This window comes from Chiloscyllium plagiosum, unplaced genomic scaffold, assembly GCF_037043375.1.
Source record: "Chiloscyllium plagiosum isolate Xiang-an unplaced genomic scaffold, Cpla_swu_hap1 HiC_scaffold_27, whole genome shotgun sequence".
Classification (NCBI taxonomy): domain Eukaryota; kingdom Metazoa; phylum Chordata; class Chondrichthyes; order Orectolobiformes; family Hemiscylliidae; genus Chiloscyllium; species Chiloscyllium plagiosum.
The window spans coordinates 59,889,735-60,454,032 of NW_028270165.1; the positions used below are offsets into that span (position 1 = coordinate 59,889,735).

General features: G+C 46.5%; 6 protein-coding genes, 1 long non-coding RNA gene, 44 other non-coding genes and 2 pseudogenes across 53 annotated transcripts; 48 read left to right on the top strand and 5 right to left on the bottom strand.

The window, feature by feature from the left end:
- Window positions 1–2,827: 2,827 nt before the first annotated feature.
- Window positions 2,828–2,899, top strand: trnae-uuc (transfer RNA glutamic acid (anticodon UUC)). The gene has a single exon. It is a non-coding gene; the product is annotated as a tRNA-Glu (tRNA).
- A 4,985-nt stretch (window positions 2,900–7,884) lies between these two features.
- On the top strand, window positions 7,885–7,956 carry trnae-uuc (transfer RNA glutamic acid (anticodon UUC)). The gene has a single exon. It is a non-coding gene; the product is annotated as a tRNA-Glu (tRNA).
- Window positions 7,957–10,399: 2,443 nt separating this feature from the next.
- On the top strand, window positions 10,400–10,473 carry trnan-guu (transfer RNA asparagine (anticodon GUU)). Its single transcript has one exon. It is a non-coding gene; the product is annotated as a tRNA-Asn (tRNA).
- Window positions 10,474–15,456: 4,983 nt separating this feature from the next.
- On the top strand, window positions 15,457–15,530 carry trnan-guu (transfer RNA asparagine (anticodon GUU)). The gene has a single exon. It is a non-coding gene; the product is annotated as a tRNA-Asn (tRNA).
- A 2,467-nt stretch (window positions 15,531–17,997) lies between these two features.
- Window positions 17,998–18,069, top strand: trnae-uuc (transfer RNA glutamic acid (anticodon UUC)). The gene has a single exon. It is a non-coding gene; the product is annotated as a tRNA-Glu (tRNA).
- A 2,443-nt stretch (window positions 18,070–20,512) lies between these two features.
- trnan-guu (transfer RNA asparagine (anticodon GUU)) lies at window positions 20,513–20,586 on the top strand. The gene has a single exon. It is a non-coding gene; the product is annotated as a tRNA-Asn (tRNA).
- Window positions 20,587–23,055: 2,469 nt separating this feature from the next.
- On the top strand, window positions 23,056–23,127 carry trnae-uuc (transfer RNA glutamic acid (anticodon UUC)). Its single transcript has one exon. It is a non-coding gene; the product is annotated as a tRNA-Glu (tRNA).
- A 2,445-nt stretch (window positions 23,128–25,572) lies between these two features.
- trnan-guu (transfer RNA asparagine (anticodon GUU)) lies at window positions 25,573–25,646 on the top strand. The gene has a single exon. It is a non-coding gene; the product is annotated as a tRNA-Asn (tRNA).
- A 2,468-nt stretch (window positions 25,647–28,114) lies between these two features.
- On the top strand, window positions 28,115–28,186 carry trnae-uuc (transfer RNA glutamic acid (anticodon UUC)). The gene has a single exon. It is a non-coding gene; the product is annotated as a tRNA-Glu (tRNA).
- Window positions 28,187–30,629: 2,443 nt separating this feature from the next.
- trnan-guu (transfer RNA asparagine (anticodon GUU)) lies at window positions 30,630–30,703 on the top strand. Its single transcript has one exon. It is a non-coding gene; the product is annotated as a tRNA-Asn (tRNA).
- Window positions 30,704–33,171: 2,468 nt separating this feature from the next.
- trnae-uuc (transfer RNA glutamic acid (anticodon UUC)) lies at window positions 33,172–33,243 on the top strand. The gene has a single exon. It is a non-coding gene; the product is annotated as a tRNA-Glu (tRNA).
- Window positions 33,244–35,687: 2,444 nt separating this feature from the next.
- Window positions 35,688–35,761, top strand: trnan-guu (transfer RNA asparagine (anticodon GUU)). The gene has a single exon. It is a non-coding gene; the product is annotated as a tRNA-Asn (tRNA).
- Window positions 35,762–38,229: 2,468 nt separating this feature from the next.
- Window positions 38,230–38,301, top strand: trnae-uuc (transfer RNA glutamic acid (anticodon UUC)). Its single transcript has one exon. It is a non-coding gene; the product is annotated as a tRNA-Glu (tRNA).
- Window positions 38,302–40,746: 2,445 nt separating this feature from the next.
- On the top strand, window positions 40,747–40,820 carry trnan-guu (transfer RNA asparagine (anticodon GUU)). Its single transcript has one exon. It is a non-coding gene; the product is annotated as a tRNA-Asn (tRNA).
- Window positions 40,821–44,442: 3,622 nt separating this feature from the next.
- On the top strand, window positions 44,443–44,516 carry trnan-guu (transfer RNA asparagine (anticodon GUU)). Its single transcript has one exon. It is a non-coding gene; the product is annotated as a tRNA-Asn (tRNA).
- A 27,006-nt stretch (window positions 44,517–71,522) lies between these two features.
- On the top strand, window positions 71,523–72,238 carry LOC148144321 (uncharacterized; annotated as a pseudogene).
- A 60,221-nt stretch (window positions 72,239–132,459) lies between these two features.
- LOC148144322 (uncharacterized) lies at window positions 132,460–155,265 on the bottom strand. The gene is made up of 3 exons (XM_087975317.1): window positions 154,983–155,265; window positions 136,819–136,832; window positions 132,460–134,086 (listed from the first exon to the last, which is right to left on the bottom strand). The coding sequence occupies exons 1-3, from the start codon at window positions 155,263–155,265 to the stop codon at window positions 133,013–133,015; spliced, it is 1,371 nt and encodes a 456-aa protein (XP_087831443.1). The 3' UTR covers window positions 132,460–133,012.
- Window positions 155,266–155,267: 2 nt separating this feature from the next.
- LOC148144323 (uncharacterized) lies at window positions 155,268–163,632 on the bottom strand (annotated as a pseudogene).
- A 17,015-nt stretch (window positions 163,633–180,647) lies between these two features.
- Window positions 180,648–403,188, bottom strand: LOC148144324 (uncharacterized). The gene is made up of 2 exons (XM_087974670.1): window positions 403,154–403,188; window positions 180,648–182,795 (listed from the first exon to the last, which is right to left on the bottom strand). The coding sequence occupies exon 2, from the start codon at window positions 182,475–182,477 to the stop codon at window positions 181,185–181,187; it is 1,293 nt and encodes a 430-aa protein (XP_087830796.1). The 5' UTR covers window positions 182,478–182,795; window positions 403,154–403,188; the 3' UTR covers window positions 180,648–181,184.
- LOC122543538 (uncharacterized) lies at window positions 228,704–373,513 on the top strand. The gene is made up of 5 exons (XM_087975318.1): window positions 228,704–228,972; window positions 245,699–246,255; window positions 246,339–246,620; window positions 365,659–365,750; window positions 373,362–373,513. Exons 2-5 carry the CDS (start codon window positions 246,080–246,082, stop codon window positions 373,511–373,513), a joined length of 702 nt encoding a protein of 233 aa, XP_087831444.1. The 5' UTR covers window positions 228,704–228,972; window positions 245,699–246,079.
- On the bottom strand, window positions 274,893–321,063 carry LOC148144325 (uncharacterized). 3 transcript variants are annotated; one of them, XM_087974679.1, is made up of 2 exons: window positions 321,023–321,063; window positions 274,893–280,616 (listed from the first exon to the last, which is right to left on the bottom strand). In XM_087974679.1, the coding sequence occupies exon 2, from the start codon at window positions 280,213–280,215 to the stop codon at window positions 279,259–279,261; it is 957 nt and encodes a 318-aa protein (XP_087830805.1). In that variant the 5' UTR covers window positions 280,216–280,616; window positions 321,023–321,063; the 3' UTR covers window positions 274,893–279,258. The 3 variants fall into 3 exon arrangements, with proteins under 3 accessions (XP_087830805.1, XP_087830806.1, XP_087830807.1); XM_087974680.1 differs by lacking the exon at window positions 321,023–321,063 and adding an exon at window positions 306,211–306,337; XM_087974681.1 differs by lacking the exon at window positions 321,023–321,063 and adding an exon at window positions 299,937–299,951.
- Window positions 395,174–399,154, top strand: LOC148144326 (uncharacterized; the record flags this gene model as incomplete). The annotated part of the gene is made up of 1 exon (XM_087975320.1): window positions 395,174–399,154. A coding segment is annotated over one exon (999 nt), but the record flags the coding sequence as incomplete, so codon positions are not given.
- Window positions 403,189–424,970: 21,782 nt separating the features above from the next.
- trnap-ugg (transfer RNA proline (anticodon UGG)) lies at window positions 424,971–425,060 on the top strand. The gene is given in 2 exon segments: window positions 424,971–425,006; window positions 425,025–425,060. It is a non-coding gene; the product is annotated as a tRNA-Pro (tRNA).
- A 2,755-nt stretch (window positions 425,061–427,815) lies between these two features.
- On the top strand, window positions 427,816–427,905 carry trnap-ugg (transfer RNA proline (anticodon UGG)). The gene is given in 2 exon segments: window positions 427,816–427,851; window positions 427,870–427,905. It is a non-coding gene; the product is annotated as a tRNA-Pro (tRNA).
- Window positions 427,906–433,505: 5,600 nt separating this feature from the next.
- Window positions 433,506–433,595, top strand: trnap-ugg (transfer RNA proline (anticodon UGG)). Its single transcript is given in 2 exon segments — window positions 433,506–433,541; window positions 433,560–433,595. It is a non-coding gene; the product is annotated as a tRNA-Pro (tRNA).
- A 2,755-nt stretch (window positions 433,596–436,350) lies between these two features.
- On the top strand, window positions 436,351–436,440 carry trnap-ugg (transfer RNA proline (anticodon UGG)). Its single transcript is given in 2 exon segments — window positions 436,351–436,386; window positions 436,405–436,440. It is a non-coding gene; the product is annotated as a tRNA-Pro (tRNA).
- A 2,742-nt stretch (window positions 436,441–439,182) lies between these two features.
- On the top strand, window positions 439,183–439,272 carry trnap-ugg (transfer RNA proline (anticodon UGG)). Its single transcript is given in 2 exon segments — window positions 439,183–439,218; window positions 439,237–439,272. It is a non-coding gene; the product is annotated as a tRNA-Pro (tRNA).
- Window positions 439,273–442,014: 2,742 nt separating this feature from the next.
- Window positions 442,015–442,104, top strand: trnap-ugg (transfer RNA proline (anticodon UGG)). Its single transcript is given in 2 exon segments — window positions 442,015–442,050; window positions 442,069–442,104. It is a non-coding gene; the product is annotated as a tRNA-Pro (tRNA).
- Window positions 442,105–444,859: 2,755 nt separating this feature from the next.
- trnap-ugg (transfer RNA proline (anticodon UGG)) lies at window positions 444,860–444,949 on the top strand. The gene is given in 2 exon segments: window positions 444,860–444,895; window positions 444,914–444,949. It is a non-coding gene; the product is annotated as a tRNA-Pro (tRNA).
- A 2,742-nt stretch (window positions 444,950–447,691) lies between these two features.
- On the top strand, window positions 447,692–447,781 carry trnap-ugg (transfer RNA proline (anticodon UGG)). Its single transcript is given in 2 exon segments — window positions 447,692–447,727; window positions 447,746–447,781. It is a non-coding gene; the product is annotated as a tRNA-Pro (tRNA).
- A 2,755-nt stretch (window positions 447,782–450,536) lies between these two features.
- trnap-ugg (transfer RNA proline (anticodon UGG)) lies at window positions 450,537–450,626 on the top strand. The gene is given in 2 exon segments: window positions 450,537–450,572; window positions 450,591–450,626. It is a non-coding gene; the product is annotated as a tRNA-Pro (tRNA).
- A 2,755-nt stretch (window positions 450,627–453,381) lies between these two features.
- Window positions 453,382–453,471, top strand: trnap-ugg (transfer RNA proline (anticodon UGG)). Its single transcript is given in 2 exon segments — window positions 453,382–453,417; window positions 453,436–453,471. It is a non-coding gene; the product is annotated as a tRNA-Pro (tRNA).
- A 2,755-nt stretch (window positions 453,472–456,226) lies between these two features.
- On the top strand, window positions 456,227–456,316 carry trnap-ugg (transfer RNA proline (anticodon UGG)). The gene is given in 2 exon segments: window positions 456,227–456,262; window positions 456,281–456,316. It is a non-coding gene; the product is annotated as a tRNA-Pro (tRNA).
- Window positions 456,317–459,057: 2,741 nt separating this feature from the next.
- On the top strand, window positions 459,058–459,147 carry trnap-ugg (transfer RNA proline (anticodon UGG)). The gene is given in 2 exon segments: window positions 459,058–459,093; window positions 459,112–459,147. It is a non-coding gene; the product is annotated as a tRNA-Pro (tRNA).
- Window positions 459,148–461,888: 2,741 nt separating this feature from the next.
- On the top strand, window positions 461,889–461,978 carry trnap-ugg (transfer RNA proline (anticodon UGG)). Its single transcript is given in 2 exon segments — window positions 461,889–461,924; window positions 461,943–461,978. It is a non-coding gene; the product is annotated as a tRNA-Pro (tRNA).
- Window positions 461,979–464,716: 2,738 nt separating this feature from the next.
- On the top strand, window positions 464,717–464,806 carry trnap-ugg (transfer RNA proline (anticodon UGG)). Its single transcript is given in 2 exon segments — window positions 464,717–464,752; window positions 464,771–464,806. It is a non-coding gene; the product is annotated as a tRNA-Pro (tRNA).
- A 2,755-nt stretch (window positions 464,807–467,561) lies between these two features.
- trnap-ugg (transfer RNA proline (anticodon UGG)) lies at window positions 467,562–467,651 on the top strand. The gene is given in 2 exon segments: window positions 467,562–467,597; window positions 467,616–467,651. It is a non-coding gene; the product is annotated as a tRNA-Pro (tRNA).
- Window positions 467,652–470,406: 2,755 nt separating this feature from the next.
- Window positions 470,407–470,496, top strand: trnap-ugg (transfer RNA proline (anticodon UGG)). Its single transcript is given in 2 exon segments — window positions 470,407–470,442; window positions 470,461–470,496. It is a non-coding gene; the product is annotated as a tRNA-Pro (tRNA).
- A 2,755-nt stretch (window positions 470,497–473,251) lies between these two features.
- On the top strand, window positions 473,252–473,341 carry trnap-ugg (transfer RNA proline (anticodon UGG)). The gene is given in 2 exon segments: window positions 473,252–473,287; window positions 473,306–473,341. It is a non-coding gene; the product is annotated as a tRNA-Pro (tRNA).
- Window positions 473,342–476,096: 2,755 nt separating this feature from the next.
- On the top strand, window positions 476,097–476,186 carry trnap-ugg (transfer RNA proline (anticodon UGG)). The gene is given in 2 exon segments: window positions 476,097–476,132; window positions 476,151–476,186. It is a non-coding gene; the product is annotated as a tRNA-Pro (tRNA).
- A 2,755-nt stretch (window positions 476,187–478,941) lies between these two features.
- On the top strand, window positions 478,942–479,031 carry trnap-ugg (transfer RNA proline (anticodon UGG)). The gene is given in 2 exon segments: window positions 478,942–478,977; window positions 478,996–479,031. It is a non-coding gene; the product is annotated as a tRNA-Pro (tRNA).
- Window positions 479,032–481,786: 2,755 nt separating this feature from the next.
- trnap-ugg (transfer RNA proline (anticodon UGG)) lies at window positions 481,787–481,876 on the top strand. The gene is given in 2 exon segments: window positions 481,787–481,822; window positions 481,841–481,876. It is a non-coding gene; the product is annotated as a tRNA-Pro (tRNA).
- Window positions 481,877–484,631: 2,755 nt separating this feature from the next.
- trnap-ugg (transfer RNA proline (anticodon UGG)) lies at window positions 484,632–484,721 on the top strand. The gene is given in 2 exon segments: window positions 484,632–484,667; window positions 484,686–484,721. It is a non-coding gene; the product is annotated as a tRNA-Pro (tRNA).
- A 2,741-nt stretch (window positions 484,722–487,462) lies between these two features.
- Window positions 487,463–487,552, top strand: trnap-ugg (transfer RNA proline (anticodon UGG)). Its single transcript is given in 2 exon segments — window positions 487,463–487,498; window positions 487,517–487,552. It is a non-coding gene; the product is annotated as a tRNA-Pro (tRNA).
- A 2,742-nt stretch (window positions 487,553–490,294) lies between these two features.
- Window positions 490,295–490,384, top strand: trnap-ugg (transfer RNA proline (anticodon UGG)). The gene is given in 2 exon segments: window positions 490,295–490,330; window positions 490,349–490,384. It is a non-coding gene; the product is annotated as a tRNA-Pro (tRNA).
- A 2,741-nt stretch (window positions 490,385–493,125) lies between these two features.
- trnap-ugg (transfer RNA proline (anticodon UGG)) lies at window positions 493,126–493,215 on the top strand. Its single transcript is given in 2 exon segments — window positions 493,126–493,161; window positions 493,180–493,215. It is a non-coding gene; the product is annotated as a tRNA-Pro (tRNA).
- Window positions 493,216–495,957: 2,742 nt separating this feature from the next.
- Window positions 495,958–496,047, top strand: trnap-ugg (transfer RNA proline (anticodon UGG)). The gene is given in 2 exon segments: window positions 495,958–495,993; window positions 496,012–496,047. It is a non-coding gene; the product is annotated as a tRNA-Pro (tRNA).
- Window positions 496,048–498,789: 2,742 nt separating this feature from the next.
- trnap-ugg (transfer RNA proline (anticodon UGG)) lies at window positions 498,790–498,879 on the top strand. Its single transcript is given in 2 exon segments — window positions 498,790–498,825; window positions 498,844–498,879. It is a non-coding gene; the product is annotated as a tRNA-Pro (tRNA).
- Window positions 498,880–501,634: 2,755 nt separating this feature from the next.
- On the top strand, window positions 501,635–501,724 carry trnap-ugg (transfer RNA proline (anticodon UGG)). The gene is given in 2 exon segments: window positions 501,635–501,670; window positions 501,689–501,724. It is a non-coding gene; the product is annotated as a tRNA-Pro (tRNA).
- Window positions 501,725–504,479: 2,755 nt separating this feature from the next.
- Window positions 504,480–504,569, top strand: trnap-ugg (transfer RNA proline (anticodon UGG)). The gene is given in 2 exon segments: window positions 504,480–504,515; window positions 504,534–504,569. It is a non-coding gene; the product is annotated as a tRNA-Pro (tRNA).
- A 2,755-nt stretch (window positions 504,570–507,324) lies between these two features.
- Window positions 507,325–507,414, top strand: trnap-ugg (transfer RNA proline (anticodon UGG)). Its single transcript is given in 2 exon segments — window positions 507,325–507,360; window positions 507,379–507,414. It is a non-coding gene; the product is annotated as a tRNA-Pro (tRNA).
- A 14,802-nt stretch (window positions 507,415–522,216) lies between these two features.
- Window positions 522,217–550,685, bottom strand: LOC148144356 (uncharacterized). The gene is made up of 2 exons (XR_015751445.1): window positions 550,452–550,685; window positions 522,217–523,218 (listed from the first exon to the last, which is right to left on the bottom strand). It is a non-coding gene; the product is annotated as an uncharacterized LOC148144356 (long non-coding RNA).
- Window positions 523,001–536,989, top strand: LOC148144357 (uncharacterized). Its single transcript, XM_087974682.1, has 3 exons — window positions 523,001–523,087; window positions 528,696–528,877; window positions 535,572–536,989. Exon 3 carries the CDS (start codon window positions 535,961–535,963, stop codon window positions 536,882–536,884), a length of 924 nt encoding a protein of 307 aa, XP_087830808.1. The 5' UTR covers window positions 523,001–523,087; window positions 528,696–528,877; window positions 535,572–535,960; the 3' UTR covers window positions 536,885–536,989.
- Window positions 550,686–564,298: the final 13,613 nt, after the last annotated feature.

The window sequence follows — 564,298 nt, forward strand, 5'->3', positions numbered from 1 at the left end:
ACAAAATAAGGTGTCATTTCCTGGAGGCTCAGAATATTTTATTGCTCCAGAAGGTGTAAAAGGGGGTCAAAGATTCAGCAGAAATCGAGTAGAGCTGAGAACAGACAACATTTTCCTCTGTGGGAACAGGGGGACCAGAGGACAGAGAAATCAGGACCTGAAATCGAGCTGACACCAGACTACCATGTTATCAGTGCTTTGACAATGGAACTTCTCTGCGGGGCAGGTTGAATTATGAATTGAATAGTAACTTCCTCAAGGAGACTGTGCAAAAAGCCCCAGGCTTGTCTCTGTGGCGCAACTGGTCAGCGCGTTCGGCTGTTAACCGGAAGGTTGGTGGTTCGAGACCACCCGGAGACGGGGCGTTTGCTGTTCACGCTCCTACTGCTTTCTTGGCTGCAAAGATGCGCGTTTTTAATGGTGTCAGGAAAATGTTTCCCAAACGGAAATCTTTTCCACTGAGGAAGCACAAAGGGGTTTCTGAATTGATTGAATTTCTAACGTAAAGGAATGCGGATGCTGACAGTCCGAGACAGAAAGCGAAACTGCTGGAGCAACTCAGTAGTTTTGGATGTTCCTGGATGAGGTAAAAAAAGTTCTGAAATGTCTCTGATTCTCTTTCTACAGATGCTGCCTGACCTGCTGAGTTGCTCCTGCAATTTCTGGTTTTGCTTTTAACTGAACGTCCATTTCATCTTTCGGGATGAAGCACCCAGAATCGCCATTTGCAGATATTTAACCCTTTCGAAAACTGTGAAGTGATTGGATTCAAACAAACTCTGCAATGATTTACTCTTTCTCAGCTCCACGGGCAGAGAGACCTGCGAAATGAAGCTGTCAGTGTGGTTCTGTATTGGTGGGCAGAGTGGTGAATGCGATGGACATGAAATCCATTGCGGGTTCCCCACGCAGGTGTGAACCCTGCCGACTACAGTTGAGAACTGTCGTCAGAAAGAAAGGGAGATTGTTTCACGGATTTTTAAAGATGCAAATCAGTGGAGGGGTTTAAATATTTCAATCACATTGGGACTGATCGGGAATCTGCAACCCACTGCCTGTCAGGGTGGAACAAGCAGATATCCCCAGAGCTGCTTTTGAGGATATGAGCCAAGTGTTTGGAAATGAGACTAGAACAGTGAGGGGCGTGAAGTCGTGGTCGAAATGAGGCAGGCACCTGAGGACAAAGGTGTTTTATTTGCCAGTGAAAGATACTGCTTCACAAAGTTGGGTCGATGGAAGGGAAGCAGTGATGGTGATTATCTTTGGCTGTTCACCTTGTGAATGTTCCCATTGCTGTGCATGTCCGTATAACGTCAGAACTCTGCAGCATGGCGGCGTCAGGTCCGCACAGTGCCAGGGGCGCAATGGATGACGCATGTGACTCCACCTACATGTTTGAAATGCAGCTCACAGCTTCTTCACACACCCCAATTAATCTTTCTCATTGTCCTGAAGCCGGCATACGGTTTGAATTCCTGATCTGCAGGAACGAGACTCTTTTCACTGTCTCGCGTCAGTAAGTGTCCCTGAGAACATCAGAGTCACGTCACAGCGCTGTCAGAGGAGGGGAAGCTGAAAGAGCCCCACACGCTGCTCACGGGCACATTTCACTTTCCCCAACTCACCGCCCCAACCACTGCGGCTCCTGGGAGTGGAAAGGGAAGAAACGCCAAAACCCAGTCTCAGCTTTGTAAATCTTCAGGAAATAAGAACACTGCTTATCCCTTCCGGTCTTCCATCCTGGCCTGACAGCGTTGATTTTAAATGGCTGTCCAGTTAGTGCCGATTCGTTTTGGCTGAAAAAATCTTCCTTATCTCATCCCAGCATTTCTTGCCACAGAGAACTGTGCGGCAGAGTTCATGTATTTCCTTGTATGGTATTTTGTAAATAACATTTGTTTGCGGGTTGTTTGTATAGGGTATTTAAGGTTCACTAGCCGTTGTTTAATGCTGAGAGGGTTGAGTTATCTGGAAATCATTTCACAGATATCTTTAATGTAAAGTAATGTGGCTAGGGTTTCTGCAGACGTTGTGTCTGCTAGTGTCAGTTTGTTGATGTGAAATCGTCACACTGGGTTTATTGGGTAGGCAAAAGTGGGGACTGCAGATGCTGGAAACCAGAGTTTAGATCAGAGTGGTACTGGAAAGGCACAGCAGGTCAGACAGCTTCCGAGGAGCAGGAAAATCGACATTTCGGGCTTAAGCCCTTCATCAGGAATAGAGGCAGGACGCTTCCAGGGATGGCGAGATAAATTGGGGGGTGCTGGGCCGAAGGTAGCAAAGAGTACAATAGGTGAATGGGGTGGGGATGGAGGTGACAGGTCAGAGAGGAGGGTGGAGCGAACAGTTGAGAAGGGAGATTGGCAGGTAGGACAGGTCATGAGGACAGCGCTGAGCTGGAAGATTGGAACTGAGGTAAGGTGGGAGGAGGGGAAATGAGGAAACTGGTGAAGTCCACATTGATGTCCTGGGGTTGAATTTATCCGAGGCGAAAGGTGGGCGTGCTTCCTTCAGGCATCGGGTGGGGAGTGAGCGGCGATGGAGGAGGCCCAGGACCTGCATGTTCTCGGCAGAGTGGGAGGGGGGTTGAAATGTTGGGCCGGAGGGTGATGGGGTTGATTGCTGCGGGTGTCGTGGAGATGTTCCCTCAAGCGCTGTGACTTGACACTGCGAGGAGTCTCCAGTCTCCCCAATGTAGAGGAGACCGCATCGGGAGCAATGGATACAAGCAATGACATTGGTGGAAGCCTTCTCACGATCGTGGCCCAGGTTCGATTTCCGGGCAGGGAAGCAATTTACATTAGAGCTGTGAGGTGGCACTGCTGTCTCCCTGGTGGTCTAGTGGTTAGGATTCGGCGCTTTCACCGCTGCGGCCCGGGTTCGATTCCCGGTCAGGGAAGTGTTTCTCTGTGAATCGTTTGCCTACCCATTCTCCTTAAATGCGCTGTATCGTTCCTTATTGGCCTTCGTCGTTACTGGCTACTGCAGTGTGTCGTGCCTCGTTGAAATAGTGTCCTGATTCAGCTTGTTTTTATGTGTAGGGATCATTGCTTCTGTAGCTAAGTACTTGATTCGTGTGTGTTGTTTTCCTGTCGACGCTGTTTTGAATTTACCATTGACTGCTCGCTCTACTATGACATCTAGGAATGGCACTTTGTTGTTGTTCTCCTCTTTTGTGAATTTTATGCCAGTAAGGATATTGTTGATGGTGTTGTAGGTTTCCTCTAATTTACTTCATTTTTTGATGACAAAAGTGTCATCACTGTGGCGGACACAAAGTTTGGTTTGGATCGTTGGAAGGGCTGTTGGTTTGAGACTGCATTATTGCTTCTGCTAGGAATCCTGATACTTGTGGTTTCATGGGTGTTTCGTTGATTTGTTTGAGGCTTGTTACTGAATATGAAGTGGGTGGTTAAGGCACAGTTCCACGAGCTGGATAGTGCTATCTTTGCTGATGAAGTTGGTGCTGTATTTGTGTCTTTGGTTCTTCGAGTAGTGTCTCCAGTTTTCTTTGGCCACGTTGATGTTAATGGATGTGAACAGGGCTGTTATGTCAAAGGACATCATTATTCCATCCTCTTCTAACTTAGTGTCTTTGGTGTTCAGGAATTCTTGGATGGAATAAATGGAGTGGCGTGAATCTTCGACTTGGTGTTCTAGTCTTCAGTGGAGGCCTTTGACTAATCTGTATATTGGTGTTCCAAGTAGTGAGACTATGGCCTGAGGGGGGCTCCTGGTATGAAGAGGAGGAGAACAACAACAAAGTGCCATTCTTAGATGTCACAATAGAGCGAACACTCAACAGTGAACTTCAAACTAGCGTCTACAGAAAAACAACACACGCAAACCAAGTGCTTAACCACAGAAGCAATCATCCCAACACCCACAAACGAAGCTGCATCAGGACATTATTTCAATGAGCCACTACACACTGCATATAGAGGATTATAAAATCATGAGGGATACGGATGAGGTGAACAGCAGGTGTCCTTTCCCTCAGCTGGGGTTTTCAGGATCAGGGAGCAAATATTTTGAGGTGAGTAGAGAAAGATTTTATAAAGACAGGACAAGGATCGTTTTTTAAGAGAGTGGCCTGAGTGCAGAATGAATGTCCAGAAGAAGTCATAGAGTCATAGAGATGTACAGCACAGAAACAGACTGTTTGGTCCAACTTGTCCATGCCGACCAACTATCCCAAAACAATCTAGTCCCACCTGACAGCGCACGGCCCCATATCCCTCCAAACCCTTCCTATTCATACACCTAACCAAATGCCTTTTAAATGTTGCAATCGTACTAGACTTCACCACTTCCTCTGGCAGTTCATTCAATAAACGTACAATCCTCTGCGTGAAAACGTTGCCCCTTAGATCTCTTTTGTATCTTTCCCCTCTAATGCTAAACCCATGCCCTCTCGTACTGGACTCCCCCACCCCAGGGAAAAAGACTTTGTCTATTTATCCTATCCATACCCCTCATGATTTTATACACGCAGAGTTACAACGTTTGGATAAGTACATGAATATGAAAGGTTCGAAGGTTTATGGGCAAACACTGGTAGGTGGGACGAGTTTAGTTTGAGAACATACTCAGCATGGACGAGTTGGATGAAGGGTCTGTTCAGTGCTGTCATACTCTGTGACTGACCTGTACTGGTCTTAAAACCATTTTCTTACCTCCCCCCATAACAATCCACTTCTTTGTTGTTCAAAACTCAGATGAATTTACCCTTGAATATGTTCAATGACCCCACTTCTGAACTGAATTCCTCTTCGTAATATACCACTTGCCTCGCTCATTGCCTGCTGCATCTGCCCGACAACTGGCATTGACTGGAATGGAGGGACTCTGACACCCCTTTATACATCCACACATCATTCCTGATGAAGGGCTTGTGCCCGAAACGTTCACTGTCCTGCTCCTCAGATGCTGCCTGACCTGTTCTGCTTTTCCAGTGCCACATTTTTCGACTTTCACCTCTAGTCCTCACTTTCTCCACATTCCAATATATCACCATTTAAACAATGCACTGCTTTTTTTTAAACAGCCAAGGCTATAACAACACATTGCGGCACTGCACTTGCCATGTGTTTGCCAATTGAGATACAGACCTGGACCAACTTCGGGAAGAGGCAAAACACTGAGTTCTGAACAAAAACGGTAGCACACTCAAAACGTCGGCTCTGTTTACCTTTCCACGGATGCAGCTCGACCCGTTGGCTTTCTGCAGTATTCGCCGTGTTTGAACTGATAGAAGACAATGGTAATTCTGGGCGGGAAGGTTAAATTGTTAATTGAATAGTAGCTTCCTCAACGAGACTGTGCGGGCGCTGGGCGTACCTGTCTCTGTGGCGCAATTGGTCAGCGCGTTCGCCTGTTCACCGGAAGGTTGGTGGTTCGAGACCACCCGGAGACGGGGCGTTTGCTGTTCACGCTCCTACTGCTTTCTTGGCTGCAAAGATGCGCGTTTTTAATGGTGTCAGGAAAATGTTTCCCAAACGGAAATCTTTTCCACTGAGGAAGCACAAAGGGGTTTCTGAATTGATTGAATTTCTAACGTAAAGGAATGCGGATGCTGACAGTCCGAGACAGAAAGCGAAACTGCTGGAGCAACTCAGTAGTTTTGGATGTTCCTGGATGAGGTAAAAAAAGTTCTGAAATGTCTCTGATTCTCTTTCTACAGATGCTGCCTGACCTGCTGAGTTGCTCCTGCAATTTCTGGTTTTGCTTTTAACTGAACGTCCATTTCATCTTTCGGGATGAAGCACCCAGAATCGCCATTTGCAGATATTTAACCCTTTCGAAAACTGTGAAGTGATTGGATTCAAACAAACTCTGCAATGATTTACTCTTTCTCAGCTCCACGGGCAGAGAGACCTGCGAAATGAAGCTGTCAGTGTGGTTCTGTATTGGTGGGCAGAGTGGTGAATGCGATGGACATGAAATCCATTGCGGGTTCCCCACGCAGGTGTGAACCCTGCCGACTACAGTTGAGAACTGTCGTCAGAAAGAAAGGGAGATTGTTTCACGGATTTTTAAAGATGCAAATCAGTGGAGGGGTTTAAATATTTCAATCACATTGGGACTGATCGGGAATCTGCAACCCACTGCCTGTCAGGGTGGAACAAGCAGATATCCCCAGAGCTGCTTTTGAGGATATGAGCCAAGTGTTTGGAAATGAGACTAGAACAGTGAGGGGCGTGAAGTCGTGGTCGAAATGAGGCAGGCACCTGAGGACAAAGGTGTTTTATTTGCCAGTGAAAGATACTGCTTCACAAAGTTGGGTCGATGGAAGGGAAGCAGTGATGGTGATTATCTTTGGCTGTTCACCTTGTGAATGTTCCCATTGCTGTGCATGTCCGTATAACGTCAGAACTCTGCAGCATGGCGGCGTCAGGTCCGCACAGTGCCAGGGGCGCAATGGATGACGCATGTGACTCCACCTACATGTTTGAAATGCAGCTCACAGCTTCTTCACACACCCCAATTAATCTTTCTCATTGTCCTGAAGCCGGCATACGGTTTGAATTCCTGATCTGCAGGAACGAGACTCTTTTCACTGTCTCGCGTCAGTAAGTGTCCCTGAGAACATCAGAGTCACGTCACAGCGCTGTCAGAGGAGGGGAAGCTGAAAGAGCCCCACACGCTGCTCACGGGCACATTTCACTTTCCCCAACTCACCGCCCCAACCACTGCGGCTCCTGGGAGTGGAAAGGGAAGAAACGCCAAAACCCAGTCTCAGCTTTGTAAATCTTCAGGAAATAAGAACACTGCTTATCCCTTCCGGTCTTCCATCCTGGCCTGACAGCGTTGATTTTAAATGGCTGTCCAGTTAGTGCCGATTCGTTTTGGCTGAAAAAATCTTCCTTATCTCATCCCAGCATTTCTTGCCACAGAGAACTGTGCGGCAGAGTTCATGTATTTCCTTGTATGGTATTTTGTAAATAACATTCGTTTGCGGGTTGTTTGTATAGGGTATTTAAGGTTCACTAGCCGTTGTTTAATGCTGAGAGGGTTGAGTTATCTGGAAATCATTTCACAGATGTCTTTAATGTAAAGTAATGTGGCTAGGGTTTCTGCAGACGTTGTGTCTGCTAGTGTCAGTTTGTTGATGTGAAATCGTCACACTGGGTTTATTGGGTAGGCAAAAGTGGGGACTGCAGATGCTGGAAACCAGAGTTTAGATCAGAGTGGTACTGGAAAGGCACAGCAGGTCAGACAGCTTCCGAGGAGCAGGAAAATCGACATTTCGGGCTTAAGCCCTTCATCAGGAATAGAGGCAGGACGCTTCCAGGGATGGCGAGATAAATTGGGGGGTGCTGGGCCGAAGGTAGCAAAGAGTACAATAGGTGAATGGGGGTGGGGATGGAGGTGACAGGTCAGAGAGGAGGGTGGAGCGAACAGTTGAGAAGGGAGATTGGCAGGTAGGACAGGTCATGAGGACAGCGCTGAGCTGGAAGATTGGAACTGAGGTAAGGTGGGGGGAGGGGAAATGAGGAAACTGGTGAAGTCCACATTGATGTCCTGGGGTTGAATTTATCCGAGGCGAAAGGTGGGCGTGCTTCCTTCAGGCATCGGGTGGGGAGTGAGCGGCGATGGAGGAGGCCCAGGACCTGCATGTTCTCGGCAGAGTGGGAGGGGGGTTGAAATGTTGGGCCGGAGGGTGATGGGGTTGATTGCTGCGGGTGTCGTGGAGATGTTCCCTCAAGCGCTGTGACTTGACACTGCGAGGAGTCTCCAGTCTCCCCAATGTAGAGGAGACCGCATCGGGAGCAATGGATACAAGCAATGACATTGGTGGAAGCCTTCTCACGATCGTGGCCCAGGTTCGATTTCCGGGCAGGGAAGCAATTTACATTAGAGCTGTGAGGTGGCATTGCTGTCTCCCTGGTGGTCTAGTGGTTAGGATTCGGCGCTTTCACCGCTGCGGCCCGGGTTCGATTCCCGGTCAGGGAAGTGTTTCTCTGTGAATCGTTTGCCTACCCATTCTCCTTAAATGCGCTGTATCGTTCCTTATTGGCCTTCGTCGTTACTGGCTACTGCAGTGTGTCGTGCCTCGTTGAAATAGTGTCCTGATTCAGCTTGTTTTTATGTGTAGGGATCATTGCTTCTGTAGCTAAGTACTTGATTCGTGTGTGTTGTTTTCCTGTCGACGCTGTTTTGAATTTACCATTGACTGCTCGCTCTACTGTGACATCTAGGAATGGCACTTTGTTGTTGTTCTCCTCTTTTGTGAATTTTATGCCAGTAAGGATATTGTTGATGGTGTTGTAGGTTTCCTCTAATTTACTTCATTTTTTGATGACAAAAGTGTCATCACTGTGGCGGACACAAAGTTTGGTTTGGATCGTTGGAAGGGCTGTTGGTTTGAGACTGCATTATTGCTTCTGCTAGGAATCCTGATACTTGTGGTTTCATGGGTGTTTCGTTGATTTGTTTGAGGCTTGTTACTGAATATGAAGTGGGTGGTTAAGGCACAGTTCCACGAGCTGGATAGTGCTATCTTTGCTGATGAAGTTGGTGCTGTATTTGTGTCTTTGGTTCTTCGAGTAGTGTCTCCAGTTTTCTTTGGCCACGTTGATGTTAATGGATGTGAACAGGGCTGTTATGTCAAAGGACATCATTATTCCATCCTCTTCTAACTGAGTGTCTTTGGTGTTCAGGAATTCTTGGATGGAATAAATGGAGTGGCGTGAATCTTCGACTTGGTGTTCTAGTCTTCAGTGGAGGCCTTTGACTAGTCTGTATATTGGTGTTCCAAGTAGTGAGACTATGGCCTGAGGGGGGCTCCTGGTTTGAAGAGGAGGAGAACAACAACAAAGTGCCATTCTTAGATGTCACAGTAGAGCGAACACTCAACAGTGAACTTCAAACTAGCGTCTACAGAAAAACAACACACGCAAACCAAGTGCTTAACCACAGAAGCAATCATCCCAACACCCACAAACGAAGCTGCATCAGGACATTATTTCAATGAGCCACTACACACTGCATATAGAGGATTATAAAATCATGAGGGATACGGATGAGGTGAACAGCAGGTGTCCTTTCCCTCAGCTGGGGTTTTCAGGATCAGGGAGCAAATATTTTGAGGTGAGTAGAGAAAGATTTTATAAAGACAGGACAAGGATCGTTTTTTAAGAGAGTGGCCTGAGTGCAGAATGAATGTCCAGAAGAAGTCATAGAGTCATAGAGATGTACAGCACAGAAACAGACTGTTTGGTCCAACTTGTCCATGCCGACCAACTATCCCAAAACAATCTAGTCCCACCTGACAGCGCACGACCCCATATCCCTCCAAACCCTTCCTATTCATACACCTAACCAAATGCCTTTTAAATGTTGCAATCGTACTAGACTTCACCACTTCCTCTGGCAGTTCATTCAATAAACGTACAATCCTCTGCGTGAAAACGTTGCCCCTTAGATCTCTTTTGTATCTTTCCCCTCTAATGCTAAACCCATGCCCTCTCGTACTGGACTCCCCCACCCCAGGGAAAAAGACTTTGTCTATTTATCCTATCCATACCCCTCATGATTTTATACACGCAGAGTTACAACGTTTGGATAAGTACATGAATATGAAAGGTTCGAAGGTTTATGGGCAAACACTGGTAGGTGGGACGAGTTTAGTTTGAGAACATACTCAGCATGGACGAGTTGGATGAAGGGTCTGTTCAGTGCTGTCATACTCTGTGACTGACCTGTACTGGTCTTAAAACCATTTTCTTACCTCCCCCCATAACAATCCACTTCTTTGTTGTTCAAAACTCAGATGAATTTACCCTTGAATATGTTCAATGACCCCACTTCTGAACTGAATTCCTCTTCGTAATATACCACTTGCCTCGCTCATTGCCTGCTACATCTGCCCGACAACTGGCATTGACTGGAATGGAGGGACTCTGACACCCCTTTATACATCCACACATCATTCCTGATGAAGGGCTTGTGCCCGAAACGTTCACTGTCCTGCTCCTCAGATGCTGCCTGACCTGTTCTGCTTTTCCAGTGCCACATTTTTCGACTTTCACCTCTAGTCCTCACTTTCTCCACATTCCAATATATCACCATTTAAACAATGCACTGCTTTTTTTTAAACAGCCAAGGCTATAACTTCACATTGCGGCACTGCACTTGCCATGTGTTTGCCAATTGAGATTCAGACCTGGACCAACTTCGGGAAGAGGCAAAACACTGAGTTCTGAACAAAAACGGTAGCACACTCAAAACGTCGGCTCTGTTTACCTTTCCACGGATGCAGCTCGACCCGTTGGCTTTCTGCAGTATTCGCCGTGTTTGAACTGATAGAAGACAATGGTAATTCTGGGCGGGAAGGTTAAATTGTTAATTGAATAGTAGCTTCCTCAACGAGACTGTGCGGGCGCTGGGCGGACCTGTCTCTGTGGCGCAATTGGTCAGCGCGTTCGGCTGTTAACCGGAAGGTTGGTGGTTCGAGACCACCCGGAGACGGGGCGTTTGCTGTTCACGCTCCTACTGCTTTCTTGGCTGCAAAGATGCGCGTTTTTAATGGTGTCAGGAAAATGTTTCCCAAACGGAAATCTTTTCCACTGAGGAAGCACAAAGGGGTTTCTGAATTGATTGAATTTCTAACGTAAAGGAATGCGGATGCTGACAGTCCGAGACAGAAAGCGAAACTGCTGGAGCAACTCAGTAGTTTTGGATGTTCCTGGATGAGGTAAAAAAAGTTCTGAAATGTCTCTGATTCTCTTTCTACAGATGCTGCCTGACCTGCTGAGTTGCTCCTGCAATTTCTGGTTTTGCTTTTAACTGAACGTCCATTTCATCTTTCGGGATGAAGCACCCAGAATCGCCATTTGCAGATATTTAACCCTTTCGAAAACTGTGAAGTGATTGGATTCAAACAAACTCTGCAATGATTTACTCTTTCTCAGCTCCACGGGCAGAGAGACCTGCGAAATGAAGCTGTCAGTGTGGTTCTGTATTGGTGGGCAGAGTGGTGAATGCGATGGACATGAAATCCATTGCGGGTTCCCCACGCAGGTGTGAACCCTGCCGACTACAGTTGAGAACTGTCGTCAGAAAGAAAGGGAGATTGTTTCACGGATTTTTAAAGATGCAAATCAGTGGAGGGGTTTAAATATTTCAATCACATTGGGACTGATCGGGAATCTGCAACCCACTGCCTGTCAGGGTGGAACAAGCAGATATCCCCAGAGCTGCTTTTGAGGATATGAGCCAAGTGTTTGGAAATGAGACTAGAACAGTGAGGGGCGTGAAGTCGTGGTCGAAATGAGGCAGGCACCTGAGGACAAAGGTGTTTTATTTGCCAGTGAAAGATACTGCTTCACAAAGTTGGGTCGATGGAAGGGAAGCAGTGATGGTGATTATCTTTGGCTGTTCACCTTGTGAATGTTCCCATTGCTGTGCATGTCCGTATAACGTCAGAACTCTGCAGCATGGCGGCGTCAGGTCCGCACAGTGCCAGGGGCGCAATGGATGACGCATGTGACTCCACCTACATGTTTGAAATGCAGCTCACAGCTTCTTCACACACCCCAATTAATCTTTCTCATTGTCCTGAAGCCGGCATACGGTTTGAATTCCTGATCTGCAGGAACGAGACTCTTTTCACTGTCTCGCGTCAGTAAGTGTCCCTGAGAACATCAGAGTCACGTCACAGCGCTGTCAGAGGAGGGGAAGCTGAAAGAGCCCCACACGCTGCTCACGGGCACATTTCACTTTCCCCAACTCACCGCCCCAACCACTGCGGCTCCTGGGAGTGGAAAGGGAAGAAACGCCAAAACCCAGTCTCAGCTTTGTAAATCTTCAGGAAATAAGAACACTGCTTATCCCTTCCGGTCTTCCATCCTGGCCTGACAGCGTTGATTTTAAATGGCTGTCCAGTTAGTGCCGATTCGTTTTGGCTGAAAAAATCTTCCTTATCTCATCCCAGCATTTCTTGCCACAGAGAACTGTGCGGCAGAGTTCATGTATTTCCTTGTATGGTATTTTGTAAATAACATTCGTTTGCGGGTTGTTTGTATAGGGTATTTAAGGTTCACTAGCCGTTGTTTAATGCTGAGAGGGTTGAGTTATCTGGAAATCATTTCACAGATGTCTTTAATGTAAAGTAATGTGGCTAGGGTTTCTGCAGACGTTGTGTCTGCTAGTGTCAGTTTGTTGATGTGAAATCGTCACACTGGGTTTATTGGGTAGGCAAAAGTGGGGACTGCAGATGCTGGAAACCAGAGTTTAGATCAGAGTGGTACTGGAAAGGCACAGCAGGTCAGACAGCTTCCGAGGAGCAGGAAAATCGACATTTCGGGCTTAAGCCCTTCATCAGGAATAGAGGCAGGACGCTTCCAGGGATGGCGAGATAAATTGGGGGGTGCTGGGCCGAAGGTAGCAAAGAGTACAATAGGTGAATGGGGGTGGGGATGGAGGTGACAGGTCAGAGAGGAGGGTGGAGCGAACAGTTGAGAAGGGAGATTGGCAGGTAGGACAGGTCATGAGGACAGCGCTGAGCTGGAAGATTGGAACTGAGGTAAGGTGGGGGGAGGGGAAATGAGGAAACTGGTGAAGTCCACATTGATGTCCTGGGGTTGAATTTATCCGAGGCGAAAGGTGGGCGTGCTTCCTTCAGGCATCGGGTGGGGAGTGAGCGGCGATGGAGGAGGCCCAGGACCTGCATGTTCTCGGCAGAGTGGGAGGGGGGTTGAAATGTTGGGCCGGAGGGTGATGGGGTTGATTGCTGCGGGTGTCGTGGAGATGTTCCCTCAAGCGCTGTGACTTGACACTGCGAGGAGTCTCCAGTCTCCCCAATGTAGAGGAGACCGCATCGGGAGCAATGGATACAAGCAATGACATTGGTGGAAGCCTTCTCACGATCGTGGCCCAGGTTCGATTTCCGGGCAGGGAAGCAATTTACATTAGAGCTGTGAGGTGGCATTGCTGTCTCCCTGGTGGTCTAGTGGTTAGGATTCGGCGCTTTCACCACTGCGGCCTGGGTTCGATTCCCGGTCAGGGCAGTGTTTCTCTGTGAATCGTTTGCCTACCCATTCTCCTTAAATGCGCTGTATCGTTCCTTATTGGCCTTCGTCGTTACTGGCTACTGCAGTGTGTCGTGCCTCGTTGAAATAGTGTCCTGATTCAGCTTGTTTTTATGTGTAGGGATCATTGCTTCTGTAGCTAAGTACTTGATTCGTGTGTGTTGTTTTCCTGTCGACGCTGTTTTGAATTTACCATTGACTGCTCGCTCTACTGTGACATCTAGGAATGGCACTTTGTTGTTGTTCTCCTCTTTTGTGAATTTTATGCCAGTAAGGATATTGTTGATGGTGTTGTAGGTTTCCTCTAATTTACTTCATTTTTTGATGACAAAAGTGTCATCACTGTGGCGGACACAAAGTTTGGTTTGGATCGTTGGAAGGGCTGTTGGTTTGAGACTGCATTATTGCTTCTGCTAGGAATCCTGATACTTGTGGTTTCATGGGTGTTTCGTTGATTTGTTTGAGGCTTGTTACTGAATATGAAGTGGGTGGTTAAGGCACAGTTCCACGAGCTGGATAGTGCTATCTTTGCTGATGAAGTTGGTGCTGTATTTGTGTCTTTGGTTCTTCGAGTAGTGTCTCCAGTTTTCTTTGGCCACGTTGATGTTAATGGATGTGAACAGGGCTGTTATGTCAAAGGACATCATTATTCCATCCTCTTCTAACTGAGTGTCTTTGGTGTTCAGGAATTCTTGGATGGAATAAATGGAGTGGCGTGAATCTTCGACTTGGTGTTCTAGTCTTCAGTGGAGGCCTTTGACTAGTCTGTATATTGGTGATCCAAGTAGTGAGACTATGGCCTGAGGGGCGCTCCTGGTTTGAAGAGGAGGAGAACAACAACAAAGTGCCATTCTTAGATGTCACAGTAGAGCGAACACTCAACAGTGAACTTCAAACTAGCGTCTACAGAAAAACAACACACGCAAACCAAGTGCTTAACCACAGAAGCAATCATCCCAACACCCACAAACGAAGCTGCATCAGGACATTATTTCAATGAGCCACTACACACTGCATATAGAGGATTATAAAATCATGAGGGATACGGATGAGGTGAACAGCAGGTGTCCTTTCCCTCAGCTGGGGTTTTCAGGATCAGGGAGCAAATATTTTGAGGTGAGTAGAGAAAGATTTTATAAAGACAGGACAAGGATCGTTTTTTAAGAGAGTGGCCTGAGTGCAGAATGAATGTCCAGAAGAAGTCATAGAGTCATAGAGATGTACAGCACAGAAACAGACTGTTTGGTCCAACTTGTCCATGCCGACCAACTATCCCAAAACAATCTAGTCCCACCTGACAGCGCACGACCCCATATCCCTCCAAACCCTTCCTATTCATACACCTAACCAAATGCCTTTTAAATGTTGCAATCGTACTAGACTTCACCACTTCCTCTGGCAGTTCATTCAATAAACGTACAATCCTCTGCGTGAAAACGTTGCCCCTTAGATCTCTTTTGTATCTTTCCCCTCTAATGCTAAACCCATGCCCTCTCGTACTGGACTCCCCCACCCCAGGGAAAAAGACTTTGTCTATTTATCCTATCCATACCCCTCATGATTTTATACACGCAGAGTTACAACGTTTGGATAAGTACATGAATATGAAAGGTTCGAAGGTTTATGGGCAAACACTGGTAGGTGGGACGAGTTTAGTTTGAGAACATACTCAGCATGGACGAGTTGGATGAAGGGTCTGTTCAGTGCTGTCATACTCTGTGACTGACCTGTACTGGTCTTAAAACCATTTTCTTACCTCCCCCCATAACAATCCACTTCTTTGTTGTTCAAAACTCAGATGAATTTACCCTTGAATATGTTCAATGACCCCACTTCTGAACTGAATTCCTCTTCGTAATATACCACTTGCCTCGCTCATTGCCTGCTACATCTGCCCGACAACTGGCATTGACTGGAATGGAGGGACTCTGACACCCCTTTATACATCCACACATCATTCCTGATGAAGGGCTTGTGCCCGAAACGTTCACTGTCCTGCTCCTCAGATGCTGCCTGACCTGTTCTGCTTTTCCAGTGCCACATTTTTCGACTTTCACCTCTAGTCCTCACTTTCTCCACATTCCAATATATCACCATTTAAACAATGCACTGCTTTTTTTTAAACAGCCAAGGCTATAACTTCACATTGCGGCACTGCACTTGCCATGTGTTTGCCAATTGAGATACAGACCTGGACCAACTTCGGGAAGAGGCAAAACATTGAGTTCTGAACAAAAACGGTAGCACACTCAAAACGTCGGCTCTGTTTACCTTTCCACGGATGCAGCTCGACCCGTTGGCTTTCTGCAGTATTCGCCGTGTTTGAACTGATAGAAGACAATGGTAATTCTGGGCGGGAAGGTTAAATTGTTAATTGAATAGTAGCTTCCTCAACGAGACTGTGCGGGCGCTGGGCGGACCTGTCTCTGTGGCGCAATTGGTCAGCGCGTTCGGCTGTTAACCGGAAGGTTGGTGGTTCGAGACCACCCGGAGACGGGGCGTTTGCTGTTCACGCTCCTACTGCTTTCTTGGCTGCAAAGATGCGCGTTTTTAATGGTGTCAGGAAAATGTTTCCCAAACGGAAATCTTTTCCACTGAGGAAGCACAAAGGGGTTTCTGAATTGATTGAATTTCTAACGTAAAGGAATGCGGATGCTGACAGTCCGAGACAGAAAGCGAAACTGCTGGAGCAACTCAGTAGTTTTGGATATCCTGGATGAGGTAAAAAAAGTTCTGAAATGTCTCTGATTCTCTTTCTACAGATGCTGCCTGACCTGCTGAGTTGCTCCTGCAATTTCTGGTTTTGCTTTTAACTGAACGTCCATTTCATCTTTCGGGATGAAGCACCCAGAATCGCCATTTGCAGATATTTAACCCTTTCGAAAACTGTGAAGTGATTGGATTCAAACAAACTCTGCAATGATTTACTCTTTCTCAGCTCCACGGGCAGAGAGACCTGCGAAATGAAGCTGTCAGTGTGGTTCTGTATTGGTGGGCAGAGTGGTGAATGCGATGGACATGAAATCCATTGCGGGTTCCCCACGCAGGTGTGAACCCTGCCGACTACAGTTGAGAACTGTCGTCAGAAAGAAAGGGAGATTGTTTCACGGATTTTTAAAGATGCAAATCAGTGGAGGGGTTTAAATATTTCAATCACATTGGGACTGATCGGGAATCTGCAACCCACTGCCTGTCAGGGTGGAACAAGCAGATATCCCCAGAGCTGCTTTTGAGGATATGAGCCAAGTGTTTGGAAATGAGACTAGAACAGTGAGGGGCGTGAAGTCGTGGTCGAAACGAGGCAGGCACCTGAGGACAAAGGTGTTTTATTTGCCAGTGAAAGATACTGCTTCACAAAGTTGGGTCGATGGAAGGGAAGCAGTGATGGTGATTATCTTTGGCTGTTCACCTTGTGAATGTTCCCATTGCTGTGCATGTCCGTATAACGTCAGAACTCTGCAGCATGGCGGCGTCAGGTCCGCACAGTGCCAGGGGCGCAATGGATGACGCATGTGACTCCACCTACATGTTTGAAATGCAGCTCACAGCTTCTTCACACACCCCAATTAATCTTTCTCATTGTCCTGAAGCCGGCATACGGTTTGAATTCCTGATCTGCAGGAACGAGACTCTTTTCACTGTCTCGCGTCAGTAAGTGTCCCTGAGAACATCAGAGTCACGTCACAGCGCTGTCAGAGGAGGGGAAGCTGAAAGAGCCCCACACGCTGCTCACGGGCACATTTCACTTTCCCCAACTCACCGCCCCAACCACTGCGGCTCCTGGGAGTGGAAAGGGAAGAAACGCCAAAACCCAGTCTCAGCTTTGTAAATCTTCAGGAAATAAGAAAACTGATTATCCCTTCCGGTCTTCCATCCTGGCCTGACAGCGTTGATTTTAAATGGCTGTCCAGTTAGTGCCGATTCGTTTTGGCTGAAAAAATCTTCCTTATCTCATCCCAGCATTTCTTGCCACAGAGAACTGTGCGGCAGAGTTCATGTATTTCCTTGTATGGTATTTTGTAAATAACATTCGTTTGCGGGTTGTTTGTATAGGGTATTTAAGGTTCACTAGCCGTTGTTTAATGCTGAGAGGGTTGAGTTATCTGGAAATCATTTCACAGATGTCTTTAATGTAAAGTAATGTGGCTAGGGTTTCTGCAGACGTTGTGTCTGCTAGTGTCAGTTTGTTGATGTGAAATCGTCACACTGGGTTTATTGGGTAGGCAAAAGTGGGGACTGCAGATGCTGGAAACCAGAGTTTAGATCAGAGTGGTACTGGAAAGGCACAGCAGGTCAGACAGCTTCCGAGGAGCAGGAAAATCGACATTTCGGGCTTAAGCCCTTCATCAGGAATAGAGGCAGGACGCTTCCAGGGATGGCGAGATAAATTGGGGGGTGCTGGGCCGAAGGTAGCAAAGAGTACAATAGGTGAATGGGGGTGGGGATGGAGGTGACAGGTCAGAGAGGAGGGTGGAGCGAACAGTTGAGAAGGGAGATTGGCAGGTAGGACAGGTCATGAGGACAGCGCTGAGCTGGAAGATTGGAACTGAGGTAAGGTGGGGGGAGGGGAAATGAGGAAACTGGTGAAGTCCACATTGATGTCCTGGGGTTGAATTTATCCGAGGCGAAAGGTGGGCGTGCTTCCTTCAGGCATCGGGTGGGGAGTGAGCGGCGATGGAGGAGGCCCAGGACCTGCATGTTCTCGGCAGAGTGGGAGGGGGGTTGAAATGTTGGGCCGGAGGGTGATGGGGTTGATTGCTGCGGGTGTCGTGGAGATGTTCCCTCAAGCGCTGTGACTTGACACTGCGAGGAGTCTCCAGTCTCCCCAATGTAGAGGAGACCGCATCGGTAGCAATGGATACAAGCAATGACATTGGTGGAAGCCTTCTCACGATCGTGGCCCAGGTTCGATTTCCGGGCAGGGAAGCAATTTACATTAGAGCTGTGAGGTGGCATTGCTGTCTCCCTGGTGGTCTAGTGGTTAGGATTCGGCGCTTTCACCGCTGCGGCCCGGGTTCGATTCCCGGTCAGGGAAGTGTTTCTCTGTGAATCGTTTGCCTACCCATTCTCCTTAAATGCGCTGTATCGTTCCTTATTGGCCTTCGTCGTTACTGGCTACTGCAGTGTGTCGTGCCTCGTTGAAATAGTGTCCTGATTCAGCTTGTTTTTATGTGTAGGGATCATTGCTTCTGTAGCTAAGTACTTGATTCGTGTGTGTTGTTTTCCTGTCGACGCTGTTTTGAATTTACCATTGACTGCTCGCTCTACTGTGACATCTAGGAATGGCACTTTGTTGTTGTTCTCCTCTTTTGTGAATTTTATGCCAGTAAGGATATTGTTGATGGTGTTGTAGGTTTCCTCTAATTTACTTCATTTTTTGATGACAAAAGTGTCATCACTGTGGCGGACACAAAGTTTGGTTTGGATCGTTGGAAGGGCTGTTGGTTTGAGACTGCATTATTGCTTCTGCTAGGAATCCTGATACTTGTGGTTTCATGGGTGTTTCGTTGATTTGTTTGAGGCTTGTTACTGAATATGAAGTGGGTGGTTAAGGCACAGTTCCACGAGCTGGATAGTGCTATCTTTGCTGATGAAGTTGGTGCTGTATTTGTGTCTTTGGTTCTTCGAGTAGTGTCTCCAGTTTTCTTTGGCCACGTTGATGTTAATGGATGTGAACAGGGCTGTTATGTCAAAGGACATCATTATTCCATCCTCTTCTAACTGAGTGTCTTTGGTGTTCAGGAATTCTTGGATGGAATAAATGGAGTGGCGTGAATCTTCGACTTGGTGTTCTAGTCTTCAGTGGAGGCCTTTGACTAGTCTGTATATTGGTGTTCCAAGTAGTGAGACTATGGCCTGAGGGGGGCTCCTGGTTTGAAGAGGAGGAGAACAACAACAAAGTGCCATTCTTAGATGTCACAGTAGAGCGAACACTCAACAGTGAACTTCAAACTAGCGTCTACAGAAAAACAACACACGCAAACCAAGTGCTTAACCACAGAAGCAATCATCCCAACACCCACAAACGAAGCTGCATCAGGACATTATTTCAATGAGCCACTACACACTGCATATAGAGGATTATAAAATCATGAGGGATACGGATGAGGTGAACAGCAGGTGTCCTTTCCCTCAGCTGGGGTTTTCAGGATCAGGGAGCAAATATTTTGAGGTGAGTAGAGAAAGATTTTATAAAGACAGGACAAGGATCGTTTTTTAAGAGAGTGGCCTGAGTGCAGAATGAATGTCCAGAAGAAGTCATAGAGTCATAGAGATGTACAGCACAGAAACAGACTGTTTGGTCCAACTTGTCCATGCCGACCAACTATCCCAAAACAATCTAGTCCCACCTGACAGCGCACGACCCCATATCCCTCCAAACCCTTCCTATTCATACACCTAACCAAATGCCTTTTAAATGTTGCAATCGTACTAGACTTCACCACTTCCTCTGGCAGTTCATTCAATAAACGTACAATCCTCTGCGTGAAAACGTTGCCCCTTAGATCTCTTTTGTATCTTTCCCCTCTAATGCTAAACCCATGCCCTCTCGTACTGGACTCCCCCACCCCAGGGAAAAAGACTTTGTCTATTTATCCTATCCATACCCCTCATGATTTTATACACGCAGAGTTACAACGTTTGGATAAGTACATGAATATGAAAGGTTCGAAGGTTTATGGGCAAACACTGGTAGGTGGGACGAGTTTAGTTTGAGAACATACTCAGCATGGACGAGTTGGATGAAGGGTCTGTTCAGTGCTGTCTGACTCTGTGACTGACCTGTACTGGTCTTAAAACCATTTTCTTACCTCCCCCCATAACAATCCACTTCTTTGTTGTTCAAAACTCAGATGAATTTACCCTTGAATATGTTCAATGACCCCACTTCTGAACTGAATTCCTCTTCGTAATATACCACTTGCCTCGCTCATTGCCTGCTGCATCTGCCCGACAACTGGCATTGACTGGAATGGAGGGACTCTGACACCCCTTTATACATCCACACATCATTCCTGATGAAGGGCTTGTGCCCGAAACGTTCACTGTCCTGCTCCTCAGATGCTGCCTGACCTGTTCTGCTTTTCCAGTGCCACATTTTTCGACTTTCACCTCTAGTCCTCACTTTCTCCACATTCCAATATATCACCATTTAAACAATGCACTGCTTTTTTTTAAACAGCCAAGGCTATAACTTCACATTGCGGCACTGCACTTGCCATGTGTTTGCCAATTGAGATACAGACCTGGACCAACTTCGGGAAGAGGCAAAACACTGAGTTCTGAACAAAAACGGTAGCACACTCAAAACGTCGGCTCTGTTTACCTTTCCACGGATGCAGCTCGACCCGTTGGCTTTCTGCAGTATTCGCCGTGTTTGAACTGATAGAAGACAATGGTAATTCTGGGCGGGAAGGTTAAATTGTTAATTGAATAGTAGCTTCCTCAACGAGACTGTGCGGGCGCTGGGCGGACCTGTCTCTGTGGCGCAATTGGTCAGCGCGTTCGGCTGTTAACCGGAAGGTTGGTGGTTCGAGACCACCCGGAGACGGGGCGTTTGCTGTTCACGCTCCTACTGCTTTCTTGGCTGCAAAGATGCGCGTTTTTAATGGTGTCAGGAAAATGTTTCCCAAACGGAAATCTTTTCCACTGAGGAAGCACAAAGGGGTTTCTGAATTGATTGAATTTCTAACGTAAAGGAATGCGGATGCTGACAGTCCGAGACAGAAAGCGAAACTGCTGGAGCAACTCAGTAGTTTTGGATGTTCCTGGATGAGGTAAAAAAAGTTCTGAAATGTCTCTGATTCTCTTTCTACAGATGCTGCCTGACCTGCTGAGTTGCTCCTGCAATTTCTGGTTTTGCTTTTAACTGAACGTCCATTTCATCTTTCGGGATGAAGCACCCAGAATCGCCATTTGCAGATATTTAACCCTTTCGAAAACTGTGAAGTGATTGGATTCAAACAAACTCTGCAATGATTTACTCTTTCTCAGCTCCACGGGCAGAGAGACCTGCGAAATGAAGCTGTCAGTGTGGTTCTGTATTGGTGGGCAGAGTGGTGAATGCGATGGACATGAAATCCATTGCGGGTTCCCCACGCAGGTGTGAACCCTGCCGACTACAGTTGAGAACTGTCGTCAGAAAGAAAGGGAGATTGTTTCACGGATTTTTAAAGATGCAAATCAGTGGAGGGGTTTAAATATTTCAATCACATTGGGACTGATCGGGAATCTGCAACCCACTGCCTGTCAGGGTGGAACAAGCAGATATCCCCAGAGCTGCTTTTGAGGATATGAGCCAAGTGTTTGGAAATGAGACTAGAACAGTGAGGGGCGTGAAGTCGTGGTCGAAATGAGGCAGGCACCTGAGGACAAAGGTGTTTTATTTGCCAGTGAAAGATACTGCTTCACAAAGTTGGGTCGATGGAAGGGAAGCAGTGATGGTGATTATCTTTGGCTGTTCACCTTGTGAATGTTCCCATTGCTGTGCATGTCCGTATAACGTCAGAACTCTGCAGCATGGCGGCGTCAGGTCCGCACAGTGCCAGGGGCGCAATGGATGACGCATGTGACTCCACCTACATGTTTGAAATGCAGCTCACAGCTTCTTCACACACCCCAATTAATCTTTCTCATTGTCCTGAAGCCGGCATACGGTTTGAATTCCTGATCTGCAGGAACGAGACTCTTTTCACTGTCTCGCGTCAGTAAGTGTCCCTGAGAACATCAGAGTCACGTCACAGCGCTGTCAGAGGAGGGGAAGCTGAAAGAGCCCCACACGCTGCTCACGGGCACATTTCACTTTCCCCAACTCACCGCCCCAACCACTGCGGCTCCTGGGAGTGGAAAGGGAAGAAACGCCAAAACCCAGTCTCAGCTTTGTAAATCTTCAGGAAATAAGAAAACTGATTATCCCTTCCGGTCTTCCATCCTGGCCTGACAGCGTTGATTTTAAATGGCTGTCCAGTTAGTGCCGATTCGTTTTGGCTGAAAAAAATCTTCCTTATCTCATCCCAGCATTTCTTGCCACAGAGAACTGTGCGGCAGAGTTCATGTATTTCCTTGTATGGTATTTTGTAAATAACATTCGTTTGCGGGTTGTTTGTATAGGGTATTTAAGGTTCACTAGCCGTTGTTTAATGCTGAGAGGGTTGAGTTATCTGGAAATCATTTCACAGATGTCTTTAATGTAAAGTAATGTGGCTAGGGTTTCTGCAGACGTTGTGTCTGCTAGTGTCAGTTTGTTGATGTGAAATCGTCACACTGGGTTTATTGGGTAGGCAAAAGTGGGGACTGCAGATGCTGGAAACCAGAGTTTAGATCAGAGTGGTACTGGAAAGGCACAGCAGGTCAGACAGCTTCCGAGGAGCAGGAAAATCGACATTTCGGGCTTAAGCCCTTCATCAGGAATAGAGGCAGGACGCTTCCAGGGATGGCGAGATAAATTGGGGGGTGCTGGGCCGAAGGTAGCAAAGAGTACAATAGGTGAATGGGGGTGGGGATGGAGGTGACAGGTCAGAGAGGAGGGTGGAGCGAACAGTTGAGAAGGGAGATTGGCAGGTAGGACAGGTCATGAGGACAGCGCTGAGCTGGAAGATTGGAACTGAGGTAAGGTGGGGGGAGGGGAAATGAGGAAACTGGTGAAGTCCACATTGATGTCCTGGGGTTGAATTTATCCGAGGCGAAAGGTGGGCGTGCTTCCTTCAGGCATCGGGTGGGGAGTGAGCGGCGATGGAGGAGGCCCAGGACCTGCATGTTCTCGGCAGAGTGGGAGGGGGGTTGAAATGTTGGGCCGGAGGGTGATGGGGTTGATTGCTGCGGGTGTCGTGGAGATGTTCCCTCAAGCGCTGTGACTTGACACTGTGAGGAGTCTCCAGTCTCCCCAATGTAGAGGAGACCGCATCGGGAGCAATGGATACAAGCAATGACATTGGTGGAAGCCTTCTCACGATCGTGGCCCAGGTTCGATTTCCGGGCAGGGAAGCAATTTACATTAGAGCTGTGAGGTGGCACTGCTGTCTCCCTGGTGGTCTAGTGGTTAGGATTCGGCGCTTTCACCGCTGCGGCCCGGGTTCGATTCCCGGTCAGGGCAGTGTTTCTCTGTGAATCGTTTGCCTACCCATTCTCCTTAAATGCGCTGTATCGTTCCTTATTGGCCTTCGTCGTTACTGGCTACTGCAGTGTGTCGTGCCTCGTTGAAATAGTGTCCTGATTCAGCTTGTTTTTATGTGTAGGGATCATTGCTTCTGTAGCTAAGTACTTGATTCGTGTGTGTTGTTTTCCTGTCGACGCTGTTTTGAATTTACCATTGACTGCTCGCTCTACTGTGACATCTAGGAATGGCACTTTGTTGTTGTTCTCCTCTTTTGTGAATTTTATGCCAGTAAGGATATTGTTGATGGTGTTGTAGGTTTCCTCTAATTTACTTCATTTTTTGATGACAAAAGTGTCATCACTGTGGCGGACACAAAGTTTGGTTTGGATCGTTGGAAGGGCTGTTGGTTTGAGACTGCATTATTGCTTCTGCTAGGAATCCTGATACTTGTGGTTTCATGGGTGTTTCGTTGATTTGTTTGAGGCTTGTTACTGAATATGAAGTGGGTGGTTAAGGCACAGTTCCACGAGCTGGATAGTGCTATCTTTGCTGATGAAGTTGGTGCTGTATTTGTGTCTTTGGTTCTTCGAGTAGTGTCTCCAGTTTTCTTTGGCCACGTTGATGTTCATGGATGTGAACAGGGCTGTTATGTCAAAGGACATCATTATTCCATCCTCTTCTAACTTAGTGTCTTTGGTGTTCAGGAATTCTTGGATGGAATAAATGGAGTGGCGTGAATCTTCGACTTGGTGTTCTAGTCTTCAGTGGAGGCCTTTGACTAGTCTGTATATTGGTATTCCAAGTAGTGAGACTATGGCCTGAGGGGGGCTCCTGGTTTGAAGAGGAGGAGAACAACAACAAAGTGCCATTCTTAGATGTCACAGTAGAGCGAACACTCAACAGTGAACTTCAAACTAGCGTCTACAGAAAAACAACACACGCAAACCAAGTGCTTAACCACAGAAGCAATCATCCCAACACCCACAAACGAAGCTGCATCAGGACATTATTTCAATGAGCCACTACACACTGCATATAGAGGATTATAAAATCATGAGGGATACGGATGAGGTGAACAGCAGGTGTCCTTTCCCTCAGCTGGGGTTTTCAGGATCAGGGAGCAAATATTTTGAGGTGAGTAGAGAAAGATTTTATAAAGACAGGACAAGGATCGTTTTTTAAGAGAGTGGCCTGAGTGCAGAATGAATGTCCAGAAGAAGTCATAGAGTCATAGAGATGTACAGCACAGAAACAGACTGTTTGGTCCAACTTGTCCATGCCGACCAACTATCCCAAAACAATCTAGTCCCACCTGACAGCGCACGGCCCCATATCCCTCCAAACCCTTCCTATTCATACACCTAACCAAATGCCTTTTAAATGTTGCAATCGTACTAGACTTCACCACTTCCTCTGGCAGTTCATTCAATAAACGTACAATCCTCTGCGTGAAAACGTTGCCCCTTAGATCTCTTTTGTATCTTTCCCCTCTAATGCTAAACCCATGCCCTCTCGTACTGGACTCCCCCACCCCAGGGAAAAAGACTTTGTCTATTTATCCTATCCATACCCCTCATGATTTTATACACGCAGAGTTACAACGTTTGGATAAGTACATGAATATGAAAGGTTCGAAGGTTTATGGGCAAACACTGGTAGGTGGGACGAGTTTAGTTTGAGAACATACTCAGCATGGACGAGTTGGATGAAGGGTCTGTTCAGTGCTGTCTGACTCTGTGACTGACCTGTACTGGTCTTAAAACCATTTTCTTACCTCCCCCCATAACAATCCACTTCTTTGTTGTTCAAAACTCAGATGAATTTACCCTTGAATATGTTCAATGACCCCACTTCTGAACTGAATTCCTCTTCGTAATATACCACTTGCCTCGCTCATTGCCTGCTGCATCTGCCCGACAACTGGCATTGACTGGAATGGAGGGACTCTGACACCCCTTTATACATCCACACATCATTCCTGATGAAGGGCTTGTGCCCGAAACGTTCACTGTCCTGCTCCTCAGATGCTGCCTGACCTGTTCTGCTTTTCCAGTGCCACATTTTTCGACTTTCACCTCTAGTCCTCACTTTCTCCACATTCCAATATATCACCATTTAAACAATGCACTGCTTTTTTTTTTAAACAGCCAAGGCGATAACTTCACATTGCGGCACTGCACTTGCCATGTGTTTGCCAATTGAGATACAGACCTGGACCAACTTCGGGAAGAGGCAAAACACTGAGTTCTGAACAAAAACGGTAGCACACTCAAAACGTCGGCTCTGTTTACCTTTCCACGGATGCAGCTCGACCCGTTGGCTTTCTGCAGTATTCGCCGTGTTTGAACTGATAGAAGACAATGGTAATTCTGGGCGGGAAGGTTAAATTGTTAATTGAATAGTAGCTTCCTCAACGAGACTGTGCGGGCGCTGGGCGGACCTGTCTCTGTGGCGCAATTGGTCAGCGCGTTCGGCTGTTAACCGGAAGGTTGGTGGTTCGAGACCACCCGGAGACGGGGCGTTTGCTGTTCACGCTCCTACTGCTTTCTTGGCTGCAAAGATGCGCGTTTTTAATGGTGTCAGGAAAATGTTTCCCAAACGGAAATCTTTTCCACTGAGGAAGCACAAAGGGGTTTCTGAATTGATTGAATTTCTAACGTAAAGGAATGCGGATGCTGACAGTCCGAGACAGAAAGCGAAACTGCTGGAGCAACTCAGTAGTTTTGGATGTTCCTGGATGAGGTAAAAAAAGTTCTGAAATGTCTCTGATTCTCTTTCTACAGATGCTGCCTGACCTGCTGAGTTGCTCCTGCAATTTCTGGTTTTGCTTTTAACTGAACGTCCATTTCATCTTTCGGGATGAAGCACCCAGAATCGCCATTTGCAGATATTTAACCCTTTCGAAAACTGTGAAGTGATTGGATTCAAACAAACTCTGCAATGATTTACTCTTTCTCAGCTCCACGGGCAGAGAGACCTGCGAAATGAAGCTGTCAGTGTGGTTCTGTATTGGTGGGCAGAGTGGTGAATGCGATGGACATGAAATCCATTGCGGGTTCCCCACGCAGGTGTGAACCCTGCCGACTACAGTTGAGAACTGTCGTCAGAAAGAAAGGGAGATTGTTTCACGGATTTTTAAAGATGCAAATCAGTGGAGGGGTTTAAATATTTCAATCACATTGGGACTGATCGGGAATCTGCAACCCACTGCCTGTCAGGGTGGAACAAGCAGATATCCCCAGAGCTGCTTTTGAGGATATGAGCCAAGTGTTTGGAAATGAGACTAGAACAGTGAGGGGCGTGAAGTCGTGGTCGAAATGAGGCAGGCACCTGAGGACAAAGGTGTTTTATTTGCCAGTGAAAGATACTGCTTCACAAAGTTGGGTCGATGGAAGGGAAGCAGTGATGGTGATTATCTTTGGCTGTTCACCTTGTGAATGTTCCCATTGCTGTGCATGTCCGTATAACGTCAGAACTCTGCAGCATGGCGGCGTCAGGTCCGCACAGTGCCAGGGGCGCAATGGATGACGCATGTGACTCCACCTACATGTTTGAAATGCAGCTCACAGCTTCTTCACACACCCCAATTAATCTTTCTCATTGTCCTGAAGCCGGCATACGGTTTGAATTCCTGATCTGCAGGAACGAGACTCTTTTCACTGTCTCGCGTCAGTAAGTGTCCCTGAGAACATCAGAGTCACGTCACAGCGCTGTCAGAGGAGGGGAAGCTGAAAGAGCCCCACACGCTGCTCACGGGCACATTTCACTTTCCCCAACTCACCGCCCCAACCACTGCGGCTCCTGGGAGTGGAAAGGGAAGAAACGCCAAAACCCAGTCTCAGCTTTGTAAATCTTCAGGAAATAAGAACACTGCTTATCCCTTCCGGTCTTCCATCCTGGCCTGACAGCGTTGATTTTAAATGGCTGTCCAGTTAGTGCCGATTCGTTTTGGCTGAAAAAATCTTCCTTATCTCATCCCAGCATTTCTTGCCACAGAGAACTGTGCGGCAGAGTTCATGTATTTCCTTGTATGGTATTTTGTAAATAACATTCGTTTGCGGGTTGTTTGTATAGGGTATTTAAGGTTCACTAGCCGTTGTTTAATGCTGAGAGGGTTGAGTTATCTGGAAATCATTTCACAGATGTCTTTAATGTAAAGTAATGTGGCTAGGGTTTCTGCAGACGTTGTGTCTGCTAGTGTCAGTTTGTTGATGTGAAATCGTCACACTGGGTTTATTGGGTAGGCAAAAGTGGGGACTGCAGATGCTGGAAACCAGAGTTTAGATCAGAGTGGTACTGGAAAGGCACAGCAGGTCAGACAGCTTCCGAGGAGCAGGAAAATCGACATTTCGGGCTTAAGCCCTTCATCAGGAATAGAGGCAGGACGCTTCCAGGGATGGCGAGATAAATTGGGGGGTGCTGGGCCGAAGGTAGCAAAGAGTACAATAGGTGAATGGGGGTGGGGATGGAGGTGACAGGTCAGAGAGGAGGGTGGAGCGAACAGTTGAGAAGGGAGATTGGCAGGTAGGACAGGTCATGAGGACAGCGCTGAGCTGGAAGATTGGAACTGAGGTAAGGTGGGGGGAGGGGAAATGAGGAAACTGGTGAAGTCCACATTGATGTCCTGGGGTTGAATTTATCCGAGGCGAAAGGTGGGCGTGCTTCCTTCAGGCATCGGGTGGGGAGTGAGCGGCGATGGAGGAGGCCCAGGACCTGCATGTTCTCGGCAGAGTGGGAGGGGGGTTGAAATGTTGGGCCGGAGGGTGATGGGGTTGATTGCTGCGGGTGTCGTGGAGATGTTCCCTCAAGCGCTGTGACTTGACACTGCGAGGAGTCTCCAGTCTCCCCAATGTAGAGGAGACCGCATCGGGAGCAATGGATACAAGCAATGACATTGGTGGAAGCCTTCTCACGATCGTGGCCCAGGTTCGATTTCCGGGCAGGGAAGCAATTTACATTAGAGCTGTGAGGTGGCACTGCTGTCTCCCTGGTGGTCTAGTGGTTAGGATTCGGCGCTTTCACCGCTGCGGCCCGGGTTCGATTCCCGGTCAGGGAAGTGTTTCTCTGTGAATCGTTTGCCTACCCATTCTCCTTAAATGCGCTGTATCGTTCCTTATTGGCCTTCGTCGTTACTGGCTACTGCAGTGTGTCGTGCCTCGTTGAAATAGTGTCCTGATTCAGCTTGTTTTTATGTGTAGGGATCATTGCTTCTGTAGCTATGTACTTGATTCGTGTGTGTTGTTTTCCTGTCGACGCTGTTTTGAATTTACCATTGACTGCTCGCTCTACTGTGACATCTAGGAATGGCACTTTGTTGTTGTTCTCCTCTTTTGTGAATTTTATGCCAGTAAGGATATTGTTGATGGTGTTGTAGGTTTCCTCTAATTTACTTCATTTTTTGATGACAAAAGTGTCATCACTGTGGCGGACACAAAGTTTGGTTTGGATCGTTGGAAGGGCTGTTGGTTTGAGACTGCATTATTGCTTCTGCTAGGAATCCTGATACTTGTGGTTTCATGGGTGTTTCGTTGATTTGTTTGAGGCTTGTTACTGAATATGAAGTGGGTGGTTAAGGCACAGTTCCACGAGCTGGATAGTGCTATCTTTGCTGATGAAGTTGGTGCTGTATTTGTGTCTTTGGTTCTTCGAGTAGTGTCTCCAGTTTTCTTTGGCCACGTTGATGTTCATGGATGTGAACAGGGCTGTTATGTCAAAGGACATCATTATTCCATCCTCTTCTAACTGAGTGTCTTTGGTGTTCAGGAATTCTTGGATGGAATAAATGGAGTGGCGTGAATCTTCGACTTGGTGTTCTAGTCTTCAGTGGAGGCCTTTGACTAGTCTGTATATTGGTATTCCAAGTAGTGAGACTATGGCCTGAGTGGGGCTCCTGGTTTGAAGAGGAGGAGAACAACAACAAAGTGCCATTCTTAGATGTCACAGTAGAGCGAACACTCAACAGTGAACTTCAAACTAGCGTCTACAGAAAAACAACACACGCAAACCAAGTGCTTAACCACAGAAGCAATCATCCCAACACCCACAAACGAAGCTGCATCAGGACATTATTTCAATGAGCCACTACACACTGCATATAGAGGATTATAAAATCATGAGGGATACGGATGAGGTGAACAGCAGATGTCCTTTCCCTCAGCTGGGGTTTTCAGGATCAGGGAGCAAATATTTTGAGGTGAGTAGAGAAAGATTTTATAAAGACAGGACAAGGATCGTTTTTTAAGAGAGTGGCCTGAGTGCAGAATGAATGTCCAGAAGAAGTCATAGAGTCATAGAGATGTACAGCACAGAAACAGACTGTTTGGTCCAACTTGTCCATGCCGACCAACTATCCCAAAACAATCTAGTCCCACCTGACAGCGCACGGCCCCATATCCCTCCAAACCCTTCCTATTCATACACCTAACCAAATGCCTTTTAAATGTTGCAATCGTACTAGACTTCACCACTTCCTCTGGCAGTTCATTCAATAAACGTACAATCCTCTGCGTGAAAACGTTGCCCCTTAGATCTCTTTTGTATCTTTCCCCTCTAATGCTAAACCCATGCCCTCTCGTACTGGACTCCCCCACCCCAGGGAAAAAGACTTTGTCTATTTATCCTATCCATATCCCTCATGATTTTATACACGCAGAGTTACAACGTTTGGATAAGTACATGAATATGAAAGGTTCGAAGGTTTATGGGCAAACACTGGTAGGTGGGACGAGTTTAGTTTGAGAACATACTCAGCATGGACGAGTTGGATGAAGGGTCTGTTCAGTGCTGTCATACTCTGTGACTGACCTGTACTGGTCTTAAAACCATTTTCTTACCTCCCCCCATAACAATCCACTTCTTTGTTGTTCAAAACTCAGATGAATTTACCCTTGAATATGTTCAATGACCCCACTTCTGAACTGAATTCCTCTTCGTAATATACCACTTGCCTCGCTCATTGCCTGCTGCATCTGCCCGACAACTGGCATTGACTGGAATGGAGGGACTCTGACACCCCTTTATACATCCACACATCATTCCTGATGAAGGGCTTGTGCCCGAAACGTTCACTGTCCTGCTCCTCAGATGCTGCCTGACCTGTTCTGCTTTTCCAGTGCCACATTTTTCGACTTTCACCTCTAGTCCTCACTTTCTCCACATTCCAATATATCACCATTTAAACAATGCACTGCTTTTTTTTAAACAGCCAAGGCGATAACTTCACATTGCGGCACTGCACTTGCCATGTGTTTGCCAATTGAGATACAGACCTGGACCAACTTCGGGAAGAGGCAAAACACTGAGTTCTGAACAAAAACGGTAGCACACTCAAAACGTCGGCTCTGTTTACCTTTCCACGGATGCAGCTCGACCCGTTGGCTTTCTGCAGTATTCGCCGTGTTTGAACTGATAGAAGACAATGGTAATTCTGGGCGGGAAGGTTAAATTGTTAATTGAATAGTAGCTTCCTCAACGAGACTGTGCGGGCGCTGGGCGGACCTGTCTCTGTGGCGCAATTGGTCAGCGCGTTCGGCTGTTAACCGGAAGGTTGGTGGTTCGAGACCACCCGGAGACGGGGCGTTTGCTGTTCACGCTCCTACTGCTTTCTTGGCTGCAAAGATGCGCGTTTTTAATGGTGTCAGGAAAATGTTTCCCAAACGGAAATCTTTTCCACTGAGGAAGCACAAAGGGGTTTCTGAATTGATTGAATTTCTAACGTAAAGGAATGCGGATGCTGACAGTCCGAGACAGAAAGCGAAACTGCTGGAGCAACTCAGTAGTTTTGGATGTTCCTGGATGAGGTAAAAAAAGTTCTGAAATGTCTCTGATTCTCTTTCTACAGATGCTGCCTGACCTGCTGAGTTGCTCCTGCAATTTCTGGTTTTGCTTTTAACTGAACGTCCATTTCATCTTTCGGGATGAAGCACCCAGAATCGCCATTTGCAGATATTTAACCCTTTCGAAAACTGTGAAGTGATTGGATTCAAACAAACTCTGCAATGATTTACTCTTTCTCAGCTCCACGGGCAGAGAGACCTGCGAAATGAAGCTGTCAGTGTGGTTCTGTATTGGTGGGCAGAGTGGTGAATGCGATGGACATGAAATCCATTGCGGGTTCCCCACGCAGGTGTGAACCCTGCCGACTACAGTTGAGAACTGTCGTCAGAAAGAAAGGGAGATTGTTTCACGGATTTTTAAAGATGCAAATCAGTGGAGGGGTTTAAATATTTCAATCACATTGGGACTGATCGGGAATCTGCAACCCACTGCCTGTCAGGGTGGAACAAGCAGATATCCCCAGAGCTGCTTTTGAGGATATGAGCCAAGTGTTTGGAAATGAGACTAGAACAGTGAGGGGCGTGAAGTCGTGGTCGAAATGAGGCAGGCACCTGAGGACAAAGGTGTTTTATTTGCCAGTGAAAGATACTGCTTCACAAAGTTGGGTCGATGGAAGGGAAGCAGTGATGGTGATTATCTTTGGCTGTTCACCTTGTGAATGTTCCCATTGCTGTGCATGTCCGTATAACGTCAGAACTCTGCAGCATGGCGGCGTCAGGTCCGCACAGTGCCAGGGGCGCAATGGATGACGCATGTGACTCCACCTACATGTTTGAAATGCAGCTCACAGCTTCTTCACACACCCCAATTAATCTTTCTCATTGTCCTGAAGCCGGCATACGGTTTGAATTCCTGATCTGCAGGAACGAGACTCTTTTCACTGTCTCGCGTCAGTAAGTGTCCCTGAGAACATCAGAGTCACGTCACAGCGCTGTCAGAGGAGGGGAAGCTGAAAGAGCCCCACACGCTGCTCACGGGCACATTTCACTTTCCCCAACTCACCGCCCCAACCACTGCGGCTCCTGGGAGTGGAAAGGGAAGAAACGCCAAAACCCAGTCTCAGCTTTGTAAATCTTCAGGAAATAAGAACACTGCTTATCCCTTCCGGTCTTCCATCCTGGCCTGACAGCGTTGATTTTAAATGGCTGTCCAGTTAGTGCCGATTCGTTTTGGCTGAAAAAATCTTCCTTATCTCATCCCAGCATTTCTTGCCACAGAGAACTGTGCGGCAGAGTTCATGTATTTCCTTGTATGGTATTTTGTAAATAACATTCGTTTGCGGGTTGTTTGTATAGGGTATTTAAGGTTCACTAGCCGTTGTTTAATGCTGAGAGGGTTGAGTTATCTGGAAATCATTTCACAGATGTCTTTAATGTAAAGTAATGTGGCTAGGGTTTCTGCAGACGTTGTGTCTGCTAGTGTCAGTTTGTTGATGTGAAATCGTCACACTGGGTTTATTGGGTAGGCAAAAGTGGGGACTGCAGATGCTGGAAACCAGAGTTTAGATCAGAGTGGTACTGGAAAGGCACAGCAGGTCAGACAGCTTCCGAGGAGCAGGAAAATCGACATTTCGGGCTTAAGCCCTTCATCAGGAATAGAGGCAGGACGCTTCCAGGGATGGCGAGATAAATTGGGGGGTGCTGGGCCGAAGGTAGCAAAGAGTACAATAGGTGAATGGGGGTGGGGATGGAGGTGACAGGTCAGAGAGGAGGGTGGAGCGAACAGTTGAGAAGGGAGATTGGCAGGTAGGACAGGTCATGAGGACAGCGCTGAGCTGGAAGATTGGAACTGAGGTAAGGTGGGGGGAGGGGAAATGAGGAAACTGGTGAAGTCCACATTGATGTCCTGGGGTTGAATTTATCCGAGGCGAAAGGTGGGCGTGCTTCCTTCAGGCATCGGGTGGGGAGTGAGCGGCGATGGAGGAGGCCCAGGACCTGCATGTTCTCGGCAGAGTGGGAGGGGGTTTGAAATGTTGGGCCGGAGGGTGATGGGGTTGATTGCTGCGGGTGTCGTGGAGATGTTCCCTCAAGCGCTGTGACTTGACACTGCGAGGAGTCTCCAGTCTCCCCAATGTAGAGGAGACCGCATCGGGAGCAATGGATACAAGCAATGACATTGGTGGAAGCCTTCTCACGATCGTGGCCCAGGTTCGATTTCCGGGCAGGGAAGCAATTTACATTAGAGCTGTGAGGTGGCACTGCTGTCTCCCTGGTGGTCTAGTGGTTAGGATTCGGCGCTTTCACCGCTGCGGCCCGGGTTCGATTCCCGGTCAGGGAAGTGTTTCTCTGTGAATCGTTTGCCTACCCATTCTCCTTAAATGCGCTGTATCGTTCCTTATTGGCCTTCGTCGTTACTGGCTACTGCAGTGTGTCGTGCCTCGTTGAAATAGTGTCCTGATTCAGCTTGTTTTTATGTGTAGGGATCATTGCTTCTGTAGCTATGTACTTGATTCGTGTGTGTTGTTTTCCTGTCGACGCTGTTTTGAATTTACCATTGACTGCTCGCTCTACTGTGACATCTAGGAATGGCACTTTGTTGTTGTTCTCCTCTTTTGTGAATTTTATGCCAGTAAGGATATTGTTGATGGTGTTGTAGGTTTCCTCTAATTTACTTCATTTTTTGATGACAAAAGTGTCATCACTGTGGCGGACACAAAGTTTGGTTTGGATCGTTGGAAGGGCTGTTGGTTTGAGACTGCATTATTGCTTCTGCTAGGAATCCTGATACTTGTGGTTTCATGGGTGTTTCGTTGATTTGTTTGAGGCTTGTTACTGAATATGAAGTGGGTGGTTAAGGCACAGTTCCACGAGCTGGATAGTGCTATCTTTGCTGATGAAGTTGGTGCTGTATTTGTGTCTTTGGTTCTTCGAGTAGTGTCTCCAGTTTTCTTTGGCCACGTTGATGTTCATGGATGTGAACAGGGCTGTTATGTCAAAGGACATCATTATTCCATCCTCTTCTAACTGAGTGTCTTTGGTGTTCAGGAATTCTTGGATGGAATAAATGGAGTGGCGTGAATCTTCGACTTGGTGTTCTAGTCTTCAGTGGAGGCCTTTGACTAGTCTGTATATTGGTATTCCAAGTAGTGAGACTATGGCCTGAGGGGGGCTCCTGGTTTGAAGAGGAGGAGAACAACAACAAAGTGCCATTCTTAGATGTCACAGTAGAGCGAACACTCAACAGTGAACTTCAAACTAGCGTCTACAGAAAAACAACACACGCAAACCAAGTGCTTAACCACAGAAGCAATCATCCCAACACCCACAAACGAAGCTGCATCAGGACATTATTTCAATGAGCCACTACACACTGCATATAGAGGATTATAAAATCATGAGGGATACGGATGAGGTGAACAGCAGGTGTCCTTTCCCTCAGCTGGGGTTTTCAGGATCAGGGAGCAAATATTTTGAGGTGAGTAGAGAAAGATTTTATAAAGACAGGACAAGGATCGTTTTTTAAGAGAGTGGCCTGAGTGCAGAATGAATGTCCAGAAGAAGTCATAGAGTCATAGAGATGTACAGCACAGAAACAGACTGTTTGGTCCAACTTGTCCATGCCGACCAACTATCCCAAAACAATCTAGTCCCACCTGACAGCGCACGGCCCCATATCCCTCCAAACCCTTCCTATTCATACACCTAACCAAATGCCTTTTAAATGTTGCAATCGTACTAGACTTCACCACTTCCTCTGGCAGTTCATTCAATAAACGTACAATCCTCTGCGTGAAAACGTTGCCCCTTAGATCTCTTTTGTATCTTTCCCCTCTAATGCTAAACCCATGCCCTCTCGTACTGGACTCCCCCACCCCAGGGAAAAAGACTTTGTCTATTTATCCTATCCATACCCCTCATGATTTTATACACGCAGAGTTACAACGTTTGGATAAGTACATGAATATGAAAGGTTCGAAGGTTTATGGGCAAACACTGGTAGGTGGGACGAGTTTAGTTTGAGAACATACTCAGCATGGACGAGTTGGATGAAGGGTCTGTTCAGTGCTGTCATACTCTGTGACTGACCTGTACTGGTCTTAAAACCATTTTCTTACCTCCCCCCATAACAATCCACTTCTTTGTTGTTCAAAACTCAGATGAATTTACCCTTGAATATGTTCAATGACCCCACTTCTGAACTGAATTCCTCTTCGTAATATACCACTTGCCTCGCTCATTGCCTGCTGCATCTGCCCGACAACTGGCATTGACTGGAATGGAGGGACTCTGACACCCCTTTATACATCCACACATCATTCCTGATGAAGGGCTTGTGCCCGAAACGTTCACTGTCCTGCTCCTCAGATGCTGCCTGACCTGTTCTGCTTTTCCAGTGCCACATTTTTCGACTTTCACCTCTAGTCCTCACTTTCTCCACATTCCAATATATCACCATTTAAACAATGCACTGCTTTTTTTTTAAACAGCCAAGGCTATAACAACACATTGCGGCACTGCACTTGCCATGTGTTTGCCAATTGAGATACAGACCTGGACCAACTTCGGGAAGAGGCAAAACACTGAGTTCTGAACAAAAACGGTAGCACACTCAAAACGTCGGCTCTGTTTACCTTTCCACGGATGCAGCTCGACCCGTTGGCTTTCTGCAGTATTCGCCGTGTTTGAACTGATAGAAGACAATGGTAATTCTGGGCGGGAAGGTTAAATTGTTAATTGAATAGTAGCTTCCTCAACGAGACTGTGCGGGCGCTGGGCGGACCTGTCTCTGTGGCGCAATTGGTCAGCGCGTTCGGCTGTTAACCGGAAGGTTGGTGGTTCGAGACCACCCGGAGACGGGGCGTTTGCTGTTCACGCTCCTACTGCTTTCTTGGCTGCAAAGATGCGCGTTTTGAATGGTGTCAGGAAAATGTTTCCCAAACGGAAATCTTTTCCACTGAGGAAGCACAAAGGGGTTTCTGAATTGATTGAATTTCTAACGTAAAGGAATGCGGATGCTGACAGTCCGAGACAGAAAGCGAAACTGCTGGAGCAACTCAGTAGTTTTGGATGTTCCTGGATGAGGTAAAAAAAGTTCTGAAATGTCTCTGATTCTCTTTCTACAGATGCTGCCTGACCTGCTGAGTTGCTCCTGCAATTTCTGGTTTTGCTTTTAACTGAACGTCCATTTCATCTTTCGGGATGAAGCACCCAGAATCGCCATTTGCAGATATTTAACCCTTTCGAAAACTGTGAAGTGATTGGATTCAAACAAACTCTGCAATGATTTACTCTTTCTCAGCTCCACGGGCAGAGAGACCTGCGAAATGAAGCTGTCAGTGTGGTTCTGTATTGGTGGGCAGAGTGGTGAATGCGATGGACATGAAATCCATTGCGGGTTCCCCACGCAGGTGTGAACCCTGCCGACTACAGTTGAGAACTGTCGTCAGAAAGAAAGGGAGATTGTTTCACGGATTTTTAAAGATGCAAATCAGTGGAGGGGTTTAAATATTTCAATCACATTGGGACTGATCGGGAATCTGCAACCCACTGCCTGTCAGGGTGGAACAAGCAGATATCCCCAGAGCTGCTTTTGAGGATATGAGCCAAGTGTTTGGAAATGAGACTAGAACAGTGAGGGGCGTGAAGTCGTGGTCGAAATGAGGCAGGCACCTGAGGACAAAGGTGTTTTATTTGCCAGTGAAAGATACTGCTTCACAAAGTTGGGTCGATGGAAGGGAAGCAGTGATGGTGATTATCTTTGGCTGTTCACCTTGTGAATGTTCCCATTGCTGTGCATGTCCGTATAACGTCAGAACTCTGCAGCATGGCGGCGTCAGGTCCGCACAGTGCCAGGGGCGCAATGGATGACGCATGTGACTCCACCTACATGTTTGAAATGCAGCTCACAGCTTCTTCACACACCCCAATTAATCTTTCTCATTGTCCTGAAGCCGGCATACGGTTTGAATTCCTGATCTGCAGGAACGAGACTCTTTTCACTGTCTCGCGTCAGTAAGTGTCCCTGAGAACATCAGAGTCACGTCACAGCGCTGTCAGAGGAGGGGAAGCTGAAAGAGCCCCACACGCTGCTCACGGGCACATTTCACTTTCCCCAACTCACCGCCCCAACCACTGCGGCTCCTGGGAGTGGAAAGGGAAGAAACGCCAAAACCCAGTCTCAGCTTTGTAAATCTTCAGGAAATAAGAACACTGCTTATCCCTTCCGGTCTTCCATCCTGGCCTGACAGCGTTGATTTTAAATGGCTGTCCAGTTAGTGCCGATTCGTTTTGGCTGAAAAAATCTTCCTTATCTCATCCCAGCATTTCTTGCCACAGAGAACTGTGCGGCAGAGTTCATGTATTTCCTTGTATGGTATTTTGTAAATAACATTCGTTTGCGGGTTGTTTGTATAGGGTATTTAAGGTTCACTAGCCGTTGTTTAATGCTGAGAGGGTTGAGTTATCTGGAAATCATTTCACAGATGTCTTTAATGTAAAGTAATGTGGCTAGGGTTTCTGCAGACGTTGTGTCTGCTAGTGTCAGTTTGTTGATGTGAAATCGTCACACTGGGTTTATTGGGTAGGCAAAAGTGGGGACTGCAGATGCTGGAAACCAGAGTTTAGATCAGAGTGGTACTGGAAAGGCACAGCAGGTCAGACAGCTTCCGAGGAGCAGGAAAATCGACATTTCGGGCTTAAGCCCTTCATCAGGAATAGAGGCAGGACGCTTCCAGGGATGGCGAGATAAATTGGGGGGTGCTGGGCCGAAGGTAGCAAAGAGTACAATAGGTGAATGGGGGTGGGGATGGAGGTGACAGGTCAGAGAGGAGGGTGGAGCGAACAGTTGAGAAGGGAGATTGGCAGGTAGGACAGGTCATGAGGACAGCGCTGAGCTGGAAGATTGGAACTGAGGTAAGGTGGGGGGAGGGGAAATGAGGAAACTGGTGAAGTCCACATTGATGTCCTGGGGTTGAATTTATCCGAGGCGAAAGGTGGGCGTGCTTCCTTCAGGCATCGGGTGGGGAGTGAGCGGCGATGGAGGAGGCCCAGGACCTGCATGTTCTCGGCAGAGTGGGAGGGGGGTTGAAATGTTGGGCCGGAGGGTGATGGGGTTGATTGCTGCGGGTGTCGTGGAGATGTTCCCTCAAGCGCTGTGACTTGACACTGCGAGGAGTCTCCAGTCTCCCCAATGTAGAGGAGACCGCATCGGGAGCAATGGATACAAGCAATGACATTGGTGGAAGCCTTCTCACGATCGTGGCCCAGGTTCGATTTCCGGGCAGGGAAGCAATTTACATTAGAGCTGTGAGGTGGCACTGCTGTCTCCCTGGTGGTCTAGTGGTTAGGATTCGGCGCTTTCACCGCTGCGGCCCGGGTTCGATTCCCGGTCAGGGAAGTGTTTCTCTGTGAATCGTTTGCCTACCCATTCTCCTTAAATGCGCTGTATCGTTCCTTATTGGCCTTCGTCGTTACTGGCTACTGCAGTGTGTCGTGCCTCGTTGAAATAGTGTCCTGATTCAGCTTGTTTTTATGAGTAGGGATCATTGCTTCTGTAGCTAAGTACTTGATTCGTGTGTGTTGTTTTCCTGTCGACGCTGTTTTGAATTTACCATTGACTGCTCGCTCTACTGTGACATCTAGGAATGGCACTTTGTTGTTGTTCTCCTCTTTTGTGAATTTTATGCCAGTAAGGATATTGTTGATGGTGTTGTAGGTTTCCTCTAATTTACTTCATTTTTTGATGACAAAAGTGTCATCACTGTGGCGGACACAAAGTTTGGTTTGGATCGTTGGAAGGGCTGTTGGTTTGAGACTGCATTATTGCTTCTGCTAGGAATCCTGATACTTGTGGTTTCATGGGTGTTTCGTTGATTTGTTTGAGGCTTGTTACTGAATATGAAGTGGGTGGTTAAGGCACAGTTCCACGAGCTGGATAGTGCTATCTTTGCTGATGAAGTTGGTGCTGTATTTGTGTCTTTGGTTCTTCGAGTAGTGTCTCCAGTTTTCTTTGGCCACGTTGATGTTCATGGATGTGAACAGGGCTGTTATGTCAAAGGACATCATTATTCCATCCTCTTCTAACTTAGTGTCTTTGGTGTTCAGGAATTCTTGGATGGAATAAATGGAGTGGCGTGAATCTTCGACTTGGTGTTCTAGTCTTCAGTGGAGGCCTTTGACTAGTCTGTATATTGGTATTCCAAGTAGTGAGACTATGGCCTGAGGGGGGCTCCTGGTTTGAAGAGGAGGAGAACAACAACAAAGTGCCATTCTTAGATGTCACAGTAGAGCGAACACTCAACAGTGAACTTCAAACTAGCGTCTACAGAAAAACAACACACGCAAACCAAGTGCTTAACCACAGAAGCAATCATCCCAACACCCACAAACGAAGCTGCATCAGGACATTATTTCAATGAGCCACTACACACTGCATATAGAGGATTATAAAATCATGAGGGATACGGATGAGGTGAACAGCAGGTGTCCTTTCCCTCAGCTGGGGTTTTCAGGATCAGGGAGCAAATATTTTGAGGTGAGTAGAGAAAGATTTTATAAAGACAGGACAAGGATCGTTTTTTAAGAGAGTGGCCTGAGTGCAGAATGAATGTCCAGAAGAAGTCATAGAGTCATAGAGATGTACAGCACAGAAACAGACTGTTTGGTCCAACTTGTCCATGCCGACCAACTATCCCAAAACAATCTAGTCCCACCTGACAGCGCACGGCCCCATATCCCTCCAAACCCTTCCTATTCATACACCTAACCAAATGCCTTTTAAATGTTGCAATCGTACTAGACTTCACCACTTCCTCTGGCAGTTCATTCAATAAACGTACAATCCTCTGCGTGAAAACGTTGCCCCTTAGATCTCTTTTGTATCTTTCCCCTCTAATGCTAAACCCATGCCCTCTCGTACTGGACTCCCCCACCCCAGGGAAAAAGACTTTGTCTATTTATCCTATCCATACCCCTCATGATTTTATACACGCAGAGTTACAACGTTTGGATAAGTACATGAATATGAAAGGTTCGAAGGTTTATGGGCAAACACTGGTAGGTGGGACGAGTTTAGTTTGAGAACATACTCAGCATGGACGAGTTGGATGAAGGGTCTGTTCAGTGCTGTCATACTCTGTGACTGACCTGTACTGGTCTTAAAACCATTTTCTTACCTCCCCCCATAACAATCCACTTCTTTGTTGTTCAAAACTCAGATGAATTTAGCCTTGAATATGTTCAATGACCCCACTTCTGAACTGAATTCCTCTTCGTAATATACCACTTGCCTCGCTCATTGCCTGCTGCATCTGCCCGACAACTGGCATTGACTGGAATGGAGGGACTCTGACACCCCTTTATACATCCACACATCATTCCTGATGAAGGGCTTGTGCCCGAAACGTTCACTGTCCTGCTCCTCAGATGCTGCCTGACCTGTTCTGCTTTTCCAGTGCCACATTTTTCGACTTTCACCTCTAGTCCTCACTTTCTCCACATTCCAATATATCACCATTTAAACAATGCACTGCTTTTTTTTTTAAACAGCCAAGGCTATAACTTCACATTGCGGCACTGCACTTGCCATGTGTTTGCCAATTGAGATACAGACCTGGACCAACTTCGGGAAGAGGCAAAACACTGAGTTCTGAACAAAAATGGTAGCACACTCAAAACGTCGGCTCTGTTTACCTTTCCACGGATGCAGCTCGACCCGTTGGCTTTCTGCAGTATTCGCCGTGTTTGAACTGATAGAAGACAATGGTAATTCTGGGCGGGAAGGTTAAATTATTAATTGAATAGTAGCTTCCTCAACGAGACTGTGCGGGCGCTGGGCGGACCTGTCTCTGTGGCGCAATTGGTCAGCGCGTTCGGCTGTTAACCGGAAGGTTGGTGGTTCGAGACCACCCGGAGACGGGGCGTTTGCTGTTCACGCTCCTACTGCTTTCTTGGCTGCAAAGATGCGCGTTTTTAATGGTGTCAGGAAAATGTTTCCCAAACGGAAATCTTTTCCACTGAGGAAGCACAAAGGGGTTTCTGAATTGATTGAATTTCTAACGTAAAGGAATGCGGATGCTGACAGTCCGAGACAGAAAGTTAAACTGCTGGAGCAACTCAGTAGTTTTGGATGTTCCTGGATGAGGTAAAAAAAAGTTCTGAAATGTCTCTGATTCTCTTTCTACAGATGCTGCCTGACCTGCTGAGTTGCTCCTGCAATTTCTGGTTTTGCTTTTAACTGAACGTCCATTTCGGGATGAAGCACCCAGAATCGCCATTTGCAGATATTTAACCCTTTCGAAAACTGAGAAGTGATTGGATTCAAACAAACTCTGCAATGATTTACTCTTTCTCAGCTCCACGGGCAGAGAGACCTGCGAAATGAAGCTGTCAGTGTGGTTCTGTATTGGTGGGCAGAGTGGTGAATGCGATGGACATGAAATCCATTGCGGGTTCCCCACGCAGGTGTGAACCCTGCCGACTACAGTTGAGAACTGTCGTCAGAAAGAAAGGGAGATTGTTTCACGGATTTTTCAAGATGCAAATCAGTGGAGGGGTTTAAATATTTCAATCACATTGGGACTGATCGGGAATCTGCAACCCACTGCCTGTCAGGGTGGAACAAGCAGATATCCCCAGAGCTGCTTTTGAGGATATGAGCCAAGTGTTTGGAAATGAGACTAGAACAGTGAAGGGCGTGAAGTCGTGGTCGAAATGAGGCAGGCACCTGAGGACAAAGGTGTTTTATTTGCCAGTGAAAGATACTGCTTCACAAAGTTGGGTCGATGGAAGGGAAGCAGTGATGGTAATTATCTTTGGCTGTTCACCTTGTGAATGTTCCCATTGCTGTGCATGTCCGTATAACGTCAGAACTCTGCAGCATGGCGGCGTCAGGTCCGCACAGTGCCAGGGGCGCAATGGATGACGCATGTGACTCCACCTACATGTTTGAAATGCAGCTCACAGCTTCTTCACACACCCCAATTAATCTTTCTCATTGTCCTGAAGCCGGCATACGGTTTGAATTCCTGATCTGCAGGAACGAGACTCTTTTCACTGTCTCGCGTCAGTAAGTGTCCCTGAGAACATCAGAGTCACGTCACAGCGCTGTCAGAGGAGGGGAAGCTGAAAGAGCCCCACACGCTGCTCACGGGCACATTTCACTTTCCCCAACTCACCGCCCCAACCACTGCGGCTCCTGGGAGTGGAAAGGGAAGAAACGCCAAAACCCAGTCTCAGCTTTGTAAATCTTCAGGAAATAAGAAAACTGATTATCCCTTCCGGTCTTCCATCCTGGCCTGACAGCGTTGATTTTAAATGGCTGTCCAGTTAGTGCCGATTCGTTTTGGCTGAAAAAATCTTCCTTATCTCATCCCAGCATTTCTTGCCACAGAGAACTGTGCGGCAGAGTTCATGTATTTCCTTGTATGGTATTTTGTAAATAACATTCGTTTGCGGGTTGTTTGTATAGGGTATTTAAGGTTCACTAGCCGTTGTTTAATGCTGAGAGGGTTGAGTTATCTGGAAATCATTTCACAGATGTCTTTAATGTAAAGTAATGTGGCTAGGGTTTCTGCAGACGTTGTGTCTGCTAGTGTCAGTTTGTTGATGTGAAATCGTCACACTGGGTTTATTGGGTAGGCAAAAGTGGGGACTGCAGGTGCTGTATTTGTGTCTTTGGTTCTTCGAGTAGTGTCTCCACTTTTCTTTGGCCACGTTGATGTTAATGGATGTGAACAGGGCTGTTATGTCAAAGGACATCATTATTCCATCCTCTTCTAACTTAGTGTCTTTGGTGTTCAGGAATTCTTGGATGGAATAAATGGAGTGGCGTGAATCTTCGACTTGGTGTTCTAGTCTTCAGTGGAGGCCTTTGACTAGTCTGTATATTGGTGTTCCAAGTAGTGAGACTATGGCCTGAGGGGGGCTCCTGGTTTGAAGAGGAGGAGAACAACAACAAATTGCCATTCTTAGATGTCACAGTAGAGCGAACACTCAACAGTGAACTTCAAACTAGCGTCTTCAGAAAAACAACACACGCAAACCAAGTGCTTATCCACAGAAGCAATCATCCCAACACCCACAAACGAAGCTGCATCAGGACATTATTTCAATGAGCCACTACACACTGCACATAGAGGATTATAAAATCATGAGGGATACGGATGAGGTGAACAGCAGGTGTCCTTTCCCTCAGCTGGGGTTTTCAGGATCAGGGAGCAAATATTTTGAGGTGAGTAGAGAAAGATTTTATAAAGACAGGACAAGGATCGTTTTTTTAAGAGAGTGGCCTGAGTGCAGAATGAATGTCCAGAAGAAGTCATAGAGTCATAGAGATGTACAGCACAGAAACAGACTGTTTGGTCCAACTTGTCCATGCCGACCAACTATCCCAAAACAATCTAGTCCCACCTGACAGCGCACGGCCCCATATCCCTCCAAACCCTTCCTATTCATACACCTAACCAAATGCCTTTTAAATGTTGCAATCGTACTAGACTTCACCACTTCCTCTGGCAGTTCATTCAATAAACGTACAATCCTCTGGGTGAAAACGTTGCCCCTTAGATCTCTTTTGTATCTTTCCCCTCTAATGCTAAACCCATGTCCTCTCGTACTGGACTCCCCCACCCCAGGGAAAAAGACTTTGTCTATTTATCCTATCCATACCCCTCATGATTTTATACACGCAGAGTTACAACGTTTGGATAAGTACATGAATATGAAAGGTTCGAAGGTTTATGGGCAAACACTGGTCGGTGGGACGAGTTTAGTTTGAGAACATACTCAGCATGGACGAGTTGGATGAAGGGTCTGTTCAGTGCTGTCATACTCTGTGACTGACCTGTACTGGTCTTAAAACCATTTTCTTACCTCCCCCCATAACAATCCACTTCTTTGTTGTTCAAAACTCAGATGAATTTAGCCTTGAATATGTTCAATGACCCCACTTCTGAACTGAATTCCTCTTCGTAATATACCACTTGCCTCGCTCATTGCCTGCTGCATCTGCCCGACAACTGGCATTGACTGGAATGGAGGGACTCTGACACCCCTTTATACATCCACACATCATTCCTGATGAAGGGCTTGTGCCCGAAACGTTCACTGTCCTGCTCCTCAGATGCTGCCTGACCTGTTCTGCTTTTCCAGTGCCACATTTTTCGACTTTCACCTCTAGTCCTCACTTTCTCCACATTCCAATATATCACCATTTAAACAATGCACTGCTTTTTTTTTAAACAGCCAAGGCTATAACTACACATTGCGGCACTGCACTTGCCATGTGTTTGCCAATTGAGATACAGACCTGGACCAACTTCGGGAAGAGGCAAAACACTGAGTTCTGAACAAAAACGGTAGCACACTCAAAACGTCGGCTCTGTTTACCTTTCCACGGATGCAGCTCGACCCGTTGGCTTTCTGCAGTATTCGCCGTGTTTGAACTGATAGAAGACAATGGTAATTCTGGGCGGGAAGGTTAAATTATTAATTGAATAGTAGCTTCCTCAACGAGACTGTGCGGGCGCTGGGCGGACCTGTCTCTGTGGCGCAATTGGTCAGCGCGTTCGGCTGTTAACCGGAAGGTTGGTGGTTCGAGACCACCCGGAGACGGGGCGTTTGCTGTTCACGCTCCTACTGCTTTCTTGGCTGCAAAGATGCGCGTTTTTAATGGTGTCAGGAAAATGTTTCCCAAACGGAAATCTTTTCCACTGAGGAAGCACAAAGGGGTTTCTGAATTGATTGAATTTCTAACGTAAAGGAATGCGGATGCTGACAGTCCGAGACAGAAAGTTAAACTGCTGGAGCAACTCAGTAGTTTTGGATGTTCCTGGATGAGGTAAAAAAAAGTTCTGAAATGTCTCTGATTCTCTTTCTACAGATGCTGCCTGACCTGCTGAGTTGCTCCTGCAATTTCTGGTTTTGCTTTTAACTGAACGTCCATTTCGGGATGAAGCACCCAGAATCGCCATTTGCAGATATTTAACCCTTTCGAAAACTGAGAAGTGATTGGATTCAAACAAACTCTGCAATGATTTACTCTTTCTCAGCTCCACGGGCAGAGAGACCTGCGAAATGAAGCTGTCAGTGTGGTTCTGTATTGGTGGGCAGAGTGGTGAATGCGATGGACATGAAATCCATTGCGGGTTCCCCACGCAGGTGTGAACCCTGCCGACTACAGTTGAGAACTGTCGTCAGAAAGAAAGGGAGATTGTTTCACGGATTTTTCAAGATGCAAATCAGTGGAGGGGTTTAAATATTTCAATCACATTGGGACTGATCGGGAATCTGCCACCCACTGCCTGTCAGGGTGGAACAAGAGATACCCGCAGAGCTGCTTTTGAGGCGATGAGCCAAGTGTTTGGAAATGAGACTCGAACAGTGAGGGGCGTGAAGTCGTGGTCAAAATGAAGCAGGCACCTGAGGACAACGGTGTTTTATTTGCCAGTGAAAGATACTGTTTCACAAAGTTGAGTCGATAGAAGGGAAGCAGTGACGGTGATTATCTTTGGCTGTTTACCTCTACCTCAAAAATTCGGCAGAATTTTAAAGTCACGAGGAAAAGAAGTAAAAGTGACATTAGGAAGAACGTTTTCGTACAGGGAGTGGTTAGGGTCAGTAAGTCCCTGTATGTCATTGACAAAGAGTAAGATTCAATGGGCACAAAAGGGAATTCGGTGGTCACGTTCAGATGTGCAGATTTACGCTGAGAAGGCGAGAGAATGAAACGAATCGAGACACACGTTTACTTAAGTGTAGAACCAGCAGAGCGAAGGTGGGCCGCATGGCCTCCGTCTGCGCTGTGACACATGTTGTGATTCAGTGTGAAATCACAGTTCGACCAACAGAATGTGGGAATTTAGAAATAAGTTTATATTTACACAGCCTCCATACGTCCGCGAAACAGCATATTACACGACAGCAGTGGAGGTCTTTGACATCAGGCTCGAACGTGCCTGCCGCGTGCCAGACGGAAACCTGAAGTGTTCTGTGGAAGGGGCGCCGCTTCTGGCAGCAGAGTGGCGCAGCGGGAGCGTGCTGGGCCCATAACCCAGAGGTCGATGGATCGAAACCATCCTCTGCTATTGTTCTACGTCACCTCGAGTAAGATCACCTTAAGATCGGTGCTCTTTTCTGCAAGTTGCATTCACTTACCAAATGTCGCATATCGATGCACTCGTCAAATCAAGTGTCCTGATTTTAGAGGTCTCAGTGGTATTCTGGTATTCGTCTGTTTCCTCTGAACTGAATCGCAAAACCAGTTCTCTGCGATGCCAATCAGCTGGTAAAGTTGAAACACATGCCTTGCGGTTTTGTCCATTCCTTGCAGTAATTCGCCACCCTGGTTCAGACGAGAATGACAAGCATGTCAGAAACCGTATCACGACTCAGACATAGCCCCCTACTATTAGGACGGATACCACCGATTGTGAATAACCTCAGAGAGAGAGAGAAGTGACAGACAGTCGCCGTGAACGCGATGGGCTGAACGGCTTCTGTCTGCGTGAGAATGATGCTACGTGTTTATGCCGTCCCACTGCCTGTCTCTGGGACAGAGAGGCTGAGGGAGCAAAACTGCTTCATTTTTAACCGTCCCTTCCATGTTGGACTGCCTGCAGTCCCTCAGCTCAGGGCCGTGGGGATGACTCTCAGTGAGTGAAGGTTTCACTTGGAATTCTCTTCATCTGGGACACTTGGGGCTCAGATGTTAACTGCTGCGCGGTCGCAGCAAAGAAAGCGATGCCCACTTTGCAATAGACTTTCCGTAAGATTACTGCGTGAAGACGATTTCTGAACACCAAGAAGGCTGCACAACAATGTGAATTTACCTGAGCGAAGAGTCCTCGGTGTCCATTTCTTTCTGTCCTGCCAGCACAGCATCATTCTATCTCTCCGATAACAGACCCTTGGAGAAAGTTCACAATCAAAGTTGTTCATGTTCCCCGCATTAATGTAACTGACACCTCTCACCCCAAGGGTTTCAGAGAGAGAGAGAGAGAGAGCAGAAGAGCGAATGGACTCTACCCGCCCCCCACCCTACACCCCGTCCCACCCCCCAGAACAACGTGCAAGTAGAAAAAAAATGGTTTAATTATCCACCAGTGGAGATAGTCCAGTTCCTGGGGATGAGACAAAGTGGCCATTCTGCCCCGGGGACAGAATGACAAGCAGATGTTCTGGAAACGCTTTGCTGCTTGCAATTCTTGGAGCAATGTGGAATGTACTTCACACTGAGCAAGTTTCAGCTGGCTCAGAGTCTCCGATGTACATTGCTGTGTTTGCCGCCAGCTCAGAGAGAGAACAATAGAAAGGACGTAGGAGTGAATAACGATCCGCGTGAGAGGGCGAATAACTGTTAATGGAGACTGTTGGCGGCTAACAATACGTAGTGTGTCATAGCAGACGAGGTGATAACAAGGAGTCGTTTGTGTGGTAGGGGTCAAGGACATGGGGGAGTTCAGGCCCTAAAGTGATGGAACTCGATATTGAAGACCGGAGGGCTGTATGGTCACCAAGTGGAACATGAGGTGTTGTTCTTTCATCTTGGAGCTAGAGCACAGCTGCAAGCCTGAGACAGAGATGTTGGCCAGGGAACAGGGTGATGTGTTAAAGTGGCAGGCAACCGCAAGGTCAGGGCCTTTTTTCCGCGGGCAGAACCGGGATGTTCTGCGAAGCAGTCACCCAGTTTATGCTTCATGCTACATTGGGGAAACGACACTGTGAGCAGCGAATGCAGTGGACTAGGTTGTGACAAAAGTGCTGCTTCACCTGGCAGGTATGTTTGAGCCCTTGGATATTCAGGAGGGAGCAGGTAAATGGGCAGGTGTTACACATTCGGCGGTTGCAGGGGAAAGTGCCTTGGCACCACGGGAGGTGGGTGTGGGGTGTTGCGAGTGAAGGAAGAGTGGAACCGAGGTGGAACCCCTGGCACAACGGGTGCGTGTTGGGACCATAACCCAGCTGAGAAAGCATTCTCTCCTATTCACTCAATGTCGTCTTTAGCAGCTTTCCGGTATAACAGCGCTCTGTTCTGCACCTCGCCTTCTAATATGCTTCCGAAAAAAGCTTGGACATAAATATTTCCCAGTGATATACTGGCCCAATGTTGAATTATCTGCCAGTGGAGAGAGCCCGGTTCCTGGGGATGGGACAAACAGCAGCAGGGAGACTGAATGAGAAGCAGTTGTTCAGGAAACTCTTTGCCGCTTGCAATTCTCAGAGCAATCTCAAATGTATTTCATACTGAGCAAGTCTCAGGTCGCGCAAGCGGTGTGGGGCGCTAGCAGCGTGCCGGCTCTCTGGCTCGTTGGTCTAGGCGTATGTTTCTCGCTTAGGGTTCTTTACTATGCCGAATTGCGAGAGGTCCCGGGTTCAAATCGCGGGCGAGTCCGCGTTTTTTAACTTGACTTGTGCAAAACTGCCTGATTAATTTTCTCAAAAAACGCCTTCGTGAAACGAGGTTGGGCTGTCTGGATTACGAATGAGGCGGAAAACAGGGAAGTGAAATGGTTCGAGATAGTGTTCAACAGGTTGACGTGAGTGGTGCAGTGTTTGAGGAATGTCAGCAATCAAGGTAGATTGGAAAATTGGGACAGCTCTCCTCGGAGAACCGAACTTTTCCAAGTCATGAGGGACCCAGAAACAGGAAATAATGTTGTGAAAATGCTCCCACACCTGAAAGGATCCTCAACGATTCGGCAAGTGGAAAATGAGGTGTTGTTCTTTCATCTGGAGCTCGAACACTGCTCCAAGCCTGAAACAGAGATGTTGGCCAGGGAACAGGGTGATGTATTAAAGTGTCAGGCAACCGCAAGGTCAGGGCCTTTTTAGTGAAACTGACACCTCTCACCCAAGGGATTCAGAGAGAGGGAGACAGCAGAAGAGCAGGTGATTGGAGACAGCGCTGAACAGGTTGTCGTGAATTGTGCCGTGTATGAGGAATGTCAATAATGAAGGCAGATTGGAAAGTTGGGACAGCTCTCCTTGGAGACAGAAGTTTGAAATCTGGCCCAGTTGACGTTTTACAAGACATGAGGGGTTTAGACAGAGAAAATAATATAGTGAAAATGGCACCACGCCTGAAAGGATCGCTAACAATTAGGCAGTGTCTCGAGGAGAGGAAGTAAAAATAACATTATGAAGAACGTTTTCGTGCAGAGAGTGGTTAGGGTCAGATTTACGCAGTTGCGCTGGCACCATTGTGGAGCTCTGAGTTGTCTTGTCCTGTTCTGTCGGTGTGTTCTGATCTCAAGTGTGAAACCTCTTCCCTCAGATGGTGAAGTTGAAACACATGACTTGCTTTTCTTCGTCCATTTCCTGTGGTAAAGAAACAGACGCCCGTGTAACAAAAGACTTTTTGCAGGATTGCTGTGTCAAGACAAATTCTGAACACCAAACAGGCTGCACAAGCAGGCACTCATATCAATTTACCTGAGGGAAGAGTCTCCGGTGTCCATTTCTGTCTGTCCCGATAGCACATCACCTTGCCATTTCTCCGATAACAGACCTTTGGAACAAGTTCAAAGTTGCCATTTGATGCATTCGTGTCAATGACGTCTCCTACCCCAAGTGATAGTGAGAGAGAGCAGAAGAGCGAATGGGCTCTGCCTTCCACCAGCACAGCTTGCAAATAGAAACAAAATGGTTCAATTATCCGCTACTGGAGAGAACCCGGTCTCTGGGGACGGGACAAACAGCAGGGTCCTGGGAGCAGGAGACAGACTGAGAAGCAGATGTTCTTGAAACTCGTTGCGGCTTGAAGTTCTGGGAGCAATGTACAATGTATTTCGTACTGAGCAAGTCTCAGCTGCTTCTGGAGCTGACTGCGTCCATGGCATGTGGCTCGTTGGGCTCAGGGTATCAACAGATTGACGTGAATGGTGCCGTGCCTGAGGAGTGTCAGTTCTGAAGGTAGATTGGAAAGTTGGGACAGATCTCCTTGGACCTGTAGTTGCTGTGGAGGAGGATCATAAGACACAGAATATAGAATAAAAGATTATAGTGTCATGTAACAAAAATGATATATTGAAGAAACCTAGATTGCTGTTGAGTCTTTCATGTTTTAAAACGGGTTGTAGATTTCGGTTCATTAATCTGTAAATCCCAGAACTTTTTAAAAATCACATTCTCCAGGTAACTTAAGGTTCTATAAAAGGAGGTGACACCTCAGGTCAGACAATGCATGAAAGCTGTGAGGGTAGGGTCTATCTGTATCCTAATCTTGAGTGAGACTGGTTCTATTTCCAAATATATAATTCTGCAAACGCAGATTCACCCCAAAGACTTCTATATGTGAGTGCATGCATGAGAGAGAGCGTGTGTGTGCGTGTGCATGCTGGGTACAGTGTGTGTGTGTGTGTGTGTGTGTGATGGAGTATAAGTATGTGAGATGGTGTATGCGTAAGGTTGAGTGTGGGGATGTATTACTGTGTGTCTGAGAGAGAGCATGTCTATCAGAGAGGGTCTGCACGAGCGTGTGAGTATGTTAGAGAGTGTGCTTGTGTGTGTGAGAGTGTATTGTGTAGCTGGGTCTCCTGTAGTGTGATGTGAACCCAGGGTCTCGGCTGAGGCCATTATCATGTGTTCTAAACTTGGCTATCAGCCTCTGCTCGGCCACTAGATCAAAGAGGGCTGACGCACGAGAAAGGACGGGCGGGGGCACTGGTGGTGGTGAAGAAGGGAGAGAAATGGAGAGGAGACAGAGGTTGGGGAGTAGAGAATGACTGGGGTTCAGAGGGTTGGGGAGAGAATCGGGTTGCAGTGTGAAGAAGGGAGAAAGGGCGGGGCAGTGGGTGGGGAGAAAATGGACAAGGGGCAGAATAGGAAGCGAAAGACAGCACAAATCCCACCTTCCCCAGGACTGGTGTCAGTGTCCCACGAACTGGAACCCACTCGTCCCACAGCAGATTTGGGGCAACCATTTCTCAATATACGCATGGCTCAGGCATATCATCCCTGCAGGTCATTCACACCAACCTTCCCAACAGCATCCCACCCAGACACACTCGATTACGCTACAGCCCTGCAGTTCCCCATGGCTATTTTCTGATGAAGGGTTTTGCCCAAAACGTCGATTCTCCTGCTCCTCAGATGCTGCCTGACCTGCTGTGCTTTTCCAGCACACACTCTCGACCCTACTTTCCAGCATCTGCAGTCCTCACTTTCGCCCTGTAAGGGGTGAATGTTATATTCCGAGTCTTTTAAATCTTTTAAAATCTTTTCCCCTCACCCTAAACCTATACCCTGTAGTTTTGCAATACCTCTACCCTGGGGAAACGACAGAAACGTTGAGCAGACAGTCAAAATGCAAAAGTAATACCATGTCTAGGCACAGGGGAAAAAGATTTCGACAAAATTTGCTTTGGTATTTTTCTCTCGTATTCGCATTTGGACACTTAAAATTTGTCATGATGTGGAGGTGCCCGTGTTGGACTGGGGTGTACGAAGTTAAAAATCACACAACACCAGGTTACAGTCCAATCGGCTTGTTTGGAAGCACTAACTTTCGGAGCGCCGCTCCTTCATCAGGCGGTTGTGGAGTATAAGATCATAAATTCTGTGTCTTACGATCTTATACTCCACAACCACCTGATGGAGGAGCAGCGCTCTGAAAGCTAGTGCTTCCAAACAAGCAGATTGGACTGTAACCTGGTGTTTTGTGATTTTTAACTTTAAAATTTGTAACAAATTCCTGCACACTGAGCATGCTCCGCGGTGTCAGCAAGCACTGCGCATGACCGCCAGTGTCAGCAAAGCACTGCGCATATTCCTTTGCGCCCGCAGAAACTGCGCGTCAGCTCCTTTCCATGGACCAATGGAGAACCTTGGAGGACCGGAAGGAGACTGGTCCTCCTGCCAATCAGAGCCGGCCATTGTCGAAATGTGGAGGTTGGACCGTGAGCTCTGAAGCTGCTGCTGCTCCTTTCTCTGTGAACTTCACCCCAGACTGTAACTTCCTTCCTCTGTCTAACTTTCGTGAGTACAACAGTCTGTTTCTCACCACTTTTTCCATTTTTTGTTTCATTCTGGGGTTCAATTGTTAACTTGAAAGGAAAGAGTGAATCGGGGGGCGGCGGGGGAATAAATTCTGGAAAGGTTGATCCAGGTCTGTGTCTCAGTTTGCAAACACATGGCAAATGCAGTGACACAATCTATAGCCTTTGATGTTTAAAAAAAACGCAGAGAGGAGGCGCATTATTTAAATGGTGATATGTTGAGATGTGATGAAAGTGAGATGATGGAGATCAGAGTTGAATATTGTGGCGCTGAAAAAGCACAGCAGGCTAGGCAGCAACTGAGGAGGAGGAGAGTCAATGTTTTGGGCATGAGCCCTTCATCAGGAATGATGTGTGGACAGACAAAGGGGCCTCAGCGTCCTTCTACACCAGTCACTGCCAGTTGTCAGACAGGAGCAGCAAGCAATCAGCAAGGCAAGTGGTATATTAGCAAGAGAAGCTTCGAAATCCTCATTTCCCCTTCCCCCACCTCATCCTAGTTTCTAACCTCCAGCAACACTGTCCCCTTGACTTGTCTGGACTTGTCCGACCTGCCTAGCTCCTTTTCCACCTATCCACTCCACCCTCTCCTCCCTGACCTATCACCTTCATCTCCTCCCCCACTGACCTATTGTATTCTATGCTACTCTATCTCCACCCCCACCCTCCTCTAGCTTATCTCTCCACGCTTCAGGCTCTCTGTCTTTATTCCTGATGAAGGGCTTTTGCCCGAAATGTCGATTTCGAAGCTCCTCGGATGCTGCCTGAATTGCTGTGCTCTTCCAGCACCACTGATCCAGAATCTGGTTTCCAGCATCTGCAGTCATTGTTTTTATCCTATTAGCAAGAGAAGTTGAGTTCAGAAGTGGGGATGTCTTCCTGCAGTTAGGTCAATCATTGAATGTATTCAAGGCTGAGTTCATTTGACTTTGAAGAACAAAGAAGTTGGGGAAGGTAAGAAAATGGTTTTAAGACCAGTATAGAACAGTTACAGTCATACAGCACAGAAACAGACCCTTCAGTCCAGCTAGACCATGCTGACTGTGTTCTGAAACTAAACTAGTCCCACCTGCCAGTGTTTGGCCCAGACTCTCTGAACCTTTCCTATTACAATTGCAACATTTAAGAGGCATTTGGATGGGTATATGAATAGGAAGGGTTTGGAGGGATATGGGCCGGGTGCTGGCAGGTGGGACTAGATTGGTTTGGGATATCTGGTCAGCATGGACGGGTTGGACCGAAGGGTCTGTTTCCATGCTGTACATCTCTATGTACTTATCCAAATGTCTTTTAAACACTGTAACTGTACCTGCATCCATCACCTCCTCTGGACATTAATACCACATGAGAACTATTCTCTGTCTTAAAATAAAAAGGTGCCCCTCATGTCTTTTTAAAATATTTCTCCTCTCATCTTCAAAGTTTGCTCCCTAACCTTGAAACACCCATCCCAGGGAAAGAATACCTGATTTTCACCTCATCGATACCCCTGAAGATTTTATAATCCTCTCTAAGGTCATCTCTCAACCTCCGATGCTGCAGTGAAAAAGATCCCACCCTGTCCACCTAGATGCCGGTATATTTATATCCAGTTATGAACTGTTCAATGTTGGTGCCGACTGAAAGACCAAATGACCTATTCCTGCTCCAAATTCTCTCACCCTGTGTCCAGGACAGCAAGAGACCATATGACAAAGGTGCAGAAATTAGGCCATTCAGCCCATCAGATCTACTCCACCATTCAATGACAACTGATACGTTTCTCAAACCCATTTTGAAGTTTTGATTTTGGAAAGGCAGATCAGGGAAGGATCTGCGAAGTTAATGGGGAGTGTTGTTGACCAAAGATACCTTGGAGAGCCGGTTCATAGTTTCTTGAAAGTGGAGTCACAGGTAGACAGGATAGTGAAGGAGGTGTTTGGTATGCTTGCCTTTATAGGTCAGTGTCTTTCAAGACAGATTTTGGGAGGTCATGTTGCCCCTGTACTGGACATTGGTTCAGCCACTTTTGGAATACTGCGTTCAGTTCTGGTTACCCTGCTACAGGAAAAGTGCTGTGAACCTTTGACAGGGTTTGGCAAAGATTTACAAGGTTGGAGGTTTGAGCTATTGGGAGAGGCTGAATAAGCCGGGGCTGTTTTCCCTGGAGCATTGAAGGCTGAGGGGTGACTTTATAAAGGTTCATATGGAACATGGATAGGGTGAATAGCCAAAAACATTTCCACATAGTAGGGAAGTCCAAAACTAGAGGGCATAGATTTGAGGTGAGAGGGGAAAGATTTAAATGGAACCATATGGACAACTTTCTCACACAGAGAGTGATGCAAGCATGGAATGAGCTGCCAGAGGACGTGGTGGAGGCTGGGAAAATTACAGTATTTTAAATGGCATCTGGTAACAGGGTGAATTGAGAGGGATATAGGCTAAGTGCTGACAAATGTGACTATGCTAATTTGGGATATCTGGTCAGCACAGACAATTTGGACTGAAGGAAAGCAGAAGTATTATTGTGAAGACTGGACTTTCAGAGCAGCTTCCAAAGATATTTTGTCCTTACGCTGGGAGTAGAGCTAAAATGAAATCTTTCATTTGCGAGATGGCAACTGATTAAGTGAGGATATCCAGGATTTTGATGGAATGTGGGAATTTGTTGCAATGTGGGGTTGAAGTGTTTTAAGTAAAGTGTCCTGAGTGGGAAGCCTAGTGAAGGGTTGCAGTGGGTTTTTGTTTTAAACTGCTCATTTCTTTGAGCCCTCAACAATGTACTTCCAATGCTGTGCATCAGAAGGAGCGGTGAATCAGTAACTGGTATCATCAGAAGCCTTACGGTTTTCAGTACTGCAGGTATTGCATTGTTGCATCAGCATTGTAAAGGTTACTGGCAGCAGTGGGAGGTGTGGGCTGTATTCACTGGAAGCGATGAAGCAGTTAGATAACACACATATGAGAGGGCAGGGTGGGACTTGTCTTCCAATTTGCAGAAGTTGGGAGGTTCTGGGAGTTGTGGTTCTGGGCAAACACAACTGCAGTAAATCATAGAAGCCCTACAGTGTGGAAGGAGGCCATTCAACCCATCAAGTCCACACTGACCCATCGAACAGCTTGCCACCCAGACTCACCCTATCTCGTCGTTTCTGCTGGTGGGTTAGACTAGGTAACAAGATTAGGGGTAGGTTTAAGGCAGAGGAGGAGGGACTACGTTTCCTGGAGAGTGGTGAATCTATGGAAGTCTTTGCCCAAGAATACAATAGAAGCAGGCATATTCAAGACACAGTTCGATGGGAGTTTGGATGGTAGGTGAATTTAGGGTAGTCAGGATAATGCTGGTAAGTGGAGCTGAGATGATGGATAGATCAGCCATGATCTGAAAGAATGGCGGAGTAGGCTCGATGGGCCAAATGGCCTCTTTCTGCACTGCAGGGATTTTATGATTGCTTCATATGGTGTATATCTGATATTCGCTGTTGTACAAGCTGCATGGCTATGATTTTTCACCTTCTAATATAGTAATGGAATTACATCCTGTATTTCTTGTATTCATTTTTATTTTAACAGGTCAGCAGGAAGTCTTTCAGCAACTTTACTGGCTTTCTTTCCTGAAGCAGCCTTGACATTTCATTTTCATATCCTTCATTCAGCTCCATTTCCAGCACCTTTGTAGGAAGGTTGTTCCAGGTCATTGTCACCTAAATGAAGTTTTCCTCTTTATATACTTAATGCTATCTGGCTGAATGAGGGTTTTCAGGTTTCTGTGTCATGAATAATATATGATCAGCAGGTATCTGGCAATCTAAGGAATTGTCACCGATGTTATGTTCATTTGACTGTACTGACCGTGACTTATTTCATGGTTTTATTTGCAGGAAGACATGGGGAAAGAAATCTGAAACCAAAAGATACATCAGCTTCTGACAGAGTTATTTGATTCATTGGGACTTGAATATCAGCAGCCATTCCAGTCGAGAAGAAATATTTGCTTTTGTCTGCTTGGACACTGGTGTGGCAGGAAGAATACTGATGCACCCGAATGAGGGAGGTTCAGTGTGGTGACCGTGAAAAGTACAGGACTTCACACCATTTCCTCAGCTTGGAGGATCAAAGAGGCCGTTCACTTGCTCTCTGTGTGGGAAGGGCTTCATCCGCTCCTCCCACCTGCAGAGACATCAGTGAGTTAACCTCCCATCGCAGGGGGATTGAAGGAGCTTCGGCCGAGTGCCATTATCGACTGCATTAATACCCAGTTCTGGGGACTCCCGGGTTTGAATCTCACCATAGCAGATGGCGGATTTGGAGTTCAGTCAGAAATCTGGAGTTCAGAATCTCATTATGAAACCATTTTCGGGGAACAAACACCCCAATCTGATTCACTCATGCTTTAGGGGAGGAACCTGCCGATGTGGGAAAGGATTCACTCAGTCGTCCCAGCTGCATCCTTTCCCTGGTCTGGCCAATATGTGACTCCAGACCCACAGCAGTGTGGTTGACTCTTGACAGACCATCTGCAAATGCGCGGGGAGAATCTTACTTGCATACAGGCTATGGTTTGCAATTGCTGAGTGAAGCAATACTTCCTCCAGGCTGAGGCTGCACCAAGGATCGAATTACAAAGGGACAACTCAGGTGACCACTAGAGAAGAAAGTGGGATGCAGGGGATTGTGTGTGTGTGTGTGTGTGTGTGTGTTTTAAAAAAAACGCTACTTTTTGTGCACCTTTTTGCTGTGACGATCTGAAGCTGCAACAAAGTTGGGTCCCAACAAAAGTTACCTGAACTTACCGTCAGACTCAGACATTGAAGGCTATGAGATCCAACAGGTTTTTCTTTTAAAGCTGCTAATTTCTTTCAATCTCCGGCGCGAGGTTTCCAATGTCTTATATCAGAAGGAGCAGTCAATGTGTAGCTCGTATTATTAGAATTGTACATTTTTCAGGACTGATGGTTCATTGTTTCCTCAGCATTGTAAAGTTTACTGGCAGCAGTGGGAGGGGTGGGCTGTTTTCAATGGAAACATAGTTAAAAATCCAGTTATAGTCCAACAGGTTTATTTGGAAGTACTAGCTTTCGGAGTGTTGCTCCTTCGTCAGGTAGCTGTACAGCAGGATCATAAGACACAGAATTTCTAGCAATATGATATATTCAACAAATCTCGACTGCTTTTAAGTGTTTCATCTTTAGAATGGGTTGCAGGTTTCAGTTCATGAGTATGTAAATCCCAAAACTTCTTTTAAGTCACAGTCTCGAGATAACTTAAGGTTTTACAAAGAGGTGCCATCTCAGCTCAGACAATGCATGAAAGATGTGAGGTTCGAGTCTGTCTTGAGTCAAAGTAGGAATTTATAAAATATTACATGGATTGACTGTCTGCAGATTGTGCACTTTCTGAGCAAAATAGAATGTATCTACAAACATAATTCTGCAAATGCAAATTCACCCCATAGTCTTATCTATGTGTGCATGCATGAGAGTGAGTGAGTGTGTGCATACACGTGAGTCTGGTGAGAGAGTGTGTGTTTGCGTGTGTGCATGCTTGGTTAAGTGAGAGTGTGCAGGAGTATAAGTCTTTGAGAGGATGTGTGTGTGGGTGTGCATCTGAGAGAGCGCGTATATCTGAGAGAGTGCCTGTGTGAGTATGTGAGAATGTATGGCTGTGTGTGAGAGACAGAGAGACAGAATGTGTACAGTGTAATGGGGTCACCTGTAATGTAACATGAACCCAAGATCCTGGTGAAGGCCATCCTCATGGGTTCCAAACTTGGCTATCAGTCTCTGCTCGGCCACTAGAAATGATTAAGCAGTTACACAATAGACACTGGAGAGGGCAGGGTGAGGCTTGTCTTTCAATTTGCAAAAGGTGGAAGGCTCTGGATGATGTGATCTAGGGCAACCACAACTTGGAGGACCTTCGGCTCAGAGAGGTGGAGCTGGAAGCCGGGCTGCAGACACACTGGGAAGGCAAGGCGGAAAGTTAATCAGATGTTTTTTATTCCGGGAGATGGTCTTTCCCTCCGTACAGAGCCTTCCGATGGGGTCAGTGGACAGGGTCAGGAGGGTGTGAGCCCGGATCAGGCAGGTAAAGGGGATCTGAGAGAGGGCTGGGGGGAGGGGGCACTAACTGTATGGTGGTGGGAGTAAGAACAACGTTCGGGAGGGGGAGATAAGGGACAGAATAGTGACGGGGATTGCCTCCGTTCTCTGCAGTTGGCAGCAGAAGCACAGATGGCATCAGAATCTGGTGCCAGGATTCAGGAACCGCTGTGCTCTGGGCTGGAGAAGTGGGAAAGAGAGGTGCAATGGGTGTGGTCCAACGATGTCAGCAGGACACAGCCTCTGCTGAGGGCGCATGAGAAGTTAAAAGCTGCAAAGACAAAGCAGATCCTCAAAGCACTGGGTGGGGTGGTGGCTCAGTGGTTAGCAATGCTGCTTAATAACGCCAGGAGCCTGGGTCTGATTCCACCCTTGGGTGACTGTGTGAAGTTTGGCATGTTCTCCCCCTTGTGTCTGTGTTGGTTACCTCTGGGTGTTCTGGCTTCCTCCCACAGTCCAAGGATCTGCACTTTAGGGTGGATCAGCTGTGCTAAAGTGTGCAGGTGAGCTTGCATCTTTTAGGATGACCATGTTAGTTTCGGTTCCTTCATTTGTAAATCCCAGAACTTTTTAAAATTTACATTCTCAAGATAGCTTTTAACAATAGGTGTCATCTCAGCTCAGATAATGCATTGAAGGTGAGACATAAAGCCTGTGTCCCAATGCTCGGTCAGACTGATTCTATTTCTAAAGTGGGAGCTACAGAATCTTACATGGATTTATGCAGTTTTTGAGTAATTCGGAATAGAATGGACTTCTGCAAGGAAGTGTACAAACAACTGACCAGGAACACGACAGGCAACTACCAGCTGATCTGACCAAAGAGCACAACCGTGAACTGACAGCATTCATCAAGACTTCTGATCCAATCCTTCCAGAAGTTCAGCATCCACGGACTAGTTGAATCCGTGGACATGTCAGTACTCTACACCAGCATTCCTCACGATGATGGTATCACGGTAACAGCCTCAGTACTCAATACCAACAGCTGCCAATCTCTGAGCACTGTCCTACAACTCATCCACTTCATCCTTGACCTCAACATTTTCAACATTTTCATCAGCAGGTACTCATGTGACTGAGCCAACATTGCCTGCAGCGTATGAGATAAACAATGATGCCCTGAGTCTTGGTATATTGGTGAGACCGAGCAGAGGCTACAGCAACAGATGAATGGACACTGCACAACAATCACCAGCCAGGAGTGTTCCTTCCCAGTCGGGGAACACTACAGCGGTCCGGGACATTCAGCCTTGGACCTTCGGGTGACTATCCTTCAAGGTAGACTTCAGGATAGGCAGCAACGGAAAGTGGCTGGGCAGAGGCTGATAGCCAAGTTCAATACCCATTGAGATGGCCTCAACCAGGACCTTGGGTTCATGTCACACTACACCATACATTCTCTCTCACACACACACACACACACACGTGCGCGTGCATGCATTCACACACACCCTCTCGCAGACTTATACTCCATTATACACTCTCTCTCTCTCTCACACACACACACACACCCTCTCAGACTTATTCCCCATTACACTCTCTCACACACACATGATCACTTGGTTTCTCCTGCACACACACACACACATAAAAGTTCGTGGGTTGAATTTGTACTTGCAGAATCGCATTTTATTTTGCTCACAAACTCATACACGTAAGATTCTGTTATACAACGACAGAAATAGAATCCGTCTGACCTAACATTGGGACACAGACAGACTTTAACTTAACACCTTCAATGCATTGTCTGATTGAGATGACACCTATTGTTAAAAGCTAGCTTGACAACGTAACTTTTGAAAACTTTTAGGATTTACATGTGAAGGAATCGAAACTAACATGGTCATTCTAAAAAATGGTAGAGGTAAGCTAAAGTTGTTTAATATTCCATCCCATGACACTGCAATCCTGTTGCTATAAAGTCTGTGTGTTATGATTCTGCTCCACAACCAACGATGAAGGAGCAGCGCTTCGAAAACTAGTGATTCCAAATAAACCTGTCGGGCTATAACCTAGCATTGTGTGATTTTTAAATTTGAAAATCTGCAGTTATCCCAACATCTCCATACTGCGCATGCTACTCGGTGTCAGCCACGCACTACGCATGTTCCACGGTGTCAGCAAACTATTACGCATGCTCACGCAACAAGCGGAAACACTCCGTGACCTTGTTTTGATGGACCAATGAGAAGCTCTGGAGGACCGGATGTAGACTGGTCCTCCTGCCAATCACAGCAAACCCATCGTCTGGATGTGGAAGTAGGACCATGTACTTCTGAGGTGGTTGTTGCTGCTCCTCTCTCTCTGAATGAAGATTGAGCTTCACCCCAACTGCAACTCCCTTCCTCTCTCCAACATCTGTGAGTACAACACTTTTCTCAACCCCTTTTCCATTCCTGAGTTGAGCTGTTGACTTGCAGGAACTGAAGGGAAACGGAGTGAATCCAGGGAGGGGACAGACTCTGGGAAAGTTAGTCCAGGTCTTTTTTTTAATGGCAAATACAGGAGAATTGACAGTTCAGGCTCGAACCTTTAATCAGAAATGATGTGTGGATGAAAAAGGGGCCTCTGTGTCCATCTAATCCAGTCAATGCAAGTTGTCAGACAGTTGCAGCAAGTAGTGAGCAAGGCAAGTGTTATATTAGCAAGAGGAATTGAGTTCAGAAGTGGGGACGCCTTCCTGCAGTTTGGGCGTAATTGAATATATCCAAGGCTGAGTTCATCTGATTTTTGAACAACAAAGAAGTGATGATTATGGGGGAGGCAAGACCAGTACTATGCTGACTATGTTCTCAAGCTAAACTGGACCCACCTGCCTGTGTTTAACCTATATCCCTCTGAACCTTTTATATTGGAGTCATAGAGATGTACAGCACAGAAACAGACCCTTCGGTCCAATTTGTCCATGCCTATCAGTTATCCTAATCTAGTCTATTTGCCAGCCCTGGGCCATATCCCTCGAACCCCTTCTATTCTCGACCAATCCAAATGCCTTTTAAATTCTGTAATTATACCACTCTCCTCCATTTCCTCTGGCTGGTCATTTCATATATGCACTACTGAGTGAAAAGGCTCCCCTTTGAGCTCTTTTTTGTCTTTCCCCGTTCACCCAAAACCTTTAGTTCTGCACTCCCCCACCCCAGGGAGAAGACTTTGTCTATTTACCCTATCCATGCCTCTCATGACTTTATAAACCTCTAAGGTCATCCCTCAGCCTCTGACGCCCCAGGGAAACAGCCACAGCCTATTCAGCCTCTCCCAAGAGCTAATTTTTTCAAATCTGGCAACATGCTGGTAAATCTTTTCTGAACCCTTTCAAGTTTCACACTGTCCTTCTGATGGGCAGGAGACCAGAGTTGCATGCAATATTCCAAGCACACAATATTCCAAATGTGGTCTCACCAATGTCCTGTAGAGCTGCAACATCATCTACCTCCCAACTCCTTTACTCAGTGCTGTAACCGATAAAGGAAAGCATGCCAAATGCTGCCTTCACTATCCTATCTACCTGGTACTCGACCTTCAAGGAACTATGAACCTGCACTCCAAGGTCATGGCAGGTCAGGCAGCATCCGAGGAGCTACCTGATCTGCTGTGCTTTTCCAGCACCACTCTAATCTAGACTCTGGTTTCCAGCATCTGCAGTCCTTGTTTTAGCCTTTTACGTCGGTATACTCAGATCTACTTATGATCTGTTCAATGCTGGTGCAAGCTCGACAGGCTAAATGGCCTATTCCTGCTCCCAATTTTCACACTCCTAGTCCAGTTCCTGAAGAAGGGCCTGTGCCCGAAACGTCGAATCTCCTGTTTCCTGGATGCTGCCTGACCTGCTGTGCTGTTCCAGCAATAAAGTTTCAACACTCCTAGTCCAGAACAGCAAGAGACCATAAAACACAGGATCAGAAATTAGGCCTCTGAGCCCATCAGGGGTGCTGCACTATTAAGTTCTGGCTGATAAGTTTCTCAATCCCATTCTCCCACTTTCTCCCTGTAACCCTCGATCCCCTTGATACTCAAGAACCTATCTATCTCCATCTTAAATCTACTCAGTGACCTGGCCTCCACAGCCTTCTGTAGCAATGAATTCCACATATTCACCACTCACCGGCTGAAAATGTTTCGCCTTATCTTTGATCTAAAAGATATTCCTTTTACTCTGATGCTGTGCCCTCGGGTCCTAGACTCTCCTACCAATAGGAACATCTTCCCCATGTGCACTTTGTCCAGGCCATTCAGAATTCTGTCTGTTTCAATTAGATCTCCACTTCCTCCGAGTGTGGGTCTGTTAATCAGCATGAACCACACCCTTCAGAATGAGTTACAGCAGGAATTAGGTTCAGCAAAGTCAGAACGGGGGGAGTGTGTGTGGGATGGAGATTTTCAGCTTTTAGGGGATGAGAGAGGAAATAAAGTTCAATATAAATTAGAATTGATCGGATGGGCTGATGGGCCGAGGAATGGCAACATGAATTTAATTTAGATAAATGTGAGGTGTTACATTTTGAAAGGCAAATCAGGGCACGACTTACATAGTTAATGGTGAGTGTTGCTAAACAGTGTCCTTGCAGGTTCATAATTCCTTGAAAGTGGAATTGCAGAGAGACAGGACTGTGAAGAAGGCATTTGGTACGCTTTCCTTATTGGTCAGAGCATTGAGTACAGGGGTTGGGAGGTCATGTTAGGCCACTTTTGGAAAACTGTGTGCAATTCCAGTTGCCCTCCTCTGGAAGAACGTTGTGAAACTTAAAATGGTTCAGAAAAGATTTACAAAGATGTAGACAGAGTTGGAGGGTTTGAGCGATAGGAAGATGCTGAATACGCCAGGGATAATTTCCCTGTAGCATTAGAGGCTGATGGGTGACCTTACAGAAGTTTATAAGGGGTATAGATAGGTTGGATAGACAAAATCCTTTCCCCATGGTAGGCAACTTCAAACCTAGAGGGCATAGGATTCGCGTGAAAAGGGAAAGATTTAAAACGGACCTGAGGGGCAACTTTTTCACACAGAGGGTAGTGCATGTTTGGAATGAGCTGCCAGAGGAAATGGTGGAGGCTGCTACAATTACAACATTTAAAAGGCATCTGGATGGGTATGTGAATAAGAAGGATTTAGAGGGATACAGGCCAAATGCTGGCGAATGGAATTAGATGAGTTTAGGATATCTGGTCGGCATGGATGAGTTGGACCGAAGGCTCTGTTTCTGTGCTGTATGACTTTAATCATCTTGTGTGAAAGCAAAAGTGTTGTTGTGAAGATTGGACTTTCAGAGCAGCTTTCAAAGGTGTTTTGCCTTTACTGGAAGCAGAAGAAGTGACAATGAAATATTTCATTGGTGAGACAGCAACTGAGTACGTCTAGGATTTTGGTGGAAATTGGGAATCATTGCACTGTGGGGGTGAAGTGCTTTTAGGCTTACCAGCAGTAAGGACAGTGTGCTTATTGGGGTGCCCAGTGAAGGGTTAGGTGGAATTTTGAGTTAAACTGCTCATTTCTGCCAGCCTCCAACATTGTATTTCCAATGTTGTCCATCAGGAGGAGCGGTGAATCAGTAACTGGTATTGTTAGAAGCCTTACGATTTTCAGTACTGCAGGAATGGCATTGTTTCATCAGCATTGTAAACGTTACTGGCAGCAGAGGGAGGTGTGGCCGTATTTACTAGAAACAATTAAGCATTTAGATAACGTACATACGAGAGGGCAGGGTGGGATTTGTCTTTCGATTTGCAGAAGGTGGGAGATTCTGGGAGCTGTGATCTGAGGCAAACACAACTGCGGTAAATCATAGAAGCCCTACAGTGTGGAAGCTGGCTATTCAGCCCATCAAGTCCATTCTGACCCCTCCGAAGAGCATCCTGCTCATACACCCCTCGCGCCCCCACCCCTTAGGGAATCAAGAGTTTGAGATAACACAAGTAAGAAGAGCTGAGATGATGGATAGATCAGCCACGATCTTAATAAATGGTGAAGCAGGCTCAACAGGCCAAACGGCCTACTCCTACTTCTATTCCTATGAAACAATAACCCTGCATTTCCCATTGGCTAACCCACCTAACCTGTACATCCCTGGGCACTATGGGCAATTTAACATGGCCAATCCAAATCAAGGTTGGTAAGCAATGTAGTGATGTGGAAAATGGACGTCAGAGAAAAATAGAAAGGAACAAGGAGAATAAACGAACCAGCAATTAATACTGGATTCAAAAGATTACAAACAATAAAACTAAAAGCTCAGTATCTGAATTTGTGCTTGTTATGAAGGGGTAGAGGTACTGTACCTTGAAGGGGTAGAGGTACTGTACCTTGAAGGGGTAGAGGTACTGTACCTTGAAGGGAGTTAAAAAGCTGAGCAAAACAAAGTGTTCTAAACAAGATGAGAATGTAATATTTGGTCAACACAAATAGAGCAACTGGGTTGCCATGAGGCACAAACAAATTCAAATTTGGCCAATCAGTTTAAATTTTGCCCCAAAGTCCAATCAAGTTTGAATTAAGTATTTTGATAATATTGATACCAATAAAATGATCCGATGTTTTGGACTATAAAACCCAGCATTTTTGTGAGTTTTAATACTCTGTGTTGGACATAAAGAGTAAAGTTGTTAATTCTTACTTTAAATATTTACCTCTGGGATAGAACTTTGCCTCTCAAACTTTTACATATTACTGCGTGGGGTGAATCATTTCTGTGTTTCTGGTTTAATTTAGCAGAGGGGGTTACTCTGTGTCGTAATAGCGCTGCAATGTAACAAAAGTGAATGAATTGACTGCACACATTGAAGAGATTAATTATGATCTGGGACTCCTTACAGAGACATAGCTTCAGGATGACAAGGATTGGATCATAAATATTGAGGGGAGATGTGGCATTCAAGTCGAATGGGAAGCGAGGTAAACGTAGAGGGCTGACGCTGCTAATCAAAGCACTGATCACAGGGTAGTCTGGTGTCAGCTCGGATTTCAGGTCCTGGTTTCTTTGTCCTCTATTGATCTCCCTGTTCCCACACAGTTGTTGTCCGTTCTCAGCTCTGCTTCATTTCTGCTGAAGCTTTAACCTCCTTTGACACCGTCCGGAACAATAAAAGTCAATCAAAGTCCAACCCACAATCTCCCAGCCTGTCAACCATCCAGACACAGAGTATCATACCAGAAAATATAACAAAAAAGGTGAAAAGTTAGAACTAAACAGGTGCTTGTGTCTGTTCATTGGCAAGTAAACTAGAAATAAGGGTCTGCCAGGATTCTTATAGTGCCCTGATTGAAGAATTCTCTCTCCCTTACATCTAAGTATTAGTACCCAGCTATGATTTATAACAATATTTACATCAACAGAAATAAAGCATCTGTTATGCAATAGACATAGAGATATACAGTATGGAACTAGACTTTTACTCTCTCTCGTGTGTGTGCGCGCGTGCACACACACACCGAGGTCTATGGGGTGAATTTGTATTTGCAGATACCATCTATTTTGCTCAAAAAATGCACAATCTGCAGGCAGATAATACATGGAATATTTTATAAATTCCACTTTGGAAATAGAACCAGTCTGACTGAAAAAATACAGACAGACTCTGGCCTCACACCTTTAATGCATTGTCTGAGCTAAGTTGTCATCTTTTCTTATAAAACCTTAAGTTATCTCGAGTAGGTGTCTTATAAGAAGTTCTGGGGTTTACATATTAATGACACCAGCAACTCATTCTAAAGATGAAAGACTTTACAATCCAGGTTTCTTCAATGTATCATTTCAGTGGCATGACTCTGTAATGTTTTGCTGTAAACTCAGTGTCTTATGATCTTATACTCCACAACCACCTGATGAAGGAGCAGTGCTCCGAAAGCTAGTGCTTCCAAATAAACCTGTTGGACGGGCGTCATGTGATTTTTAGCTTTGCCCAGGTTAGGGTGGATTGGCCCTGCTAAATTACCCATGGTGCTCAGGGTTTTGCAGGTGTGGGAGAATTGTTAGAAGCGATTTGATTCCACCTTCTCATGACTGTCTGTGTGAACTTTGGTATGTTCTCCCCCTTCTGTCTGCGCGGGTTAACTCTGGGTGCTCCGGTTTCCTTCCACAGTCCAAGGATCTGCAGTTTCGGATGGATCGGCTGTGCTAAAGTGTCCAGGGATGTGCAGGTTAGAGTGGGTTAGCCATGGGGAACTGCAGGGCTGTAGAGTAAGTTGATGAGTCTGGGTGGGATGCTGTGTGGAAGGTCGGTGTGAATTTGATAGGTGAAATGGCCTGCAGGGATTATATAATTCTTCTCCTTTAGCCATATGTGGATTGAGAAATGACCTGCTGTGGGAGGAGTAGGCTCCAGTTCATGGGACACTGCCCCAGTCCTGGGGAAGGTGGGAATTGTGCTGTCTCTCTCCCCACCCACCGCCCCCATCCATTCTCTCTCACCCTGCAACTCTCTGCCCCCCATTTTCTCTCTCTCTCCCCCTCATTCTCTTCCTCCACCCTTTGACCCCTGAGTCTTTCCTTTCAGCCCCCACCACCCTCTGTTCCCCCCAGTCTCACAATGGCCCCCACACTCTGTCACCCTGTCCATTCTGTATCTCTTCCAACTCCCACTGAAATTTCTCATGCCTCAAGCTCTCTTTGATCGCTGTATCAAGCTCTTAGAAGAGAGAGAGAGAGAGAGAATGGTTGGTGATGAAACTGCCTGGGAGATGGGGGTGCACGAGAAATGGCTGATCTTTCAAATTGAGAATAGCTAACATAATATATTCAGAAACAGCATTAAAGTTTGAATGCATGTTCAATTTTATATGAAGACAAAGCTGCAGCCATCTTTCTCAAACTTGCTTTGAACTATGTGCAGTTGAGGACAGGCTGTTCAGGGTGAATGAGGCTTTTGCTCGAAATGTCAATTTTCCCGAAATGTCAATTTTCCTGCTCCTCGGATGTTGCCTGACCTGCTGTGCTTTTCCAGCACCACATTCTTGACTCTAATATCCAGCATCTGCAGTACTCAGTTTCGCCTGTTAGGGGTGAATGGCCGATTCCTAGTCTTGAAAAATTGGTTCTGTGAGAAGGTGTAGAGGTGTATTCTACCTTCAAGAGAGTTGAAAAGCGAGCAGAACCACCTGACGTAGCACCAAACGTTCTGAACAAGGTAACAATTTAACATTTGGTCGAACAGCTCAGTAGCTGGGTTGCCTGGAGACAAAAACATACTCAATTTTGGCCAATCGATTTAAAATCTTGCCCCAAAATACTGAATTCCAATCAAGTTTGAATTTAGTATTTTGAGAATATTGGTTAGCACTGCTGCCTCACACCACCAGGGTCGATTCCAGCCTTGGGTGACTGACTGTGTGGAGTTTGCACATTCTCCCCGTGTCTGCGTGGGTTTGCTCTGGGTGCTCCAGTTTCCTCCCACAGTCCATAGATGTGCAGGTCAAGTGAAGTGACTATGCTATATTGCCCGTAGTGTTAGGTGCATTCGTCAGAGGGAAATGGGTCTGGGTGGGTTGCTCCTTGGAGTGTCAGTGTGGACTGGTTGGGCCGAAGGGCCTGGTTCCGCACTGTAGGGAATTTAATCCAATCTAATATTAACACCAATGAAACGATTTGATGCTTTGGAGTACAAAATCAAAACAAAAAGTTGAACAGTTACAGGAGAACTGCCAAAAGACCAACAAATGTAGGCTGCTAGTGAGAACTCTGAGAGGTACCTGTCCAGAGAAGGAGTCTGCACAGAGAAAAAACATCGACACTGACCTGGAGAGCAAATCTTCAGAGGAAGGTACAAAGAGAAGATTTAACAGCTGGCTGGGTTTAAAGTTTGAATCTTTCGGTAAATCTTAATCAGAGTTTTTATTGGACTGATATCATACAGGGGAAGGTACAAGATAGGTTAGAGACAGGAGTTGTAAATAGTTGTTAATTAATTATTCTCCGTTAGACTTTAATAAATAAAGTTGTTGATTTTTACTTTAAATACTGACCTTTGGGAATAGTTTCTTGGTTCTTGAATTTTCACAGATTGCCACATGGGTTAAACCTTCTCTATGTTGCTGGTTTAAATTAGGTAGGGGAGGTTGCACCCAGTGTTGTAAAATTTGGGGGCTTTCGTCCGAGATTTGAACTGGTTTAGACAGATTTGAATAGATTTGGCGGTACGAAAAATCCCAGCAGATTGAAACACTTGCAAGTTAGTGTCCTAGATCATTAAATAAAACTTTAAATAGTGACTTTTAGAAACAGTACCTTACCTCTTGAATTTTCACATTACCACATGGGGTAAATCTTTTTTGGGTTTAAATTAGTTGGGGGGGGGGGGGGGGTGCAGTCCGTGTCATAACAATTCTGACTATGTAGAAACAGTAGTGGAGCATGGAAACAAACTGTTTGTTCTGTGCCAGTCGGATATCCTAAATTAATCTAGGCCCATTTGCCAGCTCTTGGCCCAGATCCCTCCAAACCTTCCTGTTCATAAACACATCCAGATGCCTTTTGATTATTGTAATTGTACCAGCCTCCACCACTTCCTCTGGGAGCTCATTCAATCCACGCACCACCTGCTGCGTAAAATAGTTGCCCTTTAGGTCCCTTTTAGTCCTTTCCCCTCTCACCCTAATATAAATCAATTGCTGCTTTTTCTGAACAGGCTCAGTGGCTGGCACTGCTGCCTTATAGCGCTGGGGACCCGGGTTTGATCCCAGTCTGCGGGCAACTGTCTGAGTGGAGTTTGCACCTTCTCCCCATGTCTGCGTGGGATTCCTTTGGTGCTCCGGTTTCTTCCCACAATCCAAAGATGTGCAGGTTTGGAGAGGGCACTTGTGGGGAATTAACTTTCAACTTTTTTTCTACTCCTTAGGTCCCTTTTAAATCTTTCCCCTCTCACCTTCAACCTATACCCTCCAGTTTGGGAATCCCCTACCCTGAGGAAAAGATGAGTAGTCAAATAAAATGCAAAAGGAATAAAATGGGGTGGGGGGGGGGGGAGCAGAAAGGAGATGCATTGTTTAAATGGTGATATATTGGGATGTGGAGAAAGTGAGGACCGCAAATGTTGGAGATCAGAGTCAAAAAGTGTGGTGCTCGAAAAGCACAGCAGATGAGGCAGCATCCGAGGAGCAGGAGAGTCAGCGTTACAGGCACGAGCCCTTCATCAGGAATGTGTATAAAGGGGCCTCAGCGTCCTTCCATACCAGTTAATGCCTGTTGTGAGGTAGGTGCAGCAAGCAATGAGCAAAGCAGGTGTTATCGTAGCGAGAGGAATTGAGTTCAGAAGTGGGGATGTCTTCCTGCAGTTATGGGATCATTGAATATATTCAAGGCTGAGTTCATCTGATTTTGGAACAACAACGAAGTGGATGTTTATGGGGGAAGGCAAGGAAATGGTTTTCAGACCATTGCAGAACAATTACCGAGTCAAACAGCACAGAAACAGTCCCTTCAGTCCAACTACTCCATGCTATGTTCTCAAACTAATCTAATCCCATCTGCCAGTGTTTGGCCTATATCCCTCAGTCACAAAGCTGGTCCTTTTTACTAAAAGCTGGTCCTTTTACTAAAAGCTGGTCCTTCTTCTCAAGGATGCTGTGTCCTTGGTTTTTTTTCAGAGGGGTGGTTAAAAAAAAACCCGGGCTCCGAAGTGACTGGTTTAGTACAGAGATGAAAAACAGTATTGGGAGGCATTTTTGGTTATATGTGAACAGATGAGACTTGAGGCCAAAGCTTTTATGTTTTATGTTTTAGAAGTGACCAGGGGTATCTCATGTTTAGGGGATCTATTTAAAGATGGGGTCCTGATGTCTTTTGAACAGCTGCGTCAGAAATTCGGATTACCTAATGGAGACCTCTTTTGATACTTCCAAATTCGAGATTATATACAGAAGAAGACCACGTTATTAGATAGTCTTTATAAATCAGATAGAGAATGTAGTGTCCTACGACCAGTGGGGGTATCTTCCGTCAGTACTATTTATCATTTACTACATGATGAAGTATCGGGAGATATGGATAATCTGCTTAAAACATGGGATCAGGATTTGGGACTAGAAATCTCTATAGAAACGTGGAATGATATTTGGGAAAATGCTAGAAGAATTACTGTCTGTAACAGAACCCAGGCTATCCAGCTGAAGATACTTCATAGGGCCCATATAGCACCGTTTCGATTGGCAAAATTTAAGGCAGGAGCATCTCCAATGTGTCCTCAATGCAAAATAGAGGTGGGCACTCTTATACATTGCCTATGGACCTGTCATAAGATCCGTAGATATTGGACTAAAGTAGCAAGTACCCTGACAGAAATTTTAGGAACGGAAATTAAAGTGGACCCTGTATCTCTCCTCTTGGGCTTTTTGAACCTTCCCTCCCTGGACACCTACGGGAAGAGACTATTTTCTATTCTTTCTTTCGTGCAAGGAAAAATATTTTGGTGAACTGGGCGGCTGAGGGCCACCCTGGACTTTCAAATTGGCACAGATTAATTATGGAATGTATTCCCCTTGACTTCCTTACAAATATGGTGCACCGAAAGACTGAATTATTTTATAAAATATGGCAGCCCTTTTTGAATTACACAAATACAGATATTTTGGCTATCCTAACAAGGGCTTTTATTTAATTGAGATTACAAACCTGGCTGGTCCGGGGCCCCTCGGGGGAGGAATCCCGCACGAATACGGGTTTTATTACATCTGATGTTAACACATTCCGAGCGTGTAAGAGACTTAAATATACACTCTGGTTAGTTGTAGGTTAGATTAGTAGATAGTTGAGTTTTGTTTGTTTTTTCTTCTTCTTTTTCGTTTTTTTTTGTTAAATTTTGACTATTGTATATTTGAGTTAATTGTATATCAATGTTTATATCTGAGAGTTTTGTTTATTTTTGTAAACTTGTTAAAATGTTAAATTTCTAATAAAAATATCTATAAAAAAAACCGGACTGGCAGTGATGACTTTTGTAATCTTTTCTAACAGACTATCTGAAGACAGAAGTTTCAAGTCAACAGATAAAGGGCTTATGTCCAAAATGTTGATTCTCCTGCTTCTCTGATGCTGCTTGCCGTGCTGCCCTTTTCCAGCGATGCAGTTTTTGACTCTGACTCTCCAGCGTCTCCAATCCTCACTTTCACATCAATGTCTGATAGTTACTCAATCCATCAGGACCGCAACAATTTTTAACTATGATTCTGTGAGAAGGAGCAAAGCTTTCTTTTTGGTCCCTGTTTGAGTACGGGGGCACTGGTTGAAAGACCCTACTGTTGCAGCGCACTGAGTGTGGAGCCTGAAACAACTCTACTGCCTGGAAAGAAGAATTCATGGCAGGGTTGTACACGTGTGTGTGCAGCTGAAGCTTCGGCCATGGAGAAACCCGAGGAAACACGCCCTGTTGAGAAACCATGGAGTTGTGGCGACTGCGGGAAGGGCTTCCATGTCCCACCTGTCCTGGCGGCTCATCAGTGCAATCACACTGGGAAGAGGCCGTTCTCCTGCCCCAAGCGGGCAAAGGGCTTTACTTGCTCCTGTGTCCTGCTGGCCCACCAGCATATAAACACTCGTGAGAGGAAGTTTTACTGCTCCATGTGCGGGAAAGGATTCACTTGGGTGGACAACCTCCAGACACACCAGCGATTCCACGCAGGGGAGAGACTCTTTAGTTGCCATGAGTGCGGGAAAGCCTTCAGCAATTCCTCCAATCTGCTGACGCACCGGCGGGTCCACACGGGGGAGAGGCCATTCAGCTGCCCTGAATGCGGGAAGGCCTTCAGCGATTCCTCCAACCTGCTGAGGCACCGGCGGGTCCACACGGGGAAGAGGCCCTTCAGCTGCCCAGAGTGTGGGAAGGCCTTCAGCAATTCCTCCTCCCTGCTGGTCCATCAGCGGGTCCACACGGGGGAGCGGCCCTTTGGCTGCCCAGAGTGCGGGAAGGCCTTCAGCAATTCCTCTGACCTGTTGTCCCACCAGCGGGTCCACACCAGGGAAAGGCCATTCAGCTGCCCCGAGTGCGGGAAGGGGTTCACCCACTCCTCCAAACTGCTGGCCCATCAATGGGTCCACACCGGGGGGAGGCCGTTTGCCTGCCCCGACTGCGGGCGGAGGTTCACATTGTCCTGCAACTTGCGGAGGCACCAGTGCATCCAACAATCAGATTCCACCAGTGACGCTGCAGTGGGTCACCCCCAGGGCTGAACCTCCTGCCCATTCTGACAGTGGGTGCAGCGAGCTTTTGTGTTTTGTGCTGGACTCACCCCCACCAAGCCCACCTACGTGGCTCAGGGGTGGCATGGTGACTCTGTGGTTAGTACCACTGCCTCACGATGCTGACCTGGGTTCAATTCCACCCTTGGGGAGACAGTCTGTGTGTAGCTTTCACATTGCACGCCCCACGTCTGTATGGGTTACCTCTGAATGCTCTGGTTTCCTTCCCGTGGTCTAAAGGTGTGCAGGTTAGGATGAATTGGCCCATCTAAATTGTCCCATAGTGTTCAGGGATGTGTCGGTGTGGTGCATAAGTTGGGGTAAATGTAGAGGTATAGAGATAGGGGAATGTCTGGGTTACTCTGCGGAGGGCCAGTGTGGACTTGTTGGGCGAAAGGACCTGTTTCCATACTGTAGGGAATCTAATCTTTAAAAAAAAGAATTCCTCCAAGCAATCTTGATAAAATATGCCGAGTTGGACAAAGTATCCCATCAAGTTTGAGTTGAAGAAGTCAGAAGTGACACAACACCATGTTACAGTGCAACAAGTTTATTTGAAATCACAAGCTTTAGGAGCATTGCTCTTTCATGAGTGCTGCTCCTTCATCACTTCATCTGGTGTCGTGTGACTTCTGACCTTGTCCACCCCAATTCAACACCAGCACCTCCGCATCAGAGTTGACGAATGAGATTGGATTTTATTCGGCCTGATTGTGAGATGTTCCATTTGGAAACTCAAAACTGTCTGACCAACAAAGAGATGCAAATCATAGAGTCCTACAGCAGGAGACAGGCCCTTCGGCCCACCATGGTCCACACTGACCAAACTGTCCATCAACACTAAGCCCATTTCCCTGCAGTTGGCCCATTTCCTACCATACCTTTCCTATCCACGTATTTGCCCAAATGCCTTTTAAATGTTGTTAATGTACCCACCTCAACCACTTCCGCTGGCATCTCATTCCATATGTGTACCACCGTCTGCGTGAAAAGAAATGTTGCCCCTCACATTCCCTTTTATTCTTTTTCCTCTAACCTTAAACTGATGCCCTCTAGCCCTCACTTCCCCAACCCCGTGCATTCACCCTCTCATGATCTCTTCGCTTCTCTAAGGGCCTCTCTCAGACTCTTAATCCTCTAAATAAAAATATCTTAGCTTGTCCAACCTCTCCCTTTTACACAGACCCTTGAATCCTGGTAACATCCTTGGAAATGTCTTCAGCACTCTTCCAAGTTGAATAACATATTTGTTATAGACACTGCCCTGTCTACCTGTTTTGTTGGAAATATAGGACCTAATCCAAACTGGATAATCTGGCTGATGGGGCAGGAAACCACTTCCTTTCTTGAGAGACAAGTCTCCTGGAGAGAACTGGCTGGCTGACTGATCTACTGACCCTCAGTGTCCCACTGCCCTCAGTTATCTGGAGGGGTGTCCACACATTTGCCTAAGGTGGTGCTTGAAACCTTTATCATCTTTGGGATGGATCCCCATTCATTCCGTGCTATGGAGTCATGCAGCCTGGAAACAGACCCTTCAGACCAACCAGTCCATGATCCCCAACTAAACTAGTGCCACCCATCTGCTCCTGGCCTGTATCCAGTATGTTAATACTTTTGTTCATTTGTTCACTGTGAGAGTTGGATAAATAAATTGCTGATTGTTGATTTTAAAGTGTTGGGGATTTATTCTTATCACTAGAGCAGGTTACACCACTTTTCATGCTAATTTTACAGATTATTGGGTGACACGCTCCTCTGGGTGTTTCTGTTTGAGATAGGTGTGGCTGTCAGCCTTTGCTTTATAAAAGTATTGACGTAATGTCGTGCTGAATGCAATGGAGTCAACATGAATCCCAGCCTCTCACTGTGGTTGTGGGTGAATCGTCTTAATTTGGCTCTTAACTCAGAAACTACACACAATTAACTGCTGAAACAATGACTAACACTTTATTGAATGTAGCAACCAAAAATAAAACTCCTCAAGTTTTCATTGGAGAAAAGAAGGTTTAGGGGTGACTTGATAGAGGTGTACAAGATGATTAGAGGTTTAGATAGGGTTGACCATGAGAACCTTTTTCCACGTATGGAGTCAACTAATATGAGGGGGCATAGCTTTAAATTAAGGGGTGGTCGGTATAGGACAGATGTTAGGGGTAGATTCTTTACTCAGCGAGTAGTGAGTTCATGGAATGCCCTGCCAGTAGCAGTGGTGGACTCTCCCTCTTTATGGGCATTTAAGCAGGCATTGGATAGGCATATGGAGGATAGTGGGTTAGTGTAGGTTAGGGGCTTGGATCGGCATAACATCGAGGGCCAAAGGGCCTGTACTGCGCTGTATTCTTCTATGTAACCAAGTTCAACCTCACTCACAACTTGGCTATCACACAATTGATGGCAGAATTTAACTGAGTTTCCCCCACCAGTATCTGACTCTGGAAGTGTCCAGGGATTCAGTGCAACATTCTTCTTCCAAGTACAGCTGCGACATCATTCTGGTTGAATTCTGGTGGAGATTCCTCGCTTTCAAATCTGTGATGTGATGCTTCTTTAGATTCTAACACCACCTCCCCATACTTCTGGAGATCTCCGGTCTGTAGCTTACCTTCTTATCCTCGAGGTTTAGTAGTTTGTTTGATACAGCGTTTCCTGCAAAAAACCCCTTTACGTCAGGGCCTTCCTTCCACAGACAAACTTAATTGTCCTTTTATCATGAGCTTATTAAACACTTCGTTCATCTGTCCCAGGAAACATCTTGTTGTTTTGCGTCCTTCTTCCCAGGGATGGTTAACTACCAGAAATTAGGCCATTCAGCCCATTGAGTCTGCTCCACTATTCAATCGTGGCTGATACGTTTCTCAACCCAATTCTCTCTGTAACCCTTGATACTTAAGAATGATTGAGTCTGCTCCACCATTCAATGGGCTGAATGGCCTAATTTCTGCCTCCTGATGTAGCAGTTTCTCAGTGGCCCTTTTGTTTCTTGGTCCAGAAAGAGTTCCTGCTGATTCAGGGAGTTGGAAAGTTCTGCAGTTTACAGGACCACACCACATTCCACTCTGCCTCCTCCTGAGATACTGGCAATTCCCAAGATCCCTTGGTATCCCTGAAAACAATCGAGGTGTCTGGAAATCTCTGCTGCTACTCTGGAACAGAAGGATTATGGGGAGAAAATTCAGAAATCTGATGTGAAAAGGGACTATGGAGTTCTACTCCAGGATTCTCTCCAAGGTAAACTTACAGGTTGAGTCAGTAGTTGGGGAGGCAAATGCAATGATGGCATTTATTTTGATCAGACTTGAATATAAATGCAGGGATGTACTTCTGAGGCTCTGTAAGGCTCCGGTCAGCCCACAATTAGAGTACTGTATGTAGATTTGGGCCCCATATCTCAGGAAGGATGTACTGGCCCTAGAACATATTCAGAGGAGGTTCACAAGAATGGTCCAGGAATGAAATATTTAACATATGAAGAACATTAGAGGACTCTAGGTTTATACTTCATGGAGTTCAGAAGGATGAGAGGGGATCTAATTGAAACCTACAAAATAATGAACGGTGTGGATGTTGGGAAGGTGTTTCCATTGGTAGGACAGACTAGAACCTGAGGGCTCAGCCTTCGCGTCAAGGGAAGACCCTTTAGAACAGAGGGAAGAGAGGCTCCTTCAGCCAGAGTGTGGTGAGTCTATGGAATTCACTGCCACAAGGCTGCGGAGGCCAGATTACTGAATATATTTAAGACGGAGATAGATAGGTTCGTGAGGATCAAGGGTTAAGGGAGAGAATGGGGTTGAGAAACTTATCAGCCATAATTGAATGGCGAAGCAGACTCAATGGGCTGAATGGCCTAATTTCTGCTGCTATGGTCTTATGATATGCTGATGTGTGGAGGGATGAGAAGGGGGGAAAAAGAGATGAAGAGAGAAAGACAGTTAAGGTGAAGCTCGATAGAGATGAAGGAAATATAAGAATTGTATTATAAATGGCAGAACACATAGGAGCACTGGCATACAGAGAGATCTGGGCATATAGATCCGTGGAAGTGGTAATGCAGGTGGGCACGGTGGTCAAGAAAGCACACAGCACACTTCCTTGAGTGTAAGAGTTACGTTACAGCTGTTTATTATGGCCACATTCAGAATATAGTGTGTAGTTCTGGTCACGGTGCTACTGGAAGGATGTGGGTGCTCTGGTAGAGGGTACAGGCAAGGTTCACCAGGACATTGCCTAGTATGGAGGGCTCTCGTTATGAGCAGAGGAGGCATAAACCTGGATTATTTTCTTTGGAAAAACAGAGGCTGAGAGGAGACCTCGACAAAATCCTGAGATACACAGATTGGCTGGACAGGGGTGGCAGGGTAGCTCAGTGGTTCGCACTGATGCCTCACAGTGCCAGAGACCTGCGTTCGATTTTAGTCTCAGGCAACTATCTGTGTGGAGTTGGCACATTGTCCCTGCACCCCACCTCCCGTGTCTGTGTGGGCTTCCTCCGGGTGCTCGGGCTTCCTCCTACAATCCAAACTTGTATAGGTTAGGGTGGATTGGCGATGCTAAATTACCCATAGCGTCCAGGGAGAGGCAGGATAAGTTGGATTGTCTGTGTGTAAATTGCCCCAATGTTCAGGGATGTGAAAGTTCGGTGCATTAGTCAGGAGTAAATGTAGATAATGGGGGTCAGAAAACGAGTCTCTATGTGTTAATCTTTAGAGGGCCAGTGTTGTCTTGTTGGGCTAAATGGTCTGTTTCCACGCTGGAGGGATTCTATGATAGTCAGAGGTGTTTTTTTCCCTCCAAAGTAGAAAGTTCAACTAAAAGAGGTTCAAGGACTGTTTGGGGGGAAAGTGGTGGGGGTGGGGAATTAACACAGAGGGATGGTGGGTTTCTGGAACGCACTGCCAGTGGAGGTAATGGAAGCAGGCACCTTAACAACGTTTAAGGTGTATCTTGATAGACGCATGAAGGGGAGGTGAATAGAGGAACAGAAGCCACACATGGGCAATAAATAGCAGGTCTAAGTAAGAATTAAGAAGTAGCACAGGCTTGAGGGGGTCTGTGTGCCTAAAGCAAGTGAGAAGGGCCTGTGACTGTGCTGTATTGTATTGATACAGCTTTCCCCCACTATTTGAAAGTAGAGTGTTCCTTTCATAAGCCGAAATGGCCTAAAGCGAAGAAGCAATTACCATGAATTAATTTATATTATGCCTTTCTTTGTAAAAGCGACAATCCTCTTCGGATTTCTTTCGGTTTGTGAGAACAGGTATTAATGTAGGTCTTTTGTTAAAGTGAAGTAGTGTAAAGTGAACTTTCGAAAAGTGGGGGATATCTTTATGCTGATGGAGGGGAGATGGGGGAGCAATGAAGAGGGGTGGATGTAGGCTCAGGTGCAGAATAAACACTGAGACACCAATTGAGCAGCCCAGACTGGCTCTGTGCTGGAGACTCAATGGGATAGAGACAAATGTATCTATTTCAGGTATACCTGCAGTATGCTCCATCCAGGATAAAAAAAAAATGTCCTTCATCTGCTTCAGCATACAGGGCAGATGAGCAGTTTCTCCCCAATGTGGACCAGGAGGTGATGCGACTGAGTAAAGCCTTTCCTGTGCTGAATACAGGTGAATGGCCCGGTATATAAATGCTGATGAATATCGGGCAGGCGGGGAAGGGAAACCGTTCCTACACTCCCTGCATTTTCATGATTTCTCCATGGTGCAGGTGTCCTCGTATTTCTCCAGGTTCAACAATCAGTTGAAACTCGCTCACACTTACAGCATAGGTGTGGTGTTACTGGTGAACCCTCTGACAATTGGAGAACTCTGTAAAACATGTTCCAGTCACTACTCTTGTGTGTGGGTATGTAAGACTCTGTGAGTTTCCAGTCACACTGACATTTAAAACCTAACAAAGCAGACAGACCTTCTCCCCTTTGTTTTCAAGGCCATCTATATCCAAGTCCTGGTGAATCAAGCGATTGTCAGACTTCGATGTGATGTTTGGTCTGAGATTTCTGCCTCCAAATTCTTCTCTTGTAATATTCCTGTGGAAAGAGATTGCAAAGGTCATCGCTGTCAGTCCACAATAGAAAATCAGAACACACATTTCTAGTTTCTGTGGATCATTCTTTCCTCTCTTAATACCCAAGATCTTTGTGCTGATCTATACGTAAATGTATACAGCAGGGTAATGTGGTGGATTGCATACTCCAGGAAGAGTTCACTCAAGTTGCTGAATGGACATCTATCATGCGGTATTGACGTTCTTACTGAAGATATACAATATGCTGCAGTGCAATATTATGAGCCCAGAAACAACTGCAAATCAGGCTTTTAGAGCCATAAACATTCCATTAAATATGTCACATATACCCCAGACTTATCTGTCTTCTTTAACGCACGGTTGTCTTACATTTCCAGAAGACTCAGATTTAAGTTTTAAGTGTGACTTTTTGTAAAAGAAGCCGTCGTTTTGGACTCCTTCCATGCCATACTGACTCTATTACTGGAAATACATCCATACTACACCGGGATTCATGGATCAATGACGTGAGGTTTATCTTTACCCTCTTATAATTTTCTGTTGCATAAATGTTTTGACGAATGCCAACGCTTTTCACCAGTCATACAGTCAGAGACATAAAGCACAGAAACAGATCCTTCAATCTAACTTGTCCATGCCAATCGGATATCCAAAATTAGTCTAGTTCCATTTGCCATCACTTGGTCCATATCCCTCTAAACCCTTCCTTTGCATATAACCATCCAGATGCCTCCACCACTTCCTCCGCAGCTCATTCCATACACGCTTCACCCTCTGCAAAAAAAAGGTTGACTGCAAGGTCCCTTTTAAATTTTCCCCCTCTCGCCCTAAACCTATGCCCTCTAGTTCCGCACTCCCCCTATCCCAGTGAAAAGACCTTGTCTATTCACCCCATCCACACTCAAGTTTTTATAAACCTCTTTAAAAAACACACACTCAGCCTGCGATGCTCGAGGGAAAACAGCCCCATCTTATTCAGCCTCTCCTTGTGGTTCAAACCCTCCTACCCTGGCAACAGCCTTGTGACTCTTCTCTGAATCCTTTCAAGTTTCACAACATCCTGCCTATAGGAGGGAGACCAGGATTGCACACAATATTTCAGAAGAAGCCGACTGAAACTGACTTTTGCAGAGTCTGCTCCCTGCTTGTATTCATACTGCCTCCCGTTGTTGCAAGTGAACAGTGCTTCCCCCTTTCTCTCTCCCTCCCAGGATAAGGAATGGAAAGGGGGAGACATTGCTTCATTTCCAGATTTTGCCCAGAAGAGCCCCCCTATTGTCTGAATGCGCAAGTTGGACGGTGAGCTTCTGAAGCTACTGCTGCTCCTCTCTTTCTGAATGAAGGTTGAGCTTCACTCCAGACTGCAACTCCCTTTCTCTGTCCAAACATCTGTGAGCACAGCACATTTTTGTTGAAATAAGGCATATTTCCTGAATGTTACAATTAAAGGGGTGTCTTCCCCCCGATATTCCAAGGGATGGTAAGTCAGAGAAGGACCACGCCTTGTGTTGTGTGGCTCGTGTGACAGTTGCAACAGGATGTCCCAACTCCTATGCTCAATTCAAAGTTTGAGAGAAGATTTGTAGCTCGGGTGCTCATTGTTGTGGTTCTGTTCGCCGAGCTGGGAATTTTTGTTGCAGACGTTTCATCTCCTGTCTAGGTGATATCCTCAGTGCTTGGGAGCCTCTTGTGAAGCGCTTCTGTGATGTTTCCTCCAGCATTTATAGTGGTTTGTCTCTGCCGCTTCCGGTTGTCAGTTCCAACTGTCTGCTGCAGTGGCCGGTATATTGGGTCCAGGTCAATGTGTTTGTTGATAGAATCTGTGGATGAGTGCCATGCCAGAGAACAGCCAGGGAATTCCTAGAGGCATGGCCTCGAGGCATTTTTCCAGCACCACATTTTTCAACTCTGGATCTGGGACAAGGTGTGTGGTGTGGGGGGAGGGGAGGGGAAATAAGGAAACTGGTGAAATCTACATTGCTCCTATGTAGTTGGTGGGTCCCAAGGCAGAAGACAAGATGTTCTTCCTCCAAGCGTCAGGTAGCTAGAGCTTGGAGGGGAAGGCACCAGAGTACTTGCGTGTCCTTGACGGATTGGGAGGGGGAGTTAAAGCGTTCAGCCACAAGGCGGTGGGGTCGTTTCGTTTTGGCGTCCCAGAGCTGTTCCCTGAAATGTTCTGCAAGTTGGCGTCCAGTCTCCCTAATGTGGCAGAGACCACATCGAGAGCAAGGGACGTATAAATAAATCTTATAAACAAATTGTACAAATTTTAGCCTGCCAGGGTTATTTTCTTTAATTAAGTTAAAGAAAATTTTAATTAAATTGGGTGACTACATGAAACGGTTTGTTGGTCAGACTCAAATCATCATCCTCAAATGAGACAATGCCATTAATGTCAGTGAACTGCTTTTTTTTTAGAACCACAAGTTCTTGATTTATTTTCACAACTTATTGGTATTCACATCTGCACATTCAATGTCAAACTCTGACATCAGAAATGACATGACACCATTAATTTTTTTCTTACAGTAATTCAACAAACAAATTAATAACACACAGTGAACACCAACTCTCATTAATATGAAATTAAATTTGACCAAAAAAAAAGTAAAATCAAGATGAGAGATAACAAATGGGGGAAGGGCAGAAGGCAAGAAATGCAGCATCATAGAAGGTGCTCCTCCAGGGAGTGTATTTTACCAACTACAACTGCTCAATATAAACAAACACTCTGACATGATCCTCCGGTTTTAATGTAAACCATACAGTAGGTACCATTTAAATAAGTTAATAGATACAAGCCTTGAGCAAATCCAGCCTCCAGCCGGACCCCCCGCTTCTTGGAGCTCGGACCTTCCTCCAGCTCCGGGGGGTTGTTGAGCTCCTGGGCTCCGGCCGCCGCCGAAGAAGCCGGGGGCGCCGACTCTCTCTCTTCCACCGCCGACATTTTTAATTTGTTTTCTCGTTCACCCGATAACTGTCACCTCCCCCTTCCCGGGCCCCGGGAATTATACAAATATAAACAATAAACGCCACCGGGGGCTGTCTCCTTTTCTTCACAACTTTTGTTTGAAAAGTTCTGGCTTTCATTTGAAATGTATTTTAAAGGTATTTTCTGAGGTAAACGAAGCCTGTCTGCCCCCTCCCTCCGTCAGAAACCGCCCGCTGAGTCGATGAGAAAACCGCAGCCTCGCGCCGCCATCTTTGTTTTTCTTCTTCATTCCGTCTCCTCCTTCAGTGACGCGCGTCATTCGCGTCCCCTCCAATCAGAGCGCACCTTACTCCACCTGACCAATGGCGGCTGGCTTTGTGCGTCGTGTTGGTCCCACCCTCTGCAATATCTCTCTCCGATTAGTCGGTACCGACCACAAGCTTTGGGATTGGTGGAGAATTTCACAATCACGTCAGTGTATCCACCCTTTTCATTCCCGTTCATTCATTCAACAGCAGATGACCCAATTTACTGCAACGGGCTCTGGTGCTATAGCGGTAGTGTCACATATTCAGGGGGAAGATGTGATTTTTAACGTTATCAACCAATTCAACTCTGGCACCTCCGCATCCATTCATTCAATCGAAGAGGGCTCAATTTTGTGTAATGGGCTCTGAGGGTATAATATTTGTATCCCATGTTGAGAAGAAACCTCTCCCCATTCATTCACTAGAAGAGGACCTATTTGCTGCAGAGGTTTTTTATGGCGCAGTGGTAGTGTCCCTATCTTCGAGCCCTGAAATCCCACTGCTATGAGGATGCCGAACAACAAATGTTTTCGTCATAAGTCACATGACACCAGGTTATAGTCCAGCAGGTTTGTTTGGAGGGGATCTTACAGAAATATATTAAATTATGAAAGAAGTAGAAATAGGATGTTGCATTGGTAGGTGAGACTGGGATAAGAGCGCATGGCCTCAAGATTAGAGGAAGCAGGTTTAAAACTGAACTGAGCAGAAACTTCTTCACCCAGAGGGTTGTTAATCTATGGAATTCCTTGCCCAGGGAAGTATTTGACATTACTTCAGCAATCACTAGAAGCAGTAGATACGTTTTTGAAAAATAAAAGAATTAAGGGATATGGTGAAAACGCAGGTAAGTGCAGCATAGTCCACAAAAAGATTAGTCATGATCTTATTGAGTGGTGGAGCAGACTCGAAGGGCCGGAAGGCCGACTCTTGCTCTTAGTTCTTATGCTCTTATGTTGAAATCACAAGCTTTTGGAGTGTAGTCACTGCAGCAGATGAAGTCATGAAAAAACAAGTGCAGGAAAGAGAATTTAGATAAATGAAAGACGGTCAATTACTTACTCCCATTCCTATTTCTGATGATCTTACTACACAGCAAGTTGTGTTTACCAAACATTAATTTTATTTCCATTGTTTAAAATCAAATATTTAAGATGAACAGTTTGTTTTTCCTCACTTGGACACACTGTGACCCACAACACTGTGAATATCATAAACCCGCTCATGAGATATCATAGGAACAATTCATAAACTAGATTTGTCACTGAGATACTAGAAAGGAGAAAAATTCCCAACATGTGCAGGATGCTAACGAAAAGTTAGCAACCTGAAATAGTAACAGGAGCAAGTGAACAGTCCCAATCAGGAAACTCATATTCTGACATCCACTACAGTACCTTGCTTTCCTTTTCAGTTTAATGATCCATAATTGAATCTGACTCCAACACACTCTCTGGCAGGCAGTTCCAGAGGTCAAAGTATTTTCAATCATTAACGAAGTAAGTTTTGGATCCATCCCAAAGACATTGAACATAGAAAAATACAGCGCAGTACAGGCCCTTTGGCCCTCGATGTTGCGCCGATTCAAGCCCACCTAACCTACACTAGCCCACTATCCTCCATATGCCTATCCAATGCCCGTTTAAATGCCCATAAAGAGGGAGAGTCCACCACTGCTACTGGCAGGGCATTCCATGAACTCACGACTCGCTGAGTAAAGAGTCTACCCTGTCCTATACCTACCACCCCTTAATTTAAAGCTATGCCCCCTCGTAATAGCTGACTCCATACGTGGAAAAAGATTCTCATGGTTAACCCTATCTAAACCCCAATCATCTTCTACACCTCTATCAAGTCACTCCGAAACCTTCTTTTCTCCAATGAAAACAGCCCCAAGTGCCTCAGCCTTTCCTCATACGAACTTCCTACCATACCAGGCAACATCCTGGTAAACCTCCTTTGCACCCGTTCCAGTGCCTCCACATCCTTCCTGTAGTATGGCGACCAAAACTGCACACAATACTCCAGATGCGGCCGCTCCAGAGTCTTATACATCTGCAACATGACCTCAGGACTCCGGAACTCAATTCCTCTACCAATAAAAGCCAGTACGCCATATGCCTTCTTCACAGCACTATTTACCTGGATGGCAACTTTCAGAGATCTTTGTACATGGACACCTAGATCCCTCTGCTCATCCACACTACCAAGTATCCAACCATTAGCCCAGTACCCCATCTTCTTGTTACTCTTACCAAAGTGAATCACTTCACACTTACCTACATTGAACTCCATTTGCCACTTTTCTTCCCAGCTCTGCAGCTTATCGATATCCCGCTGTAACCTGCCACATCCTTCCTCACTGTCAACAACTCCACCGACTTTCGTATCATCCGCAAACTTGCTCACCCAACCTTCTAGCCCCTCCTCCAGGTCATTTATAAAAATGACAAACAGCAATGGTCCCAAAACAGATCCTTGCGGAACACCGCTAGTAACTGCACTCCAAGATGAACCTTTTCCATCAACTACTACCCTCTGTCTTCTTCCAGCCAGCCAATTCCTAATCCAAACCTCCAACTCACCCTCAATGCCATACCTCCGTATTTTTTGCAGTAGCCTAGCATGGGGAACCTTATCAAACACCTTACTAAAATCCATATACACCACATCTACCGCTTTAGCTTCGTCCACCTCCTTATTCACCTTCTCAAAGAATTCAATAAGGTTTGTGAGGCACGACCTACCCTTCATAAAACCATGCTGACTATCCTTGATCACATTATTCCTATCCAGATGTTCATAAATCCTATCCCTTACAATTCTCTCTAAGACTTTTGCCCACAACAGAAGTGAGACTCGCCGGCCTATAGTTACTAGGGTTATCCCTACTCCCCTTCTTGAACAAGGGAACCACATTTGCTATCCTCCAGTCTTCTGGCACTATTCCTGTAGACACTGAGGACATAAAAATCAAGGCCAATGGCTCTGCAATCTCCTCCCTTGCTTCCCAGAGAATCCTAGGATAAATGCCATCAGGCCCAGGGGACTTATCTATTTTCACCCTTTCCAGGATTTCCAACACCTCTTCCCTACATACCTCAAAGCCATTCATTCTAATTAATTGTGACTCAGTATTCACATCGGCAATAATGTCCTATTCCTGAGTGAATACTGACAAAAAGTATTCATTCAGTGTCTTCCCCAATCTCTTCAGCCTCCACACGCAACTTCCCACTACTATCCTTGACTGGACCTATTCCTACTCTAGTCATTCTTTTATTTAATCCTACCAACTAAGAACTTTTCATGTCCCCTCCTTGCTGCTTTTAGCTCTCTCTTCAGATCCTTCCTGGCTACCTTACAACTATCAATCGCCCCAATTGAACCTTCACACCTCATCTTTACATAGGCCGCCCTCTTCCCTTTAACAAGGGATTCCAATTCCTTATTAAACCACGGTTCCCTCACACGACCCTTTCCTCTCTGCCTGACAGGTACATACTTATCAAGAACACTCAATAGTTGCTCCTTGAACAAGCTCCACATATCAATTGCGCCCTTCCCTTGAAGCCTACTTTTCCAAGCCACGCATTCTAAGTCGTGCCTCACCATATCATAATTTCTCTGCCCTCAGCTATAACTCGTGCCCTGCAGTGCACACTTATCCCTCTCCATCACTAGAGTAAAAGTCACCGAATTGTGGTCACTGTCCCCAAAGTGCTCACCTACCTCCAATTCTAACACCTGGCCTGGTTCGTTACCCAGAACCAAATCCAGTATGGCCTCACCTCTTGTTGGCCTGTCTACATATTGTGTCAGGAAACCCTCCTGCGCACATTGGACAAACACCGACCCATCTAACGAACTCGAGCTATAGCTTTCCCAGTCAATATCTGGAAAGTTAAAGTCCCCCATAACAACCACCCTATTACTTTCACTCTTCTCCTGAATCAATCCTTTCTTCTACGTCTCTAGGACTATTAGGAGGCCTGTAGAAAACTCCTAACAGGGTGACCTCACCTTTCCTATTCCTAACCTCAGCCCAAACTACCTCAGATGGCGAGTCTTCATCCATCGTCCTTTCCACCGCTGTAATACTATCTTTGACAAGCAATGCCACACCTCCCCCTCTTTTACCCCCACCTCTGACCCTACTAAAACATTTAAACCCTGGAACCTGCAACAGCCAATCCTGTCCCTGTTCTACCCATGTCTCCGTAATAGCCACAACATCGAAATCCCAGGTACCAATCCATGCTGCAAGTTCACCTACCTTATTTCATATACTTCTTGCATTGAAGTATACACACTTCAAGCCACTTTCCTGTTTACAGGCACCCTCCTTTGAGATTGATGCCATGTTCCTAACCTCCCTACACTCCAGGTCCTGCACCCTAAAGCTACAGTCTAGGTTCCCATGCCCCTGTAGAATTAGTTTAAACCCCCCTGAAGAGCACTAGCAAACCTTCCCCCAAGGATACTGGTGCCCCTCAGGTTCAGGTGAAGACCATCCTGTTTATAGAGGTCCCACCTTCCCCAGAAAGAACCCCAGTTATCCAGATACCGGAATCCCTCCCTCCTGCACCATCCCTGTAGCCACGCATTTAACTGTTCTCTCTCCTTATTCCTCGACTCTCTATCACGTGGCACGGGTAACAAACCAGAGACAGCAACTCTGTTTGTTCTAACTCTGAGCTTCCAACCTAGCTCCCTGAAAGCCTGCCTAACATCCTCAACCCTCTTCCTACCTATGTCGTTTGTGCCAATGTGGACCACGACTTCGGGCTGCTCCCCCTCCCCCTTAAGGATCCGGAAAACACGATCAGAGACGTCACGTGCCCTTGCACCTGGGAGGCAACATACCAAACGTGAGTCTCTCTCGCCCCCACAGAACCGCCTATCTGTGCCCCGAACTATTGCTCTGCTCTTCTCCACCCTTCCCTTCTGAGCAACGGGGATAGGCTCCATGCCAGAGGCCTGAACCCCATTGCTTACCCCTGGTAAGTCGTCCCCCCCACAAGTATCCAAAATGGTATACTTGTTCTTGAGGGTAACGGCCGCAGGGGTCCCTGCACTGGCTGCTTCTTCCCAGTCCCCCTCACTGTCACCCATCTGTTTGCAATCTTTGGAGTTACTACTTCCCTTAATCTCCGATCTATGACCCCCTCTGCCTCCCGAATGATCCTAAGTTCATCCAACTCCAGCTCCAGTTCCCTAACATGGTCTTCGAGGAGCTGGAGATGGGTGCACTTCCTGCAAGAGTAATCAGCAGGGACGACCATGGCATCCCTCACCTCAAACATGTTGCAAGAGGAACATTGCACTGCCTTCACTGCCATCCCTCTAAAAGTAACCTTTTAAAAACAAACTAGGTCCAAGAATAGAACAAGCAAAATGCAGCACTTACCTACTTACCACAATTTAGTGCCTCGGGTTCCTCTCCTGCGTGCTTTTCTAGGGAAAGAAACCTACCCAGGTAAGCTTACGCTACACCAACTTCCAGATCCGCTTCGCGCTTTTTAAAAAAAAACTTTCAAATTTAAACCGTTAAACAAACGTCACCGAGCCTTCAAGCAGCCCCTGCCAAATAGCCCTTACCTGCTCCGCTGACACTTCTATAAGAGGTGTTGGCTGGACCCAGACACTTCAGCGGGCAGTGTTCATTTCTCATGTGTATTCTCTCCCCCACCCGCCTTAAACTAATCACCTGGGTTGTGAGTCGATTGTGCTGGCATTCTGGTGGCCCCAGGCAGTGTCTGTATCTGCTCTGCTGTTTCTCTCCATATTGTGATCCAGCGGCCATCTTGTGTGTCAAGTTGGCCAACTGATGGCTCAGTAGCCATCTTGTGTTTCTGTGTGCCTAGTAACACCCTGCCCTTCCCCACCTCTCCGCCACGCCCACTCTCTCTTCCCCACTCAATCTCTCTATCAACCCCACTCATTCTCTCTCTCTACCCCCACCCTCTGACTGCCATTTTCTCTCTCTCTCTGTCCCCCATCCTTTTGGTCTCTATTCTTCCCAGCCCCCACCACACCCGTCCTTTCTCAAGCCTCGAACCATCTTTGACCGCTGTATCAAGCCCTTCAAAGAACAGAGAGAGAGAGAGAGAGAGAGAGAGATAAGGGATAGTAATGACTCTACCTGGGAGTTGGGAGGGGTGATAAATGGCTGATCTTCAAAATTGAGAATACCTAAAATGATTTTTGCAAGGTTTGTAGCTCAGGTTGAGGTTTAGGGTGTAGGTTTGCTCGCTGGGCTGTAGGTTTGATATCCAGATGTTTCATCACCTGGCTAGGTAACATCATCAGTGGCGACCTCCAAGTGAAGCGAAGCTGTGTCTCCTGCTTTCTATTTATATCTTTCTCCTGGATGGGGTTCCTGGGGTATGTGGTGATGTCATTTCCCGTTCGTTTTCTGAGGGGTTGATAGATGGCATGTAGATCTATGTGTTTGTTTATGGTGTTGTGCTTGGAGTGCCAGGCCTCGTAGCCCTCCACATGGATGAAAAAAAACATCATTTCGACTGGGACAACACATCTATCCTGGGGCAGGCTAAGCAAAGACTTGCCAGAGAATTCCTAGAGGCCTGGCACTCCAACCTCAACGCCATAACCAAACACATAGACTGAGATACCATCTATCAGCCTCTCAGAAAACGAACAGGAAATGACATCACCACAAACCCCAGGAACCCCATCCAGGAGAAATAAATAAATAGAAAGCAGGAGACAACAGCTTCGCTTCACTTGGCGTCGCCACTGAAGATGTTACCTAGCCAGGTGATGAAACGTCTGGATATCAAACCTACACCCTAAACCTAAAATGATATCTTCAGAAACATCGTTAAAGCCAGAAAGCGTGTTCAAGTTTTTTAAAAGAGCTGCTGAAATCTGTCTGATTCTTTCACTGAAGTAAACGCAGTCAGGCCACCGCTCAGGACAGGCTGGAAGGGGTGAATGGGCGAAAATGAGCACTGCAGATGCAGGAGATTAGAGTCAAGATTAAGTGGTGCTGGAAAAGCACAGCCGGTCAAGCAGCATTCGAGGCTTTTGCCTGAAACATCGATTTTCCTGCTCCTTGGATGCTGCCTGACCTGCTGTGATTTCCAACACCACTCTGATCTTGACTGTAAGGGGTGAATGGCCTAGTCCTAGTCTTGTGAAGTTGGTTCAAACTATCTAGAAATAGCGTCACAGAGCACAGAAACATACCCTTCGGTCTATGCCGACCAGATATCCTAAATTAATCTAGTCACCCATTTGCCAGCATTTGGCCCCTTATCCCTCTGAATCTGTCCTATTCATATCCCCATCCAGATGCATTTTAAATATTATCATTGTACTGGCCTCCACCACTTCCTCTGGCTGACCCCCACCAGCGTTCTGTGCAAAAAGGTTGCCCCTCAGAAATCTTTCCCCTCTCACCCTAAACCCATGCCCTCCAGTTCTGGACTCGCGCAACGTGGGGAAAAGACATACAAAAGTTGAGCAGCCAGACAGAATGCAAAAACAATACAATGTCGAATCACAGGGAAAAACAAATTGTAGCTCGACCCCTTTTTTGTCGTATTGGCATTTGGACTCTTAAAATCTGACAGGAACACCAGCATCCCTAGTGAGCATACTGCGCATGTTTCCCGGTGTCAGTAACGCAGTGCACATGCTAAACACTGGGCATGCTCATCGCTTTCCGCAAAAAATGGCGCGCAACCTTCCTTTGATGGTCCAATAGGGAACCATGGAGGACCAAAACAAAACTGGTCCTCCTGCCAATCAGAGCCACCCCATTGTCTGAATGCGGATGTTGGACCATGAATTTCTGAAGCTGCTACTCCTGCTCCTCTTTCTGAATCAACATTGAGCTTCACCCAGACTGCAAATTCTTTCCTCTGTCTAAGATCTGTGAGTACAGCACTCTCTTTTCTCGCCCCCTTTGCCATTTCTATTTCTTTCCGGAGTTCAATTGTTGACTTACAGCAACTGAAAGGAAAGGGATTGAACCCAGGGAGGGGACGGACTATGGAAAAGTGATCGAGGTCTTTGTCTCAATTGGCAAAATAGACAGACAGGAGGCTGGAAGGGCACAGCAAATCAGGCAGCATCACGAGGTGTAGAAGTCGATATTTCGGGTGTAACCCTTCGTCAGGACTGGGGATGGGTACCAGGACCGGGGGCTAAAGTGGGGATAGGTGAAGAATCGGTCAGATTAATCATTGGGTGGAAGAAATCAGGTTGGTGGCAGGAAGGAGTGGTAGTGAGGGGCATGGGGCTGAGAAGGGAGTCGGGTGATGGAAAGGGAGGTTATTTGAAATTGCAGTACTCGATGTTGGGTCCTGCAGGCTGTAGTCTGCCCGGGCGGAAGATGGGGTGTTGTTCCCTAATTTGCGGTTTGGTTCGTTGTGGCAATAGAGGAAGCCTATGATGTTCTTGTCAGAAAGGGAGTGGGAAGGGGAATTAAAATCGATGGTGACTGGGAGGTCTGGTCAGCCTCTGCGGACCCAGCTGTGATGCTCGCCAATCCGTTCCCCAAGTTTATGCTCAGTCTCCCGGAAGTCGAGAAGACCACAATTTACAAACACGTGGCAAATGCAGTATCTCAATGTGAAGTTATAGTCTTTGCTATTAAACAAAAAAGCAGGAAGGAGATGTATTGTTTAAATGGTGATACTTTGGGATGTGGAGAAAGTGAGAACTGCAGATGTTGGAGATTAGAGTCAAAGTGTGGTGCTGAAAAAGGTGGTAAGTCAGGCAGCATCTGAGGACCAGGAGAGTCGACATTTCGGTCCCGAGCACTTCATCAGGAATGATGTGTGGATGGACAAAGGGTCTGATTCGGTTCTATATAACTCTAATCATCTTCAGTGAGAGCAGAAGTGTGATTGTGAAGGCTGGAGTTTCAGAGCAGCTTTCAAAGATGCTTTGCCCTTAATAGACCTTTGTAAGGGCCATGGATAGAGGGGAAACCCTAAGGTCTTTTCCCCAGGGTATGGCAGTCCAAAACTAGAAGGCATATGTTTGAGGTGAGAGTGGAATGATTTAAGAGATTGGAGTGGCAACCACTTCAGAGGGTGGTGCATGTATGGAACGAACTGCCAGAGGAAGTGGTAGAGGCTGGCACAATTACAACATTTAAAAGGCATGTGGATGTCTGTCTGTTCTCAGCTCTGCTGGATGTCTGTTGAAGCTCTGAACCCCCCCCTTCTACACCTTCTGGGTTAAACAAACATTCAGTCAATCAAGCCTCAATCCACAATCTCCCAGCCAGTCAACAATCCAGGCACAGTGTAGTCACAGCAGGGAATCAGCTGCCCTGAGTGCGGGAAGGCCTTTATCCAGGCCTCTGCCCTGCTGAGACACCGGTGGGTCCACACGGGGGAAGAGGCCCTTCAACTGCCCAGAGTGCAGAAAGACATTCCGTGAATCCTCCAACCTGTTGAGGCACCAACGGGTCCACACAGGGGAAGAGGCCCTTCAGCTGCCCAGAGTGCGGGTAGGCCTTTACCCAGGCTTCCTTCTTGCTGATCCACCAGTGCGTCCACACGGGGGAAGAGGCCGTTCCCCTACACAGTGTGGGGGTAGGCCTTTTTCCAGGCCTCTGCCCTGCTGAGGCACCGTGAGTCCACGCAGGGGAGAGGCCTTCAACTGCTCCTCCCACCTGCGGAGCCACCAGCGGGATCATGTGGCATTGCAGGGGATTGAAAGAATGACGGCCGAGTGCCTTTATTAACTGGACTATCAACCCAGTTCCAGTGGCTCCCGAGTTCGATTCCCACCGCGACAGATGGTGGAATTCGAATTTGGTCAGAAATCTGGAGTTCAGAATCTAACGGTGAAACCATTGTCGGTGGGGTGGGGGTGGAAGAAAACCCCCATCTGATTCACTCAGTTCTTTTTTAGGGAAGACTTGAGCAGTTATTAGAGCAGTCGTCCCAGCTGCATCCTTTACCTGGTCTGGCCTACACGTGACTCCAGCCCCACAACAGTCTGGTGGACTCAACGCTGCTCATCCAACTTGATTGGAATACAGGTTGAAATTGCTGAGTGAGGCAATACTTCCTCCAGGTTAAGGATATACCAAGGATCCAGTTACAAAGGGACGACTCAGTGGTGACCAATAATGAAGAAAGTGAGGGGTTGCACTTTGACCTTGAGCGATTTTTAAAAAATTGCTACTTTTTCTACGCCTTTCTGCTGGGAGATTCTGAAGCTGTAACAAAGTTGGGTCACAATAAAGATTACCTGAACTTCACACTGAGCTCAGACTCTCACTGAGAGCTTTAAACTGCAACAGGTTTTTGTTTTAAAACTGCTCATTTTACATGTGAAAGTGAGAACTGCTGATGCTGGAGATCAGAGTCAAGATGAGAGTGGTGCTGGCAAAGCACTGCAGGTCAGGCAGCATGCGAGGACCAGGGAAATTGACATTTCGGGCAAAAGTCCTTCCTCAGGTTTTTGCCAGAAACGTTGATGTTCCTGCTCCTCAGATGCTGCCTGACCTGCTGTGCTCATTTCTGACAGTCTCCTGTACTATGTTTCCAATGTTGTGTATTGGTTGCAGCAGTGAATGAGTAGCAAGCACTGTTAGAAATTGTAAAATTTTCAGGAGTGCAATGTCATCAGCATTGTAGTTTCCTGGCAGCACTGAGAAGTGTGTGCTTGGTTCACTAGACATGATGTGGAGGTGCCGGTGTTGGACTGGGGTGGATAAAGTTAAAACTCAACACCAGGTTATCGTCCAACTGGCTTATTTGGAAGCACGAGCTTCTTCATTGGGTGTTTGTGGAACAGAATCATAAGACACAACCACCTGATGAAAGAGCAGTGCTCCAAATGCTAGTGCTTACAAATGAGCCTGTTAGAGTATCACCTCGTATTGTGTGAAATTTAACTTCGCACACCCCAGTCCAACAGCGGCATCTCCAAATCAGGTACATAGTTCTTTGAAAGTTGCATCATTGGGACACAGGGTAGTGAAAGAGGCCAGTCAGGAGCCCTGGAGGACCGGAAGGTGACTGGTCCTCCTGCCAATCAGAGCCTTCCTATTGCCTGAATGCAGACGTTGGAACATGAGCTTCGGAAGCTGCTGCTGCTCTCTCTGAATGAAGATTGAGTTTGCTCCAGACTGTAACCTCCTTCCTCTGTCAACCATCTGAGTGTATGGTACTCTCTTCACAACTCCTTTTCCATGTTTTTCATTCTGGGCTTCAATTTACGACTTGCAGCAACCGAAAGGAAAGGGAATGAATTCACGGAGCGGACAGAATCAGGAAAAGTTTGTTTATAAACAGAGTGTTTCACGTGTGGAGTGAATGTAAAGAGGAAGTGGTGGATGCACATTCAGATGCAACATTTAAAAGACATTTGGATAAGTATATGAAGAGGCACGGTGCGGAGGGATATGGGCCAAACACTGGCAAGTGGCACTAGTTTAGTTTGAGAACGTAGACAGCATGGAATAGTTGGACTGAAGGGTCCGTTTCTGTGCTGTCTAATGTAACTGTTCTGTCGTGGTCTTAAAACCATTTTCTTGCCTTCCACCTTCAACGTGGATACTGTACCTGCATCCAACACATAAACCATTCAAAATAAAAAAAAAACCTCCTGCGCACAAAGAAATCCACACTTTATTGGTCAAAAATCAGATGAACTCAGCCTTGAATATATTCAATGACCCCCTAACTGCAGGAAGACATCCCCACTTCTAATCTCAGTTCAGCTTGTTAATATACCACTTGCCTTGCTGCACCTGTCTGACAACAGGCATTAACTGATGTAGAAGGATGCTGCTAATCAAAGCACTGATCACAGGATGGTCTGGTGTCAGCTCAGATTTCAGGCCCTGATTTCTGTCCTGTGTTGATCCTCCTGTTCCCACAGACTGTTCTCAGCTCTGCTGGATTTCTGTTAAAGCTTTGACCCCGCCTTTTATAACTTCTGGAACGATAAAACATTCAATCAAGACCCAACCCACAATCTCCCAGCCTGTCAACCATCCTGATACAAGGTGCAGTCATAGCAGGGAATCAAACAAGAAAAACTGAAACAAAAATCATAAATAGGCGCACGTGCTTAATGTTTGTTCATGAGGAAGTAAACCAGGAATAGGGGTCTCCCAGGAATCTTACAGTGCCCTACTTGAGGAATTCTGTCACCCTTACATCTATTAGTACCCAGCTATGAATTACAACAACATTTACACCAACAGGAATAAAGCATCTGTTATCAAATAGACAGAGATATACAGCACGGACATGGACTTTTTCTCTATCTCATGCACACATGATAGATCATCCATGGGGGGAGTTTGTCTTTGTAGCATGATGTTTGCAAATACATTCTACTTTGCTCAAAGACTGCACAATCTGCAGGCAGTCAATACATGTAATATATTGTAAATTCCACTTTGAAAATAGATAGTGGGCCCACTGCTTTTTGGATGTGAGCATAAGTGGTATCATAAGTAAGTTTGCTGATGACACCAAAATTGGAGGTGTAGTGGACAACGAAGGAGGTTACCTCAGATTACAATGGGATCTTGATCAGATGGGCCAATGGGCTGAGAAGTGGCAAGTGGAATCTAATTTAGGTAAATGTGAGGTGCTGCATCTTGGGAAAGCAAATCTTAGAAGGACTTGTACACTTAATGGTAAGGTCCAAGGGAGTGTTGCTGAACAAAGAGACCTTGGAGTGCAGGTTCACAGTTCTATGAAAGTGGAGTCGCAGGTCAATAGGATAGTGCAGATGGCATTTGGTATGCTTTCCTTTATTGGTCAGAGTATTGAGTACAGGAGTTGGGAGGTCATGTTACAGCTGTACAGTTGGAATATTGCATGCAATTCTGGTTTCCTTCCTATCAGAAAGCCCTATGCAATGTTTGTTTTTGTTTAGTGGGCGGCACGGTGGCACAGTGGTTAGCACTGCTGCCTCACAGCTCCAGAGACCTGGGTTCAATTCCCGCCTCAGGCGACTGACTGTGTGGAGTTTGCACGTTCTCCCCGTGTCTGCGTGGGTTTCCTCCGGGTGCTCTGGTTTCCTCCCACAGTCCAAAGATGTGCAGGTCAGGTGAATTGGCAATGCTAAATTGCCCGTAGTGTTAGGTAAAGGGTAAATGTAGGGGGTATGGGTGGGTTGCGCTTCGGCGGGGCGGTGTGGACTTGTTGGACCGAAGGGTCTGCATCCACATTGTAAGTAATCTAATTAATGATTGCTGCAACCTATTCTAAAATATGAAAGACTTAACAATCCAGGTTTGTTCAATATACCAGTTCAGTGGCAGGGCACTGTAATGTTTTCCGATCAGTTCTGTGCCATATGATCTTATTGTCCACAATCACCTGATGAAGAAGCAGTGCTCCGAAGCTCGTGTTTCCAAATAAACTGTCGGACTTAGCCTGGTGTTGTGAGATTTTTAACTTTGTCCAGGTTCAGATAGTGCCCAGGGATGTGCAGGTTAGGTGCATTAGTCAGGGGTAAATGTTGAGCAATAGGGGAATTGTGTGGGTGGGTTACCTTTCGGAGGATCGGTGTGTAGTCTTTGGGCCAGTTGGCCTGCTCCCACACTGTGGGGAGTCTCTGAAGGGGAAGGGATTTTTGTAAACTGTGCAAGGCAATGCAGGCGTAGTGTGGGGGCCTGCTGTTGGCCTTGCCCCGCCCTTTGCTCCTCTCCCCTGTTGTGGAGTTGTCTAAAAAACAGCTACTCTTTCTCTGCCCTTTTTGCTGGGGGAGGGGTGGGGGATCTGAAGCTGTAACCATGTTGGGACACAAAATAAAAGGTAACCAGAACGTACTGCTGGGCTCAGGCTCTCATCGAAAGCTCCAAGCGGTTTTTGTTTTAAAGCTGCTCATTACTTGCAGCCTTCTGCACTAAGTTTCCAATGTTGTGTATTAGATGGAGCAGCTGGATGAGTAGCTGGTTTCGTTAGATACTATAAAGTTTTCAGGAGTGCATCGTTTCATCGGCAGTTTACTGGCAGCACTGGGAAGTATGGGCTGTGTTCACTAGAAACGAGGTGGAGGTGCTGCTGTTGGACTAGGTTGGACACGGTTTAAAAATCACAACACCAGGTTATAGTCCAACAGGTTTATTTGGAAGCACCAGCTTCCGGAGTGCTGCTCCTTCATCGGGTAACTGTGGAGCAGGATCATAAGACACAGAGTTAAGAGCAAAAGATCAGTATCATGCAACTGATGATATATTGACAAACGTAGATTGCTGTTAAATCTTTCATCTTTTAGAATGGGTTGCAGGTTTTAGTTCATTAATGTGTACATCGCAGTACTACTATTAAGTCATATTCTCAAGATCACTTTAAAAAACAGGTGACATCTCAGTCCAGACAATGCATGAAAGGTGTGAGAGTATCCCAATCTTAAATTGGACTGGTTCTATTTCCAAACTAGGAATTTATAAAATATTACATGGATTGACTACCTGCATATTGTGCGTTTTGTGCAAAATTGAATATATCTGCAAATATAATTCTGCAAATGCATCACATTGTTATATGTATGTGTGCAGCATGAGAGTGCGTGTAAGAGAGTATGTGCGCACATGCTTGGTAAAGTGAGTTTGATGGAGGAGAAGCCTGTGAAAGGGTGTGTGTGTTGGGGGGGGGAGTGTATGTGTGTATGTCTGAGAGAGAACATGTGTATAGATAAAAGGTGAGGGGTTGCATTTTGCCAAAATAAGGAAGGGCAGGGCTTGTACAGAGGGATATGGTGGGGGGCGGGGGGGTTCAGATATATACTTCTTTGAAAGTTGCATCACTGGTTGGAAGGAAGCTTCAGAAGGCATTCAGCACACTTACCTTAATTGTTCACACCATTGAATAAAGGAGCTGGGACATAATGTTGAAGTTGTACAGGATGTTGGTGAAGCCACTTGTAGAGTACTGAGAACGCTTCCGGTGGCCCTGTAATAGGAAGAATTCTATTAGAAAGTGTTCAGTAAAGATTAGGACTGGAGGGTTTGAGTTGTAAGGAGAGGCTGAGACACTCTTCACTGGAGCACAGGAGGTTGAGGGGTGACCTCATTTGAGATTTATAAAATCATGAGGGTGAAAGGGAAGATGAACATCAAACACAGCGAGCAGCGTGTGCGGTTATGTCGAGTGACAGGGGAAGAAATTGTGGCATTTGGACACTTTAAGTCCATCAGGAACAGCATCTCCATACAGCATACTGCGCATGTCAGGTGAGGTGCCAGAAGACTGGAGGTTGGCTAACGTGGTGCCACTGTTTAAGAAGGGTGGTAAGGACAAGCCAGGGAACTATAGACCAGTGAGCCTGACATCGGTGGCGGGCACGTTGTTGGAGGGAGTCCTGAGGGACAGGTGGTACATGTGTTTGGAAAGGCAAGGACTGATTAGGGATAGTCAACATGGCTTTTTGTGTGGGAAATCATGTCTCAAATTTGAAGTTTTTTGAGGAAGTAAAGAGGATTGAGGAGGGCAGAGCGGTAGATGTGATCCATATAGACTTCTGTAAGGCGTTCGACAAGGTTCCCCATGGGAGACTGATTAGCAAGATTAGATCTCATGGAATACAGGGAGAACTAGCCATTTGGATACAGAACTGGCTGAAAGGTAGAAGACAGAGTGTTGTTTTTCAGACTGGAGGCCTGTGACCAGTGGAGTGCCAGAAGGATCGGTGCTGGGCCCTCTACATTTTGTCATTTACATTAATGATTTGGATGCGAGCAAAAGAGGTACAGTTAGTAAGTTTGCAGATGATACCAAAATTGGAGGTGTAGTGGACAGTGAAGAGGGTTACCTCAGATTACAACAGGATCTTGACCAGATTGGCCAATGGGCTGAGAAGTGGCAGATGGAGTTTAATTCAGATAAATGTGAAGTGCTGCATTTTGGGAAAGCAAATCTTAGCAGGACTTATACACTTAATGGTAAGGTCCTAGGGAGTGTTGCTGAACGAAGACACCTCAGAGTGCAGGTTCATATCTCCTTGAAACGCGTCGCAGGTAGATAGAACTGTAAAGGTGGTGTTTGGTATGCTTTCCTTTATTGGTCAGAGTATTGAGTACAGAAGTTGGGAGGTCATGTGGCGGTTGTACAGGACATTGGTTAGGCCACTGTTGCAATATTGTGTGCAATTCTGGTCTCCTTCCTATTGGAAAGATTTTGTGAAACTTGAAAGAGTTCAGAAAAGATTCACAAGGATGTTGCCAGGGTTGGAAGATTTGAGGTATAGGGAGAGGCTAAACAGGTTGGGGCTATTTTCCCTGGAGCGTCGGAAGCTGAGGTCTACAAAGGGGCATGGATAGGATAGATAGACAAAGTCTTTTCCCTGGGGTGGGGGAGTCCAGAAGTCAAGGGTATAGGTTTAGGGTGAGAGGGGAAAGATATAAAAGAGACCTACTGGGAAACTTTTTCACACAGAAAGTGGTACGTGTATGGAATGAGCTGCCAGAGGAAGTGGTGGAGGCTGGTACAATTGTAACATTTAAGAGGCATTTGGATGGGTACATGAATAGGAAGGGTTTGGAGGGATATGGGCCAAATGCTGGCAGATGGGACTAGATTGGGATGGGATATCTGGTCGGCATGGACGGGTTGGACCAAAGGGTCTGTTTCCATGCTGGTTCAACAAAAGCCATTCATGCTCTTCGCTGTCTGCAAAAATGGCGCAAATCCTTCTTCAAATAGACCAATGAGAAGCTAATTGTTGACTTGCAGCAACTGAAGAAAGTGAGTGAATCCAGGGAGGGGACAGAGTCGGGAAACGTTGGTCCAGGTCTGTATCTCAATTGGCAAACACATGGCAAATGCAGTCCCACAGTGTGAAGTTATAGCCTCAGTTACGAACAAATAACCGCTGAAAGGAGGTGCGTTGTTTAAATGGTGACATATTGGGATGTGGAGAAAGTGAGGACTGCAGATGCTGGAGATGACAGTTGAAAAGTGTGGCACTGGAAAAGCACAGCAGATCAGACAGCATCCGAGAAGCAGGAGAATCAACGTTTCAGGCATGAGCCCTTCCTCAGGAATGATGTGTGAATGTAAAAAGTGGCCTCAGCGTCCTTCCACACCAGTCACTGCCAGTTGTCAGACGGGTGCAGCAAGCAATCAGCAAGGCAAGTGGTATATTAGCAAGAGGAAATGAGTTCAGAAGTCTCTGCAGTTAGGGGGTCATTGAATATATTCAAGGCTGAGTTCGTCTGATTTTAGAACAAGAAAGAAGTGGATGTTTCTGGGGGAAGGCAAGTAAAATGATTTTAAGACCAGTACAGAACAGTTAAAGGGTCATACAGCACAGAAACAGACCCTTCAGCCCAACTAGTCCATGCTGACTATATTCACAAACTAAACTAGTCCCACCTACCTGTGTTTGGCCCATATCCCCCGAACCTTTCCTATTCATGTACTTATCCAAATGTCTTTTAAATGTTGTTACACAACCAGCATCCACTATTTCCTCTGGACATTTATTCCACACACAAACCACTCTGTTTCCAAAAAAGGTGCTCCTCATCTCTTATTAAAATCTTTCTCCTCTCACCTTAATTTGCAGCCTAATCTTGAAATGACACATGCCGTTCACCTTATCTATGCCCCTCATGGTTTTGGAAACCTCTATAAAGAGAACAAAGAACCCTACAGCACAGGAACAGGCCCTTCAGCCCTCCAATGCTATGCTGATCGAGATTCTCTACCTAAACCTGCCGCCTATTTTCTAAGGATCTGTATCCCTTTGCTCCCTGCCGATTCATGTATCTGTCTAGATACATCTTAAATGACGCTATCGATCCCAGCCCTCCTGCCTCCACTGCATGAGGCACCCACCACCCTCTGCGTAAAGAACTTTCCATGTAGATCTCCCTCAAACCTTTCCCCTCTCACTTTGAACTCGTGACTCCTAGTAATTAAGTCTTCCCCTATGGGGGAAAAAAAAATTCTTCCTATCCACCCCTGTCTACATGCCTCATGGTTTTATAGGAGAAAGTGAGGTCTGCAGATGCTGGAGATCAAAGTTGAAACTTTATTGCTGGAACAGCACAGCAGGTCAGGCAGCATCCAGGTGATGGGTCTGGAGGTTGGAGGAGCAGGTGAAGCCCTTCCCGCACTGAGGGCAGGTGAACGGCCTCTCCCCAGTGTGGACATGCTGGTGGGTCAGCAGGTTGGAGGAAGTGCTGAAGGCCTTCCCACACTCGATGCAGCTGAAGGGCTTCTCCCCTGTGTGGACACGCTGGTGCCTCAGCAGTGTGGAGAACCGGGTAAAGGCCTTCCCGCACTCTGGGCAGCTGAAGGGCCTCTCCCCTGTGTGGACATGCTGGTGGGACAGCAGGTTGGAGGAAGTGCTGAAGGCTTTCCCACACTCGGTGCAGCTGAAGGGCCTCTTCCCCGTGTGGACCCGCTGATGGGTCAGCAGTGTGGAGACCTGGGTGAAGGCCTTCCTGCACTCTGGGCAGCTGAAGGGCCTCTCCCCTGTTTGGACCCGCTGGTGGCTCTTCAGGGTGGAGGAGCAGGTGAAGCCCTTGCTGCACTGAGAGCAGGTGAATGGCCTCCCCCGTGTGGACATGCTGGTGGGTCAGCAGGTTGGAGGAAGTGCTGAAGGCCTTCCCGCACTCGAGGCAGCTGAAGGGCCTCTCCCCAGTGTGGACCCGCTCGTGGCTCCGCAGGTGGGAGGAGCAGGTGAAGCCCTTCCCGCACTGAGAGCAGGTGAACGGTCTCTCCCCTGTGTGGACACCCTGGTGGCTAAGCAGGGTGGAGGAATACCTGAAGCCCTTCCCACAATCTGGGCAGCTGTAGGGCCTCTCCCCCGTGTGGTCCTGCTGGTGGGCCAACAGGTGGGAGGAATGTCTGAAGGCCTTCCCGCAGTCGGTGCAGGGGAATGGCCTCTCCCCGGTGTGACTGCGCCGATGAGTCTCCAGGGCAGACGGGACACGGAAGCCTTTCCCACAGTCGCCACACTTCCACGGTTTCTCCACGGGGTGGGATTCCTCAGGTTTCTCGATGGCCACAGCTTCAGCTGCACACAAACACGTGTGGAGCTCCTCCCTGCCGTGAAATCCCCTTCCCAGGCCGTATAACTGTTTCAGGCTCCACACACAGTGCGCTGCAACAGTGCGGTCTCTCGTCCAGTCCCACTGATGCTGAAAACGTCCTCAAACAGGAACCAAAAAGCGTTGATCCCTCTCACAGAAATCACAGTCAAAAATCATTGCGGTCCTGATGGATTGTGTGACTGTCAGACATTGACATCAAAGTGAGGACTGCAGACGCTGGACAGTCAGTCGAAAAGCAGAGGAGGTCAGGCAGCATCCGAGGAGCAGGAGAGTCAGTGTTTCGAGCGTAAGCCCTTCATTCGTTGATTTTGAAACATCATTCTTCACATTTTCAAATACTCTGCAAAAAGGGATTACAAAAGGGATCATCAGTGCAGGGTAGAAATTCAGAAAAAGCAATTCTACTTTCTGTGGAATATTCTTTTGTTGTACCACAAAATTGAAAGCACCATCCCACACTCTCTCCCCCTCTGTTCTCACTCCGTTCTAACTAATTCCCCTGAAGGTGCTGATTCAGGATCTTACAGGGGCAGAAAAAGCAAAAACATCAAGACTAACATCTCTCTGAATTTTGGATAACTCCACCCTAAAGTTAATATCTTTCACAACACTGGGATCCTGCGGAGAGTGAGCAGGTCTGATTTTGGGAAGCAAAAAAAGTGTCAATTCAGGGTAAACCTGCAATGCAGCTTCTTGAGGAAGGACCAGACACGAAATGGTTAATGACCCCAGGAAGGTGGGAGCAAAATGAGACATCAAGGCATTAACACCGACACACTTCAGTCAAACTCTTCTCCTGCTTCCAGTCAGGAGAAAGTGAGGACTGCAGATGCTGGAGATCAGAGCTGAAAATGTGTTGCTGGAAATGCGCAGAAGGGCTCATGCCCGAAACGTCGATTCTCCTGCTCCTTGGATGCTGCCTGACCTGCTGCGCTTTTCCAACAACACATTTTCAGCTGCTTTCAGTCAGGGCAAAACATGCTCTGATAGTCCAGCCTTCACAACCACACTTCTGCGTTCACTGAAGAAAATTTGAGTCACACAGCACAGAAACAGACCCATGGCCAAATCTGTCCGAGTTGGCTATCTGGTCAGCAAGGACGAGTTGGACCGAAGGGTCAGTTTCTGTGCTGTACATCTCTATGACTCCAGTCACATTTGCCATCACTTGGCCCTGACCCATCTGAACCCTTCATATTCAGATGCCCGTCCAGGAGCCTTTTAACTTGTCATTGTACCAGCACCCACCACTTCCTCTGGCAGCTCACGCCATCGCTCATGTGACTCCACGTTGAAAGCGTCAGGTCTGGTGCACCAGAAGACATCAGGATAATCTTAGATCATTCCAGATCGCATCGATACTCAAGTCAGTGGCTTTCCCGATCAGGATGTTGTACGTGATCAAACAGGTCAGTGGGTAGGCGATCCCCCACCTCTTAGTTCAAGTATCTCTACGAGAACTCCCTTGCTGGAGGGTCCCTTGGAGACACTTCAACTGGACTTCATTGAGTTGGAGAAATGAGTTGAGTTGCTAGAAATATGTTTTGCTTATTGTTGATGTCTTTTCTAAGCGGATTGAAGCCTACCCTCCTCCTAACACTACTGCTGAGACTGTGGTGAAGATTTTGTTTAAGGAAATAATTCCCCGCTTCAGTATACCTGCGTGCATTAGCTCGGACAATGGACCACACTTTGTAGGTAATATTAACGGAGAACTCTGTTCCCAGCTTTGTATTTGTCGGCAACTGCATGGTGCTTATCCTCAGGCGGCCGGCCTTGTTGAATGTTTTAACCAGACGCAAAACTAAACTTGCCAAATTAATGGCCAAGTCTGGCCTCTCCTGGTTATGCTAATCCCTGTGGCCTTATTCCAGATGCGATCCATGTCTGCGGGCAAGATGCGACTGTCTCCAGTTGAGTGTCTCTCTGGTCACCCCCTCCGTACCCCTTGGAATGATTCAGCTCCCTTCTCAGTCCACAACCAATGATTGCTTCGGTCATGTGGACATGTTCTTGCTCTAACTAGTGTTATGCGTGCCTTTCACTCCCAAGAGCGTGCGGCCTATGGCGGTGTTCCCTCCCTTTCATTCTCGTCACGGGTAGAGTCTGGTGCGTTGGTGCTCATCAAGAACTGGACTGGCAAAGGTCTCCAACCTCGTTGGAATGGCCCCTTCCAGGTTTTATTTTCCACCCGTACGGTGGTCACAGTCGCTGGGCGCTCAGCTTGGGTCCAACTGCACCATTGTAAATTGATTGACCGCACCAATCAAAAGGGGGGGAAAAGGAGGAGAGAATCCTGGAATCCCAACAAAAGGAGTGGACCCTGTCCATTTGGGTTTTTGAATTTGGCTGTTGTTCTAATATTCATCTTATTACAGATACTTGAACTAAGAGGAGGGACATGTGGGGGATCGCTATCTCCTCACCTTTCTGATCACGTACAACATCCTGATGGGGAAAGCCACTAAGCATCGATGTGATTAGGAATGATCAGAGATTATCCACCACCTATGCCAAGGAGATGTCGTCCAGTGCACCGGACCAGACCCCTTTGACGTGTGGAACGTGATGAAGATTGATTATTGCAATAGACTCTTACATCAGAAAGACCAGATGGTCCATCTGGACAGTAGACATCATTGGGAGTTATGTCTTTTTGATTTTATCTGCAGACGAAAGCCTAGTGAGGATAAAAGTGATCAACCCCGTTATTATGGTAAATATTTTAAGAGCGCCCAGGAACACCATCACTTTTTGCAGGACGGGCCAACTCAAGAAAAGGGAAGCCTGATAAGGGAAACTCCTCAATCCACAAACAACTTATTTATACAGGCCCACAGAACGCTCTTCACCCCAGAGGCAGTAGTATGTTACTCCTCTCTATCGGAAGATGACTTACTTGCCCCGTCCCCAGTCCCCAATTCCATTCTATTCATCAGACTCCCGACTGCCGACCCTCCGCAGAGAAATACAGTATCACTTTCCAACACCATATGAGCCTCGTGCTACCTTTTTGCTGACATCTTTTCACTCTACTGCATGGTCGTATGAGAATTGCTTTAATGGAACCGGCTATGGGTGTGCAATTGTTCATATTCCACATAACATCACCTGCCTACTTGAGACCTGTCACGCCCACTCGTGCAAGACAAAAGGAGCCTTATACCTCCTGTCCATATACAAAGATGGCTTGCATTCCACTGGCTGGGTAACAACAGGCCTTATGCATCATAAGTAACTATACCCATCTCCATGTACACACCCGGAACGGAACTATTCCCTTGCGCATTTATAGGTCTTTTCTCATTTCAGAATGTGATACCGTCACCACGACCATGTGCAATAGAGTTAAGGGTGAGCCTAATGGGAACAGAATTCTGAGGACCATTGTCTACCAGATGTACAGCACAGAAATAGTCCCTTCGGTCCAACTCATCCATGCCGATCAGATATCCTCAATCACGAGTCCCATTTGACAGCACTTGGCCCATATCCCTCTAAACCCTTTCTATTCATATACCCAGCGAGATGCCTTTTAAATGCTGGAATTGTACCAGCCTCCACCACTTCCTCTGGCAGCTAATTCGTTACATGCGCCGCCCTCTGAATACAAGAGTAGCCCCTTAGGGCCCTTTTAAATCTCCCCCCAACCCTAAACCTATTACCCTCTAGTTCTGGATTCCCCATTCCAGGGAAACACCTCGTCTATTTATCCTGTCCATGTGTTTTAAAAAATTCTCAAGGTCAGGTTCGTAGGAGAGTAGTCTGACACAGAACAAACGACCAAGAGGCGAGTCTGCTAGAATATGGGCATTTTATTCCCCGCAGCGTCGCCAGAACGGGTCTGGCTTATCCTCACTCTACATGTTACCAAAACTGGGAGCCGTCAGTTCTCGTAGAGCGGTTGCCAACAACCCACGCTCGGCGGTTAAACGTAACCCCGGAGCAGACTCACCGAACTGGAGACTTTTCCGGCTGATATACGCTTTTCCAGATATAAACATTCATGTGAACAGCAGAAAAACACATTCCATTCTGGTTACATACAGATAAGAAGATTCACACGGGACTAAGCAACACCTCCATTCCGGTTAGATTCACACATGTATTGGGACATAATTTTTAACCGTTTCACCACATTCCACTGCTTGGAATTTTACACCACATTCCACTGCTTGGCCCAATACATGTGTTACATTATGATTCACACATGTATTGGGACATAATTTTACACCACATTCCACTGCTTGGCCCAATACATGTGTTACATTATGCTTAATTCAGTTCAATTCGTTTCAGTTAATTTCAGTTCAGTCAATTCAGTGTAATTCAATTCAGCTCAGTTCAGGTCTGTTCAGTTCAATTCAATTGTGTTCAATTCAGTTCCGTCCATTTCAATTCAATTTAGCTCAGTTCCATTTTGTTCCGTTCAATTTGATTCACTTCAGTTCCACTCAGTTCAGTTCAGTTCAATCCCATTCAATTCTGTTAACTCCGCTTACATGCCCACATCCTCCGCTGTACCCCAGGCAAGGGGTTCTTCGGCAGGACTGGGATCCTCTCTCAAACAAACTGCCACGTACATGCCCACATCCATGCCATCCCGGGACGGTCGGGACCTCCACAGTTTGTTCTTCTGGTTTCTTAGTCTTTTTCCAAAACATTGTTCTGTATCAAAATCTCTCCTCAATTGCGATTGACCCTGCTCGACTACGCCAAATGTTTTAAAAAATTCTCAAGGTCAGGTTCGTAGGAGAGTAGTCTGACACAGAACAAACGACCAAGAGGCGAGTCTGCTAGAATATGGGCATTTTATTCCCCGCAGCGTCGCCAGAACGGGTCTGGCTTATACTCACTCTACATGTTACCAAAACTGGGAGCCGTCAGTTCTCGTAGAGCGGTTGCCAACAACCCACGCTCGGCGGTTAAACGTAACCCCGGAGCAGACTCACCGAACTGGAGACTTTTCCGGCTGATATACTCTTTTCCAGATATAAACATTCATGTGAACAGCAGAAAAACACATTCCATTCTGGTTACATACAGATAAGAAGATTCACACGGGACTAAGCAACACCTCCATTCCGGTTAGATTCACACATGTATTGGGACATAATTTTTAACCGTTTCACCACATTCCACTGCTTGGAATTTTACACCACACCATGCCACTCATGATTTTATAGAAATCTGTCGGATCTCCCCTCAGCCTCTGGTACTCAAGGGAAAACAGCCCCATCCTGATCAGCTCAAACCCTGACAACATCCTTGCCAATCTTTTCTTAACCCTTTCAAGTTTCACAACATCCATGACTCTATGACATCCTTCCGACAGCAGAGAGACCAGTACTGCACACAATATTCCAAATGTGGCCGAACCAATGTCCTGTACAGCTGCAACATAATCTCCCAAATCCTGTACTCAGACGATTGGGAAAGTTTTCAAAGCCCACAAAAGACAACCGGAAAAACATTGAGGTATCAACACCCGGCGGGGGAGGGGGGAGTCGAGAAGGGAAGGGAAGCCAAAAGTGCTGGAGCCAAGGCAGAGGAAGAACAGAGGATGCACAGCCGGCTTGAAGCTGCATGTGCTGTACTTATACCTGTTGCATTTACTTGTGGAAATCGGGTGCATTTTGAAAAGGAAAACAGAAAAGATATCTACTCCTCCCAATCTCTGTCCTCCTCACCTGGTAATTAACTCCCATACCTGAGTTGACAGGGTCTGCTCTCTCCCTGGAATCACTCCCGTTGCTACAAGTGAACAGATTTTCCCGCCCCAGGATTAGCCCAGACGGAGGGATTTTCATTCATTCAGTGTCACTTCCGCGTTGTGACGTCACGAAAGGAGGGAATGGGCGGGGCCAAGCCGGGCGCACGCACTGCGCCTGCGCTGTCCTGCACCGTTTGTAAATATCCCTTCGCTTCAGAGAATCCCCACAGTGTGGGAGCAGGCCACTCGGCCCAACGAGTCCACACCGACCCTCTGAAGGGGAACCCACCCAGACCCATTCCCCTACCGCTCTACATTACCCTGACAAATACACCTAACCTGCACATCCCTGGGCACTATGGCCAATCCCAATCAAGGCCAGTGAGCAATGTAGTGATGTGGGAAATGAACCTCACAGAATGATGGAGACAAGGAGAGTAAATGTACCAGCAATTAAAACTGGATTGCAAAGATCATAAAAATGTAAACCGAAAACAGTGTGTCTGCATGTGTGCTGCACTGTTACAAAAGTGAATGAACTGACTGCACACATTGAAGAGAATAATTATGATCTGAGACTCCCTACAGAGACATGGTTCAGGACGACAAGGATTGGATCTTGAATATCGAGGGGGTAGTCAAACGGGGAGCTAGGTGAAGGTAGAGGGTTGGCATTGCTAATGAAAACACTGATCACAGTAATCCGGTGTCAGGTCGGATTTCAGGTCCTGGTTTCTCTGTCCTTTGTTGATCTCCCTGTTCCCACAGAGTAAGATGTTGGTCTGTACTCAGCTCTGCTGAAGTTTTGATTCCCCAACACTACACCCCCCACCCCCTTTACACCTTCCAGAACAATACAACATTCAGTCAATCGAAACCCAATCCACTATGTCCCAGCCTGACAACCGACCAGACACAGAGTGCAAATATTCCAGGGAATCAAACAAGAAAAGGTGAAACAAAAAAATAGAAATAAATAGGTGCTCATGCTTAATGTTTGTCAATAGGAAGTAAACCAGAAATAGGGGTCTCCCAGGATTCTGATAGTGCCCTATTTGAGGAATTCTCTTTGCTTTATATCTAACTATTAGTACCCAACTATGACTTACAACAATATTTATGCCAACAGAAATAAAGCATCTGTTACCAAATAGACAGAGATACACAGCACGGAAATAAACTTTTTAGCTGTAAGCACACACAAGTCCATGGGGGTGAATTTGCATTTGCAGAATTATATTTTCAGATAAATTCTATTTTGCTCAAAAATGCACAATCTGCAAGCTGTCAGAACGTTGTATTTTATAAATTCCTACTTTAGAAACAGAACTAGTCAGATTCAAGTGGGGATAAAGACAGACTCTGACTTTTAACTCATTGTCTGAGCTGAGATTGGATTCAATTCCCTACAGTACGGAAACAGGCCCAACAGGTCCACACCAACCCTCCAAACAGTAACCCACCAGGCCCCATTCTCCATATTTACCCCTGACCAGTGCATGTAACACACTGGGCAATTTAAGCATGGCCAATTCACCCAACCTGCATACTTTTGAATTGTGGGAGGAAACCGGAGCACCGGGAGAAATCTCATGCAGACACGGAGAGAATGTGCAAACTTCACACAGACTGTGGCCAGTGGCTGGAATTGAACCTGGGTCCCAAGTGCTGTGAGGCAGAATTAAGAACCACTGAGCCACCATGCCACCCAGATGTTGTTACCTTTTGTTATAAAACCTTATGTTATCGAGATTTACATATGAATGATAGTTGCAACCCACTGTAAAAGATGAAAGAGGTAACAATCCAGGTTTGTTCAATATATCATTTCAGTGGCAGGACACTTTAATCTTCTTCAATAAATTCTGTTCCGAATGACCTTATACTCCACAACCACCTGATGATGGAGCAGTGCTCCGAAAGCTCATACTTCCAAATAAACCCATTGGGCTATAATCTGGTGTTGTGATGTTTAACTTTGTCCAGGTTAGGGTGGATTGACCATGTTAAATTAGCCAGTGTTCAGTGTTGCGTAATTTCGGTTGGATTGGCTGTGCTAATTTACCCATGGTGTCCAGGTAGGTGCAGGTTAGAGTGGATTCGCTATGCTAAATTACCCACAGTGCTCAGTGATGTGCAGATGAGGTGGGTTAGCTATGGGAAATAGTTTCACAGTAATAAAAGCAGGAGTCAGCCATTTTGCCTATCGAGCCTGCCCCATTCTTCATTGCGATCATGGCCGATCTATCCATCGTCTCAGCTCCTTCTAGCAGCATTGCCCCAACTACCCTTAATTCCCCAACCATGCAAAAACCCATTTTGAATATACTTAATGAAGAGAATTCCATAGATTCACTACACTCCAGGAAAAGCAGTAGTCCTCACTTTCTCCTCCTCACTGCTGTCCTAAATCTACTCCCCTTAGTCTTGAGGTCTGGTCTCACCCACCAGCAGCAATGACTGGATAGGGTACAGCTTCATCCCCACAGTGCAATGAATTCCCACTTTCCACCAAAATCTGGGATGTACTCACTCACTAAGTCGCTGTCTCACAAATGCAAGATTTCATTGTAACAACTTCTGCTCCCAGTAAGGACAAAACATCTTTGAAAGCTGCTCTGAAAGTCCAGTCTTCATAACTACACTTCTGCTTTCTCCAAAGATGATTAGTGTCATACAGCACAGAAACAGACCCTTTGGTCCAATTCATCTGATCAGATCTCCAAAACTAATCTAGTCTCATTTGTCTGCATATGGCCCATATCCCTCTGAACCCTTCCTATTCATATTCCCATCCAGATGCTTTTTAAAATGTTGTAATTGTACCAGCCACAACCACTCCCTCTGGCAGCTCGTTCCATACATGCATCACTCTCTGCGTGAAGTTGCCCCTCAGATCCCTTTGAAATCATTCCCCTCTCACCTCAAACATATGGCCTCGAGCTTTGGACTCCCCTACCCTGGGGAAAAGACCTTGGGTATTCACCATATCCATGCCTCTTACAAACGTCTATAAGGTCACCCCTCAGACTCTGATGCTTCAGGTGAGGATCTAAAATTTGAATTTAGGTTATTGTCAGACGCAACTAACCACAAAATGGCTTTTCAATTTAAAACAATACAGCAAAATGGCTAAGAATAATGATTGAACTCAACTTGTCCTGCTGTTTTGCAGAATTAAGCTAAAATCCAAAGATAAGAGGACAATGGAGTCTGCTTAAAATGAACACTGACACATTAATTGACCAATTGAACTAACCTTGAGCTGCTACCATGGCATGATGATTTATGTAATTAAGACTCCTTTCCCAGGAAATATCATTGGATTAACCTGCTGTAAATCATGTCACCTTATTATATTTGATTGGTATTTTCTTGTAATTAAGGCTGTACTGTGTCTTAAAAAAACTTAAATAAATAATGTGTAATTTTTGAATGTACTTGCACAACTTCACCATGGAACACAGAAGCTTTAACCGCTGTGTTGCTGGACAGAATTGTGTCAAGCTGCCTTATTAAACTGATAACCTTGCTTTGTGCAGACCGCATTCCATTGATTCTTTAGACCAATCTCGAACCAAAAAGCCCCTTAAGAGGGGTCTAGATCTTCACTCTGGATAAGTTAGCCTGGCCAATTAACCCTAACCTGCACATTCCTGGGCACTACAGGTAATTTAGCATAACCAATCCGATCCTGGACACGATGTGTAATTTAGCACAGCCAATTCACACAAACCAGCACCTCCCTGGACACAGTGAGCACTTTAGCATGGTCAATCCACCCGAACCTGTACAAAGTTATTTAAAAAAAAATCACACACCCAGGTTATCGTCCAACAGGTTTATTTGGAAGGACCAGCATTTGGAGTGCTGCTCCTTCATCAGGTGGTTGTGGAGAATAACATCATAAGGCACAGAATTTATAGAAAAACATTAGTGTCCAGCCACTGAAATGATATATTGAACAAACTTGGATCGTTAAGCCTTTCAGTGTGGTCTGCAGGTATCATTAATATGTAAATCCCAGAACTTCCTGAAAGACACTTTATTGAAATAACTGAAGGTTTTATAACAAAAGGTATCATCTCAGCTCAGACCATGCATTAAAGGTGTGAGATCAGAGTCTGTCTGTATTCTTCTGCTCCCAGTAAGGGCAAAACACTGGGCGCCTCCTATTAGAGCGCTTTAGGGAACATCTCCGGGACACCCGCACCAATCAACCACACCGTCCCGTGGCCCAACACTTCAACTTCCCCTCCCATTCTGCTGAGGACATGGAGGTCCTGGGCCTCCTTCACCGCCGCTCCCTCATCACCAGACACCTGGAGGAAGAACGCCTCATCTTCCGCCTCGGATACACTTCAACCCCAGGGCATCAATGTGGACTTCAACAGTTTCCTCATTTCCCCTTCCCCCACCTCACCCTAGTTCCAAACTACCAGCTCAGCACTGTCTCCATGACTTGTCCGGACTTGTCCTACCTGCCTATCTCCTTTTCCACCTATCCACTCCACCCTCTCCTCCCTGACCTATCACCTTCATCCCCTCCCCCACTCACCGATTGTACTCTATGCTACTTTCTCCCGACCCCCACCCACCTCTAGCTTATCTCTCCACGCTTCAGGCTCTCTGCCTTTATTCCTGAAGGGCTTTTGCCCAAAACGTTGATCTCGCTGCTCCTTGGATGCTGCCTGAACTGCTGTGCTCTTCCAGCACCACTAATCCAGAATGTGGTTTCCAGCATGTGCAGTAATTGTTTTTACATCTTTGAAAGATGCTCAGAATTTCCAGTCTTCACAGCCACACTTCTGCTTTCACAGCATGGAAACAGACTTTACGGCCCAACTTGTCTGTGCCGACCACATATCTGAAATTAATCTAGTCCCGTTTGCCAGCACGTGACCCACACGACTCCAAACCATCCCGTTTCATGTACCCAGCCAGATGCATTTTAAACATAATCGTACCAGCCTCCACCAACTCTTCTAGCAGTTCGTTTCATACATGCACAACCGTCTATGTGAAAAAGTTGTCCTTCACGTCCCTTTTAAAGCATTCCCCTCTCAACTCAAACATACGCCCTCCAGCTTTGGACTCCCCGAATCTGGGGAAATTCCTGATGAAGGGCTTTGCCCGAAATGTCGATTTTCATGCTCCTCGGATGCTGCCTGACCTGCTGTGCTTTTCCAGTACCACTCTGATCTAAACTCTGGTTTCCAGCATCTGCAGTCCTCACTTTTGCCTAGGTCGAACCCTCTACCTGTCTACACCTATGCCCACTTCACCACCCAGCACACCCTTTATCTGCATCGCCCCCTACACTCATCCCCAATCCTGAAAAAGGGTTACATTGGAAACATTGACTCCTCCACCCCCTGGCTTGCTGTGTTCTTCCAGCCTCCCGCTTGTCTATTTTGCCAATTAAGACACAGACCTGGAGCACCGTTTCCAGAGTCTGTCCCCACCCCAACACACTCCCTTTCCTTTTAGTTGCTGCAAGTCAACAACTGAACCCAAAATGAAAATTAAATGGAAAAGATGGCAAGAGAAGAGAGCGCCGTACTCACAAATAATGGATAGAGGAATTTGCAGTCTAGGATAAAGCTCAATCTTCATTCAGACACGAGCAGCAGCTTCGGAACCTCATTGTCCAACTTCCGCATTCAGACAACGGGGTGACTCTGATTGGCAGGAGGACCAACGTCCTTCCGGTCCTCCAGGACTCCCTATTGGGCAATCAAAAAAAGGTCGCGCGCCTTTTTTTAACGCAGAGTGACGAGCATGCCCACTAGTTTGCTGACACCGACAAACATGCGCAATGTGTTGCTGACACCGACAAACATGCGCAGTATGCTCTTTGGGATGTTGGTGTTTCTGACAGATTTTAAGTGTCCAAATGCCAACAGGGGGCCACAATTTTTTTCCCCTGTGTTTCGACATTTTATTGCTTCCGCATTTTGTCTGACTCTTCAACATTTGTATGTCTTTTCCCCTTGTTGGGAGAGAGTGTGCCCCAGTGAGCTGTCTGTGGGAAGGAGCTGTAAACAGATACACAGATGGAGAAACATTACACTATTCGCAGTAGGTGGTGACTGTACACGTTTCCTGAGTATGATCACACTTTCACTTGTTCATCAGAAACAGGGAGCTAAAAGGATACCAGAACCGCGGAGAAGCTGTGGAAATGTGGGGAATGGGGGAAGGGCTTTCATTCCCTGTCGGCACTGGAGATTCATCAAGGTGGTAAAAACAATGACTGCAGATGCTGGAAACCAGATTCTGGATCAGTGGTGCTGGAAGAGTACAGCAGTTCAGGCAGCATCCAAGATCATGGCGGATGGAGGTGTAGAGGGATTGGATATCCATGGTGAAGATGAGGCGTTGGGGGCCAGGGAAACGGAAGTCTTGGAGGAGGTGGAGGGCGTGGGTGCTGTCTCGAACGTATGTGGGGAGTTCCTGGACTAGGGGGGATAGGACAGTGTCGAGGTAGGTAGAGATAAGTTCAGTGGGGCAGGAGCATGCTGAGACAATGGGTCGGCCAGGGTGGTCAGGATTGTGGATCTTGGAAAGGAGGTAGAACCGGGCAGTGCGTGGTTCCCGGACTATGAGGTTGGAAGCGGTGGGTGGGAGATCTCCTGAGGTGATGGTTGGAAGCTGTGGATGGGAGACTTCCATTTCCCCGGCCCCCAACGCCTCATCTTCACCATGGATATCCAATCCCTCTACACCTCCATCCACCATGACCAGGGCCTCCAAGCCCTCTGTTTTTTTCCTCTCCAGATGTCCCCAACAGTACCCTTCCACCGACACTCTCATTCGTTTGGCCGAACTGGTCCTCACCCTTAACAATTTCTCCTTTGAATCTTCCCACTTCCTCCAGACCAAAGGGGTAGCCATGGGCACACGTATGGGCCCTCGCTCTGCCTGTCTCTTTGTGGCTACGTAGAAGAGTCGATCTTCCGTAATTTCACCGGCACAACTCCCCACCTCTTCCTCCGCTACATTGATGACTGTATTGGCGCCACCTCGTGCTCCCACGAGGAGGTTGAGCAATTCATCAACTTCACCAACACATTCCACCCTGACCTTAAATTTACCTGGACCATCTCTGACACCTCCCTCCCCTTCCTGGACCTCTCCATCTCCATTAGTGACGACCGACTTGACACTGACATTTTCTACAAACCCACCGACTCCCACAGCTACCTGGATTACACCTCTTCCCACCCTATCTCTTGCAAAAATGTCATCCCGTATTCCCAATTCCTCCGCCTCCGCCGTATCTGCTCCCAGGAGGATTAGTTCCACCACAGAACACACCAGATGGCCTCCTTCTTTAGAGACCGCAATTTCCCTTCCCACGTGGTGAAAGATGCCCTCCAACGCATCTCGTCCACATCCCGCACCTCTGCCCTCAGACCCCACCCCTCCAACCGTAACAAGGACAGAACGCCCCTGGTGCTCACCTTCCACCCTACAAACCTCCGCATAAACCAAATCATCCGCCAACATTTCCGCCACCTCCAAAAAGACCCCACCACCAGGGATATATTTCCCTCCCCACCCCTTTCTGCCTTCCACAAAGACCGTTCCCTCTGTGACTACGTAGTCAGGTCCACGCCCCCCTACGACCCAACCTCCCATCCTGGCACTTGCCCCTACCACCGCAGGAACTGTAAAACCTGTGCCCACACCTCCTCCCTCACCTCTATCCAAGGCCCTAAAGGAGCCTTCCATATCCATCAAAATTTTACCTGCACATCCACTAATAACATTTATTGTATCCGTTGCTCCCGATGCGGTCTCCTCTACATTGGGGAGACTGGGCACCTCCGAGCAGAACGCTTTAGGGAACATCTCCGAGACACCCGCACTAATCAACCAAACCGCCCCGTGGCCCAACATTTCAACTCCCCCTCCCACTCTGCCGAGGACATGGAGGTCCTGGGCCTCCTTCACCGCCACTCCGTCACCGCCGATGCCTGGTGGAAGAACGCCTCATCTTCCGCCTCGGAACACTTCAACCCCAGGGCATCAATGTGGACTTCAACAGTTTCCTCATTTCCCCTTCCTCCACCTCATCCTAGTTTCAAACTTCCAGTCCCCTTGACTTGTCCGGACTTGTCCGACCTGCCTATCTCCTTTTTCACCTATCCACTCCACCCTCTCCTCCCTGACCTATCACCTTCATCTCCTCCCCCACTCATCCATTGTACTCTATGCTACTCTCTCCCCACCCCCACCCTCCTCTAGCTTATCTCTCCACGCTTCAGGCTCTCTGCCTTTATTCCTGATGAAGGGCTTTTGCCCGAAACGTCGATTTTGCTGAAGCTCCTCGGATGCTGCCTGAACTGCTGTGCTCTTCCAGCACCATTGATCCAGGAAAAGGAGATAGGCAGGTCGGACAAGTCATGGGGACAGTGCTGAGCTGGAAGTTTGAAACTAGGATGAGATTTATCAGCTCAGTCGCAGTGCGGAGAGGCAGTTCTTCAAAACATTATTACATTATTTCCCAATGACAAAAACAGATTCACGCTGCCTGAACTTATACAAGTGCCCTGTCATCACATCTTTAATCATAGCTTTGAACATTTTCCCTATGGCATATGTTAAGGTAAATGGTCTGCAGTTTCCTGTTCTCGGTCTGCCTTTTTGAAGGAAGGAGTTTTCCAATCTAAAGAAACCTCCCCTGAAACTAATGACATTTGGAAAATTAAAACCAATGCATTAACTATATCACCAGCTAATTTTTCTTTAAGGGTCTAGAATGAAATACTTTGGCCAACTGGGACTTGTGAACTCGTAGTTCCAACAGTTTACTCAATACTACTTCCCTGGTAATTGTAACTGTCTTCAGTTCCTCCTTCCCTTTCAATTCCTGATTTCCAGCTAGTTCTAGGGTGTTACTTGTATCCTCTCTAGTGGACAGATTCAAGCTCTTTTCAATTCATCTACCATCCCTTTATCCTCCGTTATTGAATCCCCAGACTCATTTTCTACAGAACCAACACTTTCTTTTCTTAACTTTTTTTAAGAAAAGCTGATGAAACTTTTCTTCCTGTTTTTATATTTTTGGCTAACTTTCTGACTCTAATTGCTGTGCTCCTGCCTCCATGATTTCTGATGTTTGCCCCAGCTCTTAACTCTCGGATCAACATGACTGCATATTCTCTGGAACTGACCTTGGTTAAGTGTTGCAAAACACACAAGGGCAAATTTTTCATCTCCAGAAAGTCTTAGTACTGAACACGATAACATTCACTTTGAAATATTGTTCATTCAACCTTCACAAGCACACCCTCCAGATTCAAAATCCCACAATGACACCCAGTTTTGTTATGATCTTTAATTTGAAGAGAAATTTGAATATCCAGTGATTAACTGGAAGAACTGTTCATGAGGTTTTCACATTTTTAAACAAAAACAAATCAACTGGATTAATTTAGCAGAATAGCACGTATGGCTTTAAATTGTAAATCTAGTTTTGTTTTGAGTGACGGAGCAGGTCTATACCAGATGAGGATCGAATACCTGGATTTAGGCTGTTGTCAGGAGCTTTTATTAACCACAAAATAGCATCTCAATATAAAGTAATATAACAACATGGCTTCAGGCTACACATTAACACTGTGTTTAAAATGGCTAAAAGCTGCATTTCTGCATTCCTGAGCTAACTGAATCACAGATTAAGCAAACAATGCCTTCTTCGTAGTATGGATCTAATTCAGCTAGATAGAACATTACTGACCATCCTAGCTAACCTTGAAGCACAGGTATGAGGAGATAATGCGTGTGAAACAACATTATTTCCCAGGAAATATCATTGGGTTAACCTGTTGTCCATTATGTAATTTTATTGGATTTACTCTGTAATTAAGACTGTACTGTCTCTTAAGAAACATATGAAAATTGATATTTTATTCCAAGTTAATCACGCAGTTTCTCCAAGGAACACAGAATCTTTTAATATCTGTGTTGTTGGACAAATCTTTGCCCGGCCGTTACAAATTAAAGTGTGAAACCTTGCTGAAGCAAACCATAATCCTAGTGTTCTTTTGACCGATCTTGGAACTGAGAGACCCCTCCCAGTGTTGAGATCTTCAACTCTCACTGTGCTTTTGGTGTGACCCATGATTACAGAGACTTGTGGGAACATAGAGGATTTGTAACCCCCACGGGGCAGACGAATAGTAATGCTGTTTTGTCCAATCAATCTGGCAGCTATCAAGATGTTCAGCTCATGCTGAGGCAATGGATACAGTCTCCAAAGGAATGAGCAGATGGATGCTGCTGCCAAGCAGGCAGCCTGACACCCCAAACTTCTGGTCCCATTGGGTCCCCAGCAAAACCCAGATAGAGACAATATGGGGACAGGTACGCCAGGCCTGGGTATGGGACTGAAATCACAGGGGAGGCCCCCTGCTGAACAGAACAAACTATGGCCTCAAATAGGATTCTCCCTCAATTCTCAAACCGAAATGTGGGTGACCCCTGATGGACTACTTTGTGTTCCTTCTTTGCTGCTGCCTATTTCAATTGATTATGTGCATTATTGTACACACATAGGCAAGGAGGGAATGGTTAGTACTGTATTACAAACCTGGTGTCACCCAGATTTCCAGTAAGCAGATAGGAAAAGAGCTGGAGCATGTTTAATTTATAAACAAACAAGATGCATGGTTTAAGAGGGATGCCCTGAGGTTGTTAACCACCTCCTTGCCTGGTCAGCCTTTTTACTTGTCTACAACTTGCTTTTAGAGTCATAGAGATGTACAGCATGGAAACAGACCCTTTGGTCCAACCCGTCCATGCTGACCAGATATCCCAATCCAATCTCGTCCCACCTGCCAGCACCTGGCCCATATCCTTCCTATTCATATACCCATCTAAATGCCTCTTAAATGTTGCAATTGTACCAGCCTCCACCACATTCTCTGGCAGCTCATTTCATTCACGTACCACCCTCTGCATGAAAATGTTGCCCCTTCGGTATATTTTATATCTTTCCCCTCTCACCCTAAACCTATGCCCTCTAGTTCTGGACTCCCCGACCCCAGGGAAAAGACTTGGTCTATTTATACTATCCATGCCTCTCATAATTTTGTAAACCTCTATAAGGTCAGCCTTCAGCCTCCGACGCTCCAGGGAAAAGAGCCCCAGCCTGTTCAGCCTCTCACTATAACTCAAATCGTCCAACCCTGGCAACATCCTTGTAAATCTTTTCTGAACCCTTTCAAGTTTCACAACATCTTTCTGATAGGAAGGAGACCAGAATTGCATGCAATATTCCAACAGTGGCCTAACCAATGTCCTGTACAGCCACAACATGACCTCCCAACTTCTGTACTCAATACTCTGACCAATAAAGGAAAGTATACCAAATGCCTTCTTCACTATCCTATCTACCTACAACTCCACTTTCAAGGAGCTATGAACCTGCACTCCAAGGTTTCTTTGTTCAGCAACACTCCCTAGGACCTTACTATTAAGTAAATAAGTCCTGCTAAGATTTGCTTTCCCAAAATGCAGCACCTCGCATTTATCTGAATTAAACTTCATTTGACATTTCTCAGCCCATCGGGTCCAGATCCTGTTGTAATCTGAGGTAACCCTCTTCACTGTCCACTACACCTCCAATTTTGGTGTCATCTGCAAACTTACTAACTGTACCTCTTATGCTCGCATCTAAATCATTTATGTAAATGACAAAAAGTAGAGGGCCCAGTACCGATCCTTGTGGCACTCCACTGGTCACAGGCCTCCAGTCCGAAAAGCAACCCTCCACCACCACCCTCTGTCTTCTACCTTTGAGCCCGTTCTGTATCCAAATGGCTAGTTCTCCCTGTATTCTGTGAGCTCTAACCTTGCTAATCAGTGTCCCATGGGGAACCTTGTTGAATGCCTTACTGAAGTCCATATAAATCACATCTACTGCTCTGCCCTCATCTATCCTCTCTGTTACTTCTTCAGAAAAACTAAATCAAGTTTGTGAGACATGATTTCCCACGCACAATGTCATTTGACGATCCCTAATCAGTCCTTGCCTTTCCAAATACATGTACATCCTGTCCCTCAGGACTCCCTCCAACAACTTGCCCACCAATGACATCAGGCTTACTGGTCTACCACCCTTCTTAAACAGTAGAACCATGTTAGCTAAGCTCCAGTCTTCCGGCACCTCACCTGTGACTATTGATGATAATATCTCAGCAACAGGCCCAGCAATCACTTCTCTAGCTTCCCATGGAGCTCTAGGCTATACCTGATCAGGTCCTAGGGATTTATCCACCTTTCTGTTTCAAGACATCCAATACTTCCTCCTCTGTATTTTAGAGTGTAGGTTAGCGTGGATTAGCCATGAGAAATATGGAAAAAGGGGTTAGGTATGGGCGGGATGCTCTTCAGAGGGCCAGTGTGGAGTAGATGGGCCGAATGGCCTGCTTCCACATTGTTGGGATTCTATGACTCCCACCACAAAGGAGCATTTGATCAGCATCTATCCTGTCAAACCCCTTTCAGAATTCTACTGGTTTCAATAAGATCACTTCTGGTTCAGAGAGGCAGACAACACAGAAATAGACCCTTCGGTCCAACTCGTCCAATTCCCAAAATAACTAGTCCCACTTACTTACATTTGGCCCATATCCCTCTAAACCTTTCTATTCATGTACCCATCCGAATGTCATTTAAATGTTGTATATGTCCCCACATCTACCACTTCCTCAGCAAGATCATTCCATATGCAAACCACCCTGTACCAAAACGTTGTCCCTCAGGCTCCTTTTAAATCTCTCTCCCCTCACTTTTAAAACTATGCCTCCTAGTTTTGAGCACCTCTACACTAAGGAAGAGCCCTTTGCTATTCACCTTACCTCCAGTCCTCATGGTTTTATAAATCTCAATGACATCACCACTCAACCTCTTGCACTTAAGTGAAAAGTGTCCCAGTCTCTCTTTATAACTCAAACCCTCCAGTCCTGGCAATGTCTTGGTAAATCTTTACCAAACCCTCTCTAATAGTATTCTTCCTATTACAGGGCCACCAGAACTGTACTCAGTACTCTAAAAGTGGCCTCACCAACATCCTGTACAAACTCAACATGATGTCCCATCCCCTATACTCAATGGGGTGAACAATGAAGGCAAGTATGCTAAACGCCTTCCTAACCACCCTGTCTCCCAGTGATGCAGCTATGCACCTGAATCTTCCCATGTCTCTGTTCTCCAACAAGGCTCAAGGCCTACCATTACCTTTATAGGTCCGCCCTTCCTTGTTTCAGCAAAATGCAACCCCTTGCTTTTATTCATACTTCTCTCATACATATACACACACATACACCCCCCAACACTCTCACAGGCTTATACTCTTTACAAAGCATGCACACAAACTCACATGCACACACACAAATAACTCCAAGAAGTGAATTTGAATTGGCAGAATTATTTGCAGGTACATTCTACTTTGCTCAAAAAGTGCAGAAACTGCAGGCAGTCAATCCATGTAATATTTTATAAATTCCTACTTTGGAAATAGAACCAGTCTGATCCAAGATTGGGGTGTGACAGACTCGAACGTCACACCTTTCATGCATTGTCTGAACTGTCAGCCTTTTTAAAAATAAAACCTTAAGTCATCTCAAGAACGTAACTTAAAAGATGTTCTGGGATTTACAGATTAATGAACCAAAACCTGCAATCCATTCTCAAAGATGGAAGACTTAACAGCAATCTAGGTTTGTTCAGTATATCCTATCAGTTGCATGACACTATGAGCTTTTGCTATAAATTCTGTGTCTTTTGAACCTGCTCCACAGCGACCCGGTGAAGGAGCAGCGCTCCGAAAGCTAGTGCTTCCAAATAAACCTGTTGGACGATAACCTGGTGTTGTGTGATTTTTCACTTTACCCAGGCCAAGTCCACCACCGGCTCCTCCATATCGTTTCCACTGAACACAGCCCACACCTCCCGATGCTGCCAGTAAACTTTACAATGCCGATGAAATGATGCACTCTACAATCCTGAAAAATTCACAATTTCTAATGATACTGGCTCCTCATTCACTGCTCCATCTGATAGACAACATTGGAAGCTTAGTGCAGGAGGCTGAAAGAACTGATCAGCTTTAAAACAAAAACCTCTTGGAGGTCAAAGCTTTCAATGAGAGTCTGAGCCTGGCGGTAAGTTCAGGGAACCTTTATTGCGACCCAACTTTGTTACAGCTTCAGATCCCCCCCTGCAAAAAGGCAGAGAAAAAGTAGCTGCGTTTTAAACAGCTCAATGTCAAAGCACATACACTTCCCCCACCTCACATTCTTTACTAATGGTTAGCATCCAGTCTTCCCTTTGTAATTGGATCCTTGGTACAGCTGTAACCCGGAAGAAGTATTGCCTCACTCAGCAATTTCAATCCAAGGATGCAACTTGGGATCACTGTTTCAATTCCCCTACAGGTGAACTTGCTGGTGCCTCCGCAGGGCAGAGGAGCAGGTGTAAGCCTTCCTGCACTGACAGCAGGTGAACGGCCTCTTCCTGGTGTGAACCTGCCGGTGGGTCAGCACGGTTGAGACCTGGGTAAAGCACTTCCCACACTCTGGGCAGCTGAAGGGCCCCTCACCTGTGTGAACCCATTGGTGGGTCAGCAGGGTAGAGGAATTGCTGAAGGCCTTCCCACACTCGGGGCAGGGGAATGGCCTCTCCCCAGTGTGGCTGTGCCAATGAGAGTCCAGGGTAACAGAAACTTTTCCCGCAGTCACCACACTTCCATTGTTTTTCCAAAAGGTGCGATTCCTCTGTTTTCTCCATGGCTGAAGCTTCAGTTACACACAAACACGCATACAGCCCCTCCCTGCGGTCAATTCCTCTTTCCCAGCTGTATAACTGTTTCAGGCTCCACACTCAGTGCGCTGCAACAGTAGAGTGTCTCATCCAGTCCCACTGATACTGAAAACGTACTCAAACAGGAACGAAAAAGCTTTGCTCCTTCTCACAGAATCATAGTTGAAAATTATTGCGGTCCCGATGGATTGAGTGACTGTCAGACATTGACGTCAAAGTGAGAACTGCAGACGCTGGACAGTCAGAGTCGAAATGTGTGGCGCTGGAAAAGCACAACAGGTCAGGCAGCATCCAAGGAGCAGGAGAGTCAACGTTTCGGGCATAAGCCCTTCATCTGTTGATTTTGAATCTTTCGACTTCAGATCTTCAAATACTGTGCAAAAAGGGATTATAAAAATTATCACTATCAGACCAGGGTAGAAATTCTGAACAAGCAATTCTACTTTCTGTGGAATATTCTTGTCTTTTGTTATTCCACAAAATTGAAAGCACCATCCCACTCTCTCTCCCCCTCTGTTCTCACTCCGCGCTAACAAGGACGGGTTGGACCGAAGGGTCTGTTTCTGTGCTGTACATCTCTATGACTCCAGTCGCATTTGCCATCACTTGGCCCTGACCCATCTGAACCCTTCATATTCATATGACCATCCAGGAGCCTTTTAACTTGTCATCGTATCAGCACCCACCACTTCCTCTGGCAGCTCACGCCATCGCTCAAGCGACTCCATGTTGAAAGCGTCTGATCTGGTGCACCAAATGACACCAGGATAATCTCAGATCATTCCAGATCGCATCGATACTCAGTCAGTGGCTTTCCCAATCAGGATGTTGTACGTGATCAAACAGGTCCATGGGTAGGCGATCCCCCACCTCTTAGTTCAAGTATCTCTACGAGAACTCCCTTGCTGGAGGGTCCCTTGGAGACACTTCAACTGGACTTCATTGAGTTGGAGAAATGAGTTGAGTTACTATAAATATGTTTTGCTTATTGTTGATGTCTTTTGTAAGTGGATTGAAGCCTAACCTCCTCCTAACGCTACTGCTGAGACTGTGGTGAAGATTTTGTTTAAGGAAATAATTCCCCACTTCAGTATACCTGCGTGCATTAGCTCAGACAATGGACCACACTTAGTAGGTAATATTAACGGAGAACTCTGTTCCCAATTTTGTATTTGTCGGCAACTGCATGGTGCTTATCCTCAGGCGGCCGGCCTTGTTGAATGTTTTAACCAGATGCAAGACTAAACTTGCCAAATTAATGGCAGAGAGTGGCCTCTCCTGGTTATGCTAATCCATGTGGCCTTATTCCAGATGCGATCCATGTCTGTGGGCAAGACACGACTGTCTCCAGCTGAGAGTTTCTCTGGTCACTGCCTCCGTACCCCTTGGAACGATTCGGCTCCCTTCTGAGTCCACTTCCACCACATGACCAAATCAATCATTGGTTATGTTCTTGCTCTAACTAATGTTATGCGTGCCTTTCACTCCCGGGAGCGTGCGGCCTACAGCGATGTTCCCTCCCTATCAGCCTCGTCACGGGTAGAGCCTGGTTCATTGGTGCTCGTCAAGAACTGGACTGGCAAAGGTCTCCAACCTCGTTGGGATGGCACCTTCCAGGTTTTACTTCCCACCCCTACGGCGGTCCCAGTCGCTGGGTGCTCAGCTTGGGTCCAACTGTACCATTGTAAATTGATTGACCGCACCAATCAAAAGTGGGGTAGAGGAGGAAAGAATACTGGGAGCTCAAAAAAAGGAGTGGACCCTGTCCAGTTGGGTTTTGAATTTTGCTGTTGTTCTAATGTTAATCTTATTACAGATACTTGAACTAAGAGGAGGGACATGTGGGGGATCGCTTATCTCCTCACCTTTCTGATCACGTACAACATCCTGATGGGGAAAGGCACTAACTATGGATGCGACCAGGAATGATCAGAGATTATCCACCACCCATACTGAGGAGATGTCGTCCAGTGCACCGGACCAGACGCCTTTGACGTGTGGAATGTGATGAAGATTGATTATTGCAATGGACTCTTACATCAGAAAGACCAGATGGTCCATCTGGACAGTAGAAATCAGTGGGAGTTACCATGTCGTTACCATGTTTTTTTGATTTTACCTGCAGACGCAAGCCTAGTGAAGATAAAAATGATCAACCCTGTTATTATGGTACATATGCCCAGGAACATAGTCCCTTTTTGTAGGACAGGCCGGCTCGAGAAAAGAGAAGCCTGATAGGGGAAACTCCTCAATCCACAAACAACTTATTTATACAGGCCCACAGAACGCTCTTCACCCCAGAGGCAGTAGTATGTTACTCCTCTCTATCGGGAGATGACTTACTTGCCCCGTCCCCAGTCCCCGATTCCAATCTATTCATCAGACTTCCTACTGTCGACCCCATGAAGAGAAATATCACTTTCCAATACCTCCGGTCTGTGTATACAAACAGCTGGTGTAACACTGGCTGGGGTACAGCAGGCCTTATGCGGCACATGGACCTGGAACGGAACCCTTCCCTTGTGCATTTATAGGCCTTTTCTCTTTTCAGAACCTGATACTGTCACCAAAACCATGTACAATAGAGCTAAAGAAGAGCCCAATGGGAACAGCATTCTGAGGACCGTGGGCGGTACGGTGGCACAGTGCTTAGCACTGCTGCCACACAGCTCCAGAGACCCGGGTTCAATTCCTGCCTCAGGCGACTGACTGCGTGGAGTTTGCACATTCGCCACGTGTCTGCGTGGGTTTCCTCCGGGTGCTCCAGTTTCCTCCCACAGTCCAAAGATGTGCAGGTCAGGTGAATTGGCCATGGTAAATTGCCCGTAGTGTTAGCTAAGGGGTAGATGTGTAGGGGTATGGGTGGGTTGCGCTTCGGCGGGGCGGTGTGGACTGATAGGGGAAACTCCTCAATCCACAAATAACATATTTATACAGGCCCACAGAACGCTATTCACCCCAGAGGCAGTAGTATGTTACTCCTCTCTATCGGGAGATGACTTACTTGCCTGTCCCCAGTCTCCGATTCCAATCTATTCATCACTGTTTCCACACTGTAAGTAATCTAATCTAATCTAATCTAAAACGTCGACCCTTTACTCCTGTAGATCTGACCAGACCCCCTGCTGTAACATTTCAGTAACCTATTTTGACAAACTCTCCCTAATATACACCAAACCAGACTATTATTTCTTAAGGTAAAGGTAAAGCTACCAATGTCCTTGTCCTGGATGGCAAAGATGTCCCTCATAAGGTCACCATCGGAGCCCTTGTCCCCACAACAGTACCTTGTCCTGGCCGGTGGACAAGTCGATGGAACCTCCATCTGAGGAGGATGCAGCGGTCGGTCTCAGCCAACCTTGCTCCAACTGGAAGGATCCCAAGGGACTGGGTGACAATACAGGACACCCGATAGGCTGGGGAATCCAGAGTACCCTGAGGTTGGAAGGATCGGCAGGAGTGACAAGTTAAAAGAACCGCAATTCCCTCTTTTGCGGCCTGACCATTCGAGGAAATAAGACTAAAGAGGCTCTGAAACAGAGTAAACTGGGATTATCAGACCTGTGTCTTTACTCTGTGCAGAATCAGTATGGCTTAGACTATATACTCGCCCGGGAGGGTGAGGTCTGCACCATTGTCCAAGATAAATGCACTATGGGCATTCCCGATCTCACTGGCAATATTAACTAAGACACAAGCAGAGATCCAGAATGACTGAAGGGACCAGTTGGGGAAACTGCAGAACGGGCTGATGGTACAATTGGCTTATCAATTTAGCGATGTCTGTTTGTCGGTATTGGTATTGTTAGGTATTTAATTGCTAGGCTTATGAGGTCCCTTAGTGATATAGATTTGCCCCAAAAGATGCTGCTTTTGCGATCCGATGGTTCACCCACACATGTCGATGGCGATGATAAAATGACCAGATGAGCTGCGAAGATGGTGGTGCCGCTCTGCAGGATGTTGATGGCTGGACCACCTTGAAGGGCATTCGTTTGGATTAGCCTTCTCTTTCAGTGATTGCGGTGCAATCAAAGGGAGGAATGAGGGTGTGGGCATCTGGGTGAGAAAGTCTATAGCCTTAAAACTTGTCTTTAAACATTCAGACTAAAATGTAATGCTGAATTATTGAATACATTTACTGCACTAGAAAATAAACAGGCAGGAAGGCTCAGAAAGAGGAGAGAACTTAAAGATAGGAACACCTGGGCTCACCAAGCGACAACAGGATGCTGTGAGGCAATTAAGAACAATTGCCTCAGCATCAGTGAATCTGTGTGAACAGGACACCAAGTGATAACATTCACAGCCGTTCCCTTGTGAGACCATTTTAGTGCCGAGGCTGTTGGAAAATTAACTCTTAGTGCTTATCTGTTATGGGTTGAAATGAATTGCATTTTGGGACTTTATGATGATATTGAGTAGCCATTACTGGTTATTAAATACAAACTCTGTAAAAGGAAATATTGATAAAGCTTTACCATACTTGCTGCAGCCGAGACTCCAATGGAGAAAACAGGCCGCGGGCACACTTCCAGCTTTGGGATGGCCACGCCCCCTTGTCCTTGTCCCGGTCCTCCTCCGCCAAAGCGACGCGTAAGTCCCGCCCCTTCTGAACGCAGATTGTAAACCCCGCCCCTCCTGGTAAACCCCGCCCACCCAGGTGTATTTGGAAGCATTAGCTTCTGCAGCGCTGCTCCTTCTGCGTGTCGCTGTGCTGCAGGATCATAAGACACAGAATTAATAGCAAAACATCACAGTGTCATGCAACCGATGCAATATTTGGAACAAACCTGGACCGCTGCTGAGTCCTTCATCTTTTAGAATGGGTTGCAGGTTTCAGTTCATCAATATATAAATTCCGGAACTTTAGATCAGATTCCCTCCAGTGTGGAAACAGGCCCTTCGGCCCAACAAGTCCACACCGACCCGCCGAAGAGCAAAACACCCAGCCCCATTCCCCGTCACCTAACACTACGGGGCAATTTAGCTTGGCCAATTCACACTAACCCACACGTCTTTGGACTGTGGGAGGAAACCCACACAGACACGGTGGAGGGGGGGGGGGGGAGGGAATTGAACCGGGGGCTCTGGTGCTGTGAGGCAGCAGTGCTAACCACAAAAAAAAGAGAGATAGGGATGTAAGGCAGGATTTCAGGGAGCTAGGGTGGAATCTGAGGGTTAGAACAAACAGAGTGGTTATCTCTGGTTTGTTGCCTCCTTTCCCAGGTATCTGACCCTTGTCTTTCGTGTCCTCCCCTACTCTTCCTGTTATCCCTTGATCCCAGTCTCCTTTTTGTTATTTCTTCTACTGCCTCCACCATATTTTGGCTTTCTGTTTCTGCTTCTTGTCTTCCCTTTTCACATACACTTTCTGTGCCTCACGTAACAGCTCTTCCATCTGTCTTTCACTCCATCCATCTAATTTCTGTAATTTCTTTTGTATGTCCGGCCATGATTTAGTTACAAACTGGACCTTTAAGAGTCCCTGTGCTGTCTAATTATCGGGATCCATTCCAAAAAACACTTCCTTGTGGCCTCCTTGAGCCTTTTAAGAAATGCAGAAGGGGTTCCATCCTTCTCTTGTCGTACTTCAAAGACCTTAACAAAGTTTTATGATCTTGGTGCCGCCTCTATAATTCCTAATATTCCCATTTCTCATAGATCCCGCATTGACTCCCTATCTTCTCTGTCATTATTTTCCCAATGAGGGTCAATATTTGGGAATTTCTGTTCTGCTGGGGCCCCTTCTTCCCCAACTGGGTGCCTCTTTTCCCATTGCTATAAAGCTGCTTTCCAAATCATACCTCGTTCTTCCCCTGAAAATAATGTTCCTAAAATTGCCATCAGTTCTTCCCCGGTTAATAAATTAGGCCCTAGGAATTGCTCTAATTGTTCGGCTAGTCCAACCGGATCCTCTATTAAACTTTTCATTTCCTTTGTAAAGACCCTAACTTCACTGCTCGTTAAGGGAGCGTTTACATATCCGATTGTACCTTCCCCAATCGGAACCTCTCGTAAGGGACATAATTTTACATTTTCCATTATCTCTGCCCCTCCTTTACGTGTGGTGGCTCGAGTGACTCTGCCCCCCCCCCCCCCCCCCCCCACCCCCCAGGTTCTGCATCTTTTAGTTCAGAGTCCGTTCCCATTTCTGTGTCTGGACTCAGTTCTACTTTCGGAGCTGGAGGCTCGTTCCGGGGAGTAGTATATGGGGGCGGCAAACACGTTAAGGGATCCCATTGTGGCTTCCCTTGTTCATTCTTTTTCTGTTCTTTCCCTGATTGCTCCCTATTCATGGGACATAATTTTACTCCCGCGCTCCCTATCCAACAAGCCGCATAATCGGACTCTTTTTGACTGTACACTTCTTTCCGATTGACATATATATTAAGACCTTGACACAGCCAATCCTCATCGGACCCAAATATGGGCCAAAAAATACCAGGCGCCTTAATACTTTATCTAGTCCAGACAAAACAACAATAGTAGTTTACCATTATAGCCTTATCTTTCCCCCGTGTCGGGGAGTTGTGTTCCCAATTTCCCAACATTCTCCCCAAAGGACTGTTGGGTGAAATATATTCCCCTTTAACGTTATTTACAGATCGATCGTTACCCAGCCAACTCCCCGTGCCTCCCATTGTTGCTAATTTAATTAATCTTAACGAGGTCCGGTGTCACCTTCTTCCACACCCCCTTCAGGGTCCTGACTAGACACCTTACTCGTCCAATTAATCTGATTAACTATATGCTTTTTGAGACTTCAACTGTTCTCCATAAATCACTTTTATGGAAGGATAAAAGAGATTAGTTAGAAACTGATAGTAAGGCAGTCATGACCTGTAAAAAGAACAGGAGTTAACATTTTATTTCATTATCTGTAAAATCCTTAACCTTAAAAGAAATCATGTTAAAATTTCCATAGTAGAAATCAGATTCAAAACAGTCCCGGATCTCAAGCTCCAGGGAACAAAGCAGAAACATTCAATCACCAACAAACAAATGTGCATTCAAACCAAATCACAACGGGTTAAACTTTCTAGTTGCTGTACAGCTCTTTCTCTCTCTCTCACACACACACAGACACCGTGTCTCACAGACACTTTGAGCTTTCCGCAACGACTCCTCTAGCTTTTGAATATTCATCTGGACGTCTGGTCATAAGTTAGTTATGAAGGGCATCCTCAGTAGCCCTTCAACTACTAGCCCTTCTGACACGGGCTGTTTTCCATTGACATATGCTTAATTTTATATATCGCCAATTCCCCATACTTTTACATGTCCCGACCACCAAGGCAAGACATAAAAGGTCTCTCTTCTTACCTTGGTCTGTGCACAGAGTTACCTGGTCATTTCAGTGCACCCCGTCCCGCAGCAATTCTTGCAGCAAATACCGCTGCCCCCGGTTGCCCGGATATATCCTTTAAGACCTTTCCCTACCCGGGTCTTGTGCACAAGAGCTGCCCGACAGAACCCGCCGCGTCTGCCCGCCTTGTTTCCAGGGTCTCCCAGTCCGGATCGTACTCGCCCAAACCGCGAACGACAAGCAAGGGAGTCAGAGATCACCGAAATCAGCGAGGTGCACCTCCACGGTCATCCAAAGAGTGTCGAGCGGTCTGAGTCCTGGATCCCGGAACGAGGCGCCCAATTGTGAGAAACAGAACTCACTCACAAATCAATCAGCCTGAGACAAAGCCTTGGAAACAAGAACAATTTATTACAGTCTTCTAAGTACTGGACGCTTCTGCAATCAAGCAGAAATGCGTGCCAAAACAGAGCCTGTTCACTTTCTTATTCAGTTTACAAGTTGCGGAATCACTTCATTGTGGAATCACTTTACATCAGCTTTATTGTGAAATACCCCTGCTGCTTCTTCTTGTGGTCAACTACAACACTTTAAAGTTATTTCCTAGCTTAAAACTATTTTCTTTAAAAGACCCTCTATATTCATTAAAGTCGTAGCCTTATGTTTGCTACATGCTACAAGAATTCCGCTTCCCTTCCCCCTACTACACCCCCTCACCCATCTGCAAAAACAACATTTCTAATCTCCCACAGAAAGAGGGATAGGGATGTAAGGCAGGATTTCAGGGAGTTAGGGTGGAAGCTGAGGGCTAGAACAAACAGAGTGGTTATCTCTGGTTTGTTACCTGTGCCACATGATAGCAAGGCAAGGAATAGGGAGAGATATCAGCTGAACACCTGGCTGCAAGGATGGTGCAGGAGCGAGGGTTTCAGGTTTTTGGATAATTGGGACTCATTCTGGGGAAGGTGGGACTTGTACAAACAGGACAGTCTTCACTTGAACCAGAGGGGTACTAATATCCTGGGTGGGAAATTTGCTGGAGCTATTCGAGTGGGTTTAAACTAGCTCAGCAGGGGGATGGGAACCGGGGGGTGTAGCTGCAATGCACAGGAGGATGAGAATAGGAAGGACAGGGACAGGATTTCAGGGTCACAGGAATGTGCTGGCAGACAGTGAAATGATTTGAAGTGTGTCTACTTCAACGCCAGAGTATCCGCAATAAGATAGGTGAGCTTGCAGCACGTATAGGTACCTGGGACTTGGATGTTGTGGCCATTTCGGAGACATGGAGAGAGCAGGGTGAGGAATGGATGTTGCAGGTTCCAGGGTTTTGATCTTTCATTAAGAACAGGCAAGGCGGTAAAAGAGGGAGAGGCGTGGCCTTGTTAGTCAAGGATAGTATAACGGTGGCTGACAGAACTTTTGATGAGGACTCGTCTACTCAGGTAATGTGGGCTGAGGTTAGAAACAGGAGAGGAGAGGTCACACTGCTTGGAGTTTTTTTATAGGCCTCCGCAGAGTTCCAGGGAGGTGGAAGAGGGGATTAGCAAAATTATTCTGGGTAGGAGTGAAAGGAACAGGGTGATCATTATGGGGGACTTTAACTTCCCCAACATTGACTGGACATGCTTTCATTCCAGGACGTCGTATGGATCAATTTTTGTCCAGTGTGTGCAGGAGGGCTTTCTGACACAGGATGTCGAAGGGCCAACAGGAGGGGAGGTCACACTGGATCTGGTGTTTGGTAATGAACCAGGCCAGTTGTTTGATTTAGTGGAAGGTGAGCACTTTGGAGAGAGTGACCATAATTCAGTTAGGTTTCATTTAGCAATGTAAAGGGATAGGAACATGCCACAGGTCAAGAGTTATTGATGGGGCAAGGGCAATTATAATGCAATTAGGCAAGACTTAGGATGCATAGAATAGGGTAGCAAAATGCAGGGGATGGGGACAATAGAAGTGTGGAGCTGGTTTAAGGAACAGATGTGTCCTTGATAGGTATGTCCTGTCCGGCAGGGAGGAAGTGATAAGGGAAGGGAACCGTGGTTTACAACAGACATTGCATCTCTTGATACAAAGAAGGAGGAGGCTTATGTGATGATGAGGCAAGATGGTTCAGATGAGGCGATGGAGAGTTACAGATCAGCTAGGAAGGATTTAAAGAGAGAGTTAAGAGCAAAGAGAGGACATGAGCAGTCTTTAACACATAAAGGAGAACCCTAAAGCTTTCTATAGGTATGTGAGGAATAAAAGGATGATTAGGGTAGGAATAGGGCTAATCAAAGACAGAAGTGGGAAGTTGAATGTGGGCCCTGTGGAGATTGGAGAGGTGTTAATGAATATCTCTCATCGGTCTTCACTCAGGAAAAGGAGAATATTGTAGAGGAGAAGAATGAGGTACGAGATATTAGACTCAAAAGGATCAAGGTTAGTTGCACACAGGTGTTATCAATTCTAGAAGGAGTGAAAGTAGACAAGTGCCCTGAGCCCGATGGGATTTATCCGAGGTTTCTCTGGGAAGCGAGGGAGGAGATAGCAGAGCCTTTGGCTTTGATATTTGAGTTGTCATTGTCTACAGGTTTAGTACCAGAGTGGAGGATTGCAAATGTTGTGCCCTTGTTCAAGAAGGGCAACAGAGATGACCCAGGTAATTATAGACCAGTGAGCCTTACTTCTGATGAAGGAAAGCTTTTGGAAAGGAACATTAGAGATAGGATTTATAATCATTCAGCAAGCAACAATTTATTTTCAGATAGTCAACATGGTTTCATCAAGAGCAGGTCGTGTCTCACAAACCTCAGAGTTTTTTGAGAAGGTTACCAAGCACGTAGATGAGGGTAGGGCAGTTGACGTGGTGTACGTGGACCTCTGTAAAGCCTTTGATAAAGTTCCACATGGTAGTCTGTTGAAGTAAATGCAGAGGCATGGGAGTGAGGGTGATTTAGCAGTTTGGATTACAAACTGGCTTTCTGAAAGAAGGCAGCGAGTGGTGGTTTATGGAAAATATTCAGCCTGAAGTCCGGTTACTAGTGGTGTGCCACAAGGATCTGTTTTGGGACGACTGCAGTTTGTCGTTTTTTTAATTGGCTTAGACACAGGCATAGGTGGATGGATTAGTAAATTTGCAGGCGACACTGAAGTCGGTGGAGTGCTGGACAATTTGGAAGAATGTTACAGGTTGCAGGGGAACTTGGATAAACTGCAGAATTTGGCTGAGAGGTGGCAAATGGAGTTCAATGCAGCTAAATGTGAGGTGATTCACTTTGGGAAGAATAACAGGAAGGCAGTGATCTTGGAGTCCAGGTGCATAGATCCCTGAAAGTTGCCACTCAGGTGGATAGTGCTGTTAAGAGGGCATACGGTGTGTTAGGTTTCATTGGTAGAGGAATTGAGTTCCGGAACTGCAATATCATGCCGCAACTATACAAAACGCTGGTGCAGCCACACTTGGAATATTGTGTATAGTTCTGGTCCCCATATTTCAGGAAGGATGTGGGAAGCATTGGAAAAGGAGCAGAGGAGATTTACCAGGTTGTTGCCTGGTCTGGAGGGAGGGTCTTATGGGGAAAGGCTGAGAGACTTGGGTCTGTTCTCATTGGAAAGAAGAAGGCTAAGAGGGGATTTGATAGAGATATATAAGATGATCAGGAGGATTAGATAGGGGAGACAGTGAAAGACTTTTTCTTAGGATGGTGAGGTCAGTTTCCCAAAGTGAATCACCTCACATTTAGCTGCATTGAACTCCATTTGCCACCTCTCAGCCCAATTCTGCAGTTTATCCAAGTCCCCCTACAACCTGTACAAATTGAAGGGTGATAGATTTAAGACAGATGTCAGAGGCAAGTTCTTTATGCAGAGAGTGGTAAGGGCGTGGAATGCCCTACCTGCTAAGGTAGTCAACTCAGCCACATTAGGGAGATTTAAACAATCCTTAGATAAGCGCATGGTTGATTTTGGGATAGTGTAGGGGAACGAACATAGAATAGTTCACAGGTCGGCACAACATCGAGGGCCGAAGAGCCTGTTCTGCGCTGTATTGTTCTATGTTCTTTGTTCTATGTTCTAAACTTATTGCAGGAGGCTGAAAGAAATGAGCAGCTTTAAAACAAAAACCTCTTGGAGCTCAAAGCTTTCAATGAGAGTCTGAGCCCGGTGGTAAGTTCAGGTAACCTTTATTGCAACCCAACTTTGTTACAGTTTCAGATTCCCCTGCAAAAAGGCAGAGCAAAAGCAGTTGCTTTTTGAACAGCTCAAGGTGAAAGTGCACACACCACACCTCCCCTGTCCCACCCCCTCACTGTCTTTACTATTGGCCAGCACCAAGTTGTCCCTTTGTAATTGGATCCTTGGTACAGCTGTAACCCGGAGGAAGTATTGCCTCACTCAGCAATTTTAACCCATACCCTGTCTCCAAGTAAGTTTCTCCCCGCTCATTTGTCAGGAAGGGGCAGTGTAGAGTCAACCAGACTGCTGTGGGTGTGGGGTCACGTGTAGGCCAGACCGGGTAAAGGATGCAGCTGGAACGACTGAGTGAATCCTTTCCCACAATGGCGGTTCCCTTCCCTAACAAGTGAGAGAGGGAATCAGATGGGGGCTTTCTCCCCCGCACCACCACCCCCCCCGCCATCTGTCGTGGCAGGATTCGAACCCGGGAGTCCCCGGAACCGGGTTGATATTCCAATCGATAATGGCACTCGGCCGTCACTCCTTCAATCCCCCTGCGATGGCACGTGAACTCGCTGGTGCTTCCGCAGGTTGCAGGAGCGGGTGAAGCCCTTCCCGCACTGAGAGCAGATGAACGGCCTCTCCCCAGTGTGGACCTGCTGGTGGGTCAGCAGGTGGGAGGCCTGGTTAAAGGCCTTCCCGCATTCGGGGCAGCTGAAGGGCCTCTCCCCGGTGTGGACCCGCTGATGGGTCTGGAGGTTGGAGGAGCAGGTGAAGCCCTTCCCGCACTGAGGGCAGGTGAACGGCCTCTCCCCAGTGTGGACATGCTGGTGGGTCAGCAGGTTGGAGGAAGTGCTGAAGGCCTTCCCACACTCGATGCAGCTGAAGGGCTTCTCCCCTGTGTGGACACGCTGGTGCCTCAGCAGTGTGGAGAACCGGGTAAAGGCCTTCCCGCACTCTGGGCAGCTGAAGGGCCTCTCCCCTGTGTGGACATGCTGGTGGGACAGCAGGTTGGAGGAAGTGCTGAAGGCTTTCCAACACTCGGTGCAGCTGAAGGGCCTCTTCCCCGTGTGGACCCGCTGATGGGTCAGCAGTGTGGAGACCTGGGTAAAGGCCTTCCTGCACTCTGGGCAGCTGAAGGGCCTCTCCCCTGTTTGGACCCGCTGGTGGCTCTTCAGGGTGGAGGAGCAGGTGAAGCCCTTGCTGCACTGAGAGCAGGTGAATGGCCTCTCCCCCGTGTGGACATGCTGGTGGGTCAGCAGGTTGGAGGAAGTGCTGAAGGCCTTCCCGCACTCGAGGCAGCTGAAGGGCCTCTCCCCAGTGTGGACCCGCTCGTGGCTCCGCAGGTGGGAGGAGCAGGTGAAGCCCTTCCCGCACTGAGAGCAGGTGAACGGTCTCTCCCCCGTGTGGACATGCTGGTGGGTCAGCAGGGTGGAGGAATTGCTGAAGGCCTTCCCGCACTCAGGGCAGCTGAAGGGCCTCTCCCCCGTGTGGTTCTGCTGGTGGGCCAACAGATGGGAGGAATGTCTGAAGGCCTTCCCACAGTCGGTGCAGGGGAATGGCCTCTCCCCGGTGTGACTGCGCCGATGAGTCTCCCAGGGCAGACGGGACACGGAAGCCTTTCCCACAATCGCCACACTTCCACGGTTCCTCCACAGGGCGGGATTCCTCAGGTTTCTCCATCGCCACAGCTTCAGCTGCACACAAACACGTGTAGAGCCCCTCCCTGCCGTGAAATCCCCTTTCCAGGCCGTATAACTGTTTCAGGCTCCACGCACAGTGCGCTGCAACAGTGGGGTCTCTCGTCCAGTCCCACTGATGCTGAAAACGTCCTCAAACAGGAACCAAAAAGCGTTGATCCCTCTCACAGAAATCACAGTCAAAAATCGTTGTGGTCCCGATGGATTGTGTGACTGTCAGACATTGACATCAAAGTGAGGACTGCAGACACTGGAGAGTCAGTCGAAAAATGTGGCGCTGGAAAAGCACAGCAGGTCAGGCAGCATCCGAGGAGCAGGAGAGTCAATGTTTCGGGCATTAGCCCTTCATCCGTTGATTTTGAAACTTCCCTCTTCAGATTTTCAAATACTCTACAAAAAGAGATTACAAAAGTCATCACTGTCAGTGCAGGGTAGAAATTCAGAACAAGCAATTATACTTTCTGTGGAATATTCTTTTGTTGTTCCACAAAATTGAAAGTACCATCTCACACTCTCTTCCCCCTCTGTTCTCACTCCGCTCTAACTAATTCCCCTTAAGGTGCTGATTCGGAATCTTACAGGGGCAGAAAAGCAAAAACATCAAGACTGACATCTCTCTGAATTTTGGATACCTCCACCTGAAAGTTAATATCTTTCACAACACTGGGATCCTGCTGAGAGTGAGCAGGTCTGATTTTGGGAAGCAAAAAAAAGTGTCAATTCAGGGTAAATCTGCAACGCAGCTTCTTGAGGAAGGACCAGACACAAAATGGTTAATGACCCCGAGAAGGTGGGAGCAAAATGAGACATCAAGGCATTAACACCGACACACTTCAGTTAAACTCTTCTGCTCCCAGTCAGGGCAAAACATACTCTGAAAGTCCAGCCTTCACAACCACACTTCTGCTTTCACTGAAGACAATTAGAGTCACACAGCACGGAAACAGACCCTTTGGCCCAACCTGACCAGACATCCTAAATTAATCTAGTCACGTTTGCCATCACTTGGCCCCTATATGGGCCGGGTGCTGGCAGCTGGGACTAAATTGGGTTGGCTAACTTGTCAACAAGGACGGGTTGGACCGAAGGGTCTGTTTCTGTGCTGTACATCTCTATGACTGCAGTTTACCACCACTTGGCCTCGACCCATCTGAACCCTTCATAATCAGATGCCCGTCCAGGAGCCAATTAACTTGTCATCGTATCAGCACCCAGCACTTCCTCTGGCAGCTCATGCCATCGCTCAAGCGACTCCACATTGAAAGCATCTGATCTGGTGCACCAGATGACATGAGGATAATCTCAGATCGCTGCAGATCGCATCAATACTCAGTCAGTGGCTTTCCCGATCAGGATGTTGTACGTGATCAAACAGGTCAGTGGGTAGGCGATCCCCCACCTCTTAGTTCAAGTATCTCTACGAGAACTCCCTTGCTGGAGGGTCCCTTGGAGACACTTCAACTGGACTTCATTGAGTTGTAGAAATGAGTTGAGTTGCTATGAATGTGTTTTGCTTATTGTTGATGTCTTTTGTAAGTGGATTGAAGCCTAACCTCCTCCTAATGCTACTGCTGAGACTGTGGTGAAGATTTTGTTTAAGGAAATAATTCCCCGCTTCAGTATACCTGCGTGCATTAGCTCGGACAATGGACCACCTTTGTAGGTAATATTAACGGAGAACTCTGTTCCCAGCTTTGTATTTGTCGGCAACTGCATGGTGCTTATCATCCTCAGGCGGCCGACCTTGTTGAATGTTTTAACCAGATGCAAGACTAAACTTGCCAAATTAATGGCAGAGTCTGGTCTCTCCTGGTTATGCTAATCCCTGTGGCTTTATTCCAGATGCGATCCATGTCTGCGGGCAAGACACGACTGTCTCCAGATGAGAGTCTCTCTGGTCACTGCCTCCGTACCCCTTGGAATGATTCAGCTCCCTTCTCAATCCACTTCCACCACATGACCAAAGCAATAATTGGTTATGTTCTTGCTCTAACTAGTGTTATGCGTGCCTTTCACTTGCAGGAGCGTGCGGCCTACAGCGATGTTCCCTCCCTTTCAGCCTCGTCACGGGTAGAGTCTTGTTCGTTGGTGCTCGTCAAGAACTGGACTGGCAAAGGTCTCCAACCTCGTTGGGATGGCCCCTTCCAGGTTTTACTTCCCACCCCTATGGCGGTCACAGTCACTAGGCGCTCAGCTTGGGTCCACCTGCACCACTGTAAATTGATTGACCGCACCAATCAAAAGTGGGGAAGAGGAGGAGAGAATCCTGGAATCCCAACAAAAGGAGTGGACCCTGTCCATTTGGGTTTTTGAATCTTGCTGCTGTTCTAATGTTAATCTTATTACAGATACTTGAACTAAGAGGAGGGACATGTGGGGGATCGCTTATCTCCTCACCTTTCTGATCACGTACAACATTCTGATGGAGAAAGCCACTAAGTATGGATGCGACCAGGAATGATCAGAGATTATCCACCACCCATGCTGAGGAGATGTCATCCAGTGCACCAGACCAGACGCCTTTGACGTGTGGAACGTGATGAAGATTGATTATTGCAATGGACTCTTACATCAGAAAGACCAGATGGTCCATCTGGACAGTAGAAATCAGTGGGAGTTATCATGTCATTACCATGGTTTTTTTATTTTACCTGCAGACGCAAGCCTAGTGTGGATAAAAATGATCAACCCCGTTATTATGGTAAATATTTTAAGGACGCCCAGGAACACCATCCCTTTTTGCAGGACGGGCCAATTCGAGAAAAGGGAAGCCTGATAGGGGAAACTCCTCAATCCACAAACAACTTATTTATACAGGCCCACAGAACGCTCTTCACTCCAGAGGCAGTTGTATGTTACTCCTCTCTGTCAGGAGATGACTTACTTGCCCCGTCCCCAGTCCCCGATTCCATTCTATTCGTCAGACTTCCTACTGTCGACCTTGCGAAGAGAAATATCACTTTCCAATACCTCCGGTCTGTGTATACAAACAGCTGGTGTATCACTGGCTGGGGTACAGCAGGCCTTATGCGGCACATGGACCTGGAACGGAACCCTTCCCTTGTGCATTTATAGGCCTTTTCTCTTTTCAGAATCTGATACTGTCACCAAGACCATGTACAATAGAGCTAAGGGAGAGCCCAATGGGAACAGCATTCTGAGGACCATTGTCTCCCATACAGTGCGAGTGCTCGAGTCATCTGGGCCCATTTTTTACAGCACTCAAGCGACTCCTCTTGCAAAACGTCGACCCTTTACTCCTGTAGACCTGACCAGACTTCCTGCTGTAACATTTCAGTAACCTATTTTGACAAACTCTCCCTAATATACACCAAACCAGACTATTATTTCTTCAGCTAAGGTAAAGGTACCAATTTCCTTGTCCTGGATGGCAAAGATGTCCCTCATAAGGTCACTATCGGAGCCCTTGTCTCCACAACAGTACCTTGTCCTGGCCAGTGGACAAGTCGATGGAACCTCCATCTGAGGAGGATGCAGCGGTCGCTCTCAGCCAACCTTGCTCCAATTGGAAGGATCCCAAGGGACTGGGTGACAATACAGGACACCCGATAGGCTGGGGAATCCAGAATACCCTGAGGTTGGAAGGATAGGCAGGAGTGACAAGTCAACAGAACCGCAATTCCCTCTTTTGCGGCCTGACCATTCGAGGAAATAAGACTAAAGAGGCTCTGAAACAGAGTAAACTGGGATTATCAGACCTGTGTCTTTACTCTATGCAGAATCGGTATGCCTTAGACTATATACTCGCCCGGAGGGTGAGGTCTGCACCATTGTCCAAGATAAATGCACTGTGGGCATTCCCGATCTCACTGGCAATATTACTAAGATACAAGCAGAGATCCAGAATGACTGAAGGGACCAGTTGGGGAAACTGCAGATCGGGCCCATGGTACAATTGGCTTATCAATTTAGCTATGTCTGTTTGTCGGTATTGGTATTGGTAGGTGTTTAATTGCTAGGCTTATGAGGTCCCTTAGTGATATAGATTTGCCCCAGAAGATCCTGCTTTTGCGATGCGATGGTTCACCCACACGTGTTGATGGCGATGATAAATATGACCAGATGAGCTGCGAAGATGGTGGTTCCGCTCTGCAGGATGTTGATGGCTCGACCACCTTGAAGGGAATTCGTTTGGACTAGCCTTCTCTTTCAGTGATTGCGGTGCAATCAAAGGGAGGAATGAGGGTGTGGGCATCTGGGTGAGAAAGTCTATAGCCTTAAAACTTGTCTTTAAACATTCAGACTAAAATGTAATGCTGAATTATTGAATACATTTACTGCACTAGAAAATAAACAGGCAGGAAGGCTCAGAAAGAGGAGAGAACTTAAAGAGAGGGACACCTGGGCTACCAAGCGATAACAAGATGCTGTAAGGCAATTAAGAACGTTTACTTTATCATCGGTGATTCTGTGTGAACAGGACACCAAGTGATAACATTCACAGCCGTTCCCTTGTGAAATGAATGATAGTCTTTGAATCTGACCCTGAAACAAGACTCGGCACTATCCATATTTGTGTAATTAATGGATGGATCTTGTCCATTATAATGGATTCTTACTACCTCTTGCAAGCGGGGCATTCACAAAATAAATCTTTGCTGTCTTGAGAGTTCAAAAGGACACGAGAGAGAGAGACCATTTTAGTGCTGAGGCTGTTGAATCCCATAGAGAATTAACTCTTAGTGCTTATCTACTATGGATTGAATTGAATTGCATTTTGGGACTTTATGATGAGAGATTTTTATTCCAGGCTTCCAAAGAGTATGATTTCCAGGACAAACCAAGAGAGAGGCCTTACAGGTCTGAGTTCTCAAAGGATTCCTGAGGGCCACCTCAAATCTCCACTTTAACATGGGAGGTCGGACAAAATGGCTTCTGCTTGGCTAACTCGGTGGGACTGAGTCAGGCAGATACTCACGACTCAGAACAAACAAGAAACCACAGACTGATGTCAATCCAGTGAAAACAAATTGCAAATTTGAACCTAACCATCAATCGCAGAAGTAACAGTTTAATCCTAACCACCAGACAGGACAAATACGATTCCAAGAACAAGTTGTCTACAAGAAACTATGATAGATAAGATTACCTCCAGTTTGAAACAGGCCCTTTACCCCAACCAGTCCACACTGACCCTCCAAAGAGTAACCCACCCAGAACCATTTTCCCTCTGACTAATGTACCTAACACTATGGGCAATTTAGCATGGCCAATCCACCTGACCTGCACATCTTTGGACTCTGGGAGGAAACCGGAGCACCCAGAGAAAACCCACGCAGACACGGGGAGAATGTGCAAACTCCACACAGACGGTCACCCAAGGCTGGAATCGAACCTGGGACCCTGGTGTTGTGAGGCAGCAGTGCTAACCACTGAACCACCGTGCCGCCCTAGGGCAAGTCAAAAGGGCATGAGGACCTTGCGGGATCTGATTGGTTGTTACTATGTGATCATGCTCAATGTCTGACTCTAAACAATGTACATAAGTTCTATACAAACTCTGTAAAAGTTGGCGGATTCTTTTGGCACTCTAGGAGTACTCATCGGTGGCCCAGTGGTTAGCACTTCTGCCTCACAGCACCAGGTGTCCCAGGTTCGATTCCAGCCTCAGGGGGCTGGCTATGTGGAGTCTGCACATTCTGCCCATGTCTGCGTGGGTTTCCTCCCACAATCCAAAGATGTGCAGGTTTGGTGAATTGGCCATGCTAAACTGCCCATAATGTTAGTGCATTAGTCAGAGGGAGATGGGTCTGGCTGGGCTACTCTTTAGAGGATCGGTGTGGACTGGTTGGGCCGAAGGGCCTGTTTCCACACTGTTGGGAATTAATCGAATCCTTCTGGGCTGATCAGAGTCTCCCGACCCAGCCATATCAAAGAATAAACTATTGCTTGTATGATTGACAAAGTCACTTCCAGGTGTGTTTATTGACCAATCCCAGAAATCTGAAGATCCGGACGGCAGTCCAGATCAGAACAACCAGATAGGAAATGGTTAATGTCCCCAGGATGTGGGGAGCAAAATAAGACAACAAGGCGTTAACACCAACACCAGGGAGAAACTGAACATACATATGTGACAAACATTCGTGGCAAGCCAGAATCACAGATGTACAGCACAGAAACAGTCCCTTCAGTCCATGCTGACCAGATATCCTAAATCAATCCAATCCCATTTGCCAGCACTTGGCCCATGTCCCTCTAAATGCTTCCCAATATATACCCATTCATATACCTTTTAGAGGTTGTAATTGTACCAGCAGCCCACCACTTCCTCTGGCAGCTCATTCTTTACACACACCACCCTCTGTATTTAGGAGTTGCCCCTTCGGTTTCTTTTAAATCTCACCCTAAACCTATGAGCAATCCCAGATCAAAGATCTTGTCTATTTACCCTTGCCATGCCCCACATTATTTTATCCAAGGTTGTAGGGTCACCCCTGTGGGATATCGGTAAAGCAGTGTTACTTCTGCAACCATAATTGCTTCTGCAAGGTAAATGAACTAACGCCAGGGTATAATTGTTTCAGCCAAGAGTGGAGTTAACAAGAATGAAAGCTATGTGAAGGAAATATATAATTGCTTTTGTATTAGCTAAAATGTGCATACATGAAATGTGCCTGCAAACAATGGTAGATATTACAGACAAACAGATAAGGTGCTGTGAGGGGAGGGGGTGTAGGTTAAGCTAGATATGCTCGTACAAAGTTATAACCATCTGTTTCCTGCTTCTGCAAAAACAAAAAAAAACACAATCAAGGAGGTCAGAAGGCTCAGTGTCGGCGAAAACTGGGAGGAAATGTTGCTTTCGCAAACAAGGAAGCAGCTGGCAGTGAAAGAGGATATACGCTAACACTTTGTTCACGCACAAGGCCGGATAAGGCAAGAAATAGACAAGAGTAATGGGCGCCACCGGGAAAGAATGGAGGGACAAACCGATCTTTTGCGGGTCAGCTTGGAATATCAGGGCGGGGGGGGGGAGGAATGTGGATGAGGGAAAGAAGCTGAATGTGCTGGAGCCAAAGTGGAGGAAGAACAGAGGATGCAAAACCGGCTTGAAGCTGCAATGAGGAATATTGCATGTGCTGTACTTGTACCTGTTGCAGTTATTGGTGGGAATCGGGTGCATTTTAAAAATAAAAACAGAAAAGATATCCAGCCCTCCCACTTCCCAATCTCTATCCTTCAGTCCCTCCTCACCTGGCTAACTAAGACACATACCTGAGTTTGCGGAGTCTGCTCCCTCCCTGCATTCACTCTCGTTGCTACAAGTGACCAATTTACCCTCCACCCATCTCTGTCTCCCTCCCAGGATGAAGAGTCGTCAGGAGGGCGGGAGATTCACTTTGAAACTGACAGGGCCACTTCCGCGTTGTGACGTCACAGAGAAACTAGGGGCGGGGCGAGGAAAAGTGACAGCTGAAGGGGCGGGGCATGGCCAACAGCGGGCCGCCGCACCGCGCATGCGCCACGCCCGCAGCAGACGAGGACGAGAAAACACTTTCCAAAATAACCCCTCCCTTCAGAGAATCCCCACAGTGTGGAAGCAGGCCACTCGGCCTCACCGAACCTCCCAAGGGTCACCCACCCACACCGAATCCCCTACATTTAACCCTGAATCATGCACCTTACCTGCACATTATGCCTAATTTAGCATGGCCAATCCACCCTAACCTGCACATCCCTGGGCACGATGGGTAATTTAGCATAGCCAATTCAGCCTAACCTCCACATCCCTAGGCACTATGGATAATATAGCATGGCCAATTCACCCTAACCTGCACATCCCTAGGCACTATGGGTATTTCAGCATGGCCAATCCACTTTAGATTAGAGTGGTACTGGAAAAGCACAGCAGCTCAGGCAGCATACGAGGAGCAGGAAAATTGACGTTTCGCACAAAAGCCCTTCATCAGGAATAGAAGCAGAGTGCCTGCAGGGTGGAGAGATAAATGAGAGGGGCGCGGGGTTGGGGTTGGGGTTGAGAGAGATAAATTTCTGGTTGTCAGGTGTACGTTGATTTTAAAGAATATAAAGGGTCTTTTCAGAAATAGTTTTAAGCAAGGAAATTACTTGTAGCTGACCACAAAAAAAAGGGCAGCAGGGGCATTTCGCAATAAGCTCATAGTTTGTAGGTCTGCTCTTTGGACTATCAAGATATTAAAGGATGATCTCAGAAGTCAGACGGTTCGATAAGATAAGAGGAACTGGACAAAATAACAGGAAGGCTGTAACGAACAAGGAGAGCCAAATAAGGCAGATTTAAAGAAAAACAAGCGAGGTAATTAATAAGTATGATAGGCTTAGGCTTGGGTGCAGGGAATTACCAAATGAAGGAATAACGGGCGCAAGTAATCACCAAATAAAGGGATAGAATGTAATAGACACTCATAACAGGTTTATTGCTCAGTGTAGGGGTGTCGAGAGAGCCCTCAGAAAAGTATAAAACACTCTGTATTTTACTGTCGGGTGTGTCTCTCTTCATACAGCCACCCATCTTGCAAGATGTTTGAATAAATGTGCTGCTTCAGAACTCTTTGACTCGGACTGAAAATTATTGATTAAGTGGGGTTCGTTTCTCACAGCACTATGGGTAATTTAGCATGGCCAATCCACCCTAACATGCACATCCCAGGGCACTATGGGTAATTCAACATGGCCAATCCACTTTTGATTAGAGTGGTACAGGAAAAGCACAGCAGTTCAGGCAGCATCCGAGGAGCAGAAAAATCGATGTTTCAGGAAAACGTCCTTCATCAGGAATAGAGCCTGCAGGGTGGAGAGATAAATGAGAGGAGGGTGGGGGTGGGGAGAAAGTAGTGTAGAGTACAATAAATGAGAGGAGTGAATGGGAGTGGGGATGGTGGGGATAGGTCAGGGAGGAGGGTGGGGGAAGGTAGCAAAGAGTACAATGGATGAATACGGGTGGGGATGAAGGTGATAGGTCAGACAGGAGGATGGAGTGGCCTGTTCGGATCCGAACTCTGCTGGTTTAAAGGTGGTCCGGAATCTGTGTAGGATGAGTTGGTTACGGAGACAGGCACTGAGGAAGCAAATGTGGCTGTGGTAGCGAGTCTGTTTCAGGACATGGTTGAAGAGCTTCAGGGCAGAGGAAATGACCTGGGAGTTGCAGTGGGAGAGGGATTCTTTGAGATTCTTGTAGAGAGAGGAGGAAAACTTCTTCAAGGCAGGCATCTTTGCAAGAGGATTCACTGTAAGGTTAAAATCAACTAGGTAAAAACAAGGACTGCAGATACTAGAAACCAGATTCTAGAATCACACAACTCCAGGTTGTAGTCCAACAGGCTTCTTTGGAAGCAGTAACTTTTGGAGTGCTGCCTCTTCATCAGGTGGTTGTGGAAGATAAGATCCTAAGACACAATTTAGAGCAAAACATTCCAGTGTCCTGCCACTGAAATGGTATATTGAACAAACCTGGATTGTTAAGTCTTCCACCTTTTCAAATAGGTTGCAGATATCATTACAATGTAAACCCCAGAACTTCTTGTTGTCACCTTCTCGAGATAACAAGGTTTTATAGCAAAAGCTCACATCTCAGCTCAGACAATGCATTAAAGGTGTGAGGTCAGAGTCTGCCTGTATCCCAATCTTGAGTCAGACTGGTTCTGTTTCCAAAGTCGAATTTACAAACTATTACATGTATTGACTGCCTGCAGATTTTTCCTTAAAAAAATGCACATAGAATGTATCTGCAAATATACATTCCTCCCCCCCCCCCCCCCCCCCATACACACACACGCACGCACAAATTTGTTGGGTGAATTCGTACTTGCAGAATTATGTCTTACTTTGCTCAAAAACTGCATGACTCCATGTAAGATTCTGTAAATCAGTTTAACCATTGTGCCACAGACAGTCTCACACAGGGGAGCTCACACCTTCAATACATTATCTGGACTGACACGATACCAATTGGTAAAGTTCACTTGAGGATTTAACTATTTTAAAAGGTTTTGTGATTTACATTTGAAAGAACTGAAACTATCATGGTCATTCGAACAGATGAGAGACTTAACAAACAATCCAGGTCTTTTTCAATATATAGTTTCAGTTACATCACACTATAAACTGTTACTATAAATTCTGTGTCTTACAATTTTATATTCCACAATCCCCTGATGAAGGAGCTGCACTCCGAAAGCTACTGCTTCCAATTAAACTTGTTGGACAGAATTCCTCAAGTAGGGCACCATACGAATCCTGGGAGACTGCTATTTCTTGTTTACTTCGTAATGAACAAACATTAAGCACGATCCCCTACCTATTTCTAATTTTGTTTCATTTTTCTTGTTTTATTCCCTGCGATGATGTGGGAGAATTGTTAGATTTGGGCCAGCCATTTGGTCACATATTAAAGCCTGGAAACCATTTTGAATCTCAGCTTAGTGCCTGCTTGTTAAAGCTCGTGTTTCCCAGGCTCAGCGGAGACAGTTGGCCTTGCAGCTGTACTGCTTCCTGATAAACAAATTCTTTCCTGACATGGGGCTTTATTTCCATCCCCCACAGTTGGCGAGTCAGGCAGGAGATACCCGGGTCCTGCCAGGTCACCGGCCGATATCGTTTGAGAGATGAAATATAGAGGGTGGTTGCTGATTTTGTTGTGTCCAAAATAAAGGGGAAAGCTGGCCAGGGACAAAAATGCTGTTAGAAATGATGACACAATTCTCCCTACTCAGCCACAAGATACGAGTGAGAGAACTCAACAGGGTCCTAGTGTCCTGACGTTATGTTGCTGAGAGCACTTGTGCTTTACAAAGTTAGAAAAATGAATTTGCTTACCCCAGGGTTACGAGAGGTGAAACCCTATTTGATAAGCCCTGGACCCACACTGAGGTCCGTGGCATGCTTCAGGATGCCCCCGATCTGTTTGAGTGCCCAATGTTAGTTTTAATTGGCGAGTAGAAATCTGAAGTATAATTGCTCGCTTCAGGATGTCCAGACTTGAATGAATTTGGCATACAGGACACATTGGGCAACTATTAACTGAGACATGTAGAAAGCTGAAGAGTGTTACAGAGAGAGAGACGCGCAGACAGGCAGAGAGAGAGAGGCGCGCAGGCAGAGGGGGGCATAGGCGGGCAGAGAGAGAGGGACGCAGCTAGGCAGAGAGAGAGGGGCGCAGGCAGAGAGAGAGAGGTGCACATAGGCGGGCAGAGAGAGAGAGAGGGGCGCAGGCAGAGAGAGAGAGAGAAAGAGAGAGAGAGAGGCGCGCAGGCAGAGGGGGGCATAGGCGGGCAGAGACAGAGAGGGGCGCAGGCAGGCAGAGAGAGAGAGAGGGGCGCAGGCAGGCAGAGAGAGAGAGAGGGGCGCGGCCAGGCAGAGAGAGAGAGTGGCGCAGGCAGGCAGAGAGAGAGAGAGGCGCAGGCAGGCAGAGAGAGAGAGAGGCGCAGGCAGGCAGAGAGAGAGAGAGGCGCAGGCAGGCAGAGAGAGAGAGAGAGGCGCAGGCAGGCAGAGAGAGAGAGAGGCGCAGGCAGGCAGAGAGAGAGAGGGGCGCAGGCAGGCAGAGAGAGAGAGAGGCGCAGGCAGGCAGAGAGAGAGAGAGGCGCAGGCAGGCAGAGAGAGAGAGAGGCGCAGGCAAGCAGAGAGAGAGAGGCGCAGGCAGGCAGAGAGAGAGAGAGAGAGGCGCAGGCAGGCAGAGAGAGAGAGAGGCGCAGGCAGGCAGAGAGAGAGAGAGGCGCAGGCAGGCAGAGAGAGAGAGAGGCGCAGACAGGCAGAGAGAGACAGAGGCGCAGGCAGGCAGAGAGAGAGAGGCGCAGGCAGGCAGAGAGAGAGAGAAGCGCAGGCAGGTAGAGAGAGAGAGTGGCGCAGGCAGGCAGAGAGAGGGAGAGGCGCAGGCAGGCAGAGAGAGAGAGAGGCGCAGGCAGGCAGAGAGAGAGAGAGAGAGGCGCAGGCAGGCAGAGAGAGAGAGAGGCGCAGGCAGGCAGGCAGAGAGAGAGAGGCGCAGGCATGCAAATAGAGACAGAAAAAAAATAGACAGAGAGCCGCAGGCAGGCAGAGAGAGTGTGTTTGTTAACCACCTCCTTGCCTGGTCAGCCTTTTTCCCTGTCTACAACTTGCTTTCATAGAATCACCTCGCGTATATTGTCGAATAAGAGTAGATGTATTTAGTAGATGAATCAAACCATCCCAATGGCTGAAACAGCTGACACTCTAATGTTGGTCAAGTGGGAAATATTTGCATCAGTTAACCAAAACTCTTTAGAGTTTACATTCATGGGTACGCCAAGCCTCAGCATTAGGACCGGGGCATATTGGAGCTGAGATGGAAAGGCCCGTTCCTAGTCCTGCTGGTTACCCGGTCAGCAGTCAGGGTCAAGGGGAGGCCGCATGGACACACACAACACAATGCAAACGAGCGCCACCTCCTGGAGGAACATCAGAAGACCCCCGTCAGAGACACATCTTCAGCCTTCATCCGTGAATGGCTCAGCCTGATCATTCTGCCTTTCACTGCACTCTTCCTTATCTTTCTTTCACTAACTATGTTTGATTGGGCCTGATAACCTCTAGTAAACAGGAATTACAGTTTAATACTTTTTTATAATGCTTTTGTTTTTAGGTCAACCACTCTAGCTGCTAGGTATGTGCCCATATCCCTATCCATCCTGAACTCGTACCAAGCGAGCCCTTATGGAGTTTGAGCAACTTGCAGCTTTCTTTCCCCCTGCCTTTGGAACTGGATACCAAAGTCACCCCGCAGACAATCCTGTGCTCTGCTCAGTTCACTGTTGTGGCCCTCCTCTCCAGCGATCTCCCAGATGCTGAGATTTCCCATTCCTGATGAAACCCCTGATGATGATTCCCAATCCCTGGAGCCTTCTGCCCCTGTCCTTACTGAACCCGAGGACTATCAGTCCGATCTCCAAACACCAACCCCTGACAATCCCCCTGGCTCTGGGTATAATTCCTCCTTTTGCTGACATCCACAATCTCTTCTTTTTAATAAAAAGGAGGGATTGTGGGAGAATTTGATCAAAATTGACAAAACTGCATGGAAGCCATTTTGTCACAAAGCAATGTTTGCAGTAAAATGTAGCCTGTTAACATAATGCTGTCTGAGCCCTGGCTGAGGAATTCTGTTTTGATAGACTGACCTTGCAACTGCAGGCTGTCTCTGCTCCTCAGGACATTAGACTGTGCTGCTTCATAGAATGATGGATTGGTTCTCTCTGTCCCTTATCGGTAATTCGAGCTGAGCTGAACCTGCAGTATAAGATAACATTCAGTTTTGTAGACATTAAGAAATGTAGGTCTCGACAATGTATGTGAACCTTACGACTGCCCCTCAGTTGCATAATTAATGGAGAGTGGGGCTTGTGTTTTACCATAAAACTTGTAACATTCTGTATTTTATTGGAATACGTCGGACTTTGTTTTAAACTAAGAGGTATTCCCCAATGGCAATGAATAAAGCTAGTTAATTGCTCAAGGTCTCCTCTCCTGACTACTTTGCTTTAAACGATTTGACATACGAGTTACTTTGCCCCAATACTAATAGTTACATTGAAGGGAGAGAGAATTCCTCAAGTCGGACCCTATCAGAATCCTGGGTGAGCCCTATTTCTGGTAGATTGTGGTGTGGCTTTCGATTGACTGAATGTTTTCTTGTTCTGGAAGCTGTAAAAGAGGCGTGAAAGCTTCTGCAGAAGTCCAGCAAAGCTGAGAACAGACCGACATCTTACTCTGTGGGAACAGGGAGATCAGAGGACAGGGAAATCAGGCCCTGAAACCCGAGCTGACACCAGACTACCGTGTGATCAGTGCTTTGATGAGCAGTGCCAACCCTCTGCCTTTACCTCGCTTCCCATCTGACTACACCTCAATATTCAGGATCCAATCCTTGCCATCCTGAAGCCATGTCTCTGTGAGGAGTCTCAGACCATAATTATTCACTTCCAATGTGTGCAGTTAATTCATTCACTTTTGTTACAATGCAGCACACATTCAGACTCACCATGTATCGTTTCAGTTTTTGTGACATTAGTATCCAGTTTTGATTGCTGGTATATTTACTCTCCTTGTCCCTTTCTATTGTTCTCTGATGTTCATTTTCCACATCACTACATTGCTCACTGGCCTCGATTTGGATTGGCCATACTAAATTGGCCACAGTGTCCAGGGATGTGCAGGTTTGGTGGGTTAGCCATGGGAAATGCAGGGTTACAGTTTCATAGTAATAGAAGCAGGAGTAGGCCATTTGACCAATCCAGCCTGCTCTGCCATTCATTAAGATCAGGGCTGATCTATCCATTGTCCCAGCTACCCTTAATTCCCAGACTCAACAGAGACAGCCTGCCTTGCAGCTGTACTGCTACCTGATAAACAAATTATTTCCTTGCATGGGAATATCTTTCTCTTTGCAAGGACCTATTGTACACATCAGCTACTAACCAACACTGTCCAGACACTACGTGACTGGGTAAAGTGTCTCAGTTTGCTCAATTTCCTGCAATTAACAGTTTGCTAATTGTTAAATGATTGTAACCTATAGAATCACACAACTCTGTTTCTCGTCGGAGTGACTTGAGACTATTAGGTCGACTTGGCTCTCCCCGTGAGTTCCAAATAAACAGTCAATAACTCAAGGTTTGTGTGTCATGATTACTTATCCAATACTTATTGGACTACTACCAGCAAGTCACCCACAGCATAATCCACTTCCATCCCCAACATGGATCAAGAGGCCATCCTTTTTTGCCAGACAAGTAAATGTGTCAAGCTCAGGAAACAAAGCCTGTCAAACATTAACAGGCACAGATCTAGACCAACCTTTTCCAGAGTCTGTCCCTTCACCTCAATTGACTTTCTTTTTCCCTCAGCTCCTACAAACAAACAGCTGAACCCAAGGATGAGAAAAGAAATGGGAAAGAGGGCGAGAAAAGAGAGTGCGGTACTCCCAGATGTTAAACAGAGAAAGGAAGTTGCAGTCTGGACTGAAGCTCAATCTTCATTCAGAGAGAGAGGAGCAACAGCAACTTCAGAAGCTCATGGTCGAACTTCCGCATTCAAACAATGGCTGGGGTTCTGATTGGCAGGAGGACCAGGCCCCTTCCGGACAGATTCAACTGGCCAAATGCCAAAAGGAGGAAAAAAGGGGAGAGCCACAATTTTGTTTCACTTCCCCACCCCTGACTCTACATAACCCCGCATGTTCCTCGCTATTCTCCTTACCTTCACCCCTCATGATTTTTTAAATCTCAGGAAGGTCATCCCTCAACCTCCTCCATTCCAGTGAAAAGATCCCAGCCTCTCCCTATAACTCAAACCCTCCATTCCTGGCAACGTCAAAGTAAATCTTTACCGAACCATCTCTAATAATATTCTTCCTATTACAGGGTGACCAGAACTGTACTCAGTACTCTAAACAAAATGGCCTCACCAACATCCTGTACAACCTCAACATAGAACAAAGAAAATTTACAACCCAGGAACAGGCCCTTCAGTCCTTCAAGCCTAAGCCGATCCAAATCCCCTGTCTAAACCTATTGCACAATTTCTGAATCTGTATCCCTCTGCTCTCCCCTTACTCATGCATCTGTACAGATGCACTTTTCAAAAAAAAAGATATTTTTATTGAAAATTTAACATGTTTTTACCAGTTTACAAGTAAGAAAAGCACAAGTACGAACACTAATATACAATTAAATCTTAAATAAATAGCCAAAACTTGTGAAACAAAAAGAGATATAAAAAAGAAAAAGACAAAACTCAACTAACTACGAATCTAACCTATAACTAACCAGAGTGTATGATCAAATATCTTACATTAGTCAAAAGAAAAAAGGATAACATGGTAATGAAGTAGTGAAATACATGCTCGTAATGAGTTAACATAAGTTGTAATAAAACCCGTATTCATGCGGGATTCCTCTCCCAAGGGACCAGCCAGAACTGTTACCTCAACTAAATGAAAGCCCTTGAAAGAATGGCCGAAATATCTGTATCTATGTAATTCAAAAAGGGCTGCCACATTTTATACAATAATTCAGTTTTTTGGTGCACCATATTTGTAAGGAAGTCACGGGGAATACATTCCATGATAAATCTGTGCCAATTTGGAAGTCCTAGAGAGCCCTCAGCCACCCAGTTTACCAAGATATTTTTCCTTTCATAGAAGGAGAGAATGGAAAATAATTTCCTCCCGTGCACATCCACAGAAGGTAAGCTTGAGAAACCCAGAAGAGGAGATACTGGATCTACTGTAATTTCCATTCCCAAGATTTCTGTCAGGGCGTTTACTACTTCGGTCCAGTATTTGAGGATCTTATGGCATGTCCATAAGCGGTGTGTAAGAATGCCCACCTCTGTGTTACATTTGGGACGCATTGCAGATGCTCCTAAATTTTGCCAATCGTTCTGGGGCCATATGGGCCCTATGAAGTATCATTAACTGAATGGCCTGGGTTCTGTTACAAACGGAGATTTTTTTTTGGCATTTTCCCAGATGTCATTCCACATTTCTGTAGAAACTTCCAGCCCCAAATCCTGATCCCATGTTCTAAGCAGATGGTCCATGTCTTCCGACACATCATCACGTAATAAATGATAAAGAGTGCTGACCGAGGGTACACCCATTGGCCACAACAATCTACCTTCTCTATCTGATTTATAGAGAACATCTAATAACGCAGTCGTCTTCTGTATGTAGTCTCGAATGTAGAAGTATCGAAAGAGGTCTCCGTTAGGTAATCCAAATTTCTGATGCAGCTGTTCAAAAGACATCAGGACCCCCTTCTCAAACAGATCCCCTAAACAGGAGATACCGCTGGATCTCCAGGATTTGAATGTGGCATCTGTAAGCCCCGGTTGAAAACCCCATGCCCCCACTATAGGAGTATAGGGGGATGTTTTTTGTGAATTACCCTCATTTTGCCGCATTATATTCCAAGCTTTAATTTTGTTGAGTATTGTAGGGTTTCTACAGTGGCTCGTAATGATTTTCATCTGATCTAAAAATAAGAGGTTAATAAGAGGGCACTGTACTTGAGAAGCCTCGATGTCCATCCAGATTGGGTCATGTCTGACCCGCAATCAATCAGCTATGTAGCTTAACTGAGACTTCCTAAAGTCTGAAAAATCCAGCCCTCCCCCCTTGCCTGTGGAAGTTGTAGCTTCCTTAACTTAATGAGGGGCCATCTAGGATTCCAGATGAAAGAACCCAGCCAACCATACAATTTGCGGAGTGCCGGCCTCGGCAGCATCACCGGAAGCATTCTCATAGGGTATAAGAGACGGGGCAAGACATTCATTTTAATTAGGGCTATTCTACCTAGCCAGGAAATTGGAAGGTCTCCCCAACGTTAAAGGTCCTGTCTTACCCTTTCCAATAGATGCACAAAATTGGCCTTGGATAGCTGGCCAAATACTGGGGTAATAAAAATGCCCAAGAGACCACCGAAAGGGGAAGTGGGATCGGTCCAATAAGTGGGACATACTAGTGAGGCATGCCTCTGATTTTGAAAAATTAATTTTGTACCTGTAAATGCATTAATAACTTGGATGGAGAGGGGCTTGGACATCAGAGGATTACTAAGAAAAAGGAGATCATTTGCATATAGGGTAATTTTATGTTTACCTGTACCAACCCTCGGGGCCGTTATATTAGAGTCAGCCCGTATCGCTTCCGCCAGTGGTTCAATTATTAGCGTGAATAGCAACGGAGAGAGAGGGCATCCCGGACAGCAGCCCCTATCCACACTGAAGCTACCTGAGCCTAATCCATTGGTGATCACAACTGTTTTGGGATCATTATACAGTGTTGAGACCCATTTGGCAAATACGTTTCCAACACCAAATCTTTCCAATGTATAGAACAGGTATGTCCATTCAACCCTGTCGAATGCCTTCTCCGCATCCAATGAGACTACTATTCCTGGTATTTTTTCCTGATGACAGACTTGATTCACATTCAAGACCCTTCTAATATTATTAGATGATCTACGGCCCTTAATAAACCCAGTCTGCTCCTCTTTTCTGGCCCTCTCTAGCCTCAATGCTAATGTTTTAGAGAGAATTTTAAAATCTACAGTTAGCAAGGATATTGGTCTGTATGATGCACAATCTTCTGGATCCTTTCCTTTTTTGAAAAAAAAGGGAGATATTCACCTTTTTTAGTAAAGGCAGGAGGCAGCCCTGACGTATATGAGTAGTTATACATGTCCATAAGTGGGCCAGCTAATACTCCTGTGAACTCTTTGCAAAATTCAACCTGAATGCCCTCTGGGCCAGGTGCCTTACCGCTCTGAAGTTGCCTGATTGTGTCAAGTATTTCCTGGGTTGTTGGGGGAGCATTCAGGACCGATACCTGTTCCGGGATTAAGTCCGGAAAGGCCAGGCTTTTAAAAAAGGACTGCATCCTCCTAGCTCTATCTTCACAATCCTGCGATCAGAATAAAAAAAACTTTCTGAAGATTGTGTTGATCCCTTTATGATGTGAGTCAGAGTACCAGAACTTCCCTGATAGCTGTGATAGATTGAGGGGCCCTTTTTTTTCCTTGCAAGAAATGCTAAGCATCTCCCAGGTTTATCGCTAAATTCATATAATCTTTGTTTTGCAAATAATATTTCCCTCTTTGCCATTTGGGTGAAGTCGGTATTCAGAGCTGTCCTAAGGGTTATAACCCTTTGTAATTTGGCAATAGAAGGTCTGTCAGCGTATGCTGTTTCAGCTGCTTTTAAGCGAGCAGCAAGTAGATGCTATTGTTCTCCCTTTAATTTTTTCTGGGTCACCGAGTATGAAATGATCAGACCTCGCGCATAAGCTTCAATAGTCTCCCACATCATTGACGGGTTACTAGCCGTACCTGAATTAATTTCCAAGAAAGCTATAAATTCTTGAGAAAAATATTTTGCAAATTTACTATAATCCATACGCCAATGTCAGGGGGATGCCTCATTGTTCCTAGCCTTGATTTCCATGTACACAGCAGCGTGATCAGAAATTATCATATCACCTATTTTACAGGATGATATGTAATTTAAAAAACTCGAGGGGGCAAAAAACATGTCAATTCTAGTGTGACATTTATGTGGATTAGAGTTAAAAGAGAAATCTCTGCCTTGCGGGTGGATGCACCTCCACACATCTATTAATCCTAATTCTTGATTCAAATCCGCCAATTGTCCAGATCTGGGGCATCCACCCGCAGTACTCTTGGGTATCCTGTCTATTTCCGGCTCCATAATGCAATTCAAGTCTCCCCCTATAATTGTATGACAAGCACCAAGAACCATCAGTTTGGAGAAGGCTTCCGTTATAAATTTGAAAGGATGTGCCGGGGACAAAACTGGTTTAAAATCCCATATTCCTCTCCATTTATAAGGGCTTTAATTAGTATATATCGCCCAGATTCATCTTTTATCTGACTTAGGATTTCGAAAGGGAGATTCTTCCAAATAAGAATGACTACTCCCCTACATTGTGAGCTGAAGGAAGAAAAGAAGGCCTGATCAAATCCACCCTGTTGTAATTTCAAGTGTTCTTAATCCAATAAATGGGTCTCCTGTAGAAGAGCTATATCAACCCTTTCTTTTTTGAGGTTTGGTAATATTTTCTTCCTTTTGATTGGAGAATTACTCCCCTTGACATTCCAGGTGCACCATTTAAGCGAATGACACACCATAATCGTCCAGGCAAGTCAGAGACCCCCGGGAGGAGAAACCCCATCCAAAACACCCTGAGCATGGACCATAGAAAATTCACAAAAATAGAGATTCTTTATAACACTCACACTAATATAATAAAAAACGATTTCTAAATAAAAAAACATAACATGTTTAAACAGAGATTTTTTCCCCACGTTTCCGGGGGAATCACTTCCTTTCCGAAAACCCATCATATCCTCTACTGACCAGTGCCCCACCCTCGACCCACGCACTCCATAATAAAGTGAAGAAAATTCAAGTGTATGACCAAGCTAAAGTTAACAATGAGTATCCTGCCCTCCTCCCCCTCCCCACCCACCCACATCAACACCTACATATATTTGGTGATGTTAATACCACGTATAAACATATAAAACTATAAAATTACAGTCTCAGCAGATAATAATTAATTATGGTAATACAAAATAGCAGGGGGAAATAACCCCGTTTTAAGAGAAAGAATAAGACAAAGCAAAGACCCCTCCTCACCTAAATCTACTGGACCACCAGGCCTTTCTATATTTACAAAAAAAAGAGGAGAAAATCGCAGAGTGGAGAACAAATAAGCCCCACCCCCTCCCTACTCCCTGGAGATAATATTAAGCAATAAAGTAATAAAAGAGAAAAAATAAGGTGAACCAGAGAAGGGGAGGGCAGAACAACATCATTCACCACACGAGTTAACTCTTACAATTTATCTAAGAGAGTCCAAACATTCCTTGGCCTTCTCCAGCGATCCAAAGTTATACACGGACCCTTCGTGGCTAAAACGTAGTGCTGCTGGGTAGCACTGAATGTTTAAATCCCTTAAACGCCCTCCTCTTTTGGACCAGAGCTGGGGGAAAGTCCTGAAATAGCATAATCTTGGATCCTTTGTAAATCATGGCTTGGGGATCTTTCCTAAGATTTCTGGAAGCTTCCAGGAGCATCGGCTTCTCCAAAAAGCACTGCAGCCAGAACAGGACCGGGTAGGGGCGCTGGTCCAAGCCGGGCCTATGTATTGCAACCCGGTGGGCCCATTCTACCCTGACCTGGCCTGATCCAGCCTCCAGATTCAATAATTGTGGAAGCCACTGCTCCAGAAACGTCGTAAACTGGCCTTCCTCTTCCCGTTTGGGAAGGCCCAGCAAACAAATATTTTCTCGACGACCTCGATTTTTGAGGTTGTTGATGTGATCTTCCAAGGCCCGGATTCGCTGTTCGAGAGTCCAGACCCGACCCACGGCTGATTCTGCAGCAGCCTCAGAGGTGGCGACCTTTAGCTCCGCCCCTCCGACTCGATGTTCGATTCTTTCAATATCTCGGTCGTGCTTCTGCAGCGCGACCGAAAGCGACTCCCACCTGCTCCTGGACTCTATGAAGGTGTCGATTATCTCTTCAAGCTTAGAAATCACTGCAACAAGGCTTGCTACCATAGTTAAGTCCCCGGGGGCAGCTGCAGACGCCTCCTCTGCAGCTGGGGTGGGGTTCCTATGTGCTGCGAGCTGCGGGCATTCTTTCCTTTAGTCATTTTAATGGGGCACTAAATTGCTCAAGTTTGGTGCAAAATAACTAGCTGTATTTAAATAAAAGCTATTTAAATGATTTGGAAGGTGTGGTGGAGGCAGGCAGCCTACTTAGCCTGAGTCTTGGGCAGAGCACTACAGACTCAGACTTGCTGGGTCACCGCCATCTTGGATCTCCCCCGCCCAGATGCACCTTAAATGAATCTACCGTCCCTGCCTCTACTTCTGTTGGCAATGCATTCCAGACATCTATCACCCTCTGAGTAAAGTACTTTCTGTGTGCATCTCCAACATAATGTCCCAACTCCTGTACTCAGCATGTGAACAATGAATTCTGGATTAGTGGTGCTGGAAGAGCACAGCAGTTCAGCCAGCATCCGCGGAGCAGTAAAATCGACGTTTTGGGCAAAAGCTCTTCATCAGGAATAAAGGCAGAGAGCCTGAAGCATGGAGAGATAAGCTAGAGGAGATTGGGTGTGGGGAGAAAGTAGCATAGAGTACAATAGGTGAGTGGGGGAGGGGGTGAAGCTGATAGGTCGGGGGCAGGGGCAGGGTGGAGTGGATAGGTGGAAAAGAAGATAGGCAGGTAGGACAAGTCATGGAGACAGTGCTGAGCTGGAAGTTTGGAACTCGGGTGAAGTGGGGGAAGGGGAAATGAGGAAACTGTTGAAGTCCACATTGATGCCCTGGGGTTGAAGTGTTCCGAGGCAGAAGATGAGGCATTCTTCCTCCAGGCGTCTGGTGGTGAGGGAGCGGCGGTGAAAGAGGCCCAGGACCTCCATGTCCTCGGCAGAGTGGGAGGGGGAGTTGAAATGTTGGGCCACGGAGCGGTGAGGTTGATTGGTACGGGTGTCCCGGAGATGTTCCCTAAAGCACTCTGCTAGGAGGTGTCCAGTCTCCCTAATGTAGAGGAGACTGCATCGGGAGCAATGGATACAATAAATGATATTAGGGGATGTGCAGGTAAAACTTTGATGGATGTGGAAGGCTCCTTTAGGGCCTTGAATGGAGGTGAGGGAGGTGGTGTGGGCACAGGTTTTGCAGTTCCTGTGGTGGCAGGAGAAGGTGCCAGGATAGGAGGGTGGGTTGTAGGGGGCGCGTGGACCTGACCAGGTAGTCACGGAGGGAACGATCTTTGCGGAAGGCCGAAAGGGGTGGGGAGGGAAATATATCGCTGGTGGTGGGGTCTTTTTGGAGGTGGCGGAAATGTCGGCGGATAATTTGGTTTATGCAAAGGTTGGTAGGGTGGAAGGTGAGCACCAGGGGCGTTCTGTCCTTGTTACGGTTGGAGGGGTGGGGGCGGAGGCGCAGGATGTGGATGAGATGCGTTGGAGGGCATCTTTAACCACGTGGGAAGGGAAATTGCGGTCTCTAAAGAAGGAGGCCATCTGGTGTGTTCTGTGGTGGAACTGGTCCTCCTGGGAGCAGATACGGCGGAGGCGGAGGAATTGGGAATAAGGGATGGCATTTTTGCAAGAGGTATGTTTGACCTATGTGAACAATGAAGGCAAGTGTGCGGAACACCTTCTTCACCCCCGTCTACCAATGATGGAACTTTCAAGAACAATGAACCCGAACACCCCCGGGTCTCTGTTCTACAACACGACCCAGGCCCTAACATTACCTGTACAAGTCTTGCCCTCCTTTATTTTAGTAAAATGCAACCCCTCACTTATATCCATACCTCTCTCATACACACGCTCTCTCTCAGACATACACATACACCACCCTCTCAACACACTCACCCTCTCGCAGGCTCATTCTCCATCACAATCACACTTTATCAAGCATGCACACATGTAAATACACACTCACTGATGCACAGTCTTATACACAAACTCACATACAAAGGCAGTTTGCCCAAAACATCGATTTTCCTGCTCCTCGGATGCTGTCTGACTTGCTGTGCTTTTCCAGCACCACTCTAATCTAGACAACCCTCTGGGAAAAGCACTTCCTCCTCATCTGTCTGAAAGCTCCTCCCTCTAAATTTAAGGCCTAGTCTCTCACACCAGCAGAAATTACCGGACAGGGTAGGGCTTCATCCCCACAATGCAATGACATTGGGAAGATGCTTCCATTGGTAGGAGAGACTAGGACCAGAGGACACAGCTTTAAAAATAAAAGGAAGACCTTTAGGAACAGAGATAAGCGATGTCACCTTTTCTGCCAACAGCAAGGAGCATGGACAATGTGTTGGTGACACCAGCGAGCAGGTGCGCGGAACAGACACAATATGCTGTGACGATGCTGGTGTTATTGACAGATTTTAAGTGTTCAAATGCCAAGAGCAGAACTAAAGGATAGAGCCACAGTTCTTTTTCCCCATGTGGCTCTTATAGCTATTGCATTTTCTCTGGCTGCTCAACTTTTTTTTAAAATGTCTTTTCGTCAGTGTAGGGGTGAGGTTCACAACTAGAGGGCATAGGTTTAGGTTTAGGGTGAGAGCAGAAAGATATTAAAGGTACCTGAGGGGCAACTTTTCCATGCAGAGGGTGGTGCATGTATGGAATGAACTGCCGGAGGAAGTAGTGGAAGCCGGTATAATTACAGCATTTAAAACACATCTAGATGGGTATATGAATAGGAAGGGATTAGAGGGATATGAGCAAAGTGCTGGCAAATGGAACTAGATTAATTTAGGATATCTGGTTGGCATGGACAGGTTGGACCAAATGGGTCTGTTTCCATGCTGTACATCTCTGTGACTCTAAATAATAAAGTCTACTTCTCCAAATAACAAACTATATCCATGTTAACAAGGCTTAGTGCACCACATGCTTTACTAACCATTCTCAACAGGTCCTGCCCCTTCAATGACTGAGGAACATATACATGCTGGTGCATAATCTCCTTCACTAGTATTTACACACTACCCTCAGCAATTGCACAAGTAACAGTAAAGGGCAAACAGCACAAGGATTAAACCAAACAAACAGTGAGGGGAAACAGCACAAGGATTAAACAAACAGCGAGGGGCAAACAGCACAAGGATTAAACAAACAGTGAGGGGCAAACAGCACAAGGATTAAACAAACAGTGAGGGGCAAACAGCACAAGGATTAAACAAACAGTGATGGCAAACAGCACAAGGAATAAACAAACAGTGAGGGGGAAACAGCACAAGGATTAAACACACAGTGAGGGGTAAACAGCACAAGGATTAAACAAACAGTGAGGGGCAAACAGCACAAGCGCCAGTAAAAGCAGATGGAAAGTGAGTGTAAAATGTCACTATGACAGGACAGGCCCCACATTCCTTCCCCTCCGTCCCCACCCCCACAACCTGCCTCACCTTTCACCTCCCGGGCCCAGTACCTTCCAGGTGGCCCCATAGTTGACACAGGGGCCGCCCCACGACCAGTAGAAATCCACCACCACTCCGTCACCAAGCAACAGCCACCTCGCGCTACAACTGCTCATTCACAAAAACAAACTCTCCTGTCTCGCTCTGCAGCTGCAGGGGGGACACTGCCACGTTTCCAGGAGCTCTGTCTACATTGGGAAAGCTCACGGCTCAATTTAAACAGATATTCCGACATCTAACGGAACGGCGTCATATCTAAAGGGGGAAATCTGCATTTTAAAGGGACGTGGACATTTTAACGGGCTACTTCTGGAAATAAAGAGGTTTAAATGGACAAGATTACATTTCAAAGCGGTGTGGGCACATTCAAAGGGATATCTTAATATGTAAAGTGACGCAGTTATATCTAAATGAATCTACATTTCAAAGAGACGTTGCCCGATTTATAAGTAGAGACAATAGGTGTGAATTCTGTCTGTGTCCCAATGTTGAGTCAGACTGACATTTTTCTTAGAAAAGCTCTGCATTTGGCCCATTTCCCTCTAAACCTTTCTATTCATCTACCCATCCGAATGCTGTTTCAATGTTGTAACTGTCCCTGTATCTACCATATCCTCAGCAAGGTCATTCCACATGCAAATCACCCTCTTTCAAACTTTTGCCCCTCCGGTTCCTTTTAAATTTGTCTCCTCACATTAAAAAAAAGCCCCCTAGTTTTGAGTTCCCCTACGCTAAGGAAGAGCCATTTGCTATTCACCTTACCTCCACTCCTCATGATTTTATCAATCTCAATCAGGTCACCCCCAACTCCCTGTGCTGCAGTGAATAAAGTCCCAGCCTCTCCTTATAACTCAAACCCTCCAGTCCTTACAACATCCTAGGAAATCTTTATTAAACCCTCTCTAATAGTATTCTTCCTATTACAGGGCCACCAGAACTGTACTCAGTACCCTGAAAGTGGCCTCACCAACATCCTGTACAACCTCAACATGATGTCCCATCCCCTATACTCAATGGTGTGAATAATGAAGGCAATGTTGCGAAATGCCACCTGAACCACCCTGTCGAGCAACTTCCAACTTCCAAGTGATGCAATTTCCAAGAAACTATGTACCTGAACACCACCCACATCCGTCCCCCCCCCCCCCCCCCCATGTCTGTCTGTTCTATAACACGACTCATGGTCCGACCATAATCTGTACAAGTCCTTGTTTTAGCAAAAATGCAACCCCTTACTTTTATTAAGCCTCTCTCTCAAACACATACTCTATCTCTCAGACAGACACGCACACACCCCTCAACACTCTCTCACACTCTCACTTTCCCAAGCATGTACACACACACTTCTGCGCACACTCACTCTCTCATGCACGCACACACACTATTCTTTGGGGTGAAATTGTATTGGCAGAATTATATTTGCAGATACATTCAATTTTGTTCAAAAAGCACACAATCTGCAGGCAGTCAATGCATGTAATATTTTACAAATTCCGACTTTGGAAACAGAACCAGTCTGATTCAAAATTGGAATACTGACAGACTCAAATCTCACACCTTTAATGCATTGTCTGAGCGGAGATGTCTTTTTTTTTATAAAACCTTAAGTCATCTCAAGAAAATTGTTACATATTAATGAACCAAAGCCCGCACCCATTCTAAGAGATGAAGATTATCTAAGTTTGTTCAATATATTCTATCAGTTGCATGACACTGATCTTTTGATATAAGTTGTGTGTCTTATGATGCTGTTCCATGAGGCTTATGTGTCGATGAGGCAAGATGGTACAGATGAGGCGATGGAGAATTACAGATCACTGAGGAAGGATTGAAAGAGAGTTAAGAAGAGCAAAGAGAAGACACGAGCAGTCTTTAGCAAATAGAATAAAGGAGAACCCTAAAGCTTTTGAAAGGTATGTGAGGAATAAAAGGATGATGAGGGTAGGAATAGGGCCAGTCAAACACAGAAGTGGGAAGTTGAGTGTGGAGACTGTAGAGATCAGAGAGGTGCTAAATGAACATTTCTCATCAGTGTTCACTCAAGAAAAGAATGAGGTACGAGATATTAGACTAGAAAGGATCGAGGTTAGTTACACACAGGTGTAATTCGAGAAGGAGTGAAAGTGGACTAGTCCCCTGGGCTGGATGGGATTTATCAGAGGATTCTCTGGGAAGCTAAGGAGGAGATAGCAGAGCCTTTGGCATTGATATTTGAGTCGTCATTGTCTACGGGTTTAATACCTGAGGAGGATTGCAAATGTTGTGCCCTTATTCAAGAAGGTCAGCAGAGATGACCTAGGTAATTATAGACCAGTGAGCCTTACTTCGATTGTAGGAAAGATTTTGGAAAGGATTATAAGAGATAAGATTTATAATCATCTCGCAAGCAACAATTTAATTTCAGATAAGTCAACATGGTTTCATCAAGGGCAGGTCGTGTCTCATAAACCTCATTGAGTTTTTTGAGAAGGTGACCAAGCATGTAGATGAGGGTAGGACAGTTGACGTGGTATACTTGGATTTCAGTAAAGCCTTCGATAAGGTTCCACATGGTAGGCTGATGGAGAAAATGCAGAGGCATGGAATTGAGGGTGATTTAGCAGCTTGGATTAGAAACTGGAAGAAGGCAGCGAGTGGTGGTTGATGGAAAATATTCAGTCTGGAGTCCGGTTACTAGTGGTGTTCCACAAGGATGTTTTGAGACCACTGCTGTTTGTCATTTTTATAACTGAATTAGACGCAGGCATAGGTGGGTGGATTAGTAAATTTGCAGACGACACTAAAGTCGGTGGAGTACTGGACAGTTTGGAAGAATGTTACAGGTTGCAAGGGGACTTGGATAAACTGCAGAATTGGGCTAAGAGGTGGCAAATGGAGTTCAATGAAGCTAAATGTGAGGTGATGCACTTCGGGAAGAATAACAGGATGGCAGAGTAGTTGGTCAATGGAAAGATTCTTGGTAGTGTGGATGTGCAGAGGGATCTTGGAGTCCATGTGCATAAATCCCTGAAAGTTGCAACCCAGGTGGATAGTGCTGGTAAGAAGGCATACGGTGTGTTAGGTTTCATTGGGAGAGGGCCTGAGTTCCGGAACCGCAATATCATGCTGCAACCATGCAAAACGCTGGTGCAGCCACCCTTGGAATATTGTGTAAAGTTCTGGTCGCCCAATTACAGAAAGGATGTGGAAGCATTGGAAAAGGTGCAGAGGAGATTTACCAGGATGTTGCCTGGTCTGGAGGGAAGGTCTTATGAGGAAAGTCTGTTAGACTTGGGTCTTTTCTCATTGGAAAGAAGGCGGCTTAAGGGGGGATTTGATAGGGACATACAAGATGATCAGAGGATTAGATATGGTAGATAGTGAAAGACTTTTTCCAAGGATGGTGACGTCAGCTTGGACGAGAGGGCATAACTACAAATTGAGGGGTGATAGACTAAAGACAGATGTCAGAGGCAAGTTCTTTATGCAGAGAGTGGTAAGGGCGTGGAATGCCCTACCTGCTAAGGTAGTCAACTCAGCCACATTAGGGAGATTTAAACAATCCTTAGATAAGCGCATGGTTGATTTTGGGATAGTGTCAGGGAATGAACTGAGAATAGTTCACAGGTCGGCGCAACATCGAGGGCCGAAGGGCCTGTTCTGCGCTGGATTGTTCTATGTTCTAAACTTAGTGCAGGAGGCGGAAAGAAATGAGCAGCTTTAAAACAAAAACCTCTTGGAGCTCAAAGCTTTCAATGAGAGTCTGAGCCCGGTGTTAAGTTCAGGTAACCTTTATTGCAACCCAACTTTGTTACAGCTTCAGATCCCCCAGCAAAAAGGCAGAGAAAAAGTAGTTGCTTTTTGAACAGCTCAAGGTCAAAGTGCACACACCACACCACACCTCCCCTCCTCTCCTCTCCACCACCCACCACACTGTCTTGACTATTGGCCAGCACCAAGTTGTCCATTTGTAATTGGATCCTTAGTACAGCCGTAACCCGGAGGAATTGCCTCACTCAGCAATTTCAACCCATACCCTGTCTCCAAGTAAGTTTCTCCCCGCTCATTTGTCAGGAAGGGGCAGTGTAGAGTCAACCACACTGCTGTGGGTCTGGAGTCACGTGTAGGCCAGACCGGGTAGAGAATGCAGCTGGAACAACTGAGTGAATCCTTTCCCACAATGGCGGTTCCCTTCCCTAACAAGGGAGATGGTGAATCAGATGGGGGCTTTCTCCCCTGCACCACCCTCTCCCTAAAATGGTCTCATCGTTAGATTCCGAACTCCACATTTCTGACCAAATACCAATTCTGCCATTTGTCGTGGTGGGATTCAAACCCAGGAGTCCCCGGAACCGGGTTGATAGTCCAATCGATGGCACGTGAACTCGCTGGTGCTTCCGCAGGTGGGAGGAGTAGGTGAAGCCTTTCCCGCACTGAGAGCAGGTGAATGGCCTCTCCCCCGTGTGGACCCGCTGGTGGTTCCGCAGGTTGGAGGAGCATTTGAAGCTCTTCCTGCACTGAGAACAGGTGAATAGCCTCTCCCCCGTGTGGACCTGCTGGTGGGTCAGCAGGGTGGTGGCCTGCGTAAAGGCCTTCCCGCGCTCGGGGCAGCTGAAGGGCCTCTCCCCCGTGTGGACCCGCTGGTGGCTCAGCAGGGTGGTGGAATACCTGAAGGCCTTCCCACACTCAGGGCAGCTGAATGGCCTCTCCCCTGTGTGGAACCGCTAGTGGGCCAACAGGGCAGAGAAAAACACGAAGGCCTTCCCGCACTTGGGGCAGCAGAAGGGCCTTTCCCCAGTGTGATCCTGCTGGTGGGCCAGCAGGTGGGAGGAATGTCTGAAGGCCTTCCTGCAGTCGGTGCAGGGGAATGGCCTCTCCCCGGTGTGACTGCACCGATGAGTCTCCAAGGCAGGCGGGAAACGGAAGCCTTTCCCACAGTCGCTACACTTCCACGGTTTCTCCACGGGGCGGGATTCCTCGGGTTTCTCCATGGCCAAAGCTTCAGCTGCACACAACACGTGTAGAGCCCCTCCCTGCTGTGAAATCCCCTTTCCAGGCCGTATAACTGTTTCAGGCTCCACGCACAGTACGCTGCAACAGTGGGGTCTCTCGTCCAGTCCCACTGATGCTGAAAACATACTCAGACAGGAACCAAAAAGCTTTGATCCCTCTCACAGAAATCACGGTCGAAAATGTTTGCTGGCCCCAGTGGATTGAGTGACTGTCAGACATTGATATCAAAATGAGGACCGGAGATGCTGGAGAGTCAGTCGAAAAACGTGTCGCTGGAAAAGCACAGGGGAGTCAGGCAGCATCCGAGGAGCAGGAGGGTCAATGTTTCGGGCATAAGCCCTTCATTTGTTGATTTTGAAACTTCCCTCTTCAAATCTTCAAAAACTCTGTCAGAATAGATTACAAAGCTCATCACCGTCAGTGCAGGGTAGAAATTCTGAACAAGCAATTCTACTTTTTGCAGAACATTCTTTTCTTTTGTTATTCCACAAAATTGAAAGTACCATCCCACTCTCTCTCCCCCTCTGTTCTCACTCCGCTCTAACTAATTCTCCTGAAGGTGCTGATTCAGGATCTTTCAGGGGCGGAAAAGCAAAAACATCAAGACTGACATCTCTCTGAATTTTGAATACCTCCACCTGAAAAGTTAATATCTTTCACGACACTGGTATACTGCTGAGAGTGAACAGGTCTGATTTTGGGAAGCAAAAAGAAAGTGTCAATTCAGGGTGAACCACGCAGCTTCTTGAGGAACAACCAGACACAAAATGGTTAATGTCCCCGGGAAGGTGGGAGCAAAATGAGACGTCAAGGCATTAACACCGGCATTAGAGAGAAAGTGAACCTATTGACGTGGCAAACGTTAGTGGAAAGCCAGAGTCATAGAGATATATAGCACAGAAACAGACCCTTCTGTCCAACACGACTGTACTGACCAGATATCCTAAATCAATCTAGTTCCATTTGCTGGTATGTGGCCCATAGCTGGGTTCATCCCCACCTCCTGTCCTGAGACCTTGATGCCTCCAAGCTGACCCTCAAAGGTTCGGTTTGTCCCTCCATTCTTTCCCAGTTGTCTTTTGCAGGTTTTGAAAACTTTCCCAATCCTCTGAGTATAAGATTTGGGAAGTTATGTTGTAGCCGTACAGGACATTGGCCACATTTGGAATATTGTGTGCAATTCTAGTTTCCTTACTATCGGGAAGATGTTGTGAAACTTCAAAGTGTTCAGAAAAGATTTACAAGGATGTTGCCAGGGTTGGAGGATTTGATCTATAGGGAGGCTAGGGCTGTTTCCCCTGAGCGTTGGAGGCTAAGGAGTAACCTATAAAATCATGAAGGGCATGGATAGGATAAATAGACAAAGCCTTATCCGGGGAAGGGGGTCAGGGTAAAAGAGTCCAGAACTAGAGGGCATATGTTTAGGGTGAGGGGAAAAGATACAAAAGAGATCTGAGGGGCAACTTTTTCACACAGAGGGTATTACGTGTATGGAATGATCTGCCAGAGGAAATGGTGGAGGCTAGTACAATTGCAACATTTAAAAATACATCTGGACAGGTATTATGAATAGGGAGGGTTTGGAGGGATATGGGCCAAATGCTGGCAGGTGGGACTAGATTGGGTTGGGATATCTGCTTGGCATGAACGGGTTGAACCGAAGGGTCTGTTTCTATGCTGTACATCTCTATGACTAGTTGGACTAAAGGGTCTGTTTCTGTACTGTATGACTCTGGAACTGGTCTTAAAACCATTTTATAAGACCATAAGACATAGGAGTGGAAGTAAGGCCATTCGGCCCATCGAGTCCACTCCGCCATTCAATCATGGCTGATGCGCATTTCAGCTCCACTTACCAGCGTTCTCCCCGTAGCCCTTAATTCCTCTAGACAACAAGAATCTATCAATCTCGGCCTTGAAGACATTTAGCGTCCCGGCTTCCACTGCACTCTGTGGCAATGAATTCCACAGGCCCACCATTCTCTGGCTGAAGAAATGTCTCCGCATTTCTGTTCTGAAATGACCCCCTCTAATTCTAAGGCTGTGTCCACGGGTCCTAGTCTCTTGCCTTCCCCCACAAAATTCACTGCTGTGTTGTTCAAAAATCAGATGAACTCAGCCTTGAATATATTCAATGACCCCCTAACTGCAGGAAGACATCCCCATTTCTAAACTCAATTCCTCTTGCCAATATACACTTGCCTTGTTGATTGCTTGCTACACCTGTCTGACAAATGACAGTGACTGGTGTAGAAGGACGCTGAGGCCTCTTTGTCCATCCACACATCATTCCTGATAAAGGGCTCGTGTCCAAAACGTCAACTCTCCTGCTCCTCGGATGCTATCTAACCTACTGTGCTCTTCCAGTACCACACTTTTTGACTCTGATCTCCAGCATCTGCAGTTCTCACTTTCTCCACATTCAAATAAATACATCTCCATTTAAACAATGTACCTCCTTTCTGCGTTTTTTTTCCCACAGCCAAGGCTATAACTTCATATTGTGGTACTGCATTTGCCATGTGTTTACCAATTGTGGTCTTCTCTATATCGGAGAGCGAGTGCAAACTTGGGGAACGATTCGCCGAGCATCGCAGCTGTGTCTGCAGAGGGGACCAGACCTCTCAGTAACCACCCATTCCAATTTCCCTTCCCACCCCCCTTTCTGAAATGACCATCTTTGGCCTCCTCCATTGCCACAACGAATCTAACCGCAAATTGGAGGAACAACACCTCATCTTCCGGGCAGCCTGCAGCCCAAAGGACTCAACGTTGAGTTTTCCAATTTTAAAAAAAACCTCCCTCTCCATTCCCTGACTCCATTCCCATCCCCGTCCTCCTCCCTGCCACCAACCAGATTCATTCCTCCCATTGACCAGCCAAGTCGTACCCTATAACTGTCTCGACCTATCCCCACTTCACCACCACCACCCCTTTTATCTGCAGCTTCTGCACCCAGCCCCAGCCCTGAAAAAGGTTTACACCTGATACGTCGACTTCTCCACCATCTGATACCTCCTGCCTAACTATTTTGCCAATTGAGACACAGACCTGGATCAACGTTTCCGGAGTCTGTCCCTCCCGGATTCAGTCTCTTTCCTTTCAGTTGCTGCAAGTCAACAATTGAAACCCAGAATGAAAAAGATGGAAAAGGGGGCGAGATAAGAGAGTGCCATACTCACATATCTGGGACACAGGAAGGAATTTGCAGTCTGGGTAAAGCTCAATCTTTACTCAAACAGAGAGGATCAGGGGTCGCAGCTTGAGAAGCTTATCGTCCAACTTTCGCATTCAGAAAATGGGCTGGCTCTGATTGGCAGGAGTCCTCCAATGCTGCCTATTGGTCAATCAAAAGACGGTCTCGCGCCTTTTTGTGCGTACAGCGATGAGCATGCTCAGTGTTTTGCTGACACTGACCAGCATGCGCACTGCGTTGCTGACACCGACCAGCATGCGCACTGCGTTGCTGACACCGGCAAACATGCGCAGTATGCTCTACGGGGATGTTGGTGTTACTGACAGATTGTAAGTGTCCAAATGCCAATAGGGGGAAAAAAGATAGAGCCACAATTTTTTTCCCTATGGCTCGATATTTTATTCCTTTTGCATTTTGTCTGGCTGCTCAATTTTTGTATGTCTTTTCCTCTTGTTGTGGGTTGAAACTTTATTGCTGGAACAGCACAGCAGGTCAGGCAGCATCCAGGGAACAGGAGATTCGACGTTTCGGGCACAAGCCCTTCTTCAGGAATTTCGGCCTGTGCCCGAAACGTCGAATCTCCTGTTCCCTGGATGCTGCCTGACCTGCTGTGCTGTTCCAGCAATAAAGTTTCAACTTTGATCTCCAGCATCTGCAGACCTCACTTTCTCCTCTTGTTGTGGGGGCAAGGCGCCAAGATCAGAACTGGAGGGCACAGGTTTAGGGTGAGAGGGGAAAGATTTCTGAGGGTCCTTAGGGGCAATCTTTTCGCACAGAGGGTGGTATGTTTATGGAATGAGCTGCCAGAGGAAGTGGTGGAGGCTGGTACAATTGCATTATTTAAAATGCATCTGAATGTGGATATGGATAGGAAAGATTCAGAGGGGTAAGGGGTGAAATGCTGGCAAATGGGTCACTAGATTAATTTAGGACATCTGGTCAGCGTGGACTGAACGGTTTGTTTCTGTGCTCTACAACTCTGAGTCTATTTTTAGATAGTATGGAAAATAAAGAGCATGAAAGCATGGGAAGGGTTAGAGCATGGAGACCACTGCCAATTTGTTGCAAAGGATAGTGGAAAGCTCTCACACTAATTAGCAGAGTAAGGTTGAGGCTGAAAGGTCACTATGGTAAGATGAGATGACAGTCAGTAAAGTTAGCCTCACCTACTAAATATGATTGACAGGATTGGGACAATAAATATTTGGGACATGACATTAAATATCTAATTAATAATTAGTAGAGTCAGCCTGCTTGAGACTATTGATAATAAATATCTAATCATGACATTTGGAAAATGTTAAGTAGGGTCTGGAATGCAAGACCATTGTTCCAAAAGCTGACACTAAATCTCTAACCGTGACATTAGAATAACATTAAGTAGAATGTAGGAAAAACTATAAGGGCACAACTAAAGAGATAATGGGAACTAACATCACTGGTTTATTGTGTAGCTAGCGTGAGGTATTTTGATTAATATAGTTGGACATGCTGATAAGCTAACAAACACACTGCTCAGCTGGAGAAAGCACTGCCTCCTCTGTCCAGGAGTAAATTCTGGAAAGGTGGTATTGTTCATAGGGAGGGGGATAGTCTCCGGCTACATTCTGATATCTATCAGCTAGTAAATGGGGCAGAACTATGGAGTTTAATCTCCAGGCAGTTTGGGAAATTTAATAAGGGAAGGAAGTAAGCAATAAATAGTAGATCCCTACCAAGTGCTGAGGAACAAGGCTCTGTCCAAGTTCAGAGATCCCCGAAGGTATCAGTACAGGTAAAACGGGGAATGAGGAAGGCATAGATTTGTACTTTTTCACACAGAGGGTGGTGCGTGTGTGCAATGAGCTGCTGGAGGAAGTGGTGGAGGTTGGCACAAATACAATTTTTAAAAGGCAGCTGGATGAGTATGTGAATAGGTAGGATTTCGAGGAATATGGGCCAAGTGCTGGTAAATAGGATAGATTAATTTCAGATATCTCGTGAGCATGGATGAGATGGACTGTTTCTGTGCTGTACAGCTTTATGGCCATCCACTTCATTTTGAAATATTTTCACTACCACTTGGAACACCCTGTTAGGGTTCAGAGTGTGCCAGGTCCTGACACCTCCCTCCTCACAACTCCTGTGTATTTTAAATCAATAATACCGTGTGTATGTTCCTGGGTTGATACTTTAAACACACAGACACATACAATATGATCAGAATTTCTATTCGGTACAGACAGTGATGACTTGTTTCAACTTTGCTAACAGGGTATCAGAAGGGGAGGATCTGCAGACAGAAATCTTGGAAGAAATTCCATAACAAGATCTGACAGGGTCACTCAATATCATTGGGGGGGGGGGGGGGGGGGGGGAGGGGTTGAGTCTGGAAAGAGAAATCCATTCGACCTGCTTCAAAAGGTACTGGACATCAGTGTGAGCAGAGAAGCACTCAGAAGCAGCCAGTGAACTGAGCTTTAACTGGTTACACAGAATGAGTGTGTGTGTCCCAGTGAGCTAACTATGGGAAGGAGCTTTAACCAGTTATACAGACTGAGAGGGGGGTTGGGGCATTTATTTTACCCTGGAGCATCAGAGCCTGAGGGGTGACCTTAGAGAGGTTTATAAAATCATGAGGGGCATAGATAGGGCAAATAGCCTAGGTCTTTTCCCCCCAGGGTGGGGGAGTCAAAAACTAGAAGGCATAGATTTAAGGTGAGAAAGGAAAGATTTAAAAGGGGCCTAAGGGACAACTTTTCATGCAGAGGGGTATGCGAGTATGGAATGAGCTGCCAGAGGAAGTGGTGGAGGTGGGTACAATTGCAACATTTAAGAGGCATTTGGATGGGTATATGAATAGGAAGGGTTTGGAGGGATATGGGCCGGGTGCTGGCAGATGGGATTAGATTGGGTTGGGATATCTGGTCGGCATGAGCGGGTTGGATCGAAGGGTTTGTTTCCATACTGTACATCTCTATGACGAGCACTCGGAGCGTGGCTCCTTCATCAGGTGGTTGTGGAGAATAAAATCATAAGGCACAGAATGGATGGAAAAACATTACAATGCACTGAAATGATATATTGAAAAACCCTGGATTGTTAAGTCTTTCATCTTTTAGTATGGGCTGCTCGTATCATTCATTTGTAAATCCCGAAATTTCCTGAAAGATATCTTCTTTAAATAACTCAAGGTTTTATATGAAAAGGTGACATCTCAGCTCTGACAATGCATTAAAGGTGTGAAGTCAGGGTCTGTCTGTATCCTAATCAGACTGGTTCTATTTCCAAAGTGGAATTTACAAAATATTACATGGATTGACTGCCTGTATATTGTGCATTTTTTGAGAAAAATAGAATGTATCTGTAAATACAAATTCATGTATATGTGTGTGAATGAGATAGAGAAAAGTCTATTTCGTGCTGAATATCCCGATGTCTACTCGATAACAGATGCTTTAATTCTGCTGGTGTAAATATTGTTGTAAATCATAGTTGGGTATGAATAGTTAGATGTTAGGATGAGAGAATACCTCAAGAGGGGCACTATAAGAATCGTGGGAGAGCCCTATTTCTGGTTTACTTCCTCATGAACAAACATTAAGCACGAGCATTTATTTATTTCTAATTTTGTTCTGTTTTTCTTGTTTGATTCCCAGCTAGGACTACACTCTGTGTCTGGATAGTTGACAGGCTGGGGGATTGTGGCTTGGTTTTGATTGATTGAACGTTTTATTGTTCCAGAAGGTGTGGGGTCAAAGCTTGAGCAGAAATCCAGCAGAGCAGAGAACAGACCAATATGTTACTCTGTGGGTACAGGGACATCAGAGGACAGAGAAATCAGGACCTGAATCCAAGCTGACACCAGACCTTCCTGTGATCAGTGCTTTGATGAGCAGCACCAAGCCTCTACCTTCACCAAGCTTCCCATTTGACAATCACCTCGACATTCAGGATCCTGAAGCCATGCCTCTGTAAGGAGTCTCCGGTCATAATTATTCTCTTCAATGTGTGCAATTTTGTTACAATGCACCACACATTCAGAAACATAGTTTTTCGTTTCAAGTTTTGTGATCTTCAGAATTCAGTTTTGATTGCTGGTACATTTACTCACTTTGTCCCTTTCTATCGTTCTCTGATGTTCATTTTTCACATCACTACATTGCTGATTGGCCATGCTAAATTGCCCATAATATCCAGGGATGTGTAGGTTAGGTGGGTTAGCCATGGGAAATACAGGGTTATAGTTTCATAGTAAAAGAAGTAGGAGTTGGCCATTTGGCCCATCTAACTTGCTCCACCATTCATTATGATCATGGCTGATATATCCACCGTCTGAGATCCTCCTCACTGCATTGTCCCAACCACCCTTAATTCCCCTAGCATGCAAGTACCCATCCAACTGTGTTTTGAATATACTTAATGAAGATGCCGCTACTGCTTCCTTGGGCAGAGAATTCCATAGATTGACTGCTCTCTGGGAAAAGCAGTTCCTCCTCATTTCTGTCCTAAATCTACTCCCCTCAACTTGAGGCCTGGTCTCATCCAACAGCAGAAATGACTAGCTAGGGTACGGCTTCATCCCCACAGTGCAATGAATTGCCACTTTCCACCAAATTCTCAGATGTACTCACTCAGTTGCTGTCTCACAAACGAAAGATTTCATTGTAACTTCTTTTGCTCCCAGTAAGGGCACACCATCTTGGAAAGCTGCTCTGAAAGTCCAACCACACTTCTGCATTCATCGAAGACAATTCCAGTATTACAGCACAGAAACAGACCTTCCGCCCCAACTCGTCCGTGCTGGGGGGAATATGTTAAGCTAGATATGCTTACAAGCAGTTACAAGTAGCTGCATCTTGCTTCTGCAAAAATCGCAAGGCAGAATCATGAGGGTATATTCCAAAAAATAACTAACTGAAAAGGGAGGTGGTCGACTGGTAGAAGCAGATGTATTGACATGACAGTAGCAATGGTCACGCACATAGGGAGTTAGTATGAACAAGGTAACCAAATTAGACCCTGTGTTGCATCAGCAAAAGTAATAAGACCCAGCTATCGGAGGGGGGGGGGGGGGGGGGGGGTTGCACACTACAGGCAGATGTGGTAAAACGATTAGATTAGCAGAAGTAAGAAGGGAGTCTGGAACAAACTCAATCTTCATTCAGAGAGAGAGCAGCAACTTCCGAAACTCGTGTTCCAGCTTCTGCATTCAGACAATAGGAAGGCTCTGATTGGCAGGTGGACCAGTCACCTTCCGGTCCTCCAGTACTCCTGATTGGCCCATCAAAAGAAAGTCGCGAAGCGTGCCTTGCGTGCACTGAGGAGCATGCGCAAGTTCATCCTGACGCCGGCGAGCACGTGCAGTATGCTCTCTGGTGATGAGGCTGTTACTGACAGAATTTAAGTGTCCAAATGCCAAGAGAAGTGAAAAAGGGGGGATGCATAATTTTTTCCCCCTGTGATATTTACCTTTCCTATACGCCCCAAGACTTTATAAATCGAAATAAGGTCACCCATCAACTTGTGGTCGTCGATAGGGCGACCAGAAGTGTCCTCAGTCCTCTCCACGTGGTCTCACCAATATCCTGTACAACCACAACGTGATGTCCCAACTCCTGCACTGAACGGTGTGAACAATGAAGGAAAGTGTGCTAAACGCCTCTTTCACAATCCTGTCTACCAATGATGCAACTTTCAAAGAACTATGTCCCCGGTTTGGAGATGCCGGTGTTGGACTGGGGTGTACGAAGTTAAAATTCACACCACACCAGGTGATACTCCAACAGGCTCATTTGCAAGCATTAGCTTTTGGAGCACTGCTCCTTCATCAGGTGGTTGTGTCTTATGCTCCTGCTCCACAAACACCCCATGAAGGAGCAGCGCTCCGAAAGCTTGTGCTTCCTGATAAACCAGTTAGACGATAACGTGTCGTTGAGAGATTTTTAACTTTATGTACCAGAACCACTCCACGTTGCCCCGCCTCCCCCCATGAATATGTTCTAGAACACGATGCAGGGCCCTACCATTAACTGTACAAGTCCTGCCCTTCCTTGTTTTAGCAAAATGCAACCCCTTGCCTTTGTCACTGGCTCAGACACACACACAGCCTAACACTCAAACCATATCACAGGCTTATACTCCATCTCTCACACACACTTCATTAGCATATATGCACAAACTCGCATGCGCGCACACACATTCACACATGAGTCTATGGGGTGAATTTGCATTTGCAGAATTATATTTGCAGATATATTCAATTTTGCTCAAAAAGCACACAAACTGCATGTAATATTTTATAAATTCCTACTTTGGTTAATAGAACCAATCTGATTCAAGATTGGGATACTGTGAGAGGTAATTTCGGTTTAAACTTTAAGATGTGCCTGGACCACAGACTGATCTATAATAAAAGACAAAACCTTTGTTTCTTTTCTAACAACCATTTTATATACTCAAAAGTAGAATAGTTTAAATTGTGCAGAATGCTGACAATTTGTGAGCGATAGTAAAAACAAGCAGGCTCTTGATTGATGAAGCCACTAACACAGACAGGGAAGGATGAGTCCTTGACTGATAAGACTGCTAGCACAGACAGAGAAGAATAAGTCTTTGACTGATAAGACTACAGGGTGAGAAAAACAACAACTTTAGAGACTCTGAAAACATTTGTTGCAGACTTTGTGATAAAAATAATGATGTTTTTAAGAATGTGAACCTCATGGCTTGTTGGAGCCAAAGAGAGGAGGGACTTGTGCTGTATATAATGGGAGACTTTGTAAGCCTCAGCGCGCCTTTTCTTTAAGGGTGCCCGACTCTGCAGACTTGACTTGTTAATAAAACTTTGTTTTCCTGAATTTGTCTAGAGCGATTATTGAGAAGCGATTTTCGTTTCTAACAACTTGGGGGCTCGTCATCCGGGATCAACACTCCGGCCGCGAGGGGATTTGAGGAAGGATATCGGAGAAGGTGCACCCTGCTGAGTTCAGCAGTCCCTGATTCCTTGCTTGTCGCCCCGCGCGGTTTGAGCGAGTGATATCCGGGAGGCTCAGGAAAACAAAGGAGGGGTGTACCCGAGGCAGTGGGGACGGTTAACGATCCAGTAATTTCGGTGCACCGAACCCAGGTAAGAAAAAACTTGCGGGGACCGTGTTTCCGGAGGACTGGGGACCTACGGGGTGCCTGTGGATTTTTTTCTACAGAGATGTGGGACTCAGGAATCTAGAGACCGGGGCTCGCCTGTGAGGGATTTTGCAGAGACCGTGTTTGAGGAGGAACGTGTACCTACGGGGTGCCTGTGATTTGTGTCACAGAGACGTAGGACACAGGAATCCAAAGACCGGGGGTGCCTGCAAAGGAACCTGGGCGATCACGGGACTGAAGGTCCGGGAATTGGCTACATTGTGATAGATTATCACGGGAAAAATACGAAGTCCTCGGAAATGGGAAATAAGGGATCTAAGGTGATTAAGGGAAAGGTAGGCTTAAACAGGGACAATGACACATACCCCGGGGTACCTGACGATAGTCCGTTAGGGAGAATGCTAAATAATTAGGATCAGGGTGGAAGAAAGGGAAAATCTAAAAGGAAGATGGTAAAATACTGTCAAAAGTGGTCCCAGAAACCTATTCAGGGCGACTCAGTGTGGTGGCCTAGATTCGGTACTGACGAAGACTGGGTCCGGCAAGCCCTCATTTTATATGTCAATTCAAAACCTGATGTTAATCTGGAAGAAAGTGATTATGCCCTTTGTTGGCTGCCGGTTACGATATCTTGCCAAATGCAGGTAACTAATAAAGACTCGAAAGGGCAGAAAGAATGGGACCCTTTAGATCACTTACCGCCGCCCTACGTGACCCCGTCTGCCCCACAGAATGTTCCTTCGGGTGACGACGATTCAGGGGAAGGGGAAGAAAATGGGGAGGAATCACAAACTACCTCATGGGTACAGACCAGATCTCAAGCTGAAAAGGGTCACAGACAAAACCCTGTCTCGATTGCAAGAATGAATCCACTCCGGGAAGTGCCCATGGGGGGCGAGGAGGGAAGGACGGGATATGTGAACGTTCCCTTGACGAGTACTGAAGTACGGAATTTCAGGAGGGAGATGAAGGGTCTACTAGAGGACCCCATGGGACTTGCTGAACAATTGGATCAGTTCCTGGGTCCGAATACTTACACGTGAGAAGAGATGTGTTCCATCATGAAAACATTGTTCTCTAGCCAGGAGCGTCAGATGATACGACAAGCTGCGCTCTTGGTCTGGGAGAGAGAGGGGGGAGAAGGAGGGGAGCAGAAGTTTCCCCTCACCGACCCCGAGTGGGATAAGAACACGGAGGGAGGACGGCGCAACATGAGAGACATGCGGGAATATTGGATAAAAGGAATAAGACACGCAGCCCCGAAGGGGCACAATTTTACCAAGGCCTTTGGTAATCATCAAAACCCGGAGGAAACCCCTACGGACTTCCTAGACAGGATTAGGAAGAATTTGCAGCAGTTTGCTGGGGTGGACCCTGAGACGGACGTGGGGCAACAACTCATACGGGTAGAGTTTGTATCAAAAGCCTGGCCGGACATACGAAAGAAGTTAGAGAAAATGGATGATTGGGATAGTAAATCTTTAAGTGAACTACTACGGGAGGCGCAAAAGGTGTTTGTGAGAAGGGACGATGAGAAGCAAAAGAAGGCGACAAAGATAATGATGCAAACGGTGCAACAAATGACAGCTGGAAGAAAGGAAAAGGGAGAGCCGTGGCAGAAACAGGAAAGGGGAGAGTCGTGGCAAGAGCAGAGGAAAAGAGAACCATGGCCGGAACAAAGGAAGAGTGGAGGAACGCGAGACCGCGACAGGGAAACGAAGAGGACACTCAGATGTTACTATTGTAATGAAGAGGGACATTTTAAACGGGAGTGCTCCCGCTACAAGCAGGAGGTGAGGTCGTACGCCCTGATGGAGGAAGATTAGGGAGGTCGGGGGTTCCTACCCTTGGGGCAAAAGGACTATCGACAGGAACCCCTGGTAAACTTGAAAGTAGGGCCCCAAGGATCGGAGATCACATTTATGGTGGACTCGGGAGCCGAAAGATCAAGTATAATCCAAATACCCCCCGGCACCCGAGCAGGAGGAAAAGTTATGGGGATATCTGGAATTGGAGGACAGAAATTACAAGTCCCAGTGGTGGAGGACGTGGAAATTGGGTATGAAAACAGAACTACTAAACGAGACCTCCTTCTACTGCCATCGGCGGGGTTTAATTTGTTAGGAAGAGACTTGCAGGTCAAACTAGGGATCGGAACGGTACCAAATAACGGGGAAATGGTGGTAAGGTTGTTCGCCCTCACCGAAGAAGATGATCAACAAATAGACCCGGAAGTATGGTACCGAGAGGGGAACAGAAGGGGTCTAAACATCAAACCTCTCCAAATCACCATGTTACCAGGAAGAGGCCCGGTAAGAAGGAAACAATACCCGATTGCTATGGAAGGACGGGAGGGGTTACAACCTGTGATAGAAAGATTAATCACAGATGGACTACTGGAGGAATGCATGTCCCCTTTCAATACTCCAATACTCCCTGTGAGGAAGCCGGACGGGACATATAGGCTGGTGCAAGACTTGCGGGGGTTGAATGAAGTAGTCCAGGCTAGATACCCGGTGGTACCTAATCCCTACACGTTAATGAGTAAAATTCCCCCCGAACATGAATGGTTCAGCGTAATAGATCTGAAGGATGCTTTCTGGAGTTGCCCCCTTGACGAAGAAAGTCGGAACCTTTTTGCCTTTGAATGGGAGAATCCCTTCTCAGGACGAAAGCGACAGTTAAGATGGACGGTCTTGCCGCAGGGATTCACGGAGTCACCCAATTTGTTTGGACAAATACTGGAGCAGATCTTAGGAGGATTTCGATGTAACGCGGAGAATCAATTGCTCCAGTATGTCGATGATCTCTTACTCTCAGGACCAAGAGAAGAGGAGGTACGAGCAGACACCGTTGCCCTGCTGAACTTCCTGGGGAAACAGAGTCTACGCGTCTCCAGGACAAAACTCCAGTTTGTGGAGCGAGAAGTAAGATATCTGGGCCATCAAGTCAGTAAGGGGCACCGCCGTATCACGCCAGAACGAATATCAGGGATTACGGGTATGCCAATACCCAGGACGAAGAAGGAAGTCAGACAATTCCTGGGACTAGTAGGGTATTGCCGGATATGGATTGAAAGTTACACCACTTTATTAAAAATTTTGTACGACAAACTGGGACAAGAAGGACAAAAGGTGGACTGGTCAGATGAGGAGGAGCAGCGATTTAATATTATTAAAAATAAACTGATTCGAGCTCCGGTATTGGCTTTACCCACCCTGAAGGAACCGTTCCAGTTATATGTCAATAGCGCCGGTGGAATTGCCCAGGGTGTGCTTACTCAGCTGCGGGCAGGGAAACGTCAGCCGGTTGCATTTTTGTCAAAAATGTTAGACCCTGTGTCATGTGGATGGCCGACCTGTATACAGGCAGTGGCAGCTAAACAACCCGTCTTCACCCAGGGGGAGATTGATAAAATGGATCAATTGGGTGCCCAGCTAGATACTAACGGGAAGTGGACGGTTCCTGATGGGAGACAAGTACTGAACAAACAGATCACCCGGGGTATTCTGCACCGATTACACCATCAGACCCACTGGGGGGTGCAAGCCATGTGTGACACAATCCTGAGAGACTATGTATGCAGGGGGATATACACATTAGCCCGACAAGAGGTAGTCGGATGCCCCACTTGCCGGCGTATTAATCAGAAAGCCATGCGTTCTATGCCAGCTGGTGGTCAGCCCCTAGCGATTAGGCCATTTCAGAGGATCCAAGTCGACTTTACAGAATTACCCCCAGTACAGAGATGGAAATATCTGCTAGTAATAGTAGACCATTTCACTCACTGGGTAGAGGCTTTCCCAACTGCCAAAGACGATGCACCAACCGTGGCCCGACTGTTGTTAGAGAACATAATCCCGAGATATGGCATAATGGAATCTATCGACTCCGACTGCGGGACGCATTTTATTTCTAAGCTACACCATTTGATCTGTAATGCCCTGGGTATCCAATGGAAATTCCACACACCCTGGCATCCTCAGAGTTCGGGTCGAGTTGAGAGAATGAATGGCACGCTCAAGACCCAATTGACTAAGCTGATGTTAGAAACTAAGTTACCCTGGCCAAAGTGCCTGCCCATTGCCCTATTGAGGATACGTACAGCACCTCGCCGAGATGTCGGGGTTTCCCCCTATGAAATGCTGTTCGGATTACCGTATTGGAGTAAGGTTGATGGATGTCCCACTCTACAAGGGGGGATGTATTTATCCGAACCTATTTACTGGCCTTATCCCGTTCTTTTGCAGAACTCCGGAGGAAAGGTCTCCTGGCTCAGACTCCGCCGCTCGACTTCCTCCTGCATAAGGTGGAGCCCGGAGATTGGATACTTGTTAAGACCTGGAAGGCCGAAAAGCTCCAGCCGCGGTGGGAAGGTCCGTTCCTGGTTTTGTTAACAACTGAAGCAGCTGTCCGGACGAAAGAAAAAGGGTGGGTCCACGCATCAAGGATAAAGGGGCCTGTTCCGCCTGAAGAAGAAAGCACCTGGACATGCGAGCAAGGGGACAAGCCGTTGTCGGTAAAACTGAAAAGACAGCAATAATGAACTCTACTTGGACTGTATTGGTGGGGATATTGATCAGTTTACTCCTGTATGTGGGGGAGGGTGAGGGGAGATGTGACAAATGTCGAACTACAGTAAGACTTGGGATTCGAATCTATTCGGGATCATTTGTGTCCCATTCCTATGTGGACGATAGGTGTTACGATGTGAGTGCACGCCATGAATGTTGGGAGGATGGGAGACCCTATTATCAGGTATATAATAAAGGATACGGTGGCAAAATCCATGGATGCCCAAAAATGACCGCTGGGTGTGTATCAGCAAAACTGGGAGGTGGGACCTATCCTCCGTGTTGCTCAGGGAGCAGGTTTACAGAGTCAAGGAGACCAAGATACAGATCACTGATCGGGGGTTGGGGTAAGAGCAAGACCGTCAGGGCACGGTCGTACTCCCTAAAGTGCCATCTGTATACGCAGAGGTAGAAGGAAAGATTGAACTCCCTGATGTTACACAAAACCTGTTTATTGATCTCATCTCTAGAATAGCCACTGTTTTAAATGTTAGCAGTTGCTGGTGGTTGGGGGAGGCATGATTCTTCTTCTCGTATTACCCTGCCTAACTCCCTGTATTCAGTTTTTAATTCAGGAAAATATTTCCCGACTCCAGGCAGTGGTGGTTCCACAACATGGGACGCGGGAACTTAAAGTGATGTTGCTGCGAAAGACCAAGGATTTCCCGGGCCCTTGAGGGAAGGGGGGGCTTATCTTGGTCAGGCACATCTTAAGGAAAGAAAAGGGTGGAATTGTGAGAGGGAATTTCGGTTTAAACTTTAAGATGTGCCTGGACCACAGACTGATCTATAATAAAAGACAAAACTTTTGTTTCTTTTCTAACAACCATTTTATATACTCAAAAGAAGAATAGTTTAAATTGTGCAGAATGCTGACAATTTGTGAGCGATAGTAAAAACAAGCAGGCTCTTGATTGATGAAGCTACTAACACAGACAGGGAAGGATGAGTCCTTGACTGATAAGACTGCTAGCACAGACAGAGAAGAATAAGTCTTTGACTGATAAGACTACAGGGTGAGAAAAACAACAACTTTAGAGACTCTGAAAACATTTGTTGCAGACTTTGTGATAAAAATAATGATGTTTTTAAGAATGTGAACCTCATGGCTTGTTGGAGCCAAGGAGAGGAGGGACTTGTGCTGTATATAATGGGAGACTTTGTAAGCCTCAGCGCGCCTTTTCTTTAAGGGTGCCCAACTCTGCAGACTTGGCTTGTTAATAAAACTTTGTTTTCCTGAATTTGTCTAGAGCGATTATTGAGAAGCGGTTTTCGTTTCTAACAGATACAGACTCGAACCTCACACCTTTTATGCAGTATCTGAGCTGAGACGTCACCTATTTTTATAAAACCTTAAACCATCTCGAGAAGGTGAATTAAAAGTAGTTCTGGGGTTTACATATTAATGAACTGAAACCTGCAACCCATGGTAAAAGATGAAAGACTAATCCGCAATCTAGATTTGTTCAATATCTTATCAGTTGCATGACACCGTCAGCTTTTGCTATAAATTCTGTGTCTTATGATTCTGCTCCACAGCTACCTGATGAAGGAGCAGCGCTTCAAAAGCCAGTGCTTCCAAATAAACCAGAAGGAAGATAACCTGGTGTTGTGTGATTTTTAACTTTATCCACCCCACCGGTCCAACACCGGCACCTCCACATCATTTCCAGTGGACACAGCCCACACCTCCCAGTACTGCCAGGAAACTGTACAATGACAATGGGATGATGTAGTACATGCACTCCTGAAAAATTCACAATTTCTAACAATACTGGCCACTCATTCACTGCTGCAACCGATAAACAACATTGGAAACATAGTACAGGAGACTGTCAGAAATGAGCACAACAGGTCAGGCAGCATCTGAGGAGCAGGAAAATCAACATTGCCCGAAAAATGTCGATTTTCCTGCTCCTTAGATGCTGCCTGACCTGCTGTGCGTTGCCAGCACCACTCTAATCTTGACTCTGATCTCCAGCATCAGCAGTTCTCACTTTCACCTGTACGAAACGCGCAGTTTTAAAACAAAAATCTGTTGCAATTCAAAGCTCTCAATGAGAGTCTGAACTCGGCGTGAAGTTCAAGTAATCTTTATTGCGACCCAACTTTGTTACAGCTTCAGAATCTCCCAACAGAAAGGCATTGAAAAAGTAGCAATGTTTTAAAAACAGCTCACAGTCAAAGTGCACACACTCCCTCCGACCCCTCACTTTCTTCATTATCGGTCACCACCAAGTTGCCCTTTGTAATTGGATCCTTGGTACACCCTTAACCTGGAGAAAGTATTGCCTCACTCAGCATTTTCAACCCGTATCCTGTATCCAAGTAAGTTGGATGGACAGTGCAGAGTCAATCATACAGCTGTGGGTCTGGAGTCACGTGTAGGCCAGATCAGGTAAAGGATGCAGCTGGGACGACTGAGTGAATCCTCTCCCTAAAAAAGAACTGCGTGAATCAGGTGGGAGTTTTCTTCCACCCCCACCCCACCGACAATGGTTTCACCGTTAGATTCTGAACTCCAGATTTCTGACTAAATTCCAATTCCACCATCTGCTGCAGTGGAAATCGAACCCGGGAGTCCCTGGAAACAGGTTGATAGTCCAGTCGATAATGGCACTTGGCCGTCATTCCTTCAATCCCCCTGCGATGGCACATGAACTCGCTGGTGGCTCCGCAGGTAGGAGGAGCGGGTGAAGGCCTTCCCGCACTCGGGGCAGCTAAAGGGCCTCTCCCCCGTGTGGACCTGCTGGTGCCTCAGCAGGTTAGAGGAATTGCTGAAGGCCTTCCCGCACTCCTGGCATGGGAACGGCCTCACCCCTGTGTGCACCCGCCGGTGGGTCAGCAGGTTAGTGGAATGCCTGAAGGCCTTCCCACACTCGGGGCAGCTGAAGGGCCTCTCCCCGGTGTGGACCCGCCAGTGGGTCAGCAAGTGAGAAGAATACCTGAAGGCCTTCCCACACTCTGTGCAAGGGAACAGCCTCTTCCCAGTGTGGACCTGCTGGTGGCTTAGCAGGTTAGAAGAATTGGTGAAGGCCTTCCCGCACTCAGGGCAGCTGAAGGGCCTTTCCCCCGTGTGGACCTGCTGGTGCCTCAGAAGGGTGGAGGAATTACTGAAGGCCTTCCCGCACTCAGGGCAGCTGAAGGGCCTCTCCCCGGTGTGGACCCGCTGGTGCCTCAGCAGGTGGGAGGAATTACTGAAGGCCTTCCCACACTCAGGGCAGCTGAAGGGCCTCTCCCCCGTGTGGACCCACTGGTGGCTCCGCAGGTGGGAGGAATTGCTGAAGGCCTTCCCACATTCAGGGCAGCTGAAGGGCCTCTCCCCCGTGTGGACCCGCTGGTGGGTCAGCAAGTGGGAGGAATTCCTGAAGGCCTTCCCGCATTCGAGGCATCTGAAGGGCCTCTCCCCTGTGTGGACCCGCCGGTGGGTCAGCAGGTGGGAGGAATTGCTGAAGGCCTTCCCGCACTCGAGGCAGCTGAAGGGCCTCTCCCCCGTGTGGACTCGCCAGTGGGTCTGGAGGTTGGAGGCATGGGTAAAGGCCTTCCCACACTCAGGGCAGCTGAAGGGCCTCTCCCCTGTGTGGACTCGCTGGTGGGTCTGGAGGTTGGAGGCCTGGGAAAAGGCCTTCCCACACTTGTGGCAGCTGAAGGGCCTCTCCCCCATGTGGACCCGCTGGTGGGTGTGGAGGTTGGTGGAATCACTGAAGCCCTTCCCACAGACAGGGCAGGGGAATCGCCTCTCCCCAGTGTGGCTGTGCCGATGAGTCTCCAGGGCAGACGGGAAACGGAAGCCTTTTTTGCAGTCGCCACACTTCCACGGTTTCTCCACGGGGCGGGATTCTTCTGGTTTCTCCATGGCCAGAGCTTCAGCCACACACAAACATGTGCAGAGCCTATTCCCCACTGTGAATTCCTCTTTCCAGGCCATATAACTGCTTCAGGCTCCACACTCAGTGCACTGCAATGGTAGGGTCTCTCATCCAGTCCCACTGATGCTGAAAACGTACTCAAACAGGAACCAAAACGCTTTGCTCCTTCTCACAGAATCATAGTTGAAAACGGTTGCAATCCCGATGGATTGAGTGACTGTCAAAGTGAGGACTGCAGACGCTGGAGAGTCAGAAAATGTGGCGCTGGAAAAGCACAGCAGGTCAGGCAGCATCTGAGGAGCAGGAGAGTCAACATTTTGGGCATAAGGTCTTCATCTGTTGATTTTGAAACTTCCATCTTCAGATCTTCAAATGCTCTGTAAAAAGAGATTACAAAAGCCATCACTGTCTGTGCAGGGTAGAAATTCGGAACAAGGAATTCTACTTTCTGTGGAATATTCTTTTCTTTTGTTATTCCACAAAATTGAAAGCACCATCCCACTCTCTTCCCCCCTCTGTTCTCACTCCACTCTAACTAATTCCCTGAAGGTGCTGATTCAGAATCTTAAAGGGGCAGAAAAGCAAAAACGTCAAGACTGACATCTCTCTGCATTTTGGATAACTCCACAACACTGGGATACAGTTGACAGTGAGCAGGTCTGATTCTGGGAAGCAAACATAAGTGTATCAATTCATGGGGTAACCTGCAATGCAGCTATTTGTGGAACGAAATGGTTAACGTCCCCAGGAAGGTGGGAGCAAATTGAGACATCAAGGCATTAACACCGTCACACTTCAGTGAAACTCTTCTGCTCCCAGTCAGGGCAAAACATCTTTGAAAGCTGCTCTGAAAGTCCAGTCTTCACAACTACACTTCTGCTTTCACCAAAGATAATTAGAGTCATACAGCACGGAAACAGACCCTTTGGCTCAACTTGTCCGAGCTGAGCAGATATCCTAAATTAATCTAGCCACATTTGCCATCACTTGGCCCCTATATGGGCCGGGTGCTGGCAGCTGGGATAAATTGGGTTGGCTATCTGTTCGGCAAGAATGAGTTGGACCAAAGGATCTGTTTCCGTGCCGTACATCTCTATGACTCCAGTCGCATTTGCCATCACTTGGCCCCGATCCACTGAACCCTTCGTATTCATACACCCATCCAAGTGCCTTTTAACTGCTGGAATTGTACCAGAACCCACCACCTCGTCTGGCAGCTCATTCCATAACTGCACCACCCTCTCCATCAAAAAAGTTTCCCATAAGATCTCTTTTACATCTCCGGCCTTACCGGAAACCTATTACCCTCTCGTTCTGGACTCCCCCATCCGAAGGAAAAGACCTTGAGTATTGACCCTATCCATGCCCCTCAGGATTCTATAAAACGTCTGTAATGTCACCCTTCAGACTCTGGGGAAAACAGCCCCACCCATCCTTCAATCTCTCCTCGCCCAGGTAATTAAGACACATACCTGAGTTTGCAGAGTCTGCTCCCTCCCTGGATTCACTCCAGCTGCTACAAGTGAACAGATTTCCACCCCTCCCCTCTCTCGCCTTCCCAGGATGAACAATTCCTCCAGAGGGAGGGAGTTTCACTCTGAAACTGACAGGGCCACTTCCGCGCATTGTGACGCCATCAATGGGTCGGGGGTGGGGGAGGGTATGTGAGACGGGGCAAGAGAAAGGGGCGGGACGAGATGCGGGGCTCGGCCGGAAGCGGGACCCCGCACTCCGCCTGCGCTGCCCTGCACAGTTTGCAGAAATTCCTTCCCTTCAGAGAATCCCAGTGTAGAAGCAGGCCACTCGGCGCAATGAGTCCACACCGACCCTCCAAAGGGTAACTCACCCTCAACCATTCCCCTAGCCTTTTTGCTCAAAACTGTTCAAAATGGGGTAAAGTGTTGTTTTTGCAGATGTAGAAAAAGCATACAGAAAAGGGGTACAGCAAGAGAACTATTAACCCTGCAGGTATTGAGGGACTTTTCAGTGTATAATTGTGGTTAATTAAATGCTAACATTGGTGTGTAATTACTATAACAAAAAATTATTTTTGTAAAATTATGCTTTCAGCAAAAAGCTGAGATAACTGAAATGCTTGAGCTACACAAAACGATACAAGTTAATGAAATGTCCGAGGATGGAATGTACCAGCAGAATTGATACAAAATGTGAAACCAGATCTTGACAAAATAAATGTATGTGTCAGCATTTACAGAAAGGAAGGTTGCCAACCTGGGGAAGGGGGAAGTAATAAGGGTGGAGTGCAGCTGGGCAGTGGTCTGGTACAGTAAGAGAGATTGGGTAATTAGGAATCTGGAGAGATGCCCTCACTCAGCTCAAAGGGTATAACTGTACACTAACCTGAGTTCTAATTTGCTCATTTGCTCCTGCATTTGATGATCTTTCGTGCAAGATCGTAGAATAAATTGTCTTGTTTCCAGTTTTGGTGATCTCGTCTAAATTTTATTAAACTTGTTTCTAAAAGATTTGGGGGCGTGTTCCGGGATCCCAAGCTCCGGTCGCTCGGCATTCTTGGAGAAACGGAGAAGGTGCATCTCGCTGATTTCGGCGATCTCTAGTTTCCCCTTGTTGCCGAGGCAGCTCTGGGCGAGTGTGATCCGGACTGGGAGACCTTGGAGACAGGACGGGCAGACGCAATGCAGCGGGGTCGGTCGGGTAACTCTTGTGCACAAGACCCGGGTAAGAAAAAGGTCTTAAATAAGTATTATCTGGGTGACTGGGGTAGGCAGCTGGTTTTGTTTTGTTGTCAGTCTTTGCCACGAGCGAGGCGCACTAAGACACGGCGGTTGGTCGGGTAACTCTTATGGACTTAAGACCCACATTCGCGGGCGGCCAGAATTTGCAGCTTTACTTGCTGTTTCGCCGCGGTGCGAAGGGCACTAAGACGTGGTGGTTCAGTCAGGTTACTCTTGTGTACATAAGACCCGGATAAAGGTAAATTTCGGGCGACCTCGATTGACAACGTATTTTGCTGTCTGGTATTGCCGCGGGATGGGGTGCGCATTCGACCAAGTAACATATGTGCACAGATCAAGGTATGAAAATTGACCTTTAAGTACTACCTTGGTGGTTGGTTCCGTACGAGAAGTACGGGGGAATTGGCAACTTAAAAAAATAGAGAATAAAGGTCTTTAATTGGCTAGGTTAATCTAACAAGTAAGGTGTCTTACTGATTCGATCACCCAGCCTTAGACCGGTTATTAAGAAGGGAAACCCCCACGCGGAGATTAGGACCCTGAAGTGGGTGTGGAAGAAGGTAACACCGAACTTCAGAGAGGTTAATTGAAATTATATAAAGAAAACGGCTGAGTATTAAAATGGGAAATAAGAATAGCAATTTAGATGTAGAAGGGGACATGAGACGGACGTTCGAGGACCACATCCCAATGGACAGTCCTTTAGGAAAAATGTTAAGAGATTGGAAGTACAATCCTCGGACGCGAGGAAAGGATAAAAAACAAAAAGATTAAATGTCAATGAAAAACAGCCTTACAGTCAGGAGGAATCAGATCATGCTTCGTATCAGAAGGGCTAGTAGCTGAAGGGCTACTGAGGGTGCACTTCGTAACTAACTTATGGCAGACGCCCAGAAAAATATTCAAAAGCTAGAGGAGTCGTTGCGGGAAACTCAAAGTGTCTGTGAGACATGGTGTCTGTGTGTGTGTGTGTGAGAGAGAGAGAAAAGAGCTGTACAGCTCGTAGAAAGTTTAACCCTTTGTGATTCAGTGTGAATGCACATTTGTTTGTTGGTGATTGAATGTTCCCTGGAGCTTGAGATCCGGGACTGTTTTGAGTCTGATTTCTATTATGGAAATTTTAACATGATTTCTTTTAAGGTTAAGGATTTTGCAAGATTATGAAATAAAATGTTCTTTTTACAGGTCATGACTGCCTTCCTATCAGTTTCTAACTAATCCCTTTTATCCTTACATAAAAGCGATTTATGGAGGACAGTTGAAGTTTTAACTTGAATAGACAAATCCTTTTAAGGCAGCTCTGGTTATTTCACGACCTATAGCATTGTAATTGAGCAATGACTGGTCAGGACTACTTGGGAGGACTAGTTTTGGATTTGAATCAGGGGACTGGAACCGGGTGATTGTGGTGGATTTCAGAGTTGGGAACTGTGTGCATTTTGCATTTTGACTATTAAACACTGAATAAAAGAATTTATAATATATAAATATATATTTACAAGTAAGATTCCAAAATGTATAGTTAGGAACAGGCTTTAAAGAAAAGCAAGCATCAATTGATAAATTGTATTTGAGATTACAGGGAGCAAGAAAAATTGCAATATTTCTTTAAAAGAATCAAGGTTTAAACAACACATTGGGTGAGGAGATGTTACAAAAGGGAGGAGAAAGGATCGGGGAGGAGATGTTAAGGGGTCTGGTAGACAGGAACAAGGATCAAAGTGGAAATCTCCACAGGCGGGATGTTATTACTGTGGAAAGACAGGTCACTTTAAGAGAGAGTGTCCAGATCCGAAAAAGGAAGTAAAGGCAGTGTCGTTTATGAACTTTGATGAAAAATAGGGGTGTCAGGAGTTCCTGCCCCCGGGGACCCACCAGGAACTCTTGATAAATTTAAAGATGGTACCTTACAAAGAGGACGTAGTTTTCCTAGTCAATATGGGGACAGCAAGGTAATCCTTAAATTTTAAGCCCAAGGGAGTGGGAACAAAAACAAAAGTTAATTGGATTATGGCAACAGTTTTGTGATGAGAGGCACGAAGAATCAGTTTTGCGTTCATGATGAGATATTGCCACCAAATTGGGGATTTAATTAACTGCAAAAGGTGCTATTGAATCTGTTGAGGTTCTTATAAATGAATGCGCTTGAGCAAAAATATATAATTAATAATTAATATTTATAATAATTCAATTGTGTTAGCCTGAATCAATATTAATTGGCAGGATTCCTTCATACATTCTCAGTGACCTGTTATATTGATTCATGGTTAATTTAAAACATGACTGCATTAATTCATTGTTAATTAAAGAATGGAAAACTACATTACTGGCCAGAGTGTGTGCAGGCAGTGGTAGCAATAGCCTTATTGGTAGAGGAGAGTCGGAAACTTACTTTTAGGGGAGCCTTAGTAGTCAGCACCCCACATCAGGTACGGTCAGGAGAAGAAAGGGGCATGATTAGAAGAGCTACTCTGAGGGAATGGAAAAGAGACATCCGGTGGGTGAGGGAGTGATACCAGCCAAAAACAAATTCCCCAATGTGGACCCCCATTGGAAGGGTATGGATGAACATGATAGAGGAAAAATGAGGGACTTATGAGAAATGGTCATTTTGAGTATTAAAGAAGCAGCACCTAAATCTCAGAAGTTTTTTAAAGCTTTTGAAGTAAGACAGGAAAAGGAGGAAGCCCCATCAGCCTTTTTACAGGGATTAAAAAAAGCCACTAGAAAATATTCGGGAATGAATCCCGATGATCCGGTAGCACAGGGACTTTTAAAGGTCCAATTTGTAACTAAATCATGGCCGGACATACAAAAGAAATTACAGAAATTAGAAGGCTGGAGTGAAAAACAGATAGAAGATCTGTTATATGAGGCACAGAAAGTGTATGTGAAAAGGGAAGAGGAGAAACAAAAACAAAAACAAAAAGCTAAAATAATCGTTGCAGCAGTTGAAGAAATTACGATAGACAATGTCCAAGGTTAGGACGACAAAGAGAAGCGGTATCATTGATGATTTTTGATGAAGATTAGGGGAGTCAGGGGTTCCCTCCTCCTGTGACCCATCGGGAACCCTTGATAAATTTAAAGGTGGGACCTGAAGGAGAGGAAACAGTGTTCTTAGTGGATACGGGAGCAGCACGATCATCCCTAAGCTTTAGACCGAGCGGTGTTAAATTAACTAACAAAGGTCTCAAGGTTTCTGGAATAAAAGGCAAAGAATTCTTAAATCAGAATGCAGGACAATGGCTCACAGACTCCAGGATCTTGAAATATGAGACAATCTTAATAGAATAGGATGACCTTGTGTTAGTCACAGACAGTTGCTTGAATCCAGCTGCATTTCTGTGGCGGAGAGAGGGGGGTAGCCCCTGTCAATCCAGAACATGACTGCTTTGATATTACTGAATATCAGACTAAAGTGCAAATGAACTTAAGAGACGTACCGTTGCATGCGAGAGCTCGGTTGTTTATCGATGGGTCCTCCCGGCTGATTGAGGGTAAAAAGCACAATGAATATACTGTAGTAGACGGGATAGAGGGAAGCATTATCGAGGCTGAAAGACTGCCTAACGGCTGGTCAGAGTTCAATGATAAGTTTTTAACGAACTATATTGTGGCGCTCGGCTCTTCTTTGTCTATTCTTAGGAATAAAGGCCTGTTGGTACAGACACTGCCACTCAAGTTTGCAGTACATCGAATACAACCGGGTGATTGGGTCCTGTTCAAGACCTGGAAAGATACCAAACTGCACCCGAGCTGGGAGGGACCATTCCTAACCCTCCTGACTAGTGAAACTGCTATTCGGACTGCTGAGAAAGGGTGGAGTCATCACACTCGCGTTAAAGGTCCTGTGAATGCCCCAAAGGCGGAGTGGCACGCTCATCCTACAGACAACCCTCTGAAAGTTAAGAAAGAAAGAATGAACGGAGACAAAAGACTCTTTTAACATTTGCTGATATATATATATATGTATTGTTATTGATTGTAAGGGCTGTGTGACACCTAAAATGTTAAGACAGGACAGTAGGCAGAGTTCAGAGATGGGTAGATACTGGTTTAGTATTGTAATGTTAGTAGTACTAACTATTCAAGGAAAAGCGAAAAATCACTTCACTACGCTGTGCCAGAATTATGCTAAACAAGAGGGACTTGCCGACTGTTGGGTCTGTGCAGAGGTCCCACACCATGGCGAATCTGGAATCCCCCCCCTCAGTAATATTGCTCACTAAAAATGTGTACGATGTACAATAATTTGATGTGGGTTCAAATAATACAAAGTGGAGATCTGAAAGGAGCAAATATAACTTTGTGGGATGGTTCCCAAGGCCAGCCCTGAAAAATCAGGGCGCTATTGATTGTCTTCGAATTTCCCCACCGAAAGGAGCAGTAAACACCACCTGTTTCTGTAATCAGAATGATGCTGTACCTTTCCAACTGGGAAAATCATCTTGTGTCCACACCAGTCAAGCCATTGCCATGACCACTCCCCGAATATAAAACGGAACATATTGGGTATGCGGTCTGAAGGCCTATCCATCCCGGGGGAAAATATGTTCGTGTGATCAAATGTGTCATGTTATGAAGTTGACGAAACACTTCCCCAAAACCAGAAAGGTTGGAGTGGCTGCTGTTACCTCGCTTATATAGTCCCTCACCTCCGAATAGAAAAGCATGAGCCCAACCTGAGAAAGGAAGGGGGGATAAGACGCAAGACCAGAGAGGTCTCAGAAGGAGACCGTCTACTGTGGACACTACTCCCAAACTACGGCACTACAAGGGCAGGGGTGGAAATACAGAAATAGTGGCTGCCCTTGAAAATTTAATTAATGATACCACCGGCACGATGGGAGAAACTCAATCCCAAATATCGGCCATAACCACTGAAATGATTGCCACAAGACTGACAGCTTTACAGAATCGAATGGCTTTAGACTATCTTTTGGCTGAAAAATGGGGAACCTGTGCTCTGATTGGTAAAGAATGCTGCACCTTCATCCCAGACACCTCTTCCATAGTGGAAGATAAGGCAGAAATAGTAAAGAAAAAGATAAGCAATACAAGAGAAATTGAAGATGAACTCCAAAAAGATGAAGGATGGGGATGGGGATGGGGATGGGGATGGGGATGGGGTAACTGGCGATTGACCGGGTGGGAAAACGGTTCGTGAATTTAGGCATTAATGTGCTACTAATTATTGTAGGTTTACTGATAGGGTTTAATGTGTTAAAATGGATAATGACTAAGCTGGTAATGTCTTTGGGAGGACAACAACCAATAATGGTACAAACTTAGAAGGACAGAAATGACTAGATTGTGAACCTCGACACCATAGGGTGAAAAGAGGGCAAAACATAAGATTGCAAAAACAACAAATGGTTAAGAAAAGAAATGGGGGACTTGTTAGAAATGGGTAAAGTATGTTTTTGCAGATATAGAAAAAGCATGCAGAAAAGGGGTACAGCAAGAGAACTATTAACCCTGCAGGTATTTAGGGACTTTAGTGAATTTAGTGTATAATTGTGGTTAATTTTATGCTAACTTTGGTGTGTAATTACTATAACAAAAAGTTCTTTTTGTAAAGTTATGCTTTCAGCAAAAAGCTGAGATAACCGAAATGTTTGAGCTATACAAAACGATACAAGTTAATGAAATGTCCGAGGATGGAATGTACCAGCAGAATTGATACAAAATGTTAAACCTGATCTTGACAAAATAAATGTATGTGTCAGCTTTTACAGAAAGGAAGGTTGCCAACCTGGGGAAGGGGGAAGTAATAAGGGTGGAGTGCAGCTGGGCAGTGGTCTGGAAGGGCTTATGCCCTAAACGTCGATTCTCCTGTTCCCTGGATGCTGTCTGACCTGCTGCGCTTTTCCAGCAAAACATTTTCAGCTCTGATCTCCAGCATCTGCAGACCTCACTTTCTCCTCAGTGGTCTGGTACAGTAAGAGAGATTGGGTAATTAGAAGTCTGGAGAGATGCCCTCACTCAGCTCAACTGTACACTAACCTAAGTTCTAATTTGCTCATTTGCTTCTGCATTTGATGCCCTTTCTTGCAAGATCGTAGAATAAATTGTCTTGTTTCCAGTTTTGGTGGTCTCGTCTAAATTTTATTAAACTTGTTTCTAATAATACTAACGCTCCTGACTAATGCACCTAACCTGCACATCCCTGGGCACTATGGGTAATTTAGAACTGCCAATCCATCCTAACCTGCACATCCCTATACACTATGGATAATTTTGTATTGCAAATCCCCCCCTAAAATGGATAAAGTTAAAAATCACACAACACCAGGTTGGAGACTAACAGGTTTGTTTGGAAGCACTAGCATTTGGAGCGCTGCTCCTTCATTAGGTGGTTGTGGAGAATAAGGTCATAAGACATAGAATTTATGGCAAAACATGACAGTGTCCATGTCATTGAAATGACATGTTGAACAAACCTGGATTGTTCAGTCTTTCATCTTTTCGATTGGGTTGCAGGCATCATTAACATGCAAATCCCAGAACTACCTGTAAGGCACCTTCTCAAGAGAACTTAAAGTTTTATAACAAAAAGTGACATTTTAGACCAGCTCTGCAAGTGAAGTGTAGTGCGGTGCGGTCATGAGAGAGAAAAATGTCTATTTCCATCCTGTATGTCTCTACCTATTTGAGAACAGATGCCTTACTTCTGTTGGTGTAAGTATTGTTGTAAATCATAGCTGGGTACTAATAGTTAGATATAAGGGGGAAGAGAATTCCTCAAATAGGGCAGTATAAGAATCCTGGGAGAGCTCTATTTCTGGTTTACTTGCTAATGAAAAAAACATTAAACACAAGCACCTATTTATTTCAAATTTGGTTTCATTTTCCTTGTGTGATTCCCTGCTGTGACTACAGTGTGCCTGGATGTTGACAGGCTGGGAGATTGTGGGTTGGGGTTTGATTGACTGAATGTTTTATTGTTCCAGAAGGTGTAGAAGGGAACAGGGAGATCAACAGAGGACAGAGAAATCAGGACCTGAAATCTGAGCTGACACCAGACTACCCTGTGATCAGTGCTTTGATTAGCAGTGCCAACCCTCCACCTTTACCTAGCTTCCCATTTGAGGATACCCTCAATATTCAGGATCCAATCCTTGTCATCCTGAAGCCATGTCTCTGTAGGAGTGTCAGATTGCAATTATTCACTTCAATGTATGTAGTCAATTCATTCACTTTTGTAACAATGCAGCACACATTTAGACACACCATTTTTAGTTTCAATTTTTGTGATCTTTAGAATCTAGTTTTGATTGCTGGTACATTTACTCTCCTTGTCCCTTTTAATTGTTCTCTGATGTTAATTTTCCACATCACTACATTACTCACTGGCCTTGATTTGGATTGGCCATAATGTCCAGGGATGTGCAGGTTAGGTGGGTTAGCCATCGGAAATGCAGGGTTATAGTTTCGGGGTAATAGAAGCAGGAATAGGCCATTTGGCCCATCCAGCCTGCTCCGCCATTCATTAAGATCATGGCTGATCTATCCATTCTCTCAGCTTCTCCTCCCTGCATTATCCCAACTACCCTTAATTCCCCTACCATTGCAAATACCCATTCAACTGTGTCTTGAATATTCTTAATGAAGCTGCCTCTACTGCTTCTTTGGGCAGAGAATTCCATAGATTCACTACTCTCCAGGAAAAGCAGTTCCTCCTCATCTCTGTCCTAAATTTACTCCTCCTAATCTTGAGGCCTGGTTTCATTCACCAGCAGAAATTACTCAATAGGTAGAGCTTCATCCCCACAGTGCAATGAATTCCCACTTTCCACCAAAATCCTGGATGCAACTCATTCAGTTGCTGTCTCACAAATGCAAGATTTCATTGTAACTTCTTCTGTTCCCATTAAGGGCAAAACATCTTTGAAAGCTGCTCTGAAACTCCAGCCTTCACAATCACACTTCTGCTTTCACCAAAGATTAGAGTCATACACACGGAAACAGCCCATTTGGTCCAACTTGTCCAGCCAAACAGATATCCTAAATCAACCTAATCCAATTTTCCTGCATGTGGCTCAAATCCCTCAAACCCCTTCCTTTTCATGTACCCATCCAAATGCCTTTTAAAATTCTCCCTCACCTCAAACATATACTTTCTAGTTTTGGACCTTTCCACTTTGGCAAAAGTAACTTGGGTATTCACCCTATCCATGCCCCTTACGAACGTCTATAAGGTCACCCTTCAGCCTCCAGTGCTCTAGGGAAAATATCCCCAGCCATTTGAGTCTCTCCCTGTAGCTCGAACCCTCCAACTCTGACAGGAGCCTTAAAAATCTTTTCCGACCCCTTTCAAAGTTTCACAACATCTTTTCTATAACAGGGAGACCAGAAATGAATGCAGTCTTCCAAATGTGGACTTACACAGCTGCAACATGACCTCCCAATTCCTGTACTCTCTTCTCTGACCAATAAAGGAAAGCATACCAAATGCCTTCTTCACTATCCTGTCTACCGGTGACTCCACTTTCAAGGAACTATGAACCTGCACTCCAAGGTCTCTTTGTTCTGCAACATCCCCCTTAACGGTGTCAGTCCTGCCTGGATTGCTTGACCAAAATGCAAACTACACACCTCTTAAACTAAACTGCCACTTCTTGGCCCATCAGCTCACCTGATCAATTCTCATTCATAGTGAACTCTGTTTCCTCTCTTCTTCCTTTGAAGTTGAAAATCTCCACCCCACACACCCTCTCTCCAATCTCAGCTTGCTGAACCTAATCCCTGCTGGACCTCATCCTGAAGGGTCTGCTTCATGCTTATTAACAGACCCACACTCAGGGTGGAGAGGGGGTGGGGACCTAATTGAAACAAGGAATACTGAACAGCCTGGACAGAGTGGAATTTGGAAAGCTGTTTCCATTGGTTGGAGGGATTAGAACCAGTGGGCACAGCCTTAGAGTAAAGGGAAGACCTTTCAGCATGGAGATAAGGAGAAACTTCTTCAGCCAGAGAGCGGTGAATCTATGGAATTCACTGCCACAGAAGGCTGTGCAGGCCAGGTCACCGAGGATATTCAAGATTGAGATGGAGACGTTCTTGAGTCTCAAGGTGATGGAGGGTTACGGAGATGAAGTGGGAGAATATGGCTGAGGAACCTATCAGCCATGATTGAATGGCAGAGCAAACCTTGAATGGTCCAATTTCTGCTCCGATGCCTTATGTTCTCTTGCTGTCCTGGACACACACACAGTGCATTGGAAGCAGGAGTAGGCTGTTTGGTCTTTCAAGCCTGCACCAACATTCAACAGATTATCGGCAGATTCACAACCATCGAGATGAACAGGTTGGGACTTGTTCACTGGATCACAGGAGGTTTAGAGGTGACCTGACAGAGGTTTATAAAATCGCGAGGGGCAGAGATGAGGTGACCGCTGGTATCCTTTCCCTAAGGTGGGAGTTTCAAGTTTAGGCAGCAAATTTGAAGGTGCGAGGAGAAAGGATTTTAAAAAGGCGGGGGGGGGGCACTTTTCTTTTTACACAGAGTGGTTTGTACGTGGAATGAATGTGGATGCAGGTTGAGTAACAACATTTAACAGACATTTGGATAAGTATATGAATAGGAAAGGTTCGGAGGAATATGTGCCAATCACAGGTAGGTGGAATTAGTTTAGTTTGTGAATATAGTCGGCCTTAGACTAGTTTGACTAAAGGGTCTGGTTCTGTTGGTGTCTGACTCTGTAACTGTTCTATACTGGTGTTAAATCATTTACTTGCCTTCCCCCAGAAACATCCACTTCTTTGGTGTTCAAAAATCAGATGAACTCAGCCTTGAATAATATTTAATGACCCCCTAACGCAGGAAGACATCCCCACTTCTGAACGCAATTCCTCTTGTTAATATTCCCCTTGCCTTGCTGATTGCTTGCTGCACCTGTCCAGGCAAAAGTGAGGACTGAAGATGCTGGAAATCAGAGTCGAGATTAGAGTGATGCTGGAAAAGCACAGCCAGTCAGGCAGCATCTGAGGAAGAGGAAAAATCGACATTTCAGGCAAAAGCTCTTCATCTGCACCTGTCTGACAACTGGCAGTGACTGGTGTAGAAGGATGCTGAGACCCCTTTGCACATCCACAGATCATTCCTGATGAAGTGCTCGGGAACGAAATGTCGACTTTCCTGGTCCTCGGATGCTGCCTGACCTACTGCCTTTTTCCAGCCCCACACTTTGACTCTAATCTCCAGCATCTGCAGTTCTCACTTTCTCCACATCCCAATATATCGCCATTTAAACAATACATCTCCTTTCTGCTTTTTTTTCTCACAGCAATGGCTGTAACTTCACATTGAGATACTTCTTTTGTCACGTGTTTGTAAATTGTGGTCTTACCTACATTGGGAATACCCAGTGTAAACTTGGGGAACAATTTGGCGAGCATCACAGCTGGGTCTGCAGAGGCTGACCAGACCTCCCAATCACCACTCATTTTAATTCCCCTTCCCACTCCCTTTCTGACAAGAACATCTTAGGCTTCCTCTATTGCCACAACGAACCAAACCGCAAACTGGGGGAACAACACCCCATCTTCCGCCCGGGCAGCCTACAGCGTGTGGGACTCAACATCAAGTTCTCCAATTTCAAATAACCTCCCTTTCCACCCCCCGACTCCCTTCTCAGCCCCGTGCCCCTCATTTCCACTTCTCCCTTTCATTAACCTGATTTTTTTCACCCATTGACTCATCAGGCCGTAACCTCTCCCTGTCTTCACTTATCCCCACTTCAGTCCCCTGCCCCAGCACCCATCCCCAGTCCTGAAGAAGAGTTACACCCAAAACATCAACTTCTCCACTTCCTGATGCTTATTTGTTTGCTGTGTCGTTCCAGCCTCCTGTCTGTCTATTTTGCAAATTGAGACACAGACCTCGACCATATTTCCAGAGTCTGTCCCCTCCCTGGGTTCACTCCCTTTCCTTTCAGTTCCTGCAAATCAACAATTGAATCCCAGAATGAAAACGAAACGGAAAAGGGGGCGAGAAAAGAGAGTGCTGTACTCACAGATCTTAGACAGAGGAAGGAATTTGCAGTCTGGGTGAAGCTAAATGTTGATTCAGAAAGAGAGGAGCAGGAGTAGCAGCTTCAGAAACTCATGGTCCAACTTCCGCATTCAGACAATGCTGTGGCTCTGATTGGCAGGAGGACCATTCTCCTTCCGGTCCTCCAGGGTTCCCTGCTGGGCCATCAAAGGAAGGTTGCGAGCCTTTTTTTTGCGGAACGCGATGAGCATGCCCAGAGTTTTGCTGATACCGGTGGGCATGCGCACTGCGTTGCTGACACCGGATAACATGCGCAGTATGCTCACTGGGGATGCTGGTGTTCCTGTCAGATTTTAAGAGGCCAAATGCCAATGGGTAAATAAGGGGTTGAGGCACAATTTGTTTTTTCGCTGTGGTTCGACACTTCATTGCTTTTGCATTCTGTCTGGATGCTCAACTTTTGTATGTCTTTTCACCACGTTGGGGGGCGAGTCCAGAACTGGAGGGCATGGGTTTAGGGTGAGAGGGGAAAGGTTTCTGAGGGGTAACCTTTTTGCACAGACGGTGGTGCGTGTCAGCCAGAGGAATTGGTGGAGGCTAGTATGTATGATAATATTTAAAATGCATCTGGATGGGGATATGAATAGGACAGATTCGGAGGGATAAGGGGCCAAATACTGGCAAATGGGTCACTAGATTAATTCAGGAGATCTGGTCGGCATAGACCGAAGGGTATGTTTCTGTGCTCTGTGACGCTATTTCTAGATAGTTGGAACAACTTCATTAGGCCATTCACCCCTTACAGTCAAGATCAGAGTGGTGCTGGAAATGTACAGCAGATCAGGCAGCATCCAAGGGAGCAGGAAAATCGACGTTTCAGACAAAAGCCTTAAATGCTGCCTGACCTGCTGTGCTTTTCCAGCAACGCATTTTCAACTCTGATCTCCAGCATCTGCAGTCCTCACTTTCTCCATTTTTCACCCCTCCCGACTCCCAGGTAGAGTCATCACCATCCATTTTCTGTGTGTGTGTGTGTCCTTTGAAGGGCTTGATACAGCGGTCAAAGCTGGTTCGAGGCATTAGAAAAGAAGGGTGTGGTTGGGGCTGGGGAGAAAAGAGACAGAATGGATGGGGGACAGAGAGAAACTGTGGGGGGGAACAGAGAGAGAGAGAATAAGTGGGAGATGGCACAGGGCAGGGTGACACTAGGCACACAGATACACAAGATGATCACTGAGCCATCAGTTGGCCAACTTGACACACAAGATGGCCGCCAGATGACAATACGGAGAGAAACAGCAGAGCTGATACAGATACTGCCTGGGGCCACCAGAATGCCAGCACAATGGACTCACAACCCAGGTGATTAGTTTAAGGCGGGTGGGGGAGAGAATACACATGAGTAATGAACACTGCCCGCCGAATTGTCTGGGTCCAGCCAACACCCATTATAGAAGTGCTAACAGCTTGATACAGACTCAATACCAAATGCTAATAGCCAGGGCTGCAGAAATCCCCCTTCTCAGGAAGAGTAATTAGCGCCCATTACTACAACAATGGATTTCCATGCAGACATTGAAATGGACAATGTCTGCACTGAAACTGACAACGACTGTGCGGAAACTAACAAAGGCTGTGCCTGAACTGACAAAGACTGTACCGAAACTATCAACAATTCTACAAGGATTACCATAAACAAATCATGTTACAAAGACAATAATCTCATCCCTGACCGATTGGATCACAAGATGTATAAAAATTTCTTGACGTGTGCTCCAGGTCGAGAGAAGTCTCGCAGCTGACACTGTTCGGTTGGTGCCTTTCTATCCCCGGTGCCCCGGTATTTCCTCGTGCAATAAACTCTGTCATTGAACCTCAATTCTGAATCCGAGCCTGGTGTTTTTCCCCACAACAGGGGAGAGAGAATGGGCGGGGTTGGCAGATGGTGGGGGGGAGGGAGGGAGAGAGAGAGAATGGATAGAGAGGAGATGGTGGAGGCCTGGAAGAATAGAAATGGGACAGAGGGTGTGGTGAGAGAATAGATGGGGGCAGAAGGTGTGGTGGAGAGAGAATAGGTGGGGCAGAGGGTGTGTAGAAGGACTGGTCAGAAGGCAGAGGGTGAGGAATGAAATGACAGGGTTGCGTGAGAGAGAATGGTCAGCCTGTTTGAAGTATAGAGGGAGAATGGACAAGAAGCTGGGGATGGAAAGAGAATGGACAAGGGGCGCTGTGGATGGCGGGGGAGAATAGACAGTGGGATCTGTGGGTGATGGGGGAATGGACAGGGAGAGCTGTGGCTGGCCAAGATCAAAATATTTGATGACAGTAAACATTTATCAGATTGTTTCTGGAACAGAAAAACTTGCACTGGCGTCTCCCAGAAGAGGGGTGTCTCGTATGTATTCCTTCAATTTGTTTTAAAATAATTGTTATGTATCTTAATTGTTAAGGTGTACCTGGCACCCAGAGAGATGGCTGTTGTTGATGGAGGTCAGTCACCTCAGTTCCAGGACCGTCTCTGCAAGAATTCATAGGGTAGTGTCTTAGGCTCAACCATCTTCATCAATGACCTTCTTCCATCATAAGGTCAGAGGAGGTGATATTCACCAATAATTGCACGATGTTCACAATTCCTCACAAACTGAAGCAGTTCAGTTTGAAATGCAACAAGATCTTAACAATATCCAATGGGCTGATGAGTGACAAGTAACATTTATGCCACGCCAATGCCAAACAATGACTCATCCCAAAAAGATATAATCTGACCACTGCCCCGTGATATTTAACAGTGTTACTCTCACTAAACACCCCACTATCAACATCCTTGGGGTTTACCATTGACCAGAAACTCAACTAGACTAAGAACAGACAGAATGGCAACAAGTGCAGGCAACAAGTCAGGAATATTGTGGCAAGAACCTCCCCAAATCCTGCCCATCTTCTACAAGGCAGAAGTCAACAGTATAACGGACTACTCTCCCACCAGCTTGGATGGGTGCAGCTTCAACAACATTCAAAAAACTTGATACCATCCAGGACAAAGTCGCCTGCTTGATTGGGACCATCTCCACATACATCCACTCCCTCTGCCCCACTGTTCAGAAGCAGGAGTGCATATGATCTACAAGACACAACACAGAAATTCACCAAAGATCCTTAGAAAATACCTTCCAAACCAACAACCACTTCCATCTAGAAGGATCAGGCAACAGATACTTCGGAACACAACTTCTTGCAAGTACCCCTCCAAGCCACTCACCATCTTGACTTGGAAATATATTGCTGTTCCTTCAGTGTTGCTGGGTCTAAATCCTGGAATACCCTCCGTAAGGACATTATGGGTCACCGTCCAGCGTGTGGACCACAGCAGTTGAAGAAGGCAGGTCACCATTACCTTTTCAAGCGGAACTAAATGCTGGCCAGCCAGCAAAGCTCATGTACCATGAATAACTTTTAATAAATGGTTGGAATCTGCAAACTAAAAAAAAATCAGTGTTCAGGTGGATTTGGTTCTGGATTAGTGGTGCTGGAAGAGCACAGCAGTTCAGGCAGCATCAAAGGAGCTTTGAAATCGATGTTTCAGGCAAAAGCCCTTCATCAGGAATAAAGGCAGTGAGCCTGAAGCGTGAAGAGATAAGCGAGGGGAGGGTGGGGGTGGGGAGAGAGTAGCATAAAGTACAATGGGTGAGTGGGGGAGGAGATGAAGGTGATAGGTCAGGGAGGAGAGGGTGGAGTGGATCGGTGGAAAAGGAGCTAGGCAGGTCGGACAAGTCCGGACAAGTCATGGGGACAGTGCTGAGCTGGAAGTTTGAAGAGCTTCAGGGCAGAGGAAATGACCTGGGAGTTGCAGTGGGAGAGGGACTCCCTGAGATTCTTGTAGAGAGAGGAGGAAAACTTCTTCAAGGCAGGCATGATTTGGTCCTTATTTGAGGACGGACAAAGAGCGATATACTGACACTGAATTGGAAATAGAGTTTCGAGTTAAACATCTGTAGTGTTTCACTCAGTGGATCAATTGAAAATCGATTAAAGATTGTCTCCTGGCGTGTATGTCATGAACACATGAAAAAGCACCGTTAAGAAGGCATATGGGACTCTTGATTTCATCTCGTTCATGGCTGATGTCCTACCCACAATCCCATGCGACCCAGATACTGCTCTATCTGCTGTGAGCAATGTTCATGGTGCGCATGTGTGAGATCGGTATGGGGCCCCGTCCCTCGTCGTTCTGATGGACGGTGCGACCAACCTTTGGGAATCCCAGGAGGACCGGAAGGAGTCTGGTCCTCCTGCCAAATAAAACCCCCGCCATTGTCTGAATGCGGAAGTTTGACCATGAGCTTCTGAAGCTCTTCTCTCGCTAAATGAAGATTGAGTTTCAGTACATACTGCATCTTCCTTTCTCTGTTTAACATCTGGAGTACCGCACTCTCTTTTCTCGCCCCCTTTCCCATTTCTTTTCTTATCCTTGGGTTCAGCTGTTGGTTTGTAGGAGCTGAGGGAAAAAGGAAGGGACAGACTTTGGAAAAGGTTGGTTTAGATCTGTGCCTGTTAATGTTTGACAGGCTTTGTTTCCTGAGCTTGATACATTCACTTGTCTGGCAAAAAAGGATGGCCTCTTGATCCATGTTGGGGATGGAAGTGGATTATGCTGTGGGTGACTTGCTCGTAGTAGTCCAATAAGCATTGGATAAGTAATCATGACACACAAACCTTGAGTTATTGACTGTTTATTCGGGAGCTCACGGGGAGAGCCAAGTCGACCTAATAGTCACAAGTCACTCCGATGAGAAACAGAGAGTTATGTGATTATATAGGTTACAGTCATTTAACAATTAGCAAACTCTTAATTGCAGGATATTGAGTAACTAAGTCACATTGCCCAGCGACGTAGTGTCTGGTCGGTGTTGGTCAGTAGCTGATAAGTGTGCAATGGGTCCTTGCAAAGAGAAGGATATTCCCATGCAAGGAAAGAATTTGTTTATCAGGTAGCAGTATAGCTGCAAGGCCGAGTGTCTCTGTTGAGTCTGGGAATTAAGGGTAGTTGGGACAATGCAGGGAGGAGGAGGTCAGACAATGGATAGATCATCCATGATCTTAATGAATGGTGGAGCAGGCTGGAAGGGCCAAATGGCCTATTCCTGCTTCTATTACTATGAAACTATAACCCTGCATTTCCCATGGCTAACCCACCTAACCTGCACATCCCTGGACACTGTGGCCAATTTAGCATGGCCAATCCAAATCATGGCCGGTGAGCAATGTAGTGATGTGGAAAATGAACAATAGAAAGGGACAAGGAGAGGAAATGTATCAGCAATCGAAACTGAATACTAATGTCACAAAAATTGAAATGATACATGGTGAGTCTGAATGTGTGCCGCATTGTAACAAAAGTGAATGAATTAACTGCACACATTGGAAGTGAATAATTATGGTCTGAGACTCCTTACAGAGACATGGCTTCAGGATGGCAAGGATTGGATCCTGGATATTGAGGTGTAGTCAGATGGGAAGCGAGGTAAAGGCAGAGGGTTGGCACTGCTCACCAAAGCACTGAGCACACAGTAGTCTGGTGTCAGCTTGGGTTTCAGGTCCTGATTTCTCTGTCCTCTGATCTCCCTGTTCCCACGGAATAAGATGTCGGTCTGTCCTCAGCTTTGCTGGACTTCTGCTGAAGCTTTCACGCCTCTTTTACAGCTTCCAGAACAAGAAAACATTCAGTCAATCGAAAGCCAACCCACAATCTCAGCCTGTCACCCATCCAGAATTCAGAGTGTAGTCAGAGCAGGGAATCAAACAAGGAAAAATGAAACAATCAGAAATAAATAAATGCTTAATGTTTGTTCATTAGAAAGTAAACCAGAAATAGGGGTCTCACAGGATCCTGAGAGTGCCCTACTTGAGGAATTCTCTCTCCCTAGATGTAACTATTAATATTGTTGGGGCAAAGTAACTCGTGTGTCAAAACGTTTAAAGCAAAGTAGTCAGGAGAGAAGATCTTGAGCAATTGACTAGCTTTATTCATTGCCATGGGGAATACCTCTTAGTTCAAAACAAAGTCCGACGTAGTCCAATAAAATACGGAATGTTACAAGTTTTATGTAAAACACAAGCCCCACTCTCCATTAATTATACAACTGAGGGGCAGTTGTGAGGTTCACATACATTGTCCAGACCTACACTTCCTAATGCCTGCAAAACTGAATATTTTTTTATACTGCATGTTCAGCTAGGCTTGAATTACTAATAAGGGACAGAGAGAACCAATCCATCATTCTATGAAGCAGCACAGTCCAATGGCCTGAGGAGCAGAGACAGCCTGCAGCTACAAGGTCAGGCTATCAAAACAGAATTCGTTAGCCAGGGCTCAGACAGCATTCTGTTAACAGTCTACATTTTCTTCTAAACATTGCTTTGTGATAAACTGGCTTCCATGCAGTTTTGTGTCAATTTTGATCAAATTCTCCCACAATCCCTCCTTTTTTATTAAAAAGAGGAGATTGGGGGTGTCAGCAAAAGGGGGATTATACCCAGAGCCAGGGGGATTGTCAGGAGGTAGTGTTGGGAGATCGGACTGTTAGCCCTCGGGTTCAGTAAGGACAGGGGCAGAAGGCTCCAGGGATTGGGAATCATCATCAGGGATTTCATCAGGAAGGGGAAATCTTGGCCACTGGAGAGGAGGCCACAACAGTGAACTGAGCCGAGCACAGGATTGTCTGCGGGGTGACTTTGATTTCCAATCGAGCAGTTCCAAAGGCAGGGGGAAAGAAAGCTTCAAGTTGCTCAAATTACATAAGGGCTTGCTTGGTACGAATTCGGGATGGATGGGGATATGGGCACATAGCCAGCAGCTAGAGTGGTTGACCTTCTGTGCATAAAGAAAAGTATTAAAAGTTTGTGCGAAGATTTGTAGCTCGGGTGCTCGTTGTTGTGGTTCTGTTCGCCGAGCTGGAAGTTTTTGTTGCAAACGTTTTGTCCCCTGGCTAGGCGACATCATCAGTGCTTGGGAGCCTCCTGCGAAGCGCTTCTTTGATGTTTCCTCCGGTGTTTATAGTGGTCTGTCCCTGCCGCTTCCGGTTGTCAGTTTCAGCTGTCCGCTGTAGTGGTTGGTATATTGGGTCCAGGTCGATGTGTTTGTTGATGGAGTTTGTGGATGAATGCCATGCCTCTAGGAATTCCCTGGCTGTTCTCTGTCTGGCTTGCCCTATGATAGTAGTGTTGTCCCAGTCGAATTCATGTTGCTTGTTGTCTGCGTGTGTGGCAACTAAGGATAGCTGGTCATGCTAAATTACCCATAGTGCCCAGGGATGTGCAGGTTAGGGTGAATTGGTCATGCTAAATTACCCATAGTGCCCAGGTATGTGTAGGTTAGGGTGGATTGGTTGCTAAATTACCCATAGTGCCCATGGATGTGCAGGTTAGGGTGGATTGGTCATGCTAAATTACCCATAGTGCCCAGGGATGTGCAGGTTAGGGTGTATTGGCGATCCTAAATTACCCATAGTGCCCAGGGATGTGCACGTTAGGGTGGATTGGCTATGCCAAATTCCGCATAATATCCAGGGGTGTGCAGGTTAGGTGTAGTACTCAGGGTTAAATGTAAAGCAGTGGGGGTGGGGGAATGGGTATGGGTGGGTTACCCTTGGGAGGGTCAGTGTGGGACTCGTGGGTCAGAGTAGCCTGCTTCCCCACTGTGGGGATTCCCTGAAGGGAAGGGATTCTCCTTCCCTTCTGCTGCAGGGCCGCACAGGTGCAGTGAGGTGGCCCGCTGTCCACCTCGCCCCGCCCCTTTACCGTCACCTTTCCCCGCCCCTTTAATGACGCCACAAGGCAGAAGTGGCCCTGCCAGTTTGAGTGACACTCCCTCCCTCTGGGCAACTCCTCAACCAGGGAGGTCCGGAGAGACGGGAGGCGGGGGAGTCTGTTCCCTTGGTAGAACAGGAGTGAATTCAGGGAGGGAGCAGTCTCCGCAAACTCAGGTAGGTTTCTTAATTATCCCAGCGAAGAGGGATTGAAGGATAGAGATTGGAAAGGGGGAGGGGTGGACATTTTTTCTGTTTTTCTGTTTAAAATGCACCCGATTCCCACCAGTAACTGCAACAGGTACAAGTACAGCACATGCAATATTCCTCATTGCAGCTTCAAGCCGGTTATGCATCCTCTGTTCTTCCTCCACCTTGGCTCCAGCACATTCAGCTTCCTTCACTCATTCCCATCCCCCCGTCCTGATGTCCAAGCTGACCCGCAAAAGTTCCTCCATTCTTTCTCCAGTGTCTTTTGTGGGTTTTGAAAACTTTCTCAATCCTTTAATTGAGTAGATGAGTTGGGAAGTTATGTTGTAGCTGCACGAGGTTAGGCCACTTTTGGAATGTTGTGTGCAGTTCTGGTCTCTCTGCTAGAGGAAGGATGTTGTGAAACCTGAAAGGATTCAGAAAAGATTGACAAGAATGTCGTCAGGGTTTGAGTTGAACAGGGTTGGGCTGTTTTTCCTTCGAGCGCCAAAGGCTGAAGGGTGACCCGACAGATGTCTATAAAATCATGAGGGGCATGGATAGGATAAATAGACAAGGTGTTTTCCCTGGGATGGGGGAGTCCAGAACTACAGGATAATAGGTTTAGGGTGAGGGTGTGGGGACGATTTAAAAGAGACCTTTGCGGCAATGCCTATGTTGAGGGTAGTGCATGTAAGGAATGAGCTGCCAGAGGAAGTGGTGGAGGCTGGTACAATCACAACATTTAAAAGGCATCTGGATGTGTAAATGAATAGGAAGGGTTCCTTTTTTTTTAATTGGCAGCTCTCAGAATGAACAGGATGTCTGTCTTTCCTGTGTATTTTTAAAAAAATCTTTTTTCCTTTTAACCCCCACGATACCGCCTAACTGCGGTAGTGCTTATTTTTTCCCCAGAACCCATGTTGTGTGTGCGCAGGTGTGAGACACAGTGAGAGACACAAGGTGTATGAATCTTTATTCAATTTCCACCACCAGGAAGAAAGGAAACACCCGAGTGGCCAATGACAAGCAGTGCCCTTCACAAATAGGAAGGGTTTACAGGGATATGGGCCAAGTGTTGGTAAATGGGACCAGATTGATTGAGGATATCTGATCAGCATGGATGAGTTGGACCAAAGGGCCTGTTTCTGTGCTGTACATCTGGTAGACAGTGGTCCTCAAAATTCTGTTCCCATTAGGCTCCCCCTTAACTCTCTTGCAAATGGTCTTGGTGACAGTATGAGATTCTGAAAAGAAACAGGACCCATAAATGCGCAAGGGAAGGATTCCGTACATGGAGATGGGTATAGTTACTTATGCCGCATAAGGCCTGCTGTATCCCAGCCAGTGGAACGCAAGCTGTTTGTCTATACGGGCAGGAGGTATATGGCCCCTTTGTCTCACAGGAGTGGGTGAGACAAGTCTCAAATAGGCAGGAGATGTTATGTGGAACATACACACCCATAGCTGGTTCCATTAAAGCAATTCTCATACGACCCTGCAGAAGAGTTAAAAGACATCAGCAAACAGGTGGCAGGAGGGCTCATACAGTATTGGAAAACTTATCCTTAAGCATTTTGACTAAAATGTTTAATTTTGAATTATACAACACATTTGCTGCACAATAGAAAATAGGCAGGGAGAGTAAGACAATTAAGAACGTTTGCCTGAACATCAGTGAATCTGTATAAACAGGACACCGAGTGATAACATTCATGGCTGTTCCTTTGTGAAATTAATAACAATGTTTGATTCTGACCTCAAAATGAAACTCGCTACAAATTGACTTCTCCCTTGAATTATTGTCCTTCACAATTATCTGTCTAGTTCAGAGCATGCAGTGCTTTTGTTAACTTTTTGTGTTTGTGACAGTATAGTCTTTGTAAACTTGTGTATAAAGGTAGTCTTCTAAGAGAAAGTGAGGACTGGAGATCAGAGCTGAAAATGTGTTGCTGGAAAAGTGCAGGAGGTCAGGCAGCATCCAAGGAGCAGAAGCTCATGCCCGAAACGTCGATTCTGCTGCTCCTTGGATGCTGCCTGACCTGCTGCACATTTCCAGCAACACGTTTTCAGCTATAAAGGTAGTCTGTTTGTGATAGTACAACAGAGTAGCCTGCCAGGGCTCTTGAAGGAAGAACAATGTCCTACTCTCCTGGGTTATTAGAATCCAGTTAGCCTGGCTTATAGGTATCAGGGTTATGTTGTAACAGTGATGCTATTAGTAAATGAAAGGGATAATTAAAATTAAACTAAAACTGTCTGCAAGAGTTTTTGTAAAATTCCAGACTACCAAAGGTACAATCTCCGGGATGAACCAAGAGAGGCTTGCAAGTTGAGTTCATAAGGAATTCCTTGGGCCGTCTCAAATCTGTACTTTATCAAGAGTTCTTCATTACTATTACCAACAAAGTGCGATCCATTGTCCAAGCTAATGCACGCAGGTATACCGAAGCAGGGAATAAATTCCTAAAGCAAAATCTTCACAGTCTCAGCAGCAGTGTTAGGGGAAGGAAAGGCTTCAATCCACTTAGAAAAAACATCAACAATAAGCTAAACATATTTATAACACTGACATTTCTGCAACTCAATGAAGTCCAGTTGAAGTGTCTCAAAGGGACCCTCCGGCAAGGGAGTTCTACCCGGAGTGCAAGGCAAGCCTTTTCCGGGGTTATGTTCCTGACAAATAAGACACTGGCTGCTAACCCTTTGAGCTCGTTGTTGGAGACGGGGATGCCACCAAGCCGTCAGGAGAAAGAGTGCGACCGAACGGGCACCATCGTGAGTTGCATAATGTACACAGTCAATAACCCATAGAGCAAGATCATCAGACATACAAGTTTAACCCACGGGAGGAGTCCAGAGTTGGAATTGTCCTCCTGCCTATCAGAGTTCCCCCCCCCCCATTGTCTAAATGCAGAAGTTGGACCATGAGCTTCCGAAGCTGCTATTGCTCCCCTCTCTCTCTCTGAATGAAGATTGAGCTTCACCCCAGACTGCAATGCCCTTCCAGTGTCCAACATCTCTGAGCACGGTACTCTCTTTTCTCACCACCTTTTTCCAGATGGTGAAGGGAGGTGATTTGAAATTGGAGAACTCAATGTTGATCCTCAGGGCTGCAGGCTGCCCAGGCACAAGATGAGGTGTTGTTCCTCCAATTTGCAGTTTGCTTTGTTGTGGCAATGGAAGAGGCCAAAGATGGTCATATTGGGAAGGGGAATTAAAATGAGTGGTGACTGGGAGGTCCAGTCAGCTTCAGTGGACCCAGCTGCGATGCTCGGCGAACCATTCCCCAAGTTTATACTCAGTCTCCACGATGTAGTGAAGACCACAGTTGGCAAACACATGGCAAATGGAGTGCCACAATGTAAAGTTACAGCCTTTGCTGTGGAAAAAAAAGCAGAAAGGAGGTGAATTTCCGATGCTGGAGATCAGAGTCGAAACGTGTGGTGCTGGAAAAGTACAGCAGGTCAGACAGCATCCGAGGAGCAGGAGAGTTGATGTTTCAGGCACCAGCCCTTCATCAGGAATGATGTGTGGATGTGCAAAGGGGCCTCAGCGTCCTCCTACACCAGTCACTGCCAGTTGTCAGACAGGTGCAGCAAGCAATCAGCAAGGCAAGTGGTATATTAGCAAGAGGAATTGAGTTCAGAAGTGGGAATGTCTCCCTGCAGTTAGAGGGTCATTGAATATATTCAAGGCTGAACTCATCTGATTTTGGAACAACAAAGAAGTGGATGTTTGTGGGGGAAGGCAAGGAAATGGTTTCAAGACCAGTCCAGAATAGTCAGTCAGACAGCACAGAAACAGACCCTTCAGTCCAACTCGTCCATGCTGACTATATTCAGAAACTAAGCTAGTCCCACCTAGATTGGGCCATATCCCTCCGAACCTTTCCTATTCATGTACTTATCCAAATGTTAAGTTGTAGAACGAAGAGACCTTGGAGTGCAGGTTCATAGTTCCTTGAGAGCAGAGTCTCAGGAACATAGTGAAGAAAGCGTTTGGGATGCTTTCCTTTATTGGTCAGAGCATTATGTACAGGGGTTGGGAGGTCATGTTGCAGCTGTACAGGACATTGGTGAGACGACATTTGGAATACTGCATTCAGTTCTGGTCTCTCTGCTAGAGGAAAGATGTTGTGAAACTTTGACAGGAGTTGGAAAAGATTTACAAGGCTGTTGCCAGAGTTGGAGGGTTTGAGCTACAGGGGGAGGCTGAATAGGCCAGAGATATTTTCCCTGGAGCATGAGGGGCTGATGTTTAGGGGTAAGAATAAATTATACAAGAGGGATGGGTTGCACCTTAAAGGTGGGGGACCAGCATTCTGGCAGGTAGGTTTGCCACTGCAACACAGCTGCGTTTAAACTAAATAGCGGAGGGGGGGGGGGGGGGGGGGTAGAGGGGACAAACTGGAAGTTTAAGAAGAAAGTTAGAACAAGAGAAGTCAAAAAAGACAATGGAATCAATGGAGCAGAAAACTCAAAAGAAAAGGATCATGCCGTAAGGTCAAGTGAAATAGGGATTGATAGGAAGGGTGAGGGGAGTAACAAATTAAAAATATTAAATATGAATGCACGAAGCATTAGAAATAAGGTGGAAGAGCTTGAAGCTCATTTGGAAATTGGCAGTTACGATGATGTGGGGATAACTGAGATGTGGCTTCAAGTGGACAGAGCCTGGGAAATGAATATTCAAGAGTATACGTGCTATCATAAGGACAGACTAACTGGCAGAGGGGGTGGGGTAGCCCTGTTGGTAAGGAATGATATTCAGTCCCTTGCATGGGGGGACCAGAATCAGGGGATGTAGAGTCAGTATGGCGAGAACTGAGAAATTCTAAGGGTAGAAAGACCCTAATGGGAGTTATCTACAGGCCCCCAAACAGTAGCTTGGATGTAGTGTGTAAGTTGAATAAGGAGCTGAAATTGGCCTGTCGCAAAGATATTAGTACAGTTGTTATGGGGGATTTCAACATGCAGGTAGACTGGGAGAATCAGGATGGTACTTGACCCCAAGACAGGGAGTTTGTGGAGTGCCTCTGAGATGGATTCTTAGACCAGCTTGTGCTGGAGCCTACCAGGTGTTGTGCAACAAATCGGATTTGCTCAGGGACCCCGAAGTAAAGGAGCCATTAGGAGGTGGTGACCACAATACAATAAACTTTAATCTGAAGTTTGAAAGGGAGAGGGTAGAATCGGAAGTGACAATATTTCAGTTGAATAAGGGAAGCTATGGAGGTATGAGGGAGGAGCTGGCCAATGTTCAATGGTGCAATCCCCTAGCAAGGATGGCAGTGGAGGAACAATGGCAGGTATTTCTGGGTATAATGCAGAAGATGCAGGATCAGTTCATTCCAGAAAGGAAGAAAGGTCCTAAGGAGAGGAAGGGCTGGCTGTGGCTGACGAGAGAAGTTAAGGACCATGTAAAGACAAAAGGGAAAAAGTATAACATAGCAAAGATGAATGGGAAATCGGAGGACTGGGATGTTCATAGGGGCGTGGATTGGGTGAATATCCAAGGTCTTTTCCCCTGGGTATGGGAGTCCAGAACTAGAGGGCATATGTTTGATCTGAGAGGGGAATGATTTAATAGGGACATGAGGGGCAGACCTGCTCGCTCTCAGCAGTATCCCAGTGTTGTGAAAGATATTCACTTTCAGGTAGATTTATCTTGACATTAGTCTTGATGTTTTTGCTTTTTCTGCCCCTGTAAGATCCTGAATCAGCACCTTCAGGGGAATTAGTCAGAGCGGCGTGAGAACAGACGGGGAGAGAGAGTGGGATGGTGCTTTCAATTTTGTGGAATAACAAAGAAAAGAATATTCCACAGAAAGTAGAATTCCTTGTTCTGAATTTCTACCCTGCACTGACAATGATCACTTTTGTAATCTCTTTTTAACAGAGTATTGGACAATCTGAAGACAGAAGTTTCAAAATCAACAGATGAAGGGCTCTCCATTGTCTGCAGTCCTCACTTTGACATCAATGTCTGACAGTCACTCAATCCATCGGGACGACAACAATTTTCCAAATATGATTCTGTGAGAAGGAGCAAAGCTTTTTGGTTCCTGTTTGAGTACGTTTTCAGCATCCGTGGGACTGGATGAGACACCCTACTGTTGCAGTGCACTGAGTGTGGAGTCTGAAGCAGTTATACGGCCTGGAAAAAGAAATTCACGGTGGGGAGGGGCTCCACACGCGTTTGTGTGTGGCTGAAGCGTTGGCCATGGAGAAACCCGAGGAATCCTGCCTCGTGGAGAAACCGTGGAAGTGTGGCGACTGCGGGAAAGGATTCCATCCCGTCTGTCCTGGAGACTCATCGGCGCAGCCACACTGGGTAGAAGCCATTCTCCTGCTATGTCTGCGGGAAAGTCTTCAGCGATTCCTCCACCCTTCTGAGACACCAGCGGATTCACACGAGGGAGAGGCCTTTCAGCTGTCCCGAGTGCGGGAAGGCCTTCAGCAATTCCTCCGCCCTGCTGACCCACCGGTGGGTCCACATGGGGGAGAGGCCGTTCAGATGTCCCAAGTGCGGGAACGACTTTACCCAGGCCTCTGCCCTGCTGAGGCACCAGCGGGTCCACACGGGCAGAAGCCGTTCCCCTGTACAGAGTGCGGGAAGGCCTTCTGCAATTCCTCCAACCTGCTGACCCACCGGCGGGTCCACACGGGGGAGAGGCCATTCCCCTGTTCTGTCTGCGCGAAGGCCTTCAGCAATTCCTCTAACCTACTGACCCACCAGCGGGTCCACACAGGGGAGAGGCCATTCAGCTGCCCGAAGTGTGGAAAGGACTTTACCCAGGCCTCCAACCTGCTGAGGCACCGGCGGGTCCACACGGGGGAGAGGCCTTTCAGCTGCCCCGAGTGTGGGGAGGGGTTCAGTCAGGTGAGCCACCTGCGGAGGCATGAGCAGCTCCACTAGGGGGAGAGGCCCTTCAGGGGCCCCGAGTGCAGGAAGGGGTTCACCTGCTCGATTAAGCTGCTGACCCACCAGTGTCTCCACACCAGGGAGAGGCCGTTCACCTACTCTCAGTACGGGAAGGGCTTCACCTGCTCCTCCCTAATGTGGACGCACTGAAGCGGCGATGGCCACGTGCCATTATCGACTAGACTATCAACCCAGTTTCGGGGTGCTGGGTTCGAATCCGGCCACGGCAGATGGCGGAATTGGAATTTGGTTAGAAACTGGAGTTCAGAATCTAACGATGAAACCATTTTTTGCGGGGTGGGGGGGGGGAGTGGAGAAAACCCCCATCTGATTCACTCACATCCTAGGGGAGGAAACTGCTGTTGTGGGAAAGGATTCACTCAGTCGTTCCAGCTGCCATCCTTTACCCAGGCTGGCCTACACATGGCTCCAGACCCACAGCAGTGTGGTTGACTCAACACTGCCTGTCCAACTTACTTGAATACAGGATACAGGTTGAAATTACTGAGTGAGACAATACTTCCTACAGGTTAAGGCTGTACCAAGAATCCAATTACAAAGGGATAACTCGGTGGTGACCAAGACTAAGGAAAGTGTGGTTGTGGGGGGATGTGTGCGCACTTCGGTCTTGAGCTGTTTGAAAAGTAGCTACTTTTTCTCTGCCTTTTTGCTGGGGGGATCTGAAGCTGTAACAAAGCTGGATCACAATAAAGGTTACCTGAACTTACTGCCGGGCTCAGACTCTCATTGAAAGTTTTGAGCTCCAAGAGGTTTTTGTTTTAAAGCTGCTCATTTCTTTCAGCCTCCTGCACTGAGTTTCCAATGTTGTGTTTCAGATGGAGCAGTGAATGAGTAGCTCGTATCGTTAGAAATTGTAAATTTTTCAGGAGTGCAGGTACTGCGTCATTTCATCAGCATTGTAAAGTTTCCTGGCAGCACTGGGACGTTTGGGCTGTGTTCACTAGATGTGGAGGTGCCGGTTTTGGACTGGGGTGGATAAAATTTAAAAACTCATATAACACCAAGTTTATTTGAAAGCACCAGCTTTTGGAGTGCTGCTCCTTCATTGGGTAGCTGTGGAGCAGGATCGAAAGACATTACATTTTATAGCGAAAGATCACTATGTCATGGATATATTGAAGAAACCTAGATTGCTGTTAAGTCTTTCATCTTTTAGAATGGGTTGCAGGTTTCAGTTTGTTCGTATGTAAATCATTGAACATCTTTAAAGTCATGTTCTTGAGATGATCTAAGGTTTGACTTTTTAAAAAAGTCACATCTCAGCTCAGACAATGCCTGAAAGGTGTGAGGTTCGAGTCTGTCAGAACCAGTCTAATTCAAGGTTGGGATCCTATTTCCCAAGTAGGAATTTATAAAATATTACATGGATTGAGTGCCTGCAGACTGTGCGCTTTTTAAGCAAAATTGAATGTATCTGCAAATATTCTGCCAATACAAATTCACCCCATGCGTGTGTGTGCGTGGGCGCGCACGCATGTTTCGTAAAGTGTGAGTGTGATGGAGTATATGTCTGTGAGAGGCTTGGTGTATGTGTGTATGAGATAGGTATGAACACAAGGGTTTACGTTTTACTAAAACAAGGAAGTGCAGTTAATTGTAGGACCCTGGGTCATGTTGTAAAAGAGAGAGACATAGAGTCATAGAGATATACAGCATGGAAACAGACCCTTTGGTCCAATCTATCCACACCGACCAGATATCCCAACCCAATCTAGTCCCACCTGCCAGCACCCGGCCCTTATCTCTCCAAACCCGAGACATGGGGTGGGGGGTTAGGTACATAGTTCTTTGAAAGTTGTATCACTGGTAGGCAGAGTGGTTTAGAGTACTGGGTACAGTTCTGGTGGCCCTGTAATAGGAAGGAGACTGTTAGAGAGGGTTTGGTAAAGATTAATCAGGACTGAATACCAAAGAGTTCTTCCTTCGCGTCGGGGAGCTCAAAACTAGGGGGCATATTCTTTCAAGGTGAGAGGAGAGAGATTTAAAAGGAACTGGAGGGGCACTGTTTTGACAGAGGGTGGTTTGTGTGTGGAATGAACTTGCTGAGGAAGTGGTAGATGCAGGTACAGTTACAACATTTAAACGACATTCGGATGGGTGCATGAATAGAAAGGTTTAGAGGGATATGGGCCAAATGCAGGCAAGTGGGACTAGTTTAGTTTGGGAAACCTGGTCAGCATGGACGAGTTGGACCGAAGGATCTGTTTCTGTGCTGTATACCTCTCTGAACCGGAAGTGATCTTATTGAAACCGTAGAATTCTGAAAGCGGCTTGACAGGATAGATGCCGATAAAATGCTCCTTTTTCGGGGGGAGTGTCATAGAATCCTGACAATGTGGAAGCAGGCCATTCGGCCCATCTATTCCACACTGGCATTCTGAAGAGCATCTCACCCATACCCACCCCCTTACTCTGTATTTCCCATGGCTCATCCACCCTGACCTGCCCATCCCGGGGCACTATGGGTAATTTAGCATAGCCAATCCACCCTAACCTGCCCATCCCAGGGCACTATGGGTAATTTAGCATAGCCAATCCACCCAAACCTGCACATCCCTGGGCACTATGGGTGATTTAGCATAGCCAATCCACCCTAACCTACCCATCCCAGGGCACTATGGGTAATTTAGCAGGGCCAATCCACCTTAATCTATAAATTAGATTAGTCCACAAGGGTGAAAAGTACAAGGAATTAAAAACAAACAGTGAGGGTAAAAAGCACAAGCCCAGTGACTTGTGTCTGCCCTGGGTCGCGCAGCACCATTTTCCTAACGGCCGCCGCTTCCCCGCTCGAGCGAGTTCTCCTCCCAACCGCCTTCGCCCCCGCGTGATGTCTGCACAGCGGGATGGGCGGGGCCGGGGGAACCTCACTGTCACCAAGCAACAGCGTCACCAATGGACCGACAATCGAAACTGGATACTGATGTCACAAAACCTGAAACGATACATGGTGTGTCTGAATGTGTGCCACATTGTAACAAAAGTTCTGAAAGATATTAACTTTCAGGTGGAGACATCCAAAATGCAGAGAGATGTCAGTCTTGATGTTTTTGCTTTTTCTGCCCAAGTAAGATCCTGAATCAGCACCTTCAGGGGAATTAGAGCGGAGTGAGAACAGAGGGGGAGAGAGAGTGGGATGGAGCACTGAGTGTGGAGCCTGAAACAGCTATATGGCCTGGGAAGAGGAATTCAAGGTGGGGACAGGCTTCACGCCCGTTTGTGTGCGGCTGAAGCGTTGGCCATGGAGAAACCGTAGAAGTGTGGCGACTGTGGGAAAGGCTTCCATTTTCCGTCTGCCCTGGAGACTCATCGGCGCAGTCACACCGAGGAGAGGCCGTTCCCCTGCACCGACTGCAGGAAGGCCTTCAGACATTCCTCCCACCTGCTGACCCACCAGCGGATCCACACTGGGGAGAGGCCCTTCAGCTGCACTGTGTGCGGGAAGGCCTTCAGCAAGTCCTCCAGCTTGCTGACCCACCAGCGGGTCCACACGGGTGAGAGAGCATTCCCCTGCCCCGAATGCGGGAAGGTCTTTACCAGGCCTCTGCCCTGCTGAGGCACCGGCGGGTCCACAAGGGGGAGAAGGCCTACAGCTGCACTGTGTGCAGGAAGCCCTTCAGCTTGCCCCAACTTGCTGACCCACCAGCGGGTCCACACGGGGGAGAGGCCATTTCCTTGCCCTGAGTGTGGGAAGGCTTTTACCGAGGCCTCCAACCTGCTGAGGCACTGATGGGTCTACAGATGGGAGCGGCTCTTCAGCTGCCCTGAATGCAGGAAGGCCTTCACCCGCTCCTCCAACCTGCGGAGCCACCAGCAAGTTCACGTACCATCGCAGGGTGATTGAAGGAATGACAGCCGAGTGCCATTATTGACTGGACTATCAAACCATTTCTGGGGATTCCTGGGTTTGAATCCCACCGCGGTAGCTAGTGGAATTGGAATATGGTCAGAAATCTGGAGTGAAACCGTTGTCAGTGGGGTTGGGGTGGAAGAAATCCCCATCTGATTCACTCAGCTCCTTTTTAGGGAAGGAAACTGTTGTTGTGGGAGAGGATTCACTCAGACATCCCAGCTGTCTCCTTTACCTTGTCTGGCCGACAGCAGTGTAGTTGACTCTACACTGCCCATCCAACTTCCTTGGATACAGGATACAGGATGAAGTTCCTGAGTGAGGCAAAACTTCTTCTGGGTGAAGGCTCTAGCAAGGATCCAATTACAAAGGGACAACTTGGTGGTGACCAATAATGAAGAAAGTGAGGGGTTCGAGGGAGTGTGTGCACTTTGACCTTGAGCTGTTTTTAAAACATTGCTACTTTTTCTATGCCTTTCTGTTGAGAGATTCTGAAGCTGTAACAAAGTTGGGTCACAACAAAGATTACCTAAACTTCACACCGAGCTCAGCCTCTCATTGAGAGCTTTGAACTCAACAGGTTTTTGATTTAAAACTGCTCATTTCTTACTGGCAACAGTGAGAACTGCTAATGCTGGAGATCAGATTCAAGATTAGTGTGGTGCTGGCAAAGCACTGCAGGTCAGGCAACGTTGATTTTCGTGCTCCTTGGATGCTGACCGACCTGCTGTGCTCATTTCTTACAACCTCCTGTACTATGTTTCCAATGTTGTGTATCGGTTGCAGCAGTGAATGAGTAACCGGTATTGTTAGAAATTGTAAATTTTTCAGGAGTCCAGGTACTACATCATGCCATCGGCATTGTACAGTTTCCTGGCAGCACTGGGAGGTGTGGGCTGTGTCCACTGGAAACGATGTGGAGGTGCCGCTATTGGACTGGGTGGATAAAGTTAAAAATCACACAACACCAGCTAATAGTCCAACAGGCTTATTTGTAAGCATTAGCTTTCGGAGCGGTGCTCCTTCATCAGGTAGCTATGGAGCATGGTCATTAGACACAGAATTTATAGCAAAAGATCACACTGTCATGCAACAGATAGGACATATTGAACAAATCTAGATTGCAGATTAATCTTTCATCTTTTAGAATGGGTTGCAGGTTTCAGTTCATTAATATGTAATCCCCCGAACTACTTTTAATTCACCTTCTTGAGATGATTTAAGGTTTTAAAAAAATAGGTGACATCTCAGCTCAGACACTGCACCAGAGTGTCTCTGTCCCAATCTTCAATCAGACTGGTTCTATTAATCAAAGTAGGAATTTATAAAATATTACATGGATTGACGGCCTGCAGTTTGTGTGCTTTTTGAGCAAAATTGAATATATCTGCAAATATAATTCTGCAAATGGAAATTCACCCCATTGACTTATGTGTAATTGTATCTGCACGAGTGTGTATGTGCGTGCATGCGAGTTTGTGCATGCATGCTAATGAAGTGTGTGTGAGATGGAGTATAAGCCTGTGAGATGGTGTGAGTGTAAGAGTGTGTGTGTGTGTCTGAGAGAGGGCAGGTAAAGACATGGGGTGTTTGTGGAACAGGATCATAAGACACAACCACCTGATGAAGGAGCAGTGCTCCAAAGGCTCATGCTTGCAAATGAGCCTGTTGCAGTATCACCTGGTGTGGTGTAAATTTTAACTTCGTACACCCCAGTCCAACACCGGCATCTCCAAAACGGGTACATAGTTCTATGGAAGTTGCATCATTGGTAGACAGGGTTGTGAAAGAGGCATTTAGCACACTTTCCTTCATTGTTCACACCGTTCAGTGCAGGAGTTGGGACATCACGTTGAGGTTGTACAGGATATTGGTGAGACCACGTGGAGAGGACTGAGTACACTTCTGTTCGCCCTATCGACGACCACAAGTTGTCGGGTGAACTTATTTCGATTCATAAAGTCATGGGCCGTGTAGGAAAGGTAAATATCACAGGGGAAAAAATTATGCAGCTCCCCTTTTTTACTTCTCTTGGCATTTGGACACAAATTCTGTCAGTAACAGCCTCATCGCCAGAGAGCAGACTGCGCGTGCTCGCCGGCGTCTGGATGAAATTGCGCATGCTCCTCACTGCACGCAAGGCACGCCTCGCCACTTTCTTTTGATGGGCCAATCAGGAGCGGTGGAGGACCGGAAGGTGACTGGTCCTCCTGCCAATCAGAGCCTTCCTATTGTCTGAATGCAGAAGCTGGAACACGAGTTTCGGAAGTTGCTGCTCTCTCTCTGAATGAAGATTGAGTTTGTTCCAGACTCCCTTCTTACTTCTGCTAATCTAATCGTTTTACCACATCTATCTGTAGCGTGCAACCCCCCCCCCCCCCCCAGCTGGGTCTTATTACTTTTGCTGATGCAACACAGGGTCTTATTTGGTTACCTTGTTCATACTAACTCCCTATGTGCGTGACCATTGCTACTGTCATGTCAAAACATCTGCTTCTACCAATCGACTACCTCCCTTTTCAGTTAGTTATTTTTTGGAATATACCCTCATGATTCTGCCTTGCGATTTTTGCAGAAGCAAGATGCAGCTACTTGTAACTGATTGCAAGCATATCTAGCTTAACATATTCCCCCCAGCACGGACGAGTTGAGCCGGAAGGTCTGTTTCTGTGCTATAACACTGCAATTGTCTTCGGTGAATGCAGGAGTGTGGTTGGACTTTCAGAGCAGCTTTCCAAGATGTTGTGCCCTTATTGGGAGCAAAAGAAGTTACAATGAAGTCTTTAATTTGTGAGACAGCAACTGAGTGAGAGTACATCTGAGAGTTTGGTGGAAAGTGGGAATTCATTCCACTGTGGGGATGAAGCCCTACCCTAGCCAGTCATTTCTGCTGATGGATGAGACCAGGCCTCAAGTTGAGGGGAGTAGATTTAGAGCTGAAAATGTGTTGCTGGAAAAGCGCAGCAGGTCAGGCAGCATCCAAGGAACAGGAGAATCGACGTTTCGGGCATAAGCCCTTCTTCAGGAATGAGGAAAGTGTGTCCAGCAGACTAAGATAAAAGGTAGGGAGGAGGGACTTGGGGGAGGGACGTTGGAATTGCGATAGGTGGAGGGAGGTCAAGGTGAGGGTAATAGGCCGGAGTGAGGTGGGGGTGGAGAGGTCAGGAAGAAGATTGTAGGTTAGGAAGGCGGTGCTGAGTTCGAGGGATTTGACTGAGACGAGGTGCGGGGAGGGGAAATGAAACTGGAGAAATCTGAGTTCATCCCTTATGGTTGGAGGGTTCCCAGGCAGAAGATGAGGTGCTCTTCCTCCAACCGTCGTGTTGCCATGGTCTGGCGATGGAGGAGTCCAAGGACCTGCATGTCCTTGGTGGAGTGGGAGGGGGAGTTAAAGTGTTGGGCTACGGGGTGGTTGGGTTGGTTGGTCCGGGTGTCCCAGAGGTGTTCTCTGAAACATTCCGCAAGTAGGCGGCCTGTCTCCCCAATATAGAGGAGGCCACATCGGGTGCAGCAGATGCAATAGATGATGTGTGTGGAGGTGCAGGTGAATTTGTGGCGGATATGGAAGTGTCCCTTGGGGTCTTGTAGGGAAGTAAGGGGGGAGGTGTAGGCGAAAGTTTTACATTTCTTGCGGTTGCAGGGGAAGGTGCCAGGAGTGGAGGTTGGGTTGGTGGGGGGTGTGGACCTGACGAGGGAGTCACGGAGGGAGTGGTCTTTTCGGAACGCTGATATGGGAAGGGAGGGAAATATATCCCTGGTGGTGGGGTCCGTTTGGAGGTGGCGGAAATGACGGAGGATGATATGTTGTACATGGAGGTTTGTGGGGTGGTAGGTGAGGACCAGTGGGGTTCTGTCTGGTGGCGGTTGGAGGGGCAGGGCTCAAGGGCGGAGGAGCGGGAAGTGGAAGAGATGCGATGGAGGGCATCGTCGACTACGTCTGGCGGGAAATTGCAGTCCTTGAAGAAGGAGGCCATCTGGATTGTACGGTTTTGGAACTGGTCCTCCTGGGAGCAGATGCGGCGGAGACGAAGGAATTGGGAATATGGGATGGCATTTTTACAGGGGGCAGGGTGGAAGGAGGTGTAGTCTAGGTATGTGGGAGTCGGTCGGTTTATAGTAAATGTCCGTGTCGATTCGGTCACCCGAAAAGGTCTAGGAAGGGAAGGGAGGAGTCTGAGATGGTCCAGGTGAATTTGAGATCGGGGTGGAAGGTGTTGGTAAAGTGGATGAACTGTTCAACCTCCTCGTGAGAGCACGAGGCAGCGCCGATACAGTCATCGATGTAGCGGAGGAAAAGGTGGGGCATGGTGCCAGTGTAGCTGCGGAAGATGGACTGTTCCACATATCCTACGAAGAGGCAGGCATAGCTGGGGCCCATGCAGGTGCCCATGGCTACTCCTTTGATTTGGAGGAAGTGGGAGGATTGGAAAGAGAAGTTGTTCAGGGTGAGGACCAGTTCAGTCAGTTGAAAGAGGGTGTCGGTGGAAGGGTACTGGTTGGTACGGTGGGAAAGGAAGAAGCTGAGGGCTTTAAGTCCTTCGTGATGGGGGATGGAGGTGTACAGGGACTGGATATCCATGGTGAAGATAAGGCGTTGGGGACCGGGGAAGCGAAAATCATGGAGGAGGTGGAGGGCGTGGGTGGTGCCCCGAACGTAGGTGGGGAGTTCTTGGACTAAGGGGGACAGGACCGTGTCGAGGTATGCAGAGATGAGTTCGGTGGGGCAGGAGCACGCTAAGACAATGGGTCGGCTGGGGCAGTCAGGTTTGTGGATTTTGGGCAGGAGGTAGAAACGGGCGGTGCGGGGTTGTGGGACTAAGAGGTTGGAGGTGGTGGATGGGAGATCCCCTGAGGTGATGAGGTTCTGGATGGTCTGGGAGATGATGGTTTGGTGGTGGGGGGTGGGGTCATGGTCAAGGGGGCAGTAGGAGGAGGTGTCCGCGAGCTGGCGTTTAGCCTCAGCGGTGTAAAGGTCGGTGTGCCAAACTACTACCGCACCTCCCTTGTCTGCTGGTTTGATAGTGAGGTTGGGGTTGGAACGGAGGGAGTGGAGGGCTGCACGTTCCGAGGAAGAGAGGTTGGAGTGGGTGAGAGGGGTGGAGAGGTTGAGGCGGTTAATTTCGCGGCAGCCGTTGGCTATGAAGAGATCGAGGGCGGGTAAGAGGCCAGCACGGGGTGTCCAGGTGGATGGGGTGTGTTGGAGGCAGGTGAAGGGGTCGTCAGAGGGTGGGCGGGAGTCTTGGTTGAAGAAGTAGGCGCGGAGGCGAAGGCGGCGGAAGAATTGTTCGATGTCACGCCGTGTGTTGGACTCGTTAATCCGGGAGCGTAGGGGAATGAAGGTGAGGCCTCTGCTGAGGACTGATCATTCATCCTCAGAGAGGGGTAGTTCTGGAGGGATGGTGACTTGCAGCAACTAAAAGGCAAGAGAGTGAATTCGGCAGGGACAGACTCCAGAAACGTTGATCCAGGTCTGTATCTCAATTGGCAAAATAGTTAGGCAGGAGGCATAAGATGGTAGAGAAGTCGACATATCAGGTGTAACCCTTCTTCAGGGCTGGGGCTGGGTGCAGAAGCTGCAGATAAAAGGGGGTGGTGGTGAAGTGGGGATAGGTCGAGACAGTTAGAGGGTACGACCTGGTTGGTCAATGGGAGGAATAAATCTGGTTGGTGGCATGGAGGAGGACGGGGATGGGAATGGAGAGGGAGGTTTTTCTGAAATTGGAAAACTCAATGTTGAGTCCTTCAGGCTGCAGGCTGCCCGGAAGATGAGGTGTTGTTCCTCCAATTTGCGGTTAGATTCGTTGTGGCAATGGAGGAGGCCAAAGATGGTCATGTCAGAAAAGGGGTGGGAAGGGAAATTGGAATGGATGGTTAGATTAGATTACTTACAGTGTGGAAACAGGCCCTTCGGCCCAACAAGTCCACACCGACCCGCCGAAGCGTATACCACCCAGACCCATACTCCTACACTTACCTCTTCACCTAACACTACGGACAATTTAGCATGGTCAATTCACCTAACCTGCACATTTTTGGATTGTGGGAGGAAACCGGAGCACCCGGAGGAAACCCACGCAGACACGGGGAGAATGTGCAAACTCCACACAGAGAGTCGCCTGAGGCAGCAGTGCTAACCACCGTGCCGCCCACCTACTGAGAGGTCTGGTCGCCCTCTGCAGACACAGCTGCGATGGTCGGCGAATCGTTGCCCAAGTTTGCACTCGCTCTCCGATATAGAGAAGACCACAATTGGTAAACACATGGCAAATGCAGTACCACAATATGAAGTTATACCCTTGGCTGTGGAAAAAAAATACAGAAAGGAGGTGCATTGTTTAAATGGAGATGTATTTGAATGTGGAGAAAGTGAGAACTGCAGATGCTGGAGATCAGAGTCAAAAAGTATGGTACTGGAAGAGCACGGTAGGTTAGGCAGCATCCGAGAGCAGGAGTTTTGGACACGAGCCCTTTATCAGGAATGATGTGTGGATGGACAAAGAGGCCTCAGCGTCCTTCTACACCAGTCACTGTCATTTGTCAGACAGGTGTAGCAAGCGATCAGCAAGGCAAGTGTATATTAGCAAGAGGAATTGAGTTTAGAAATGGGGATGTCTTCCTGCAGTTAGGGGGTCATTGAATATATTCAAAGCTGAGTTCATCTGATTTTTGAACAACACAGCAGTGGATTTTGTGGGGGAAGGCAAGAAAATGGTTTTAAGACCAGTTCCAGAGTCATACAGCACAGAAACAGACCCTTTAGTCCAACTAGTCATAGAGATGTACAGCATAGAAACAGACCCTTCGGTTCAACCCGTTCATGCCAAGCAGATATCCCAACCCAATCTAGTCCCACCTGCCAGCATTTGACCCATATCCCTCCAAACTCTCCCTATTCATAATACCTGTCCAGATGTCTTTTTAAATGTTGCAATTGTACTAGCCTCCACCATTTCCTCTGGCAGCTCATTCCATACACATAATACCCTCTGTGTGAAAAAGTTGTCCCTCAGATCTCTTTTGTATCTTTTCCCCTCACCCTAAACATATGCCCTCTAGTTCTGGACTCTTTTCCCCCTGACCCCCTTCCCCGGATAAGGCTTTGTCTATTTATCCTATCCATGCCCTTCATGATTTTATAGGTTACTCCTTAGCCTCCAACGCTCAGGGGAAACAGCCCTAGTCTCCCAAATCCTCCAACCCTGGCAACATCCTTGTAAATCTTTTCTGAACACTTTGAAGTTTCACAACATCTTCCTGATAGTAAGGAAACTAGAATTGCACACAATATTCCAAATGTGGCCTAACCAATGTCCTGTACAGCTGCAACATAACTTCCCAAATCCTATGCTCAGAAGATTGGGAAAGTTTTCAAAACCTACAAAAGACAACTGGGAAAGAATGGAGGGACAAACCAAACCTTTGAGGGTCAGCTTGGAGGCATCAAGGTCTCAGGACAGGGGGTGGGGACTAGATTGATTTAGGATATCTGGTCAGTACACTCGTGTTGGACAGAAGGGTCTGTTTCTGTGCTATATATCTCTATGACTCTGGCTTTCCACTAACTTTTGCCACGTCAATAGGTTCACTTTCTCTCTAATGCCGGTGTTAATGCCTTGACGTCTCATTTTGCTCCCACCTTCCCGGGGACGTTAACCGTTTTGTGTCTGGTTGTTCCTCAAGAAGCTGCGTGGCAGGTTCACACTGAATTGACACTTTCTTTTTGCTTCCCAAAATCAGACCTGCTCACTCTCAGCAGTATACCAGTGTTGTGAAAGATATTAGCTTTTCAGATGGAGGTATCCAAAATTCAGAGACATATCAAGTCTTGACATTTTTGCTTTTCCGCCCCTAAAAGATCCTGAATCAGCACCTTCAGGAGAATTAGTTAGAGCGGAGTGACAACAAAGGGGGAGAGAAAGTGGGATGGTGCCTTCAATTTTGTGGAATAACAAAAGAAAAGAATGTTCTGCAAAAAGTAGAATTGCTTGTTCAGAATTTCTACCCTGCACTGACAGTGATGAGCTTTGTAATCTATTCTGATAGAGTTTTTGAAGATTTGAAGAGGGAAGTTTCAAAATCAACAGATGCAGGGCTTATGCCCGAAACATTGACCCTCCTGCTCCTCGGATGCTGCCTGACTCCCCTGTGCTTTTCCAGTGCCACATTTTTCAACTGACTCTCCAGCATCTCCGGTCCTCATTTTGATGTCAATGTCTGACAGTCACTCAATCCACTGGGGCCAGCAAACATTTTTGACCGTGATTTCTGTGAGAGGGAGCAAAGCTTTTTGGTTCCTGTCTGAGTACGTTTTCAGCATCAGTGGGACTGGACAAGAAACCCCACTGTTGCAGCGCACTGTGTGTGGAGCCTGAAACCGTTATACGGCCTGGAAAGGGATTTCACGGCAGGGAGGGGCTCTACACGTGTTTGTGTGCAGCTGATGCTTTGGCCATGGAGAAACCAGAGGAATCCCCCGTGGAGAAACCGTGGAAGTGTGGTAACTGTGGGAAAGACTTCCGTTTCCCGTCTGCCCTGGAGACTCATTGGTGCAGTCACACCGGGGAGAGGCCATTCCCCTGCACCGCTGCGGGAAGGCCTTCAGACATTCCTCCCACCTGCTGGCCCACCAGCAGGACCACACGGGGGAAAGGCCCTTCTGCTGCCCCGAGTGCGGGAAGGCCTTCGTGTTTTTCTCCGCCCTGTTGGCCCACCAGTGGGTCCACACAGGAGAGAGGCCGTTCAGCTGCCCAGAGTGCAGGAAGGCCTTCAGGTATTCCTCCACCCTGTTGAGCCACCGGCGTGTCCACACGGGGGAGAGGCCCTTCAGCTGCCCCGAGTGTGGGAAGGCCTTCAGCACATCTTTCACCCTGCAGAGGCACCAGTGGGTCCACACTGGGGAGAGACCGTTCACCTGCTCTCAGTGCGGGAAGGGCTTCACCTACTCCTCCCACCTGCACAAGCACCAGCGAGTTCACGTGCCATCGCAGGGGGATTGAAGGAGTGACAGCCGAGTGCCATTATCGATTAGACTATCAACCCGGTTCCGGGGACTCCCGGGTTTGAATCCCTCCACGACAGATGACAGAATTGGTATTCAGTCGGAAATGTGGATTTCGGAATCTAACAATGAGACCGTTTCAGGGAGGGGGTGGTGGGGGGGAGAAAGCCCCCATCTGATTCACCATCTCCCTTGTTAGGGAAGGGAACCGCCATTGTGGGAAAGGATTCACTCAGTCGTTCCAGCTGCATCCTTTACCTGGTCTGGCCTACACGTGACTCCAGACCCACAGCAGTCTGGTTGACTCTGCACTGCCCTCACCCCACTGGCAAAGGAGCGGGGAGAAACTTAGTTGTAGACAGGGTATGAGTTAAAATTGTTGAGTGAGGCAATACTTCCTCCGGGGTAAGGCTGTACCAAGGATCCAATTACAAATGGACAACTTGGTGCTGGCTAATAGCAAAGACAGTGTGGTGGTGGGTGAGTAGGAGGGGAAGTGTGGTGGCGGGGGGAGGAGGTGAGATGTGGTGTGTGCACTTTGACCTTGAGCTGTTCAAAAAGCAACTAGTTTTTCTCTGCCTTTTTACTGGGGGGATCTGAAGCTGTAACAAAGCTGGGTTGCAATAAAGGTTACCTGAACTTACCACCGGGCTCAGACTCTCATTGAAAGCTTTGAGTTCCAAGAGGTTTTAGTATTAAAGCTCATTTTTTTCAGCCTCCTGCACTAAATTTAGAACATAGAACAATCCAGCGCAGAACAGGCCCTTCGGCCCTCGATGTTGCGTCGACCTGCGAACTATTCTCAGCTCGTTCTCCTACACGATCCCAAAATCATCCATGCGCTTAAATAAGGATTGTTTAAATCTCCCTAATGTGGCTGAGTTGACTACCTTAGCAGGTAGGGCATTCCACGCCCTTACCACTCTCCGTGTAAAGAACTTGCCTCTGACATCTGTCTTAACTACAAATTGAGGGGTGATAGCTCTATGTCCTCTCGTACAAGCTGATGTCATCACCCTAGGAAAGATTCTTTCTCTGTCTACCCTATCTAATCCTCTGATCATCTTTTATGTCTCTATCAAATCCCCCCTTAGCCGCCTTCTTTCCAATGAGAAAAGACCCAAGTCTCTCAGCCTTTCCTCATAAGACCTTCCCTCCAGACCAGGCAACATCCTGGTAAATCTCCTCTGCCCCTTTTCCAATGCTTCTGCATTCTTTCTGTAATGGGGTGACCAGTACTGTACACAATATTCCAAGTGTGGCTGCACCAGCGTTTTGTATAGTTGCAGCATGATATTGCGGTTCCGGAACTCAATCCCTCTATCAATGAAACCTAACACACCATGTGCCTTCTTACCAGCACTATCCACCTGGGTTGCAACTTTCAGGGATTTATGCACATGGACTCCAAGATCCCTCTGCACATCCACCCTACCAAGAATCTTTCCATTGACCAACTATTCTGCCATCCTGTTATTCTTCCCGAAGTGCATCACCTCACATTTACCTGCATTGAACTCCATTTGCCACCTCTCAGCCCAATTCTGCAGTTTATCCAAATCCCCCTGCAACCTGTAACATTCTTCCAAACTGTCCAGTATTCCACCGACTTTAGTGTCGTCTGCAAATTTACTAATCTATCCACGTATGCCTGCGTCTAAATGAGTTATAAAAATGACAAACAGCAGTGGTCCCAAAACATCCTTGTGGAACACCACTCGTAACTGGACTCCAGACTGAATATTTTCCATAAACCACCACTCGCTGACTTCTTCCAGTTTCTAATCCAAACTGTTAAATCACCCTCAATTCCATGCCTCTGCATTTTCTCCATCAGCCTACCATGTGGAACCTTATCGAAGGCTTTACTGAAGTCCAAGTATACCACATCAACTGCCCTACCCTCATCTACATGCTTGGTCACCTTCTCAAAAAACTCAATGAGGTTTGTGAGACACGACCTGTCCTTGATGACACCATGTTGACTATCTGAAATCAAATTGTTGCTTGCTAGATGATTATAAGTTTTATCTCTTATAATCCTTTCCAAAATCTTTCATAGAATAGAAATAAGGCTCACTGATCTATAATTACCTGGGTCATCTCTTGAATAAGGGCACAACATTTGCAATCCTCCAGTCCTCAGGTACTAAACCCGTAGACAATGACGACTCAAATATCAAAGCCAAAGGCTCTGCTATCTCCTTCCTAACTTCCCAGAGAATCCTCGGATAAATCCCATCCAGCCCAGGGGACTTGTCCACTTTCACTCCTCGAATTGATAACACCTGTGTGTAACTAACCTCGATCCTTTCGAGTCTAATATCTCATACCTCATTCTTTCCCTGAGTGAACACCGATGAGAAATGTTCATTTAGCAGCTCTCCGATCTCTACAGGGTCCACACTCAACTTCCCACTTCTGTCTTTGACTGGCTCTATTCCTACCCTAATCGTCCTTTTATTCCTCACATACGTACAGAAAGCTTTAGGGTTCTCCTTTATTCTATTTGCTGAAGACTGCTCGTGTCCTCTCTTTGCTCTTCTTAACTCTCTCTTTAAATCTTTCCGAGGTGATCTGTAATTCTCCATCGCCTCAGCTGTACCATCTTGCCTCATCAACACAAGCCTCATGGAACAGCATCATAAGACACAGAACTTATGTCAAAAGATCAGTGTCATGCAACTGATAGAAAATATTGAACAAACTTAGATAGTCTTCATCTCTTAGAATGGGTGCGGGCTTTGGTTCGTTAATATGTAACAATGTTCTTGAGATGACTTAAGGTTTTATAAAAAAAAGATATCTCCGCTCAGACAGTGCATTAAAGGTGTGAGATTTGAGTCTCAGTATTCCAATCTTGAATCAGACTGCTTCTGTTTCCAAAGTCGGAATTTGTAAAATATTAGATGCATTGACTGCCTGCAGATTGTGTACTTTTTGAACAAAATTGAATGTATCTGCAAATATAATTCTGTCAATACAATTTCACCCCATAGAATAGTGTGTGTGTGCATGTGAGTTTATGCGTGAGCGTGCGCAGAAGTGTGTGTGTATGCTTGGGAAAGTGAGTGTGATGGAGTATGAGGCTGCGAGTGTGAGAGAGTGTTGAGGGGTGTGTGTGTGTCTGTCTGAGAGATAGAGTATGTGTGTGAGAGAGAGGCTTAATAAAAGCAAGGGGTTGCATTTTTGCTAAAACAAGGACTTGTACAGATAATGGTCGGGCCATGAGTCGTGTTATAGAACAGACAGACATGGGGTGGGGAATGTTCAGGTACATAGTTTGTTGGAAGTTGCATCACTGCTAGACAGGGTGGTTCAGGCGGCATTTCGCAACATTGCCTTCATTGTTCACACCATTGAGTATAGGGGTTGGGACATCATGTTGAGGTTGTACAAGATGCTGGTGAGGCCACTTTCAGAGTACTGAGTACAGTTCTGGTGGCCCTGTAATAGGAAGAATACTATTAGAGAGGGTTTAATAAAGATTTACCAGGATGTTGTAAGGATTGAAGGGTTTGAGTTAGAAGGAGAGGCTGGGACTTTATTCACTGGAGCACAGGAAGTTGGGGGGGGGTGACCTCCTTGAGATTGATAAAATCATGAGGAGTGGAGGAAAGGTGAATAACAAAGGGCTCTTGCTTAGCATCGGCGTGCTCAAAACTAGGGGGGCTTTTTTTTTAATGTAAGGAGAGAGATGTAAAAGGAACCGGAGGGGCAACATTTTGAAAGAGGGTGATTTGCATATGGAATTAACTTGCTGAGGATGTGGTAGATGCAGGTACAGTGACAACATTGAAACAGCATTTGGATGGGTACATGAATGAAAGGTTTAGAGGGATATGGGCCAAATGCAGGCAAGTGGGACTGGTTTAGTTTGGAATCCTGGTTGGCATGGACGAATTGGACTGAAGTGTCTGTTTCTGTGCTGTATACCTCTACTGAAACCGGTAGAATTCTGAAAGGGGCTTGACAGGATAGATGCAGATAAAATGCTCCTTTGTGGAAAGGGTCATAGAAGTGTGACAATGTGAAAGCAGGCCATTCAGCCCATCGATTCCTCTCTGGCCCTCTGAACAGTATCCCACCCATACCCAACCCCTTACTCCATATTTCCATGGCCATTCCACCCTAACCTGTACATCCCTGGTCACTATGGGTAATTTAGCACGGCCAATCCTCCCTAACCTCTACACCCTAATCTATAAATTACCTTCTCAAGAATGTAATTTAAATGCAGAGCTTTACTAAGAAAAATGTCAGTCTGACTCAACATTGGGAAACAGACAGAATTCACACTTAAAGGGATATTTCTGCTTACAAATAGGGCAACGTCTCTTCGAAATGTAAATTCACTTAGATATAACTGCGTCACTTTACATATTAAGATATCCCTTTGAATGTGCCACATCCCTTTGAAATGTAATCTTGTCCATTTAAACCTCTTTATTTGCAGAAATAGCCCGTTAAAATGTCCATGTCCCTTTAAAATGCAGATTTCCCCCTTTAGATATGACGCCGTTCCGTTAGATGTGGGAATATCTGTTTAAATTGAGCCGTGAGCTTTCCCAATGTAGACAGGGCTCCTGGAAACGTGGCAGTGTCCCCCCTGCAGCTGCAGAGCGAGACAGAAGAGTTTGTTTTAGTGAATGAGCAGTTGTAGCGCGAGGTGGCTGTTGCTTGGTGACGGTGAGGCTCCCCCGGCCCCGCCCGTGCAGACGTCACGCGGGGGCGAAGGCGGTTGGGAGGAGAAGGCGCTCGAGCGGGGAAGCGGCGGGAGGGCGGCCGTTAGGAAAATGGCGCCGTGCGGCCCGGGGCAGACACCCGTCACTGGGCACCGCCACCTTCCTGGCGTAGCTGCTGTGTCACGGCCACACCGGCCGGCTGTACAGCAGAAAGGAGCCGGTGAGCATTCTGGAGGCAGATGGGGTTAAGGGCCTGCTTGGGAACTCGTCGGCCGCCTGGGTGGTGGAGTTCTACTGGTCGTGGGGCGGCCCCTGTATCAACTATGGGGCCACCTGGAAGGTACTGGGCCCGGGAGGTGAAAGGTGAGGCAGGTTGGGGGGGGGGGGGGGGGGGCGGAGGGGAAGGAATGTGGGGCCTGTCCTGTCATAGTGACATTTTACACTCACTTTCCATCTGCTTTTACTGGGGCTTGTGCTGTTTCCCCCTCACTGTGTGTTTAATCCTTGTGCTGTTTACCATCACTGTTTGTTTAATCCTTGTGCTGTTTGCTCTTTGCTGTTACTTGTGCAATTGCTGAGGTTAGTGTTTAAATACTACTGCAGGAGATTATGCACCAGCATGTATATGTTCCTCAGTCATTGAAGGGGCAGGACCTGTTGAGAATGGTTAGTAAAGAATGTGGTGCACTAAGCCTTGTTAACATGGATATAGTTTGTTATTTGGAATAGTAGACTTTATTATTTAGAGTCACAGACCCATTTGGTCCAACCTGTCCATGCCAACTAGATATCCTAAATTAATCTAGTCCCATTTGCCAGCACTTGGCTCATATCCTACTAATCCCTTCCTGTTCATATATCCATTCAGATGTGTTTTAAATGCTGTAATTATACCGGCCTCCATCTACTTCCTCTGGCAGTTCATTCCATACATGCACCACCCTCTGCATGGAAAAGTTGCCCGTTCGGTACCTTTAATATCTTTCTGCTCTCACCCTAAACCTATGCCCTCTAGTTGTGAACCTCACCCCTACACTGACGAAAAGACATTTAAAAAAAAGTTGAGCAACCAGACAAAATGCAAAAGCTATAAAATGTTGAGCCACATTGGAAAAAAGAACTGTGGCTCTACCCTTTGTTTCTCCTTTTGGCATTTGAACACTTAACACCTGTCAATAACACCAGCATCGCCACACAGCACATTGTGTCTGTTCCGTGGTGTGAACAACAGCACGCTTGCTCACTCGTGTCACCAACACATTGTCCATGCTCCTCGCTGTCAGCAGAAAAGGCGGCATCGCTTATCTCTGTTCCTAAAGGTCTTCCTTTTATTCTTAAAGCTGTGCCCTCTGGTCCTAGTCTCTCCTACCAATGGAAACATCTTCCCAATGTCATTGCACTGTGGGGATGAAGCCCTACCCTGTCCGGTAACTTCTGGTAGGTGAGACTAGGCCTCAAGGTTAGAGGGAGGAGCTTTCAGACAGAGATGAGGAACTGCTTTTCCCAGAAGGTCGTGAATCTATGAAATAGTCTAGATTAGAGTGGTGCTGGAAAAGCACAGCAAGTCAGGCAGCATCCGAGGAGCAGGAAAATAGATGTTTTGGGCAAAAGGCCTTCGTCAAAATTATGGAATACTCTCTGGCCAAGGAAGCAATAGAGACAGCTTCATTAAGTATATTCAAGACACAGTTCGGTGGGTTTTTGCCTGGTAGGGGAATTAAGGGGTTCCTTGTGACAGTGCAGGGAGGAGGAGATGAGACGATGGATAGATCAGCCATGATCTTAATGATTGTGGAGCAGGCTCACTTGTACCAACTGGAGTGAATCCAGGGAGGGAGCAGATTTTACGACCTCAGGTATGTGTCTTGGATACCCGGGTGAGGAGAGACATAAGGACAGGCTGGGACTGTTTTCCGTAGCTTGCCAGAGTCTGAGGAGTGACCTTATACACTTTTATATCGTCATGAGAGACATGGATAGGGTAAATAGACATGGTATTTTCCTTTGGATGGGGGAGCCCAGAACTGAAGGGTAATAAGTTTAGGATCAAGAATGTGGTGTTGCAGCAAGTCAGGCAGCATCCCAGGAACAGGAAAATCAACGTTTCGGGGAAAAGCCTTTCATCAGGAAAGTGTGTGTGTGTATGTGAGTTTGTGTATAAGACTATGCGTCAGTGAATGTGTATTTGCATGTGTGCATGCTTGATAAAGTGTGATTGTGATGGAGAATGAGAGGTTGGTGTATGTGTATTTCTGAGAGTGTGTGTGTATGAGAGAGGTATGGATATAAGTGAGGGTTTGCAGTTTACTAAAATAAAGGAGGGCAGGACTTGTACAGGTAATGTTAGGGCCTGGGTCGTGTTGCAGAACAGAGACCCGGGGGTGTTCGGGTTCGTTGTTCTTGAAAGGTGTATCACTGGTAGACGGGGGTGAAGAAGGTGTTTCGCACACTTGCCTTCATTGTTCACATAGGTAAAACCTACCTCTTGCAAAAATGCCATCCTGTATTTCCAATCGCTCCGCCGTATCTGCTCCCAGGAGGACCAGTTCCACCACAGAACACACCCAGATGTCTTCCTCCTTTAGAGACCGCAATTTCCCTTTCCACCTGGTGAAAGATGCCCTCCAATGCATCTCGTCCACATCCCGCACCTCTGCCCTCAGACCCCACCTCTCCAACCGTAAGAAGGACAGAACTCCCCTGGTGCTCACCTTCCACCATACCACCTTCACATAAACCAAATCATCTGCCGACATTTCCGCCACCTCCAAAAAGACCTCACCACCAGGGATATATTTCCCTCCCCACCCCTTTCCACCTTCCGTTCCCTCCGTGACTACCTACAACCCACCCTCCCATCCTGGCACCTTCCCCTGCCACCGCAGGAACTGCAAAACCTGCGCCCACACCTCCTCCCTCACCTCCATCCAAGGCCCCAAAGGAGCCTTCCACATCGATCAAAGTTTTACCTGCAGATCCACTAATATCATTTATTGTATCCGTTGTATTGTAAAGTTAACTCACTGTTAACTTTAGCTTGGTTGTACACTTGAATTTTCTTCACTTTATTATGGGGTGCCTGGGTCGAGGGTGGGGCACTGGTCGGGAGAGGATATGATGGGTTTTCAGAAAGGAAGTGATTCCCCCGGAAACGAGGGGGAAAATCTCCGTTTAAATATGTTTTTGTTTTTTTATTTAGAAATAGTTTTTTATTATATTGTGAATGTATTAAAGAATCTCTATTTTTGTGAATTTTCTATGGTCTATGCTTGTGGTGTTTTGGATGGTGTTTCTCCTCCGGGGGGGGGGGTCTCGGACTTGCCTGGATGATTATGGTTAGTCATTCGATTAAATGGTGCACCTGGAATGTCAAGGGGAGTAATTCTCCAATCAAAGGGAAGAAAATATTACCAAACCTCAAAAAAGAAAGGGTTGATATAGCTCTCCTACAGGAGATCCATTTATTGGTTAAAGGACGTTTGAAATTACAACAGGGTGGATTTGATCAGGCCTTCTATTCTTCCTTCAGCTCAAAAAGTAGGGGAGTAGTCATTCTTATTTGGAAGAATCTCCCTTTCAAAATCCTAAGTCAGATAAAAGATGAATCTGGACGATATATAGTAATTAAAGCCCTTCTAAATGGAGAGGAATATGGGATTTTAAACCAGTATTGTCCCCCGGCACATCCTTTCAAATTTATAACGGAAGCCTTCTCCAAACTGATGGCTCTCGGTGCTCGTCATACAATTATAGGGAGAGACTCGAATTGCATTATGGAGCTGGAAATAGACAGGATACCCAAGAGTACTGCCGGTGTATCCCCCAGATCTAGACAATTGTCGGATTTGAATCAAGAATTAGGATTAATACATGTGTGGAGGTGCCTCCACCCACAAGGCAGAGATTTCTCTTTTTACTCTAATCCACATAAATGTCACACTAGAATTGACATGTTTTTTGCCCCCTCGACTTTTTTAAATTCTATATCATCCTGTAAAATAGGTGATATGAAAATTTCTGATCACGCTGTTGTGTACATGGAAATCAAGGCTAGAAACAATGAGGCATCCCCCTGACATTGGCGTATGGATTTCTTCTTAATGAAGGATAGTAAATTTGCAAAATATTTTTCTCAAGAATTTGAAGCTTTCTTGGAAATTAATTTAGGTACGGCTAGTAACCCGTCAATGATGTGGGAGACTATTGAAGCTTATGCGCGAGGTCTGATCATTTCATACTCGGTGACTCAGAAAAAATTAAAGGGAGAACAACAGCGTCTACTTGCTGCTTGCTTAAAAGCAGCTGAAACAGCATACGCTGACAGACCTTCTATTGCCAAATTACAAAGGATTACGGTCCTTAGGACAGCTCTGAATACCGCGCTCACCCAAACGGCAAAGAGGGAAATATTATTTGCAAAACAAAGATTATATGAATTTGGCAATAAACCTGGTAGATGCTTAGCATTTCTCGCAAGGAAAAAAAGGGCCCCTCAAGCTATCACGGCTATCAGGGAAAGTGCTGGTACTCTGATTCACGATCCTAAAAGGATCAACACAATCTTCAGAAAGTTTTATTCTGATCGCAGGATTGTGAAGATAGAGCCAGGAGGATGCAGTCCTTTTTTAAAAGCCTTTCTGGACTTAACCCCGGAACAGGTATCGGTCCTGAATGCTCCCCTAACAACCCAGGAAATACTTGACGCGTTCAGGCAACTTCAGAGCAGTAAGGCACCTGGCCCAGAGGGCTTTCAGGTTGAACTTTACAAAGAGTTCACAGGAGTATTAGCTGGCCCACTTATGGACATGTATAACTACTCATATAAGTCAGGGCTGCCTCCTGCCTTCACTGAAAGAGGTGAATATCTCCCTTATTCTCAAAAAAGGAAAGGATCCAGAAGATTGTGTGTCTTGCTAACTGTAGATTTTAAAATTCTCTCTAAAACATTAGCATTGAGGCTAGAGATATGTGTCTCAACACTGTATAATGATCCCAAAGCAGTTGTGATCACCAATGAATTAGGTTTGGATAGCTTCAGTGTGGGAAGGGGCTGCCGTCAGGGATGTCCTCTCTCACCGTTGGTATTCGCGCTAATAATTGAGCAAATGGCGGAAGCTATATGGGGTGACTCTAATATAACGGCCCCGAGGGTTGGTACAGGTTAAACATAAAATTACCCGATATGCAGATTATGATCTACTTTTTCTTAGTAATCCTCTGATGTCCGTGCTTCACTTAATCCAAGTTATTAATACATGTAGTGCATTTTCAGGCTACAAAATAAATTTTTCAAAATCAGAGGCCATGCCTCACTAGTATGTCCCACTTATTGGATGGAGGGTTTCTTATACTTAGGCGTTTTTATCACCCCAGTATTTGGCCAGCTATACAAGGTCAATTTTGTGCATCTATTGAAAAGGGTAAGACAGGGTCTTCAACGTTGGGGAAACCTTCCAATTTCCTGGCTCGGTAGAATAGCCCTAATTAAAATGAGTGTCTTGCCCCGTCTCTTATACTCTGAGAATGCTTCCGGTGATGCTGCCGAGGCCGGCACTGCGCAGATTGTATGGTTGGCTGGGTTCTTTCATATGGAATCCTAGACGGCCCCTCATTAAGTTAAGGAAGCTACAGCTTCCACAGGCAAGGAGGTCGGGCTGGACTTTCCAGACTTTAGGAAGTATTAGTTAAGTTCCTTGTTAAGCTACATAGCCGATTGGGTCACGTCTGACCCGCAATCAATCTAGATGGACATCAAGGCTTCTCAAGTACAGTGCCCTCTTATTAACCTCTTATTTTTAGATCAGATGAAAATCATTACGGACCACTGTAGAAACCCTACAGTACTAAACACAATTAAAGCTTGGAATATAATGCGGCAAAACGAGGGTAATTCACATAAAACATCCCCCTATACTCCTATAGTGGGGGCATGGGGTTTTCAACCGGGGCTTATAGATGCCATATTCAAATCCTGGAGATCCAGGGGTATCTCCTGTTTAGGGGATCTGTCTGAGAAGGGGGTCCAGATGTCTTTTGAACAGCTGCATCAGGAATTTGGATTACCTAATGGAGACCTCTTTCGATACTTCTACATTTGAAATTACATACAGAAGACGACTATGCTATTAGATGTTTTCTATAAATCAGAGAACGTAGAGTGTTGTGGCCAATAGGTGTACCCTTGGTCAGCACTCTTTATCATTTATTACGTGATGAAGTGTCGGAAGATATCGACCATCTGCTTAGAACATGGGATCAGGATTTGGGGCTGGAAATTTCTACAGAAATGTGGAATGACATCTGGGAAAATGCCAAAACAAAATCTCCATTTGTAGCAGAACCCAGGCCATTCAGTTAAAGATACTTCATAGGGCCCATATGGCACCGGAAAGATTGGAGATGCTCCTGTCCTAAATTTTGCCAATGTGTCCCAAATGTAAAGCAGAGGTGGGCATTCCTACACACCGCTTATGGACATGCCATAAATCCTCAAATACTGGACCAAAGTAGTAAACGCCCTGACAGAAATCTTGGGAATGGAAATTACAGTAGATCCAGTATCTCCTCTTCTGGGCTACTCGAGCTTACCTTCTCTGGATGTGCACGGGAGAAAATTATTTCCCATTCTCTCCTTCTATGCAAGAAAAAATATCTTAGTAAACTGAATTGGCACAGATTAATCATGGAATGTATTCCCCTCGACTTCCTTACAAATATGGTACACCAAAAAAACTGAATTATTCTATAAAATATGGCAGCCCTTTTTGAATTTCATAGATACAGATATTTCGGCCATTCTTTCAAGGGCTTTCATTTAGTTGAGGTAACAGTTCTGGCTGGTCCGGGGTCCCTTGGGAGAGGAATCCCGCATGAATACGGGTTTTATTACGACTTGATGTTAACTCATTCCGAGCATGTACTTCACTACTTCACTGCTATGTTATCCTTTTTTCTTTTGAATAATGTAAGATATTTGATCATACACTCTGGTTAGTTATAGGTTAGATTAGTAGTTGAGTTTTGTCTTTTTCTTCTCTGTATCTCTTCTTTTTGTTTGACAGGTTTTGGCTATTTATTTAAGATTTAATTGTATATTAGTGTTTGTACTTGGTTTTTTTATTTGTAAACTTGTAAAAACATGTTAAATTTTCAATAAAAATATCTATAAAAAGAAAAAGGTTCATCTGTACAGATGCATGAGTAGGTGGAGAGCAGAGGGATACAGATTCAGTAATTGCGCGATAGGTTTAGACAGGGGATTTGGATCGGCTTAGGCTTGAAGGGCTGAAGGGCCTGTTCCTGGGTTGTAAATTTTCTTTGTTCTATGTTGAGGTTGTACAGGATGTTGGTGAGGCCATTTTGTTTAGAGTACTGAGTACAGTTCTGGTCACCCTGTAATAGGAAGAATACTATTAGAGGGGGTTCGGTAAAGATTTACTTTGATTTACGTTGCCAGGAATGGAGGGTTTGAGTTATAGGGAGAGGCTGGGACTTTTTCACTGGAGTGGAGGAGGTTGAGGGATGACCTTATTGAGATTTGAAAAATCATGAGGGGTGAGGGTAAGGAGAATAGCGAGGAGCATGCGCGGTTATGTCGAGCTGGGGGTGGGAAAGTGAAACAAAATTGTGGCTCTACCCTTTTTTCCTCCTATTGGCGTTTGGCCAGTTGAATCTGTCAGTTACACCAGCATATCTACAGAGCCTACTGCGCGTGCCCCTCGGTGTCAGCAAAAAACTGCACATGCTTCTATCTGTCTGTAAAAATGGTGCATGAATTTCATTTGCCGGCCCAATGAGGAGCACTGGAACACCGGAAAGAGCCTGGTCCTCCTACCATTCAGAACAGCCCTATTGTCTGAATCCGAGATGTCGATTTTCCTGCTCCTCGGATGCTGCCTGACGTGTGCTTTTCCAGCACCACTCTAATCTTGACCCATGAGCTTCTGAAGCTGCTGTTGCTCCTCTCTCTCTCTCTCTCTCTCTCTCTCTCTCTCTCTCTCTCTCTCTCTCTCTCTGAATGAAGATTGAGATTCATCCAAGACTGTAATTTCCTTCCTCTGTCCAACAGCACTCTCTTCTCTCACTCCCTTTTCTATTTCTTTTATTTTCATGCTGGGATCCAACTGTTGACTTGCAGCAACTGAAAAGAAAGGGAGTGAATCCAGAAAGAGGACAGACTCTGGAAAAGCTGGTCCAGGTCTGTGCCTCAAACACATGGCAAGTGCAGTACCACAGGGTGAAGTTATAGCCTTTGCTGTGGAAAAAAAAGCAGAAATGAGGTGTATTGTTTAAATGGTGATATATTGGGAAGTGGAGAAAGTGAGGACTTCAGATGCTGGAGATCAGAGTCAAAATGTGTGTGGCGCTGGAAAAGCACAGCAGGTCAGACAGCATCCGAGGAGTAGGAAAGTTGACGTTTCAGATACGAGCCCTTCATCAGGAATGATGTATGGATGTGCAAAGGGGCCTCAACGTCCTCCGACACCAGTTGCTGCCAGTTGTCAGACAGGTGCAGAAGCAATCAGCAAGGCAAGTGGTATATTAGCAAGAGGAATTGAGTTTAGAAGTAGGGATGTCTCCCTGCAGTTCGGGGGTCATTGAATATATTCAAGGCTGAGTTCATATTACTTTTGAACAACAGAGAAGTGGATGGTTCTTGGGGAAGGCAAGAAAATAGTTTTAAGGCTAGTACAGAACAGTGACAGTCATACAGCATAGAAACACACCCTTCTATCCATGCTGACTATATTCACAAATTAAACTAATCCCACCTGCCTGTGTTTGGCCATATCCTTCCGAACCTTTCCTGTTCATGTACTTATCAAAATGTATTTTAAACATTGTAACTGTACCTGCATCCACCACTTCCTCTGGACATTCATTCCACACACAAACCACTCTTTTTTTTGAAATAAAGTGCTCCTCATGTCTTTCAACTCGTTCTACTCTCACTTTAAACATTTGCTCCCTAATCTTGAAATGACACCTGCCATTCACCTCACCTATACCCCTCATGATTTTTAAATCATTTTTAAACCTCTCTAAGGTCACCTCTTAACCTCCGATGCTCCAGTGAAAAAAGTCCCAGCCTCTGCATCTCGATGTAGGGAGTTCCATATCCATTTGTGATCTGTTCAATGCTGGTGCAGGCTTAAAAGACCAAATGGCCAACTCCTGCTCCCAATTCTCAGTGTCCTGGACAGCAAGAGACTATAAGACATCGGAGCAGAAAGTAGGCTATTCAGCCCATCAGGTCTGCTCATACCATTCAATCGTGGCTGATCAGTTTCTGAGCGCCATTCTGCTGCTTTCTCCCTGTCACCTTCGATCCCCTCAAAACTCAAGAACCAAGCTATCTAAGTCTAAATATCCTCAGTGACCTGGCCTCTGCAGTCTTCTATGCCAATGAATTCCATAGATTCACCACTCTGACTGAAGAAGTTTCTCCTTATCTCCATTCTAAAATGTCTTCCCTTTACTCTAAAGCTGTGCCCTCGGGTCAATGGAAACATCTTCCCAACATCCACTCTGTCCAGGCTGTTCAGTATTCTGTATGTTTCAGTTAGATCTCCCCTGAGAATGGTCCTGTTAATCAGCATGAACCAGACCCTTCAGGATGATGTACAGCAGGGATTAGGTTCAGCAAATTGGAAATGGAGGGAGTGTGTGTGGGATGGAGATCTTCAGCTTCTAAGGAACAAGAGAGGAAAGAGAGTCCACGATAAATTAGAATTGATTGGATGGGCTGTTAGGCTAAGGAGGGGCAGATGGAGTTGAACTTGCAGAAATGTGATGTGTTGCATTTTGGTCAAGCAATGCAGGCAGGATTTACACAGGGGGAGTGTTGCAGAAGAAAGAGACCTTGGAGTGCATGTTCATAGTTCCTTGTAAGTGGAGTCGCAGGTAGATAGGATAGTGAAGACAGGATAGTGTTTGGTATGCTTTTCTCTATTGGTCAGAGCATTGAGTGAAGGAGTTGGGAGGTCATATTGCGGCTGCACAGGACATTGGTTCGGCCACTTGTGGAATATTGTGTGTAATTCTGATCTCCATCCTATGGAAGGATGTTGTGAAACTTGAAAGGGTTTGGAAAAGGTTTATAAGGCTGGTGTCAGAGTTGGAGGGTTTGAGCGAGAGGGAGAGGCTGAATAGGCTGGGGCTGTTTTCCCTTAGTGTCGGAGGCTGAGGGATGACATCATAGAAGTTTATAAGGGGCATGGATAGGGGTGAATAGCCAAGGTCTTTTCCTCTGAATAGGGGAGTCCAAAACTAGAGGCAGTGGTTTGAGCTGTCTCAATCAGATCCCCTCACAGTCTTCTAAACTTAAGGGTATACAAGCCCAGTCGTTTCAGTGTAAGGTAATCCCGCCATTCCAGGAATTGACCTCGTGAACCTACGCTGCACTCCCTCAATAGCCAGAATGTCTTTCCTCAAATTTGGAGACGAGAACTGCACGCAGTACTCTTTCTGCCTCCTGCACTAAGTTTCGAATGTTGTGTATCAGATGTAAATTTTCCAGGAGTGCAGAGTTTGTCATTTCATCGGCATTGTAAAGTTTACTGGCAGCACCGGGAGCTGTGTGCTGTGTTCAGTAGAAATAATGTGGAGGAGCCGGTGTTGGACTCGGGTGTGTAAAATTAAAAATCACGCAATGCAAGGTTATAGTCCAACAGGTTTATTTGGAAATACTAGCTTTCGGAGTGCTGCTCCTTCGTCAGGTGGTTGTGGAGAATAAGATCATGATCACAATTTATATCCAAAGGAGTCTAGTGTCACAGAGATGTGATACATTAAACAATTCTAGATTTAAATCTTTTAGAATGGATTTCTGCTCTTTGGTTTGTTAATCCCAGAACGTGTTTTAAATAGCATTCTCAAGAATGTAATTTAAATGCAGAGCTTTTCTAACAATGTCAAGTCTGACTCGACATTGGGACCCAGACAGAATTCACAACTATTGTTAGAAAAGTGCTGCGTTGAAATGAAATGTACCACCACCACCCACGGTGCCCCTGTGCATTCTCGCCTGCCACCCACTGTGCCCCCAGTTCACTGCCCTCCATGATCCACAGCATTGTGTCCATTCCATCTCTCGCCCAACACCTCCATTCTCTCTGTCATGCCACCCTCTGCACCCTTGTCCATTTTCTCTCTCTTGTCCCCCACCCTCAGCTCACCCCCATCCATTGTCTTTCCCTGCTGTGTGCCCCTCCTCCAGCCCTCTTTGATTGCTGTGTATCAAGCTGATGAAGAGAGAGAATGGATGCTGGGAGACAGGAGGGGCCAGAAATAGGTTATATTTAAAATTGAGAACAGGTAAAATTATACATTCAGAAACATTATTAAAGTCTGAAAGCATGTTCAATTTTTTAAGAGCTGCTGGAATCTTTCTGAAACTTGCACTGAAATATGTGCAGTTAGACCACAGCTCAGGATAGGCTGGAAGGGGTGAATGGCCTGTTCCTAGTCTTGTGATATTGGTTCTGACGATGCAGAAATAGTCATAGCGTTGTACAGCATGGAAACAAACCCTTCAGTCCACATCGACCAGATATCCTAAATTAACCTAGTGACCCATTCGCCAGAATTTGACCCATGTCCCTCTTAAACCCTTCCCATTCATATCCCCATCGAGATGCCTTTTAAATGGGTTTCCCCATTTAATGGGTTTCCTCCGGGTGCTCCGGTTTCCTCCCACAGTCCAAAGATGTGCAGGGTCAGGTGAATTGGCCATACTAAAATTGCCCATAGTGTTAGGTAAGGGGTAAATGTAGGGGTATGGGTGGGTTTCGCTTCGGCGGGTCGGTGTGGACTTGTTGGGCCGAAGGGCCTGTTTCCACACTGTAATCTAATCTAATCTAATCTAAATGTTGTAATTGTACCAGCCTCCTCCAATTCCTCTGGCAGCTTATTCCATACACGCACCATCCTCTGCTTGATAAGGTTCCCCCAACCCCCACCTTCCCTCTCTCCCTCCTAAGATGTAGAGTTGCCCAGAGGGAGGAGGTTTCACTCTGAAACTCAGAAGATCATTTCCACACAGTGACATCAACAATGGAGCAAGAGGTTGGGGCGAGGTGTCTGGGTAATGTGCTGGGGAAGGGGCAGGGCCAAGCTGTAGGCGGGCCCCCACACTGCACCTGCTGCACATGGCCGGCCGGATGGTCCGCACTGCCTTGCAGAGTTTGCAAAAATCCCTTCCCTTCAGAGAATCCTCACATTGTGGAAGCAGGTCACTCTGCTCAACGGGTCCACATTAACTCACCGAAGGGTAACTCACCGACACCCGTTCACCTATCCCGATTGCTCGACATTTACCCCCAACTGATGCACCGAACCGGGCAGTATGGGTAATTTAGCGCAGCCAATCCACCCTAACCTGCACATCCCGTGGTACTATGGGTAATTTAGCATGGTCAATATACCCTTCACCTGGACTAAGTTAAAAAGCATACAACACCGGGTTAGAGTTAAGCAGGTTTATTTGGAAGGGCTCCTATTTGGAGCGCTGCTCCTTCATCAGATGGTTGTGGAGAATAAGGTCATAAGGCACAGAATTTATGGAAAAACATTATAGAGTCCTGCCACTGAAATGATATCTTGACAAACCTGGATTGTTGAGTCTTTCATCTTTTAGAATGGGTTACAGGTATCATTAATGTAAATCTCAGAACTTCCTGTAAGGCACCTTCGAGAAAACATAAGGCTTTATAACAAAATGTGACATCTTAACTCAGACAATTCATTAAAAGAGTGAGGTCAGAGTCTGTGTGTATCCCAATCTTGAGTCAGACTGGTTCTATTTCCAAAATGCCAGAAGTTTCTCCTTGCCTCCATTCTGAAAGGTCTTCCCTTTACTCTGAGGCTGTGCCCACTAGTTCTAGTCGCTCGAGTCAATGGAAACTTTTTCCCAACTTCCACTCTTTCCAGGCCATTCAGTATTCATTACGTTTCAGTTAGAACCCCGCTGCTTGTGGGCCTATTAACCAGCGTCAACTACATCCTTCAGGATGAGTTACAGCAGGGATTAGGTTCAACAAACTGAGAATGGAGGGAGAGTGTGTGGGATAGAGATTTTCAACTTCTAAGGAATAAGCAAGGAAAGAGAGTTCACGATAAATTAGAACTGATCAGGTGGGCTGATTGGCCAAAGTGTGGTAGATGGAGTTTAAATCAGAGAAATGTGTGGTTTGCATTTTGGTCAAGCAATCCAGGCAGGACTGACACCGTTAAGGGGGATGTTGCAGAACAAAGAGACCTTGGAGTGCAGGTTCATAGTTCCTTGAAAGTGGAGTCACCAGTAGACAGGATAGTGAAAGAGGCATTTGGTATGCTTTCCATTATTGGTCAGTGCATTGAGTATAGGAGTTGGGAGGTCATGTTATGGCTGTGTAGGACATTTGTTAGTCCACGTTTGGAAGACTGCATTCATTTCTGGTCACCCTTTTACGGGAAAGATGTTGTGAAACTTTGAAAGATGTCGGAAAAGATTTACAAGGCTGCTGTCAGAGTTGGAGGGTTCGAGCTACAGGGAGAGGCTCATTCGGCCGGGGATATTTTCCTGAGAGCATTGGAGGCTGAGGGGTGACCTTATAGACGTTCATAAGGGGCACGGATAGGGTGAATATCCAAGGTCTTTTCCCCAAGTTAGGAGAGTCCAAAACTAGAAGGCATATGTTTGAGGTGAGTGGGAATTTTTAAAGGCATCTGGATACGTACATGAATAGGAAGGGTTTAGAGGGATATGGGCCACCTGCAGGCAAATTGGAAGTAGATTAATTTAGGATATTTGTTTGGCCGGACAAGTTGGACCAAAGGGTCTGTTTCCGTGCTGTATTACTCAAATCTTCTTTGGTGAAAGCAGAAGTGTGATTGTGAAGGCTGGAGTTTCAGAGCAGCTTTCAAAGATGTTTTGCCCTTAATGGGAGCAGAAGAAGTTACAAAGAAACCCTGCATTTGTGAGAAAGCAACTGAGTGAGTGAGCGAGTCCATCCAGGATTTTGCTGGAAAGTGGGAATTCATTGCACGGTAGGGATGAAGCTCTACCTATTGAGTCATTTCTGCTGGTGAGTGAAACCAAGTCTCAAGATTAGGAGTAGATTCAGGACAGAGATGAGGAGGAACTGTTTTTGCTGGAGTTTAGTGAATCTATGGAATTCTCTGCCCAAGGAAGCAGTAGAGGCAGCTTTGTTAAGTATGTTCAAGATACAGTTGGATGGGTTTTTGCAATGGTAGGGGAATTAAGGGTAGTTTGGACAATGCAGGGAAGGGAGGATCTGAGACAATGGATAGATCAGCCATGACATTAATGAATGGCAGAGCAGGCTGGATATGAAACTACAACCCTGCATTTCCCATGGCTAACCCACCTAACCTCGACATTATGGACAATTTAGCATGAACAATCCAAAACAAGGCCAGTGAGCAGTGTAGTGATGTGGGAAATGAATTTTAGAGAACAATAGAAAGGGACAAGGAGAGTAAATATGCCAGCAATCAAAACTGGATTCTAAAGATCACAAAAATTGAAACCAGAAACGGTATTTGAATGTGTGCTGCATTGTAACAAAAGTGAATGAATTGACTGCACACATTGAAGAGAATAATTATGATCCGAGACTCCTTACAGAGACATGGCTTCAGGATGACAAGGATTGGATCCTGAATATCGAGGGTTTGGTCAAATGGGAAGCGAGGTAAAGGTATAGGGTTGGTGCTGCTAATGAAAGCACTGATCACAGGGTGTCAGCTCAGATTTCAGGTCCTGATTTCTCTGTCCCCTGTTGATCTCCCTGTTCCTACAGAGTAAGATGTCGGTCTGTTCTCAGCTCTGCTGAAGCTTTGTCCCCCCCCTTTTTTTTCACTGTCCGGAACAATAAAGCATTCAGCTAATCAAGCCCCAACCCACAATCTCCCAGCCTGTCAACCATCCAGACACATAGTGTAATCATAGCAGGGAATCACACGAAAAATGAAACCAAATTTGAAACAAATAGGTGCTCCTGTTTAATGTTTGTTCATTCGGAAATAAACCAGAAATGGGGGTCTCCCAGGATTCTGATTCTGTCCGACTTGAGGAATTCTCTCTCTCTTACATCTATCTATGAGAACCCAGCTATGATTTACAACAATATTTACACCAACAGAAGTAAGGCACCTGTTCTCAAATAGACATGGAAATAGAATTTTCTCTCTCAAGTGCGCACACAAGTCCACAGGAGTGAATGTATATTTGCAGATTTATATTTGCAGAGCTGAGCAGAAATGTCACTTTTTGTTATCAAAATTTAAGTTTTATGGAGAAGGTGCCTTCCAGGAAGACTGGGGTGTGCATATTAATGATACCTGCAACCCATTTGAAAAGATGAAAGACTTAACAATCCAGGTTTGTTAAATGTATCATTTCAGTGGCAGGACACTGTTTTTCTATAAATTCTGGGTCTTATTATCTTATTCTCCACAATCACCTGATGAAGGAACAGTACTCCAAAAGCTAGAGCTTATAAATAAACCTGTTGGGCTATAACATGGTGTTGTGATTTTTAACTTTGTCTAGGTTAGGGGGGATTGGCTATGCTCAATTATCCATAGTGCCCAGGGATGTGCAGGTTAGGTGTGATAGTCAGTGAGTAGAGCATCAGGTGTAGGGGAATGGGTGTGGGTGGGTTACCCTTTGAGGGTTGGTTTGGACTCGTTGGGCTGAGTGGCCTGCTTCCACGCTGTGGGGATTCTGTGAAGGGAAGGGATTCCTGCAAACTGTGCACCTCGCCCTGACCCTTTTGTTTCGTCCCTTCTCCCTCCCCCTCCCCCACCCATTGGTGTCACAACACGGAAGTGGCCCAGTCAGTTTGAGTGAAGCTCCTTCTCTTTGGGCAACTCTTCATCCTGGGAGGGACAGAGAGGGGAGGGGGGAAATCTATTCACTTGTGGCAACTGGAGTGAATCCAGGGAGGGAGCAGACGCTGCAAACTCAGGTATGTGTCTTAATTACCCGGGTGAGGAGAGACGGAAGGATGGGGAGGGGCTGTTTTCCCCATTGCGCCACAGCCTGAGAGGTGACATTATAGACTTTTATAAAATCATGAGCATGGATAGGGTAAATACACAAGGTCTTTCCCTTGGGATGGGGGAGTCCTGAACTGGAGGGTCATGGGTTCAGGGTGAGGGCAGTGGGGAAATGTAAAAGAGACCTCAGCGGCAACTTTTTCATGAAGAGGGTGATGCGTATATGCAATGAGCTGCCAGAGGAAGTGGTGGGGGCTGGTACAATTCCTGCAGTTAAAAGGCATCTGGATGGGCGTATGAATAGAAAGGGATCAGATGGAGAGGGGCCAAGTGGTGGCAAATGCGACTGGCATCATAGAGATGTACAACACGGAAACAGACCCTTCGATCCAACTTGTCCTTGCTGACCAGATAGCAAACCCAATTTAGTCCCAGCTGCCGGCACCCGGCCTATATAGGGGCCAAGTGATGGCAAACGTGACTAGATTAATTTAGGATATCTGAGCAGGTTGGGCCAAAGAGTCTGTTTCTGTGCTGTGTGACTCTAATTGTCTTCAGTGAAAGCAGAAGTGTGGTTGTGAAGGCTGGACTTTCGGAGCATGTTTTGCCCTGACTGGGAGCAGAAGAGTTTGACTGAAGTGTGTTGTTGTTAATGCCTTGATGTCTCATTTTGCTCCCACCTTCCGGGGTCATTAACCATTTTGTGTCTGGTCCTTCCTCAAGAAGCTGCATTGCAGGTTCACCCTGAATTGACACTTTTTTTTGCTTCCCAAAAGCAGACCTGCTCACTCTCAGCAGGATCCCAGTGTTGTGAAAGATATTCACTTTCAGGTGGAGGTATCCAAAATTCAGAGAGATGTCAGTCTTGATGTTTTTGCTTTTCTGCCCCTGTAAGATCCTGAATCAGCACCTTCAGGGGAATTAATTAGAGCGGAGTGAGTACAGAAGGGGAGAGAGAGTGGGATGGTGCTTTCAATTTTGTAGAACAACAAAAGACAAGAATATTTCACAGAAAGTAGAATTGCTTGTTCAGAATTTCTACCCTGCACTGACAGTGATGACTTTTGTAATCTCTTTTTAACAGTGTATTTGAAGATAGAAGTTTCAAAATTGGCGCGTGAAGTCCTTATGCCCGAAATGTTGACTCTCCTGCTCCAGATACTGACTGACCTGCTGCGCTTTTCCAAAACCACACATTTCAACACTGACTCTCCAGCGTCTGCAGTCCTCACTTTGACGTCAATGTCTGACAGTCACTCAATCCATCGGGACCGGAAACAATTTTCAACTGAGTCTGTGAGAAGGAGCAAAGTGTTTTGGTTCTTGTTTGAGTGTATTTTCAGCATCAGTGGGACTGGATGAGAAACCCTACTGTTGCAGCGCACTGAGTGTGGGGTGTGTTGCAGCAGGAATTGACGGCAGGGAGGGACTAGAAACGTGTTTGTGTGCAGCTGAAGCTTCGGCCATGGAGAAACCCGAGGAATCCTGCCCCGTGGAGAAACGGTGGAAGTGTAGTGATGGCAGGAAAGGCTTCTGTTTCCCGTCTGCCCTGCAGATTCATCGGCACATCCACACAACGGGGAGACCATTCTCCTGCCCAAAGTGCGCGAAGGGCTTTGCCCAGACCTCCGCCCTGCTGAAGCACCAGCGGGCCCACACGGGGAGAGGCCATTCCCCTGTCCCGAGTGCGGGAAGGCCTTCAGCAATTGCTCCGACCTGGTGAGGCACCAGCGGATCCACGCAGGGGAGAGACCGTTCCCCTGCCCCGAGTGCGGGAAGGCCTTCAGCAATTCCTCCAACTTGCTGAGGCACCGGCAGGTCCACACCAGGGAGAGGCCTTTCAGCTGCCCTGAGTGTGGGAAGGCCTTCAGCAATTCTTCCACCCTGCTGAAGCACCGGCGGGTCCACACTGGGGAGAGACCATTCCCCTGCCCCGAGTGCGGGAAGGCCTTCAGCGATTCCTCCCACCTGCTGACCCACCAGCAGATTTACACGGGGGAGAGGCCGTTCTCCTGCCTCGAGTGTGGGAAGAGATTTACCCAGGCCTCCAACCTGCTGACCCACTGGCGGGTCCACATGGGGGAGAGGCCGTTCAGCTGCCCCCTGTGCGGAAAGGACTTCACTCGCTCCTCCCATCTCCGGAGGCACCAGCGAGTTCACATACCATCGCAGGGGGATTGAAGGAGCGACGGCCGAGTGCCAGTATCGACTGGACTGTCAACCCAGTTCCAGGGATCCCGGGTTTGAATCCCACTGCAGCAGATGGCGCTATACAGGGTATGGGTTGAAATTACTGAGTGAGTCAATACTTCCTCCAGGTTAAGGCTGTACCAAGGATCCAATTACAAAGGGACAACTCAGTGGTGACCAATAGTAAAGAAAGTGGTTGGGAGTGGGGGGGGGGGGGGGGGGGGGGGGCGGGGAGTGTGTGCGCTTTGACTTTGAGCTGTTTAAAAAGCTACTTTTTCTCGGACTTTTTGCTGAGGGGATCTGAAGCTGTAACAAAGTTGGGTCGCAATAAAGGTTGCCTGAGCTTGCTGCTGGGCTCAGACTCTCATTGAAAGCTTTTTGTTTTAAAGCTGTCATTTCTTTCAGCCTCCTGCACTAACCTTCCAATGTTGCGTATCAGATGGAGTCGTGAATGAGCAGCCAGTATCGTGAGAACTTGTCAATATTTCAGGAGTGCAGAGTGTGTCATTTCATCGGCGTTATAAAGTTTCCTGGCAGCATCAGGAGGTGTGGGCTGCGTTCACTAGAAATTATATGGAGGAGCCGATGTTGGACTGGGCTGGATAAAGTTAAAAATCACACAACACCAGGTTATAGTCCAACAGGTTTACTTGGAAGTATGAGCTTTTGGAGCACTGCTCCTTCATTGGGTAACTGTGGAACAGGATCATAAGACACAGATTTAATAGGAAAAGATCACAGTGTCATGCAACTGAAATGACATATTGAACAAACCAAGATTGCTGTTAAGTCTTTCACCTTTTAGAATGAGTTGCAGGTTTCAGTTCATTAATCTGTAAATCCCAGAACTACTATTAATTCACATTCTTGAGATGACTTAAGGTTTTTTTTTAAATAAGTGACATCTCAGCCCAGACGATGAATTAAAAGTGTGAAGTTCGAGTCTGTCAGTATCCCAATCTTGGAACTAGAACCAGTCTGATTCAAAGTAGGAATTTATAAAATATTACACTGATTGACTGCCTGCAGTTTCTGCACTTTTTGAGCAAAGTAGAAATATCTGCAACCCATTCTGAAAGTTGAAAGGCTTAACAATCCAGGTTTGTTCAATATATCATTTCAGTGGCAAAACACTGTAATGTTTTTTCTATAAATTCTGTGCCTTATTCTCCACAACCACCTGATGAAGGAGCAGCACTCCAAATGCTGGTCCTTCCAAATAAACCTGTTGGACGATAACCCGGGTTTGTATGATTTTTAACTTTGTCCAGTTTAGGGTGGATTGACCGTGCTAAAGTACCCATAGTGCCCAAGGAGGTGCAGGTTTGTGTGGATTGGCTGTGCTAAATTACAGTGTTCAGGGGTGTGCAGGTTATGGTGAATTGGCAAGGCTAAGTTACCCATAGTGAAGATCTTGACCTCTCTTAAGGGGCCTTTTGGTTGAAGATCGGTCAAAAGAATCAATTAAATGCAGTCTGTACAAAGAAAGGTTATCAGTTTAATAAGGCAGCTTGACGCAATTCTGTCCAGCAACACAGTGATGAAAGCTTCTGTGTTCCATGGCGATGTTGCGTGATTACATTAGAAAATTACACATTATTTATTTGTGTTTTTTTTAAACAGACAGTACAGTCTTAATTACAAAAGACCAATCAAATGTAATAAGGTGACATGATTTACAGCAGGTTAATCCAATGATATTTCCTGGGGAAGGGGTCATAAGTACGTAAATCATCATGCCATGGTAGAGTTCAAGGTTAGTTCAAATGGTCAATTAATGTCAGTGTTCATTTTAAGAAAAGTCCATTGTCCTCTTATCTTTGGATTTTAGCTTAATTCTGCAAAACAGCAGGACAAGTTCAATCATTATTCTTAGCCATTTTGTTGTATTATTTTAAATTGAAAAGCCATTTTGTGGTTAGTAAAAATCTACATATACTTGTTGCGTCTGACAATAACCTAAATTCAAATTTTAGATCCTCACCTGAAGCATCAGAGTCTGAGGGGTGACCTTATAGACGTTTGTAAGCGGCATGGATATGGTGAATACCCAAGGTCTTTTCCCCAGGGTAGGGGAGTCCTACCCTGTTTGAGGTGAGAGGGGAATGATTTCAAAGGGATCTGAGGGGCAACTTCACGCAGAGAGTGGTACATGTATGGAATGAGCTGCCAGAGGGAGTGGTGGTGGCTGGTACAATTACAACATTTTAAAAAGCATCTGGATGGGAATATGAATAGGAAGGGTTCAGAGGGATATGGGCTACATGCAGACAAATGAGACTAGATTCGTTTAGGATATCTGATTGGACGAATTGGACCAAGGGTCTGTTTCTGTGCTGTATGACACTAACACTAATTGTCTTTGGAGAAAGCAGAAGTGTGGTTGTGAAGACTGCACTTTCAGAGCAGCTTTCAAAGATGTTTTGCCCTTACTGGGAGCAGAAGTTGATTAGATTAGATTAGATTACACTTAGATTAGATTACTTAGTGTGGAAACAGGCCCTTCAGCCCAACAAGTCCACACCGACCTGCCGAAGCGTAATCCACCCAGACCCATTCTCCTACATTTACCCCTTCACCTAACACTACAGGCAATTTAGCATGGCCAATTCACCTAACCTGCACATTTTTGGATTGTGGGAGGAAACCAGAGCACCCGGAGGAAACCCACGCAGACACGGGGAGAATGTGCAAACTCCACACAGTCACATGAGGCGGAAATTGAACCCGGGTCTCTGGCGCTGTGAAGCAGCAATGCTAACCACTGTGCTACCATGCCGCCCCTTGTTACAATGAAATCTTTCATGTGTGAGACAACAACTGAGTGAGTGAGTACATCTGGGATTTTGGTGGAAAGTGGGAATTCATTGCACTGTGGGGATGAAGCCCTACCTATTGAGTCATTTCTGCTGGTGGGTAAGACCAGGCCTCAAGATTAGGGGGAGTAGATTTAGAACCGAGATGAGGAGGAGACAGTGAGGACTGCTGCTTTTCCTGGAGTGTAGTGAATCTAGGGAATTGTCTTCATTAAGTATATTCAAGACACAGTTGAATGGGTTTTTGCATGGTAGGGGAACTGAGGTTAGTTGGGGCAATGCAGGTAGGAGGAGCTGAGATGATGGATAGGTTGACCATGATCGCAATGAATAATGGAGCAGGCTGGAAGGGCCAAATGGCCAACTCTTGCTTTTATTTCTACGAAACTATTTCCCATAGCTAACCTACTTAATCTGCACATCACTGGGCACTATGGGTAATTAACATGATGAATTCATTCTAACCTGCACCTACCTGGACACCATGGGTAATTTAGCACAGCCAATCCAACCGAATCCGCACAACACTGAACACTGGGTAATTTAGCATGGTCAATCCACCCGAACCTGGACAAAGTTAAACATCACACAACACCAGGTTATAGCCCAACAGGTTTATTTGGAATTACTAGCTTTCAGAGCATTGGTGGTTGTGGAGTATAAGATCATAAGGCACAGTGTCCTGCCACTAAAATGATATATTGAATAAACCTGGATTGTTACCCCTCTCATCTGGTACAGTGGGTTGCAACTATTATTCATATGTAAATTGTGATAACATAAGGTTTTATCACAAAAGGTGACATCTGGGCGGCACAGTGGCTCACTGGTTCGCACTGCTGCCTCACAGCCCCAGGACCTGGGTTCGATTCCAGCCTCTGGCGACAGTCTGGGTGGAGTTTGCACATTCTCCCCGTGTCTGCATGGGTTTTTTCTGGGTGCTCCGGTTTATTCCCACAATCCAAAAATGTGCAGGTTAGGTAAATTGGCCATGCTAAATTGCCTATTGTGTTACATGCATTCGTCAGGGGTAAATACAGGGAATGAATCCTGGTGGATTACTCTTCGGAGTGTCGGTGTGGACTTGTTGGGCCAAAGGGCCTATTTTGATACTGTAGGAACCTAACCTAATCTCGGCTCAAACAATGCATTAAAAGTATGAGGTCAGAGTTTGTCTATATCCCAATCTTGAATCAGACTAGTTCTGTTTCTAAAGTAGGAATTTATAAAATATAATATGTTCTGACTGCTTGCAGATTGTACATTTTTGAGCAAAGTAAAATGTATCTGAAAGTATAATTCTGCAATTGCAAATTCACCCCCAAGGACTTGTGTGTGCTTACATGCATGAGACAGCGAAAAGGTCTATTTCCATGCTGTATATCTGTCTATTTGATAACAGGTGCTTTATTTCTGTTGGTGTAAATATTGTTGTAAATCATAGCTATGTACTAACAGTTACATGTAAGGGAAAGAGAATTCCTCAAGTAGGGCACTATCAGAATCCTGGGAGACCCCTATTTCTGGTTTACTTCCTAATGAACAAACATTGAGCATGAGCACCTATTTATTTCTAATTTTTGTTTCATTTTTCTTGTTTGATTCCCTGGTATGATTACACTTTGTGTTTGGTTGGTTGTCAGGCTGGGAGATAGTGGGTTGGGTTGCGATTGACTGGATGTTTTATTGTTCTGGAAGATGTAAAGTGGGGAGGGGTCAAAACTTCAGAAATCCCGCAGAGCCGAGAACAGACCAACATCATACTCTGTGGGAACAGGGAGATCAACAGAGGACAGAAATCAGGACCTGAAATCCGAGCTGACACTGACGACCCTGTGATCTGTGCTTTAATTAGCAGTGACAACCCTCTGACTTTACCTAGCTTCCCATTTGACTACTCTCTTGATATTCAGGATCAAATCCTTGTCATCCTGAAGCCATGTCATAATTATTCTCTTCAATGTGGGTGGCATGGTGGCACAGTGGTTAGCACTGCTGCCTCACAGCGCCTGAGACCCGGGTTCAATTCCCACCTCAGGCGACTGACTGTGTGGAGTTTGCACATTCTCCCCGTGTCTGCGTGGGTTTCCTCCGGGTGCTCCGGTTTCCTCCCACAGTCACAAAGATGTGCAGGTCAGGTGAATTGGCCATGCTAAATTGCCCGTAGTGTTAGGTAAGGGGTAAATGTAGGGGCATGGGTGGGTTGCACTTCGGCGGGTCGGTGTGAACTTGTTGGGCCGAAGGGCCTGTTTCCACACTCTAATCTAATCTAATGTGTGCAGTCAATTCATTCACTTTTGTAACAATGCAGCACTTGTGCAGACACCCTGTTTTTTGTTTCAATTTTTATGATCTTTGCAATCCAGTTTTGAATCCAAATACATTTACTCTCCTTGTCTCCATCGTTTCTCTGATGTTCATTTCCCATGTCACTACATTGCTCACTGGCCTTGATTGGGTCCCCCCACCTTATCTCAGTCCCAACCCTCGGGCTCAACACTGCCTTCTTGACCTGCAATCTTCTTCCTGACCTCTCTGCCCACACCCCCTCTCCGGCCTATCACCCTCACTTTAACCTCCTTCCACCTATTGCATTCCCCAAGTCCCTCCTCCCTACCTTTTATCTTAGCCAGCTTGGCACACCTTCCTCATTCCTGAAGAAGGGCTTGTGCCCAAAACATCGATTCTCCTGTTCCTTGGATGCTGCCTGACCTGCTGCACTTTTCCAGCAACATATTTTTCAGCTTCCTTCGTCATTTCCACCACCTCCAAACAGATCCCACCACCAAGGCTATATTTCCCTCCCCTCCCCTATCAGCATTTCGGAAAAACCACTCCCTCCGTGACTCCCTCATCATGTCCACACCAACCCAACCTCCACTACCGGCATCTTCCCCTGCAACTGCAAGAAATGCAAAACGTGCGCCCACACCACCCCCCTCACTTCCCTCCAAAGCCCCAAGGGATCCTTCCATATCTGTCACAAATTCACCTGCACCTCCACACACATCATTTATTGCATCTGCTGCACCCGATGTGGCCTCCTCTACATTGGGGAGACTGGCCGCCTACTTGCAGAACGTTTCAGAGAACACCTCTGGGACACCCGCCCCATAGCGGAACACTTTAACTCCCCCTCCCACTCCACCAAGGACATGCAGGTCCTTGCCCGCCTCCATTGCCAGACCATGGCAACACGACACCTGGAGGAAAAGTGCCTCATCTTCTGCCTGGGGCTGAATGCAGATTTCTCCAGCTTCCTCATTTTCCCCTCCCCCCACCTTATCTCATTCCCAACCCTGGACTCTGCACCACCTTCTTGACCTGCAATCTTCTTCCTGACCTCTCCGCCCCCACCCCCTCTCCAGCCTATCACCCTCCCCTTAACCTCCTTCCACCTATCGCATTCCAAACGCCCCTCCCCCAAGTCCCTCCTCCCTACCTTTTATCTTAGCCTGCTTGGCGCAGTCTCCTCATTCCTGAAGAAGGGCTTGTGCCCGAAATGTCGGTACTCCTGTTCCTTGGATGCTGCCTGACCTGCACTTTTCCAGCAACACATTTTTCAGCTTTGATTGGAATTGGCCGTGCGAAATTACCCATAGTGCCCAGGGATGTGCAGGTTAGGTGTATTTGTCAGGGTAATGTAGAGCGGTAGGGGAATGGGTCTGGGTCGGTTCCCCTTCAGGGAGTCGGTGAGGACTCGTTGGGCTGAGTGGCCTGCTCCCACATTGGGGATTCTCTGAAGCGAAGGGATGTTTGCAAACGGTGCAGGACAGCGCAGGCGCAGTGTGGGACAGCTGGCTGCTGCTTCACCACGCCCACCCGTTCCTTTAATGACGTCACAACGTGGAAGTGACGAACAGATTGAGTGAAAATCTCTCCGTCTGGGCAATTCTTCATCCTGGGGTGGGAGGGGCGGGGAAATCTGTTCATTTGTAGCAACGGGAGTGAATACAAGGAGGGAGGAGACCCTGCAAACTCAGGTATGGAACTTAATTACCAGGTGAGGAGGGGCAGAAGGGTAGAGATTGGGAAGATGGAGGGATAGATATCTTTTCTGTTTTCCTTTGCGAAATGCACCCAATTTCCACAAGTAACTGCAACAGGTATAAGTACAGCACATGCAGTTTCAAGCCGGCTGTGCATCCTCTGATATTCCTCTGCGTTGGTTCCAGCACATTTGGCTTCCTTTCCCATCCCCATTCCATTCCACATTTAAAAGGCGTCTTGATGGGTATATGAATAGGAAGTGTGGAGGGATATGGGCTAAGTGCTGCCAAACGGGACCAGATTGATTAAGGATATCTGATCGGCATGGATGAGTTGAACCGAAGGGACTAATCCTGTGCTGTATAGCTGGTAGACAATGGTCCTCAGAGTTCTGTTCCTATTAGGCTGGTGCTTAGCTCTGTTGCACATGGTCTTGGCGACAGTATCAGATTCTGAAATGAGAAAAGACCTTAAAAAATGTGCGAGGGAGTGGTTCTGTTCCGGGTCCATACATGGATATGGGTTTAGTTACTTATGCCGCATAAGGCCTGTTGTCCCCCAGCCAATAGAACGCAAGCCGTTGGTGTACACAGGGAGGAGGTCTGAGGCTCCTTTGCCTTACGCAAGTGGGTGAGACAAGTCTCAATTAGGCAGGAGATGTTATGTGGAACTTGAACAATTGCACACCCATAGCTGGTACCATTAAAGAAATTCTCATACGACAGTGGAGTTAAAAGGTGTCTGTAAACAGGTAGCAGGAGGGCTCATATAGTATTGGAAAGTGATACTGTAGTTCTTTCAGAGAGTCGGCAGTAGGGAGTCTGACAAATAGATTGGGATCAGAGGACTGGGGATGGGTCAAGAAATTCATCTACCGATAGAGAAGAGTAACGTACTATTGCCTCTGGGGTGAGCAGCGTTCTGTGGGCCTGAATAAATAAGTTGTTTGTAGACTGAGGAGTTTCCCCTATCAGGCTTCCCTTTTCTCAAGCAGGCCTGTCCTGCAAAAAGGGATGGTGTTCCCAGGCATCCTTAAAAAATTTACCATAATAACGGAATGGGTCAGTTTTATCCTCACTCGGCTTGCGTCTGCAGGTAAAATCAAAAAGACAGGTTCGGTAACAATATGATTTCTACTGTCCAGATGGACCATCTGGTCTTTCTGATGTAAGAGTCCATTGCAATAATCAATCTTCATCACGTTCCACACGTCGAAGGCGTCTGGTCTAGTGCACAGGACGACACCTCCTCAGCACGAGTGGTGGATAATCTCTGATCATTCCTGGTCGCATCCATATTTAGTGGCTTTCTCCATCAGGATGTTGTATGTGATCAAACAGGTCAGTAGATATGCAATCTCCCACATGTCCCTCCTCTTAATACAGATACTTGAACTAAGAATAGCATTAGAACAACAGCAAACTTCAAAAACCCAAATGGACAGGGTCCACTCCTTTTCTTGGGATTCCAGGATTCTCTCCTCCTCTTCCCCCCTTTTGATTGGTGCGGCCAGTCAATTTACAATGGTGCAGGTGGACCCAAGCCGTGCGCCCAGCGACTTTGACCACCGTAGGGGTGGGAAGTAAAACCTGGAAGGAGCCATCCCATCTTAACGAGCACCAATGAACCAGGCTCTACCCGTGACAAGGCTGAAAGGGAGGGAACATCGCCGTAGGCCGCACGCATAACGTTAGTTAGAGCAAGAACATAGCCAATCATTGCTTCGGTCATGTGGTGGAAGTGGACTGAGGAGGGAGCCGAATTGTTCCGAGGGGTACGGAGCGGGCAACTGCAGGGAATCTCAGCTGGAGACAGTCATGTCTCACCTACAGACGTGGATCGCACCTGAAATAAGGCCACAGGGAGTAGCATAACTCATGCATCCACTAGAATACAGAAGGAGCTTGATACGATAAGGAAATGTTAACCACACTGCTGGCTCTCGATGCAGGTGCAGTGGCACTGAATCACAAGATAAAAGTGACCTCACCGTTATGACCTCAGTTATTTACCAGTTAATATCAGTGGATCAACTATCTGTCAATGAAGTGATATCGTGTATTGATTGGTAATTGTCTGAATATACAATGCGATCACAGCCCATGTTTTCCTTTAAGAAAAGTGTACTAGGGCCTCTGTATTAAGCCTTGTGTGCAGTTCCTCTGAGGAATACGGAAATGCATAACTTCTGTGTTTCCGGACACTCTGTACCCGGCCATATGAAGAAATAAAGAGTGAAGTCTAAAACAGTCACACCGATGGTGAGGGTTCATTGATTGATCGCAGAACCAAGTGACCCCACCAGGAGTCTGATTTTCACTTGCAAACTCAGGTGTGTAATTACCCAGTAAGAAGGGACAGAAGGATAAAAGATTGGGAAGGGGATGGGATAGATGTCTTTTCTGTTTTTACTTTATCTTTTCTTTTCTATCAGGGATTGACACTGATGACCTTTGTAATCTCTTTTCACAGAATATTTGAAGTTGTGAAGACGAAAGTATCGAAGTCAACAGATGGAAGGCTTAGGCCTGAAACATTGACTCTCCTGCTCCTCGGATGCAGCCTAACCTGCTGTGCTTTTCCAACGCCACACTTTGTCTCTAACTCTCCAGTGTCTGCAGTCCTCACGTTGACGTCAAAGTCTGACAGTCACTCGATCCATCAGGACCACAACAATTTTTGACTATGGTTCTGTGCCAAGGAGCAAAGCTTTTTGGTTCCTGTTTGAGTACGTTTTCAGCATCAGTGGGACTGGATGAGAGACTCTACCGTTGCAGTGCACTGAGTGTGGAGCCTTAAACAGGTATACGGCCTGGGAAGAGGAATTCACAGCAGGGAGGGGCTCTACACGTGTTTGTGTGTAACTGAAGCTTCGGCCATGGAGAAACCCAAGGACTCCCGTCCCGTGGAGAAACCGTGGAAGTGTGGCGACTGCGGGGAAAAGCTTCCGTTTCCCTTGTGTCCTGGATACTGATCGGCACAGTCACACCGGGGAGAGGCCGTTCCCTTGCACCGAGTGTGGGAAGAGCTTTACCCGGGCCTGCAACCTACTGACCCACCAGTGGGTCACACGGGGGAGAGGCCCTTCAGCTGCCCAGAGTGCAGGAAGACCTTCAGCTATTCCTCCACCCTGCTGAACCATCAGCGGGTCCACACAGGGGAGAGGCCCTTCAGCTGCACAGAGTGTGGGAAGGGATTTGTAGAGCACTAGGGGTGGGGGAGTAGGTGTGGGTGGGTTACCCTTTGGAGAGTGGGCGTGGACTCGTTACCCTTTGGAGAGTGGGCGTGGACTCGTTAGGCCGAATGGCCTCGCTGAAGGGAAAGGATTTTTGGAAACTGTACAGGGCAGCACTGGCGCAGTGCATGCAAGCGGCCGTCCGGAGTAAGCGCAGTCCGGCAGCATGTTTTTGGGCCTCACTCCATTGATGATGTCACAAGGCGAAAGTGTCCCTGTCAGGTTTGAGTGGAACTCCCTCCCTCTGGGCAGCTCTTCATCCTGGGAGGGGGAGAGGGAGGAGAGGGCGAAATCAATTTTTGTTTAAGGTGGACGGGTGGGGCGAGTCCAGAATCAGACGGCAGACGTTTCAGGAGAGAGGGGAAAGAATATACCAAGGGGCAACCTTTTCATACAATGAAGAAAAGCTCTGCCTTTAAATTACATTCTTGAGATTTGATATTTAACAGGGGTTCTGGGATTAACATTCCAAGGAACAGAAACCGATTCTAAAAGATTTAATCTAAAATTGTTTCGTGTATGACAACTCCATGACACTGGACTCATTTGCCTATCCATTTTGTGATCGTGATCTTATTCGCCACAACCACTGCTGAAGGAGCAGTGCTCTGAACATGAATGCATCCAAATAAACCTGTCGGACGATAACCTGGTGTTGTGTGGTTTTTAACTTTGTCCAGGATAGGATGGACTGGACTTGCTAAATTATCCATAGTGTTCAGGGACCTGCAGGTTAAGGTGGATTCGCCATGGGAAATACAGGGTAGGGGGTGGGGTGGACTCAATGGACTGCGTCCACATTGTCTATAACTTACCCCCACAACGGAGCATTTTATCTGTGTGTACCCCGTTAAGCCCCTTTCAAAATGTTACTGGTTTCAATAAGATCACTTCTGGTTCTTAGAGTCATAGAGGCATACAGCACAGAAACAGACCCTTCAGTCCAACTGGTCCATGTCGACCAGGATTCCCAAACTAAACCAGTCCCACTTGCCTGCATTTGGCCCATATCCCCCTCAATCTTTCTATTCATGAACCCATCCAAATGTCTTTTAAACATTGTAACTGTACCTGCATCTCCCACTTCCTCAGCAAGTTCATTACCCAAACAAACCACCCTCTGAGTCACTGCCCCTCAGGCTCTCTTTAAATCTCTTTGCTCTCGCCTTAAAGAAATTGCCATTCGTTTTGAGTTCCCCTACATAAAGGAAGAGCCCTTTGCTATTCACCTTCCCTCCTCCCCTCATGATTTTACAAATCTCAGTAAGGTCACCCCTCAATCTCCTATGCTCCAGTGAAAAACGTTCCAGCCTCTCCTTCTAACTCATACCCACCAGTCCTGGTAAATCTTGTCCAAATGCCCTTTAATAATAATCTTCCTACAACAGGGCAACCAGAAATGTACTCAGTACTCAAAGTGGCCTCACCAACATCCTAGACAATCTCAACATGATGTCCCAACTCCGATCCATGACAGTGTGAACAATGAAGGCAAGCATGCGAAACACCTCTTAACCACCCTGCCTACCAGTGATGCAACTTTCAAAGAATTATGTCCCTGAATTTTGCTCAAAAAGTGCACAATCTGCAGGCAGTCAATCCATGTAATATTTTATGAATTCCTACTTTGGAAATAGAATCAGTTTGATTCATTGGGGGGGGGGGGGGGTCATTATAGGTGATCATTATGGGGGACTGTAACTTCCCCAACATTAACTGGAAATGCTTTCACTCTGGTACGTCGTATGGATCAATTTTGCCCAGTGTGTGCAGGAGGGCTTTCTGGCACAGTATGTCGAAGGGCTGACAAGAAGGAAGGCCACACTGGATCTGGTACTTGGTAATGAACCAGGCCAGATGTTTGATTTAGTGGTAGGTGAGCACTTTGGAGAGAGTGACCATAATTCAGTTAGGTTTCATTTAGCGATGGAAAGGGATAGGAACATGCCGCAGGGCAAGAATTATTGATGGGGCAAGGGCAATTCTAATGAGGCAAGACTTAGGATGCATAGAATGAGGTAGCAAAATGTAGGGGATGGAGACAATTGAAATGTGGAGCTGGTTTAAGAAACAGATATTGTGTGTCCTTGGTTGGTATGTCCCTGTCAGATAGGGAGGAAGTGATAAGGTAAGGGAACCATGGTTTTCTACAGAAATTGCATCTTTTGTTAAGCAGGAGAAGAAGACTTTTGTGACAATGAGATGAGACGGTTCAGATGAGGCCATGGAGAGCTACAGATTAGCTAGGAAGGATTTAAAGAGAGAGTTAAGAAGAACAAACAGAGGACATGAGCAGTCTTTAGCAGGTAGAATAAAAGAGAACCCTAAAGCTTTCTATAGGTATATGAGGAATAAAAGGATGACTAAGGTAGGAATAGAGCCAAAGACAGAATTGGGAAGTTGTGTGTGGGCCCTGTGGAGATCCAAGAGCTGTTAATGAATATTTCTCATCGGTCTTCACTCAGGAAAAGGAGACTATTGTAGGGGAGAAGAATGAGATATGAGATATTAGACTAGAAAGGATCAAAGTTAGTAAGGAGGAGGTGCTATCAATTCTAGAAGGAGTGAAAGTAGACAAGTCCCCTGGGCCGGATGGGATTTATCCGAGGATTCTCTGGGAAGCTAGGGATGATATGGCGGAGCCTTTGGCTTTGATCTTTGAGTCATCATTGTCTACAGGTTTAGTACCAGAGGAGTGGAGGGGTGCAAATGTTATGCCCTTGTTCAAGAAGGGCAGTAGAGATGACCCAGGTAATTATAGACCAGTGCCCCTACGTCTGTTGTAGGGAATCTTTTGGAAAGGAGTATAAGAGATCGGATTTATAATCATCTAGCAAGTAACAAGTTGATTTCAGATAGTCAACATGGTTTCATCAAGGGCAGGGCATCTCTCACAAACCCAATTGAGGTTTTTGAGAAGGTGACCAAGCATGTGGATGAGGTTATGGCAGTTGACGTGGTGTACATGGACCTTAGTAAAGCCTTTGATAGGGTTTCACATGGTAGGCTGTTGGAAAAAATGAAGAGGCATGGGATTGGGGGTGATTTAGCAGTTTGGATCAGAAACTGGCTTGCTGAAAGAGGACAGTGAGTGGTGATTTATGGAGAATAATCAGCCTGGAGTCCAGTTACTAGTGGTGTGCCACAAAGATCTGTTTTATGACCACTGCTATTTGTCTTTTTTATAGTTGACTTGGACGTAGACATAGGTGGATGGGTAAGTTTGCAGTTGACACTAAAGTTGGTGGTTCCAAATAAACCAGTTGGACTATAACCTGGTGTTTAGATTAGATTAGATTAGATTAGATTACATTACATTACATTACAGTGTGGTAACAGGCCCTTCGGCCCAACAAGTCCACACCGACCCGCCAAAGCGCAACCCACCCATATCCCTACATTTACCCCTTACCTAACACTATGGGCAATTTAGCATAGCCAATTCACCTTACCTGCACATCTTTGGACTTTGGGAGGAAACCGGAGCACCCGGAGGAAACCCACGCAGACACTGGGAGAATGTGCAAACTCCACACAGTCAGTCGCCTGAGACAGAAATTGAACCCGGGTCTCTGGCGCTGTGAGGCAGCAGTGCTAACCACTGTGCCACCGTGCCGCCACACCGTGTTGTGTGGTTTTTAACTTTATCAACCTCAGTACAATACCAGCACCTCCATATAGTTTCTCATTAACACAGCCCACACCTCCCAGTACTGCCAGTAAACTTTACAATGCTGATGAAACGACGTCGTACCTACAGTCGTGAAAAATTTACAATTTCTAACGATACTAGCTCCTCATTCACTGCTCCATCTGATACACAACATTGGAAACTTAGTGCAGAAGGCTGAAAGAAATGAGCAGCTTTAAAACAAAAACCTCTTGAAGCTCAAAGCCTTCAATGAGAGCCTGAGCCCAGGGTAAGTTCAGGTAACCTTTATTGTGACCCAACCTTGTTACAGCTTCAGATCCTCCCAGCAAACAAGTGCACAAAAAGTAGCTTTTCTAAAAAACAGCTCAAGGTCAAAGCCCACACACTCCCATCCCCCTGCCTTTCTTTACTATTGGTCAGCACTGAGTTGTCCCTTTGTGATTGGATCCTTGGTACAGCCTGAACCCATAGGAAGTATTGCCTCACGCAGCAATTTCAACCTATACCCTGTCTCCAACTAAGATTTTCATGGCTGTGGGTCTGGAGTCATGTGCAGGTCAGACCGGATAAAGGATGCAGCTGGGACGACTGAGTGAATCTTTTCCCTAAAAAGGAAGTGAGTGAATCAGATAGGGATTTCTCCACCCCCACTCCCCAAAAATGGTTTCATCGTTAGATTCTGAACTCTAGATTTCTGACTGATTTCCAATTCCGCCATCTGCCACGGTGAAATTCAAACCTGGGAGTCCCCGGAACTGGGTTGATAGTCTAGTCGATAATGGCACTCGGCCGTTGCTCCTTCAAACCTCCTGCAATGGCTCTGCAGGTGGAAGGAGTGGGTAAAGCCCTTCCCGCACTGAACCTGTCAGTACCTCAGCAGGGCAGAGGAATAACTGAAGGCCTTCCCTCACTCAGGTTTGGCCATGGAGAAACCGGAGGAATTCTGGCCCATGGAGAAACCATGGAAGTGTGGCGACTGTGGGAAAGGCTTTTATGCCCCGTCTGACCTTGAGACTCATTGGCAGTCACACCAGGGAGAGGAATAACTGAAGGCCTTCCCTGAAGGTTTGGCCATGGAGAAACCGGAGGAATTCTGCCCCATGGAGAACCCATGGAAGTGTGGCGACTGTGGCCACACTCAGGGCAGCTGAAGGGCCTTTCGCCTGTGTGGATCCACCGGTGGATCAGCAGGGCGGAGGAATTACTGAAGGCCTTCCCGCACTGGGGGCAGCTGGATGGCCTCTCGCCCGTGTGGAAGTGCCGGTGGGTCAGCAGGTGGGAGGCCTGGGTAAAGGTCTTCCCGCACTCTGGGCAGTGGAGGGCCTCTCCCTGGTGTGACTGCCAATGAGTCTCAAGGTCAGACTGGGCATAAAAGCCTTTCCCACAGTTGCCACACTTCCATGGTTTCTCCATGGGGCAGAATTCCTCCGGTTTCTCCATGGCCAACCCTTCAGCTGCAGACAAACACATATAGAGTCCCTCCCTGCTATGAATTCCTCTTTCCAGGCCGTATAGCTGTTTCAGGCTCCATGCTCAGTGCGCTGCAAAGGCGGGTCTCTCATCCAATCCCACTGATGCTGAAAACGCACTCAAATAGGAACCAAAAAGCTTTGCTCCTTCTCACAGAATCACAGTCAAAAATCGTGCTGGTCCCGATGGATTGAGTGACTGTCAGACATTGACGTCAAAGTGAGGACAGTGGTTACTGGATAGTCAGTGTAGGAAAGTCCGGCGGTGGAAAAGCACAGACGGTCAGGCAGCATCCGAGGAGCAGGAGATCGATCTGTTAATTTTGAAACTTCCATCTTCAAATAATCAGTAAAAAGAGATCACAAAAGTCATCACTGTCAGTTCATGGTAGGAATTCAGAACAAGCAATTCTACTTTCTGTGGAATATTCTTTTCTTTTGTTATTTCACAAAATTGAAGCACCATCCCAGCCTCTCTCCCCCTCTGTTCTTACTTCACTCTAACTAATTCTCCTGAAGGTGCTGATTCAGGATCTTACAAGGGCAGAAAAGCAAAAACATCTCTCTACATCTTGGATCCCTCCACCTGAAAGTTAATATCTTTCACAACATTGGGATACTGCTGAGAGTGAGCAGGTCTGATTTTTGGAAGCAAAAAAAAACAATGAGTTTGCAATAACCCCTTCCCTTCAGACAATCCCCACAGTATGGAAGAGGCCACTCAGCCCAACACGTCCACACCGACCCTCCAAAGCCACACCCATTTCACTACCCCTATTGCTCCACATTTACCCCTGACTAATGCATCTAACCTGCACATCCCTGGGCATTGTGGGTAATTTAGCATGACCAATCCACCCCACACAACACCAGGTTAGAGTCAGAGGTTTATTTGGAAGGACCAGCGTTCGGAGCACTACTTCATCAGGTGGTTGTGGAGAATAAGATCATAAGGCACAGAATTTCTACAAAAATCAGTGTCCTGCCACAGAAACGATATTTTGAACAAACTTGGATTGTTAAGTGTTGTATCTTTCAGAATGGGTTGCAATTACATTAATGTGTAATCTGAGAAATTCTTGTTGGTCAACTTCTCAAGATAAGTAGGTTTTATAGCAAAAGATGACATCTCAGCTCAAGATAATGCATAAAAGTGAGGTCAGAGTCTGTCTGTGTCCAAATCTTGAGTCAGATGGGTTCTATTTCCAAAGTGGAATTTACAAAATATTACATGGATTGATTGCCTGCACTTTGTGACCAAAATAGAATGTATCTGCAAATATAATTCTGCAAATTCAAATTCACCCCCATTGACATATACGTGTGTATGTGCATGAGAGAGAAAAAAGTCTATTTCTGTGCTGTATATTAAAAAAACAGTGAGGGTAAACAGCACAAGGATTAAACAAAACAGTGAGGGTAAACAGCACAAGCGCCAGTAAAAGCAGATGGAAAGTGAGTGTAAAATGTCACTATGACAGGACAGGCCCCACATTCCTTCCCCTCCGTCCCCCACCTACAACCTGCCTCACCTTTCACCTCCCCGGCCCAGTACCTTCCAGGTGGCCCCATAGAGCAGCGGTCCTGTGACAGCCCCGCTGTCAGATGGAGAACTGGACCATGCGGACCCTGGGCCCAACCCGAAGACACCAGAGCGGGGAAATGGCTTCAGCGTGGAGCCGGACAGCTACCTCAGCCCTGGGAGGGTCCAGCAGTTTGCTGTCACCACGGGGATGCACACAGCTACTCCAGAGGGGCAAGACCAGCAGCAAATGGACAGTGTCAACCTTGTAAACTGTTAAAATGGGGTTAAAAATTGCCAGCATCAATGTACGTAGCATCAAATCGGCTACGCGATGTGTTTCTATGATGGCCTTCCTGGCCAACGTTAAAGCCGACGTCCTGTTTCTGCAGGAGTGTGGGATACCGCACCTCAGCAGCTACAGGAGATGGTCGAGCTTGTGGGCCCATGGGCCGTCAGTTTGGTCGGGGGGCAATGATAGCCGCGCCTCCGGCCTGGGTATCCTGTTGCGAGGAGGCAACTTCACCATCTCCGAGGTTAAGGAGGTGGTGGGCGAGCGCCTCCTCGTCGCCGACGTCATGTACAGGAATGCTCCCCTGAAACTGATTAATGTGTATGCCCCAGTGGGTAAGAGTGAACGGTTGGCCGTCCTGCAGCAGCTTCCACTGTTGCTGGCTACGTCCAGGCCGGTCATTCTGGCCGGAGACTTCAACTGTATCATTGATGCAGATGGACGATCCGGCGGGGGGGACAGTAAACTGGACAACATGTCCACAGCCCTGATGGACACGATAAAAGATGCCAAGCTGCACGACGTCTTCAGCACCCCTACAGACGGAGCGCAGTGTAGATACACCTGGTCACGGGCAGACGGGTCTATCCGCTCAAGGATAGATTACCTGTTTGTGTCCTGAACGTTCTCGGTCAGATCCACCGACGTCAAGCCGGTGTTCTTTTTTGACTGTCACCTACAGGACGAGCACCGGGCTGGTAAGGGAACGTGGAAGCTGAACACAAAGCTGTTGACCCCGGGAAACATTGAGGAGCTCAAGAGGGACTACTCAGGTTGGAGAATCGTGAAGCCCCTCTTTGAGTCCCCAGCGGACTGGTGGGAAACAGTAAAAGGGAACATCAAGAGGTTCTTCATCCTCAAAGGTGTTCAGGAGGCGAGAGAGAGGCGGGGAAAACTGTCCCAGCTCCAGGAAAGTATGCAGAACATGCTCCTGCTGCAGACGATGGGGGTGGATGTCATGGAGGACCTCAAGCAGGTGAAGGGCCAGCAAGCCTCGCTCTTTGCTTCGGAGGCCTCCAAGATAATCTTCCAGTCCAGGGTTCGCTCGGTGGAGCAGGACGAGATGTGCTCACATTTCTTCTTCCAGAAGGTGCACAAAGAGAGCTCCGTGCTCAGCACCCTGAAGGAAGAAGATGGCTCGATAACGTCATCTCAGGCTAACATCATGAGGATCAGTAAATCCTTCTATGCAAGTCTGTATGACGCGAAGCTGACCGACAGCATGGCCTCCCAGTCGTTCCTGTCCTCTATCACGGAGGTCTTAGACGACAGAACACGGGAGAGGCTGGACCAGCCGCTATCTCTGGACGAGCTGACCAAGGCCCTCGAGTCCTTCGAAAAGAATAAAACTCCCGGAAGCGACGGCTTACCGGTCGAGCTCTATTCCGCTCTGTGGGACTTGATTGGCCAGGACCTGCTGGAGGTGTATGTCAGTATGCTTCGGGCAGGTACCATGAGTGAATCCATGAGGAAAGGCATTATCACCCTCATCTACAAGTGGAAGGGGGAGAGGGAGGAACTCAAAAATTGGAGACCAATCTCACTGTTGAATGCAGATTACAAAATTCTGTCAAAGGTAATCGCCAACCGGGTCAGGTCTGCTCTGGGGTCAGTGATTCACCCTGACCAAACCTGTGCTGTGCCAGGCAGGAAGATCGCTGAGAGTCTCGCACTCCTCAGGGATACGATCGCCTACGTGCAGGACAGAGGGTTGGACACCTGCCTGATCAGCCTGGACCAGGAGAAAGCCTTCGACAGGATATCACACAGGTATATGAGAGATGTTCTCTCCAAAATGGGCTTTGGGGAGGGAATCTGCAATTGGATCAGACTGCTCGACACCAACATTGTCAGTGCAGTCTCAATCAATGGGTGGGAATCAGATAGCTTCCCAGTCAGATCTGGAGTCAGGCAGGGCTGCCCTCTCTCTCCTGCCTTGTTTGTGTGCTGCATAGAGCCATTTGCCGAGTCCATCAGGAAGGATGCGAGTCTGAGAGGGGTGACTATTCCTGGCAGCGGGGGCCTGCAGGTTAAGGCCTCCCTCTACATGGAATACGTCGCCGTTTTCTGCTCGGATCCGCTGTCCGTGCACAGACTCATGTGCATATGTGACCAGTTCGAACGGGCCTCAGGGGCCAAGTAAACCGAGGCAAGAGTGAGGCCATGCTCTTTGGGAACTGGGCCGACCAATCCTCGATCCCCTTCACCGTCAGGACCGACCACCTGAAGGTACTTGGTATTTGGTTCGGGGGGGCTGGGGCGAGTGCCAAGTCTTGGGAGGAGCGTATTAGCAAAGTGAGGCAGAAACTGGGCAGATGGACGCTACGGTCGCTCTCCATCGCGGGAAAAAACCTGGTCATCAGGTGTGAGGCACTGTCATTGCTATTATACGTGGCACAGGTCTGGCCTATTCCCAGAACCTATGCCGCTGCAGTCACCCGGGCCATCTTCCAGTTCATATGGAGGTCAAAGATGGACCTGGTCCGAAGGGACTCGCTGTACAAAGATCTGGGCAACGGGGGAAAATATACACCCAATGCCACCCTCACCCTGATGGCCACCTGTGTGTGTGGCTGCATCAAGCTGTGCGTGGATCCCCGGTACGCAAACACCAAGTGTCACTACGTACTGAGGTTCTACCTGTCCCCGGTGTTGCGAAGGATGGGCCTGGCCTCGCTGCCGCGGAACGCTCCAAGTAGTTGGACCGTTCCGTATCACCTGTCCTTCGTGGAGAAGTTTATGAAGAAAAACACCTTTGACCACAAGTCCATCAGGAAGTGGTCAGCACGTAGTGTCCTTGAGACCCTTCAGGAAAAGGAGAGGGCGGATCCTATCGAGCGGTTCGCTGAGCAGACTGTCAAAGCCATTTGGCAGAATGCCTCATCGCCAGAACTTTCCAACAAGCACCAAGACATGGCTTGGCTGGTGGTGAGAAGGGCTCTGCCTGTGAGATCCTTTATGCACGCCCGGACTCTCAGCCACACCGCACACTGCCCTTGAAGCGGCTGCGGGGGGGACGAGACTGTCACACACCTCATTCTGGAATGTGCCTATGCAGAGGAAGTCTGGAGTGTTTGTCAAGGCTCGTCCCCAGCAGCGCCGTGACACGGGACTCCGTGCTCTACGGTCTGTTCCCCGGGATGCACACCGAGACGAACATCACCTGTGCCTGGAGGATCATCAACTCGGTGAAGGACGCTCTCTGGGCGGTCCGAAACCTGCTGATCTTCCAGCTGAAGGAGTTGACCCTGACTGAATGCTGCAGACTGGCACATTCCAAGGTCCACGACTACGTGTTGAGGGATGCGTTGAAGCTTGGGGCAACTGCCGCCAAGACGCGGTGGGGAAAGACCACAGTGTAAAGTCTGCCTGCCTAACGAAGAACAGGGGGCCCATGCAGTCATTTGGGCTCTGCTGACGCCTCAGCTAATTATATGGACATATGATTTTTCAATGTACAGACCTGTATAAAAGTGATAAATTGTGATCTCTGTATGTACATGTTTACATATGTATGGCATGACCAACTGTACAGACCATCAAATTATTTTATGAATAAAGTATATTTTTGAAATAAAAAAAAAAGGTGGCCACATAGTTGACACAGGGGCCGCCCCACGACCAGTAGAACTCCACCACGCAGGCGGCCGACGAGTTCCCAAGCAGGCCCTTAACCCCATCCGCCTCCAGAATGCTCACCGGCTCCTGCCTGCTGTACAGCCGGCCGGTGTGGCTGTGACACAGCAGCTGCGCCAGGAAGGCGGCGGTGCCCAGTGACGGGAGCCTGCCGCGGGCCGCACGGCGCCATTTTCCTAACGGCCGCCCTCCCGCCGCTTCCCCGCTCGACTTCTCCTCCCAACCGCCTTCGCCCCCGCGTGACGTCTGCATGGGGTGATGGGCGGGGCCAAGGGAGCCTCACCGTCACCAAGCAACAGCCACCTCGCGCTGCAACTGCTCATTCACAAAAACAAACTCTCCTGTCTCGCTCTGCAGCTGCAGGGGGGACACTGCCACGTTTCCATGAGCCCTGTCTACATTGGGAAAGCTCACGGCTCAATTTAAACAGAGATTCCGACATCTAACGGAACGGCGTCACATATAAAGTGGGCAATCTGCATTTTAAAGGGACGTGAACATTTTAACGGGCTATTTCTGCAAATAAAGAGGGTTAAATGGACAAGATTACCATTCAAAGGGATGTGGGCACATTCAAAGGGATACCTTAATATGTAAAGTGACGCAGTTATATCTAAATGAATCTACATTTCGAAGAGACGTTGCCTATTTGTAAGCAGAAATATCCCGTTAAGAGACATACTCATTGTTGTGGTTCTGTTCGCCGAGCTGGAAGTTTTTGTTGCAAACGTTTCGTCCCCTGGCTAGGCGACATCATCAGTGCTTGGGAATCTCCTGCGAAGCGCTTAGAACATAGAAGAATACAGCGCAGTACAGGCCCTTTGGCCCTCGATGTTGCACCGATCCAAGCCCACCTAACCTATACTAACCCACTATCCTCCATATACCTATCCAATGCCCGCTTAAATGCCCATAAAGAGGGAGAGTCCACCACTGCTACTGGCAGGGCATTCCATGAACTTACGACTCGCTGAGTGAAGAACCTACCCCTAACTTCAGTCCTATATCTACCCCCCCTTAATTTAAAGCTATGCCCCCTTGTAATACCCGACTCCAGACGCGGGAAAAGGTTCACACTGTCAACCCTATCTAACCCCCTAATCATCTTGTACACCTCAATCAAGTCACCCCTAAACCTTCTTCTCTCGAATGAAAACAGCCCCAAGTGTCTCAGTCTTTCCTCATACGATCTTCCTTCCATACCAGGCAACATCCTGGTAAACCTCCTCTGCACCCGTTCCAGTGCCTCCACATCCTTCCGAGAGTATGGCGACCAAAACTGCACACAATATTCCAGATGCGGCCGCACCAGAGTCTTATACAACTGCATCATGACCTCAGGACTCCGGAACTCAATTCCTCTACCAATAAAAGCCAGTACGCCATATGCCTTCCTCACCGCACTATTTACCTGGGTGGCAACTTTCAGAGATCTGTGTACATGGACACCAAGATCCCTCTGCTCATCCACACTACCAAGTATCCGACCATTAGCCCAGTACCCCATCTTTTTGTTATTCTTCCCAAAGTGAATCACCTCATACTTAGCTACATTGAATTCCATTTGCCACCTTTCTGCCCAGCTCTGCAGCTTCTCTAAATCCCGCTGTAACCTGCCACATCCTTCCTCACTGTCAACAACTCCTCCGACTTTCGTATCATCCGCAAACTTGCTCACCCAACCTTCTAACCCCTCTTCCAGGTCATTTATAAAAATGACAAACAGCAATGGTCCCAAAACAGATCCTTGCGGAACACCGCTAGTGACGGCACTCCATGAAGAAACTTTGCCATCAACTACTACCCTCTGTCTTCTTCCATCCAGCCAATTCCTAATCCAAACCTCCAACTCACCCTCAATGCCATACCTCCGTATTTTCTGCAGTAGCCTACCATGGGGAACCTTATCAAACGCCTTACTAAAATCCATATATACCACATCTACCGCTTTCCCCTCATCAACCTCCTTCGTCACCTTTTCAAAGAATTCAATAAGGTTTGTGAGGCACGACCTGCCCTTCACAAAACCATGCTGACTATCCTTGATCACATTATTCCTATCCAGATGTGCATAAATCCTATCCCTTACAATTCTCTCTAAGACTTTGCCCACAACAGAAGTGAGACTCACCGGCCTATAGTTACTAGGGTTATCCCTACTCCCCTTTTTGAACAAGGGAACCACATTTGCTATCCTCCAGTCTTCTGGCACTACTCCTGTCGACAAAGAGGACATAAAAATCAAGGCCAATGGCTCTGCAATCTCCTCCCTTGCTTCCCAGAGAATCCTAGGATAAATGCCATCAGGCCCAGGGGACTTATCTATTTTCACCTTTTCCAGGATTTCCAACACCTCTTCTCTACATACCTCAAAGCCATCCATTCTACTTATTTGTGACTCAGTATTCACATCGACGACAATGCCCTGTTCCTGAGTAAATACTGACGAAAAGTATTCATTCAGTGTCTCCCCAATCTCTTCCGCCTCCACACGCAACTTCCCACTACTATCCTTGACTGGACCTATTCCTACCCTAGTCATTCTTTTATTCCTGACATACCTATAGAAAGCCTTAGGGTTTTCCCTAATCCTACCGACTAAGGACCTTTCATGTGGAGTTTGCACATTCTCCCCGTGTCTGCGTGGGTTTCCTCCGGGTGCTCCGGTTTCCTCCCACAGTCCAAAGATGTGCGGGTCAGGTGAATTGGCCATGCTAAATTGCCCGTAGTGTTAGGTTAAAGGGGTGGATGTAGGGGTATGGGTGGGTTGCGCTTCGGCGGGTCGGTGTGGACTTGTTGGGCCGAAGGGCCTGTTTCCACACTGTAAGTAATCTAAAAAAAAAAAAAAGACATTTTTTTTTAGTAAGTAATCTAAAAAAAAATGTCCCCTCCTTGCTGCTCTGAGCTCTCTCTTCAGGTCCTTCCTGGCTACCCTATAACTCTCAATCGCCCCAATTGAACCTTCACGTCTCATCTTGAGATAGGCCGCCCTCTTCCTTTTAACAAGGGATTCAATTCCTTATTAAACCACGGCTCCCTCGCACGACCCTTTCCTCCCTGCCTGACAGGTACATAATTATCAAGGACACTCAATAGTTGCTCCTTGAACAAGCTCCACATAACATTTACACTCTTGCCTTGGAGTCTACTTTTCCAAGCCACACATCCTAAGTCATGCCTCACCGCATCATAATTTCCCTGACCCCAGCTATAACTCTTGCCCTGTCTTACACACTTATCCCTCTCCATCACGAGAGTAAAAATCACCGAATTATGGTCACTACCCCCAAAGTGCTCACCTACCTCTAATTCTAACACCTGGCCTGGTTCGTTACCCAGAACCAAATCCAGTATGGCCTCACCTCTTGTTGGCCTGTCTACATATTGTGTCAGGAAACTCTCCTGCACACATTGAACAAACACTGACCCATCTAACGAACTTGAGCTATAGCTTTCCCAATCAATATCAGGAAAGTTAAAGTCCCCCATAACAACCACCCTATTACTGTCACTCATCTCCTGAATCACCTTCCCTATCCTTTCTTCAATGATTCTAGGACTATTAGGAGGCCTGTAAAAGACTCCTAACAGGGTGACCTCACCTTTCCTATTCCTAACCTCAGCCCAAACTACCTCAGATGGCAAGTCCTCATCCATCGTCCTTTCCACCACTGTAATACTAATCTTTGACAAGCAATGCCACACCTCCCCCTCTTTTACCACCACCTCTGACCCTACTAAAACATTTAAATCCTGGAACCTGCAACAGCCAATCCTGTCCCTGTTCTAGCCATGTCTCCGTAATAGCCACAACATCGAAGTCCCAGGTACCAACCCACACTGCAAGTTCACCTACCTTATTTCGTATACTTCTTGCATTGAAGTATACACACTTCAAGCCACTTTCCTGTTTACAGGCACCCTCCTTTGAAATTGATGCCATGTTCCTAACCTCCCTACACTCCAGGCCCTGCACCCTGAAGCTACAATCTGGGTTCCCATGCCCCTGCAGAGTTAGTTTAAACCCCCCCCCCCCCAACAAGAGCACTAGCAAACCTCCCCCCAAGGATACTGGTGCCCCTCAGGTTCAGGTGTAGACCATCCTGTTTATAGAGGTCCCACCGTCCCCAGAAAGAACCCCAGTTATCCAAAAACCGGAATCCCTCCCTCCTGCACCATCCCTGTAGCCACGCATTTAAGTGTTCTCTTTCCCTATTCCTCGAATCTCTATCACGTGGCACGGGTAACAAACCAGAGACAACAACTCTGTTCGTTCTAACTCTGAGCTTCCAACCTAGCTCCCTGAAAGCCTGTCTAACATCCTCGGCACTCCTCCTACCTATGTCGTTGGTGCCTATATGGACCACGACTTCGGGCTGCTCCCCCTCCCCCTCCAGGACCCGGAAAACACGATCAGAGACATCACGTACCCTTGCACCTGGGAGGCAACATACCAAACGTGAGTCTCTCTCGTTCCCACAAAACCGCCTATCTGTGCCCCGAACTATCGAGTCCCCAATTACTACTGCTCTGCTCCTCTTCACCCTTCCCTTCTGAGTAACGGGGACAGACTCCGTGCCAGAGACCTGAGCCCCGTTACTTACCCCTGGTAAGTCATCACCCCCACAAGTATCCAAAACGGTATACTTGTTCTTGAGGGGAACGGCCGCAGGGGGTCCCTGCACTGGCTGCTTCCTCCCAGTCCCCCTCACTGTCACCCATCTATCTGCCATCTTTGGAGTTACTACTTCCCTATAACTCTGATCTATGACCCCCTCTGCCTCCCGAATGATCCGAAGTTCATCCAACTCCAGCTCCAGTTCCCTAACACGGTCTTGGAGGAGCTGGAGATGGGTGCATTTCCTGCAAGTGTAATCGGCAGGGACGTCGATGGCATCCCTCACCTCATACATGTTGCAGGAGGAACATTGCATTGCCTTCACTGCCATCCCTCTAAAGCTAACTTTTATTTAAAAAAAAACTGGGTCTAAAGAATACAACAAGCAAAATTCAGCACTTACCTACTTACCACAACAGATGTTATTATTAGGTTAGAGGAGGAGGGCGGGTGGGAGGCACTACCCGTGTAGTGCCTCGGGTTCCTCTCCTTCGCGCTTTTAAAGGGGAAAAAACCGACCCAGGTATGCTTACACTAACTGCTTCCGGGTCTCGGCTGCCTCTCTGGTCGTCATCACTTCCCCCTGGTGCTCCCGCTCTTTCTCTGAAGAGAGAGTGAAAGAGAAAAAAAAAACACCGCTGCCCGCTTCTTTGATGTTTCCTCCGACATTTATAGTGGTCTGTCCCTGCCGCTTCCGGTTGTCAGTTTCAGCCGTCCGCTGTAGTGGTTGGTATATTGGGTCCAGGTCGATGTGTTTGTTGATGGAGTTTGTGGATGAATGCCATGCCTCTAGGAATTCCCTGGCTGTTCTCTGTCTGGCTTGCCCTATGATAGTAGTGTTGTCCCAGTCGAATTCATGTTGCTTGTTGTCTGCGTGTGTGGCTACGAAGGATAGCTGGTCGTGTCGTTTCGTGGCTAGTTGATGTTCATGTATGCGGATTGTTAGCTGTCTTCCTGTTTGTCCTATATATAGTGTTTTGTGCAGTCCTTGCATGGTATTTTGTACACTACATTCGTTTTGCTCATGTTGGGTATCGGGTCCTTCGTTCTGGTGAGTTGTTGTCTGAGCGTGGCTGTTGGTTTGTGTGCCGTTATGAGTCCTAGGGGTCGCAGTAGTCTGGCTGTCAGTTCCGAGATGCTCCTGATGTATGGTAGTGTGGCTAGTCCTTTTGGTTGTGGTATGTCCTCGTTCTGTGGTCTTTCTCTTAGGCATCTGTTGATGAAGTTGCGCGGGTATCCATTTTTGGCGAATACCTTGTATGTGTTCCTCTTCTTTTTGCAGTTCTGGTGTACTGCAGTATGTTGTGGCCCTTCTGAATAGTGTCCTGATGCAGCTTCGTTTGTGTGTTGGGGTGGTTCCTGATGCAGCTTCGTTTGTGTGTGTTGGGGTGGTTCCTGAAACTCCACAAACTCCATCAACAAACACATCGACCTGGACCCAATATACCAACCACTACAGCGGACAGCTGAAACTGACAACCGGAAGCGGCAGGAACAGACCACTATAAACACCGGAGGAAACATCAAAGAAGCGCTTCGAAGGAGGCTCCCAAGCACTGATGATGTCGCCTAGCCAGGGGACGAAACGTTTGCAACAAAAACTTCCAGCTCGGCGAACAGAACCACAACAACGAGCACCCGAGCTACAAATCTTCGCACAAACTTTGAAGACATACTCATATCTAAAAGGGGTAAATATACATTGCGCTTAGAGGAACAGAACACATTTAAAGGGCTGAGCTACAAGTAACGGGGCATTTTTATATTTAAAACGATACATTGAAATCTAAAGAGACTTGGACATAATTAATGGTATATGGTAATATTTACAAAGCATGACCATATTGGAAATAGTGCAGCCACTTTGAAAAAGGGGTTTGGGGTGGCCGTGACATGGTTAATTTTTAAGGAAATAAGCAAGTTATTACGATTTGAAATGATCTTGAAGGGGTAATGTAACCAGTAAATGGCAAAGGTAATTGCAAAAAATTCTTGAAAAGAAAAGGATTCCAGATATATGCGGATGTAGAGAACTAATTCAACAAAAGAGCCATTATTAATTTGATGGACCAAACAATCTCCTTTTGAGAGATATAAATGGGAGCATCAATATTGAAGAAGAAATTCCTATTTTTGTCCTCCTCCCAAAAGTCTCTGTCTTGTCAGAGTACAGTGCAAGCCAGTACAATTTGTTATGCCACAGTAGACCTTGCAACTCAACCTCACCGAATATTCATATCTGTGTTCTTAGCAGTCAAATACTGGCTCTGCCAGTGATGCTCACATTCCACGAACAAATAAAACAGATTATGGTGCTGCTAACACTGCATGTGCCAGAATTAAAAGGATCAGAACAATTCTGAACTCACACGACACACAGTTTGTGTACAATGCCATTATTTCTACTTAGTCTGTACCAAATTAAGAGCAGCCAGTTTACATTTCATTGGCAATTCTGCATGTTGACTTTCTATCATCACAATCTCTTTGATGTTCTTGTATGTGCCTAAATTAATCTTCAGATTATTCAATTGTGAAACAATGTTACTAGACTAAAAATTCACAACTTCACCGACTGCCAAAACATTTTTTTTAGGCTATTTGGGCAGCAGCACTGACAAATGAAACATCAAAGAAATACAAAGGTATGAAGAGGGTTACATACATTTAACCAAATACAATGGCAGTGCAGAGAATTTCAGAAAAAGTGCAATAAATATTCACTTTTTACCCCTTGTTCAACTCATTCAAGAATTTCAAATTGAAAATGTGGTAATTCAAGAGCAAATGGCAACATTCGTTTGTTAATAGATTCACCATAAATTGTGAAAGATCACTTTTATCAAAGTCACAATGTTTAATCCCAAATGGAGCAATTAAGTACAAAGTTACTTTCAACTATTTAATAAGACACTGCAAACTTTATTTCATATGAAAATACAATCATTTTATAATTTGGATAAGATCTTTACAAAGGAAATATTTTAAACAAAATAGCTTTCCTGGGTATCAATATTGGCAACAGTTGTGCAGCAATTATTTGGCAATTGTCCAACTAATTGAAATAATTTCAGAACAAATGAGCTGCTTCATTATTATACACTGAGATATTTTTAATACCAATCACATGAAAAGAAAATCTTTGCCTTAAAGAGCCAGGTAAAGTTAAATAAAATAGAAAAGCATCTTACAGAATTCACTTCAAATCATCTCTGGTGAATCACAAAAAGATGATGCTCAATAAACCAAATGATGGACAATCACTGGTAATGATGGAAAAACATTGTAAAGAATGTAGATATCTCAATTATCCTTAAAAGAATATCTACTCTGCCTTGGACAAGAACAACTGAAAGTTTTTTTGTCTGATTGAAATCTACAATAGCCAAGCTTTAGAAAATCCATCACTGAGCCCGATCTTGAATAAACGTTTTTTTTCCCCAGGAAATCCTTTTCAACTTTCAGGCTTCTCCAACTACAAGTAGCATGAAGGAAAGGTGAAGCTCAGTGGGGAAAGGCTGAGTAATAGCATATCTAGGCTCTCACCTACGTATTCTCCGAAGAAAAACATACATCTGGATGGGGACATGAATAGGAAGCATTCAGAGGGATATGGGCCAAATGCTGGCAAATGGGTTACTAGATTAATTTAGCATATCTGGCTGGCCTGGACTGAAGGGTTTGTTTCTGTGTGCTCATTACAGATAGCCCTCTTCTGGGATCCCCATATAAGCTGTTATTTTCATGAAATAATCTGACAATTGTTGACTTCCATCAACCTCCCGAGAAATTTCCTCTCTCTGCAAAGTGTTGTTCACGTTGGCAAGTTCAATCCTCCTCCAGTCCTCAGGAACACACTCTATAATGCACAACGTTCTCAATACCTGTTTAACGTTCAGTGGGAAACTACTTTCAGTCCAACAGTTAGACAGAATTCCTCCGAAATGTTTTTGGCAAATGCACTGCTCCCACGAGGGCTTGTGGGCCCACAGTTCAAATGCTTTTAACAGCCTTTTTTTAAAAAATTTCCCCACCTTCCCAGGATACAGAATTTCTCCCACCAGAAATTGTTTGCCCTGAAAAAAATCCAGCAGGATGATGATTATGGAGCTATCAATAAAAATGCCTCATATGGTTCACCCAAGGTTAGAAATGGAAGAACATCTCTCTTCAAAGTTACTGTTCCATTTGCCCTTTCAAAATTCCTCGAATTTAAGGTGTTCCATTGTAGCATTTAATTATGATCCATTAAAAGCAGTATCCAGTCTCATCCGAGTGCGGAACCAACTCAACTGACTGAACAAGCGAAATAACTTTTCTGTCTGCTCTTCAGATGTGACATCCTCCCCCTCTCTGTTGATGCAACAGGATTACCAGAGCTGGAAGTACCACTCTCGGAATACAATTGCTGATCAACAGTTTACTTGAACTGTTTAACATAAGGATTTAAAAGCTGCTAGCCCGATCTCGCACAAAGCACAAAAGCCAAACTGTTCACCCGTGCCTGCGCAGAGGAGAAATTTCACTTGGAATAGATCACAAAATAAGAACCGTTTCCAGTCCCACAACTCATGTGCTTCCCACGGACAAAGTTAAACATCACACACCATCAGGTTATAATCCAACAGGTTTGGTTGGAAGCACTAGCTTTCGGAGCGCCGCTCCTTCATCAGGTGGTTGTGGAGAATGAGATCATGATTATGGAATTTAGAGCCAATGGAGTCCAGTGTCATGGAAATGTAATGCATCAAACAATTTTAGATTAAATCTTTCACCTTTCGAATGGGTTTCTGTTCTTTGGTATGTTAATCCCAGAATATGATTTTAATTACCTTCAAGAATATCATTCAAATGCAGAGCTTTTCTAACAATAGGTGTGAATTCTGTCTGCGTCCGAATATTGAGTCAGAGTGACATTTTTCTTAGAGAAAAACTCTGCATTTAAATTTCATTTTTGAGGAGGTAATTTATAGATTAGGGTGTAAAGGTTAGGGTGGATTGGCTGTGCTGAATTACCCATAATGATCAGGGATGCGCAATTTAGGATGGATTGTCCATGGGAAATACGGAGGATGGGAATGGATATGAGTGAAACTCTTCGGAGGGCCAGAGTAAAATAAATGGGCTGAATGGCCTGCTTCCACATTGTCGGGGGAGTCATAGAATCCCAACAAAGGAGCATTTTGTCTGCATCTATCCTGTCAAGCCCCTTTCAGAATTCTACTGGTTTCAATAAGATCACTTCTGGTTCAGAGAGGTGTACAGCACAGAAACAGGCCCTTTGGTTCAATTCATCCATGCCAATCAGGATTCCAAAACTAAACTAGTCCCACTTGCCTGTGTTTGGCCCATATCCCTCTAAACCTTTCTATGCATGTACTCATCCAGATTCCACATGCAAACCACCTCAGTCAAAACGTTGCCCCTCAGGTTCCTTTTAAATCTCTCTCCTCTCACTTTAAAGAAATATGCCCCTGATTCTTGAGCTCCCTTACACTAAGGAAGAGCCCTTTGCTATTCACCTTACCTCCACTCCTCATGATTTTATCAATCTCAATAATGTCACTCCTCAACCTCCTGTGCTCCAATAAATAAAGTCCCAATCTCTTCTTATAACTCAAACCCTCCAGTCTTGGCAACATCCTGGTAAATCTTTACCGAACCCTCTCTCATAGAATTCTTCCTATTACAGGGCCACCAGAATCGTACTCAGTACTGTACAAGTGGCCTCACCAACATCCTGTACAACCTCAACATGATGTCCCAACCCCTATACTCAATGGGGTGAACAATGAAGGCAAGCATGCTAAATGCCTTCTTGACTACCCTGTCTAGCAGCGATGCAACTTTCAAAGAACTATGTACCTGAACCCCACCATGTCTCTCTTTTACAGCACGACACAGGGCCCTAGCATTATCTGTACAAGTCCTGCCCTTCCTTGTTTTAGCAAAACACAAGCCCTCGCTTTTAATAGCTCACTCTAAGACACCCACACATACACGCCCCCAACACTCTCACAGGCTTATACTCCATCACACAGTCACTTTACCAAACATGCACACACTTTACGTGCACTCTCATGCACAAACTCACATGCACGCATTCACACATCACTTTTTGGGCAAACTTGTATTGGCAGAATTATGTTTGCAGATACATTCTACTTTGCTCAAAAAGTGCACAAACTGTAGTCAGTCAATCCGTGTAATATTTTATAATTTCCTACTTGGGAACTAGAACCAGTCTGATTCAAGATTGGGATACTGACAGACCCGAACCTCACACTTTTAATGCATTGTCTGGGCTGAGAAGTCACTTTTTTAAAAAAAACCTTAAGTCATCTCGAGAATGTGAATTAATAGTAGTTCTGGGATTTACAGATTAATGAACTGAAACCTGCAACTCATTCTAAAAGGTGAAAGACTTAACAGCAATTTGGTTTGTTCAATATGTCATTTCAGTTGCATGACACTGTGATCTTTTGCTATAAAATCTGTGTCTTATGATCCTGTTCCACAGTTACCCGATGAAGGAGCAGTGCTCCAAAAGCTCATACTTCCAAATAAACCTGTTGGACTATAACCTGGTGTTGTGTGATTTTTAACTTTATCCAGCCCAGTCCAACATCGGCTCCTCCATATAATTTCTCGCGAACACAGCCCACACCTCCTGATGCTGCCAGGAAACTTTACAACGCCGATGAAATGACACACTCTGCACTCCTGAAAAATTGACAAGTTCTCACGATACTGGCTGCTCATTCACGACTCCATCTGATACGCGACATTGGAAGGTTAGTGCAGGAGGCTGAAAGAAATGACAGCTTGAAAACAAAAACTCTTGGAGCTCAAAACTTTCAATGAGAGTCTGAGGCCGGCAGCAAGTCCAAGTAACCTTTATTGCGACCCAACTTTGTTACAGCTTCAGATCCGCCCAGCAAAATGGCAGAGAAAAAAGTAGCTGCTTTTTAAACAGCTCAAAGTCAAAGCGCACACACTCCCCCCACCCCCCCATCACTTTCTTTACTATTGGTCAGCACCAAGATGTCCCTTTGTAATTGGATCCTTGGTACAGCCTTAACCTGGAGGAAGCATTGACTCACTCAGCAATTTCAACCCATACCCTGTATAGCGCCATCTGTTGCAGTGGGAATCAAACCCGGGACCCCCTGGAACTGGGTTAATAGTCCAGTCGATAATGGCACTCAGCCGTCATTCCTTCAATCACCCCATGTGAACTCGCTGGTGCCTCTGGAGGAGGGAGGAGCGCGTGAAGTCCTTTCCGCACTCGGGGCAGCCGAAGGGCCTCTCCCCTGTGTGGACCCGCCGGTGGGTCAGCAGGTTGAAGGAATTGCTGAAGGCCTTCCCACACTCGGGGCAGCTGAAGGGCCTCTCCCCCGTGTGCACCCGCCGGTGCCTCAGCAGGTTGGGGGAACTGCTGAAGGCCTTCCCGCACTCAGGGCAGCTGAAAGGCTTCTCTCCATTGTGGACTCGACGGTGCCTCAGCAGGTTGGGGGAATGGCGGAAGGCCTTCCCACACTCGGGGCAGCTGAAGGGCCTCTCCCCCGTGTGGATCCGCTGGTGAATCAGCAGAGAAGAGGAATTGTTGAAGGCCTTCCCACACTCGGGGCAGCTGAAGGGCCTCTCCCCAGTGTGGACCCGCCGATGGGTCAGCAGGGAAGAGAAATCGCTGAAGGCCTTCCTACACTCAGGACAGCTGAAGGGCCTCTCCCCCGTGTGCACCCGCCGGTGCCTCAGCAGGTTGGGGGAACTGCTGAAGGCCTTCCCACACTCTGGGCAGCTGAAGGGCCTCTCCCCGGTGTGGGTCCGCCGGTGGGACAGCAGGTTGGAGGCCTGGGCAAATCTCTTCCCACACTCAGGGCAGGAGAACGGCCTCTCCCCTGTGTGGGCCCGCAGGTGCCTCAGCAGGTGGGAGGCCCGGGTAAATCTCTTCCCGCACTTGGGGCAGTTGAAGGGCCTCTCCCCCGTGTGGGACCGCTGGTGCCTCAGCAGGTCGGAGCATTTGCTGAAGGCCTTCCCACACTCTGGGCAGGAGAACGGCCTCTCCCCTGTGTGGATGCGCCGATGAGTCTCCAGGGCAGACGGGAAATGGAAGCTTTTTCCGCCATCACCACACTTGCACCATTTCTCTACGGGGTGGGATTCCTCAGGTTTCTCCATGGCCGAAGCTTCAGCTGCACACACACACACTTCCAGCCCCTCCCTGTCGTCAATTCCTATTTCCAGGCTGTAGATGCTGCTACACGCCCCACACTCAATGCGCTGCAACAGTAGGGTCTCTCATCCAGTCCTACTGATGCTGAAAACGTACTCAAACAGGAACCAAAATGCTTTGCTCCTTCTCACAGAATCATAGTTGAAAATTGTTGCGGTCCCGAAGGATTGAGTGACTGTCAGACATTGACATCAAAGTGAGGACTGCAGACGCTGGAGAGTCAGTGTCGAAATGTGTGGTACTAGAAAAGCGCAGCAGGTCAGGCAGCATCCGAGGAGCAGGAGAGTCAATGTTTCCGGCATAAGAACTTCATGCGTTGATTTTGAAGCTTCTATCTTCAAATCCACTGTTTAAAAGAGATTACAAAAGTCATCACTGTCAGTGCAGGGTAAAAATTCAAAACAAGCAATTCTACTTTCTGCGGAATATTCTGGTCTTTTGTTACTCCACAAAATTGAAAGCACCATCCCACTCTGTTCTCACTCTGATATAACTAATTCCCCTGAAGCTGCTGATTCAGGATCTTACAGGGGCAGAAAAGCAAAAACATCAAGACTAATGTCAAGATAAATCCACCTGAAAGTGAATATCTTTCACCACACTGGGATACTGCTGAGTGTGAGCAGGTCTGCTTTTGGGAAGCAAACAAAAAAGTGCCAATTCACCCTGAACCTATGACCCTCCAGTTCGGGACTCCCCCATCCCAAGGGAAAGACCTTGTCCATTTATCCTATCCATGCTCATGACTTTATAAAAGTCTATAATGTCACCTCTCAGGCTGTGGCGCAATGGGGAAAACAGCCCCTCCCCACACGGGTAATTAAGACACATACCTGAGTTTGCAGCGTCTGCTCCCTCCCTGGATTCACTCCAGTTGCCACAAGTGAATAGATTTCCCCCCTCCCCTCTCTGTCCCTCCCAGGATGAAGAGTTGCCCAAAGAGAAGGAGCTTCACTCAAACTGACAGGGCCACTGCTGCATTGTGATGCCATCAATGGGAGGGGGAGGGAAAAGGGATGAAACAAAAGGGGAGGGGCGAGGTGCACAGTTTTCAGGAATCCCTTCCCTTCAAATAACCCCCACAGTGTGGAAGCAGGCCACTTGGCCGAACGAGTCCAAACCAACCCTCGAAGGGTAACCCACCCACACCCATTCCCCTAGACCAGTTGCTCTACTCCCTGACTATCACACCTAATCTGCACGTCCCTGGGTACAATGGATAACTTAGCATAGCCAATCCCCCCTAACTTGGACAAAGTTAAAAATCACAACACCATATTATAGCCCAACAGGTTTATTTAGAAGCTCTAGCTTTTGGAATCCTGTTCCTTCATCAGGTGATTGTGGAGAATAAGATCATACGACACAGAATTTATAGAAAAACATGACAGTGTCCTGCCACTGAAATGATACATTTAACAAACCTGGATTGTTAAGTCTTTCATCTTTTCAAATGGGTTGCAGGTATCATTAATATGCACACCCCAGTCTTCCTGGAAGGAACCTTCTCCATATAATTTTAATAACAAAGTGACATTTCTACTCAGCTCTGCAAATATAATTCTGCAAATATACACTCACTCCTGTGGACTTGTGTGTGTGCACACATGAGAGAGAAAATGTCTATTTCCATCCTGTTTATCTCTGTCTATTTGAGAACAGATGCCTTACTTCTGTTGGTGTAAATATTGTTGTAAATCATAGCTGGGTTCTCATAGATAGATGTAAGAGAGAGAGAATTCCTCAAGTAGGACAGAATCGGACTCCTGGGAGACCCCCATTTCTGGTTTACTTCCGAATGAACAAACATTAAACACGAGCACCTATTCGTTTCAAATTTGGTTTCATTTTTCGTGTGATTCCCTGCTATGATGATACTATGTGTCTGGATGGTTGACAGGCTGGGAAATTGTGGATTGGGGCTTGATTGGCTGAATGCTGTATTGTTCCGGAAAGTGAAAAAAAGAAGCGGCGGGGGGGGCAAATCTTCCGCAAAAATCCAGCAAAACGGAGAACAGACCGACATCTTACGCTGTGGGAACAGGGAGATCAGCACAGGACCAAGAAATCAGGACCTGAAATCCGAGCTGACACTCTGTGATCAGTGCTTTCATTAGCAGCACCAACCCTCTACCTTTACCTCGCTTCCCATTTGACCAAACCCTCGATATTCAGGATCCAATGCTTGCCATCCTGAAGCCATGTCTCTGTAAGGAGTCTCGGATCACAATTATTCTCTTCAATGTGTGCAGTCAACTCATTCACTTTTGTTACAATGCAGCACACATTCAAATACCGTTTCTGGTTTCAATTTTTGTGATCTTTAGAATCCAGTTTTGATTGCTGGTACATTTACTCTCCTTGTCCCCATCATTCTCTAAAGTTCATTTCCCACATCACTACACTGCTCACTGGCCTTGATTTGGATTGTTCATGCTAAATTGCCCATAACGTCGAGGTTAGGTGGGTTAGCCATGGGAAATGCAGGGTTGTAGTTTCATATCCAGCCTGCTCTGCCATTCATTAAGATCATGGTTGATCTATCCATTGTCTCAGATCCTCCCCGGAGGAGAAAGTGAGGTCTGCAGATGCTGGAGATCAAAGTTGAAACTTTATTGCTGGAACAGCACAGCAGGTCAGGCAGCATCCAGGGAACAGGAGATTCGACGTTTCGGAAGAAGGGCCTGTGCCCGAAACGTCGAATCTCCTGTTCCCTGGATGCTGCCTGACCTGCTGTGCTGTTCCAGCAATAAAGTTTCAACTCAGATCCTCCCCTCCCTGCATTGTCCCAACTACCCTTAATTCCCCTATCATTGCAAAAACCCATCCAACTGCGTCTTGAACAAACTTAACGAAGCTGCCTCTACTGCTTCCTTGGGCAGAGAATTCCATAGATTCACTACACTCCAGGAAAAGCAGTTCCTCCTCATCTGTGTCCTGAATCTACTCCTCCTAATCTTGAGACCTGGTTTCATTCACCAGCAGAAATGACTCAATAGGTAGGGCTTCATCCCCACAGTGCAATGAATTCCCACTTTCCACCAAAATCCCGGATGTACTCACTCACTCAGTTGCTGTCTCACAAATGCAGGATTTCATAGTAACTTATTCTGCTCCCATTAAGGGCAAAGCATCTTTGAAAGCTGCTCTGAAACTCCAGCCTTCACAATCACACTTCTGCTTTCACCAAAGAAAATTAGAGTCATACAGCATGGAAACAGACCCTTTGGTCCAAATTGCCCAGCCAAACAAATATCCTAAATTAATCTAGTCCAATTTGCCTGCAGGTGGCCCATATCCCTCTAAACCCTTCCTATTCATGTACCCATCCAGATGCCTTTAAAAATTCTCAAACATATGCCTTCTAGTTTTGAACTCTCCTACCTTGGGGAAAAGACCTTGGATATTCACCCTATCCATGCCTCTTATGAACGTCAATAAGGTCACCCCTCAGCCTCCAATGCTCTCGGGAAAATATCCCCGGCCGAATGAGCCTCTCCCTGTAGCTCGAACCCTCCAACTCTGACAGCACCCTTGTAAATCTTTTCCGACACCTTTCAAAGTTTCACAACATCTTTCCCGTAAAAGGGTGACCAGAAATGAATGCAGTCTTCCAAACGTGGACTAACAAATGTCCTACACAGCCATAACATGACCTCCCAACTCCTATACTCAATGCACTGACCAATAAAGGAAATGCCTCCTTCACTATCCTGTCTACTGGTAACTCCACTTTCAAGGAACTATGAACCTGCATTCCAAGGTCTCTTTGTTCTGCAACACTCCCCTTAACGGTGTCAGTCCTGCCTGGATTGCTTGACCAAAATGCAAACCACATATTTCTCTGAATTAAACTCCATCTACCACACTTTGGCCAATCAGCCCACCTGATCAGTTCTAATTTATAGTGAACTCTCTTTCCTTGCTTATTCTTTAGAAGTTGAAAATCTCTATCCCACACACTCTCCCTCCATTCTCAGTTTGCTGAACCTAATCCCTGCTGTAACTCATCCTGAAGGATGCAGTTGATGCTGGTTAATAGGCCCACAAGCAGGGGGGTTCTAACTGAAACAAAGAATACTGAACGGCCTGGAAAGAGTGGAAGTTAGGAAGATGTTTCCATTGGTTGGAGGGATTAGAACCAGTGGGCACAGCCTTAGAGTAAAGGGAAGACCTTTCAGAATGGAGGTAAGGAGAAACTTCTTCAGCCAGAGAGTGGTGAATCTATGGAATTCACTGCCACAGAACGCTGTGGAGGCCAGGTCACTGAGGATAATTAGAATGTAGAACAGTACAGCACAGCACAGAACAGGCCCTTCAGCCCACGATGTTGTGCCGACCATTGATCCTCATGTGAGGTAAACCTAATGTACAAACCCTCAAATTTCTGTGACCATATGCATGTCCAGCAGTCTCTTAAATATCCCCAATGACCTCGCTTCCACAACTGCTGCTGGCAATGCATTCCAAGCTCTCAACTCTCTGCGTAAAGAACCCACCTCGGACATCCCCTCTATACTTTCCACCAAACAGCTTAAAACTATGACGCCTCGTGTTAACAATTTCTGCCCTGGGAAAAAGTTTATGGCTATCAACTCTATCTATGCCTCTCATTATCCTGTACACCTCAATTAGGTCCCCTCCCTTCCTTCCTTTTTCCAATGAAAAAGGTCCGAGCTCAGTCAATCTCTCTTCGTAAGATAAGCCCTCCATTCCAGGCAGCATCCTGGTAAACATCCTCTGAACCCTCTCCAAAGCATCCACATCTTTCCTATAATAGGGCGACCAGACCTGGACACAGTATTCCAAGTGCTGTCTAACCAAAGTTTTATAGAGCTGCAACAAGATCTCACGGCTCTTAAACTCAATCCCCCTGTTAATGGGAGCCAAAACACCATATGCTTTCTTAACAACCCTGTCCACCTGGGTGGCAATTTTAAGGGATCTACGTACCTGCACACCAAGATCCCACTGTTCCTCCACACTGCCAAGAATCCTGTCTTTAATCCTGTACTCAACTTTCAAGTTCGACCTTCCAAAATGCATCACTTCGCATTTATCCAGGTTGAACCCCATCTCCCACCTCTCAGCCCATCTCTGCATCCTGTCAATGTCACGCTGCAGCCTACAACAGTCCTCTATACTGTCAACGACACCTCCAATCGTTGTGTCGTCTGCAAACTTGCGAACCCATCCTTCAATCTCCTCATCCAAGTCATTAATAAAAATTACAAAGAGTAGAGGCCCAAGAACAGAGCCCTGTGGAACACCACTCACCACTGACTTCCAGGTAGAATATTTTCCTTCCGCTACCACTCGCTGTCTTCGTCGACCAGCCAATTCTGTATCCAGACAGCTAAATTTCCCAGTATCCCATTCCTCCTGACCTGCTGAACGAGCCTACCATGGGGAACCTTATCAAGTGCCTTACTGAAGTCCATATACACCACATCCACCGCTCGACCCTCATCAACTTGTCAAGTAACATCCTCAAAGAACTCAATAAGATTTGTGAGGCATGACCTGCCCCTCACAAAGTCGTGCTGACTGCCTTTAATCAAGCCATGCTCTTCCAGATGGTCATAAATCCTATCCCTCAGATTCCTTTCTAACAGTGACTGGTGTAGAAGGATGCTGAGACCCCTTCCTACATCCACCATCATTCGAGATGAAACGTCAACTCTCCTGCTCCTCGGATGCTGCCTAACCTGGTATGCTTTTCCAGTGCCAGAGAGAGTGAGAGAGCCCGAGAGAGAGCGAGATACAGGGCTCCCTATTGGTCTATCAAAATAAAGTTGCGCGCCTTTTCTACGGAATGATTTGGAGATGCCGGTGTTGGACTAGGATGTACAAAGTTAAAAATCACAACACCAGGTTACAGCCCAACAGGTTTAATTGGAAGCACTAGCTAGTGCTATAACCTGATTCTGGATTAGTGGTGCTGGAAGAGCACAACAGTTCAGGCAGCATCCAAGGAGCTTCGAAATCGATGTTTCAGGCAAAAGCCCTTCATCAGGAATAAAGGCAGTGAGCCTGAAGCGTGGAGAGATAAGCTAGAGGAGGGTGAGGGTGGGGAGAAAGTAGCATAGAGTACAATAGGTGAGTGGGGGAGGGGATGAAGGTGATAGGTCAGGGAGGAGAGGGTGGAGTGGATAGGTGGAAAAGGAGATAGGCAGCTAGGACAAGTCCGGACAAGTAATGGGGACAGTGCTGAGCTGGAAGTTTAGAACTAGGATGAGGTGGGGGAAGGGGAAATGAGGAAACTGTTGAAGTCCACATTGATGCCCTGGGGTTAAAGTGTTCCGAGGCGGAAGAGGAGGCGTTCTTCCTCCAGGCGTCTGGTGATCAGGGAGCAGCTGTGAAGGAGGCCCAGGGCCTCCATGTCCTCGGCAGAGTGGGAGGGGGAGTTGAAATGCTGGCCCACGGGGCAGTGATCCACATGGGCCCCCGATCCACACCCACTCCCCTATCCCCATTGCTCTACATTTAACCCTGAGTCATGCACCTTACCTGCACACCATGAGGAATTTAGCATAGCCAATCCACCCTAACCTGCACATCCCTGGGCACTATAGGGAATTTAGCATAGCCAATCCACCTTAACTTGGATAAAGGTTAAAATTACAACTCCAGGTTGTAGTCCAACAGGCTTCTCTGGAAGCAGTAACCTTTGGAGTGATATGAGACATAAGCATGGAAACAGACCCTTCGGTCCAACCTGTCCATGCCGACCAGATATCCCAACCCAATCCCACCTGCCAGCACCCGGCCCATATCCCTCCAAACCCTTCCTATTCATATACTCGTCCAAATGCCTCTTAAGTGTTGCAATTGTACCAGCCTCCGCCACTTCCTCTGGTAGCTCATTCCATACACGTACCACCCTCTGCATGAAAAAGTTGCCCCTTAAGTCTCTTTTATATCTTTCCCCTCTCACCCTAAACCTATGCCCTCTAGTTCTGGACTCCCCGATCCCAGGGAAAAGACTTTGTCTATTGTTGGAAGCAGTAACTTTTGGAGTGATTTGGGTCAATCCCCGCTTCGGACAACTGTCTGTGTGGCATTTGCACATTCTCCCAGTGTCTGAGCGGGTTTCCTCCCACAGTCCAAAGATGTGTAGGTTAGGTGAATGTGTCATGCTTAATTGCCCCATAGTGTTAGGTGCATTCGTCAGGGGTGAATGTAGGGGAATGGGTCTGGGTGGGTTGCTCTTTGCAGCGTCGGTGTGGACTTTTTGGGCTGAAGGGCCCGTTTCCGCACCGGAGGGAATAATTATTTATATAAAATGCCCCCGATCCATTAGAGTGCCCAACATTAGTTTTAATTGGGTAGTAGAAATCTGAAGTATAATTGCTCGCTTCAGGACATCCAGACGTGAATGAATTTGACACAGGACACATTGGGCAACCATTAAAGAATCCGTTGTATTTCACCGGGTTGTGGACTCATGCAGAGACACGAACAACTTACTTTGATTTGCAAATGGAACGGCTGACAGATATTAAGAGTTTGCACACTTGGTTAAGCAGCTACATGACATAGCCAGGATTTAGGAGGCTCAAATCCCTAATTTGGACTGTTCTGGAAAGTGTGTGCTTCGTTAGCCTTGGAAGGAAGGAAGGAATAAACAAAAGCTGACAAACAGATATGAGGAAAGTTGGAAAATGTTACAGAGAGATACACACAGGCATAAGTTTGCAGGAAAGTTAACACTTCATAATCTGGTTTCAATGCACATTAGCCTGGGTATGGTACTGATATCACAGGGGCCTCAAAAAGGGTACTCCCTCAATACTCAAACCAAAATGTGGGTGACCCCTGCTGGACTGGTTTGTGTTCATTCTTTGTTGCTGCCTATTTCAGTTGCTAATGTACATTATTGTTAACACTCACAAATCTGGTGGCACCCAGATTTTGGGAAAGCAGCTAGGAAAAGATCTGAAGCGTGTTTAATTTGTAAAGAAACAAGATGCATACTCGAAGAGGGATGCCCTGTGTTTGTTAACCACTTCCTTGCCTGGTCGGCCTTTTTTACTGGTTTACAACTTGCGTATATAGTATCACCTCGCATACTTAGTCATGAATATTGTCTAATAAGAGTAGATGTATTTAGTAGATGAATCAAAACCATCTCAATGACTGAAACAGCTGACACTGGATTGTTGGACAAGTGGGAAATATTTGCATCAGTTAACCAAAGCACTTCAAAGTTTACAGTCATGGGTACGGCAAGCTGAAGAATTAGGACCGGGGTATTTTGCAGCCTGCTTCCTTGGGCAGAGAATTCCACAGATACACTACTCTCTGGGAAAACCAGCAGCCCTCACTTCCTCCTCCTCAACTCTGTCCTAAACCTACTCCCCCAAAGCTTGAGGCCTAGTCTCATCCACCAGCAGAAATGACTGGATAGGTTAGGGCTTCATCTGCAAATTGCAACAAATTCCCACTTTCTCCCAAATTCCCAGATGTACTCACTTAATTGCTTGCTGTCTCACAAATGAAAGATTTCATTGTATCTTCTTCCAGTCCCAGTAAGGGCAAAACATCTTTGAAAGCTGCTCTGAAAGCCCTGTCTTTGCAACCACACTTCTGCTTTCACCGAAAACAGTTAGTCATACACCACAGAAACAGATCCTCCCGCCCACACGTCTATGCCAACCATATATCCAAAATCAATCTATTCCATTTGCCAGCATGTAGCCCATAGTCCTCAAAACCTTTCCTATTCATGTACCCATCCAGATGTTGTAATTGTACCAGCCTCCACCACTTCCTGTCAGCTCGTTCCATACATGCAGTACCCTCTGAGAAAAAGTGGCCCCTCAGGTCCCTTTTAAATCTTTGCCCTCTCAGCTCAAACCACTGCCTTCTAATTTTGGACTCCCCTACCCAGAGGAAAAGACCTTGGCTATTCAACCTATCCATGCCCCTTATAAACTTCTATCATGTCACCCCTCAGCGTCCGACACTACAGGGAAAACAGCCTCAGCCTATTCAGCCTCTCCCTCTCGCTCAAACCTTCCAACTCTGACACCAGCCTTATAAACCTTTTCCAAACCCTTTCAAGTTTCACAACATCCTTCCATAGGATGGAGACCAGAATTACACACAATATTCCAAAAGTGGCCTAACCATTGTCCAGTGCAGCCGCAACATGACCTCCCAACTCCTTCACTCAATGCTCTGACCAATAGAGAAAAGCATACCAAACATCATCTTCACTATCCTGTCTACCTGCGACTCCACTTACAAGGAACTATGAAAATGCACTCCAAGGTCTCTTTCTTCTGCAACACTCCCCTTGTGTAAGTCCTGCCTGCATTGCTTGACCAAAATGCAACACATCACATTTCTCCAAGTTCAACTCCATCTGCCCCTCCTTAGCCTATCACCCCATCCAATCAATTCTAATTGAAAGTGAACTCTCTTTCCTCTCTTATTCCTTAGAAGCTGAAGATCTCCATCCCACACTCCCTCCATTTTCAATTTGCTGAACCTAATCCCTGCTGTACCTCATCCTGAAGGGTCTGGTTCATGCTGATTAGCAGGGCCATACTCAGGGGAGATCTAATTGAAGCATACAGAATACTGAATGGCCTGGACAGAGTGGTTGTTGGGAAGATGTTTCCATTGACCCGAGGGCACAGCTTTAGAGTAAAGGGAAGACATTCTAGAATGGAGCTAAGGAGAAACCTCTTCAGTCAGAGTGGTGAATCTATGGAATACATTGGCATAGAAGACTGCAGAGGCCAGGTCACTGAGGATATTTAGACTTAGATAGCTAGGTTCTTGAGTATTGAGGGGATCGAGGGTGACAGGGAGAAAGCAGCAGAATGGCGCTCAGAAACTGATCAGCCACGATTGAATGGTATGAGCAGACCTGATGGGCTGAATAGCCTACTTTCTGCACCGATGTCTTATAGTCTCTTGCTGTCCAGGACACAGAATTGGGAGCAGGAGTCGGCCATTTGGTCTTTTAAGCCTGCACCAGCATTGAACAGATCATAAATGGATATGGATCTCCCTACATCGAGATGCAGAGGCTGGGACTTTTTTCACTGGAGCATCAGAGGTTAAGAGGTGTCCTTAGAGAGGTTTAAAAAATCATGAGGGGTATAGGTGAGGTGAATGGCAGGTGTCATTTCAAGATTAGGGAGCAAACTTTTAAAGCGAGAGTAGAACGAGTCTAAAGACATGAGGAGCACATGTTTTTTTTTTAAAAAAAGAGTGGTTTGTGTGTGGAATGAATATCTAGAGGAAGTGGTGGGTGCAGGTACAGTTACAATGCTTAAAACACATTTTGATAAGTACGTGAATAGGAAAGGTTCGGAGGGATTATGGGAGAAAGTGAGGTCTGCAGATGCTGGAGATCAGAGCTGGAAATGTGTTGCTGGAAAAGCGCAGCGGGTCAGGCAGCATCCAGGGAACAGGAGAATCGACGTTTCAGGCATAAGCCCTTCTTCATTCCTGAAGAAGGGCTTATGCCCGAAACGTCGATTCTCCTGTTCCCTGGATGCTGCCTGACCTGCTGTGCTTTTCCAGCAACACATTTCCAGCTCGGAGGGATTATGGGCCAAACACAGGCAGATGGGATTAGTTTGTGAATATAGTGAGCACGGATTAGTTGACCTGAAGGGTGTGTTTCTACGCTGTATGACTGTCACTGTTCTGTACTAGTCTTAAAACTATTTTCTTGCCTTCCCCAAGAACCATCCACTTCTCTGTTCAAAAATGATATGAACTCAGGGGGTCATGGAATATATTCAAGGCTAACTGCAGGAAGGCATCCCCACTTCTAAACTCAATTCCTCTTGCTCATATACCACTTGCCTTGCTGATCGCTTGCTGCACCTGTCTGACAACTGGCATTGACTGGTGTAGAAGGACGCTGAGGCCTCTTTGTCCATCCACACATCATTCCTGATGAAGGGCTCTTACCAGAAACGTCAACTTTCCTACTCCTCGGATGCTGTCTGACCTACTGTGCTTTTCCAGCGCCACACATTTTGACTCTGATCTCCAGCATCTGCAGTCCTCACTTTCTCCACTTCCCAATATATGACCATTTAAACAATACACCTCATTTCTGCTTTTTTTTTTCCCCACAGCAAAATTTACAACCCAGGAACCCTGTGGTACTGCATTTGCCATGTGTTTGAGGCACAGACCTGGACCAGCTTTTCCAGAGTCTGTCCTCCTTCTGGATTCACTCCCTTTCTTTTTAGTTGCTGCAAGTCAACAATTGGATCCCAGCATGAAAATAAAAGAAATAGAAAAGGGAGTGAGAGAAGAGAGTGCTGTTGGACAGAGGAAGGAAATTACAGTCTTGGATGAAACTCAATCTTCATTCAGAGAGAGAGAGAGGAGCAGCAGCAGCTTCAGAAGCTCATGGGTCAAGATTAGAGTGGTGCTGGAAAAGCACACGTCAGGCAGCATCCGAGGAGCAGGAAAATCGACGTCTCCTATTCAGACAATAGGGCTGTTCTGAATGGTAGGAGGACCAGGCTCCTCATTGGGCCGGCAAATGTAAGTCATGCACCATTTTTACAGACAGATAGAAGCATGTGCAGTTTTTTGCAGACACCGGCGAACATGCGCAGTGCTTGCTGACACCGAGGAGCACGCGCAGTAGGCTCTGTAGATATGCTGGCGTAACTGACAGATTCAACTGGCCAAATGTCAATAGGAGGAAAAAAGGTAGAGCCACAATTTTGTTTCACCTTCCCAGCCCCGGCTCTACATAACCGCGCATGTTCCTTGCTTTTCTCCTTACCCTCACCCCTCATGATTTTTCAAATCTCAATAAGGTCATTCCTCAACCTCCTCCATTCCAGTGAAAATGTCCCAGCCTCTCCCTATAACTCAAACCCTCCAGTCCTGGCAAAGTCCAAGTAAATCCCTCTCTAATAGTATTCTTCCTATTACAGGATGACCAGAATGTACTCCGTACTCTAAACAAAATGGCCTCACCAACATCCTGTACAACCTCAACATAGAACAAAAAAAATTTACAACCCAGGAACAGGCCCTTCAAGCCTAAGCCGATCCAAATCCCCTGTCTAAACCTATCGCATAATTCCTGAATCTGTATCCCTCTGCTCTCCCCTTACTCATGCATCTGTACAGATGCTGAAAATGTGTTGCTGGAACAGCGCAGCAGGTCAGGCAGCATCCAGGGAACAGGAGAATCGACGTTTCGGGCACAAGCCCTTCTTCAGGCCCGAAACGTCGATTCTCCTGTTCCCTGGATGCTGCCCTGTTCCAGCAACACATTTTCAGCTCTGATCTCCAGCATTTGTAGACCTCACTTTCTCCTCCATCTGTACAAATGTACCTTTTCTTTTTATAGATATTTTTACTGAAAATTTAACATGTTCTTACAAGTTTACAAATTTAAAAAAACCAAGTACAAACACTAATATACAATTAAATCTTAAATAAATAGCCAAAACCTGTCAAACAAAAAGAAGAGATACAGAGAAGAAAAAGACAAAACTCAATTACTAATCTAACCTATAACTAACCAGAGTGTATGATCAAATATCTTACATTATTCAAAAGAAAAAAGGATAACATAGTAATGAAGTAGTGAAGTACATGCTCGGAATGAATTAACATCAAGTTGTAATAAAGCCCGAGCCAGAACTGTTACCTCAACTAAATGAAAGCCCTTGAAAGAATGGCCGAAATATCTGTATCTTTGAAATTCAAAAAGGGCTGCCATATTTTATAGAATAATTCAGTTTTTTGGTGCACCATATTTGTAAGGAGGTCAAGGGGAATACATTCCATGATTAATCTGTGCCAATTCGGAAGTCCGAGAGGGCCCTCAGCCACCCAGTTTACTAAGATATTTCTCCTTGCATAGAAGGAGAGAATGGAAAATAATTTCCTCCCGTGCACATCCAGAGAAGGTAAGCTCGAGAAGCCCAGAAGAGGAGATACTATATCTACTGTAATTTCCGTTCCCAAGATGTCTGTCAGGGCGTTTACTACTTTGGTCCAGTATTTGAGGATCTTATGGCATGTCCATAAGCGGTGTGTAGGAATGCCCACCTCTGTTTTACATTTGGGACACATTGCAGATGCTCCTGCCCTAAATTTTGCCAATCGTTCTGGTGCCATATGGGCCCTATGAAGTATCTTTAACTGAATGGTCTGGGTTCTGTTACAAATGGAGATTTTTTGGCATTTTCCCAGATGTAATTCCACATTTCTGTAGAAATTTCCAGCCCCAAATCCTGATCCCATGTTCTAAGCAGACGGTCCATATCTTCCAACGCTTCATCACGTAATAAATGATAAAGAGTGCTGACTGAGGGTACACCCACTGGCCACAACACTCTACGTTCTCTATCTGATTTATAGAGAACATCTAAGAACGCAGTCGTCTTCTGTATGTAGTCTCAAATGTAGAATTATTGAAAGAGGTCTCCATTAGGTAATCCAAATTCCTGATGCATCTGTTCAAAAGTCATCAGGACCCCCTTCTCAAACAGATCCCCTAAACAGGAGATACCCCTGGATCTCCAGGATTTGAATGTGGCATCTGTAAGCCCCGGCTGAAAACCCCATGCCCCCACTATAGGAGTATAGCGGGATGTTTTATGTGAATTACCCTCGTTTTGCCGCATTATATTCCAAGCTTTAATTGTGTTTAGTACTATAGGGTTTCTATAGTGGTCCGTAATGATTTTCATCTTATCGAAAAATAAGAGTTTAATAAGAGAGCACTGTACTTGAGAAGTCTCGATGTCCATCAGATTGATTGCGGGCCTGACGTGACCCAATCGTATGTAGCTTAACTGATACTTCCTTCAAGTCTGGAAAATCCAGTCCTCCCCTTGCCAGTGGAACTTGTAGCTTCCTTAGCTTAATGAGGAGCCGTCTATGGTTCCAGATGAAAGAACCCAGCCAACCATACAATTTGCACAGTGCCAGCCTCGGCAGCATCACCGGAAGCATTCTCATAGGGTATAAGAGACGGGGCAAGACATTCATTTTAATTAGGGCTATTCTACCTCGCCAGGAAATTGGAAGGTCTCCCCAGCGTTGAAGGTCCTGTCTTACCCTTTCCAATAGATGCACAAAATTGGCCTTGTATAGCTGGCCAAATACTGGGGTGATAAAAATGCCTAAGTATAGGAAACCCTCCAGAGACCACCGAAAGGGGAAGTGGGACATACTCGTGAGGCCACCCATCTGCATGGCCTCCGATTTTGAAAAATTAATTTTGTAGCCTGAAAATGCACTAAATGCATTAATAGCTTGGATTAAGCGAGGCACGAACATCAGAGGATTACTAAGAAAAAGGAGATCATCATCTACTTATAGGGTAATTTTATGTTTACCTGTACCAACCCTCGGGGCTGTTATATTAGAGTCAGCCCGTATAGCTTCCGCCATTTGCTCAATTATTCGCGTGAATAGCAACGGTGAGAGACGACATCCCTGACGGCAGCCCCTACCCACACTGAAGCTATCCAAGCCTAATCCATTGGTGATCACAACTGTTTTGGGATCATTATACAGTGTTGAGACCCATTTGGCAAATACGTTTCCAACGCCAAACCTTTCCAATGTATAGAACAGGTATGACGATTCAACCCTGTCGAATGCCTTCTCCGCGTCCAATGAGACTACTATTCCTGGTATTTTTTCCTGATGACAGACTTGATTCACATTCAAGACCCTTCTAATATTATCAGATGATCTACGGCCCTTAATAAACCCAGTCTGCTCCTCTTTTATGATATATGGCAGTATCCCCTCTAGCCTCAATGCTAATGTTTTACAGAGAATTTTAAAATCTACAGTTAGCAAGGATATTGGTCTGTATGATGCACAATCTTCTGGATCCTTTCCTTGTTTGAGAATTCAGTGAAGGTGGGAAGCAGCCCTGACTTATATGAGTGGTTGTACATGTCCATAAGTGGGCCAGCTAATACTCCTGTGAACTCTTTGTAAAATTAAACCTGAAAGCCCTCTTGGCCAGGTGCCTCACTGCTCTGAAGTTGCCTGATTACGTCAAGTATTTCCTGCGTTGTTGGGGGAGCATTCAGGAATGATACCTGTTCTGGGATTAAGTCCGGAAAGGCCAGGCTTTTAAAAAAGGACTGCATCCTCCTGGCTCTATCTTCACAATCCTGCGATCAGAATAGAACTTTCTGAAGATTGTGTTGATCCTTTTAGGATCGTGAGTCAGAGTACCAGCACTTTCCCTGATAGCTTGAGGGGCCCCGTTTTATCCTTGCGAGAAATGCGAAGCATCTACGAGGTTTATCGCCAAATTCATATAATCTTTGTTTTGCAAATAATATTTCCCCCTTTGCCGTTAGGTGAAGGCGGTATTCAGAGCAGTCCAAAGGGTCATAATCCTTTAGTAATTTGGCAATAGAAGGTCTGTCAGCGTATGCTGTTTCAGCTGCTTTTAAGCGAACCTCAAGTAGACGCTGTTGTTTTCCCTTTAATTTTTTCTGGGTCACCGAGTATGAAATGATCACAACTCTCGCATAAGCTTCAATAGTCTCCCACATCATTGACGGGTTACGAGCCGTACCTGAATTAATTTCCAAGAAAGCTTTAAATTCTTGAGCAAAATATTTTGTAAATTTACTATCCTTCATTAAGAAGGAATCCATACGCCAATGTCAGGGGGATGCCTCATTGTTCCTAGACTTGATTTCCATGTACACAGCAGCGTGTTCAGAAATTATTATATCATCTATTTTACAGGATGATAAGGAATTTTAAAAAGTCGAGGGGGCAAAAAACATGTCAATTCTAGTGTGACATTTATGTGGATTAGAGTAAAAAGAGAAATCTCTGCCTTGTGGGTGGAGGCACCTCCACACATCTACTAATCCTAATTCTTGATTCAAATCCGACAATTGTCTAGATCTGGGGGATACGCCCGCAGTACTCTTGGGTATCCTGTCTATTTCCGGCTCCATAATGCAATTAGAGTCTCCCCCTATAATTGTATGACGAGCACCGAGAGCCATCAGTTTGGAGAAGGCTTCCGTTATAAATTTGAAAGGATGTACCGGGGGACAATACTGGTTTAAAATCCCATATTCCTCTCCATTTATAAGGGCTTTAATTAGTATATATCGTCCAGATTCATCTTTTATCTGACTTAGGATTTTGAAAGGGAGATTCTTCCAAATAAGAATGACTACCCCCCTACTTTGAGCTGGAGGAAGAAAAGAAGGCCTGATCAAAGCCACCCTGTTGTAATTTCAAATATCCTTTATCCAATAAATGCGTCTCCTGCAGAAGAGCTATATCAATCCATTCTTTCGAGGTTTGATAATATTTTCTTCGTAGGTTTGATAATATTTTCTTCCTTCTGATTGGAGAATTACTCCCCTTGATATTCCAGGTGCACCATTTAATCGAATGACTAACCATAACCATCCAGGCAAGTCCGAGACCCCCTGGGAGGAGAAACACCATCCAAAACACCTCGAGCATAGACCATAGTAAATTCACAAAAAGTGATTCTTTATTACACTCACACTATTATAATAAAAAACTATTTCTAAATAAAAAAAACAAAAAGATATTTAAACTGAGATTTTCCCCCTGGTTTCCAGGGGAATCACTTCCTTTCCGAAAACCCATCATATCCTCTCCCGACCAGTGCCCCACCCTTGACCCAGGCACCCCATAAGAGTGAATAAAATTCAAGTGTACGACCAAGCTGAAGTTAACAGTGAGTACCCTCCCTCCTCCCCACCCACCCCAACACCTCGATATATTTGGTGATGTTAATACACACTTATAACAGCACACAAACCAATAGCCACTCTCAGACAACAACTCACCAAAACGAAGGACCCGATACCCAGCATGAGCAAAACTAACATAGTGTACAAAATGCCATGCAAGGACTGCACAAAACACTATATAGGACAAACAGGAAGACAGCTAACGATCCGCATCCACGAACATCAACTAGCCACGAAATGACACGACCAGCTATCCCTAGTAGCCACACACGCAGACAACAAGCAACATGAATTTGACTGGGACAACACTACCATTATAGGGCAAGCGAAACAAAGAACAGCCAGGGAATTCCTAGAAGTTTGGCACTCATCCACAAACTCCATCAACAAACACATAGACCTGGACCCAATATACCGGCCACTACAGCGGACAGCTGAAACTGACAACCGGAAGCGGCAGGGACAGGCCACTATAAATGTCGGAGGAAACACCACAGAAGCGCTTCACAGGAAGCTCCCAAGCACTGAGGATGTCACCTAGACAGGGGACGAAATGTTTGCAACAAAAACTTCCAGCTCGGCGAACAGAACCACAGCAGAGCACGACAGACTCAGACTTGCTGGGTTGCCGCCATCTTGGATCTCCCCCGCCCAGATGCACCTTCAATAAATCTACCGTCCCTGCCTCTACTTCTGCTGGCAATGCATTCCAGACATCTATCACCCTCTGAGTAAAGTACTTTCTGTGTGCATCTCCAACATGATGTCCCAACTCCTGTACTCAGTATGTGAACAATGAAGGCAAGTGTGCAAAACACCTTCATCACCCCCGTCTACCAGTGATGGAACTTTCAAGAACAATGAACCCGAACACCCCCAGGTCTCTGTTCTACAACACGACCCTGGCCCAAATATTACCTGTACAAGTCTAGCCCTCTAATTTAGCAAAATGCAACCCCGCACATATCCATACCTCTCTCATACACACGCTCTCTCTCAGACACACACATACACCACCCTCTCAACACACTCACCCTCGCGCAGGCTCATTCTCCATCACAATCACACTTTATCAAGCATGCACACATGCAAATACACACTCACCGACGCACACAGTCTTATACACAAACACACTACACACACTTTCCTGATGAAGGGCTTTTCCCTGAAACGTTGATTTTCCTGCTCCGCGGATGCTGCCTGACTTGCTGCAATACCACATTCTTGATCCTAAACTTGTTACCCTCTAGTTCTGGGCTCCCCCATCCAAAGGAAAATACCATGTCTATTTACCTTATCCATGTCCCTCATGACGATATAAAAGCGTATAAGGTCACTCATCAGACTCTGGCACGCTACGGAAAACAGTCCCAGCCTGTCCTTATGTCTCTCCTCACCCGGGTAACCAAGACGCATACCTGAGGTCACAAAGTCTGCTCCCTCCCTGGATTCACTCCAGTTGCTACAAGTGAGCCTGCTCCACAATCATTAAGATCATGGCTGATCTATCCATCGTCTCATCTCCTCCTCCCTGCACTGTCACGAGGAACCCCTTCATTCCCCTATCAGGCAAAAACCCACCTAACTGTGTCTTGAAAAAACTTAATGAAGCTGCCTCTATTGCTTCCTTGGCCAGAGAGTATTCCATAGATTTTGATGAAGGCCTTTTGCCCAAAACATCTATTTTCCTGCTCCTCGGATGCTGCATGACTAGCTGTGCTTTTCCAGCACCACTCTAATCTAGACTATTCCATAGATTCACGACTCTCTGGGAAAAGCAGTTCCTCCTCAACTCTGTCTGAAAGCTACTCCCTCTAACCTTGAGGCCCAGTCTCACCTACCAGCAGAAATTACTGGACAGGGTAGGGCTTCATCCCCAATTGCAATGACATTGGAAAGATGTTTCCATTGGTAGGAGACTAGGACCACAGGGCACAGCTTTAAGAATAAAGGGAAGACCTCTAGGAACAGAGATAAGCGATGTCGCTTTTTCTGCTGACAGTGAGGAGCATGGATAATGTGTTGGTGACACCAGCGAGCAGGTGCGCTGTTGTTCACACCACAGAACAGACAAAATGTGCTCTGTGGCGATGCTGGTGTTATTGACAGATTTTAAGTGTTCAAATGCCAAGAGGAGAAACAAAGGGTAGAGCCACAGTTCTTTTTCCCCATGTGGCTCAACATTTTATAGCTTTTGCATTTTGTCTGGCTGCTCACTTTTTTTTTAAAATGTCTTTTCATCAGTATAGGGATGAGGTTCACAACAAGAGGGCATAGGTTTCGGGTGAGAGGAGAAAGATATTAAAGGTACCTAAAGGGCAACTTTTCCATGCAGAGGGTGGTGCACATATGAAATGAACTGCCAGAGGAAGTAGTGGAGGCCGGTACAATTACAGCATTTAAAACACATCTGAATGGATATATGAACAGGAAGGGATTAGTAGGATATGAGCCAAGTGCTGGCAAATGGGACTAGATTAATTTAGGATATCTGGTTGGCATGGAAAGGTTGGACCGAATGGGTCTGTTTCCGTGCTGCACATCTATGACTCTAAATAAAAAGTATATTTTTCCAAATAACAAACTATATCCATGTTAACAAGGCTTAGTGCACCATATGCTTTACTAACCATTCTCAACAGGTCCTGCCCTCTGAATGACTGAGGAACATATACATGCTGGTGCATAATCTCCTTCACTAGTATTTACACACTAACCCCAGCAATTGCACAAGTAATAGCAAAGAGCAAACAGCACAAGGATTAAAAAACAGTGAGGGGCAAACAGCACAAGGATTAAACAAACAGTGAGGGGGAAACAGCACAGGCGCCAGTAAAAGCAGATGGAAAGTGAGTGTAAAATGTCACTATGACAGGACAGGACAGGACAGGCCCCACATTCCTTCCCCTCCATCCCCCCCCAACCTGCCTCACCTTTCACCTCCCGGGCCCAGTACCTTCCAAGTGGCCCCATAGTTGACACAGGGGCCGCCCCACGACCAGTAGAACTCCACCACCCAGGCGGCCGACGAGTTCCCAAGCAGGCCATTAACCCCATCCGCCTCCAGAATGCTCACCGGCTCCTGGCTGCTGTACAGCCGGCCGGTGTGGCCGTGACACAGCTGCAGGGGGGACACTGCCACGTTTCCAGGAGCCCTGTCTACATTGGGAAAGCTCACGGCTCAATTTAAACAGATATTCCGACATCTAACGGAACGGCGTCATATCTAAAGGGGGAAATCTGCATTTTAAAGGGACATGGACATTTTAACGGGCTATTTCTGCAAATAAAGAGATGTAGATGGACGAGATTATATTTCAAAGGGATGTGGTCACATTCAAAGGGATATCTTAATATGTAAAGTGACGCAGTTATATCTAAATGAATCTACATTTCGAAGAGACGTTGCCCTATTTATAAGTAGAGACAATAGGTGTGAATTCTGTCTGCGTCCCAATGTTGAGTCAGACTGACATTTTTCTTAGGAGAAAGTGAGGACTGCAGATGCTGGAGATCAGAGCTGAACACGTGTTGCTGGAAAAGCGCAGGTCAGGCAGCATCCAGGGAACAGGAGAATCGACAACCCTTCTTCGCTCGTGCCCGAAACGTCGATTCTCCTGCTCCTTGGATGCTGCTTGACCTGCTGCACTTTTCCAGCAACACATTTTCAGCAGCTGACATTTTTCTTAGAAAAGCTCTGCATTTAAATTACATTCTTGAGAAGGTAAGTTATAGATTCGGGTGTAGGTTAGGGAGAATTGGCCGTGCTAAGTTACCCATAGTGACCAGGGATGTACAGGTTAGGGTGGCTTGGCCATGGGAAATACGGAGGAAGGGGTTGGGTATGGATGGGATACTGTTCAGAGGGCCAGAGTGAAATCGATGGGCTGAATGGTCTGCTTCCACATTGTCAGACTTCGATGACCCTCCCCACAAAGGAGCATTTTATCTGCATCTATCCTGTCAAGCCCCTTTCAGAATTCTACTGGTTTCAATAGAGGTATACAGCACAGAAACAGACCATTCGGTCCAATTCGTCCATGCCGACCAGGATTCCAAACTAAACCAGTCCCACTTGCCTGCATTTGGCCCATATCCCTCTAAACCTTTCTATTCATGTACCCATCCAAATGCTGTTTCAATGTTGTCACTGTACCTGCATCTACCACATCCTCAGCAAGGTCATTCCACATGCAAATCACCCTCTTTCAAAATGCCCCTCCGGTTCCTTTTAAATCTCTCTCCTTACATTTACAAAAAAATGCCCCCCTAGTTTTGAGTTCCCCTATGCTAAGCAAGAGCTATTTGCTATTCACCTTACCTCCAATCCTCATGATTTTATCAATCGCAATGAGGTCACCCCCCCCCCCCCCCAACCTCCTGTGCTCCAGTGAATAAAGTCTCAGTCCTGCATGGAATTTTGTAGATAACGTTGGTTGTGTTCATGGGTTGTACTGGGTCTTTTAAAGTTTGATAGTTTTTGTTTCAGAGTGTTGGTGGGTTTGTGTGCTACTAGGATTCCGAGGGGTCTTAGTAGTCTGGCTGTCATTTCTGAAACTTCTTTGATGTATGATAAGGTGGTTAGGGTTTCTGGCTGTGTTTGGTCTGCTTGTCATAGTTTGTTCTTGAGGAATCTGTGCACTATTATTTGAGTATCCGTTCTTCTTGAAGACGTTGTATAGGTGGCTCTCGTCTGTTTTCCGAAGTTCGTCTGTGCCGCAGCGTGTGGTGGCTCGTCGGAATAGTCTTCTGATACAGCTTTGTTTGTGTGTGTTGGGATGGTTGCTGGTGTCGACAGAAAGGACAACGGAGAACTACAAACCGGCGTATACAGAAAACCAACAAACACTGACCAAATACTTAGCTACACCAGTGGGGGCCTGCAGGTCAAGGCCTCCCTATACATGGATGACATCGCCGTTTTCTGCTAAGATCCACTGTCCGTGCGCAGACTCATGTGCATATATGACCAGTTCGAACGGGCCTGGGGGGCCAAGTGAAACCTAGGCAAGAGCGAGGCCATGCTCTTCGGGAACTGGGCAGACCAATCCTCGGTCCCCTTCACCATCAGGACTGACCACCTGAAGTTGATGGGTATTTGGGGGGGGGGGGGGGGCTGGGGCATGCGCCAAGTCTTGGGAGGAGCGTATCAGCAAAGTGAGGCAGAAACTGGGCAGATGGAAGCTACAGTAGCTATCATGGGAAAAAACCTGGTCATCAGGTGTGAGGCACTGACATCACTGTTATACGTGGCACAGGTCTGGCCTATTCCCAGAACCTGCGCCACTGCAGTCACCCAGGCCATCTTCCAATTTATATGGAGGTCAGAGATGTATTGGGTCCGAAGGGACTCGCTGTACAAAGATCTGGGCAACGGGGGAAAAAATACACACAATGCCACCCGCACCCTGATGGCCACCTGTGTGTGTGGCGGCATCAAGCTGTGCGTGGATCCCCGATACGCAAACACCAAGTGTCACTACGTACTGAGGTACGTGTCCCCGGTGTTGCGAAGGATGGGCCTGGTCTCGCTGCCGCGGAACGCTCCGAGTCGTTGGACCGTTCCATATCACCTGTCCTTTGTGGAGAAGTTTATGAAGAAAAACACCTTTGACCACAAGTCCATCAGGAAGTGGTCAGCACGTAGTGTCCTTGAGACCCTTCAGGAAAAGGAGAGGGCGGATCCTATTGAGGGGTTCCCTCAGCAGACTGTCAAAGCCATTTGGAAGAATGCCTCATCGCCAGAATTTTCCAACAAGCACCAAGACATGGCTTGGTTGGTGGTGAGAAGGGCTCTGTCTGTGAGATCCTTTATGCACGCCCAGACTCTCAGCCGCACCACACGCTGCCCTCGAAGTGGCTGCAGGGGGGGACGAGACTGTCACACACCTCCTTCTGGAATGTGCCTACGCAGAAGAAGTCAGGAGAGGAATGCAGTGGTGTTTGTCGAGGTTCGTCCCGAGCAGCGCCGTGACGCGGGATTCCGTGCTCTACGGTCTGTTCCCCGGGACGCACACTGAGACGAACATCACCTGTGCCTGGAGGATCATCAACTCAGTGAAGGACGCTCTCTGGGCGGTCCAAAACTTGTTGATCTTCCAGCTGAAGGAGTTGACCCCGACTGAGTGTTGCAGACTGGCACATTCCAAGGTCCAGGATTACGTGTTGAGGGACGCGCTGAAGCTTGGGGCAGCTGCCACCAAGGCGCGGTGGGGAAAGACCACCGTGTAACATCTGCCTGCCTAACAAAGAACAGGGGGCCCATGCAGTCATTTGGGGTCTGCTGATGGCTCAGCTAAATATATGGACATATGATTGTCTAGACCTGTATATACAAATTATAAATTCTGATCTCTGTATGTAAGTGGTTACATATGTATGGCATGACCAACTGTACAGACCATCAAATTATTTTATGAATAAAGTATATTTTTGAAATAAAAAATATCAGACATGCGAGTTGTGCAAGGTTACTTTATGAACTCTCCAATTAGCTCAGACTGGTATCTCTTTATGATAGGAGTTTATCTCGCTAGCAAGCTGGGTAGGTTTTTAACCACCTGATGGATAGTTCAAAGTCTGTAGGAGCGATCAGTCAAGCGTACACAGATCTATCAATTAACCTTTCTTCCTTACAAATTATTGTCTTTCACTGTTATCTGTCTAATTAAAAATATGCAATGTTTTTGCAAACTTTTGTATGAAGGAAGCCACTTTGTATCAGTACATCAGAGTAGCCTGCTGGGGCACTGGAAGAGCTGGTACTCGATTCTCCGAGTTATTAGAACCTGGTTAGTTCAGCTTATAGGTGTCAGTGTTATGCTGCAACAGTGATGCTATCAGTAAATAAAGGGGATGACTAAAATTAAACTAAACTGTAAGAGGGTTTTATTCCAGGCTTCCAAAGAGTACGATCTCCAGGACAAACCAAGAGAGAGGCTTTACAGGTCTGAATCCACGAGGGATTCCCTGGGCCGCCTCAAACCTCCACTTTAACATGGGAGGTAGGACAAAATGGCTTCTGCTTGGCTAACTCGGTCGGAACTGAGTCAGGCAGATACTTGTGACTCAAAACAAACAAGGATCCACAGACTGACATAAATCCGGTGAAAAAAATTGCAAATGCAGAAGTAACAATGTGAACCTAACCATTGATCACAGAAGTAACGGTTTGACCCTAACCACCAGACAGGACAAATACGATTCCAAGAACAGGTTGTCTACCACAAATTATGATAGACTAAGTCAAAAATGCACGAGGACCTTGCGGGATCTGATTGGTTGTTACTATGTGATCTTGCTCAATATCTGACTCTAAACAATGTACATAAGTTCTATCCAAACTCTGTATAAGTCGGCGGATTCTTTTGGTACTCTAGGAGTACTCATCAGTGGCCCAGTGGTTTGCACTGCTGCCTCACAGCACCAGGAGTCCCAGGTTCGATTCCAGCCTCCGGGGGCTGTCTGTGTGGAGTTTGCACATTCTCCCCGTGTCTGTGTGGGTTTTCTCCCACAATTTGGTGTATTGGACATGCTAAACTGCCCATAATGTTAGGTGCATTAGTTAGAGGGAGATGGGTCTGGGTGGGCTACTATTCAGAAGAGAAAGTGAGGTCTGCAGATGCTGGAGATCAGAGCTGAAAATGTGTTGCTGGAAAAGCGCAGCAGGTCAGGCAGCATCCAGGGAACAGGAGAATCGACGTTTCGGGCATAGGCCCTTCTTCAGGAATCAACTTCAGAGGATCGGTGTGGACTGGTTGGGCCGAAGGGCCCGTTTCCACACTGTTGGGAATTTAATCGAATCTAATCCTTCTGGGCTGATCAGAGTCTAGCGACCCGGCTGTATCAAAGAATAAACTATTGCTTGTGTGATTGACAAAGAGTCATTTCCAGGTGTGTTTATTGACCAATCCAAGAAATCCGAAGATCCGGACTCGCAGTCCGAACAGCCAGACAGGAAATGGTTAATGTCCCCAGGATGTGGGGAGCAAATAAGACACCAAGGCATTAACACCAAGGCATTTACCAGGGAGAAACTGAACATACAGACGTGACAAACATTAGTGGCAAGCCAGAATCACAGATGTACAGCACAGAAACAGTCCCTTCAGTCCAATCTGACCAGATATCCTAAATCAATCTAGTCCCATTTGGCAGCACTTGGCCCATGTCCCTCTAAATGCTTCCCAACATATACCCATCCAGATACCTTTTAAAGGTTGTAATTGTACCAGCAGCCACCACTTCCTCTGGCAGCTCATTCTTTACACACACCACCCTCTGTATATAGGAGTTGCCCCTTAGGTTTCTTTTAAATCTCACCCTCACCATAAGCCTATGAGCAATCCCAGATCAAAGATCTTGTCTGTTTACACTCGCCATGCCCCACATTATTTTATACAAGGTTGTAGGGTCACCCCTGTGGGATATCGGTAAAGCAGTGTTACTTCTGCAACCATAATTGCTACTGCAAGGTAAATGAACTAACGCCAAGGTATAATTGTTTCAGCCAAGAGTGGAGTTAACAAGAATGAAAGCTATGTGAAGGAAATATATAATTGCTTTTGTATTAGCTAAAATGTGCATCCATTGTTTGCAGGCACATTTCATGTAAGATGTTACAGACAAACAGATAAGGTGCTGTGAGGGGAGGGGGTGTGGGTTAAGCTAGATATGCTCGTACAAACAGTTATAAGCATCGGTTTCCTGCTTCTGCAAAAACAAAGAAAAACACAATCAAGGAGTTCAGAAGGCTCAGTGTCGGCGAAAAATGGGAGGAAATGTTGCTTTCGCAAACAAGGAAGCAGCTTGCAGTGAAAGGGGACATACGCTAACACTTTGTTCACGCACATGGCCGGATAAGGCAAGAAATAGACAAGAGTAATGGGCGCCACCGGGAAAGAATGGAGGGACAAACCGATCTTTTGAGGGTCAGCTTGGAACATCGGGGGGGGGGGGGGGGGGGGGCGGATGTGAATGAGGGTAAGAAGCTGAATGTACTGGAGCCAAAGTGGAGGAAGAACAGAGGATGCAAAACCCATTTGAAGCTGCAATGAGGAATATTGCATGTGCTGTACTTGTACCTGTGGCAGTTAATGGTGGGAATCGGGTGCATTTTAAACATCAAAACAGAAAAGATATCCAGCCCTCCCCCTTCCCAATCTCTATCCTTCAGTCCCTCCTTACCCGGGTAACTAAGACACATACCTGAGTTTGCGGAGTCTGCTCCCTCCCTGGATTCACTCCAGTTGCTACAAGTGACCAATTTCCCCTCCTCCCATCTCTGTCTCCCTCCCAGGATGAAGAGTCGTACAGAGGGCGGGAGATTCACTTTGAAACTGACAGGGCCACTTCCGCGTTGTGGCGTCACAAAGGAACTAGGGGCGGGGCGAGGAAAAGTGACGGTACAGAGCACGGGGCGTGTCCGTCAGCGGGCCGCCTCACTGCGTATGCGCTGCCCCAGCAGCAGACGGGGAGGACAACTCACTTTCCAAAACCCCTCCCTTCAGAGAATCCTCAGAGTGTGGAAGCAGGCCACTCGGCCTCACCGACCCTCCCAAGGGTCACCCACCCACTCCCCTACATTTAACCCTGAGTAATGCACCTTACCTGCATATTATGCCTAATTTAGCATGGCCGATCCACCCTAACCTGCACATCCCTGGGCACTATGGGTAGTTTAGCATGGCCAATTCACCCTAACCTGCACATCCCTGGGCACTATGGGTATTTCAGCATGGCCAATCCACTTTAGATTAGAGTGGTACTGGAAAAGCACAGCAGTTCAGGCAGCATCCGAGGAGCAGGAAAATCGACGTTTCGGGCAAAAGCCCTTCATCAGCAATAGAGGCAGTGTGCCTGCAGGGTGGTGAGATAAATGAGAGGGAGAGGGGGGTGGGGAGAAAGTAATATAGAGTACAATAGGTGAATAGGGGTGGGGATGAAGGTGATAGGTCAGACAGGAGGGTGGAGTGGCCTGTTCGGATCCGAACTCTGCTTGGTTAAAGGTGGTCTGGAATCCGTGTAGGATGAGTTGGTTACGGAGGTAGGCACTGAGGAAGCAAATGTGGCTGTGGTAGCGAGTCTGTTTCTGGTCATGGTTGAAAAGCTTCAGGGCAGAGGAAATGACCTGGGAGTTGCAGTGGGAGAGGGACTCCCTGAGATTCCTGTAGAGAGAGGATGAAAACTTCTTCAAGGCAGGCATCCTTGCAAGAGGATTTGCAGTAGGGTTAAAATCAACTAGGTAAAAACAAGGACTGCAGATACTAGAAACCAGATTCTAGAATCACACAACTCCAGGTTGTAGTCCAACAAGCTTCTTTGGAAGCAGTAACTTTTGGAGTGCTGCCTCTTCATCAGGTGGTTGTGGAGGATAAGATCCTAAGACACAATTTAGAGCAAAACATTCCAGCGTCCTGCCACTGAAATGGTATATTGAACAAACCTGGATTGTTAAGTCTTCCACCTTTTCAAATAGGTTGCAGGTCTCATTACAATGTAAATCCCAGAATTTCTTGTTGTCACCTTTGAGATAACAAGGTTTTATAGCAAAAGCTCACATCTCAGCTCAGACAATGCATTAAAGGTGTGAGGTCAGAGTCTGCCTGTATCCCAAACTTGAGTCAGACTGGTTCTATTTCCAAAGTCAAATTTACAAACTATTACATGTATTGACTGCCTGCAGATTTTTGCTTTAAAAAATGCACATAGAATGTATCTGCAAATATACATCCACACACACACACACACAAACAAGTTTGTTGGTGAATTTGTCCTTGCAGAATTATCTTACTTTGCTCAAAAACTGCATGAATCCATGTAAGATTCTGTAAATCAGTTTAACCATTGTGGCACAGACAGTCTCACACAGGGGAGCTCACACCAATTGGTAAAGTTCACTTGAGGATTTAACTATTTTAAAAGGTTTTGTGATTTACATTTGAAAGAACTGAAACTATCATGGTCATTCGAACAGATGGGAGACTTAACAAACAATCCAGGTCTTTTTCAATATATAATTTCAGTTACATCAACTATAAACTGTTGCTATAAATTCTGTCTTACAATCTTATATTCCACAATCCCCTGTTGAAGGAGCTGCACTCTGAAAGCTACTGCTTCCAATTAAACTTGTTGGACAGACTTCCTCAAGTAGGGCACCATACGAATCCTGGGAGACTGCTATTTCTTGTTTACTTCATAATGAACAAACATTAAGCACGATCGCCTATTTATTTCTAATTTTGTTTCATTTTTCTTGTTTAATTCCCTGTGATGATGTGGGAAAATTGTTAGATTTGGGTCAGCCATTTTGTCACATATTAAAGCCTGGAAACCATTTTGAATCTCAGCTTAGTGCCTGCTTGTTAAAGTTTGTGATTCCCAGGGTCAGCGGAGACGGTTGGCCTTGCAGCTGTGCTGCTTCCCGATAAACAGATTCTTTCCTGACATGGGGCTTTATTTCCATCCCCCACAGTTGGCGAGTCAGGCAGTTAATTCCCTGGTCCTCTCAGGTCACCGGCCGATATCCTTTGAGAGATGAAATATCGAGGGTGGTTGCTGCTTTTGTTGTGTCCAAAATAAAGAGGAAAGCTGGCCAGGGACAAAAGTGCTATTAGAAATGTTGATACAATTCTCCCTACTCAGCCACAAGATACTAGTGAGAGACTCAACAGGGTCCTGGCGTCTGGATGTAATACTGCTGAGAGCACTTGTGCTTTACAAAGTTAATAAAAATCAATTTGCTTACCCCAGGGTTATGAGAGGTGAAACCCTATCTGATAAGCCCTGGACCCACACTGAGGTCCGTGGCATGCTTCAAGATGCCCCCAATCTGTTCGAGTGCCCAACATTGGTTTTAATTGGTGAGTAGAAATCTGAAGTATAATTGCTCGCTTCAGGATGTCCAGACTTGAGTGAATTCGACATACAGGACACATTGGGCAACCATTAAAGACTCCGTTGTATTTCCCCGGGTTGTGGACTCATGCAGAGACACAAACAACTTGTGTTCAAAACAGTGTTTGATTTGCAAATGGAACAGCTGAGAGGGATTTAGAGTTTGCACACTTGGTTAAGCAGCAATGTGTCACAGCCAGGATTTCTGAGGCTCAACTCCCGAACTTGGGCTGCTCTGGAATGTGAGTGCCTCATTAGCCTTGGAAGGAAGGAAGGAATAAACAAAAGCTGACAAACTGAGATATGAAGAAAGTTGGAAAATGTTACAGAGAGACACACACAGGCTGAAGTTTGCAGGAAAGTTAACACTTCATAATCTGGTTTCAATGCACATTAGCCTGGGTATGGTACTGATATCACAGGGGCCTCAAAAAGGGTACTCCCTCAATACTCAAACCAAAATGTGGGTGACCCCTGCTGGACTGGTTTGTGTTCATTCTTTGCTACTGCCTATTTCAGTTGATGATGTACATTATTGTTAACACTCACAAACCTGGTGGCACCCAGATTTTCAGAAAGCAGCTAGGAAAAGATCTGAAGCGTGTTTAATTTGTAAACAAACAAGATGCATACTCTAAGAGGGATGCCCTGTGTTTGTTCACCACCTCCTTGCTTGAACGGCCTTTTTTTAATTGTCTACAGCTTGCTTATATAGAATCACCTCGTGTACATTGTTATGAATATTGTCTAATAAGAGTAGATGTATTTAGTAGATGAATCAAAACCATCTCAATGACTGAAACAGCTGACACTGGATTGTTGGACAAGTGGGAAATATTTGCATCAGTTAACCAAAGCACTTCAAAGTTTACAGTCACGGGTACGGCAAGTCGAAGAATTCAGAGCGGGGCATATTGGAGCCTGCTTCCTCGGGAAGAGAATTCCGCAGATACACTACTCTCTGGGAAAAGCAGCAGCCCTCACTTCCTCCTCCTCATCTCTGTCCTGAACCTACTCCCCCAAAGCTTGAGGCCTAGTCTCAGCCACCAGCAGAAATGACTGGATAGGGTAGGGCTTCACCCTCTCAGTGCAATGATTTCCCACTTCCCACCAAAATCCCGGATGTACTCACTTAGTTGCTTGCTGTCTCACAAATGAAAGATTTCATTGTAACTTCTTCCGGTCCCAGTAAGGGCAAAACATCTTTGAAAGCTGCTCTGAAAACCCAGTCTTCACAACCACATTTCTGTTTTCACCGAAGACAGTTAGAGTCATACACCACACAAACAGATCCTTCAGCCCAACTCGTCTATGCCAACCATATATCCGAAATCAATCTATTCCATTTGCCAGCATGTGGCCCATATTCCTTAAAACCCTTCCTATTCATATACCCATCTAGATGCAGAGGGATGTGGGCCAAATGTTAGCAAATGGGACAAGATTAATTTTGAATTTCTGGTCGGCATGGACGAGTTGTACCAAAGGGTCTGTTTCCGTGCTATATGACTCTAATCTTCTTCGGTGAAAGCAGAGGTGTGATTGTGAAGGCTGGAGTTTCAGAGCAGCTTTCAAAGATGTTTTGCCCTTAATGGGAGCAGAAGAAGTTACAATGAAGTATTGCATTTGTGAGAAAGCAACTGAGTGAGTAACTACATCCGGGATTTTGATGGAAGGTGGGAATTTGTTGCACAGTGGGGATGAAGCCCTACCCTATTCAGTCATTTCTGCTGCTGGATGAGTCCAGGCCTCAAGATTAGGAGGAGCAGATTTAGGACCGAGATGAGGAGGAACTGCTTTTCCCAGAGAGTAGTGAATTTATGGAATTCTCTGCCCATAGAAGCAGTAGAGGCATTTTCACTCAGAGAGACCTTGGAGTGCAGGTTCATAGCTCCTTGAAAGTGTAGTCACATGTCAATAGGATAGTGAAGATGGCGTTTGGTATGCTTTCTTTTATTGGTCAGAGTATTGAGTACAGGAGTCATGTTGTGGCTGAACAGGACATTGGTTAGGTCACTGTTGGAATACTGCGTGCAATTCTGGTCTCCTTCATATCGGAAAGATGTTGTGAAACTTGAAAGGGTTCAGAAAAGATCTACAAGGATGTTGCCAGGGTTGGAAGATTTGAGCTATAAGGAGACACTGAACACGTTGGGGCTGTTTTCCCTGGAGTGTCAGAGGCTGAAGGGTGACCGTATAGTGGTTTATAAAATCATAAAGGGGCATGGATAGTATAAATAGACAAAATCTTTTCCCTGGGGTGGGGGAGTCCAGAACTAGAGGGCATAGGTTTAGGGTGAGAAAGGAAAGATATGTAAGAGACCAAAGGGGCAACTTTTTCACAGAGGCTAGTGTGTATATGGAATGACCTGCCAGAGGAAGTTGTGGAGACTGGTGCAATTGCAACATTTAAGAGGCATTTGGATGGGTATATGAATAGGAAGGGTTTGGAGAAATATCGTTTGGGTGCTGGCAAGTGGGACAAGATTGGGTTGGGATATCTGGTCGGTATGGGACGGGTTGGACTAAAGGGTCTGTTTCCATGCTGTACATCGCTATGACTCTAAACTCAAATACACAGTTGAATGGGTATTTGCAATGGTAGGGGAATGAAGGGTAGTTGGGACAATGCAGGGAGGAGGAGCTGAGTTGATGGATAGATCAGCCATGATCTTAATGAATGGTGGAGCAGGCTGGATGGGCCAAATGGCCGACTCCTGCTTCTATTACTATGAAACTATAACCCTGCATTTCCCATGGCTAACCCACCTAACCTGCACATCCCTGGACATTCTGGGCAATTTAGCCTGGCCAATCCAAATCAAGGCCAGTGAGTAACGTAGTGCTGTGGAAAATGATCAGAGAATGATAGAAAGGGACAAGGGGAGTAAATATACCAGCAATCAAAACTGGATTTTAACGGTCACAAAAATTGAAACTAAAAACAGTGTGTCTGAATGTGTGCTGCATTGTAACAAAAGTGAATGAATTGACTGCACACATTGAAGAGAATAATTATGATCGGAGACTCCTTACAGAGACATGGCTTCAGGATGACAAGGATTGGATCCTGAATATGGAGGGGATAGTCAGATGGGAAGCGAGGTAAAGGTAGAGGGTTGGCACAGCTCATCAAAGCACTGATCACAGGGTAGTCTGGTGTCAGGTCGGGTTTCAGGTCCTGATTCCTCTGTCCTCTGTTGATCTCCCTGTTCCCTATTACACCTTCTGGAACAATAAAACATTCAGTAATCAAGCTCCAACCCACAATCTCCCAGCCGGTCAACCATCCAGGCACAGAGTGTAGTCATAACAGGGAATTAAACAAGAAAAATGAAACATAATTAGAAATAAATAGGTGCTTATGCTTAATGTTTGTTCATTCGGAAGTAAACCAGAAATAGGGCTCTCCCAGGATTCTCGTGGTGCCCTACTTGGGGAATTTTGTCTCCCTTCCATCTAACTATTATCACCCAGCTATGATTTACAACAATATTTACACCAACAGAAATAAAGCATCTGTTATCAAACAGGCAGAGGGATACTGATGTAGATTTTTTATTCTCTTTCATGCAAATACACACACACGTCCATGGGAGTGAATTTGTATGTGCAGGTTCGGTGGGGGGGGGGGGCGGGGGGGGGGTTAGCCTTGCCAAATTACCCATAGTGCCCAGGGATGTGCAGGTTAGTCAGGGTAAATGTACAGCAACAGGGTGTAGGGGAATGGGTGTGGGTGGGTTAACCTTCAGAGGGTCGGTATGGAGTCTTTGGGCCCAGTGGCCTGCTTCCACACTGTGCGGATTCTCTGAAGGGAAGGGGTTTTGCAAACTGTGACACGCCTCTTGATATGTTGATGTCACAGCAGGGAAGTGGCCCTGTCCGTTTGAGTGAATCTCACTGTCTGGGCAACTCTTCATCCTGGGAAGGAGACAGAGATGGGAGGAGGGGAAATCTATTCACTTGTAGCAACTGGAATGAATCCAGGGAGGGAGCAGACTCCGCAAACTCAAGTATGCGTCTTAGTTACCCGGGTGAGAAGGGACGGAAGGATCGACGTTGGGAAGGCGGGAAGAGTAGATATTTTTTCTGTTTTGATGTTTAAAATGCACCCAATTCCCACAAGTAAGTGCAACAGGTACAAGTAAAGCACATGCAATATTCCTCATTGCAGCTTCAAGCCGGTTATGCATCCTCTGTTTTTCCTGCGCCTTGGCTCCAGCACATTCAGCTTCCTTCCCTCATTCCCATACCCCCACCCTGATGTTCCCAGCTGACCCGCAAAAGTTCGGTTTGTACCTCCATTCTTTCGCGGTTGTCTTTTGTGGGTTTTGAAAACTTTCCCAGTTCTCTGAGTATTGGAGCTGGAAGGTTACGTTGTGCACTCTCCAGGACATTTGTTTGGTTACTTTTGGAGTATCGTGTGCAGTTTTTGTCTCTCTGCTAGAGGAAGGATATTGTGAAACCTGAAAGGATTCAGATAAGATTGACAAGGATGTTGTCAGGGTTTGAGCTGAACAGAGTGGAGCTGTTTTCTGTCGAGCGCCAAAGGCTGAGGGTGACCCTACAAACGTTTATAAAATCATGAGAGGCATGGATAGGGTAAATAGACAAGGTCTTTTCTCTGGCTGGGTTATAGGTTCAGGGTGAGGGTGAGATTTAAAAGGAACCTAAGGGGCAACTCCTATATTCAGAGGGTGTTGTATGTAAGGAATGAGCTGCCAGAGGAAATGGTGATGGATGGTACAATTACAGCAATTAAATGGCATCTGGATGGGTATATGAATAGAAAGGGTTTAGAGGACATAGGCCAAGTGCTGACAAATGGGACTGGATTAATTTAGAATATCTGGTTGGTACTGATGAGTTGGACCAAAGGGTCTGTTTCTGTGTTGTACATCTCTATGACTCTGGCTTTCCACTAACATTTGCCACGTCAATAGGTTCACTTTCTCTCTAATGTCGGTGTTAATGCCTTGATGTCTCATTTTGCTCACACCTTCCTGGGGACGTTAACCATTTCGTGTCTGGTTCTTCCTCAAGAAGCTGCATTCCCGATTCACCCTGAATTGACACACTTTTTTTTGCTTCCCAAAATCAGACCTGCTCACTCTCAGCAGTATCCCAATGTTGTGAAAGATATTCACTTCCAGGTGGAATTATCCAAAATGCAGACAGATGTCAGTCTTGATGTTTTTGCTTTTCTGCCCCTGTAAGATCCTGAATCAGCACCTTCAGGAGAATTAGTTAGAGCGGAGTGAGAACAGAGGGGGAAGAGAATGTGGGAGTGCTTTCAATTTTGTGGAATAACAGAACACAAGAATATTCCATAGAAAGTAAAATTGCCTATTCAGAATTTCTACCCTGCACTGACAGTGATGAGCTTTGTAATCTCTCTTTACAGAGTATTTGAAGATCTGAAGACGGAAGTTTCAAAATCAACAGATAAAGGCCTTATGCCTGAAACGTTGACTCTCCTGCTCCTCGGATGCTGCCTGACCTGTTGTGCTTTTCCAGCGCCGCACTTTTCAACTCTGACTGTCCAGCGTCTGCAGTTCTCACTTTGACATCAATGCCTGAGAGGCACTCAATCCATCGGGACTGCAACAATTTTCAACTATGAGTCTGTGAGAAGGAGCAAAGCTTTTTGGTTCCTGTTTGAGTATGTTTTCGCATCAGTGGGACTGGATGAGAGACCCGACTGTTGCAGCGCACTGAGTGTGGAGCCTGAAACAGTTATATGGCCTGGGAAGAGGAATTCAGGGTGGGGAGGGGCTCCACACGCGTTTGTGAGCGGCTGAAGCTTCAGCCATGGAGAAACCCGTGGAATCCCGCCCCGTGGAGAAACCATGGAAGTGTGGCACCTGTAGAAAAGGCTTCCGTTTCCTATCTGCCTCGGACGGATTCCTCGGATTGGGATTTTTGCAAATGGTGCAGGGACTGCATTCGGCTTGGCCCCACTCCATTACCCAGACACCTTACCCCACCCCCTCGTTCCATTGTTGATGTCACTGCGCAGAACTGGTCTTGTGAGGTTCAGAATGAAACTCCCTGCCTCTGGGCAACTCTTTATCCTGTGGGGGGTGGGGGGTGGGGGGAAAGAGTAAATGAACTTTTGTATCTCTTTTCCCCAGGTTTGGGGTTCGGGGGGAGTCCAGAACTAGAGGGCATAGATTTAGGGTGGGGGGAGTGGAAGATTTGTGAGGGACCTAAGGGGCAACCTTTTCACGCAGAGGGTGGTGAGTTCATGGAATGAGCTGCCAGAGGAAATGGTGAAGGCCGATATAATTACAGCATTTAAAAGGCATCTGGATGGGGAATATGAATAGGAAGGGTTTAGAGGGACATTGGCCAAATTCTGGCAAATGGGTCACTAGGTTAAGTTAGAATATCTGGTTGGTGTGGACTGAAGGGTTTGTTTCCATGCTGTACAACTCTATGACTTTATTTCTACATAGTCAGAACCAATTTCACAAGACTAGGAACAGGCCATTCACCCCTTCCAACCTGTCCTGAGCTGTGGTTAAACTGCATATAATTCAGTGCAAGTTTCAGAAAGGTTTCAACAGCTCTTTTAAAAAATTTAACATGCTTTCAGACTTCAACTATGTTTCTGAATATATCATTTTAGGTATTCTTAATTGTAAAGATACACGTATCTAGTGAACACGACCCACACCTCCGGGTGCTGCCAGTAAACTTTACAATGCTGATGAAACAATGCAGTACCTGCACTCACGAAAAATTTACAATTTCTAACGATACTAGCTCCTCATTCACTGCTCCATCTGATACACGACATTGGAAATTCAGTGCAGGAGGCTGCAAAAAAAATGCAGGAGGTTGCTTTAAAACAAAAACCTCTTGGAGCTCAAAACTTTCAATGAGAGTCTGAGCCTGGCAGTAAGTAAGTTCAGGTAACCTTTATTGTGACCCAACTTTGTTACAGCTTCAGATTCCACCCCCGCACCTCCCCCCTCACCAAAAAGGGGTCGAAAAAGTTGCTGTTTTTTTTTAAATAAGCAGCTCAAGGTCAAAGCGCACACACTGCCACCCCCCTCCACCTCTCTCCACCTCTCTCCTTTACTACTGGTCAGCACCGAGTTGTCCCTTTGTAATTGGGTCCTTGCTACAGCCGTAACCCATAGGAAATACTGCCTCACTCACCAATTTCAACCCATATCTTGTCTCCAAGTAAGTTTCTCTCCACGCATTTGCCAGTGAGGGGAGGGCAGTGGAGAGTCAACCAGACTGTTGTGGGTCTGGAGTCACGTGTAGGCCAGACTGGGTAAAAGGAGATAGCTGGAACAACTGAGTGAATCCTCTCCCACAACGACAGTTTCCTTCCCTAAAAAGGACGTGAGTCAATCAGATGGGGGTTTCACCACCCCCAACCCCCGAAAATGGTTTCACCGTTAGATTCTGAACTCCAGATTTCTGACCAAATTCCAATTCCACCATCTGTCGCGGTGGAATTCAAACCCGGGAGCCCCCGGAACTGCGTTGATAGTCCAGTCGATAATGGCACTTGGCCGTCACTCCTTCAATCCCCCTGCGGTGGCACGTGAACTCGCTGGTGCCTCCGCAGGTGGGAGGAGCAGGTGAAGCCTTTCCAGCACTCAGGGCAGCTGAAGGGCCTTTCGTCTGTGTGGACCCGCTGGTGAGTCAGCAAGTTGGAGGCCTGGGTAAATCTCTTCCCACACTCAGGACAGCTGAAGGGCTTCTGCCCTGTGTGGACCCGCTGGTGGGTCAGGAGGTAGGAGGCCCGGACAAAGGCCTTCCCGCACTCGGGGCAGCTGAAGGGCCTTTCCCCAGTGTGGAGCCGCTGGTGCCTGAGCACGTTCGAGGAATTCCTGAAGGTTTTCCCACACTCGGGGCAGTTGAAGGGCCGCTCCCCTGTGTGGATACGCCAGTGGGTCAGCATGGTAGAGTCCTGGCTAAAGCCCTTACCGCATTCGGGGCAGGAGAACGGCCTCTCCCCCGTGTGGATGTGCCGATGAACCTCCAGGGCAGACGGAGCACGGAAGCTTTTCCTGCAGTCGCCACACTTCCACCGTTTCTCCACAGGGCGGGATTCCTTGGGTTTCTCCATGGCCGAAGCTTTAGCTGCACATGTGTGGAGACTGTCCCCAACTTGAATTCCTCTTCCCAGGCCATATAGCTATTACACGCTCCTCACTGAGTGCACTGCAACGGTAGGGTCTCTCCTCCAGTCCCACTGATGCTGAAAACGTACTCAAACAGAAACCAAAACGCTTTGCTCCTTCTCACAGAATCAGAGTTGAAAACCATTGCGTTCCCGATGGATTGCGTGACTGTCAGACATTGATGTCAAAGTGAGGACTGCAGACATTGGAGAGTCAGTGTTGAAAAGTGCAGCGCTGGAAAAGCGCAGGAGGTCAGGCAGCATCCGAGGAGCAGGAGAGTCAACGTTTTGGGCATAAGCCCTTCACTTGTTGATTTTGAAACTTCCGTCTTCAGATCCTCAAATGCAAAAAGAGATTACAAAAGCCATCACTGTCAGTGCAGGTTAAAAATTCTGAACAAGGAATTCTACTTTCTGTGGAATATTCTTTTCTTTTGTTATTCCACAAAATTGAAAGCACCATCCCACTCTCCCTCCCCCTCTGTTTTCACTCCACTCTAATTTTCCTGAAGGTACTGATTCAGGATCTTACAGGGGCAGAAAAGCAAAAACGTCAAAACCGACATCTCTCTGAATTTTGGATACCTCCACCTGAAAGTTAATATCTGTGGGATACTGCTAAGAGTGAGTAGGTTTGATTTGGGAAGAGTGTCAATTCAGTGTGAACCTGCAATGCAGCTTCTTGAAGAAGATGGTTTACACAAAATGGTTTACGTCCCCGGGAAACAGGAGAGCAAAGTGAGACATCAAGGTATTAACATAGACACCAGAGAGAAACTCAACGTAAAGATATGGCAAATGTTTGCGGAAAGCCAGAGTCACAGATATACAGCACAGAAACAGACACTTGGATCAAACTCTTTGGTGCTGACCAGATATCCGAAATTAATCTAGTCCCATTTGCCAGCACTTGGCCCATATCCCTCTGAGCCCTTCCTATTCATATCCCTAACCAGATGACTTTTAAAATACTGCAATTGTACCAGCCTGAGCCACTTCCTCTGGCAGCTCATTCCATACATGCACCACCCTCTGCGTGAAAACAATACCCCTTTAGGTTGCTTAAATCACCACCGCCCCCACCCCCATCCTCACCCTTAACTTATTAACCTCCAGTTCTGGACTCCCCCATCCCAAGGAAAAGACCTTGTCTAATTACCCTCTCTCCCCTCACCTCTTCATTTTATAAAAGTCTTTCAGGTCACCCCCCCCCCCCCCCCCCCCATCTATCCATCTCTCCTCACCTTGAGTTTGCAGAGTCTGCTCCCTCCCTGGATTCACTCCAGTTGCTACAAGTGAACATATTCCCCTCCCTCCCTTGATGAAGGGTTCCCCTTAGGGAAGGAGTTGCACTCTAAAACTGACATGGCCACTTCCGCGTTGTGACGTCACCAACGGAGCGAGGCCGGCAGCGGGGACCCTCACACTGCGCCTGCTCCGGACGGCGGCCGTCTGGTCCGCAGTGCGCCGGCGCCGTTTGCAAAACAGCTTTCCTTCGGAGAAGCTCCATAGTGTGGAAGCAGGCCACTCGGCCCAGGGAGTCCACACCGACCCTCCGAAGGGTAACCCACACACACCCATTCCCCCCCCCCCCCCCCCCGCCATTGCTCTGCATTTAACCCTTACGAATGCACCTAACCTGCACATCCTATGGCTAATCCACCCTAACCTAGACAGACATCCTAAATTAATGTAGTTCCATTTGCCAGCATTTGGCCCAAATCCCTCTAAACCCTTGCTCTTCATATACCCAGATGCCTTTTATATTGTGTCATTATGCCAGCCTCCACAACTTCCTCTGGCAGCAGGTTCCATACATCCACCACCCTCTGCGTGAAAAAGTTTCTACTCACTTCCCTTTCCCCATTCACCTTAAACCTATGTTCTTCTAGTTCTGGACTCCCCTACCCTGGGGAAAAGACCTTGCTCTGATCCATGCCCCTTATATACTTTTATAAGGTCACCCCTCAGCCTCTGATGCTCCAGGGAAAATATCCCTGGCCTATCAGCCTCTCCCTGTACCTCAAACATTCCAACTCTGCCAACAAGTCTTATAAAAGTTTTCCCACCCCTTTCAAAGTTTCACAACATTTTTCCTATTGCAGGGAGACCAGAACTGAATGTAGTATTCCAAAAGTGGACTAACCACATGTCCTGCACAGCCACAACAGTACTTGCCAAATCCTGTACTCAATGCTCTGACCAATAAAGGAAAGCATACCAAGGTCTCTTTGTTCTGCAACACTCCCCTTAACTGTGTAAGTCCTGCCTGGATTGCTTGACCAAAATGCAAACCTCACATTTCTCTAAATTAAACTCCACCTGCCACTCTTTGGCCGATCAGCCCGTCCGATCAATTCTGATTTATATCTCTTTCCTCCCTTATTCCAGAGAAGCTGAAAATCTCCACCCCACACACTCTCCCTCCATTCTCAGTTTGCTGAACCTAATCCCTGCTGTACCTCATCCTAAAGGTCTGGTTCATGCTGATTAACAGGCCCACACTCACCGGGGGGGGGATCTAATTGAAACATACATAATACTGAACGACCTGGACATTGGGAAGATGTTTCAATTGGTCAGAGAGACTAGGAACAGAGGACCTTTTAGAATGGAGAAAAGGAAAAACTTCAGCCAGAGAGTGGTGAATCTATGGAATTCCTTGACACAGAAGGCTGTGGAGGCCAGGTCACTGAGGATATTTAAAACTGAGATAGATAGGTTCTTGAGTATCAAGGGGATCGAGAGGTATTGGGAGAAAGCAGGTGAATGGGGTTGACAAACTGATCAGCCACAATTGAATGGTATGAGCAGACCTGATGTGGTGAATGGCCAAATGTCTGCTCCTGTCTTATGGTCTCTTACTGTCCTGGACATAGTGAGAGTTGGGAGCAGGAGTAGGTCAGTTGGTCTTTCGAGCCTGCACCAGCTTTGAACAGATCATAACTGGATATTAATCTACCTACATCTAGGTGGATAGGCTGGGATGTTTTCAATGGAACACAGGAGGTTGAGATGTGACATTATAGAGAATTATAAAATCATGAGGGGCATAGATGAGGTGAATGGCAGGTATTGTTTCAAGATTAGGAGCAAATTTTTAAGGTGCAAGGAGAAAGATTTTAAAAAAGATATGAGAAACACCTTTTTCCTTTGAGAGAGTGGTTCATGTGTGGAATGAATGTGAGGAAATGGTGGATGCAGGTACAGTAACAACGTTTAAAAGATGTTTGGATAAGGACATGAATAGGAAAGGTTCTAAGAGATATGGGCCAAACACAGGCAGGTGGAATGAGTTTAGTTTGTGAACATAGTCAGCACGGATTAGTTGGGCTGAAGGGTCTGTTTCTGTGCTGTTCGACTCTAACTGTTCTATACTGGTCTTGAAACCATTTTCTTGCCTTCCCCCAGAAACATCCACCTCTTTGTTGTTCAAAAATCAGATGAACTCAGCCTTGAATATATTCAATGACCCCCTAACTGCAGGAAGGCATTCCCACTTCTGAACTCAATTCCTCTTGCCTTGCTGATTGCTTACTGCACCTGTCTGACAACAGACAGTGACTGGTGTAGGAGGACGCCGAGGCCCCTTTGTACATCCACACGGCATTCCTGATGAAGGGCTCGGGCCCGAAACGTCGACTCTCCTGCTCCTTGGAAGCTGCCTGACTTGCTGTGCTTTTCCAGTGCCATACTTTTTGACTCTGATCTTCAACACCTGCAGTCCTCACTTTCCCCACATCCCAATATATCACCATTTAAACAATGCACTTCCTTTCTGCTGTTTTTTTCCCCACAGCAAAGGCTATAACTTCACACTGTGGGAATGTTTTTGCCAATTGAGACACAGACCTGGATCAACATTTCCGGAGTCTGCTCCTCCCTGGATTCACTGCCTTTGCATTCAGTTGCTGCGAGTCAACAATTGAAGCCCACAATGAAATAAAGAAATGGAAAAGAGAGTGCCGTACTCACAATGTCAAACAGAGGAAGGAAGTTGCATCATGGAGTGAAGCTCAATCTTCATTCAGAGAGAGCGAGGTGCAGCATCACCTTCAGAAGCTCATGGGACAACTTCCGCATTCAGACAATAGTGGATGTTCTCATTGGCAGGAGGACTACCCTACTTCCGGTCCTCCAAGGCTCCCCATTAGCTTCGAAAGAAGATCGCGCCCCATTGCAGCGGACAGCTAGGAGCATGCGCCGTTCTTGCTGACACCGAGGAGCATGCGCTGTACACTCTGTGGCAATGCTGTGATTACTGACAAATTTAAGTCTCCAAATGCCAATAGGAGAAAAAGAAACGGTAGAGTCAATATTTATTTATTTATGACTCGACATAACCAAACATGCTCCTCACTATTTTTGCTACTCACCTTGCCGACACCCCTCATGATTTTACAAATCTCAATAAGGTCACCCCTCAACCTCCTCCACTCCAGTGAATAAAGTCTCAGCCTCTCCTTATAACTCAAACCCTTCAGTCCTGACAACAACCTGGTACATCTTTACCGAACCTTCTCTAATAGTATTCTTCCGATAACAGGGCGACCAGAACTGTACTCAGTGTTCTAAAAGTGGCCTCACCAACATCCTGTATAATTTCAAAATGATGTCCCAACTCCAACATTCAACGGTGTGGGCAGCACAGTGGCACAGTGGTTAGCACTGCTGCCTCACAGCACCAGAGACCCGGGTTCAATTCCTGCCTCAGGCGACTGACTGTGTGGAGTTTGCACGTTCTCCCCGTGTCTGCGTTGGTTTCCTCCGGGTGCTCTGGTTTCCTCCCACAGTCCAAAGATGTGCAGGTCAGGTGAATTGGCCATGCTAAATTGCCCGTAGTGTTAGGTAAGGGGTAAATGTAGGGGTATGGGTGGGTTGCGCTTCGGCAGGGCGGTGTGGACTTGTTGGGCCGAAGGGCCTGTTTCCACATTGTAAGTAATCTAATCTAATGAAGGTGTGAACAATGAAGGCAAGTGGGCTAATCAACTCTTAACCACTCTGTCTACCAGTGATGCAACTTTCAAAGAACTATGTACCTGAACCACACCCCCATGTCTCTGTTCTACAACATAACCCAGGGCCCCGCCAGTAACTGCTACAAGTCCTCCCTTTTTTTTAAAGCAAAGTGCAATTCCTCACTTTTATCTATACCTCTCTCGTGTACACGTTCTCTCTCGGACACAGACATACACCACCCAACACGCTCACAGGCTTATACTCCATCACACCAGTTTTTGTTTTAAAGCTGTTCATTTCTGAGGGGGATCCAAGATGGCGGTGACCCAGCAAGTCTGAGTCTACAGTGCTCCTCCCAAGACTTGGGTAAAGTGGGTCACCCACCCCCACCACACTCACCAAATCATTTATAATAGTTGTTTAATTTAATTAGTTGTTTAATATTAAACTTAAACAATCTAATCTTTAGTTAAAATGACTAAAGGAAAGGGAGCCCGCAGCTCTCAACAAGCAGGACCCCCTCCCCCACCCTCTCCAGCTACAGCAGAGGCGTCCACAGCCGCCCCAGGGGACTTACCTATAGGGGCAAGCCTTGTGGAGATAATCTCCAAGCTGGACGCGAAGATCAACGCGTTTATCGAGGAGTCCCGAAATCGATGGGACTCACTCTCGGCCGCGCTGCAGAAGCACGACCGAGACATTAAAGAAATCGAGCGCCGAGTCGGAGGGGCGGAGCTAAAGGCTGCGACCTCCGAAACTGCAGCACAATCGGCCGTGGATTAGGTCCGGACTCTCGAACAGCGATTCCGGACCTTAGAGAATCACATTGACGACCTCGATAATCGAGGTTTAAGGGACTTAAATATTCAGTACTCCTTACGCTACCCAACGACGTTACACTTTAACCATAAAAGATCCGTATATAACTTTGGATCGCCAGAAAAGGCTAAGGAATTCTTAGACTCTCTTAGATAAACTGTAAGACATAATGGATGTTGGTTTGCCTTTCCCCCCGCTTTGGTTTATATCCCCCCTTTTTTTTCTTTCTCTTACTTTACTGTTTAATATTATCATGGGGGTGGGGAGAGGGATTTGATTTCCCCCCACCCCCCCTTGGGGTTGTTTTCTTTTATTATTTTATGTATATATGAGGGATATATGTGTATGTGTATATATATATAAATATAAGCTGGGGGATTTGGTTGGTGTTGGCGGGGGGAGGTGGTTACCTTCTTCAATTTTACCTCTGTCTCTAGGAGCGGGGTTGTTTTCCCTTGTTATTTTGTATTATTATATTTAATTATTATTTGTTGAGGTGGTAATTTTATAGTTATATGTTTATATATGGTATTAACATTACCAAATATATCCAGGTGTTGGTGTGGGTGGAGGTAGGGTGCTCACTGTTAACTCTAGCTTTGTATTATATTTGAATTCTCATTTTATTGAGGAGCGCCTGGGTCAAGGGTGGGGCATTGGTTGGGAGAGGATATGATGGACTTTTGGAGAGGAAGTGACACCCACTGGGAACAAGGGGGAAAATCTCCACTTAGATACGTTTTATATTTTTTTTATTTAGAAATAGTTTTTTATTGTATTGTTGTGGGTGTATTAGAGAGGCTTTATTGTTGTAAATTTTATATGCTCTACGCTCGGGATGTTCTGGATAGGGTTCCCCCTCCCGAGGGGTCTCGGATTGGGCCAGAGGATTATGGTTGATCACTCGGTTAAGTGGTGCACCTGGAATGTCAAGGGGAGTAATTCGCCAGTCAAAAGGAAGAAAATATTATCAAATCTTAAGAAGGAAAGAGTTGATATAGCTCTCCTACAGGAGACACACCTGTCGGATAAAGAACACTTGAAATTATGACAGGGTGGATTTGATCAGGCCTTTTTTTCTTCTTTTAGCTCAAAAAGCCGGGGAGTTGTTATTCTTGTCCGAAAGAATTTCCCTTTCAAAATCCTAAAGCAGATAAAAGACGAATCTGTACGATATATTTTGATTAAAGCCCTCATAAATGGAGAGGAATATGGGATTTTAAATTTGTACTGCCCTCCGGCACACCCCTTTAAATTTATAACGGAAGCCTTTTCAAAATTGATGGCTTTTGGTGCCCGTCATATAATTATAGGGGGAGACTTTAATTGTATTATGGATCCGGAAATAGATAGGATTCCCAAGAGTACTGCAGGAGTATCTCCCAGATCTAGACAATTGATGGATCTGAACAAAGAATTAGGATTAGTAGATGTATGGAGATGTCTTCATCCACAAGGCAGAGATTTTTCTTTTTACTCCAATCCACATAAGTGTCATACCAGAATTGATATGTTTTTCGCCCCCTCGATTTTTTTAAATTGCATATCATCCTATAAAGTAGGTAGTATAGCAATTTCCGATCACGCTGCTGTATATATGGAAACTAAGGCGAGGAACAATGGGACATCCCCTCGGCATTGGCGTATGGACCCCTTCCTAATGAAAGATAGTAAATTTGTAAAGTACTTCTCTCAAGAATTTAAACTTTTTTAGATATTAATTCAGGTACAGCTAGCAACCTATCAATGATGTGGGAGACCATCAAAGCTTACACGTGAAGTTTGATCATCTCCTATTCAGCGACCCAGAAGAAATTGAAGGGAGAACAACAGCGTCTGCTTGAAGCTCGCTTAAAAGCTGCTGAAACAGCATACACTGATAGACCTTGTATTATTAAATTGCAAAGGATTACGGCTCTTAGGACAGCTCTAAACACTACGCTTACTCAAACGGCTAAGAGGGAAATATTATTTGCAAAACAAAGGTTATATGAATATGGCGACAAACCGGGTAGATACTTAGCATTTCTTGCAAAGAAAAAAAAAGGCCCCTCAGACTATTACGTCTATCAAGGAAAGTACGGGTATTTTAACTCATGATCATAAAAAGATTAATGCAATCTTTAGAGAATTCTATTCTGAGTTATATAAATCGCCGGATTGTGAAGATAGGACGAGGAGGATGCAGCCATTTTTTAAAAATTTGACCTTTCCAGGCCTAACTCTGAAACACGTATCGGTCCTAAATGCTCCTCTTATAGTCCAAGAAATACTTGATGCAATTAGGCAAGTTCAGAGTGGTAAGGAACCGGGCCCAGATGGTTTTCAAGCTGAATTCTAAAAAGAATTTACAGAAATATTGGCTGGTCCACTTATGGACATGTATAACAATGCATATAATCAGGGCTGTCTCCCGCCTTCGCTGAAAGAGGCAAATATCTCTCTTATCCTTAAAAAAGGAAAGGATCCAGAAGATTGTACATCATATAGACCAATATCCTTGCTAAATGTAGATTTTAAAATCCTTTCTAAATCGTTAGCACTGAGACTAGAAAGGGTACTGCCATATATTATAAAGGAGGATCAGACGGGGGTTTATTAAGGGCCATAGATCATCCAATAATATTAGAAGGGTTTTGAATATGATTCAAGCCTGTCATCAGGGAAAGATACCAGGAGTAGTGGTTTCATTAGATGCGGAAAAGGCATTTGATAGGGTTGAATGGTCATATTTGTTTTACACATTAGAAAGGTTTGGCGTTGGTCAGGTGTTTACCAAATGGGTCTCAACATTGTATAGTGATCCCAAAGCAGTTGTGGTTACCAATGGATTAGGTTTGGATAACTTCAGTGTGCATAGGGGCTGCCGTCAGGGATGTCCCCTCTCGCCATTGTTATTTACACTAATAATTGAACTACTAGCAGAAGCTATACGAGCTGATCCTAATATAACGGCCCCGAGGATTGGTACAGGTAAACATAAAATTACCCTTTATGAAGATGATGTTCTTCTATTCCTCAGTAACCCTCTGATGTCCGTACCTCGCCTAATCCAAGTTATTAATACATTTAGCGCATTCTCAGGCTATAAAATTAATTTTTCAAAATCGGAGGCTATGCCAATGGGTGGCCTTGCTATGACACCCCACTTAGTGGATGGATCCCTTTTTCCCTTTCGTTGGTCCCTGGAGGGCTTCTTATATTTAGGCATTTTTATTACTCCAGTATTTGGTCAGTTGTATAAGGCTAATTTTGTGCATTTACTGGAAAGGATAAGGCAGGACCTCCAGCAATGGGGAGACCTTCCAATTTCCTGGTTGAGTAGAATAGCACTAAATCAAAATGAATGTCCTGCTCCGTCTCCTATATCCTATGAGAATGCTTCCGGTGATGCTACCGAGGACGGCTCTATGTAAATTATATGGCTGGCTGGAATCATAGACGGCCCCTCATTAAGCTGAAGAAGCTACAGCTTCCACAGACAAGGGGAGGATTGGCCTTCCCAGACTTTAGAAAATATCAGTTAAGTTCCCTATTATGTTACATAGCTGATTGGGTCTTGTCTGATCCACAATCAATCTGGTTGGACATCGAGGCCTCTCAAGTAAAATACCCACTTACTAACCTTTTATTTTCAGACAAGAGGAAAATCATTACAGATCACTGTAAAAACCCTATAATACTAAACACAATTAAGGCTTGGAATATAATGCAGCAAAATGAGGGCAACTCACATAAAACATCCCCCTATGCACCAATAGTGGGAGCATGGGGATTCCAACCGGGGTTTACAGATGCCACTTTTAAACTCTGGAGATCCAGGGGTACCTCATGTTTAGGGGATCTATTTAAAGATGGGGTCCTGATGTCTTTTGAACAGCTGCGTCAGAAATTCGGATTACCTAATGGAGACCTCTTTCGATACTTTCAAATTCGAGATTATATACAGAAGAAGACTACTTATTAGATAGTCTTTATAAATCAGATAGAGAATGTAGTGTCCTACGACCAGTGGGGGTATCTTCCGTCAGTAATATTTATCATTTGCTACATGATGAAGTATCGGGAGATATGGATAATCTGCTTAAAACATGGGATCAGGATTTGGGACTAGAAATCTCTATAGAAACATGGAATGATATTTGGGAAAATGCTAGAAGAATTACTATTTGTAACAGAACCCAGGCTATCCAGCTGAAGATACTTCATAGGGCCCATATAGCACCGGTTCGACTGGCAAAATTTAAGGCAGGAGCATCTCCAATGTGTCCTAAATGCAAAATAGAGGTGGGCACTCTTATACATTGCCTATGGACCTGTCATAAGATCCGTAGATATTGGACTAAAGTAGCAAGTACCCTGACAGAAATTTTAGGAACGGAAATTAAAGTGGACCCTGTATTTCTCCTTTTGGGCTTTTCGAACTTTCCCTCCCTGGACACGTACGGGAAGAGCCTATTTTCTATTCTTTCTTTCTGTGCAAGGAAAAATATTTTGGTGAACTGAGTGGCTGAGGGGCCCCCCTGGACTTTCAAATTGGCACAGATTAATTATGGAATGTATTCCCCTTGACTTCCTCACAAATATGGTGCACCGAAAGACCGAATTATTTTAGAAAATATGGCAGCCCTTCTTGAGTTACATAAATACAGATATTTCAGCTGTCCTAACAAGGGCTTTTATTTAATTGAGATTACAAACCTGGCTGGTCCGGGGCCCCTCGGGAGAGGAATCCCGCACGAATACGGTTTTTATTACATCTGATGTTAACACATTCCGAGCATGTAAGAGACTTAAATATACACTCTGGTTAGTTGTAGGTTAGATTAGTAAATAGTTGAATTTTGTTTGTTTTTTCTTCTTCTTTTTCATTTTTTTTTCTGTTTCTTGTTAAATTTTGGCTATTGTATATTTGAGTTAATTGTATATCAATGTTTATATCTGAGAGTTTTGTTTATTTTTGTAAACTTGTAAAAATGTTAAATTTCTAATAAAAATATCTATTAAAAAAAAGCTGCTCATTTCTTTCCGCCTCCTGCACTAAGTTTAGAACATAGAACAATACAACGCAGAACAGGCCCTTCGGCCCTTGATTTTGTGCCGACCTGTGAACTATTCTCCGCTCATCCCCTGACACGATCCCAACATCAACCATGTGCTTATCTAAGGATTGTTTAAATCTTCCTAATGTGGCTGAGTTGACTACCTTAGCAGGTATGGCATTCCACGGCCTTACCACTCTCTGCATAAAGAACTTGCCTCTGACACCTGTCTTTAATCTATCACCCCTCAATTTGTAGTTATGCCCCCTAATAAAAGCTGACTTCACCATCCCAGGAAAAATTCTTTCACTGTCTACCCTATCTAATCCTCTGATCATCTTATATGTCTCTATCAAATCACCTCTTAGCCTCCTTCTTTCCAATGAGAACAGACCCAAGTCTCTCAGCCTTTCCTCATAAGACCCTCCCTCCAGACCAGGCAACATCCTGGTAAATCTCCTCTGCTCCTTTTCCAATGCTTCCCACATCCTTCCTGAAATATGGGGACCAGAACTATACACAATATTCCAAGTGTGGCTGCACCAGCGTTTTGTATAGTTGCAGCATGATATTGCGGTTCCGGAACTCAATCCCTCTACGAATGAAACCTAACACACTGTATGCCTACTTAACAGCACTATCCACCTGAGTGGCAACTTCCAGGGATCTATGCACATGGACTCCAAGATCACTGCCTTCCTGTTATTCTTCCCAAAGTGAATCACCTCACATTTAGCTGCATGAACTCCATTTGCCACCTCTCAGCCCAATTTTGCAGTTTATCCAAGTCCCCCTGCAACCTATAACATTCTTCCAAACTGTCCAGTACTCCACCGACTTTAGTGTCGTCTGCAAATTTACTAATCCATCCAACTATGCCTGTGTCTAAGTCATTTATAAAAATGACAAACCGCAGTAGTCCGAAAACTGATCCTTGTGGCACACCATTAGTAACCAGACTCTAGGCTGAATATTTTCCATAAACCACCACTCGCTGCCTTCTTTCAGAAAGCTAGTTTGTAATCCAAACTGCTGAATCACCCTCAATCCTCTGCTTCTGCATTTTCTCCAATAACCTACCACGTGGAACTTTATCAAAGGCTTTACTGAGGTCCATGTACACCACGTCAACTGCCCTACCCTCAACTCCATGCTTGGTCACCTTCTCAAAAAACTCAATGAGGTTTGTGAGACACGATCTGCTCTTGATGAAACCATGTTGACTATCTGAAATCAAATTGTTGCTTGCTAGATGATTATAAATCCGATCTCTAATATTCCTTTCCAAAAGCTTTCCTTCAACAGAAGTAAGGCTCACTGGTCTATAACTACCTGGGTCATCTCTGCTGCCCATCTTGAACAAGGGCACAACATTTGCAATCCTCCACTCTGGTACTAAATCTGTAGACAATGACAACTCAAATATCAAAGCCAAAGGCTCTGCTCTCTCCTCCCTAGCTTTCCAGAGAATCCTTGGATAAATCCAATCCGGCCCAGGGTACTTGTCTACTTTCACTCCTTCTAGAATTGATAACACCTGTGTGCAACTAACCTTGATCCTTTCGAGTCTAATATCTTGTACCTCATTCTTCTCCTCTACAATATTCTCCTTTTCCTGAGTGAAGACAGATGAGAGATATTCATTAACACCTCTCCAATCTCCACAGGGCCCACACTCAACTTCCCACTTCTGTCTTTGATTGGCCCTATTCCTACCCTAATCATCCTTTTATTCCTCACATACCGAAAGAAAGCTTTAGGGTTCTCATTTATGTGTTAAAGACTGCTCATGTCCTCTCTTTGCTCTTAACTCTCTCTTTAAATCCTTCCTAGCTGATCTGTAACTCTCCATTGCCTCATCTGAACCATCTTGCCTCATCAACACATAAGCCTCCTTCTTCTTTGTAACAAGAGATGCAATTTCTGTTGTAAACCACAGTTCCCTTACCTTATCACTTCCTGCCTGACATGGACATACCTATCCAGGACACACAATAACTTTTCCTTAAACCAGCTCCACACTTCAATTGTCCCCATCCCCTGCATTTTGCTACCCTATTCTATGCATCCTAAGTCTTGCCTAATTGCATTATAATTGCCCTTGCCCCATCGATAACTCTTGACCTGTGGCATGTTCCTATCCCTTTAAATTGCTATATGACCTAACTGAATTATGGTCACTCTCTCCAAAGTGTTCACCTTCCACTAAATCAAACATCTGGCCTGGTTCATTTGCCAAGCACCAGATCCAGTGTGACCTCCCTTCTTGTCAACCATTTGACATACTATGTCAGAAAGGCTTCCTGCACACACTCGACAAAAATTTATCCATACGATGTACTAGAGTGAAAGCATTTACAGTCAATGTTGGGGAAGTTAAAGTCCCCCATAATGACCACCCTGTTCCTTTCACTCCTACCCAGAATAATTTTGCTAATCCCCTCTTCCATCTCCCTGGATCTCTGCGGAGGCCTATAAAAAAAAACTCCAAGCAGTGTGACCTCTCCTCACCTGTTTCTAACCTCAGCCCACATTACCTGAGTAGGCGAGTCCTCATCAAAAGTTCTGTCAGCCACCGTTATACTATCCTTGACTAACAAGGCCATGCCTCTCCCTCTTTTACCACCTTGCCTGTTCTTAATGAAAGATCAAAACCCTGGAACCTGCAACATCCATTCCTCACCCTGCTCTCTCCATGTCTCTGAAATGGCCACAACATCCAAGTCCCAGGTACCTATCCGTGCTGCAAGCTCACCTACCTCATTGCAGATACTCTGGCGTTGAAGTAGACACACTTCAAACCACTTCGCTGTCTGCCAGCACATTCCTGTGACCCTGAAATCCTGTCCCTGTCCTTCCTACTCTCATCCTCCTGTGCACTACAGCTACACCCCCTATTCCCATCCCCCTGCTGAGCTAGTTTAAACCCACTCGAATAGCTCCAGCAAATTTCCCACCCAGGATATTAGTACCCCTCTGGTTAAAGTGAAGACTGTCCTGTTTGTACAAGTCCCACCTTCCCCAGAATGAGCCCCAATTATCCAAAGGCCTGAAACCCTCCCTCCTGCACCATCCTTGCAGCCACGTGTTTAGCTGATATCTCTCCCTATTCCTTGCTATCACGTGGCACGTGTAACAAACCAGAGATAACCACTCTGTTTGTTCTAGCCCTCAGCTTCCACCCTAGCTCCCTGAAATCCTGCCTTACATCCCTACCCCTTTTTTTTTGTGGTTAGCACTGCTGCCTCACAGCACCAGAGCCCTGGGTTCAATTCCCCACCCACGTCTGCGTGGATATCCTCCCACAGTCCAAAGACGTGCGGGTTAGGGTGAATTGGCCAAGCTAAATTGCCCCGTAGTGTTATGTGACGGGGAATGCGGAAGATGGACCATCAGGTTCTGAAGCTGCTGCTACTCCTCCTCTGCAAATACAGATAGAGCTTCACCTCAGACTGCAACTTCCTTTTTTCATTCTGGGGTTAAATTGTTGACTTGCAGCAACTGAAAAGAAAGCGAGTGAATCCAGGGAGGGGACAGAGTCGGGAAACGTTGGTCCAGGTCTGTGTCTCAATTGGCAAACACACGGCAAATGCAGTTCCACAGTGTGAAGTTTAGATTAGATTACTTACAGTGTGGAAACAGGCCCTTCGGCCCAACAAGTCCACACCACCCCGCCAAAGCGCAACCCACCCATACCCCTACATTTACCCCTTACCTAACACTACAGTCAATTTAGCATGGCCAATTCAACTGACCCTGCACATCTTTGGACTGTGGGAGGAAACCGGAGCACCCGGAGGAAACCAACGCAGACACGGGGAGAACGTGCAAACTCCACATACTCAGTCGCCTGAGGCGGGAACTGAACCCGGGCAATTCAATTCCCGGTTATAGCCTCGGTTATTAGATTAGATTACATTACAGTGTGGAAACAGGCCCTTCAGCCCAACAAGTCCACACCAACCCGCCGAAGCGCAACCCACCCATACCCCTACATTTACCCCTTACCAAACAATACGGGCAATTTAGCATGGCCAATTCACCTGACCTGCACATCTTTGGACTGTGGGAGGAAACCCACGCAGACATGGGGAGAACGTGCAAAATCCACACAGTCAGTCGCCTGAAGCGGGAGTTGAACCCGGGTCTCTGGCGCTGTGAGGCAGCAGTGCTAACCACTGTGCCACCGCGCCGCCCAAAAATAACTGCTGAAAGGAGGTGCGTTGTTTAAATGGTGATATATTGGGATGTGAAGAAAGTCAGGACTGCAGATCCTGGAGATGAGAGTCAAAACGTGTGGCACTGGAAAAGCACAGGAGGTCAGACAGCATCCGAGGAGTAGGAGAATCGACGTTTCAGGCACGAGCCCCTCAGGAATGATGTGTGGATGTAAAAAGTGGCATCAGCGTCCTTCCACACCAGTCACTGCCAGTTGTCAGACGGATGCAGCAAGCAATCAGCAAGGCAAGAGTTATATTAGCAAGAGGAATTGATTTCAGAAGTAGGGATGTCTTCCTGCAGTTAGGGGGTCATTGAATATATTCAAGGCTGAGTTCATCTGATTTTAGAACAACCATGAAGTGGATGTTTATGGAGGAAGGCAAGTAAAATGGTTTTAAGACCAGTACAGAACAGTTACAGAGTTATACAGCACAGAACAGACCCTTCAGCCCAACTAGCTCTGATCTCCAGCATCTGCAGTCCTCACTTTCTCCCCTAATTAAGTCTTCCCCTCTGGGAAAATAATTCTTACTATCCACCCCTGTCTACACCCCTCATGGTTTTTAGGCCTCAATCAGAACCCCCCCCCCCTCAACCTCCTTATTTCCAATGAAAATAATCCTAATCTACTCAACCTCTCCTCATAGCTAGCGCTCTCCATAACAGGCAACATCCTGGTGAACCTCCTCTGCACTCTCTCCAAAAGTATCCACATCCTTTTGGAAATCTGGCGACCGGAATTGTACGCAGTATTCCAAATGCGGCCGAACCAAAATCTTATATAACTTTAACATGACCTGCCAGCTCTTTTACTCAATCCGTCCGATGATGGAACGCGTGTTGTATACTGCCTTGACCACTCTACTGACATGCGTTGCCACCTTCAGAGAACAATAGATGTGAACACCCAGATCTCTCTGCACATCAATTTACCCCAGGACCATTCTATTTACTGTATAGCTCGCTCTTGAATTGCATCTTCCAAAATGCATCACCTCGCATTTGTCTGGATTGAACTCCATCTGCCATTTCTCTTCCCAACTCTCCAATCTGTATTCTGCTGTATCGTCTGACAGTCCCCTTCACTATCTGATATTCCATCAATCTGAGTGCCATCTGCAAACTTGCGAATGAGGCACCCGATACCTTCACCTTTCAACCTCCTGTGCTCCAGTGAAAAAGGTCCCAGCCTACCCACCAGTAGGTGCGAAAGCAAACCAAACGCCGCCTTCACTACTCTGTCCACCTGAGACTCCAGCACTCCAAGATCTCTTTATTCTGCAACACTCCCCTTAACTGTATCAGTCCTGCCTGGATTGCTTGACCAAAATGCAAACCTCTGATTTCTCTAAATTAAACCCCAACTGACACTCCTCGGCTCATCAGTCGATCCCATAAATTCTAATTTATAGTGAACTCTTTCCTCTCTTATTCCCTGGAAGCTGAAAATCTCCATCCCACACTCACTCCCTCCATTTTCACTTTGCTTATAGCAGAAGAATGTAACTGAGAAACTTATCAGCCACGATTGAATGGAATGAGCAGACCTGGTGGCCTAATTTCTGCTCCTATGTCTTGTGGTCTCTTGCTGTCCTGGACACCGAGAGAGAGAATTGGGACCAGCATTGAACCGATCATGACTGGATATGGATCTATCTGTATCTAGGTGGATGGGCTGGGACTTTTTCACTGGCGCATAGGAGGAGGAGATGTGACCTTATCAAGGTTTATAAAATCATGAGGGGAGAGATGAGGTGAACGACAGGTGTCCTTCCCCTAGGGTTGGGGTTTCAAGATTAGGGAGCAAATTTTGATGGTGACAGGAGAAAGAGATTTTAAAAAGACTTGAAGGGCACAATTTGTTTTATACAGAGTGGTTCACATGCGGACTAAATGTCTCAAGGAAGTGGTGGATGCAGGTACAGTAGCGACGATTAAAAGACATTTGGATAAGTTCATGAATAGGAAAGGTTTGGAGGGATATGGGCCAAACACTGGCAGGTGGGACTGGTTTAGTTTGAGAACATAGTCAGCATGGACTAGTTGGACTGAAGGGTCTGTTTCTGTGCTGCATGGCTCTGTAACTCAGTCCTATACTAGTCTTAAAACCATTTTCTTGCCTTCCCCATAAACATTCACATAAAAATCAGATGAACTCAGCCTTGAATATATTCAATGACCCCCTAACTGAAGGAAGAAATCCCCACTTCTGAACTTAATTCCTCTTGCTAATACACCACTTGCCTTGCTCATTGCCTGCTGCACCTGTCTGACAACTGGCACAGAAGGACCCTGATGCCCCTCTGAACATCCACGCATCATTCCTGATGAAGGGCTCGTGCCCAAAACTTCGACTGTCCTACTGCTCGGATGCTGCTTGACCTGCTGTGCTTTGCCAATTGTGGTCTTCTCTACATTGTGGAAAGCGAGCGTAAACTTGGGGAACGGTTTGCTGAGCATCACAGCCGGGTCCGCAGAGGCTGAGCGGACTTCCCATTTTAATGCCCCTTCCCACTCCCCTTCTGACATGACTATCTTTGGCTTCCTCCATTACCACAACAAACCACACCACAAATTGGAGGAACAAAACCTCATCTTCTGTCTGAGCAGTCAACAGCCCGGAGGACTCAACACTGAGTTCTCCAGACCCACAGCAGTGTGGTTGAGGGCAAACAGCACAAGGATTAAACCAAACAGTGAGGGGGAAACAGCACAAGGATTAAACAAACAGTGAGGGGGAAACAGCACAAGGATTAAAATAAACCAGCTGGTGGCCGCCATGCTGTGGTACCGACTGGTCACTTTGGTCCCTCCTCCTGGCTTTGTCGCTGACATCCAGAGAACGTTGGTCGATTTCTTCTGGGACAAAAAGATGCACTGGGTCGCCGCGCAGGTTCTGAGTCTCCCTACTGAGGAGGGCGGTCAGTCGCTGGTGTCCGTCCGCACCCAGGTCGCGATGTTCCGCCTTCAGACCTTGCGGCGATACCTTTACGTCGAGCCTCCTCCTAGGTGGTGTGCCCTGGCGACGTATTTTTTCCGCCAGGTGCGTAACCTCAACTACGACACGCAGCTCCTGTTCGTCGACCGTGACGGTTTGGAGGTCGCCCTCAAGACGCTGCATGTCTTTTACCAGGACCTGATCACTGTCTGGAACATGGTCGAATCGCGTCGCGCCTACCCTCCGGCTGGAGTAGCGGCTGTCGTCAGGGAGCCGTTGCTCAGGAATCCTCACCTCCGTACTCGCGGGTTCGAGTGGCTGTCGGAGGGGAGGGCCGTGGTGGCGAGGGTGACCAGGGTCGGGGACGTGCTGGGTGCCGGGGGCCTGGGCTGGACGCTGCCGCAGGACATAGCGAGCAGGGCAGCGGTAGACGTCCGGTACGTGGCCACCGCCATCCGACGCCTTAAAACGGCGGTGCTCGGACCCGACGTAGTGCACCAGTTGGAGGACGCTCAGGTGTGCGGTGGGATCCTGTCCGCGCTCACCCCAGCCCGGACGGAATTTCACATTGGCCCCAAGGTCCCGTACTTCCCGTGGGAGCCTGTGCCCCACAACCTGAGCTGCCTCCGAAATTTTAATTTTGTTTTGTTTAGGGAGGTGAAGAGAAAGGCCCTGTATCGACTGCTACTGCACACCGTCCACCTCTTCTCCCTCATCCACCGTCCGGACACGCCTTGGCGTGCCCATTTGCCACCGGGCGGTGGGGATCCCCAGTGGAGGGCTCTCTAAGCGGGAGTCCTCCCCCTTTCTCTCGGGGATCTGGGGTGGAGGGTGCTGCACGCAGCAGTCCCCTGCAACCGCAGGTTGCGGTGGTTCACGGACTCCCAGCCCAACTGCTTGTTCTGTGGCGCTGTGGAGTCTGTGGACCACATGTAGATTGGGTGTGGGTGTTTGCACTCCCTTTTTGATTTTCTTAAAAACTTTCTCCTCTGTTTTTTGGCTGCACTTCAGTCCCACGCTCCTGATCTTTGGGCACCCGGTACGGAGTAGGGAGGGCAGGTCCGAAGACCTCCTCGTGGGTCTGCTCCTGGGCCTGGCTAAACTGGCCATCAACAGGTCCAGGCAGCGGGCCGTGGAGGGGGTGGTTAGGGGCGACTGCCTGCCCCTCTTCCGCGGTTACGTTCGAGCCCGGGTGTCCTTGGAGAAGGAGCACGCGGTGTCGACCAACACCCTGGAGTTGTTCAGGGAGAGGTGGGCGCCGCAGGGAGAGGAGTGCATCATTTCTCCCTCCAACTCTATTTTGATTTAGTCCCTACCCTCCCCTTCACTGTTTTGATCACACAGCACTGCCCTTTGATGTGAAGGGCAGTGTTTGTCACTGGCCACCCGGGTGTTTTCCTATCTTCCTGGTGGTGGAATTTGAATAAAGATTTGTGCACTGTCTTTCACTGTGTCTCACACCTGCACACACACACCATGGGTGCTGGGAAAAAAGTAAGCACTACCGCACTTAGGTGGTAGTGTGGGAAAAAAAAAGAGAGATAAAGAAAAAAAAACTCAAACCCTCCAGTCCTGGCAACTTCCTGGTAAATCTTTACCGAACCCTCTGTGATAAGAATACTTCCGATTACAGGGCGATCAGAACCGTACTCAGTACTCTGAAAGTGGCCTCACCAACATCCTGGACAACCTCAACATGATGTCCCAACCCCTGTACTCAATGGTGTGAACAATGAATGCTATGCTGCTAAATGCCTTCTTAACCACCCTGTCTACCAGTGATGCCACTTCTAACGAACTATGTACCTGAACACCACTCCCCCATGTCTGTCTGTTCTATAACATGACCCAGGGCCCTACCATTATCTGTACAAGTCTTGCCCTTCCTTGTTTTAGCAAAATGCAACCCCTTGCTTGTATTAATACCTCTCTCACACATGCTCCCCCTCAGACATACACACACACACATACCCAATAATCTCTCAGGCTTATACTCCATCACACTCACTTTACCAAGCATGTACACACTCTCACGCACAAACTCACATGCACCCACAAACAATTCTATGGGGTGAATTTGTATTGGCAGAATTATATTTGCAGATGTATTCAATTTTGCTAAAAAAAAAAGCACACCATTTCCAGGCAGTCAATCCATGTAATATTTTATGAATTTGGAAATAGAACCAGTCTGACTCACGATTGGAATACTGTCAGACTCAATTCTCAGGAAGAAAGTGAGGACTGGAGATGCTGGAGATCAGAGCTGAAAATGTGTTGCTGGAAAAGCGCAACAGGTCAGGCAGCAACCAAAGAGCAGGAGAATCGACGTTTCGGGTATGAGCCCTTCTTCAGCCCTTTCCTGAAGAAGGGCTCATTCCCGAAACATCGATTCTCCTGCTCCTTGGATGCTGCCTGACCTGCTGTGCTTTTCCAGCAACACATTTTCAGACTCAATTCTCACACCTTTAAATGTATTGTCTGAGCTGAGATGTCATCTTTTTTATAAAACCTTAAGTCATCTCAAGAATGTGACTTAAAAGATGTTCTGGCAGTTACACATTAATGAACCAAAACCTACACCCATTCGAAGAGATGAAAGACTTGACAGCAATCTAGGCTTGTTCAATATATTCCATCAGTTGCATGATACTGATCTTTTGATATACATTCTGTGTCTTACAATGCTGCTCCACAGCTACCCGATGAAGGAGCAGCACTCAGAAAGCTAGTGCTTCCAAATAAACCTGTTGGACAACAACCTGGTATTGGGTGATTTCTTTTTAACTTTATTAACCCAGACTAATACCGACACCTCCACATCATTTCTAGTGAACACAGCCCACACCTCCTGGTGCTGTCAGTAAACTTTACAATGCTGATGAAACAACGCAGAACCTGAAAGATTTACAATTTCTCACGATACTAGCTTCTCATTCACTGCTCCATCTGATACATGACATTGGAAACTCAGTGCAGGAGGCTGAAGCGAAGGAGCAGCTTTAAACTAAAAACCTCTTGGAGCTCAAAGCTTTCAACGAGAGTCTGAGCCCGGCGGTAAGTTCAGGTAACCTTTATTGTGACTCAACTTAGTTACATCTTCAGATTCTCCCCTGCAAAAAGGCATAGACAAAGTAGCTGCTTTTTAAACAGCTCAAGATCAAAGCCCACACACACCCCACTGTCTTTACTATTGGGCAGCACCAGGTTGTAATTGGATCCTTGTTACAGCCGTAATCCGGAGGAAGTATTGCCTCACTCAGCAATTTCAACCCATACCCTGTATCCTGGTAAGTTTCTCCCTGCTCATTTGCCAGTGGGGAGAGGGCAGTGTAGAGTCAACCAGACTGCTGTGGGTCTGGAGTCATGTGTAGGCCAGACCGAGTGAAGGATGCAGATGGAACGACTGAATGAATACTCTCCCACAATGGCGGTTCCCTTTCCTAACAAGGGAGAGAGTGAATCAGATGGGGGCTTTCTCCCCCGCACCACCCAATCCCTCTGCCATCTGTCGTGGTGGGATTCAAACCCGGGAGTCCCCGGAACCGGATTGATAGTCCAATCGATAATGGCACTTGACCGTTACTCCTTCAATCCCCCTGCGATGGCACGTGAACTCGCTGGTGCTTCCGCAGGTGGGAGGAGCGGGCGAAGCCCTTCCCGCACTGAGAGCAGGTGAACGGCCTCTCCCTGGTGTGGACCCGCTGGTGCCTCAGCAGGGTGGAAGATGTGCTGAAGCCCTTCCCACACTCGGGGCAGCTGAAGGGCCTTTCCCCCGTGTGGACCCGCTGGTGGGTCAGCAGGGTGGAGACCTGAGTAAAGGCATACCCGCACTCAGGGCAGCTGAAGAGCCTCTCCCCCGTGTGGTCCCGCTGGTGGGCCAGCAGGTGAGAGGAATGTCTGAAGGCCTTCCCGCAGACAGGGCAGGGGAATGGCCTCTCCCCGGTGTGACTGCGCCGATGAGTCTCCAGGGCAGACGGGAAACGGAAGTCTTTCCCCACAGTTGCCACACTTCCACGGTTTCTCCACGGGGCGGGATCCCTCAGGTTTCTCCATGGATGAAGCTTCAGCCGCACACAATCGAATTTCCAGCCCCTTCCTGTTGTGAATTCCTCTTTCCAGGTCGTATAGCTGCTACACACTCCACGCACAGTGCGCTGCAACAGTGGGGTCTCTCGTCCAGTCCCAGTGATGCTGAAAACATACTCAGTCAGGAACCAAAAAGCTTTGATCCCTCTCACAGAAATCAGTCGAAAATCATTGCGGTCCTGGTGGACTGAGTGACTGTCAGACATTGACGGCGAAGTGAGGGTCGCAAATGCTGGAGAGTCAGTCGAAAAATGTGGCACTGGAAAAGCACAGGGATGTCAGACAGCATCCGAGGAGCAGGAGGGTCAATGTTTCAGGCATAAGCCCTTCATCTTTTGATTGAGAAACTTCCGCCATCAGATCTTCAAATATGCTGTAAAAAGAGATTACAAAAGTCATCACTGCCAGTGCAGGGTAGAAATTCTGAACAAGCAATTCTACTTTCTGCAGAACATTCTTTTCTTTTATTATTCCACAAAATTGAAAGCACCATCCCACTCTCTCTCCCCCTCTGTTCTCACTCCCAGAGAGAAATTGAATATACTGACATGGCAAACATTAGTGGAAAGCCAGAGTCATAGAGGTAGACAGTACAGAAACAGACCCTTCGGTCCAACTCGTCTGATATCGTAAATCAATCTGGAACCGTTTGCTCACACGTGGCCCATAGCTGGGGTCATCCCCACCCCCTGTCCTGAGACCTTGATGCCTCCAAGCTGACCTTCAAAGGTTCGGTTTTTCCCTCCATTCTTTCCCGGTTGTCTTTTGTAGGTTTTGAAAACTTTCCCAATCCTCTGAGTATAGGATTTGGGAAGTTGTGTTGTCGCAGTACAGGACATTGGTTAGGCCACATTTGGAACATTGCGCACAATTCTGGTTTCCTTCCTATCAGTAAGATGTTGTGAAACTTGAAAGGGCTCAGAAACATTTACAAGGATATTGCCAGGGTTGGAGGATTTGAGCTAAAGGGAGGCTAGGGCTGTTTTCCCTGGAGCGTTGGAGGCTAAGGGGTGACCTTATAGAGGTTTATAAAATCATTTAGATTAGATTACATTACAGTGTGGAAACAGGCCCTTCGGCCCAACAAGTCCACACCGACCCGCCGAAGCGAAACCCACCCATACCCCTACATTTACCCCATTACCTAACACTACGGGCAATTTAGCATGGCCAATTCACCTGACCCTGCACATCTTTTGGACTGTAGGAGGAAACCGGAGCACCCGGAGGAAACCCACGCAGACACGGGGAGAACGTGCAAACTCCACACAGTCAGTCGCCTGAGGCGGGAATTGAACCCGGGTCTCAGGCGCTGTGAGGCAGCAGTGCTAACCACTGTGCCACCGTGCCGCCCACAAAGGGCATGGATAGGATAAATAGGCAAAATCTTTTCCCTGCGGTGGGGGGAGGGGGAGGTCCAGAACAAGAGAGCATAGGTTTAAGGTGAGGGGGGGAAAAAACCAAAAGTGATCTGAGGGGCAACCTTTTCACACAGAGGGTAGTAAATGTATAGAATGACCTGCAGGAGGAAGTGGTGGAGGCTGGTCCAAATACAACTTTCAAAAGGCAGCTGGATGGGTACGTGAATGGGTAGGGTTTAGAGGGATATGGGCCAAGTGCTGGTAAATAGGATAGATTAATTTCAGATATCTAGTCAGCATGGACAAGATGGACTGTTCCTGTACTGTACAGCTCTATGGCCATCTACTCCATTTTGAAATTTTTGCACTACCACTTGGAACACCTTGTTAGGGTTCAGAGAGTGCCAGGTCCTGACATCTCCTTCCTCACGTCTCCTGTGTATTTTAAATCAATAGTACCATTTGTATGTTACTGGGTTAGTACTTTAAACATAGACACATACAATATAATCAGAATTTCTATTCGGTACAGACAGGGATGACTTGTTTCAACTAGTATCAGAAGGGGAGGATCTGCAGACAGAAATCTTGGAAGAAATTCCATAACAAGATCTGACAGGGTCACTCAATATCATTGGGGGGTTGAATCTGGAAAGAGAAATCCATTCGACCTGCTTCAAAGAGGAACTACCAGTGAATTGAGCTTTAACTGGTTACACAGAATGAGTGTATGTGTCCCAGTGAACTGACTTTGGAAAAGAGCTTTAACCAGTTCCACAGACTGAGAGGGGGGCTGGGGCATTTATTTTACCCTGGAGCATCAGAGCCTGTGGGGTGACCTTAGAGAGGTTTATAAAATCATGAGGGGCATAGATAGGGCAAATAGCCTAGGTCTTTACCCGCCAGTGTGGGGGAGTCAAAAACCAGAAGGCATAGGTTTAAGGTGAGAAGGGAAAGATTTAAAAGGAGCCTAAGGGACAACTTTTCATGCAGAGGGTTGTGCATGTATGGAATGAACTGCCAGAGGAAGTGGTGGAGGTGGGTACAATTGCAATGTTTAAGAGGCATTTGGTTGGGTATATGAATAGGAAGGGTTTGGAGGGATACGGGCTGGGTGCTGCCAGGGGGGGATTAGATTGGGTTGGAATATCTGGTCGGCATGGATGAGTTGGGCCGGAGGGTCTGTTTCTGTGCTGTCCAGCTTTATGACTCTATGACTAGCACTCGGAGCATGGCTCCTTCATCAGGTAATTGTGGAGAATAAAATCATAAGCCACAGAATGGATGGAAAAACATTACAGTGCACTGAAATGATATGTAGAAAAACACTGGATTGTTAAGTCTTTCATCTTTTAGTATGGGCTGCTCATATCATTCATTTGTAAATCCCAGAATTTCCTGAAAGACATCTTCTTGAGGTAACTCAAGGTTTTATAACAAAACGTGACATCTCAGCTCTGACAATGCATTAAAGGTGTGAATTCAGAGTCTGTTTGTATCCCAATCTTGAGTCAGACTGGTTCTATTTCCAAAGTGGAATTTACAAAATATTACATGGACTGAACAGCCTGCAGATTGTGCATTTTTGAGAAAAATAGAATGTCTCTGCAAATATAATTCTGCAAATACAAATTCATCCCCATGGATGTATGTGTGTGAATGAGACAGAGAAAAGTCTATTTTGTGCTGTATATCCCTATGTCTACTTGATAACAGATGCTTTATTTCTGTTGGTGTAAATATTGTTGTAAATCATAGCGGGGTATGAATAGTTAGATGTTAGGGTGAGAGAATGCCTTAAGAGGGGCACTATAAGAATCCTGGGAGAGCCCTATTTCTGGTTTACTTCCTCATGAACAAACATTAAGCATGAGCATTTATTTATTTCTAATTTTGTTCTGTTTCTCTTGTTTGATTCCCAGCTAGGACTACACTCTGTGTCTGGATGGTTGACAGGCTGAGAGATTGTGGATTGAGTCTTGAATAACTGAATGTTTTATTGTTCCAGAAGGTGTGGGGGTGGGGATCAAGGCTTCAGCAGAAATCCAGCAGAGCAGAGAACAGACCAATATCTTACTCTGTGGGAAACTGAAATCTGAGCTGATCGAGGCTGACATATCCATTGGCTCAGCTCTTCCTCCCTGCATTATCCCAACTACCCTTAATTCCCTGACCATGAAAACCCATCCAATTGCGTCTTGAATATTCTTAATGAAGATGCCTCTACTGATTCCTTTGGCAGAGAACTCCATAGATTGACTATTCGCAAGGAAAAGCAGTTTTCCTTGAGAATAGTCCTCCTCATCTGTCCTAAATGGCACGGTGGCACAATGAGTAGCACTGCTGCCTCACAGCGCCAGAGACCCGGGTTCAATTCCTGCAACTGTCTGTGTGGGTTTCCTCCGGGTGCTCTGGTTTCTTCCCACAGTCCAAAGATGTGCGGGTTAGGTGAATTGGCCATGCTAAATTGCCTGTAGTGTCAGGTGTAGGGGAGTGGATCTGGGTGGGTTGCTCTTCAGAGGGTTGGTGAGGTCTTGTTGGAGTAGTGCATCCACCACTACCTCTGGACATTCATTCCACACATGAACCACTTTATTGAAAACCTTTTCCCGAATCGGTCCACGCCGTGCATTCATTTGCAGCAACCGAAAGGAAAGGGAATAAAAAAGATTGAATCCAAGAATGAAAAAAAAGGAGAAGGAGTTGAGAAGAGAGTGCCGTACTCACAGATGGTTGACAGAGTAAGGAGGTTGCAGTCTGGAACAAACTCACTCTCCATTCTGAGACAGAACAGCAGCAGCTTCCGTAGCTCGTGTTCCAACTTCTGCATTCAGACAATAGGTAGGCACTGATTGGCAGGAGGACCAGTCACCTTCCGGTCCTCCAAGACTTCCGATTGGTCCACCAAAAGAAAGTCGCGAGGCGGGCTTTGCGTGCAGTGAGGAGCATGCGCAGTTTCATCCAGACGCCGGCGAGCATGCGCAGTCTGCTCTCTGGCGATGCTGCTGTTACTGACAGAATTTAAGTGTCTGAATGCCAAGAGAAGTTAAAAAAGGGAGATCCACCCTTTCTTCCCCCTGTGATATTTACCTTTCCTACACGCCCCATGACTTTATAAATCGAAATAAGGTCACCCGACAACTTGTGGTCGTCAATAGGGCGACCAGAAGTGTACTCAGTCCTCTCCACGTGGTCTCACCAATATCCTGTACAACCACAACGTGATGTCCCAACTCCTGCACTGAACGGTGTGAACAATGAAGGAAAGTGTGCTAAACGCCTCTTTCACAACCCTGTCTACCAATGATGCAACTTTCAAAGAACTATGTCCCCGATTTGGAGATGCCGGTGTTGGACTGGGGTGTACAAAGTTAAAATTCACACCACACCAGGTGATACTCCAACAGGCTCATTTGCAAGCATTAGCTTTTGGAGCGCTGCTCCTTCATCAGGTGGTTGTGTCTTTTGATCCTGCTCCACAAACACCCGATGAAGGAGCAGCACTCCGAAAGCTTGTGCTTCCAAATAAACCAGTTGGACGATAACCTGGTGTTGAGAAATGTTTAACTTTATGTACCTGAATCCCTCCCCCACCATGTCTCTCTGTTCTCCAACATAAAGCAGGGCCCTACCATTAACTGGACAAGTTCTGCCCTTGTTTTAGTAAAATGCAACGTCTTCCCTTCATCTGTCACGCTCTCTCGGACACTCTCACACACACCCTAACACTCACACCGTCTCACAAGCTTATACTACATCAAACACACACTTCATTAGCATGCATACACAAACTCGCATGCACGCACACTCTCGTGCACACACAGTCTCAGATAAGTCTATGGGGTGAATTTGCATTTGCAGAATTATATTCGCAGATATATTCAATTTTGCTCAAAAATCACACAAACTGCATGTAATATTTTATAATCCATGTAATATTTTATAAATTCCCACTTTGGTTAATAGAACAAATCTGATTCAAGATTGGGATACAGACTCGAACCTCACACCTTTTGTGCAGTAACTGAGCTGAGATGTCACCTATTTTTATAAAACCTTAAACCATCTCGACAAGGTGAATTAAAAGTAATTCTGGGGTTTACATATTAATGAACTAAAACCTGCAACCAATGGTAAAAGATGAAAGACTAATCCGCAATCTAGATTTGTTCAATATCTTATCAGTTGCATGACACCGTCAGCTTTTGCTATAAATTCTGTGTCTTATGATTCTGCTCCACAGCTACCTGATGAAGGAGCAGCGCTCCAAAAACCAGTGCTTCCAAATAAACCATTTGGAAGATAACCTGGTGTTGTGTGATTTTTAACTTTATCCACCCCAGTCCAACACCGGCACCTCCACATCATTTCCAGTGGACACAGCCCACACCTCCCAGTGCTGCCAGGAAACTGTACAATGACAATGGGATGATGTAGTACATGCACTCCTGAAAAATTCACAATTTCTAACAATACTGGCTACTCATTCACTGCTGCAACCGATACACAACATTGGAAACATAGTACAGGAAGCTGTCAGAAATGAGCACAGCAGGTCAGGCAGCATCTGAGGAGCAAGAAAATCAATATTGCCCGAAATGTCGATTTTCCTGCTCCTCGGATGCTGCCTGACCTGCTGTGCTTTGCCAGCACCACTCTAATCTCCAGCATCAGCAGTTCTCACTTTCACCTGTACGAAACGTGCAGTTTTAAAACAAAAACCTGTTGAGTTCAAAGCTCTCAATGAGAGTCTGAGCTCGGCGGGAAGTTCAGGTAATCTTTATTGCGACCCAACTTTGTTACAGCTTCAGAATCTCCCAGCAGAAAGGCATAGAAAAAGTAGCAATGTTTTAAAAACAGCTCACAGTCAAAGTGCACACACTCCCTCCAACCCCTCACTTTCTTCATTATTGGTCACCACCAAGTTGCCCTTTGTAATTGGATCCTTGGTACACCCTTAACCTGGAGAAAGTATTGCCTCACTCAGCATTTTCAACCCGTATCCTGTATCCAAGTAAGTTGGATGGGTAGTGCAGAGTCAATCATACTGCTGTGGGTCTGGAGTCACGTGTAGGCCAGACCAGGTAAAGGATGCAGCTGGGACAACTGAGTGAATCCTCTCCCACAACGACAGTTTATTTCCCTAAAAAAGAACTGAGTGAATCAGATGGGGGTTTTCTTCCACCCCCACCCCACCGACAATGGTTTCACCGTTCGACTCTGAACTCCAGATTTCTGACTAAATTCCAATTCCACCATCTGCCGCGGTGGGAATCGAACCCGGGAGTCCCCACAACCGAGTTGTTAGTCCAGTCGATAATGGCACTCGGCCGTCATTCCTTCAATCCCCCTGCGATGGCACACAAACTCGCTGGTGGCTCTCCAGGTAGGAGGAGCAGGTGATGGCCTTCCCGCACTCGGGGCAGCTGAAGGGCCTCTCCCCTGTGTGGACTCGCTGGTGGGTCTGGAGGTTGGAGGCCTGGGAAAAGACCTTTCCACACTAGTGGCAGCTGAAGGGCCTTTCCCCCATGTGGACCCGCTGGTGGGTGTGGAAGTTGGTGGAATCACTGAAGCCCTTCCCACAGACAGGGCAGGGGAATCGCCTCTCCGCAGTGTGGCTGTGCCGATGAGTCTCCAGTGTTGACGGGAACCGGAAGCCTTTTTTGCAGTTGCCACACTTCCACGGTTTCTCCACAGGATGGGATTCCTCTGGTTTCTCCATGGCCGGAGCGTCAGCCACACACAAACGTGTACAGAGCCTATCCCCACCGTGAATTCCTCTTTCCAGGCCATATAACTGCTTCAGGCTCCACACTCAGTGCACTGCAACTGTAGGGTCTCTCATCCAGTCCCACTGATGCTGAAAACGTCCCCAAACAGGAACCAAAACGCTTTGCTCCTTCTCACAGAATCATAGTTGAAAACTGTTGCAATCCCGATGGATTGAGTGACTGTCAAAGTGAGGACTGCAGACACTGGAGAGTCAGATTTGAAAAGTGCAGTGCTGGAAAGGCACAGCAGGTCAGGCAGCATCTGAGGAGCAGGAGAGTCAACATTTTGGGCATAAGACCTTCATCTGTTGATTTTGAAACTTCCATCTTCAGATCTTCAAATACTCTAAAAAGAGATTACAAAAGCCATCACTGTCAGTGCAGGATAGAAATTCTGAACAAGGAATTCTACTTTCTGTGGAATATTCTTTTCTTTTGTTATTCCACAAAATTGAAAGCACCATCCCACTCTCCCTTCCCCTCTGTTCTCACTCCACTCTAATTCCCTGAAGGTGCTGATTCAGGATCTTAAAGGGGCAGAAAAGCAAAAACGTCAAGACTGACATCTCTCTGCATTTTGGATAACTCCACAACACTGGGATACAGTTGACAGTGAGCAGGTCTGATTCTGGGAAGCAAACATAAGTGTGTCAATTCATGGGGTAACCTGCAATGCAGCTATTTGTGGAACAAAATGGTTAATGTCCCCAGGAAGGTGGGAGCAAATTGAGACGCGCATGAGAGAGAGAAAATGTCTATATCCATCCTGTATGTCTCTGTCTACTTGAAAACAGATGCCTGTTTTCAAGTATTGTTGTAAATCATAGCTGGGTACTAATAGTTAGATATAAGGGGGAAGAGAATTCCTCAAATAGGGCAGTATAAGAATCCTGGGAGAGCCCTATTTCTGGTTTACTTCCTAATGAATAAACATTAAACACAAGCACCTATTTATTTCAAATTTGGTTTCATTTTTCTTGTGTGATTCCCTGCGGTGACTACACTGTGCCTGAATGGTTGACAGGCTGAGAGATTGTGGGTTGCGGCTTGATTGACTGAATATTTTATTGTTCCAGAAGGTGCAGAAGGGAACAGGGAGATCAACAGAGGACAGAGAAATCAGGACCTGAAATCTGAGCTGACACCAGACTACACTGTGATCAGTGCTTTGATTAGCAGTGCCAACCCTCCACCATTACCTAGCTTCCCATTTGAGGACACCCTCAGTATTCAGGATCCAATCCTTGTCATCCTGAAGCCATGTCTCTGTAGGGAGTGTCAGATCGCAATTATTCACTTCAATGTGTGTAGTCAATTCATTCACTTTTGTCACAACGCAGCACACATTCAGACACACCATTTTTAGTTTCAATTTTTGTGACGTTTAGTATCCAGTTTTGATCGCTGGTACATTTACTCTCCTTGTCCCTTTCTATCATTCTCTTATGTTCATTTTCCACATCACGACATTACTCACTGGCCTTGATTTGGATTGGCCTTGCTAAATTGCCCAGAATGCCCAGGGATGTGCAGGTTAGGTGGGTCAGCCATGGGAAACGAAGGGTTATAGTTTCATAGTAATAGAAGCAGGAGTAGGCCATTTGGCCCATCCAGCCTGCTCCACCATGCATTAAGATTATGGCTGATCGATCCATTGTCTCAGCTCCTCCTCCCTGCATTGTTCCAACTACCCTTCATTCCCCTATCATGCAAAAACCCATCCAACTGTGTCTTGAATATACTTAATGAAGTTGCCTCTACTGCTTCCTTGGGCAGAGAATTCCATAGATTCACTACACTCCAGGAAAAGCAGTTCCTCCTCATCTCTGTCTTAAATTTACTCCTCCTAATCTTGAGCCTGGTTTCATTCACCAGCAGAAATGACTGGATAGGGTAAAGTTTCATCCCCACAGTGCAATGAATTCCCACTTTCTACCAAAACCTCAGATGTACTCACTCACTCAGTTGCTGTCTCACAAATGCAAGATTTCATTGTAACTTCTGCTCCCATTAATGGCAAAACATCTTTGAAAGCTGCTCTGAAACTCCAGCCTTCACAATCACACTTCTGCTTTCATCGAAGAATATTAGAGTCATACAGCACGGAAACAGGCCCTTTGGGGGAGGGGGGGGGGAACTAATTGAAACAAGGAATACTGAACAGCCTGGACAGAGTGGAATTTGGAAAAGGTGTTTCCATTGGTTGGAGGGATTAGAACCAGTGGGCACAGCCTTAGAATAAAGGGAAGACCTTTCAGAATGGAGGTAAGGAGAAACTTCTTCAGCCAGAGAGTGGTGAATCTATGGAATTCACTGCCACAGAAGGCTGTGGAGGCCAGGTCACCGAGGATATTTAAGATTGAGATGGAGACGTTCTTGAGGTGACCTGACAGAGGTTTATAAAATCAAATGGGGCAGAGATGAGGTGACCGCTGGGTATCCTTTCCCTAAGGTGGGGGTGGGGGTTTCAAGATTAGGCAGCAAATTTGAAGGTGAGTGGAGAAAAGATTTTAAAAAGGCAGGGGGGGGCACTTTTCTTTTTACACAGAGTGGTTTGTATGTGGAATGAATGTGGATGCAGGTTGAGTAACAACATTTAAAAGACATTTGGATAAATATATGAATAGGAAAGGTTCGGAGGAATATGTGCCAATCACAGGTATGTGGAATTAGTTTAGTTTGTGAATATAGTCGGCCTTAGACTAGTTTGACTAAAGGGTCTGGTTCTGTTGGTGTCTGACTCTGTAACTGTCCTATACTGGTGTTAAATCATTTACTTGCCTTCCCCCAGAAACATCCACTTCTTTGGTGTTCAAAAATCAGATGAACTCAGCCTTGAATAATGTTCAATGACCCCCTAATGCAGGAAGACATCCCCACTTCTGAACTCAATTCCTCTTGTTAATATACCCCTTGCCTTGCTGATTGCTTGCTGCACCTGTCCAGGCAAAAGTGAGGACTGCAGATGCTGCAAATCAGAGTCGAGATTAGAGTGATGCTGGAAAAGCACAGGCCCGGTCAGGCAGCATCTGAGGAACAGGAAAAATCGACATTTCAGGGAAAAGCTCTTCACCTGCACCTGTCTGACAACTGGCAGTGACTGGTGTAGAAGGATGCAGAGGCCCCTTTGCACATCCACACATCATTCCTGGTGAAGGACTCGGGATCGAAATGTCGACTCTCCTGGTCCTCGGATGCTGCCTGACCTACTGCATTTTTCCAGCCCCACACTTTGACTCTAATCTCCAGCATCTGCAGTTCTCACTTGCTCCACATCCCAATATATCACCATTTAAACAATACATCTCCTTTCTGCTTTTTCTTCACAGCAATGTCTACAACTTCACATTGAGATACTGCATATGCCACGTGTTTGTAAATTGTGGTCTTCTCTACATTGGGAAGACCGAGCGTAAACTTGGGGAACAGATTGGCGAGCATCACAGCTGGGTCTGCAGAGGCTGACCAGACCTCCCAGTCACCACTCATTTTAATTCCCCTTCCCACTCCCTTTCTGACAAGAACATCTTAGCCTTCCTCTATTGCCACAACGAACCAACCTGCAAATTTGGGGGAACAACACCCCATCTTCTGTCCGGGCAGCCTATAGCCTGTAGGACTCAACATCAAGTTCTCCAATTTCAAATAACCTCCCTTTCCATCCCCCGACTCCCTTCTCAGCCCCGTGCCCCTCATTTCCACTTCTCCCTTTCACTAACCTGATTTCTTCCACCCATTGACTCATCAGGCCGTACCCTCTCCCTGTCTTCACTTATCCCCACTTTAGCCCCCGGCCCGGGCCCCAGCACCCATCCCCAGTCCTGAGGAAGGGTTACACCCGAAACATCGACTTCTCCACTTCCTGATGCCGCCTGGTTTGCTGTGTCCTTCCATCCTCCTGCCTGTCTATTTTGCCAATTGAGACACAGACCTGAACCACGTTTCCAGAGTCTGTTCCCTCCCTGGGTTCACCCGCTTTCCTTTCAGTTGCTGCAAGCCAACAATTGAACTCCGGAAAGAAATAGAAATGGAAAAGGGGGCGAGAAAAGAGAGTGCTGTACTCACAGATCTTAGACAGAGGAAGGAATTTGCAGTCTGGGTGAAGCTCAATGTTGATTCAGAAAGAGAGGAGCAGGAGTAGCAGCTTCAAAAACTCATGGTCCAACTTTCGCATTCAGACAATGCAGTGACTCTGATTGGCAGGAGGACCAGTCTCCTTCCGGTCCTCCAGGGTTTCCTATTGGGCCATCAAAGGAAGGTCGCGGGCCTTTTTTTGCGGAAAGCGATGAGCATGCCGTGAATTTTGCTGACGCCGGTGGGCATGTGCACTGCGTTACTGACACTGGAAAACATGCGCAGTATGCTCACTGGGGATGCTGCTGTTCCTGTCAGATTTTAAGAGTCCAAATGCCAATAGGACAAAAAAGGGGTCGAGCTACAATTTGTTTTTTCGCTGTGGTTCGACACTTCATTGCTTTTGCATTCTGTCTGGATGCTCAACTTTTGTATGTCTTTTCACCACGTTGGGGGGCGAGTCCAGATCTGGAGGGCATGGATTTAGGGTGAGAGGGGAAAGGTTTCTGAGGGGTAACCTTTTTGAACAGACGGTGGTGCGTATCAGCCAGAGGAAGTGGTGGAGGCTAGTACAATGATAGTGTTTAAAATGCATCTGGATGGGGATATGAATAGGACAGATTCAGAGGGATAAGGGGCAAATACTGGCAAATGGGTCACTCGATTAATTCAGGATATCTGGTCGGCATAGACCGAAGGGTATGTTTCTGTGCTCTGTAACGCTATTTCTAGATAGTTGGAACAACTTAACCATTCACCCTTTACAGTCAAGATCAGAGTGGTGCTGGAAATGCACAGCAGGTCAGGCAGCATCCAAGGGAGCAGGAAAATCGACGTTTCAGACAAAAGCCTTGAATGCTGCCTGACCTGCTGTGCTTTTCCAGCACCACTCTAATCTCCAGCACCTGCAGTCCTCACTTTCGCCCATTCACACCTCCCAGCCTCTCCTGAGCTGTGGCCTGACTGTGCTTATTTCAGTGAAAGTTTTCGAAAGATTTCAGCAGCTCTTTGTAAAACTTAAACGTGCTTTCGGACTTTAACGATGTTTCTGAAGATATCATTTTAGGTATTCTCAATTTTGAAGATCAGCCATTTTTCACCCCTCGCAACTCCCAGGTAGAGTCATCACCATCCATTTTCTCTCTGTGTGTGTGTGTGTGTGTGTGTCCTTTTGAAGGGCTTGATACAGCGGTCAAAGCTGGTTCGAGGCATGAGAAAGGACGGGTGCGGTGGGGGCTGGGGAGAAAAGAGACAGAATGGATGGAGGACAGAGAGGGAGAAAATGGAGGGGATACAGAGAAACTGTGAGGGGGGGACAGAGAGAGAGAGAGAATAAGTGGGGTTGATAGAGAGATTGGGCGGGGGAGAGAGTTTGGGCGTGGCGGAGAAGTGGGAGATGGCACAGGGCAGGGTGATACTAGGCACACGGATACACAAGATGACCACTGAGCCATCAGTTGGCCAACTTGACACACAAGATGGCCACCGGATCACAATACGGAGAGAAACAGCAGAGTTGATACAGACACTGCCAGGGGGCACCAGAATGCCAGCACAATGGACTCACAACCCAGGTGATTAATTTAAGGTGGGTGGGGGAGAGAATACTCATGAGTAATGAACACTGCCCGCCGAAGTGTGTGGGTCCGGCCAACACCTCTTATAGAAGCTTGATACAGACTCAATACCAAATGCTAATAGCCAGGGCTGCAGGAATCCCCCTTCTCAGGAAGAGCAATTAGCGCCCATTACTACAACAATGGATTTCCATGCAGACATTGAAATGGACAATGTCTGCACTGAAACTGACAACGACTGTGCGGAAATTAAAGGCTGTGCCTGAACTGACAAAGACTGTACCGAAACTATCAACCGATTCTACAAGGATTACCATAAACAAATCATGTTACAAAGACAATAATCTCATCCCTGACCGATTGTATCACAAGATGTATAAAAGTTTCTTGACGTGTGCTCCGGGTCGAGAGAAGTCTTGCAGCTGACACTGTGCTGTTGGTGTCTTTCTCTCCCCCGAGCCCCGGTATTTTCTTGTGCAATAAACTCTGTCATTGAACCTCAATTCTGAATCCGAGCCTGGTGTTTTTTCCCACAACAGGGGAGAGAGAATGGGCGGGGGTGGCAGATGGTGGGGGGAGGGAGAGAGAATGGATGGAGAGGAGATGGTGGGGGCCTGGAAGAATAGAAATGGGACAGAGGGTGTGGTGAGAGAGAATAGATGGGGCAGAGGGTGTGTAGAAAGACTGGTCAGAAGGCAGAGGGTGAGGAATGAAATGACAGGGTTGCAGAGAGTTACGTGAGAGAGAATGGACAGGGTGTTTAGAGTATAGAGGGAGAATGGACAAGAAGCTGCAGATGGAGAGAGAATGGACAAGGGGCGCTGTGGATGGCGGGGGAGAATAGACAGTGGGAGCTGTGGGTGATGGGGGGGAATAGACAGGGGGAGGTGTGGCTGGCCAACATCAAAAAGGTTGATGACAGTCAACACTTGGGTTGTTTCTGGAACAGAAAAACTTTCACTGGAGTCTCCTGGAAGAGGGGTGTCTCGTATGTATTCCTTCAATTTGTTTTAAAATAATTGTTGTGTATCTTAATTGTTAAGGTATACCTGGCACATAGAGAGATGGCTGTGGTTGTTGGAGGTCAGTCATCTCAGTTCCAGGACGTCTCTGCAGGAATTCATAGGGTAGTGTCTTCGGCTCAACCATCTTCATCAATGACCTTCCTCCATCATAAGGGCAGAGGTGGAAATATTCGCCAATAATTGCACAATGTTCAGCACGGTTCACAACTCCTCACAAACTGAAGCAGTTCAGTTTGAAATGCAACAAGATCTTAACAATATCCAATGGGCTGATGAATGGCAAGTAACATGTATGCCACGCCAATGCCAAACAATGACTCATCCCCAAAAGAGATAATCTGACCACTGCCCTTGATATTCAACAGTGTTACTGTCACTAAACACCCCACTATCATCATTTTTGGGGTTTACCATTGACCAGAAACTCAACTTGACTAACAACAGACACAATGGCAACAAAGAGCAGGCAACAGGTCAGGAATATTGTGGCGAGAAACTCCCCAAATCCTGCCCATCTTCTACAAGGCACAAGTCAGCAGTGTAATGGAATACTCTCCCACCAGCTTGGATGGGGGCAGCTTCAACAACATTCAAAAAGCTTGATACCATCCAGGACAAAGTCGCCTGCTTGATTGGCACCATCTCCACATACATCCACTTCCTCTGCCCCACTGTTCAGAAGCAGTAGTACAAGACACAACACTGAAATTCACCAAAGATCCTTAGAAAATACCTTCCAAACCAACAATCACTTCCATCTAGAAGGATCAGGCAACAGATACTTGGGAACACAACTTCTTGCAAGTACCCCTCCAAGCCACTCATCATCTTGACTTGGAAATATATTGCTGTTCCTTCAGTGTTGCTGGGTCTAAATCCTGGAATACCCTCCGTAAGGACATTATGGGTCGCTGTACAGCGTGTGGACCACAGCAGTTGAAGAAGGCAGGTCACCATTACCTTTTCAAGCGGAACTAAATGCTCATGTACCATGAATAACTTTTAATAAATGGTTGGAATCTGCAAACTAAAAAAAATCGACGTTCAGGTGGAACAGACGTCGGGCTTTCATTTGGTCATTATTTGAGGACGGACAAAGAGCGATATACTGACACTGAATTGGAAATAGAGTTTCGAGTTAAACACCTGTAGTTTTTCACTCAGTAGATCAATTGAAAATCGATTAAAGATTGGCTCCTGGCGAGTACGTCAGGAACACATGAAAAAGGACGGTTAAGACGGCATTTGGGACTCTTGATTTCATCTCTTTCATGGCTGATGTACTACCCAAAATCCCATGCGACCCAGATACTGCTCTATCGGCTGTGAGCAATGTTCATGGTGCACATGTGTGAGATCGGAATGGGGCCCCGCCCCTCGTCGTTCTGATGGACGGGGGACCAACCTTTGGGAATCCCAGGAGGACCAGAAGGAGTCTGGTCCTCCTGCCAATTAAAACCCCCGCCATTGTCTGAATGCGGAAGTTCGACCATGAGTTTCTGAAGTTGTTGTTGCTCCTCTCTGAATGAAGATTGAGCTTCAGTCCAGACTGCAACTTCCTTCCTCTGTTTAACATCTGGGAGTACCGCACTCCTTTCCCATTTCTTTTCTCATCCTTGTTCAGCTGTTGGTCTGTAGGAGCTGCGGGTAAAAGAAAGTCAATCGAAGTGAAGGGACAGACTCTGGAAAAGGTTGGTTTAGATCTGTGTCTATTAATGTTTGACAGGCTTTCTTTCCTGAGCTTGAGACATTTACTTGTCTGGCAAAAAAGGATGGTGACTTGATCCATGTTGGGGATGGAAGTGGATTATGCTGTTGGTGACTTGCTCGTAGTAGTCCAATAAGTATTGTATAAGTAATCATGACACAAACCTTGAGTTATTGACTGTTTATTCGGGAGCTCACGGGGAGAGCCAAGTCGACCTAATACTCACAAGTCACTCCAATGAGAAACAGAGAGTTATGTGATTATATAGGGTACAGTCATTTAACAATTAGCAAACTGTTAATTGCAGGATATTAGTAGTGTCTGGGCAGTGTTGGTTAGTAGCTGATAAGTGTACAATAGGTCCTTGCAAAGAGAAGGATATTCCCATGCAAGGAAAGAATTTGTTTATCAGGTAGCAGTACAGCTGCAAGGCCGAGTGTCTCTGTTGAGTCTGGGAATTAAGGGTAGTTGGGACAATGTAGGGAGGAGGAGTTCAGACAATGGATAGATCAGCCCTGATCTTGATGAATGGCGGAGCAGGCTGGATTGGTCAAATGGCCTACTCCTGCTTCTATTACTATGGAACTATAACCCTGCATTTCCCATGGCTAACCCACCTAACCTGCACATCCCTGGACACTGTGGCCAATTTAGCATGGCCAATCCAAATTAAGGCCGGTGAGTAATATAGTGATATGGAAAATGAACATCAGAGAACTATAGAAAGGGACAAGGAGAGTAAATATACCAGCAATCGAAACTGGATACTAATGTCACAAAAATTGAAATGATACATGGGTGTGTCTGAATGTGTGCCACATTGTAACAAAAGTGAATGAATTAACTGCACACATTGAAGTGAATAATTATGATCTGAGACTCCTTCCAGATTCATGGCTTCAGGATGGCAAGGATTGGATCCTGAATATTGAGGTGTAGTCAGATGGGAAGCGAGGTAATGGCAGAGGGTTGGCACTGCTCACCAAAGCACTGAGCACATGGTAGTCTGGTGTCAGCTTGGGTTTCAGGTCCTGATTTCTCTGTCCTCTGATCTCCCTGTTCCCACAGAGTAAGATGTCGGTCTGTTCTCAGCTTTGCTGGACTTCTGCAGAAGCTTTCACGCCTCTTTTACAGCTTCCAGAACAAGAAAACATTCAGTCAATTGAAAGCCAACCTACAATCTCAGCCTGTCACCCATCCAGATACAGAGTGTAGTCAGAGCAGGGAATCAAACAAGAAAAATGAAACAAAATGAGAAATAAATAAATGCTTAATGTTTGTTCATTAGGAAGTAAACCAGAAATAGGCGTCTCCCAGGATTCTGATAGGGTCCTACTTGAGGAATTCTCTCTCCCTTCAATGTAACTATTAGTACTGTTGGGGCAAAGTAACTCGTGTGTCAAATCGTTTAAAGCAAAGTCGTCAGGAGAGGAGACCTTGAGTAATTAACTAGCTTTATTCATTGCCATGGGGAATACCTCTTAGTTCAAAACAAAGTCTGACATATTCTAATAAAATACAGAATGTTACAAGTTTTATGTAAAACACAAGACCCACTCTCCATTAATTATGCAACTGAGGGGCAGTTGTAAGTTTCACACACTTTGTCCAGACCTACACATCCAAATGCCTACAAAACTGAAAGTTTCTTATACGGCAGGTTCAGCTAGGCTCGAATTACTAATAAGGGACAGAGATAACCAATCCATCATTCTATGAAGCAGCACAGTCTAATGGCCTGAGGAGCAGAGACAGCCTGCAGCTGCAAGGGCAGGCTATCAAAACAGAATTCCTTAGCCCAGGCTCAGACAGCATTATGTTCACAGGCTACATTTTCCTGCAAACATTGCTTTGTGACAAAATGGCTTCCACGCAGTTTTGTGTCAATTTTGATCAAATTCTCCCACAATCCCTCCTTTTTTATTAAAAAGAGGAGATTGGGGGTGTCAGCAAAAGGGGGATTATACCCAGAGCCAGGGGGATTGTCAGGGGGTGGTGCTTGCAGATCAGACTGTTAGTCCTCGGGTTCAGTAAGGACAGGGGCAGAGGTGCCAGGGAAGGGGAATCATCATCAGGGGTTTCATCAGGAAGGGGAAATCTCGGCATCTGGGAGATGGCTCGAGGGGAGGGCCACAACAGTGAACTGAGCCGAGCACAGGATTGTCTGAGGGGTGACTTTGATTTCCAATCGAGCAGTTCCAAAGAAAGCGGGAAAGAAAGCTTCAAGTCGCTCAAACTCCATAAGGCCTCGCTTGGTACGAGTTCAGGACGGATGGGGATATGGGCACATACCGAGCAGCTAGAGTGGTTGTCCTTCTGTGCATAAAAAAAGTATTAAACTACAATTCCTGTTTACTAGAGGTTATCAGGCCCAATCAAATATAGTTAGTGAAAGAAGAATTTTGGTTAACTGATGCAAATATTTCCCACTTTTCCAACACTGGAGTGTCAGCTGTTCAGCCATTGGGATGGTTTTGATTCATCTACTAAATACATCTACTCTTATTAGACAATATTCATAACAATGTACGCGAGGTGATTCTATGAAAGCAAGTTGTAGACAGGGAAAAAGGCCAACCAGGCAAGGAGGTGGTTAGCAAACACACTCTCTCTGCCTACCTGCCTGCGGCTCTCTCTCTCTCTCTTTGCCTGCCTGCGGCTCTCTCTCTCTCAGCCTGCCTGCACCACTCTCTCTCCCCCATTCTCTCTCTCTCTTTTTCTCTCTCTCTCTCTCTATCTATCTGCCTCCCTCATTCGCATACGCACACATAGAAGTCCATGGCAGTGAATGTGTATCTGCAGAATTAAATTTGCAGATACATTCTATTTTGCTCAAAAAGTGTACAATCTGCAGGCACTCAATCCATGCAACATTTTGTGAATTCCACTTTGGAAATAGAATCAGTCTGACTCAAGATTGGGACACAGAAGACTGACCTCACACCTTTAATGCATTGTCTGAGCTGAGATGTCACATTTTGCTATAAAACCTTGAGTTATCTTGAGAAGGTGACAGACAAGAAGATTTGGGATTTACGTAGTAATGATACCTGCAACCCATTTGAAAAGATGAAAAACTTAACAATCTAGGTTTATTCAATATGTCATTTCAGTGGCAGGACACTAAAATGGTTTGCTATAAATTCTGTGTCTTATGATAGTATTCTCCACAACCACCTGATGGAGGAGCAGCACTCCAAAAGCTGCTGGTTCCAAAGAGGCCTGTTGGACAAAACCTGGTGTTTTATGGTGTTTAACTTTGTCCAGATTAGGGTGGGTTGACCCTGCTAAATTACCCATAGTGCCCAGTGATGTGCAGGTTAGGGTGGATTGGTCATGCTAAATTACCCATAGTGCCCAAGGATTGCAGGTTAGGGTGGATTGGCTATGCTATATTACCCATAGTGCCCAGGGATGTGCAGGTTAGGGTGGATTGGCCATGCTAAATTACCCATAGTGCCCAGGGATGCACAGGTTAGGGTGGATTGACCATGCTATATTACCCATAGTGCCCAGGGATGTGCAGGTTTGGGTGCATTGGTGATGCTAAATTACCCATAGTACCCAGGGATGTGCACATTCGGGTGGATTGGCAAAGCCAAATTCCGCATAATATCCAGGGATGTGCAGGTTAGGTCTATTATTCAGGGTTAAATGTAGAGCGGTGTGGGTGGGTTACCCTAAGGAAGGGTCAGTGTGGACCCGTGGGTCAGAGTAGCCTGCTTCCACACTGTGGGGATTCCCTGAAGGGAAGGGATTCTCCTCCCCGTCTGCTGCAGGGCCGCACAGGTGCAGTGAGGGGGCCCACTGTCCACCTCGCCCCGCCCCTTTACCGTCACCTTTCCCCGCCCCTGTAACGACGTCACAAGGCAGAAGTGGCCCTGTCAGTTTGAGTGACACTCCCTCCCTCTGGGCAACTCCTCATCCTGGGAGGGCCGGAGAGACGGGAGGCGGAGAAGTCTGTTCCCTTGTTAGAACTGGAGTGAATTCAGGGAGGGAGCAGTCTCCGCAAACTCAGGTAGGTTTCTTAATTACCCCAGTGAAGAGGGACGGAAGGATAGAGATTGGAAAGGGGGAGGCGTGGATAGTTATTCTGTTTTGATGTTTAAAATGCACCCGATTCCCACCAGTAACTGCAACAGGTACAAGTACAGCACATGCAGTATTCCTCATTGCAGCTTCAAGCCGGTTTTGCATCCTCTGTTCTTCCTCCACATTGGCACCAGTATATTCAGCTTCCTTCCCTCATTCACACGCCCCCGCCCCCGCCCTGATGTCCAAGCTGACCCGCAAAAGCTCCTCCAGTGTCTTTTGTGGGTTTTGAAAACTTTCTCAATCCTTTAATTGAGTAGATGAGTTGGGAAGTTATGTTGTAGCTGCACCAGGTTAGGCCACTTTTGGAATGTTGTGTGCAGTTCTGGTCTCTCTGCTAGAGGAAGGATGTTGTGAAATCTGAAAGGATTCGGAAAAGATTGACAAGGATATTGTCTGGTTTTGAGCTGAACAGGGTTGGGCTGTTTTCCTTCGAGTGCCAGAGGCTGAGGGGTGACCCGACAGATTTCTATAAAATCATGAGGGGCATGGATAGGATAAATAGACAAGGTGTTTTCCCTGGGATGGGGAAGTCCAGAACTATAGGTTTAGCGTGAGGGTGGAGGGAAGATTTAAAAGGGGCAATTCCTATATTGAGGGTAGTGCATGTAAGGAATGAGCTGCCAGAGGAAGTGGTGGAGGCTGATACAATTACAAAATTTAAAAGGCATCTGGATGTATATATGAATAGGAAGGGTTTACAGGGTTGGCTAAGTGTTGGCAAATGGGACCAGATAGATTTAGGATATCTTGCCAGCATGGACGAGTTGGACCAAAGGGCCTGTTTCTGTGCTGTACATCTGGTAGACAGTGGTCCTCAGAATTCTGTTCCCATTAGGCTCACCCTTAACTCTATTGCAAGTGGTCTTGGTGACAGTATGAGATTCTGAAAAGAAACAGGACCCATAAATGCGCAAGGGAAGGATTCCGTACATGGAGATGGGTATGGTTACTTATGCCGCATAAGGCCAGTGGAACGCAAGCTGTTTGTCTCTACGGGCAGGAGGTATATGGCCCCTTTGTCTTACAGGAGTGGGTGAGACAAGTCTCAAATAGGCAGGAGATGTTATGTGGAACATACACACCCATAGCTGGTTCCATTAAAGCAATTCTCATACGACCCTGCAGTTAAAAGACTTCAGCAAACAGGTGGCAGGAGGAAAACCTATCCTTAAACATTTTGACTAAAATGTTTAATTTGAATTATACAACACATTTGCTGCACAATAGAAAATAGGCAGGGAGAGTAAGACAATTAAGAACGTTTGCCTGAACATCAGTGAATCTGTATAAACAGGACACCGAGTGATAACATTCATGGCTGTTCCTTTGTGAAATTAATAACAATGTTTGATTCTGACCTCAAAATGAAACTCGCTACAAATTGACTTCTCCCTTGAATTATTGTCCTTCACTATTATCTGTCTAGTTCAGAACATGCAGTGCTTTTGTTAACTTTTTGTGTTTGTGACAGTCTCGTCTTTGTAAACGTGTGTATAAAGATAGTCTTCCAGGAGAAAGTGAGGACTGGAGATCAGAGCTGAAAATGTGTTGCTGGAAAAGTGCAGGATGTCAGGCAGCATCCAAGGAGCAGGAGCTCATGCCCGAAACGTCGATTCTCCAGCTCCTTGGATGCTGCCTGACCTGCTGCGCTTTTCCAGCAACACGTTTTCAGCTATAAAGGTAGTCTGTTTGTGATAGTACAATAGAGTAGCCTGCCAGGGCTCTTGAAGGGAGAACAATGTCCTACTCTCCTGGGTTATTAGAATCCAGTGAGCCTGGCTTATAGGTATCAGTGTTATGTTGTACTAATAGCATCACTGTTACATGAAGGGGATGATTAAAATTAAACTAAAACTGTCTGCAAGAGCTTTTTTAAATTCCAGACTACCAAAGGTACAATCTTCGGGATGAACCAAGAGAAGCTTACAAGTTGAGTTCATAAGGAATTCCTTGGGCCGTCTCAAATCTGTACTTTATCAAGAGTTCTTCATTACTATTACCAACAAAGTGCAGTCCATTGTCCGAGCTAATGCACGCAGGTATACAGAAGCAGGGAATAATTTCCTTCAGCAAAATCTTCACCATAGTCTCAGCAGCAGTGTTAGGGGAAGGGTAGGCTTCAATCCACTTAGAAAAGACATCAACAATAAGCTAAACATATTTATAGCACTGACATTTCTGCAACTCAATGAAGTCCAGTTGAAGTGTCTCAAAGGGACCCTCCGCCAAGGGAGTTCTACCCGGAGTGCAAGGCAAGCCTTTTCCAGGGTTTTGTTCCTGACAAATAAGACACCGGCCGCTAACCCTTTGAGCTCGTTGTTGGAGGCGGGGATGCCACCAAGCCGTCAGGAGAAAGTCGGCGACTGAACAGGCACCATCGTGAGTTGCATAATGTACACAGTCAATAACCCATAGAGCAAGATCATCAGACATACAAGTTTAACCCATGGGAGGAGTCCAGAGTTGGAATTGTCCTCCTGCCTATCAGAGCCCCTCCCCCCCACCCCCCCCATTGTCTAAATGCAGAAGTTGGACCATGAGCTTCTGAAGCTGCTATTGCTCCCCCCTCTCTCTCTGAATGAAGATTGAGCTTCACCCCAGACTGCAATGTCCTTCTCCTGTCCAACATCTCTGAGCACGGTACTCTCTTTTCTCACCCCCTTTTTCCAGAGTGGTGAAGGGAGGTGATTTGAAATTGGAGAACTCAATGTTGATCCTCAGGGCTGCAGGCTGCCCAGGCACAAGATGAGGTGTTGTTCCTCCAATTTGCAGTTTGCTTTGTTGTGGCAATGGAAGAGGCCAAAGATGGTCATATTAGGAAGGGGAATTAAAATGGGTGGTGACTGGGAGGTCCAGTCAGCTTCTGTGGACCCAGCTGCGATGCTCGGCGAACCATTCCCCAAGTTTATGCTCAGTCTCCATGATGTAGAGAAGACCACAGTTGGCAAACACATGGCAAATGGAGTGCCACAATGTAAAGTTACAGCCTTTGCTATTGAAAAAAATGCAGAAAGGAGGTGAATTTCCAATGCTGGAGATCAGAGTCGAAAAGTGGTGCTGGAAAAGCACAGCAGGTCAGACAGCATCCGAGGAGCAGGAGAGTTGATGTTTCAGGCACCAGTCCTTCGTCAGGAATGATGTGTGGATGTGCAAAGGGGCCTCAGCGTCCTCCTACACCAGTCACTGCCAGTTGTCAGACAGGTGCAGCAAGCAATCAGCAAGGCAAGTGGTATATTAGCAAGAGGAATTGAGTTCAGAAGTGGGAATGTCTCCCTGCACTTAGGGGGTCATTGAATATATTCAAGGCTGAACTCATCTGATTTTGGAACAACGAAGAAGTGGATGTTTGTGGGGGAAGGCAAGAAAATGGTTTCAAGACCAGTACAGAATAGTTAGTCAGACAGCACAGAAACAGACCCTTCAGTCCAACTAGTCCATGCTGACTATATTCAGAAACTAAGCTAGTCCCACCTAGATTGGGCCATATCCCTCCGAACCTTTCCTATTCATGTACTTATCCAAATGTTAAGTTGTAGAACGAAGAGACCTTGGAGTGCAGGTTTATAGTTCCTTGAGAGAGGATTCTCAGGAAGTTGGTGAAGAAAGCGTTTGGGATGCTTTCCTTTATTGGTCAGAGCATTGAGTATAAGGGTTGGGAGGTCATGTACAGGACATTGGTGAGACCATTTTTGGAATACTGCATTCAGTTCTGGACTCTCTGCTAGAGGAAAGATGTTGTGAAACTTTGACAGGAGTTGGAAAAGATTTACAAGGCTGTTGCCAGTGTTGGAAGGTTTGAGCTACAGGGGGAGGCTGAATAGGCCAGAGATATTTTCCCTGGAGCATGAGAGGCTGATGTTTAGTGGTAAGGATAAATTATACAAGAGGGATGGGTTGCACCTTAATAGGTGGGGGACCAGGATTCTGGCAGGTAGGTTTGCCACTGCAACACAGCTGCGTTTAAATTAAATAGCCGGGGGGGGGGGGGTGGTAGAGGGGACAAACTGGAAGTTTAAGAAGAAAGTTAGAACAAGAGAAGTCAAGAAAGACAATGGAATCAATGGAACAGAAAACTCAAAAGAAAAGGATCATGCCGTAAGGTCAAGTGAAATAGGGATTGATAGGAAGGGTGAGGGGAGTAACAAATTAAAAATATTAAATATGAATGCACAAAGCATTTGAAATAAAGTGGATGAGCTTGAGGCTCATTTGGAAATTGGCAGTTACGATGATGTGGGGATAACTGAGATGTGACTTCAAGTGGACAGAGCCTGGGAAATGAATATTCAAGGGTATACGTGCTATCATAAGGACAGACTAACTGGCAGAGGGGGTGGTGTTGCCCTGTTGGTAAGGAATGATATTCAGTCCCTTGCATGGGGGGACCTAGAATCAGCGGATGTAGAGTCAGTATGGCGAGAACTGAGAAATTCTAAGGGTAGAAAGACCCTAATGGGAGTTATCTACAGGCCCCCAAACAGTAGCCTGGATGTAGTGTGTAAGTTGAATAAGGAGCTGAAATTGGCCTGTTGCAAAGATATTAGTACAGTTGTTATGGGGGATTTCAACATGCAGGTAGACTGGAAGAAATCGTGGATGCATTGGTGATCATTTTCCAATGTTCTATAAATTCAGGATCAGTTCCTGCAGATTGGAGGGTGGCTAATGTCCCACTTTTTAAGAAGGGAGGGAGAGAGAAAACAGAATTATAGACCAGTTAGTCTGACCTCAGTGGTTGGAAAAATGCTGGAGTCAATTATAAAGGATGAAATTACAACACATCTGGATAGCAGTAACAGGATAGGTCAGAGTTGGCGTGGATTTATGAAGGAGAAATCATGCTTGACTAATCTTCTGGAATTTTTTGAGGATGTAACTCTGAAGACGGACAAGGGAGATCCAGTGGATGTAGATACCTGGACTTTCAGAAAGTCTTTGACAAAGTCCCACATAGGAGGTTAGTGAGCAAAATTAGGGCACATGGTATTGAGGGCAAAATACTGACATGGATTGAAAATTGGTTGGCTGACAGGAAACAAAGAATAGTGATAATGAAAGTAAGAATAATGGCAGGCAGTGACCAGTGGTGTGCCGCAGGGATCAGTGCTGGGACTGCAGCTTTTTACAATGTACATTAATGATATAGATGAAGGTATTAAAAGTAATATTATCAAATTTGCTGATGACACAAAGCTGGGTGGCAGGGTGAAATGTGAGGAGGATGTTAGGAGAATACAGGGTGACCTGGATCGGCTAGGTGGGTGGACGGATGCATGGCAGATGCTGTTTAATGTGGATAAATGTGTGGTTATCCACTTTGGTGGCAAGAACAGGAAGGCAGATTACTACCTAAATGGAGTCAAGTTAGGTAAAGGAGATCTAGGTGTTCTTGTACATCAGTCAATGAAAGTAAGCATGGAGGTACAGCAGGCAGTGAAGTAAGCTAATAGCATCCTGGCCTTCATAACAAGAGGAATTGAGTAAAGAAGCAAAGAGGTCCTTCTGCAACTATACAGGGCCTTGGTGAGACTGCACCTGGAATATTGTGCGCAGTTTTGGTCTCCAAATTTGAGGAAAGACATTCCGGCTATTGAGGGAATGCAGCATATGTTCACGAGGTCAATTCCCAGAATGGCGGGACTATCTTATGCTGAAAGATTGGAGCGACTGGGCTTGTGTACGCTTGAGTTTGGAAGGCTGAGAGGGGATCTGATTGAGATGTACAAGATTATTAAAGGATTGGACACTCTGGAGGCAGGAAGCATGTTTCCACTGATGGGTGAGTCCTGAACCAGAGGACACAGTTTAAAAACAAGGGGTAGGCCACTTAGAACGGTGTTGAAGAGAAACATCTTTACCCAGAGAGTGGTGGGTGTATGGAATGCTCTGCCCCAGAAGGCTGTGGAGGCCAAGTCTCTGGATACTTTCAAGAAAGAGTTGGATAGAGCTCTTAAGGATCGTAGAATCCAAGGTTATGGGGATAAGGCAGGAACAGGATACTGATTGGGGGTGATCAGCCATGATGGTGCTGGCTCTAAGGGCAGAATGGCCTACTCCTGCACCTATTGTCTATTGTCTGATGGATGTTCATAAGGGGCATGGATTGGGTGAATATCCAAGGTCTTTTCCCCTGGGTATGGGAGTCCAGAACTAGAGGGCATATGTTTGAGCTGAGAGGGGAATGATTTAATGGGGACCTGAGGGGCAGACCTGCTCGCTCTCAGCAGTATCCCAGTGTTGTGAAAGATATTCACTTTCAGGTGGATTTGTCTTGACGTTAGTCTTGACATTTTTGTTTTTCTGCCCCTGTAAGATCCTGAATCAGCATCTTCAGGGGAGTTAGTGAGAGCGGCGTGAGAACAGACGGGGAGAGAGAGAGTGGGATGGTGCTTTCAATTTTGTGGAATAACAAAAGAAAAGAATATTCCACAGAAAGTAGAGTTCCTTGTTCTGAATTTCTACCCTGCACTGACAATGATCACTTTTGTAATCTCTTTTTAACAGAGTATTGGACGATCTGAAGACAGAAGTTTCAAAATCAACAGATGAAGGGCTCTCCATTGTCTGCAGTCCTCACTTTGACATCAATGTCTGACAGTCACTCACTCCATCAGGACGACAACAATTTTCCAACTATGGTTTTGTGAGAAGGAGCAAAGCTTTTTGGTTCCGGTTTGAGTACATTTTCAGCATCAGTGGGACTGGATGAGAGACCCTACTGTTGCAGTGCACAGAGTGTGGAGCCTGAAGCAGTTATACGGCCTGGAAAAAGAAATTCACGGTGGGGAGGGGCTCCACACGCGTTTGTGTGTGGCTGAAGCGTTGGCCATGGAGAAACCCGAGGAATCCTGCCTCGTACAGAAACCGTGAAAGTGTGGCGACTGTGGGAAAGTTTTCCATGTCCCGTCTGTCCTGGAGACTCATCGGCGCAGCCACACCGGGGAGAAGCCGTTCTTCTGCTATGTCTGCGGGAAAGGCTTCAGCGATTCCTCCTACCTGCTGACCCACCAGCGAGTCCACACGGGTGAGAGTCCCTTCAGCTGCCCTCTGTGCGGGAAGGCTTTTCGTGATTCCTCAGCCCTACTGACCCACCGGCGGATCCACACGGGGGAGAGGCCCTTCAGCTGCCCCGTGTGCGGGAAGGCTTTTCGTGATTCCTCAGCCCTGCTGACCCACCGGTGGGTCCACACCGGGGAGAGGCCCTTCAGCTGCCCCGAGTGCAGGAAGGCCTTCAGCAATTCCTCCAAACTACTGACCCACCAGCGGGTCCACATGGGGGAGAGGCTGTTCAGCTGCCCCCAGTGCAGGAAGGCCTTTACCCAGGCCTCCACCTTGCTGAGGCACCGGCGGATCCACTTGGGGGAGAGGCCATTCCCCTGCACAGAGTGCGGAAGGCCCTTAGCAATTCCTCCAACCTACTGACGCACCGGCGGGTCCACACGGGGGAGAGGCCGTTCAGCTGCCCTCAGTGCAGGAAGGCCTTTACCCAGGCCTCTGCCCTGCTGAGGCATCGGAGGATCCACATGGGGGAGAGGTCCTTCAGCTGCCCCGAGTGCTGGAAGACCTTTACCCAGGCCTCCACCCTGCTGACCCACCGGCAGATCCACACGGGGGAGAGGCCTTTCAGCTGCTCAGAGTTTGGGGAGGGGTTCAGTCAGGTGAGCCACCTGCATAGGCACTAGCGGCTCCACTAGGGGGAGAGGCCCTTCAGGGGCCCCGAGTGCAGGACGGGGTTCACCTGCTCGATTTAAGCTGCTGACCCACCAGTGTCTCCACACCAGGGAGAGGCCGTTCACCTGCTCCTCCCAACTGTGGACGCACTGAAGCGGTGACGGCCGAATGCCATTATCGACTGGACTGTCAACCCAGTTTCGGGGCTGCTGGGTTCGAATCCAGCCGCGGCAGATGGCGGAATTGGAATTTGGTCAGAAACTGGAGTTCAGAATCTAATGATGAAACCATTTTTTGTTGGGGGGGTGGGTGGAGAAAACCCCCATCTGATTCACTCGCATCCTTTTTAGGGGAGGAAACTGCCATTGTGGGAAAGGATTCACTCAGTCGTTCCAGCTGCATTCTTTACCCAGGCTGGCCTACACGTGACTCCAGACCCACAGCAGTGTGGTTGACTCGACACTGCCCATCCAACTTACTTGGATACAGGTTGAAATTACTGAGTGAGGCAATACTTCCCACAGGTTAAGGCTGTACCAAGGATCCAACTACAAAGGGACAACTCGGTGGTGACCAATACTAAGGAAAGTGTGGTTGTGGGGGGATGTGCGTGCACTTTGGTCTTGAGCTGGTTGAAAAGTAGCTACTTTTTCTCTGCTTTTTTGCTGGGGGTGGGGGGGGGGTCTGAAGCTGTAACAAAGCTGGATCGCAATTAAGGTTACCTGAACTTACTGCCAGGCTCAGACTCTCATTGAAAGTTTTGAGCTCCAAGAGGGTTTTGTTTTAAAGCTGCTCATTTCTTTCAGCCTCCTGCACTGAGTTTCCAATGTTGTGTTTCAGATGGAGCAGTGAATGAGTAGCTAGTATCGTTAGAAATTATAAATTTTTCAGGAGTGCAGGTACTGCGTCATTTCATCAGCATTGTAAAGTTTCCTGGCAGCTGGGACTGTGTTCACTAGATGTGGAGGTGCCAGTTTTGGACTAGGGTGGATAAAATTTAAAAACTCTCACAACACCAGGTTTATTTGAAAGCACCAGCTTTTGGAGTGCTGCTCCTTCATTGGGTAGCTGTGAAGCAGGATCAAAGACATTACATTTTATAGCAAAAGATCACCGTGTCATGCAACTGATAGGATATATTGAACAAACCGAGATTGCTGTGATTGTGTGCATGTGAGTTTGTGCGTGAGTGTGCATGTAAGAGTGTGTGCATGCTTGGTAAAGTGAAAGTGTGTTGGAGTATAAGTCTGTGAGAGTGTGGGTGTATGTGTGTATGAGACAGGTATGAACGCAAGGCTTTATGTTTTACTAAAACAAGAAAGGGCAGGATGTGTACAGTTAATTGTCGGACCCTGGGTCATGTTGTAAAAGAGAGAGACATAGAGTCATAGAGATATACAGCATGGAAACAGACCCTTCGGTCCAACCTATCCACGCCGACCAGATATCCCAACCTAATCTAGTCCCACCTGCCAGCACCCGGCCCGTATCTCTCCAAACCCGAGACATGGGGAGGTGGGGTTTAGGTACGTAGTTCTTTGAAAGTTGTATCACTGGTAGACAGGGTGGTTTAGAGTACTGGGTACAGTTCGAGTGGCCCTGTAATATGAAGAAGACTATTAGAGAGGGTTCGGTAAAGATTTACTAGGACATTGCCAGGACTGGAAGGTTTGAGTTATAAGGAGAGGCCGGGACATCTTTCACTGAGCACAAGGAGGTTGAGGGGTGACCTCATCGAGATTTATAAAATCATAAGGAGTGAAGTTCGGGAAATAGCAAAGGGCTCTTCCTTCGTGTAGGGGAGCTCAAAACTAGGGGGCATATTCTTTCAAGGTGAGAGGAGAGAGATTTAAAAGGAACCGGAGGGGCACTGTTTTGACAGAGGGTGGTTTGTGTGTGGAATGAATTTGCTGAGGAAGTGGTAGATGCAGGTACAGTTACAACATTTAAACGACATTCGGATGGGTACATGAATAGAAACGTTTAGAGGAATATGGGACAAATGCAGGCAAGTGGGACTGGTTTAGTTTGGGAATCCTGGTCGGCATGGACAAGTTGGACCGAAGGGTCTGCTTCTGTGCTGTATACCTCTATGATCTTATTGAAACCAATAGAATTCTGAAAAGGGCTTGATAAGATAGATGCCGATAAAATGCTCCTTTTTGGGGAGAGTCAATAGAATCCCAACAATGTGGAAGCAGGCCATTCGGCCTATCTATTCCACACTGGCCCTCTGAAGAGTGTGCCACCCATATCCATCCCCTCATTCTGTATTTCCCCTTCCCCCACCTCACCCCAGCTCCAAACTTCCAGCTCAGCACTGTCCCCATGACATGTCTTACTTGCCTATCTTCCTTTCCACCCATCCACTCCCCCCTTCTCTCTGACCTATCACCTTCATCCCCACCCCCATTTACCCATCGTACTCTTTGCTACCTTCCCCCCCCCCCCACCCTCCTCCCTGTCCTATCCCCTCCATCCCCACCCCCATTCACCTATTGGACTCTATGCTACTTTCCCACCACCCCCATCCCCACCCTCACCCTCCTCTCAATTGTCTCTCCACCCTGCAGGCACTCTGCCTCTATTCCTGATGAAGGGCTTTTGCCTGAAACGTCCATTTTCCTGCTCCTCGGATGCTGCCTGCACTGCTGTGCTTTTCCAGCACCACTCTAATCAAGAATCTGGTTTCCAGCATCTGCAGTCCTTGTTTTTACCCTGTATTTCCCATGGCTCATGCACCCAACCTGCACATCCCAGGGCACTATGGGTAATTTAACATGACCAATCCACCACAGCCTGCCCATCCCGGGGCACTATGGGTAATTTAGCATGGCCAATCCAACATAACCTACACCTTAATCTATAAATTAGATTAGTCGGCAAGGGTGAAAAGTACAAGGATTTAAAAAAATCAGTGACGATAAAAAGTACAAGTACAAGGTTAGTGACAGGTGTCTGCCCCGGGCCGCACGGCGCCATTTTCCTAACAGCCGCCCCCCCCCCCCCCCCCCGCCGCTTCCTCGCTCGAGCGACTTCTCCTCCCAACCGCCTTCGCCCCCGCGTGACGTCTGCACGGGGGGGTGGGCGGGGCCGGGGGAGCCTCACCGTCACCAAGCAACAGCGTCACCAATGGACCAACAATCGAAACTGGATACTAATGTCACAAAAACTGAAACGATACATGGTGTGTCTGAATGTGTGCCGCATTGTAACAAAAGTGAATGAATTAACTGAAATTTAAAATGAACCTAAGGGGCAACTCCTATATTCAGAGGATGATGCGTGTAAGGAACGAGCTGCCAGAGGAAGTGGTGGTGGCTGGTACAATTACAGCATTTAAAAGGTACCCAGCTGGTGTAATGGAAAATTAACATTTATTGTGAAATCTAGAAAAGCACAGGGAAACAAAGAAGTAAGGGCCTGACTTTGGAGACAGGCAGAAAAAAAATGTAAAGTTAAACCGACCTAATACCAGACTTACAAGGCCAGTAAACTACCATATCAACAGTCAAGGAATGAGAAAAACAACTCCATACATGAAAAGGACTTCAAATGTTCCAGGCTCCTGGTCTTGAGCTGTTAATAAGGAGAAGTGAATCCAGCCAGGACTGACACAGTTAAGGCGAGTGTTGTAGAGCAAAGAGACCTTGGACTGCAGGTTCATAGTTCCTTGAAATTGGAGTCGCAGGTAGGCAGGATAGTGAAGAAGGCGTTTGGTATGCTGGCCTTTATTGGTCAGAGCAGAGAGCACAGGAGTTGGGAGGTTAAGTTGTGGATGTACAGGGCATTGGTCAGACCACTTTTGAAATACTGTGTTCAGTTCTGGTCTCCCTGCTGTAGGAAACATGTGTGATACTTCGAAAGATTGACAAGGCTGTTGCCAGATTTTGAGGATTTGAGCTACATGGAGAGGCTGAATAGGCTGACAATATTTACCCTGGAGCATCAGAGGCTGCATGGTGATCTTATAGACGTTTGTGAAGGGCATGGATAGGGTGAGTACTTAAAGTCTTTTCCCCAGGGTAGGGGAGTCTGTGGCACAGCAAGGAACCGTAATGACCTCCTTAGGAGACAGACATATGCTGCAACTGACAGGGTACCCTTCGTTGTTCTGTACTTCCCAGGGGCTGAAAAATTACGCCATGTTCTTCGTGACCTGCAACACATTATCAATGAGGATGAGCACCTCACCAAGACCTTCCCCACACCTCCACTACTTGCCTTTAAACAACCGCTAAACCTCAAACAGATCATTGTTCGTAGCAAACTGCCCGGCTCTCAGGACAACTCCATGCAACCCTGTCACGGTGGACACTGCAAGACGTGTCAGATTGTGGACATAGATACCACTATTACGCGTTGGAACACCTCCCACCTTGTACATGGCAGGTACTCATGTGACTCAGCCAACGTTGTCTATCTTATACGTTGCAGGCAAGGATGCCCGGAGGCATGGTACATTGGGGAAACCGAGCAAAGGCTACGACAACGGATGAATGGGCACCGCACAACGATCAACAGACAGGAGGGTTCCCTCCCAGTTGGGGAACACTTCAGTGGTCCAGGACATTCAGCCTCGGACCTTCGGGTGACCATCCTCCAAGGTGGACTTCGGGACAGGCAGCAGAGGGAAGTGGCCGAGCAGAGGCTGATAGCTAAGTTCGGTACCCATAGGGAGGGCCTCAACCGGGACCTTGGGTTCATGTCACATTACAGGTGATCACCATTGCACTACACACACACACATATATTCCTACACAAACACACACGGGCACAGGTACACACAGACGCGCACACAGGCGCCCACACACACCCTTATAGACACACTCACACATGCACCCCCTCACAGACTTAAGACACTCTCCACTCACTACGCGCGCGCACACACACACATACATACACACACATTCTCACACTCACAACTCCCAACCCAGACAGACACACACACACAGACAGACAAAGACTCACATGCACACATATATTTTGTGTGGTGAATTTGTACTTGCAGAGTGACATTGCACTTTGCTCAAAAACTGCATACATTCATGTAGAACTCTGAGCTCAAAAACTGCATGAATTTATGTAAAACTCTGTTATATCACTTTTTACATTAGAATCAATCTAAACATCAGGTCACAGACAGAGAACACAGGGGGCTAACTCCTTCAAAATATTATCTAGCTATCACCACTGTTAACAGCTAACCCGAGAATGCAACTTAAAAAAAAAGGGTTTTGTGATTTACACATGAAAGAAGTGAAACTATCACTGTATTCTGACAGATGAAAGGCTTAACAGACAATCAATTTTTCAATGTATAATTTCAGTCACATCACACTGCAAATTTTTGCGATAAATTCTGTGTTACGATCGAGCCCTTCACTATCACCTGATGAAGGAGCGTCGCTCCGAAAGCTAGTGTGCTTCCAATTAAACCTGTTGGACTATAACCTGGCGTTGTATGATTTTTAACTTTGTACACCACAGTCCAACAACGGCATCTCTCAATCAAGGCAATCCGGAGTTTTTTTAAAACCCGAAAAGTAACGAAGTTTAAATGACGCGACCCGAAAATAAACGAAGCTACAACCAGAAAAATAACGAAGTTCAAATGAAACGAACCCGAAAATAAACGAAGTTTAGGCAATCGGAGTTTTTTTTTAAACCGAAAACTAACAAAGTTAACACAACCCGAACCGAAAATAAATGAATTTTGAGCGATCGAATTTTTTTCTATTAAAAAGATAACGCCAGAAAATAACCAATCTCTGGAGATTGATTTTGTTTTATTTCTGAAAGCAACGAAGCTCGGGAGAAAGAATTTTTTAAAAAAACCCAAAAATTAACAAAGCTTGGGAATTCAGATTTCAACCCTCCCCTCAGAGTTCAGCAATTTTCGAAGACCACTGTCCGTAAGTACCAAAGCACCCTCAACTTCAATTAATCTCTCCCCCCTTTTTAAACATTTAACAAGTCCCCCAGACTCAACCATTGCTAAGACCGATCCTTTCGGGCTGGACTGGTCACGTTAGACACCACGTGACTGACAGGAAAACCAAACGTTCTAAAAATAATCACGTCTGGCAGGCCGGATTCCTCAACACTCAATAGTGAAGGACATTTAACTCGTACACTGCTGTTCACAATGTGTCCGAGCCGAAACGTGTCACGGCACCAAAATGAAGATCTGCGTCTCCTCAAGAGGGGCCTCTTGGTTCGAGATCGGTCAAAGGAATCGACAAATGCGGTGTATTCGAAAAGCAAGGTTCAGTAGTTTATTGAATTAAGGTATCTTAACGCAATTCTATCCAGCAACACAGAGATTGAAGCTTCTGTGTTCCGTGATGAAGTTGCACAATTACATTTGAAAATTGCACATGATTTATATGTTTTTAAAGAAATAGTAGTCTTAATTACGAGAAAGACCAATCACATATAATAAGGTGACATGATTGACAGCAAGTTAATCCAATGATATTTTCTTTAAGAAGGATATCTAATTTACATAAATTGTCATGCCATGTATTAGTTCAAGGTTAGTTCAAATGGTCAAATAATGTGTCAGTATTCATCTTATGAAAATTCTATTGTCCTCTTATCTTTGAACTGCAAGTTAATTCTGCGAATCAGCAGTATGTTCAGCAGGATGGTTCACAGGCCATTTTGTAGTATTCTTTTAAATCGAGAAGCCATTTTGTTGGAATAAAAATGTACATATTTTGTTGCCTAAATTCCAACTTTAGATTCTCACATCCACCTCCCAATTCAATCGATCACGACCAGACTAGGCAACAGTTTCTTCCCCCCCCCAAGCCATCAGGCTCCTTACCACTCCATGATTGGACTCTTTTCCATCTGACTATTTTTGCACATTTTCGAATTTCTGCTAGAAAAATGTCTATTATTTATCATTCTTTTATTATGCTGTAACTTGCGTGTTTTGCACTCTGGTCCCTCGAAGTAGAGGAGATGACAGAAACATTGGAAGCTGGTGAGAGAGCGTTCACAAAATTAATCCCGGGAATTGACGTGTTTGCTAATGATGCAATGTTGAGTAGCTTAGCTGAGCATTCGTTCGAGTTTGGAAGAATGAGAGGAGATCTGAATGAATAAATATCAGAATTTTAGTGGGCCTGAAAGATTAGTTGCCAAAAAGGTAGTGTTCATTTGTGGGAGAGTCTCAGACCAGAAGGAATAGCTTCTAATCTTAAATGTTTGCATATTTATGATGGAGATGAGGTGGATATCTTCTCTCAGAGGGTAATGAATGACAGGGCTATTGAAGTTCAATCACTAAGTACAGTCAAGGTAGATGTTGGGCAGAATTTTAATCAATAGGAGAATCAATAATAAGGCATGAATGTGGATTTTTGGATTATAATATTAATCATTATGGTAATAAATGGTGGAGCAGATTCGATGGGGTGAATTATTTTGGCCGAAGGGCTTATAAACATCCTGTGGGACCTTGACAGGGGAGATATGGATAAAATGCTTCAACTTATGTATGATATTCAGACCTAGGGTTCCACAGGATCTGTCAGTCAACATTTTTCAGCATTTTTAGGAGAACGGGAATACGGGTGATAATAGCCACAGTAGAGTAAGAATGGAGGGAGACTGTAGCATTACGATTCACATTTTTGAGGGAAGGAGAAAAGAAAGAATGTTCCACAGAAACCAGAATTGTCTGTATTGAATTTCTATACTGTGTAGGCAGCAATGTCTTCTGTAATCTCCTTTTACAGGATACGTGAAAGGGAGGATTTACAGCCAGAAATCTCAAAACAAGATCTGATAGAGACAATCAATTCATTGGCACAGGAATATCATCAGCCTTTGAATCTAGTAGAATTTTTTTATTTCTCTCCTGTCCTGTCTGCTTCACAAGGTTTCAAACATCAGTGAGACTGAGGTATGCATACCTGAGTGAGAGTGTTCCAATGAACTGACTGTGGGAAGAGCCTTAAGAGGGTACACAGCCTGAAATAGCAACACCCCATTTGCAGCAGCAATAGATGGAACACGTTCCATACATGAGTGGTCTTTCAACCAATTGTCAAAGCTGGACAGAGACAAGGATTCCCACATCATGGAGAAATCGGGAGAGCCAATATCTTCGCCCTTTCCATTCCTCATCCTGGGAGGGAGAGAGAGAGGGAGGAAACACTATTCACTTGTAGCAACTGAAGTGAATCCAGAGAGGGAGCAGACTCTGCAAAGGTCTCAGATGCTCTCTGTCCTTCTTAACGGTATATTAATTTTTTTCCCCTCAGTTTGATAGGTTTATTTAAATACAATTTGCATTGTGGAAAGAGATCGCTTCAGAATTAAAAGGGTAGTTACTCATGGGATGGAGCAGAATCTAAGGGATTGGCACGTTGATATAAAATGTAGACATATGTTGCTTCATATGGTGTATATCTGCTTTATTTGCTGTTATAAAAGCCTTGTGGCTATTATTTTTCACATTCTAATCTAGCACTGAAGTGATGTTCTGTATTTCTTGTCATCTTTTTTATTGAATAGGACAGCAGAAAGTCATTCAGCAACTTTACTGGTTTGTTTTTCTCAAGAAGCCTTGACATTTCATTTTCATTGTCCTTGATTCAGCTCCATTTCCAGTGCCTTTGTCGGCAGCTTGTTCCAGGTTATTGTCACCGAAATGAAGATTTCCTCCATACACACTTAAGGCTATCTGGCTGCATGAGGGTTTTCAGGTTTCTGTGTCCTGGATAATATGTGATCAGGCATCTGGCAAACTACAGGAATTGTCACCTATGTTATGTTCATTTAACAGTATTGACTGTGATCACGTATTTTGTGAATTTATTTTTGCAGGAAGACATGGAGAAAGAAATCTGAAAGCAAATGATACATCAACTTCTGACAGAGCCACTTGATTCATTGGGACTTGAATATCAGCAACCATTCCAATTGAGAAGAAATGTTTGCTTTTGTCTGCTTGAGAGATTTTGGACACTTTGGCAGGAAGAATACGGAGACACCCAAGTGAGGGAGATTCAGTGCACTGACTGTGAAAAGTGCTTGAAACCAGTTACTCAGTTTGGGGAATCAAAGTCTCACCCCTCACGGTGGAGAGAGACTGTGTACCCATTCTGTTGGTAATTTCAAACCCAGAGCGACACAAGGAAAGCTCTCCCCATGGGGAAACTGTGGAAATGAGGGGACTGTGGGAAAGGGTTCCCTTCCCCGTCAGTGCTGGAGACTCATAGAAGCATTCACACAGGGGAGAGGCCATTCACTTGCTCCAAGTACAGGAATACATTCGTCAATTCTCCTGGCCTGCTGAAATATCCTTGGGTCCGCACTGGGGAGAGGCCGTTCACCTACTGTCACTGCAGGAAGAGGTTCATGAGTTCATCCACCCTGCAGACATACCAGTGGGTCCACACTGGGAGAGGCTGTTCTCCTGCCCTGAGTGCAGGAAGGGATTTAGTTGGGTGGACAACTTCCGGAGGCACTAGTGAGTTCATGTGCCATCACTGGGATCGAAGGAGCAATGGCCGAGTGGTATTATCAACTGGATTACTACCTCAACTTTGGGAACTCCCGGGTTTGAATCCCGCCATGGCAGATTGGAATTTGGTCAGAAATCTGGAGTTCAGAATCTAATGATGAAACCATTTTCAGGGGGAAAACATCCTCATCTGATTCACTCATGATTTTTTTAGGGAAGGAAACTGCTGTTGTGGGAAAGGATTCACTCAGTCGTCCCAGATGCATCCTTTACCCGGTCTGGCCTACACATGACTCCAGACTCTCAGCAATATGGTCGACTTTAAACCCCTGTCCCCACCCCTGCCCCGGGAAAATGACTGGGGAGAAACTTACTTGGATATAGTATATGGGTTGAAATTGCTGAGTGAGGCATTACTTCCTCCGGGTTAAGACTGTATCAAGGATTCAGTTACAAAGGGACACCTCAGTGCTTACCAATAATAAAGCAACTGGGGTGTCAGGGGAGGTCAGGGTGTGTGTGTGTGCTTTGAGCTTCAGCTGTTGAAGAAAAGGAAAGCTACTTTTTGTAATTTTTTTGCTGGAGAGATCATGAAGCTGTAACAAAGTTGGGTCGCAATAAAGGTTACCTAAATTCGGACTCAGACATTGAAAGATTTAAAATCCAACAGGTTTCTGTTTTAAAGCTGCTCACTCAGCTTCCAGCACTACGTTACCAAAGAAGTGTATCAGAAGGAGCAGTGAATCAGTAGCAAGTATCGTTAGAAACTGTTAAGATTTTCATCTCTGCAGGTACTGCATCGTTTCATCAGCATTGTAATGTTTACTGGCAGCAGCAGGAAGTGTTGTGGCTGTGTTCATGAGAAACAATGTTAAAAATCACATAACACCAGGATATAGTCCAACAGGTTTATTTGGGAGCACTAGCTTTCGGAGCACTGCTCCTTCATCAGGTAGCTGTGGAGCAGGATCATAAGACACAGAATTTATAGCTAATGATCAGTGTCATGCAACTGAAATGATATATTGAACAAACCAAGATTGCTGTTAAGTCTTTCATCTTTTAGAATGGGTTGCAGGTTTCAGTTCATTAATATGCAAATCCTAGAACTTCTTTTAAGTCATATCCTCGAGATAACTTAAGGGAGATAGGATAGTGAAGAAGGCGTTTGGTATGCTTTCCTTTATTGGTCAGAGTATTGAGTACAGGAATTGGGAGATCATGTTGCAGCTGGTCAGGACATTGGTTAGGCCACTGTTGGAATATTGCATGCAATTCTGGTCTCCTTCCTATCGGAAAGATTACAGATTACATTATAGTGTGGAAACAGGCTACACAAGTCCACACCAACCCGCCGAAGCACAACCCACCCATTTACCCCTTACCTAACACTACGGGCAATTTAGCATGGCCAATTCACCTGACCTGCACATCTTTGGACTGTGGGAGGAAACTGGAGCACCCGGAGGAAACCCACGCAGACACGGGGAGAACGTGCAAACTCCACACAGTCAGTCGCCTGAGGCGGGAATTGAACCCGGGTCTCTGGTGCTGTGAGGAGCAGTGCTTACCACTGTGCCACCGTGCCGCCCATAAGATGTTATGAAACTTGAAAGGGTTCAGAAAAGATTTACAAGGATGTTTCCAGGGTTGGAGGATTTGAGTTTTAGGGAGAGGCTGAACAGGCTGGGGCTGTTTTCCCTGGAGCGTCGGAGGCTGAGGGGTGACCTTATAGAGGTTTACAAAATTATGAGGGGCATGGATAGGATAAATAGACAAAGTATTTTCCCTGGGATCGGGGAGTCCAGAACTAGAGGACATTCCGTTTGGGTGAGAGGGGAAAGATATAAAGAAACCTAAGGGGCCACTTTTTCACGCAGAGGGTGGTACGTGTATGGAATGAGCTGCCAGAGGATGTCGTGGAGGCTGGTACAATTGTAACATTTAAGAGGCATTTGGATGGGTATATGAATAGGAAGGGTTTGGAGGGATATGGGCTGGGTGCTGGCAGGTGGGATTAGATTGGGTTGGGATGTCTGGTCGGCGTAGACGGATTGGACCAAAGGGTCTATTTCCATGCTGTACATCTCTAAGACTCTATGACTCTATTTTATAAAAAGAAGTGACAGCTCAGACAATGCATGGAAGGTGTGAGGTTCAAGTCTGTCAGTGTCCTAATCTTGAGTCAGACTGGTTCTATTTCCAAAGTAGGAATTTATAAAATTATTACATGCATTGACTGCCTGCAGATTGTGCACTTTTTGAGCAAAATACAATGTATTTGCAAATATAATTCCGCAAATTCACCCTATTGATTTACGTGCATGTGTGTGTGTGTATGAGTGTGTGTGTGTGTCTGTGTGTGAGAGAGAGAAAGAGAGAGAGAGAGACTGTATAGTGTAGTGGAGTCACATGTAGTATGACATCAACCCAAGGTCAATTTGAAGCCATCCTCATGTCTATTGATACCCAAGTTTGGAATCCAAATAGAACTTAGCCTCTGCTCGGCCACCAGAAATGATTAAGCAGTTACACAACATACATTGGAGAGTGTAAGGTGGGACTTGTCTTTTGATTTGCAGAAGGTGGGAGGCTCTGGATGCTGTGATCCAGGGCAAACACATGCTGGTGGACATTTGGCTCAGAGAATGGAGCTGAAAGCCAGGCTGCAGACCTTTTATGAAAAAGATAACCAGACATTTTATTCCAGGAGTTGGTCATTCCTCTCCGGACAGACCCTTCTGATTGACCCTGTCCACTGACTCAGGAGGTGTGAGCGTGGATGAGGCAGGTAAAGGGGATCTGAGAGAGGGCTGCAAGGGAGTGGAAGAGCGAACTGGCTGGGTGCTGGGAGTACGAACAACATTGGGGAGGTGGTGGTAAGGGACAGAATAGTGACAGGGATTTTCTCCGGTCTCCGCAATTGGTAGCAGGAGGCCAGATGACATCGGTGTCTATCTGGTGCCAGGATTCGGGAACCAATGTGTTCAGGGCTGAAGATGTGGGAAAGGGAGGTTACAGCAGGAGAGAGCCTCTGCTGAGGCTGCGTGAAAAGTTAAAAGCTAACTCTGGACGGCACAGTGGCTCAGTGGTTAGTACCGCTGCCTCACAGTGCCAGGGGTTCATGTTTGATTCCATCCTTGGGCAACTGTCTGTGTGGACTTTGGCACGTCCTCCTCCTTGTGTCTGGGTAGGTTACCTGCGAGTGCTCTGGTTTCCTCCCACAGTCCAAAGATCTGCAGTTTCGGGTGGATTGGCCATGCTGAAGTGTGCAGATTAGAGTGGGTTAGCCATGAGGAACTGCAGGGCTGTAGGGTCAGCAGATGGGTCTGGATGGGATGCTATTTGGAATGTCAGTGTGAATTCGATGGGCCGAATGACCTGTCAGAATTATGATTCTACTGCTTTTGCCACGTATATATTGAGAAATGATTGACACAGGTCTGCTGTGGGAGGAGTGGGTTCCAGTTCGTAAGATATCAACACCGGTCCTGGGGAAGGTGGGATTTGGGCAGTCTCTCCCCCCCCACCCTCTGCCCCCCTGTCCAATCTCTCCTCACCCACTGTCCCCGTCCATTCTCTCTCAACCCCCACCCTCTGCCCTGCATTCTCTTCCTACCCACCTATGCCCACCAGTCTCTTTCCCCCATCATCGGTCCCCACAATCTTCTCCATTCCCATCACCCTCTGTTCCCCCCAGTGTTCTCATCCTCCCACCCTCTGTCCCCCTGTCAATTATCTCTCTCACCCCCTGACACTCTGCCCCCTCTGTCCATTCTCTCTCCTTCTCTTCCACCCACTCCCTGTCCTTGCGGATGCCTCAAACCCTCTTCGATCGCTGTATCAAACCCTTCGAGGAAGAGAGAAAGAGAATGGATGTTGATGACTCTACCTGGTAGACACGGCTGCACGAGAAATTACTGATCTTTAAAATTGAGAATAGCTAAAATGATATATTCAGAAATATCATGAAAGCATGTTCAACTTTATAGAAAAGCTGCAGACATCTTTCTGAAACTTGCATTCAAATATGTCCAGTTAGTCCACAGTTGAGGACAGGGTGTAATTTGTGGATGGCCTATTCCTAGTCTTGTGAAATTGATTCTGACTATGCAGAAATAAAACCATAGAGTTGTACAAACCCGTCGGTCCATGCTGACCAGGTATCCTAAATTAATCTTGGCCCATATACCCATCCAAATGCCTTTTAAATTTTGTAATTGTACCAGCCTCCACCACTTCTTCTGGCAGCTAATTCAATACATGCACCACCCTTTGCGTGAAAAATTTGCCCCTCAGGTCCTTTTTATATCTTTCCCCTCTCACCCAAAATGAATGCCCTCTAGTTCTGGACTCTCCCACCCCAGCGAAAAGATCTTGTTTATTTAACCTATCAATGCCCCTCATGATTTTATAAATCTCTATAAGGTTTTATAAACCCTCAGCATCCAACGCTGTATGAAAAACAGCTCCAGCCTATTCAGCCTCTCCCTGCAACTGAACCCCTCCAACCTTTGCAACATATTTGTAAATCGTTTTTGAACCCTTCTAAGTTTCACAACATCATTGCTACTCATGATTAATAGGCTGTGAACAATCTATCTTGTTCAGGGCATAAGAGGGGGCATTTGTTGAGGGGAATTAACTTTCAAACTGTTTTTTTCTGACCCTGAGTCCCTTTAAATCTTTTCCCTCTCAACCGAAATCTATGCCTCGAGGGGACTCCCCTACTCTAGGGAAAAGACATTCAAAAGTTGAGGAGTCACACAAAATGCAAACACAATAAAATGTCGAGCTACAGGTTTAAAAAAATATGGCTTCAGCTTTTTTTAAACTCCTGTTGACATTTGACATTCGGGTACAAAATCTTGTCAGCATCGCCACAGACCACACTGCGCATACGCCTCGGTGTCAGTAAGTACTGCGCATGTTCAAAGGCGTTAATAAGAACTGCGCATGCCCCACGCTGTCCGCAATTACGGACCGCGACCTTCTTTTGATGGGCCAATGGGGAGCTCGGGATGACCGGAAGGAGCCTGGTTCCTTTGTCAATCAGAGCCTTGCTATTGTCTGAATACGGAAGTTTGCCCATGAGCTTCTGAAGCTGCTACTGCTGTTGTTCCTCTCTGAATGAAGATTGAGCTTCACCCGAGACTGCAACTTCTTTCCTCTGTCGAACATTTGTGAGTACGGCACTCTCTTTTCTTACCCCCGTTTCCATTTGATTTCATTCTGGGGTTCAATTTTTGTTTTGCAGCAATTGAAAGGAAAGGGAGTGAATCCCGGCGAGGGGAGAGAGTCTGGAAAAGTTGGGCCAAGATTGTGTCTTAGTTAGCAAACACGTGGCAAATGTAGTAGCACAATTTGAAGTTATCGCATTTGCTGTTTTTTAAAAAAAAAAGCAGAAAGGAGACGCATTCCTTAAATAGTGATATTTTGGGATGTGAAGAAAGTGAGGACTGCATATGCTGGAGATCAGAGTCGAAAAGTGTAGCGCTGGAAAAGCATAGCAGGTACAGGCAGCATCTGAGGAGCAGGAGATTCGACATTTCAGGCTCGAGCCCTTCATCAGGAATGATGTGTTGATGTACAAACAGGCCTCAGCGTCCTTCTATACCAGCAAGCAATGAGCAAGACAAGTGGTACATTAGCAAGAAGAATTCAGAGGTGGCGATGTCTTCCTGCAGTTGGGGGGGGGAGTTCATTGAATATATTCAAGGCTGAGGTCATTTGAATTTTCGACAACAAGGAAGTGGATGGTCATGGGGGGAGGCAAGAAAATGGGTTTAAGACCAGTATAGAACAGTTAGACAGTCAGACAGTGCAGAAACAGACTGTTCTATCCAACTAGTCCATGCTGACTATGTTCTCAAACTAAACTAGTTGCACCTGCCAGTGTTTGGCCCACATCTCTCCGAACCATTCCTATTCATGTGCTGATCCAAATGCTTTTTAACCCTTTTAACTGGACTACATCCACCACTTGAACTGAATTGAATTTATTTATTGTCACATGTACTGCGGCACAGTGAAAAGCGTTGTCTTGCGATCACACAGTTAAGTAGCATAGTAAATAATAGGTAAACAGCGGCAAAAACAAAAACAAAGGTTCAGGCAAATCCTGAGAGTTTGAGAGTCCATTCAGTGTTCTAACAATAGTAGGGTAGAAACTGTTACAAAACTGGCTGGTGCGTTTGTTCAGGCTTCTGTACCTTCTCCTCGATGGTAGAGGTTGTAGACAAACATTGCCAGAGTGGGATGGATCTTTCAGAATGCTGGCGGCTTCCCTTGACAGCAGGCCTGGTAGATGGATTCTATAGATGGGAGGTTGGCCTTTGTGATTTTCCGGGCTGAGTTCACCACTCTCTGTAACCGTCTCCAATCTTCAATGGTACAGTTGCCATACCAGGTCGTGATACATCCAAGACAGCTTGTTGTGGATGACCACTCCCAGGAGCTTGACACTCTCCTCTCATTCCACCTCTGTGCTGTTAATGTGTATGGGGGCATGAGTAACATCCTGCCAAAAGTCAATAACTAGTTTCTTGATTTTGCTAGCATTGAGATCTAGTTTGTTTTCAGTGCATCATTTTTCCAGGTCTTCCATCTCCCGTCTGCAGTCTGTTTTGTTGCCATCTGAGATTTGACTGACTATAGTGGTGCCAGTGAACTTGTAAATGGCATTAGTCTTGTATTTGGTGACGCAGTCATGGGTATACAGTGAGTACAGTAGGGGGCTGAGTATGCACCCCTGGAGGGCTCCAGTGTTAGTGAGGATCAAATATTGTCCCCAGTCTTCACTGATTGTGGCCTGTGGGTCAGGAAACTGAGGATCTAGTTGCAGAGAGTGGGGCTTAGTCCGAGATCACTAAGTTTAGTAATCAGTCTCGAGGGGATAACAGTGTTGAAGGCTGAACTGTAGTCAAGTAGGATTCTTACGTACCTGTTCTTGGTGTCAAGATGTTCTAGGGAGGAGGGAAGGGCAAATAATATGGCATCTGACGTGGATCCCAATTTCCCGATAGGCAAATTGGAGTGGGGCAAGAGTAGTGGGAAGGCTGGAGTTGATTAATGCCATGACCAACTTTTCAAAGCAATTCATGACCACCGAAGTTAAGGCAACTGGGCGGTAGTCATTGAGACGTGCTGCATGAGTCTTCTGAGGCACAGGGATGATGTTGGCCCTCTTGAAACAGGCAGGGACAATGGCCTGCTGCAGGGAGAGGTTGAAGGTGTGCGAGAAGACCTCTGTCAGTTGATCTGCCCATGCTCTGAGTGCACGGCCTGGTCCTACGTCTGATCCCATCGCTTTCCTTGGATTCACACGAAGGAAAACTGATCTGACCTCTGGGCTTTCTCTGGACATTCATTCCACACACAAACTACTCTCTTAAAAAAAGGGTGCTTCTGATGTCTTTTTAAAATCTTTCTCCTCTCGCCTTAAAAATGTGCTCCCTAATCTTGATGCTCACATCTGAGCGAAAGGACATCTCTATCCTTCGTGATTTTATAATCCTCTGTGAGGTCACCTCTATGCTCCAGTGAAAAAAAATCCCAGTGTATCCACCTAGATGTAGGTAGATTAATGTCCAGTCATGATCTGTTGAACGCTGGTGCAGGCTTGAAAGACCAAATGGCCTACTCCTGCTCCCAAGTTTCTCTCACTGTGTCCAGAACAGCAAGAGACCATAAGACACAGGAGCAGAAATTAGGCCAATCAGCCCACTGGGTCTGCTCCACCATTCAATCAGGGCTGATAAATTTCTCAACCCCATTCTCCAGCTTTCTCCCCTTGATACTCAAGAACCTATCATCTGTTTCAGTCTTAAATATACTCAGTGACTTGGCTACCGCAGCTTTCTGTGGCAGTAAATTTCATAGATTCGCCACTGTCTGGCTGAAGAAGTTTCTCCTTATCTCCGTTCGAAAAGATCTTCCGTTTACTCGAAGACTGTGCCCTCGAGTCCCCATCTCTCCTACCACTGGAAACATCTCCCCCAACATGCACTCTGTCCAAGCCATTCAGCATTCTTATGTTTCAATTAAATCCCCCCTGAGTGTAGGCCTGTTAATCAGCATGAACCAGACTTTCCAGGATGAGGCAGAGCAGGGATTAGGTTCAGTAAAATGAGAATGAAAGGAGAGTGTGTGGGATGGAGATTTTCAGCTTTTAGGGAATAAGGGAGGAAAGAGAGTTTGCTATAAATTATAATCGATCGGATGGAATAATGGACCGAGGATTGGCAGATGGAGTTTAATTTAGACGAACGTGAGGTGTTGCATTTTAGGAAAGCAATCCAGGACTTAACCAGTTAATGGTGAATGTTCCTATTGAGGGTGAGAATAGGTGGACAGGGCAGATGAATGCGTGGCTGAGGAACTGGTGCATGGGAGAAAGGATCCAAAAATGTGAATATTGGAATCTCTTCTGGGGTAGAAAAGACCTGGACAAGAAGGATGGATTGCACCCGAATTGGAAGGGGACTAATATTTTGCGGCGAGATTTGCGAGAACTGCTCAGGAGGATTTAAACTAGTAAGGTAGGGTGGGTGGGGGGCAGGGATTGCTGGGACCCAGAGAAATAGTGAGGAAAGAGATCAGTCTGTGACTGGTCCAGTTGGGAAAGGGACTGAGTTAAACAATCAGAGCAGGAAGTAACAAAGCAGAGAACAAGGTAGGACTGGTAAATTAAACTGCATTTATTTCAATTGCAAGAGGCCAAACAGGGAAGGCAGATGATGGTTAGGAACTTGGGACTGAGATATCATGGCAGTTACAGAAACATGGCTCAAGGATGGACAGCACTGGCAGCTTAATGTTCTAGAACACACATGGTATTGGAAGGATAGAAAGGGGGACAGGAGAGGAGGGAGAGTGGCTTTTTTGATAAGGGATATATTACTGTGCTTAGGGAGGATATTCCTGGGAATACATGCAGGAAGCTTATTTGGGTGGAACTGAGAAATAAGAAAAGGGATGATCACCTTATTGGGATTTTATTACTGACTCCCTAATAGTCAGAGGGAAATTGAGAAAAAAATTGTAAGGAGATTTCAGTTATCTGTAATAATAATAGAGTGGTTATGGTCAGGAATTTTAACTTTCCAAACATAGACTGGGACTGCTATAGTGTTTAAAGGCAGTACAAAGGCAGTTGGAGTACACTTAAGAGTAAACTCAGGAGGGCAAAAAGGGAAAATGAGATAGCTTCGACAAGTAGAGTTAAGGAGGAATTTAAATGTGTACAAGAAAATTTTCTGATTCAGTAAGTGGATGTTCTGACTAGTGAAGGTGCAAACCGTGACCTACTCTTGGGAAATAAGGCAGAGCAGGTGACTGAGCTGTCAGTGGAGGAGCACTTTGGGGCCAGTGACCATAATTCTATGAGCTATAAAAGAGTGATGATAAACTATAGACCAGATCTAAATTGGAGGATGGCTAACTTGGTATTAGGCAAGATCTTTCAAAAGCTAACTGGGAGCAGATGTTCGCAGGAAAAGGGATGGCTAGAAAATGGGAAGCCTTCAAAAATAAGAAACAGAGTCCAGAGACAGTAGATTCCTGTTAGGGTGAAAGGGGAAAAACTAGGTAAAAACAAGGACTGCAGATGCTGGAAACCAGATTCTAGATTAGATGAAGGGCTTTTGCCCAAAACATCGATTTTCCTGCTCCTTGGATGCTGCCTGAACTGCTGTGTTTTTCCAGCACCACTCTCATCTGGAACCCAGGGTGAAAGGGGAGGCTGGTAGGTGTAGTGAATGCTGAATGACGAGAGGAATTGAGCTTTTGGTTCAGAAAAAGAAGGAAGCATATGACAAGTATAGACAGGAGAGATCGAGTGAATCCTGACAGTACAAAGCAGTTGGAGTACACTTAAGAGTAAACTCAGGAGGGCAAAAAGGGAACATGAGATAGCTTCGACAAGTAGAGTTAAGGAGAATCCAAAGGGTTTTTATAAATACATTAAGGAGAAAAGGGTAACTGGGGAGAGAACAGGGCCCCTCAAAGATCAGCAAGACAGCCGATGTGTGGAGCTGCAGGAGTTGGGGGTGATAATAAACAAGTATTTTGCATCAGTGTTTACTGTAGGGAAGGACATGGAAGAAATAGAATGTGTGGAAACAGATGATGATATCTTGAAAAATGTAAAAATGTCCATACTACAAAGGAGGTGGTGCTGGATGTCTTGAAATGCATGCAAGTGGATAAATCCCCAGAACCTGAACAGTTGTACCCTAGAACTCTGTGGGAAGCTGGAGAAGTGATTGCTGGGTCCCTTGCTGAGGTATTTGTACCATCGGTAGTCACAAGTGAGGTGATGAAAGACTGGAGGTTGTCTAACGTGGTACCAATATTTAAGAAAGATTGCAAGGAAAAGCCAGGGAACTATCAACCAGTGAGCCTGACATTGCCGGAGGGCAAGTGGTTGGAGGTAATCCTGAGAGACAGGATTTACATGTATTTGGAAAGGCAAGGACTGATTAGGGATAGTCAGCATGGCTTTATGCGTGAGAAATCATGCCTCACGAACTTGATTGAATTTTTTGAAGAAGCAGCAAGGGATTGACGAGGGCAGAGCAGTCGACATGATCTCCATGGACTTCAGAAAGGCATTCAACGGGGGGATCCAAGATGGCGGCGACCCAGTAAGACTGAGTCTATAGTGCTCCTCCCAAGACTTGGGCACAGTGGGTCACCTACCCCCTACCAAGCTCACCAAATCATTTATAAATCATTTTTAACAGTTTAGTAACTCAATTAGTTGTGCAATATTATATTTAAGCAACTTTATCCTAAGTTAAAATGACTAAAGGGAAGGGAGCCCGCAGCTCTCAGCAAGCAGGAACCCCTCCCCCACACTCTCCAGCTGCAGCAGAGGCGTCCACAGCCGCCCCGGGGGACTTACCAACAGTAGCAAGCCTTGCAGAAATGCTTTCCAAGCTTGACTCGAAGATCGATGCCTTTATCGTCGAATCCAGAAATCGTTGGGAGTCGTTGTCGGCCGCGCTGAAGAAGCACGACCGTGAAATTGAAGAAATTCAACGCCGAGTCGGAGGGGCGGAGCTAAAGGCCGCGACCTCGGAGACAACCGCTCAATCGGCCGTGGATCAGGTCCGGACTCTCGAGCAGCGAGTCCGGACCTTGGAAAATCATATTGACGACCTCGATAATCGAGGTCGCCGAAAAAATATTCGTTTGCTGGGCCTTCCCGAACGGGAAGAGGAAGGCCAGCTTACAGCATTCCTGGAGCAGTGGCTGCCACAACTTTTAAATCTGCAAGCTGGATCAGGCCAGGTAAGGGTGGAATGGGCCTACCGGGTAGCAATACGCGGGCCCGGCTCGAACCAGCGCCCACGCCCGGTCCTGTTCCGGCTGCAGAGCTACAAGGAGAGGCAGATACTCCTAGAAGCCTCTAGAAATCTCGGAAAAGACCCCCAAGCTATGATCTACAAAGGATCCAAGATCATGCTATTTCAGGACTTTTCCCCGGCTCTGGTTCGAAAGAGGAAGGCATTCGACGAGGCGAAGAAGCGTTTCAGGGACTTAAATGTACAGTACTCCTTACGCTACCCAGCGATGTTACGCTTTAACCATGAAGGATCTGTATATAACTTTGGATCACCAGAAAAGGCTAAGGAATTCTTGGACTCTCTTAGATAAACTGTAGGACATAATGGATGTTGGTCTGCCTTCCCCCCCCCCCGTTTTGGTTTATATCCCCTCCCCCCCCCGCCTTGGAGTTGTTTTCTGTTATTATTTTATGTATATATGAGAGGTGTATGTATATGTGTGTGTGTGTGTGTGTGTGTATATATATGTATATGTAAGCTGGGGGATTTGGTTAATGTTGGTGGGGGGAGGTGGTTACCTTATTCGATTTTACCTCTGTCTTTAGGAGCGGGGTTGTTTTTCCCTTCGTTATTTTGTATTATCATATTTAATTATTATTTGTTGAACTGGTAATTTTATAGTTATATGTTTATATATGGTATTAACATTACCAAATATACCCAGGTGTTGGTAGGGGTGGGGGTGGGGTGCTCACTGTTAACTCTAGCTTTGTATTATATTTGAATTTTCCTCATTTGATTGAGGAGTGCCTGGGTCAAGGGTGGGGCATCGGTTGGGAGAGGATATGAGGGATTTTTGGAGAGGAAGTGATGCCCCCTGGGAACAAGGGGGAAAGTCTCCACTTAGATACGTTTTATATTTTTTTTATTTAGAAATAGTTTTTTACTGTATTGTTGTGGGTGTATTAAAGAGGGTTTATTTTTGTAAATTTTACATGTTCCATGCTCGGGATGTTCTGGATAGGGTTCCCCCTCCCGAGGGGTCTCGGATTGGCCCAGAGGATTATGGTTCATCAATCGGTTAAGTGGTGCACCTGGAATGTCAAGGGGAGTAATTCGCCACTTAAAAGGAAGAAAATATTATCAAATCTTAAGAAGGAAAGAGTTGATATAGCTCTCCTACAGGAGACACACCTGTCAGATAAAGAACACTTGAAATTACGACAGGGCGGATTTGATCAGGCCTTTTTTTCTTCTTTTAGCTCAAAAAGCAGGGGAGTTGTTATTCTTGTTCGGAAGAATTTCCCTTTCAAAATCCTAAAGCAGATAAAAGACGAATCTGGACGATATATCTTGATTAAAGCTCTCATAAATGGAGAGGAATATGGGATTTTAAATTTGTACTGCCCCCCAGCACACCCCTTTAAATTTATAACGGAAGCCTTTTCAAAATTGATGGCTTTTGATGCCCGTCATATAATTATAGGGGGAGACTTTAATTGTATTATGGATCCGGAAATAGACAGGATTCCCAAGAGTACTGCAGGAGTATCTCCCAGATCTAGACAATTGATGGATCTGAACAAAGAATTAGGATTAGTAGATGTATGGAGATGTCTTCATCCACAGGGTAGAGATTTTTCTTTCTACTCTAATCCACATAAATGTCACACCAGAATTGATATGTTTTTTGCCCCCTCAATTTTTTTAAATTCCATATCATCCTGTAAAATAGGTAATATAGCAATTTCTGACCACGCTGCTGTATATATGGAAACTAAGGCGAGGAACAGTGGGACATCCCCTCGGCATTGGCGTATGGACCCCTTCTTAATGAAAGATAGTAAATTTGTAAAGTAATTCTCGCAAGAATTTAAAACTTTTTTAGAAATTAATTCAGGTACAGCTAGCAACCCGTCAATGATGTGGGAGACCATCAAAGCTTACACGCGAGGCTTGATCATCTCCTACTCTGCGACCCAGAAGAAATTAAAGGGAGAACAACAGCGTCTGCTTGAAGCCCGCTTAAAAGCGGCTGAAACAGCATATACTGATAGACCCTCTATTATTAAATTGCAAAGGATTACAGCTCTTAGGACAGCTCTAAATACTACACTTACTCAAACGGCTAAGAGGGAAATATTATTTGCAAAGCAAAGGTTATATGAATATGGCGACAAACCGGGTAGATACTTAGCATTTCTTGCAAAGAAAAAAAAGGTCCCTCAGACTATTACGTCTATCAAGGAAAGTACGGGTATTTTGACTCATGATCATAAAAAGATTAATGCGACCTTTAGAAAATTCTATTCTGAGTTATATAAATCACAGGATTGTGAAGATAGGACGAAGAGGATGCAGTCATTTTTTAAAAATTTGACTTTTCCAGACCTAACTCCGGAACAAGTATCGGTCCTAAATGCTCCTCTTACACCCCAAGAAATAGTTGATGCAATTAGGCACCTTCAAAATGGTAAGACGCCGGGCCCAGATGGCTTTCAAGCTGAATTCTATAAAGAATTTACAGAAATACTGGTTGGTCCACTTATGGATATGTATAACTATGCATATAGTCAGGGCTGTCTCCCGCCTTCGTTGAAAGAGGCAAATATCTCTCTTATCCTTAAAAAAGGAAAAGACCCAGAAGATTGTACATCATACAGACCAATATCCTTGCTAAATGTAGATTTTAAAATCCTCTCTAAAACGTTAGCACTGAGATTAGAAAGGATACTGCCACATATTATAAAGGAGGATCAGACGGGGTTTATTAAGGGCCGTAGATCATCCAATAATGTTAGAAGGGCTCTGAATATGATTCAAGCTTGTCATCAGGGAAAGATACCAGGAGTAGTGGTTTCATTAGACGCGGAAAAGGCATTTGATAGGGTCGAATGGTCATATTTGTTTTACACATTGGAGAGGTTTGGTGTTGGACAGGTGTTTACCAAATGGATCTCAACATTGTATAGTGATCCCAAAGCAGTTGTGGTTACCAATGGATTAGGCTCGGATAGCTTCAGTGTGGGTAGGGGCTGCCGTCAGGGATGTCCCCTCTCGCCATTGTTATTCACGCTAATAATTGAACCACTAGCAGAAGCTATACGAGCTGATCCTAATATAGTGGCCCCAAGGATTGGTACAGGTAAACATAAAATTACCCTTTATGCAGATGATGTTCTTCTATTCCTCAGTAACCCTTTGACGTCCATACCTCGCTTAATCCAAGTTATTAATACATTTAGTGCATTCTCAGGTTATAAAATTAACTTTTCAAAATCGGAGGCTATGCCAATGGGTGGCCTTGCTGTGATACCCCGCTTAGCGGACGGTTCCCTTTTTCCCTTTCGCTGGTCCCTGGAGGGTTTCTTATATTTAGGCATTTTTATTACCCCAGTATTTGGTCAGTTGTATAAGGCTAATTTTGTGTATTTATTGGAAAGGATAAGGCAGGACCTCCAGCGATGGGGAGACCTGCCAATTTCCTGGTTGGGTAGAACAGCATTAATCAAAATGAATATCCTGCCCCGTCTCCTATATCCTATGAGAATGCTTCCGGTGATGCTGCCGAGGACAGCTTTATGTAAATTATACGGCTGGCTGAGTTCCTTTATCTGGAACCATAGGCGGCCCCTTATTAAGCTGAAGAAGCTACAGCTTCCACAGGCAAGGGGTGGATTGGACTTCCCAGATTTTAGGAAATATCAATTAAGTTCCCTATTAAGTTATATAGCTGATTGGGTCTTGTCTGATCCACAATCAATCTGGTTGGACATCGAGGCTTCTCAAGTAAAATACCCACTTATTAACCTTTTATTCTCAGACAAGAGGAAAATCATTACAGATCACTGTAAAAACCCTATAATACTGAATACAATCAAGGCCTGGAATATAATGCGGCAAAATGAGGGTAATTCACATAAAACATCCCCCTATGCACCGATAGTGGGAGCATGGGGATTCCAACCGGGGTTAACAGATGCCACTTTTAAACTCTGGAGATCCAGGGGTATCTCATGTCTCGGGGATTTATTTAAGGATGGGGTCCTGATGTCTTTCGGACAGCTGCGTCAGAAATTCGGATTACCCAATGGAGACCTCTTTCGATACTTCCAAATTCGAGATTTTATACAGAAGAAGACTACGTTATTAGATAGTCTTTATAAATCCGATAGAGAATGTAGTGTCCTACGACCAGTGGGGGTATCTTCCGTCAGTAATATTTATCATTTGCTACATGATGAAGTATCGGGAGATATGGATAATCTGCTTAAAACATGGGATCAGGATCTGGGACTAGAAATCTCCACAGAAACGTGGAATGATATCTGGGAAAATGCTAGAAGAATTACTATTTGCAACAGAACCCAGGCTATCCAGCTGAAGATACTTCATAGGGCCCATATAGCACCGGTTCGATTGGCAAAATTTAAGGCAGGAGCATCTCCAATGTGTCCTAAATGCAAAATAGAGGTGGGCACTCTTGTATATTGCTTATGGACCTGTCATAAGATCCGTAGATATTGGACTAAAGTAGCAAGCACCCTGACAGAAATTTTAGGAACGGAAATAAAAGTGGACCCCGTATCTCTCCTCTTGGGCTTTTCGAACTTTCCCTCCCTGGACACGTACGGGAAGAGACTATTTTCTATTCTTTCTTTCTGTGCAAGGAAAAATATTTTGATGAACTGGGTGGCGGAGGGCCCCCCTGGACTTTCAAATTGGCACAGACTAATTATGGAATGTATTCCCCTTGACTTCCTCACAAATATGGTGCACCGAAAGACCGAATTATTTTATAAAATATGGCAGCCCTTTTTGAATTACATAAATACAGATATTTCGGCTATCCTAACAAGGGCTTTTATTTAATTGAGACTACAGACCTGGCTGGTCCGCGGCCCCTCGGGGGAGGAATCCCGCACGAATACGGGTTTTATCATATCTGATGTTAACACATCCCGAGCATGTAAGAGACTTAAATATACACCCTGGTTAGTTGTAGGTTAGATTAGTAGATAGTTGAGTTTTGTTTGTTTGTGTTTTTTTTTCTTTTCGTTTTTTTTTGTTTTGTTTTTTTTTTCTTTTTTTGTCAAATTATGGTTATTGTATATTTGAGCTAATTGTATATCAATGTTTATATCTGAGAGTTTTGTTTATTTTTGTAAACTTGTAAAAATATCTATTAAAAAAAAGGCATTCAACAAGGTTCCTCATGAGAGACTTGTTAGCAAGGTTAGATCTCGAGAAATACAGGGAGAACTAGCAATTTGGATACAGATCTGGTTTGAAGGTAGTAGACAGAGTGGTGGTGAAGGGTTGATTTACAGACTGGAGACCTTCGACACGTTTATTCTATCCATAATCCTCATGATTTTATAAACAGACAAGGTCTTCTCCCTGGGTTGTGGAGTCCAGAACTAGAGGGAATAGGTTTAGAGTGAGAGGGGAAAGATTTTAAAAGGGACTTCAGGGACAAGTGTTTCATGCAGAGGGTGGTGAATGTATGGAATGAGTGTCAGAGTAAGTGATGGAGGATGGTACAACTAAGGCATTTAAAAGGCATCTGGATGGGTATATGAACAGGAAAGGTTTAGAGCGATCGTGGCCAAGTCCTGGCAAATGGGACGAGATTAGGTTAGGATAACTGGTCGGCATGGACGAGTTGGACTAAAGGGTCTGTTTCCGTGCTGTACACCTCTTCGGCTTTACTTCAGGACTCTGAAATTGTTCATGAAAACCACTTCAGTAATCTGCCCAGTTTTAAGACTACAATATACAAGAGCAGAATGAGGCCATTTGGCCCATTGAGTCTGCTCCACCAGTCGATCATGGCCGATATGTTTCTCAACCCCATTCTGTTGCCTTCTCCTCGTAACCCTTGATCCCCTTACTTATCAAAGACCTATCTATCCCTGTCTTAAATGCCCTCAACGACTTGGCCTCCACAGCGCTCTGCAGCAATGAGATCCACAGATTCACCATCCTCTGGCTGCAGAATTTCCTCCTCATCTCAGTTCTGAAGGCATTCCTTCACCCTGAGCCTGTGTTCTCTGGTCCTCGTTTCTCCTACTGGTGGAAACATCTTCCCCACATCCACTATATCCAGTCAGAGTCACGCAGCACGGAAACAGATCCTTCGGTCCAACCAGTCCATGTTGACCATAATCCCAAACTAAACTAGTCCCACCTACATGTACTTGGCCCAATATCCCTCTGAACATTTCTTATTCATGTACTTATCCAAATGTCATTTAAATGTTGTGACTGTAGGCGCATCTACCACTTCCTCTGGAAATTCATTCCACACGTGAAGCACTCTGTGTAAAAATGTTACCCCTTATTTTGTTTTTAAATCTTTCTGTTCTCACCTTAAAAATATGTCCGCTAGTCTTGAAATCCCTCATTCCAGGGAAATGACTCCCTGCATTCACCTTCTCTGTATCCAGCAAGATTTTATAAATCTCAAAGAAGACCTGAAATGTTAGCTTGTTCTCTCTATGTGGACGCTGCCTGACCAGCTGTGATCTACAGCATTTGTTGTTTTCAGGACGGATTCCAGCATCTGTCGCAATGCGCTCCTAAATGTTAGCTACCTCTTTCCAGATCCTTTGAGACTCAACCTTACTCAACAATCCACTGTGCGGTACAGTCAATAAAGTTCCACATTGCATCTCTTTCAGCATACACGGGCAGCACGTGGCTCAGTGGTTAGCACTGCTGCCTCACAGCACCAGGGACAAGGATTTGACTCCAGCTTCAGGTGACTGTGCAAACTCCACACAGACATTGTCCTCCCCGTGGCTGTGTGGATTTCATCTAGATGCTCCGGTTTCCTCCCACAGTCCAAAGATGTACAGGTTAGGATGAATTGGCCATGCTCAATTGCCCCATAGTGTTCAGGGATGTGTGGATTAGGTATATTAGTCGGAGGTAAATGGAGAGTTGTTGGGCCAAATGGCCTCATTCTGCACTGTAGGGATTTGATGTGGCAACCCCCCAGCTGTTTGCATTTCCTGTAGGGGAAGTGGGGACGGGCCGAAAGTTCAGTGTGTGTGAAGCGAAAATTAAACTTAGTGCTTTGCGTGAGCTCAAGCTGAGTGACTTGGTGGCGGGACTGGAAAAGGAAGGTACAGTGTCTGTGGTTAGTGATGCTGCCTCACGGCACCAGAGAGCCAGATGCAATTCCAGCCTCGGGGCCGTTGTCTGTGTGGATATTGCACATTCTCCGTCTGGTGTTTGCGGCGGATTTCTTCCAGTGCACCTGTTTCTTCCCACTATCCAAAGATGTGCTGGTTTGGGTGAATTAGCCATGTTAAATTGTCCATAGTGTCCAGGATGTGTAGGTTAGATGCATTAATCAGGTGTAAATGTAGAGCAATCAGAGGAGGGTAATGGTGCTTTCAATTTCATGGAATTCCAAAAGAAAAGAATGTTCCGCATAAAGTCGAATTGCTTGTTCTGAATTTCTACCCTGACTGGCAGTGATGACTTTCATAATCTGTTTTTTCCAATGCATTTGAAGATTTGAAGACTGAAGTTTCAAATTCAGTAGTTGAAGGGCTTATGCCCGAAACAGCAACTCTCCTGCTCCTTGGATGCTGCCTGACCTGCTGTGTATTTCCAGCACCACACATTTTGACGGACTCTCCAGCATCTGCAGTCCTCATTTTCATGTCAATGACAGGCAGTCAATCAATCCATTGGGACTGTAATGATTTTTGACTATGATTCTGTGAGAAAGAGCAAAATTCTTTGGTTTCTGTTTCAGTACGCTTTCAGCATCAGTGGAGCTGGATGAGAGACACTACTGTGGCAGCGCATTGAATGTGCAGCCTTTCACAATTATGCAGCCTGGAAAGAGGAATTCACGGCAGGGAGGGTTTGTACACGCGTTTGTGTGCAGCTGAAGCTTTGGCCATGGAGAAACCAGAGGAATCTCGCCCCATGGAGAAACCGTGGAAGTGTGGTGACTGCGGGAAAGGCTTCAGTGTCCCATCTGCCCTGGAAATTCATCAGCGCAGTCACACCAGGGAGAGGCCGTTCTCCTGCCCAGAGTGTGGGAAGGGATTTATCCGCTCTTGCCACCTGCTGGACCACCGCCGAGTCCACACTGGGGAGAGACCATTCACCTGCCCCGACTGCGGGAACAGCTTCACCCACTCCTCCCACTTGCTGGCGCATCAGCGTGTCCACACCGGGGAGAGGCCCTTCCCCTGCTCTGACTGTGGGAAGGCCTTCAGCAAATCCTCTGACCTGCTGAAGCACCAGCGGGTCCACACGGGGGAGCGGCCATTCAGTTGCCCCGGGTGCGGGAAGGCCTTTAGCGATTCCTCTGCCCTGCTGAGGCACCAGTGGGTCCACACAGGCAAGAAGCCGTTCCCCTGCCCTGAATGTGGGAAGGGCTTCAGCAGTTCCTCCTCCCTGCTGACACACCAGCGGGTCCACACTGGGGAGAGGCCATTTGCCTGCCCGGAGTGTGGGAAGAATTTTCCCCAGCCCTCCCAACTGCTGACCCACCGGCGGGTCCATACCGGGGAGAAGCCATTCTCCTGCTCAGTGTGCGGGAAGGGCTTTGCAGTCTCCTCCAACCTCGTGGCCCACCGGCGGGTCCACACGGGGGAGAGGCCCTTCAGCTGTCGCGAGTGCGGGAAGGCTTTCAGCAATTCCTCCCACCTGCTGAGGCATCAGCGGGTCCACACTGGGGAGAAGCCGTTCTCCTGCCCAGAGTGCGAGAAACGCTTTAACTGCTCCTCCCACCAACTGACCCACCAGCGGATCCACATGGGAGAGTGGCCGTTCTACTGTCCTGAGTGCAGGAAGGGCTTCAGCAATTCTTCTGCTCTGCTGACCCACCAGCGGGTCCATAGAGGGGAGAGGCCATTCGGCTGCCCTGAGTGTGGCAAGAGGTTCACATTTTCCAGCAACTTGCAAAGACACCAGCGGGGGCACCAGTGCTCCCAACAATCGGATACTGCCAGTGACGCTACTGTGGATTAAACCTTGTGCCCCACTCTTAAAAGCCCACCAACTTTCCCACTGTACCAATTGTCAAAAAATTTCTGGACTGCACACTGCCTCGCACCCCCAAGTGCAACTCTAAAGTGGCTCGGGGCGACATGGTGGCTCAGTGGTTAGCACAGCTGCCTCATAGAGCCATGGATTCGGGTTTGAATCTACTGTTTGATTATCCCGTGTCTGCATGGGTTTCCTCCGGGTGTTCCGCTTTTGCTCCCACAATACAAAGATGTACAAGTTAGGGTGAGTTAGCCTAGCCAAATTGTCCATAGTGTTCAGGGATGTGTAAGTGTGGTGCAGTAGTCAGGGGTAAATGTAGACTGGTCAAAAGTGTGGTGCTGGAAAAGCATAGCAGGTCAGGCAGCATCTAAGGCGCAGGAGAATCGACGTTTTGGGCATAAGTCCTTCATCAGGATTCTCCTGGTCTTCGGATGCTGCCTGATCTGCTGTGCTTTTCCAGCACCACATTCTTGACTCTGATCTCCAGCATCTGCAATCCTCACCTTCTCCAAGTAAATGTAAAGTAATAGGGTTAAGAGAATAGGTCTGAGTGGGTAACTGTATGGAGGGTTGGTGTTGCCTTGTTGGTCCAAAAGGCCTGTTTACATTCTGTAGGGATTCTGTGATTCCATAAACTTTGCTTCCAGTGGGCGACATTACTCGGAGTCTGGGAATGCACGTTCCTAAGAATCTGCAGAAACCTAAGACCACAAGACCACTGGAGCAGACATGAGGCCATTCAGCCCATTGAGTCTGCTCCACCATTTGTTAGAAACAAAAAATAATTGCGGTTGCTGGAATCCAAAGTAGGCAAGCAGGAGGCTGGGAGAACGCAGCAAGCCAGGTAGCATTAGGAGGTAAAGTTAGCATTTCGGGTATTAACCCTCCTTCAGGACTGAAGAAGGGTTCTTCCCAAAACATTGACTTCTGTATCAGAAACAATTTACCAGGATGTTGGCGGGGGTTGGAGGGTTTGAGCTGCAGGGAGAGGCTATTTGGCTGGGTGAGAGATTTAAAAGGGACGTAAGGGGCAATGTTTTCACGCAGAGGGTAGTGCATGTATGGAATGAGTTTCCAGAGAAAGTGGAGGCTGGTACAATTATACCACTGAGAAGGCATCTGGTTTCGGACATGAACAGGAAGGGTTCAGAAAGATAATGGGCCAAATACTGACAAATGGAACCAAATTAATTTAGGATGTCTTGTCAGCGTTGATGATTTGGACTGAAGGGTCTGTTTCCGTGCTGTACATCTCTATGTCTACCGGTCCTGATGTAAGTTTTAAAATTGAGTCCAAGTAACTTTGAATAGTTCAGTCTTGTTGAACTCACCTCTTGAAAGGTTTCAAGTGAATCCCTCCAAGTGATACTGTTTAAAAATGCCAAGTTGGACAAAATATCTCATTAAGTTCGACACAAACCCACAGCTGAAGATATCAGAAATCACACAACACCAGCTTACAGACCAACAGGTTTATTTGAAATTACAAGCTTTAGGAGCATTGCTCCTTCTTCAATGCTGCTGCTTCATCACTTCACCGACAAAGGAGCAGTGCTCTGAAATCTTGAGTTCAAATAAACCTGTTGGACTCTAACCTGGTGCCATTTGACTTCTGACCTTGTCCAGCCCAATCCAACACCAGCACTTCCACATCAGAGTTGACTAATGAGATCGGATTTTATTCAGTGTGATTAAGTGAGATGCTCATCTGAAAACAAAACTGTTGGAGAGACAAAGAGACACGAGTCAGTGCTACAGCACGGAGACAGGCCCATCGGCCCAAACTGGTCCATGCCGACCAAAATGTCCATCAACAGTAACCCCATTTCCCTGCACGTGGCCACTATCCTTCTAAGCCTTTCCTCTCCATGTGTTTGACTAAATGTCTTTTAAATGTTGTTAATGTACCGACCTCAACCACTTCCACTGGAAGCTCATTCCATACACAAGCCACACTCTAAAATTTTTGCCCCACATATTTTCTCAATCACTCCCCTCTGATCATGTTTGTATGCTCTGTTTGGAGTTGTAGGAGTAAAACTTCACAATAAAATATTAATACAGCCTTTATTCATGACTCATGATTAAACACACTTTCTCTATTTACAGCTGTAATTGAGAGGCTTCTCTGAATTAGTCGACATGTTTGTAACAAGTTGTGAAACATGAAAGGGTTCTGAAAAGATTTACAAAGATACTGCCAGGGTTGGAGAGTTTGAGCTGTTGCAAGAGGCTGAAATAGACTGGGGCTATTTTCCCTGGAGGGTCAGAGGCTGAGGGGTGACCTTACAGACTGTTTCGCTGTAGAAGTGTTTCAGGAAAAAAAAATCTCAAACCTTTTTCCGATTGTTGCCTTTGCCAATATCTGTTGGCCATTAGTGAAGTCCCTTAGCCCAGTCGAATCGGACCCTCTGCCTTTTACAACCCCTCTGGGGGAAAAAAAATCAAGATGACATAATCTTCTTAAAGGAGTAACATCACAACAGAGAGCACACAAACAGAAACATTTCTATCACAAGGTTGTACAGTTAACAGGCCAAGATAATGTCTTTTCAATTTAGCCAATCAATTTAAATCCGGTCCTTTGGCTACCAATATCTATTACATTTAAATCTGATGGTTTTGACAACAGAGGACCAATCCTATTGTAAAAACTCAATATGGCATCAAGGGCATAAAAGAAGGGGACAGTTGGACAGAACCCCAGAGCTAACTCCCCATTGCTAGAGCTAAGAGTCCTCAGCACGAGAGAGAGACATCAGCTCTGACAGTCAGCTGTGAATGAGAGAGCATCATTTACAAAAAAACCAGAAGAGCAGGAATTGCAGGAGGCATTCCTGACAAAAGATTCAATAGAAGGATGCTGAGAATATTCTGTAAAACGTAATCTGAGAGACGAAATTCTATTTCTTGTTGTTTTAGTGGGTCTTGTATTTACTGGAACAGCATATGACAAAAATCCTGTTTTATGCCAGAATCGTCAGTAGTTCGAAGGGATTTATTAGGTTTGTTAATAGTTTAGTTCAGTTGTTCACCATTCAAGTTGGATATGTAAATTGCTTTTTGTTGATTTTTAAAGTGTCAGGGATTTATTTTTGTTTTTAAGACTAGAGCAGATGACACTACTTTTCACACTAATTTTCCGATTATAGGGCAATGCGCTCCTCTTTTGGTGTTTCAGTTTGAGATCTCAGAGGGGAGGGGATTCAGCATTCGCTTTATAACAGTATTGACGTGCCGTCCTGCTGAATGCAAAGGAGTCATTATTAATCCTAGCCTCTCACTCTGATTGTGGGTGAATCGCTTTAATTTGAATACTGACTGACTCAGAAACTGCACAGACAACCAACTGTTGAATCATAATTTACACTTTATTGTAAGGAGGAACCAAAATATAAAACCCCTCAAGTAAGCAAGTTCACCCTCACCCCCCAAATCTTGGCTATCACCCAAGTGATGGCGGAATTTAACATTGTTTCTACCAACAGTGCCCATCTCTGGAAGTTTACAGGGGTTTGATGCAGGGTTGTTCTTCCAAGCACTGCAGCTGAAACATTCTGGAGTTGAATTCTGGTGGAGTTCCGTCACTTTCAGATTTGTGGTGTAACGTTTCTTTAGATTCTAACACCATCTCCCCACACTTCTGGAGACCTCAGGTCTGTAGCTTACCTTCTTATCCTTGAGGGTTTTCCACCTGTTTGAAACAGCCTGTCCTGCAATTAACCCCTTTACGCCAATGTAAAAACAATGACTGCAGATGCTGGAAACCAGAGTCGAGATTAGAGTGGTGCTGGAAAAGCACAGCAGTTCAGACAGCATTCAAGGAGCAGGAAAAATCAATGTTTCAGGCAAAAGCCCTTCATCAGGAATACAGGATTACAGGGCTCCTTGTATGCCCTCTACACCAAGGCCTTCCTTCTACAGGCAGAATTAATTGTCCTTTTGTCACAGTTATTAAACACCATTATCTCATCTGTCCAAAGAAACAGCTCATTGTTTTGCCTCCTTCTTCCCAGCGATAGTTAATGTATGTTATTTGTTAACTCCCTTGTAGCAGTTTCTCATTGGCCCTTTCGTTTCTTGGTCCAGAAAGCGTTATTGCTGACTCATGAAGTTATCAAAGTTCTGGAGTTTACAGGACCACACCACATTCCTGTCTGCCTCTTCCAGGAATAATGACTGCTCCTGAGATACTCGCAGTTCCTGACATTCCTTGGTATCCCCAAATACAATCCACATGTCAGTAAATCACTAGTGCTGCCCTGACACCAGACAGTCACTGTTGGAACAGAAGGATTATGGGAAGAAAATACAGAAATCCGAAGTGCAAAGAGACTTGGGAATTCAAGTCCAGGATTTTCTCAAAGTAAACTTGCAGGTTGAGTCAGTAGTTAGGAAGGCAAATGCAATAATGGCATTTATTTTGACAGGACTTGAATACAAAAGCAGGGATGTACTTCTGAGACACTATAAGGCTCTGGTCAGGCCACATTTGCAGCACTGAGAGCAGTTTTGGGCCTCCTATTAGCAAGGATGTATTGGCCCAGGAGGGTGTTCAGAGGAGGTTCACGAGAATGGTCCCAGGAATGAAACGTTTAACATATGAGGAACTTTTGAGGACTCTGGGACTATATGGAGTTTAGAAGGATGAGGGGGGTTACAATTGAAACCTACAGGATATTGAACGGCCTGGACAGAGTGGATGTTGGGAAGATGTTTCCATTGTTAGGACAAAGTAGGACCCGAGAGTACAGCCTTAAGAAGAAAAGGAAGACCCTTTAGTTGGGAGATAAGGAAAACCTTCTTCAGCCAGAGAGTGGTGTATCTATGGAATTCACAGCCACAGAAGGCTGTGGAGGCCAGGTCATTGAGCAGATTTAAGATGGAGACAGAAATGTTCTAGAGTATCGAGGAGATCAAGGGTTCTGGGACGAATGGGCTTGAGAAAGTTAACAGCCACGATTGAATGGTGGAGTTGACTCAATGGGATGAATGGCCTAATTCCAGCTCCTATGGTCTTATGATATGCTGATGTGTGGAGGGGTGATGAGTGGGCAAAGAGATGAAGGGGGAGTAGAATTAAGGGGAAGCTGGATACAGCCACAAGGGAGAAAGAAATACAAGAACTGTACAATAAATGACAGAACTCTTAGGAGCACTGGCATGCAAAGGGATCTGGAAGTGGAAACAGAGGTGGGTATGGTGGTCAAGAAGGCACATAGGATGCTTGCCTTTCCTGGGTGTGAGAGTTGGCAAGTTACATTACAGCTATTTATTTCAACCACATTCGGAATATTGTATGCAGTTCTGGTCACCACGCTATCAGAAGGAACGTGGATGCTCTGGGAGAGGGTGCTTTAGTCAAGGGCTAATGTTGCGTAATAGGAGTAGGTGAATAAGTCTGTGTCGGTTACTCTTCAGAGGGTCAGTGTGCACATGTTGCGCCGAATGGTCTTTTCCACACTAGGGATTCTATGTTACTCAGAGGTTTTTTTATTCCCCAGAGTGAAAAGAACAACAACAAAAGGGCACAGGTTCAAGGCAAGAGGAGGGCAGTCCACAGGAGAAGTGGAGGGGAAGATTTTTCACACAGAGGGTTGATGGGTGGTGGAAGGAGGCATCTTAGCAACGTTTAAGGTGTATCTTGATAGACACATGAACGCGAGATGAACAGAAGGATAGAAACTGCACATGGGCAATAAATAGCAGGTCCAAGTGAAAATTAAGAATTGGCACAGGCTTGACAGGGGTGCCTAAACCAAATAAGAATGGCTTGTGACTGTGTTGTACTGATACAGGTTTTCCCCACTATCCAAAAGAGGAGCGTTCCTATGAAACCTTTCATAAGGCAAAATAGCGTAAAGCGAAGAAGCAATGAACATTAATTCACTTATATCGTATATACTCAAGTAATAGTCAAATTTTTGACTACTTTTTAAGGTTAAATTTAGGGGGTCGACTGTTACTTGGATACTACTTGAGGGGCTGAAATTCATGCCTGTCAAGATTCATACCGTATCATAAGCAGAAGCTCAACTGATGAATAAAGCAAAAAAAATTATGGTAATTCTGAAAACTGAGTGGAACATACAGACAACAGACTGGAAGACAGGAACAGAGCCGAACAACCGACAGACTGCAGAGCTGGAGTGGAACATGACGGCCATCACACTGTCTCACAAACATGGGTCGGTTGTCTATGAAGAACTAGGGTCGACTTTTCCATGATCAGACTACTTTTCACAACACTTGCAAGAAAAAGAAATCAAACATGTCCAATTCGCCATGCATGGAGAACAGGAAATAAAGTAAAGAATTTTTTTTTAAAAAAAGAGATTTCCAGCATTCATACACAACTATACATGTGCACATGTCCATTTAAATATTGGGTAGGTTGATTCTTTGGAAGATGACAATCGCAAAGAAATGAAGCTTTTCAACAAAATGCTGGATTTGGTAAAATGATTAATTAGTATGCCCACTCCCCTCCCTGCATCACATCACTGGGCAAGACAAAACCCCAGGATCTAAATAACTTACCTACATACACACACACACACACACACAATCCTACCCATTTTACGTGCAATTACCTCAAATCACATTTATAAAACACAACCATAGAGGTTTACACAGGCTCTCGTACACAATATTGCCTGTGACCTTCTACAGCGCTGTGAAGTGCTGCAAATCCCATGATGACAGTATTTCATATCCAATGTGTTAAATCACATTGTATATTTTATAAAAAAAATATATCTATGCATTATACACAATTTAACATCGGAACAGTTCAGTCAGATGGTACAGCCTGCCCTCCTACATGGATTATAGGAGGTGTATGGAGGATTAGATGGTGATTCTAATAGAAATTATGTTTGTTTTAGGAATGGGAGTGATTGTGGCTCCAGGCTAATGGCGATCCGCCTTATCCCCGGGTTCCCCCTCAGCCCAGCCCGGTACCTGGTTGAGTGAAGCCGCGGGTAGCTCCAGGCTCACGGTCCAGCACAGCACCGAGTGCAGCCTCTCCTCCAGCTTGTGTTCCGCCGGACTTTACCCCCCGCCGCCGAAGAAGCCGCGGGCGCCGGCTCTCTCTCCTCCACCGCCGACATTTTTAATTTGTTTTCTCGTTCACCCGGTAACCGTCACCTCCCCCTTCCCGGGCCCCGGGAATTATATACAAATAAATAATAAACCCCACCGGGGACTGTCTCCTTTTCTTCACAACTTTTGTTTGAAAAGTTCCGGCTTTAATTTGAAATGTATTTTAAAGGTATTTTCTGAGGTAAACGGTGCCTGTCTGTCCCCCTCCCTCCGTCAGAAACCGCCCGCTGAGTCGATGAGAAAACCGCAGCCTCGCGCCGCCATCTTTGTTTTTCTTCTTCCCGTCTCCTCCTTCAGTGACGCGCGTCATCCACGCTCCGCCCAATCAGAGCGCATCTTACTCCACCTGACCAATGACGACCGGTGCTAGTTTTTACTGAAAGAGTTTGTGTCCAATTGCCAATTTGGGATTAAAAAAGGCGGGAGCTACAATTTGTTTTCCCTGTGACTGCACATCTCATTCCTTTTGCCTGTCTCTCCCGCAGGGGAGGGGGAATCCCAAACTAGAGGGCACAGGTTTAGGGTGAGAGGGGAAAGATTTAAAAGGAACCCAAGGATTAAAAAAAGTGTGAAAGTTAATTCGCCTCAAGAAAAGCCCCCTCTTACGACCTGAACAAAATAGATTGTTCACAGCCTATTACTCACCAACCAAGAATGATGTTGTGAAACTTAAAAGAGTTCAGAAATTATTTATAAGAATATTGCTAGGGTTGGAGGGTTTGAGCTACAGGGAGAGGCTGAATAGGCTGGGGCTATTTTCCCTGGAGCATTGCAGGCTGAGGGGTGACCTTATGGAGGTTTATAAGATCTTGACAGGTATGGATATGAGAAAAAGATAAGGTGTTCCCTGGGGCAGGGGAGTCCAGTACAAGAGGACATTAGTTTTTGGGTGAAAGGGGAAAGATTTAAAACGGCTCCAAGGGGCAATTTTTTCACATAGAGGTTGGTGTGTGAACTGAATGAGCTGCCAGGAAAAATGGTGGAGGTTGTTACAAATACAACATTTAAAAGGCATCTGCATAGGTACATGAATAGGAAGTTTTAGAGGGATATGGACAAAGTGCTGGCAAATGAGACGAGATTAATTTAGGCTATCTGGTTGGCATATACTGAAGGGTTGTTTTTGTGCTCTACAATTCAATGGTTCTATTTCCACTGAGCCAGAACCAATTTCAAAAGGCTAGGAATAGGCCATTCGCCCCTTACACACTGTCCTCAACTGTGGCCTAACTGAGCATATTTCAATTCTCAGTGTTATGTAATGAGCCAGACTTTATTAAAAATCTTAAAGCAAAGGAACACTTAGGAGGCAGTGATTATAATATGGTAGAGATCAGTGTGCAGTTTGAAAGAGAGAAGGCAAAATTAGATGTAATGGTGTTACAGTTAAATAAAGGGCAATAAGAGAGGAACTGACAAAAATTGACTGGAAGCAGAGCCTAGTGGGGAAGACAGTAGAGCAACAATAGCAGGAATTTCTGGGTGTAATTGAGGACACAGTACAGAGGTCCATCCCCCCAAAAAAGAAAGATTCTCGGGCGGGGTGGGGGGGAAAAGAAGACTGCCATGGCTGACAAAGGAAGTCAGGAAATGTATCAACGAAAAAGAGAGCCTACAAAGTAGCCAAGACCACTGGGAAATCAGAAGCTTGGGAAGACTACAAAAACAAACAGAAGATAACAAAGAGAGAAATAGGAAGGAGCGGATCAAATATGAAGGTAAGCGGACCAGTAATGTTAGAAATGATAGTAAAAGTTTTTTGCAATACATAAGAAACAAACGAGAGACAAAAGTAGAAATTGGGCTGCTCCAAATTGATGCAGGAAGGTTAGTGATGGGAGATAAGAAAATAGTTAAAGAACTTAATAAATACTTTTTGTCAGTTTTCACAGTGGAAGACATGAGTAATATCCTAACAATTAAGGAGAGTTCAGGGGCAGAATTGAGTATGGTAGCCATTACAAAAAAAGGAAGTGCTAGAACAGCTAATAGGTCTAAAAATTGAGAAATCTCCTGGCCCTGATGGCTAAGCCTAGCGTTCTGATGGAGGTGGTTGAAGAATTAGCAGAGATGTTGGTTGTAATCTTTCAAAAATCACTGCAGTCAGGGAAAGTCCCAGATGATTGGAAAATCACAATTGTAAGTTCTTTGTTCACGAAAGGATCAAGACAAAAGCTGGAAAATTATACGCCGATTAGTCTAACCTCAGTTGTAGATAAAATTCTAAAATCTATCGTTAAAGATGAGATTTCTAAATTCTTGGAAGTGCATGGTTGGATTAAAATAAGTCAGCATGGATTTAGTAAAGGGAGGTCGTGCCTGACAAACTTGAAGAGTTAACAAGTAGGTTAGACTTGGGAAATCCAGAGGATGTCATCTACCTAGGTTTCCAAAAGGCCTTTGATAAGGTGCCTCCTAGGAGGCTGCTGAGTAAAGTGAGGGTCCATGGTATTCGAGTTGAGCTACTGGCATGGATTGAGGATAGGCTGCCTGAGAGAAGGCAGAGAGTTGAGATAAAAGGTTCTTTCTCGGAATGGCAGCTGGTGACAAGTGGTGTCCCGCAGGGCTCAGTGTTGGGGCTGCAGCTGTTCACTTTATATATTAATTATCTGGATAAAGGGACTGGGGGCATTCCCACGAAGTTCGGTGATGATACAAAGTTAGGCAGACAGGCAGGTAGTTCTGAGGAGGTGGGGAAGCTGCAGAAAGATTTGAACAGTTTAGGAGTGTGGTCCAGGAAATGGCTGATGAAATTCAATGTAAGCAAATGTGAGGTCTTGCACTTCGGAATAAAGAATAAGCATGGACTATTTTCTAATCATTGAGAAAATTCAAAACGCCAAAGTATAAAGGGATCTGGGACTGCTAGTCCAGGATTCTCTAAAGGTTGACTTGCGGGTTGAGTCCGTGCTTAAGAAAGCAAATATAATGTTGTCATTTATTTCAAGAGAGTTGGAATGTAAAAGCAGCGAAGTGCTACTGAGACTTTATAAAGCTCTGGTTAGGCTCCATTTAGAATACTGTGTCCAATTTTGGGCCCCACACCTCAGTAAGGACATAGTGGCACTGGAGCGTGCCCAGCGGAGATTCACACGATGGTCGCTGGTATCATAGGCCGAACAGACGATGAACAGCTGAGGATCCTGGAATTATATTCATTAGAGTTTAGAAGGTTGAGGGGAGATCTAATAGAAACTTACAAGATAGTAAAAGCGTGGATGTTTTTTTCCATTAGGCAGTTTGTTTTTCCATTAGGCAGGGAGACTAGGACCCATGGGCATAGCCTGAAAATTCGAGGGGGTCAATTTAGAATGGAAATGAAGAGACATTTCTTCAGCCAGAGAGTGGTGGGCCTGTGGAATTCATTGCCATGGAACGCAGTGGAGACCGGGTCATTAAATGTCTTCAAGGCAGACATTGATAAATTCTTGGTATCTCAATGGGGAGAGTATGGTAAATGGAGTTGAAATGCCCGTCAGCCATGATTAAATGGCGGAGTGGACTTATGACCTTACTTCCACTCCTGTGTCTTATGGTCTTAAGGAAGAGCTCTTTGCTATTCACTTTACCTCCACTCCTAATGACATTATAAATCTTCGTAAGGTCACCCCTCAACCCCCTACACTCCAATGAAGACAGTACCAACCTTTCCTTATAACTCAAACCCTCCAGTCCTGGCAACATCCTGGTAAATCTTTACGAATCGTATTCTTCCTATCACAGAGTCACCAAAACTGTACTCAGTACCCAAAATGTGGCCTCACCAACATCCTGTTCAACCTCAATGTGATGTCCCAACTTCTATACTCAATGGGGTGGACAGTGAAGGGAATGGTGCGAAATGCTTTCCTTTACCACCTGTCTACCAGTGATGCAACTTTCAAAAGAACTATATACCTGAACCCCCTAACTCCCCCCTCCCCCCCACCGCTGCCGCCAAAGTATCTCTGTTCTACAACACAACCCAGGGACCTACCATTAACTGTACATAGCAATGCTGAAAATTCCTGCATTCTTCACCTGAAGCCCACTGAAGACGTTACCCAGTAGGTAACGAAACATCTGGAAATGAACTTTGCAGCTCAGCAAGCAACCCTACATCCAAAACCTCAACCTGAGCTACAAATCATCTCAAAACTCACTACGTCCAGCCGTTCCTTGTTTAGCAAAATGCAACCTCTCACTTTTATTCATACCTCTCTCATAGACACACACACACACACACACACTCACAGGCTTAAACTCCATCACACTCACACTTCAGTCTTATGCACGCACTCACACAAACTCACATACACACAAAACTCTATGGAGTGAATTTGTATTGGCAGAATTATATTTGCAATATTTTCAATTTTGCTCAAAAAGCACACAATCTGCAGGCAGTCAATCCATGCAATATTTTATAAATTCCAACTTTGGAAATAGAACCAGTCTGATTCAAGATTGGAATACTGACAGACTCGAACCTCACATCTTTAATGCATTGTTTGAGCTGAGATGTCACTTTTTTTTTAATAAAACATTAAGTCATCTCGAGAACGTGACTTTAAAGATGTTCTGGGATTTACATATTAATGAACCAAAACCTGCAACCCATTCTAAAAGATGAAAGACATAACAACAATCTAGGTTTATTCAATATATCCTATCAGTCGCATGACACTGTGATCTTTTGCTATACAATCGGGGTATTATTCTCCTGCCAACAGCTACCCGCTGAAGGAGCAGCACTCTGAAAGCTAGTGCTTCCGAATAAACCTGTTGGATTATAACCTGGTGTTGAGTGATTTTTAACTTTATCTACCCCAGTCCAACACCAGCACCTCCACACCGTTTCCAGTGAACGCAGCCCACATCTCCCACTGCTGCCAGTAAACTATACAATGCTGATGAAACGGTGCAGTACCTGCACTTCTGAAAAATTTACAATTTCTAATGATACTAGGTACTCATTCACTGCTCCATCTGATACATGACATTGGAAACTTAGTGCAGGAGGCTGAAATGAAATGAGCAGCTTTAAAACAAAAACCTCTTGGAGCTCAAAGCCTTCAATGAGAGTCTGAGCCCGGCGAAAAGTTCAGGTAACCTTTATTGCGACCCAACGTTGTTACAGCTTCAAACCACCCCCCCTCCCCACCCCCGCAAAAAGGTGTAGAAAAAGTAGCTGCTTTTTAAATAGCTTAAGGTCAAAGCGTGCACCCCCAACCCACACCATCTCACCTTCTTTACTATGGTCACCACCGAGTTGTCAGTTTGTAATTGGATCCTTGGTACAGCCTTAACTGTAGGAAGTATTGCCTCACTCAGCAATTTCAACCCATACCCTGTAAACAAGTAAGACTTTCCCCACTCAATGACTGGTGGCAGTGGTGGGCAATGAAGAGTCAATCATGCTGTTGTGGGTCTGGAGTTACGTGTCGGCCAGACCGGGTAAAGGATGCAGCTGGGACAACTGAGTGAATCCTTCCCCACAACAGCAGTTTCCTTCCCTAAAAAGGGATGTGAGTGAATCAGATGGGTGTTGTCCCCCAAACAATCATTTCTTCATGAGGTTCTGAACTCCAGATTTCTGACCGAAATCCAATTCCACCATCTGCCACGGTGGGATTCAAACCTGGCAGTCCCCGGAACTGGGTTGATAGTCCAGTCAATCAGGTAGTTGGCTATCCGTCCTTTATTCCCCCTGCGATGGCACATGGACTCGCTGGTGCCTCCGCAGATGGGAAGCGCAGGTAAAGCCCTTCTCACACGGAGAGTAGGTGAACTGCCTCTCCCCAGTGTACACCTGCCGGTGGGCCAGCAGGATGGAGGAATTGCTGAAGGCCTTCCCACACTCAGTACAGAAGAACGGCCTCTCTCCGGTGTGCCCCTTCCTGTGGGCCAGCAGGGTGGAGGCCTGGTTAAAGCCCTTCCCACACTCGGGGCAGCTGAAGGGCCTCTCCCCTGAGTGGACCTGCTGGTGCCTCACCAGGTCAGAGGAATTGCTGAAGGCCTTCCCGCATTCGGGGCAGCTGAAGGGCCTCTCCCCAGTATGACTGCGCTGATGAGTGTCCAGGATAGAAGGGACACAGAAGCCTTTTCCGCAGACGCCACACTTCCACGGTTTCTGCACGGGGCGGGATCCATTGGGTTTCTCCATGGCCGAAGCTTCAGCTGCAGACAAACGCATGTACAGCCCCTGCCTGCCGTGAATTCCTCTTTCCAGGCCATATAATTGCTTCAGGCTCCATACTCAGTGTGCTGCAACATTAGGGTCTCTCATCCAGTCCCATTGATGCTGAAGACGTGCTCCAACAGGAACCAAAAGGCTTTGCTCCTTCTCACAGAATCACAAGTCAAAAATTGTTGCAGTCCTGATGGACTGAGTGACTGTCGGACATTGACGTCGAAGTGAGGACAGCAGAAGCTGGAGAGTCAGAGTTGAACAGTGCAGCGCTGGAAAAGTACAACAGGTCCGGCAGCATCCAAGGAGCAGGAAAGTTGATGTTTCGGGCATCAGCCCTTCATCTGTTGATTTTGAAACTTCCGTCTTCAGATCATCAAATGCTTTGTAAAAAGAGATTACAAAAGTCATGACTGTCAGTGCAAGGTAGAAATTCAGAACAAGCAATTCTACTTTCTGCAGAACATTCTTTTCTTTTGTTATTCCATCTCTGAAAATTGAAAGCACCATCCCTCTCTCTCTCTCTCTCCCCCTCTGTTCTCACACCGCTCTAACTAATTCTCCTGAAGGTGTTGATTCAGGATCTTACAGGGGCAGAACTGCAAAAACTTCAAGACTGACATCTCTCTGAGTTTTGGATAACTCCACTGCTGAGAGTGAGCAGGTCTGATTTTGGGAAGCTCAAAAAATAGTGTCAGTTCAGGGTGAACCTGCAATGCAAGTTCTTGAGAAACAACCAGACATGAAGTGGTTAACATCCCTGGAAAGGAGAGAGCAAAATGAGACATCAAAGGCATTAACACCGACATCAGGGAGAAACTGAACATACAGATGTGGCAAGCCAGAGTCAGAGATATACAGCATGGATGACTCGTCGATGCCAACCAGGTATTCTAAATTAATCAAGACCCATTTGCCACCATTTGGCCCATATCCCTCTCAATCCTTCCATTTTATAGTTCCATCCAGATGCCTTTCAAATGTCATAATTGCACATGCATCCACCATTTCCTCTGGCAGCTCATTCCTTACACACACCACTCTCAATGAAAGAGTGAATTTAGCACAGTGAATCCATCTTAGCCATAGTTCCCAGGGGTGTGTAGGTTAAGTTAGCACGGCCAATCCATGCTAACCTGCACATCCCTGGGCACTATGGGTAAATTCGCACATCCCTCGATGATATGGATAACTGAACACTGCCAATCCACCTGAACCCATCCAAAACAGAACACTATGGGTCATTTAACATGGGGAATCCACCCCAACCTGGACAAAGTTACATATAACATAATAAAAGGTTACAGTCCAACAAGTTTATTTCGAAGTACCGGCTTTCGGAGTGCTGCGTCTTATTCAGTTGGTTGTGGAGTACAAGATCAGAAGACACAGAATTTATGGAAAAACATTACAGTGTCCTGCCACTGAAATTATATACTGAACAAACCTGGATTGTTAAGTCTTTCATCTTTTAGAATGGGTTGCAGGTATCAATAATATGCAAGTCCCAGAACTTCCTGTCAGGCTCCTTCTCGAGATAACAAGGTTTTATAAGAAAAGCTGACATCTCAGCCCAGATAATGCATGAAAGGAGTGAGGTCAGAGTCTGTCTGTATCCCAATCTTGAGTCAGCCCGCTTCGATTTGCAAAGTGAAATTTACAAAATATTACATCTATTGGCTGCCTGCATTGACTGCCAGCACATTGTGCATTTAGAGTGATACAGTCATAGATGGACAGCATGGAAACAGACCCTTCAGTCCAACTCATCCATGACGACCAGATATCCCAACCCAATCAAGTCCCACCTGCCAGCAACTTGCCCATATCCCTCCAAACTCTTCCTATTCATATGCCCATCCAGACTAGCCTCCACCACTTCCTCTGGCGGCTCATTCCATACACATACCACTCCCTGAGTGAAGAAGTTGCCTCTTAGGTCCCTTTCACCCTAAACCTATGTCCTCTAGTTCTGGACTCCCCCACCCCAGGGGAAAGACTTTGTCCATTTATCCTATCAATGCCCCTCATGATTTTATCAATATCCGCAAGATCACCCCTTAGCCTCTGACGCTCCAGGGGAAACAGCCTTAGCCTATTCAACCTCTCCCTATAGCTCAAATCTTCCAATCCTAGCAACATACTTGTAAATCTTTTCTGAACCCTTTCAAGTTTCACAACATCTTTCTGATAGGAAGGAGACCAGAATTGCATGTAATATTCCAACAGTAGCCTAACCAATGTCCTGTGCAGCCGCAACATGACCTCCCAATTCCTGTACTCAATACTCTGACTATTAAAGGAAAGCAGACCAAATGCCTTCTTCACTATCCAATCACTATCCTATTCTTCACTACCTGCAACTCCACTTTCAAGGAGCTATGAAACTGCACTCCAAGACCTCTTTGTTCAGCAACACTCTCTAGGACCTTACCATTAAGTGTATAAGTACTGCTAAGATTTGCTTTCCCAAAATGCAGCACCTCACATTTATCTGAATTAAACTCCATCTGCCACTTCTCAGCCCATTGGCCCATCTGATCAAGATCTCATTGTCATATGAGATAACCTTCTTCGCTGTCCACTACACCTCCAATTTTAGTGTCATCAGCAAACTTATAGCTATACCTCTTATGCTCACATCCAAATCATTTATATAAATAATGAAAAGTAGTGGACCCAGCACAGATCCTTGTGGTACTCTACTGGTCACAGGCCTCCTGTCTGAAAAAACAACCCTCCACCACCACCTTCTACCTTTGAGCCAGTCCTGTATCCAAATCGCAAGTTCTCCCTGTATTCCATGAGATCTAACCTTGCTCACCAGTCTCCCATGGGGAACCTTGTTGAACACCTTACTGAAGTCCATATAGATCACATGTATTCTCTGCCCTCATCAGTTCCCTTCGTTAGTTCTTCAAAAAAACTCACTCAAGTTTGTGAGACATGATTTCCCACACGTAAAGCCATGTTGACTATCCCTAATCAGTCCTTGCCTTTCCAATACATGTACATCTTGTCCCTCAGTTGGCTTCCCTCCAACAACACCGACGTCTGGCTCACTGGTCTATAGTTCCGTGGCTTGTCTTTACCACCTTTCTTTAACTGTGGCACAACGTTAATCAACCTCCAGTCTTCCGACACCTCACCTGTGACTATCAATGATACAAATATCTCAGCAAGAGCCCCAGCAATCACTTCTCTATCTTCCCACAGAGTTCAAGGTTACACTTGATCAGGTCCTAGGAATTTATCCACTTTTATTCATTTCAAGGCATCCAGCACTTGCTCCTCTGTAATATGGACATTTTTCAAGATGTCACCATCTATTTCCCTACATTCTATATCTTCCATGTCCTTTTCCACAGTAAACTCTAATGCAAAATACCCGTTTAGTATCCCCCTCACCTCCAGTGGTTCCACATACAGGCCACCTTACTGAACTTTGAGAGGCCCTATTCTCTCCCTACTTATTCTTTTGTCCTTAATCTATTTGCAAAAATCCTTTGGATTCTCCTTAGCTCTAGTTGCCAAAGCTATCTCATGTCCCCTGTTTTCCCCTCCTGATTTCTCTCTTAAGTATACTCCTACTCCCTTTATACTGTAAGGCTTCACTCGATCTGTCCTGTCTATACCTGACATATGCTTCCTTCATTTTCTGAACCAAACCCTCAATTTTTCCAGTCATCCAGCATTGCCTATACCTACCAGCCTTTCCTTTCACCCTAACAAGAATATATTTTCTCTGGACTCTAGTTGTCACAGTTCTGAAGGCTTCCCATTTTCCAGCCGTCCCTTTACCTGCAAACATTGGCGCACTATCAGCTTTTGAAAGTTCTTGCCTAACACCGTCAAATTTAGAACTTTTGAGCAAAATAGAATGTATCTGCAAATGTAATGCTGCAACTTCAAATTCATCCCCATGGAGAGTGTGGTTGTGTGTGTGTAATAGAGAAACCCTGTTTCCATGCTGTATATCCATATGTCTATTTGATAACAGATGCTTTATTTTTGTTGTTGCAAGTATTGTTGTAAATCATAGCTGGATATTAATAGTTAGATGTAAGGGAGAGAGAATTCCTCAGGTAGAGCACTATCAGAATCCTGGGAGACCACTACTTCAGATTTACTTGGACTGGTTGACAGTCTGGGAGATTATGGATTGGGTCTCGATTGAATAAATGTTTTATTTTTCCCGAACGTGTAAAAGGGGGCATTAAAGCTTCAGCAGAAATCCAGCAGAGCTGAGAACAGACCAACATCTGTGGGAACAGGGAGATCAACAGAGGACAGAGAAATCAGGACCTGAAATCCAAGCTGACACCAGACTACCCTATGATCAGTGCTTTGATGAGCAGCACCAACTCCCTCCCTTTACTGAGCTTCCCATTTGACTATCCCCTCGATATTCAGGATCCAGTCCTTCCCATCCTGAAGCCATGTCCCTGTAAGGAGTCTTAGATCATAATTATTCTCTTCAATGTGTTCAGTCAATTCATTCACTTCTGTTACAATGCAGCTCACATTCAGTTTTTAGTTTCAGTTTTTGTGATCTTCTGAATCCAGTTTTGATTGCTGGTATATTTACTCTCCTTGTCCCTTTCTATCATTCTCTGATGTTCATTTGCACATCACGACATTGCTCACCAGCCTTGATTTGGATTGGCCAGGCTAAATTGCCCATAGTGTGCAGGTTAGTTGGGTTAGCCATGGGAAATGCAGAATTATAGGTTCATTGTAATAGAAGCAGGAGTCAGCCATTTGGCCCGTCCTGCCTACTCTGCCATTCATTAAGATATGGCTGATCTATCCATCTTCTCAGCTCCTCCACCCTGCAATATCCCAACTATCCTTAATTCCCCAATTATGCAGAAACTCATCTAATTTTGTCTTCAATATACTTAATATACTAGGTGGGCGGCATGGTGGCACAGTGGTTAGCACTGCTGCCTCACAGCGCCAGAGACCCGGGTTCAATTCCCGCCTCAGGCGACTGACTGTGTGGAGTTTGCACGTTCTCCCCGTGTCTGCGTGGGTTTCCTCCGGGTGCTCCGGTTTCCTCCCACAGTCCAAAGATGTGCAGGGTCAGGTGAATTGGCCATGCTAAATTGCCCGTAGTGTTAGGTAAGGGGTAAATGTAGGGGTATGGGTTTCGCTTCAGCGGGTCAGTGTGGACTTGTTGGGCCGAAGGGCCTGTTTCCACACTGTAATGTAATCTAATCTAATCTAATCTTAACGAAGCAACCTTCTCTGCCATAGTTTCACTGCCAGAGACTGCCATAGTTTCACTACTCTCCAGGAAAAACAGTTCCTCCTCATCTCTGTCCTAAATCTACTTCCCCTAATCTTGGGGCCTAGTCTCATCTACCAGCAGAAATGACTGGATAGGGTAGGGTTTCATCCCCACAGTGCAATGAATTCCCACTTTCCACCAAATCCCACATGTACTCACTCACTCACTCAGTTGCTGGCTCACAAATGAAAGATTTCATTGTAATTTCTTCAGCTCTGAGTAAGGGCAAAACATTTTTGAAAGCTGTTCTGAAAGTCCAGTCTTCACAACAACACTTCTGCTTTCACTGAAGATGATTAAAGTCATACAACACAGAAACAGACCCTTTGGCCCAACTCATCCGTGCCAGCTATATATCACAAACTAATTTAGTCCCATTTACCAGCATTTGACTCATCCCTCTAAATCCTTCCTATTCAAGTACCCATCCAGTGGCTTTTAAATGTTGTCATTGTACCAGCCTCCCCACTTCCTCGGGTAGTTCGTTCCATACACGTTCCACACTCTGTCTGAAAATATGTTGCCCCTCAGGTCCCTTTCCCTACTCACCTTAAACTTCTGCCCCTTTAGTTCTGGACTCCCCTACCATGGAGAAAAGACCTTGGGTATTCACCCTATCCATACCCCTTATAAACTTCTTTAAAGGTTACCACTCAGCCTCTGATGCTCCAAAGAAAATATCTCCCTGGCCTGTTCAGCCCCTTCCTGCAGCTCAAACCCTCCAAATCTGGCAACAGACTTCTAAATATTTTATGAGCCCTCTCAAAGTTTCATAACATCTTTCCTACATCAGAGAGACCAGAATTGAATGCAGTATTCCAAAAGTGGCCTAACCAATGTCCTGTACAGCCGCAAAATGATCTCCCAGTTCCTATACTGAACGCTCTGGCCAATAAAGGAAAGCATACTAAACACCTTGTTCACTATGCTGTCTATGTAAGACTCCACCTTCAAGGAACTATGAACCTGCACTCCAAGGTCTCTTTGTTCTGCGACACTCCCCTTAACTGTGTCAGTCCAGCCTGGATTGCTGGACCAAAATGCAACATCTCACATTTCTCTGAATTAAACCCCATCTGCTACTCCTTGGCCCATCCAATCAATTCTAATTTATGCTAAACTCTCTTTCCTCTGTTATTCCTGAGAAGCTGAAAATCTCTGTCCCACATACTCTCCCTCCATTCTGTCATTGCTGAACCTAATCCCTGCGTACCTCATCCTGAAAAGTCTGTTTCATGCTGATTAACAGGCCCACACTCAGGGGGATCTAATGGAAACATACAGAATACTGAATGGCCTGGACAGAGTAGACTTTCAGAGGATGTTTCCATTGGTAGGAGAGACTAGGACCCGAGGGCACAACCTTCGAGTAAAGGGAAGGCGTTTTAGAACGCAGATAAGGAGAAACTTCTTCAGTGAAAGAGTGGTGAATCTATGGAATTCATTTCTACAGAAGGTTGTAGAGGCTCGGTCACTGAGGATATTTAAGACTGAGGTCGATAGGTTCCTGAGTATCATGGGGATGGAGAGTTCCAGGGAGAGCGCAGGAGAATGGGGTTGAGAAACCTATTAGCCACGATTGAATGGTATGAACAGACCTGATGGGCTGAATGGCCTAATTTCTGCTCCTATGTCTTATGGTCTCTTGCTGTCCTGGCCACAGTGAGAGAATTGTGAGCAGGAGTTGGCCTTTTGGTCTTTCGAGCCTGCACAAGCATTGAACAGATCATAATTGAATATGGATCTACTTACATCTAGGTGAATAGGCTGGAACTTTTTCACTGGACCATAGGAGGTTGAGAGGTGACCTTATTGAGGTTTATAAAATCACGAGGGGCACAGATGAGGTCAATATCAGCTGTTGTTTCAAGAATAAGGAGCAATCTCTTTAAGGTGAGAGGAGAAAAATTTTAAAAAGACATGAGGAGCACATTTTTCGTTTAAGAGCGTGGAGTGTGTGTCAAATGAATGTCCAGAGGAAGTAATGAATGCAGGTACAGTAACAACATTTAAAATAAATTTGAATAAGTGCACAAATAGAAAAGTTTCAGAAGGATATGGGCCAAACATTGGCAGGTGGGGCTCGTTTAGTTTGTGAATATAGTCAGCATGGACTAGTTGGACTGAAGGGTCTGTTTCTGTGCTGTATGACTCTGTAACTGTTCTATACTGGTCTTAAAACCATTTTCTTGCCTTCCCCCAAAACCATCCACTTCTTTGTTCATCAAAGTCAAATGAACTCGGCCTTGAATACATTCAATGACCGGCCTAACTGCTGAAAGACATCCACACTTCTGAACTCAATTCCTCTTGCTAATATATCACTTGCTTTGCTCATTGCTTGCTGCACCTGTCTGACAACTGGCAGTAACTGGTTTCGAAGGACGCTGAGGCCCCTTTGTCCATCCACACATCTTTCCTGATGAAGAGCTCGTGCCCGAAACGTCGACTCTCCTCCTCAGTTGCTGCCTGACCTGCTGTGGTTTGCCAGCGCCACACTTTTCAACTCTGATCTCCAGCATCTCACTTTCGCCACATCTCAACATATCACTACATAAACAATGCACCTCCTTTCTGTTTTTTTTTTACATACATCAAAGGCTATACCTTTACATTGTGGCACTGCGTTTGCAAAGTGAGACACAGACCTGGATCGACTTTTCCAGAGTCTGTCCCCTCCCTCGATTCACTCTTTCTTTTCATTTGCTACAAATCAATAATTGAACCCCAGAATGAAAAGAAAATGGAAAACGTGTTGACAAAAACACTATTATACTCACAAATTTTAGACAGAGGAAGGAATTTATAGTCTGGGGTGAGGTTTAATCTTCATTCAGTGACAAAAGGGCAGCATCAGCGGTTTCAGAGCTCACGGTCCAACTTCCGCATTTCGACAATGGCCGACTCTGATTGGCAGGAGGACTAGCCTCCTTCGGGTCCTCCAAGGTTCTCCATTGGTCCATGGAACGGAGCTCGTGCGCCTTTTCTGCGGACACCCAGGCGTATGCGCAGTACTTTGCTGACACCGACAGACATGCGTAGTGCTCACTGACACCGCGGAGCATGCTCAGTATGCTCTGTCACGATGCTGGTGTTCACTGACAAATTTTAGAGTTAAAAATCATAAACCACCTGGTTATAGTCCAACAGGCTTATTTGGAAGCACGGGATTTTGGAGCGCTGCTCCTTCATTAGGCGGTTGTGGAGTACAACATGGTAACACAGAATTTATGATCTTCTGATCTTATACTCAACAACCACCTGATGAAGGAGCCACGCTCCGAAAGCTAAGTGTTTCTAAACAAGCCGATTGGACTGTAACCTGGTGTTGTGTGATTTTTAACTTTGTACACCCCAGTCCAACACCGGCACTTCCAGATCATGACAAATTTCAAGTGTCCAAATGCGAATACGAGAGAAAAATGCCAACGCCATTTTTTTTCCGAAATGTTTTTTTTTCCCCTGTGCCTCGACGTTTTATTCCTGTTGTATTTTGTCTGGCTGCTCAACGTTCCTGCCTTTACCCCAGGGTCGAGGTATTCCAAAACTAGAGGGTACAGGTTTAGGGTGAGGAGGAAAGATTTGAAGAGATTCAAAAGACTCGGCAGAGAACATTCACCCCCTACAGGGCGAAAGTGACGGCTACAGATGTTGGAGATTAGGGTCGAGAGTGTGTGCTGGAAAAGCACAGCAGGTCAGGCAGTGTGCGAGGAGCAGAAGAATCGACGTTTCCAGCAAAACCCTTCATCAGGAAATAGCTGTGTGGAATTGCAGAGCTGTAGCATAATCGAGTGGGTCTGGATGGGATGCTATTAGGAAGGTCGGTGTGAATGGCCTGTAGGGATGATATGATTCCACTGCCTTAGCCACGCGTATATTGAGAAATGATTGCCTCAAGTCTGCTGTGGGAGGAGTGGGTTCGTTTGTGGGACACTGATACCAGTTCTGGGGAAGGTAGGATTGTGCTGTCTCTCTCTTCACACTCTGCACCCCACCCCCGTCCATTTTCTCCTCACCCACTACCCCCTGCAAATTCTCTCCCCTCACACTGCATCCCCATTCTCTCCCCATAACCCTCTGAACCCCAGTCCTTCTCTACCCCCCAACCTCTGTCCCCCTCTCCATTTCTCTCCCTTCTCCGCCCCCACCAGCGACCGGCCCCATCCTTTCTGGTGCCTGAGCCCTCTTTGATCGCTGTATCAAGCCCTTTTAAGGAGAAAGAGAGAATGGGTGGTGACGATTCTACCTGGGAAACAGGGAGAAATGACTGATTTTTAAAATTGAGAATAGCTAAAATCATATATTCAGAAACGTTGTTAAAGTCTGGAAGAATGTTCTTTTTTGGAAAAAAAAACAAGCTGTAGAAATCTTTCTGAAACTTGCATTGATATATGCACAGTTAGGCCACAACCAAGGACAGGCTGTAAGAGTGAATGAGTGAATACAAGACAAGCCCCACCTCACCCATGAGGAGAAAGTGAGAACTGCAGATGCTGGAGGTCAGAGTCGAGAATGTGATTCTTAAAAATTACAGCAGGTCAGGCAGCATCCAAGGAGCAGGAGAATCAACGTTTCAGACATAAGCCCTTCACCTTGCCCTCTCCAGTGTGTGTTGTGAAACTGCTTAACTGCTTAATAATTTCTAGTGGCCGAGCAGAGGCTGATAACAAGTTTGGAACACACGAGAATGACCTTAGCTGAGACCTTGGGTCCATGAGTCACTACAGGAGACCCAGCTACACAATACACACGCAAATTCTCTCTTTCTCTCTCTCTCTCTCTCTCTCTCTCACACACACACACACACACTCAAGTACTCACACGGTCGTGCAGACCCACTCTGATACACAGGCTCTCTCTCAGACACACAATGAGACACCCCTCACACTCACATCCATGCACACACCTTCTCACACAATTATACTCCATCACACGCACACTTTACCCAGCATGCACACGCACACACACAGACGCTCTGTCTCCTGCATGCACTCACACATAGAAGTCTTTGGGGTGAATTGCATTTGCAGGATTATATATTTGGAAATAGAACCCGTCTGACTCGAGACTGGGATACATACAGACTCTAACCTCACAGCTCTCATGCGTTGTCTGACCTGACGTGTCACCTCCCTTTATAAAACATTAAGTTACCTGGAGAATGTTACTAAAAAGGAGGTCTGGGATTTACAGATTAATGAACCGAAATCTGCAACCCATTTTAGAAGATGAAAGACTTAACAGGTTTCTTCAATATATCATTAATGTTGCATGACACGATAATCTTTTGCTATATATTCTGTGTCTTACCATCCTACTCAACAGCTACCTGATGAAGGAACAGCGCTCCAAAACCCAGTGCTTCCAAATAAGCCTGTTGGATTTTACCCTGGTGTTTGTGTCATTTTAAAACTTTGTTTCCAGTGAATACAGCCCACACCTCCCACTGTTGCCAGGAAACTTTGCAATGCCAATGAAACAATAAACCTGCAGTCCTGAAAAATTTACAATTTTGAACAATACTAGCTACTCATTCACTGCTCCTTCTGAGACCGGCACTGGAAACTCGGTGCTGGTGGCTGAAAGAAATGAGAAGCTGTTGGATCTCACAGCTTTCAGCGAGAGTTTAAGCCTGACAGTAAGTTCAGGTAACCTTTACTGTGACCCAACTTTGTTACAGCTTCAGATCTCCACATCACAAGGCGTACAAAAAGTAGCTTTTCTTAAAAAAAAAGCACCTCAAGCTCAAAGTGCACACACTCACCCCCACTCCCCCACCACACTTTCTTTATTATTGGTCAGTTGAGTTGTCCCTTTGTAACTGGATCCTTCGTACAGCCGGGTAAAGCATGCAGCTGGGACGACTGAGTGAATCCTTTCCCGCAACGGCAGTTTCCATCACTGAAAAGGACATGAGTGAATCAGATGGGTTTTTGCCCTCTGAAAATGGTTTCATCCTTAGATTCTGAAGTTCAGATTACTGACCGAATCCCAATTCTGCCATCTGCCGCGACGGGATTCGAACCTGAGAGTCCCCAGAGCGGGGTTGTTAGCGGCGCTCGGCCATCGCTCCTTCCCTCCCCCCGCGATGGCACGTGAACGCGCTGGTGTCTCCCCAGGTGGGAGGAGCAGGTGAAGCCCTTCCGGCACTGACAGCAGGTGAACGGCCTCTCTCCGGTGTGGACCCACTGGTGGGTCAGCAGTGCAGCTGACTGAGTGAACCCCCTCCCGTACGTGGGACACGTGAATGGCTTCTCTCACTTGTGCGTCTCCAGATGGCTGATCCGACTGAAGCCCTTCCAGCACACTGAGCAGGTCAATGGCCTCTCCCCGCTGTGAATACGTCTGTGGGTTTCCAGCAGGGATGGGGAAGGGAATCCTTTCCCTCAGTCCCCACATTTCCACAGTTTCCCCATTGGGGGAGCTTTCCTTGTGTTGATCTGGGTTTGAAATTACAATCAGAACGGGGACATAGTCTATCCCCACCGTGAGGGATGAGACTTTGATTCCCCCAAGCTGAGTAAATGGTGTGAAGCACTTTTCACAGTCAGCGCACTGAATCTCCCTCACTCGGTGTCTCAGTATTCTTCCTGCCACACCAGTGTCCAAAATCTCTCAAGCAAACAACAGCAACCATGTCTTCTTGATTGGAATGGCTGCTGATATTCAAGTCCCAATGAATCAAGTGGCTCTGACAGAAGTTGATGTATCATTTGTTTTCAGATTTCTTTCGGCACGTTTTCCTGCAAAAAAAAATCACAAAATAAGTGATCATTGGCGGGACACTTAAACGAACATAACATAGGTGGCAGTTCCCGTAGTTTGCCAGATGCCTGCTGATCACATAATACCCAGCACACAGAAACCTGAAATCCCTCATGCAGCCAGATAGGCTGAGGTGAACGGCCTCTCTCCGGTGTGGACCCACTGGTGGGTCAGCAGTGCAGCTGACTGAGTGACCCCTCTCCCGTACATGGAGTTTTCCCGTAGAGGAAAACTCCATTCAAATCTAATCTAATCTAATCTTCAACTAAATGAATGTACATATATATATATATATATATATATATCAATATGCCAATCCTTTCAATGCGACTCAGTTCCATGAAAAATTACACTTTTAATTGTGAACATGAGGAAAAAAGCAATCATTTTCCAGCGTGCAAACTGCACACGTGCCAAACTGAGGGAATACACAAGGAAAATACCTAAAAGAGAGATAGAAAGTATTTGAGCACCTTTGCAGAATCTGCTCCCTCTCTGGATTCACTCCAGTTGCTACAAGTAAACCTCCCTGGGGGTCAGGCAGCCCCGCATCGGGAAGCACTGGGATGGTCAACTACGACCAGTTTACATGGAGAACACATCTCCACATGAAGCAGCCTCGAGGCAAACTTCACTTCCTTCCACTTAAAGTTCAAGACCCCTCAAAGCGAAATTCCCCAGGTAAGTTTGGAAGAATTTCTTTCAGGTGTTCACTAATCATTTCTATGAGCACTTTGTTCAAGTTTGAATATTGCGAGTTTTGATAATTAGTGATTCTGAGCGAAATCACAGTTCGAAAAACAGAATGTGGGAATTTAGACAGAGTTTATTTTTGCACAACAGGATATGACATGACAGCAGTGAAGATCTTTTGACGTCATTCTCAAACGTGCCTGCCACACGCCAGATGAAAAGCTGAATACTTCTCTGGAAAAACTGCCGAGCATTGCAGGAGAATGGCACAACGCGTGCGTGTTGGGACCATAACCCAAAAGAAAAACCATTCTCCCCTATTCATTCAACGTCGTCTTTAGCAGCTTTCCCGTATAACGGCGCTCTGTTCTGCACCTTGCCTTCTCATCCGCTTCCCAAAAGATCAAGTCTCTAAACTTCATTTGTGCAAAAATGCCCCATTTATTTTCGCAGAAAGCACCGTCGTGAAACAAGGTTGGGCTGCCTGGAGAACGAATGGGGAAGAAACCAGGCAAGTGAAATGGTGTCGACCCAGCAGAGCGAAGGTGGGCCGCATGGCGTCTATTCAGAGTGAAATCACAGTTCGACCAACAGAATGTGGGAAGTTAGAAAAAGTTTATATTTACACAGCCTCCATACGTCTGCGCAACACCATATAAGACGACAGCAGTGGAGATCTTTGACAACAGTCTCGTCAGACGAAAGGCTAAAGGGACCTGTGGAAAACGGAACTGTGCATAAGAGCAGAGTGGCGCAGCGGGAGCGTGCTGGGCCCATAACCCAGAGGTCGATGGATCGAAACCATCCTCTGCTATTGTTCACTGTCTCCTTGAGCGACTTGCCTTTGCGATGGGACTCCGTTTGGCATCTTGCCTTTCAAAAGACTTCCTGACTGTCTGAATGCCCCGTATCATACCATATAGTATGGCGAAACTCACACCGTTCAAGTGACGGGCTTTTGGAGGTCTGAGTGGTCTTCTCCTGTTCTTCGTTGGTTTCCGATGAACTGAACCGCAAAACCACTTCTCTGAGATGCCAATGAGCTGATAAAGTTGAAACGCATGCCTTGCGGTTTCGTGCCTTCCCTGCAGTAATTCGCCACGCCGGTTCCGACGTGAATGACAAGCAGATGTTCTGGAAACTCTTTGCTGCTTGCCATTCTTGGAGCAAAGTAGAATGTATTTCACACTGAGCAAGTTTCAGCTGGCTCAGAGTCTCCAGTGTACATTGCTCTCTTTCCCGCCAGCTCAGAGAGAGAACAATAGGAGGGACAAAGGAGTGAATAACGATCCGTGTGGGAGGGTGAATAACTGTTAATGGAGAGCGTTCGTGGCTAACAATAAGTAGTGTGTCGTAGCAGACTATGTGATAACAAGGGACTCGTATGTGTGTGGTAGGGGTCAAGGATATGGGGGATTTCAGGCCCTAAAATCGTGCAACTCGATCTTGAAGACCGGAGGGCTGTAGGGTTTTGAAGTGGAATATGAGGCGTTGTTCTTCCATCTGGAGCTGAGCTTTGCTGGAGCACTGCTGCAAGCCTGAGACAGAGATTTTGGCCAGGGAACAGGGTGGCGTGTTAAAGTGGCAGGAAAGCAGAAGCTCAGGTCCGTTTTTTGCGGGCAGAACCGAGGTGTTCTGCGAAGCAGTCATCCAGATTATACTTCATGCTCGGTTGGGGACACGACACTATGAGCGGCGAATGCAGGAGACTAGGTTGCGGCAAATGTGCAGGTGAAGTGCTGCTTCACCTGGAAGGTATGTTCGAGTCTGGAAGGATATTCAGGAGGGAGCGAGTAAATTGTGCTTCTGAGTGAAATCACGGTTCGCAAAAACAGAATGTGGCAATTTAGACAGAGTTAATATTTGCTTGTGGGTGATATGTCTGCCGGTGCGTGATGGGAGCATAACCCAGAAAGGAAACCATCTTTCCTATTCACTCAATGTTGTCTTTAGCAGCTTGTTGTGCACCTCGCCTTCTCATCTGCTTTCCAAAAATCTTCGACGTAAATATTTCACATTGATATACTGGCCCAAAATGCACAGTTGAGATGACACACTCGTGGAGGTCTGCGGGGTCTTCTCCTGTTCTCTGTACCCTACGTTGAGGAGGGTAATGCTTGTCACTGGTCAGTCCGGTGTCAGAGAAAAGTTTAGAAAGAAAACGGTTTAATTTTCTGCCAGTAGAGAGGGCCCTGTTCCTGGGGACGGGCAAACGGCAGCTCAGAGACAGAATGAGAAGCAGCTGTTCATAGAGTCATAGAGATGTACAGCATGGAAACAGACCCTTCGGTCCAACCCGTCCATGCCGACCAGATATCCCACCCCAATCTAGTCCCACCTGCCAGCACCCGGCCCATATACCTCCAAACCCTTCCTATTCATATATCCATCCAAACGCCACTTAAATGTTGCATTTGTACCAGCCTCCGCCACTTTCTCTGGCAGCTCATTCCATGCACGCACTACCCTCTGCGTGAAAATGTTGCCGCTTAGGTCTCTTTTATATCTTTCCCCTCTCACCCTAAATCTATGCCCTCTAGTTCTTGACTCCCCGACCCCAGGGAAAAGACTTTGCCTATTTATCCTATCCATGCCCCTCATAATTTTGTAAACCTCCATAAAGTCACCCTTCAGCCTCCGACGTTGCAGAGAAAACAGCCCCAGCCTGTTCAATGTCAACTATACTTCACTCTGAGCAAGACTCAGCTGGTTCAAGAGGTAGAGCGGGGGGTGGGGTGGAAGCGCGCTTGCTGTCTGGCTCGTTGGTCTAGGGGTATGATTCTCGCTTTGGGTCTTCGTCGACGTAGATTTGCGAGAGGTCCCGGGTTCAAATCCCGGACGAGCCCGCGGTTTATGCCTTGTGCAAAAGTGCCTCTTCCATTTTCTCAAAAAGTACGTTCGTTAAACGAGGTTGGGCTCCCTGGAGAACCAATGGGACAGAAAGCAGCGAAGTGTAATGATTGGAGGTTGCGGTGTTTGAGGGATGTCAGCGATGAGGGTGGATTGGAAATTTGGGATAGCTCTCTTCGGAGATCCGAAGTTTGAAATCTGGCCCCATTGAAGCTTTCCAAGTTACGCGAAGTCGAGACAGAGAAAGTAATGTAGTCAAAATGCTCCCACGCCTGAAAGGATCGGCAACGATTCGGCGGAGATTTAAAGTCATGAGGAAAAGAACCAAAAGTGACATTAGGGAGAACGCTTTCGTACAGGGAGTGATTGGGGTCAGTAAATCCCTAACTGACACTGACAAAGAGGCAGATTCATGAGACGCAAACGGGAATTCGGTGGTCATGTTTAAAGTAACAATGTGCAGAATTACATGGAGAAGGCAAGAGAATGATACGAATAGAGACCCACGTTTACTTACTGTGTCGACCCAGCAGAGCGAAGGTGGGCCGCATGGCGTCTATTCAGAGTGAAATCACAGTTCGACCAACAGAATGTGGGAAGTTAGAAAAAGTTTATATTTACACAGCCTCCATACGTCTGCGCAACACCATATAAGACGACAGCAGTGGAGATCTTTGACAACAGTCTCGTCAGACGAAAGGCTAAAGGGACCTGTGGAAAACGGAACTGTGCATAAGAGCAGAGTGGCGCAGCGGGAGCGTGCTGGGCCCATAACCCAGAGGTCGATGGATCGAAACCATCCTCTGCTATTGTTCACTGTCTCCTTGAGCGACTTGCCTTTGCGATGGGACTCCGTTTGGCATCTTGCCTTTCAAAAGACTTCCTGACTGTCTGAATGCCCCGTATCATACCATATAGTATGGCGAAACTCACACCGTTCAAGTGACGGGCTTTTGGAGGTCTGAGTGGTCTTCTCCTGTTCTTCGTTGGTTTCCGATGAACTGAACCGCAAAACCACTTCTCTGAGATGCCAATGAGCTGATAAAGTTGAAACGCATGCCTTGCGGTTTCGTGCCTTCCCTGCAGTAATTCGCCACGCCGGTTCCGACGTGAATGACAAGCAGATGTTCTGGAAACTCTTTGCTGCTTGCCATTCTTGGAGCAAAGTAGAATGTATTTCACACTGAGCAAGTTTCAGCTGGCTCAGAGTCTCCAGTGTACATTGCTCTCTTTCCCGCCAGCTCAGAGAGAGAACAATAGGAGGGACAAAGGAGTGAATAACGATCCGTGTGGGAGGGTGAATAACTGTTAATGGAGAGCGTTCGTGGCTAACAATAAGTAGTGTGTCGTAGCAGACTATGTGATAACAAGGGACTCGTATGTGTGTGGTAGGGGTCAAGGATATGGGGGATTTCAGGCCCTAAAATCGTGCAACTCGATCTTGAAGACCGGAGGGCTGTAGGGTTTTGAAGTGGAATATGAGGCGTTGTTCTTCCATCTGGAGCTGAGCTTTGCTGGAGCACTGCTGCAAGCCTGAGACAGAGATTTTGGCCAGGGAACAGGGTGGCGTGTTAAAGTGGCAGGAAAGCAGAAGCTCAGGTCCGTTTTTTGCGGGCAGAACCGAGGTGTTCTGCGAAGCAGTCATCCAGATTATACTTCATGCTCGGTTGGGGACACGACACTATGAGCGGCGAATGCAGGAGACTAGGTTGCGGCAAATGTGCAGGTGAAGTGCTGCTTCACCTGGAAGGTATGTTCGAGTCTGGAAGGATATTCAGGAGGGAGCGAGTAAATTGTGCTTCTGAGTGAAATCACGGTTCGCAAAAACAGAATGTGGCAATTTAGACAGAGTTAATATTTGCTTGTGGGTGATATGTCTGCCGGTGCGTGATGGGAGCATAACCCAGAAGGGAAACCATCTTTCCTATTCACTCAATGTTGTCTTTAGCAGCTTGTTGTGCACCTCGCCTTCTCATCTGCTTTCCAAAAATCTTCGACGTAAATATTTCACATTGATATACTGGCCCAAAATGCACAGTTGAGATGACACACTCGTGGAGGTCTGCGGGGTCTTCTCCTGTTCTCTGTACCCTATGTTGAGGAGGGTAATGCTTGTCACTGGTCAGTCCGGTGTCAGAGAAAAGTTTAGAAAGAAAACGGTTTAATTTTCTGCCAGTAGAGAGGGCCCTGTTCCTGGGGACGGGCAAACGGCAGCTCAGAGACAGAATGAGAAGCAGCTGTTCATAGAGTCATAGAGATGTACAGCATGGAAACAGACCCTTCGGTCCAACCCGTCCATGCCGACCAGATATCCCACCCCAATCTAGTCCCACCTGCCAGCACCCGGCCCATATACCTCCAAACCCTTCCTATTCATATATCCATCCAAACGCCACTTAAATGTTACATTTGTACCAGCCTCCGCCACTTTCTCTGGCAGCTCATTCCATGCACGCACTACCCTCTGCGTGAAAATGTTGCCGCTTAGGTCTCTTTTATATCTTTCCCCTCTCACCCTAAATCTATGCCCTCTAGTTCTTGACTCCCCGACCCCAGGGAAAAGACTTTGCCTATTTATCCTATCCATGCCCCTCATAATTTTGTAAACCTCCATAAAGTCACCCTTCAGCCTCCGACGTTGCAGAGAAAACAGCCCCAGCCTGTTCAATGTCAACTATACTTCACTCTGAGCAAGACTCAGCTGGTTCAAGAGGTAGAGCGGGGGGTGGGGTGGAAGCGCGCTTGCTGTCTGGCTCGTTGGTCTAGGGGTATGATTCTCGCTTTGGGTCTTCGTCGACGTAGATTTGCGAGAGGTCCCGGGTTCAAATCCCGGACGAGCCCGCGGTTTATGCCTTGTGCAAAAGTGCCTCTTCCATTTTCTCAAAAAGTACGTTCGTTAAACGAGGTTGGGCTCCCTGGAGAACCAATGGGACAGAAAGCAGCGAAGTGTAATGATTGGAGGTTGCGGTGTTTGAGGGATGTCAGCGATGAGGGTGGATTGGAAATTTGGGATAGCTCTCTTCGGAGATCCGAAGTTTGAAATCTGGCCCCATTGAAGCTTTCCAAGTTACGCGAAGTCGAGACAGAGAAAGTAATGTAGTCAAAATGCTCCCACGCCTGAAAGGATCGGCAACGATTCGGCGGAGATTTAAAGTCATGAGGAAAAGAACCAAAAGTGACATTAGGGAGAACGCTTTCGTACAGGGAGTGATTGGGGTCAGTAAATCCCTAACTGACACTGACAAAGAGGCAGATTCATGAGACGCAAACGGGAATTCGGTGGTCATGTTTAAAGTAACAATGTGCAGAATTACATGGAGAAGGCAAGAGAATGATACGAATAGAGACCCACGTTTACTTACTGTGTCGACCCAGCAGAGCGAAGGTGGGCCGCATGGCGTCTATTCAGAGTGAAATCACAGTTCGACCAACAGAATGTGGGAAGTTAGAAAAAGTTTATATTTACACAGCCTCCATACGTCTGCGCAACACCATATAAGACGACAGCAGTGGAGATCTTTGACAACAGTCTCGTCAGACGAAAGGCTAAAGGGACCTGTGGAAAACGGAACTGTGCATAAGAGCAGAGTGGCGCAGCGGGAGCGTGCTGGGCCCATAACCCAGAGGTCGATGGATCGAAACCATCCTCTGCTATTGTTCACTGTCTCCTTGAGCGACTTGCCTTTGCGATGGGACTCTGTTTGGCATCTTGCCTTTCAAAAGACTTCCTGACTGTCTGAATGCCCCGTATCATACCATATAGTATGGCGAAACTCACACCGTTCAAGTGACGGGCTTTTGGAGGTCTGAGTGGTCTTCTCCTGTTCTTCGTTGGTTTCCTATGAACTGAACCGCAAAACCACTTCTCTGAGATGCCAATGAGCTGATAAAGTTGAAACGCATGCCTTGCGGTTTCGTGCCTTCCCTGCAGTAATTCGCCACGCCGGTTCCGACGTGAATGACAAGCAGATGTTCTGGAAACTCTTTGCTGCTTGCAATTCTTGGAGCAAAGTAGAATGTATTTCACACTGAGCAAGTTTCAGCTGGCTCAGAGTCTCCAGTGTACATTGCTCTCTTTCCCGCCAGCTCAGAGAGAGAACAATAGGAGGGACAAAGGAGTGAATAACGATCCGTGTGGGAGGGTGAATAACTGTTAATGGAGAGCGTTCGTGGCTAACAATAAGTAGTGTGTCGTAGCAGACTATGTGATAACAAGGGACTCGTATGTGTGTGGTAGGGGTCAAGGATATGGGGGATTTCAGGCCCTAAAATCGTGCAACTCGATCTTGAAGACCGGAGGGCTGTAGGGTTTTGAAGTGGAATATGAGGCGTTGTTCTTCCATCTGGAGCTGAGCTTTGCTGGAGCACTGCTGCAAGCCTGAGACAGAGATTTTGGCCAGGGAACAGGGTGGCGTGTTAAAGTGGCAGGAAAGCAGAAGCTCAGGTCCGTTTTTTGCGGGCAGAACCGAGGTGTTCTGCGAAGCAGTCATCCAGATTATACTTCATGCTCGGTTGGGGACACGACACTATGAGCGGCGAATGCAGGAGACTAGGTTGCGGCAAATGTGCAGGTGAAGTGCTGCTTCACCTGGAAGGTATGTTCGAGTCTGGAAGGATATTCAGGAGGGAGCGAGTAAATTGTGCTTCTGAGTGAAATCACGGTTCGCAAAAACAGAATGTGGCAATTTAGACAGAGTTAATATTTGCTTGTGGGTGATATGTCTACCGGTGCGTGATGGGAGCATAACCCAGAAGGGAAACCATCTTTCCTATTCACTCAATGTTGTCTTTAGCAGCTTGTTGTGCACCTCGCCTTCTCATCTGCTTTCCAAAAATCTTCGACGTAAATATTTCACATTGATATACTGGCCCAAAATGCACAGTTGAGATGACACACTCGTGGAGGTCTGCGGGGTCTTCTCCTGTTCTCTGTACCCTATGTTGAGGAGGGTAATGCTTGTCACTGGTCAGTCCGGTGTCAGAGAAAAGTTTAGAAAGAAAACGGTTTAATTTTCTGCCAGTAGAGAGGGCCCTGTTCCTGGGGACGGGCAAACGGCAGCTCAGAGACAGAATGAGAAGCAGCTGTTCATAGAGTCATAGAGATGTACAGCATGGAAACAGACCCTTCGGTCCAACCCGTCCATGCCGACCAGATATCCCACCCCAATCTAGTCCCACCTGCCAGCACCCGGCCCATATACCTCCAAACCCTTCCTATTCATATATCCATCCAAACGCCACTTAAATGTTGCATTTGTACCAGCCTCCGCCACTTTCTCTGGCAGCTCATTCCATGCACGCACTACCCTCTGCGTGAAAATGTTGCCGCTTAGGTCTCTTTTATATCTTTCCCCTCTCACCCTAAATCTATGCCCTCTAGTTCTTGACTCCCCGACCCCAGGGAAAAGACTTTGCCTATTTATCCTATCCATGCCCCTCATAATTTTGTAAACCTCCATAAAGTCACCCTTCAGCCTCCGACGTTGCAGAGAAAACAGCCCCAGCCTGTTCAATGTCAACTATACTTCACTCTGAGCAAGACTCAGCTGGTTCAAGAGGTAGAGCGGGGGGTGGGGTGGAAGCGCGCTTGCTGTCTGGCTCGTTGGTCTAGGGGTATGATTCTCGCTTTGGGTCTTCGTCGACGTAGATTTGCGAGAGGTCCCGGGTTCAAATCACGGACGAGCCCGCGGTTTATGCCTTGTGCAAAAGTGCCTCTTCCATTTTCTCAAAAAGTACGTTCGTTAAACGAGGTTGGGCTCCCTGGAGAACCAATGGGACAGAAAGCAGCGAAGTGTAATGATTGGAGGTTGCGGTGTTTGAGGGATGTCAGCGATGAGGGTGGATTGGAAATTTGGGATAGCTCTCTTCGGAGATCCGAAGTTTGAAATCTGGCCCCATTGAAGCTTTCCAAGTTACGCGAAGTCGAGACAGAGAAAGTAATGTAGTCAAAATGCTCCCACGCCTGAAAGGATCGGCAACGATTCGGCGGAGATTTAAAGTCATGAGGAAAAGAACCAAAAGTGACATTAGGGAGAACGCTTTCGTACAGGGAGTGATTGGGGTCAGTAAATCCCTAACTGACACTGACAAAGAGGCAGATTCATGAGACGCAAACGGGAATTCGGTGGTCATGTTTAAAGTAACAATGTGCAGAATTACATGGAGAAGGCAAGAGAATGATACGAATAGAGACCCACGTTTACTTACTGTGTCGACCCAGCAGAGCGAAGGTGGGCCGCATGGCGTCTATTCAGAGTGAAATCACAGTTCGACCAACAGAATGTGGGAAGTTAGAAAAAGTTTATATTTACACAGCCTCCATACGTCTGCGCAACACCATATAAGACGACAGCAGTGGAGATCTTTGACAACAGTCTCGTCAGACGAAAGGCTAAAGGGACCTGTGGAAAACGGAACTGTGCATAAGAGCAGAGTGGCGCAGCGGGAGCGTGCTGGGCCCATAACCCAGAGGTCGATGGATCGAAACCATCCTCTGCTATTGTTCACTGTCTCCTTGAGCGACTTGCCTTTGCGATGGGACTCCGTTTGGCATCTTGCCTTTCAAAAGACTTCCTGACTGTCTGAATGCCCCGTATCATACCATATAGTATGGCGAAACTCACACCGTTCAAGTGACGGGCTTTTGGAGGTCTGAGTGGTCTTCTCCTGTTCTTCGTTGGTTTCCTATGAACTGAACCGCAAAACCACTTCTCTGAGATGCCAATGAGCTGATAAAGTTGAAACGCATGCCTTGCGGTTTCGTGCCTTCCCTGCAGTAATTCGCCACGCCGGTTCCGACGTGAATGACAAGCAGATGTTCTGGAAACTCTTTGCTGCTTGCAATTCTTGGAGCAAAGTAGAATGTATTTCACACTGAGCAAGTTTCAGCTGGCTCAGAGTCTCCAGTGTACATTGCTCTCTTTCCCGCCAGCTCAGAGAGAGAACAATAGGAGGGACAAAGGAGTGAATAACGATCCGTGTGGGAGGGTGAATAACTGTTAATGGAGAGCGTTCGTGGCTAACAATAAGTAGTGTGTCGTAGCAGACTATGTGATAACAAGGGACTCGTATGTGTGTGGTAGGGGTCAAGGATATGGGGGATTTCAGGCCCTAAAATCGTGCAACTCGATCTTGAAGACCGGAGGGCTGTAGGGTTTTGAAGTGGAATATGAGGCGTTGTTCTTCCATCTGGAGCTGAGCTTTGCTGGAGCACTGCTGCAAGCCTGAGACAGAGATTTTGGCCAGGGAACAGGGTGGCGTGTTAAAGTGGCAGGAAAGCAGAAGCTCAGGTCCGTTTTTTGCGGGCAGAACCGAGGTGTTCTGCGAAGCAGTCATCCAGATTATACTTCATGCTCGGTTGGGGACACGACACTATGAGCGGCGAATGCAGGAGACTAGGTTGCGGCAAATGTGCAGGTGAAGTGCTGCTTCACCTGGAAGGTATGTTCGAGTCTGGAAGGATATTCAGGAGGGAGCGAGTAAATTGTGCTTCTGAGTGAAATCACGGTTCGCAAAAACAGAATGTGGCAATTTAGACAGAGTTAATATTTGCTTGTGGGTGATATGTCTGCCGGTGCGTGATGGGAGCATAACCCAGAAGGGAAACCATCTTTCCTATTCACTCAATGTTGTCTTTAGCAGCTTGTTGTGCACCTCGCCTTCTCATCTGCTTTCCAAAAATCTTCGACGTAAATATTTCACATTGATATACTGGCCCAAAATGCACAGTTGAGATGACACACTCGTGGAGGTCTGCGGGGTCTTCTCCTGTTCTCTGTACCCTACGTTGAGGAGGGTAATGCTTGTCACTGGTCAGTCCGGTGTCAGAGAAAAGTTTAGAAAGAAAACGGTTTAATTTTCTGCCAGTAGAGAGGGCCCTGTTCCTGGGGACGGGCAAACGGCAGCTCAGAGACAGAATGAGAAGCAGCTGTTCATAGAGTCATAGAGATGTACAGCATGGAAACAGACCCTTCGGTCCAACCCGTCCATGCCGACCAGATATCCCACCCCAATCTAGTCCCACCTGCCAGCACCCGGCCCATATACCTCCAAACCCTTCCTATTCATATATCCATCCAAACGCCACTTAAATGTTGCATTTGTACCAGCCTCCGCCACTTTCTCTGGCAGCTCATTCCATGCACGCACTACCCTCTGCGTGAAAATGTTGCCGCTTAGGTCTCTTTTATATCTTTCCCCTCTCACCCTAAATCTATGCCCTCTAGTTCTTGACTCCCCGACCCCAGGGAAAAGACTTTGCCTATTTATCCTATCCATGCCCCTCATAATTTTGTAAACCTCCATAAAGTCACCCTTCAGCCTCCGACGTTGCAGAGAAAACAGCCCCAGCCTGTTCAATGTCAACTATACTTCACTCTGAGCAAGACTCAGCTGGTTCAAGAGGTAGAGCGGGGGGTGGGGTGGAAGCGCGCTTGCTGTCTGGCTCGTTGGTCTAGGGGTATGATTCTCGCTTTGGGTCTTCGTCGACGTAAATTTGCGAGAGGTCCCGGGTTCAAATCCCGGACGAGCCCGCGGTTTATGCCTTGTGCAAAAGTGCCTCTTCCATTTTCTCAAAAAGTACGTTCGTTAAACGAGGTTGGGCTCCCTGGAGAACCAATGGGACAGAAAGCAGCGAAGTGTAATGATTGGAGGTTGCGGTGTTTGAGGGATGTCAGCGATGAGGGTGGATTGGAAATTTGGGATAGCTCTCTTCGGAGATCCGAAGTTTGAAATCTGGCCCCATTGAAGCTTTCCAAGTTACGCGAAGTCGAGACAGAGAAAGTAATGTAGTCAAAATGCTCCCACGCCTGAAAGGATCGGCAACGATTCGGCGGAGATTTAAAGTCATGAGGAAAAGAACCAAAAGTGACATTAGGGAGAACGCTTTCGTACAGGGAGTGATTGGGGTCAGTAAATCCCTAACTGACACTGACAAAGAGGCAGATTCATGAGACGCAAACGGGAATTCGGTGGTCATGTTTAAAGTAACAATGTGCAGAATTACATGGAGAAGGCAAGAGAATGATACGAATAGAGACCCACGTTTACTTACTGTGTCGACCCAGCAGAGCGAAGGTGGGCCGCATGGCGTCTATTCAGAGTGAAATCACAGTTCGACCAACAGAATGTGGGAAGTTAGAAAAAGTTTATATTTACACAGCCTCCATACGTCTGCGCAACACCATATAAGACGACAGCAGTGGAGATCTTTGACAACAGTCTCGTCAGACGAAAGGCTAAAGGGACCTGTGGAAAACGGAACTGTGCATAAGAGCAGAGTGGCGCAGCGGGAGCGTGCTGGGCCCATAACCCAGAGGTCGATGGATCGAAACCATCCTCTGCTATTGTTCACTGTCTCCTTGAGCGACTTGCCTTTGCGATGGGACTCCGTTTGGCATCTTGCCTTTCAAAAGACTTCCTGACTGTCTGAATGCCCCGTATCATACCATATAGTATGGCGAAACTCACACCGTTCAAGTGACGGGCTTTTGGAGGTCTGAGTGGTCTTCTCCTGTTCTTCGTTGGTTTCCGATGAACTGAACCGCAAAACCACTTCTCTGAGATGCCAATGAGCTGATAAAGTTGAAACGCATGCCTTGCGGTTTCGTGCCTTCCCTGCAGTAATTCGCCACGCCGGTTCCGACGTGAATGACAAGCAGATGTTCTGGAAACTCTTTGCTGCTTGCCATTCTTGGAGCAAAGTAGAATGTATTTCACACTGAGCAAGTTTCAGCTGGCTCAGAGTCTCCAGTGTACATTGCTCTCTTTCCCGCCAGCTCAGAGAGAGAACAATAGGAGGGACAAAGGAGTGAATAACGATCCGTGTGGGAGGGTGAATAACTGTTAATGGAGAGCGTTCGTGGCTAACAATAAGTAGTGTGTCGTAGCAGACTATGTGATAACAAGGGACTCGTATGTGTGTGGTAGGGGTCAAGGATATGGGGGATTTCAGGCCCTAAAATCGTGCAACTCGATCTTGAAGACCGGAGGGCTGTAGGGTTTTGAAGTGGAATATGAGGCGTTGTTCTTCCATCTGGAGCTGAGCTTTGCTGGAGCACTGCTGCAAGCCTGAGACAGAGATTTTGGCCAGGGAACAGGGTGGTGTGTTAAAGTGGCAGGAAAGCAGAAGCTCAGGTCCGTTTTTTGCGGGCAGAACCGAGGTGTTCTGCGAAGCAGTCATCCAGATTATACTTCATGCTCGGTTGGGGACACGACACTATGAGCGGCGAATGCAGGAGACTAGGTTGCGGCAAATGTGCAGGTGAAGTGCTGCTTCACCTGGAAGGTATGTTCGAGTCTGGAAGGATATTCAGGAGGGAGCGAGTAAATTGTGCTTCTGAGTGAAATCACGGTTCGCAAAAACAGAATGTGGCAATTTAGACAGAGTTAATATTTGCTTGTGGGTGATATGTCTGCCGGTGCGTGATGGGAGCATAACCCAGAAGGGAAACCATCTTTCCTATTCACTCAATGTTGTCTTTAGCAGCTTGTTGTGCACCTCGCCTTCTCATCTGCTTTCCAAAAATCTTCGACGTAAATATTTCACATTGATATACTGGCCCAAAATGCACAGTTGAGATGACACACTCGTGGAGGTCTGCGGGGTCTTCTCCTGTTCTCTGTACCCTATGTTGAGGAGGGTAATGCTTGTCACTGGTCAGTCCGGTGTCAGAGAAAAGTTTAGAAAGAAAACGGTTTAATTTTCTGCCAGTAGAGAGGGCCCTGTTCCTGGGGACGGGCAAACGGCAGCTCAGAGACAGAATGAGAAGCAGCTGTTCATAGAGTCATAGAGATGTACAGCATGGAAACAGACCCTTCGGTCCAACCCGTCCATGCCGACCAGATATCCCACCCCAATCTAGTCCCACCTGCCAGCACCCGGCCCATATACCTCCAAACCCTTCCTATTCATATATCCATCCAAATGCCACTTAAATGTTGCATTTGTACCAGCCTCCGCCACTTTCTCTGGCAGCTCATTCCATGCACGCACTACCCTCTGCGTGAAAATGTTGCCGCTTAGGTCTCTTTTATATCTTTCCCCTCTCACCCTAAATCTGTGCCCTCTAGTTCTTGACTCCCCGACCCCAGGGAAAAGACTTTGCCTATTTATCCTATCCATGCCCCTCATAATTTTGTAAACCTCCATAAAGTCACCCTTCAGCCTCCGACGTTGCAGAGAAAACAGCCCCAGCCTGTTCAATGTCAACTATACTTCACTCTGAGCAAGACTCAGCTGGTTCAAGAGGTAGAGCGGGGGGTGGGGTGGAAGCGCGCTTGCTGTCTGGCTCGTTGGTCTAGGGGTATGATTCTCGCTTTGGGTCTTCGTCGACGTAGATTTGCGAGAGGTCCCGGGTTCAAATCCCGGACGAGCCCGCGGTTTATGCCTTGTGCAAAAGTGCCTCTTCCATTTTCTCAAAAAGTACGTTCGTTAAACGAGGTTGGGCTCCCTGGAGAACCAATGGGACAGAAAGCAGCGAAGTGTAATGATTGGAGGTTGCGGTGTTTGAGGGATGTCAGCGATGAGGGTGGATTGGAAATTTGGGATAGCTCTCTTCGGAGATCCGAAGTTTGAAATCTGGCCCCATTGAAGCTTTCCAAGTTACGCGAAGTCGAGACAGAGAAAGTAATGTAGTCAAAATGCTCCCACGCCTGAAAGGATCGGCAACGATTCGGCGGAGATTTAAAGTCATGAGGAAAAGAACCAAAAGTGACATTAGGGAGAACGCTTTCGTACAGGGAGTGATTGGGGTCAGTAAATCCCTAACTGACACTGACAAAGAGGCAGATTCATGAGACGCAAACGGGAATTCGGTGGTCATGTTTAAAGTAACAATGTGCAGAATTACATGGAGAAGGCAAGAGAATGATACGAATAGAGACCCACGTTTACTTACTGTGTCGACCCAGCAGAGCGAAGGTGGGCCGCATGGCGTCTATTCAGAGTGAAATCACAGTTCGACCAACAGAATGTGGGAAGTTAGAAAAAGTTTATATTTACACAGCCTCCATACGTCTGCGCAACACCATATAAGACGACAGCAGTGGAGATCTTTGACAACAGTCTCGTCAGACGAAAGGCTAAAGGGACCTGTGGAAAACGGAACTGTGCATAAGAGCAGAGTGGCGCAGCGGGAGCGTGCTGGGCCCATAACCCAGAGGTCGATGGATCGAAACCATCCTCTGCTATTGTTCACTGTCTCCTTGAGCGATGGGACTCCGTTTGGCATCTTGCCTTTCAAAAGACTTCCTGACTGTCTGAATGCCCCGTGTCATACCATATAGTATGGCGAAACTCACACCGTTCAAGTGACGGGCTTTTGGAGGTCTGAGTGGTCTTCTCCTGTTCTTCGTTGGTTTCCTATGAACTGAACCGCAAAACCACTTCTCTGAGATGCCAATGAGCTGATAAAGTTGAAACGCATGCCTTGCGGTTTCGTGCCTTCCCTGCAGTAATTCGCCACGCCGGTTCCGACGTGAATGACAAGCAGATGTTCTGGAAACTCTTTGCTGCTTGCAATTCTTGGAGCAAAGTAGAATGTATTTCACACTGAGCAAGTTTCAGCTGGCTCAGAGTCTCCAGTGTACATTGCTCTCTTTCCCGCCAGCTCAGAGAGAGAACAATAGGAGGGACAAAGGAGTGAATAACGATCCGTGTGGGAGGGTGAATAACTGTTAATGGAGAGCGTTCGTGGCTAACAATAAGTAGTGTGTCGTAGCAGACTATGTGATAACAAGGGACTCGTATGTGTGTGGTAGGGGTCAAGGATATGGGGGATTTCAGGCCCTAAAATCGTGCAACTCGATCTTGAAGACCGGAGGGCTGTAGGGTTTTGAAGTGGAATATGAGGCGTTGTTCTTCCATCTGGAGCTGAGCTTTGCTGGAGCACTGCTGCAAGCCTGAGACAGAGATTTTGGCCAGGGAACAGGGTGGCGTGTTAAAGTGGCAGGAAAGCAGAAGCTCAGGTCCGTTTTTTGCGGGCAGAACCGAGGTGTTCTGCGAAGCAGTCATCCAGATTATACTTCATGCTCGGTTGGGGACACGACACTATGAGCGGCGAATGCAGGAGACTAGGTTGCGGCAAATGTGCAGGTGAAGTGCTGCTTCACCTGGAAGGTATGTTCGAGTCTGGAAGGATATTCAGGAGGGAGCGAGTAAATTGTGCTTCTGAGTGAAATCACGGTTCGCAAAAACAGAATGTGGCAATTTAGACAGAGTTAATATTTGCTTGTGGGTGATATGTCTGCCGGTGCGTGATGGGAGCATAACCCAGAAGGGAAACCATCTTTCCTATTCACTCAATGTTGTCTTTAGCAGCTTGTTGTGCACCTCGCCTTCTCATCTGCTTTCCAAAAATCTTCGACGTAAATATTTCACATTGATATACTGGCCCAAAATGCACAGTTGAGATGACACACTCGTGGAGGTCTGCGGGGTCTTCTCCTGTTCTCTGTACCCTATGTTGAGGAGGGTAATGCTTGTCACTGGTCAGTCCGGTGTCAGAGAAAAGTTTAGAAAGAAAACGGTTTAATTTTCTGCCAGTAGAGAGGGCCCTGTTCCTGGGGACGGGCAAACGGCAGCTCAGAGACAGAATGAGAAGCAGCTGTTCATAGAGTCATAGAGATGTACAGCATGGAAACAGACCCTTCGGTCCAACCCGTCCATGCCGACCAGATATCCCACCCCAATCTAGTCCCACCTGCCAGCACCCGGCCCATATACCTCCAAACCCTTCCTATTCATATATCCATCCAAACGCCACTTAAATGTTGCATTTGTACCAGCCTCCGCCACTTTCTCTGGCAGCTCATTCCATGCACGCACTACCCTCTGCGTGAAAATGTTGCCGCTTAGGTCTCTTTTATATCTTTCCCCTCTCACCCTAAATCTATGCCCTCTAGTTCTTGACTCCCCGACCCCAGGGAAAAGACTTTGCCTATTTATCCTATCCATGCCCCTCATAATTTTGTAAACCTCCATAAAGTCACCCTTCAGCCTCCGACGTTGCAGAGAAAACAGCCCCAGCCTGTTCAATGTCAACTATACTTCACTCTGAGCAAGACTCAGCTGGTTCAAGAGGTAGAGCGGGGGGTGGGGTGGAAGCGCGCTTGCTGTCTGGCTCGTTGGTCTAGGGGTATGATTCTCGCTTTGGGTCTTCGTCGACGTAGATTTGCGAGAGGTCCCGGGTTCAAATCCCGGACGAGCCCGCGGTTTATGCCTTGTGCAAAAGTGCCTCTTCCATTTTCTCAAAAAGTACGTTCGTTAAACGAGGTTGGGCTCCCTGGAGAACCAATGGGACAGAAAGCAGCGAAGTGTAATGATTGGAGGTTGCGGTGTTTGAGGGATGTCAGCGATGAGGGTGGATTGGAAATTTGGGATAGCTCTCTTCGGAGATCCGAAGTTTGAAATCTGGCCCCATTGAAGCTTTCCAAGTTACGCGAAGTCGAGACAGAGAAAGTAATGTAGTCAAAATGCTCCCACGCCTGAAAGGATCGGCAACGATTCGGCGGAGATTTAAAGTCATGAGGAAAAGAACCAAAAGTGACATTAGGGAGAACACTTTCGTACAGGGAGTGATTGGGGTCAGTAAATCCCTAACTGACACTGACAAAGAGGCAGATTCATGAGACGCAAACGGGAATTCGGTGGTCATGTTTAAAGTAACAATGTGCAGAATTACATGGAGAAGGCAAGAGAATGATACGAATAGAGACCCACGTTTACTTACTGTGTCGACCCAGCAGAGCGAAGGTGGGCCGCATGGCGTCTATTCAGAGTGAAATCACAGTTCGACCAACAGAATGTGGGAAGTTAGAAAAAGTTTATATTTACACAGCCTCCATACGTCTGCGCAACACCATATAAGACGACAGCAGTGGAGATCTTTGACAACAGTCTCGTCAGACGAAAGGCTAAAGGGACCTGTGGAAAACGGAACTGTGCATAAGAGCAGAGTGGCGCAGCGGGAGCGTGCTGGGCCCATAACCCAGAGGTCGATGGATCGAAACCATCCTCTGCTATTGTTCACTGTCTCCTTGAGCGATGGGACTCCGTTTGGCATCTTGCCTTTCAAAAGACTTCCTGACTGTCTGAATGCCCCGTATCATACCATATAGTATGGCGAAACTCACACCGTTCAAGTGACGGGCTTTTGGAGGTCTGAGTGGTCTTCTCCTGTTCTTCGTTGGTTTCCTATGAACTGAACCGCAAAACCACTTCTCTGAGATGCCAATGAGCTGATAAAGTTGAAACGCATGCCTTGCGGTTTCGTGCCTTCCCTGCAGTAATTCGCCACGCCGGTTCCGACGTGAATGACAAGCAGATGTTCTGGAAACTCTTTGCTGCTTGCAATTCTTGGAGCAAAGTAGAATGTATTTCACACTGAGCAAGTTTCAGCTGGCTCAGAGTCTCCAGTGTACATTGCTCTCTTTCCCGCCAGCTCAGAGAGAGAACAATAGGAGGGACAAAGGAGTGAATAACGATCCGTGTGGGAGGGTGAATAACTGTTAATGGAGAGCGTTCGTGGCTAACAATAAGTAGTGTGTCGTAGCAGACTATGTGATAACAAGGGACTCGTATGTGTGTGGTAGGGGTCAAGGATATGGGGGATTTCAGGCCCTAAAATCGTGCAACTCGATCTTGAAGACCGGAGGGCTGTAGGGTTTTGAAGTGGAATATGAGGCGTTGTTCTTCCATCTGGAGCTGAGCTTTGCTGGAGCACTGCTGCAAGCCTGAGACAGAGATTTTGGCCAGGGAACAGGGTGGCGTGTTAAAGTGGCAGGAAAGCAGAAGCTCAGGTCCGTTTTTTGCGGGCAGAACCGAGGTGTTCTGCGAAGCAGTCATCCAGATTATACTTCATGCTCGGTTGGGGACACGACACTATGAGCGGCGAATGCAGGAGACTAGGTTGCGGCAAATGTGCAGGTGAAGTGCTGCTTCACCTGGAAGGTATGTTCGAGTCTGGAAGGATATTCAGGAGGGAGCGAGTAAATTGTGCTTCTGAGTGAAATCACGGTTCGCAAAAACAGAATGTGGCAATTTAGACAGAGTTAATATTTGCTTGTGGGTGATATGTCTGCCGGTGCGTGATGGGAGCATAACCCAGAAGGGAAACCATCTTTCCTATTCACTCAATGTTGTCTTTAGCAGCTTGTTGTGCACCTCGCCTTCTCATCTGCTTTCCAAAAATCTTCGACGTAAATATTTCACATTGATATACTGGCCCAAAATGCACAGTTGAGATGACACACTCGTGGAGGTCTGCGGGGTCTTCTCCTGTTCTCTGTACCCTATGTTGAGGAGGGTAATGCTTGTCACTGGTCAGTCCGGTGTCAGAGAAAAGTTTAGAAAGAAAACGGTTTAATTTTCTGCCAGTAGAGAGGGCCCTGTTCCTGGGGACGGGCAAACGGCAGCTCAGAGACAGAATGAGAAGCAGCTGTTCATAGAGTCATAGAGATGTACAGCATGGAAACAGACCCTTCGGTCCAACCCGTCCATGCCGACCAGATATCCCACCCCAATCTAGTCCCACCTGCCAGCACCCGGCCCATATACCTCCAAACCCTTCCTATTCATATATCCATCCAAACGCCACTTAAATGTTGCATTTGTACCAGCCTCCGCCACTTTCTCTGGCAGCTCATTCCATGCACGCACTACCCTCTGCGTGAAAATGTTGCCGCTTAGGTCTCTTTTATATCTTTCCCCTCTCACCCTAAATCTATGCCCTCTAGTTCTTGACTCCCCGACCCCAGGGAAAAGACTTTGCCTATTTATCCTATCCATGCCCCTCATAATTTTGTAAACCTCCATAAAGTCACCCTTCAGCCTCCGACGTTGCAGAGAAAACAGCCCCAGCCTGTTCAATGTCAACTATACTTCACTCTGAGCAAGACTCAGCTGGTTCAAGAGGTAGAGCGGGGGGTGGGGTGGAAGCGCGCTTGCTGTCTGGCTCGTTGGTCTAGGGGTATGATTCTCGCTTTGGGTCTTCGTCGACGTAGAGTTGCGAGAGGTCCCGGGTTCAAATCCCGGACGAGCCCGCGGTTTATGCCTTGTGCAAAAGTGCCTCTTCCATTTTCTCAAAAAGTACGTTCGTTAAACGAGGTTGGGCTCCCTGGAGAACCAATGGGACAGAAAGCAGCGAAGTGTAATGATTGGAGGTTGCGGTGTTTGAGGGATGTCAGCGATGAGGGTGGATTGGAAATTTGGGATAGCTCTCTTCGGAGATCCGAAGTTTGAAATCTGGCCCCATTGAAGCTTTCCAAGTTACGCGAAGTCGAGACAGAGAAAGTAATGTAGTCAAAATGCTCCCACGCCTGAAAGGATCGGCAACGATTCGGCGGAGATTTAAAGTCATGAGGAAAAGAACCAAAAGTGACATTAGGGAGAACGCTTTCGTACAGGGAGTGATTGGGGTCAGTAAATCCCTAACTGACACTGACAAAGAGGCAGATTCATGAGACGCAAACGGGAATTCGGTGGTCATGTTTAAAGTAACAATGTGCAGAATTACATGGAGAAGGCAAGAGAATGATACGAATAGAGACCCACGTTTACTTACTGTGTCGACCCAGCAGAGCGAAGGTGGGCCGCATGGCGTCTATTCAGAGTGAAATCACAGTTCGACCAACAGAATGTGGGAAGTTAGAAAAAGTTTATATTTACACAGCCTCCATACGTCTGCGCAACACCATATAAGACGACAGCAGTGGAGATCTTTGACAACAGTCTCGTCAGACGAAAGGCTAAAGGGACCTGTGGAAAACGGAACTGTGCATAAGAGCAGAGTGGCGCAGCGGGAGCGTGCTGGGCCCATAACCCAGAGGTCGATGGATCGAAACCATCCTCTGCTATTGTTCACTGTCTCCTTGAGCGACTTGCCTTTGCGATGGGACTCCGTTTGGCATCTTGCCTTTCAAAAGACTTCCTGACTGTCTGAATGCCCCGTATCATACCATATAGTATGGCGAAACTCACACCGTTCAAGTGACGGGCTTTTGGAGGTCTGAGTGGTCTTCTCCTGTTCTTCGTTGGTTTCCTATGAACTGAACCGCAAAACCACTTCTCTGAGATGCCAATGAGCTGATAAAGTTGAAACGCATGCCTTGCGGTTTCGTGCCTTCCCTGCAGTAATTCGCCACGCCGGTTCCGACGTGAATGACAAGCAGATGTTCTGGAAACTCTTTGCTGCTTGCAATTCTTGGAGCAAAGTAGAATGTATTTCACACTGAGCAAGTTTCAGCTGGCTCAGAGTCTCCAGTGTACATTGCTCTCTTTCCCGCCAGCTCAGAGAGAGAACAATAGGAGGGACAAAGGAGTGAATAACGATCCGTGTGGGAGGGTGAATAACTGTTAATGGAGAGCGTTCGTGGCTAACAATAAGTAGTGTGTCGTAGCAGACTATGTGATAACAAGGGACTCGTATGTGTGTGGTAGGGGTCAAGGATATGGGGGATTTCAGGCCCTAAAATCGTGCAACTCGATCTTGAAGACCGGAGGGCTGTAGGGTTTTGAAGTGGAATATGAGGCGTTGTTCTTCCATCTGGAGCTGAGCTTTGCTGGAGCACTGCTGCAAGCCTGAGACAGAGATTTTGGCCAGGGAACAGGGTGGCGTGTTAAAGTGGCAGGAAAGCAGAAGCTCAGGTCCGTTTTTTGCGGGCAGAACCGAGGTGTTCTGCGAAGCAGTCATCCAGATTATACTTCATGCTCGGTTGGGGACACGACACTATGAGCGGCGAATGCAGGAGACTAGGTTGCGGCAAATGTGCAGGTGAAGTGCTGCTTCACCTGGAAGGTATGTTCGAGTCTGGAAGGATATTCAGGAGGGAGCGGGTAAATTGTGCTTCTGAGTGAAATCACGGTTCGCAAAAACAGAATGTGGCAATTTAGACAGAGTTAATATTTGCTTGTGGGTGATATGTCTGCCGGTGCGTGATGGGAGCATAACCCAGAAGGGAAACCATCTTTCCTATTCACTCAATGTTGTCTTTAGCAGCTTGTTGTGCACCTCGCCTTCTCATCTGCTTTCCAAAAATCTTCGACGTAAATATTTCACATTGATATACTGGCCCAAAATGCACAGTTGAGATGACACACTCGTGGAGGTCTGCGGGGTCTTCTCCTGTTCTCTGTACCCTATGTTGAGGAGGGTAATGCTTGTCACTGGTCAGTCCGGTGTCAGAGAAAAGTTTAGAAAGAAAACGGTTTAATTTTCTGCCAGTAGAGAGGGCCCTGTTCCTGGGGACGGGCAAACGGCAGCTCAGAGACAGAATGAGAAGCAGCTGTTCATAGAGTCATAGAGATGTACAGCATGGAAACAGACCCTTCGGTCCAACCCGTCCATGCCGACCAGATATCCCACCCCAATCTAGTCCCACCTGCCAGCACACGGCCCATATACCTCCAAACCCTTCCTATTCATATATCCATCCAAACGCCACTTAAATGTTGCATTTGTACCAGCCTCCGCCACTTTCTCTGGCAGCTCATTCCATGCACGCACTACCCTCTGCGTGAAAATGTTGCCGCTTAGGTCTCTTTTATATCTTTCCCCTCTCACCCTAAATCTATGCCCTCTAGTTCTTGACTCCCCGACCCCAGGGAAAAGACTTTGCCTATTTATCCTATCCATGCCCCTCATAATTTTGTAAACCTCCATAAAGTCACCCTTCAGCCTCCGACGTTGCAGAGAAAACAGCCCCAGCCTGTTCAATGTCAACTATACTTCACTCTGAGCAAGACTCAGCTGGTTCAAGAGGTAGAGCGGGGGGTGGGGTGGAAGCGCGCTTGCTGTCTGGCTCGTTGGTCTAGGGGTATGATTCTCGCTTTGGGTCTTCGTCGACGTAGATTTGCGAGAGGTCCCGGGTTCAAATCCCGGACGAGCCCGCGGTTTATGCCTTGTGCAAAAGTGCCTCTTCCATTTTCTCAAAAAGTACGTTCGTTAAACGAGGTTGGGCTCCCTGGAGAACCAATGGGACAGAAAGCAGCGAAGTGTAATGATTGGAGGTTGCGGTGTTTGAGGGATGTCAGCGATGAGGGTGGATTGGAAATTTGGGATAGCTCTCTTCGGAGATCCGAAGTTTGAAATCTGGCCCCATTGAAGCTTTCCAAGTTACGCGAAGTCGAGACAGAGAAAGTAATGTAGTCAAAATGCTCCCACGCCTGAAAGGATCGGCAACGATTCGGCGGAGATTTAAAGTCATGAGGAAAAGAACCAAAAGTGACATTAGGGAGAACGCTTTCGTACAGGGAGTGATTGGGGTCAGTAAATCCCTAACTGACACTGACAAAGAGGCAGATTCATGAGACGCAAACGGGAATTCGGTGGTCATGTTTAAAGTAACAATGTGCAGAATTACATGGAGAAGGCAAGAGAATGATACGAATAGAGACCCACGTTTACTTACTGTGTCGACCCAGCAGAGCGAAGGTGGGCCGCATGGCGTCTATTCAGAGTGAAATCACAGTTCGACCAACAGAATGTGGGAAGTTAGAAAAAGTTTATATTTACACAGCCTCCATACGTCTGCGCAACACCATATAAGACGACAGCAGTGGAGATCTTTGACAACAGTCTCGTCAGACGAAAGGCTAAAGGGACCTGTGGAAAACGGAACTGTGCATAAGAGCAGAGTGGCGCAGCGGGAGCGTGCTGGGCCCATAACCCAGAGGTCGATGGATCGAAACCATCCTCTGCTATTGTTCACTGTCTCCTTGAGCGATGGGACTCCGTTTGGCATCTTGCCTTTCAAAAGACTTCCTGACTGTCTGAATGCCCCGTATCATACCATATAGTATGGCGAAACTCACACCGTTCAAGTGACGGGCTTTTGGAGGTCTGAGTGGTCTTCTCCTGTTCTTCGTTGGTTTCCTATGAACTGAACCGCAAAACCACTTCTCTGAGATGCCAATGAGCTGATAAAGTTGAAACGCATGCCTTGCGGTTTCGTGCCTTCCCTGCAGTAATTCGCCACGCCGGTTCCGACGTGAATGACAAGCAGATGTTCTGGAAACTCTTTGCTGCTTGCAATTCTTGGAGCAAAGTAGAATGTATTTCACACTGAGCAAGTTTCAGCTGGCTCAGAGTCTCCAGTGTACATTGCTCTCTTTCCCGCCAGCTCAGAGAGAGAACAATAGGAGGGACAAAGGAGTGAATAACGATCCGTGTGGGAGGGTGAATAACTGTTAATGGAGAGCGTTCGTGGCTAACAATAAGTAGTGTGTCGTAGCAGACTATGTGATAACAAGGGACTCGTATGTGTGTGGTAGGGGTCAAGGATATGGGGGATTTCAGGCCCTAAAATCGTGCAACTCGATCTTGAAGACCGGAGGGCTGTAGGGTTTTGAAGTGGAATATGAGGCGTTGTTCTTCCATCTGGAGCTGAGCTTTGCTGGAGCACTGCTGCAAGCCTGAGACAGAGATTTTGGCCAGGGAACAGGGTGGTGTGTTAAAGTGGCAGGAAAGCAGAAGCTCAGGTCCGTTTTTTGCGGGCAGAACCGAGGTGTTCTGCGAAGCAGTCATCCAGATTATACTTCATGCTCGGTTGGGGACACGACACTATGAGTGGCGAATGCAGGAGACTAGGTTGCGGCAAATGTGCAGGTGAAGTGCTGCTTCACCTGGAAGGTATGTTCGAGTCTGGAAGGATATTCAGGAGGGAGCGAGTAAATTGTGCTTCTGAGTGAAATCACGGTTCGCAAAAACAGAATGTGGCAATTTAGACAGAGTTAATATTTGCTTGTGGGTGATATGTCTGCCGGTGCGTGATGGGAGCATAACCCAGAAGGGAAACCATCTTTCCTATTCACTCAATGTTGTCTTTAGCAGCTTGTTGTGCACCTCGCCTTCTCATCTGCTTTCCAAAAATCTTCGACGTAAATATTTCACATTGATATACTGGCCCAAAATGCACAGTTGAGATGACACACTCGTGGAGGTCTGCGGGGTCTTCTCCTGTTCTCTGTACCCTATGTTGAGGAGGGTAATGCTTGTCACTGGTCAGTCCGGTGTCAGAGAAAAGTTTAGAAAGAAAACGGTTTAATTTTCTGCCAGTAGAGAGGGCCCTGTTCCTGGGGACGGGCAAACGGCAGCTCAGAGACAGAATGAGAAGCAGCTGTTCATAGAGTCATAGAGATGTACAGCATGGAAACAGACCCTTCGGTCCAACCCGTCCATGCCGACCAGATATCCCACCCCAATCTAGTCCCACCTGCCAGCACCCGGCCCATATACCTCCAAACCCTTCCTATTCATATATCCATCCAAACGCCACTTAAATGTTGCATTTGTACCAGCCTCTGCCACTTTCTCTGGCAGCTCATTCCATGCACGCACTACCCTCTGCGTGAAAATGTTGCCGCTTAGGTCTCTTTTATATCTTTCCCCTCTCACCCTAAATCTATGCCCTCTAGTTCTTGACTCCCCGACCCCAGGGAAAAGACTTTGCCTATTTATCCTATCCATGCCCCTCATAATTTTGTAAACCTCCATAAAGTCACCCTTCAGCCTCCGACGTTGCAGAGAAAACAGCCCCAGCCTGTTCAATGTCAACTATACTTCACTCTGAGCAAGACTCAGCTGGTTCAAGAGGTAGAGCGGGGGGTGGGGTGGAAGCGCGCTTGCTGTCTGGCTCGTTGGTCTAGGGGTATGATTCTCGCTTTGGGTCTTCGTCGACGTAGCGTTGCGAGAGGTCCCGGGTTCAAATCCCGGACGAGCCCGCGGTTTATGCCTTGTGCAAAAGTGCCTCTTCCATTTTCTCAAAAAGTACGTTCGTTAAACGAGGTTGGGCTCCCTGGAGAACCAATGGGACAGAAAGCAGCGAAGTGTAATGATTGGAGGTTGCGGTGTTTGAGGGATGTCAGCGATGAGGGTGGATTGGAAATTTGGGATAGCTCTCTTCGGAGATCCGAAGTTTGAAATCTGGCCCCATTGAAGCTTTCCAAGTTACGCGAAGTCGAGACAGAGAAAGTAATGTAGTCAAAATGCTCCCACGCCTGAAAGGATCGGCAACGATTCGGCGGAGATTTAAAGTCATGAGGAAAAGAACCAAAAGTGACATTAGGGAGAACGCTTTCGTACAGGGAGTGATTGGGGTCAGTAAATCCCTAACTGACACTGACAAAGAGGCAGATTCATGAGACGCAAACGGGAATTCGGTGGTCATGTTTAAAGTAACAATGTGCAGAATTACATGGAGAAGGCAAGAGAATGATACGAATAGAGACCCACGTTTACTTACTGTGTCGACCCAGCAGAGCGAAGGTGGGCCGCATGGCGTCTATTCAGAGTGAAATCACAGTTCGACCAACAGAATGTGGGAAGTTAGAAAAAGTTTATATTTACACAGCCTCCATACGTCTGCGCAACACCATATAAGACGACAGCAGTGGAGATCTTTGACAACAGTCTCGTCAGACGAAAGGCTAAAGGGACCTGTGGAAAACGGAACTGTGCATAAGAGCAGAGTGGCGCAGCGGGAGCGTGCTGGGCCCATAACCCAGAGGTCGATGGATCGAAACCATCCTCTGCTATTGTTCACTGTCTCCTTGAGCGACTTGCCTTTGCGATGGGACTCCGTTTGGCATCTTGCCTTTCAAAAGACTTCCTGACTGTCTGAATGCCCCGTATCATACCATATAGTATGGCGAAACTCACACCGTTCAAGTGACGGGCTTTTGGAGGTCTGAGTGGTCTTCTCCTGTTCTTCGTTGGTTTCCTATGAACTGAACCGCAAAACCACTTCTCTGAGATGCCAATGAGCTGATAAAGTTGAAACGCATGCCTTGCGGTTTCGTGCCTTCCCTGCAGTAATTCGCCACGCCGGTTCCGACGTGAATGACAAGCAGATGTTCTGGAAACTCTTTGCTGCTTGCAATTCTTGGAGCAAAGTAGAATGTATTTCACACTGAGCAAGTTTCAGCTGGCTCAGAGTCTCCAGTGTACATTGCTCTCTTTCCCGCCAGCTCAGAGAGAGAACAATAGGAGGGACAAAGGAGTGAATAACGATCCGTGTGGGAGGGTGAATAACTGTTAATGGAGAGCGTTCGTGGCTAACAATAAGTAGTGTGTCGTAGCAGACTATGTGATAACAAGGGACTCGTATGTGTGTGGTAGGGGTCAAGGATATGGGGGATTTCAGGCCCTAAAATCGTGCAACTCGATCTTGAAGACCGGAGGGCTGTAGGGTTTTGAAGTGGAATATGAGGCGTTGTTCTTCCATCTGGAGCTGAGCTTTGCTGGAGCACTGCTGCAAGCCTGAGACAGAGATTTTGGCCAGGGAACAGGGTGGCGTGTTAAAGTGGCAGGAAAGCAGAAGCTCAGGTCCGTTTTTTGCGGGCAGAACCGAGGTGTTCTGCGAAGCAGTCACCCAGATTATACTTCATGCTCGGTTGGGGACACGACACTATGAGCGGCGAATGCAGGAGACTAGGTTGCGGCAAATGTGCAGGTGAAGTGCTGCTTCACCTGGAAGGTATGTTCGAGTCTGGAAGGATATTCAGGAGGGAGCGGGTAAATTGTGCTTCTGAGTGAAATCACGGTTCGCAAAAACAGAATGTGGCAATTTAGACAGAGTTAATATTTGCTTGTGGGTGATATGTCTGCCGGTGCGTGATGGGAGCATAACCCAGAAGGGAAACCATCTTTCCTATTCACTCAATGTTGTCTTTAGCAGCTTGTTGTGCACCTCGCCTTCTCATCTGCTTTCCAAAAATCTTCGACGTAAATATTTCACATTGATATACTGGCCCAAAATGCACAGTTGAGATGACACACTCGTGGAGGTCTGCGGGGTCTTCTCCTGTTCTCTGTACCCTATGTTGAGGAGGGTAATGCTTGTCACTGGTCAGTCCGGTGTCAGAGAAAAGTTTAGAAAGAAAACGGTTTAAATTTCTGCCAGTAGAGAGGGCCCTGTTCCTGGGGACGGGCAAACGGCAGCTCAGAGACAGAATGAGAAGCAGCTGTTCATAGAGTCATAGAGATGTACAGCATGGAAACAGACCCTTCGGTCCAACCCGTCCATGCCGACCAGATATCCCACCCCAATCTAGTCCCACCTGCCAGCACCCGGCCCATATACCTCCAAACCCTTCCTATTCATATATCCATCCAAACGCCACTTAAATGTTGCATTTGTACCAGCCTCCGCCACTTTCTCTGGCAGCTCATTCCATGCACGCACTACCCTCTGCGTGAAAATGTTGCCGCTTAGGTCTCTTTTATATCTTTCCCCTCTCACCCTAAATCTATGCCCTCTAGTTCTTGACTCCCCGACCCCAGGGAAAAGACTTTGCCTATTTATCCTATCCATGCCCCTCATAATTTTGTAAACCTCCATAAAGTCACCCTTCAGCCTCCGACGTTGCAGAGAAAACAGCCCCAGCCTGTTCAATGTCAACTATACTTCACTCTGAGCAAGACTCAGCTGGTTCAAGAGGTAGAGCGGGGGGTGGGGTGGAAGCGCGCTTGCTGTCTGGCTCGTTGGTCTAGGGGTATGATTCTCGCTTTGGGTCTTCGTCGACGTAGAGTTGCGAGAGGTCCCGGGTTCAAATCCCGGACGAGCCCGCGGTTTATGCCTTGTGCAAAAGTGCCTCTTCCATTTTCTCAAAAAGTACGTTCGTTAAACGAGGTTGGGCTCCCTGGAGAACCAATGGGACAGAAAGCAGCGAAGTGTAATGATTGGAGGTTGCGGTGTTTGAGGGATGTCAGCGATGAGGGTGGATTGGAAATTTGGGATAGCTCTCTTCGGAGATCCGAAGTTTGAAATCTGGCCCCATTGAAGCTTTCCAAGTTACGCGAAGTCGAGACAGAGAAAGTAATGTAGTCAAAATGCTCCCACGCCTGAAAGGATCGGCAACGATTCGGCGGAGATTTAAAGTCATGAGGAAAAGAACCAAAAGTGACATTAGGGAGAACGCTTTCGTACAGGGAGTGATTGGGGTCAGTAAATCCCTAACTGACACTGACAAAGAGGCAGATTCATGAGACGCAAACGGGAATTCGGTGGTCATGTTTAAAGTAACAATGTGCAGAATTACATGGAGAAGGCAAGAGAATGATACGAATAGAGACCCACGTTTACTTACTGTGTCGACCCAGCAGAGCGAAGGTGGGCCGCATGGCGTCTATTCAGAGTGAAATCACAGTTCGACCAACAGAATGTGGGAAGTTAGAAAAAGTTTATATTTACACAGCCTCCATACGTCTGCGCAACACCATATAAGACGACAGCAGTGGAGATCTTTGACAACAGTCTCGTCAGACGAAAGGCTAAAGGGACCTGTGGAAAACGGAACTGTGCATAAGAGCAGAGTGGCGCAGCGGGAGCGTGCTGGGCCCATAACCCAGAGGTCGATGGATCGAAACCATCCTCTGCTATTGTTCACTGTCTCCTTGAGCGACTTGCCTTTGCGATGGGACTCCGTTTGGCATCTTGCCTTTCAAAAGACTTCCTGACTGTCTGAATGCCCCGTATCATACCATATAGTATGGCGAAACTCACACCGTTCAAGTGACGGGCTTTTGGAGGTCTGAGTGGTCTTCTCCTGTTCTTCGTTGGTTTCCTATGAACTGAACCGCAAAACCACTTCTCTGAGATGCCAATGAGCTGATAAAGTTGAAACGCATGCCTTGCGGTTTCGTGCCTTCCCTGCAGTAATTCGCCACGCCGGTTCCGACGTGAATGACAAGCAGATGTTCTGGAAACTCTTTGCTGCTTGCAATTCTTGGAGCAAAGTAGAATGTATTTCACACTGAGCAAGTTTCAGCTGGCTCAGAGTCTCCAGTGTACATTGCTCTCTTTCCCGCCAGCTCAGAGAGAGAACAATAGGAGGGACAAAGGAGTGAATAACGATCCGTGTGGGAGGGTGAATAACTGTTAATGGAGAGCGTTCGTGGCTAACAATAAGTAGTGTGTCGTAGCAGACTATGTGATAACAAGGGACTCGTATGTGTGTGGTAGGGGTCAAGGATATGGGGGATTTCAGGCCCTAAAATCGTGCAACTCGATCTTGAAGACCGGAGGGCTGTAGGGTTTTGAAGTGGAATATGAGGCGTTGTTCTTCCATCTGGAGCTGAGCTTTGCTGGAGCACTGCTGCAAGCCTGAGACAGAGATTTTGGCCAGGGAACAGGGTGGCGTGTTAAAGTGGCAGGAAAGCAGAAGCTCAGGTCCGTTTTTTGCGGGCAGAACCGAGGTGTTCTGCGAAGCAGTCATCCAGATTATACTTCATGCTCGGTTGGGGACACGACACTATGAGCGGCGAATGCAGGAGACTAGGTTGCGGCAAATGTGCAGGTGAAGTGCTGCTTCACCTGGAAGGTATGTTCGAGTCTGGAAGGATATTCAGGAGGGAGCGGGTAAATTGTGCTTCTGAGTGAAATCACGGTTCGCAAAAACAGAATGTGGCAATTTAGACAGAGTTAATATTTGCTTGTGGGTGATATGTCTGCCGGTGCGTGATGGGAGCATAACCCAGAAGGGAAACCATCTTTCCTATTCACTCAATGTTGTCTTTAGCAGCTTGTTGTGCACCTCGCCTTCTCATCTGCTTTCCAAAAATCTTCGACGTAAATATTTCACATTGATATACTGGCCCAAAATGCACAGTTGAGATGACACACTCGTGGAGGTCTGCGGGGTCTTCTCCTGTTCTCTGTACCCTATGTTGAGGAGGGTAATGCTTGTCACTGGTCAGTCCGGTGTCAGAGAAAAGTTTAGAAAGAAAACGGTTTAAATTTCTGCCAGTAGAGAGGGCCCTGTTCCTGGGGACGGGCAAACGGCAGCTCAGAGACAGAATGAGAAGCAGCTGTTCATAGAGTCATAGAGATGTACAGCATGGAAACAGACCCTTCGGTCCAACCCGTCCATGCCGACCAGATATCCCACCCCAATCTAGTCCCACCTGCCAGCACCCGGCCCATATACCTCCAAACCCTTCCTATTCATATATCCATCCAAACGCCACTTAAATGTTGCATTTGTACCAGCCTCCGCCACTTTCTCTGGCAGCTCATTCCATGCACGCACTACCCTCTGCGTGAAAATGTTGCCGCTTAGGTCTCTTTTATATCTTTCCCCTCTCACCCTAAATCTATGCCCTCTAGTTCTTGACTCCCCGACCCCAGGGAAAAGACTTTGCCTATTTATCCTATCCATGCCCCTCATAATTTTGTAAACCTCCATAAAGTCACCCTTCAGCCTCCGACGTTGCAGAGAAAACAGCCCCAGCCTGTTCAATGTCAACTATACTTCACTCTGAGCAAGACTCAGCTGGTTCAAGAGGTAGAGCGGGGGGTGGGGAGGAAGCACGCTTGCTGTCTGGCTCGTTGGTCTAGGGGTATGATTCTCGCTTTGGGTCTTCGTCGACGTAGATTTGCGAGAGGTCCCGGGTTCAAATCCCGGACGAGCCCGCGGTTTATGCCTTGTGCAAAAGTGCCTCTTCCATTTTCTCAAAAAGTACGTTCGTTAAACGAGGTTGGGCTCCCTGGAGAACCAATGGGACAGAAAGCAGCGAAGTGTAATGATTGGAGGTTGCGGTGTTTGAGGGATGTCAGCGATGAGGGTGGATTGGAAATTTGGGATAGCTCTCTTCGGAGATCCGAAGTTTGAAATCTGGCCCCATTGAAGCTTTCCAAGTTACGCGAAGTCGAGACAGAGAAAGTAATGTAGTCAAAATGCTCCCACGCCTGAAAGGATCGGCAACGATTCGGCGGAGATTTAAAGTCATGAGGAAAAGAACCAAAAGTGACATTAGGGAGAACGCTTTCGTACAGGGAGTGATTGGGGTCAGTAAATCCCTAACTGACACTGACAAAGAGGCAGATTCATGAGACGCAAACGGGAATTCGGTGGTCATGTTTAAAGTAACAATGTGCAGAATTACATGGAGAAGGCAAGAGAATGATACGAATAGAGACCCACGTTTACTTACTGTGTCGACCCAGCAGAGCGAAGGTGGGCCGCATGGCGTCTATTCAGAGTGAAATCACAGTTCGACCAACAGAATGTGGGAAGTTAGAAAAAGTTTATATTTACACAGCCTCCATACGTCTGCGCAACACCATATAAGACGACAGCAGTGGAGATCTTTGACAACAGTCTCGTCAGACGAAAGGCTAAAGGGACCTGTGGAAAACGGAACTGTGCATAAGAGCAGAGTGGCGCAGCGGGAGCGTGCTGGGCCCATAACCCAGAGGTCGATGGATCGAAACCATCCTCTGCTATTGTTCACTGTCTCCTTGAGCGACTTGCCTTTGCGATGGGACTCCGTTTGGCATCTTGCCTTTCAAAAGACTTCCTGACTGTCTGAATGCCCCGTATCATACCATATAGTATGGCGAAACTCACACCGTTCAAGTGACGGGCTTTTGGAGGTCTGAGTGGTCTTCTCCTGTTCTTCGTTGGTTTCCTATGAACTGAACCGCAAAACCACTTCTCTGAGATGCCAATGAGCTGATAAAGTTGAAACGCATGCCTTGCGGTTTCGTGCCTTCCCTGCAGTAATTCGCCACGCCGGTTCCGACGTGAATGACAAGCAGATGTTCTGGAAACTCTTTGCTGCTTGCAATTCTTGGAGCAAAGTAGAATGTATTTCACACTGAGCAAGTTTCAGCTGGCTCAGAGTCTCCAGTGTACATTGCTCTCTTTCCCGCCAGCTCAGAGAGAGAACAATAGGAGGGACAAAGGAGTGAATAACGATCCGTGTGGGAGGGTGAATAACTGTTAATGGAGAGCGTTCGTGGCTAACAATAAGTAGTGTGTCGTAGCAGACTATGTGATAACAAGGGACTCGTATGTGTGTGGTAGGGGTCAAGGATATGGGGGATTTCAGGCCCTAAAATCGTGCAACTCGATCTTGAAGACCGGAGGGCTGTAGGGTTTTGAAGTGGAATATGAGGCGTTGTTCTTCCATCTGGAGCTGAGCTTTGCTGGAGCACTGCTGCAAGCCTGAGACAGAGATTTTGGCCAGGGAACAGGGTGGCATGTTAAAGTGGCAGGAAAGCAGAAGCTCAGGTCCGTTTTTTGCGGGCAGAACCGAGGTGTTCTGCGAAGCAGTCATCCAGATTATACTTCATGCTCGGTTGGGGACACGACACTATGAGCGGCGAATGCAGGAGACTAGGTTGCGGCAAATGTGCAGGTGAAGTGCTGCTTCACCTGGAAGGTATGTTCGAGTCTAGAAGGATATTCAGGAGGGAGCGAGTAAATTGTGCTTCTGAGTGAAATCACGGTTCGCAAAAACAGAATGTGGCAATTTAGACAGAGTTAATATTTGCTTGTGGGTGATATGTCTGCCGGTGCGTGATGGGAGCATAACCCAGAAGGGAAACCATCTTTCCTATTCACTCAATGTTGTCTTTAGCAGCTTGTTGTGCACCTCGCCTTCTCATCTGCTTTCCAAAAATCTTCGACGTAAATATTTCACATTGATATACTGGCCCAAAATGCACAGTTGAGATGACACACTCGTGGAGGTCTGCGGGGTCTTCTCCTGTTCTCTGTACCCTATGTTGAGGAGGGTAATGCTTGTCACTGGTCAGTCCGGTGTCAGAGAAAAGTTTAGAAAGAAAACGGTTTAATTTTCTGCCAGTAGAGAGGGCCCTGTTCCTGGGGACGGGCAAACGGCAGCTCAGAGACAGAATGAGAAGCAGCTGTTCATAGAGTCATAGAGATGTACAGCATGGAAACAGACCCTTCGGTCCAACCCGTCCATGCCGACCAGATATCCCACCCCAATCTAGTCCCACCTGCCAGCACCCGGCCCACATACCTCCAAACCCTTCCTATTCATATATCCATCCAAACGCCACTTAAATGTTGCATTTGTACCAGCCTCCGCCACTTTCTCTGGCAGCTCATTCCATGCACGCACTACCCTCTGCGTGAAAATGTTGCCGCTTAGGTCTCTTTTATATCTTTCCCCTCTCACCCTAAATCTATGCCCTCTAGTTCTTGACTCCCCGACCCCAGGGAAAAGACTTTGCCTATTTATCCTATCCATGCCCCTCATAATTTTGTAAACCTCCATAAAGTCACCCTTCAGCCTCCGACGTTGCAGAGAAAACAGCCCCAGCCTGTTCAATGTCAACTATACTTCACTCTGAGCAAGACTCAGCTGGTTCAAGAGGTAGAGCGGGGGGTGGGGTGGAAGCGCGCTTGCTGTCTGGCTCGTTGGTCTAGGGGTATGATTCTCGCTTTGGGTCTTCGTCGACGTAGATTTGCGAGAGGTCCCGGGTTCAAATCCCGGACGAGCCCGCGGTTTATGCCTTGTGCAAAAGTGCCTCTTCCATTTTCTCAAAAAGTACGTTCGTTAAACGAGGTTGGGCTCCCTGGAGAACCAATGGGACAGAAAGCAGCGAAGTGTAATGATTGGAGGTTGCGGTGTTTGAGGGATGTCAGCGATGAGGGTGGATTGGAAATTTGGGATAGCTCTCTTCGGAGATCCGAAGTTTGAAATCTGGCCCCATTGAAGCTTTCCAAGTTACGCGAAGTCGAGACAGAGAAAGTAATGTAGTCAAAATGCTCCCACGCCTGAAAGGATCGGCAACGATTCGGCGGAGATTTAAAGTCATGAGGAAAAGAACCAAAAGTGACATTAGGGAGAACGCTTTCGTACAGGGAGTGATTGGGGTCAGTAAATCCCTAACTGACACTGACAAAGAGGCAGATTCATGAGACGCAAACGGGAATTCGGTGGTCATGTTTAAAGTAACAATGTGCAGAATTACATGGAGAAGGCAAGAGAATGATACGAATAGAGACCCACGTTTACTTACTGTGTCGACCCAGCAGAGCGAAGGTGGGCCGCATGGCGTCTATTCAGAGTGAAATCACAGTTCGACCAACAGAATGTGGGAAGTTAGAAAAAGTTTATATTTACACAGCCTCCATACGTCTGCGCAACACCATATAAGACGACAGCAGTGGAGATCTTTGACAACAGTCTCGTCAGACGAAAGGCTAAAGGGACCTGTGGAAAACGGAACTGTGCATAAGAGCAGAGTGGCGCAGCGGGAGCGTGCTGGGCCCATAACCCAGAGGTCGATGGATCGAAACCATCCTCTGCTATTGTTCACTGTCTCCTTGAGCGATGGGACTCCGTTTGGCATCTTGCCTTTCAAAAGACTTCCTGACTGTCTGAATGCCCCGTATCATACCATATAGTATGGCGAAACTCACACCGTTCAAGTGACGGGCTTTTGGAGGTCTGAGTGGTCTTCTCCTGTTCTTCGTTGGTTTCCTATGAACTGAACCGCAAAACCACTTCTCTGAGATGCCAATGAGCTGATAAAGTTGAAACGCATGCCTTGCGGTTTCGTGCCTTCCCTGCAGTAATTCGCCACGCCGGTTCCGACGTGAATGACAAGCAGATGTTCTGGAAACTCTTTGCTGCTTGCAATTCTTGGAGCAAAGTAGAATGTATTTCACACTGAGCAAGTTTCAGCTGGCTCAGAGTCTCCAGTGTACATTGCTCTCTTTCCCGCCAGCTCAGAGAGAGAACAATAGGAGGGACAAAGGAGTGAATAACGATCCGTGTGGGAGGGTGAATAACTGTTAATGGAGAGCGTTCGTGGCTAACAATAAGTAGTGTGTCGTAGCAGACTATGTGATAACAAGGGACTCGTATGTGTGTGGTAGGGGTCAAGGATATGGGGGATTTCAGGCCCTAAAATCGTGCAACTCGACTTGAAGACCGGAGGGCTGTAGGGTTTTGAAGTGGAATATGAGGCGTTGTTCTTCCATCTGGAGCTGAGCTTTGCTGGAGCACTGCTGCAAGCCTGAGACAGAGATTTTGGCCAGGGAACAGGGTGGCGTGTTAAAGTGGCAGGAAAGCAGAAGCTCAGGTCCGTTTTTTGCGGGCAGAACCGAGGTGTTCTGCGAAGCAGTCATCCAGATTATACTTCATGCTCGGTTGGGGACACGACACTATGAGCGGCGAATGCAGGAGACTAGGTTGCGGCAAATGTGCAGGTGAAGTGCTGCTTCACCTGGAAGGTATGTTCGAGTCTAGAAGGATATTCAGGAGGGAGCGAGTAAATTGTGCTTCTGAGTGAAATCACGGTTCGCAAAAACAGAATGTGGCAATTTAGACAGAGTTAATATTTGCTTGTGGGTGATATGTCTGCCGGTGCGTGATGGGAGCATAACCCAGAAGGGAAACCATCTTTCCTATTCACTCAATGTTGTCTTTAGCAGCTTGTTGTGCACCTCGCCTTCTCATCTGCTTTCCAAAAATCTTCGACGTAAATATTTCACATTGATATACTGGCCCAAAATGCACAGTTGAGATGACACACTCGTGGAGGTCTGCGGGGTCTTCTCCTGTTCTCTGTACCCTATGTTGAGGAGGGTAATGCTTGTCACTGGTCAGTCCGGTGTCAGAGAAAAGTTTAGAAAGAAAACGGTTTAATTTTCTGCCAGTAGAGAGGGCCCTGTTCCTGGGGACGGGCAAACGGCAGCTCAGAGACAGAATGAGAAGCAGCTGTTCATAGAGTCATAGAGATGTACAGCATGGAAACAGACCCTTCGGTCCAACCCGTCCATGCCGACCAGATATCCCACCCCAATCTAGTCCCACCTGCCAGCACCCGGCCCACATACCTCCAAACCCTTCCTATTCATATATCCATCCAAACGCCACTTAAATGTTGCATTTGTACCAGCCTCCGCCACTTTCTCTGGCAGCTCATTCCATGCACGCACTACCCTCTGCGTGAAAATGTTGCCGCTTAGGTCTCTTTTATATCTTTCCCCTCTCACCCTAAATCTATGCCCTCTAGTTCTTGACTCCCCGACCCCAGGGAAAAGACTTTGCCTATTTATCCTATCCATGCCCCTCATAATTTTGTAAACCTCCATAAAGTCACCCTTCAGCCTCCGACGTTGCAGAGAAAACAGCCCCAGCCTGTTCAATGTCAACTATACTTCACTCTGAGCAAGACTCAGCTGGTTCAAGAGGTAGAGCGGGGGGTGGGGTGGAAGCGCGCTTGCTGTCTGGCTCGTTGGTCTAGGGGTATGATTCTCGCTTTGGGTCTTCGTCGACGTAGATTTGCGAGAGGTCCCGGGTTCAAATCCCGGACGAGCCCGCGGTTTATGCCTTGTGCAAAAGTGCCTCTTCCATTTTCTCAAAAAGTACGTTCGTTAAACGAGGTTGGGCTCCCTGGAGAACCAATGGGACAGAAAGCAGCGAAGTGTAATGATTGGAGGTTGCGGTGTTTGAGGGATGTCAGCGATGAGGGTGGATTGGAAATTTGGGATAGCTCTCTTCGGAGATCCGAAGTTTGAAATCTGGCCCCATTGAAGCTTTCCAAGTTACGCGAAGTCGAGACAGAGAAAGTAATGTAGTCAAAATGCTCCCACGCCTGAAAGGATCGGCAACGATTCGGCGGAGATTTAAAGTCATGAGGAAAAGAACCAAAAGTGACATTAGGGAGAACGCTTTCGTACAGGGAGTGATTGGGGTCAGTAAATCCCTAACTGACACTGACAAAGAGGCAGATTCATGAGACGCAAACGGGAATTCGGTGGTCATGTTTAAAGTAACAATGTGCAGAATTACATGGAGAAGGCAAGAGAATGATACGAATAGAGACCCACGTTTACTTACTGTGTCGACCCAGCAGAGCGAAGGTGGGCCGCATGGCGTCTATTCAGAGTGAAATCACAGTTCGACCAACAGAATGTGGGAAGTTAGAAAAAGTTTATATTTACACAGCCTCCATACGTCTGCGCAACACCATATAAGACGACAGCAGTGGAGATCTTTGACAACAGTCTCGTCAGACGAAAGGCTAAAGGGACCTGTGGAAAACGGAACTGTGCATAAGAGCAGAGTGGCGCAGCGGGAGCGTGCTGGGCCCATAACCCAGAGGTCGATGGATCGAAACCATCCTCTGCTATTGTTCACTGTCTCCTTGAGCGATGGGACTCCGTTTGGCATCTTGCCTTTCAAAAGACTTCCTGACTGTCTGAATGCCCCGTATCATACCATATAGTATGGCGAAACTCACACCGTTCAAGTGACGGGCTTTTGGAGGTCTGAGTGGTCTTCTCCTGTTCTTCGTTGGTTTCCTATGAACTGAACCGCAAAACCACTTCTCTGAGATGCCAATGAGCTGATAAAGTTGAAACGCATGCCTTGCGGTTTCGTGCCTTCCCTGCAGTAATTCGCCACGCCGGTTCCGACGTGAATGACAAGCAGATGTTCTGGAAACTCTTTGCTGCTTGCAATTCTTGGAGCAAAGTAGAATGTATTTCACACTGAGCAAGTTTCAGCTGGCTCAGAGTCTCCAGTGTACATTGCTCTCTTTCCCGCCAGCTCAGAGAGAGAACAATAGGAGGGACAAAGGAGTGAATAACGATCCGTGTGGGAGGGTGAATAACTGTTAATGGAGAGCGTTCGTGGCTAACAATAAGTAGTGTGTCGTAGCAGACTATGTGATAACAAGGGACTCGTATGTGTGTGGTAGGGGTCAAGGATATGGGGGATTTCAGGCCCTAAAATCGTGCAACTCGACTTGAAGACCGGAGGGCTGTAGGGTTTTGAAGTGGAATATGAGGCGTTGTTCTTCCATCTGGAGCTGAGCTTTGCTGGAGCACTGCTGCAAGCCTGAGACAGAGATTTTGGCCAGGGAACAGGGTGGCGTGTTAAAGTGGCAGGAAAGCAGAAGCTCAGGTCCGTTTTTTGCGGGCAGAACCGAGGTGTTCTGCGAAGCAGTCATCCAGATTATACTTCATGCTCGGTTGGGGACACGACACTATGAGCGGCGAATGCAGGAGACTAGGTTGCGGCAAATGTGCAGGTGAAGTGCTGCTTCACCTGGAAGGTATGTTCGAGTCTGGAAGGATATTCAGGAGGGAGCGAGTAAATTGTGCTTCTGAGTGAAATCACGGTTCGCAAAAACAGAATGTGGCAATTTAGACAGAGTTAATATTTGCTTGTGGGTGATATGTCTGCCGGTGCGTGATGGGAGCATAACCCAGAAGGGAAACCATCTTTCCTATTCACTCAATGTTGTCTTTAGCAGCTTGTTGTGCACCTCGCCTTCTCATCTGCTTTCCAAAAATCTTCGACGTAAATATTTCACATTGATATACTGGCCCAAAATGCACAGTTGAGATGACACACTCGTGGAGGTCTGCGGGGTCTTCTCCTGTTCTCTGTACCCTATGTTGAGGAGGGTAATGCTTGTCACTGGTCAGTCCGGTGTCAGAGAAAAGTTTAGAAAGAAAACGGTTTAATTTTCTGCCAGTAGAGAGGGCCCTGTTCCTGGGGACGGGCAAACGGCAGCTCAGAGACAGAATGAGAAGCAGCTGTTCATAGAGTCATAGAGATGTACAGCATGGAAACAGACCCTTCGGTCCAACCCGTCCATGCCGACCAGATATCCCACCCCAATCTAGTCCCACCTGCCAGCACCCGGCCCATATACCTCCAAACCCTTCCTATTCATATATCCATCCAAACGCCACTTAAATGTTGCATTTGTACCAGCCTCCGCCACTTTCTCTGGCAGCTCATTCCATGCACGCACTACCCTCTGCGTGAAAATGTTGCCGCTTAGGTCTCTTTTATATCTTTCCCCTCTCACCCTAAATCTATGCCCTCTAGTTCTTGACTCCCCGACCCCAGGGAAAAGACTTTGCCTATTTATCCTATCCATGCCCCTCATAATTTTGTAAACCTCCATAAAGTCACCCTTCAGCCTCCGACGTTGCAGAGAAAACAGCCCCAGCCTGTTCAATGTCAACTATACTTCACTCTGAGCAAGACTCAGCTGGTTCAAGAGGTAGAGCGGGGGGTGGGGTGGAAGCGCGCTTGCTGTCTGGCTCGTTGGTCTAGGGGTATGATTCTCGCTTTGGGTCTTCGTCGACGTAGATTTGCGAGAGGTCCCGGGTTCAAATCCCGGACGAGCCCGCGGTTTATGCCTTGTGCAAAAGTGCCTCTTCCATTTTCTCAAAAAGTACGTTCGTTAAACGAGGTTGGGCTCCCTGGAGAACCAATGGGACAGAAAGCAGCGAAGTGTAATGATTGGAGGTTGCGGTGTTTGAGGGATGTCAGCGATGAGGGTGGATTGGAAATTTGGGATAGCTCTCTTCGGAGATCCGAAGTTTGAAATCTGGCCCCATTGAAGCTTTCCAAGTTACGCGAAGTCGAGACAGAGAAAGTAATGTAGTCAAAATGCTCCCACGCCTGAAAGGATCGGCAACGATTCGGCGGAGATTTAAAGTCATGAGGAAAAGAACCAAAAGTGACATTCGGGAGAACGCTTTCGTACAGGGAGTGATTGGGGTCAGTAAATCCCTAACTGACACTGACAAAGAGGCAGATTCATGAGACGCAAACGGGAATTCGGTGGTCATGTTTAAAGTAACAATGTGCAGAATTACATGGAGAAGGCAAGAGAATGATACGAATAGAGACCCACGTTTACTTACTGTGTCGACCCAGCAGAGCGAAGGTGGGCCGCATGGCGTCTATTCAGAGTGAAATCACAGTTCGACCAACAGAATGTGGGAAGTTAGAAAAAGTTTATATTTACACAGCCTCCATACGTCTGCGCAACACCATATAAGACGACAGCAGTGGAGATCTTTGACAACAGTCTCGTCAGACGAAAGGCTAAAGGGACCTGTGGAAAACGGAACTGTGCATAAGAGCAGAGTGGCGCAGCGGGAGCGTGCTGGGCCCATAACCCAGCGGTCGATGGATCGAAACCATCCTCTGCTATTGTTCACTGTCTCCTTGAGCGATGGGACTCCGTTTGGCATCTTGCCTTTCAAAAGACTTCCTGTCTGAATGCCCCGTATCATACCATATAGTATGGCGAAACTCACACCGTTCAAGTGACGGGCTTTTGGAGGTCTGAGTGGTCTTCTCCTGTTCTTCGTTGGTTTCCTATGAACTGAACCGCAAAACCACTTCTCTGAGATGCCAATGAGCTGATAAAGTTGAAACGCATGCCTTGCGGTTTCGTGCCTTCCCTGCAGTAATTCGCCACGCCGGTTCCGACGTGAATGACAAGCAGATGTTCTGGAAACTCTTTGCTGCTTGCAATTCTTGGAGCAAAGTAGAATGTATTTCACACTGAGCAAGTTTCAGCTGGCTCAGAGTCTCCAGTGTACATTGCTCTCTTTCCCGCCAGCTCAGAGAGAGAACAATAGGAGGGACAAAGGAGTGAATAACGATCCGTGTGGGAGGGTGAATAACTGTTAATGGAGAGCGTTCGTGGCTAACAATAAGTAGTGTGTCGTAGCAGACTATGTGATAACAAGGGACTCGTATGTGTGTGGTAGGGGTCAAGGATATGGGGGATTTCAGGCCCTAAAATCGTGCAACTCGATCTTGAAGACCGGAGGGCTGTAGGGTTTTGAAGTGGAATATGAGGCGTTGTTCTTCCATCTGGAGCTGAGCTTTGCTGGAGCACTGCTGCAAGCCTGAGACAGAGATTTTGGCCAGGGAACAGGGTGGCGTGTTAAAGTGGCAGGAAAGCAGAAGCTCAGGTCCGTTTTTTGCGGGCAGAACCGAGGTGTTCTGCGAAGCAGTCATCCAGATTATACTTCATGCTCGGTTGGGGACACGACACTATGAGCGGCGAATGCAGGAGACTAGGTTGCGGCAAATGTGCAGGTGAAGTGCTGCTTCACCTGGAAGGTATGTTCGAGTCTGGAAGGATATTCAGGAGGGAGCGAGTAAATTGTGCTTCTGAGTGAAATCACGGTTCGCAAAAACAGAATGTGGCAATTTAGACAGAGTTAATATTTGCTTGTGGGTGATATGTCTGCCGGTGCGTGATGGGAGCATAACCCAGAAGGGAAACCATCTTTCCTATTCACTCAATGTTGTCTTTAGCAGCTTGTTGTGCACCTCGCCTTCTCATCTGCTTTCCAAAAATCTTCGACGTAAATATTTCACATTGATATACTGGCCCAAAATGCACAGTTGAGATGACACACTCGTGGAGGTCTGCGGGGTCTTCTCCTGTTCTCTGTACCCTATGTTGAGGAGGGTAATGCTTGTCACTGGTCAGTCCGGTGTCAGAGAAAAGTTTAGAAAGAAAACGGTTTAATTTTCTGCCAGTAGAGAGGGCCCTGTTCCTGGGGACGGGCAAACGGCAGCTCAGAGACAGAATGAGAAGCAGCTGTTCATAGAGTCATAGAGATGTACAGCATGGAAACAGACCCTTCGGTCCAACCCGTCCATGCCGACCAGATATCCCACCCCAATCTAGTCCCACCTGCCAGCACCCGGCCCATATACCTCCAAACCCTTCCTATTCATATATCCATCCAAACGCCACTTAAATGTTGCATTTGTACCAGCCTCCGCCACTTTCTCTGGCAGCTCATTCCATGCACGCACTACCCTCTGCGTGAAAATGTTGCCGCTTAGGTCTCTTTTATATCTTTCCCCTCTCACCCTAAATCTATGCCCTCTAGTTCTTGACTCCCCGACCCCAGGGAAAAGACTTTGCCTATTTATCCTATCCATGCCCCTCATAATTTTGTAAACCTCCATAAAGTCACCCTTCAGCCTCCGACGTTGCAGAGAAAACAGCCCCAGCCTGTTCAATGTCAACTATACTTCACTCTGAGCAAGACTCAGCTGGTTCAAGAGGTAGAGCGGGGGGTGGGGTGGAAGCGCGCTTGCTGTCTGGCTCGTTGGTCTAGGGGTATGATTCTCGCTTTGGGTCTTCGTCGACGTAGATTTGCGAGAGGTCCCGGGTTCAAATCCCGGACGAGCCCGCGGTTTATGCCTTGTGCAAAAGTGCCTCTTCCATTTTCTCAAAAAGTACGTTCGTTAAACGAGGTTGGGCTCCCTGGAGAACCAATGGGACAGAAAGCAGCGAAGTGTAATGATTGGAGGTTGCGGTGTTTGAGGGATGTCAGCGATGAGGGTGGATTGGAAATTTGGGATAGCTCTCTTCGGAGATCCGAAGTTTGAAATCTGGCCCCATTGAAGCTTTCCAAGTTACGCGAAGTCGAGACAGAGAAAGTAATGTAGTCAAAATGCTCCCACGCCTGAAAGGATCGGCAACGATTCGGCGGAGATTTAAAGTCATGAGGAAAAGAACCAAAAGTGACATTAGGGAGAACGCTTTCGTACAGGGAGTGATTGGGGTCAGTAAATCCCTAACTGACACTGACAAAGAGGCAGATTCATGAGACGCAAACGGGAATTCGGTGGTCATGTTTAAAGTAACAATGTGCAGAATTACATGGAGAAGGCAAGAGAATGATACGAATAGAGACCCACGTTTACTTACTGTGTCGACCCAGCAGAGCGAAGGTGGGCCGCATGGCGTCTATTCAGAGTGAAATCACAGTTCGACCAACAGAATGTGGGAAGTTAGAAAAAGTTTATATTTACACAGCCTCCATACGTCTGCGCAACACCATATAAGACGACAGCAGTGGAGATCTTTGACAACAGTCTCGTCAGACGAAAGGCTAAAGGGACCTGTGGAAAACGGAACTGTGCATAAGAGCAGAGTGGCGCAGCGCGAGCGTGCTGGGCCCATAACCCAGAGGTCGATGGATCGAAACCATCCTCTGCTATTGTTCACTGTCTCCTTGAGCGACTTGCCTTTGCGATGGGACTCCGTTTGGCATCTTGCCTTTCAAAAGACTTCCTGACTGTCTGAATGCCCCGTATCATACCATATAGTATGGCGAAACTCACACCGTTCAAGTGACGGGCTTTTGGAGGTCTGAGTGGTCTTCTCCTGTTCTTCGTTGGTTTCCTATGAACTGAACCGCAAAACCACTTCTCTGAGATGCCAATGAGCTGATAAAGTTGAAACGCATGCCTTGCGGTTTCGTGCCTTCCCTGCAGTAATTCGCCACGCCGGTTCCGACGTGAATGACAAGCAGATGTTCTGGAAACTCTTTGCTGCTTGCAATTCTTGGAGCAAAGTAGAATGTATTTCACACTGAGCAAGTTTCAGCTGGCTCAGAGTCTCCAGTGTACATTGCTCTCTTTCCCGCCAGCTCAGAGAGAGAACAATAGGAGGGACAAAGGAGTGAATAACGATCCGTGTGGGAGGGTGAATAACTGTTAATGGAGAGCGTTCGTGGCTAACAATAAGTAGTGTGTCGTAGCAGACTATGTGATAACAAGGGACTCGTATGTGTGTGGTAGGGGTCAAGGATATGGGGGATTTCAGGCCCTAAAATCGTGCAACTCGATCTTGAAGACCGGAGGGCTGTAGGGTTTTGAAGTGGAATATGAGGCGTTGTTCTTCCATCTGGAGCTGAGCTTTGCTGGAGCACTGCTGCAAGCCTGAGACAGAGATTTTGGCCAGGGAACAGGGTGGCGTGTTAAAGTGGCAGGAAAGCAGAAGCTCAGGTCCGTTTTTTGCGGGCAGAACCGAGGTGTTCTGCGAAGCAGTCATCCAGATTATACTTCATGCTCGGTTGGGGACACGACACTATGAGCGGCGAATGCAGGAGACTAGGTTGCGGCAAATGTGCAGGTGAAGTGCTGCTTCACCTGGAAGGTATGTTCGAGTCTGGAAGGATATTCAGGAGGGAGCGAGTAAATTGTGCTTCTGAGTGAAATCACGGTTCGCAAAAACAGAATGTGGCAATTTAGACAGAGTTAATATTTGCTTGTGGGTGATATGTCTGCCGGTGCGTGATGGGAGCATAACCCAGAAGGGAAACCATCTTTCCTATTCACTCAATGTTGTCTTTAGCAGCTTGTTGTGCACCTCGCCTTCTCATCTGCTTTCCAAAAATCTTCGACGTAAATATTTCACATTGATATACTGGCCCAAAATGCACAGTTGAGATGACACACTCGTGGAGGTCTGCGGGGTCTTCTCCTGTTCTCTGTACCCTACGTTGAGGAGGGTAATGCTTGTCACTGGTCAGTCCGGTGTCAGAGAAAAGTTTAGAAAGAAAACGGTTTAATTTTCTGCCAGTAGAGAGGGCCCTGTTCCTGGGGACGGGCAAACGGCAGCTCAGAGACAGAATGAGAAGCAGCTGTTCATAGAGTCATAGAGATGTACAGCATGGAAACAGACCCTTCGGTCCAACCCGTCCATGCCGACCAGATATCCCACCCCAATCTAGTCCCACCTGCCAGCACCCGGCCCATATACCTCCAAACCCTTCCTATTCATATATCCATCCAAACGCCACTTAAATGTTGCATTTGTACCAGCCTCCGCCACTTTCTCTGGCAGCTCATTCCATGCACGCACTACCCTCTGCGTGAAAATGTTGCCGCTTAGGTCTCTTTTATATCTTTCCCCTCTCACCCTAAATCTATGCCCTCTAGTTCTTGACTCCCCGACCCCAGGGAAAAGACTTTGCCTATTTATCCTATCCATGCCCCTCATAATTTTGTAAACCTCCATAAAGTCACCCTTCAGCCTCCGACGTTGCAGAGAAAACAGCCCCAGCCTGTTCAATGTCAACTATACTTCACTCTGAGCAAGACTCAGCTGGTTCAAGAGGTAGAGCGGGGGGTGGGGTGGAAGCGCGCTTGCTGTCTGGCTCGTTGGTCTAGGGGTATGATTCTCGCTTTGGGTCTTCGTCGACGTAGAGTTGCGAGAGGTCCCGGGTTCAAATCCCGGACGAGCCCGCGGTTTATGCCTTGTGCAAAAGTGCCTCTTCCATTTTCTCAAAAAGTACGTTCGTTAAACGAGGTTGGGCTCCCTGGAGAACCAATGGGACAGAAAGCAGCGAAGTGTAATGATTGGAGGTTGCGGTGTTTGAGGGATGTCAGCGATGAGGGTGGATTGGAAATTTGGGATAGCTCTCTTCGGAGATCCGAAGTTTGAAATCTGGCCCCATTGAAGCTTTCCAAGTTACGCGAAGTCGAGACAGAGAAAGTAATGTAGTCAAAATGCTCCCACGCCTGAAAGGATCGGCAACGATTCGGCGGAGATTTAAAGTCATGAGGAAAAGAACCAAAAGTGACATTAGGGAGAACGCTTTCGTACAGGGAGTGATTGGGGTCAGTAAATCCCTAACTGACACTGACAAAGAGGCAGATTCATGAGACGCAAACGGGAATTCGGTGGTCATGTTTAAAGTAACAATGTGCAGAATTACATGGAGAAGGCAAGAGAATGATACGAATAGAGACCCACGTTTACTTACTGTGTCGACCCAGCAGAGCGAAGGTGGGCCGCATGGCGTCTATTCAGAGTGAAATCACAGTTCGACCAACAGAATGTGGGAAGTTAGAAAAAGTTTATATTTACACAGCCTCCATACGTCTGCGCAACACCATATAAGACGACAGCAGTGGAGATCTTTGACAACAGTCTCGTCAGACGAAAGGCTAAAGGGACCTGTGGAAAACGGAACTGTGCATAAGAGCAGAGTGGCGCAGCGGGAGCGTGCTGGGCCCATAACCCAGAGGTCGATGGATCGAAACCATCCTCTGCTATTGTTCACTGTCTCCTTGAGCGACTTGCCTTTGCGATGGGACTCCGTTTGGCATCTTGCCTTTCAAAAGACTTCCTGACTGTCTGAATGCCCCGTATCATACCATATAGTATGGCGAAACTCACACCGTTCAAGTGACGGGCTTTTGGAGGTCTGAGTGGTCTTCTCCTGTTCTTCGTTGGTTTCCTATGAACTGAACCGCAAAACCACTTCTCTGAGATGCCAATGAGCTGATAAAGTTGAAACGCATGCCTTGCGGTTTCGTGCCTTCCCTGCAGTAATTCGCCACGCCGGTTCCGACGTGAATGACAAGCAGATGTTCTGGAAACTCTTTGCTGCTTGCAATTCTTGGAGCAAAGTAGAATGTATTTCACACTGAGCAAGTTTCAGCTGGCTCAGAGTCTCCAGTGTACATTGCTCTCTTTCCCGCCAGCTCAGAGAGAGAACAATAGGAGGGACAAAGGAGTGAATAACGATCCGTGTGGGAGGGTGAATAACTGTTAATGGAGAGCGTTCGTGGCTAACAATAAGTAGTGTGTCGTAGCAGACTATGTGATAACAAGGGACTCGTATGTGTGTGGTAGGGGTCAAGGATATGGGGGATTTCAGGCCCTAAAATCGTGCAACTCGATCTTGAAGACCGGAGGGCTGTAGGGTTTTGAAGTGGAATATGAGGCGTTGTTCTTCCATCTGGAGCTGAGCTTTGCTGGAGCACTGCTGCAAGCCTGAGACAGAGATTTTGGCCAGGGAACAGGGTGGCGTGTTAAAGTGGCAGGAAAGCAGAAGCTCAGGTCCGTTTTTTGCGGGCAGAACCGAGGTGTTCTGCGAAGCAGTCATCCAGATTATACTTCATGCTCGGTTGGGGACACGACACTATGAGCGGCGAATGCAGGAGACTAGGTTGCGGCAAATGTGCAGGTGAAGTGCTGCTTCACCTGGAAGGTATGTTCGAGTCTGGAAGGATATTCAGGAGGGAGCGAGTAAATTGTGCTTCTGAGTGAAATCACGGTTCGCAAAAACAGAATGTGGCAATTTAGACAGAGTTAATATTTGCTTGTGGGTGATATGTCTGCCGGTGCGTGATGGGAGCATAACCCAGAAGGGAAACCATCTTTCCTATTCACTCAATGTTGTCTTTAGCAGCTTGTTGTGCACCTCGCCTTCTCATCTGCTTTCCAAAAATCTTCGACGTAAATATTTCACATTGATATACTGGCCCAAAATGCACAGTTGAGATGACACACTCGTGGAGGTCTGCGGGGTCTTCTCCTGTTCTCTGTACCCTACGTTGAGGAGGGTAATGCTTGTCACTGGTCAGTCCGGTGTCAGAGAAAAGTTTAGAAAGAAAACGGTTTAATTTTCTGCCAGTAGAGAGGGCCCTGTTCCTGGGGACGGGCAAACGGCAGCTCAGAGACAGAATGAGAAGCAGCTGTTCATAGAGTCATAGAGATGTACAGCATGGAAACAGACCCTTCGGTCCAACCCGTCCATGCCGACCAGATATCCCACCCCAATCTAGTCCCACCTGCCAGCACCCGGCCCATATACCTCCAAACCCTTCCTATTCATATATCCATCCAAACGCCACTTAAATGTTGCATTTGTACCAGCCTCCGCCACTTTCTCTGGCAGCTCATTCCATGCACGCACTACCCTCTGCGTGAAAATGTTGCCGCTTAGGTCTCTTTTATATCTTTCCCCTCTCACCCTAAATCTATGCCCTCTAGTTCTTGACTCCCCGACCCCAGGGAAAAGACTTTGCCTATTTATCCTATCCATGCCCCTCATAATTTTGTAAACCTCCATAAAGTCACCCTTCAGCCTCCGACGTTGCAGAGAAAACAGCCCCAGCCTGTTCAATGTCAACTATACTTCACTCTGAGCAAGACTCAGCTGGTTCAAGAGGTAGAGCGGGGGGTGGGGTGGAAGCGCGCTTGCTGTCTGGCTCGTTGGTCTAGGGGTATGATTCTCGCTTTGGGTCTTCGTCGACGTAGAGTTGCGAGAGGTCCCGGGTTCAAATCCCGGACGAGCCCGCGGTTTATGCCTTGTGCAAAAGTGCCTCTTCCATTTTCTCAAAAAGTACGTTCGTTAAACGAGGTTGGGCTCCCTGGAGAACCAATGGGACAGAAAGCAGCGAAGTGTAATGATTGGAGGTTGCGGTGTTTGAGGGATGTCAGCGATGAGGGTGGATTGGAAATTTGGGATAGCTCTCTTCGGAGATCCGAAGTTTGAAATCTGGCCCCATTGAAGCTTTCCAAGTTACGCGAAGTCGAGACAGAGAAAGTAATGTAGTCAAAATGCTCCCACGCCTGAAAGGATCGGCAACGATTCGGCGGAGATTTAAAGTCATGAGGAAAAGAACCAAAAGTGACATTAGGGAGAACGCTTTCGTACAGGGAGTGATTGGGGTCAGTAAATCCCTAACTGACACTGACAAAGAGGCAGATTCATGAGACGCAAACGGGAATTCGGTGGTCATGTTTAAAGTAACAATGTGCAGAATTACATGGAGAAGGCAAGAGAATGATACGAATAGAGACCCACGTTTACTTACTGTGTCGACCCAGCAGAGCGAAGGTGGGCCGCATGGCGTCTATTCAGAGTGAAATCACAGTTCGACCAACAGAATGTGGGAAGTTAGAAAAAGTTTATATTTACACAGCCTCCATACGTCTGCGCAACACCATATAAGACGACAGCAGTGGAGATCTTTGACAACAGTCTCGTCAGACGAAAGGCTAAAGGGACCTGTGGAAAACGGAACTGTGCATAAGAGCAGAGTGGCGCAGCGGGAGCGTGCTGGGCCCATAACCCAGAGGTCGATGGATCGAAACCATCCTCTGCTATTGTTCACTGTCTCCTTGAGCGACTTGCCTTTGCGATGGGACTCCGTTTGGCATCTTGCCTTTCAAAAGACTTCCTGACTGTCTGAATGCCCCGTATCATACCATATAGTATGGCGAAACTCACACCGTTCAAGTGACGGGCTTTTGGAGGTCTGAGTGGTCTTCTCCTGTTCTTCGTTGGTTTCCGATGAACTGAACCGCAAAACCACTTCTCTGAGATGCCAATGAGCTGATAAAGTTGAAACGCATGCCTTGCGGTTTCGTGCCTTCCCTGCAGTAATTCGCCACGCCGGTTCCGACGTGAATGACAAGCAGATGTTCTGGAAACTCTTTGCTGCTTGCAATTCTTGGAGCAAAGTAGAATGTATTTCACACTGAGCAAGTTTCAGCTGGCTCAGAGTCTCCAGTGTACATTGCTCTCTTTCCCGCCAGCTCAGAGAGAGAACAATAGGAGGGACAAAGGAGTGAATAACGATCCGTGTGGGAGGGTGAATAACTGTTAATGGAGAGCGTTCGTGGCTAACAATAAGTAGTGTGTCGTAGCAGACTATGTGATAACAAGGGACTCGTATGTGTGTGGTAGGGGTCAAGGATATGGGGGATTTCAGGCCCTAAAATCGTGCAACTCGATCTTGAAGACCGGAGGGCTGTAGGGTTTTGAAGTGGAATATGAGGCGTTGTTCTTCCATCTGGAGCTGAGCTTTGCTGGAGCACTGCTGCAAGCCTGAGACAGAGATTTTGGCCAGGGAACAGGGTGGCGTGTTAAAGTGGCAGGAAAGCAGAAGCTCAGGTCCGTTTTTTGCGGGCAGAACCGAGGTGTTCTGCGAAGCAGTCATCCAGATTATACTTCATGCTCGGTTGGGGACACGACACTATGAGCGGCGAATGCAGGAGACTAGGTTGCGGCAAATGTGCAGGTGAAGTGCTGCTTCACCTGGAAGGTATGTTCGAGTCTGGAAGGATATTCAGGAGGGAGCGAGTAAATTGTGCTTCTGAGTGAAATCACGGTTCGCAAAAACAGAATGTGGCAATTTAGACAGAGTTAATATTTGCTTGTGGGTGATATGTCTGCCGGTGCGTGATGGGAGCATAACCCAGAAGGGAAACCATCTTTCCTATTCACTCAATGTTGTCTTTAGCAGCTTGTTGTGCACCTCGCCTTCTCATCTGCTTTCCAAAAATCTTCGACGTAAATATTTCACATTGATATACTGGCCCAAAATGCACAGTTGAGATGACACACTCGTGGAGGTCTGCGGGGTCTTCTCCTGTTCTCTGTACCCTACGTTGAGGAGGGTAATGCTTGTCACTGGTCAGTCCGGTGTCAGAGAAAAGTTTAGAAAGAAAACGGTTTAATTTTCTGCCAGTAGAGAGGGCCCTGTTCCTGGGGACGGGCAAACGGCAGCTCAGAGACAGAATGAGAAGCAGCTGTTCATAGAGTCATAGAGATGTACAGCATGGAAACAGACCCTTCGGTCCAACCCGTCCATGCCGACCAGATATCCCACCCCAATCTAGTCCCACCTGCCAGCACCCGGCCCATATACCTCCAAACCCTTCCTATTCATATATCCATCCAAACGCCACTTAAATGTTGCATTTGTACCAGCCTCCGCCACTTTCTCTGGCAGCTCATTCCATGCACGCACTACCCTCTGCGTGAAAATGTTGCCGCTTAGGTCTCTTTTATATCTTTCCCCTCTCACCCTAAATCTATGCCCTCTAGTTCTTGACTCCCCGACCCCAGGGAAAAGACTTTGCCTATTTATCCTATCCATGCCCCTCATAATTTTGTAAACCTCCATAAAGTCACCCTTCAGCCTCCGACGTTGCAGAGAAAACAGCCCCAGCCTGTTCAATGTCAACTATACTTCACTCTGAGCAAGACTCAGCTGGTTCAAGAGGTAGAGCGGGGGGTGGGGTGGAAGCGTGCTTGCTGTCTGGCTCGTTGGTCTAGGGGTATGATTCTCGCTTTGGGTCTTCGTCGACGTAAATTTGCGAGAGGTCCCGGGTTCAAATCCCGGACGAGCCCGCGGTTTATGCCTTGTGCAAAAGTGCCTCTTCCATTTTCTCAAAAAGTACGTTCGTTAAACGAGGTTGGGCTCCCTGGAGAACCAATGGGACAGAAAGCAGCGAAGTGTAATGATTGGAGGTTGCGGTGTTTGAGGGATGTCAGCGATGAGGGTGGATTGGAAATTTGGGATAGCTCTCTTCGGAGATCCGAAGTTTGAAATCTGGCCCCATTGAAGCTTTCCAAGTTACGCGAAGTCGAGACAGAGAAAGTAATGTAGTCAAAATGCTCCCACGCCTGAAAGGATCGGCAACGATTCGGCGGAGATTTAAAGTCATGAGGAAAAGAACCAAAAGTGACATTAGGGAGAACGCTTTCGTACAGGGAGTGATTGGGGTCAGTAAATCCCTAACTGACACTGACAAAGAGGCAGATTCATGAGACGCAAACGGGAATTCGGTGGTCATGTTTAAAGTAACAATGTGCAGAATTACATGGAGAAGGCAAGAGAATGATACGAATAGAGACCCACGTTTACTTACTGTGTCGACCCAGCAGAGCGAAGGTGGGCCGCATGGCGTCTATTCAGAGTGAAATCACAGTTCGACCAACAGAATGTGGGAAGTTAGAAAAAGTTTATATTTACACAGCCTCCATACGTCTGCGCAACACCATATAAGACGACAGCAGTGGAGATCTTTGACAACAGTCTCGTCAGACGAAAGGCTAAAGGGACCTGTGGAAAACGGAACTGTGCATAAGAGCAGAGTGGCGCAGCGGGAGCGTGCTGGGCCCATAACCCAGAGGTCGATGGATCGAAACCATCCTCTGCTATTGTTCACTGTCTCCTTGAGCGACTTGCCTTTGCGATGGGACTCCGTTTGGCATCTTGCCTTTCAAAAGACTTCCTGACTGTCTGAATGCCCCGTATCATACCATATAGTATGGCGAAACTCACACCGTTCAAGTGACGGGCTTTTGGAGGTCTGAGTGGTCTTCTCCTGTTCTTCGTTGGTTTCCTATGAACTGAACCGCAAAACCACTTCTCTGAGATGCCAATGAGCTGATAAAGTTGAAACGCATGCCTTGCGGTTTCGTGCCTTCCCTGCAGTAATTCGCCACGCCGGTTCCGACGTGAATGACAAGCAGATGTTCTGGAAACTCTTTGCTGCTTGCAATTCTTGGAGCAAAGTAGAATGTATTTCACACTGAGCAAGTTTCAGCTGGCTCAGAGTCTCCAGTGTACATTGCTCTCTTTCCCGCCAGCTCAGAGAGAGAACAATAGGAGGGACAAAGGAGTGAATAACGATCCGTGTGGGAGGGTGAATAACTGTTAATGGAGAGCGTTCGTGGCTAACAATAAGTAGTGTGTCGTAGCAGACTATGTGATAACAAGGGACTCGTATGTGTGTGGTAGGGGTCAAGGATATGGGGGATTTCAGGCCCTAAAATCGTGCAACTCGATCTTGAAGACCGGAGGGCTGTAGGGTTTTGAAGTGGAATATGAGGCGTTGTTCTTCCATCTGGAGCTGAGCTTTGCTGGAGCACTGCTGCAAGCCTGAGACAGAGATTTTGGCCAGGGAACAGGGTGGCGTGTTAAAGTGGCAGGAAAGCAGAAGCTCAGGTCCGTTTTTTGCGGGCAGAACCGAGGTGTTCTGCGAAGCAGTCATCCAGATTATACTTCATGCTCGGTTGGGGACACGACACTATGAGCGGCGAATGCAGGAGACTAGGTTGCGGCAAATGTGCAGGTGAAGTGCTGCTTCACCTGGAAGGTATGTTCGAGTCTGGAAGGATATTCAGGAGGGAGCGGGTAAATTGTGCTTCTGAGTGAAATCACGGTTCGCAAAAACAGAATGTGGCAATTTAGACAGAGTTAATATTTGCTTGTGGGTGATATGTCTGCCGGTGCGTGATGGGAGCATAACCCAGAAGGGAAACCATCTTTCCTATTCACTCAATGTTGTCTTTAGCAGCTTGTTGTGCACCTCGCCTTCTCATCTGCTTTCCAAAAATCTTCGACGTAAATATTTCACATTGATATACTGGCCCAAAATGCACAGTTGAGATGACACACTCGTGGAGGTCTGCGGGGTCTTCTCCTGTTCTCTGTACCCTATGTTGAGGAGGGTAATGCTTGTCACTGGTCAGTCCGGTGTCAGAGAAAAGTTTAGAAAGAAAACGGTTTAATTTTCTGCCAGTAGAGAGGGCCCTGTTCCTGGGGACGGGCAAACGGCAGCTCAGAGACAGAATGAGAAGCAGCTGTTCATAGAGTCATAGAGATGTACAGCATGGAAACAGACCCTTCGGTCCAACCCGTCCATGCCGACCAGATATCCCACCCCAATCTAGTCCCACCTGCCAGCACCCGGCCCATATACCTCCAAACCCTTCCTATTCATATATCCATCCAAACGCCACTTAAATGTTGCATTTGTACCAGCCTCCGCCACTTTCTCTGGCAGCTCATTCCATGCACGCACTACCCTCTGCGTGAAAATGTTGCCGCTTAGGTCTCTTTTATATCTTTCCCCTCTCACCCTAAATCTATGCCCTCTAGTTCTTGACTCCCCGACCCCAGGGAAAAGACTTTGCCTATTTATCCTATCCATGCCCCTCATAATTTTGTAAACCTCCATAAAGTCACCCTTCAGCCTCCGACGTTGCAGAGAAAACAGCCCCAGCCTGTTCAATGTCAACTATACTTCACTCTGAGCAAGACTCAGCTGGTTCAAGAGGTAGAGCGGGGGGTGGGGTGGAAGCGCGCTTGCTGTCTGGCTCGTTGGTCTAGGGGTATGATTCTCGCTTTGGGTCTTCGTCGACGTCAATTTGCGAGAGGTCCCGGGTTCAAATCCCGGACGAGCCCGCGGTTTATGCCTTGTGCAAAAGTGCCTCTTCCATTTTCTCAAAAAGTACGTTCGTTAAACGAGGTTGGGCTCCCTGGAGAACCAATGGGACAGAAAGCAGCGAAGTGTAATGATTGGAGGTTGCGGTGTTTGAGGGATGTCAGCGATGAGGGTGGATTGGAAATTTGGGATAGCTCTCTTCGGAGATCCGAAGTTTGAAATCTGGCCCCATTGAAGCTTTCCAAGTTACGCGAAGTCGAGACAGAGAAAGTAATGTAGTCAAAATGCTCCCACGCCTGAAAGGATCGGCAACGATTCGGCGGAGATTTAAAGTCATGAGGAAAAGAACCAAAAGTGACATTAGGGAGAACGCTTTCGTACAGGGAGTGATTGGGGTCAGTAAATCCCTAACTGACACTGACAAAGAGGCAGATTCATGAGACGCAAACGGGAATTCGGTGGTCATGTTTAAAGTAACAATGTGCAGAATTACATGGAGAAGGCAAGAGAATGATACGAATAGAGACCCACGTTTACTTACTGTGTCGACCCAGCAGAGCGAAGGTGGGCCGCATGGCGTCTATTCAGAGTGAAATCACAGTTCGACCAACAGAATGTGGGAAGTTAGAAAAAGTTTATATTTACACAGCCTCCATACGTCTGCGCAACACCATATAAGACGACAGCAGTGGAGATCTTTGACAACAGTCTCGTCAGACGAAAGGCTAAAGGGACCTGTGGAAAACGGAACTGTGCATAAGAGCAGAGTGGCGCAGCGGGAGCGTGCTGGGCCCATAACCCAGAGGTCGATGGATCGAAACCATCCTCTGCTATTGTTCACTGTCTCCTTGAGCGACTTGCCTTTGCGATGGGACTCCGTTTGGCATCTTGCCTTTCAAAAGACTTCCTGACTGTCTGAATGCCCCGTATCATACCATATAGTATGGCGAAACTCACACCGTTCAAGTGACGGGCTTTTGGAGGTCTGAGTGGTCTTCTCCTGTTCTTCGTTGGTTTCCGATGAACTGAACCGCAAAACCACTTCTCTGAGATGCCAATGAGCTGATAAAGTTGAAACGCATGCCTTGCGGTTTCGTGCCTTCCCTGCAGTAATTCGCCACGCCGGTTCCGACGTGAATGACAAGCAGATGTTCTGGAAACTCTTTGCTGCTTGCAATTCTTGGAGCAAAGTAGAATGTATTTCACACTGAGCAAGTTTCAGCTGGCTCAGAGTCTCCAGTGTACATTGCTCTCTTTCCCGCCAGCTCAGAGAGAGAACAATAGGAGGGACAAAGGAGTGAATAACGATCCGTGTGGGAGGGTGAATAACTGTTAATGGAGAGCGTTCGTGGCTAACAATAAGTAGTGTGTCGTAGCAGACTATGTGATAACAAGGGACTCGTATGTGTGTGGTAGGGGTCAAGGATATGGGGGATTTCAGGCCCTAAAATCGTGCAACTCGATCTTGAAGACCGGAGGGCTGTAGGGTTTTGAAGTGGAATATGAGGCGTTGTTCTTCCATCTGGAGCTGAGCTTTGCTGGAGCACTGCTGCAAGCCTGAGACAGAGATTTTGGCCAGGGAACAGGGTGGCGTGTTAAAGTGGCAGGAAAGCAGAAGCTCAGGTCCGTTTTTTGCGGGCAGAACCGAGGTGTTCTGCGAAGCAGTCATCCAGATTATACTTCATGCTCGGTTGGGGACACGACACTATGAGCGGCGAATGCAGGAGACTAGGTTGCGGCAAATGTGCAGGTGAAGTGCTGCTTCACCTGGAAGGTATGTTCGAGTCTGGAAGGATATTCAGGAGGGAGCGAGTAAATTGTGCTTCTGAGTGAAATCACGGTTCGCAAAAACAGAATGTGGCAATTTAGACAGAGTTAATATTTGCTTGTGGGTGATATGTCTGCCGGTGCGTGATGGGAGCATAACCCAGAAGGGAAACCATCTTTCCTATTCACTCAATGTTGTCTTTAGCAGCTTGTTGTGCACCTCGCCTTCTCATCTGCTTTCCAAAAATCTTCGACGTAAATATTTCACATTGATATACTGGCCCAAAATGCACAGTTGAGATGACACACTCGTGGAGGTCTGCGGGGTCTTCTCCTGTTCTCTGTACCCTATGTTGAGGAGGGTAATGCTTGTCACTGGTCAGTCCGGTGTCAGAGAAAAGTTTAGAAAGAAAACGGTTTAATTTTCTGCCAGTAGAGAGGGCCCTGTTCCTGGGGACGGGCAAACGGCAGCTCAGAGACAGAATGAGAAGCAGCTGTTCATAGAGTCATAGAGATGTACAGCATGGAAACAGACCCTTCGGTCCAACCCGTCCATGCCGACCAGATATCCCACCCCAATCTAGTCCCACCTGCCAGCACCCGGCCCATATACCTCCAAACCCTTCCTATTCATATATCCATCCAAACGCCACTTAAATGTTGCATTTGTACCAGCCTCCGCCACTTTCTCTGGCAGCTCATTCCATGCACGCACTACCCTCTGCGTGAAAATGTTGCCGCTTAGGTCTCTTTTATATCTTTCCCCTCTCACCCTAAATCTATGCCCTCTAGTTCTTGACTCCCCGACCCCAGGGAAAAGACTTTGCCTATTTATCCTATCCATGCCCCTCATAATTTTGTAAACCTCCATAAAGTCACCCTTCAGCCTCCGACGTTGCAGAGAAAACAGCCCCAGCCTGTTCAATGTCAACTATACTTCACTCTGAGCAAGACTCAGCTGGTTCAAGAGGTAGAGCGGGGGGTGGGGTGGAAGCGCGCTTGCTGTCTGGCTCGTTGGTCTAGGGGTATGATTCTCGCTTTGGGTCTTCGTCGACGTAGATTTGCGAGAGGTCCCGGGTTCAAATCCCGGACGAGCCCGCGGTTTATGCCTTGTGCAAAAGTGCCTCTTCCATTTTCTCAAAAAGTACGTTCGTTAAACGAGGTTGGGCTCCCTGGAGAACCAATGGGACAGAAAGCAGCGAAGTGTAATGATTGGAGGTTGCGGTGTTTGAGGGATGTCAGCGATGAGGGTGGATTGGAAATTTGGGATAGCTCTCTTCGGAGATCCGAAGTTTGAAATCTGGCCCCATTGAAGCTTTCCAAGTTACGCGAAGTCGAGACAGAGAAAGTAATGTAGTCAAAATGCTCCCACGCCTGAAAGGATCGGCAACGATTCGGCGGAGATTTAAAGTCATGAGGAAAAGAACCAAAAGTGACATTAGGGAGAACGCTTTCGTACAGGGAGTGATTGGGGTCAGTAAATCCCTAACTGACACTGACAAAGAGGCAGATTCATGAGACGCAAACGGGAATTCGGTGGTCATGTTTAAAGTAACAATGTGCAGAATTACATGGAGAAGGCAAGAGAATGATACGAATAGAGACCCACGTTTACTTACTGTGTCGACCCAGCAGAGCGAAGGTGGGCCGCATGGCGTCTATTCAGAGTGAAATCACAGTTCGACCAACAGAATGTGGGAAGTTAGAAAAAGTTTATATTTACACAGCCTCCATACGTCTGCGCAACACCATATAAGACGACAGCAGTGGAGATCTTTGACAACAGTCTCGTCAGACGAAAGGCTAAAGGGACCTGTGGAAAACGGAACTGTGCATAAGAGCAGAGTGGCGCAGCGGGAGCGTGCTGGGCCCATAACCCAGAGGTCGATGGATCGAAACCATCCTCTGCTATTGTTCACTGTCTCCTTGAGCGACTTGCCTTTGCGATGGGACTCCGTTTGGCATCTTGCCTTTCAAAAGACTTCCTGACTGTCTGAATGCCCCGTATCATACCATATAGTATGGCGAAACTCACACCGTTCAAGTGACGGGCTTTTGGAGGTCTGAGTGGTCTTCTCCTGTTCTTCGTTGGTTTCCGATGAACTGAACCGCAAAACCACTTCTCTGAGATGCCAATGAGCTGATAAAGTTGAAACGCATGCCTTGCGGTTTCGTGCCTTCCCTGCAGTAATTCGCCACGCCGGTTCCGACGTGAATGACAAGCAGATGTTCTGGAAACTCTTTGCTGCTTGCAATTCTTGGAGCAAAGTAGAATGTATTTCACACTGAGCAAGTTTCAGCTGGCTCAGAGTCTCCAGTGTACATTGCTCTCTTTCCCGCCAGCTCAGAGAGAGAACAATAGGAGGGACAAAGGAGTGAATAACGATCCGTGTGGGAGGGTGAATAACTGTTAATGGAGAGCGTTCGTGGCTAACAATAAGTAGTGTGTCGTAGCAGACTATGTGATAACAAGGGACTCGTATGTGTGTGGTAGGGGTCAAGGATATGGGGGATTTCAGGCCCTAAAATCGTGCAACTCGATCTTGAAGACCGGAGGGCTGTAGGGTTTTGAAGTGGAATATGAGGCGTTGTTCTTCCATCTGGAGCTGAGCTTTGCTGGAGCACTGCTGCAAGCCTGAGACAGAGATTTTGGCCAGGGAACAGGGTGGCGTGTTAAAGTGGCAGGAAAGCAGAAGCTCAGGTCCGTTTTTTGCGGGCAGAACCGAGGTGTTCTGCGAAGCAGTCATCCAGATTATACTTCATGCTCGGTTGGGGACACGACACTATGAGCGGCGAATGCAGGAGACTAGGTTGCGGCAAATGTGCAGGTGAAGTGCTGCTTCACCTGGAAGGTATGTTCGAGTCTGGAAGGATATTCAGGAGGGAGCGAGTAAATTGTGCTTCTGAGTGAAATCACGGTTCGCAAAAACAGAATGTGGCAATTTAGACAGAGTTAATATTTGCTTGTGGGTGATATGTCTGCCGGTGCGTGATGGGAGCATAACCCAGAAGGGAAACCATCTTTCCTATTCACTCAATGTTGTCTTTAGCAGCTTGTTGTGCACCTCGCCTTCTCATCTGCTTTCCAAAAATCTTCGACGTAAATATTTCACATTGATATACTGGCCCAAAATGCACAGTTGAGATGACACACTCGTGGAGGTCTGCGGGGTCTTCTCCTGTTCTCTGTACCCTATGTTGAGGAGGGTAATGCTTGTCACTGGTCAGTCCGGTGTCAGAGAAAAGTTTAGAAAGAAAACGGTTTAATTTTCTGCCAGTAGAGAGGGCCCTGTTCCTGGGGACGGGCAAACGGCAGCTCAGAGACAGAATGAGAAGCAGCTGTTCATAGAGTCATAGAGATGTACAGCATGGAAACAGACCCTTCGGTCCAACCCGTCCATGCCGACCAGATATCCCACCCCAATCTAGTCCCACCTGCCAGCACCCGGCCCATATACCTCCAAACCCTTCCTATTCATATATCCATCCAAACGCCACTTAAATGTTGCATTTGTACCAGCCTCCGCCACTTTCTCTGGCAGCTCATTCCATGCACGCACTACCCTCTGCGTGAAAATGTTGCCGCTTAGGTCTCTTTTATATCTTTCCCCTCTCACCCTAAATCTATGCCCTCTAGTTCTTGACTCCCCGACCCCAGGGAAAAGACTTTGCCTATTTATCCTATCCATGCCCCTCATAATTTTGTAAACCTCCATAAAGTCACCCTTCAGCCTCCGACGTTGCAGAGAAAACAGCCCCAGCCTGTTCAATGTCAACTATACTTCACTCTGAGCAAGACTCAGCTGGTTCAAGAGGTAGAGCGGGGGGTGGGGTGGAAGCGCGCTTGCTGTCTGGCTCGTTGGTCTAGGGGTATGATTCTCGCTTTGGGTCTTCGTCGACGTAGATTTGCGAGAGGTCCCGGGTTCAAATCCCGGACGAGCCCGCGGTTTATGCCTTGTGCAAAAGTGCCTCTTCCATTTTCTCAAAAAGTACGTTCGTTAAACGAGGTTGGGCTCCCTGGAGAACCAATGGGACAGAAAGCAGCGAAGTGTAATGATTGGAGGTTGCGGTGTTTGAGGGATGTCAGCGATGAGGGTGGATTGGAAATTTGGGATAGCTCTCTTCGGAGATCCGAAGTTTGAAATCTGGCCCCATTGAAGCTTTCCAAGTTACGCGAAGTCGAGACAGAGAAAGTAATGTAGTCAAAATGCTCCCACGCCTGAAAGGATCGGCAACGATTCGGCGGAGATTTAAAGTCATGAGGAAAAGAACCAAAAGTGACATTAGGGAGAACGCTTTCGTACAGGGAGTGATTGGGGTCAGTAAATCCCTAACTGACACTGACAAAGAGGCAGATTCATGAGACGCAAACGGGAATTCGGTGGTCATGTTTAAAGTAACAATGTGCAGAATTACATGGAGAAGGCAAGAGAATGATACGAATAGAGACCCACGTTTACTTACTGTGTCGACCCAGCAGAGCGAAGGTGGGCCGCATGGCGTCTATTCAGAGTGAAATCACAGTTCGACCAACAGAATGTGGGAAGTTAGAAAAAGTTTATATTTACACAGCCTCCATACGTCTGCGCAACACCATATAAGACGACAGCAGTGGAGATCTTTGACAACAGTCTCGTCAGACGAAAGGCTAAAGGGACCTGTGGAAAACGGAACTGTGCATAAGAGCAGAGTGGCGCAGCGGGAGCGTGCTGGGCCCATAACCCAGAGGTCGATGGATCGAAACCATCCTCTGCTATTGTTCACTGTCTCCTTGAGCGACTTGCCTTTGCGATGGGACTCCGTTTGGCATCTTGCCTTTCAAAAGACTTCCTGACTGTCTGAATGCCCCGTATCATACCATATAGTATGGCGAAACTCACACCGTTCAAGTGACGGGCTTTTGGAGGTCTGAGTGGTCTTCTCCTGTTCTTCGTTGGTTTCCTATGAACTGAACCGCAAAACCACTTCTCTGAGATGCCAATGAGCTGATAAAGTTGAAACGCATGCCTTGCGGTTTCGTGCCTTCCCTGCAGTAATTCGCCACGCCGGTTCCGACGTGAATGACAAGCAGATGTTCTGGAAACTCTTTGCTGCTTGCAATTCTTGGAGCAAAGTAGAATGTATTTCACACTGAGCAAGTTTCAGCTGGCTCAGAGTCTCCAGTGTACATTGCTCTCTTTCCCGCCAGCTCAGAGAGAGAACAATAGGAGGGACAAAGGAGTGAATAACGATCCGTGTGGGAGGGTGAATAACTGTTAATGGAGAGCGTTCGTGGCTAACAATAAGTAGTGTGTCGTAGCAGACTATGTGATAACAAGGGACTCGTATGTGTGTGGTAGGGGTCAAGGATATGGGGGATTTCAGGCCCTAAAATCGTGCAACTCGATCTTGAAGACCGGAGGGCTGTAGGGTTTTGAAGTGGAATATGAGGCGTTGTTCTTCCATCTGGAGCTGAGCTTTGCTGGAGCACTGCTGCAAGCCTGAGACAGAGATTTTGGCCAGGGAACAGGGTGGCGTGTTAAAGTGGCAGGAAAGCAGAAGCTCAGGTCCGTTTTTTGCGGGCAGAACCGAGGTGTTCTGCGAAGCAGTCATCCAGATTATACTTCATGCTCGGTTGGGGACACGACACTATGAGCGGCGAATGCAGGAGACTAGGTTGCGGCAAATGTGCAGGTGAAGTGCTGCTTCACCTGGAAGGTATGTTCGAGTCTGGAAGGATATTCAGGAGGGAGCGAGTAAATTGTGCTTCTGAGTGAAATCACGGTTCGCAAAAACAGAATGTGGCAATTTAGACAGAGTTAATATTTGCTTGTGGGTGATATGTCTGCCGGTGCGTGATGGGAGCATAACCCAGAAGGGAAACCATCTTTCCTATTCACTCAATGTTGTCTTTAGCAGCTTGTTGTGCACCTCGCCTTCTCATCTGCTTTCCAAAAATCTTCGACGTAAATATTTCACATTGATATACTGGCCCAAAATGCACAGTTGAGATGACACACTCGTGGAGGTCTGCGGGGTCTTCTCCTGTTCTCTGTACCCTATGTTGAGGAGGGTAATGCTTGTCACTGGTCAGTCCGGTGTCAGAGAAAAGTTTAGAAAGAAAACGGTTTAAATTTCTGCCAGTAGAGAGGGCCCTGTTCCTGGGGACGGGCAAACGGCAGCTCAGAGACAGAATGAGAAGCAGCTGTTCATAGAGTCATAGAGATGTACAGCATGGAAACAGACCCTTCGGTCCAACCCGTCCATGCCGACCAGATATCCCACCACAATCTAGTCCCACCTGCCAGCACCCGGCCCATATACCTCCAAACCCTTCCTATTCATATATCCATCCAAACGCCACTTAAATGTTGCATTTGTACCAGCCTCCGCCACTTTCTCTGGCAGCTCATTCCATGCACGCACTACCCTCTGCGTGAAAATGTTGCCGCTTAGGTCTCTTTTATATCTTTCCCCTCTCACCCTAAATCTATGCCCTCTAGTTCTTGACTCCCCGACCCCAGGGAAAAGACTTTGCCTATTTATCCTATCCATGCCCCTCATAATTTTGTAAACCTCCATAAAGTCACCCTTCAGCCTCCGACGTTGCAGAGAAAACAGCCCCAGCCTGTTCAATGTCAACTATACTTCACTCTGAGCAAGACTCAGCTGGTTCAAGAGGTAGAGCGGGGGGTGGGGTGGAAGCGCGCTTGCTGTCTGGCTCGTTGGTCTAGGGGTATGATTCTCGCTTTGGGTCTTCGTCGACGTAGATTTGCGAGAGGTCCCGGGTTCAAATCCCGGACGAGCCCGCGGTTTATGCCTTGTGCAAAAGTGCCTCTTCCATTTTCTCAAAAAGTACGTTCGTTAAACGAGGTTGGGCTCCCTGGAGAACCAATGGGACAGAAAGCAGCGAAGTGTAATGATTGGAGGTTGCGGTGTTTGAGGGATGTCAGCGATGAGGGTGGATTGGAAATTTGGGATAGCTCTCTTCGGAGATCCGAAGTTTGAAATCTGGCCCCATTGAAGCTTTCCAAGTTACGCGAAGTCGAGACAGAGAAAGTAATGTAGTCAAAATGCTCCCACGCCTGAAAGGATCGGCAACGATTCGGCGGAGATTTAAAGTCATGAGGAAAAGAACCAAAAGTGACATTAGGGAGAACGCTTTCGTACAGGGAGTGATTGGGGTCAGTAAATCCCTAACTGACACTGACAAAGAGGCAGATTCATGAGACGCAAACGGGAATTCGGTGGTCATGTTTAAAGTAACAATGTGCAGAATTACATGGAGAAGGCAAGAGAATGATACGAATAGAGACCCACGTTTACTTACTGTGTCGACCCAGCAGAGCGAAGGTGGGCCGCATGGCGTCTATTCGAGTGAAATCACAGTTCGACCAACAGAATGTGGGAAGTTAGAAAAAGTTTATATTTACACAGCCTCCATACGTCTGCGCAACACCATATAAGACGACAGCAGTGGAGATCTTTGACAACAGTCTCGTCAGACGAAAGGCTAAAGGGACCTGTGGAAAACGGAACTGTGCATAAGAGCAGAGTGGCGCAGCGGGAGCGTGCTGGGCCCATAACCCAGAGGTCGATGGATCGAAACCATCCTCTGCTATTGTTCACTGTCTCCTTGAGCGATGGGACTCCGTTTGGCATCTTGCCTTTCAAAAGACTTCCTGACTGTCTGAATGCCCCGTGTCATACCATATAGTATGGCGAAACTCACACCGTTCAAGTGACGGGCTTTTGGAGGTCTGAGTGGTCTTCTCCTGTTCTTCGTTGGTTTCCTATGAACTGAACCGCAAAACCACTTCTCTGAGATGCCAATGAGCTGATAAAGTTGAAACGCATGCCTTGCGGTTTCGTGCCTTCCCTGCAGTAATTCGCCACGCCGGTTCCGACGTGAATGACAAGCAGATGTTCTGGAAACTCTTTGCTGCTTGCAATTCTTGGAGCAAAGTAGAATGTATTTCACACTGAGCAAGTTTCAGCTGGCTCAGAGTCTCCAGTGTACATTGCTCTCTTTCCCGCCAGCTCAGAGAGAGAACAATAGGAGGGACAAAGGAGTGAATAACGATCCGTGTGGGAGGGTGAATAACTGTTAATGGAGAGCGTTCGTGGCTAACAATAAGTAGTGTGTCGTAGCAGACTATGTGATAACAAGGGACTCGTATGTGTGTGGTAGGGGTCAAGGATATGGGGGATTTCAGGCCCTAAAATCGTGCAACTCGATCTTGAAGACCGGAGGGCTGTAGGGTTTTGAAGTGGAATATGAGGCGTTGTTCTTCCATCTGGAGCTGAGCTTTGCTGGAGCACTGCTGCAAGCCTGAGACAGAGATTTTGGCCAGGGAACAGGGTGGCGTGTTAAAGTGGCAGGAAAGCAGAAGCTCAGGTCCGTTTTTTGCGGGCAGAACCGAGGTGTTCTGCGAAGCAGTCATCCAGATTATACTTCATGCTCGGTTGGGGACACGACACTATGAGCGGCGAATGCAGGAGACTAGGTTGCGGCAAATGTGCAGGTGAAGTGCTGCTTCACCTGGAAGGTATGTTCGAGTCTGGAAGGATATTCAGGAGGGAGCGAGTAAATTGTGCTTCTGAGTGAAATCACGGTTCGCAAAAACAGAATGTGGCAATTTAGACAGAGTTAATATTTGCTTGTGGGTGATATGTCTGCCGGTGCGTGATGGGAGCATAACCCAGAAGGGAAACCATCTTTCCTATTCACTCAATGTTGTCTTTAGCAGCTTGTTGTGCACCTCGCCTTCTCATCTGCTTTCCAAAAATCTTCGACGTAAATATTTCACATTGATATACTGGCCCAAAATGCACAGTTGAGATGACACACTCGTGGAGGTCTGCGGGGTCTTCTCCTGTTCTCTGTACCCTATGTTGAGGAGGGTAATGCTTGTCACTGGTCAGTCCGGTGTCAGAGAAAAGTTTAGAAAGAAAACGGTTTAATTTTCTGCCAGTAGAGAGGGCCCTGTTCCTGGGGACGGGCAAACGGCAGCTCAGAGACAGAATGAGAAGCAGCTGTTCATAGAGTCATAGAGATGTACAGCATGGAAACAGACCCTTCGGTCCAACCCGTCCATGCCGACCAGATATCCCACCCCAATCTAGTCCCACCTGCCAGCACCCGGCCCATATACCTCCAAACCCTTCCTATTCATATATCCATCCAAACGCCACTTAAATGTTGCATTTGTACCAGCCTCCGCCACTTTCTCTGGCAGCTCATTCCATGCACGCACTACCCTCTGCGTGAAAATGTTGCCGCTTAGGTCTCTTTTATATCTTTCCCCTCTCACCCTAAATCTATGCCCTCTAGTTCTTGACTCCCCGACCCCAGGGAAAAGACTTTGCCTATTTATCCTATCCATGCCCCTCATAATTTTGTAAACCTCCATAAAGTCACCCTTCAGCCTCCGACGTTGCAGAGAAAACAGCCCCAGCCTGTTCAATGTCAACTATACTTCACTCTGAGCAAGACTCAGCTGGTTCAAGAGGTAGAGCGGGGGGTGGGGTGGAAGCGCGCTTGCTGTCTGGCTCGTTGGTCTAGGGGTATGATTCTCGCTTTGGGTCTTCGTCGACGTAGATTTGCGAGAGGTCCCGGGTTCAAATCCCGGACGAGCCCGCGGTTTATGCCTTGTGCAAAAGTGCCTCTTCCATTTTCTCAAAAAGTACGTTCGTTAAACGAGGTTGGGCTCCCTGGAGAACCAATGGGACAGAAAGCAGCGAAGTGTAATGATTGGAGGTTGCGGTGTTTGAGGGATGTCAGCGATGAGGGTGGATTGGAAATTTGGGATAGCTCTCTTCGGAGATCCGAAGTTTGAAATCTGGCCCCATTGAAGCTTTCCAAGTTACGCGAAGTCGAGACAGAGAAAGTAATGTAGTCAAAATGCTCCCACGCCTGAAAGGATCGGCAACGATTCGGCGGAGATTTAAAGTCATGAGGAAAAGAACCAAAAGTGACATTAGGGAGAACACTTTCGTACAGGGAGTGATTGGGGTCAGTAAATCCCTAACTGACACTGACAAAGAGGCAGATTCATGAGACGCAAACGGGAATTCGGTGGTCATGTTTAAAGTAACAATGTGCAGAATTACATGGAGAAGGCAAGAGAATGATACGAATAGAGACCCACGTTTACTTACTGTGTCGACCCAGCAGAGCGAAGGTGGGCCGCATGGCGTCTATTCAGAGTGAAATCACAGTTCGACCAACAGAATGTGGGAAGTTAGAAAAAGTTTATATTTACACAGCCTCCATACGTCTGCGCAACACCATATAAGACGACAGCAGTGGAGATCTTTGACAACAGTCTCGTCAGACGAAAGGCTAAAGGGACCTGTGGAAAACGGAACTGTGCATAAGAGCAGAGTGGCGCAGCGGGAGCGTGCTGGGCCCATAACCCAGAGGTCGATGGATCGAAACCATCCTCTGCTATTGTTCACTGTCTCCTTGAGCGATGGGACTCCGTTTGGCATCTTGCCTTTCAAAAGACTTCCTGACTGTCTGAATGCCCCGTATCATACCATATAGTATGGCGAAACTCACACCGTTCAAGTGACGGGCTTTTGGAGGTCTGAGTGGTCTTCTCCTGTTCTTCGTTGGTTTCCTATGAACTGAACCGCAAAACCACTTCTCTGAGATGCCAATGAGCTGATAAAGTTGAAACGCATGCCTTGCGGTTTCGTGCCTTCCCTGCAGTAATTCGCCACGCCGGTTCCGACGTGAATGACAAGCAGATGTTCTGGAAACTCTTTGCTGCTTGCAATTCTTGGAGCAAAGTAGAATGTATTTCACACTGAGCAAGTTTCAGCTGGCTCAGAGTCTCCAGTGTACATTGCTCTCTTTCCCGCCAGCTCAGAGAGAGAACAATAGGAGGGACAAAGGAGTGAATAACGATCCGTGTGGGAGGGTGAATAACTGTTAATGGAGAGCGTTCGTGGCTAACAATAAGTAGTGTGTCGTAGCAGACTATGTGATAACAAGGGACTCGTATGTGTGTGGTAGGGGTCAAGGATATGGGGGATTTCAGGCCCTAAAATCGTGCAACTCGATCTTGAAGACCGGAGGGCTGTAGGGTTTTGAAGTGGAATATGAGGCGTTGTTCTTCCATCTGGAGCTGAGCTTTGCTGGAGCACTGCTGCAAGCCTGAGACAGAGATTTTGGCCAGGGAACAGGGTGGCGTGTTAAAGTGGCAGGAAAGCAGAAGCTCAGGTCCGTTTTTTGCGGGCAGAACCGAGGTGTTCTGCGAAGCAGTCATCCAGATTATACTTCATGCTCGGTTGGGGACACGACACTATGAGCGGCGAATGCAGGAGACTAGGTTGCGGCAAATGTGCAGGTGAAGTGCTGCTTCACCTGGAAGGTATGTTCGAGTCTGGAAGGATATTCAGGAGGGAGCGAGTAAATTGTGCTTCTGAGTGAAATCACGGTTCGCAAAAACAGAATGTGGCAATTTAGACAGAGTTAATATTTGCTTGTGGGTGATATGTCTGCCGGTGCGTGATGGGAGCATAACCCAGAAGGGAAACCATCTTTCCTATTCACTCAATGTTGTCTTTAGCAGCTTGTTGTGCACCTCGCCTTCTCATCTGCTTTCCAAAAATCTTCGACGTAAATATTTCACATTGATATACTGGCCCAAAATGCACAGTTGAGATGACACACTCGTGGAGGTCTGCGGGGTCTTCTCCTGTTCTCTGTACCCTATGTTGAGGAGGGTAATGCTTGTCACTGGTCAGTCCGGTGTCAGAGAAAAGTTTAGAAAGAAAACGGTTTAAATTTCTGCCAGTAGAGAGGGCCCTGTTCCTGGGGACGGGCAAACGGCAGCTCAGAGACAGAATGAGAAGCAGCTGTTCATAGAGTCATAGAGATGTACAGCATGGAAACAGACCCTTCGGTCCAACCCGTCCATGCCGACCAGATATCCCACCCCAATCTAGTCCCACCTGCCAGCACCCGGCCCATATACCTCCAAACCCTTCCTATTCATATATCCATCCAAACGCCACTTAAATGTTGCATTTGTACCAGCCTCCGCCACTTTCTCTGGCAGCTCATTCCATGCACGCACTACCCTCTGCGTGAAAATGTTGCCGCTTAGGTCTCTTTTATATCTTTCCCCTCTCACCCTAAATCTATGCCCTCTAGTTCTTGACTCCCCGACCCCAGGGAAAAGACTTTGCCTATTTATCCTATCCATGCCCCTCATAATTTTGTAAACCTCCATAAAGTCACCCTTCAGCCTCCGACGTTGCAGAGAAAACAGCCCCAGCCTGTTCAATGTCAACTATACTTCACTCTGAGCAAGACTCAGCTGGTTCAAGAGGTAGAGCGGGGGGTGGGGTGGAAGCGCGCTTGCTGTCTGGCTCGTTGGTCTAGGGGTATGATTCTCGCTTTGGGTCTTCGTCGACGTAGATTTGCGAGAGGTCCCGGGTTCAAATCCCGGACGAGCCCGCGGTTTATGCCTTGTGCAAAAGTGCCTCTTCCATTTTCTCAAAAAGTACGTTCGTTAAACGAGGTTGGGCTCCCTGGAGAACCAATGGGACAGAAAGCAGCGAAGTGTAATGATTGGAGGTTGCGGTGTTTGAGGGATGTCAGCGATGAGGGTGGATTGGAAATTTGGGATAGCTCTCTTCGGAGATCCGAAGTTTGAAATCTGGCCCCATTGAAGCTTTCCAAGTTACGCGAAGTCGAGACAGAGAAAGTAATGTAGTCAAAATGCTCCCACGCCTGAAAGGATCGGCAACGATTCGGCGGAGATTTAAAGTCATGAGGAAAAGAACCAAAAGTGACATTAGGGAGAACGCTTTCGTACAGGGAGTGATTGGGGTCAGTAAATCCCTAACTGACACTGACAAAGAGGCAGATTCATGAGACGCAAACGGGAATTCGGTGGTCATGTTTAAAGTAACAATGTGCAGAATTACATGGAGAAGGCAAGAGAATGATACGAATAGAGACCCACGTTTACTTACTGTGTCGACCCAGCAGAGCGAAGGTGGGCCGCATGGCGTCTATTCGAGTGAAATCACAGTTCGACCAACAGAATGTGGGAAGTTAGAAAAAGTTTATATTTACACAGCCTCCATACGTCTGCGCAACACCATATAAGACGACAGCAGTGGAGATCTTTGACAACAGTCTCGTCAGACGAAAGGCTAAAGGGACCTGTGGAAAACGGAACTGTGCATAAGAGCAGAGTGGCGCAGCGGGAGCGTGCTGGGCCCATAACCCAGAGGTCGATGGATCGAAACCATCCTCTGCTATTGTTCACTGTCTCCTTGAGCGATGGGACTCCGTTTGGCATCTTGCCTTTCAAAAGACTTCCTGACTGTCTGAATGCCCCGTATCATACCATATAGTATGGCGAAACTCACACCGTTCAAGTGACGGGCTTTTGGAGGTCTGAGTGGTCTTCTCCTGTTCTTCGTTGGTTTCCTATGAACTGAACCGCAAAACCACTTCTCTGAGATGCCAATGAGCTGATAAAGTTGAAACGCATGCCTTGCGGTTTCGTGCCTTCCCTGCAGTAATTCGCCACGCCGGTTCCGACGTGAATGACAAGCAGATGTTCTGGAAACTCTTTGCTGCTTGCAATTCTTGGAGCAAAGTAGAATGTATTTCACACTGAGCAAGTTTCAGCTGGCTCAGAGTCTCCAGTGTACATTGCTCTCTTTCCCGCCAGCTCAGAGAGAGAACAATAGGAGGGACAAAGGAGTGAATAACGATCCGTGTGGGAGGGTGAATAACTTTTAATGGAGAGCGTTCGTGGCTAACAATAAGTAGTGTGTCGTAGCAGACTATGTGATAACAAGGGACTCGTATGTGTGTGGTAGGGGTCAAGGATATGGGGGATTTCAGGCCCTAAAATCGTGCAACTCGATCTTGAAGACCGGAGGGCTGTAGGGTTTTGAAGTGGAATATGAGGCGTTGTTCTTCCATCTGGAGCTGAGCTTTGCTGGAGCACTGCTGCAAGCCTGAGACAGAGATTTTGGCCAGGGAACAGGGTGGCGTGTTAAAGTGGCAGGAAAGCAGAAGCTCAGGTCCGTTTTTTGCGGGCAGAACCGAGGTGTTCTGCGAAGCAGTCATCCAGATTATACTTCATGCTCGGTTGGGGACACGACACTATGAGCGGCGAATGCAGGAGACTAGGTTGCGGCAAATGTGCAGGTGAAGTGCTGCTTCACCTGGAAGGTATGTTCGAGTCTGGAAGGATATTCAGGAGGGAGCGGGTAAATTGTGCTTCTGAGTGAAATCACGGTTCGCAAAAACAGAATGTGGCAATTTAGACAGAGTTAATATTTGCTTGTGGGTGATATGTCTGCCGGTGCGTGATGGGAGCATAACCCAGAAGGGAAACCATCTTTCCTATTCACTCAATGTTGTCTTTAGCAGCTTGTTGTGCACCTCGCCTTCTCATCTGCTTTCCAAAAATCTTCGACGTAAATATTTCACATTGATATACTGGCCCAAAATGCACAGTTGAGATGACACACTCGTGGAGGTCTGCGGGGTCTTCTCCTGTTCTCTGTACCCTATGTTGAGGAGGGTAATGCTTGTCACTGGTCAGTCCGGTGTCAGAGAAAAGTTTAGAAAGAAAACGGTTTAATTTTCTGCCAGTAGAGAGGGCCCTGTTCCTGGGGACGGGCAAACGGCAGCTCAGAGACAGAATGAGAAGCAGCTGTTCATAGAGTCATAGAGATGTACAGCATGGAAACAGACCCTTCGGTCCAACCCGTCCATGCCGACCAGATATCCCACCCCAATCTAGTCCCACCTGCCAGCACCCGGCCCATATACCTCCAAACCCTTCCTATTCATATATCCATCCAAACGCCACTTAAATGTTGCATTTGTACCAGCCTCCGCCACTTTCTCTGGCAGCTCATTCCATGCACGCACTACCCTCTGCGTGAAAATGTTGCCGCTTAGGTCTCTTTTATATCTTTCCCCTCTCACCCTAAATCTATGCCCTCTAGTTCTTGACTCCCCGACCCCAGGGAAAAGACTTTGCCTATTTATCCTATCCATGCCCCTCATAATTTTGTAAACCTCCATAAAGTCACCCTTCAGCCTCCGACGTTGCAGAGAAAACAGCCCCAGCCTGTTCAATGTCAACTATACTTCACTCTGAGCAAGACTCAGCTGGTTCAAGAGGTAGAGCGGGGGGTGGGGTGGAAGCGCGCTTGCTGTCTGGCTCGTTGGTCTAGGGGTATGATTCTCGCTTTGGGTCTTCGTCGACGTAGATTTGCGAGAGGTCCCGGGTTCAAATCCCGGACGAGCCCGCGGTTTATGCCTTGTGCAAAAGTGCCTCTTCCATTTTCTCAAAAAGTACGTTCGTTAAACGAGGTTGGGCTCCCTGGAGAACCAATGGGACAGAAAGCAGCGAAGTGTAATGATTGGAGGTTGCGGTGTTTGAGGGATGTCAGCGATGAGGGTGGATTGGAAATTTGGGATAGCTCTCTTCGGAGATCCGAAGTTTGAAATCTGGCCCCATTGAAGCTTTCCAAGTTACGCGAAGTCGAGACAGAGAAAGTAATGTAGTCAAAATGCTCCCACGCCTGAAAGGATCGGCAACGATTCGGCGGAGATTTAAAGTCATGAGGAAAAGAACCAAAAGTGACATTAGGGAGAACGCTTTCGTACAGGGAGTGATTGGGGTCAGTAAATCCCTAACTGACACTGACAAAGAGGCAGATTCATGAGACGCAAACGGGAATTCGGTGGTCATGTTTAAAGTAACAATGTGCAGAATTACATGGAGAAGGCAAGAGAATGATACGAATAGAGACCCACGTTTACTTACTGTGTCGACCCAGCAGAGCGAAGGTGGGCCGCATGGCGTCTATTCAGAGTGAAATCACAGTTCGACCAACAGAATGTGGGAAGTTAGAAAAAGTTTATATTTACACAGCCTCCATACGTCTGCGCAACACCATATAAGACGACAGCAGTGGAGATCTTTGACAACAGTCTCGTCAGACGAAAGGCTAAAGGGACCTGTGGAAAACGGAACTGTGCATAAGAGCAGAGTGGCGCAGCGGGAGCGTGCTGGGCCCATAACCCAGAGGTCGATGGATCGAAACCATCCTCTGCTATTGTTCACTGTCTCCTTGAGCGATGGGACTCCGTTTGGCATCTTGCCTTTCAAAAGACTTCCTGACTGTCTGAATGCCCCGTATCATACCATATAGTATGGCGAAACTCACACCGTTCAAGTGACGGGCTTTTGGAGGTCTGAGTGGTCTTCTCCTGTTCTTCGTTGGTTTCCTATGAACTGAACCGCAAAACCACTTCTCTGAGATGCCAATGAGCTGATAAAGTTGAAACGCATGCCTTGCGGTTTCGTGCCTTCCCTGCAGTAATTCGCCACGCCGGTTCCGACGTGAATGACAAGCAGATGTTCTGGAAACTCTTTGCTGCTTGCAATTCTTGGAGCAAAGTAGAATGTATTTCACACTGAGCAAGTTTCAGCTGGCTCAGAGTCTCCAGTGTACATTGCTCTCTTTCCCGCCAGCTCAGAGAGAGAACAATAGGAGGGACAAAGGAGTGAATAACGATCCGTGTGGGAGGGTGAATAACTGTTAATGGAGAGCGTTCGTGGCTAACAATAAGTAGTGTGTCGTAGCAGACTATGTGATAACAAGGGACTCGTATGTGTGTGGTAGGGGTCAAGGATATGGGGGATTTCAGGCCCTAAAATCGTGCAACTCGATCTTGAAGACCGGAGGGCTGTAGGGTTTTGAAGTGGAATATGAGGCGTTGTTCTTCCATCTGGAGCTGAGCTTTGCTGGAGCACTGCTGCAAGCCTGAGACAGAGATTTTGGCCAGGGAACAGGGTGGCGTGTTAAAGTGGCAGGAAAGCAGAAGCTCAGGTCCGTTTTTTGCGGGCAGAACCGAGGTGTTCTGCGAAGCAGTCATCCAGATTATACTTCATGCTCGGTTGGGGACACGACACTATGAGCGGCGAATGCAGGAGACTAGGTTGCGGCAAATGTGCAGGTGAAGTGCTGCTTCACCTGGAAGGTATGTTCGAGTCTGGAAGGATATTCAGGAGGGAGCGAGTAAATTGTGCTTCTGAGTGAAATCACGGTTCGCAAAAACAGAATGTGGCAATTTAGACAGAGTTAATATTTGCTTGTGGGTGATATGTCTGCCGGTGCGTGATGGGAGCATAACCCAGAAGGGAAACCATCTTTCCTATTCACTCAATGTTGTCTTTAGCAGCTTGTTGTGCACCTCGCCTTCTCATCTGCTTTCCAAAAATCTTCGACGTAAATATTTCACATTGATATACTGGCCCAAAATGCACAGTTGAGATGACACACTCGTGGAGGTCTGCGGGGTCTTCTCCTGTTCTCTGTACCCTATGTTGAGGAGGGTAATGCTTGTCACTGGTCAGTCCGGTGTCAGAGAAAAGTTTAGAAAGAAAACGGTTTAATTTTCTGCCAGTAGAGAGGGCCCTGTTCCTGGGGACGGGCAAACGGCAGCTCAGAGACAGAATGAGAAGCAGCTGTTCATAGAGTCATAGAGATGTACAGCATGGAAACAGACCCTTCGGTCCAACCCGTCCATGCCGACCAGATATCCCACCCCAATCTAGTCCCACCTGCCAGCACCCGGCCCATATACCTCCAAACCCTTCCTATTCATATATCCATCCAAACGCCACTTAAATGTTGCATTTGTACCAGCCTCCGCCACTTTCTCTGGCAGCTCATTCCATGCACGCACTACCCTCTGCGTGAAAATGTTGCCGCTTAGGTCTCTTTTATATCTTTCCCCTCTCACCCTAAATCTATGCCCTCTAGTTCTTGACTCCCCGACCCCAGGGAAAAGACTTTGCCTATTTATCCTATCCATGCCCCTCATAATTTTGTAAACCTCCATAAAGTCACCCTTCAGCCTCCGACGTTGCAGAGAAAACAGCCCCAGCCTGTTCAATGTCAACTATACTTCACTCTGAGCAAGACTCAGCTGGTTCAAGAGGTAGAGCGGGGGGTGGGGTGGAAGCGCGCTTGCTGTCTGGCTCGTTGGTCTAGGGGTATGATTCTCGCTTTGGGTCTTCGTCGACGTAGATTTGCGAGAGGTCCCGGGTTCAAATCCCGGACGAGCCCGCGGTTTATGCCTTGTGCAAAAGTGCCTCTTCCATTTTCTCAAAAAGTACGTTCGTTAAACGAGGTTGGGCTCCCTGGAGAACCAATGGGACAGAAAGCAGCGGAGTGTAATGATTGGAGGTTGCGGTGTTTGAGGGATGTCAGCGATGAGGGTGGATTGGAAATTTGGGATAGCTCTCTTCGGAGATCCGAAGTTTGAAATCTGGCCCCATTGAAGCTTTCCAAGTTACGCGAAGTCGAGACAGAGAAAGTAATGTAGTCAAAATGCTCCCACGCCTGAAAGGATCGGCAACGATTCGGCGGAGATTTAAAGTCATGAGGAAAAGAACCAAAAGTGACATTAGGGAGAACGCTTTCGTACAGGGAGTGATTGGGGTCAGTAAATCCCTAACTGACACTGACAAAGAGGCAGATTCATGAGACGCAAACGGGAATTCGGTGGTCATGTTTAAAGTAACAATGTGCAGAATTACATGGAGAAGGCAAGAGAATGATACGAATAGAGACCCACGTTTACTTACTGTGTCGACCCAGCAGAGCGAAGGTGGGCCGCATGGCGTCTATTCAGAGTGAAATCACAGTTCGACCAACAGAATGTGGGAAGTTAGAAAAAGTTTATATTTACACAGCCTCCATACGTCTGCGCAACACCATATAAGACGACAGCAGTGGAGATCTTTGACAACAGTCTCGTCAGACGAAAGGCTAAAGGGACCTGTGGAAAACGGAACTGTGCATAAGAGCAGAGTGGCGCAGCGGGAGCGTGCTGGGCCCATAACCCAGAGGTCGATGGATCGAAACCATCCTCTGCTATTGTTCACTGTCTCCTTGAGCGATGGGACTCCGTTTGGCATCTTGCCTTTCAAAAGACTTCCTGACTGTCTGAATGCCCCGTATCATACCATATAGTATGGTGAAACTCACACCGTTCAAGTGACGGGCTTTTGGAGGTCAGAGTGGTCTTCTCCTGTTCTTCGTTGGTTTCCTATGAACTGAACCGCAAAACCACTTCTCTGAGATGCCAATGAGCTGATAAAGTTGAAACGCATGCCTTGCGGTTTCGTGCCTTCCCTGCAGTAATTCGCCACGCCGGTTCCGACGTGAATGACAAGCAGATGTTCTGGAAACTCTTTGCTGCTTGCAATTCTTGGAGCAAAGTAGAATGTATTTCACACTGAGCAAGTTTCAGCTGGCTCAGAGTCTCCAGTGTACATTGCTCTCTTTCCCGCCAGCTCAGAGAGAGAACAATAGGAGGGACAAAGGAGTGAAAAACGATCCGTGTGGGAGGGTGAATAACTGTTAATGGAGAGCGTTCGTGGCTAACAATAAGTAGTGTGTCGTAGCAGACTATGTGATAACAAGGGACTCGTATGTGTGTGGTAGGGGTCAAGGATATGGGGGATTTCAGGCCCTAAAATCGTGCAACTCGATCTTGAAGACCGGAGGGCTGTAGGGTTTTGAAGTGGAATATGAGGCGTTGTTCTTCCATCTGGAGCTGAGCTTTGCTGGAGCACTGCTGCAAGCCTGAGACAGAGATTTTGGCCAGGGAACAGGGTGGCGTGTTAAAGTGGCAGGAAAGCAGAAGCTCAGGTCCGTTTTTTGCGGGCAGAACCGAGGTGTTCTGCGAAGCAGTCATCCAGATTATACTTCATGCTCGGTTGGGGACACGACACTATGAGCGGCGAATGCAGGAGACTAGGTTGCGGCAAATGTGCAGGTGAAGTGCTGCTTCACCTGGAAGGTATGTTCGAGTCTGGAAGGATATTCAGGAGGGAGCGAGTAAATTGTGCTTCTGAGTGAAATCACGGTTCGCAAAAACAGAATGTGGCAATTTAGACAGAGTTAATATTTGCTTGTGGGTGATATGTCTGCCGGTGCGTGATGGGAGCATAACCCAGAAGGGAAACCATCTTTCCTATTCACTCAATGTTGTCTTTAGCAGCTTGTTGTGCACCTCGCCTTCTCATCTGCTTTCCAAAAATCTTCGACGTAAATATTTCACATTGATATACTGGCCCAAAATGCACAGTTGAGATGACACACTCGTGGAGGTCTGCGGGGTCTTCTCCTGTTCTCTGTACCCTATGTTGAGGAGGGTAATGCTTGTCACTGGTCAGTCCGGTGTCAGAGAAAAGTTTAGAAAGAAAACGGTTTAATTTTCTGCCAGTAGAGAGGGCCCTGTTCCTGGGGACGGGCAAACGGCAGCTCAGAGACAGAATGAGAAGCAGCTGTTCATAGAGTCATAGAGATGTACAGCATGGAAACAGACCCTTCGGTCCAACCCGTCCATGCCGACCAGATATCCCACCCCAATCTAGTCCCACCTGCCAGCACCCGGCCCATATACCTCCAAACCCTTCCTATTCATATATCCATCCAAACGCCACTTAAATGTTGCATTTGTACCAGCCTCCGCCACTTTCTCTGGCAGCTCATTCCATGCACGCACTACCCTCTGCGTGAAAATGTTGCCGCTTAGGTCTCTTTTATATCTTTCCCCTCTCACCCTAAATCTATGCCCTCTAGTTCTTGACTCCCCGACCCCAGGGAAAAGACTTTGCCTATTTATCCTATCCATGCCCCTCATAATTTTGTAAACCTCCATAAAGTCACCCTTCAGCCTCCGACGTTGCAGAGAAAACAGCCCCAGCCTGTTCAATGTCAACTATACTTCACTCTGAGCAAGACTCAGCTGGTTCAAGAGGTAGAGCGGGGGGTGGGGTGGAAGCGCGCTTGCTGTCTGGCTCGTTGGTCTAGGGGTATGATTCTCGCTTTGGGTCTTCGTCGACGTAGATTTGCGAGAGGTCCCGGGTTCAAATCCCGGACGAGCCCGCGGTTTATGCCTTGTGCAAAAGTGCCTCTTCCATTTTCTCAAAAAGTACGTTCGTTAAACGAGGTTGGGCTCCCTGGAGAACCAATGGGACAGAAAGCAGCGAAGTGTAATGATTGGAGGTTGCGGTGTTTGAGGGATGTCAGCGATGAGGGTGGATTGGAAATTTGGGATAGCTCTCTTCGGAGATCCGAAGTTTGAAATCTGGCCCCATTGAAGCTTTCCAAGTTACGCGAAGTCGAGACAGAGAAAGTAATGTAGTCAAAATGCTCCCACGCCTGAAAGGATCGGCAACGATTCGGCGGAGATTTAAAGTCATGAGGAAAAGAACCAAAAGTGACATTAGGGAGAACGCTTTCGTACAGGGAGTGATTGGGGTCAGTAAATCCCTAACTGACACTGACAAAGAGGCAGATTCATGAGACGCAAACGGGAATTCGGTGGTCATGTTTAAAGTAACAATGTGCAGAATTACATGGAGAAGGCAAGAGAATGATACGAATAGAGACCCACGTTTACTTACTGTGTCGACCCAGCAGAGCGAAGGTGGGCCGCATGGCGTCTATTCAGAGTGAAATCACAGTTCGACCAACAGAATGTGGGAAGTTAGAAAAAGTTTATATTTACACAGCCTCCATACGTCTGCGCAACACCATATAAGACGACAGCAGTGGAGATCTTTGACAACAGTCTCGTCAGACGAAAGGCTAAAGGGACCTGTGGAAAACGGAACTGTGCATAAGAGCAGAGTGGCGCAGCGGGAGCGTGCTGGGCCCATAACCCAGAGGTCGATGGATCGAAACCATCCTCTGCTATTGTTCACTGTCTCCTTGAGCGACTTGCCTTTGCGATGGGACTCCGTTTGGCATCTTGCCTTTCAAAAGACTTCCTGACTGTCTGAATGCCCCGTATCATACCATATAGTATGGCGAAACTCACACCGTTCAAGTGACGGGCTTTTGGAGGTCTGAGTGGTCTTCTCCTGTTCTTCGTTGGTTTCCTATGAACTGAACCGCAAAACCACTTCTCTGAGATGCCAATGAGCTGATAAAGTTGAAACGCATGCCTTGCGGTTTCGTGCCTTCCCTGCAGTAATTCGCCACGCCGGTTCCGACGTGAATGACAAGCAGATGTTCTGGAAACTCTTTGCTGCTTGCAATTCTTGGAGCAAAGTAGAATGTATTTCACACTGAGCAAGTTTCAGCTGGCTCAGAGTCTCCAGTGTACATTGCTCTCTTTCCCGCCAGCTCAGAGAGAGAACAATAGGAGGGACAAAGGAGTGAATAACGATCCGTGTGGGAGGGTGAATAACTGTTAATGGAGAGCGTTCGTGGCTAACAATAAGTAGTGTGTCGTAGCAGACTATGTGATAACAAGGGACTCGTATGTGTGTGGTAGGGGTCAAGGATATGGGGGATTTCAGGCCCTAAAATCGTGCAACTCGATCTTGAAGACCGGAGGGCTGTAGGGTTTTGAAGTGGAATATGAGGCGTTGTTCTTCCATCTGGAGCTGAGCTTTGCTGGAGCACTGCTGCAAGCCTGAGACAGAGATTTTGGCCAGGGAACAGGGTGGTGTGTTAAAGTGGCAGGAAAGCAGAAGCTCAGGTCCGTTTTTTGCGGGCAGAACCGAGGTGTTCTGCGAAGCAGTCATCCAGATTATACTTCATGCTCGGTTGGGGACACGACACTATGAGTGGCGAATGCAGGAGACTAGGTTGCGGCAAATGTGCAGGTGAAGTGCTGCTTCACCTGGAAGGTATGTTCGAGTCTGGAAGGATATTCAGGAGGGAGCGAGTAAATTGTGCTTCTGAGTGAAATCACGGTTCGCAAAAACAGAATGTGGCAATTTAGACAGAGTTAATATTTGCTTGTGGGTGATATGTCTGCCGGTGCGTGATGGGAGCATAACCCAGAAGGGAAACCATCTTTCCTATTCACTCAATGTTGTCTTTAGCAGCTTGTTGTGCACCTCGCCTTCTCATCTGCTTTCCAAAAATCTTCGACGTAAATATTTCACATTGATATACTGGCCCAAAATGCACAGTTGAGATGACACACTCGTGGAGGTCTGCGGGGTCTTCTCCTGTTCTCTGTACCCTATGTTGAGGAGGGTAATGCTTGTCACTGGTCAGTCCGGTGTCAGAGAAAAGTTTAGAAAGAAAACGGTTTAATTTTCTGCCAGTAGAGAGGGCCCTGTTCCTGGGGACGGGCAAACGGCAGCTCAGAGACAGAATGAGAAGCAGCTGTTCATAGAGTCATAGAGATGTACAGCATGGAAACAGACCCTTCGGTCCAACCCGTCCATGCCGACCAGATATCCCACCCCAATCTAGTCCCACCTGCCAGCACCCGGCCCATATACCTCCAAACCCTTCCTATTCATATATCCATCCAAACGCCACTTAAATGTTGCATTTGTACCAGCCTCTGCCACTTTCTCTGGCAGCTCATTCCATGCACGCACTACCCTCTGCGTGAAAATGTTGCCGCTTAGGTCTCTTTTATATCTTTCCCCTCTCACCCTAAATCTATGCCCTCTAGTTCTTGACTCCCCGACCCCAGGGAAAAGACTTTGCCTATTTATCCTATCCATGCCCCTCATAATTTTGTAAACCTCCATAAAGTCACCCTTCAGCCTCCGACGTTGCAGAGAAAACAGCCCCAGCCTGTTCAATGTCAACTATACTTCACTCTGAGCAAGACTCAGCTGGTTCAAGAGGTAGAGCGGGGGGTGGGGTGGAAGCGCGCTTGCTGTCTGGCTCGTTGGTCTAGGGGTATGATTCTCGCTTTGGGTCTTCGTCGACGTAGATTTGCGAGAGGTCCCGGGTTCAAATCCCGGACGAGCCCGCGGTTTATGCCTTGTGCAAAAGTGCCTCTTCCATTTTCTCAAAAAGTACGTTCGTTAAACGAGGTTGGGCTCCCTGGAGAACCAATGGGACAGAAAGCAGCGAAGTGTAATGATTGGAGGTTGCGGTGTTTGAGGGATGTCAGCGATGAGGGTGGATTGGAAATTTGGGATAGCTCTCTTCGGAGATCCGAAGTTTGAAATCTGGCCCCATTGAAGCTTTCCAAGTTACGCGAAGTCGAGACAGAGAAAGTAATGTAGTCAAAATGCTCCCACGCCTGAAAGGATCGGCAACGATTCGGCGGAGATTTAAAGTCATGAGGAAAAGAACCAAAAGTGACATTAGGGAGAACGCTTTCGTACAGGGAGTGATTGGGGTCAGTAAATCCCTAACTGACACTGACAAAGAGGCAGATTCATGAGACGCAAACGGGAATTCGGTGGTCATGTTTAAAGTAACAATGTGCAGAATTACATGGAGAAGGCAAGAGAATGATACGAATAGAGACCCACGTTTACTTACTGTGTCGACCCAGCAGAGCGAAGGTGGGCCGCATGGCGTCTATTCAGAGTGAAATCACAGTTCGACCAACAGAATGTGGGAAGTTAGAAAAAGTTTATATTTACACAGCCTCCATACGTCTGCGCAACACCATATAAGACGACAGCAGTGGAGATCTTTGACAACAGTCTCGTCAGACGAAAGGCTAAAGGGACCTGTGGAAAACGGAACTGTGCATAAGAGCAGAGTGGCGCAGCGGGAGCGTGCTGGGCCCATAACCCAGAGGTCGATGGATCGAAACCATCCTCTGCTATTGTTCACTGTCTCCTTGAGCGACTTGCCTTTGCGATGGGACTCCGTTTGGCATCTTGCCTTTCAAAAGACTTCCTGACTGTCTGAATGCCCCGTATCATACCATATAGTATGGCGAAACTCACACCGTTCAAGTGACGGGCTTTTGGAGGTCTGAGTGGTCTTCTCCTGTTCTTCGTTGGTTTCCTATGAACTGAACCGCAAAACCACTTCTCTGAGATGCCAATGAGCTGATAAAGTTGAAACGCATGCCTTGCGGTTTCGTGCCTTCCCTGCAGTAATTCGCCACGCCGGTTCCGACGTGAATGACAAGCAGATGTTCTGGAAACTCTTTGCTGCTTGCAATTCTTGGAGCAAAGTAGAATGTATTTCACACTGAGCAAGTTTCAGCTGGCTCAGAGTCTCCAGTGTACATTGCTCTCTTTCCCGCCAGCTCAGAGAGAGAACAATAGGAGGGACAAAGGAGTGAATAACGATCCGTGTGGGAGGGTGAATAACTGTTAATGGAGAGCGTTCGTGGCTAACAATAAGTAGTGTGTCGTAGCAGACTATGTGATAACAAGGGACTCGTATGTGTGTGGTAGGGGTCAAGGATATGGGGGATTTCAGGCCCTAAAATCGTGCAACTCGATCTTGAAGACCGGAGGGCTGTAGGGTTTTGAAGTGGAATATGAGGCGTTGTTCTTCCATCTGGAGCTGAGCTTTGCTGGAGCACTGCTGCAAGCCTGAGACAGAGATTTTGGCCAGGGAACAGGGTGGTGTGTTAAAGTGGCAGGAAAGCAGAAGCTCAGGTCCGTTTTTTGCGGGCAGAACCGAGGTGTTCTGCGAAGCAGTCATCCAGATTATACTTCATGCTCGGTTGGGGACACGACACTATGAGTGGCGAATGCAGGAGACTAGGTTGCGGCAAATGTGCAGGTGAAGTGCTGCTTCACCTGGAAGGTATGTTCGAGTCTGGAAGGATATTCAGGAGGGAGCGAGTAAATTGTGCTTCTGAGTGAAATCACGGTTCGCAAAAACAGAATGTGGCAATTTAGACAGAGTTAATATTTGCTTGTGGGTGATATGTCTGCCGGTGCGTGATGGGAGCATAACCCAGAAGGGAAACCATCTTTCCTATTCACTCAATGTTGTCTTTAGCAGCTTGTTGTGCACCTCGCCTTCTCATCTGCTTTCCAAAAATCTTCGACGTAAATATTTCACATTGATATACTGGCCCAAAATGCACAGTTGAGATGACACACTCGTGGAGGTCTGCGGGGTCTTCTCCTGTTCTCTGTACCCTATGTTGAGGAGGGTAATGCTTGTCACTGGTCAGTCCGGTGTCAGAGAAAAGTTTAGAAAGAAAACGGTTTAATTTTCTGCCAGTAGAGAGGGCCCTGTTCCTGGGGACGGGCAAACGGCAGCTCAGAGACAGAATGAGAAGCAGCTGTTCATAGAGTCATAGAGATGTACAGCATGGAAACAGACCCTTCGGTCCAACCCGTCCATGCCGACCAGATATCCCACCCCAATCTAGTCCCACCTGCCAGCACCCGGCCCATATACCTCCAAACCCTTCCTATTCATATATCCATCCAAACGCCACTTAAATGTTGCATTTGTACCAGCCTCTGCCACTTTCTCTGGCAGCTCATTCCATGCACGCACTACCCTCTGCGTGAAAATGTTGCCGCTTAGGTCTCTTTTATATCTTTCCCCTCTCACCCTAAATCTATGCCCTCTAGTTCTTGACTCCCCGACCCCAGGGAAAAGACTTTGCCTATTTATCCTATCCATGCCCCTCATAATTTTGTAAACCTCCATAAAGTCACCCTTCAGCCTCCGACGTTGCAGAGAAAACAGCCCCAGCCTGTTCAATGTCAACTATACTTCACTCTGAGCAAGACTCAGCTGGTTCAAGAGGTAGAGCGGGGGGTGGGGTGGAAGCGCGCTTGCTGTCTGGCTCGTTGGTCTAGGGGTATGATTCTCGCTTTGGGTCTTCGTCGACGTAGAGTTGCGAGAGGTCCCGGGTTCAAATCCCGGACGAGCCCGCGGTTTATGCCTTGTGCAAAAGTGCCTCTTCCATTTTCTCAAAAAGTACGTTCGTTAAACGAGGTTGGGCTCCCTGGAGAACCAATGGGACAGAAAGCAGCGAAGTGTAATGATTGGAGGTTGCGGTGTTTGAGGGATGTCAGCGATGAGGGTGGATTGGAAATTTGGGATAGCTCTCTTCGGAGATCCGAAGTTTGAAATCTGGCCCCATTGAAGCTTTCCAAGTTACGCGAAGTCGAGACAGAGAAAGTAATGTAGTCAAAATGCTCCCACGCCTGAAAGGATCGGCAACGATTCGGCGGAGATTTAAAGTCATGAGGAAAAGAACCAAAAGTGACATTAGGGAGAACGCTTTCGTACAGGGAGTGATTGGGGTCAGTAAATCCCTAACTGACACTGACAAAGAGGCAGATTCATGAGACGCAAACGGGAATTCGGTGGTCATGTTTAAAGTAACAATGTGCAGAATTACATGGAGAAGGCAAGAGAATGATACGAATAGAGACCCACGTTTACTTACTGTGTCGACCCAGCAGAGCGAAGGTGGGCCGCATGGCGTCTATTCAGAGTGAAATCACAGTTCGACCAACAGAATGTGGGAAGTTAGAAAAAGTTTATATTTACACAGCCTCCATACGTCTGCGCAACACCATATAAGACGACAGCAGTGGAGATCTTTGACAACAGTCTCGTCAGACGAAAGGCTAAAGGGACCTGTGGAAAACGGAACTGTGCATAAGAGCAGAGTGGCGCAGCGGGAGCGTGCTGGGCCCATAACCCAGAGGTCGATGGATCGAAACCATCCTCTGCTATTGTTCACTGTCTCCTTGAGCGACTTGCCTTTGCGATGGGACTCCGTTTGGCATCTTGCCTTTCAAAAGACTTCCTGACTGTCTGAATGCCCCGTATCATACCATATAGTATGGCGAAACTCACACCGTTCAAGTGACGGGCTTTTGGAGGTCTGAGTGGTCTTCTCCTGTTCTTCGTTGGTTTCCTATGAACTGAACCGCAAAACCACTTCTCTGAGATGCCAATGAGCTGATAAAGTTGAAACGCATGCCTTGCGGTTTCGTGCCTTCCCTGCAGTAATTCGCCACGCCGGTTCCGACGTGAATGACAAGCAGATGTTCTGGAAACTCTTTGCTGCTTGCAATTCTTGGAGCAAAGTAGAATGTATTTCACACTGAGCAAGTTTCAGCTGGCTCAGAGTCTCCAGTGTACATTGCTCTCTTTCCCGCCAGCTCAGAGAGAGAACAATAGGAGGGACAAAGGAGTGAATAACGATCCGTGTGGGAGGGTGAATAACTGTTAATGGAGAGCGTTCGTGGCTAACAATAAGTAGTGTGTCGTAGCAGACTATGTGATAACAAGGGACTCGTATGTGTGTGGTAGGGGTCAAGGATATGGGGGATTTCAGGCCCTAAAATCGTGCAACTCGATCTTGAAGACCGGAGGGCTGTAGGGTTTTGAAGTGGAATATGAGGCGTTGTTCTTCCATCTGGAGCTGAGCTTTGCTGGAGCACTGCTGCAAGCCTGAGACAGAGATTTTGGCCAGGGAACAGGGTGGCGTGTTAAAGTGGCAGGAAAGCAGAAGCTCAGGTCCGTTTTTTGCGGGCAGAACCGAGGTGTTCTGCGAAGCAGTCATCCAGATTATACTTCATGCTCGGTTGGGGACACGACACTATGAGCGGCGAATGCAGGAGACTAGGTTGCGGCAAATGTGCAGGTGAAGTGCTGCTTCACCTGGAAGGTATGTTCGAGTCTGGAAGGATATTCAGGAGGGAGCGGGTAAATTGTGCTTCTGAGTGAAATCACGGTTCGCAAAAACAGAATGTGGCAATTTAGACAGAGTTAATATTTGCTTGTGGGTGATATGTCTGCCGGTGCGTGATGGGAGCATAACCCAGAAGGGAAACCATCTTTCCTATTCACTCAATGTTGTCTTTAGCAGCTTGTTGTGCACCTCGCCTTCTCATCTGCTTTCCAAAAATCTTCGACGTAAATATTTCACATTGATATACTGGCCCAAAATGCACAGTTGAGATGACACACTCGTGGAGGTCTGCGGGGTCTTCTCCTGTTCTCTGTACCCTATGTTGAGGAGGGTAATGCTTGTCACTGGTCAGTCCGGTGTCAGAGAAAAGTTTAGAAAGAAAACGGTTTAAATTTCTGCCAGTAGAGAGGGCCCTGTTCCTGGGGACGGGCAAACGGCAGCTCAGAGACAGAATGAGAAGCAGCTGTTCATAGAGTCATAGAGATGTACAGCATGGAAACAGACCCTTCGGTCCAACCCGTCCATGCCGACCAGATATCCCACCCCAATCTAGTCCCACCTGCCAGCACCCGGCCCATATACCTCCAAACCCTTCCTATTCATATATCCATCCAAACGCCACTTAAATGTTGCATTTGTACCAGCCTCCGCCACTTTCTCTGGCAGCTCATTCCATGCACGCACTACCCTCTGCGTGAAAATGTTGCCGCTTAGGTCTCTTTTATATCTTTCCCCTCTCACCCTAAATCTATGCCCTCTAGTTCTTGACTCCCCGACCCCAGGGAAAAGACTTTGCCTATTTATCCTATCCATGCCCCTCATAATTTTGTAAACCTCCATAAAGTCACCCTTCAGCCTCCGACGTTGCAGAGAAAACAGCCCCAGCCTGTTCAATGTCAACTATACTTCACTCTTAGCAAGACTCAGCTGGTTCAAGAGGTAGAGCGGGGGGTGGGGTGGAAGCGCGCTTGCTGTCTGGCTCGTTGGTCTAGGGGTATGATTCTCGCTTTGGGTCTTCGTCGACGTAGAGTTGCGAGAGGTCCCGGGTTCAAATCCCGGACGAGCCCGCGGTTTATGCCTTGTGCAAAAGTGCCTCTTCCATTTTCTCAAAAAGTACGTTCGTTAAACGAGGTTGGGCTCCCTGGAGAACCAATGGGACAGAAAGCAGCGAAGTGTAATGATTGGAGGTTGCGGTGTTTGAGGGATGTCAGCGATGAGGGTGGATTGGAAATTTGGGATAGCTCTCTTCGGAGATCCGAAGTTTGAAATCTGGCCCCATTGAAGCTTTCCAAGTTACGCGAAGTCGAGACAGAGAAAGTAATGTAGTCAAAATGCTCCCACGCCTGAAAGGATCGGCAACGATTCGGCGGAGATTTAAAGTCATGAGGAAAAGAACCAAAAGTGACATTAGGGAGAACGCTTTCGTACAGGGAGTGATTGGGGTCAGTAAATCCCTAACTGACACTGACAAAGAGGCAGATTCATGAGACGCAAACGGGAATTCGGTGGTCATGTTTAAAGTAACAATGTGCAGAATTACATGGAGAAGGCAAGAGAATGATACGAATAGAGACCCACGTTTACTTACTGTGTCGACCCAGCAGAGCGAAGGTGGGCCGCATGGCGTCTATTCAGAGTGAAATCACAGTTCGACCAACAGAATGTGGGAAGTTAGAAAAAGTTTATATTTACACAGCCTCCATACGTCTGCGCAACACCATATAAGACGACAGCAGTGGAGATCTTTGACAACAGTCTCGTCAGACGAAAGGCTAAAGGGACCTGTGGAAAACGGAACTGTGCATAACAGCAGAGTGGCGCAGCGGGAGCGTGCTGGGCCCATAACCCAGAGGTCGATGGATCGAAACCATCCTCTGCTATTGTTCACTGTCTCCTTGAGCGACTTGCCTTTGCGATGGGACTCTGTTCGGCATCTTGCCTTTCAAAAGACTTCCTGACTGAATGCCCCGTATCATACAATAGTATGGCGAAACTCACACCGTTCAAGTGACCGGCTTTTGGAGGTCTGAGTAGTCTTCTCCTGTTCTTCGTTGGTTTCCTATGAACTGAACCGCAAACCCACTTCTCTGAGATGCCAATGAGCTGATAAAGTTGAAACGCATGCCTTGTGGTTTCGTGCCTTCCCTGCAGTAATTTGCCACGCCGGTTCCGACGTGAATGACAAGCAGATGTTCTGGAAACTCTTTGCTGCTGGCAATTCTTGGAGCAAAGTGGAATGTATTTCACACTGAGCAAGTTTCAGCTGGCTCAGAGTCTCCAGTGTACATTGCTCTCTTTCCCGCCAGCTCAGAGAGAGAACAATAGGAGGGACAAAGGAGTGAATAACGATCCGTGTGGGAGGGTGAATAACTGTTAATGGAGAGCGTTCGTGGCTAACAATAAGTAGTGTGTCGTAGCAGACTATGTGATAACAAGGGGTTCGTATGTGTGTGGTAGGGGTCAAGGACATGGGGGATTTCAGGCCCTAAAGTCGTGCAACTCGATCTTGAAGACCGGAGGGCTGTAGGGTTTTGAAGTGGAATATGAGGCGTTGTTCTTCCATCTGGAGCTGAGCTTTGCTGGAGCACTGCTGCAAGCCTGAGACAGAGATTTTGGCCAGGGAACAGGGTGGCGTGTTAAAGTGGCAGGAAAGCAGAAGCTCAGGTCCGTGTTTTGCGGGCAGAACCGAGGTGTTCTGTGAAGCAGTCATCCAGATTATACTTCATGCTCGGTTGGGGACACGACACTGTGAGCAGCGAATGCAGGAGACGAGGTTGCGGCAAATGTGCAGGTGAAGTGCTGCTTCACCTGGAAGATATATTCGAGCCTGGAAGGATATTCAGGAGGGAGCAGGTAAATTGTGCTTCTGGGTGAAATCACGGTTCGTAAAAACAGAATGTGGCAATTTAGACAGAGTTAATATTTGCTTGGGGCGATATGTCTGCCGGTGCGTGATGGGAGCATAAACCAGAAGGGAAACCATCTTTCCTATTCACTCAATGTTGTCTTTAGCAGCTTGTTGTGCACCTCGCCTTCTCATCTGCTTCCCAAAAAACTTCGACGTAAATATTTCACATTGATATACTGGCCCAATGTGCACAGTTGAGATGACACACTCGTGGAGGTCTGCGGGGTATTCTCCTGTTCTCTGTCCCCTATGTTGAGGAGGGCAATGCTTGTCACTGGTCACTCTGGTGTCAGCTGATAAAGCTGAAACGCATGCCTTGTGGTTTCCTACCTTCCCTGCTGTAATTCGCCACGCCGGTTCGTACGTGAATGACAACATGATCAGCATGTCAGTAACTGTGTCACCATTCAGACACAGTCCCTTAGTATTCGGACAGATATCACTGATTGTGAATCACCTCAGAAAGAGACAAGTGGCAGAGAGTCGCCGTGGACATGATGGGCTGGACCGCCTCTATCGGCGGGAGAACGATGGTCCGTGTTTATGCCGTCCCACTGCCTGTCTATGGGACAGAGAGGCTGTGGGAGCGACAATGGTTCATTTAACCGTCCCTTCCGTGTTGGACTGCCTGCAGTCCCGCAGCTCAGGGCCGTGGGGATGACTCTCAGTGAGTGAAGGTTTCACTCGGATTCTCTTCATCGGGGCACTTGATCTCAGATGTTAACTGCTGCGCGGTCGCAGCGATGAAAGCGATGCCCACTTTGCGAAAGATTTTCTGTAAGATTGCTGCGTGAAGACGAATTTTGAACACCAAGCAGACTGCACAACAATGTACTCATATGAATCTATTTGAGGGAAGAGTCCTCGGTGTCCATTTCTCTCTGCCCCGCCAGCACAGCATCTTTCTATCTCTCCGATAACAGACGTTTGGAGGAAATTCACAATCAAAGTTACTCACTTCCCACTCATTAGATTACTTACAGTGTGGAAACAGGCCCTTCGGCCCAACAAGTCCACACTGACCCGCCGAAGCCCAACTCACCCATACCCCTACATTTACCCCTTACCTAACACTACGGGGAATTTAGCATGGCCAATTCACCTGACCTGCACATCTTTGGACTGTGGGAAGAAACCGGAGCACCCGGAGGAAACCCACGCAGACACGGGGAGAACCTGCAAACTCCACACAGTCAGTCGCCTGAGGCGGGAATTTAACCCAGGTCTCTAGCGCTGTGAGGCAGCAGTGCTAAACACTGTGCCACCGTGCCGCCCACAAAGTGTAAGTGATACCTCTCACCCCAAGGGATTGGAAGTTAAAAAGCAGAAGAGCGAATGGACTCTTCCCTCCCTCCAGAAAAGCGGACAAGTAGAAACAAATTGGTTTAATTATCCGCCAGTGGAGATAGAACAGTTCCTGGGGATGAGACAAACATCAGCGCCCCGGGGACAGCATGACAAGCAGATGTTCTGGAAACACTTTGCTGCTTGCAATTCTTGGAGCAATGTGGAGTGTATTTCACACCGAGCAAGTTTCAGCTGGCTCAGAGTCTCTAGTGTACATTGTTCTCTGAGTTTATATTTGCACATCGGCGACATGTCTGCACAACAGCACATGACACTACAGCAGTGAAGATCTTTTGACGTCATTCTCGAACATGCAAGTCGCACGCCAGATGGAAAGCTGAATACTTCTCTGGAAAAGCTACCGTGCAATGCAGGAGAATGGCACAACGGGTGCATGCTGGGATCATAACCCAGAAGCGAAACCATTTTCTCCGACTCACTTAATGTCTTTAGTAGCTTTCCCGTATAACGGCGCTCTGTTCTTTTCCTTGCCATGTCATTTGTTTCCCAAAACTTCGGGTATCTGAGCTCAATATATCACATCGATCCACAAGTCAAATTTACACAGTTGCGCTGGCACCCTTGTGGAGCTCTGAGTTGTCTTGTCCTGTTCTCTGTCGGTGTGTCCTGATCTCGTGTGAAACCTCTGCTCTCAGATGGCAATGAACCGGTGAAGTTGAAACACATGACTTGCTGTTTTAGTCCATTGCCCGCAGTAAAGAAACCAACGGTGTAACAAAAGACTTCCTGCAGGATTGTTGTGTTAAGACAAATTCTGAACACCAAGCAGGCTGCACAAAAATGTACCCATATCAATTTCCCTGAGGGAAGAGTCTCCGGTGTCCATTTCTCTCTGTCCCGACAGCACAGCATCTTTCTATCTCTCCGTTAACAGGACCTTTGGAACAAGTTCAAAGTTGCCCATTTCCTACGCATGACTGTAACTGACTTCTCCTGCCTCACGTAATAGTGTGAGAGAGCAGAAGAGTGAATGGGCTCTGCCTTCCACCAGCACAGCTTGCAAGTAGAAACGAAATGGTTCAATTATCCACCAGTGGAGAGAGCCCGGTCCCTGGGGACGGGACAAACAGCAGCGTCCTGGGAGCAGGGAGACAGATTGAGAAGCAGATGTTCTTGAAACGCTTCCCTACTTGCAATTCTGGGAGCAATGCACAATGTATTTCGTACTGAGCAGGTCTCAGCTGCTTCCGGAGGTGGCTGCACCCATGGCTGGTGGCTCGTTAGTCTGGGATATGATTCTAGCTTTGGGTCTTCGAGCATATGCAGCCGTGTGAGAATTCCCGGGTTCCAATCCCAGGCGAACCATCATTCCTTAAATTGACCTGAGCAAAAATACCTGATGAATTTTCTCAAAAAGCCGCTTAATTAAATAAGATCGGACTGCCTGAATTAGGGACGGCGCAGAGCTGCCATTGCAGTGAACACGGCGAAGGGAAACACTTGTTCAAAGTGAAAACAAGTATTGCAGATTTTTCGCCCGCGCAATCCGAGTCTGAATGAATCCTCTACCTGTATTACGCTCAATTCTGAGGGTGACACTTCAGGAAGCGGGGAAGTGAAGTGATTGCAGACAGCGCTGAACAGGTACCGTCCTGAGGAATGTCAGCAATGAAGGGAGATTGGAAAGTTTGGGGCAGCTCTCTTTGGAGAACAGAGGGCTGAAAGCTGGTCTGATTGAAGTTTCCACGTCATGAGGGTTTTAGACAGAGGAAATAATGCCGTGAAAATGCTCCCAGGCCTGAAAGGATCGAGAACGATTTGGCAGAGATTTAAAATCATCAGGAAAATAAGTAAAAGTTACATTAGGAAGACCGTTTTCGCACAGGGAGTGGGGTCAGTAAGTCGCTGTCTGACAGTGACAAAGAGGCAGATTCAATGGACACAAAAGGGAATTCGGTGGGCACGTTCAATGTAACAATGTGCAGATTTACAGGGAGAAGTCGACAGAATGAGACACTTATTTACATATTGTGTTGAGCCAGCAGAGCTAAGGTGGGCTGCGGAGCCTCAGTCTGCGCTGTCACACATTTCGTGATTCTGAGTGAAATCGGAGTTGGACCAACAGAACGTAGGAAATTTGACAACGGGTATCTTCTGCCAACCAGGATACTCCATCACAGCAATGAAGGTGTTTTGACATCATTCTCGAAGGTACATGCCACAATGCAGATTCAAAACCGAGTATTCCTTTGAATCAGGGAGTAATTTGTTTACAGTTATTCAGTTGAGTTGAGCGGAGTTGCGCATTGGGAGCCACTCCAGTTGATAGGTCGAAGCCGTTTTCTCCTGTGTGATAGTCCCACCAGCACTCCAATTTGCTGTGCTTCCAGTCAGTAGATGCAGATTACTATCCCGTACTGATACACTGGCCACGATGACCCAGCTATGGTGACAAGCTTGTGAAGGTCTGAGTGCTCTTCTCCTGTTCTCTGTCGGCCTGTTATGATCCGAATCATCAAACGTCTCTTCTCCGAGATAGGAATAAACTGGTGAAGGCGAAACACATCAGTTGCGGTGTGTCCCATGTGCAGGAGGCCCTGCAGTAATTCCCCACGCGGTTTCACACAGCAGCATCCTCTCGGTGAATTACACTTGGGAAAAAAAAAGGTTGAACCAAATCAGTGTCCGCCACTGGATTTTACTGACACCGTTTATAAAATTCAGGCTCACCGTTAATTTGGAGAGGGGCCGTCAGACTGTAGTTTCCGCTCCTCCTGTTGAATAAAGATAATTTTAACTGTGTCCAGTGAGAGGCCGTTGGTGGGAAACATTTCTATCTGAACTCGCTGTCACTCTGCTATAACAGGATGAGCTGGGACCTCCTGATAGATTGAAACACAAAGCTGGGAATCTCTAGATTATGTTGTGGAAGTCTCGGTATAACTAAACAAAGCGGCTGTGTGTTTAAATCGCGTGATCAACAGTTTGTGTTTTACTTCTCACATTGCGGGGAGCTGAGCATTTACCCAAACAATGGGCACACCACCGCCCTGACACACTGTTCACAAATCACACTGATAGCAAAGCTTCACGTGTGTGATCGAAAGTTTCCGGAAAGAAGTAAATGCACTCCTTCCTTGGTTTGAAACACTGAGCCTGACGTGTTTTGAAAACGTGAGTCAGACGCGCTACCATTGCGCCACAAGCTCGCAGAGAGTTGCGGGTCTCTATTCATGATTAAAGGAAGTGATCGCACTGCAATGATTTTACGTTATGTGTAACAACGGACATCAACAGTTCATGTCTGGTCTGTCTCTCCCCCCTCTCCTTCTGTCTCTCGAAACAATTTCCAACTCTCTCTCAATAAAAAGCTGAAAGAACTGTGGATGCTGTATATCAGAAACAATAAAAAGAACTGATGGTGATTGGGAAATTGTCGGTTTATATGCAGGAGATATTGTGGGAGGAAGGCGGACGCAGGAAATGATAGACCAGGACAGAGCCCAAAGCGAGGGAAGAACTGTTGGACAGGAAAGGGAGTTGATAACGATCTGCGTGGGAGGGTGAATGAAGACTGTTCGTGGCTAAGAATAGGTAGCGTGTAATGACAGACTATGTGATAACAAGGCTTGGTGTGTGTGGAAGGGACGAGGACACTATGGATTTCAGGCCCTAGAATTATTGAATTCGATATTGGGACCAGAGGGATGTATGCTCCCCAAGTGTAATATTCGGTGCTCTTCGTTCTGCTGGTGCTGAGCTTCGCTGGGACACTACAGCAAACCTGAGACAGAGATGTTGGCCAGCGAACAGGGTGGGGTGTGGAATTGGCAGGCAACTGGAAGCTCATGGTCTTTTTTGCGGACAGAACGTAGATGTTCTGTGAAGCAGTCACCCAATGTAGACGAGACCACATTGTGAGCAGCAAATGCAGTAGACTGGGTTGTGGGTAGTGCGGGTAAAGTGCCGCTTCACCTGGAAGGTAAGTTTGGGCCCTTGGATAGTGAGGAGGGAATAGGTAAATGGGCTGGTGTCACACATTCGGTAGTTGCAGGGGAAAGTGCCGTTGGACTATTGGGGTGGGAATGGGGGTAGGGTTGATGGGAATGAAGGAAGAGTGGAACCAAGGTATAACTCCTGCCCATTTACCTATCTGCCAAATAGAAGAATTTGTTAAGTGTGTACAAGGAAATTTTCTAATTCACAATGTGGATGTACCTACTGGAGAGGGTGTAAAACATAAGGGCCAACAACCCCAATCCTATTAACATTAAAATAGCGATTGAAAATAATATATCAGATCTAAAGGTTGTAGTTCCAAATTGGAGGAAGATTCAGGTATTCGGCAAGATCTTTCAAAAGCTGATTGGGGGCAGATGTTCGCAGGTTGCTGGAAAATGGGAAGCCTTCAGATATGAGATAACAAGAGTCCAGACACAGAATATTCCAGTTAGGGTGAAAAGAAAGGCTAGTAGGTGTAGGGAATGCTGGATGACTGGAGAAAATGAGATTTTGGTAAAGAAAAACAAGGAAGCATATGTCAGGTATAGACAGAGAGATCAAGTGAATCCTAAGAGTGTAAAGGCAGTACGAGCATACTTAAGAGAGAAATCATGAGGGCATAAAGGGGGCATGAGATAGGTTTGGCAAATAGAGTTAAGGAGAATCCAAACTGTTTTTAAAAAGACATTAAGGACAAAAGGTAAAAAGGGAGAGAATAGGGCCCCTCAAAGATCAGCAAGGCGGCTTATGTGTGGAGCTGCAGTAGATGGAGGAGATGCTGAACGAATATTTTGCATCAGTGTTTACCGTGGAGAAGGGCATGGAAGATATAGACTGTGGGGAAATAGATGGTGACGTGTTGGAAAATGTCCACATTACAGAGGAGGATGTCTTGAAATGCATAAAAGTGGATACATCCCAGGACCTGATCAAGTGTACCCTAGAACTCTGTGGGAAGCTAGGGAAACCATTGCTGGACATCCTGCTGAGATATTTGTATCATCGATAGTCACAGGTGAGGTGCCGGAGGACTGGAGGGTGGCTAATGTGGTGCCACTATTTAAGAAAGTGGTAAGGAAAAGCCAGGGAATGCAAGACCAGTAAGCCTAACATCCGTGGGTGACAAGTTGTTGGAGAGAATCCTGGGAGATAGGATTTACATGCATTTGGAAAAGCAAGAATTGATTAGCGATAGTCAGCATGGCTTTGTCCGTGGGAAATCATGTCTCACAAACTTGATTGAGTTGATTGAAGAAGGAGTTTGATTCAGATAAATGCGAGGTGCTGCATTTTGGGAAAGCAAATCTTAGCAGAACTTATACACTTAATGGTTCGGTCATAGAGAGTGTTACTGAACAAAGAGACCTTAGAGTGCAGGTTCCGAGTTCCTTGAAAGTGGAGTCAAAGGTATATAGGATAGTGAAGAAGGTGTTTGGTATGCTTTCCTTTATTGGTCAGAGTATTGAGTACAGGAGTTGGGAGGTCATGCTGCAGCTGTACAGGACATTGGTTAGGCCACTGTTGGAATATTGCGTGCAATTCTGGTCTCCTTCCTATCGGAAAGATGGTGTGAAACGTGAAAGGATTCAGAAAAGATTTACAAGGATCTTGCTGGGGTTGGAGGATTTGAGCTATGGGGAGAGGCTGAACAGGCTAGGGTTGTTTTCCCTGGAGCGTCGGAGGCTGAGGGGTGACCTTATAAAGGTTTACATAATTATGAGGGGCATGGATAGGATAAATAGACAAAGTCTTTTCCCTGGGGTGGTGGAGTCCAGGACTAGAGGGCATAGGTTTAGGATGAGAGAGGAAAGATATAAAAGGGATCTAAGGGGCAACTTTTTCACGCAGAGGGTGGTACATGTATGGAATGAGCTGCCATAGGAAGTGGTGGAGGTTGGTACAATTGCAACATTTAAGAAGCATTTGGATGGGCATATGAATAGGAAGGATTTGGAGGAATATGTGCTGGGTGCTGGCAGGTGGGGCTAGATTGGGTTGGGATATCAGGTCGGCATAGACGGGTTGGACCGAAGGGTCTGTTTCCCTGCTCTACATCTCTATGACTAAGTAAGAAAGTGGATTGATGAAGGCAGAGCGGTGGACGTGATCTATATTAACTTCAGGAAGGCATTCAACAAGGTTCCTCATGGGAGACGTATGATCTCATGGAATACAGGGAGAACTAGCCACGTGGATACAGAACTGGCTCGAAGGCAGAAGACAGAGGGTGGTGATGGAGGGTTGCTTTTCAAACTGGAGGCCTGTGACCAGTTGTGTGTAATAAGGATCGGTGCTGGGTCCACTACCTTTTGTCATTTATACAAATGATTTGGATCTAAACATTGGAGGTATAGTTACCGAGTTTGTAGATGACAAAATTGGAGGTGTAGTGAATGCAAAGAAGATTACCTCAGATTACAACGGGATTTTGATCAGATGAGCCAATGAGCTGAGTGGCAGATTGAGGTTAATTTAGATAAATGTGGGGTGCTGCATTTTGGAAAAGCAAATCAGAATAGGTCTTTTACACTTAATGGTAAGGTCCTCGGGAGTGTTGCTGAACAAAGAGACCTTGGAGTGCACGTTGATAGCTCCTTAAAAGTAGAATCGCATACAGATAGGATGGTGAAGTAGGCGTTTGTTATGCTTTGCTTTATTGTTCAGAGTATCGAGTAAAGTCATTGAGAGCTCATGTTGCCACTGTACAGAACATTGGTCTGGCCACTTTTGGGATATTGCATGTAATTTTGGTCTGCTTCCTATCGGAAAGATGGTGTGAAACTGGAAAGGGTTCAGAAAAGACTTACAACGATGTTGCCAGAGTTGGAGGATTTGATCTAAATGGCCTACTCCTCCTGTTATTATGAATCTGTAACCCTGAATTTCCCATGGTAGAAGCGTTCCCATGGCACAGAGGAGGTTTTCTAACATAAACTTAAAGCCATTGCTTTGCTTGAACTCAAACTGCTTGACTTGGAGGAGAGTGGGAGTTTGCAAAGTGTCCTCCCCTCCACACGTGCCTCAACTGCAGGGCAGCTGTCCGGCACGCCCTCCATTGTTGACGTCATCCCTGTTAGTTTCAGAGTGAAATTCTCTCCCTCTGGGCAACATCTGGGAGCAAAGCAATGTCTCCCGCTTTCCATTCCCCATCCTCCAGGAGTGAGACAGGGAGTGGGAGGGGGAGATGGGGGTGGATGAAACACTGTTCACTTGTAGCAACTGGAGTGAATCCAGGGAGGGAGCAGAGTGTCCAAAGGTGCTCAGCTACTTTTTTTTCTCTTAAGGGTACTTTCCTTGTGTATTCCCTCAGTTTGGCACGTTTACAGTTTGCTCCCTAGAAAAGGATTGCTTCTTTCTTCATGTTCACAATTAAAAGGCTAGTTTCTCAGGGAACTGAGCAGCATTTAAGGGATTGGCACATTGATATAAAATGTAGGCGTATGTTGCTGCATTTGGTGTACATATGATATTGTTGGCTGTTGTGAAAGTTTCTTTGCAATTATTATTCACCTTCTCGTGTAGTAATGGGGTCACGTCCTTTTTTTGTCATTTTTTTTATCTAATCCGACAGCAGGAAGTAATTCAGTAACTTTACTGGCTTTCTTTTCTCAAGCAGCCTTGACATTTCATTTTCATATCCTTGATTCAGCTCCATTTCCAGCACCTTTTCAGGCAGTTTATCCCACGTTATTGTCGCCTAAATGAAGTTTTCCTCCAAACACACTTAAGGCTATCTGGTTGCATAAGTGTTTTCAGGTTTCTGTGTGCTGGGTAATATGTGATCAGCAGGCATCTGGCAATCTACAGAAATCGCCACCTTTTTTATGTTCATTTAACGTACTGACCGTGATCACTTATTTTGTGATTTTTTTTGCAGGAAGATGTGCAGAAAGAAATCTGAAAGCAAATGATCAATCAACTTCTGACAGAGCCACTTGATTCATTGGGACTTGAATATCAGCAGCCATTCCAATCAAGAAGAAATGTTTCCTTTTGGTTGCTTCAAAGAATTTGGACACTGGTGCCGCAGGAAGAATACTGAGACACCGAGTGAGGGAGATTCAGTGCGCTGACTGTGAAAAGTGCTCCAAACCAGTTACTCAGCTTGGGGGAATCAAAATCACATCCCTCACGGTGGGACAGACTATGTCCCCGTTCTGTTTGTAATTTCAAACCCAGAGCAACACAAGGAAAGTTCCCCCAATGGGGAAACCGTGGAAATGTGGGGACTGTGGGAATGGATTCCCCTCCCCATCCCTGCTGGAAACCCACAGATGCATTCACACCGGGGAGAGGCCATTCACCTGCTCAGTGTGCAGGAAGGGCTTCAGTCGGATCAGCCAACTGCAGACGCACGAGTAGGTCCACAAGGGAGAGAAGCCATTCACAGTCCCCATGTGCGGGAGGGGTTTTACTCAGTCAGTTGCACTGCTGACCCACCAGCGGCTCCACACCGGAGAGAGGCCATTCACCTGCTGTATGTGCCGGAAGGGCTTCACCTGCTCCTCCCACCTGCGGAGGCACCAGTGAGGTCACGTGCCATCGCAGGGGGATTGAAGGAGCGATGGCCGAGTGACCCTATTAAGCCAGCTCTTGGGAATCCCAGGTTTGAATCCTGCCGCGGCAGATGGCAGAATTGGAATTCCGTCAGTAATCTGGACTTCATAATCTAAGGATGAAACCATTTCCTGGGTAAAACCCCCCCATCTGATTCACTCATGTCCTTTTTCGGGAAGGAGACTGCTGTTGTGGGAAAGGGTTCACTCAGTCGTCCCAGCTGCATGCTTTACCCGGCTGTACCAGGGATCCAGTTACAAAGGGACAACTGAGCTGACCAATAGTAAAGAAAATGGGGCGGGAGGAGTGGGGTGAGTGTATGCACTTTGAGCTTGAGCTTTTTTTTAAAGCTACTTTTTCTACATCGTTTTGCTGGGGAGATCTGAAGCTGTAACAATATTGGGTCGCAGTAGAGGTTACCTGAACTTACCACCAGGCTTAGACACTCATTGAAAGCTGCGAGATCCAACAGGTTTTTGATTTAAAGCTACTCATTTCTTTCAGTCTCCAGCACTAAGTTTTCAGTGTCGTATCTCAGAAGGAGCAGTGAATGAGTAGCTAGTATTGGAAGAAATTGTATGTTTTTCAGGACTGCAGGTTAATTGTTTCATTGGCATTGCAAAGTTTACTGGCAACAGTGGAGGGTGTGGGCTGTATTCACTGGAAACAAAGTTTAAAAATCTCACTAACACCAGGATATAGTCCAACAAGTCTATTTGGAAGAATTAGGTTTTGGAGCGCTACTCCTTCATCAGGTAGCTGTGGAGTAGGATCATAAGACACAGAATATATAGCAAAAACCTTTCGTGTCATGTAACATAAATGATATATTGAAGAAACCGAGATTGCTGTTAAATCTTTCATCTTTTAAAATGGGTTGCAGATTTCAGTTCATTAATTTGAACATTCCAGAACCTCTTTTAAGTCAGATTCTCCAGGTAACTTAATGTTTTATATAAGGAACCTCACGTCAAACAACGCATAAAAGCTGAGGTTCGAGACTGTCTGTATCCCAATCTTGAGTCAGACTGGCTCTATTTCCAAATATATAATTGTGCAAATGCAAATTCACCCCAAATGTGTGAGTGCATGCATGAGAGAGAGCGTGCTGGGTAAAGTGTGTGTGTGTGTGAGAGAGAGAGAGAGAGAGAAAGAGAGCGTGTGACATGGACCCAAGGTCGCGGTTGAAGCCATCCTCCTGGTTTCCGAACTTGGCTATCAGCCTTTGCTGGCCCACTAAAAATGATTAAGCAGTTACACAACACACATTGGAGAGGGCAGGGTTGGACTTGTCTTTCGATTTGCAGAAGGTGGGAGGTTCTGGGTGCTGGAAGCTAGGGAAACACAGGCTGGAGGACCTTCGGCTCAGAGAGATGGAGCTGGAAGCCAGGCTGCAGACACTTTGGGGGAATCATAGAACCCCAACACTGTGGAAACAGGCCATTTGGCCCAACATGTTCACACTGACCCTCTGAAGAGCATCCCACCCAGACCTACCCAATAACCCCCACAGTTAATCCCTGAATTTATAATGCCCAATCCACTCTAACCTTCACATCTTTGAACCATGGGAGGAAACCGGAGCACCTTGAAGAAACCCAAGCAGACACGGGAGGGGTGGTTGGGGGGGGGGGGGGGAGTGGGGGAGATAGGGAAATGCAAACTCCACACAGTCACCCTGAGGGTGGGATCGAACCCAGGTCCCTGGCGCTCCGAGGAATCCCCTCTCCAGCTCTCAGCAATCAATTGGCTTCTTCCCAATCCTGGTGACACTCCAGTCAGTTTGAGGAATTGAATTTGCTTCCACAGAGTTTCTATGATGCAGTGGGCATTGTGTCTCAGCAGCTTCAACGATCCACTGACGGGCTCGTCTACAGAAAAAAACACTAGTTCACATTTCGCTAAAGAGTTCAAGTTCTCTCCACAATCAGAACCCTGAAACAGTCTGTGTGTAATCACGGGCTTCTCAATGCACGTTGATGTTTGAAATCATTTCCTGTCGACAAACATTTCCCCGCCTGGATTCAAACGCTGCTGATATTCAGGCCCTGAGTAAATTCCTTGTGCATGCCTGAAGAGCAAATCCTCCTCTGCTAATACCTTGAGAAAACACATCACTGCTGTCAGTGCAGGACAGAAAACAGATGAGAGAATTCTGGTTTATATGAAACAGCCTTCGCTATCTTCTACTCGAAATCTCTGTGTCCCAATTCCTCCACCTTTCAATGGACTCCAACCCATCCTCCTGTTTTGCCCAGCTCCCGTCTCCTGAAAGGGCTGACTTTTGGTTCAGTTTCAAGCCACTTCTTGCCATCCCCAGTGTGCAGACAAGGGGATGCTGGAAGTGGGTGGCATCCTTTCACCACATCCCCATTCAATCAGGACCCGATCATGCCCTCAGCTTCTCCTGTCCATTCTCTCTCGCTATCCCTAGCTTCCCGTCTCTTTCTCACACACACACATGCCACGCTCTGCATCTCCGTCCATTCTATCTCCACACCCTCTGCCCCCTGTCCAGTCTCTCATCCACCTGCTTTTCCCATCCAATCCTCTTCTCTCCCTCCACACCCTCTGCCTTCCGCCATCCAGTCCCTCTCCACACACACTCTCTCCCCTCTCCATTCTCTCTCTTTCCCCACCCTCTGCTCTCTATCCATTCCCTCTCTCCCCAACCCTCTCCTGTCATTCATTGTTGCTCTCTTTCTCCCCCACCGTGACCCAGTTCATTCTCTCTCCCGACACTCTGCAACACCCAATTTCTCTCGTTTCACACTCTGTATCCACCCCCCCATTCTGTCTCTCTGACAAACCCTCTGCCCCCCACCCTATGTACCGCCAGGCTTTCTTTACCCCCAATGCTCTGTCCCCATGTCCATTTTCTCTCTCTTTCTTCCTCCCAGCCTCTGCCTCCCGTCCAAGTTCTCTACCTGCACCCCCACTCCCATCCTTTCTCGTGCCTCGAGCCCTCGTTGATCACTGTATCAAGCCATTCTAAGGTTAGAGAGTGAATGGATGGTCATGACTCTACCTGGAAGATGGGGGAGGGGTGGTTGGAGGGGAGGTGGGTGAGAAATCGCTGATCTTTAACATTGAAAATGGCTAAAATGATTTATTAAGAAACATTGGTAAAGTCTGAAAGCATGTTCAATTGTTTAAAAAGGTGCAGACACCTTTCTGAAACTTGCATTGAAGTCTGTACAGTTAGGCCACAGTTGAGGACAGGCTGTAAAGGTGGAATGGCCTATTCCTAGTCTTGGTTCAGATTATGTACAAATAGAGTCATAGAGACGCACAGCACGCAAACCACATATTCTAAATTAATCTCGTGATCCATTTGCCACCATTTGGCCCATCTCTCTCTCTCAACCCTCCCTATTCATATACCCATCCAGATGCCTTTTAAATGTCGTAATTGTTCCAGATTAGACCACTGTCTCTGGCTCTGCGTGAAAATGTTACCAGTTCGGTCCCTTTTAAACCTTTTCCCTCCCAGCCTAAGCCTATGCCCCCGTAGTTTTGGACTTCCTCTATCCTGGGGAAAAGACATACAAAAGTGGAGCAGCCAGACAAAATGAAAAAGGAATAAACTGTTGAGTCCCAGGGAAACAAAAAAACTGTTTTTTCTTATTGGCATTTGGACACTGTAAATCTGTCAGTTGCACCAGCATCTCCATTGAGCATTCTGCGCATGCTTCTCGGTGTCAGCAAGCACTGCGCATGTACGCCGGTGTCAGCAAAATACTGCGCATGCTCTTCGCTGCCGGCGGAAACAGCGCACGACATTCTTCTGCTGGACCAATAGGAAGCACTGGAAGACCGGAAAGAATGTGGTCCTCCGGCTTTTGATTACTCCCCCCCGCCCATATCTGAATGCGGAAGTTGGACCATGAGCTTGTGAAGCTGGTGTTGCTCCTCTCTCTCTCAATGAAGATTGAACTTCAACTTCTTCCGTCTGTCCAAAATCTGTGAGTACAACACGCTCTTTTCCATTTTATTTTTTCATTCTGGCGTTCAGTTCTTGACTTGCAGCAAAGTTGATTTAGGTATGTGTCTTATTTGGCAAATGCAGTAACACATTGTGAAGTTATAGCCTTTCCTGTAAAAAATAACAGAAAGGAGATACGTTGTTTAAATGGTGATATATTGGGTTGTGGAGCAAGTGAAGACTGCAGATGCTGGAATCAGAGTCAAAAATTTAGTGCTGGAAAAACACAGGTCAGTCAACGTTTTGGGCAAAAGCCCTTCATCAGGAATGATGAGTAGATGTACAAAGGTGCCTCGGCTACCTTCTACTCAGGCTTTCTACTCCAGTCAATGCCAGTTGTCAGATAGGTGCAGCAAGCACTGCAAGTGATATGTTAGCAAGAGGAATGGCGTTCAGAAGTGGGGATGTCTTCCTGCAGTTAGGGAGACATTGAATATATTCAAAGCGGAGTTCATCTGACTTTTGAATCTCAAAATTATTTATCGGGGAAGGCAAGAAAATGTGTTTGTTTTCAAAAATATTTTTAGAAACTTTTTCAGATCTTTCACAAAACATCTATAGACAAAAAAGAACAATACCAAAATAGAAAGATATATGCAGTGCAACAATGTCATATCACAATACTATTAATGATGAACTACCTACTATTCTACCAGAACAAACTTAGCTTAAACTAAACTGCAATCAAATTAAATAAAAACTAAATTAAACTGAATTCAAATTAACTCAAATTATATCACATTACTTTATTCTATTTCACTCACTACACCTCCACTGAGGTTCCCATCCCTGGGAGCACCAGTTATTGTACCCGTATTCTTTTTCCCCAGCCTCCCCCTCCCAGGGTCCCACGGGTGCCCAGACTGATTCCCATGGCTATACCACGGCCCTAATTAATATTGCCGATAAGTCTGCATCAATATAATTTAGAAAGGCTGCCATGTCTTGTAAAACTGCACCATATTTGTGAGGTAATCTTGGGGGAGATGTTCCATCACCAGCCTATGCCACCCCATAAGCCCTGGGGGATTTTCCAACGTCCAAAAATGTTCTTCCTTGCACAGTGGGTAAGAATGTTACACAGTCTGTTCCCTGTTCCCCCAGAAAGACAGATTTGGCAACTCCAGAAGTAGGATCCACTTTAATTTCAATCCCCAGGATGTCCTTCAGCTCCCTTACGATAGCACTCCAATATCGCTGGATCTTACAACATAACCAATAGCAGTGTGTGAGAGTGCCTATATTAATTTTACATTTGGGACACCCTCGTGATGCCACTCTCTTGAACTTAGCTAGCCTCTCTAACGTCAAATGAGCGCTGTGTAAATTCTTCAATTGAATGGTCTGTGCTTTGTTACATATTGAAATTTTCCTTACATTTTCCCATATATCTTCCCATACTTCCAATGAAATATCCTCTCCGAGCTCCTGATTCAACGTCCTACAGAGTCCCTCCATGTCCCTTAAGGCACGTCTCTTCTGTAAATGATACAAAGTACTAACTGAAAGAGCGCCTGTACACCGGAGCAGTCTTTTCTCCACGTCTGACCTGTAAAGCTGAGTGTGGTCTTCCTCTGTATATAATCCCTTATCTGAAAGTACGGATAAGGTTCCTATTAGACAATCCATATTTCTGACTTAGTTGGCTAAATGTCATCAAGACCTCCCCCTTGCATGAATCTCCCAGACAGGAGATTCCCTTATTCTCCCATGACTTAAAGCCGGAGTCCATTGCCCCAGGTTTAAATCCTTGGACTCCCACCAATGGGGTAAACGGCGAGGTCTTAAGCCAATTGCCCTTGTCTTGTCTCATTATCCTCCAGGCTTTCACTGTATTTAAAATGATTGAATTCTTACACTGCTCGGTTATGGATTTCATCTTATCCATGAATAATAGATGAACTGAGGGGACATCTCAACTGAGGCTTCAACGTCAAATCAAATCCCTCTGTGCTCAGTCACCCACATATGCTAACAAAGCGCTTATTTGATATCTCTTCAAGTCCGGAAGGTCCACCCTCCCTCATCCTGCGAGAGCTGCAATTTGGTAAATTTAATTAGGGGGCCCCTGCGACATCAAATAAAATAACCTCGCCAACCATCAAGCCTCAGTAATACTCATCTGGGTAGCAACAACGGAAGCATTCTCATGGGGTACAACAGGCGAGGAAGAACATTCATTTTAAATCAGGGTAATTTGGCCGAACCATGAGAACGGTAATCCCTCCCAATCTGCAAATCCTGCTTTATCCTCTCCAGTAACTGTACATGTTAGCTTTATACAGCTGGTGGAAAGCAGGAGTAATAAACATTCCCAAATACAAAAAATCCTTTTGATGACCATCTAAACAGGGACTGCATTCTATCCTTCAGATCAGGCACCTCCACTAATCCCCCCACCGGCTTGGCTTCCAATTTTCTAAAGTTGATCCTGTAGCCCGAAAACTGCCAAACACATTAATTGTTTGAATCAATCGAGGAACTGACACCTCCAGATTGACCAAGAACAAAAGGACATCATCAGCATATAGTGTGATCTTATGCTTGCCCATTCCCACCTCTGGCGCCACTATTTCAGGATCCCACCTGATAGCCTCAGCTAATGGCTCAATTGCCAAGGTAAATAGCAGTGGTGAAAGAGGACACCCCTGTCGACTACCCCTCCCAGTATGAAAGTTATCTGACTTTGTGCTGTTTGTGATGACTGCTGCTTTAGGATCATTGTACAACACCACTACCCGTCTAGCAAAGGACCCCCCCCCCCCAGACCAAAACGCTTGAGGACCCCAAACAGGTACAGCCATCCTATCCGGTCAAACACCTTTTCTGCGTCTCGGGAAACCACTGAACCCGGGATCAATCTTTGCTGGCATACCTGCACTATGGTCAGTACGCTCCTGATATTGTTGGAGGAGCTACGGTCCTTAAAACCCATCTGATCTTCTTTCATAATATAGGGCAACACCTTTTCCAACCTCAAGGCCAGTATCTTGGGTAGAATTTTAAAATCTACATTCAACAGTGAGATGGGTCTGTATGAAGCACATTCTTCAAGCTCTTTCCCCTTCTTTAAAATGAAGGAAATATTAGCCTCCCTAAGAGAGGGTGGAAGACAAACCTGTGTATATGAGTTGATATACATCCCCAGAGGTGGCATTTATGAATTCCTTATAGAATTCACTTGGGAATCCATCTGACCCCGGTGTGTTGCCACTCTGGAGATGCTTTATTGTTTCCTGCACCTCCTGTATCATCATAGGTGCATTCAACAGGGAAACCTGTTCCGCCTTTATACTGGGGAGGGGCAGGTTCTCCAAATTCAAACAATCTTTGTTTGGCAAAGGGGACCCTTTTTTGCCACCTGTGTGTGTAATGAGTCGAGAGCAGCCTGGAGAGCTGCAGCTTGACCAGTGAAGGCCTAATATAATATACTTTCTCAGCATCTGTTGTTGCTCCTCCCTCTGCTTCCTTCTAGTTGTTGAATACGAAATAACTAGGCCTCATAAATATGCCTTAGTGGCCTCCCACAGTATTGCCGGATTACTGGCCTGACTGGAGTTGATATTCCAGAAGGCCCTGAACTTTCTTGTGATGTACTCAACGAATTTGCTGTCCCTTAACAGGAATGGGTCCATGTGCCAGTGCCATCCATTCCACCACCCATGATTTTACCATCGAAATACACTAGCGCATGGTCCAAGACAGCTATCTGCCCAATTTTACAAGCCAATGTCCTGTCCAAATAATCCAATGGCATAAAAAATGTCAATTCGCGTGTGGCACTTGTGTGGGTTGGAACAGAAAGTAAAGTCTCTTCCATTTGGGTGGAGGTGCTTCCACACATCCACTAACCCCAACTCCTCACACTGGGGCAACACGGTGGTTTAGTGGTTAGCACTGCTGCCTCACAGCACCAGGGACCAAGGTTCAATTGCGGCCTCGGGCAACTGTCTGTGTGGAGTTTGCACATTCACCCCGTGTCTGCGTGGGTTTCCTTTAGGTGCTCCGGTTTCCTCCCACAATCCAAAGATGTGCAGGTAAAGTGAATTGGCCATGTTAAATTGCCCATGGTGTCAGGTGCATTAGTCAGAGGGAAATGGATCACGGTGGTTTACTCTTCGGAGGGTCAGTGTGGACTTGTTGGACCGAAGGGCTTGTTTCTACACTGTAGTGAAACTAATCATGTCCACCAACTGCTTAGATTGTGCAGTCATACATGCCAGGCCCTTTGTCACCCTGTCTACCTCAGGATCTATTAGGTGATTAAAATCCCCTCCTATGATCGTGCTGTGCACCCCAAGACTCATTAATATAGCAACTGCATCAATCAGAAATGTAAGAGGGTGCACGTGGAGGGTGGTGGGGGGGTGGGGGTACACATTCAGGACACCATACTCTTCTCCATGTAATTGAGCTTTAAGAACGATGGGCAGTCCATGTTTGTCCTTAATTTGCTCAATTGCCTGGAAAGGAAGGTTCCTTCTTACCAATATAGCCACTCTTCTACTCTTGGAGCTAAAGGAGGCGAAGAATACCCTATCATAACCCCCCTTGCTGCAGTTTCAGATGTTCCTTATCGGTTAAATGTGTTTCTTGCAGCAGGGCGATGTCCATCCTTTCCTTCCTGAGGTTTGACAGAACCTTCTTTCTTTTTAATGGGGGAATGGCTCCCTTTTACATTCCAGGTGCACCACCTGAACGAATCACTAGCCATGGTCATCCAGAACAGCCCGTGGTTTCCCGAGAGGAGGAAGCTTATCTGAAGTGAGGCGAGTGACAAAGACAATAAATGTATAAAATGTAAAAGCTACTACAACTAAAAAACTAACTAACCACTACATATAACTTAAGCAAACACCCAAATAACCCCCAATACCATTCGAGATCTCCCTCATCCCTGCCAATAGGGTGCCCTCCTCCCAATCCTTGCTACCATCCCGGCTCCTTCCAGCTGAGGCCGTGCCCTAGCCCCAGGGAATACACAGATGAAAAACATGTTATTTACATTCTGAGAGTTAACAATGGATGTCCATTTCCCACCCACCCCCCCCCCCCCCCTCCCAACACACCCTTTCTCCATACATCTGAACCACCCCTAGTCCAAAACCAAAAGGACAGCAGTAAAAAACAAAGGCCCCAGATAATATCCAACTGACCGATATACTAAATCATTCTGGTTTTACTTCAAGGCAGTTGGTATAAAACTGATAACCACAAAATAAGTGGAGAGAGGGGACAGGAAGGGGCAAAAAAACTGTACCATTGTCTGTAACAATGCCCCCTCCCTCCACCCCGACTGGAGTCCTTTAATTCAGAGAATTCACATAGTCCTTTGCTTTTTCTGCTGAATCAAAATTATATACCGCCCGTCCATGAGAGAAATGCAACACGGCCAAGTACCTGAAGTAATATTGACTGTTCAGATCCCTTAATTTTCTCAACCTCATCAAATCCCTTCTCTTCTTAATTCTGGGACCTGAGAAGTCCTGAAAAGACATTATTCTTGAGCCTTTGTGCATTAAAGCCTCTGGATCACTTCCCAGTCTTCTTGCTGTTTCAGTCACTAACTGTTTTTCTTTGTAATGCAGGAGTTGCACTAGGACCGTGCGGTGTCGTGGGTCCGGCCTGGACCTGCGCATTGTGATCCCGTTGGTCCACTCCACATTCAACAGGCCCGACTCCAACTCCCGCCCCAGGAATGTCGGGAGTCACTTCTCCAGGAATCCAACGAGGTCTTCACTGCCCTCGCGTTCCGGAAGACCCAAGAGCTGTAAGCTTTTTCTTCTACTTTTGTTTTCCAGGTCGCCCACTTGCTCCTGAAGGACCCGTACCTGGTCTTCCAGCATTCGGATCCTTCCTCCCGAGACCTCCGCCACGGTCTCCGGTGCCACGGTCCTCTCCTCCTCTGCCTATTCTCTTTGGTCCAACATTTGAATTTCCTGACCATGCTTTTCCAGCGTGGCAGATAGTGGTTCCACCGCTGCTTCAATCTTTTCTCAGAGTTTGCCAAACTCCCAGAGTAACTGCTGCCCCATTAAACCCAAAGGGTCTGCCCTGGGAGTTTGAGCAATGGCTCCATGCACCCCTGATGCAGTAGGGGAGTGCCCTACCTGCTGCACCACTTTCAGCGCCTTTCCTTCATTTGCTTTCATTCTGGTCTTAAAGCTGTCAAATCACAATTATAGCAAGTCCAGATGTTCAGTATGTTTATATTAGCAATTTTTGGGGGGGGGGGGGGGGGGGGGGTCAAGGTCCACCTTGCCAGGGGGTATGGCAGAGCCCAGCACAGCAGACCACTCAGACCACTGCTATCATGGATCTCCAAGAAAATGGTTTTAAGACCAGTACAGATACAGGATCATACAGCACAGAAACAGACCCTTCAGTCCAACGAGTCCATGCTATGTTCTCAAATTAAACTGGTCCATCTGCCAGTGATTGGCCTATATCCCTCTGAACCTTTCCTATTCATGTACTTCTCCAAATGTCTTTTAAACATTGTAACTGTACCTGCATTCACTACTTCCTTGGGACACTCATTCCACACACAAGCCACGTTCTTAAAAAATAAGTGCTCCTTGTGTCTTTTTAAAATCTTTCTCCTCTCACCTTCAAAATTTGCTCCCTCATCTTGAAACCCCCTCCCTCGGGAAAGGATACCCACTGGTCACCCCATCTATTCCCCCTCATGATTTTATAATCCCCAATAAGGTCACCTCTCAACCTCCTATGCTCCAGTGAAAAATGTCCCAGCCTGACCACCCAGATGTAGGGATATTCATTTCCAGTTATGATCTGTTCAATGCTGGTGCAGGCTCGAAAGACCAAATGGCCTACTCCTGCTCCCAGTTCTCACATGCAAAGACCATAAGACATAGGAGCAGAAATTAGGCCATTTAGCCCATCGCGTCTGCTCTGCCATCCAATCATGACTGGTAAATTTCTCAACCCCATTTTCCTGCTTTCTCCCCATAACCCTTGATCCCCTTGATATTCAAGAACCTATCTATCCCTGTCTTAAATATACTCAATGATCTGGCCTCCACAGCCTTCTGTGGCAATGAATTCCATAGATTCACCACTCTCTGGCTGAAGAAGCTTCTCCTTATCTCCGTTCTGAAAGGTCTCCCCTTTCCTCGAAGACTGTACCCTCGGGTCCTAGACTCTCTGATCAATGGAAACATCTTCCCAATGACCACTCTGTCCAGGCAATTCTGTATTCAGTATGTTTCAGTTAGATTCCCCCTGAGTGTGGGCCTGTTAACCAGCATGAACCAGACCCTTCAGGATGAGGTACAGCAGAGATTAGGTTCAGCAAAGTGAGAATGGAGGGAGTGTGTGGGATGGAGAGTTTCTGCTTTTAGGGAATGAGAGAGGAAAGGAAGTTCATTATAAATTAGAATTGATCAGATGTGATGAGCCAAGGAGTAGCAGATGGTGTTTAATTTAGACAAATATGAAGTGTTGCATTTTGATAAGACAAATGAGGGCATACTTATATACCTAAGGTCCTGGGGAGTGTGGCAGAATAAAGAGACCTTGGAGTGCAGGTTCATAGTTCCCTGAAAGTGGAGTCGCAAGTAGATCAGACAGTGAAGGTGGTGTTTGGTATGCTTTCCTCTATTGGGCAGTTCATTGAGTACAGGAGTGGGGAGGTAATGTTATGGCTGTACAGGACATTGGTTAGGCCGCTTTTGGAATACCACACTCAGTTCTGATCTCCTTGCTGTAGGAAAGATGTTGTGAAACTTGAAAGAGTTCGGAAAGGATTTACAAGGCTGTTGCCAGAGTTGGAAGGTTTGAGCTCCATGGAGAGGCTGAATAGACTGGGGCTGTTTTCTGTGGAGTGTTGGAGGCTGACGGGTGACCCTATAGAAGTTCAGAAGGGTCATGGATAGGGAGCATCACCAAGATCTTTTCCCCAGGATATGGGAATCCAAAAGTATGGGGCATAGGTTTGAGGTGAGAGGGGAAATAGGAACCTGAGAGGCAACGTTCTCACGCAGAGGGTGATGTCTGTAAGGAATGAACTGCCAGAGGAAGTGGTTGAGGCTGGTACATAACATTTTAAAAGGTATCTGGATGGATACATGAAGAGGAAGTGTTTACAGGGGTATGGGCTAAGTGCTAGCAAATGGAACTAGATTAATTAAGGATATCTGGTCAGCACAAACGAGTTGGGCCGAAGGGTCTGTTTCCTTACTGTATGATTCTAATCGTCTTCTGTGAAAGTAGAAGTGTAGTTGTGAAGACTAGAATTTCAGGAGCAGCTTTCAAAGATACTTTGCCCTTCCTGGGAGCAGAAGAAGTTACAATGAAAGCTTTCATTTGTGAGACAGCAACTGAGTGAGGGAGCACATCTGGGATTTGGTTGGAAAGCGGGAATTAATTGCACTGTGGGGATGAAGTGCTAGGTTTACTAGCAGTAAGTACAATGTGCTGAGCAGGGAGCCTAGTGAAGGGTTAGGTTGGTTTTGTTTTTGTCTCCCCCTCCCACTCCACCGAGGAGCATTTCAACTCCCCCTCCCACTCCACCGAGGATATGCAGGTCATTGGACTCATCCACCGCCAAACCACAACAACCCGACGGTCGGAGGAGGAGCGTCTTATCTTCCGACTGGGAACCCTCCAACCGCAGGGGATGAACTTGGACTTCACCAGTTTCTTCATCCCCCCTCCCCCCACCTTGTCTCAGCCGGATCCTTCCAGCCCGGCACCGCCTTCCTGACCTGCAGTCTTCTTCTTGACCTCTCCGCCTCCACCCTACTCCGACCTATCACCCTCACCTTGACCTCTTTCCACCTATCACATTTCCAACTCCCCTCCTCCAAGTCCCTCCTCCCTACCTTTTATCTTCTCCTGCTGAACACTCTCTGCTCATTCCTGAAGAAGGGCCTGTGCCCGAAACGTCGAATCTCCTGTTCCCTGGATGCTGCCTGACCTGCTGTGCTGTTCCAGCAATAAAGTTTCAACACTGGTTTTGTTTTAAACTGCTTATTTCATTCAGCCTCCAACATTGTATTTCCAACGCTGTTCATCAGAAGGAGCAGTGAATCAGTAACTGGTATCGTTAGAAGCCTTACAATTTTCAGTACTGCAGGTATTGCATTGTTTCATCAGATTTGTAAAGGTTACTGCCAGCAGCGGGAGGTGTGGGCTGTATTCACTAGAAACGATTAAGCATTTAGATAACACACATACGAGAGGGCAGGGTGGGACTTGTCTTTCAATTTGCTGAAGGTGGGAAGTTCTGGGTGCTGTGATATGGGGCACACACAACTGCGGTAAATCATAGAATCCCTACAGTGCAGAATCAGGCCCCATTCAGCCCATCAAGTCCACACTGACCCCTCCGAAGAGCATACCACCCAGACCCACCCCCACCCCACCCCACCTATCCTGTCCAGTCGTTTCTGCTGGTGAGTTAGACTAGAACTAGGGATTTGGTCTCAAGATTAGGGGGAGTAGATTTAGGACTGAGATGAGGAGGAACTGCTTTTCCTGGAGAGTAGTGAATCTATGGAATTCTCTGCCTGAGGAAGAGGTAGAGACAGCTTTATTAAGTATATTCAAGACACAGTTGGATTGGTTTTTGCAGGGTAGGGAAATTAAAGGTAGTCAGGATAACGCAGGGAGGAGGAGCTGAGACGATGGATAGATCAGCCATGATCTTAATGAATGGAGGAGCAGGCTCGATGGGCCAAATAGCCTACTCCTGCATTTATTACTCTGAAACTATAACCCTGCATTTCCCATGGGTAACCCACCTAACCTGTACATCCTTGGACACAATTTAGCCTGGCCAATCCAAATTATGGCAGGTGAGCAATGTAGTGATATGGAAAATGAACTTTCAAGAACGATAGAAAGGGACAAGGAGGAGAAATGTACCAGCAAGCAAAGCTGGATTCTAAAGGTCACAAAAAAAACTAAAAGCTCAGTATCTGAATGTGTGCTGCACCATAATAAAGTGAATGAATTGACTGCACACAGAAAAGAATACTTATGATCAGAGACACCTTACAGAGACATGGCTTCAGGATGACAAGGATTGGATCCTGAATATCAAGGGGGTACATGGAATTCAAGTTGAATGAGAAGCTCGGTTAAGGTAGAGGGTTGGCACTACTAATCAAAGCACTGATAACATGGTAGTCTGGTGTCAGATTGGATTTCAGGTCCTGATTTCTCTGTCCTCTGTTGATCTCCCTGTTCCTACAGAGTTCTATGTCAACTTTTGTCAGCTCTGCTGAAGTTTTGACCCCACCCCCATCTTTGATACATTCCAGATCAATAAAATATTCAGCCAATCAAGGCCTAACCCACAATTTCCCAGCCTGTCAACCATCCAGACAGAGAGACTCGTCGTAGCAGGGAAATTAAACAAAAAAAAAGGTGACAATGCTTAATGTTTGTTCATTAGGAAGTAGACCAGAAATAAAGGGTCTCCCAGGATTCTTATAGCGCCCAATTTGAGGAACTCTCTCTCTCACTTACATCTAACTATTATTACACAGCTCTGATTTGTAACAATATTTATATCCTCAGAAATAAAGCATTTGTTATCAACTAGACAGAGATAAACAGCACAGAAATAGACATTTGCTTTCTCTCATGCATGCGCACACGTATATAAAAGTCTATGGGGTGAACTTATATTTTCAGAATATTTGCAGATACATAGAACATTACAGCGCAGTACAGGCCCTTCGACCCTCGATGTTGTGCTGACCTGTGGAACCAATCTGAAGACCGTCTAACCTATACTATTCCATTCTCGTCCATATCCCTATCCAATGACCATTTAAATGCCCTTAAATTTAGCGAATCTACTACTGTTGCAGGCAGTGCGTTCCGCACCCCTACTATTGACTAAAGAAACTACCTCTGACATCTGTCCAATATCTATCACCCCTCAGTTTGAAGCTATATCCCCTCGTGCTAGCCATCGCCATCCAAGGAAAAAGGCATTCACTGTCCAAACTATCTAACCCTCTGATTACTAAGTCACCTTTCCATGTTTTTCTTTCTAACGAAAACAGCCTCAAGTTCTTCACCGTTTGCTCATAAGACCTTCCCTCCATACCAGGCAACATCCTAGTAAATCTCCTCTGAACCTTTCCCAAAGCTTCCACGACCTTCCTATAATGCAGTGACCGGAACTGTACACAATACTCCAAATGTGGCCGCACCAGTTTTGTACATCTGCAGCATGATCTCATGGTTCCGAAACTCAATCCCTCAACCAATAAAAGCTAACACACCATATGCCTTCTTAACAACCCTGTCAACCTGGGTGGCAACCTTCAAGGATCTATGTATCTGGACACCAAGATCTCTCTGCTCATCTACACTACCAAGAATCTTACCATTAGCCCAGTACTCTGCATACTTGTTAATCCTTCCCAAGTGAATCACCTCACACTGTTCCACATTAAGCTCCATTTTCCACCTCTCAGCCCATCTCTGCAGCTTATCTATGTATCTTTGTAACCTACAACATCCTTTGTCACTATCCACAACTCTACCGACCGGAGTGTCATCCGCAAATTTACTAACCCATCCTTCTATGCCCTCATCCAGATCATTTTCACAAATGACAAACAGCAGTGGACCCAAAACAGACCCTTGCGGTACCCCACAAGTAACTGAACTCCAGGATGAATATTTCCCATCAACCACCACCCTCTGTCTTCTTTCAGCTAGCTAATTTCTGATCCAAAAATTCGATTTTGCTCAAAAACTGCAAATCTGCAGGCAGTCAATATAGGCGGTGAATATATATAATATTTTGTAAATTCCACTTTGTCAAAGAAAACCAGCCTGATTCAATATTGGGATGCAGACAGACACTTAACCTCGCACCTTTAATGCATTGTCTGAGCTGAGATGTCACCTTTTGTTACAAAACCTTGTTATCTTGAGAAGGTGACCTGTAAGAAGATCTGGGATTTATATATTCATTTTACCTGCAACCCATTCTAAAAGATGAAAGACTGATGTTTGTCACATCTGTATGTTCACTTTCTCACTGGTGTTGGTGTCAGTGCCTTGATGCCCCCCCAGGACGTTAATCATTTTGTGTCTGGTTGTTTGTAATGAAGCTGTATTGCAGGTTCATCGTGAATTTATACAGTTCTTTTGGCTTCCCAAAATCAGATCTGCTCACTCGGAGCAGTATCCCAATGTCGTGGAAAATATAAACTTTCAGGTGGAGTTATCCAAAATTCAAAAGGGATGTAAGTCTTGATGTTTTTGCTTTTCTGCCCCTGTAAGATCCTGAAGCAGCACCTTCAGGAGAATGAGTTAGAGCGGAGTGAGAATAGAGAGGGAGTGTATGAGTGGGATGGTGCTTTCAATTTTGTGGAATAATAAAGGAAAAAAATGTTCTGCACAAAATAGAAGCTTGTTCTGAATTCTTACCCTGGACTGACAGTGATCACTTTTGTAATTTATTTTTACAGAGTATTTGATCTGAAGACTGAAGTTTAAAAATCAACAGACGAAGGGCTTATGTCCGAAACGTCGACTCTCCTGCTGCTCAGATGCTGCCTGACCTGCTGTGCCATTCCAGCACCGCACTTTGACACTGACTCTCCAGCATCTGCAGTCCTCACTTTCACGTCAATGTCTGACAGTCGCTTAATCCATTGCGACTGTGACTATTTTTGACTAAGATTCTGTGGAAAAGAGCAAAGCTTTGTGGTTCAGTACGTTTTCAGCATCATTGGGTCTGGACGAGAGTCCCTACTGTTGCACTGAGTGTGGAACCTAAAACAGTTATACGGCCTGGAAAGGAATTCACAGCAGGTAGAGGCTGTACACACATTTGTGTGCAGCTGAAGCTTTGGCCATGGAGAAACCTGAGGAATCCTGCCCTATGGAGAAACCGTGGAAGTGTGGTGACTGCGGGATAGGCTTCTGTGTTCCGTCTGCCCTGGAGGCTCATCGGCACAGTCACACTGGGGTCAGGCCATTCTCCTGCCCTGAGTGCAGGAAGGGATTCAGCAGTTCCTCCACCCTGCTGAGGCACCGACGGGTCCACACGGGGGAGAGGCCCTTCAGCTGCCCCGAGTGTGGGAAGGCCTTCAGCAATTCCTCTGACCTACTGAAGCACCAGCGGGTTCACACCGGGGAGAGGCCATTCTCCTGCCCAGAGTGTGGGAAGGGGTTCAGCAGTTCTTCTGCCCTGCTGACCCACCAGAGGGTCCACACGGGGGAGAGGCCCTTCAGCTGCCCTGAGTGCAGAAAGACCTTCACCCAGGCCTCCACCCTGCTGAGGCACCAGAGTGTCCACACCGGAGAGAGGCCATTCTCCTGCCCAGAGTGTGGGAAGGGGTTCAGCGATTCCTCTGCCCTGCTGACCCACCAGCGGGTCCACACAGGGGAGAGGCCCTTCAGCTGCCGTGAGTGTGGGAAGGCCTTCACACATGCCTCCAACCTGCTTACCCACCGGTGGGTCCATACTAGGGACAGGCCCTTCAGTTGCCCCGAGTGTGGGAAGGCCTTCAGCAATTCCTCTGACCTACTGAAGCACCAGCGAGTCCACACTGGGGAGAGGCCCTTCAGCTGCCCTGAGTGCGGGAAGGCCTTCACCCAGGCCTCCACTTTGCTGAAGCACCAGCGGGTTCACACTGGGGAGAGGCCCTTCAGCTGCCTTGAGTGCGGGAAGGCCTTCACTCAGTTCTGCAACTTGCAAAGGCACCAGCGGGGACACCAGCGCTCCCAACAATCTGATTCTGCCGGTGAGGTTGCTGTGGATCACCCCCAGGACTGAACTTCCTGCCCTTTCTGGCAGTGGGTGTGGTGGAAGAGTCAATGGGCTTTTTTTTTTGTTTTCTGCTGGACTGCACCCCACACCCACAGTGGCTCAGCGGTTAGCAGCACTGCCTCAGTGCCAGCGACCTGGCTTCGATTCCACCATTGGGGTGACTGTCTGTGTGGAGTTTGCACATTCTCCCCCTGTGCCTGCGTGGGTTTTCTCTGGGTGCTCCGGTTTCCTCCCACAAACCAAAGATGTGAAAGTTGGGGTGGATTGGCCAAGCTAAATTGTCCCAGTGTTCAGGGATGTGTAGGTGTGGTCCATTAGTCAGGGTAAATGTAGAGTAATAGGGTTGGGAAATGGGTCTGGGTGGGTTACTCTTTGGAGGGTCAGTATGAACCTGTTGGGCTGAAGGGCCAGTGTCCACACTGTATGGATTCTGTGATTCTATGAACTTTGATCCATTGGGCGCTGCTGCTCGTTGAGCCTGGGATTGCACATTCCCACTGAAACAATCCGCACAAACCTAAGCCTGTGATACCATTGGAGTAGAAGTTAGGCCATTCAGCCCATCGAGTCTGCTCTGCCATTGGTTAGAGACAAAAAAAACTGCAGATGCTGGAATCCAAAGTAGGCAAGCAGGAGGGTGGGAGAACACAGCAAGCCAGGCAGCACCAGCAGTGATGTCAGTGTTTCAGGTATTAACCCAAATCATTGACTTCTCCACCAGAAATGATTTACCAGGATGTTGCTGAGGGTTGGAAGGTTTGGGCTACAGTAGACTGGGGCTGTTTTCTCTGGATTATGGGAGGTTGAGGAGTGACCTTATATGAGTTTATAAAATCATGAGGGGTATGGATAGGGCAAATAGACAAGGTCATTTCCCTGGAGGTTAGACATTCCAGAAACAGAGGGAATAGGTTTATGGCAAAAGGGAAAAGATTTAAATGGGACCTATGGGGTAACTTTTTCACACAAAGGGTTGTACATGTATGGAATGAGCTGCCAGAAGAAGTGAAGGCTGTTACAATGACATTATTTAAATGGCATCTGGATGGGGACATGAATAGGAACGGTTTGGAGGGATGTGGGCCAAGTGCTGGAAACAGACCCTTTGGTCTGATTAATTTAGGATACCTGGTCAGCATGGAGAAGTTGGACCAAAGGGTCTGTTTCCAGCACTTGCCCTGTATTCCTCTAACCCTTCCTGTTCATACACCCATCCAGGTGCCTTTTTCATGTTGACATTGTGCCAGCATCCACTGTTTCCTGTGGCAGCTCACTCCATCCACGCACCACCCTCTGCGTGAAAAAGTTGTCCCTCAGGTCCCATTAAAATTTTTCTCCTCTCACTTTTAAACCTATTCCCTCTAGTTCTGGACGACCTCAACCCAGGGAAAAGACCTTGACTATTTACCCTATCCATGCCCCTCATGGTTATATAAACCCATAAAAGGCAGCACCTCAGCCTCCGATGCTCCAGGGAAAACAGCCCCAACCTATTCAACCTCTCCCTTTCCCTCCAAACCTTTCCCCCTAATCACGTACTTATCCAAATGTCTTTTATATGTTGTAATTGTACCCGTGCCCACAACTTCCTCTGGACGTTCATTCCACATGTGAACCACACTCTGCAAAACCATTTGTCCCCACCTGTCTTTTTGTCAATCTTCCTCCCCTCACTGTAAATATGTGCCCCCTGGTCTTGAACTTCCCCACCCTAGGGAAGAGACAACTACCTTTATCTATACCTCTCATGATTTTATAAACTTCGCCTCTCAACCTCCTCTGCTCCAGCAAAAAAACACCAGCCTTAATTCCAATTTGCTAATAATAGCGCAGCAATGATTTCAGCTGTGTGTGTCAAGGATCTCTCATTTCTAAGGTAATGCAGTGCCTCTTAGGTTCACCTGATCTTAAAATGAATGGCACCCCATTCATTTCAAATGTCTATGGTTTCTTGCAAAGTCAGTCCTGTTTGGGAAATAGCCAGTGGCATCTTAGACTCCGTAGGCTGCTTCTGACCAGGTTTGTATGCTCTGATTTGAGATGTATGAGTAGAACTTCACAATAAAAATTAATGCAGCCTTTATTCATGACTCATTTTTAAATATATTTGGTGCATTTACAGATGTAATTGAGAAGCTTCTACAAATGAATCTTGGACTGATAACAGTTTGTCAGGATTTTGAAAGTCATTGTGCCTCTGTCGCAGCATAGGGGAGGGCTCTTTCAGATAGAAGACATCATACAGAAAATTCTCCCACGTCAGATGAACAAAGACGACATGTTTGCAGCAAGTTGTGAAACTTGAAAGGGTTCTGAAAAGATTGACAACTATGTTTGCAGGGTTGGAGGGCTTGACCTACAGTAAAAGACTGAATAGGTTGGGGCTATTTTCCCTGCAGCATCGGAGGCTGAGGGGTGGCCTTATAGAGATTTATAAAAATGCATGAGGAGCTTTTAGCAGAGACATCCCAGGAGTGATACAGCTGGCCAAACCACTAGGTCTTTCCTCCAGGGTGGGGGAGTCCAGAACTAGAGGGCAGAGGTTTGGGGTGAGAGGGGAAAAGTTTAGAAGGGACCTCAAAGGGGCAAGTTTTCACACAGAGGGGGGTGTATGTACAGAATGAGCTGCCAGAGGGAGTGGTGGAAGCTGGTACAATTACAACATTTAAAAGGCATCTGGATGGGTACATGAGCTAAATGCTGACAAATGGGACTAGATTAATTTTGGATATCTGGTTGGCATAGACCAGTTGGACCGAAGGGTCTGTTTCAGTGCTGTACATCTCTCTGACTCTGTAACAGGACAGATAGTTTATGTGTGAACCAGAGGGGCCTGTCAGTAACATTGCCTCAACCGAACTCTGAAACCCAATGTGGTATTTTTTTTTAAGGGACTTAGAGCCAAAAAAGATGCACAGTAGGTAAATAGACCCTTCAGTCCAACTCGTCCATGCTGACCGGATATCCTAAATTAATCCAGTTCCATTAGCCAGCACTTGCCCATATCCCTCTAAACTCTTCCTATTCATGTTCCAATCCAAATACCTTTTGAATGTTGTAATTGTACCAGCCTCCATCACTTTCTCTGGCAGCTCATTCCCTCCACGTACCACCCTCTCCTTGAAAAGGTTTCCCCTCAGGTCCCTTTTACATCTTTCCCCCTCATCCTAAACCTCTAGTTTAGGATTTCTCCACCCTGGAAAAAAGATTTTGACTACTTACCCTATCCATGCCTTTAATGTTTTTATAAATCTCTACACTCTTCAGCCTCAGATGTTCCAGGGAAAATATCTGCAACTTATTCAGCCTCTCCCTATAACTCAAACCCTCCAAGCTCAGAATCCTTTCAAGTTTCACAACATCCTTGCTGGAAACACAATTTGTAGGTATAGTGTTATGGACAAGGCCAGACCCTAACTTTACTGGTTGTTTTAGGCAGAGGTATCCCAGGAGTGATGCAGCTGGTTTCCAGGAAAACAGAATTTATTTACACACCATGGAATGAAACACAAACAAAGAAAACAATGTAGAATAACAGCCGTTTGAAAACCCAACCGACACAATCTCCCCACAACTTCAAAAAGCTGCAGTTCCGATTTCCTGCAACATTCCCATAAACACACCCCTCTGGCAAAAAAAGGTCAGTTCATGCACAGATTCTTACAGGAGAGATGTTGGAGAGAGAGTTAGCCAGAAATATCTGTTGAATCAGGGTACCTTTCTTCCCCCTGTAGCTTTGGACAGACTGCTTGCTAAAACTCAAACCAAACCAGGGTAAACAAAATGCAGAACTGTCCTTTCATTGTACAAGCATTTTAGAAAAAATCTCAAACCCTTTTCCCTGATTGATGCCTTAGCCAGTATCTGTTGGCCATTAGCAAAATCCCTAACCCCAGATGATTTGGAACCTCTGCCTTTTACAACCCCTCTTCAAAAAAATACCAAGAACAACATAATCTTCTTAAAGGAGAATCACTGTCACAACAGAGAGCTGAAACATTTGTATCAAAAGGTCGTATTGTTAGCAGGCCAAGAAAACAGTTTTTCAATTGAGCCAATCAATTTAAACCAGGCCCTTTGGCTACAAAAACCTATTAAATTTCAATCTGATGGTTTTGAAAACAGAGGAACAATCCTATCATTAAAAACAATTAGATATATGTCATCAAGGGTATAAAAGAAGGGGGCAGTTAGACAGAGGCAGAAAGCAAACGTCCGATAAGTGGGGGATATCAGTTTGCTGATGAGGGGTGGGAAGGGACGATGAAGAGGGGTAGGTAGAGGTTCAGGCAGAGCGAAAACACTGACAGAGGCCAACTGAGCCAACCGACCTGGCCCTGTGCTGGAGACTCAATGGGACAGAGACAAGATGTATCTTTTTCAGATCTATCTGCAGTGCTTGGACAAACATTACGCTCCATCCAGGATAAAAATGTCCTCCATCTGCTCCTGCAGATCAATTCCGTAGGGAAGGTGCTGTCAGAGAGCATCAGCCCCCATCGGAAGTAAAGTGGATGTGAGAGTAGCCAGTCCAGCAGAAAGGATCCTCTTGCCCCTCCCACTTCACCCACTAAACAGGGTTCAAGGTGTGACTCAGCGGCAGTAACAGCAGAATATACTGGCACTGGAGTGTGTCCAGCAGAGATTCACATGGATGATCGCTGGAACGATACACCTAACATACGATGAATGGCTGAGGATCCTGGGATTATATTCATTTGCTTTCAGAAGGCTGAGAGGAGATCTAATAGAAATTTACAAGATTATGCAGTGCTTAGAAAGGGTGGATGCTGGGAAGGTATTTCCATTAGGCAGGGGAGACTAGGACGCATGGGCACAGCCTGATAATTAGAGGGGGTCAATTTAGAACAGAAATGAGGAGACATTTCCTCAGCCAAAGAGTGTGGGCCTGTGGAATTCATTGCCATGGAGCACAGTGGAGGCCAGGACGTAAATGTTTTCAAGGCAGAGATGGATAATTCCCTGAGAGATCAAGAATTTAAGGGCTACAGGGAGATTGCGGGTAAGTGGAGCTGAAATGCCCATCAGCCATGATTAAATGGCAGAATGGACTCAATGGGCTGAATGGCCTTACTTTCACTCCTATGTCTTATGGTCTTAACTCATCCATGTTGACCAGATATTCTAAATTAATCTAGTCCCATATGCCAGCACTTGGCGCATACCCCTCTGAACCCTTTCTATTCATATAACCATCCAGATGCCATTCACATATTGTAATTGTACCAGCCTCCACCATTTCCTCTGGCAGCTCATTCTTTACGCTCAATACCCTCTGAATTAAAAAGTTGCCCTTAGGTTTCTTTTTAATCTTTGATCATCCACCTCAGCCGAAAGCTATTACCCTTTTGTTCTGGACACCCCCAAACCCAGGGGACAATACCTTGTCTATTTACCCAATCCATGCCTTTCATGATTGTATAGGTGTATACAAACGCCTCTGCCACACTCAGGAAAACAGCCCTAAACAATTCAGCTCAAACCCTCCAACGCTGGCAGCATCCTTGTAAATCTTTTCTGAACCCTTTCAAGTTTCACAACGTCCTTTCGATAGGAGGGAGACCAGAATTGCACACAATATTCCAAAAGTGGCTTAACCAATGTACCGTACAGCCACAACATAACCTCCCAATTCCGATACGCAGAGGATTGGGAAAGTTGTCTTTTGTGGGTTTTGAAAACTGGGAAAGAATGGAGGGACAACCCGAACTTGTGAGGGTCAGCTTGGAAGCATAAAAAAAAAGGTATCTCCCCCTCCCCAATTACTATCATCCGTCCCTCCTCACCCGGGTAATTAAGACACATACCTGAGTTGCCAGAGTAGACTCCCTCACTAGATTCACCCCAGTTGCTACAAGTGAACAGATTTCCCCCCAACCCCCTCTCCCTCCCAGGATGAGGAGTTGCCCAGAGGAGGGTGTTTTACATTGAAACCGATATGGCCACTTTCGCGTTGTGATGTCGAAAACGGGGCAGGCCGACAGTGGAACTCTGCAGCAGATGGAAGGAGAGCAGTTTGCAAAAATCCCTTCCCTTCAAAGAATCCTCACAGCATGGAAGCAGGCCACTCGGCCCAACAAGTCCAAACCAACGTTCTGAATGGAAATTCACCCATATCCCTCCCCTTATTGCCCTACACTTACCCCAGAGTAATACTCCAAACTTACACATCCCTGGACACTGTGAGGGAATTTAGCCTGGCCAATCCACCCTTGAAGATTTGGATCCCAAGCGGGACCCCTCGGTCTCGAGATCAGTCAAAGAATCAACAGAATGCGGACTGTACAAAGCAAGGTTATCAGTTTAATAAAGTAAGGCAGCCTGATGCAATTCTATCCAGCAACACGGAGGTTAAAGCTTCTGTGCTCCGTGGTGCAATTGCGTAATTGTGTTTTTTTAAGAGACAACACAGCCTTAATTATAAAAGATCAATCAAATGTAATAAGGTGATATGATTGACAGCAGGTTAGTCCAATGATATTTCCTGGGAAACTGATTGTGCGTAAAACAAAATCATCCCATGCTTGCCAGTTCAATGTTAGTTCGAATAGCAAATTACTGTCTTATGATTCATATTATGAAAACTCCATGTTCTCTTATCTCCAATTCCAACCAACTCAGCAAAGCAGCAATTCAAGTTCACAGTGTCAAATCATAACCTGAAGCCATTTTGATATGTTATTTTAAACTGAAAAGCCATTTTGTGGTTAATAAAAACCTACATTCACCTGTTGCTCCTAACAACAGCCTAAATTCAAAATTTAAATCCTCATCTCCCTCTGGGTTCATCTCCATCATTGCAAGCTCATCAGACGAGCCCCTTGCAAGGGGGGAGATGATAAAGATCGAACTTGCCCTGCTGTGTGAACTTGCCATTGCTAGCATTGGTGCACAAGAAGGGACAGTTTACCTGTGCGATCCTGAGCAACCAGAGACTGTGTACCAACTATGCCAGGAAGATGTCCTTGTCTGCTGAGAGACTGAATGTTACTAAGAATGACTATTGCAGTGAACAGTTAATTTACAGAACAAGTCTAAATGGTCTTTACCAAAGGTGTTGTGTGCCAGTTTGATACCAGTTGTGCTATGGGCAGCCCTGGTAAGCCTTGCCCCATCCAATTAGGTCATGCCGCAAAAGAGAAGATAGGGAAATGTTATCTTTCAGTAACAATTTGTTTCTTCAAAGTCACAATATAATATTTGGCAGGAATGAAGTGGCCTATTACATCCTGACTTCAGTAAAAGACTCTTTGACCCCTAATGGCACCCATGTCTTCCCAATTATGGGATGAGTCGAACCATTCTTGGACAATAATCGCATCTCTTACCGAAAGACCCATCTATTGAACAGCCTCAAGGAAGTCACAAAGATAGGCCTCTTATTGGTCTACACTAACCCTGGCTAATATTTCGAATAAAGTAAGTACTCCTCGTGCTGTAGCTGTAGAGAATGGAAAAATCCAAAATCTCTACAAAACAGTAATATCACTCTTTGGGATATGTAGCTCTTAGTTTTTTTTCTGTAGGAGGATTTTCAGGAATTATTAGTCATCAAAACTGTAATTATATCGTTTGTGGTCTTACCCTTTTGGGTAATGAGACAACTGCTGCTTTATTGAGATGAGGATTTAAAATTTGAATTTAGGCTGTTGTTAGGAGCAACAGGTGTATGTAGGTTTTTATTAACCACAAAATGGCTTTTCAATCCAAAATAACATAACAAAATGGCTTCAGGTTATGATTTGACACTGAAATGGAATTGTTGCTTTGCTGAGTTGGTTGGATTTAGAAATAAAAGAGAACAATGGAGTTTTCATAATATAAATCATAAGTAACTTGGTATTCGAACTAACCTTGAACTAGCAAGCATGGGATGATTTTGTAAGTAAAATAATCTGTTTCCCAGGAAATATCATTGGATTAACCTGCTGTCAATCATGTCACCTTATTACATTTGATTGGTCTTTTCTTGTAATTAAGGCTGTGCTGTCTCTTAAAAAACATAAACGTGTAATTTTCGAATGTAATTGTGTAATTTCGTCACGGAACATAGAAGCTTTTAACCTCTGTATTGCTGGATAAATCTATGCTAGGCTGCCTTATTTCATTAAACTGGTAACCTTGCTTTAAATAGATCGTACTCCTAGTGATTCTTTTAACTGATCTTGGACCGAGAGCCCGATTGAGGGGGTCTAGATCTTCACCCTAACCTGTAGAATCCCGAACACTATGGATAAATTTACCTCGGCCAATCCACCCTAACCTGCCATCCCTGGACACTGTAGGTAAGTTAGCGTGATTAACATACACCATCCAGAATATCCTTGGGCATTATCAATAATTTAGTATGGGGGAACCACCCTAACCTGCACATCACTGGACAGTATGGGTAATTAAGCTCAACCAAGGCCGAGGTTACCACGAGGTTGGAATTCTCTTCCAGAAGATACCGCAGTGAACCTGCACAGTTACTGCCTTTGCTGTTTGAATTCATGTATCGCTGGAATTCGGAGTGCGTCTGGGAAAATGAATAAACAGTGAAATTCACAGCTGATTTTGGAGGAACTGTTTGGGCAAGGATCACAGCAAGCAGCAGAAAAGTGTATTGTTTTTAAGTGGGACCTACAGAAGGTCTGCAGTAGCGAGTAGAATGGGTTCTTTCTTGATTATATGTTTTTTGAGATATGTCTCTTGATTAAACTTAAAATATAAGCCATAGCTATTAATTTAACTTGGGGCAGTGTTTTGTAGAGGAATAAGACGGTGTTAGTTTCTGGATCTGTAGATTGTGAAGGAGCAAAAATGGCCTTTAGTAGAGTTATATGCACTTCTTGTCAGATGTGGGAGTTTAAAGAGAGTTTAAGGGTTACTGCAGATTATATCTGCAATAAATGCTGTTGGTTGCGAATCTTATGAGATTGAATGGATCGGTTGGACAGACAGTTAGAAGTGATGAGGAATTTGCAACAGCAACAGTATGTGATGGATGGTAGTTATAGGAAGGGGGGGAAGTCTCAGATACAGTCACATAGATGGGTTAACTCCAGGAAAAGTAAGACAGGCAGGCAGTGAGTGTAGGAGCCTTCTGTGACTATACCCATTTCAAACAAGTATGCCATTTTGGAAAATATAGAGGGTGATGGATTCTCAGGGGAATGTAGCACGAACAGCCAAGTTTCTGGTATTGAGACTGGCTCTAATACAATGAGGGGCATGTCGGGTTCCAAAAGATCAATTGTGTTCGGGGACTCTCTAGTCCATTGTACAGACAGATGTTTCTGTGGACAGCAGAGAAAAATCAGAATGGTGTGTTGTTTCCTTGGTGCCAGGATCAAGGATGTCTCAGAGAGAATGCAGAATGTTCTCAAGGGGGAGAGGGGCCAGCCAAGAGGTCATTGTACACATTGGAACCAATGATATAGGAAGGAAAAAAGTTGAGATTCTGAAGGGAGATTACAGAGAGTTGGCAGGAATTTAAAAAGGAGGTTCTTGAGAGTAGTAATATCTGGATTACTCCCAGTGCTACGAGCTAGGGAGGGCAGGAATAGGAGGTTAGAGCAGAGGAATACATGGCTGAGGAGCTGGTGTATGGGAGAAGGATTCACATTTTTGGAGCATTAGAATCTCTTTTGGGGTAGAAGTGACCTGTACAAGAAGGACGATATGCACCTAAATTGGAAAGGGACTAATATACTGGCAGGGAAATTTGCTAGAGCTGCTCGGGAGGATTTAAACTAGTAAGGTGGTGGTGGGGGGCGGGGGGACCATGGAGATAGTGAGGAAAGAGATCAATCCGAGACTGGTACAGTTGAGAACAGAAGCAAATCAAACATTCAGGGCAGGCAGGGTCAAGGTAGGACTAATAAATTAAACTGCATTTATTTCAATGCAAGGAGCCTAACAGGGAAGACAGACGAACTCAGGGCATGGTTAAGAATATGGGACTGGGATATCATAGCAATTACAGAAACATGGCTCAAGGATGGGCAGGACTGGCAGCTTCATGTTCCAGCATACAAATGCTACAGGAAGGATAGAAAGGGAGGCGAGAGGAGGGGGAGTGGTGTTTTTGATAAGTGATATAATTACAGCTGTACTGAGGGAGGATATTCCTGGAAATACATCCAGGGAAGTTATTTGGGTGGAACTGAGAAATAAGAAAGGGATGATCACCTTACTGGGATTGTATTATAGACCCCCTAATAGTCAGAGGGAAATTGAAAAACAAACTTGAGAGGAGATCTCAGCTATCTGTAAGAATAATAGGGTGGTTATGGTAGGGGATTTTAACTTTCCAAACATAGACTGGGACTGCCATAGTGTTAAAGGTTTAGATGGAGAAGAATTTGTTAACTGTGTACTAGAAAATTTTCTGATCCAGGATATGGATGTATCTACTAGAGAAGGTGCAAAACTAAATCTACTCTTGGGAAATAAGGCAGGGCAGGTGACTGAGGTGTCAGTGGGGGAGCACTTTGGGGCCAGCAACCATAATTCTATTAGATTTAAAATAGTGATCGAAAAGGATAGACCAGATCTAAAAGCTAAAGTTCTTAACTGGAGAAAGGCCAATTTTGATGATATTAGGCAAGAACTTTCGAAAACTGACTGGGAGCAGGTGTTTGCAGGTAAAGGGACGGCTGGAAAATGGGAAGCCTTCAGAAATAAGATAACAAGAATCCAGAGAAAATATATTCCTGTTAGGGTGAAAAGAAAGGCTGGTAGGTATAGGGAATGCTGGATGACTAAAGAAAGAAATTGAGGGTTTGGTTAAGAAAAAGAAGGAAGCATATGTAAGGTATAGACAGGATAGATCGAGTAAATCCTTAGAAGAGTATAAAGGCAGTAGGAGTATACTTAAGAGGGAAATCAGGAGGGCAAAAAAGGGGACTTGAAATAGCTTTGGCAAACAGAGTGAAGGAGAATTCAAAGGGATTGTTTTACAAATACATTAAGGACAAAAGGATAACTACAGAGAGAATAGAGCCCCTCAAAGATCAGCAAGGCAGCCTTTGTGTGGAGCTGCAGAAAGTGGGGGAGAATTTTGCATCAGTATTTACTGTGAAAAACGATATGGAAGATATCGAATGCAGGGAAATAGATGGTGACACCTTGAAAAATGTCCAAATTACAGAGGAGGAAGTACTGGATGTCTTGAAACACACAAAAGTGGATAAATCTCCAGGACCTGATCCGCTGTACCCTAGAACTCTGTGGGAAGCAAGAGAAGGGATTATTGCGTCTCTTGCTGAGATATTTGTATCATCGATAGTCACAGGTGAGGTGCCGGAAGACTGGAGGTTGGCTAACTTGGTGCCACTGTTTACTAAGGGTGGTAAGGACAAACCAGGGAACTATAGACCGGTGAGCCTGATGTCGATAGTGGGCAAGTTGTTCGAGGGAATCCTGAGGGACAGGATATACATGTAATTGGAAAGGCAAGGACTGATTAGGGATAGTCAACACACCTTTGTGCGTGGGAAATCATGCCTCACAAACTTGATTGAGTTTTTTGAAGAAGTAACAAAGAGGATTGATGAGGGCAGAGTCTGGTTGGACTGGTTAGAATAAAGGGAGAACGAGCCATTTGGATACAGAACTGGCTCAAAGGCAGAAGACAGAGAGTGGTGGTGGTGGAGGGTTGTTTTTCAGACTGGAGGCCTGTGACCAGTGGAGTGTCACAAGGATCGGTGCTGGGCCCACTACTATTTGTCATTTACATAAATTATTTGATTGCAAAGAAGTTTGCAGATGACACCAAAATTGGAGATGTAGTGGACAGCGAAGAAGGTTACCTCAGATTATAAAAGGATCTTGATCAGATGGGCCAATGGGCCGAGAAATGGCAGATGGAGTTCAATTCAGATAAATGCGAGGTGATGCATTTTGGGAAAGCAAATCTTAGCAGGATTTATACACTTAATTGTAAAGTCCTAGGGAGTGTTGCTGAACAAAGAGACCTTGGAGTGCCGGTTCATAGCTCCTTGAAAGTGGAGTCGCAGGTAGATAGGATAGTGAAGAAGGTGGTTGGTATGCTTTCCTTTATTGGTCAGAGTATTGAGTACAGGAGTTGGGAGGTCATGTTGCGGCTGTGCAGGACATTAGTGTGAGAAACAAAGCTCACTCACTTCAATAATTTCAGTCCGAGACAAGAACTGAAGCAGTAGTATCGTTTATATCGTTTATACGCTCTTGCAAGAGGAGTGTGGTGTCTATTTACAAAATAGTCAAACACGGTGTTTAACGAGTACACAACATTTATGTAATTCGTTCCTCTTCCCTCCTCCCATTGCTCCTCCCCTGTTTACATCTCCCACGTCTCTAAGACCGGCGCCCATTACTCTTGTTTATCTTTTGCCTTATCTGTGACAAAATGCTTTTCTGGCCTCACAAGGCCATTTGACCACATCCTGCTGTGGTCCATTTTTAGGTATAGCCTCCTTTACTGCCAGCTGCTTCCTTGCTTGCTAGAACCTTATGACCTCTTGATTGTGGTTTGTTCTTGTTTTCGCAGAAGCAGGAAACAGATGCTTATAACTACTGTTTGTACAGGCATAGCTAGCTTAACCCCCTCCCCTCACAGCACCTTATCTATTAGTCTGTAACATCTACCATTGTTTGCAGGCACATTTCATTCTTGTATGCACATTTTAGCTAATACAAAAACAATTATATATTTGCTTCACATAGTTTTCATTCTTGTTAACTCAGGTCTTGGCTGAAACAATTATACACTGGCGTGAGTTCATTTACCTTGCAGAAGCAATTTATGATTACAGAAGTAACACTGCTTTACATATATCCCACATTGGTTAGGTCACTGTTGGAATATTGCGTGCAATTCTGGTCTTGTGACCTTATAGAGGTTCACAAAATTATGAGGGGCATGGATAGGATAAATAGACAAAGTATTTTCTCTGGGGTCAGTGAGTCCAGAACTAGAGGGCATAGGTTTAGGGTGAGAGGGGAAAGATATAAAAGGGACTAAGGGGCACCTTTTTCACACAAAGGGTGGTGTGTGTATGGAATGAGATGCCAGAGGAAGTGGTGGAGGCTGGTACAATTGCAACATTCAAAAGGCATCTGGATGGGAAGGGTTTGGAGGGATATGGGACAGGTGTTGACAGGTGGGACTAGATTGGGTTGGGACATCTGGTCGGCATGGATGAATTGGACCGAAGGGTCTGTTTCCTTGCTGTACATCTCTGTGACTCTCTCAATGACAGTTGATGGTGCCCTCACCAAGATGGCAGCCCGCGCTCCCCGCCCCAAAACAACAGGCGCCTGACCCTCACAAAGATGGCCGCCCGCGCTCCCCGCCACAAAACAACAGGCGCCTGACCCTCACAAAGATGGCCGCCCGCGCTCCCCGCCACAAAACAACAGGCGCCTGACCCACACAAAGATGGCGGCCGGTTGCCTGGGCAACCCGAGAGGTCCTTCCCCAGTGAAGTAAACACTGGGCCGGTGGGTTTTTTCCCGAGGCCTGAGGCCTCCCCCTCGGAGTTTATAAACTCCCCAGTCTCCCTCCTCCCGCGGTTCCCAATCCTACCCTGTCTCACTATCTCCTCTCCCCGGGGGCAGGAGCCAGGTCTTGGCGCTCGGGCCTGGCGACCTCCCCGGGATGTTCCTGAAACCTGGTCCTGTTCTGAAGCAGGATCCCCGGACCCGAAACACCTCCTCACATTCCTCCCGACACGAGCTGCCGGACCTGCTCAGCTTTTCCAGCGGCTCCTGTTCTTGTTCCTTCAGCCACCGAAGCCGCACTCAGTAACACTGCCTCAGTCCCGCAGCGGGACCTACACTGCACATGCGCCAACACAAGAGGCGGGGTCCTGCTGTATGGCGTCATCGCAGGGGAGGGGCGTGGTTGGGGACTACCTCCAAACAATCGGAGACAATGGGGGCGGGGCGATGGTTTTGCCGGCCCCCAGCCTCCTGAAAGGTATTTTTTAAAAAAGTTTCAACTTTTTAAAAAACTTTTCAGGTTGTTGAGAAATGTTGTGGGATACAGGTAAAGCAGTGTTACTTCTGCAACCATAATTGCTTATGCCAGGTAAATGAACTAACACCAGTGTATAATTGTTTCAGCCAAGAATGGAAACTGTGAAGGAAATACATAATTGCTTTTCATTACCTGAAATGTGCATACAAGAATGAAATGTGCCTGCAAACAATGGAAGATGTTACAAACAGATTAGATGCAAAGAACATTGAGTTATGCCAAACTTGTCACGTTGCCCTCATGTAGGCTCTGAAACGAGCCAAGTTAGTTACAGGGTAAATAAGAGTAAGGGTCGCCGGCTTGGAGTAGAGGGAGAAGTAAACAAGGGCAGAGCGCAGCTAGGCAGGGGCAGAACACAATAAGAATTATTGATAGGTTTGAAGGCCAATGAGGTAAACAGGGAAGTACTGAGAGAGACTCAATTAAACTGTATAAATTGTGGAGTAATTTTTGGATCGGTGTGCCTCCTTGTTAGACACACGTCTTACAAGAACGTTTCAATAAAATTCGCTGCTTCAGAATTTGACTCGGACTGAAATTTATTATATTGTGAGCTCTGTTTCTCACAATTTGGGAACTCGTCTGGGGTGTCCATCATCACCAGCAGGGTAGGCACTATCGACGGCTGGGAAGATGCGTCCCGTTACTTTTAGAACGGTCCCGTGTACCTCGGCGGTGGCTTCCCCCATCTAGTTGATTGAGATCCACTGAGAGTCTATCTGAACCAGGCAAAAAAGGTTGTGAAATAGGAAATTTAAGTAGGCACAGGGAGACGTTGGGCCAGGCAACTCCGTGCACGGACCAACGTAGGAAAATTGACTTTTAAGTACTGCCTTGGTGGCTGTGATTGAGTTTTAGTAGTTAATAAGGGACTAACGAAGGAACTCAATATGGGCTGTGCCAAGGGTAAAAACAAAAGCCTCCGGAAAAAAAAGGAAATGGAAATGGAGGCGGGTCCCTGACAACATACCGCCAGAAAGTCCGTTGGGCAGGATGTCGTGGAATTGGAAAAATAATACGTGTAGAAGGGGCAAGATAGGAAAAAGATGATTAAATATTATTGCTTTGTATGGACTAAGCAATTCATTCTTTGTCCCGCCGTTTTCTGGCCAAAGTACGGGTCGGACGAAGACTGTGTTTGTAAATATTTGAATTTATATGTCAACGGAAAACAGCCATACAGTGAGGAGGAATCAGATTATGCTTCGTGTCGGAAGGGCTAGTAGCTGAAGAGCTACTGAGGGTACACTTCGTCACTAAATCATGCCAGACATCCAGAAAAAGATTCAAAAGATAGAGGGGTGGAGTGAGAAGCCTCTAGAGGAGTCGTTGTGGGAAGCTCAAAGTGTCTGTGACATACGGTATGTGTGTGTGTGTGTGAGAGAGAGAGAGAGAAAAGCTGTACAGCTAATAGAAAGTTTAACCTTTGTGATTTGGTTTGAATGCACATTTATTTGTTGGTGATTGAATGTTTGTGCTTTGTTCCCTGGAGCTTGAGAGCCAGGACTGTTTTGAATCTGATTTCTAGTATGGAAATTTAACATGATTTCTTTTAAGGTTAAGGATTTTACAGTGATTATGAAATAAAATGTTAACTCCTGTTCTTTTTACAGGTCATGACTGCCTTACTATCAGTTTCTAAGTAATCTCTTTTATCCTTACATAAAGCGATTTATGGAGGACAGTTGAAGATTCAGTTCAACATTAGATTGTAATAAATCAAAAAAATTCTATGGTTAATATCTGTGACCTTGGATTCGGCCATTATTCATGCATTAGATGTTTTTTTTAACTTGAATAGACAAATCCTTCTAAGGCAGCTCCGGTTATTTCACAACCTATAGCATTGTAATTGAGCAATGACTGGTCAGGACTACTTAAGAAAACTAATTTTGGATTTAAATTAAGGAACTAAAACTGGATAATTATAGTGGATTTCAAAGTTGGGAACTGTATGCATTTTACATTTTAAATATTAAATACTGAATAAATGAATTTATAATATATAAATATATATTTACAAGTAAGGTTCCAAAATGTATAGTTAGGAACAGGCTTTAAAGTTAGACAAGCATAAATTGATGAATTGATATTTGAGGTTACAGGGAGCAAGAAACATTGCAATATTTATTTTTTAAAAATCAAGGTCTAAACAAAACATTGGGTGATGAGGAATGGCCGTGAGGTGGCCCTAAAGCTGTTCAATTGGTTAAATCGGCTCAGCAATTGATCTGGCAACGTAACATAAAAAGCAGAAACAGAAGGCAAAAATAATGACAGCCACGGTTGATGAGGTAATAAAGAAAAGGATAAAACTAAAAGGAGAAGGAAACTGGAATGGTGGCGGGCAGCATGTTGAAAATAAAGGGAGGAGAAGGGATCGGGGAGGAGATGTTAAGGGGTCTGGTGGACAGAAACAAGGATCAAAGTGGAAATCCCCACAGGCGGGGTGTTATTACTGTGGAAAGACAGATCACTTTGAGAGAGAGTGTCCAGATCTGAAAAAGGAAGCAAAGGCAGTACCGTTTATGAACCTTGATGAAGAATAGGGGTATCAGGGGTTCCTGCCCCCGGGGACCCACCAGGAACCCTTGATAAATTTAAAGGTGGGACCTTACAAAGAGGACGTAGTTTTCCTAGTGATATGGGGGCACAAGGTCTTCCTTAAATTTTAAACGCAAGAGAGCGGAAATCTCAAAACAAATGTTAGCTGTTTCTGGAGTAAAAGGGGAGGGATTTACAGTTCCAGTTTTTGAACCTATGATAATCGAAAATGGGGAAGAGATAGTCAAAAATGAACTGTTATCTACTCCTGATAGTGGAAGTAACTTATTGGGGAGGGATTTAATCATACTCCTGGGACTGGAGATTGGAGTATGGGACTAGAGATTAGTAATACAAATGGCCATCCTGACTGAGGAAGAGGAGCAGGAAATAGAACCCATAGCGTGGGAACGGGAAGGGAATCGCGGGAATTACAAATACCTCCTTTGGAGATCAGTTCAAAAAGAGAGGGAGATGTGGTTTGCAAAAGACAATATCTGATTTCAATAAAGGGACGCAGGGGACTGCAGCCAGTAATTGAGGGATTGATTAAGGATGGATTAATAAAGCCCTGCTTGTCCCCTTACAATATCCCTATCCTGCCAATAAAGAAATCGGACGATAGTTATCGCCTGCTATAAGACCCCAAGGGCATTGAACCAAATAGTACAAGCCCGCCACCCTGTGGTTCCTAATCCCTATACACTACTGAGTAAGATTCCCCATGACCATAAATGGTTCAATGTTGTGGATCTGAAGGATGCCTTCTGGGCATGTCCACTGGCGGAGGGAAATAGGAATATGTTTGCCTTCGAGTGGGAAGATCCAAAAAGAGGGCGAAAACAGCAGTACAGATGGACGGTACTCCCACAGGGATTTACTGAATCCCTGAATCTCTTTGGTCAGGTGTTGGAACAAGTCTTGGAGAAGTTTAATAGCTCCCAAGGAGCTACTCTGATACAATATGTCGATGATCTTTTGGTAACAGGTGAGAAAGGGACAAAACAATAAAAGCCACAAACAAATTACGAAACTTTCTAGGACAACAAGGATTGAGGGTCTCCAAAAATAAATTGCAATATGTAGAGATGGAAGTCAGATATTTGGGACATCTAATCAGTGAAGGAAAACAAAAAATAAGCCCAGAAAGAATTGAGAGAATTGTGGGAATGCCGCTGTCTAAAACCAAAAGGGAATTACTAAAATTCCTGGGATTAACAGGGTTGTGTAGATTATGGATAGACTCATATGCACAGAAAACAAAGAAATTATGTTTGAAACTATTAGAGGAAGAACCTAAATTATTGAATTGGTCAGATGAAGAGAGGGAATTAGTTGAAGAACTAAAGAGGAACCTAATCCATGTCCCTGTTCTTGCATTACCTTCCCTAGACAAGTCCTTCCATTTGTTCTAGGGGTCCTAACCCAGCGATGGGGGGGAATAAAGCAGCCGGTTGCCTACTTGTCGAAATTATTAGACCCAGTCTCAAGGGGGTGGCCGGAGTGTATGCAGGCAGTGGCAGCAACAGCCTTATTGGTAGAGCAGAGTTGGAAACTTACTTTTGGGGGAGCCTAAATAGTCAGCACCCCACATCAGGTACGGACCATATTAAAATCAGAAAGCAGGGCGGTGGCTCACAGACTCTAGGAGATGAAATATGAGACAATCTTAATACAGCGGAATGACCTTGTGTTAGTCACAGACAGTTGCTTGAATCTAGCTGCATTTCTGTGGCGGGGAGTGGAGGTGGCCCTTGGCAATCCAGAACATGACTGCCTTGATATTATTGAATATCAGACTAAAGTGCAGGTGGACTTAAGAGACGTACCGTTGCATCCGGGAGCTCGGTTGTTTATCGACGGGTCCTCCAGGGTGATTGAGGGTAAAGGCACAATGGATATGCTGTAGTATACGGGATAGAGGGAAGCATTATCAAGTCTGAAAGACTGCCTAATGGCTGGTCAGCCCAAACTTGTGAACTCTATGCCCTAGAAAGAGCTCTCAGAACCTTAGAAGGCAAGGAAGGAACGGGGTACACAGACTCCAAATATGCGTTTGGAGTAGTACACACCTTCGGAAAAATTTGGCAAGAAAGAGGATTGATAAATAGCAGAGGAAAATAACTAGCACGTGAGAAATTGATAAAACAATTGCTGGAATCCCTGTAACTCCTGAGAGAAATAGCGGTAGTTCATATAAACGGACATCAGAAGGGGAATGAACCGGAAGTGAGAGGAAATAGACTGGCCGATGAGGTAGCTAAAGAAGCAGCCCTGAATCCACAGGGAGCAGTGCTATACTCCCTAACACCTTCAATTCCAGATCTTCAGGTGCCCCGTTGTTTACTGCAAAGGAGAAAAAGGAACTAAAACATTTAGTAACTGCAAAGACAGCGGATGGGCGCTGGCTGTTACCTGGTGGGAGGGAAATGTTGAATAAAATGACAATGCCATAAATTTATGGCTGTCTTACATCAGGGGAATGTGTGATTTAGTTTTAAGGAAACATGGATGCAAAGGGATATATACAATAGCCAAACAGATATGTGAGGGATGCATAACATGTAAAAAAGTAGACAAGAAGGTGTTAAGGAAACAAGTCCCAGGAGGGAGAGAACCTGGGCTAAGACCATTTCAGAGCATTCAGGTAGATTATACCGAATTACCCCGAGTGGGAAGACTGAGGTGTTTGCTGGTAATGGTTGATCACCTATCTGGATGGGTGGAAGCCTACCCTTTAGCCACTGCCACCGCAAGTGGGGTGTCCAAGATAATACTCGAACACATAATCCCCAGATATGGGATAGCGGAATGCATAGATTCAGATCAGGGAACTCACTTTACTTCCAGAGTACTGCAGGGAGTGATGAAGGGGTTAGGAATCTCCTGGGAGTTCCAGTCCCCTTGGCACCCACCTTCATCAGGAAAGGTTGAGAGAATGAACCAGACACTCAAGAAGCAGTTATCTAAATTAGGAGCAGAAACCAGACTCCCTTGGACTAAGTGTTCACCTATAGCCCTTTTGCGAGTGCGAGCGGCCCCAAGGAAAGATATGGGGCTGTCCCCTTATGAGATATTGTTTGGCCTGCCCTAACTGGGAATGAAAGGGGAACTGCCAACCCTGGAGACTAAAGATCTGTTCTTAAAGAAGTATATACTGGGCTTAAAAATGTGTTGCTGGAAAAGCGCAGCAGGTCAGGCAGCATCCAAGGAGCAGGAGAATCGATGTTTTGGGCATAAGCCCTTCTTCAGGAATCACTGGGCTTGTCCTCCTCTTTGTCTTTCCTCAGGAAACAGGGTTTATTGGCACAGACTCCACCCCTTGAATTCACCGTCCATTCGATCCAACCGGGGGATCATGGACTGAGACCAAATTGCAACCAGACTAGGAGGGGCCGTACCAGGCACTCTGATGATAAGAACGGCGATAAGAACAACAGAGAAAGGCTGGACTCACTGCACTCAGATCAAAGGGCCAGCTGAATCTCCAGTTGAGAGAGACGTCTGGACAACCAAACCGACAAAAGAACCACTTAAACTTAAGCTAAAAAAGACTTTAAATAACTGATTATATCGTGGCGTGAGCACGGGAGAGTTTCTGTAGTGTTGTATGCTAAGTCTCTCGGTGCTTCAATACCACTGTAGAATGGGAAGAATGTTTAGGTACCCTATATTAGCTTTTCTAGTCTTAGGATTCTGTCAGGCTATGGTGTGGTCGTCTTACTTAGTGATAACGGTTCCAGAAAGTACAAATCCACAAGTTATAGAAACAGATGCCTGCAGCCTACTGGATTGCGGAGATGTAAGAAGTCAGAGGCAATACAATAACTCAGAGATACATCTTAAGTTCTATGAAAAAGGCCCCAAAGCGGGGGCATGGGGTAGAGTTGACGGGAAGGAAGTGTTTTGGAGAGAGACGTGTAAGGGATATCTTTGGGATGGAGGATGTAAAGAATGGCGGAGGCAGGAAGACTGTGAAGGTGATCTCTTGATTAATCCACTCGTCACAGTACACCGGGGTCCCTTCCGGCTAGCTCTTGACTGTCCCGATAAAAAGTGTAACCCTATATATTTAACAATAAAGAAAATGTCATGGCGTGAAGCAGTTTTGGGGGGAGGAACCTGTCAGGTCCAATTAAACAAAACAAAACAAAATTGAGTACGTGACGGAAAAGGACAAGGGAGGGAACTACTCAGCATTAAGGATTCCTCGAGCGGATCTGTGGTGGTACTGTGGAGGGAAAATATTGAGACCCACCCTACCTCCAAATTGGAGGGGCATGTGTGCAATTGTGCAATTGGCAATCCCGTTCACCCTGGCATTTGAAACAAAAGAGATAGTAAAGAAAGGGGAATGGAGTAAGAGATCACTATCGGATAATTCGTTTGATGAGCGGATATATCTAGACTCTATAGGAGTTCCAAGAGGGGTACCGATGAGTTCAAGGCTCGTAACCAGATCACAGCAGGCTTTGAATCGGCTGTCTTCTGGTGGGTAGGAGTCAACAAAAATGTAGACTAGATAAATTATATTTTCTATAATCAGCAAAGGTTCAATAATTACACTAGAGACGCAATTAAAGGCATAGCCGAACAACTTGATGCAACCAGCAGACTGGCCTGTGAGAATAGAATGTCCCTAGATATGATCCTAACGGAAAAAGGGGGAAATTGTGGGATATAGGTCGAGCAGGTTGCTTCTGCAGCTGTAATTGCTTCTGCAAGGTGATGAACTAACTTACACAATTGTATAATTGTTTCAGCAAAGAGCTGAGTTAGCTAAACTTGCATGCAAAGATGAAACTATATGAAGGGAGTCAAAGTTTGTGAGCAGATTTGTAGCTCGGGTGTTCGTTGTTGTGGTTCTGTTCGCCGAGCTGGGAATTTGTGTTGCAGACGTTTCGCCCCTGTCTAGGTGACATCCTGAGTGCTTGGGAGCCTCCCGTGAAGTGCTTCTGTGTTGTTTCCTCCGGCATTTATAGTGGCTTGTCTCTGCCGCTTCTGGTTGTCAGTTCCAGCTGTCCGCTGTAATGGCCGGTATATTGGGTCCAGGTTGATGTGTTTGTTGATAGAATCTGTGGATGAGTGCTATGCCCTGGCACTCCCTGTGAATTCCCTGGCTATTCTCTGCTTGGCTTGTCCTATAATAGTAGTGTTGACCCAGTCGAACTCATGTTGCTTGTCATCCGCTGTGTGGCTACTAAGGATAGCTGGTCGTGTCGTTTCGTGGCGAGTTGGTGTTCATGGATACGGATCGTTAGCTGTCTTCCTGTTTGTCCTATGTAGTGTTTTGTGCAGTCCTTGCATGGGATTTTGTATACTACATTGGTTAGTAACATGAACACCAACTAGCCACGAAACGACATGACCAGCTATCCTTAGTAGCCAGGGAATTCCCAGAGGCATGACACTCATCCACAGATTCTATCAACAAACACATCGACCTGGACCCAATATATCGGTCACTGCAGCGGACAGCTGGAACTGACAACCGGAAGCGGCAGAGACAAACCACTATAAATGCCGGAGCAAACATCACAGAAGCGCTTCACAGGAGGCTCCCAAGTACTGAGGATGTCACCTGGACAGGAGACGAAATGTCTGCAACACAAATTCCCAGTACGGCAAATAGAACCACAACAATGAAGGGCATCAGTTAAGATTAGGACGAGCAACAATGGAATATGTTACGGACAAGTATATAAGGAGGAAAAGAACACTGAGCCATGCCAGCTCAGCAGATTGCCTTTAAATAGGCACCAGAGTGAGCCAACTTAGTTGCAAATAAGGGATAAAACAAACAAGAGAAAAGGGCACCAGGCTTAGAGTAGTGGGAGAAGTAAACAAGGGCGGAGCGCAGCGAGGCAGGGGCAGAATACAATAAGGAATAGTGATAGCGTAATATGCTAGGCCAATGAAGTAAATGGGGAAGTACCGAGAGAGACTCAATTAAACTGTATAAATTGTGAAGTAATTTTTGGATCGGGGTGCCTACTTGTTAGCCACCCATCTTGCAAGTACGTTTCAATAAAATTCGCTGCTTCAGAATTTGACTCGGATTGAAATTTATTGATACGTGAACTTCGTTTCTCACAGGCAGGTGTCTATTTCCTAATGCGTGTTGGGTGTACAGTAGTTATTGTAATAAACAGCACGTTTCCGGAGTCCCCACTTAAATACAGCTACTGTTTGTCTACTTATCTGGATGTTGGCAATTTCCTCAATTAGATATTGATTCAGGGGCTTGGTGGTGATGGGGAATCTATCCTTGACTGAGGACAGTATCACAGGGACAAAGCATTAGACTTTTAAAAATATTTTTATTGAAAACTTTTCTTTATAAAACTTATAAAACTACAAAAATATTAAAATAACATTATAACAACTAACAACAGTAAACCAACTACTAAACTACTCTACAAAACAAATCAAAACTTTACTCATTACAGATCAATAAATTAATAAATAATGCTGCTTGGCCCCAAATAAAAGAACCAAACCAACCATTCAACTTCTGAAATGTCTGCCTAGGAAAAAGCAAAAGGAGCAACAGCCCAGGATATAAGAAGCCAGGAAGAACATTCATTTTAATAAGAGCCACTCGACCTCACCATGATATCGGAAGGGCCCCCCATCTTCAAAGATCTTGTTTAATCTTGTCAAAAAGGTCGACAAAATGAGCCTTAAATAACTGATCAAAGATGGGGGTAACAGAAAGGACTAAGTAAAGAAAACCTCTCTGTGCCCACTGAAAGGCAAACCCACCCTCAACGTCAGATATTCCCCTAAGACACCCCACAGGCAAAGCCTCCAACTTTGAAAAATTAATCTTGTCACCTGAGAAAGAGCCAAATGAATTGATCCACTGTATCAATTGGGGCACTGAAACTACCGGGTTCAAGAGAAAAATAAGAACTTCATCCACATATACTGTGCTCTTATGCGCCTTTGATCCCACCTCTGGACCAACTATATTGGAGTCCCTACAAATAGTCTCTGCCAGCGGCTCAATCACCAATGTGAAAAATAAAGGTAAAAGGCCACAGCCTTGCCGACTGCCCCTGCCATGTTAACATTACTAGGCCTTACACTATTGGTGAGAACTGCTGTTGGAGGATCACTGTAAAGGACCCTGACCGATCTAGTAAACACTTCACCTAGGGTATAAAAATGATCTAGACACTCCACCCGTCAAATGCCTTTGAATCAAGGACATGATAATGAAATATCAAGGCCGCTTGAGAAAAGAAAGCCAGTAAAGTTGCTGAATGACTTCTTGCTGTCCTATTATTTCCAACACTTTTGAAGGCAGCTTGTTCCAGGTCATTGTCACCTAAATGAAGTTTTCCTGCGTACAACACTTCAGGTTATCTGGCTATGTGAGGGTTCTCAGGTTTCTGTGTGCTGGATAATGTGTGATCAGCAGGCATCTGGCAATCTACAAGAATTGCCACCGATGTTATGTCCATTTAACTGTACTGAGAGTGTTCACTTATTTTGTGATTTCTTTTGCAGGAAGACATGCAGAAAGAAATCTGAAAGCAAAAGATACATCAACTTCTGACGGAGCCACTTGATTCAATGGGTCTTGAATATCAGCAGCCATTGAGAAGAAATGTTTGCTTTTGTCTGCATGAGAGATTTTGGACACTGGTGCGGCAGGAAGAATACTGAGACACCCGAGTGAGGGAGATTCAGTGCGCTGACTGTGAAAAGTGCTTCACACCATTTACTCGGCTTGGGGGATCAAAATCTCACCTGTCACAGTGGGGAGAGACTGTGTAGCCGTTCTGTTTGTAATTTCAACCCCAAAGTGACACAAGGAAAGCTTCCGCCCCCTCCTCCCACACCCCCCTCCATGGGGAAATGTGGGGACTGTGAGAAAAGGTTCCCTTCCCTATCGATGCTGGAAACCCACAGACACGTTCACACGGGGGAAGAGGGAAGAGGCCGTTCACCCGCTCCGTGTGCAGACAGGGATTCAGTAAGATGGGTCATCTGCAGACACACCAGCGGGTCACGTGGAAGAGAAACCGTTCAAGTGCTCCATGTGCAGGAATGGATTCACTCAGTCATCTACACTGTTGATCCACTAGTGGGTCCACACCAGAGAGAGGCTGTTCACTTGCTCTCCGTGCAGGAAGGGCTTCATCCACTACTCCCACCTGTGAATGCACCAGCAAGTTCACATGCCATCACAGGGGGATTAAAGGAGTGATGGCTGAGTGCTATTATCGACTGGACTATCAACCCAGTTCTGCGGACCCCTGGGTTCAAATCTCACTGCAGCAGATGACAGGATTGGAATTCAGTCTGAAATCTGGAGTTCAGAATCTCATGATCAAACCATTTTCGGGGAAGGAAACTGCCGTTTTGGGAAAGGATTCACTCAGTCATTCCAGTTGCATCGTTTACCCTACAAGTGACTCCTGACCCACAGCAGTGTGGTTGACTCTTGACTGCCCCCCAGCCTGGCAAATAAGCGGGAGAATCTTACTTGGAGACAGGGTATAGGTTGAAATTGCTGAGTGAGATAATACTTCCTACGGGTTAAGGCTGTACCAAGGATCCAATTACAAAGGGAAACTCAGCTGACCAATAGTAAAGGAAGTGGGGTACAGGGGAGTCTGAGCTGTTTAAAAAAAAGCTACTTTTTGTCCACCTTTGTGCTGGGGAGATCTCAAGTTGTAACAAAGTTGAATCGCAATAAAAGTTACCTGAACCTACCTTTTGGACTCACAAATTGAAGGCAATGAGACCCAACAGGTTTTTATTTTAAAGCTGCTCATTTCTTTCAGCCTCCAGCGTGAGGTTTCCAATGTCATATATTAGAAGGAGCAGTCAATGTGTAGCTCATCTTATTAGAAATTTTAAATTTTTCAGGACTGCAAGTTCATTGTTTCATCGGCATTGTAAAGTTTACTGACAGCAGCTGGAGGTGTGGGCTGTGTTCATTGGAAACAAAGTTAAAAGTTACACAGCACCAGGTTATAACAATAGGGGTCATCTCAGCTCAGATAATGCATCGACGGCGTGAAGTCAAAGTCTGTCTGTGTTCCAAAGTTAGGTCAGACTGATTGTATTTCTAAAGTGGGAACTACAGAATCTTACATGGATTTATGCAGTTTTTGAGCAATTCAGAATAGATTGGACTACTGCAAGGAAGTGTACAGACAACTGACCAGGAACACGACAGGCAACAGCCAGCCAATCCGACCAAAAAGCACACCCATGAATTAACAACATTGATCAAGACTTTCAATTCAATCCTTCAGAGTTCTCAAGCACCCTCTTCCCATGTATTCTCACGAAGGCAACTTCTACTGCCTTCGTCCCATTGTATCAGGCCACGGGACTGTGTGAGAGAATCTCTCTGGCTATGTTAAAGGCATCTCGAAACCCATTGTACAAGGGACCCCACGCTTCTGTCGCGACACTACAGATTTCTTCCAGAAACTCAGCACCAACAGACCATTCGAATCAGGAACATTGTTTGTCACAATGAACGTTTCAGCACTCTACACCAGCATTCCCCACGATGATGGCATCACAATAACAGCCTCAGTAATGAATACCAGCAACTGCCAATTTCTGAGCTCTGTCCTACAACTCATCTGCTTCATCCTCGACCACACCATATTCACCTTTGACAACCAGTTCTTCATCCAGACACACAGAACTGCCATGAGGACCAAATTTTCAACCCAGTATGCCAATACTTTCATGCATAGGTTCGAACAAGACTTCTTTTCTGCACAGGACCTCCAGCCAACACAATACACCAGATATATTGACGACATTTCTTCCTCTGGACTCAGGGCGAGGAGTCACTGAAACAACCACACAGTGATATCAACAAGTTTTGTCCCACCATCACACTCACCATGGACTACTCTTTAGTATCTGTCTCATTCTTGGACACATGCATCTCCATTAAGAATAGGCATCTCAGCACTTCTCTGTACTGTAAACCCATGGATAACTTGACAATATTAAAACAGCCATCCCCTATGGACAAGGCCTTCGCATACATAAGATCGGTTCAGATGAGGAGGAACGTGACAGACACTTGGAAGTACACAAGCATACCTTCAAAGGAACGGGATACAATGCTCAACTCATCAATTGCCAGTTCCAATGTGTCGCAGCGAGAAACCGTAATGACATCCTTCGGAGACAAACACGAGCTGCAACCAAAATGGTACCCTTTGTTGTCCAGTACTTCACGGGAGCTAAAAACTATGACACGTTCTTCACAGCCTGCAACACATTATCGATCAGGATGAGCACTTCACCAAGACCTTCCCCACGCCTCCACTTCTGACCTTCAAACCACCAAACTTTAAACAGAACATTGTTTGCAGCAAACTGCCTGGCCTTAAGGCAACATGATACAACCTTGTCATGGCAGAGGCTGCAAAACATGTCAGAGTGTCAACACAATTACACATGGGTTCACCACCCACCATGAGTGCAGCAGGTACTCATGTGACCCCGACAACATTGTTTATCTCATACACTGCAGGCACTGACGCGCTGAGGCATGGTATATTGGCGAGACTGAGCAGAGGAGGCTACGGCAATGGATAAATGGACACTGCACAACAATCACCAGGCAGGAGTGTTCCCTCCCAGTCAAGGAACACTTCAGCGGTCCGAGACATTCAGCCTCGGACCTTCGGGTGACCATCCTCCAAGGCGGACTTCAGGACAGGCAAAAATGCAAATTGCTGAAAATGTGTTGCTGGAAAAGCGCAGCAGGTCAGGCAGCATCCAGGGAACAGGAGAATCGACGTTTCGGGCATAAGCCCTTCTTCAGAAACTTATGCCCGAAACGTCGATTGTCCTGT

Bases quoted from the DNA above. Each gene is read 5' to 3' on its own strand.
- LOC148144322 (XM_087975317.1), bottom strand. From the start codon at position 155,265: ATGGTAGCAAGCCTTGTTGCAGTGATTTCTAAGCTTGAAGAGATAATC.
- LOC148144324 (XM_087974670.1), bottom strand. From the start codon at position 182,477: ATGGCCTGGAAAGAGGAATTCACAGTGGGGAATAGGCTCTGCACATGT.
- LOC122543538 (XM_087975318.1), top strand. From the start codon at position 246,080: ATGGAGAAACCCGAGGAATCCTGCCCCGTGGAGAAACGGTGGAAGTGT. The intron at 246,621-365,658 runs GTTCTCCTGCCT...TCATCGGCGCAG, and splicing joins ATTTACACGGGGGAGAGGCC to CCACACCGGGGAGAAGCCGT. The intron at 365,751-373,361 runs GTGAGAGTCCCT...GGTCCCTCGAAG, and splicing joins CCACCAGCGAGTCCACACGG to TAGAGGAGATGACAGAAACA.
- LOC148144325 (XM_087974679.1), bottom strand. From the start codon at position 280,215: ATGGAGAAACCTGAGGAATCCCACCCCGTAGAGAAATGGTGCAAGTGT.
- LOC148144357 (XM_087974682.1), top strand. From the start codon at position 535,961: ATGGAGAAACCTGAGGAATCCTGCCCTATGGAGAAACCGTGGAAGTGT.